Genomic DNA, 576,716 nt, shown 5'->3' on the forward strand with positions numbered 1-576,716 from the left:
AGGCTCCTTTCTCCATGGGGTTTCCCAGGCAAGAGTACTGGAGTGGGTTGCCATTTCCCTCTCTAGGGGATCTTCTCAACCCAGGGATTGAACTTGTGTCTCTTGTGTCTCCTACACTGCAGGCAGATTCTTTACCTGTTGAGCCATTGGAGAAGCCTTTTACTTTAATATACAGCAAAAATAATATAGATATATGTATGCTTCCGTAGATATAGATATGTTTCTATGCCATATATATATACACAGATCTTATGGTAAATACATGACATAGAAATATATGATGTATGTATTTATATATACCTTAGAAACATATCTATAACAATTATATGCCATAGAAATATATGATGTGTGTATATATATAGCATAGAAACATATCTATGCATGTTCCATGATCATACATATATCTATATGTTAAATATAATGTATTAACTGAACATTAGTAGAGAATTGTAGATTGATTTAAGTAGTTCCATTTCCTCACCTTCAACTCTATGAAGTTTACAGTTTATAACTAACAAAGATACTAAAGAAAATTTAAAAACAGATGCAACACAGAAATAATATTTATTAATTTGGTACATCACATATCAAGTAGGATTAATAGGCTATTAGCCTTTGTATGGCAATGGCAAGCCACTCCAGTACTCTTGCCTAGAAAATCCCATGGATGGAGGAGCCTGGTGGGCTACAGTCCATGGGGTCTCCAGGAGTTGGTTGCGACTGAGCGACTTCACTTTCACTTTTCACTTTCACGCAATGGAGAAGGAAATGGCCACCCACTCCAGTGTTCTTGCCTGGAGAATCCCAGGGACGACAGAGCCTGGTGGGCTGCTGTCTATGGGGTCACACAGAGTCGGACACGACTGAAGCGACTTAGCAGCAGCAGCAGCAGCAGCAGCAGCAGCAGCCGCCTTTGTATTTATTATAATGCTCTGACACTTAATCTATCACATTTTAGTTTCATCAGAAAGGTGAAAACAGCACATCTCCTTCAATTTATCTTGTGATACATTATAAGATGTCAAGTTGCTATTTTGTTCATTAACTTATGAAAGAGTTAAAATTTCTATAAATAGAAACTGTAATGAATGTTCAAAATCATTTTCATGCTGAAATGAATTTGCACTCCAATAAGTGCTCCACCTCCAGATATTAGTAAAGCTTTCAGGTTCTATAAGGGAAGACATTTGATTAAAACTTTTTAAAAACATATTTTGTTCCCAGGTTAGGGGTGTACCTGTTAACTAACAGCTATGTGTCATGCCCAGTATGAAATAAAATTGAGTTAAATTTAAAGGAAGCTGATTTATTTGGTTTTTATTTCATTTACCTCAAATATATAAAAAAAAATTCACTGTATTCAGAATTGACAGAGAATTGCTTAATGCAAACAACCTACCGATTCAGTGATTCTAGTAAAGCTTATAAGTAATCTTACCATTAAAATACAAAAATTAAAGTCAGATAAAATCAGTAAGCAATGAATTTTGCTTCATTCTTAAACTAGCACAGTGAAAAATCTGCTTTTATGTCTGCTTTCCAAAATATATAATTTCTTATAAAATTATAAAACATCCAGGGCAACCATTATATCATCCTCCTTAAAATCCTTCAGGGCTCTGGATTGTAGGCATTCTTCTTTCTCCAATTTCACAATCTCATTTCACATGCTCTCACACCATTTTATAAGCACATTCAAAATGTCAATGCCCTCAAGAAAAAATATTATGAGGAACACAACTGTATTTGAATAAAGCTGGGTTTGCTAACTTGTTTCAGTGAGGGTGTATGCTCTCCATTGAAATCAATAGGTGTCTCAGTAACAGAAAGACAGTAACAGTAACTCAGTAACAGTGTTTGGTTATGTAGTAATTTTTTTTTATTTTTTTTTATTGAAGGACAATTGCTTTACAGAATTTTGTTGTTTTCTGTCAAACCTCAACATGAATCAGCCATAGGTATACACATATCCCCTCTCTTTTGTAGTAATTTTTTTATGCTGAGAATTTCCTGAGGATTTATGGAAGTGTGGCATTGTACTATATTAGATACCATCAGAAAGTGGGAATAATATTCTAATTTAATATTTTAATATTTCTTATCTAGAAGATAGAAAGAGCAGTATGAGGAAAAAGTCATCAGTAAAGAAGCAGCAGTGATTTGCATCAGCTAGATAGGAGAACATTTGGTTATTTTAGTACTTTGGGCAACATTACTGTTTTCTCTAAATTTGTGCATGAATACGGATTGGTCTTGTTTTGAACTGATCCACTCAGTTTCCAGAGGAGTCTTGTCTGATGTTGATGTTAAATTGTTTAAGGACAAGACCACCATGGGCATAGCTGTGGGCACCATACAAGTTCTTAGGAACAGCAAAGCCTTGATGAAAGTGTAAGACCAGCTACTGACTCTTAGAGACTACTTTCCTATTCCTTTAATGTACTTCTCAGCTCTGGAAAATGAAACTTCATTAATTTTATGGGAACCCTCAACAATTCCTATTCCTTCTTATCATCTAAAAGTGACTCTTCAAGATTCATGTCAAATGTTTAAAATAAATCATTGAGAAAGATATCTGGACTTGGATATTTCTTTGAGGGAAGTCTTTTAATTATGGTTTTCTTTTTTAAATTAATGTTGAGAATTCAGATTTTCTATTATTTTTTCTTTCAGTTTTTAAAACGTATGCATTTTTAGAAATCTGTCATTTTTTTCTAAATTTTCAATATGAACATAAAAAGATGGGTATTTTGCATTGTCAGTTGCAGTGTTTTGTATATGTCAAATGGTTTGTTAATTGTTACATGGAACTGCTGCACATTGCTGATTTTTTTCATGTTTTTTTCTCTCTCAGTGTTCTGTTTTCCTTTTACTAGCTTTAGTTTTATTGATTTTTGTTTAAATATTTTGAGATTGTGTTAATGTGTGTGCATAATTTAAATAGATTATTTTTCAGATTATTGATTCTTTTACCATCAAGTATTATCTCTTTCTCCTTCATGCCATCACATGGTCTCTTTCTTGAAATGTTTGTGCCTTAAAGTCTATTTCACCAGCTTATCTGCCGATAGTGACTTACTGAAAAGCATTTCTCTGTCCTTTTATTTTCAGCCACCTTTATGTGTAACCTGTGCATTTTTTAAGCATCATGTATTTTTTAAACCAATCTGAAAATATTAGTCTTATAATAGGAGTTATTAGTACATTTACACTTAAAGCAATGACAGATATGTTAAAGATTTATATCTAACAAGTTAGTGTTGATTTTTATTTGTATTACTATTCCATGTTCAAATTTGTTATTCTTCTTGATATATTTATGATTAAATAAGTATTTGTTATTGTTTGGTCGCTAAGTCAGTCTGACTCTTTGCGACCCCAGGGACTGCAGCATGCCAGGCCTCCCTGTCCCTAACTATCTCTCTGAATTTCCCCAGGTTCACATACATTGAGTCAGTGATACTATTCAACCATCTCATTCTCTGCTGTGCTCTTCTCCTTTTATCTTCCATCTTTCCCAACATCAGAGTCTTTTCCAGTGAGTTGGCTTTTCAAACCAAGTGGCCAAAGTATTGGAGCTTCAGCTTCAGCATCAGTCCTTCCAATGAATATTCAGGGATGATTTCCTTTAGGGTTGACTAGTTTGACCTTGCTATCGAAGGGACTCTCAATAGTATTCTCCAGCACCACAATTCGAAGGCATCAATTCTTCCATGCTTAGCCTTTTTTCTGGTGCAGCTCTCACATCCATACATGACCACTGGAAAGACCATAGCTTTGACTATCCAGATGTTCATCAGCAAAGTGATGTCTTTGCTTTTTAATATGTTGTCTAGGTTTATACTAGCTTTAATTCCAAAAAGTAAGTGTCTTCTAATTTCATGGCTGCAGTCACCTTCTCCAGTGATTTTGGAGCCCAAGAAGGAAAAATTGTCACTGCTTCTACTTTTCCCCTTTATATTTGCCATGAAGTGACAGGATTGGTTACCATGGTATTAGGGTTCTGAATGTTGAGTTTTAAGAAATTTTTTTTACTCTCTTCGTTCATATTCATCAAGAGGCTCTTTAGTTCCTCTTCAATTTATGCCATTAGTGTGGTACCATCTTCATTTCAAGTGAAGAGAGTGAAAAAGCTGGCTTAAAACTCAACATTAAAAAAGCAGATCATGGCATCCAGTCCCATAACTTCAAGGCAAATAGATGGTGAAACAATGGAAACAGTGACAGACTATTTTGGGGGGTGGGGGCTCCAAAATCACTGCAGATGGTGATTGCAGCCATGAAATTTAAAGACACTTGCTCCCTGGAAGAAAAGCTATGACCAACCTAGACAGCATATTTTTTTTTTCACTTTTTTTTTTTTTTTTGCATTTCATTTTCTTTTTTTTTTTTTTAATTCACCACAGGTATAATGAGGTAGACAGCATATTAAAAAGCAGGGATATTACTTTGCTGACAAAGGTCTGTTTAGTCAAGGCTATGGTTTTACCAGCAGTCATGTATGGATGTGAGAGTTAGACTATAAAGAAAGCTGAGCACCAAAGAAGTGATGCTTTTTAACTGTGTTGTTCGAAGAGACTTTTGAGAGTCCTTTGGACTGCAAGGAGATCAAATGAGTCAATTCCAAAGGAAATCAACCTTGAATATTCATTCGAAGGACTGATGCTGAAGCTCCAATACTTTGGCCACCTGATGCGAAGAGCTGACTCATTGGAAAAAAAACCCTGATGTTAGGAAAGATTGAAGGCCTGAGGAGACAGGGATGACAGAGGATGAGATGGTTGGGTGGCATCACTGACTAGATGGACATGAGTTTGCTCAAGCTCCAGGAGTTGGTATTGGGCAAGGAAGCCTGGTGTGCTGCAGTTCATGGGGTAACAAAATGTTGGACACAACTGAGTGACTGAATTGAATCTGCACATCTGAGGTGGTTGATATTCTAGTTTGTAACTCATCCAGCCCCATATTTTGCATGATGTACTTTGCATTCAATTTAAACAAACAGGGTGACAAAATACAGCCTTGTACTACTTTCCCAATTTAGAACCAGTCTGTTTTTCCATATTGGGTTCTGTTACTTGACCTGCATGCAGGTTTCTCAGGAGACATTTAAGGTGGTCTGGTATTCCCATCTCTTTAAGAATTTTCCAGTTTGTTGTGATCCACACAGTCAAAGGCTTTGGTGTAATCAATGAAGCAGAAATAGATGATTTTTTGGAACTTCTTTGCTTTCTCTATGAGCCAATGAACGTTGGCCATTTGATTTCTGGTTCCTCTGCCTCTTCTAAACCCAGTATGTATATCTGGAAGTTCTCAAAACTAGTTTGAAGGATTTTGAGCATAACCTTATTAGCATGGGAAATGAATGCAATTTTTTGGTAGTTTGAATATTCTTTAGAACTGCCCTTCTTTGGTATTGGGATGAAAACTGACCTTTTCCAGTCCTGTGGCCACTGCCAGGGTTTTGAAATTTGCTGACATATTGAATGCAGCACTTTAACAACATCGTTTTTTAGGAGTGGACATAGCTCAGCTGGAATTCCATCACCTCTACTAGCTTAGTTCATAGTAATGCTTCCTAAGGCTCTCTGGACTTCACACTCCAGGATGTCTGCTCTAGGTGGGTGGCCACTCTATTATGATTATTTAGGTCATTAAGACTTTTTTTGAACAGTTCTTTGGTGTATTCTTAAGCTCTTCTGCCTCATGCTTTATCATGCCCATCCTTGCATGAAATGTTCATTTGATATCTCTAATTTTCTTAACGATATCTCTAGTCTTTCCCATCCTATTATTTTTTCACTATTTCTTTGCATTGTTCATTGAAGAAAGCCTTCTTATCTCTCCTTGCTATTCACTGGAACTCTGCATTCAGTTGAGTATATCTTTCCCTTTCTCCCATCATTTTGCTTCTCTTCTTTCCTCAGTTATTTGTTAAGACTCCTCAGACAACCACTAGAACTTCTTGCATTTCTTTTTCTCTGGAATAGTTCTGGTCACTGCCTTCTGTACAATATATGAACCTCTGTCAGTACTTCTTCAAGCACTCTGTCTGCCAGATCTAATCCCATGAATCTATTTGTCACTTCCACTGTATAATCATAAGGGATTTGACTTAGGTCATACCTAAATGGCCCAGTGGTTTCCCCCACTCTCCTCAGTTGAAGCCTGAATTTTTCAATAAGGAGATGATGATCTGAGCTACAGGCAGCTCCTGGTCTTGTTCTTGCTGACTGTATAGAGCTTCTTCTTCTTGGCTGAAGAAAATATAATCCATCAGATTTATGTATTGACCATTTGGTGATATCCATGTGTAGGATCATCTCTAGTGTTGTTGGAAAAAATATATTTGTTATTGATCAGTGCATTCTCTTGGCAAAGCTCTGTTAATCTTTGCACTGCTTCATTTTGTACTCCAAGGCCAAATTTACCTGTTACTGCAGGTATCTCTTGATTTCCTACTTTTGCATTCCAGTCCCCATATGATTAATAGGATATCTTTTTTTTTTTTTGGTGTTAGTGCTAGAAAGTCTTCTGGTTTTCATAGAAGTGGTTAACTTCAGTTTCTAATGCATCAGTGTTTGAGGCATATCCTTGGATTACTGTAATGTTGAATGGTTTGCCTTGGAAACAAACAGAGATCATATTGTCATTTTTGAGATTGCAGCCAAGTACTGTGTTTCAGACTCTTTTGTTGACTATGAGGGCTACTCCATTGCTTCTATGAGATTTTTGCCTACACTAGAATTAAATTGACCATTCCTGTCCATTTTAGTTCACTGATTCCTAAGATTTTGATGTTTATCTGCTTTATCGACTATGCCAAAGCCTTTGACTGTGTGGATCACAGTAAGCTGTGGAAAATTCTGAAAGAGATAGGAATACCAGACCACCTGACCTGCCTCTTGAGAAACCTGTATGCAGGTCAGGAAGCAACAGTTAGAACTGGACATGGAACAGCAGACTGGTTCCAAATAGGAAAAGCAGTATGTCAAGGCTGTCTATTGTCACCCTGCTTATTTAACTTATATGCAGAGTACATCATGAGAAACGCTGGGCTGGAGGAAGCACGAGCTGAAATCAAGATTGCCAGGAGAAAGATCAATAACCTCAGATATGCAAATGACATCACTCTCATGGGAGAAAGTGAAGAACTAAAGAGCCTCTTAATGAAAGTGAAAGAGGAAAGTGAAAAAGTTGGCTTAAAGCTCAACATTCAGAAAATGAAGATCATGGCATCTGGTCCCATCACTTTATAGCAAATAGATGGGGAAACAGTGGAAGCAGTGGGTGACTTTATATATGGGGGCTCCAAAATCACTGCAGATGGTGATTGCAGCCATTAAATTAAAAGACACTTGCTCCTTGGAAGGATAGTTATGACCAACCTAGACAGCACATTAAAAAGCAGAGACATTACTTTGCCAACAAAGGTCTGTCTAGTCAAGGCTATAGTTTTTCCAGTGATCATGTATGGATGTGAGAGTTGGACTGTGAAGAAAGCTGAGTGCCCAAGAATTGATGCTTTTGAACTGTGGTGGTGGAGAAGACTCTTGAGAGTCCCTTGGACTGCAAGGAGATCCAATCGGTCCATCCTAAAGGAGATCAGTCCTGGGTGCTCATTGGAAGGACTGCTATTGAAGCTGAAACTCCAATACTTTGGCCACCTGATGCAGAGAGCTGACTCACTTGAAAAGACCCTGATGCTAGGAAACTTTGAAGGCAGGAGGAGAAGGGGACGACAGAGGATGAGATGGTTGGATGGCATCACCAAAACAATAGACATGGATTTGGGTGGACTCTGTGAGTTGTTGATGGACAGGGAGGCCTGGTGTGCTGTGCTTCATGGGATCACAGAGTCAGTCACTGCTGAGAGACTGAACTGAACTGAACTCTTGCCATCTCCTGCTTGACCAGGTCCAATTTACTTTGTTCTGCTGCTGGGTCGCTTCAGTCGTGTCCGACTCTGTGACACCAGAGACGGCAGCCCACCAGGCTCCCCTGTCCCTGGGATTCTCCAGGCAAAATCACTGGAGTGGGTTGCCATTTCCTTCTTCAATGCATGAAAGTGAAAAGTGAAAGTGAAGTTGCTCAGTCATGTCTGACTCCTAGTGACCCCATGGACTGTAGCCTACCAGGCTCCTCTGTCCATGGGATTTTACAGGTAAGAGTACTGGAGTGGGGTGCCATTGCCTTCTCCTTACTTTGTTCAGGCAGCTATTATTCCAGGTTCCTATTAATAATATTATTTATAGCATTGGATTTTACTTTCACCACCATACACATCTACACCTGAGTGTCATTTCAGATTTGGCCCAGTTTCTTCCTTCTTTCTGGAGATATTAGTTATTGCTTTGTTCTCTTCCCCAATAGAATCTTTCACAATCTATCTATATTTTAACAAATTTATCAAATAATGTTTGATTTGTCAAAATATGATGGCATGGTAGACTGTAGTTGATAGAATACAAAAATGACCCTTATAAATTCCTTTTCTTCTCTTGCCCCTATGACACTCCACACATCTAGATGTGAGTTTAGTCTGTCCTTGTGACTTAATTTGACTATACATAACAGAAATGATAGTGCAGCTTCTGATTTAGCTCCCTCAAGTACTGTGAGATTATTATTTCTTGCTCTTGGATCCAGAACACCAACATCAAATATTGATGAGGATGTGAAGCAACAGTAACTCTCATTCATTGCTGGTGAGAATGAAAAATGGTACAGTCACTTTGGAAAACAGTTTGGTAGTTTCTTACAAAACTAAATATACACTTGCTGTATGATTTATCAATCCTCCCTGGTATTTTCCAGGGGTAGGGGATAGACAAGATGACTAGGTAGAGTGCAGAAGATTTTTAGGGCAGTAGAAATACTCTATATAATACTATAATTCCCATTCTTGTCATTTACACTTGTTTCCAGTCATAGAAAGTACATTGCCAAGAGTAAAACATCAAGTAAACTAAGCATGTGTGGGACAAGGGGTATAGAGGAAATACGTGTATTTTCCTCTCAAGTTTGCTTTGAACCTAAAACTGTTCTAAAAAATAATGTATTAAATTGCAATTATCTAAAGTAGGACAAATGACTGAAAATTGGATTTTTTTTTTTTTTTGGTGTACTAGCTAAAACAGTCCAAATGTAGAAATATCCACCCCATTAGGGGAATCTAATCCTCTGAATATCTTCAGTCACATACTAGAGGGACATCACATTGGAGTACTGAAAACGAACCCTATATTCAGTGACAGAATAAAACCAGGAAAATTCCTATAGGCACAAATAGAACTTGCCAATAATGAATTATCTTTATATATAACTAATAAGTAATTCTCTGAGCTACAGTTTTTAGTTCTGTCAGGAAGAGATTGGTGAGTAAATAAGAAACCATACCAAAACACAGAATCATTTCTACAAGTGCATCACTGATATTTTTAACTGTGACATTTTCATTAATCTATGAATTAAATTAAGCAAAGGAAAGGTGTAATGAATTTTATACAACATGATTAAGTACCTGAATTCATGATTAAATTCATTAAACTAGATTAATAATTTAATAACTGCTAATATAGCTTCAAAAGAAAAAACTTTAAATAGGACTTGCAATTTTAACAGCATACAATTCCAAAGCAAGAATGCATCTTAGCACATTAATGTTTTCTTTCTAACAGTTCTAAACAGTTAGTAATGTATGTTTTCCCCATAATATACTGTAATTATATTGGCTAAATTTTATATTTAATTGGTTATTTCCTCTATTTCCATCAAATATTTAGTTGAAATATAATATAAAATGAACAATAGTAATTGCTATTATCATATAATATTAATTAATTATAATTAATAATTGATTATATAATATAAAATTAATTATAATAGAGCATTAATTATTAATTATAATAAAATATATATATAATTATATAAAAATATATAAAAATTAATTATATAATATAATATTAATTATAATATAATATTAATTGGAAAAATGTGCTCATAGTGTTTCATCAACTATTTACATTTAGCTTAATCTGTAGGGAGAGTTTCACATTCTGATTCAGATCAGATCAGTCACTCAGACGTGTCCGACTCTTTGCCACCCCATGAACTGCAGCACGCCAGGCCTCCCTGTTCATCATCAACTTTCGTCCATCGAGTCAGCGATGCCATCCAGCCATCTCATTCTCTGTCATCCCCTTCTCCTCCTGCCCCCAGTCCCTCCCAGCATCAGAGACTTCTCCAATGAGTCAACTCTTCGCATGAGGTGGCCAAAGTACTGGAGCTTCAGCTTCAGCATCATTCCTTCCAAAGAAATCCCAGGGCTGATCTCCTTCAGAATGGACTGATTGGCTCTCCTTGCAGTCCAAAGGACTCTCAAGAGTCTTCTCCAACACCACGGTTCAAAAGCATCAATTCTTCGGTGCTCAGCCTTCTTCAAAGTTCAACTCTCACATCCATACATGACCACAGGAAAAACCATAGCCTTGACTAGACGAACCTTTGTTGGCAAAGTAATGTCTCTGCTTTTGAATATGCTAAGTAGGTTGGTCATAACTATCCTTCCAAGGAGTAAGCGTCTTTTAATTTCATGGCTGTAGTCACCATCTGTACTGATTTTGGAGCCCAGAAAAATAAAGTCTGACACTGTTTCCACTGAAACAGTGGAAATTCCCCATCTATTTCCCATGAAGTGGTGGGACCAGATGCCATGATCTTCGTTTTCTGAATGCTGAGCTTTAAGCCAACTTTTTCACTCTCCACTTTCACTTTCATCAAGAGGCTTTTGAGTTCCTCTTCACTTTCTGCCATAAGGGTGGTGTCATCTGCATATCTGAGGTTATTGATATTTCTCCCAGTAATCTTGATTCCAGTTTGTGTTTCTTCCAGTCCAGCGTTTCTCATGATGTACTCTGCATATAAGTTAAATAAGCAGGGTGACGATATACAGCCTTGATGTACTCCTTTTCCTATTTGGAACCAGTCTGTTGTTCCATGTCCAGTTCTAACTGTTGCTTCCTGACCTGCATACAAATTTCTCAAGAGGCAGGTCAGGTGGTCTGGTATTCCCATCTCTTTCAGAATTTTCCACAGTTTATTGTGATCCACACAGTCAAAGGCTTTGGCATAGTCAATAAAGCAGAATCTATGTTTTTCTGGAACTCTCTTGCTTTTTCCATGATCCAGAAGATGTTGGCAATTTGATCTCTGGTTACTCTGCCTTTTCTAAAACCAGCTTGAACATCAGGAAGTTCACGGTTCACATAATGCTGAAGCCTGGCTTAGAGAATTTTGAGCTTCACTTTACTAGCGTGTGAGATGAGTGCAATTGTGTGGTAGTTTGAGCATTCTTTGGCATTGCCTTTCTTTGGGATTGGAATAAAAACTGAACTTTTCCAGTCCTGTGGCCACTGCTGAGTTTTCCAAATTTGCTAGCATAATGAGTGCAGCACTTTCACAGCATCGTCTTTCAGGATTTGGAATAGCTCAACTGGAATTCCATCACTTTCACTAGCTTTGTTTGTAGTGATGCTTTCTAAGGCCCACTTGACTTCACATTCCAGGATGTCTGTCTCTAGGTCAGTGATCACACCATCGTGATTATCTGGGTCATGAAGATCTTTTTTGTACAGTTCTTCTGTGTATTCTTGCCATCTCTTCTTAATAACTTCTGCTTCTGTTAGGTCCATACCATTTCTGTCCTTTATCGAGCCCATCTTTGCATGAAATGTTCCTTTGGTATCTCTGATTTTCTTGAAGAGATCCCTAGCCTTTCCCATTCTGTTGTTTTCCTCTATTTCTTTGCATTGATCACTGAAGAAGGCTTTCTTATCTCTTCTTGCTATTCTTTGGAACTCTGAATTCAGATGTTTATATCTTTCCTTTTCTTCTTTGCTTTTCACTTCTCTTCTTTCCACAGCTATTTGTAAGGCCTCCCCAGACAGCCATTTTGCTTTTTTGCATTTCTTTTCCATGGGGATGGTCTTGATCCCTGTCTCCTGTACAATGTCACGAACCTCATTCCATAGTTCATCAGGCACTCTATCTATCAGATCTAGGCCCTTAAATCTATTTCTCACTTCCACTGTATAATCATAAGGGATTTGATCTAGGTCATACCTGAATGGTCTAGTAGTTTTCCCTACTTTCTTCAATTTAAGTCTGAATTTGGCAATAAGGAGTTCATGGTCTGAGCCACAGTCAGCTCCTGGTCTTGTTTTTGCTGACTGTGTAGAGCTTCTCCATCTTTGGCTGCAAAGAATATAATCAATCTGATTTTGGTGTTGACCATCTGGTGATGTCCATGTATAGAGTCTTCTCTTGTGTTGTTGGAAGAGGGTGTTTGTTATGACCAGTGCATTTTCTTGGCAAAACTCTATTAGTCTTTGCCCTGCTTCATTCCGTATTCCAAGGCCAAATTTGCCTGTTACTCCAAGTGTTTCTTGACTTCCTACTTTTGCATTCCAGTCCCCTATAATGAAAAAGACATCTTTTTTGGGTGTTAGTTCTAAAAGGTCTTGTAGGTCTTCATAGAACCATTCAGCTTCAGCTTCTTCAGCATTACTGGTTGGGGCATAGACTTGGATTACTGCAATATTGAATGGGTTGCCTTGGAAACAGACAGAGATCATTCTGTCATTTTTGAGATTGCATCCAAGTACTGCATTTCAGACTCTTTTGTTGACCATGATGGCCACTCCATTTCTTCTGAGGGATTCCTGCCCTCAGTAGTAGATATAATGGTCATCCGAGTTAAATTCACCCATTCCAGTCCATTTCAGTTCGCTGATTCCTAGAATGTCGACATTCACTCTTGCCATCTCTTGTTTGACCACTTCCAATTTGCCTTGATTCATGGACCTGACATTCCAGGTTCCTATGCAATATTGCTCTTTACAGCATCAGACCTTGCTTCTATATATATGTTAAAATTTTTTAGCATCAAAACTATTTTGTATTGGGATATAGCCAATTAACAGTGCTGTGGTAGTTTCAGGTGAACAGCAGAGGAACTCAGCCATCATTCTTCCCGAAGCACACCCTCCCATCCAGGCTGCCACATAACACTGAGAAGAGTTCCATATGCTCTACAATAGGTCTTTGCTGGTTATACATTTTAAATATATCAGTGTGTACATGACTTGCCCAAAATCCCTATCTCTTGCCCCTGCAACCATAAGTTCATTTTCTAAGTCTGTGAGTCTCTTTCTAAGTAAGTTCATTTCTATCATTTCTTTTTAGATATCACATATAAGGGAGCAACATGGATGGACCTACAGAGTGTCATACTGAATGAAATAAGTCAGACAGAGAAGGAGAAATATCATATCCACCCTTATGTGCAGAATCTATAAAGGTTTCTATTTTTACACATGCTTTATATTTAACAAGTATAAAATCTTAATTCACAATTTTGACTCACTGGAAAAGATAGAAGAACTAGAAATCTTTGACACGATCAGAGAATGCTTAATCTTAAAATGAAATCTGATAATGATATTACAGAAATATGTTCTTACTTCAAATAATCAATATTTGGTATAACCACTATGATCTAAGTTTAAATGTGTGCTAAGTTGGGCAACAGTTACAAATGGATTTCTAATTAATTTTGAGGGGGGCATCTAGAAAATATTTATTTATTCCTTGTTATGGAAATATAATGATTTATATATTTATACTATTTTTAATATTATTATTATATTATATATTATAAATTATAAAATTTATCATTTTAAAAAATTATAATTATATATATAATTTATATATATTATATAAAATTTATAATTTTTTAAAATTATAATTTTATATAATATATAATTTATATATATTATATAAAATTATAATTTTTTAAAATTATAATTTTATATATTATTTTTATATATATATAATTTTAAAAAATAAAATTTATAAAAATATATATAAATATATATATATAATTATAAAATATAAATTATAAATTATAAAAAAACATGTTTAATAACATATTTTTGGGTGTATATATTTTTGGATTTTTAAACTCATATCCAGTTAACAAACAGTCTTGTGAAAATCGTGTGTTGTATTTTGGATCACATTCTAGTCTTTTTGTTTGTTTGTTTTTAATTCAAGCATCTTATTCTAACATCATTGTGCCTTGCCCCATGCATGACAAGTTCAAGTTTTTGAGACAATGAATATATTCCTGAAATGAAACTCTTGAACCAAATTATTTGGAATCGTATCACATGTATAATTTTTCAGTCGCATATTCTGATGTTAAAAAAAGTAATTTTGTTTTTCTCTCTGCCTTAATCTAGTTTTCTATCTGGAACTCATACTCTCCTTGGTTGGGTATTTAAATGAGTCATTTTCAGAAAAAAAATCTGATTTCTGTGATTGCTCAGCTGTATCAGGTTTATAACTGAGTCATATATATTCAAGTGCAAAGCTCACTTAGGTTTTTTTTATTTTCTTCTCTCTTCCTGTCAATGCATACAGAAATACACTCACACAGACATATGCACACACACGTTTTTTGTTTTTTGTGTGTTTTTTTGCAAATAATTTGGAACTCCTACTCATGTTTTAGACACTTAATGCTCAGATGTTAAAAAGACAGTCACAGACCTTAATTTCATAAGACATTATTTGGTAAAAGAAAAAAAAGAACAAATATGTAACTAGATGTATAGGTAAGATAAATTTAATAGTACTCTGAAAGTTCTATAAAAATGAAGATCTTAAAAATAGAATGGGATGCATTTTTGGAGATGGATACAATGGGACTGTACTCTGACAAGATATAATGAATATTATCAACTGTATTTTTCTAACAGTTTAATGGTTAGCTCTTGAGACTGGAAAAAGTGAAAGAGAAATAGTAGATTGGTCTCAGGAGAATCAGTCTGTTTATAAGGCTTAACTGTCATTTTAGGATCTGATTTTGTTTTGTATTATAAAGACATACTGTCATAGAATTAACAGAACTACAGATCCTATTTGACTTAGGGATTATTGAGAGAAAAAAACAAAAAGTAGAAAATTTTCTAAATTTTAATATTAAGGAGTACTTTTGCCTAGAAAATCCCATGGACAGAGGAGCCTGGTAGGCTGCAGTCCATGGGGTCGCTAGAGTCGGACACGACTGAGGAACTTCACTTTCATTTTTCACTTTTATGCATTGGAGAAGTAAATGGCAACCCACTCCAGTGTTCTTGCCTGGAGAATCCCAGGGACGGGAAGCCTGGTGGGCTGCCGTCTATGGGTCGCACAGAGTCGGACACGACTGAAGCAACTTAGCAGCAGCAGCAGCAGAGAGAGAAAGATTATGGAGGTGTTGAATAGATTGCGTGAATTAGGTAAGCTTTTGCAGTTGCTTGGCTGCTAATAAGAGAAAACTGATATTTGGCAAAACTAATACAATTATGTAAATTTAAAAATAAAATAAAATTTAAAAAAAAGAGAAAAAAAAAAAAAGAGAAAACTGAAAAAAGTAATTTAATTAGGACAGGAGTATATTTTCCCCTCAAATAAAATGAAGTCAGGAGGTAGGCAACATAGGTAGCCTGGCATTTTCATGATATCAGCAGGGATCCAATTTCCTTTGGATTTCCTGCTTCACCATTCTTTGTGTGACCTTCCATACACAAGGGGCCTCCTCCTAGATGAAATACATTCATAGTGTCTGTACCGCAGGCAGGAAGAAGAGAAATGCAGAGGGGGTACAAAAATATATAAATAAGTAAACCTTAATTTTAAAAGAGATCTCTTGGAAACCATATCTGGCAATATCTGCTACATAGTATTGACCAAAACTTGAGCTCAAGGGTAACCACATATTATCAGAAAATAGAGAATCAAGATTTTCCAGTAAGGTACACTGCTACCACTAATGAAACTGGTTCTGCTACTCTAAACATTTCCCAAGAACATCATTCTTTAGTTTCATCTGCCTGTTTGGCACTTCATTCCAGTGCAAGAGATGCAGGAGACATGGGTTCAATCCCTGGGTCAGTAAGATCCTCCAGTGTAGAAAATGGCAACCCACTCCAGTATTTTCTTGCCTGAAAAATTCCATGGACAGAGAAATCTGGCAAGCTGGAGTCCATGGGGTCGCAAAGAGTTGAACACGATTGAATGATTGAGCATGCATGCACCTCCAATTTCTACCTTCTATCAGTTGGACTTCAAAAGATATCCAAATTACAAACACTTTTTTTGACCTCCAAAACTAATATTCTTGTCAAAAATGAACCTGGATTTTACACTAGGAGTCTAACTGCTCTTCAGGCTTTCATTCTTAATTTTCTCTATTTATTATAAGTGGAACAGACTGAACTGAGTTATTCTCTAAGAATAAGTCAGATTATGTCATTCTATCTTTGCTTTTGTTTTATCTCTAACTACCTTCCTCTCAATTACCCTGCTTACAAATTTCTGTCCTCCTTAGAATTTCTTCAATAGTACCTTTGGCCAAAGGTCTATATATTGCCTAATCCCTCTACTTAAAATTGTATTTTTTCACCCTACAATTTGCTCCCCATATCCCTTAAGAATTGACTCAAAATTTAATCGTCTAGTGAGTCCTTTCTCTGACAACACTTTTAAAATTATAAGATAACTTGGCATCCCTCTGAATGGAATTCCAATTTATTTTCCTTTATTCATTTCACTTCATATCACTGTTTTATATACCAAAGTTGAGTTATTTATCCAGTTTGTGTATGTGCATCATATTGGAAAATAAAGCTTTATGACAAAAGAAGTTTTATGTTCTAGAACTTTAGTCTCTAGAAGAATAGATAGCTCATAATAGGTGTTAATTAGGTAGAGAGTAGATGGATGAATAACTGCAAAGTGAATGAATATATAAGAAAGGAATACTAGATCTTGCATAACAGCTACCATTCAAAGCCAAAGTTGGAAAATGTATTTGCCAGGCAGACATAAAGACACTAAGGGTGAAAATATAGGGCTAAAGCATAAGGGAAAAGTTGGGGTTGGAATATTTTAGTGTATACCTGGTGTTCAAAGAAATTGATAATTAGTAAATGCATACAAAACAAGAAAATTTACTTTAAAGATTCAAAATGTGTACAGGAGTCCTGAGCATCTTAATTAAAATATATCTATGTAGAATGAGAAGCTTGAATCTGATTATAAGTAAATTCCCTTTCAAGTCTACAAGTCTATATCTCCAACAAAGACAAATTATCTTCTATCACCTGATACTGAGTCAGTTCTAATCTCTTAAAGACATGCTTTAAATAATTATTATTAACAGTAGAAGAATATTTCCTTGAGTCTTTTCCAAATCTATAATTTTATAGATATAAAACCAAAGAATTTCAATAGTGGATGTGTTATCTTTCAAATACATTAATCTAAGAATGAATATAAAACCAAAGTAATCATTTTTAAATTCAAGCTTCTGAAAGAGCGGTCTCATTTTATAAGAAAGTCTTTAGTATTAGAGGTTTCACAGCCTACATGATTATAGGATCATTTTTTTAAATGATAATTATTAAAATTACCTTAAATTAGTAGAAAATATAGCATTTGCTCTGACCAATATGCAATTTTCATTTAAAAAAAATCAAATACAGAACCATCATTGGTATTTCTGATCTGTGTTAGAATTTCCTTACTGATTTTAGTAAAACATTTCTTTTCCATTCACCTCAAGAATGTAGCCTGATGAACCTTATATATTGCTCTGTGTTTGATTTTGATAAGGCTGCCCAGTCATTTGGATAACACAATCAATGTTGCAGGTGTAGACTTGGCTGATTAAAAGGGTAAATCTTCCTCATTTGTGGTGCTTGTTCATCCAATCCTCAGGGCAATTTACACTGATGGCTTTGCTTAATCAAGTTCTTTACTATTTCATTCATGCTAGTATTAAAGTTACTTCTCATTAGACATTCCTGGTGATGATATAGTAATTTTCATAGTACTCTGAATAACAGTTTCCCAAATATAACTAAAGAAATTCAGAATCAGGATCTTTGTTGGATTCCTCTATTTCAGATTCTTAACTAATGAAAATTCATCCAGATCTATAATCCTAAAGCTGGGAGTGCTGAGTACTTTTTTAAGTAACACCAATCATTTTGAAAACTTAGACTTTTCAGATATATTATAAGCAAGTGGCTCAGTGGTAAAGAATCTGCCTGCCAGTGTAGGAGACATGGGTTTGATCCTTGGGTCTGGAAGATCCCCTGGAGAAGGAAATGGCAAGCAACTCCAGCATTCTTTCTTGGGAAATCCCATGGACTGAGGAGTCTGGTGGGCTACAGTCCACGGGGCCCACAAAGAACCGGTCATGACTTTGTGACTAAACAACAACATATTTTTTAGATCACAAATAACACAGATAAGTGTAATTTAAAATGCATAATGTTGAGAAGGATGGAAAACTTGTAAGTGATTTATTCCAATATAAAACTGAATATGGACATCATTCCCACAATATTTCAGACTTTTTTTTTTCCTGTCATGAGAATCAGATGGTACCAATAGATTTTAAGCTATGAAAAGTCGTTGCAAAGTGGAGCACATTTATCAGGCTAAGAATATAAGTATGTTCATAATACTAATGGGAATAAAAATATAAGTGCCTTGAGGATTCAAGCTATTCTCCACTTACTCAAGTCTCCCAGGAAGTCATTTAATTACTTTAAAATGAATCATGCCTTTTTTCTATACATTTGCATTTAGTGCTGACACTTGATGTGTCATATTTTTCTATGCAAATTTAGCTTTGATTCTTACGTATGTTCATGTTATTATTTTGAGGGTAAATACAGAATATTTAATTTCCAAATTGAGAGTCCCTTGGACTGCAAGGAGATCCAACCAGTCCATCCTAAAGGAAATCAGTCCTAGTGTTCATTGGAAGGACTGATGTTGAAGCTGAAACTCCAGTACTTTGGCTACCTAATGCGAAGAGCTGACTCATTTGAAAAGACCCTGATGCTGCAAAAAAGATTGAGGGCAGGAAGAGAAGGGGATGACAGAGGATGAGATGGCTGGATGGCATCACCAGCTCAGTGGACATGAGTTTGGGTAGCCTCCGGGAGTTGGTGATGGACAGGGAGGCCTGCCGTGCTGCGGTTCATGGGGTTGCAAAGAGTCAGACATGACTGAATGACTGAACTTAACTGAACCAAAATTCCACCATTATCACTAGCTTTTTCATTTGTTTCGCTCTTGATATATATGTTTCAATAAATTTCATGTACATTTTTATTAATATTATACCCTTGTTGTTAAATTTATAATTTTATTACTACTTGGAATATAATTTATTTCTATTTCAAGTTGGTTATCGTTATTATAGTACAAAACAAAATATTAATCTGTGTGTATTTGCCTGGCATTCAACCACTTTACCAAATCCCTTTATTTATTTTAATAAATTTTTTAAAAGTTTCTTGAGATTTCTGTATAATTTTTTTTTTTATCTTATTAGCACATAGAGATGTTTGTATTTGCTCATGTGTAATTTTAGTATCTAAATTCTTGGGAATTCAACATTGAACTCCCATTTTTATATTAAAAACATGATAAGTGAACATATCAACACATATTTCCTATATTCTTAAAGATGATTTCATAATTCACTGTTATAATCATGTTTGATGTTGCTTCTGCATATAGTCTTTTATAATCTGATAACCACTTCTAATTTAATTTAGAATTTTTATAGAATAGCTGTGGAAATTATTCAATTTACATTATAAGTATTTATTACAAAAATCATAGTTTTTGTTTAATGTGTTAATATAATGAATTTCACTTCTATATTTTCTAATACTGAAATGTTTTCTCATGAAAAATGCCTGTTTGGTCACAGTGTCACGTTTTAACACATAAAACTATATTTGATGCATATTTAACTGTGCCGAAAAATCTTCTATGATAGTTTTTAAATAAATCATTATTAAATTAATTGATATTCAGGGAATTGAGAAAAAACTGAAATTCATTTAATTTAAAATAAAGATTGCCTTTTATTTCCTAAAGTCCTTTCAATTAACAATAGTGATATTTGTATAAATAGTCCAACCCAACTTTATGATTCTACATGTGAAACCATATATTTCCTGTGATTTCTTGTATAGATTTAGACATATAAATCTAAACACATACACCTAAACTTATTTTCTAGTTAAGTTTTAGCTGAGCATTTATATATTGAAATATATTATTAATTACACATATTCTTTATTTACAGTTCAGATGGTATGCTGATTGTTGACTATATGTAAAAACTGAAAGTCACTCGGTTGTGTCCAGCTCTTTGTTACCCCCATGGACTGTAGTCCATGAAATTCTCCAGGCCAGAATACTGGAGTAGGTAACCTTTTCCTTCTCCAGGATATCTTTCCAACCCAGGGATCGAACCCAGGTCTCCCACATTGCGGGCAGATTCTTTACCAGCTGAGCCACCAGGCTGTGAATAGGAATAGGTAATCAATTTTTGAATTTTACTCCACAATAGTAAAAGAAGAATTTCAGAATATGTGTTATAAAAAGTGTTTGAAAGAAGTTTCGGGGAAGAAGGAGATTGAGTACATACACACAAACTCGAAATATGATTATTGCTTATGGTCATGAAATTAATGTAATTCTGATATATAAAATCAATTGGCGAAGTTTTCATTATTATATGTTCTTAAATGGAAAATGTGAAAGTGAAAGTGTTAGTCTCTCAGTCATGCCCGACTCTTTGTGGCCCCATGGATTGTAGCCCGCAAGACTCCACTGTCTATGGAAATCTTCTAGGCAAGAATACTGGAGTGGGTTGCCACACCCTTCTCCAGGGGATCTTCCCAACCCAGGAATTGAACGTGGGTCTCTTGCACTGAGGGCAGATTCTTTACCATTTGAGCCACCAGAGAAGCCCATACTCTAAAATAGTTTAAATAATTTAGGGAAACATTGACTGTTGGTCCTAGTGTCTTTGTTTCAATAATTAATATTTAATTGCCTTTCCAATCTCTTTGTGTCTTTTAGATGTTAAAATTTGTGTTTCTTTTGGAGTAAATTTTGGTGATCCATATTTTGCCTTTAAGTTATTTATTTTATTTACCTTTTAAAAAATCTTTCTTGATATTATATGCAGTATTTTCTTATAATATTTTTAGGGAATCTTCTTTTTATTTTTTAAATTATGAAATTATTTTTAAAATTATAATATATTCACAGGATACTTGGAAAATACAGATACTTTTTAACATAAGTAATATCAATGGTTATATTTAATCTCTCTTTAGAAATCTTATTTATAATTTTTCTTTCACTTATCTTCTCAAACATCTTCTGAATTATTTTCTGATTGCAACATTAGTTCAAAAGTAATACACAGAAGGAAACTTCAAAAATAGAAATATCTACAATGTTACACTAATAATTTTATTACTATTCTAGTGAAAGGCTGTTTAACTTTACTTCCACTTCTTTGCTCAGTGGTTAATCCTTTTCCTTTAATCTTCTTTCCCTGGAACTTTTTATTTTAACATTCTTATTTCTCAAGGGAATGTTCTTGAGATCACAAAAACTTATAAACTCTAAAGAACTGACAGCATTGTCTTTTGTTTTGCTGCTCTAAGCTTCTCTTTTGTTCCTGTTCCTCAAGGTGCAGAATAGATTTTTATGTGTATACATGTATGTATTTATGTGTGTTTCTTTACTTGGACATTAATTCTCATGTTTCACAGTGAGATGCCATAGAAGTAAATAACCATCAGTTAAAATGTGATAACATGCTTACTTTGGTGTCCACATATTTCATTCAATGTAATTTCAGAAACTGTTATCAATCTTTATATACAGATATCAGATGGAAAAGATATTGTAATAATTTTATATTTAGGTGTAAATTTGTCTTGGAAAACAGGGTCACAGTTAAAACTGCCAAATGATTTTAATGTTAATATATGTTTTCACTTTTGTCAACGTAACTTGTACCTTATATTGGCTTATTGCAATCAGTGAGGTTCATTGAAATGGTATATTGTTGTTGTTGTTCAGTTGTGTTCAGTTGCTAAGTCATGTCCAACTCTGTGACCTCATGGACTGCAGCATGCCAAGCTCCTCTGTCCTCCACTATCTCACGGAGTTTGCTCAAACTCATATCTATCAAGACAGTGGTGCTATCAAACCATCTCATCCTCTGACACTCCCTTCTCCTTTTGCCTTCAAGCTTTCTCAGCACCAGTCTTTTCCAATGAGTCAGCTCTTCATATCAGGTAGCCAAAGTATTGGAGCTTCAGCTTTAGCAACAGTTCTTCCAATGAATATTGAGAGTTGATTTCCTTTATTATTGACTGGAGTCTTCTCCAGCACCACAGTTCAAAAACATTAATTCTTCTGGGCTCAGCCTTCTTCATGGTCCAACTCTCACATCCATAATCATAGCTTTGACTACACAGACCTTTGTCAGCAAAGTGATGTATCTGCTTTTTAAGACACTGTCTAGGTTTGTCAAAGCTTTCTTCCAAGGAGCAAGCATCTTTTAATTTAATGGCTGCAGTCACTGTCTGAAGTGATTTTGGAGCCCAAGAAAATAAAATCTGTCTTTGCTTCTACTTTTTCCCCTTCTATTTGCCATTAAGTGGTGGGACCAGATGCTATGATCTTCATTTTTGGAATGTTGAAGCAGAAGTTGACTTTTTTTTTCTGGAATTTCATTGCTTTCTCTATGTCCCAGCAAATGTTGGCAATTTGATCTCTGGTTCCTTTGCCTCTTCTAACCCCAGTTTGTACATGTAAAGGCCTTGGTTCATGTACAGCTGAAGCCTAGCTTGATGAATTTTGAGTATAATCTTACTAGTACATAAAATGAACACAACTGTATGCTCAATAATTGGTATGGACTCATTAAAATGGTATAAAAGTGAATGTGAATCATCATCAGTTTTGTAAAAAAAAAAGTGGTTGAGTACATTGGAAACTAATACAATTCTCCATGATGGGTATTTTGGATATTTCAAATGTGTGCAAGGTAATTACATTGATGCAAAAATAAACATGTCTTCACCTGAAACATCCACCTGAAATAATTTTTTATAAACAAATTAAGCCCTTAGAGGAAAATTTTTAGCTAACATTTGCAGTGAAGTAGTATTCAATATTTGAGAGTTAGCTTTTTTTGGCAATAACCCTATAATATTATGGGTTACACTACTATACTTAAAATAATGAAAAATAATTGTATGTAAATGAAAGAAGGTTAAAATCGTTACTAAGATATTCTAAAGTCCATGTATTTTAAGCAGATAATACAGATATTGGTACATTTTTAACTTTGTTAATTAAAGATTACATGTTAATATTTCAAGAATATACACAATAGGATCAAAAGCATACTATTTGTCTTTTAGATCAGTGATAGGAAAATGAAGTTCAAAAACAAAACATATAATGGAAAGAAGACAGTAAGTGAGTTGAAAATAAAGCAGGGGTATAAAAAATGTTGGCAGACATGTATTCATGCATATGTATAATAAAAGTATGCAAATGAAATAAATTACCTAGTGACAAGTAGATTTTATCATAGTAGAAATGATATGATATCATATCATAGTAGAAATGACTCTAATCCTGCCATATGATATATAAAAGATATACTATTAATAATATAAAAAAGAAAAATAAATATTACCACAATACAGCTACAAAAAAGAATGAAGTGGAAAAGATCACTTAATTTACAGCAGTCATATGCGTTGTTGAAAGATGGGGGATCTTTCTTTATAAAGAACTGTTTGAAAAATATCATCAGTTTTGTAGGTTGTATAACTCCTCTGTTACAACTTCTCGACTGCTACTGTAGGATGAAAACAGGAATGGACAATAATTAAAGGAATGAGAGGCTGTGATCCAATAAAACTTTACGCAAGGGAGAAAACTATCACTCAAATTAGAAGACCTGAATGACCCTCACTACTGGAACAACTAAACTGCCGAATTGAAATGAATGTTGAGCAATGGCAATAGTATGGAATTATAAAATATCAGCTCCCCAGGAATCCTGGGGACAAATGAGTGTTAACCCAGGCTTTGTCTCCGAGAATTTCTGAAAAAATAAAAAAATACTATTGTCCTAACAACACCCTCCCTGGATCATTGGTCCATTTTTTTTTTTTTAACTATTTCATTTCCTATCTTCTAGACTATTTTCTTAGTCATCCTTATATACTAACTATCCTCATATTTTCTTCTTAAAATATTTCAAGAAAGTTTTCTTCTTTTCATTATGATTAATCACCTCTTATTAAAGACAGAAATAACCTTAATATTGCAAAATATAAAGGTCATTTCTCTGTTTTGTCTGAATCCCCAGACCCGCACTCTTTGGCCTCAGTGTTCATGTCATTCTGATTAAAACACACTTTTCTCTGGCCATTGGGAATCGCAGGCTTCAGCTTGATTGGATTATCATTGCCATTGTCATGACACCCCTTTCCTCTGGAACCTCCAAATGTGGTTGTCTGAGATCTCTTTACATTCTCTATCTATAAATTGTCTTTAAGACATCCCATCTAGTTTCATGAATTTAAAATGCTATGTGAAATCTGATAAAGGCAAATTATTGCCCAAATGGTTTCCACATCCTTGACTTTATTTCCTACATCTAGACCATGCATATACAACTTCACAATCACATAAAATTTACATGCCAATATCACAAAAATTTATTCCTGTGCTCTGCCCCTACACACACATCCATACCCCCACACAGTCTCTCTTGCTATTTCCTCAGTCTTTCTTTTTTTTTTTTTTTTTAATTATTTAATTAGTATACATGTGTTACAATAATCTCTATCCCTCAGCCAGCCAGGCACTCAAGCAAAAATATGATTTCCCTGTTTCCTTACACACATACCCTAATCAGCTAGGTCTATTAAGTTATCATATGTTTGGTGTACATATTAAGCTATAATAAATATTTGCAATATTATCTATAATAATGCTGAGAACAAAACAATACAGACTGAAAAAGCTCAACTTAAATAGATACATCTAAACAATGTTTCAAATTATAGCAGAGTATAAGCATTATTCACTTAACTATGTATTTGCTATCCTATATCCTCCTGACCTTAAAAAAAATAAAAAAGGACTCAATTATTTTTAAGAAAGAGAATTTTTGTAGGAATCTAAACAGCACATTGATTAAGAAGGTATATTATGACACAGAATAAGTCTAATTACATGGATTATCTCATAAAAAATTTTATTGAGTATTTGCATGCCTACAATGAGCTATATATAGAAGGAATATTTAGCAATCACTTAAAAATAGACACACACATTAATAGACAGAAAACCCAGGCCAGCTACATGCATTTTTCTTAATTTATATTCCTAACTATATTCATAAATGACAAAAATCTTTTAAAAATGATAAAAACAAGTGCATTCCTGCATTTTCTGGTTTCATGAATTGATAAAAACCCATGCTAAATGCATTACGTGCTAAATGCTAAATACAATATCTAATGTTGAAAATATTTCCAAAATTTAAGGCAACATTCTATGAGATTAAAAAAAAATTGATGATAACAAAATAGAAATCTTGATCCTAGTAGTTTAATCCTAGTAGTTTGAATATAAACAACTTGCAGAAAATTTGTATCTGCTTAGTATTAGATTTTATAGATAACTACTTTTATATATAAAAACATGGGCAATAATAACTATTCATCACCTTTATTTTGCTGTTGTTTAGTTGTTAAGTCATGTCAGACTCTTTGCGACTCCATGGAATTTAGCTTGCCAGGCTCCTCTGTCGATGGGATTTTTGAGTCAAGAATACTGGAATGGGTTGCCATTTCCTTCTCCAGGGTATCTTTCCAACCCAGGGATCAAAGCCATCCATGTTTCCTGCACTGGCAGGTGGATTCTTTACTACTGAGAAACCAGGAAAGCCACATGCCTATTTTACTTAAGTTATCATGATGTCTTAATTGAGGAGGTATGATAATATCATATACAACCAGAACTAAGTGACCACCAAATGCAAGTTTTAAACGTACTAGTTTTATTTAAGAATGGCTCAACATTAAAATGGGCTGCCCCAGTGGCTCAGGGGTAAGGAATCTGCCTGTAGTGCAGGAGACACAGAGATGCGTGTTTGATCCCTGGGTTGGGAAAATCTTCTGGAAGAGGAAATTACAACTTTCTCGAGTAATCTTGCCTGGAAAATTCCATGGACAGAGTAGACTGGCAGGCTAGAGTGCATGGGGTCACAAAAGAGTTGGGCATGACTTAGGGACTAAACAACAACAACAAAATTAAAATAATGAATTATAATGTCCAGTTGTAATTTAAAGCAAATACTCTGTAAATGTATATAAAAATGGTTATTTTTAAGTAAAAATAACTTTATAGGGTCAGAAAAATAGTGTATGTACTAGCAGATCTTTTAAATATTTGTGAACATATTCAGGAAAATAAACACTAATTTTCTAGTATCTTGAAACCCTAGGCTATGGTAAGTTGAGTTGAGTTCAGTTCAGTTGCTCAGTTTGTCCGACTCTTTGTGACCCCATGGACTGCAGCATGCCAGGCCTCTCTGTCCATCACCAACTCCCAGAGTTTACCCAAACTCATGTACATTGAGTCGTGATGCAATCAACCATCTCACCCTCTGTTGTCCCCTTCTCCTCTCACCTTCAATCTTCCCCAGCATCAGGGTCTTTCCACATGAATCAGTTCTTCACATCAGGTGACAAAAGTATTGGAGTTTCGGCCTCAACATTAGTCCTTCCAATGAATATTCAGGACTGATCTCTTTAGGATGGACTGGTTTAATATCCTTGCAGTCCAACGGATTCTCAAGTCATTTCCAATACCACAGTTCAAAAGCATCAATTATTCAGTGCTCAGCTTTCTTTATAGTCCAACTTTCATATCCATATAGAACTACTGGAAAAACCATACCCTTGACTAGATGGACCTTTGTTGACAAAGTAATGGCTCTGCTTTTTAATATGGTGTCTAGGTTGGTCATAACTTTTCTTTCAAGGAGTAAGTGTCTTTTAATTCCATGGCTGCAATCACCATCTGCAGTGATTTTGGAGCCCCCAGATATAAAGTCAGCCACTGCTTCCACTGTTTCCCCATCTATTTGCCATGAAGTGATGGGACCAGTTGCCATGATCTTAGTTTTCTGAATGTTGAACTTTAAGCCACCTTTTTCACTCTTCTCTTTCACTTTAATCAAGAGGCTTTTTAGTTCCTCTTCACTTTCTGCCATAAGAGTGGTGTCATCTGCATATCTGAGGTTATTGATATTTCTCCCGGCAATCTTGATTCCAGCTTGTGCTTCTTCCAGCCCAGCATTTCTCATGATGTACTCTGCATATAAGTTAAATAAGCAGGGTGACGATATACAGCCTGGACATACTCCTTTTCCTATTTGGAACCAGTCTGTTGTTCCATGTCCAGTTCGAACTGTTGCTTCCTGATCTGCATATAGGTTTCTCAAGAGGCAGGTCAGGTGGTCTGGTATTTCCGTCTTTTTCAGAATTTTCCACAGTTTATTGTGATCCACACAGTCAAAGGCTTTGGCATAGTCAATAAAGCAGAAATAGATATTTTTCTGTAACTCTCTTGCTTTTTCCATGATCCAGCGGATGTTGGCAATTTGATCTCTGGTTCCTGTACCTTTTCTTAATCTAGCTTGGTATGGTAAAAGTCATAGCAAACTCACAATTGTTCCAATTATTTTTAAAGGATTGTTAATCATTTAAAGCCTAATGAAAGTTATATCAAATTGAAACTAAAAGTACCTTGAAATCAATGTGGATTTTAATTTGCTTCATCTGAAATGGTGATAAATGTATTTTTTGACATTTCAATGTTTCATATTGTCAATAAATTAATTGGTATAATCAGCTATTCCTATAAGAAGACCATAAGTGATGTTTGAGTATTACCTCTACCTTTGTTTTTATTCAAAGTTTATGGATTAAAGTTCCTACCCATAAGTGCCAAATTATATTTTAATTTCTAGATTGAGATTACAATTAAAATTATATATCAATTTTAGATTAATTTTTTAAAAATTTTCTCTCCTGTTTAACAAGATAATTATTTTTAGAAAAAAATATCTCTTGAAATATTTTTAATTTAAAACATAACTGAGCTAAATGGAACAAATTATTATTACTTTTTATGATATTTATCTGTCCCATATAAAACCATTTTATCTTGACATCATGAGGGGCAAATAGTAAAGTTTTGTTTCTAACAAAATAAAGTTTTTGATTACTTCTTTTAATTAGAAAAGTATGTTGGCCTAAATTAATATATATTGTCTATTTGAAGTACAAATGTCTATTTCTCTCTATTGTGGAAAATTTAGTGGAAAGCTTTCTTCGTTCAGTTCAGTCACTCAGTCGTGTTCGACTCTTTGTGACCCCATAAATCGCAGCACGCCGGGCCTCCCTGTCTATCACCAACTGCCGGAGTTCACTCAGACTCATGTCCATTAAGACAGTGATGCCATCCAGCCATCTCATCCTCTGTCGTCCCCTTCTCCTCCTGCTCCCAATCTCTCCCAGCATCAGAGACTTTCCAATGAGTCAACTCTTCGCATGAGGTGGCCAAAGTACTGGAGTTTCAGCTTTAGCATCCTTTCTTCCAAAGAATCCCAGGCCTGATCTCCTTCAGAATGGACTGGTTGGATCTCCTTGCAGACCAAGGACTCTCAAGAGTCTTCTCCAACACCACAGTTCAAAATCATCAATTCTTCCACGCTCAGCTTTCTTCACAGTCTAACTCTCACATCCATACGTGACCACTGGAAAAACCATAGCCTTGACTAGATGGACCTCAAATAATGTCTCTGCTTTTGAATATGCTATCTAGATTGGTCATAACTTTCCTTCCAAGGAGTAAGCATCTTTTGATTCCATGGCTGCAGTCACCATTTGCAGTGATTTAGGAGCCCCCCAAAAAATAAAGTCTGACAATGTTTCCACTGTTTCCCCATCTATTTCCCATGAAGTAATGGGACCGGATGCCATGATCTTCATTTTCTGAATGTTGAGCTTTAAGTCAACTTTTTCACTCTCCTCTTTCACTTCATCAAGAGGCTTTTTAGTTCCTCTTCACTTTCTGCCACAAGGGTGGTATCATCTGCATAACTGAGGTTATTGATATTTCTCCCGGCAATCTGGAATCCAGCTTGTGCTTCTTCCAGCCCAGCATTTCTCATGATGTACTCTGCATATAAGTTAAATAAGCAGGGTGATGATATACAGCCTTGACGTACTCTTTTTCCTATTTGGAACCAGTCTGTTGTTCCATGTCCAGTTCGAACTGTTGCTTCCTGACCTGCATATAGGTTTCTCAAGAGGCAGGTCAGGTGGTCTGGTTTCCTAAAACATGGTAAATTCCAAGAAGTAGTAATCAGTTGATGATTCTGTCCTATGATTTCTCAAAGCTATTCAAAATCTCACTAAATATTATTGATAATAAAGAATGTCAATTTAGAAATGCCAGATTTAACTGATACCAAAATTGTGGCCCAGAAAACTATCAAAGCTCTATCAGCAAACTGGGAAATAAGATACCAACAAAACAAATATAAACAATACACAACCAAACCAGAACAAACTGCTCACTATACAAAACAGCTTATCTTGCTAATTCTGTTAAAACTTTACCTAATATTTGAAAGAATCCACCAATTTTAGAAAAAGTAAAACAAAAAAATTTTCATAGTAAAAGTTTAAATGAAACTATCTCCCAAAGACCGTATATGCAGATGCCACAGCTTTGATGAAAAACAAAATGAAGTAGCATTTTTATAAATAAGAAGAATAACTATCAGAAAAGCATACTTCTTAATATACACTATGGAAAGACAACATAAACCTTTTTAAATGAATTTTCCCCAACACTTCTAAATCACTTTATTCCCAAGGATTTCTCACACATAGGTTGAATGTTTACTATGTTCAAGAAAGAGGACCAAGATCAAAATAAATAACAATTTAATATGGGATAGAAATGAGCAGAGAAAATAAATGATATATGTTGATAAAAATTTGAACTTAAAGAAAAGTTGCAGCAGTAATGTAAGAAACTCATGAATACTCTTTAAGCACATTCACTTATTGTTTATATTTGGCTACAATTGTTTGTCCTCAAAATATAGCATAAGTACATACATGGCATAAATAGCTCCTATGATGAATGGTTGAATCCCATGCAGACCCTTAGAATTTGGAGGGAAAGTCTGGCCATCTTCTGGGAATAACTACTCTCCTTTTCAAAAATAATTTTTGGCCTCTGGCCTTTAGCACAGAATAAATGATTCACTACAGGCCCTAAGTTACCAAGTGACCTAAGCTGTCCATCATAAATTGGATATATTCTGATAAAAGCACAACAAAGTTGGACATGCACAGCAGCACTTCATCATCAGATGCAAGTGGTATGTGTAAGACTAGGATACAGAAATGTCTGAAGAGACAAAGCAGTTTCATGAGGAAGTGGGCAAATGCCCTTGGTAAAAATTCCTGCCACATTGCCTTCTCTCTCCAAGCCTGCATCAAAGGGAGTTCCGTACAGTCAGATGACTGAGGAAAAGACAACTTGGGATGGTTTACAGACAGTTCTATGTGATATGTAGGCACCACCAGGAAGTGAAGAGCTGCAACACTCAGGCTGTTTCCTGTGATATCCCTGAAGGACAATGATGAATGGATATCCTCCTAGCACAGAACTTCAAGTAGTGCAACTGGTTTTTCATTTTGCTAGCAATGAGAAACAGCCAGATGTGCAACTGTATACCATTTCTTGTGTTCTGGTCAAGTGATTTGGCTGGATGGTCAGGGACTTGAAAGAAAATAATTGGAAAGCTGATTATGCAGAGATTGGAGAAAGAGGAATGTGGAAATATTTCTCAAAATGGGCCAGAATTTGTGAAGATATTTGCTATGTCTTATCAGAGTACAACCTCAGCAGAGGAGGATTTTAATAATCAAGCAAATGGGGTGACTCGTTCTATGGCTGTCAGTCAACCTCTTTCCCCAGCCACTCCTGTCATTCCAATGGGCTCATGAACAAAACAGTCATGGTGGGAGGTGGTGCATGGTCTCAGCAATATGGACTTCCATTCATCAAGGCTGAACTGACTATAGCCACTGCTGAATGCCCATCCAGGCAGCAGCAGAAAACAATATTGAGTACCTGTTATGACACCATTCCCCAGGGGAATGAGCTGGCTACCAGATTTGCAGGTTGAGTATCTTGGATTGCTTCCATCATGAGAGAGATAATCTTACTGGAATAGACATGAACTCTGGGTACAGATTTACCTTCCCTACATACAACGCTTCTGCAAATTCTGCCATTCATTCACACATAGAATGCACTGTATTATCCACTGCTTTCCACAAATAATTGCTTCAGATCAAAGAACACATGTCACAGCAAAAGAAATATGGCAATTGGCCCATGTTAGTGTGATTCACTGTTCTTACCAAGTTGCTTATCATTGTGAAGCACGAAGGTTGATGGCATGTTGGGATGCCTTTGAAATCTCAAGGTTAACATTTCTAGACACCTGTGAAAATGTAGAAAACATAAAGGCTTATATACAGGGGTTACTGGTCCATTTTATATAATTCCTGCCTGAATTTCCAGCCTATTGGCTTTCTCTACAGATTTTAGCCTAATAGTCTCCACAGTAACATCATATAAGCCGTGTGTGTGTGTGTGTGTGTGTGTGTGTGTGTGTGTGAGCAGCTGTTCTTATACACCTCTGAGGTCCTTGAGTTCTAATACTTCCCTGACTTTAAGCAAATATAACAATTTCCCTTGCTCCCTTGTTAAATACACTTAACCATTTTTGTAATTTGAAAACATGCTAGGCCTGTTTTTGCCTTGAGATTTTGCACTTGCTGTTTCTTCTGGTAGTACTTCTCTTCCACATACATTTGCAAAGCCCTACATCCTTACTTTCTCAGGTGTTACGAAAAAGTTTGTCTTCTCATGAAGACTCCTTTAAACTCACTCTTCTACTCTGTCTTCCTTCCTTGCTTTATCTTTTTTTTTTTTTTTTTTTTTTTAACACTATGTCTATTTAACTCTATGTCTATTTAACTGTCACATGCTGTGCTGTGCTTAGTCACTTCAGTTGCATCCAACTCTGCAAACCCATGGACTGTAGCCCACCAGGCTCCTCTGTCCATGGGAATTATCCAGGCAAGAATAATGGATTGGGTTACCATGGTCCTCCAGGGGGTCTTTCCAACCCAGGGATTGAACTCAGGTCTCCCTCATTGGAGGTGAGTTCTTTGCCATCTGAACCACCAGGGAAGCCCAAGAATCCTGGGATGGGTAGCCTAACTCTTCTCCAGGGGATTTTCCCAACCCAGGAATTGAACTGGGGTCTTCTGGATTGCAGGCAGATTCTTTACAAGCTGAGCTACCAGGGAAGCCCTTGACTATCATAACAATTCCTAATTTTATTACAATATAGTCAGGGATCTTTTTGTCTCTTTTGCTATTTTGTGTCTCCCAAGAGCCTTGAAAGGTACTTAACACATAAGAGTTGATCAAGAATCTTAATTAAATTATACATTTTTACAGCTCCCTTTTATGTGTATATGAAGAACAAAAATGGTTGGATACATCCTGAGTGGGTGATTTACAAACAAGTGTAACAAAAGAAAAGGAAATTAAGGGAGGTAAAGTTAGTTGTAGTGAAATTATTAAGCTGACAAATCATGGAATCTGTAATAAATAAGAAGTAAAATGTACATAAGGAGATGCTGACAGAATGTACATATAGAATCAGATCTCTATGAAATTTTTAATTTTATATATGAGGAAATCCCAAATTGCATTTATACTATCTTTCTACAATTTAAGCACATAGTGAGAGACATGGTAAAATACTGACTTTTCTATTTTGACTCCTAAAATGTGCAACATGGAGGAAGAGAGGGAGGGAAGGAGAGAGCAAGCAAGAGAGTGAAAACAAATGAAAAAGAAAGCCATGTGGAATTGTATTTCTAAAATTTAAGAAAAAAAAATGTGTTGCCATTAAGCGGGATTAAAATATCAATAGATGTTTTTGTATTAACTTTAAATTGGCATTAGCTCTTGAATGATAATGTCCATATGTTTTTATTGATTTTAGTTTACAAGATTAAGACTATGGCATTATCCCATGTTATTACATAAAAACAAACTGTAGCATTTTCTTTCCTTTTGCCTACTTAGGGAGATATAGTATGATGTGTGTATACTTCACCTTCACTGAGTCTGTGTATTCCACATGCAATGAGATTTTCTTAAGAAAGAAAGTAAAATGCAGGGTTTTAGACACAGAAGAGTAAATTTTTATTTTATGTGCCCTCATTAAAAAAAAAATACATTCCTGTCATATCTTATCTGCTCTGAAACAGAGTCTTGTGTGTGTGTGTGTGTGTGTGTGTGTGTGTTGCAGGAGTTAGGGGTCATTTATCATATCTTGGGTTTCTGTCTTACTTCATTAGGAGGCAATATTTTTCTAAGCAATAAACAAAGGACATTTTGTACGTCTTCTGCTTTGTTTTTAAACCTGTTCATATACTCTATAAAGTAGTGTGAGAAAATCATGTTTTGACACAAAAATTCTTTTAAAATGGACAAATTTGGCTAAAAAAATGCTGATTTAATACTGGCTCTTTGATATAATACTGGCTCTTTCATTTTCTCTTATACTGTATATTAACATGAAATATTGTTTGCTAAAGTGTCAGTTCAGTGTCCTAAACTTCCTTAATAAATCCTATGACCACCAGAGCCTAAGCAACTTGTGCTAGTAACTCAATCTCCAAAACACAAATGGTTTCATTGTGTATGAAAAGAGTTAAGACATCTTCTCAACTGAGTTACTTACTCCCATAGAGTGACTTATGGTGTCTATTAACTTCAACAAGATTACAAATGAACAAAAAGAATTGACCTGCCTTGTTTGAAAAATATCCTAATCTGTTCCATTCAAGTGGGAGGCATGAAATAGATTTGTACCTAATTCATAGATTTCAAATTATCCTCATTTGATCAATAGTTCTTGAGCACCTACTGTGTGAACTACATGAGACAGTCACATTGGAGAATACCACTATGTAAAACATACTGTCAAGATTACACAGTTGGGATTTCTCAATAATGTCTGAGAGTTAGTACATGAGAAAGGTGTAAGAAAACATTAATTTCAAAAGAAAATGGAAGGAAAATATAGCCCCTCCTAAAGACACTGAACTAAGTATCTTGGTGAACAAACATATATGTAATACATTTAAATGTTCTGAAAACATCATGCTATGTTGATAACTCTGCAATATTTATAATTATTCAATATTAAGTTTAACCATACTTAAAGTGTTGAACTATATGCATTGTCCTAACACATGAAAAGATATAGATAATTTATTGAATTTAATGAAATTTTGTTTTCTCTCAAATTATAAGAATAGAAAATAAACATTAGGTGAATTCACAACTGTCATTCCTAGAGTCTCAAAACTCAAGATCAAGATGCCAGCAGGGATGGTTCTAGTGTGACCTTTCTATCTTGCAAATGACAGCCTTCTCAATTTGTCTTTACGTGGCCTTTCCTCTGTTTCAGAATAGGGAAAGAAAGAGATCTCCATTGTCTCTTCTTCTTGTAAGGACACCAGTCCTATCAGATTAGGCTCCTATCCCCATGACTTCATTTAACTTTAACTTTAGTTTTAACCTCCTTAAAAGCCCTATATCCAAACACAGTCACATTGGGAGTTAAGACTTTGACATATATATCTGAAGGAGATACAATTCAGTCTATGACAATAGTGAAAGAAAAAATCTTAAAGGCATATGACCTTTGTATGATACGCTTTTAAGGAAAAATAGACATGGTAGGGATGACGACGATGATGATGATGATGACAGAAGTTTTTACTGATTATGCCCATAAGATGAAGGCATTAAAAAGTATAATTTGTTTGCTGTACAGTCAGGGAAGCTATTTACAATGTTGATAGGGTGAGCTGTGAAAGGGAAAATAAGTAAGTAACCAGTCATTATGAGGAATACCAGTAATTTAAGTCAAAGCATGGCTGTTTCTTTGTGTTGGTACTAGCATTATTTGCTAATGTATTTTATATATATTTCCTAACTTGAAAATATTTTATGTGCTTTTCATGTGTAGAAACAGAAATGACCCCTGTATATACATACTGGTGTCTATGAAAATTATATTTTGATAAAAACAAATTCAGATTGGAAATGAAATACTTTAAGATTTTTTTCCGGTTTAACATCTATTATTATACATCAGAATTTATGTTCATATTTTACCATTTAAGGAATAAATGTTAATATTTACTAGCTAATCATATTTGAGTTATACTAATATCCTTTGTTAAGTGCAAGTAAAACAGTATGACTGGCAGTAAAGGAAGGGGGATAGAAAGAGTTGTCTAAATTTCTTTAGATGAGAGGAAAAGAAGAGTTTGCAAAGGTGACTGTAATAAGATTCCCATCCTGGTTGAAAAATAATCAAAGATATGTTTTTCGTGTTTTCTAATTTTGGTAAATTTCTCTTCATTATTCTCCTTCTATTTATTTTTAAAATGCAAATAATATTGCGTAAGCTAGAAGTAATATCTCCTTTCTGGTTAACTCCCTCAATTTATTGTGCTTGCTTGATTTTCATGAGAACTACAGCCTCTTTCCAAATCAGGTTATACATTACCATTGTTGCTTTCTGTGAAAATGCAGGTAGAATTTATCCTTCTGTTGTAAGTCATGTTACAAGTAATTCAACTTGAACACTTACAGCTCTTTAGCTGAAACTTATGTTAATACTTTAGTTGCTCTGTGTCCAATTTCTGCTTCTGCAACTCAATCACTGTTACTTGTTACTTAAGCCTTTGATGCCAGGAATGTGGTCATTCCAAAAAAATAAGTTCAGTTAAAATTATTGTGAACTTAGCATGGACACCAGATAAAAAAGCAACTAGTTTTTGCTTTGTTTTTTTAGTATACTTTTCCAGAGGACTGGCTTCCCTAGGGGTAACTGGCATAATCAAAGTGAGCTAATCCATATAGATAAAGTAACAGCATTTGATTAAATTAAATGTCTGTTATTGTACTTCAGCAATAGAAAGGGACACTACAATGCCTTACATGGTGGTTTAGTCACTATGTCGTGTCCAACTCTTGTGACCCCATGGACTGTAGCCCACAAGGCTGCTATGTCCATGGGATTTTCCAGGCAAGAATACTGGATATGGGTTGCCATTTCCTTCTCCAGGGGATCTTCCCGACCCAGGAACTGAACCGGGGTCTCCTACCCTGCAGGCAGATTCTTTACGAACTGAGCTATCAGGGAGTTCCCTAGATTAAGGGAGGCAAGGTGAGTTTCTGAGATATGCATACTGCATTAGTACCAACAAGCCACTCATCATTTCTTTGCTCAAGTAAAACTCAAATGTCACTTAAGAAATTTGTGTCAAGAATTTTGTGACCAAAAGATACCATACACTTAAAGAAATTATTGTTTGGCTGATATTAATAGTTCCAAATGCAAAGATGCCAGCATCTTTGAAGAATAGGTACCAGTTTGTGAAGTTCTGTCTGAATGTTCATCTCATCATTAAAACTGAGTTTTCACCAGGATTAAAATAAATTGTGAGTCACTCAGTCATGTCCAACTCTTTGCGACCCCATGAACTGAAGACTACCATGTTCCTCTATCCTTGGGATTCTCCAGGCAAGAATACTGGAGTGGGTAGCCAATCTCTTCTCCAGGGGATCTTCTTGACCCAGGGATAAAACCTGGGCCTCCTCCATTGCAGGCAGATTCTTTACCAGCTGAGCTACCAGGGAAGCAGTACTGCTCCAAATAAATTATCTCTGTATCTCTGAAAAAAATGTTTCTTTTTTTTAATTTTTAGCACACTTTAATATATGAGACACAACCTTAAATAATTTCAGATTCTCTATTCATTCTAGGTATTTAATATCTGCATGCTATCTTCCTTGTTTCCCTGAAGTCAAGCTAAGTACATCAGGCCACATTGAAATGTACAAAAGTGGTTAATTTGAAAAAACTTTTTATTCTAGGAATTTGAGGATCAATAATATCACTAATATTCATTACAATTAGTTTAGACATTTATTTCAGAAAACAATGTTAATAAAAGTCAGTTGTTGAAACTGGGAACTATGAGAATATTTGAATATACAGAAAAAATTTATAAGCCAAAACCCCCAAAATACTAACATTTTTAAAAGACTTTCATTCCAAGTCTTTTAACAAGTTTTATTTTTATTAGGACATTTAAGAACAGCACTGAGTTTTTTTTTTTTTAATATCATTTGATCAGTAGTAATGATCTTTAGTCAGTAACATGCTATTTCATAGCCACTTTAAATCAATATTCAGCATATAATTAAAAGAACATTAGATTGTCATTTATGTAAGAACCAAGTAAAAGATTATTGCTTTCATCAATATTATATAACATTTGTTTCTAGGTTTGTGATTTAAGAAGATTATTAAATTCTTCCTCTTCAATTTGGAAATTACTTATTTAGAAATAAATCCATAGAAAGTAATCAGAGATGTGCACAAGATTGGTTTATCAGTATATAATAATAGCTCGATCTAGATGGATTGTCAAAAGAATTTGCTTGTTCAAACTACATAACAATCAAGAAATGATAGTTATACCATTCTAAGAGACTCAAGTCTCGGTTTATACATCAATATATTCATGTTGAGCCATATAAAATAATGTGACTTTCAAGATTATCAGGTATAATAAAAATAAAGTTTTATTTTAATATGGACTCAAACATAGCTTGATAAAGACAATAGCTTACTATTTTAACATTTTTTTAGGGATGTACATTAGAATGAGTTAGTTATTACTACATGGAGAATGCGATTAGAGCATGTATGTTTCTCATAGTCACAGTGCATTTCTGCTTCAAATAGGTCAGCCTTTTGTCACTCCGTGCTCAGTCTCTGGCATATTGACAGGAATGGCAAGTCACTCTACAAAAGATAGTGTAGGGTATAAAGTCTATTATACTAATGCACATATGCTTTAGTAACATTTTGGAGAAAAACTGTACTAGTCAGGTATGTGCTATTAATGTTTCTTAGTTTCAAGGAATTTTTTTTTCATATTTAATACAAACTGGAATGTGTGGTTACCTTTTTAAAGCTATGTTATTTTATAATCCTATTGTGTTCAGGAAATTAGTTTTATAGAGATAAATTTAGCTTCTCATATACATCTTTTGTTTTACTTTATGGGTTTTGTAGTAATAGTTAATATTTTCTTTATGGTCTTTATTCAGTGTGTTTATTCTAGAGTTTATTTGGTTTGATTTTGCACAAAATAAAAATATGAATTTTTCCTAGCTAATAGTTAAGATTTTCAATTTACATTCACTGGGTTTCATTTTTCTCAAATAATTTCCATTATACATTAATTGTAGATATGCTTCTTTTAATTGATGAGTACTCAGTACAGGTACTCAATAACTCATCCTTATCCCTCTTCTATATTATACTTTGCCTATTTTCATCTCCGTGTTTTATCTGTTTATTCTGGGAGGGCTTTATTTTCTGAGAATTTTCCTCAGCCTCCATAGTGTACTTTATCCAGACAGTGTATTTTCTTCCCATATAGCATTTTTACTATCTTATTTATCCTGTTTTTAAAATTTCATCTCTGCTTTGTTCAGACATGAACACCTAACTCTTGTACTATTCAAATTATAATTTTCTAGAGCTTCAGTTGCACAATTAGCATGCAGTACTTATACAAATTACAATTTTCTAACATTACATCAAAGTCTGAATGATTTTACCCACTGTTTGCTGATAATATGTTTTGAAATTTTATCATTTCTGACTCATCCTGTGTTTTCTAGAAAATGCCCCTTCTTGCCAGAGGACTATCTCCAAAGTCTCCATTCTGCTGCTCACCATAGACAGCAGAGTCCCAGCTGCAGTCCACTGCTCTCTCCATAGAACCTACAGTGACAGCTGTTTGGGGCTGAAGTCTTCATTTTCTAACTAGTTACAAACTTTTTCTATGTATTCTCCAACATTTTGGATATATTCTCAAAAATATGCTAAAAATATTTGCATTTATGTAGACAAAATATTTTGCCTGTTTAAAAACATTTTTATCTTCATATTTGTAGCTTGATTTAATAAATGTATAGGTTGAAATAGGTTTTCTCCATATTTGAAAAAATAGAATGGAAAGAAAAAGAATCCTCCCAGACACAAAATTACATATTTTTAAAAGTGTCACATGTACCAAGAAACAAAAGCTTTTATTAATACAGTGAAACATGTTTTAAATAATATGAAAGAGAAAGAGAATCACAAAGGTAAATGACAATAATCAACTAAAATAACTGTGAGCACTGAAGTATTCTTATAACCAGATAGCAGTTGAATTGTGTACCGAATGCTGAGGTTAGAGGCAGAATTTGTATTCCAGTCATAGAAATTTATACGTATATTCCATCTTTATAATTTTAAAAGAAGATTGACATTAACTTCCGTATATAGTTCACATCCTACACAGCTGAGTCTGTATGAAGCCCTGTGTAAATTTAAGAACTAAGAATATTCACAAACCCTCTCCTAAACTCTTGGCATTATTTATTTTCTCTCTTTAAGTCACTTTTCCAATTTATCATCCTTCATACCTCCTCTAGTCAAGTCCTCTGACCCTTCACTTGGATAATCATAGGCTTTATAGTGAAAAAAAAATTATTTTAAGCCTGAATGCTTTCATTGACCCTACGATAGTTATCAGTCTTTCCCAAGCTGGTCTCATTTCCTCTAACATATTTTAAAGCACAAGAACATAAGCATTTGATTAAGAAAACAAAACCAGTAGTAACCAACAAACTTGCATAAATTCTAAACACAGCTATGGAATCAAGTAAAGGCACAGCCACTAAAATATATTGTATGAATTTAGCCCAAGTTTCAAAAACTCTTTCGGTAATTTCTTTTAGCATCATTGATGTTTTGTTACGTGACATTTGTCTTCTTTTATTCTTAGAGTAAATAATTCACTGAGCTTCCCTGATGGCTCAGATGATAAAGAATCTGCCTGAATGTGGGAGACCTGGGTGTAATCCCTGGGTTGGGAAGATCCCCTGGAGGAGCACATGGCAACCCACTCCTGTATTCTTGCCTGGAGAATCTCCATAGCCCTGTGTAGGCTACAGTCCATGGGGTCACAAAAGAGTCAGACACAACTAGCACAGCACAGATGATCTGTTGACTAAAGAGTTAACAAAGCCATTTCTGTCAAGTGATCAGTCACTTTAAAGACCTGCTTTTGCATAACTATTTGGGAAATATTTTAATTGCAATTATTTAATTACTTTAATAATCTTTTCTTCTGTGCAAAGTACAGACAAGAATGCTCTGCTAACTACACTTTTTATTGAACATTCATCAATTTTGCAAATAAGAATTTGAAGGTTTTCCCTCCCTGAAATGTTTGATGACATAGAAACTCAAACAAAAGCATACCTTTTAAAATAATTTTTAATATTTTATGAACAGAAAATATACCACTTACCTGGAATATTTCTCTGAAATCTTGTAATTCAGTTACATCTTATACACCATCCCTTCTTTTACTTTTTACTTCCTGATTATTTCTTTTCTCTGCACTTTATTCACAAACTAATCAAATGAAGCTTTTCATCATAAACTTGGGAAACTCAATTTAGAACTTTTTATATAATATCATTCAAGTTTCTAAGCCTTCAGCTTGTAACTTATAATTATCTGCCTATTCAGAGAGCATTAACTAACATCAGATTCAAAGTCATATACACCATGCATGATTGTCACTCTATCACATTAGACTGTTGTATATATAAGCTTAATTTTTGTTGACAGGACTAAATTGGAATTTAACTTGTAGCTGTAGCAGCAGTACATTTAAATGTAAATTTACTTCTTCAAGATAAATTTTCAGAACTTAGCCTGAGAATGTGAATCTAATCAAGGTATTAGCACACACAAATTCCTGTGCAAAAAAATCATGGCACTAATTTAGCAAACATACGATGCTATCAAGTTGCAAACTTCCCTAATCCTATGTCTATTGGGTTAAAAACTATCTGAAGTAAATTTTGAATTGAAAACAAACAAACAAACAAACAAAAGACAGAAACAAATGGATATACAATGCAAATATTCTGAAGGAAAAAATATTTGATTAATTATTTATATATATCATACCAAATTATATGAGGCCAAAACCAAAATTCTGTAGCAATTTAAAGAAAAATGCCTGCATTAATAAATAACATTTTCCAAAAATAGTATTAATTTGGTGGTTGGAAACACAGAGACAATAAAAACTTAGATACAAGTAATGACTATATATTTAATACATCCTCTAATAATTTGTCTTTCAAATTTCAGCTTACAAATTATTCAAAATTACAAACTGTAAGAAAAAATATGACACTAGTCAATATGTTTTCATACCAACCCCAGAAGATTACATTATACAAATTTAGAAATATAATATTGAATGTATTATGTATCATTCTGTCTTTTGAATATATGTAATAAATTACTTGGAAAGAATATACATATATAATTTATTAATTCAAGTTTTACACAGAACTTACACACTGTATCTCAATTTAATTTGAATATGGATTCTTAAGCTTAGTTTAGAAGATAAAGCTAGCAATTTATTCAATTAAATACAAATAAACTAAAGAAACTACAAATCTCATTATTTGAAGTCAAAATAATCCCTCCAAAATGTTGATTAAGCATTTCTTTAATTTTTGAACAGGTGATTTTTATGACAAAGATAATTCAAATTTTTTCATTAAAATATGTTTGACAGGTAGACTACATTTTACAGTTTTTTTACAATTCTATTATAAAATGGTAAAATTATCTCTAAGAGTGTTCATTAATTTTCTATAGATTTTTATGATTAAAATTTAAATTTTGCACAAATTGTGACAGAAAAAGTTACAGAAAATGATAAAAAAAAAAAAACTTACCTCTTATCAAGCTTCAGAAAAGGATAAAGATTGTTAAGTACTCAATTTGTTCCACAGATTTCACATAAGAATTTGTAAATGATCACGGTCAATCTATAAACAAAACAATTAATTCTGAATCACCTTAGAAGGAAAATATGTTCAATAGACATTTATTTTTTGTTGGCTGATATGTGTTTTCTGCTCTGCTCTGCTAAGTTGCTTTAGTCATATCCGACTCTGTGATTCCAGAGATGGCAGCCCACCAGGCTCCCGCATCCCTGGGATTCTCCAGGCAAGAACACTGGAGTGGGTTGCCATTTCTTTCTCCAATGCATGAAAGTGAAAAGTGAAAAGTGAAAGTGAAGACTCTCAGTTGTGCCCGACTCTTAGTGACCCCATGGACTGCAGCCTATCACGCACCTGCATCCATGGGATTTTCCAGGCAAGGGTACTGGAGTGGTTTGCCATTGCCTTCTCCAGATATGTGTTTTAGTTTCCACGAAATCAACTAGTTTCTGTGTTAAGTCAAATATTGCTTGAGGCAATATATCATTCAGTGTTATAGTTCAGTTCAGTTCAGTCGCTCAGTCGTGTCTGACTCTTTGTGACCCCATGAATTGCAGCACACCAGGCCTCCCTGTCCATCACCAACTCCCAGAGTTCACTCAGATTCACGGCCATCGAGTCAGTGATGCCATCCAGCCATCTCATCCTCTGTCATCCCCTTCTCCTCCTGCCCCCAATCCCTCCCAGCATCAGAGTCTTTTCCAATGAGTCAACTCTTTGCATGAGGTGGCCAAAGTATTGGAGTTTCAGCTTTAGCATCATTCCTTCCAAAGAAATCCCAGGGCTGATCTCCTTCAGAATGGACTGGTTGGATCTCCTTGCAGTCCATGGGACTTTCAAGAGTCTTCTCCAACACCACAGTTCAAAAGCATCAATTCTTTGGCACTCAGCTTTCTTCACAGTCCAACTCTCACATCCATACATGACCACTGTAAAAACCATAGCCTTGACTAGACAGACCTTTGTTGGCAAAGTAATATCTCTGATTTTTAATATGTTATCTAGGTTGGTCATAATTTTTCTTCAAGAAGTAAGCATCTTAAATTTCATGGCTTCAGTCACCATCTGCAGTGATTTTGGAGCCCCCAAAAATAAAGTCTGACACTGTTCCCACTGTTTCCCCATCTATTTCCCATGAAGTGATGGGACCGGATGCCATGATTTTCGTTTTCTGAATGTTGAGCTTTAAACCAACTTTTTTACTCTCCTCTATCACTTTCATCAAGAGGCTTTTTAGTTCCTCTTCACTTTCTGCCATAAGGGTGGTGTCATCTGCATACCTGAGGTTATTGATATTTCTCCCGGCAATCTGGAATCCAGCTTGTGCTTCTTCTGCCCAGCATTTCTCATGATGTACTCTGCATATAAGTTAAATAAGCAGGGTGACAATATAGAGCCTTGACATACTCCTTTTCCTATTTGGAACCAGTCTGTTCCATGTCCAGTTCTAACTGTTGCTTCCTGACCTTCATATAAGTTTCTCAAGAGGCAGGTCAGGTGGTCTGGTATTTCCATCTCTTTCAGAATTTTCCACAGTTTATTATGAGCCACACAGTCAAAGGTTTTGGCATAGTCAATAAAGCAGAAATAGATGTTTTTCTGGAACTCTCTTGCTTTTTGAATGATCCAGCGGATGTTGCCAATTTGATCTCTGGTTCCTCTGCCTTTTCTAAAACCAGCTTGAACATCTGGAAGTTCACAGTTCACGTATTGCTGAAGCCTGGCTTGGAAAATTTTGAGCATTACTTTACTAGCATGTGAGATGACTGCAATTGTGCGGTAGTATGAGCATTCTTTGGTATTGCCTTTCTTTGGGATTGGAATGAAAGCTGACCTTTTCCAGTCCTGTGGCCACTGCTGAGTCTTCCAAATTTTGTTGACATATTGAGTACAACACTTTCACAGCATCATCTTTCAGGATTTGAAATAGCTCCACTGGAATTCCATCACCTCCACTAGCTTTGTTCATAGTGATGCTTTCTAAGGCCCACTTGACTTCACATTCCAGGATATCTGGCTCTAGGTGACTGATCACACCATCGTGATTAGATGTGATGGAATTTCACTTGAGCTATATCAAATCCTGAAAGATGATGCTGTGACAGTGCTACACTCAATATGCAAGCAAATTTGGAAAACTCAGCAGTGGCCACAAGACTGGAAAAGGTCAGATTTCATTATAATCACAAAAAAAGGCAATGCCAAAGATTTCTCAAACTACCACACAATTGCACTCATCTCACATGCTAGTAAAGTGATGCTCAAAATTTTCCAAGCCAGGATTCAGCAATACTTGAACTGTGAACCTCCTGATGTTCAAGCTGGTTTTAGAAAAGGCAGGGGAACCAGAGATCAAATTGCCAACATCCACTGGATCATCGAAAAAGCAAGAGAGTTCCAGAAAAAATCTATTTCTGTTTTATTGACTAAGCAAAAGCCTTTGAATGTGTAGTTCACAGTAAACTGTGGAAAATTCTTCGTAGGTGGGAATAACAGACCACCTGACCTACCTGTTGAGAAACTCATATGCCAGTCAGGAAGCAACAGTTAGAACTGGACATGGAACAACAGACTGGTTCCAAATAGGAAAAGGAGTATGTCAAGGCTGTATATTGTCACCCTGCTTATTTAACTTATATGCAGAATACATTCTGAGAAATGCTGGGCTAGATGAAGTGCAAGCTGAAATCAAGATTGCTGGGAGAAATATCAATAACCTCAGATATGCAGATGACACTACCCTTATGGAAGAAATTGACAAGAACTAAAGAGCCTCTTGATGAAAGTGATAGAGGAGAGTGAAAAAGTTGGCTGAAAGCTCAACGTTCAGAAAATGGAGATCATGGCATCCGGTCCCATCACTTCATGGGAAATAGATGGGGAAACAGTGGGAAAAGTGTTAGACTTATTTTTTAGGGCTCCAAAATCACTGCAGATGGTGATTGCAGCCATGAAATTAAAAGGCACTTACTCCTTGGAAGGAAAGTTATGACCAACCTAGACAGCATATTAAAAAGCAGAGACATCACTTTGCCAACAAAGGTCAGTCTAGTTAAGGCTCTAGTTTTTCCAGTAACCATGTATGGATGTCAGAGTTGGACTACAAGGAAAGCTGAGTGCCAAAGAATTGGTGCCTTTGAACTGTGGTATTGGAGAAGACTCTTGAGAGTCCCTTGGAAAGCAAGGAGAGCCACCGGGTCCATCCTAAATGAAATCAGATCTGAGTATTCATTGGAAGGACTGATGTTGAAGCTGAATCTCCAATATTTTGGCCAACTGATATGAAGAGCTGACTAATTTGAAAAGACCCTGATGTTGGTAAAGATTGAGGGCAGGAGGAGAAGTGGATGACAGAGGATAGACGGTTTGATGGCATCACCAACTCAATGGACATGAGTTTGAGTAGACTGCAGTAGTTGATTATGGACAGGGAGGCTTGGCATGCTGCAGTCCATGGGGTCACAGAGTGTTAGACATGACTGAGTGACTGAACTGAACTGAACTGAACTGGCACTACTCTCCTTAACCTCCCCAATACATTCTCAATATATCATCATCTTCTGGCGCACTCTTCCAAAATAACTACTGTCTTTTTAACTTAATGTTGATGCATCTATGTCTTCTGACTTTCATGAGATTAGTAATCTCACTCACTATGGAATTCAATAGCAAATATTGGTAATATAGGTAAATGCATGCATTTGTGCTAAATCACTCAAGTCGTGTCCAATTCTGTGTGACCCTGTACAGGACTGTAACCCGCCAAGCTCCTCTATCTGTTGGATTCTCCAGGCAAGAGTGCTGGAGTGGGCTGCTGTATCCTTTCACAGAGAGTCTTCCAACTCAGGGATTGAACTCAAGTCTCTCAAGTCCCAGCACTGTCAGGCAGGCTCTTCACCAGTAGTGCCACATGGGAAGCCCAATACAGACAAGTACTGGCAGACATATTGCTGCAAGTTACACGTTGACTGAGAACTTTGTTGAGCAATGGAAATTCAGTTCTTTGTTTTGGAATAAATATACATTTCTCTTGATAAACTCACTAGTAACAAATTGCAGATTGCAAAATGAAAGAGTGAGCAAACAAGGAAATAAATGAGAAAATAAAGACACACCTAAACTAGGTAACTGTCACACCAAACAGACAGAAAAGAAAGTAATGCTTTTGTTAAAGTTTTCATGGACTGGAAGGAGTTTGTGGTCCCTATTTGAGTGTACTTTGTGTCACCAGTGAGATCTATGCATGAAGGGGCTGAGGGAGATGTCTGTTATGATGTATCTGAAAAGTTAGAGAAATGGGTTATTCCAGTTGTTCTTCCCATGTTAATCATGAGATAAACTGAGAACTGCCTGCTCATTACATCTACATTTCATACACTATCAAGAAGACAATAATAGAACCTGGAAATAAAAATGGAGGTTTATGTAACTGATAACTGCCCTGATAGCTCAGTTGGTAAAGAATCCACCTGCCATACAGGAGACCCCAATTCGATTCCTGGGTTAGGAAGATCCATTGGAGAAGGGAACAGCTACCCACACCAGTATTCTGGACTGGAGAATTCCATGGAATATATAGCCCATTGGGTCTCAAAGAGCCAGACATGACTGAGTGACTTTTACTTCGTGTAACCTACATCTATTTTAAAGCAACACTTAGTAATAATACTAACAATAATAATTCATTAAAAATGAAAAATCTTTAAATTTTGGCACTTGAGACAACAAGGCAAGACTGGCACTCTCCTTAACAACTAGAGAAATATGGACATCTTTTTAATAAATAATGCTGTATTTCTACCTACTGCAAATGGATTCTTTGCAATAAAATCTAATAATTTTAAGAGTTTATTTCTTTGTGTATGTCATTCTAAATTGATTTTCACTGAAAAGCACTTTGCCCTTCAAGTGTTTCTAAAGTTTGTTTTACATTTTAAAAAAATTATAGTATAACATATGTAAGTATTTGTTCTCTTTCATTTAATATTTTCTTCTTTGGGAGACAACCGTATGGATGTTGGATCAACTTTTCAGGTACATACACTTGTTTTTCAATATTTCTTTTTACTTTGCTCTTTATTAGTCTTACATTTCAATTTTTTTAATATTTCTTTTATTATGCTTTCATTAGTACCTATCTTTCCATATATCATCCTTTCAAATGTTTCCTTTACTTTTATAATATTTTAATTATTCCTTCCACATCTTTTCTGCACTCTGCTAATATATGTCATCCATATTCCTTTTTCTTTTATCTTATATCTCTTAAGTTTTAAATAGAAAAAATAGACACCAGTTACTTTCATTGGCTCAATAGAACATTTGGCAAGATGTGAGGATAGTTCTTTAGTATTTGCATTTTTGGCTGTGTTCATTTTTTTCTTTATATTTCTGTATTTATATATAGTGATTTTCTTTAATTTCTTCTAAGAAAATGATCATTTTGTTTTCTGGAAGAGTGATATAGAGTAAGTTTATTCTATAGGGAAGACACAGAATAGTGTTCAAAGTTATGTAAATATTCTCCAAAACTCTTTTTTTCCAACTGAACTTGTCTAACTGTACTATCTCACTACCACATGGAAAAAGAATCCATGAGTTTTTCACAGCAAAACATTTCTTTCCTGCCCAATAGCCACTAAGAAACATTAATTCATGCAAATGTGCCTTGATACATGTGCAATTCCATCTAGATTGAGGGAAGAACCAATATTGGTCTCAACTTTCCTGTCTTGCTCTTACAAATAAGTAATTTAGATTTTGCATCTATAGGTATAATATTTAGCCTTAATTTGTACGTCTTTGGCTATTTTATGATCTGAATTTGTGGAATTTTCTTTCTCTTCACACTTTTGGCACCTTTAGCTTTCACTGCTCTCAGAAACTTTTTTGTGTTTCTATTTTATGTTCATTGTTTTTGTTTTCTTCTAGTTTCCTGAAATAAAATTTGTGCTTTTATTTCTCATTATCACAATGTTTTATATTCATAAGTAGAATGGAAAATTCTGACATTACTCCACAAACTTCTAATTTGTATACATTTTTCTTGTTTCTTTGTGCATACGTTTGCTTACCAAAATTATTATTGTTACATAGTTTTTCAAAATATATGTCAAATATGATATTAACTTGTGATCAGTTAGTAAATTTATGATTAAACTACTCTTTACATACAAAATTCAAAGGGTAATTATCAAATATAGATCAAGTGTGGAAAACATTTAAGCTCAAAATGAAGAAAAATTACTATATCATTATGTGCAGCAAGCTTAAAAATGAATTTTCAAAAATCGTTTTTTACATCTTTTATCTTGACAGGCAGTCATATTATAGGATGATTTACTGTTTTACTAATTTTAATACATAGCACAAATACTGGATTTGCACCTGAATAGAGAGCTGAACTAAAAAATTATCAATGAAATATTTATAGATTTTCCACTCCACACTTAGGTTAAAATTTTTCTACACATGAAAAAGAATGACAGGCAAAATGTTATTTAATCAGAGCCTATGTTATACCCAATAAATATTCTATTATAAAATCAAAAAGTATGGTAATCTATTCTTAAAAATAATAAGACTAACACATGAAACATATCTCATTGGAAATTAACAAAGAAATAAACATTCACATTTACATTTGACCATCCCTATCTTCCTTCCCATCATGCCCCAGTGGAACACAATTATTTCTTAAAATGCCCCTTAGCCCTACATAGCAAAGATTGCTGGGAGAAATATCAATAACCTCAGATATGCAGATGACACCACCCTTATGGCAGAGTGAAGAAGACCTAAAGAGCCTCTTAATGAAAGTCAAAGAGGAAAGTGAAAATGTTGGCTTAAAACTCAACATTCAGAAAACTAAGATCATGGTATCCAGTCCCATCATTTTATGGCAAATAGATGGCAAAATATTGGAAACAGTGACAGACTTTGTTTTCTTGGGCTCCAAAATCACTGCAGATGGTGCAGCCATGAAATTAAAAGACACTTGCTCCTTGGAAGAGAAGCTTATGACCAACCTACACAGCATATAAAAAAGCAGAAACACTTTAACAACAAAGGTCCGCCTAGTCAAAGCTATGGTTTTTCCAGTAGCCATGTAGGGATGTGAGAGTTGGACTATAAAGAAAGCTGAGCACTGAAGAACTGATGCTTTTGGACTGTGGTGTTGGAGAAGACTCTTGACAGTTCCTTGGACTTCAAGGAGATCCAACCAGTCCATCCAAAAGGAGATCAATCCTGACTATTCATTGGAAGGACTGATGCCGAGGCTGAAACTCCAATACTTTGGCCACCAGATGCAAAGAACTGATTCATTTGAAAAGATCCTGATGATGGGAAAAATTGAAGGCCAGAGGAGAAGGGGACGACAGAAGATGAGATGGCTGGATGGCATCACTGACTCGATAGACGTGAGTTTGAGTGAACTCCGGGAGTTGGTGATGGACGGGGAGGCCTGGCGTGCTGCGATTCATGGGGTCGAAAAGAATCGGACACGACTGAGCAACTTAACTGAACTGAACTAAACTAAACTAAAATGTAAGACACTTAATCTAATTCTCAGTTAAACTTATATAGTTAAAGTGAAAATTCTAACACAAAATTCTGCATATTGAAATCTTTAATAGGTGAGTTTTCTAATGCTGAATTGATATTAAAATTGTAGAAATAGTAATGATGAGTTTTGTTATAAAATCTTACCCAACAATTGTACATGCAGTATTGTCTGTTAATTGATACATAATTGATATTTAAATTAATTCTTTAAAATACAATCAGTTCTCGAAAAGTTTAGAATCATCCTTTCCTGAAGTTATCCACTGGCAAAGCTCCTTATAGCTTTGATTTTTGTTTGGCTATTAACTCATGAATAGTTAGCTATGCTACACACAAAAAGTAAACAATGCAGTTTGAGAAGTCTCACAATTGATAATTGAGACATGTCTCATATTGATTCAGGAAGTACTCTGGCTTATAATTTAATATTTTCAGTTTGATGTAACAAAATAAGCATTCAATAAACTATTCACCTACACAGAGAACCATACTACTTCAATTACACTCAAGTTGATTGAGGCCAATTTAATGGTAATTAGTAATTTACAAGGTCAAGAAGCTCACACTTCTATAACTCCATGCTGATTAAATGGTCACGGCTCACACGTGGGTAAGAATACCAAGTGAAGTAAACACATGAAAACATGTTTAAAAAGAGTTAGTATTTTATGTATCTAAGTAAATAATCCCCAAACTGAAATCAACTATTTTTCATAACATTCAAGGATTTGGTTTTGCTATTAATGTATTTTATAATTATTTCTAAACATAAATACAAAATACATGTGATTTATTTCCATATGTTTTGTTCACTTTCAGTCCTTACATAGCTCTGCTCTTAGGTTTGAAACCAAGTTTCTCTTTTAAGAGCAGTGATGTCATGGGACTTTTTCTTATATAGATGTTTTCCTAATTATAAAAATCTCATCTTGTTTTTAACTTCATCACTAAATTACCGAAAGGCCAAAATGTATTTACACACAAACACATTTCAAAGTATTACTCATAACTTAGATATCTTAAAAATGAATGAATGTCATAAAATAAAACAAATATCTAGGAAAATTAAGTTGTCCGAGGTCACACAAGAAGCAACAAAACTAGAAACAGAATTCAACTTTCTTTTTGTAATAAATATTAAATATTTAGTATATTATTATAAAACCAAATACATTTTGTCTCTGTTACTTTCTCATGTATAGTGTACATATATACCATACACACATATATAGGTCAACTCTCATATTAGAAGTCATTCAATATGTCATTAAAATTATATATATATATATATCATCCAGCATATATTTTAATAACAAAATGGGCACTCATTTCAATTTTATTGACAAAAAATTTTGCATTACATTAGTAAAATATTGATGGTGAGGTAAAAATATGTTTCATTTGGACAAATGGAACAAAATGCTTGAACATAAAACTTTCCTTTGGATGGTATACACATTTTAAGTACTTTCTAAGTTATTTCTGAAGGATTAAGTAGTTTGAATTTCTCCAGAGCTTTGAATAACATTTGAGGCTGATTTGGCTAATTATGCATTTACATATCTAAAGACATTTACATGTCTTTACATGTCTCATAAAAATTTCTTAATATAAAGACTGACTCTGATATGAATGATTTTTATAAATGCAAAACATTTAGATATTTTCTTAGGCCAATGCTACATTTATAAGCCATTTATAAATTCATAATACCTTAAGATCAAAATGAGCATAGCCCTGTTAATGCTTAGAAAAAACATTTTAAGTTGTTTAATTCATTGCAATCAAAAGACTGAAATTTAATTGAAATTCCTTGAACATGAGATATTTATTTGAATTCTGATCTGCTGTCCTTTTCTTCACAAACTTGAAGAAATCCTGGGAGGGAGATTCAGATGTGAATAGAAAATAAAATTGTAAAAAGGCAAATATTTAAGGATTATATAGGAAATACTAAAATATTTCAAGCTGTTGCCACAAGCATTTTATTTGAATATTCTTTTCCAGGAGAAAGAAAGGTATTCTAATCACACAAGTAAGAAATAAATAGAAAGCTTGAAAAAAATGGGTATTTTCTACCTTAGCATATGGAGAAGGCAATGGCACCCCACTCCAGTACTCTTGCCTGGAGAATCCCATGGACGGAGGAGCCTGGTGGCCTGCAGTCCATGGGGTCGCTAAGAATCAGACACGACTGAGCGACTTCACTTTCACTTTTCACTTTCATGCACTGGAGAAGGAAACGGCAACCCACTACAGTGTTCTTGCCTGGAGAATCCCAGGGATGGGGAGCCTGGTGGGCTGCCATCCATGGGGTCGCACAGAGTCGGACACAACTGAAGCGACTTAGCAGCAGCAGCAGCAGCATATTCTTATCAAAGAAAAACCGAACAAATACAAACTTCACAAGAGTAAATATTCCACACCTGCTTTTCTGATTTCTTTATTCCCTAGAAAACAAATGTCTATAATAGTACTTTAATTCTTAGAAATAAAGACACTATTCCAAAAGAACAAACTGTTCTTTAATATTTTCCTGTGATTCAACATGAACAGAGAAACGAGAAGTTAGAAAATATCTCAAAATAGTAAGACAGAACAGAAGCATTCTTCTAAATTGACTTTTACTCATTTTTCCTTTGCATTTTTTATAATTAAGCATTGAGAGACAGCTTTAAAAATTTTTGTTTTAACAGCACTAGCAGATAAAAGTGTGCATTGAACTGTTTTCTTCTATTTTCTCCCTAAGCCCAAAGACTTTAGCAGCTCAAATTTTCAATGGCTGTTACTTCAATTTAATTTGAATAATTTTTCATACCAGCATGTATAATAAAGTACATAGAAACTAATTTAAATGAGTATTTGATGAAATAAAGAGCTTTAAAAGATCAATAATCACTACACATCATCTTTAGAAATTGTCTCTAGGTAAAGAATCATTCTTAAAGAGGAGAATATATTACCCAATGGCTGGCTGTTAGTTTGAATATACTATAAGTTACAACATGTAGCATATTATGAATGATGAACTGAAAGCAGTAAAATCTAATTACATTCATTAGCTTAATTTGTGTGTGTTATAAGAATTCTCAATCACATGATACAATGTGACAATTGAAACAGGAATGCTCTGACTTTGAAGCATTATATCATAAAAGTGTATCACTAACAAGGGGAATGGCACTGATAAGAGAATGAAAGGACAAACTATAGATTGGGAGTAAATATTTGCAAATCATGACCTATTGAAAGACCTGTGTGGAGAACATAGAAGAACTTTTTAACTCTATTAAGAAGAAATGAAATAAATAAACTTGGAAAATATTTGAATACATATTTCACAAAAAAAATTAATTCTTATTACATACATAGCACAACATGGATGTATTACAAAGAACCATGGTGCATAAAAATGGCAAACAAATTCTTACTTATTAAATTATTTTATTAATAGTCAACTCTTTAAAATGAAAATTAATTTGTATTGCCAGAAATTTAACCAGTGGTTGTTCAGAGAAGAAGCTATTACAAAGAGGCATGAAGAATCTTTTGGAGGAAGAAGAGTCATGTACATTATCTTGATTGTGACGGTGGTTTCACAGGTATAAACCTATGTCTAGATTTTTGGAACAAATCATTTAATTATTTGCAATTTTATTTTATGTAATTATATATTAATTAACATGAAATAATGTTTTGAAAATAAAATTTAACAAGATTTTCCCTTGTGGGCAGTTTTAGAATTTATGTTTTGGAAATGCTGTCTATTTTTAGATTTGATATGTATCAATATAAAGCAGATGACTATTATATAGATTATTTTCCAAACAATGTTGAAATTATTTTTTTCTTTTTTTTAAATTTAATTTAATTTAATTTTTTTTTAACTTTACAAATTGTATTGTATTTCACAGTATTCTCAAAACCTCAGAAAACACTATAGAACAATGGTACCAAGTAACACTAGTTGGTCTTCTAGTGCCATATAATGCTTAAAATGGACACCAAGAGATAATCAACTCTACACCAGAACCCATGCAACAGTACAGTGGAAAGGGAACAATTGACTGGACTGAGATTACATTTAGAGTTCCCTTTGCATCTAGTTTGCATCTAGTTAGTGTCATGGTACAAATTATTGCAATTGCTGTCCAAGCAGAAGTGATGTGTATCTTACCCATGAAAAAGTGGTTAATAAATATCCTTTCTCCATATTTTCTTTATCAGTTGACTGAAACAGAAGCCCTTTGTGATTCTAGAATATGACAATATCTTGATGTCTGAATTTTAAGTCTTATCTTGAGTGAGAAATAAATTCTCTAAAGATCTGGAGTTAGTTACAGCCATCACTATTACCATAAACAATACAAACATTTAGTCAATGAAATTATGTAGCGCTCATTGTTCATCTCTCCTTGATTTCCTTATTTTCTTGAGAATTTTATAAAGGCTTTATTACCAAATACTTCTGGCAAGATATTTTTCACTCTACATATTTTGTGTACCTTATTTTCCTCAGCCTGCAACATCAGAGTTTAAAAGTTAAAAAAAAAAAAAAAAAGAATATGATGTGCATCCTCCGATAGGCTTTGCTAGCTTAAACCCAAATCAAATAATTCCTTTTTATATAGCCATCATGAAAAGATAAATTGAACTCAAATCCAGGTTGATATGTTATTATTTTTGACATTGATTTTATAACTTTCATCTAATGCCCTTCAAAACTGTCTAGACTAAGATGTATCTTTAAACAGTTATATATTGTGCAAGGCATCCATTACAGTAATATTTCAATTAGCAATATGTTAATCCATGTTTCATAGAGTCCTGAATATTTTCCAGAAAAAAAGGGGTTTTTACTTTGCATCATGGAATAACTCAGTCCATCAACGATGAAAATTTGATAATTGTTGATTCAATATTTGCCTCATTATTAGGAGACAATGCTCATAATAAAATTGTAGGAATTACATATTGGTAAATATAAATAACTGTACCATTCATAAATTTGAAATTTTATCCTCTAAGTTTTCACCATACCATACAATTTGAACTCTACAGTTGAATTTCTATTGATTTTCAAATGAAACACATTTTAATTTTACTTTTTGTAAATGTAATATTGTAAATGTATATTCTGAAGCCCAAATTAAAATCCACACATACAGAAATGTTATTCCCTTTAAAAATTCAAACTTGCTTTAAAGATGTCTAAATTCAATTGCTAAAGGAGACATACAGGAGCTAAATCAACATCTTAAAAATCTGATGTTATTGCAAGAAAAAGCCACATGGTAATAAAAACCAAAGTCTTCCTCACAGCAAAGGATTCTGGGGCCACAGTTAGCTCCGATAACATTCCATCGGTAAGGGCTGTGCCTGGATAAGATTCACTTTTCAGATTAGGAACCACCACTGAAAGTGCATGCATGGAACGCCTGAGTCAAGAAGCCCAATATGGATGTTAATTCTCTCAAGGATCCCCATTTACATTGTTCTCAGATCTTGCCTTTTATTTCAATCCAATGAAAATTCCAAAAGACACACCCCATATAACCTACAATTGAAAGCAGAGAACTTTAACAGATCTCTCTTAATGGTACAAATATTGTGTGCACATATTGTTACAGGAAAACCAAATCAATAATGGACTTAAATATTTGACTTTCTTGAGGAGTAAATTCTATTCTTTTCTTTAATTTAAATTTATTTATTTTAATTGGAGACTAATTATTTTATTATTTAAATTGTTAAACCAGACCCTTCACCATCTGCATCCATGGATTATTAAATCTGCAATTCATTTGTAAAAAAAAAAAAAATTGTTCTTCATATGAAACACACCTAAGACTGTCGAGCTCATGGACTCCTACTCACTTTTATTTTTTTTAATATAAATTTATTTATTTTAATTGGAGGTTAATCACTTTACAATATTGTATTGGTTTTGCAATACATCAACATGAATCTGCCATAGGTGTACATGTGTTCCCCATCCTGAACCCCCTTCCCATCTTCCTCCCCATACCATCCCTCTAGGTCATCCCAGTACACCAGCCCCAAGCATCCTGTATCATGCATGGAACATGGACTGGTGATTTGTTTCATATATGATATTATACATGTTTCAGAGCCATTCTCCCAAATCATCCCACCCTCTCCCTATACCCAAAGCAATCTATAGATTCAATGCAATCCCTATCAATCTACCAACGGTATTTTTCACAGAGCTAGAACAAATAATTTCACAATTTGTATGGAAATACAAAAAATCTTGAATAGCCAAAGCAATCTTGAGAAATAAGAAAGGAACTGGAGGAATCAACCTGCCTGACTTCAGGTTCTACTACAAAGCCACAGTCATCAAGACAGTATGATACTGTCACAAAGACAGAAATATAGACCAATGGAACAAAATAGAAAGTCCAGAGATAAATCCATGCACCAATGGACACCTTATCTTTGACAAAGAAGGCAAGAATATACAGTGGAGAACAGACAATCTCTTTAACAAGTGGTGCTGGGAAAACTGGACAACCACTTGTAAAAGAATGAAACTAGAACACTTTCTAACACTATACACAAAAATAAACTCAAAATGGATTAAAGATCTAAACGTAAGACCAGAAACTATAAAACTCCTAGAGGAGAACATAGGCAAAACACTCTCGGACATAAATCACAGCAGAATATTGGAAATAAAAGCAAAAATAAACAAATGGGACCTAATTACAATTAAAAGTTTCTGCACAATAAAGGAAACAATAACAAGGTGAAAAGACAGCCTTCAGAATGGGAGAAAATAATAGCATATGAAGCAACTGACAAAGGACTAATCTCAAAAATTTACAAGCAACTCCTGCAGTTCAATTCCAGAAAAATAAACGACTCAATCCTACTCACTTTTATATTAGTTCAGTTCAGTCGCTCAGTCGCATCCGACTCTGCAACCCCATGGACAGCAGCATGCCAGGCTTCCCTGGCATGTTCCAACACCAACTCCCAGAGCTTGCTCAAACTCATGCCCTTCGAGTCAGTGATGCCATCCAACCATCTCATCATCTGTCATGCCCTTCTCCTCCTGCCTTCAATCTTTTCCAGCATCAGGGTCTTTTCCAATGAGTCAGTTATTCACATCAGGTGGCCAAAGTATGGAGCTTCAGCTTCAGTATCAGTCCTTCCAATGAATATTCAGGACTGATTTCCTTTATGATTGACTGGCTTGATCTCCTTGCAGTCCAAGGGACTCTCAAGAGTCATTTAAATGGGCATGTCTAATGTCATCATCTTTAATTCCTCACTAAGTGTCCTACATTTCTAGAAAGATTGGAATGCAATCATTGTAAACTGCAACACAGTGAGATCACAAATCTTATTAAGGTACTACTAGTTATAAGAAGTTCATGATTCACCTGACCTTTATTAGGACTTAAAAATATTCATTTTAAACACATACTCCAAGATTCTTGCAGATTTAGAACAAAAAATCTTAAAATCTGTATGGAATCATAAAGGACCCCAAACAGCCAAATCCATCTTAAGTAAGAACAATGGAGCTGAAGGAGTCGGGTGCCCTGACTTCAGAATATACTATTAAGCTACATTAATCAAAACATTATGCAACTGGCACAAAGATAGAATTATAGATCAATGGAGCAGAATAGAAAGCCCATAAATAAACCACACACCAATGGTCAATTAATCTATGACAAAAAAGACAAGAATAGACAATGGAGAAAAGACAGTCTCTCCAATAAGTGGTGCTAAGAAAACTGAACAGCTATATGTAAAAGAATGAAATCAGAACACTCCCTAACACCATAAACAAAAATAAAAAAACAGATTAAAGACCTAAATTTAATGTGGATACTATAAAGCTGTTTGAGGAGAACATAGAACACTGACATAAATATCAGCAAAAGTCTTTTTGGATACAACTCCCAGAGTAATGAAAATGAAAGTAAAAATAAATAAATGAGACCTGATTAAATTTAAAAGCTTCTACACCAAAAAAAAAAAGAAAGAAAAAGAAAGAAATAAAAAATAAATAAAACAGACAGCCCAGAGAATGGGAGAAATTATTTGCAAACCATGCAACTGACAAGGGGTTAATCTCCAAAATATACAAACAGCTCATGCAGCTCAATATCAAAAAACAGAGAATCCAATGAAAAAAATGGGCAGATCTAAATAGACATTTCTTCAAAGAAGGCATGTGGCTGGTCAAAAAGCACATGAAAAAATGTTCACCACTGTCACTAAATAAATACAAATCAAAATACAATGGGATATCAGCTCTCACTGATGAGAATCAGTTCAGTTCAGTTCAGTCTCTCAATACTGTTTGACTCTTTGCAACCCCATAAACTAAGGCACACCAGGCCTCCCTGTCCATCACCAACTCCTAGAGTCTACCCAAACCCATGTCTATTAAGTCGGTGATGCCATCCAGCCATCTCATCCTCTGTTGTCCCCTTCTCCTCCTGCCCTCAATCTTTCCCAGCATCAGGGTCTTCACAAATGAGTCAATTCTTCACATAAGGGGCCAAAATATTGGAGTTTCAGCTTCAAAATCAGTCCTTCCAATGAATACCCAGGACTGATCTTTTAGGATGGACTGGCTGGATCTCCTTGCAGTCCAAGGGACTCTCAAGAGTCTTCTCCAACACCACAGTTCAAAAGCATCAATTCTTCAGTGCTCAGCTTTCTTTATAGTCCAACTTTCACATCCATACATGACTACTGGAAAAACTAGACTAGACGGACCTTTGTTGATAAAGCAATGTCTCTGCTTTTTAATATCCTGTGTAGTTTGGTCATAACTGATGAGAATGGCCATTATCAAAAAGTAGACCAACAATATATGCTGGTGAGAGTGTAGAGAAAAGGGTACCTCCTATACTACTGGTGGGAATATAAACTGGTATAGCTACTATGGAGAATAGTGTGGAAGTTTCTAAAAAACTAAAAAAATAAAGGTACTATATGATCCATCAATCGAATTCCTGGACATATATCTGGAGAAAAACATACTTCAAAAAATACATGCACTCCTATATGCATAACAGCATTTTTTACAATAGCCAAGACATTGACTGAATCTAAATTCCCATCGACACACAAACTGATAAAGATATGGTACATATACACAGTAGAATATTACCCTGCCATAAAAAAAGAATGAAACAATTCAATTTGCTGCAACAAGGATGTAACTAAAGATGATCATACTAAGTTAGAGAAAGGCAACTATCATATAACAACATATATATGGGAATTTTAAAAATGATATAAATGAACTTGTTCACAAAGCAGAAATAGATTCACAGTCTTAGAAAACAAACTTAAGGTTACTAAAAGGGAAAAGTTGAGATTAACATTTACACTATACTATATATAAAATAGGAAATCAATAGGACCTACTTACTATATAGAACAGGGAACTGTATTCAACATTCTATAAGAACATATATGGGAAGCAAATATGTAATATGGATAACTGAATCACTTTGTGATATATTTGAAACTAAAACAACATTTTAAATCAACTATACTTTAATATAAAATTTTTTAAAGCATATTTCCGTCACTTTGTTTTGATTTTTGAGCTTTTTGCTGAATACTTTCGAAACATTATTCTAAGAAGGTTTGCTTAAGAAATAGTATTTGGGTGCTAAAACCTTAAAGGGAAACTTCCAAAAAATGTTCATATATTCCAGGAAATTAACTAAATGACGAATATAAGAGACTTTAATTAGTAATTCCAGAAAGACTCTTTGCACTCTTTTTGTTATTAATATATATTTTATAATACACTATTAATTTACTTATGAAGGCTGGAGTAGCAGCTGCACAGAAAACTAACCAAACTGATCACATAGACCACAGCCTAGTCTAACACAATGAAACAATGAGCCATGCCATGCAGGGCCACCCAACACAGACAGGTAATGGTGGAAAGTTCTGAAAAAACGTGGTCCACTGGAGAAGGGAATGGCAAACCACTTCAGTATTCTTGCCTCAAGAAACCCATGAACAGTATGAAAAGGCAAAAAGATAGAACACTGAAAGAGGAACTCCTCAGGTCAGTAGGTCCCCAATATGCTACTGGAAATCAATGGAGAAATAACTCCAGAATGAATGAAGGGATGGAGACAAAGCAAAAACAACACCCAGTTGTAGATGTGACTGGTGATGGAAATAAAGTCTGATGCTGTAAAGAACAATATTGCATAGGAACCTGGAATGTTAGGTCCATGACTCAAGGCAAATTGGAAGTGGTCAAACAGGAGATGGCAAGAGTGCACGTCCACATTTTAGGAATCAATGAACTAAAATTAACTGGATTGGGTGAATTTAACTAAGATGACCATTATATCTACTACTGTGGGCAAGAATCCCTTAGAAGAACAAGAGTAGCCATCATAGTTAACAAAAGAGTCTAAAATGCAGTACTTGGATGCAATCTCAAAAATGACAGAATGATCTCTGTTTGTTTCCAAGGCAACCCATTCAATATCCAGTAATTCAAGTCTATGCCCCGACCAGTAATGCTGAAGAAGTTGAAGTTGAACAGTTCTATGAAGACCTACAAGACCTTTTAGAACTAACACGCAGAAAAGATGTCCTTTTCACTATACAGGACTGGAATGCAAAAGTAGGAAGTCAAAAGATACCTGGAATAATGGGTAAATTTAGCTTTAGTGTACATAATGAAGCAGTGCAGGAGCAAACAGATGTTTGCAAAGAGAATGCACCGATGATAGAAAACACCCTTTTACAACAAGACAAGAGAAGACTCTACACATGGGCATCACCAGATGGTAATTACCAAAATCAGACTAATTATATTCTTTTCAGCCAAAGATGGAGAAGGTCTATACAGTCAGCAAAAAAAAAAAAAAAAGAACAGGAGCTGTGTCTCAGATCATGAACTCCTTAATGCCAAATTCAGACTTAAATTGAAGAAAATAAGGAAAACCACTAGACCATTCAGGTATGACCTAAATCAAACCCCTTACGATATATGGAGTGAAAGTGAGAAATAGATTCTAAGGGATAGATCTGATAGACAGAGTGCCTGAAGAACTATGAATGGAGGCTCATGATATTGTACACGAGGCAGTGGTCAAGACCATTCCTAAGAAAAATAAAAGCAAAAAAGCAAAATGGTTGTCTGAGGAGGCCATAAAAATAGCTATGAAAAGAAGAAAAGTGAAAGGCAAAGGAGAAAAGGAAAGATATATTCATTTGAATGCAGAGATCCAAAGAATAGCAAGGACAGATAAGAAAGCCTTCCTCAGTGGTCGATGCAAAGACATAGAGAAAAACAATAGAATGGGAAAGACTACAGATCTCTTAAAGAAAATTAGAGATAGCAAGGGAACATTTCATGCAAAGATGGGAACAATAAAGGACAGAAATTGTATGGATCTAGCAGAAGAAGAGCATATAAAAAGAAGTGGCAAGGATACACAGAACTATACAAAAAAGGTCTTCATGACCCAGATAATCATGATGGTGTGATTACTGACCTAGAGCCAGACATCCTGGAATGAGAAGTCAAGTGGGCCTTAGGAAGCATCAGTTCAGTTCAGTTCAGTCGCTCAGTCATGTCCGACTCTTTGCGACTCCATGAAGTGCAGGACGCCAGGCCTCCCTGTCCATCACCAACTCCTGGAGTTCACCCAAACTCATATCCATTGAGTCAGCGATGCCATCCAGCCATCTCACCCTCTGTCGTCCCGTTCTCCTCCTGCACCCAATCCCTCCCAGCATCAGAGTCTTTTCCAATGATCAACTCTTCACATGAGGTGGCCAAAGTACTGGAGTTTCAGCTTTAGGATCATTCTTTCCAAAGAACACCCAGGACTGATCTCCTTCAGAATGGACTGGTTGGATCTCCTTGCAATCCACAGGACTCTCAAGAGTCTTCTCCAACACCACAGCTAAAAAGCATCAATTATTTGGCGCTCAGGTTTCTTTATAGTCCAGCTCTCACATCCATACATGACCACTGGAAAAACCATAGTCTTGACTAGACGGACATTTGTTAGCAAAATAATGTCTCTGCTTTTGAATGTGCTATCTAGGTTGCTCATAACTTTCCTTCCAAGGAGTAAGCATCTTTTAATTTCATGGCTGCAATCACCATCTGCAGTGATTTTGAAGCCCTCCCAAAAAATAAAGTCTGACACTGTTTCCACTGTTTCCCCATCTATTTCCCATAACTATGAACAAAACTAGTGGAGGTGATGGAATTCCAGTTTAGCTATTTCAAATCCTAAAAGATGATGCCGTGAAAGTGTGGAACTCAATATGCCAGCAAATTTGAAAAACTCAGCAGTGGGCACAGGACTGGAAAACGTCAGTTTTCATTCCAATCCCAAAGGAAGCCAATGCCAAAGAATGTCCAAACTACCGCACAATTACACTCATCTCACATGCTAGCAAAGTAATGCTCAAAATTCTCCAAGCCGGACTTCAACAGTATGTGAACTGTTAACTTTCAGATATTCAAGCTGTATTTAGAAAAAGTAGAGGACCCATAAATAAAATTGCCAAAATCCATTAGATCATCGAAAAAGCAAGAGACTTCCAGAAAAACATCTACCCCTATTTGTTGACTATGCCAAAGCCTCTGACTTTGTGTGGATCACAACAAACTGTGGAAAATGCTTCAAGAGATAGGAATACCAGAGGACCTGACCCACCTCTTGAGAAATCTGTATGCAGGTCAGGAACAACAGTTAGAACTGGACATGGAACAACAGACTATTTCCAAATAGGAAAAGGAGTACGTCAAGGCTGTATATTTTCACCCTGCTTATTTAACTTATATGCACAGTACATCATGAGGAATGCTGGATTGGATGAAGCACAAGCTGGAATCAAAACTGCTGGGAGAAATATCAATAAACTCAGACATGCAGATGACACCACCCTTATGGCAGAAAGTGAAGAAGAACTAAACAGCCTCTTGATGAAAGTCAAAGAGGAGAGTGAAAAAGCTGCTTTAAAACTCAACATTCAGAAAACTAAGATCATGGCATCTGGTCCCATCACTTCATGGGAAATAGATGGGAAACAGTGGAAACAGTGACAGACTTTATTCATTTGGCTTCCAAAATCACTGCAGGTAGTGACTTCAGCCATGAAATTAAAAGATGCCTGTTCCTTGGAAGAAAAGTTATGACCAAACTAGACATCATATCAAAAAGCAGAGACATTACTTTGCCAAAAAAGGTCCATCTATTCAAAGCTATGGTTTTCCCAATAGTCATGTATGGATGTTAGAGTTGGACAATAAAGCAAGCTGAGTGCTGAAGAATTGATGCTTTTGAACTCTGGTGTTGGAGAAGACTCTTGTGAGTCCCTTGGACTGCAAGGAGTTCCAACCAGTCCATCCTAAAGGAAATCAGTCCTGAATATCCATTGGAAGCACTGATGTTGAAGCTGAAACTCTAATACTTTGGCCACCTGATGCAAATAACTGACTCTTTGGAAAAGACCCTGATGCTGGGAATGATTGAAGGCAGGATGAGAAGGGGAAGACAGAGGATGAGATGGTTGGAAGGTATCACTGACTCAATGGACATGAGTTTGAGTAAACTCTGGGAGTTGGTGATGGACAGGGAGCCCTCGTGTGCTGCAGTCCATGGGGTCATAAAGAGTTGGACATGACTGAGCTCTGAACTGAACTGAACTGATTTATGAAAATAATACTGAATAAAGAATTAGCTATGTTCAATATTCACTGGCACTCATACCAAATTCCCTGATGCTAAGAAGTTCTAAATTTGGCTAGACTTCTCACCTAGTTCAATATGAATGTATCTTGTATTTCTTCAGGATGTGATGATCCTGTCCTGTATGAGCCACTCTTTTGTATTCTTTCAATGCTGCATACGTTTTTTACTGTTTTCTGTTTCACTCCCAATTTTGTTTGCAGTTTAGTCAAAATGATTAAACATAGTTCATGTGAATGAACAAATTTAAAATAAAATAACTGTGAAGTGATTATCCGATTTGTATAAGAATATACCAGACTTTTTTTTTAGTTGAAAGATACAATTTCTGACTTTTCACTCTTCATCTGTGTATTGTTTGATTATGCTTTCATTGTTCAAAGCTCATATTTAATTAAAATAAGTCTGATACAGGCAGATTTACACTGTTTGAGAACTCATGAAAAATTTCACTTTGACATTCAGTTACTTTAATGGAAATAGTAGCATATGCAGTTTTGAGAGAGAGACACACACAGACAGGCATAGATATACACAGAGAAGAGACATCAAACTGATCAATCTCCTTGTCTTGATATTTTAAGGTACATATTACTCTCTCCAATTTCCAGAAATAACACTCTTACTGAAGACTAAATTTTATCCTCTGTCTGCTGGATTCAAGTCAAATGCTAACAAAGTCTAGCAATTTAAATAAAAGCATGCTGCTGCTGCTAATCATTTCAGTCATGTCTGACTCTGTGCAACCCCATAGATGGAAGCCCATGAGGCCCCCCGTCGCTGGGATTCTCCAGGCAAGAACAGTGGAGTGGGTTGCCATTTCCTTCTCCAATTCATGAAAGTGAAAAGTAAAAGTGAAGACGCTCAGTCGTGTCTGACTCTTCTCAACCCCATGGACTGCAGCCTGCCAGGCTCCTCCATCCATGGGATTTTCCAGGCAAGAGTACTTGAGTGGGTTGCCATTGCCTTCTAGAGTTACACTATTACAATCATTGATCATATATCAAACTATACATTTGATCAACTGCTTCAAGTCTAGTCATCATTTCCTTTGAAGGCTCAGTCATATACTTGGTAATGCAAGAAATAATAATCTTGTGAAACAAGCAAAATACAAATGGTGTAGTTAATAACATTAGTGGAATTAAAAGTAAATATTTTAGAAACGATCCTCCCACACTAGTTTTTTTTTTTTAAGATCGTCAAGACTATGTAATGGGTCACTTAGAGCAGAAATCTGATTTTTTATGTGGTTCGAATGTGTTACATTAAAGGATTTATTGGGTACAAAAATACAGCCTTCAGTTTCAATTATAGCGTAGATATCTCTCTGAGATGCTGTAAGGTGTCAAGGGTCTTGCAGTTGTGTAGCACTGCTTTTCTCATCATAGAAATCTCATGATTAATAGGCTAATAGCCCGGTTACTATTATTTAAAGCTTATGAAAGTTGTCAAGGCTTAGATAAGGTCAATTACATCCTCCAACACCAATGAAGGCACACACACACACACACACACACAAATGCTAAATGGTCGTACCAGTAGAATACGGATCTTTGACCCATTGGGATCATACCAATGGTAGATTGGTTGGGGTTACCTGTAATTTGTTAACATGTATGACCCTAAATTCATGGGAATCCCAGGCTACACCTTCGTATCATCCCTGTAGATATCAAGGCCATAAATTAGTTCCACAAATCCACTGATTTCCTTACCAATAACTCTCTAAGGGTAATAAAAGGCATAGCTCATAAAGCACCCAGTCTTGTCTCATAATTACCAGGTTGATCATTTTTGGTATGATTTAACCATTCCCAACATAGAGGAGCCTTTAAAATTAAATGACCATAGCCTGGTTTTAACCATGGAGATCCTCCCCATAATTGTAGGAGTTTTCCTTTTAATAGATGAGAAGTTAATTTTTTATTAAGTCTTAGCTCATCACTGTGATTGAGTTTAAATGACCCTAAGAGAAAACTTAAATCTATGGCCAGCCACAGAGCAGATATTTTTAATTGGCCAGGTGAGAGGATCCCATCTAGAATTATTATGAATAGATAGAACAGGACTGAACACTCATCTAAAACAAATTTCCTAGGGGGTATCCAATCAGAGCCCTAAAGAACAGAAATCCACCAAGGTAACCCAGAAGTAATAGGCACAGGTAATTGGCCACAACCCAACAATTGGGTTGAGTTTTATATTTTAGTTAAAAAACTGACAGACAAGCAAATTATTACTGTATCAGTAATAGTTTAAGTTGTTGCCTGGAAAATCCCATGGAAGGAGGAGCCTGGTAGGCTACAGTCCATGGGGTTGCAAGGAGTCGGACATGACTGACCAACTTCACTTTCACGTTTAACTTCTTGAAACATAATTATTTTGTACAAATGGAGTATAACAGGTCTTTGGTGAACTACTTTAATAAATTAAATCAAAGCAAGATGTTAAGGATCACTGCAGATGGTGATTGAAGCCATGAAATTAAAAGACGCTTACTCCTTGGAAGGAAAGTTATGACCAACCTAGATAGCATATTAAAAAGCAGAGATATTACTTTGCCAACAAAGGTCCGTCTAGTCAACGTTATGGTTTTTCCAGTGGCCATGTATGGATGTGAGAGTTGGACTATGAAGAAAGCTAAGTGCCAAAGAATTGACGCTTTTGAACTGTCATGTTGGAGAAGACTCTTGAGAGTCCCTTGGCCTGCAAGGAGGTTCAACCAATCCATCCTAAAGGAGATCAGTCCTGAATATTCATTGGAAAGACTGATTCTGAAGCTGAAACTCCAGTACTTTGGCCACCTCATGCGAAGAGTTGACGCATTGGAAAAGACCCTGATGCTGGGAGGGATCGGGGGCAGGAGGAGAAGGGGACGACAGAGGATTAGATGGCTGGATGGCATCACCGACTCGATGGACATGAGTTTGAGTGAACTCTGGGAGTTGTTGATGGACAGGGAGGCCTGGCGTGCTGTGATTCATGGGGTGACAAAGAGTCGGACACAACTGAGTGAACTGAACTGAAGATGTTAAGGGTGTCAGAAAAATGCTAACTTCTTGAATTAAGTATTTAGAAACTATGTACTAATCTAATACTATCATAAATTAAAGAAATGTAAGCAATACTATTTTTTTTCTGACCAAATACATCTGATACTGAGGTTTTTATGTAAATTATCCAAAAATAATGTACAAAATCTTATCCAGTGTGTATAGCCTTACTTTTTTTGTAACAGAATACATGACAGAGTTAGTTAGGACATCTTTCTATAACTTGAAAAAAAATACTTTTTAAATGCAAAAATCATTCATAATAGAAAAATAGAAGAGAACAGTAATGTAAACCTTTCTGAAAAGACCTTACTCATAACATATTTCTTCAAATAAGGAGTGAAATTGAGGCACTGACAGAGGCATAGACTGAATTTCCCTTAGAAGATGTAGAACACTTTACAGACTAGAAGCTATATAATCCATGTGTGCATGCTAAATCATTTCAATCGTGTCTGACCCCTTGTGACCATGGGGACCATAGCCCACCAGGCTACTCTGTCCAGGGAATTTTCCAGGCAAGAATCCTGGAGTGGGTTGTCATGCCCTCCTCCATGGGACCTTTCCAACTCAGGGAGCCAACCCACGTCTCATGTCTCCTGCATCAGTAGGTGGGTTCTTTACCAGTAGCACCACCTGGAAAGCCTCCTATATAATGCATACATAAATGTAAAAATGATGAAGATTCTACATCAGAAAGAATATATGATTAAATTATGGTTAAAATCATTCTTAAAATGTTTTTCAACTTCACATAGTTCTAAATGCTATATGTAAATAAGTTATCAGGTGAGTCCTGAACTATTGAAATAAAGATAAATCAATGATCTGGAATTGAAATCTAAATTTTTTAGATTCAGATTTTAGATAAAATATCCCCCAAATATTCAATTTTTAGCAACTTCTTTCATCTTTTAGAGTAGTTTGAAATATACAAGCCATCTTTATGATGTCTATAGCATGCACATTTTAAATTAAGAGCACAGAATGTTGAAAATAAAAAATATGGAAAAACATATTCTTTGAATACACAGACTAAGGAACACAAGACAAAGATATGGAAAAAAATTCTTATAAAAATTAGAAAAATAAAAGGCATCATGAAATAGTAAAAGGATAAATTCACTGAAATGATATAATATTCTAATATATATTAGTATATATGATATAATTATCATAATGCCTATGGAAAATTTTCTGCACAGAGTAGCCTGGTGGGCTATGGTGCATGGAGTCCCAAGGGTCAGACACAACTAAAATGATTTAGCATGCACACACGGATTATATAGCCTCTACTCTGTAAAGTGTTCTACATCTTCTAAGGGAAACTCAGTCTACGTCTCCACAGTCTATCACTAATGCCTTTCATTAGTATACATGATATAATATAATGCTAAAAGTTTATAGACATATAGATAAGTTCAATTTTTATAACAAAAAGTTGATAAATCAACAAATCCACACTCATACTTCAAATTTTCAGCACGTCTAGAGATGTAACACAACTCTGAAAATGTCTTAAGAATTAAAATTACATGTATTTGTTGTCTAACAACATGGCAATAAATTAGATAACAATAATACTGCAAAGATAACTAGAAAATCCCCAAGTGCTTGAAAAGTATTCAGCACTTTTATAAATAAAAAGCAGGTCAAAAAATAAATTATAATGTATTACATAACTTACTATAATCTGAACAGTAATGAGAATATAGTTACTGAAAATTGTAGATTGTATCTAAAGCATCTTGAAAGTAAATTAGATATACATTATATCTAAATCTATACATCAGAAAATAAGAATGTTGAAAATCAATTATGAAAGCTTCCATCAAAGGTAAAGAATGCTAAAGGGAAAAAGAAAAGTATATTAAAACCAATGAAAAAAGGAGAAAACAATAAAGATAAGAGTAGAAATAAATATAAGCACAAACAAAATAAAAGAAAATTGATTTTTGAAAGAGAGCTATAAAATTGATGAAATAGTAATAAGACTGATTCATAAGGAGATGTCTGATAACAAAATATTAATATCAACAGTGAAAGAAGTGTCATTACTCTGTACTTTCCAAACATTATATAGGAAATAAGAGCATACTATTAATTAATTTATATAACAATGTAAAATACAAATGAGGAAGCCAAATTCAATAGGCACTGTGATTATCCATACAATTCATTAAAATTTTCATGATTCATTGTATTGAGACTAATTCAGCCTCAGCAATAACAAATAGAAAAAAAAATGTAATCTTTTTTCCAATGTATTAAAAATATGTCAATAATGACTTATCTTCATTTTCTTGTATATTGACTTCTTTGATTTTTTTTTTTAACCCAAAGGGAACTTTTGGAAACAAGTATTTTACCTTTGACTTATGGTTGCCCTATTTCAAAGCAGATAAACATTTGTTTATTTTATTATGTAAATGTTTACACATAGTAAACATTTTATTATGTATAACAAATAAAGGGTGTTCCTTTACATTTATGATAACTGATTTATGCCATTTTATTGGCATTTGTCATTATAGCACAATAAAAAACACCAGAAATATTAATGATTCAATTCCTATAAGATATTGCAAATGTTAATCTCTTTGTTCTACAAATATATTTGAAACTTTGAACATTTCTGAAAGAGCATCTCATAAAACATGCTACTTTTTATGATCTTATAAAAAGCATTTTATCCCAAAATAGGCAAAATGCACACATTTTTCCAGAGGTATATTATTTTAAAATGATTGAATTTGTTGCTGAAAAAGCCATTTAAGTATCAGAGAACCAATGTCTTCTGCTAGTATTTACAAGCAAATTGAATTACCTCAAAATCATTCTATAGGCTTAAAACATGAAGCTTTTAAATATAATCTGCAAGAAAAAAAAACTTCATCATTATCTACTTGAAATAAAGCTGCAGTTTATATTTTGGAAAACATTGTCTAAGATATAGACTAGACATCAATGTATATTTAATATAAAACATATGAGTAGGTCATACTAATGTAAATGCATTAGAAAAATGAGAAAATATGTGAATATGTTGAGGTAAAAATTCTTTTTATTTGTTATACTTTTTGGGTTGTGAAAAAACCTGTCACTTTTTATCAACCCTAAAAAATTCAGTTACAAGAATACTACTTTTTAAGAGTTCACCCAATTAATTATGCCTGGAGGGAATACTAGAGCAGTTCTGTAACAGGGACAGCTCGTCCACAGAGAATGCAGACTTTTGCCTTAGGTATCAGACCCTCACTCCTGAAGGAAATAATTGTGGAAAACCCAAGAGAAAGAAAGAGTGGCATTATTATAGAGGTCAATGGCAGACTGGGATAGCTCCCATTATTGTTGAGACTTATTCTGACTTAAATATTCTAGAATTTTTGAAAAGGCATCAACTTGTTTCCTGAAAAATGAATAAAAATCTCACCCTACTTCCTACATACGTTTATCAACCCTTGCTAATACTTTACTATTTATGTTACAGAAGAAAAAAAAAAATGTTTATAACTGGAAGAGGCCTAAAAGGTCACATCATTAATTTGCTTTTACAAAATATATTGCCTTGAGTTATAAGAGTCTGTAATACAGTACTTGGGTGCAATATCAAAAAAATAAAAATAAAACCAAGAATGATCTTGGTTTGCTTCCAAGGTAAACCACTCAATATGACAATAATCCAAGTCTAGGCCCAAGCACTAATGCAGAAGTGTTGAACTTGAATGGTTTATGAATATCTGAAAGACTTTCTAGAACTAACACCAAAAAAATATATCCTATTCATCATAGGGGACTGGAATGCTGAAGAAGGAAGTCAAGAGATACCTGGAGTAACAAACAAGCTTGATATTAAAGTATAAAATGAAGTAGGGTAAAGGTTAACAGATTTTTGCCAAGAGACTGCACTGGTCATAACAAACACACTCTTCCAACAACACGAGACATGATTCTACACATGGACATCACAGATTGTCAACACCAAAATCAGATTGATTATGTTCTTTGCAGCTGAAGATGGGGGAGCTCTACACAGTTAGCAGAAACAAGACCTGGAGCTGACTGTGGCTCAGATCATGAACTCTTATTGCAAAATTCAGGCTTCAATTGAAGAAAGTAGGGAAAATCACTAGACTATTAAGGTATGACCTAAATCAAATCCCTTATACAGTGGAGATAACTAATAGATTCAAGGGAGAAGATCTGGTATACAGAGTGCCTGAAGAACTATGGATGGAAGTTTGTAACATTGTACAGGAGGTGGTGGCCAAAATCTTCCCAAAGAAAAAGGAATGCAACAAGGCAAAGTGGTTGTTTGAGGAGGCCTTACAAACATCTCAGAAAAGAAGAGAAAAAGACAAAGGCGAAAGGGAAAGCTATCTCCAATTAAATGCAGAGGTCCAGAGAAGAATAAAGAGAGAGAAGAAAATCTTCTTAAATGAGCAATGCAAAGAAATACAGGAAAACAATTGAATGGGGAAGAGTAGAGATCTCTTCAAGAAAATTGGAGATACTAACGGAAAATGTCATGCAAGAATGTGCATAATAAAGGACAGAGATTAAGAGGAGGTGGCAAGAATACACAGAAGAACTATACTAAGAAGGTCTTGATGATCTGGATAACCATGATGGTTTGGTCACTCACCTAGAGCCAAACCTCCTGGGATGTGAAGTCAAGTGGGTCTTAGAAAGCATTACTAGGAACAAAGCTAGTAGAGGTGATGGAATTCCAGCTGAGGTGTTTCAAATCCTAAAAGATGAGCTGTTAAATTGCACTACTCAATAGGCCAACAAATTTGGAAAACTCAACAGAGGCCACAAGACTGGAAAAGGTCAGTTTTCATTCTAATTCCAAAGAATGTTTAAACCACCATACAATTGCACTCATTTCCTATGCTAGCAAGGTAATGCTCAAAATCCTTTAAGCTGGGCTTCAGCGATACATGAACCAAGAACTTTCAAATGTACATGCTCCATTTAGAAAAGGCAGAGGAGCCAGAGATCAAATTGCCAACATCAATTGGACCAAAGGAAAAGTAATGGAATTCCAGAAAACATCTACATCTGCTTCATTGATGACAGGAAAGTCTTTGACTATGTTATGTGAAAGTGAAAGTGTTAGTTGCTCAGTCATGTCCAACTCTGCGACCCCCATGGACTATAGCCTAGGAGGCTCCTCTGTGCATGGGATTCTCCAGACAAGAATACTGGAGTGGATTTCCATTCCCTTCTCCAGGGGATCTTCCCGACCCAGAGATCAAACCTGGGTCTCCTGCATTGCCGGTGGATTGTTTACCATCTGAGCCACCAGGGACATCACAACAAACTGGAAAATTCTTAAAGAGATCAGAATACCAGACAACCTTACCTGTCTCCTGAGAAGCCTTGATGTTAGACAACAAGCTACAGTTAGAACTGGACATGGAACAATGGTTTGGTTCAAAATTGGGAAAGGAGTAGGTCAAGGGTTTATATTGTCATCCTGCTTATTTAACTTACATGTAGAGTACACCATGTGAAATGCTGGGCTAGATGATTCACAAACTGGAATCATGATGACTCACAAGCTTGAATCATGACTCACAAAGGGAAATATCAATAACTTCAGGTATGGAGATGATACCACACTAATGGCAGAAATTGAAGAGGAACTAAAGAGTTTCTTGATGAGGGTGAAAGAGGAGAGTGAAAGACCTGGTTTAAAACTCAGCATTCATGAAACTAAGATCATGGCATCAAGTCTCATCACTTCATGGCAAATAGATGGGGGAAAAGTGAAAACAGTGGCAGATTTTATTTTCTTGGGCTCCAAAATCACTGTGGACAGTGACTTCCACCACAGAATTAAAAGATGCTTGCTCCTTGGGGGGAAAAAAAAGCTATGAAAAATCTAGACAGCACATTAAAAAGCAGAGACATCAATTTGCCAACAAAAGTCTGTATAGGCAAAGCTATGGTTTCTCCAGTACTCATGTACATTGTGAGCACTAGACCATAAAGAAGGCTAAGCATGGAAGAATTGATGCTTTTGAATTGTGGAGAAGCCTTGTGAGAGTCCCTTGGACTACAAGGAGATCAAACTAGTCAATCCTAAAAGAAATCAACCCTGAATATTCACTAGTAAGAGTGATACTGAAGCTGAAGTGCCTACATTTTGACTTCGTGATGCGATTAGCCTACTCATTGGAGAAGACCCTGATGCTGGGAAAGATTGAGGGCAGGAGGAGAACATGATAATAGAGAATAAGACGGTTGGCTGGCATCACTGACTCAGTGGACATGAGAACAAATTCTGGAAGATAGTAAAGGAAAGGAAAGCCTTGGGTGTTGCAATTCATTGGGTCACAAATAGTAGAATACTACCTAGCAACTGAACAACAACGATGTAAATGATATTTGTCATCAATTTTTGAAAGAATTTAACTCTACATAAAATTAATCAGTACACTGTATACAATGAAATTCTACAGATAAATAAATTAGCTGTCAGTTACAGATAATGATATTCTTTAGGAAGTCAAGATCTTCCACAGGAATAATATAATTTTAATAAGAAATTTATCAACATACATTTTTAGTATTTCTTGCTAAGGAGTAAGTATGAGAGAAAATTGGTGAGTAAATAAGTGATGTAATATAGAATTTAGTACAAGATCGTCTAAAATAGTAAGTAAAAAAATCATCCAATATTAAGTCAATAAGAAATTAAATAATTGTGTTAAGATTATATGACTACAGAGAAAAACCCGTTCCTGGTGGGGAAATCAGCTGTTGCAGAAAAGAGACTTTTGAGGGAATGGAGAGATGTGGAGCAACCAGCCTGTGGAAGGCAAGACAAAGTAAGAACTGCAGGCAAGGTCCATGACTTCAGACTGAACTATGTGTCTCCTGTTAGGGTGGGGAGCTGGATGCTAGACAGTCAGGTTTGGAAAGAGAACTCAGGGAGGTAATAACTGTTGGTTGTGCCCCAGTATGTTGCAATCTCCTGCTGGCTGCTGTCACAGTGGGCACTTTGCACATGTCCTAGTTGTGGATGCCTTATTTCTCCCATCCCTGAGCAAGTAGGTGCCTCAATCAGCCTGGGTTCCTCAATCAGTCACTGCTTTTGTCCTTCTTGCCTGGATGGGGAACAGATGCCTGAGAGTGGCCCACAGGGGCGATACATCTAAGGAAAGGGAACTGAAATCTCTCTGTGCAGCTTTAAAACCCGTGGATTAATTCTTTGTGATCCTCTTGGTAAACCCCATGTCTGAGGAAATCACAAAGAAAAGAGCAAAAACAAATTAAATAGAAATGTAGAAAGCAATAACAAAGATCAGTGAAACTAAAAACTGTTTCTTTGAGAAGATAAATGTTATTGATAAACCTTTATCCAGATTCATTAAGAAAAAAAGGGAGATGACTCAAATCAATAAAACTAGAAATGACAAAGGAGAAGTCACAACTGACACCACCAAAATACAAAGAATCGTGAGAGACTACAAGGCAACTATATGCCAAAAAAAAAAAAAAAAAAAAGACAACCTGGAAGAATGGGCAAGTTCTTAGAGAGGTATACCTTCCAAGATTGAACCAGGAAGAAATAGAAAATATAAACAGACCTATCATAAGTAATTAAATTGAAACTGTGATCAAAATCTTGCAGCAAAAAAAGTCCAGAACCAGATAGTTTCACAGGTGAATTCTATAAAGCATTTAGAGAAAGGCCAACATTTATCCTACTCAAACTCTTCCCAAAAATTGCAGAGGGAGAAACACTCTCAAGCTCATTCTATGATGCCACCATCACCATGATATGAAAACCAGAAAAAGATATCACAAAGAAAGAAAATTATAGGCTAATATCACAGATGAACATAGATGAAAATTCCTCAACAAAATACTAGCAACTCGAATCCAACAGCACTTTAAAAAGATTGTCTATCATGATCAACTGAGATTTATCCCAGACATACAAAGAAAAGAAAAGCAAGTGAAGTCGTTCAGTCATGTCTGACTCGTTGTGACTCCATGGACTTTCGTCCACCAGTCTCCTCCATCCATGGAATTTTCCAGGCAAAAGTACTGGAGTGTATTGTCATTTCTTTCTCCAGGGCATCTTCCTGACTCAGGGATCAAACCTGGGTCTCCTGCATTGCAGGCAGACAGTTTACTGTTAGAGCCACCAAAAAAGCACCCTAGAGATGCAAAGATTCTTTGATATATGCAACTCAATCATGTGATACACTACATTAAGAAACTGAAGAATAAAAACCATATGAATATCTCAGTAGATGTAGAAAAAGCTTTTGACAAAACTCAGTGAACGTTTATGGTAAAAACTTAAGAAAATGGGCATAGGTGGAACTTATCCCAGCATAATAAAGGTCGTATATGACAAATCCACAGCAAATATCAATCTTAATGTTGGAAAAGTGAAAGCCTTTCCTCTCAAATCAGGAATAAGACCAAGATGTTCACTTTTGTCACTTTTATTCAACACAGTTTGGAAGTAACAGCCATGGCAATCAGGGAAGGAAAAGAAATAAAGGGAATACAAATTGGAAAAGAAGAAGCAAAACAGTCACCATTTGTAGATTACATGATATTGTACATAGAAAATTCTAAGATGTCACTAAAACTACCAGAGCTAATTTATGAATTTGGCAAAGTTGCAGGATACAAAATTAATACACAAAAATCTCTTGCATCCCTATACACTAATAATGAAATAGCAGAAAGCAAAATTAAAAGAACAGTCCCATTTAATAGAGCAGTGAAAAGAATAATATGCTTAGAGACAAACCGACCTAAGGAGGTGAAAGACCTATATTTAGAAAATTATAAGACATTGATGAAAGAAATCAAAGAAGACACAGATGGAGAGATATGCCATGTTTTCGAATTGGAAGAAACAACATTGTGAAAATGACTACACTACCCAAAGCTACAGATTTAATGCAATCCCTATCAAATTTTCAAGAGCATTTTTCACAGACTTAGAACAAAACAATAGAGAACCCACAAATAACTAAAGCAATCTTAAGGAAAAAAAAAAAAAAAACGGAACTGAAGGGATCAGGCTCCCTGAGTTCGGACTATATCACAAAGCTAAGGTATCCATCATAGTATAGTATTAAAATATAACAGAAATATAAATCAGTGAAACAGGACAGAAAGCCCAGAGTTAAACTTACACACCTATGGTCACCTAAACTATGACGAAGAAGGCAAAAATATACAGTAGAGAAAAGACTGTCTCTTCAATAAATGGTGTTGGGAAAACCAGACAGCTAAATATAAAAGAATGAAATTGGAATATCATCTAACATCATACACAAAATTAAGCTTAAAATGGATTAATGATCTAAATGTAATACTAAATACTATAAAACTCATAAAAAAACATAGGCAGACCACACTTTAACATAAACCCTAGCAAGATCCTTTTTGATCCATGTCCTAGAGTAATAAAAATAAAAACAAATTTGAACAAATGAAATATAAATAAACTTAAAAGTTTCTGCACAGCAAAGGAAACCATAAACAAAATGAAAAGACAACCCTCAGAATGGGGGCAAATATTTACAAATGAAGCAATTGACAAGAGATTAAACTCCAAAATATATAAACAGCACATGAAGTTCAATATCAAAACAGTAAGTAATCCAAATTAAAATAGTCAGAAGACCTAAATAGACATGTCTCCAAAGAAGACATACAGGGAACAAAGAGGCACATGAAAAAATGCACACCATAATTAGTTATCAGATAAATGTGAAACTACAATAAGGTATCACCTCACATTGCCATACTAGCATGTGAAATGAGTGCAGTTGAATGGTAATTTGAACATTCTTTGGCATTGCCCTTTCTTTGGGATTGTAATGAAAACTGACTTCTTCCAGTCCTGTAGCCACTGATTAGTTTTCCAAATCTGCTGATAATAATGAGTGCAGCACTTGAACAGCATCAGCTTTTAAGTCTAAATACTTCAGCTGGAATTCCATTACCTTCATTAGCTTCAGTTCAGTTCAGTTCAGTCGCTCAGTCATGTCCGACTCTTTGTGACCCCAAGAATTGCAGTAGGCCAGGCCTCCCTGTCCATCAAAAACTCCGGAGTTCACCCAAACTCATGTCCATCGACTCGGTGATGCCATCAAGCCATCTCCTCCTCTGTCGTCCCCTTCTCCTTCTGCCCCAAATCCCTCCCAGCAACAGTCTTTTCCAATGAGTCAACTTTTTGCATGAGGTGGCCAAAGTATTGGAGTTTCAGCTTCAGCATCAGTCCTTCCAATGAATATTCAGGACTGATCTCCTTTAGGATGGACTGGTTGGATCTCCTTGCAGTCCAAGGGACTCTCAAGAGTCTTCTCCAACACCACAGTTCAAAAGTATCAATTCTTTGGGGCTCAGCTTTCTTCACAGTCCAACTCTTACATCCATACATGACCACTGAAAAAACCAAAGCCTTGACTAGACGGACCTTTATGGCAAAGCAATGTCTCTGCTTTTGGATATGCTATATAGGTTATTCACAACTTTCCTTCCAAGGAGTAAGCATCTTTTAATTTCATGGCTACAATCACCATCTACAGTGATTTAGGAGCCCAAAAAAATAGAGTCTGACACTGTTTCCACTGTTTGCCCATCTATTTCCCATGAAGTGATGGGACCAGGTGCCATGATCTTAGTTTTCTGAATGTTGAGCTTTAACACAACTTTTTCACTCTCCTCTTTCACTTTCATCAAGAGACTTTTTAGTTTCTCTTCACTTTCTGCCATAAGGGTGGTGTCATCTGCGTATCTGAGGTTATTGATATTTCTCCTGGCAATCTTGATTCCAGCTTGTGCTTCTTCCAGCCCAGCGTTTCTCATGATGTACCCTGCATATAAGTTAAATAAGCAGGGTGACAATAGACACCCTTGATGTATTCCTTTTCCTATTTGGAACCAGTCTATTGTTCCATTTCCAGTTCTAACTGTTGCTTCCTGGTCTGCATATAGGTTTCTCAAGAGGCAGGTCAGGTGGTCTGGTATGCCCATCTCTATCAGAATTTTCCACAGTTTATTGTGAATTACACAGTCAAAAGCTTTGGCATAGTCAATAAAGAAGAAATAGATGTTTTTCTGGAAGTCTCTTGCTTTTCGATGATCTAGCTATGTTGTCAATTTGATCTCTGGTTCCTCTGCCTTTTCTAAAACCAGATTGAACATCTGGAAGTTCACGATTCACGTATTGCTGAAGCCTGGCTTGGAGAATTTTGAGCATTACTTTACTAGCATGTGAGATGAGTGCAATTGTGTGGTAGTTTGAGCATTCTTTGGCATTGCCTTTCTTTGAGATTGGAATGAAAACTGCCCTTTTCCAGTCCTGTGGTCACTGCTGAGTTTTCCAAATTTGCTGGCATATTGAGTGCAGCACTTTCACAGCATCATCTTTCAGGATTTGAAAGAGCTCAACTGGAATTCCATCACCTCCACTAGCTTTGTTCGTAGTTATGCTTTCTAAAGCCAACTTTACTTCACATTCCAGGATGTCTGGCTCTAGGTGAGTGATCACACCATCGTGATTATATTGGTCATGAAGATCTTTTTTTGTACAGTTTTCTGTGTATTCTTGCCACCTCTTCTTAATATCTTCTGCTTCTGTTAGGTCCATACCGTTTCTGTCCTTTATCGAGCCCACCTTTGCATGAAGTGTTTCTTTGGTATCTCTAATTTTCTTGAAGCAATCTCTAGACTTTCCCATTCTGTTTTTTTTCTCTATTTCTTTGCATTGGCCACTGAGGAAGGCTTTCTTATTTCTCCTTGGTATTCTTTGAAGCTTTACATTCATATGCTTGTATGTTTCCTTTTCTCCTTTGCTTTTTGCTTCTCTTCTTTTCACAGCTATTTGTAAGGCCTCCCAGGACAGCCATTTTGCTTTTTTACATTTCTTTTCATGGCGAGGGTCTTAATACCTGTCTTCTGTACAATGTCATGAACCTCATTCCATAGTTCATCAGGCACTCTATCTATCAGATCTAGTCCCTTAAATCTATTTCTCACTTCCACTGTATAATCATAAGATATTTGATGTAGGTCATACCTGAATGGTCTAGTGGTTTTCCCTACTTTCTTCAATTTAAGTCTGAATTTGCCAATAAGGAGTTCAGGATCTGAGCCACGGTCAGCTCCCGGTCTTGTTTTTTGCTGACTGTATAGAGCTTCCCCATCTTTGGTTGCAAAGAATATAATCAATCTGATTTCGGTGTTGACCATCTGATGATGTCCATGTATAGAGTCTTCTCTTGTATTGTTGGAAGAGGGTGTTTGCTATGACCAGTGCGTTCTCTTGGCAAAACTCTGTTAGCCTTTGCCCTGCTTCATTCCGTATTCCAAGGCCAAATTTTCCTGTTACTCCAGGTGTTTCTTGACTTCCTACTTTTGCATCCCATTCCCCTATAATGCAAAGGGCATCTTTTTTGGGTGTTAGTTCTAAAAGGTCTTGTAGGTCTTCATAGAACCGTTCAACTTCAGCTTCTTCAGTGTTACTGGTAGGGGCATAGACTTGGATTATCATGATATTGAACGGTTTGCCTTGGAAACGAACAGAGATCATTCTGTCGTTTTTGAGATTGCATCCAAGTACTGCATTTTGGACTCTTGTTGACCATGATGAATACTCCATTTCTTCTGAGGGATTCCTGCCTGCAGTAGTAGATATAATGGTCATCTGTCTTAAATTCACCTATTCCAGTCCATTTTAGTTCTCTGATTCCTAGAATGTTGATGTTCACTCTTGCCATCTCCTGTTTGACCACTTCCAATTTGCCTTGATTCATGGACCTTACATTCCAGGTTCCTATGCAATATTGCTCTTTACAGCATCAGACCTTGTTTCTATCACCAGTCACATCCACAGCTGGGCATTGTTTTTGCTTTGGCTCCATCCCTTCATTCTTTATGGAGTTATCTTTCCACTCCAGTAGCATATTGGGCACCTACCGACCTGGGGAGTTCCTCTTTCAGTATCCTATCATTTTGCCTTTTCATACTGTTCATGGGATTCTCAAGGGAAGAATACTGAAATGATTTGTCATTCCCTTCTCCAGTGGACCACATTCTGTCAGACCTCTCCACCATGACCTGCCCGTCTTCGGTGGCCCCACAAGGCATGGCTTAGTTTCATTGAGTTAGACAAGACTGTGGTCCTTATGTTTATATTGACTAGTTTTCTGATTATGGTTTGTGTGTCTGCCCTCTGATGCCTCTCACAACACCTACCATCTGTACTTGGGTTTCTCTTACCTTGGACAAGTGGTATCTCCTGTACTTGGGTTTCTCTTACCTTGGACAAGTGGTATCTCCTCACAGCTGCCCCTTCTGACCTTGAACGTGGAGTAGCTCCTCTTGGCTGTCCTGCACCCATGCAACCACCACCCCTTGGATGTGGGGTTGCTCCTCTCGGCCACCATCCCTGACCTCAAGCGTGGGCTTAGTTCATAGTATTTCTTCCTAAGGCCCTCTTGACTTCATACTTCAGAACGTCTGGCTCCAGGTGAGTGACCCCACTATTTTAATTATTAGGTCATTAAGATCTTTTTTGTATAGTTCTTCTGTGCATTCTTGTCACCTCCTTAATCTCTTCTGCTTCTGTTAAGTACTTACCATTTCTGTCAAAAAGTCACATGCACCTCAAAACTTTATTTTGTTATGTGCAAATGTTATCATTTAATTTTTTTTCTTTGTGTGTATAGGTGTACCTTTAATATTTTTTTCACAATTGTCATTGTTTTGTTTCCAAAAATTAAGTAAAATGTACAATAATGCTAGTTATGAGCTACTGTTACACTCTATCCCTTGCAAAGTTCAAGTTTCAAGAAGATAATTTTTATGAATTCACAGTTAGATGATGCAATTAAATAGGTATTTTGTTAATTTATTCATTAAATTCCACCATCAATTTGATTAATAATTCATTGTCTGAAGTGTCTTTGTGGAATGGCAGAAATTACCACTTAATTATTAATTGACATTTTTGATTTAGATATGATATAAAGTAGGAAGTTCCATGTTCTTAAAATATTTTTTTAGAAAGTATCATCATTTTTCACTAAGTAGTATTTTATTAACATATCTTAATACTGTTCTACACATTGCAAGAAAAGGAAACGTTACCTGTGTAGTTATTTGTTACATAAGTCATACTGATTTTAAGTAGATTTAAGACATCAACTCTCCAAATAATACAGTGCATTGTTCTGCATGATTATTCATAAAACTTGCTTTTTGTATATTTATCATGACTCTATAAACACAGAACCTATGAAATACATTTTAAAACAAGTTGAAAGCCAAAAAAGCAGTAAATTAAGATCAGAGACTGAAATAAAATATTAAAAAATTCTGTTCTACATGCTTCCTCCAGAGATAGTCAAAACCTGAATGGACTTTAGTGTTTTGTTTTGTTTTGTTCTCCATAGTCCTTTAAACAGTGTTATTCTAATATATGGTTACATCTTGCTAAAATATTTGTTTATTTTAATTATCTAAAAATAATCTAAATCATCCCTTGACCATTTTCACACAATATATCTGTCCTGGACCAAAACTGTTTTAAATTAATTTTCTTTTCTTTTCTTTTCTTTTTAAACTTTACATAATTGTATTAGTTTTGCCAAATATCATAATGAATCCACCCTGCATACATAAAATTCCAAATTCTAGAATGTCTCTATTGTCATGTTATATAGCAGAAAGAAAAAAATATTTGCTTATACTTTACAAAGTATTCTGAGTAATATTTTGCTTCCCTAAATTTTGTCTGTTGGTTCAAAATAAATTAATATAAGTCAAATGCTAAGCATTTGATTTTGACATTCAAATAAAAAAGCAAATATATTTTATTCAATTACTCTATAAATCAATAAAAAAATACACAACATTGAGAACAAATTAGCAATAGGAAAAATATAACATGCAAAATTACTGAAACCTTCATAGTTATTTAAATGAAAATAGGTGAAAATAGGCCATGCTTTGGCCACCTGATGGGAAGAACTGACTCATTGGAAAAGACCCTGATGATGGAAAAGATTGAATGCAGGAGGAAAAGGGGATGGCAGATAATGAGATGGTTTGATGGCACCATGGACTCGATGAACATGAACAAACTCTTGGTGTTGGTGATGGACAAGGAAGCCTGGCATGATGCAGTATATGGGGTTGCAAAGAGTCAGACACAGCTGAACTACTGAACTGAACTGAACTGAACTGAATCCACAGGCACAATGCTAATTTTTGTTATATATGTGTTTGTATATATACATACATGTATGTGTGTGTATATAATCACACACATAAAAGGTCTATATATATAATACATATGTAGCCACAATGAATGCAGTTTTTAAAATTTTTTATAGTTTAAACTATAAAGCAAAATACTAGTAATTAAACATTTTAGTTCTTATTATCTATCTTTTTCAATAGCTGTTTTGGTGTGTTTTTTTTTAAGGAATTTTCTTCAAATCTCAAATGCTTAAATGTTTATGTATCTATTTCTAGCAATGCAGTAATCAGGCTCTTAAGTGCCATCTTCTTTAAAATTAATAAAGCAAAATAAGTGGAAAAACTTCAATGTGCTGAAGTGTGAAGCAATAAAAAAATGCCTCTTCTTATTCACAGTATCATTTATCTTTGTTAAACTCCATGCCAAAATTGAGGTAGATGCAAAAACTTGAGCCTTTTTTTGGTTAAGCAAAATAATACTGATTTCATAAAGGTTACTGATTTTTGCAAAAATCTTTAACTATAGCATCTGTCTTTTGGATGGAAAGACCTACAGATCTCATAAAATCTCCATCTTAAATTGTAATTTGTTTCACATTTAATGCCCATTTTCTGGCAACTTATAAACTATTAAGATTCTCTTGTTAAAAAAAAAAAGATTCTCTTGTTAAAATCTGAATTAACTATAAAATAAAACATACAAGATTATGCTTCTTTCTGAACTCATTTAAATTCCCATGTCATGAGGTGATAGTTCATTTTAACTTATATGTCAGTCTCTCAGAATTTCAGAATACCAATAAATAAATTCATACCTTAAAAAATCTAGTTGTATATACAAATTAAAATTTAAACATTGTATGTTTGTTACCACATGTCTCTTTTTGTTTGGAGGAGCATTTATCTGTTTTATATCCTTACCAAAATGGTAGAAAATTGTACATAAGAGAATTCCACTTGTTATAAACATGCCAGTTAATATTGTTTCAAAATCCTTACAGAATATACTTAGCAAAATAAGCAAGAGACAATTTGCTACTTAGATGGAAGTCAGTCTTAAAATTGAGGAAAACATTATTTTACAAGTAATCTGAAAAATATGAATAATTTAAAAATCATCCAATATCATTGTGAAAGAATATCAATTATTTAAAACATATACTATTCCTATTTTACAAAGAAGTAGATTCAGTTTACTGCCCCTAAGTAACTTTGTTTAAATTTATCTGGCTTGCACAACAGAAGAACTGCCTTTTTAAAGATTTCATTATGGGAGGGTTGAATAGATGGAGCACAGAGAAGGTTTAGGGTGGTGAAATTATTCAGTATAGTATAAATATGATACTATATTGATAAATACATGTCACTCATCAATTCACGAATATATGAACAGATATTCAAACCCACTGAATGTATAACACCAAGAGTGAACTTTAATTTAAACTATGAATTTTATTTAGGTGATTATTGGTGTTTCAGTTCTTGAGATATTGGTGGTATCTCATTCTTCTCAAATGAAGACACTAACGGAAAGAGCTTGTCATACTATAAGTCCGGCAATGCTTCCTACTGATCCCTGGATAATTACTAACATGATACTGTGGCATCATCATGATTAAATAAATTCCCTGAGCTATCTTCAGTAATTCTGAAAAGAGTTACATAAAATCTTTAATTAGCATACCTTCCTTATAGAACTATTTGTGAGTAGAACTAGTGGGTTCCGAGATGAACAGTCTTATTAGATCAAGAATTCTTGTGAATGAAATATCACTAAATGTCCTTCAGTCTATTGTCTGTGGTATAAAGTGCTCATTAGCACCAGAGCACAGAATCTCTCTTTGACAGGAAATAAGTGACTTTCTATAAAAACAGAAAGATCATAGCAGGCCTGAAACTCCCAATGCAGACATAATGTCTGCATCTTAAGGTCTTTTACTAAGTGCAAAGAGGCATATTTGAATCTTTGGCCAACTTCTAATGGTGTGTCAATATGATCACTGTTGAAGCTTCCCATAAAGGATAATCTGTTAAAAAAAAAAAAAGGTCCTCAATACATATTTGCTAGTTCAGTTCAGTTGCTCAGTCATGTCCGACTCTTTGTGACCCCACGGACTGCAGCATGCCAGGCTTCCCGATCCATCAGTAATTCACGGAGCTTGCTCAAACTCATGCCCATCAAGTTGGTGATGCCATCCAACCATCCCATCCTCTGTTATCCCCTTCTCCTCCTGCCCCCAATACCTCCCAGCATCAGGGTCTTTTCAAATGAGTCAGTTCTTCACATCAGGTGGCCAAAGTATTGGAGATTCAGCTTCAGCATCAGTTCTTCTAATGAATATTCAGGACTGATTTCCTTTAAGAATGGATTGGTTTGATATCCTTGCAGTCCAAGGGACTCTCAAGAATCTTCTCTAACACCACAGTTCAAAAACATCGATTTTTTGGTGCTCAGCTTTCTTTATAGTACGTTTGCTAATAAAGAGAAAAATGCATATTAATTCATTAACCCAATGCCTTATAAAATAATTTTAGAAGCATCACTGGAATGATAATTTTTATAATATCATTATAAATATCATTATAATATAATGATAATTTTTATAATGCTTTATAAAATAACTTTGAGAGCATCATCACTGGAAGTGACTTATTTATGATTTAGTTAATTTTTCTTTAGGGAAAATTAAAATTACTCTAAGTATATCAAAGCTATTTTTTGCTATTTCCAAATTATTTTATTTTAAAATTGTATGTGGATTGACATTATGGTCATATTGCTGCTATAAAAGCAATACTTGATTGCTATTCCAGAGATGAATATGTATTGAGAAAATGAAAATAATTTATTCAACATTTAAATAATCTATTTTTAAGACACCTTAATAACATCTAATTTTAAAAATATTAAAAATAGCTGAATTTATATTTTACATTTCATGATACATGTTTGCATTTCTAAAGAAACTGTGTTCTACTGTTCAGTATTTCTAGTTTTCCCTGAATTAAAAGTAAATTTTGTTTAATGAAACATAAAAAGTAAAGCTTTTTACCTACTAAAAAGAAACTTTATTCTATTGAGAATAAGGTTTAAATTTTAGCTGCTATAATAATGAGACTGGCTAAAAAATATAATTTCAAAGTGATATTACCAAAATATTAAGGGATCATCCCCTTTGGCAGTTGTAAACTCTTAGTACTATTACTTTGGAGGTTTTAATCTCACACACAGAAAGAAAAGAGGACAATATAATCAAGTTTAAGCCACTGAAGAATTCTTGAAAAGACAAAGCACTAAAAGACTCTGGAACTCTAAATATCATCCCTTCATCACTGGTTTTGCTCCTGGAACATCTAATCCTACTATGGGCATATAAACTCCCATTGGGTAGATCTACTATGGACAATAACTATAAATTCTAGGCAAAATTCTGATCAAAATGACTATAAATTCTGGTCAAAACACACACGTGCATTCGAGCGCATGCACACACACATGCATTAAAAAAAAAAAAAACTACTTGTAGGCAGAGGAAAACATGGAATATCATGGAGTTAACAGAGAAGTAAGCATTTTTAAAAGGATGTTCTTAGGTTAGATTGGGTTTTAATGTTTTTAATCTGAGGGAACGCATTGATTAAATAGGGTAGCTATAACACTGATGTGAAATCCATAGTCTATATCTTAAGGAAACAGTGGACAAAATTTTGGGAAACCAGAGCTAGTGAAAATAGAGAAGACAACAGATAATGTGAAAGAAGTCAGAGAAATGTCCACTTCTTATGTATAAACTCTACCCAAACATCTTGGTGACTCCTTAAACAAGTAAGCATGGGACAGAATCCAAGTATCTCAGTTCAGTAGAAAGAAGGGAGACTTGGGACACTATCCAAAAGACAGAGTTTACACTTTGAATCCAATAAAAGTAATAATTTTATAAAATAATTACAAAAATTAAAATGTTCAGGATCTAAAATCTCCACAATGTATCATTTACAATGCCCAGGATACAATCACATATTACTCTTTAAATGAAGAAATATGAAAAAGTGACACAATCTAAAGGTAAAATTCAATCAACCAAGATAGATTCCCAGATAATTCCTGTAATTAGTTGACAAAAATTTTAAAACACTTTTTATAATTAGAGTAAAACATAATAAAAAATGTCTAAAAGAATTTTTAAAAGATAGTAAATATCAACAAAGAAATAGAAACTGAAAAAAAAAAAAAAAACAGAAATTCTGAAACTAAAAATAAATAACCTGAAAAAAAAATTTATCTGTGATTAGGTAGAATAGAAATGGTCCCTGCAGATTGTAACAGCTGACATATCACAGAAGTGCACATGTGTTATATTATATTTAATCCTCCATGGTATTCAAGCATGTGCTAAAGTGTGATGTGACACGTCAGTAACATCATTTGTCATTGGGCTTTATTCAGCAAGTCCTTTAAAAAGAAGATATTTGTTTTGAATAATGGAGAACCTGGAATATTCTGTTCTGGGAGATTCCAAAGATGATTATACATATGTGTGGTCAGTCAGTCGTGTCCGACTCTTTGAGGTCCCATGGACTGTAGCCCGCCCGGCCCCTCTGTCCATGGGATTTCCCAGGCAAGAATACTGGAGGGGGTTGCCATTTCCTCCTCCAGGAGATCTCCCCAACCCAGGGATCAAACCAGCATCTCCTTCATTGGCAGGCAGATTCTTTACCACTAGTGCCACCTGGGATATCCAGCTTTATTCAGTATTCCATATTGATTCTAAGTGAAAAACTCTATTCAGAGCTACGTATTTACCCCTGAAATTGTACTGCTGCTGCTAAGTCGCTTCAGTCGTGTCCGACTCTGTGTGACCCCATAGACGGCAGCCCACCAGGCTCCCCCCATCCCTGGGATTCTCCAGGCAAGAACACTGGAGTAGGTTGTCATTTCCTTCTCCAAGGAAATTGTACTACCTTGGTTAAATGCTGTATTCTTTTAATAGTCAAATTCTTTGAGAAATTGATATGGATTTTCAAGAGATGGAGCAAGGACTCTCAAATGTCCAGCACTTAGATCAACAGACAGTTCTCTGAAAATGCCTTGATGAAGGCATTCATTTGAAAATAGAGATCAGACTATCTCTCCAAAAAACTCCTGTACAGCAAAATAAACAAAACAATGAACAAATCTACAGAATGGGAGGAATACATTTGCCAACCATATATTGCATAAAGCATTAACATACAAAATATATAAAGAAATGATACCACTTAATAAGAAAAAAATCAAACAAAAACTGTGCAAATGAACTAAATAGACATATTTTTACAGAACACATCCAAATGGCCAACAGGTACATTAAAAGCTCTTTAACATCACTAACCAGCAGGGAAATACCACCTTGAGTGTATCATATGGCTATCATCAAGAAGACAAGTGATAAGTGTTGGTGAGGATGTGAAGATAAGGGAACCCCTGAACAGCTATCAGTGGGAATCTAAATTGGTCCATCCACTATAGAAATAGTATGACTGTTCCTCAACTTGATCCTCAAATGTTGTGTAAAAAAATCTCTAAGCTCATAGCAATTTCTGGTATTCACATCTCTTTATAACCTCTTCTCTTTGAATGCATGTAGGATCTGTGATTTGCTTCTACCAAGAAAATACAGCAAAGATGATGGAAGGGCACATCCATAATTACATTAAACTATGTAAGATTCTATATTAGTAGAAGATTCACTGTGTAGACTTTCTCCCTTAGCTTTGTAGATGCAATTTGCTTTGTCATGAGAGTGCCGAGGGAAAAGGTCACATGGCAAGGAACTATAAGGGGTCTGAAACTGCCAAAGGTGGCTTCTAGTTGCAGAGGGCATTCTGCAGTTAATATCCAGGAAAAGGCAGTGGCCTCAGCCCTGCAGCCACAGTGAAATTCTCCAATTATCCAAGTGAGTTTAGAAGTAGATCCTTTCCTAGTCAAGCCTCCAGATGAAAGGCTGACTTCTTGATTCCAGTCTTATGAGACATTAAACAGAAGATTGAGCTAAATCATCTCCAGACTCTTCTCCTACAGAAACAGTGGGATAATAAATGTGTATTGAGGCACCATTTGTGGTAATTTGTAAGACAGCAATAGAAAACTTAAGTGCTATGCCTCATACATTTGTACTTTCAATATCTCCCCTAGTATCTTTCAGTTTTCACATGTTTCCTTGTTTTTCTACATGTCTCTATAGGCACATGCCTGCTCAGTCAGGTCTGACTCTTTGTGACCCCATGGACTCTAGCCCACTAGGCTCCTCTATCCATGGATTTTTTAGGCAAGAATACTGGAGTGGTTGTCATTCCTTCTCCATGAGATCTTCCTGACCCAGGGGTCAAATCCATGTCTATGTCTCTTGCATATCCTGCATTGGCAGATGGATTCTTTACTGCTAGCACCACCTGGGAAGCCCACATACCTCTATAACAAATTTAATTTTTATTGGAATTTTTCAGGCTGTTTCAATGAACTAGTTTGTTTATATTACATATATTTCATAAAGATACTAATGAACAATTTTATGCTTTTACTTCCCAGATAATTTTACCGATGTGGTGATACAGCATGACTTCCTATGTCAAAGTCACTTCCACTCAGTTGTAGATATATAGATAACTTTCTTCCCTGCTGATTAGTCTTTGAGAGTAATCTAATTTTCTGCTTTGGTGGATGAGTGAACTAAACAAATTCTCTCTTTTACAGACAAGCCTAAAAAAGAAGCATTTTTGATGGAAAATAATCAAAGTTTTAACTGTTACACAAGAAGGTTGGAAAGTACATTTTCAGCTTTATTCATTCTATTCATGTCACCTTTCGTAACAATTATGAAAAATGACAATGGAAGAAAAAACTTTTGAATATATATCTTTTTGTATTTTCTGTTAAGGACTACCTGAAATAATTGAGACCCCAAAAGTATTTAACAACTTTTAAAAATCAAACAGCTATTATGGACAAAGATTTTTCTTTAATAGGGTCTAGAGAATATAGTATAAAAACAGTATGTACAAATTCATTATTTCAACAAATATACATGGGTATACAGACTATCTAGAAAATATGAACTGATTATACTTATCACCCTAAGGGAGTATATAGAATAAGAAGAAAACCATGACACAACAATGACAAAATATACAGCAAAAATATAAGCCTCAAATCAGATAGAAATAAAATTTTATAAAATTTCATAGATTAAAATATATCCAATTATAGATTAAAGTATTGTTATACAACAAAATTACTAATAAAAATGCTGTCAGAGAAACAAAAATTGCAGTCTAATGAATTGTGAAAAAAATTATTGAAAGTTTAAAAATCACTGTACCCCTCTCCCCAAATGATATAAAAGATATACATGATAATGATTCTGTATATACCATAACATCCTAATTGTGAGTGTGGATGTGAGTATGTTTAAATTTTAGGCAAAAAATCAACATAATCAATCAATATAAGTTACTAGCGATTTTTTAAAAATTATGAAATTATTTGGATGATTCCATAAATAATTTAAACTATTATTACTAAATTATCAAATATAACCTAAAAATTGCCATGGTATCATGGAGCAGCAGCTGTACTTAAGGAGACTCATTCACATCTGAAGATCTTAGGTGTTGCCATAGCAAGAGGGGACTGGGCAATTTTGTTGGCGGGGATGAGTGTAATTTTAAAGTGAAATGGGAGGACATTTGTGGATTATATTTTCCCAATATATAGCGATATATATGCCATCATACATCATCTTCCTACAAAATGATACTGACATTTTTCCAAAAAAGGAAAAAAAAAGAGAGAGAGAAGGAGATACTAGTGTACCCTTCCCTTGAAATTTGGTGGACTTCTGTAATGTCCTTGATAAATAAAATGTGAAAGATATAGCACAGTGATTTACAAGTCATAAAGTTCGATGTAGCTTAAAACTTAATATCTCATTTGAGACCCATGTCTTGGGTGCCCTGAGATGACATATAAGAGTTATGCATACTTGAAAGACACCATGTTGGAGATAACATTTTTAGAAATCATATGGAGAAAGAAAGAGTCACCTGAGGAGTCATATTGTTTCAGACCCCAGCTGAATCTTTATAGCATCAGTGTCAGACAAGTAAAGTAACCTTGAAATATTCCAAACCCACCCTCTCAAGGTTTGTTTGTTTGTTTGTTTGTTTGTTTGTTTCTCCTTCACTCCTAATGATTTTATTTTTTTTTCTTTTTTTAAATTTTATTTTATTTTTAAACTTTACAATATTGTATTAGTTTTGCCAAAATTCAAAATGAATCCGCCACAGGTATACCCGTGCTCCCCATCCTGAACCCTCCTCCCTCCTCCCTCCCCATACCCTCCCTCTGGGTCGTCCCAGTGCACCAGCCCCAAGCATCCAGTATCGTGCATCGAAACTGGACTGGCGACTCATTTCATACATGATATTATACATGTTTCAATGCCATTCTCCCAAATCTCCCCACCCTCTCCCTTTCCATAAGAGTCCATAAGACTGATCTATACATCAAGGTTTATTTTTTTCTAGACCTCCTACTGAGACATTTCAATTCAGTTCAGCTCAGTTGCTCAGTTGTGCCGACTCTTTGTGACATCATGAACCCCAGCATACCAGGCCTCCCTGTCCATCACCAACTCCGAGAGTCCACCCAAACAAATGTCCATTGAGTTGGTGATGCCATCCAACCATCTCACCCTCTGTCGTCCCCTTCTCCTCCCTCCCTCAATCTTTCCCAGCATCAGGGCTTTTCAAATGAGTCAGCTCTCAGTATCAGGTGGCCAAAGTACTGGAGTTTCAGCTTCAACATCAGTCCTTCCAATGAGCATCCAGGACTTATCTCCTTTAGGATGGACTGGTTGGATCTCCTTGCAGTCCAAGGGACTCTCAAGAGTCTTCTCCAACACCACATTCAAAAGCATCAATTCGTCGGGCTCAGCTTTCTTTATAGTCCAACTCTCAGATCCATACATGACTACTGGATAAATCATAGCCTTGACTAAATGGACCTTTGTTGACAAAGTAATGACTCTGTTTTGTAATATGCTGTCTAGGTTGGTCATAACTTTCCTTCCAAAGAGTAAGTGTCTTTTAATTTCATGGCTGCAATCACCATCTGCAGTGATTTTGGAGCCCAGAAAAATAAAGTCTAACACAGTTTCCACTGTTCCCCATCTATTTGCCATGAAGTGATTGGACCAGATGCCATGATCTTCATTTTCTGAATGTTGAGCTTTAAACCAACTATTTCACTCTCCTCTTTCACTTTCATCAAGAGGCTCTTTAACTCTTCTTCACTTTCTGCCATAAGGGTGGTGTCATCTGCATATCTGATGTTATTGATATTTCTCCCGGCAATCTTGATTCCAGCTAATGCTTCCTCCAGCCAGCATTTCTCATGATGTACTCTGCATATAAGTTAAATAAGCAGGGTGACAATATACAGCCTTGATGTACTCCTTTTCCTATTTGTAACCAGTCTGTTGTCCATGTCCAGTTCTAACTGTTACTTCCTGACCTGCATACAGGTTTCTCAAGAGGCAGGTCAGGTCCTCTGGTATTCCCATCTCTTTCAGAATTTTCCAGTTTATTGTGATCCACACAGTCAAAGGCTTTGGCATAGCCAATATTTTCAGCTGATGCCAAATAATTTCACATGTACTTCTACTGATGATCACTAATTATGCACACGTAAACATTTTCAGATACTCATATCAAAGTTTAAATTTTAGTAAATATGTGTTCTTGCATATACAGACACCTGACGATATTTGAAATGAGTATTTGTCAATGTGGTAGTATTTCATTTTACTGTCCATGATATGCCAGATATTTCTATCTTTGAGATAACTATAATTGTTATAACTATTATTAAAATATTCTAAGGACTTGGCATGATATTTTATTTAAAACACTCCTATCCTTCTAGAGCTAAAGCATGAGTGTTCACAATATGTGCTTAGAGCTCTAGAGAGTAGAATGATTGAACTACCTATTTCAGATGTCTATAATAGTTTGGCTTATCTGAAACATACTAATCAATCATAGCAATCTTCTCCACTGAGCCCTGAAGAGGCTTCACAACACTTCTCAACACACCATGCTGGCAATTGCTATCAATATATCTTAGCCAGCACTGGAAATGAAACATATTTTTCCATCTTTAGAACTACAAACCTACAATAATAGCTACTCTCCTGATATAGCTGTACAGATATAAGACACGCTCAGAATAGGCATTAAGATGCAAATCTTCTAGCTTGTCTACTTTTAACAGGACAAGGAACTGTTAGAGTTATGAGAGTATATTTCTATTATTTTGTTATAAGTTCTCCTCTTTAGAGGCATGTACATATAACTTGTATGTATGACTTGTTTTTGCCAGTGAAGTGTAAGCAAAAGTGTTTTATGTCTCTGAGCAAGTTGGTCTCGCCCTCCCTTGTCAATTTTGAGTTATTTAAGTCACAACAACCTTAATCAGCTTGAGTCTAGAGTGACTACCTTGAGAAGAACTCCCTCTGCCAAAATTTTGATACTTTGGGTGGAGTAGAAGAGGAATAAAACATATTATTTTATGCCAGTGAGATAGAAAATCATTTGTTAAAGAAAATGATGCAATACCAAGTCTTTCATAACTAATTCAGAAACTGGTATCTAGATGTGAGTTACTGCCATTGAAAATAGTAACAGTGATTATAACTAAGAGACGTCTTTGACATAGGGGCTAGGCATCTGGTGGCTCATGAGCTACTATCAGAGACTGGAAATCTGGTGATCCATAATGCTCAGTGGAAAATGAGTAAAGTGTCTCTCATAGTAGAGTGTATTATTAATGAGTTAATATGTCTAGGGAAAGAAAGATTTTTTTTTAGCATATTTTCTGGTTTATGTCAGCTATGCTTGGCCATGTATTTGAAAAGTGATTACCGAAATAGTGTAGGACTCCCAAAAGTTGGAGTTGATATCTATGAATTCACTCTCTCGTAGAAGAAATAAAAAATACAGCCAAACCATAATTATCAAACATTTCAGGACTTTTGCAATTAATCAAAAGCACAGAAAACATGAAATGCATTTATTCAAGAAAAACTATAAACCTTGGTAAGAGCAGTGGGGTCTGGCATTTTACTTGGAGTAAATCTCCATCTCCCATCCCTAGAGCCTTGATGTGTTGCTCATGAGGGCTGACTCTTTTGAAGCCTGTTAAAAAAAAAATCATCAGGAAAAAGGTAATATATTGATGTCCTTTGAAAAGCCCCATTCCAACTTTGTTACTATTTGATCTTACAACTCCCTGGAAAAAGCCCTACCTCTAGGGGCTTTTGAAAACAATAGCAATCAGCACAAAACTTATGTGCAAACAAAAATCTACATATAGATGTTTATCCATAATTGGTAAAAACTTCAAGAAACCAAGGTATCTTTCAATGAGTGGGTAAGTAAATAAAAATTAATGATTCATTTATACAATGTGTATTATTTAGAGAAGAGAGGAAATGCCTTTCCAAGCTACAAAAGACAGTTTAGTCTTATAACACATATTTCTAAATGAAAGAAGATAGTATACAAAGGTTAGATTTTATATGGATTATATTATGTCAATCTGGAAAAGGTGAAACTATACCTTTGGATTTAAAAGATCAGGATTAAAATATCAGGAGTTGCCAGAGGTTTGAAGTGAGGAGGAAGATGGAACAAGTGAAGCACAGGGGATATTTTTAAGATAGTGAAACTATTTGTTCAATACTGTCTCAGTGGATACATGACATTATGCATTTGTCAAGATGGTGACTGCAGCCATGAAATTAAAAGATGCTTGCTCCTTGAAAGAAAAGTTTGACCAACATAGTCTGCATATTAAAAATCAGCCACATTACTTTGCCAACAAAGTTCCGTTTAGTCAAAGCTATGGTTTCCCCAGTAGTCATGTATGGATGTGAGTGTTGGATTATAAAGAAAGCTGAGTGCCAAAGAATTGGTACTTTTGAACTGTGGTGTTGGAGAAAACTCTTGAATCCCTTGGACTGCAAAGAGATCCATCCAGTCCATCCTAAAGGAAATCAGTCCTGAATATTCATCAGAAGGACTGATGCTGAAGCTGAAGCTCCAATACTTTGGCCACCTGATGTGAAGAACTGACTCATTTGAAAAGACCCTGACACTGGGAAAGATTGAAGGCAGGAGGAGAAGGGGATGACAGAGGATGAGTTGGTTGGATGACATTTTCGACTCTATGGACATGAGTTTGAGTAGGCATTGGTGATGGACAGGGAAGCCTGGCATGCTGCAGTCCATGGGGTAGCAAAGAGTTGGACATGACTGAGCGGCTGAACTGAACTGAACTGAATAAAACTACAGCACACAGAATGAACATTAATATATATAATTATAAAATAATTTTGCAGGTCAGGAGATCTCAGACTGGAATGCAGATTATGGCAGAATGGTCTAACTGTATTAGAAACATAGGGGAATATCTCATAGAAAGGAGCGAGAAAAAGACACTGAGCTAATAATTTCTTAAATGTGTAGAAGCATCTCAGACTGAAGGTAAAGAAAGACTATAGAAACTTTATACTCTTTAAATATGTAATAATGTGTTTATAATCAAGTAAAAGCTAATGATTCTGAAACCACTATATATTTAACTGGCATTGAACAATTAAGTAAATTGATGGCACATGGTTACAGTTAGGTTTCTAACTATAATAAGTAGCAGATAAATGAAATAAGGTTAAAATGATCCATATGGTAATAGAATGGAGTTGGGTAGGTCTATATTAATTTTATGTTTAACTAAATATAGATGTGGCTAATTACATATAGAAGTGTTCATAGATATATCTTGATAACATGCACCCTTGATATTATGTGAGGGTAATGCCACTTTATCTTCACTGTCTTCCCCCCAAACCTCAACCTCAATGTAATCATGAGAAATTTATCAAACAAATTTTAAGGGAGGGGATTCTACTAAAGAGTAATAATCCACACAGTTCAAAATTGACAAGATCATCATAAAAAATGAAAAACTGTGCAACTGTCTCATTCATGGAAAAACCTACAAAAATATTATTATTAAATATAAAAGTTAAATATAAAGTGGAATTCTGAATTTCGCCTGGACAGGAAAAAAAGACATATGTTAAAACCAAATGAATTTGAATATAACATGGATGTTATTAATAGTTCATACTGATGTAGTATGCCAGCTATTTCATTGTAACCAATATGCCATATTAATGTTAGAAGTACAATGTAATTTTGGTTGTATTTGAAACTGAGTGTGAAGTATATGGGAAAATCTGTACTTTTTATAAATGTATAATATTTTTTTTTGATTTAGATAGATGTCACACACAAAATTCATCATTTCAAGATGTACACTTCAAGAGTTCTTAGTATTCAGTGCTATATAACAGCTATCACTATATAATTTCAGAATATTTCTATGAACATAAATTCTGTACATATTTAGCATTTAGTCCCTATTTCTTTCTCTTTCCCCAGTCATCTCATGGCAAATACTAATTGACTGTCTTCATAAATTTGGCTACTTTTAATATTTCATATGAATAGAACCATATACTGCTACTGCTAAGTCGCTTCAGTCGTGTCCAACTCTGTGCGACCCCGTAGACGCAGCCCACCAGGCTCCCCCGTCCCTGGGATTCTCCAGACAAGAACACTGGAGTGGGTTGCCATTTCCTTCTCCAATCCATGAAAGTGAAAAGTGAAAGGGAAGGCGTTCAGTGGTGTCCAACTCTTCGTGACCCCCTGGACTGCAGCCCACCAGGCTCCTACGTCCATGGTATTTTCAAGGCAAGAGTACTGGAGTGGGGTGCCATTGCCTTCTCAAGAACCATATAATACATGGTCTTTTAAGTTTTTTTTTCTTTCACTTAGCATAAGGTTTTCAAGATTTCATGCTGTAGTAACACTTTCATCATTTTTTATGCCTGAATAATACTCCATTTTGAGGATATTCCACACTTCATTTATCCATTTGATCAGTTTGCAGGCATTTTGATTGCTTTCATTTTTAGCTATTGAAAATAATGCTGTTAATAACATCATGCACAAGTTTTTTTGTGAAAATATGCTTTCATTTATCTTAGATACATACGTAGGTGTGGAATTACTGACTCAATAATCCTATGTTTAAGTTTTTGAAGAACTGCCAAACTATTTTGAAAAGTGGCTACACAAATTTATACTCCTATGAGCAATGTACAACAATTACATTTTTTCTACTTCCTCACCAATACTTTGGAGGAGGCAATGGCACCCCACTCCAGTACTCTTGCCTGGAGAATCCTAGGGACAGCAGAGCCTGGTGGGCTGCAGTCCATGGGGTCGCTAAGAATCAGACACAACTGAGCTACTTCACTTTCACTTTTCACTTTCATGCATTGGAGGAGGCAATGGCAACCCACTCCAGCACTCTTGCCTGGAAAATCCCATGGACGGAGGAGCCTGATAGGCTGCAGTCCATGGGGTTGTGAAAAGTCGGACACCACTGAACAACTTCACTTTCACTTTCACCAATACTTGCTATCATCTGACTTTTTAATTCCAGCTGTCATAATAAGTTTAAAGTGGTATCTCATTTTGGTTTTGATGGTATTTTCCTTTGGAGTATTTCTATGTGCTTGTTGACCATTGTATACCTTTGAAGAAATTTCAAATTTTTTATCCTATTTAAAAAGTAGTTGTCTCTTTTTCACTGACTTGAAACTTCTTTATATTCCAGTTACATTAGAACTTTTACTTTCTGTTTGCCATTGTTGTTGCTTTTGTTTTTGTTGATTTACAATGTCATGTTAGTTTCAAGCATATAGCAAAGTTAATCAATTATAAATATATATGTACATATACTCTTTTTAAGATTCTTTTTCATATTGGCCTTTACAGAGTATAGAGTAGATTTACTTGTGCTATACAGTAGGTCCTTATTAGTTATCTATTTTATATATAGTCCTATGTATACATCAATATCAATCTCCTAATTTATACCTCCCCACTTTATAGCCCCTTGTGATTATATAATAATCTTATATAATAATCACAAGTTAGTTTTCTATATCTGTAATTCTATTTCTATTTTGTATTTAAGTTCATTTGTACCATTTTTTAGATTACACATATAAGCAATATCATATATCTGTCTTTCTGTATTTGACTTACTTCACTCAGTATGACAATCACTACCTGCATCCATGTTGATGCAAATGGCATTATTTCATTTGCTTTTATGGCTGAGTAATATTCCATTGCATATATGTACCAAATCTTCTTGACCATTCCTATATCAATGGACATTTAGATTGCTTGCCTGTCTTGGCTATTGTAAATACTGCTGCAATGAACAGTGGAGTGCATGTATCTTTTCAAAGTATGGTTTTCTCTGGATATATGCCTAGGAGTGGGATTGCTGGATCATATAGTAGCTCTATTTTTAGTTTTCTAAGGAACCTTCATACTATTCTTTATAGTGACTGTACTAAGTTATATTCCCACCAACAGTATAGGAGGGTTCCTTTTTTCTACACCCTCTCCAACATTTATTTTTTATAGATTTTTTGATGATGGCCATTCTGATCATTGTGAGGTGCTACCTCATTGTGATTTTAACCTGTGTTTCTTTGTTGGTTAGCAATGTTGAACATTTTTTCATATACCTATTGGCCATCTATATTCTTTGGAAAATGTCTATTCAGGCGGGCTTTCTGGGTGGCTCAGACGGTAAAGATTCTGCCTACAATATGGAACACCTGGGTTAGATTGCTGGGTTGGGAAGATCCCCTGGAGAAGGGCATGGCAACCCACTCCAGTATTCTTGCCTGGAGAATCCCATGGACAGAGGAGCCTGGCAGGCTATGGTTTATGGACTTGCAAAGAGTCAGATACAACTGAGCGACTAAGCACAGTACAGCACAGAGTGAATAAAACATTCACTTTTCACTGTTCAGTTATTCTGCCCATTTTTTAGTAAGGTTGCTATTATTTTGATATTGAGTTTTATGTGAAGTTTATATATTCTGGATCTTAGTCTTATTGGTCGAATCATTTACAAGTATTTTCTCACAACCAGTAGGTTGTGTTTTCATCTTATGAGTAGTTCCCTTGTTGTGCAAAAAGGTGTTTTTTTTTTAATTAATTAATTTTAGTTGAATGCTAATTACTTTACAATATGGCGGTGGCTTTTGCCATGAAAGTGAAGTCGCTCAATCGTGTCCGACTCTTTGCGACCCCACGGACTGTAGCCTACCAGGCTCCTCCCTCCATGGGATTCTCCAGGCAAGCGTACTGGAGTGGGTTGCCATTTCCTTCTCCAGGGGATCTTCCCGACCCAGGGATCGAACTCTGGTCTCCTGCATTACAGGCAGACGCTTTAACCTCTGAGCCAGTTTGCCATACATTGACATTATTCAGCCATGGGTGTACATGTGTCCCCCACCCTGAAGCCCCCTTTCATCTCCCTCTCCTCAGGCTTGTCTTAGTGCACTGGCTTTGAGTGCCCTCTTTCATGCATTGGACTTGGACTGGTGATCTCTTTCACATATGGTAATAAATATGTTTTAATGCTCTTTTATCAAATCATCCCTCCCTTGCCTTCTCCCACAGAGTCCAAAAGTCTGTATTTTATATCTGTGTCTCTTGTGCTGTCTCACATATAGGGTCATCATTACCATCTTTCTAAAATCCATATATATGTGTTAGTATACTGTATTGGTGTTTTTCTTTCTGACTTACTTCACTCTGTATTATAGGCTCTAGTTTCATCCACCTCATTAGAGCTGATTCAAATGTATTCTTTTTAATGGCTGAGTAATATTGCATTGTGTATATGTACCACAGCTTTCTTATCCATTTGTCTGCTGATGGACATCTAGGTTGCTTCCATGTCCTGGCTATTATAAACAGTGCTGCGATGAACTTTGGGGTACACATGTCTCTTTCAATTCTGCTTTCCTCAGTGTGTATGTCCAGCATGGGATTGCTGGGTCATATGGCCATTCTATTTCCAGTTTTTAAAGAAATCTCCATACTGTTCTCCATAGTGGCTGTACTCATTTGCATTCCCACCAACAGTGTAAGAGGGTTCCCTTTTCTCCACATCCTCTCCAATGTTTATTGTTTGTAGACTTTTTGATAGCAGCCATTTTGATGGGTGTGAGATGGTACGTCATTGTAGTTTTGATTTGCATTTCTCTGATAATGAGTGATGTTGAGCATCTTTCCATGTGTTTGTTAGCCACCTACATGTCTTCTTTGTAGAAATGTCTGTTTAGTTCTTTGGCCCATTTTTTGATGGGGTCATTTATTTTTCTGGTATTGAACTGCATGAGCTGCTTGTATGTTTTTGAGATTAATTCTTTGTCAGTTGTTTCATTTGCTATTATTTTCTCCCCTTCTGAAGGCTGTCTTTTCACCTTGCTTATAGTTTCCTTCGTTGAGCAAAAGCTTTTAAGTTTAATTAGGTCTCATTTGTTTATTTTTGCTTTTATTTCCATTACTCTAGGAGGTGGATCATAGAGGATCCTGCCGTGATTTATGTCGGAGAGTGTTTTGCCTATGTTTTCTTCTAGGAGGTTTATAGTTTCTGGTCTTACATTTAGATCTTTAATCCATTTTGAGTTTATTTTTGTATATGGTGTTAGAAAGTGTTCTTGTTTCATTCTTTTACAGGTGGTTGACCAGTTTCCTAGCAGTTTTCCCAATATTTTCCACTTGTTAAAGAGATTGTCTTTTCTCCATTGTATATTCTTGCCTCCTTTGTCAAAGCAAAGATGTCCATATGTGTGTGGTTTTATTTCTGGGCTTTCTATTTTGTTCCATTGATTTATATTTCTGTCTTTGTGCCAGTACCATACTGTCTTGATGACTGTAGCTTTGTAGTATAGTCTGAAGTCAGGCAGGTTGATTCCTCCAATTCCATTCTTTTTTCTCAAGAGTGTTTTGGCTATTCAAGGTTTTTTGTATCTCCATACATATTGTAAAATTATTTGATCTAGATCTCTGAAAAATACTGTTGTAGCTTGGTAGGGATTGCATTGAATCTATAGACTGCTTTGTGTATTATACTCATTTTCACTATATTGATTCTTCTGATCCATGAACAATGATATATTTCTCCATCTTTTTGTGTCATCTTTGATTTCTTTCATCAATGTTTTATAGCTTTTTATATATAAGTCTTTTGTTTCTTTAGGTAGATTTATTCTTAAGTATTTTATTCCTTTCATTGCAATGGTGAATGGAATTGTTTCCTTAATTTCTCTTTCTGTTTTCTCATTGATAATGTATAGGAATGCAAGGGATTTCTGTGTGTTAATTTTATATCCTGCAAATTTACTACATTCATTGATTAGTTCTAGTAATATTCTGGTGGAGTCTTTATGGTTTTCTATGTAGAGGATCATGTCATCTGAAAACAGCAAGCATTTTACTTCTTCCTTTCTAATCTGGATTCCTTTTATTTCTTTTTCTTCTCTGATTTCTGTGGCTAAAACTTCCAAAACTATGTTGAATAATAGTGGTGAGAGTGGGCACCCTTGTCTTCTTCCTGACTTTAGGGGAAATCCTTTCAATTTTTCACCATTGAGGATAATGTTTGCTGTGGGTTTATCATATAGGGCTTTTGTAAAGATGTTGAAGTATGTTCCTTCTACACCTGCTTTCTGGAGGGCTTTTATCATAAATAGGTGCTGAATTTTGTCATTGACTTCCTCTGCATCTATTGAGATAATCATATGGCTTTATCTTTCTTTTTTTTTTTTTAGTGTAGAGTATCACAATGATTGATTTGTGAATGTTAAAGAATCCTTGCATCCCTGGAATAAAGCCCACTTGGTCATGACATATGATCTTTTTAATATGTTGTTGGATTCTGTTTGCTAGAATTTTGTTGAGGATTTTTGCATCTATGTTCATCAGTGATATTGGTCTGTAGTTTTCTTTTTTTGTGGCATCTTTGTCTGGTTTTGGTATTAGAGTGGTGGTGGCCTCATAGAATGAGTTTGGAAATTTACCTTCCTCTGCAAATTTCTGGAAGAGTTTGCATAGGGTATGTGTTACTTCTTCTCTAAATTATGGTAGAATTCACCTGTGAAGCCATCTGGTCCTGGGCTTTTGTTTGTTGGAAGACTTTTGATCACAGTTTCAATTTCCGTGCTTGTGATGGGTCTGTTAAGATTTTCTGTTTCTTCCTGGTTCAGTTTTGGAAGGTTATACTTTTCTAAGACTTCATCCATTTATTCCAAGTTGTCCATTTTATTGGTGTATAGTTTCTGATAGTAGTCTCTTATGATCCTTTGTATTTCTGTGTTGTCTGTTGTGATTTCTTCATTTTCATTTCTAATTTTTTGGCTTGATTCTTCTCCCATTTTTTATTAACGAATCTGGCTAATGGTTTACCTATTTTTTTTGTCTTCTCAAAGAACCAGCTTTAAGTTTTCTTGACTTTTGCTATAGTCTCCTTTGTTTGTTTTTTTTTTTTTTCCATTTATTTTTGCCCTAATTTTATTATTTCTTTCTTTCTACTAACCCCAGTGTTCTTCATTTATTCTTTTTCTAGTTGCTTTAGGTGTAAAGTTAGGTTAGTTATTTGATTTTTCTCTTGTTTCTTGAAATAAGCTTGCATTGCTATGATCTTTCCCCTTATTACTGCTTTTACTGAATCCCATAGGTTTTGGGTTGTTGTGTTTTCATTTTCATTCATTTCTATGCATATTTTGATTTCTTTTTTGATTTTTTCTGTGATTTGTTGGTTATTCAGAAGTGTGTTGTTTAGCCTCCATATGTTTATATTTTTAATAGTTTTTTTTTTTTTTTTCTTTCTTTCCTGTAGTTGACATCTAATCTTACTGCATTGGGATCGGAAAAGATACTTTAAAAATAATTTCAATTATTTTGACTTTACCAAGGCTAGATTTATGGCCTAGAATGTCATCTATACTGGAGAATGTTCCATGTGCACTTGAGAAAAAGATGAAATTCATTGTTTTGGAGTGAAATTCCCTATAGATATCAATTAGTTCTAACTGGTCCATTGTATCATTTAAAGTTTGTGTTTCCTTGCTAATTTTCTGTTTGGTTGATCTATCCATAGATGTGAGTGGTGTATTAACATCTCCCACTATTATTGTGTTACTGTTAATTTCTCCTTTCATACTTCTCAGCATTTGCCTTACATATTGTGGTGCCCTTATGTTGGGTGTATATATATCTATAATTGTACTATCTTCTTCTTTGATTGATCCTTTGATCATTATGTAGTATCCTTCTTTGTCTCTCCTCACAGCCTTTATTTCAAAGTCTATTTTATCTGATATGAGTATTGCTACTACTGCTTTCTTTTGTTCTCTATTTGCATGAAATATATTTTTCCAGCCCTTCATTTTCAGTCTGTATGTGTTCCTTGTTTTGAGATGGGTCTCTTGTAGATAGCATATATAGGGGTATTGTTTTTGTATCCATTCAGCAATTCTTTGTCTTTTGGCTGGAGCATTCAACCCACTTACATTTAAGGTAATTATTGATCAGTATGATCCCATTGCCATTTACTTTGTTGTTTTGGGTTCGAGTTTATAAGCCTTTTCTGTGTTTCCTGTCTAGAGAAGATCCTTTAGTATTTGTTGAAGAGCTGGTTTGATGATGCTGAATTCTCACAGCTTTTGCTTGTCTGAAAAGCTTTTGATTTCTCCTTCATATTTGAATGAGATCCTTGCTGGGTACAGTAATCTGGGTTGTGGGTTTTTCTCTTTCATCACTTTAAGTATGCCCTGCCATTCCCTTCTGGTCTGAAAATTTTCTGTTGAAAGATCAGCTGTTATCCTTATGGAGATCCCCTTGTGTGTTATTTATTGCTATTCCCTTGCTGCTTTTAATACTTGCTCTTTGTGTTTGATCTTCTTTAATTTGATTAATATGTGTCTTGGGGTGTTTCACCTTGGGTTTATTCTGTTTCTGACTCTCTGGGTTTCTTGGACCTGGGTGGCTATTTCCTCCCCAATTTTAGGGAAGCTTTCAACTATTATCTCCTCAAGTATTTTCTTATGCCCTTTCTTTTTGTCTTCTTCTGGGACTCCTATGATTCAAATCATAGGAGTTTAACATTGTCCCAGAGATCCAAATGACAGAGACAAATGAAGGTTGTCTTCATTTCTTTTAATTCTTTTTTCTTCTCTGCTTAATTTATTTCCACCATTCTATCTTCCACCTCACTTATCCTGTCTTCTGCCTCAGTTATTCTACTGTTGGTTCCCTCCAGAGTTCTTTCGATCTCAGTTATTACATTATTCATTATTGATGAACTCTTTTATTTCTTCTAGGTCCTTTTGAAAAATTTCTTGCATATTCTCAATTCTTGTCTTTAGTCTATTTCTTTGTAACTCCATTTTGTTTTCAAAGATTTTGGATCATCTTTACTATCATTATTCTGAATTCGTTTTCAGGTAGACTCCCTATCTCCTCCTCTTTTGTTTGGTTTGGGGGGCACTTATCATTTTCCTTTACCTGTTGATTATTTCTCTGCCTTTTCATTTTGTTTAGATTGTTGTGTTTGGGGTGGACTTTCTGTAGGCTGGAAGTTTGTGGTTCCTCTTTATTGTGGAGTTTGCTCCCTGTAGGTGGTGTTGGACTAGTGGCTTGTCAAGTTTTCCTGGTTAGGAAAGCTTGCATCTGCGTTCTGGTGGGTGTAGCTAGATCTCTTCTCTCTGGAGTGCAGTGATGTGTCCAGTTGTGAGTTTTGGGGTGTCTATGAGTTTGGCATGGCTTTGGACAGCCTATATTTTAATGTTCAGGGCTGTGTTCCTGCATTGCTGGAGAATTAGCATGAAATGTCTTGCTCTGGAAGTTGTTGGCTCTTGGGTAGAGCTTGGTTTCAGGGTAGGTATGGAGGATGAGCTGTTGTCAATTAGTTTTCCCTGGAATCAGGAGTTTTCTGGTGTTCTCAAGTTTTGGATTTAAGCATCCTGCCTCTGGTCTCAGTCTTATTCTTACAGTAGCCTCAAGACTTCTCCATCCATACAATACAGATGATAAAACATCTAGTTTAATGGTGAAAAGATTCTCCACAGTGAGGGACACCCAGAGAAGTTCACAGAGTTACACAGAGAAGAGAAGAGAGAAGAGGGAGACAGAGGTGACCAGGAGAAGAAGAGAGGGTGTCAAAGGGGGTGAGAGAGCAATAAATCCAGTAATCAATTCCCTATGTTCTCTCCACAGTCTGGAACACCCAGAGAGGTTCTCAGAGTTACACAGAGAAGAGAAGAGGGAGGAGGGAGACAGAGGTGACCTGGGGGAGAAAATGGAGAGTCAAAAGGGGAGAGGGCAGCAGGCCAGTAATCACACCCCTAAGTGAAAATGGATACTGAAAATTAGATTCTTAAAGGTAAAAAAATTGATAACAAATTCCAGAAAGCAAAGATTAAAAATCTGGAGTAGAGGTTAGACTCTCAGAAATACAATATTAAAAATACAAAGCAAAATCAATCACAAAAACTATTATATATATATATATGAAATTTGCTTTAAAAATAGGTCCTTTTTTTGCAAGGTAATAGTAGATTATAAAATGAAAATTAAAGTAGTAATAAAGAACTAAAAAATTAAAAAAATAAAAAATGATAATAGCAAAAATATATCTAGGAATTTCTCTGGAGCCATTGTGGGCAGTGTGGGGTCAGTTCAGTTTCAAATAGTTCCTTGTTTCAGCTTGTACTTCTTCTCAAGTTCTATAGGCCCCTTCCAATGCTTGCTCAACATTAACTACAGGGTTTTAATCTGTTGCACTTGTCACTTTCAGAGTGATTCCCTCTTCTTTGTTTATTTTGGCTTCCTCTGTCTGCAAGTCTCTTCAGTGTCTAATTTCTGCTCTGACACAAGGGGTGAAAGCTGGTCATTTATTTAGGCTCACTTGTTCAGTTGTGCTGTGGGGAGTGAGGAACCCTGCAAGCAAATATCACTGGGGGTGCTTGCAGTGTATGGACCACATTGGGTTTGCCTCAACTCACTGCAGGATGTGCTTTTTGGGTCTACACTGCTCAGGCTCCAGGTTGCTCTGCAGGGGTACTGTCCAAATTGGGCCCTACATTTCGTGCACTTCCCAGTTCTGAACTGCTTAGGTTCAAGTTCTCAGGTACTCCTCAAGGGCACAGACTCGGTTGGGCATGTGTTTTGTGCCCTTCCCAGGTCTGAGCAACTCAGGCGACCAGGTGCTTGGTGAGCACACTGTCCCAGGTGGACCATGCGTCTTAACCACCTCCCTGATCCTGGCCGTTTGGTTTCCCAGGTGCACTGTGAGAGCACTGACTCAGGTGTTCCATGTGTCTCCTCTGGTGAGCTGAGCTCAGGCTGTGACCCTCCTGGAAGATGTCAACTGTTCAGGATGCCGAGAAGACTTGGATAGCAACTGGGAGCTTGCTCATGGTTTGCTAGAAGATGCTGGTCTCTGGGACAAAGATTGCCTCTCGCCTTCTGGCTCTGAATGTCGCAAGCCTGCCTTGCTGCCTCCAGTGGTGGGAGAGGGGCCTGTATGCAGCCAACTAGCTTTCCTTTGGTTCACTGAATTCTTTGTTCTGTGAGCAGGCCAGGCTGTACGTTAGGTTAGACCCTTTCTCAGAAAAGTTCTCTCTCTCTCTCTCTTTTCCCCCTCTCTCTGGCTATCCCACAGTTTGGGTTGCTATCTCATGTTAGGCCCCTCAGATTGTCCTCAGGGGATTCAGGTCTGGTCCTTACTTTAGGCATGCAACCCGTGTCTCCCTGTCCAGACCCTGCTCACTGGAGGCGGACGTGAGCGTCTGGTCTACTTCTCCTCTGGCAGTTTCAGTTAGGAGGGTATTCTGTATTTTTGTTTTTGTTTTTCTCCCAGTTACATTGCCTCTGAGATTCCAAAACTCCCCACAGACCCAATGGTGAGAGGATTTCCTGTTATTTGGAAACTTCTGCTCCTTCACAACCAGCTTCCTGGAATGAATCTCTGTCCCTAACACTTTTTTATCTCATTTTGTCTTATATTTTGTCCTACCTCCTTTCAAAGAGAATGGACTGCCTTTCTGGGTGCCTGGTGTTCTCCGCCAGCATTCAGAAATTGTTTGGTGGAAGTTGCTCAGCATTCCAATGATCATTTGATGAATTTGTGGGAGAAAAGTGGTTTCCCCATCCTATTGCTTTACCATCTTGGGACCACCCCATGCAAAAGCTTTTAAATGTGTGCCTGTTACCTTTGGTAGAAGACCTGAATCTGACATGAACACTGCCATAGCATGCTGGCAGCTATCATCTTGATAGGAGGTGGTTAAAATTGCATAAATTTGATGATATAAATATCTTAAAACTTTACATATAAGTGTATATATTGTAAACATGATTCAATATAGATTGAATATATACTTCAAATGTCAGTTAAATGGTTAAATATCTTTGCAGAAACAACATAGGTAGGATACATAAAAAGCAATCCAAATATCAGTTCAGTTCAGTTCAGTTCAGTCGCTCAGTCGTGTCCAACTCTTTACAACCCCATGAATAGCAGCATGCCAGGCCTCCTGTCCATTACCAACTCCCAGAGTTTACCGAAACTCATGCCCATCGAGTCAGAAATGCCATCTAGCCATCTTGTCCTCTGTTGCCCCCTTCTCCTCCTGCCCCCAATCCCTCCCAGCATCAGAGTCTTTCCCAGTGAGTCAACTCTTCACATGAGGTGGCCAAAGTACTGGACTTTCATCTTTAGTATCAGTTCTTACAATGAACACCCAGGACTGATCTCCTTTAGAATGGACTGGTTGGATCTCCTGGAAGTCCAAGAAGTCTCAAGAGTCTTCTCCAACACCACAGTGCAAAAGCATCAATTCTTGGGTGCTCAGCCTTCTTCACAGTCCAACTCTCACATCCATACATGACCACTGGAAAAACCATAGCCTTGACTACATGGACCTTTGTTGATAAAGCAATGTCTCTGCTTTTGAATATGCTATCTAGGTTGGTCATAGCTTTCTTTCCAAGGAGCAAGCGTCTTTTAATTTCATGGCTGCAATCACCATCTGCAGTGATTTTGGAGCCCCCAAAAATAAAGTCTGACACTGTTTCCACTGTTTCCCCATCTATTTGCGATGAAGTTATGGGGCCAGATGCCATGATCTTCGTTTTCTGAATGTTGAGCTTTAACACAACTTTTTCACTCTCCTCTTTCATTTTCATCAAGAGACTTTTTAGTTCCTCTTCACTTTCTGCCATAAGGGTGGTGTCATCTGCGTATCTGAGGTTATTGATATTTCTCCTAGCAATCTTGATTCCAGCTTGTGCTTCTTCCAGTCCAGCGCTTCTCATGAGGTACTCTGCATATAAGTTAAATAAGCAGGGTGACAATAGACAGCCTTGATGTACTCCTTTTCCTATTTGGAACCAGTCTATTGTTTCATGTCCAGTTCGAACTGTTGCTTCCTGACCTGCATATAGGTTTCTCAAGAGGCAGGTCAGGTGCTCTGGTATTCCCATCTCTTTCAGAATTTTCCATAGTTTATTGTGATCCACACAGTCATAGGCTTTGGCATAGTCAGTAAAGAAGAAATAGGTGTTCTTCTGGAACTCTTTTGCTTTTTCCATGATCCAGTGGATGTTGGCAATGTGATCTCTGGCTCCTCTGCCTTTTCTAAATCCAGCTTGAACATCTGGAAGTTCACAGTCCACGTACTGCTGAAGCCTGGCTTGGAGAATTTTGAGCATTGCTTTACTAGTGTGTGAGATGAGTGCAATTGTGCAGTAGTTTGAGCATTCTGTAGCATAGCTTTTCTTTGGGATTGGAATGAAAACTGCCCTTTTCCAGTCCTGTGGCCACTCCTGAGTTTTCCAAATTTGTGGACAGACAGCGCAGAAGCATGGCTGAGAGGAGCTACCCCTCACCGAAGTTCAGGTGTGGTGGCCGAGAGGAGCTACCCCATGTCCAAGGAGTGGTGGCTGCGAGGGCACAGGATGGCCGAGAGGAGCTACTCCACATTCAAGGTCAGGAGGGGTGGCCTTCCCTCATCCAAGGTAAGGAGCAATGGCTGCGCTTTGCTGGAGCAGCAGTAAGGAGATACCCCACGTTCAAGGGAAGAGAAACCCAAGTAAGATGGTAGGTTTTGCGAGACGGCATCAGAAAGCAGATGCACTGAAACCATAATCACAGAAAACTAGCCAATCTGATCACATGGACCATATCCCTGTCTAACTCAATGAAACTAAGTCTTGCCATGTGGGGCCATCCAAGATGGACGGATTATGGTGGAGAGGTCTGACAGAATGTGGTCCACTGGAGAAGGGAATGGAAAACCACTTCAGTATTCTTCTCTTGAGAACCCTATGAACAGTATGAAAAGGCAAAATGATAGAATACTGAAAGAGGAATCGGAACATAGAAACTAGAATAAGTGGCACAGTGCAGTGTTATATGGAGCATGAAATATGGATCAATACTGCCTAGGTACAAATTTCCCTAGTAAAGTTAGGCAATTACTCTCTATGCTTGCATATCATTATTAAATGAAGATAAATAATAATTATATGTAAAAATAATTGCTTTCCATGTTGAGTGAATTAAATTATGTGTGTGTACACATGTATAAACTATTTACAAGGGTTATCATACATAGTGATTGGTGATTGCTAATTAAAGGTATTATTAATAATTTACTTTAGCCACATAAATTAATTACATATCAATAAGAATTAAAGGCATTTACATTACTATATTAAATGTCATATTCTCATCCACAGTTGCAAAATTCCAAAATGCAGACTATTATATATATGATTTTGAATGTTGCCTTTAGCATGAATCACAGTCATTCCATCTCAATTTATTGCTATTTTCCATGATCATTGCTTATGTCTGAGTTTCATCACTTTTGATGACTAAAATATATTTTGCTATTCTATAGATTCAATGTATTTTACTCTATCAAGCAAAAGTAAGATACAAAACAATGACAAATAGAAATAATATGTTGATAACTCCATACAAGGTGCTTAAAACAATCATCCCGCAGTTTTTATGATGATTTCCTGAAAGCATTATATCACACTGTTCTATTTTTCTTTTATATTTAATAAATATGCTATAGCTTATGGAATTAAACTCTCAGTGTTTATAACAATATAAAATAATTTCCCACTACATAGCAGTTATTTATTTTCCTTTGCCTTAAATATTTCCACTATTTCAAAACCATATTGACATAAAAATTACAGCATTAAATATTTTTTGTAACTGTAACTAGTAGCCCAGAGAATTAAGGATGAAGACAACATTCAGTAAAGTAAGTGGTTTTATTAATACTCTTTACCAGAATTGTTATTGACATAGTGAAATAGAATTTGCTTAGATCATTTTAAATTGGTACTTTTCAAACTCTGAAATTTGACTTTGTGTCATCACAGAGTGTTTAACTGTAATTTTTAAATGAAATGGTAGTTACTATGGGCTTTAATATGATATAAATATTATCTCTCATCCACGCTTGACCCTAACACCCAGATACACATGGCCATTCTATGGCCTAAACATATGTGATCTTTTTGGTTCAACCTCACTGAATTATTTTTATATCCTATACCTATATTCATGCATTTTCTCAAGATTTTCACTCTGAAATAAATTCTACACCAGTATTACCTGATGATGCCTTCATGTACACATATTCAAGATTTTAATTCTCATTTAAAATATGATGGTGTTGAGCTCCTATGCAATATTCAATTTTATTAAGGAATAAGCAGATATATATTTTTCTACAGGTAACTTCTGTGAGAGTGACAGAGGATATAGTAGAATAAGCATTTCAAAATTAGATAGAAAAAATATATTTAAGTGCTTTTTAAACTCTTTAAAATATGTGATAATGGGAAAATTCATTATTTTTCTGAAAATACACACTTCATAAATAAAAGTTAAATTATAAAAGAACAAACTATTAAGAATTAAAATGAAGAGGTACCTGAAATCATTAAATATGCATTTATAATTTTATAATATGTTAATTAAAATAATGCAACATATTTCTTGTACTATCTTAAATATTCAAAGAATTTTAATATATTTTTGAAACCATTTGGAACATAAAAGGCTTAGTAATAGAAATATCTACCCTAATTGGAAAAACAAATTAATTATAATAATTAATGATTTTAGCCAATATAATTTTAAATGAATTCAAATAAATTATTAGCAGACATTTAATTTCAGTGATTAAAATTTCTACACTTCTTTAGCTTTCTAAACAAAAATATTTATTTATTTACTTACTTTTTAAAAAAGCAAATTAACATTTCACATTGCTAAATAATTTAAATTTTCTATATATTATTTATGAGAACTTCCTCTATACTCTGTAAACTAATCTATTATGACTCTACTAGAATACTATAGTTTATGAACACATACTTTTCTATGCATTTAAGAAATACTACAGTATTTTTTAAAAATATTTGGGAGAATGGCATTGAAACATGTAAAATATCATGTATGAAATGAGATGCCAGTCCAGATTCAATGCACGATACTGGATGCTTGGGGCTAGTGCACTGGGACGACCCAGAGGGATGGTATGGGGAGGGAGGAGGGAGGAGGGTTCAGGATGGGGAACACATGTATACCTGTGGTGGATTCATTTTGATATTTGGCAAAACTAATACAATATTGTAAAGTTTAAAAATAAAATAAAATTAAAGAAAAAAAAAAAAAACAAATGGGACCTAATTAAACTTAAAAGCTTTTGTACAACAAAGGAAACTATAAGCAAGGTGAAAAGACAGCCTTCAGAATGGGAGAAAATAATAGCAAATGAAGCAACTGACAAACAACTAATCTCAAAAATATACAAGCAACTCCTACAGCTCAACTCCAGAAAAATAAGTGACCCAATCAAAAAATGGGCCAAAGAACTAAATAGACATTTCTCCAAAGAAAACATACAGATGGCTAACAAACACATGAAAAGATGCTCAACATCACTCATTATCAGAGAAATGCAAATCAAAAGTCTACAAGCAATAAATGCTGGAGAGGGTGTGGAGAAAAGGGAACCCTCTTACACTGTTGGTGGGAATGCAAACTAGTACAGCCACTATGGAGAACAGTGTGGAGATTCCTTAAAAAACTGGAAATAGAACTGCCTTATGATCCAGCAATCCCACTGCTGCACATACACACTGAGGAAACCAGAAAGGAAAGAGACATGTGTACCCCACTGTTCGTCGCAGCACTGTTTATAATAGCCAGGACATGGAAGCAACTTAGATGTCCATCAGCAGATGAATGGATAAGAAAGCAGTGGTACATATACACAATAGAGTATTACTCAGCCATTAAAAAGAATACATTTGAATCAGTTCTAATGAGGTGGATGAAACTGGAGCCTATTATACAGAGTGAAGTAAGCCAGAAAGAAAAACACCAGTACAGTATACTAATGCATATATATGGAATTTAGAAAGATGGCAACAATAACCCTATATACGAGACAGCAAAAGAGACACTGATGTATAGAACAGTCTTTTGGACTCTGTGGGAGAGGGAGAAGGTGGGATGATTTGGGAGAATGGCATTGAAATACATATAATATCATATATGAAACGAGTCGCCAGTCCAGGTTCGATGCACGATACTGGATGCTTGGGGCTGGTGCACTGGGATGACCAAGAGGGATGGTATGGGGAGGGAGGAGGGAGGAGGTATCAGGATGGGGACACATGTATACCTTTGGTGGATTCATTTCGGTATTTGTCAAAACCAATACAATATTGTAAAGTTTAAAAATAAAATTAAATTAAAAAAAATAAAAGTAATCTAATAGTAAAGGATAAAAAAAAAAAAAGTGTTAACTCAAATAAACCTCAAGTTTCACTTTGTGGAGTGTTGGTCATTTTTTAAACTACCAACATATACATATATATTTTAAAGACTCCTTTTAACAATATAACAATTTGGAATACAATTCTTAAAAAATGTCAAAAGTATTTGTTTTCATACTTGTTGACATAAACACTGGCAGGTGAAATACACTGTCCTCTATATTCTAGGGAATACCTGTTTGTAATAACTGCCAAATATTCCTGCTAAGTTGCAATCTGGTGAGGCTTCATCAGACAGTTCTGTTTAGTTCATCGCTCAGTCATGTCCGACTCTTTGAGATCCCATGAACTGCAGAACACCAGGCCTCCCTGTTCATCAACTCCCACGTTCACCCAAACCCATATCCATTGAGTCAGTGATCCCATCCAACCATCTCATCCTTTGTTGTCCCCTTCTCCTCCTGACCTCAATCATTCCCAGGATCAGAGTCTTTTCAAAATGTCAGCTCTCCGCATCAGGTGGCCAAAGAATTGGAGCTTCAGCTTCAACATCAGTCCTTCCAATGAACACCTAGGACTAATAACTTTTAGGATGGACTGGTTGGATATCCTTGCAGTCCAAGGGACTCTGAAGAATCTTCTCCAACACCACCAACAATATTTCAGTGCTCAGCTTTCTTTATAGTTCAACTCTCACATCCATACATGACTACTGGATAAACCATAGCCTTTACTAGAAGGACCTTCGTTGACAAAGTAATGTCTTTGCTTTTTAATATGCTGTCTAGGTTGGTCATAATTTTCCTTACAAGAAGTAAGTGCATTTTAATTTCATGGCTACAATCACCAAGGCAATGGCAACCCACTCCAGTACTCTTGCCTGGAAAATCCCATGGACGGAGGAGCCTGATGGGCTGCAGTCCATGGAGTCGCGAAGAGTCGGACACGACTGAGCGACTTTACTTTCACTTTTCACTTTCATCCATGGAGAAGGAAATGGCAACCCACTCCAGCGTTCTTGCCTGGAGAATCCCAGGGATGGGGCAGCCTGGTGGGCTGCTGTCTATGGGGTCGCACAGAGTCGCACATGACTGAAGCGACTTAGCAGCAGTAGCAGCAGCAAAATAAAATCAGCCACTGTTTGCACTGTTTCCCCATTTAAATACCATGAAATGATGGGACAAGATGCTATCATCTTCATTTTCTGAATGTTGAGCTTTAAGCCAACTTTTTCACTCTCCCCTTTCACTTTCATCAAGAGGCTCTTTAGTTCTTCACTTTTGCCACAAGGGTGGTGTTATCTGTGTATCTTAGGTTATTGATATTTCTCCCAGAAATCTTGATTCCAGCTCATGCTTCCTCCAGCCGAGTGTTTCTCATGATGTACTTTGCATATAAGTTAAATAAGCAGGGTGACAATAGACAGCCTTGATGTACTCCTTTTCCTATGTGGAACCAGTCTATTGTTCCATGTCCAGTTCTAACCATTGCTTCCTGACCTGCATACAGGTTTCTCAAGAGGCAGGTCAGATGGTCTGGTATTCCCATCACTTTCAGAATTTGCCACAGTTTATTGTGATCCACACAGTCAAAGGCTTTGGCATAGTCAATAAAGCAGAAATAGATGTTTTTTTGGAACTCTCTTGCTTTTTTGATGACCCAGCAAATGCTGGCCATTTGATCTCTGGTTCCTCTGGCTTTTCTAAAACCATCTTGAACATCTGGAAGTTCATGGTTCACTTATTGCTGAAGACTGGCTTGGAGAATTTTGAGCATTATTTTACCAGCGTGTGAGATGAGTGCAACTGTGTGGTAGTTAAGCATTCTTTGGCATGGCCTTTCTTTGGGATTGGAATTAAAACTGACCTTTTCCAGTCCTGTGGCCACTGCTGAGTTTTCCAAATTTGCTGGCATATTGAGTGCAACACTTTCACAGCATCATCTTTTAGGATTTGAAATAGCTCAACTAGAATTCCATCTCCTCCACTAGCTTTGTTCATAGTGATGCTTTCTAAGGCCCACTTGATTTCCATTCCAGGATGTCTGCCTTTAGGTGAGTGATCGCACCATTGTGATTATCTGGGTTGTGAGATCTTTTTTGTACAGTTCTTCTGTGTATTCTTGCCACCTCTTCTTAATATCTTCTTCTTCAGTTAGGTCCATACCATTTCTGTGCTTTATCAAGCCCATCTTTGCATAAAATGTTCCCTTGGTATCTCTAATTTTCTTGAAGAGACCTCTAGTCTTTCCCATTCTGTTGTTTTCCTCTATTTCTTTGCACTGATCATGAGGAAGGCTTTCTTATCTCTCCTTGCTATTCTTTGGAACTCAGTATTCAGATGCTTATATCTTTCCTTTTTTCCTTCGCTTTTAGCTTCTCTTCTTTTCATAGCTATTTGTAAGGACTCCTCAGACAGTCATTTTGCCTATTTTCATTTCTTTATCTTTGGGATGGTCTTGATCCCTCTCTCCTGTAGAATGTCATGAACCTCCATCCATAGTTCATCAGGCACTCTGTGTATCATATCTAGCCCCTTATATATATTTCTCACTTCCACAGTGTAATCATACAGGATATGATTTATGTCACACCTGAATGTTCTAGAGGTTTTCCCCTCTTTCTTAATTTTAAGTCTGAATTTGGCAGTAAGGAATCCCTTAGAAGAAACGGAGTATTCATCACAGTCAACAAAAGAGTCCGAAATGCAGTACTTGGATGCAATCTCAAAAACGACAGAATGATCTGTTTGTTTCCAAGGCAACCCAATCATATCATGTTAATCCTAGTCTATGCCCCGACCAGTAACACTGAAGAAGCTGAAGCTGAACGGTTGTATGAAGACCAACAAGATCTTTTAGAACTAACACCCCAAACAGATGTCCTTTTCATTAAAGGGGATTGGAATGCAAAAGTAGGAAGTCAAGAAACAGCTGAAGTAACAGGCAAATTTGGCCTTGGAGTACAGAATGAAATAGGGCATAGGCTAATAGAGTTTTGCCAAGAGATGGCCCTGGTCATAGCAAACATGCTCTTCCAACAAAACAAGAGGACTCTACACATGGATATCACCAGATGGCCAACACCAAAATCAGATTGACTATATTCTTTGAAGCCAAAGATTGAGAAGTTGTATACACTCAGCAAAAACAAGACCAGGAGCTGACTGAGGCTCAGATCATGTACTCCTCATTGCCAAATTCAGACTTAAATTGAAGGTAGTGGAAAAAACCACTAGACCATTTAGGTATGACCTAAATCAAACCCCTTATGATTATACAGTGGAAGTGAGAAATAGACATAAGGGACTAGAACTGATACACAGAGTGCCTGATGAACCACGGACAGAGATTCGTGACACTGCATAGGAGACAGGGATCAAGACCATCCCCAAGAAAAAGAAATGCAAAAAAATAAAATGGTTTTCTGAGGAGGGCTTACAAATAGCTGTGAAAAGAAGAGAAGCAAAAAGGAAAGGAGAAAAGGAAAGATATACTCATTTGAATGCAGAGTTCCAAAGAATAGCAAGGAGAGATAAGAAAGCCTTCTTCAGTGATCAGTGCAAATAAATAGAGGAAAACAATAGAATGGAAGAGACTAGAGGTCTTCAAAAAAATTAGAGCTACCAAGGGAACATTTCATGCAAAGATGGGCTAAGTAAAGCACAGAAATGGTATGGACCTAACTGAAGAAGAAGATATTAAGAAGAAGTGGCAAGAATACACAGAACTGTACGAAAAAGATCTTCATGACCCAGATAATCTTAATGGTGTGATCACTCAACTAGAGCCAGACATCCTGGAATGTCAAATCAAGTGGGCCTCAGGAAGTATAACTATGAAGAAAACTAGTGGTGGTGGAATTCTATTTGAGCTATTTCATATCCTAAAAGATGATGCTGTGAAAGTGGTACGCTCAATATGTCAGCAAGTTTGGCAACCTCAGCAGTGGCCACAGGACTGGAAAAGGTCAGTTTTCATTCCAATCCCAAAGAAAGGCCATGCCAAAGAATGCTTAACTACCGCACAATTGCACTCATCTCACACGCTAGTAAAGTAATGCTCAAAATTCTCCAAGCCAGGCTTCAGCAATACGTGAACCATGAACTTCCAGATGTTCAAGCTGGTTTTAGAAAAGCCAGAGGAACCAGAGATCAAATGGCCAACATTTGCTGGGTCATCAAAAAAGCAAGAGAGTTCCAGAAAAAAACATCTATTTCTGCTTTATTGACTATGCCAAAGCCTTTGACTGTGTGGATCACAATAAACTGTGGCAAATTCTGAAAGTGATGGGAATACCAGACCATCTGACCTGCCTCTTGAGAAACCTGTATGTAGGTCAGGAAGCAACAGTTAGAACTGGACATAGAACAATAGACTGGTTTCACATAGGAAAAGGAGTACATCAAGGCTGTCTATTGTCACCCTGCTTATTTAACTTATATGCAGAGTACATCATGAGGAACGCTGGGCTGGAGGAAGCATGAGCTGGAATCAAGATTGCTGGAAGAAATGTCAATAACCTCAATTATGCAGATGACACCACCCTTATGGCAAAAGTGAAGAAGAACTAAAGAGCCTCTTGATGAAAGTGAAAGAGGAGAGTGAAAATGTTGGCTTAAAGCACTTTACTTTTTTGGGGTCCAAAATCACTGAAGATGGTGTGTAGCAATGAAATTAAAAGGCACTTATCCTTGGAAGGAAACTTATGACCAACCTGCTGCTGCTGCTGCTAAGTCACTTCAGTCGTGTCCGACTCTTAGTGACCCCATAGACAGCAGCCCAGCAGGCTCCGCCGTCCCTGGGATTCTCCAGGCAATAACACTGGAGTTGGTTGCCATTTCCTTCTCCATTTCATGAAAGCAAAAAGTGAAAGTGAATTCGCTCAGTCGTGTCCGAGTCTTTGCGACCCCATGGACTGCAGCCAACCAGGCTCCTCCACCCATGATTTTTTCCAGGCAAGAGTACTGGAGTGGGGTTCCATTGCCTTCTCCAACCTAGATAGCATATTAAAAATCAGAGACATTACTTTGTCAACGAAGGTCCATCTAGTCAAGGCTATGGTTTTTCCAGTAGTCATGTGTGGATGTCAGATTGGTCTATAAAGAAAGCTGAGCACCGAAGAATTGATGCTTTTGAACTGTGGTGTTGGAGAAGACTTTTGAGAGCCCTTGGACTGAAAGGATATCCAACCAGTCCATCCTAAAGGAGATAAGTCCTTGGTGTTCATTAGAAGGACTGATGTTAAACCTGAAACTCCAATATTTTGGCCACCTGATACAAAGAGCTGACTCATTTGAAAAGACCCTGATGTTGGGAAAGATTGAAGGCAGGAGGAGAAGAGGACAACAGAGGATTAAATGGTTAGATGGCATCATGGACTCAATGGACATAGTTTGGGTAAATTCTGGGATTTGGTGATGGACAGGGAGCCCTAGAGTGCTGTAGTTCGTGCGGTCACAAAGAGTCAGACACGACCGAGCAACTGAACTGAACTGACTGACTTGGCAATAAGGAGTTCATGATATGAGCCAGAGTCAGCTCCTGGTCTTGTTTTCCTGACTATATAGAGCTTCTCCATCTTTGGCTGCAAAGAATGTAGTCAATCTGATTTTGGTGTTGGCCATCTGGTGATGTCCATGTGTAGAGTCTTCTCTTGTTTTTTTTGGAAGAAGTTGTTTGTTATGACCTTGGCATTCTCTTGGCAAAACTCTATTAGCATTTGCCCTGCTTCACTCTGTACTCCAAGGCCAAATTTGCCTGGTACTCCAGGTGCTTCTTTACTTCCTACTTTTGCATTCCAGTCCCCTATAACCAAAAGGACATCTGTTTGGGTGTTAGTTTAAAAGGTCTTTTAGATCTTCACAGAATCTTTCAATTTCAGCTTCTTCTGTGTTACTGGTCAGGACATAGACTTGGATTACCGTGATATTGAATGGCTTGTCTTGGAAACAAACAGAGATCATTCTGTCGTTTTTGAGACTGCATCAAAGTATTGCATTCCCAACTCTTTTGTTGATTATAATGGCTACCCCATGTCTTCTAAGCGATTCCTGCCTACAGTAGTAGATATGATGGTCATCTGAGTTAAATTCACCCATTTCAGTCCATTTTAGTGGAGGTTAATTGCTTGCATTTGTTATTTTTGTATAAAAGAAGCCATAATTTAGTGTTCTGTTAGTGTGTAAGAAATAAGAAGATTCAAACCAATCTATATAATTATGATTCTTTCTCACCTATACGGACACGGACACACACAATATCTCATTATCATAAAGTTACTAATAATATATTTTCTTGAGCAGTCTCATATCTTAAAATGTGTCCTGAGTCCTTAGAACTACTTGTTTGTTATAAGTAGTCACAACTAAGTCTTTTCCAAGTTAATATTTCTCTAATGATCCCAAGGGAATTATATAAGAGGTAAAATGGCACTTTCAAAAGTATGCTAAAAGTAAAAATGCTAAAAGTAAAACTAGTGTATCAAATGAGACTACTGATCCATCTAAGCTAGTGTTCTATATCTTATAGTCACTAAATATATTTTAATTGCTTTATGAGCTGTAAGCTAAATGATCTTCCATGTGTATTTGCTGTGGTAATCCCTATGTCTCACAAGGCAGGACTAATGGGTATTAATGACATGCATATGTCCAGAATGGATGCCAAATGCATTTTTTCAATAAGGAATTTTAGGTTAAGAATCTTTCTCTGCCTAATAACATTTAATTTTGTACAATAAGAACCGATTTCCAGCCAGCAATGTTGTGTGTGTGTGCTTGGTTGCTCAGTTGTGTCTGACTATTTGCAGCTGCATGGAATGTAGCCCATCAAGCTTCTCTGCCTCATGGACTTTTCCAGGCAAGAATATTAGAGTCAATTTCCATTTACTATTCCAGGGGATCTTCCCAACCCAAGGATCAAATATGCAGCTCTTTCATCTCCTATATGGGCAGGCATATTTTTTTTACCACTATCCCCACCTGGGAAGACGTATTTGTATAGTTAAGAAACCATTTCTAGCCAGTAATTTTTTAAATTTAAATTTATTTATTTTAATTGGAGGCTAATTACTTTACAATATTGTATTGGTTTTTCCATACATCAACATGAATCTGCCACGTGTGTACAAAATGTTACGCTCAAGTGGTTTTCTTTACATCCTTCTTTCATATTACCACTATTCATTAAATATTTATAAGTTTCACTGGTAGAATTTTACTACCATACTTTTATTTGTTAAAAATCTATTATATTCAGTTCAGTTTAGTCGCTCAGTCGTGTTTGCCTCTTTGCGACCCCATGAATTGCAGCACGCCAGGCCTCCCTGCCCATCACCAACTCCCGGAGTTTACTCAAACTCATGTCCATCCAGTCGATGATGCCATCCAGACATCTCATCCTCTGCCGTCCCCTTCTCCTCCTGCCCCCAATCCCTCCCAGCATCAGAGTCTTTTCCAACGAGTCAACTCTTCCCATGAGGTGGCCAAAGTCCTGGAGTTTCAGCTTTAGCATCATTCCTTCCAAAAACACCCGGGACTGATCTCCTTTAGAACGGACTTGTTGGATCTCCTTGCAGTCCAAGGGACTCTCAAGAGTCTTCTCCAACACCACAGTTCAAAAGCATCAATTCTTCAGCACTCAGCTGTCTTCACAGTCCAACTTTCACATCCATACATGACTACTGGAAAAACCATAACCTTGACTAGATGGACCTTTGTTGGCAAAGTAATGTCTCTGCTTTTGAATATGCTATCTAGGTTGGTCATAACTTTCCTTCCAAGGAGTAAGTGTCTTTTAATTTCATGGCTGCAGTCACCATCTATAGTGATTTTGGACCCCAAACAAAGTCTGACACTGTTTCCCCATCTATTTGCCATGAAGTGGTGGGACCAGATGCCATGTTCTTCGTTTTCTGAATGTAGAGCTTTAAGCCAACTTTTTCACTCTCCTCTTTCACTTTCATCAAGAGGCTTTTTAGTTCCTCTTCACTTTCTGCCATAAGGGTGGTGTCATCTGCATATCTGAGGTTATTGATACTTCTCCCGGCAATCTTGATTCCTGCTTGTGCTTCTTCCAGCCCAGTACTGTCATGATATACTCTACATATAAGTTAAATAAACAGGGTGACAATATACAGCCTTGACATACTCCTTTAGTTTGTATTTATGTATTGAATGTTTCTTTTTGAAGACTTTCATGCTATTTTTCCTGGTAGTTTCATTCCAACAAAATGTGCATTTTCTCTGCACATTGAAAATGAGCAATGTTTGAATGAGCATGATTGAATAGAAAATGAGCTAGAAAATAATATTTTTAAGAGTTACTTTAAATAAAAAAGGTGAAAACTGCAAAAATGAATAAATAGTTAGATGATTGATAGACAATTAGATGATAAACAGATAAATGATGGATGAGATGGATAATAGGTAGATAAAAGTGAAGCTGCTAAGTCATGTGTGATTCTTTGCAATCCCATGGACTGTAGTCTACCAGACTCCTCCATCCATGGCAAGAGTACTGGAGTGGGTTACCATTTCCTGCTACAGGGGATATTCCCGATCCAGGGATCAAACCCCGGTCTCCCACATTGCATGCAGACGCTTTACCCTCTGAGCCACCAGGGAAGTCCTGGTGGAAGATAAATGATAGATAAAAAAAGGGAGGGAGGAAAAGAGAAAGGAGGGAAGGAAGAAAATGAAATTCACCACAAAATTAAATTTAATGTACTAAGATAATTGGTAATGAAATATTGGAATGATTTTTGTTGTTCTTGTTTCTACTTTACTACACTACCAAGTAAGATACCATCAGCATTTTTATAAGTTGTAACAAAATGAATGTAATAAAAATCCTATTTTTAGATGTTAGTGCAAAAATTACAAAAACAGGTCATATATATATGACTTACACAGATAAGTTTAATTTAAAATGGTGCACTGAGAAGACCCAGAGGGATGGTATGGGGAGGGAGAAGGGAGGGGGGTTCAGGATGGGGAACACGTGTGTGTATGGCAAAACAAATACAATATTGTAAAGTAATGAACCTCCAATTAAAATAAACAAATTTATATTTTAAAAAATAAAAATAAATAAAATAAACTTTTTAAATTTAAAATAAATAACTTTAATTTAAAATAAACTTTAAAAAAACTTTTAAAAGTGACTAATGTTCTACATTGAAAGGTTAAAAATAAACTAGAAACACTTTATGTTGGCATATATAAAAAATTAATTATTAACTTAGATGGCATATGACAACTTATGTTCATATGAAGCTCTTAACCAAAGGACTTTTTAGGTTTTTTTTTTTTTTTTTTTTTAAGAAATCGGATGAATCTGGTGTCTGACATCCAAATGTTGAAACTGATCTGTTAAGAAGCATTATGTGACCATGACAATGAAATAAACCCATCTGAACCTCAGTTTTCTAATTTAACAAATGAAGTTATTGAAGCAGATGACTCTCGGGGTTTTATCAACATCTAAAGTCCCAATAAGTAGTCATTCTCAATATTCTGTGCTTTTTATCTAGTGGTTGCAGCCTTGTATGATCATGAAAATACCTCAAATATGTAGCAAAGATCTACACAGTACTATGAAAACTAATGGGTTTCAGAGACAGCTACAATATTTCTGCCTGTAGGAACTGTATACTTTGACTAAAACAAAGGTTCAATCTAATGAAATAATGTTAGTATTCGTGCTGTGATAAAACCTGATGATGTTACACTTGCTGAGAGAATGATGGATGTGACACATTATTATAATATTCATTTTGATGTTAAATTTTCAGCTTAAGTCTTTAAATCAGGTCAGAAACAATTTATGCACACCCATGTTTTTCTATTCTGTCAGTCATTATCCCTCCATTTTAGTGTGTGGTATCCAGCATTTGCCTAAGTTTCTAAAAGAAACTAATTAATCATGAAATCGGTTTTTGCCACGTTTTCAGGTGTAAATTCATTTATGCCATATCAACTTGAAAGCAAATGACTATACATGACTGGAAAATGAACTGCGCTTTATCTCACTGAGTATTATGCAATAAGAATCATTCTCTGAAACAGCAAAGATTCCTTCAAACATATGTTCATGATTGAAATTGGGTTCTGTTTAGCATGGAAACTGTAATGATATATTAGTGCTCCTTTGTTCTTAAAATAACCCAATTCTAATATTTAGGATTAAGGAATATTTAATTTCAGAAGACTATGCTTTTATTAAAGTATAGTGATTCTAGTGGTAAAGAACCGACTTGCCAAGGCAGGAGATGTAAGAGATGCTGGTTTGATCCCTGGGTCAGGAAGATCCCCTGGAGGAGGGTTGGCAACCCATTCCACTATTGTTGCCTGGAGAATCCCATGGACAGAGGAGCCTGGGGGCGGCCTACAGTCCATAGCGTCACAAAGAGTCGGACACGATAAGCGACTTAGCACACACGCATGCACATCGTTCTGATATAATTTTGATTTTAGTTTCTCAACTTTTGCTTTTTTTTTTTCTTTTTTAGGGAAGAATATCTGTCTTGTATTCTAAATATAAATGTATAAATAAAATTGTGCAAATTATTTCCCACTAGAAGGTATAGCTGTATTCACCTTGCATCTGTGTTTCTGAAGCCAGAAAAGAAGGGGTAGTCGTCTTTATTCCTTTCCATTAGCTATGGGAAGAGGCATGGATCTCAAGATGAAGGAATCACATCAGTTCATTAGCCCAGGGATTACAGAGAAATTGTTAACTTTGTAGACTCAGTCTTACCCTCTTCCTCTGCTCACTTCTCAAAAAATGAGAATTTTCTTTAGGTATTACTGGCTTAAAATCACAATTTTTGTCTTTTACTCTTCTAAATTAATCACTTAGACCCATCATAGTAAATTTAGTAAATATGAATTTTTTGACAAAAAGAAAGAGAAAGGTCAAAATCAACAACATGCTTAACAGCCAAAATTGGTTATTGTTACCCTTTTTAAAAAATGCCTTATCACTACTTTCCATGACTTACTTTGGAAAGTTATTTGTACATTTAGAAGGCTACTATTATTCTGTTGGGGATGTTTTATACACTATTATAATTTACTACAAATATATCCCAACTCCTTAAAACACTTCATGAGATAGTTTTTATGGCTATTTTTATGGCTGGTTTTTATAAATATTCCATAAGTTATAGTTAAGTATATATTTATATATTTCTGTCACATTTTTAGATATTTAGAAAGTTTGACTTAGTCACTATTAAAATTATAATATTTCTAAATAATATTTTAGATTACTTTGTATATAGTATGATTGCATCCAAGAACACATATATTTGATTATTTTGATATGTACTTGCATTTACACTTAGAACATATTTTAGTCTCACTTTTGACATCTGATTTTATGCTTTCAATTTGTAAGGGAATATCTATGTTATGGATTTGTACTATTTAACCTCTTCTAAGAACTTCAGTTTCCTGTGTTTCCCAAATCAAATAGCTATCCAAAGGCCAGCCATATTCTCAAGAATTAACATAAATTGGATGAATGAGCTCTTATGTAGATCATACTGTCCAATGTTCTACTTACAGTGAGCTCTGAAAGAAAATAACTAATTAAATTATTTCACTGAACAGACTGTGGAGCAGTTAAAAAAGCTAAACAAAGAAGTTACTCCACTCCAAGGGAAACAAATACACAAGTTAGCCACATATAAATTCACACTAAATAGCTGTTATACTAATTTAGAGTAAGGCTGTTCAGAAAAAAAAAAAAAAAAAGTGGAAGATGAAAAAAAAAAAAAGAAAAACACAGTTTGTGGCATGTTAGGCTGAAAGATTCTTTCAAAGATAGCTCTGAGCAGCTGTTAACCATAGTAATTGCTTTGTGAAACAGTATAGTACCAGTTTCTTTTAGATGTGCAACCCATAACACTTTACTCTTCTCCTGGAATATTGTAAGATGAAAAGGAGATTTTTGAAGACCTGATAAAAATACAAAAATAACATCAAACAGCAAAGTGGGAAAAAGAAGTTTAAAGAGAGTTTTCAAATAAAATAAAAGTTCAAATAATCTTAACATTATAACGAGATCAGAAGATGTTTCAAGTTGGATTATATCATACAATCTTAAGCAAATAAACCAAAGTAAGATTTTATCATTAAACTGGTACTGTTTTAATTAAACAAATCATATGAATAAAGAGAAGCATGAAATGTTTCTATTTTTTTGAGAGTGCAAATTTTTATCTAAGCAGGTGCAGTGAAATTCATTCCTATAGAAAGGGTGATGGAATGATGTTCCCTGACTCTGAGTAAGAACAATAATTCACTTTTATCAGAGAATACTAAGATTAATGGTAGCAGCAGAAGAGATGTGATAACGAGTAAGGCAACTTTTCTTTTTGATTTTTATCAAAAAGTATCTTTGTCTTTTTTTCTTCCATACCTTTCTGAAGTCTTAATTTGTTGTATTACTTAATTTGTTGTATTGCTATATATGTAATAATCATGTACACATAACTTAAAAGACAGTTTTAATTATAGTGACAATACATCTAATCTTTCAAAAATATTTTCATGTGTAATATTCTATCATATATCACTGTTTAAATCTTCTACTATAGTTCATATTTGTTTGTTTATTATTTCAAAAGCTGTAACGAACATCACATTTTTTTATCATGTCTAGGATCATGGTCTCCAGCTTGACCTCCAGATGTGAAGTTATTCCACTAAGAGGTGTAAATTTTTAAAAAGTACATATTGGTAGATTACTTTTCAGAAAGGAAAGTGAAGATGCACTAAACCTGACATCAATCTAACATATAGTTATATCATAAAGGTCTCCCTTAGGAAGTTTTTCTACTTATCTAGATTAGTGTTAATACTCCAGATCATCTATTGACTATGATGAGCTTTATCCAATTATTATCTCCTCCCTAGACTGTCCCATCTTAAAAATATTGATTTATTAGTGAATTGGTTTATTAGTGACACTAGAAATAAAAAAGGAAAATGGCACTTATGATACACATTTACCAATCTGTAATCTTCACAAGAGACCTACAAGTTGTTAAAGCCATATCTATTGTGCAGAACATATAAGTCATTGTCAATGAGATTAAATAAACTATGCAAAATAGCAACATTATCAGATGTTAAAGCGGGGATTTGTACCCAGCTACTTCTGAAGATTTAGTTGATTTTCTATTACACTGACTATCTTTTCCTCAAGGACCAGCTTCATGAAAAGTCTTACAAATGTCCCTCTCCATTTCTTCAATCTCTCTTTTGTCTTAGATGAGTAAAAATAATTTTCACATATTGTTATTTGTAGACCTAAGTGTGATTCTGAATCTTGTGCTTAGAATTCAAAACTTAACTTCATAACTTAATAGCTCTGTGAAACTTAGACTCTTCTGAACTTAGCTGTGCTAAGTTTATCTAAAATTTGTTGTGATAATAATACATCTAATTCACTAGGGTTGTCTTGAGAATTAAACTGTTAATATATACTGTGTGTTAGGACTAACACCTAACACACTGTATATTGAAGAAAGGTTTAAGGCAGAGGGAGAAGAGAGTGACAGTGGGCTAGATGGTTAGATGGCATCACCAACTCAATGGACATAAGTTTAAGCAAGCTCTGTGAGATGGTGAAGGACAGGGAGGCCTGGCGTGTTGCAGCCTATAGGGTCGCAAAGAGTTGGACATGACTAAGAGGCTGAACAACAACAAGAACTAATAGCAATTTTATAAGTGCTACTGTGGTGTTGGAGAAGACTCTTGAGAGTCCCTTGGACTGCAAAGAGATCCAACCAGTTCATTCTGAAGGAGATCAGCCCTGGGATTTCTTTGGAAGGAATGATTTCAGCTAAAGCTGAAACTCCAGTACTTTGGCCACTTCATGCGAAGAGTTGACTCACTGGAAAAGACTCTGATGCTGGGAGGGATTGGGGGCAAGAGGAGAAGGGGATGACAGAGGATGAGATGGCTGGATGGCATCACCAACTCGATGGACGTGAGTTTGAGTGAACTCCCGGAGTTGGTGATGGACAGGGAGGCCTGGCATGCTGCGATTCATGGGGTCACAAAGAGTCGGACACGACTCAGCGACTGATCTGATCTGATCATAATAACCACGAATTTTTAATGGCTTTGGTTGCAATATTTTAAACCTACTCTTCAACTTCAAACACTTTTAGTGTCTTTAATATCTACAGAGTAAACAAAATCAAATTATTATCCTACACTTTCTATGGGGAATCCAATACTAAGTTGAAAAAGTCAGTAATAATTTAATCTTTAAGAAAAGTGGAAAACACTATGCCTAGGTATGCCTCTTGTTTAGTTTCTCCCATTTCTAGGACTGAGATTTGGTCAAATGAATAGCCAGTTTGAGGAAAACTAAGCTCTAGTCTTTAAAAACATCAGGAATGCCAGGAAAAGTTCAAAGTGTAGAACACCTGAGATTTTGCTATTTTTGAGGATATCGCAAATAAAGATTTGAAGTTATATAAAAAAGATCAAGTAAGTTCACTTACTTAGTCATGTCTCACTCTTTGCGACCCCATGGACTGCAGCACACCATGCCTCCCTGTCCATCACAAACTCCCAGAGTTTACTCAAACTCATGTCCATTGATGCCATCCAACCATCCCATCCTCTGTCATCCCCTTCTCCTCCTGCCTTCAGTCTTTCCCATCATCAGGATCTTTTCCAATGAGTAAGTTCTTCACATCAGGTGGCCAAAGTATTGGAGTTTCAGCCTCAGCATCAGTCCTTCCATTGAACGGTCAGGACTGATCTCCTTTAGGATGGACTGGTTGGAACTCCTTGCTGTCCAAGGGACTCTCAAGAGTCTTCTCAAACACCATAGTTCAAAAGCACCAATTCTTTGGTGCTCAGCTTTCTTTAGAGTCCAACTCTCATGTACATACATGACTACTGGAAAAACCATAGCTTTGACTAGACAGACCTTTGTTGGCAAAGTAATGCCTCTGCTTTTTAATATGGTGTCTAGATTGATGATAACTTTTCTTCCAAGGAGTAAGCATCTTTTAATTTCATGGCTGCAGTCACCATCTGCAGTGATTTTGAAGCCCCCCAAAATAAAGTCTGTCACTCTTTCCACTGTTTCCCCATTTATTTTCTGGGAAGTGATAGAATCACATGCCACAATTTTAGATTTCTGAATGTTGAGTTTTAAGCCAACTTTTTCACTCTCCTCTTTCAATTTCAAGAGACTTTTTAGTTCTATTTCACTTTCTGCCATAAGGGTGGTGTCATCTGCATATCTGAGGTTATTGGTATTTCTCCTGACAATCTTGATTCCAACTTGTGCTTCATCCAGCCAGCATTTCTCATGATGTACTCTGCATATAAGTTAAATAAGCAAGGTCACTATATGCAGCCTTGATGTACTCCTTTTCCTATTTGGAACCAGTCTGTTGTTCCATGTCCAGTTCTAACTGTTGCTTCTTGACCTGCATACAGATTTCTCAGGAGGCAGATCTGGTGGTCTGGTATTCTCATCTCTTGAAGAATTTTCCACAGTTTGTGATCCACACCGTCAAAGGCTTTGCATAGTCAATAAAGCAGAAGAAGATGTTTTTCTGGAACTCTTTTTCTTTCTTGATGATCCACCATATGTTGACAATTTGATCTCTGTTTCCTCTGCCTTTTCTAAGTCCAACTTGAACATCTGGAAGTTCACGGTTCACATACTTTTGAAGCCTAGCTTGGAGTATAAAAGATTCATTAGTCAAAGACATTGAGCAGCTTCAAGGTAAGAGTTATCTATTAAAATAGAAGCAATGATAAAATACGTAAAGTCTAAAAGACAGTTCTAGAAATGACTAATACAGAATCAACATTGCAAACATCTGCCCAGTCATATCAAAGAACTTTAAGATGGAAAATGTAGTTGTTGGAACCGAACTATATGTCATTTAGCCAAGGAGAAGGTAATTGCAACCCACTCCAGTACTCTTGCCTGGAAAATCCCATGGGCAGAGGAGCCTGGTAGGCTGCAGTCCATGGGGCCGATAAGAGTCGGACACAACTGAGCGACTTCCCTTTCACTTTTCACTTTCATGCACTGGAGAAGGAAATGGCAACCCACTCCAGTGTTCTTGCCTGGAGAATCCCAGGGACAGGGGAGCCTGGTGGGCTGCCATCTATGGGGTCGCACAGAGTCGGACATGACTGAAGTGACTTAGCGGCAGCAGCGGCAGCAGCAGATGTTATGTGAGAAAGAAAACTATTATAACTAAAATCAAATATATTACTTGCATGATTGAGCATAAGGAACCACAAATTAAGGAGGACCAAAAATGAAGTTGAAACTGGAAGACAAGTACCTTAGTATCTCAGAGGCTGAAGTCGCAATGCAGAACTTAGAGTCCTAAATTTTAACCAGACGGAGAAGGAAAAGGAAAAACCATTGTGTGATTAAAAACCATGGGGTGCTCACCTAATGCTAGAACACTCAAGTGCAACCCTCTTATCAAAGGGAAAATTGCTTAATAAAACAAATTTTAAAACCCTACTTTTCAGCAACTGCTTACAAAGAAGGAATTCTCTCTTGAACCACATAGAAGGTGGATGAAACTGTACATCCTGAACATTTGATACAAAAATACCCTCTATAAGCTTTACATATACACTAACATGTGTAAATAGATAGCCAATGGAAATTTGCTGTATGATACAGGGAACTCAAACAGGGGTTCTGTAATAACCTAGAGGGGTGGGAATTGGCAGGAGGCGGGAGGGAGGCTCAAGAAGGAAGAGACATAGGTACACCTGTGAATAATTCATGTTGATGTATGACAGAAATGAAACCAATATTGTAAAGCAATCATCAATTAAAAATAAATACTAAAAATATGTGAAAAAATAACAAAACTAAAATATTTCCACAATGGAAATAATAGCAAGAAACTTTTGGAAGAATAGACACAATGTAGACACTCAGAATTCCTGCCCAGTAATATCCACAAAATATAAGTTTGTATTAAATACAATGGCCAATTTGCATATGGAAGGCTGTTCAAATAATAAAATAGAGGTGGAGTAAAACAAAAGATAAGGAAGAAAATTTTCTTAATTGAAAGTGCATTTTAGATTTTAAAGGATAGTCATTATTCATGCCTATATATTTTTAATTGGAGGATAACTGCTTTACAGTGTTGTGTGGTTTTTGCCATACAACAATAGGAATCAGTCATAAGTATATGTATATTCACTTCCACTTTAGCTCTCCTTCCCACTTTCCCCATCTCATCCCCCTAGGACATCACAGAGCACCAGGTTGAGCTCTCTGTGTTTTATAGCAACTTTCCATTACCTATCAATTTTACACATGGTTATATATATATATATTTCAATGCTACTCTCTCAATTCATCCCACATTCTCCTTCCCCCACTGTGTCCACAAGTCCATTCTCTTTCTCTGCGTCTCTATTCCCACTCTGCAAATAGGTTCATCAGTACCATTTTTTTTTCTAGATTCCATATATATGTGTTAATATTCAATATTTGTTTTTTACTGTTTCTGATTTACTTCAGTCTGTATAAAAGGCTCTAGATTCATCTACATCAATTCAACGACTCAAATTCAATCCTTTTTATGGTTGAGTCAGCTACAGTCTATGGGGTTGCAAAGAGTCGGACATGACTAAACAACTAACACACAACACACAACACACACACACACACAACATTTCTTATAATTGTAATATTGGATATATGCACCACAATTTTTTTACCCATTCATCTGTTGATGGTCTTCTAGGTTGCTTCTGTGTCCTAGCTATTGTAAATGGTGCTGCAATGAATCCAGCTTGGAATCCAGTCACTCTTTGCAGATGACTTGATACTATAAAGAGAAAACCCTAAGAATATTACCAAAAAATGACTACAGTCAATCAATATGAATTTAGCAAAATCACAGATTAATACAAGATTAATACACAGAAATCCCTTGCATTCCTATACACTACCAATGAAAAATCAGAAAGAAATTTAGGAAATAATCCCACTTACTGCAGCAACAAAAATATTAAAATACTTAGGAATAAACCTACCTAAAGAGACAAAAGATCTATATGCAGAAAACATAAGACATTGATGAAAGAAATCAAAGATGACACAAACAGATGGAGAGATATATCACATACTTAGGAGTGGAAGAATCAGTATTGTAAGGATGTCTATGCTGCCTAAAACAATCTACAGATTCAGTGCAACTTCTATCAAATTACCAGTGGCAATTTTCACACAACTAGAACAAAATATTTACATTTTGTATGGAAACAAAAAAGACCCCAAATAGCAACATAAATCTTGAGAAAGAAAAGTGGAGCTGTAGGAATGCCTATGTATTTTTAATGAGAGATTCCATACCAGAAATACAATTCCAGTAAAATCACTTCACAAAATGTAATATACCTTGTGAATTCCTTATTGTTGTTGTTGTTGTTCAGTCTCTAAGTCATGTCTGACTCTTTGCAACCCCATGGACTGCAGCACACTGGCCTTCCCTGGCCATCATTGTCTCCTGGAGTTTGCTCAAACTTATGTCCACTGAGTCAGTGACACCATCCAATCATTTCATCCTCCCTTGCTGCCTTCTCCCCCTGCTTTCAATCTTTCCCAACATCAAGGTCTTTTCCATTGAGTCAGCTCTTCACATCAGGTGGCCAAACTGAATTCCTTGCTATTCTGCTATTATGACCACCTACAATGTGAAGGATTAGCTCAGTAGAGGTCATTTTTATTGAAACTAACATCTTTTCTCATAATAAATGTTGTGTAACAATTCTTGCCTAACTCAAAGATAATATATTATATATATGTATGTGTATATATATATATATATATCAGTTTAAATATATATTTATAAAATATATATGTACATGCATATGTATCTAATGCTTTATATAATAAAAATTAATTTTAGTAAAATCACATGTAGCTCAATATGTGACTTGCTGGATCACATCAGTAAAATCATACAGGATATTGAACAAGATGACAGGGTAGAAAGACCTTGAGTTCACTTCCTCTCAGGAGTACACCAAAATCACTATTGTTTGAAGAACATCTATTCATGAAAAAGACCAGAACCTCTAAGAAAATGAACTCCTGCTACTAAAGGCATAAAGAAGGAATCCCAACAAGATGAGTGGGAGAGATGGACTCAAGATAAACTTAAATCTCATATTAACTAGCTGCAATCTCACAACTGAAGAATAAATATATTGAAGATGTTCTGCCACAAGAGTGAGAGTTCTGAGCTCCACATCAGGCTCCCCAGCCCAGGGATCCAACCCACTGGGAATATGAGCTCCTAGCGCATTTGGCTTTGAAGACCAGCGAGGCTTAATCTTGGGAGTCCCTCAGGACTGAGGGAAACAGAGACTTCATTTTTATAGCATGCACAGAAATTTCACAACCCAGAACAAACAGAGTAGTTTGATTGGAGCATGAGCCAAACTTCCCTGCTGGTCTTAGTGAGTCTCCTGGAGAGGCGGGCAGTGATCGCAGCTCACTCTGAGGAAACAGATACTGAAGGCAGCTATTCTTGGAAGCTCCTTCTACCATCTGGGTACTGGAGAAGATGGGTGCCATTGTGGAATCCTCCCTCTGGCACATTAGAGCCAAACCTGGCCCCACTCAATAGCTTGTTGTTTGACAGTGCAGAGCGGGGACACTTCACATCAGACAACTAACTGAGTAGGAACACATTCATCAGTAGACAGGCTGCCTAAAGTCTTCCTGAGCCCTGGACACTTCTCTGGACACAGCCCTGCCCTCCGGAGGGGAAGGACACAGCTCCAACACTTATGGGCAGGCCCTGGTCCTGCCCTCCAGGCAGTCTGCTCTAGCCTCTGGATCAACCCCACCCACCAAGGGCACACATCAGAAGCAAGAAAACCACAGTACTCTAATCCTAACCCTAACCCCACCCCTTCCGGTCTAAGCCCCGCCCCTTCCAGCCTCTCCCTAAAAAGAGAGAGTGTCCCCTAACCCTAACCCTAGCTTCCGGTCTAAGCCCCGGCCCTTCCAGTCTAGGCTCTGCCCCTTCCTGTCCAGTGCCCCGTCCCTTTCTGTCTAACCCACCTTGTCCACAGCTGGCCAGACCCTGCCCTGGCTCCAGCTAGCAAGTAGATGGAAAGTTCAGGACAGCCTGGACCCCATACGCAACTTTGGAAGGAACCACCACTTCCCCATCAGCAATTTGACTTTAACTCTGAGATTCTTGGGCCCTGCAGCCAGACTTCAAGACCTGGCTCTGCCTGCTAGCAGTCTGGCACTAACCTCAAGATATGGCTTTGCCTACAAGTTGGCAAGCAGTAGCCACAGAGTTTTCTGTACCTTAATTTCATCTACTAGTAAGAAAGCATTAGCCCCAGTGGCCCCAGGCCCCACCAGCTGACAGCCAACCAAGCCTAACTCTGGACTGGTAAGCCTAACAGATTACCCACATAGTCTGCCAACTAGCATTCTCAAAATATCTGCAAAAAATTGTAGAGGAGGGAATACTTCTTAAATCATTCCATGAGGCCAGGATCACATTAATACCAAAACCAAAGATAACCCCATAGAAGAGAATTATAGGCCAATATCACTGAGGAACATAGATGCAAATATCCTCCACAAAATATTAGCAAACTGAATAAAACAATACATCAAAGGGATCATGCACCATGACCCAGTGGGATTTTTTTCCAAGGATGCAAAGCTTTTTAAATATCTGCAAATCAATCAAGGTGACACATTAACAAATTGAAGAATAAAAATCATACTCATCTCAATAGATGCAGAATATTTTTTGACAAAATTTTCCATCCTTTTATGGTAAAACTCCAGAAAGTGGGCATATCTCAACATAATAAAGGCCACATATAACAAAAACACAGCCAACATCATACACAGTGGGGAAAAACTGAAAGCATTTCCTCTAAGATAAGGTACAAGACAAGGATGCCCACTTTCACCATTTTTATCCAACATAGTATTGTATGCCCTAGCCAAAGCAATCATATAAGAAAAAGAAAACCACAAGGAGATATCACCTCACACTGTTCAGAATGGCTATCATTCATAAGAACACAAATAATAAATGTTGGTAAGGATGCAGAGAAAAAGGAACACTTGCACACTGTTGAAGAAAATGTAAAATGATGCAGCCATTGTGGAAAATATTATGAAGGTTTCTCACTAAAGTAAAAATTGAGCTATCATATAACCCAGTAATTCCACTCCTGGTTATGTGAGTGAGTGAAAGTCGCTCAGTTGTGTCCAACTCTTTGCAACCCCAAGGACTATACAGTCCATGGAATTCTCCAGGCCAGAATACTGGGGTGGGTAGCCTTTCCCTTCTCCAGGGGATCTTTCCAACTCCTGAGTATGTATGTATCAAGGAAAAAAAAATGATTAGAAAAGACACATACACTCTGAGGTTAATAGCAGCATTATTTACAATTGCCAAGATATGGATGTAGCCTAAATGTTCATCAACAGATGAATAGATAAAGATGTGATACATATATACAATGCAAAACTACTCAGTTATTAAAAAAAACAACTTTTCCATTTGCAACAACACGTATGGACTTGGAGGCTATTACAGTAAGTGAAATAAATCAGAAATAGAAAGACAAGTATTGTTTGATATCACTTACACAGATGATTATTTCAGTGTGTCATCAAATAAATACCTGATAATTTCACTTTCTTTTTACTTTGAATTTTATAGAAAACGAGATTTTGAGAGTGTTTGTTGTACTATAGCCTCCTTGCTATTGTTCACTAAAACATAGTTAAAGCAAAAATCTCCTTGCCTCTCCTTGCCAGTAACATCCATGTAACAAATAATTATTTAATTTTTTAAAAATATCAGCTATAGAGGAATATGTTCATTTTTCAAGCAGCAACTTTATAGTTTAGAATCCACTAAAGCTAAAACACAGAATTCATTAATTCAGCCAACTAGACAGTTTCCTAGAAGTTGAAAATACAAATGCAAAAAAATCATAGTTGGCTCATGCAAGATCGGATTTTATAGTGTAGTAGAAAATAGAGAAATACAAATTAAGATCCTCTAAATAAAATGCTTTATTCTTTGTCATGACGAAAGCTACCACTAAAATCATATTGGTATATAAAAGTTATGAACAGATAACACAGCACTGGATAATTTTTATAAAAGTTAGAATAAGACACATTTTTATTTTAGAGTAAAATAATTAAGTTTTTTGTGTTAACACACATGTGTTTATAAACCAGGCTTCCCTGGTGGCTCAGATGGTAAAGAATCTGCCCGCAATGCAGGAGATACAGCTTCAATCCCTGGGTTGGGAAGATAAGGAATGAATGGAAGAAATGTGATAGTTTAAATAATATATGTATATGTAAATCAATGTTTTTAGAAATATCATAAATATTTAATTTGGTATTTTTGATACATCAAATGACTAATCCTTGTCAATTCAATTTACTCTTTCATGCAAAGCTATCAATTATGTCCAAAATTTGTTGGATAGTGTACCTTTTGAAGAAATCAATATGTGAAATCAAATGGAAACTTTATAATTGGGGATATGCAAATACTTTTGTAAAGGGAGACAGGAGTGGATATTGAAAGTGGAAAGAAGTAAAAGACAGGGTTCTATATCGATCTTATCATGATGAATTATTTGTGTCATTCTGGAAGTTGGAAATTTATCCTGAAGATGCTAACAAGAAATTGAGAAACTTTATTAAGAGGTTGACATGATAAAATTATTATTTTAGAAACATAATTATCAGCCATACAGAAAATAGAGAGGATGAAGGAGAATGAACATCGAGAAACACCCTTTTTCCATGTAGATGATTTTAGGAGATGGAGACAAAACATTCAAAACCAGTAAGAGGAAAAGAGGGAGAAATATGTAATAGCACTAGTACAGGAGAATCTAAATTCTGTCCCTATTATTTTCAGAAATTATAGCTACTGTTTATCAGATTGTAAATACGGCTATTCATTGGTTTTAATTGCCAAGTATATAATTAGATTCCATATATAATATCTAAGATGCTATAACTTATACTAAATCATGATATTGCAATGTTATTTATGAAAAATAAATAAACTATTAGCTTAATTATTAGATAAGGCTAAGTTATCATTGATTATAGGATGGATTCATTTCATAGTTAAAATGAGAAAACAAGTGCATCTTAAAATTGAAAATGTTTATTATTTCATAATCTGAGTTCAGATCTTTTAAAAAATATTTTGATTTTATAAAACATTTGAAAGAACACATATATCAATATTTGGAATTAATAAAAGATGTTACTAGTTTGGGGACAGATCCATGGAATTTCAGATACCAAAATGTTCAGGGTGAGCCTTCCATAGATAAGAGACCTGGAGTAGAATCCCTCTGCTTGCTCCACATCATGGAGAAGCAGGGGTGGTTCTGCCAATACTACCACCTCTAATGTTAAAGGAAATTAAATCCTTAAGTTCTTCCATTTCTCATTTAAAACTTCTTTGTCCCCTTATCTTTCCACTAATTTTGCCCAATCATTTTCTCCTTTGAGGTCACATACTTGTGTTTATGGACACTGGTGTGTTACACAGAGACATTCATACAGCTGTCTCTCAGAAGTGAAAGTGAAATTTCCTCAGTCGTGTCTGACTCTTTGTGACCCCATGAACTACACAGTGCAAAGAATTATCTAGGCCAGAATAGTGGAGTGGATAGCCTTTCCTTTATCCAGGAGATCTTCCCAACCCAGGGATCGAAACCAGATCTCCCACAAAATGCCTGTTGAAAAAATAATGAATTATGATTCCTAGAGTTTTCCACTAACTAATGAAGCACATTTAAATTAGTAAACATTCAAATTTAGAAGTCTCAAACTTTTCAGGATATCTATGTAAATTTGTGTCTTAGCCATTTCAAATTTTTTGTGGAATACAGTAAAAGTAAAAAGAGATGAAAATAACATCTAAAATATAAACTTCAAATTTTAATAGCTACTCTCACCTTCCTCATCCTCTTTCAAATATCATAAGATAGCAATAAGCGAATACTAGGATTTTCAATAGGATGCAGATACTTGAGGGAAATGATGAGATAATTAGCAAGTGACTTTTGGGGAAACTATTTATAGTTGCCATAAAATTCTCAAACTTTTTATTATAGTGATTTGGCAAAGTAAGGTATTTAGTAGCATAAAAAATAAAAGATTCTGTGAATAAATATCTTATTTCCAGTAATATAATTATTTCCATTATATCTCTTTTAGCTTTAATGCAATAGACATTTACAAAATTATATCTTTAAAATGAGCTATTCAAGGTCTTCAAATCATTCTGATGTTCATAACGATGCCTTTAAAGTTTCTTTCTCTGGTTAGACTATACACTTTCTCCCGGACCACAATTTCCTGCCATTTATCCCAGTATTTATAGTTATCTGTTGAGATTCATGTGTAACTATACGAATTTTGAGAGTGGAAAACATCATTGATTTCATTCTTGAATTTGTGTGAAGACCTAACAGTTTTTATATTAATTTATTTTCATAGTATCTCATTTCAGACTGGATCCCACAATATATTTTACTTTTACTTTGAGCAGCAAAATAGACCATTGATGAAAAAGGATTCATCCAATTACTATGAGCAAAGTAGCTTTAACTTCCTTTAGATATCCGCTAGCAAGATATAAAATGACACTTCCCGGACACATCAGTAGCACAACAGGGCTCTTATTGATTTTCATATCATGTTCTTCAGTGTGAGATGGCTCTCTTGAGGACTTCACTTCCCAGCAGGAAAAAATTGCCTTTTCTACGTTTGAATTCTCAGGTCTATTAATGCATCCCTAGCTGGAGACAGTGTCGTTTTAGTTCTATTTCTTTGTAGCTGATGTGTCTACACCTTGCTATTGTAGTGCCCTAATGGATCCTAGGGTTGTAGGTCAAAGTATGAAAACAAAAAATGAAATTGCTTAGCCTGCGAATCAATAAAAAAGACTCTTAACACTTTTTCTAAGTATAAAATGTTCAACCAATGAAGTGTGATAAGTGCATTCAACTTTGTATCTATACTAAACTATAAATTGAATATTTCTAACTCTCAGTATTTATATACTCAAAATTAAGATAAATGGCTACTATTATTACTGTACAATATCTAGATCAAGAAACCCAACCAAAGTTCATTTGTTGTGTTGACTAAAAGGCTGTATTATAATTTTTCCAAAAGTTACCTCTGAATGACATTGGATGCCCTGCTATAGTCATCTGCCCTAAATGATTTAATTTAAAATTCTGTGGAATAAAAGCACCAATGGGAACGATCCTCATCTTTTAAATTAGCCTCCCTAAAGTCATTTATTTGACATCAAAAAATGACTTTTAACAATCATTATATAATAAAAAGTAAATAGCTGTTTCAGACTAGTTGAGATAAAATATACAGAATAAAAATAGCAGTACAGTAATCCCAATTAAGAATAAACTATTTTTTTCTATCTCTTCAAATTTATTTCTGATATTTAAACCTTTTACAGGTTTTCATAGATTTATTATCTAGTAATTTATTTTATTATACAACAACCAACTTATATTTAATGATTTACTGTATAACCACTCTATCCCTAGAAATGACCTGCAAATTGTCACCACAAACTATGTCAAAACTTTCCAGAAAATCTATTTTTTAGCCAATTCAAGTTCCATGGTAATCTTTTTTCCTGGAACAGTTTTTAAAAATACAAATTCAACAAATTTTGTATCTGTTTTTTTTCCATTTAACTCTTTTCATTTCTAGCCTATTTTTAAACTAAACTTAATTATTGCCTTAGTCAAAATGATATATACATTTCCTCAGTAGTGTGGAATAAATTTAATTTTCATGATTTTATAAACAATTTGTCTATGGCCCTTTACAGTAATAATCATATGATTCATATTGCCTTTTAATTACCTATATCTTCATTGACTCTCATAACAAACTTCCTTCAAGTTTGTGTAACTTGGTAATAAATATTTTGAAGTTTTTTGTTTGTTTGTTTATTGTGTCAGTGGGTGAAACAACAATTTACTATCACAGAGGCCACTCAAAACACTTGAAATATTATAGATGATTTTATAAACTGACATTCCCAAGCAATGGCTATTTTGAAAAGGATAATCTTTTATCAATTGCTAATTATTATTTGATTTTCACAGCTATCTTTAATTGTGGCATTGTAAAACTTGGAGAGATGTATGTGTATATATATATATATATACACACACACACATATATACACACATATATAGGTATTAGATAAAATATTTAAAATATGTTAGCATTCTTAATCTGGCGGGCTTCAGTCCAAGGGGTCACACAGAGTCAGACACGACTGTAGCAACTTAGCACTCATGCACATGCATTCTTAAAAATAGAATCTAAAGGTTCTAGTAAAATTATATAAATGCTTTTACTATTAATGTTTCAGCCAAAATATGAGGGAAGAAAATTTGTCCCTCTAAATATTTAACAATAAAATAATAGCAAGGATAAAATTTTGAGCAAGGACTCTCAAGATCTTTAAAAAGTAACTACAGAAAAGAATGTAATGGCAGTAAAACTGTTGTATCGAACTATTGATAGTGCCAAATGCCCCAAATCAGTGAATCCAAACCTTGACCAGTTGGGCAAAATCCACAGAGCAATGAATGCTGTTCATTTCTGTGCTCTGTCATGCAAAACATAAATTCAGAATGCTCTACAGTATGTTTCTCTTTGAAAAGTGACACTAACCCACAAAGAATAAACAATGCTGATGACATACATAAAAGAAAGTAAAGAATTCAGAGACTGTGATGGCATTTAATAATTTTGTTTCACACAAAAAGTGAAATGTAAAATTTGGGGAAAGTTCAAATAGAATATCTAATTTAAATACAGCTATATTCCTCTCTTTATGGAAAATCATGACATTGTGAGAATATTATTTTTTGTGGCAATTTATCAGGAAACTTTTAATTGATAATGTTAATCACAAATTTGGAATTTTTGAAAGTTTTCAAGATCCTATTTAATAGAAAGCAATAATAATTATAAAATAATATCTCTATTTTGCTTTTATCAGTCATGGGTAATCATTTTCACCAATTTTATTGAAGCATAATTGACAAATATAAATTGTACATATTTAAGGTGTACATCCTTGCTACTTTTTTTTTATTGTCAAATATTTAGAGGGACAAATTTTCTTCCCTCATATTTTGGCTGAAACATTAATAGTAATAGCATTTATATACTTTTACTAGAACCTTTAGATTCTATTTTTAAGAATGCATGTGTGTGTGCTAGGTTGATTCAGTGATGTCTGACTCTGTGTGACCCCATGGACTGAAGCCCACCAGGTTAAAATGCATAATATATTTTAAATATTTTTTAAAATATTGATGTTCAGATGTTCATATACATTGTGTAACAATGAATCCACAATCAAGCTAATTAACAGATCCATCACCTCCTACAGTTTTTGCTTTCTTTTCATTTCCCTTTCTCTCTCTCTCTCTTTTTTTTTTTTTTTTGTGATAAGAACCCTTGAACTCTATTTTCTTGTAAAATTCAAGTTCAGATGTTCCTCAATATCCTCAAAGAACTAGTTTCAAGATCCCTTTGGATTGCACAGAGTTGGACACGACTGAAGCAACTTAGCAATAGCAGCAGCATGGATACCAAAATTCTGGGATGCTTAAGTCTCTTACACAAAATGGTGTAGTATAGTTGACTCTTCATATTATACTGTTCTGCATCTGCAGAAGAAGGCTTTCTTATCTCTTCTTGCTATTCTTTGGAACTCTGCATTCAGATGTTTATATCTTTCCTTTTCTCCTTTGCTTTTCGCTTCTCTTCTTTTCACAGCTATTTGTAAGGCCTCCCCAGACAGCCATTTTGCTTTTTTGCATTTCTTTTCTATGGGAATGGTCTTGATCCCTGTCTCCTGTACAATGTCATGAACCTCATTCCATAGTTCATCAGGCACTCTATCTATCAGATCTAGTCCCTTAAATCTATTTCTCACTTCCTCTGTATAATCATAACGGATTTGATATAGGTCACACCTGAATGGTCTAGTGGTTTTCCCTACTTTCTTCAATTTAAGTCTGAATTTGGCATAAGGAGTTCAAGGTCTGAGCCAAAGTCAGCTCCTGGTCTTGTTTTTGCTGACTGTATAGAGCTTCTCCATCTTTGGCTGCAAATAATATAATCAATCTGATTTTGGTGTTGACCATCTGGTGATGTCCATGTATAGCGTCTTCTCTTGTGTTGTTGGAAGAGGGTGTTTGTTTTGACCAGTGCATTTTCTTGGCAAAACTCTATTAGTCTTTGCCCTGCTTCATTCCGTATTCCAAGGCCAAATTTGCCTGTTACCCCAGGTGTTTCTTGACTTCCTACTTTTGCATTCCAGTCCCCTATAATGAAAAGGACATCTTTTTGGTTTTTTTTTAGTTCTAAAAGGTCTTGTAGGTCTTCATAGAACCATTCAACTTCAGCTTCTTCAGCGTTTCTGGTTGGGGCATAGACTTGGATTACTGTGATATTGAATGGTTTGCTTTGTAAACGAACAGAGATCGTTCTGTCATTTTTGAGATTGCATCCAAGTACTGCATTTCGGACTCTTTTGTTGACCACGATTCTACTCCATTTCTTCTGAGGGATTCCTGCCCACAGTAGTAGATATAATGGCCATCTGAGTTAAATTCACCCATTCCAGTCCATTTCAGTTCGCTGATTCCTAGAATGTCGACATTCACTCTTGCCATCTCTTGTTTGACCACTTCCAATTTGCCTTGATTCATGGACCTGACATTCCAGGTTCCTATGCAATATTGCTCTTTACAGCATCAGACCTTGCTTCTATCACCAGTCACATCCACAGCTGGGTATTGTTTTTGCTTTGGCTCCATCCCTTCATTCTTCCTGGAGTTATTTCTCCACTGATCTCCAGTAGCATATTGGGCACCTACTGGCCTGGGGAGTTTCTCTTTCAGTATCCTATCATTTTGCCTTTTCATACTGTGCCTCTTGAGAAATGTGTATGCAGGTCAGGAAGCAACAGTTAGAACTGGACATGGAACAACAGACTGGTTCCAAATAGGAAAAGGAGTATGTCAAGGCTATATATTGTCACCCTGTTTATTTAACTTATGTGCAGAGTACATCATGAGAAACACTGGACTGGAAGAAACACAAGCTGGAATCAAGATTGCTGGGAGAAATACCAATAACCTCAGATATGCAGATGACACCACCCTTATGGCAGAAAGTGAAGAGGAACTCAAAAGCCTCTTGATGAAAGTGAAAGTGGAGAGTGAAAAAGTTGGCTTAAAGCTCAACATTCAGAAAACGAAGATCATGGCATCCGGTCCCACTACTTCATGGGAAATAGATGGGGAAACAGTGGAAACAGTGTCAGACTTTATTTTTCTGGACTCCAATATCACTACAGATGGTGACTGCAGCCATGAAATTAAAAGACGTTTACTCCTTGGAAGGAAAGTTATGACCAACCTAGATATAGCATATTCAAAAGCAGAGACATTATTTTGCCAACAAAGGTTCGTCTAGTCAAGGCTATGGTTTCTCCTGTGGTCATGTACGGATGTGAGAGTTGGACTGTGAAGAAGGCTGAGTGCTGAAGAATTGATGCTTTTGAACTGTGGTGTTGGAGAAGACTCTTGAGAGTCCCTTGGACTGCAAGGAGATCCAACCAGTCCATTCTGAAGGAGATCAGCCCTGGGATTTCTTTGGAAGGACTGATGCTAAAGCTGAAACTCCAGGACTTTGGCCACCTCATGTGAAGAGTTGACTCATTGGAAAAGACTCTGATGCTGGGAGGGATTGGGGGCAGGAAGAGAAGGGGAAGACAGAGGATGAGATGGCTGGATGGCATCACTGACTTGATGGACGTGAGTCTGAGTGAACTCCGGGAGTTGGTTATGGACAGGGAGGCCTGGCGTGCTGCGATTCATGGGGTCGCAAAGAGTTGGACAGGACTGAGCAACTGATCTGATCTGATCTGCATCTGCAGATTCAATCAACTGATGCTGAATTTGAGGATATCAAAGGCCAACTATACACAATACAATACTGTTAAATATGATCACGTTGTTGTTCATTAGATCCCCAGAATTTATTAACTTTGTAAAACTAAAACTATGTACGTCTTGACTAACATCTTCTCATTCCCCCCACCCACTCCTAGTCCCTGACAATCATACTTTCCGCATCTGTGAGGCTGATTATTTTAGATTTCACATACAAATGAGATCATGTGTATTTATCTTTCCCTGTTTAGCTTATTTCACTTGGCATAATGTTCTCTAACTTAATCTATGTTGAAAGTGGCAGGATTTCTATCTTTGTAAGGTTGAGTAATAGTCCACATTTTCTTTGTTCATTTATCAGATAGTGAATATTAAAGTTATTCCCATATTTGGGCTACTGTGAATAAAGCTGTAGTGAATATGGGAATGCAGATATCTCTGATATGTACTCATTTAATTTCCTTTAGCTATATACCCAGAAGTGGGAGTGCTGGATCATATGGTAGCTTTAGATTTTGGGGGGAACCTCCATACTGTTTTTCATAATGACTGTACCTATTTACCTTCCCACCAATAGTGTTCAAATATTCTAATATCTCCAAACCTTTGCCAGCACTTCTTTTGTCTCTTTGATAATAGTCATTCTATTAATAGCAGTTGTGAGGTGATATTGCATTGTGGTTTTTATTTGCTTTATTAGTAAAAGAAAATGAAGATTAAGTTGTGCATATCACAAAAGGATAAACAGTTTTAGAAGTAAATTATATTTAAATTTGTTTTCTTTTAATAATGGCTTGATAGCTCTTTATGGTTTATATTAAAATACACTGAGAGACAAGTCTCTTAGAGGAAAGACCTAAACCCACAACTGAATACCACAGTTAGAAAAGAAAAGAAATCATTCTAAATTTATCCATGTTTTTCTTACTAAAACTAAACTAAAAGATTTCAAGTCTTCTTGAGTTTCAAGTTAAATAGGTAAGTCAGAGTGTTTTAGAATGGTAAAGAATCTGCACAAATGCAGGAGACCTGTGTTCGATCCCTGGGTCCAGAAGATCCCCTGGAGAAGTAAATGGCAACTCACTTCAGTTTTCTTCCCTGGAGAATTTTGTGGACAGAGGAGCCTGGCAGACTACAGTTCATAGTGTCATAAAGAGTCAGACACAACTGAGCAACTAACACACACAGAGAGAAAAATAAACTACTCATGTCTTCATAACTGGAGATAGCTTTGCAACTTGGAGCAAAGTGCCTACAGGATTTCAGCTCTTCTCCCACAGAAGGTATCATCATTCTTGATTATTCCTTGTCAAAGATATGGTTCCCAGATCCTTGAATTTTCATCCCTGGATCATAAGCTTTCATAAAAAAGATTTATGTACATTTCAAACAAAGAAAAAGCTCACAATTAGAAGTTCTCTAAAGCAAATACTCATGGAATAGAGAGTATGAGGATTCTCTTCCCTTATTTTCATCATGGGATTTTTTTTCCTTTGATTTATATTTACCCTTAAAGAATGATCTATATAGGATTAATTCACAAGCATAAATCAACATAAGATCCCATGACAACAAGCAATTTGCAAGCTGTTAGTTCTGTTATTTTATCTACACTTTTGCTTCTTATACTGTTTATACATCTTATACTTCTGGCTACTTTTAATAATAAATAAAACTGTTAGAATAAGACTGTTCTATACATCAGTATCTCTTTTGCTGTCTCGTACACAGGGTTATTGTTACCATCTTTCTAAATTCCATATATATGCGTTAGTATACTGTATTGGTGTTTTTCCTTCTGGCTTACTTCTGTTATTAAAAATAAGACAAAAGAGAGCATGTAGAGATATTGGATCACTTATACACTGTTGGTAGGAATGTAAATTGGTGCAGCCACTATGGAAAATAGTATGTAGCTCCCTCATAATGTTAAAATTAAACTATCAAACAATCCAGCAATTCAATTCTTGGGTATTTATCCAGAAGATGAAATCAGAATCTCAAAGAGTTATATGCATGCCTATGTTCAGTGAAGCATTATTCATATTAGCTAAGACATGGAAATAACTTAAACGTTCATCTTTGGATGAAGAAAATGCACTATATCCGTGTGCTATGCTGTGCTTAGTGACGCAGTTGCATCCAACTCTTTACGATCCCATGGACTATAGCCTGTCAGGCACCTCTGTCCATGGATTCTCCAGGCAAGAAGACTGGAGTGGCTTGCCATGTCCTCCTCCAGGGGATCTTCCCAACCCAAGGATCAAACAGGGATATCCTGCATTGCAGGTGGATTCTTTACCAGCTGAGCTACCAGAGAAGCCCAGTATATTTGTACATACAATCAGATGTTATTCAGCCTTTAAAAAGAGCGACGTCCTGACACTTGCAACAACATGGATGAAACTGCACAACATCATGCAGAGTGAAATAAGCCAGTCTCAGAAGGACAAGAATTGTGTGATTTCATTTATATATGGAATATAAAACAGTGAAATTCAGATGCAGAGAGTAGAATGATGCTGCCAGGGCCAAGGGGAAGGGGAAATAGGGAGCTATTCAATGGATATAAAGTTTTGATTATGCAAGACGATGTTCTAGACATACACTATACAACATAGTGTCTATAATTGACAACACAATATTGTGCACTTAAAAATTTGTTAAGCAGATATATATCATGCTTAGCATTCTCACCTCACATAAAAATAATGGATACAATGAAACTTTTGGAGGTGATGGATGTGTTTATTACCTTGATTGCAGTGAGGCTTTCACTGGTGTATGCATATATTCAAACTAATTAAACCGCATACATTAAACACGCAATTTTTGGTATATTAATCATACCTCCACTAAGCTATTTTTTAAAGGGGAAAATTACATAAACCTGCATTTTTCACAGTCTTGTTAAAGAACACTACACAAAGATTATGTGCTCTCTATAAAATTTTTATTTCTCAAGACCTTTAAAAAGTGAAAGTTGTGCTTTTATAAAAGACTATCAAAACAACATGTTTCAAGATCATTAACACTTACATGCCACTATTAAAATATGCTGGCTTTCTACATGGCCCAGTGGTAAAGAATCCACTTACTGATGCAGGAGACACAGGAGACCCAGGTTTGATGCCTGTGTTAGGAAGATCCTTTGGAGGAGGAAATGACAACTCACTTCAGTGTTCTTGCCTGGAGAATCCAATAGACAAAGAAGCCTGGTGAGATACAGTTAATGGGATCACAAAAAGTTGGATATGACTGAGCACACGGGCATGCAAATTACAATATGCCACATTTTGTCTGCAATCATATATCTATGTTTACTGTTATGTTTCCTTGTTATTCTGTATTAAATAAATTTGAATCTTAATTTCAGGTTTTTATTTCTAATTTGTCACTAAAATCTGCACCTCGTTTGTTATACTTGTTGGAAATAATGATCACTTGTGAATACATATTGTTTGAGCATATGCATGCATAAACTATTAAAGTATATGCTCTAGTTAAGATCACCTAGTAAGGAAGCTTGTTTCTATTATTGCTAACATTTGAAAAGTTCACTAAAATATAACTTTATACTGAATTCAATAACACTGATACTATCATTCAAATAAAAAGATTAACACCTTCCAGCATCATCTATAAATAAGAAAATAATATATACAATAAAGAAAATATATTAGCCAATCATTGCATGACTAAGTCTTTTTAATAATCTTATAAAAGTGGTACAAGAGGCTTCCCTGGTGGCTCAGTGGTAAAGAATCTGCCTGCCCATGCAGGAGACACTGGTTCAATCCCTGAATCCAGGAAGATCCCAGATGCTGTGGAGCAACTAAGCCTGTGCATGACAGCTATTGAGCCTGTGCTCTAGAGTCTGATGAGAGCCACAATTACTTAAGCCCATGTGCTTCAGAGCCCATGCTCAGCAACAAGAGAAGCTGCCACAACAGGTAGCTCACACACCACATCCGGAGAGTAGGCACCACTTGCCACAATTAGAGAAAAGCCTGTCCAGTAACGATGACCTAGCACAGGCAATGGCAAGCCACTCTAGTACTCTTGCCTGGAAAATCCCATGGATGGAGGAGCCTGGTGGGCTGCATTCCATGGGGTCGCTATGAGTCGGTCGCGACTGAGCAACTTCACTTTCACGCAATGGAGAAGGAAATGGCAACCCACTCCAGAGTTCTTGCCTGGAGAATCCCAGGGACGGGGGAGCCTGGTGGGCTGCCGTCTATGGGGTCGCACAGAGTCGGACACGACTGAAGCGACTTAGCAGCAGCAGTAGCAGCACAGCCAAAAGTAAATTAATAAATAAAATTATTTAAAAGGCAAACTACTTTTTCAAAAAAAGTGGTAGAAATATTATAAAAATAGCTATCTATATAAATTTAGTGAAGTGAAGTCGCTCAGTCATGTCCAACTCTTTGCAACCCCGTGGACTGTAGCCCACCAGGCTCCTCCGTCCATGGGATTCTCCAGGCAAGAATACTGGAGTGGGTTGCCATTTCCTTCTCCAGGGGAATCTTCCCGACCCAGAAATTGAACCCAGGTCTCCCACATTGCAGGCAGACGCTTTAAACTCTGAGCTACCAGGGAAGCCTATCTACATAAATTTAATTTGTCAACAAAGAAATTTTCATTAATAAATTCCATATGCTTTCCCTAATTTTGTTAATTCAAAATATTTACATATATGTGAATTTAACTAGAAAAATACAAAGGTATTTATTATATGAATTTAAGCTCATTTTAATTATGTATGATATAGTATCAAACTATTTCAGAAAAGATCAAACATATATCTTATTTATCAAATGTCTACTTTTAATGCCTATATTTTACCATTATTCATCAAACTCTATTAATGCATGTGGGGTGGGCATAATTATTACTACACTATAGGCTCAATAAAACAAACTACTCTATAGACTCAATAAAACAAAGGTTCTTTTCCTTGCCATTATTAATCCAGGCACATAGGAGCAGTGGCATTCAAATATTAAATTTTTTCTAGGCAAGACTGCACCAGAGAAAAGGTTGCAAATATTGGAAAGTTGAATGCAGTATGTGTGTTTTTTTTCCAGAATTGATGATTAACTATGTTCAGAGACCATGATATAATATAATTTTAGCTAGAGGCCCAGAAATGTATCCCAGAGTTCAGATTTGACCTTATCAAAAGTCTCTCAGTGACTACTTCAAAATTATGGGAAGTATATCCAAGTTAAAGTTGATATAAACTGCTCAGAGATAAAATATCAAGTGAACCTTTACATTATTATTCATGTACACACACACGCAAATAATACAATTATACAACTATATATATATATATGTTAAAATATAACTATATCTTATATCACTATAAGAGAGTAAAGTGAACAACCTGATAATGATAATAAAGACCAATTGTGATAAACATAAAACGTTCTAGTTAGTAAAAAATCAGCTGCAGAGCATGAAAGACATCTAAATTGAAAGCAGTTTCTACCAAGATCACCTTGGGTTCACAGGTCAGAATATCACAGTGGCTACAAAAGAGTATACCTGATTGGAGCAAAATTGATTGAAACAGAAACTAAAGAAGAGAGTAGCTAATGAAGCCTTTGTGTTCTCTGGTTGTGAGCAACAATGGGAGACTTAGCTTAATTTCTAGGAAGTAAATTTCAGGCAGGGTTTTAAGAAATAGTGACCCATGCAGAGAAGTTGAGCTAAAATATATAAAGTGAAGAAATCTCATAAAATGAGGATTGCTTAAGGAAGCTTGCCTTAGACTCAAGAAAAAGAAAAATATAGGATCATAAAACTTTTTCAAATGCATGAAAGTTCAACACAGGCTTCAAAAAAGTGTATGTTACTGCAACAAATGAATACAAATAAAAGGCAGGTTGACTATGACTGAATACATTGAATATGCTGCTGCTGCTGCTAAGTCGCTTCCATCATGTCTGACTCTGTGTGACCCCATAGACGGCAGCCCACCAGGATCCACTCTCCCTGGGATTCTCCAGGCAAGAACACTGGAGTGGGTTGCCATTTCCTTCTCCAATGTGTGAAAGTGAAGTCACTGAGTCGTGTCCAACTCTCGGCGACCTCATGGACTGCAGCCCACCAGGCTCCTCCATACATGGGATTTTCCAGGCAAGAGTACTGGAGTGGGGTGCCGTATATAACTCTATTATTAGTTCAGTGTCTATAAGACAATAAGCTAGCATCTCCCCTCCACATGTCTTGAGACTTCTAGAAAAAAGTAGCAGGTCTCTTGCAAGTAAAAAATATTTTCTCATGTGCTTGATATTGACCTGTAGATAGATGGTAGATCTTTATGACTAACACAACATTGCATATTGTTAATACACAATAGTCACTGAGTATTACTAATTCTTAGAAGAAATATAAATTTTAATGTATTCTAAATGGGATTACAACTTTGTTCTAGATAATGAATTTGATGTGTATTTATTTACTGGGGAGGGGGTGTTCTTGAAATAATTAGAAGCAAGTTGATTTGATATACTTCTCAGACTTCTCATTTTGCTTTCAACAATATGAAAGGGTTTGGAAAAACCTACCAAAAAAAAAAAAAAAAAAAGACATTTTTCATATTGGATTGGTATACATTCCACATTTTCCAATTTTATTATAGCAAAATATTTAAGGTTGAACTATTAATTATACCTCAATATAGCTGTTTTTAAAAAGAAAAAAAATAGTGTAGGCACAAACTATATGCTATTATTTTTTACAAATGAATGAAATGTGACTGTAATATCTTGTAAATCTCTACATGGGAGAGTATAAATCTATGAAATATGTGTATGGCTGTGTGTATGTTTAATGTACACTCTTAGATCATAAAATTATCCTCTGCAAATGGTTGACAATAAAAAACAAACTGCCTCAAGAATGTTAAAACTAGCTATTCTGCTTTTCTATTGTACAATGTCAGGGCTATTTGTAAATAGCTTCTCAATGGAAGAGGCTTGTCTCTTTTAAATTCCCTCAGCATTGACAAAGAAGTGGATCTAGGGATGAGAAGGATATCTTCATTTTGTATCTTCCTTGATGGTTCTAGAAAATGATGTGGTTGTACTGGTTAGAACATTTTATAAAATGGGGGTTGGATAAAGACATCACTTTAACTTCCAACTGCAACTTTCTAAAATTGTACTGGGACACACACAATTTATAAGGATTTCTTTTTGTTTTGCTTTATAACCACTTGGTTTATAAACAACATGCTACTGGAGAAGAGTGGAAAAATAACTCCAGAAAGAATGAAGAGACAGAGCCAAAGGAAAAACAACATGCAACTGTGAATTTGACTTGTGATGAAAGTAAAGTCCAAACTGTAAAAATCAATAGTGCATAGGAATCTGAATGTTAGGTCCATGAATCAAGGCAAATTGGAAGCAGTCAAACAAGAGATGGCAAGAGTGAATATTGACATTTTAAGAATAAGTGAACTAAAATGGACTGGAATGACTGATTTAACTCAGATGACCATTATATATACTACTGTGGGCAAGAATCCCTTAGAAGAACTGGAAGAGGCATCATAGTCAACAAGAGTCTGAGATTCAGTAGTTACAGTCTCAAAAATGACAGAATGATCTCTGTTCATTTCTAAGGCAAGCCATTCAATATCACAGTAACCCAAGTCTATGCACCAACCAGTAATGCAGAAGTTGAAGTTGAATGGTTCTATGAAGACCTATAAGACCTTTTAGAACTAACACCCAAAAAAGATGTCCTCATCATTATAGGGTACTGGAATGCAAAAATAGGATGTCAAGAGATACCTAGAGTACCAGGCAAATTTATCCTTGATGTACAAAATGAAGCAGCTCAAAGGCTAATAGAATTTTGCCAAGAAAAAGCACTGATGATAGCAAACACCCTCTACCAACAACACAAGGGAAGACTCTACATATGGAAATCACCAGATTGTCAATACCAAAATCAGATTGATTATATTCTTTGCAGCCAAAGATGGAGAAGCTCTATATAGTCATCACAAACAAGACAGGAGCTGACAGTGGCTCAGGTTATGAACTCCTTATTGCCAAATCCAGACTAAAAAGAAAGTAGGGAAAACCACTAGACTACTCAGGTACGACCTAAATCAAATCCCTTACAATTATACAGTGGATGTGCCAGATGATACAAGGGATTAGATCCAATAGAGTGCCTGAAGAACTATGGAGAGAGGTCCATGACATTGCAGAGGAGGCAGTGATCAAGACCATCTCCAAGAAAAAGGAATGCAAAAAGGAAAAACGGTTGTCTGATGAGGCCTTACAAATAATTGAGAAATGAAGAGAAGCTAAAGGCAAAGAAGAAAAGGAAAAATATACCCGTTTGAATGCAGAGTTCCAAAGAATAGCAAGGAGAGTTAAGAAAGCCTTTCTCAGTGATCAATGCAGAGAAATAGAAGAAACCAATACAACAGGAAAGACTAGAGATTTCTTCAATAAAATTAGAGATACCATGTGAATATATCATGCAAAGAGGAGCACAATAAAGGACAGAAATGGTATGGACCTAACAGAAGAAGAAGATATTAAAGGAGGTGGAAAGAATACACAGAAATACTATGCAAAAAATATATGAATGACCCAGATAACCATGATGGTATGATCACTCACCTAGAGCCAGATCATGGAATGCAAAGTCAAGTGGGCCTTAGGAAGCACCACTATGAACAAAGCTAGTGGAAGTGATGGAATTCCAGTTGAGCTATTTCAAATCCTGAAAGATGATGCTATGAAAGTGCTACACTCCGCATACCAGCAAATCTGGAAAACTCTGCAATGGCCACAGGACTGGAAAAGATCAGTTTTCATTCCAATCCCAAACAAAGGCAATGCCAAAGAATGCTCAAACCACCACACAATTGCACCCATCTCACAGGCTAGTAAGTAATGCTCAAAATTCTCCAAACCAGGCTTCAACAGTATGTGAACCATGAATTTCCAGATAAAAGGCAGAGGAACCAGAGATCAAATTGCCAACATCCACTGGATCATTGAAAAGGTAAGAGAGTTCCAGAAAAACATCTATTTCTGCTTTATTGACTATGCCAAAGCCTTTGACTATGTGGATCACAACAAACTGTGGAAAATTCTTCAAGAGGTGGGAATACCAGAACACCTGACCTGCCTCCTGAGATCTGTATACAGGTCAAGAGGCAACATTTAGAACTGGACATGGAACAACAGACTGGTTCCAAATGGGAAAGGAGTATGTCAAGACTGTATATTGTCACCCTGCTTATTTAACTTATATGCAGAGTACATCATGAGAAACACTGGGCTGGAAGAAGCACAACCTGGAAAGAAGATTGCTGGGAGAAATATCAATAATCTCAGATATTCAGTGACATAAGATTATGACAGAATGTGAAGAACTAAAGACCCTCTTGATGGAAGTGAAAAGGTTGGCTTAAAACTCAACATTCAGAAAACTAAGATTATGGCATCCAATCCCATCACTTCATGGCAAATAGAAGGGGAAACAGTGGAAACAGTGACAGACTATTTTCTTGGGCTCCAATATCAGTACAGATGGTGACTGCAGCCATTAAATTAAAAGATGCTTGCTCCTTGGAAGAAAAACTATGACCAAACTAGACAGCATATTAAAAAGCAGAGGTATTCCTTTGCCAAAAAAGGTCCGTCTAGTCAAAGCTATAGTTTTTCCAGTAGTCATGTGTGGATGTGAAAGTTGGACTATAAAGAACCTGAGCACTGAAGAGTCAATGCTTTTGAACTGTGGTGTTGGAGAAGACTCTTGAGAGTCCCTTGGACTGCAAGGAGATCCATCCACTCAATCCTAAGGGAAATCAGTCCTGAATATTCACTGGAAGGACTGACATTGAAGCTGAAGCTCCAATACTTTAACCACATGATGCGAAGAACTGACTCATTGGAAAAGGTCCTGATGCTGGGAAAGATTGAAAGCAGGAGAATAAGGGGATGACAGAGGATGAAATGGTTGGACGTCATCACTGACACTATGGACATGAGTTTGCATAAGCTTTATTAATTGGTGATGGACAGGGAGGCCTGGCATGCTGCAGTCCATGGGATCACAAAGAGTCAGACATGACTTAGCTACTAAACTGAACTGATAACCCTTTTTCCTTACATAAGAAGCATTCACCAAAAAAAGATATGGGATTGTTTAAGAAAATCCACAAAACAATAATAATGTTCATATATTTCCCTCTGGAAGGAGTAAAGCAGTTATCATAAAAGTATGATTAGTTTACATGTGCTTTTGATTAGTGTGAATAGGAGATTTGTCATAATAACAGGACTTTAAAGAACTTTGTTTCGATTTTGACTCAAATGTAAAATACTTGGCTCTGTATCTTCTATTAATCTAAGTATGCAATGAAGGAAATAATCCAATAAATAACAAGCCTCTGATTTTGATGTAACAGGCTTAAGGTAGAAAGTCCAATTAAGAATTGTCCTCCACCTAATTAGAAATACACCTGGATGGAGACAGAGCCCTTTCAAGCAGGTTAATAACAGAAGGGTCATGGGACGCTGTATTCTTTTTTGTTAGAGGATGTGGTAAGATTCATGTCAAGTGTAATCATTTTTCCTGTAAAATTAAGGCAAGTAATAAAAAAAGAAGTATATAGTGTTACTAAGTCATAATGCGTCCCCTTGTTTGAAAGCAGTTTGGGATTTCTGTGGTATTGTTATGGGTTGCCTTTTTTCTCTTTTGCTTGTGCCATCATACAGTGTTTGGACCTGTCCCAGATGTATCTGTTCTGTGCCATCTGTGTATCTTATTGCCACGTACCATGTGTCTTTGTGAAAGTCATTAGTATAAATATTGAATAAGACTATACTCACTACATGTGCTTATATGCTTAGAGGCTTTTAGCACATAGATACTAAATACAAACATCTGAACTTTGGTTATAGTAACTTACCAAATTATAAACCCATGAAATTATATTATCTCATAGTGTATGGTTCTTCATTTCACACACACACATATACCACCACCACTACCAGCAGTACCCAAAGGTGTAAAAAAGTAAAACTAACCCTTGTACTCAAAGTTCCATATTTCCAAGAGTGTTAATTCTGTTACAAGATTGAGGAAACAATTTGAAACTCAACATGAAGACTTGTCATTTTCATTACATAAAATCTCTCACCTTGAGGCTACTAAGTGAGGAAAGAATTCCCTGCTGTATGAAGTATAGAGGAAGATCAAGTAAAAAATAATAATTGCATAAGAAGCCTTTATTATTTTCATAAAACATTACTCTACCCGAATAGTCCAGTTATAGGAAATTAAAAGATTAATTATAAAAGATGACACTGATTAATTAATCCCAGACAATGTCATGAAGTATCTTGCAAGTTAAATATTTCCAACTTCACCATCAGAATTGTTAGAAAAGATGTATTTTAAGTAAAGCAGTAAAATTTATATTAGAGAGGTACTATTCTCTCCCCCATAAAGATAATATAATTATAGGAGAATAAGAAGCAACTATGATGCTCAGTAATTCCTATTACTAGAATATAAAACTATGATCCTTAGTAATTCAAGAATAAACTGATTATGATCAGTACCAGGTGGAATTTGTGGAAAAGGCAAAGGTAAAAACATTAGAGTTTTATTTATAGTATAGACTACATAGTATTTTAGTAATTGATTGGATAAGAGTAGAGAAGCAAGGAATGAAAGTCGCTCAGTCGTGTCTGACTCTTTGCAACCCCATGGACTGTACAGTCCATGGAATTCTCTAGGCCAGAATACTGGAGTGGGTAGCCTATCCCTTCTCCAGAGATCTTCCCAAACCAAGGATTGAACTCAGGTCTCCAACATTGCAGGGAGATTCTTTACCAGATGAACCACAAGGTAAACCCAAAATACTGGAGTGGGTAGCATATCCCTTTTCCAGCAGATTACCTGACACAGGAATTGAACCAGGGTCTCCTGCATGACAGGAGGATTCTTTACCAACTGAGCTATCAGAGAAGCCTGAGAAGTAAGGAAATGAGGTTCAAAAGGTTGAAGATTTTTAGATCTTCTTAAGAGATTAGAGAAATGATACTATCATTTGCTAAGCCAGGTAACACTGAGAGGATAGCAATATTATAGGATGAGGTGAGGAGCTTAAAATTGCATATAACAATTTGAAGGGCCTATAAGGCAACTGCATGAATAAATATTTTGAGTATTTAAGGACATTGTTCTAGAATTCCAGTGAGATCAGTGATGGAGTGAGAGTTAGTATAAGTGGTACTTTTAATGAGTTGTCCAAGGAAATTTTGTGGAAAAAGAAGACAGCATTAAAATAACAAAAACTTAGTTCAGTTGTTAGTCATGTCTGACTCTTTGCCACCCCATGGACTGCAGCATGCCAGGCTTCCCTGTCCATAACCAGCTCCCAGGGCTTACTCAAACTCACATCCATCGACTCAGTGATGCCATCCAACCATCTCATCCTCTGTGGTCCCCTTCTCCTCCTGTCTTCTATCTTTCCCAGCATCAGGGTCATTTCAAATGAGTCAGTTCTTTGCATAAGTTTCAGTTCAGTCACTCAGGGTCTCCCACTCTTTGGGAGCCCATGGAATGCAGCATGCCAGGCTTCCCTGTCCATCACCAATTCCTGGAGCTTACTCAAACTCATGTCCATTGAGTCAGTGATCCCATCTAATGATCCCATCCTCTATCGTCACCTTCTCCTCCTGCTGTCAATCTTTCCGAGCATTAGGGTCTTTTCCAATGAGTCAGTTCTACCCATAAGGTGGCGAAAGTATTGCGGTATCAGCTTCAGCATTCCAATGAATATTCAGGACTGATTTCTTTTAGGATGGACTGGTTTGAGCTCCTTGCAGTCTAAGGGACTCTCAAAAGTCTTCTTCAACACCACAGTTCAAAAGCATCAATTTTTTGGTGTTCAGCTTTCTTTATAGTCCAACTCTCACATCCATACATGACTACAGGAAAAACTATAGCCTTGACTAGCTCTATGTTTTGATATACTATGTAGGTTGGTCATTGCTTATCTTCAAAGGAGCAAGTGCCTTTTAATTTCATGGCTGCAATCACCATCTGCAGTGATTTTGGAGCCCAAGAAAATAAAATCAGCCACTGTTTCCGCTGTTTCCCCATCTATCCGCCATGAAGTGATGGGACCAGATGCCATGATCCTAGTTTTTTGCATGTTGAGCTTTAAGTCAACATTTTCACTCTCCTCTTTCACTTTCATCAAGAGGCTCTTTCGTTCTTCTTTGTTTTCTGCCATAAGAGTGATGCCATCTGCATATCTGAGATTAATGATATTTCTCCCGGCGATCTTGATTCCAGCCCAGCGTTTCTCATGATGTACTCTGTATACAAGTTAAATAAGCAGGGTGGCAATATACAGCCTTGACACACTCCTTTTCCTATTTGGAACCAGTCTGTTGTTCCATGTCCAGTTCTAACTGTTGCTTCCTGACCTGCATACAGATTTCTCAGGAAGCAGTTCAGGTGGTCTGGTATTCCCATCTCTTTCAGAATTTTCCAGTTTATTATGATCAGCACAGTCAAAGGCTTTGGCATAGTCAATAAAGCAGAAATAGATGTTTTTCTGGAACTCTCTTGCTTTTTCAATGATCCATCGGATGTTGGCAATTTGATCTCTGGTTCCTCTGCCTTTTCTAAATCCATCTTGAACATCTGGAAGTTCATGGTTCACATATTGCTGAAGCCTGGCTTGAAGAGTTTTGAACTTTACTAGCATGTGAGATGAGTTCAATTTTGCAGTAGTTTGAGCATTCTTTGGCATTGCCTTTGTTTAGACTATAATCTATAAAAACATTGAATTACTATGTTGTAAACCTGCAATTAATGCATTTTATAATATTGTAATATATTGTAAATAATATTGTATAATATTGTAAAATAAACTGAGACAACAACAAGAGCACAACAGAAACTGTTATCTGCTGAAGTATATGATTTCTGAACACAGAGTGTGAGGTCTATTCATGGTGGTGATCTCTTGTTTAAAAGCTTAAACATTGGGAGGATGTGAGACCCTAAAATTCAGGGATTATAAGGGATGTATCAGTTGAAGCTGGAGACAATAAAACCCTAAACTTTGCTTCTAGAATGACTCCTTCCTTTCCTGTTTGAAAAGGTTTGTTTCCCCTTCCCTGTATTAATAGAATCTGTAGTGGTTGCCTTGCAAGGAACTGTTGATACTAGTAAGACTATTACCTATCGTATCTCAGTGCTTCTCGATCTATAATAAAACTCAAGTTGCCAACTGTCATCATAGAGTGAATTACAAAATATGGCTTGTGAGATGGTGCAGTGCATGCCAAAAGAATCACAAAATTTTCACCAAATTATGTTTTAAAAATATAGGGAATATATGTAAGATTTCATCTTAAGAGTCAGTGTTCAGAGCAGAAGAAACAGAAAGGTGTAGTCATCCTATGAAATATGAAATAACAGAATTTTCCTGTTATGTTTTTAGAGAGATGACTCCAATAGCTCGGACAAATGGAATGCTGAAACAAATTTATCACATAAGATCTGCTTTCAGCCTAATCATTTTCCTAGAAAGTATCCATGAATCCATCCATTCCACAAGGAAAATCCACAAAAGAGAGGAGTGACAGCATCCAAGATGAGTTCTACTGTGACTCTTCTCCAGTGATCAGCTAAACTTCTAATGTCAAACTCAGCTTCCTGAATTTAGTGGCCATGATGCAGTTTTGAGCTCTGTCTAAAGCATCTTTAGTCTTTATGCCTAGCTGCCTGGGAAGCTCTGTGATAAATTTCAGTAGATGGCATTTTAAATAAGTTTATACACAGTGCATAGTTGCTTTTATTGGAAGCCTAACTCTGCTACAAATTCTTGCCATAGACATAGGGAATATTTTAATTTTAATTTACACCTTCACACTTCACACCATTTTCAGTCACATCTTATATTCAAAAAGTTTCTTATAGGTACCTAAAAATTTGTTTTAATATAGAAATCCATTCTTATCTTGTTAATTACATATACCTTAAATTTGATAACTTGATTTTTATTTTTTTCTGTAATTGACTTCCAGTGTTTTCATTTTTCTAGTTCCTATTACCATTCTAATAATTGGATATATATTATTAATGAAGACTATCAATTAACAGTTACCCTTATATATTTGTGGGGTTTTTAATGTATCAAAGTTGCAGATAATTTTTATTTTACACATGCCTTTCTTTATCTTATTATATTTATTATATCCCTGTTATTTAAGGCACTAAACTATGTGATACTTTATTTTTCTCTCTCTGTATCATTAACTTATCAGTCCTTCTTATTAATATATCAAAGCCTCATTCTAGACTGGAATCCAAATAAGGACAATTATATTGCAATTAAAATATATATCCACTATATATTGGAATATATATATATATATATCCACTATATATATTGCAATATATAAAAATATATTCCAATGTTAAAGAGAAATTCCATTTGAATTGCATAAACAGTAAAAGAATTGATTGATAGCTTTATTTTAAAACTCTGGGGATAGAGGGAAATCACTATGATTAATTCCAAAGGGAATAAAATCTGAGAAGTTATTAAGAAGTAACATATACTTCTAAGTTTAACAATAAACTAGTTCAACTTGGACTGATTCTTTGATATTTATGCAAATGAATTTCTTATTAAAACTTACAACTGTTTTAAGTTACCGTGATTCATTTCTAAATAAGTCTTCATATTTTGTTCTTTGATTAAATTCATCATTCAAAGCAGTCATCAGGACATGGCAAAAATTATCTTTTGAAACAATAAGAATGATTGTTTTGTTTTAATCTTTGAACATGATTTTTTTTCCAAATGTAGAGGCAAAGTTCTTTAAATAGGTAGAGAAAAATGTAGTAGGGCATTGTGTTTTATTGTAACAAAGAACTGGTATTGCAATCTGTGACAAACTCTGGTGTATTCTTTTCTAAGGCTTTTTAAGCTCTACACTCACACCAATTCTCCTGACTCAGGGGCTTGGTGTCAGTCCTGGATTGTGTTTTGATGTTTTTGCAAATCAACAATTGAGTTCAATTTTAAGCAGTCAAAACAGACATTTGTCATTGTGTTTGCATCTGATTTCCTGTGGCACCCTGCCCACTTTATCATGCAAGGTGGGGAATTGCTGGCTAAGCAAGAGGGACCAACGCAAGCTGTTGAGACCCAGCAAGAAGCATGTCACATGTAATTACCATAATTTATAAGGATCACTCCAGTCTCACTGGTGGTGTTGCTGCACACCAATTGGACTATGCTAGAGTGTTTAAGTAAATATTTGCACGCAAGCTGAAGCTGTTGAGAATTTCTGCTTCAGCTAGAGCCCCTTTCTTATGAAATATTCAGTACATGAAATGTCTCCAGTGGTGCAGAGTGGTGGGTTTTCTCTCTGATTTGATTAGCAGTGATGATTCTTTCATGAACTGTGAATGTCTTTCTAGATTAGCATCATCCAGGTTCTTTGGTCTTGTCACGAAAGAAGAGGACTAGAGGGACTATTGCTTATGAACATGTTAAAAGCATGCCTTTAACAATCTATGAAGTGTTTCAAAATGAGATTTTTAAAGATCACTCAAATAAGTTCAAATATATTCCTTTCTAATCAATAACTTGCTGTTCAAATCTGAAATCTAATGGTGTATTAAAAGCTATATATGACAAACCCACAGCAAACATTATCCTCAATGGTGATAAATTGAAAGCATTTCCTCTAAAGTCAGGAACAAGACAAGGGTGCCCACTTTCACCATTACTGTTCAACATAGTTTTGGAAGTTTTGGCCACAGCAATCAGAGCAGAAAAAGAAATAAAAGGAATCCAAATTGGAAAAGAAGTAAAACTCTCACTATTTGCAGATGACATGATCCTCTACATAGAAAACCCTAAAGATTCCACCAGAAAATTAACTAGAAATAATAAATGACTATAGTAAAGTTGCAGGATATAAAATCAACACACAGAAATCCCTTGCATTCCTATACACTAATAATGAGAAAACAGAAAGAGAAATTAAGGAAACAGTTCCATTCACCATTGCAACGGAAAGAATAAAATAGGAATATATCTACCTAAAGAAACTAAAGACCTATATATAGAAAACTATAAAACACTGGTGAAAGAAATCAAAGAGGACACTAATAGATGGAGAAATATACCATGTTCATAGATTGGAAGAATCAATATAGTGAAAATGAGTATACTACCCAAAGCAATTTATAGATTCAACGCAATCCCTATCAAGCTACCAACAGTATTCTTCACAGAGCTAGAACAAATAATTTCACAATTTGTATGGAAATACAAAAAACCTCGAATAGCCAAAGCGATCTTGAGAAAGAAGAATGGAACTGGAGGAATCAACCTACCTGACTTCAGGCTCTACTACAAAGCCACAGTCATCAAGACAGTATGGTACTGGCACAAAGACAGAAATATTGATCAATGGAATAAAATAGAAAGCCCAGAGATAAATCCACGCACATATGGACACCTTATCTTTGACAAAGGAGGCAAGAATATACAATGGATTAAGACAATCTCTTTAACAAGTGGTGCTGGGAAATCTGGTCAACCACTTGTAAAAGAATGAAACTGGACCACTTTCTAACACCTTACACAAAAATAAACTCAAAATGGATTAAAAATCTAAATGTAAGACCAGAAACTATAAAACTCCTAGAGGAGAACATAGGCAAAACACTCTCCGACATACATCACAGCAGGATCCTCTATGACCCACCTCCCAGAATATTGGAAATAAAAGCAAAAATAAACAAATGGGACCTAATTAACCTTAAAAGCTTCTGCACATCAAAGGAAACTATTAGCAAGGTGAAAAGACAGCCTTCAGAATGGGAGAAAATAATAGCAAATGAAGCAACCGACAAACAACTAATCTCAAAAATATACAAGCAACTCCTACAGCTCAACTCCAGAAAAAAAAACGACCCAATCAAAAAATGGGCCAAAGAACTAAATAGACATTTCTCCAAAGAAGACATACAGATGGCTAACAAACACATGAAAAGATGCTCAACATCACTCATTACCAGAGAAATGCAAATCAAAACCACTATGAGGTATCATTTCACACCAGTCAGAATGGCTGCGATCCAAAAGGCTACAAATAATAAATGCTGGAGAGGGTGTGGAGAAAAGGGAACCCTCTTACACTGTTGGTGGGAATGCAAACTAGTACAGCCACTATGGAGAACAGTGTGGAGATTCCTTAAAAAAACTGGAAATAGAACTGCCTTATGATCCAGCAACCCCACTGCTGGGCATACACACTGAGGAAACCAGAAGGGAAAGAGACACGTGTACCCCAATGTTCATCGCAGCACTGTTTATAATAGCCAAGACATGGAAGCAACCTAGATGTCCATCAGCAGATGAATGGATAAGAAAGTAGTGGTACATATACACAATGGAGTATTACTCAGCCATTAAAAAGAATACATTTGAATCAGTTCTAATGAGGTGGATGAAACTGGAGCCTATTATACAGAGTGAAGTAAGCCAGAAGGAAAAAACATAAATACAGTATACTAACGCATATATATGGAATTTAGAAAGATGGTAACAATAACCCGGTGTACAAGACAGCAAAAGAGACACTGATGTATAGAACAGTCTTATGGACTCTGTGGGAGAGGGAGAGGGTGGGAAGATTTGGGAGAATGGCAATGAAACATGTAAAATATCGTGTGGGAAACGAGTTGCCAGTCCAGGTTCAATGCACGATGCTGGATGCTTGGGGCTGGTGCACTGGGATGGCCCAGGGGGATGATATGGGGAGGGAGGAGGGAGGAGGGTTTGGGATGGGGAACACATGTATACCTGTGGCGGATTCATTTTGATATTTGGCAAAACTAATACAATTATGTAAAGTTTAAAAATAAAATAAAATTAGAAAATAAATAAATAAATAAAAATAAAATAAAATAAAAAATAGAAGTACATAGCAACTCAAGATTTAGAAATGATACAAATTAGACATTGGTATCGGAGAAGGCGATGGCACCCCACTCCAGTACTCTTGCCTGGAAAATCCCGTGGATGGAGGAGCCTGGTAGGCTTCAGTCCACGGGGTTGCTAGGAGTCAGACATGACTGAGCGACTTCACTTTCACTTTCACTTTTCACTTTCATGCATTGGAGAGGGAAATGGCAACCCACGCCAGCGTTCTTGCCTGGAGAATCCCAGGGACAGAGGAGCCTGGTGGGCTGCCATCTATGGGGTCGCACAGAGTCGGACATGCCTGAAGCGACTTAGCAGCAGCAGCAGCAGCAGACATTGGTATAATTTCATTTAATGGATGGGTAGTCATTAAATATTACATAATTCTAAAAAAGATATATTTTTATTTCATCAAGTTTTGTGCATTTTAGTGATTTGTTCTTGCAATTTAAGGATCATCCAAAATATCCAAAAATTTTTTTAATTTAAAAAGGCTTAGCAAATTCATTAATTAATTGAGATCATGAGTATTTGAAATAAAATATTCTGAATCAATATAAAACAAATGATTTTTCATCACCCATAAGAAACCTCTAAGCTCTATTTTTTGTGTGTGAATGAGTATATATATATAAATATAAATCATAAATATACATATATATATATAAACTATATGATATATAAATGCCTATTATATACATATATATATATATATTTATTTTTAATGCAGGAAAGCAAGTATATAAAGCATTAACATGCAAAATCATTTTTTGTTCAATTTATTTGTGCCCCATAAAGCTGAAACTCCAGTACTTTGGCCACCTCATGGGAAGAGTTGAGTCATTGGAAAAGACTCTGATGCTGGGAGGGATTGGGGGCAAGAGGAGAAGGGGACGACAGAGGATGAGATGGCTGGATGGCATCACTGACTTGATGGACGTAAGTCTCAGTGAACTCCAGGAATTGTACAGGGAGGCCTAGCGTGCTGCGATTCATGGGGTTGCAAAGAGTCGGACACGACTGAGCAACTCATCTGATCTGATCTGATCTGAATAAGGGGCTTTCCAGGTGATACAGTGGTAAGTGATAAAGTGGAATTTGCCTGCCAATGCAGGAGATGAGGGTTCGATCTCTGTGTGGGGAAGATCACCCAGCAAAGGAAATGGCAACCCACTCTAGTATTCTTACATGAAAAATCCCATAGACAGAGGAGCCTAGCAGGCTACAGTCCATGGGGTCACAAAGAGTAAGACGCAACTGGACAACTGAGCAGCAGCATCACCCACATATAAATAAGATCTCATTTCTTTAGTTAATAGGAGAATATTCTCACTAAACTTAAGAGATGTGATAAGTCCCCAAATTTTTTGAAAATTTAATTCAACCTATATTTTATACATTTTTTATTTTTAAAGTAAAAGATTGCCAAAGAGAGGAGTATCTGTGAATTATTTTAATTCCATTATTTAAATTATTTATTTATATCATTCTAAATTATTTCTTTAACACATTCTCTCTTTTATGAATATTTCCCCTTAGCATAGTAAACAGGGGGGTTGTATACATTATGTATGTAAGACTGGGTACTAAGTTACTAAATGCACTTAAATATTTTTATATTTGTAAAATATGTAATTATTGCAATTATGTTCCAATTTCAAAGGGTTCTAAAAATGACTTCTTTGCCATATCTTGTAAATATTTAGAAATCTAAACTAATGTAGATCATTTAATTAAAATGCACCATCCTTCTAAAGTCTCTGCTCTATCATTTTATGAATTATTCTCAAATCTTAACTATATAAACCTCGTGCCATACTTATTCATATTAATTTAGCTTGTGCTTTATGAACGCATTTTTATAGTAATAAATTTAAATATCTTAATGTTAGGTTATCTCTGTAGAGACCCAGAGATCCTCTACATGAAGACAATTCTAAAGACCTGCTTTAACTGATAGTAAGTGGTAATAATTAACTGCTTGGAGATAATTCTGGAAATACTGTTAATATAGTTTTTAAAACATAATTTAGTTATTTAAATAATAATTAAGAAACATGTGGTTTAGTAACTTTGAAACACACATAATCAAATTTGTAGTACCTTCATTAATTGAAGTGGCTTCCCATGTGGCACAGTGGTAAAAATCCACCTGCAAGAGATTCAGGTTTGATCCCTGGGTCAAGAAGATCCCCTGAAGGAGGGAATGGCAACCCACTCCTGTATTCTTGCCTGGAAAATTCCATGGACAAAGAGCTTGGTGGGCTATAGTCCAGTGATCACAAAGAGTTGGATACAACTGAGCTACTGAGCACAGCACAATAATTGACATATCTTTGTCTCTTTGAAAAAAATTCATTATACCTGGATTATGTTTTTTTTTTTTCAAATAAAAAAGCACATTTTATAAGGTTGCCAAGACTTACTTAGGACCATTAATACTGCCTTGGAAAAACTATGAAGAATACTCATGGGGCATGAGTGAAGATCATACACAGATTATTCAAATTTTATAAATTTAAAATAAATATTTGAATTTGATTAAGCCACAAAGTGTATATGCAAGTATTAGTTTTCTATTCCTGTCATAGAAAATTTATTATCTCAGAATACTATAAGGTAGAAGTCCATGGGTACATGGCTTATTTCTCTGCACTGCATCTCACTGGCTGAAATCAAGGAACCAGTTGCTAGGATTCTTTCCAGAAGTCTCCAGGAGAGAATCCTTCCAGGTCCATTCAAGGTTTTGACAGAGTTCAGTTCCATGCAGTTATAAAACTAGGGTTACCTTTCTGGCCAGGGATCACAGTCACCTTCTACAGGCCTCCCATTATTACCTGGCCTATGATCCTTTTCATCTTCAAAACCAGCAACAGTGGGTCAAGCTCTTTTCACACTTTGTCTGAAACCTCCCTTTGTCTCATTTCCCATACCCCTAGTCAGAGAAAGTTCTCAGATTTAAGATTTAGGAGATTAGATTGTGTCAACCTGGATAATCCAAAATAAAGTCACTATTTTAAGATCCATAATATTAATTACAATTGCAAAGCCCCTTCTGTCATATAACATAAAATATTCATAGGTTCCAAGAATGAGAATACAGTACCTTTTGGGGAGGCCATTCTTTCTGCCAGAGATAAAGAACATAAAGATTTGTTTTCCATGTGTGTTTGTAGTGATTTGTTGATAAATATTGAAAAACTGGTTCTCCTATTAGGAGAAAAAGAACTCTTTGATTTCCTTTATTTGTCTGTTTCTGTGATGTAAATAATCATAACATGGCAGATTTAAAGCTTTTCATATGAATTTCAACAACTCACAAAATTCTGAAAATTTAACCCTGCTCTTATGAGTTGTTATGACTTATCTCCAAAACAGCACTTTGTATATATAGAATTTATCAAATAAAATTCCAAAGTGTAATATAACAAAATGGAGATTAGAGTAATAATAGTAGTAAAATGATGACATGATACATGTTCTTTACCCAAACCTGTCAAAATAAAACTTAAATAAAAAGAGAACACATTTCCTATATTAATCTTTTTAATGCTAGTAAAAATATGCATTCTAGCTAAAAAGTTGAAAATCATAACATAGACTATTTATTTCTAGCAAAACTTGAGATTAAAGAGACTATCTTTATTTTGTATAATGTCTCTATTATATATTATGAATAATTGCTGAATGCCATTAGAAGGACATACATGAAATGAGGGATACACATGCATATAGCACATATTTTCTAAAAAAAAAAAGTGCTCATTTGCCATTAAAATACACAATAAATAAATAACATTCCAGATCTATTTGTTTTTTTTTTTTTAATTTTATTTCTTAAATATCAAAATGAATCCACCACAGGTATATATGTGTTCCCCATCCTGAACCCTCCTCCCTCCTCCCTCCCCATACCATCCCTCTGGGTCGTCCCAGTGCACCAGCCCCAAGCATCCAGCATCGTGCATTGAACCTGGACTGGCATCTCGTTTCATACATGACATTTCACATGTTTCAATGCCATTCTCCCAAATCTTCCCACCCTCTCCCTCTCCCACAGAGTCCATAAGCCTGTTCTATACATCAGTGTCTCTTTTGCTGTCTCGTATACAGGGTTATAGTTACCATCTTTCTAAATTCCATATATATGCATTAGTATACTGTATTGGTGTTTTTCCTTCTGGCTTAAGAGTGATCTATTTGTTTTTAAAATGTAACATTCCAGGTTAACTTGATAATCAGTTACTTAAACTGACAAATGAGTGAGTTCTCAAATGAATTTAGGTAATATGGAATAAGAAGTACAAAGTTTTCCTTATCTGCTATCAAATAAGTTTGCCTATAAAGAAGAACCCGATTCATGTTAAGGCAAACAAATTGACAAAGTTGTTCTAAACACTCTGGAACCAGTTTTCCTATCATATCTGTGCTACAAAAACTATTTCAACATTTTCATTGCAACATAGCAAGCTCTTTATATAGAGCTGGTCCTGGATGTGTCACATTTTGTGTTGTCTGTTTTACTTCTAGTTACTAATAAAATTAATAGGTTACAAAATATATTCATTCAAAATTTTAAAATTTCTAATGAGCTATTTACAATGTACTGAAAAAAGCACTTAGTGATTCAAACGAATTTTATTGATAAGGGAACAAAAAAGAAACTTAGTTGTTTCACAGATGTCTTTTATTTTAAAATAGCATCTGTAGATGATTTGGTAGTTAAATGGTTACTTGCTCTAAATAGACTACAAGGTATTTTCAAGCTTATTGGGTACCAATTATTTTTATTTTTATAGTCATTTTTGTGTGTTTGTATGCTGATTTCTCTCTGTGCTGTGCTTACTCACTCAATTATGTCCAACTCTTTGCAACTGCATGGATTGTAGCCCACCAGGCTCCTCTGTCCATGGGATTCTCCAGGCAAGAATACTGGAGTGGGTTGCCTTGCCCTTCCTCAGGGGATTTTCCCAACCCGCAGATCAAACCCAGTTCTCCAGCATTGTGGGCAGATTCTTTACCATCTGAGTCATCAAGGGTGCCATTTTGATTTTCCCTCTAGTGAGTGCATACAGCTATTAGCAGCTATGTGAAATAAATTCAATAGGCCACATTTGATTGCAATCATGAACTTATTATTCCCTCAAAGTATTTTTGGATGAGTGATCTAAATGACAGTTTCAAAGAATGTATTTCTTTGCCATATTGACTTAATAGCTGATAAATGGTTATTTTGTCATTCTACAGTCAACAACAACAAGAATATAAGAATATGATGAAAGCCAAAATTGACATTCTACATGTGACAAATTCTACCTGTACATATCATGAGAAATTAAGCTTTGGGGATCATTTTTCTTTAAGTATTATAATTAGTATGTCTAAGTACAATCAGTCAAATTCTCCTAGGATTTGATTTCCTATGATTTCCTACTGGAGAGAGGGACTCTGGTGATTTGGGATGACACATTAGCTTGGTGGAGTTAATGCAGCATCCTAGTGTGCTTAACTCACTCCCAGGGTGTAATTTTGGCCCTAGAAAAATTGTTTCACTATATTCTAACATTATATTCAATCCACAGTTGACAAAATGATAACATAGTTATTATAATAGTATTCCACTGCTCACAAATTTAAACAGATTCATGGAATATATAGACAAATATTCAAATTGAAATTTAAGTGATGAAAACTATGTGTAAAATGAAAAATACAGATTGGTTTAAAAAGAGACTAGATATTATATAAGAAGATATTAGAGAACTTGAACACATAGAAACAAAAGAATCCAAAATGAAATACAGAGAGAGAAACATAGAATTTAAAAAATGTAGAAAGATCACTGAGCTTTGGGACAAATCAAGCAGCTTTTTAGGCATACAATTGTTATCCCTGAAAGAAAACAAAAGGATATCAGAAGAATATTTGAATGATAATGGATGAATAGTTTCCAAATTAGATGGAAAATATAGTAACACAGATCCAAAAGCTCAGTAATCCTAAACAAGATAAATGTAAATAAAGAAATAAATAAACTAATGCACACATATTCAAATAGTACAAAACCAGCTATTAAGAGAAAATCTTTAATGGAGTCAAAATAGAAAGCAGTTAGATACAAGGAATCAAAATAATTATGACACACATTTTTGTCCAGAAATACAGAAGGAAGAGGATCTTTAATGTACTGCTACAAACCTGAAATAAAATGTCAATCTAGAATTCCATTACCATAGAAAATATCTTTCAAAAATGTACATTAAATAAAAATGATTTAGACAAGTGAAAAGGAAAATAATATATTGGAAGAAGCCTGCACTATAAGAGATGTTCAAGTAAGCTCTTCAGACATAGAAAAAGTACACCAGGTGGAAATACAGGTTTCTACAAAAGAATGAAGGACACAAAAATGGTAAGTAATATGTACCATATATTAATATAATAATATAATATATGATATACATATTATATAGTTGATTTTATTATTTAATATTTTCAATTATAATTGACTGCTAAAACAAATAGATAATAATGTATTTTGGAGTTCACAGTATATGTATAAAAAAGATATATGGCAAAATATCCTAAAGGCTGGAAAGGAAATGCAATTATACTTTTTTCCTTAATGTACATTCATTGTGATAAATGTAAATTTGATTAAAGTTAAATTTTGATAAGTGAAAGCAATAAAATATAATTATTAAATTATTAAATTAATTCAAAATTCTATTAAGATTTAAAAATGAAAGCAAATGGTGGGACCAAAAAGCAAGATCATACACTTAAAACTAACTATATACATAATCACACAAATAACAAGTGAGGATGATATATATGTTCACTATTGTGATTGTGTTGGCTTTTCATAATTGTATCAATATGTCAAATACATCAAATTGTATGCTAAAAATAAGTGTGATTTATTGTATGTAATTTAGAGCTCAGTAACAAAGTGAACTAAATCCTTTTTCAAACATACAAATACTGGAAGAAGTCAATAAAGCAGTCTTTAAACAAGAAATGTTAAATAAAATTCTTCAACCAAAGGGAAAAAGATACCAGATGTAAATGTGAATATATACAAAGGATTTAAAAGTACCAGGAATAGTAACTATTTTAGTAAATATAAAGTACATTTTTAGTATTAAATTTACCTTTAAAATTGATTCCTAAAGAAAAAACTGATAAAAAATAAATTTGGGAAAATAAACTTTATCAAAAATATTGTCGATTACAGCACTTCCAAAAAATTTGACTTAATTGGGTTCTGCTGAAAAGCCTCAAATCAATTACTTTAGTCACAACTTTAGAAAATAATAAAAAAAGAAAACTAAAATGAACTATTTTCCCCCCACAATCCCTGATCTTTATTCGTTCACTTTCCAATATTTGCTGAGCAACATGGTAAGCAGAATTCACCGGTGTTATTCCCTGTATAGCACATGCCTCTTTGAGTGTGGGTGGAATACATGGCTGTTCTGGACAGTAGAATATGGAAAAGAGAAGAAATTTTCAGATCTAATGCAAATCTCAAGTCCATTGAGTCTGAGTTAGTGAAAGGTGAAATAATCCTGATGGGCTTGACTTTAATCAAGTGAAAATCATAAGAGAGACAGGGTTCAGCTGGACTTAAAGGACCCAACCATGAGAAAATGAATTCTGCCAACAACCTTAATGTAACTGGAAGTCAATAATTCCCTAGTTGAAACGCTGGATGAAAACATTGATTTCAGCATTGTCAGACTCTGAGCTAAAAATTCAGTTAAGGCTAGAGTTCTGATCTTCAAAAACTGAGATAATAAATGAATGTTGTCTAAGCCAATAAGTGTTTTGATAATTTGTTGCACAGAAATAAGAAGTTATTATAAAGAAATTGCTCTGCTCTTTGCACTGTATATAAAGATTATAAAAACAAAAATCATAAGAAAAAAAATGAGATCATCTAAGGAGCATGTGGGGCTTTTCAGGTGGCACTAGTGGTAAAGATCCTACTTGCCAATGCAGAAGACATAAGAGACATGAGTTTGATCCCTGGATCAGGAAGATCCCTTGAAGGTGGGCATGGCAACCCATTCCAGTATTTGCACCTGGAGAATCCCATGGACAGAGCCCTGGAGGGTTACAGTCTGTGGGGTCACAAAGAGTTGGAATGGTTGAAGTGACTTAGTATACATGCATGCAAGGAGTGTATAAAGACTGCTCCGGAGAGAAAAGAAAGAGGACAAAACAATTAGATCCTGTGTTAATCTAACCTTAAGTAGAAGATATGGGAATAGATAAGTAAAACTAAAAGCATTAAACAGTGGGTTAAAAGTAGGAGTTAGGGAAGTACTGATAATTATAACACATTGTTTCAAAATCTATATGAAGGTATGTTTTGTTTAAAACAAACAAACAAACAAAAATTACTGTTTCAAATTCTACTGAGAGGTCAAAAAGGATGACTAGTTTTGTAAGGATACAATTAGTGACTAACAAGAAAACTTTTGAAATGAATAAACAGGTACTAAATCCTGATTAGATTGGATTCAAAAGAAGATAGAAGAAGGAGCAGTAGATAAGAACTATAAAAAACACTAGTAAGTGCTTCTATATATATTGCATGCATTCATGCTATTAAATACTATTAGAAAGAATTATTGAAAATATTATTTTTCTGTCTTATGATGAATTCATTTCAAAGCTGTAACATGAGAAATCTGTTACCTCATACTTTTCTATACTCTTGATGTATTCTTCAAAAATAAAGGCAAACTAAAGAAAATTTCAGTTAAATATAACTTAAATAATTTATTACCAGTAGATCTACATTGTAAAAACCTACTACATCATGTTCTTAGCCTGAATAAAAATGACAAGAAGATGGAAATCCAAGTCTTCAGGAAGAAATGAACAATAAAAAATGAATTTGAAAATTTGAAAAATTTGAGAGTAAATATGATTGCTCATTTTTCTTCTCTTTTTTAAAGAAAATATAACTCTTTTAAAACAAACATTGAAACACTATTTGAAGATTTATAAGCCATATACATGTAATGTATGACAATAACAACTCAAAGGATAGAAGTAAATGAATGGAACTACACTTCTGTAAAGTTTTCACATTTTATATGAAGTAGAATGATATTAACACTAACTACATTATAATAATTTAAGTGAAAATAGTGCAAAAATTTTAATACTGAAATAAAAAAAACTTATAAAAATATAATTAAAGGAATACAATTACAACAAAATATTTGGAAAAAGTTGTGATTAAAAATAAACACATGAAACTAAGGAAAAAGACAAAAAGCTGATATCAGAAAAGAGGAAAAACAGTAGAGGAATAAACAAATCCAAACTTATCAATAATTATATTGATTGTAAATTGACTTTATTAAATGCAGAGATTATAAAAAAGAATTTTAAAACAAAGCCTTGCTACAGAATGTCTACAAAAGATAAATTTATGATATAAGAACACAGAAATTTTGGAAGTTAAATCAGGTTAGCTCAGTTCAGTTGCTCAGTCATGTCTGACTCTTTGTGACACCCATGAAGCGCAGCACATCAGGCCTCCCTATCCATCACCAACTCCCGGAGTTACTCAAACTCTTGTCCATCGAGTCAGTGGTGCCATCCAGCCATTTCATCCTCTGTCGTCCCCTTCTCCTCCTGCCCCCAATCCCTCCCAGCATCAGGGTCTTTCCAATGAGTCAACCCTTCACATGAGGTGGCCAAAGTATTGGAGTTTCAGCTTTAGCATCAGTCCTTCCAAAGAACACTCAGGACTGATCTCCTTTAGGATGGACTGGTTGGATCTCCTTGCTGTCCAAGGGACTCTGAAGAGTCTTCTCCAACACCACAGTTCAAAAGCATCAATTCTTTGGCACTCAGCCTTCTTCACAGTCCAACTCTCACATTCATACATGACCACTGGCAAAATCATAGCCTTGACCAGACGGACCTTTGTTGGCAAAGTAATGTCTCTGCTTTTCAATATGCTATCTAGGTTGGTCATAACTTTCCTTCCAAGGAGTAAGCATCTTTTAATTTCATGGCTGCAATCACCATCTGCAGTGATTTTGGAGCCCAAAAAATAAAGTCTGACACTGTTTCCACTGTTTCCCCATCTATTTGCCATGAAGTGATGGGACCAGATACCATGATCTTAGTTTTCTGAATGTTGAGCTTTAGGTCAGCTTTTTCACTCTCCTCTTTCACTTTCATCAAGAGGCTTTTGAGTTCCTCTTCACTTTCTGCCATAAGGGTGGTGTCATCTGCATATCTGAGGTTATTGATATTTCTCCCAGAAATCTTGATTCTAGCTTGTGCTTCTTCCAGCCCAGCATTTCTCATGATGTACTCTGCATATAAGTTAAATAAGCAGGGTGACAATATACAGCCTTGATGTACTCCTTTTCCTATTTGGAACCAGTCTGTTGTTCCATGTACAGTTCTAACTTGCTTCCTGACCTGCATACAGGTTTGTCAAGAGGCAGGTCAGGTGGTCTGGTATTCCCATCTCTTTCAGAATTTCCCACAGTTTATTGTGATCCACACAGTCAAAGGCTTTGGCATAGTCAATAAAGTAGAAATAGATGTTTTTCTGGAACTCTCTTGCTTTTTCCATGATCCAGCAGATGTTGGCAATTTGATCTCTGGTTTCTCTACCTTTTATAAATCCATCTTAAACATCTGGAACTTCAAGGTTCATGTATTGCTGAAGCCTGCCTGGCCTGGAGAATTTTGAGCATTACTTTACTAGCATGTGAGATGAGTGCAATTGTGTGGTAGTTTGAGTATTCTTTGGCATTGCCTTTCTTTGGGATTGGAATGAAAACTGACCTTTTCCAGTCCTGTGGCCACTGCTGAGTTTTCCAAATTTGCTGGCATATGGAGTGCAGCACTTTCACAGCATCATCTTTCAGGATGTGAAATAGCTCAACTGGAATTCCATCACCTCTACCAGCTTTGTTCGTAGTGATGCTTCCTAAGGCCCACTTGACTTCACATGCCAGGATGTCTGGCTCTAGGTGAGTGATCATATCATCATGACTCTCTGGGTCGTGAAGATCTTTTTTGTACAGTTCTTTGTGTATTCTTGCCACCTCGTCTTAATATCTTCTGCTTCTGTTAGGTCCATATCTTTTCTGTCTTTTATTGTGCCCGTCTTTGCATGAAATGTTCCCTTGATGTCTCTAATTATCTTGAAGAGATCTCTAGTCTTTCCCATTCTATTGTTTTCCTCTATTTCTTAGCATTGATTGCTGAGGAAGGCTTTCTTATTTCTCCTTAGTATTCTTTGGATTCTGCATTCAGATGCTTATATCTTTCCTTTTCTCCTTTGCTTTTTGCTTCTCTTCTTTTCACAGCTATTTGTAAGACCTCCCCAGAGAGCCATTTTGCTTTTTTGTATTTCTTTTCCATGGGGATGGTCTTGATACCTGTTTCCTTTACAATGTCACAAATCTTTGTCCATGGTTCATCAGGCACTCTGTCTATCAGATCTAGTCCCTTAAATCTATTTCTCACTTCCACTGTATAATCAGGGCTTCCCTGGTGGCTCAGACGGTAAAGCGTCTGCCTCCAATGTGGGAGACCTGGGTTCGATTCCTGGGTCAGGAAGATCCCCTGGAGAAGGAAATGGCAATCCACTCCAGCACTCTTGCCTGGAAAATCCCATGGATGGAGGAACCTGATAGGTTACAGTCCATGGGGTCGCAAAGAGTCAGACATGACTGAGCGACTTCACTATGACTGTATAATCATAAGAATTCGATTTAGGTCATACTTGAATGGTCTAGTGGTTTTCCCTACTTTCTTCAATTTAGGTCTAAATTTGCCAATAAAGTGTTCATGATCTGAGCCACAGTCAGCTCCTGGTATTGTTTTTGCTAACTGTATAGAGCTTCTCCATCTTTGGCTGCAAATAATATAATCAATCTGATTTTGATGTTGACCATCTGGTGATGTCCATGCGTAGAGTCTTCTCTTGTGTTGTTGGAAGAGGGTGTTTGCTATGACCAGTGCGTTCTCTTGGCAAAACTCTATTAGCATTTGCCCTGCTTCATTCCGTATTCCAAGGCCAAATTTGCCTGTTACTCCAGGTGTTTCTTGACTTCCTACTTTTGCATTGAGTCCCCTATAATGACTAGGACCTCTTTTTTGGGTATTAGTCCTAAAAATCAGGTTGCTGCTAAGTCACTTCAGTCGTGTCCGACTCTGTGTGACCCCAAAGACGGCAGCCCACCAGGTCCCACCATCCCTGGGATTCTCTAGGCAAGAACACTGGAGTGGGTTGCCATTTCCTCCTCCAGTGCACGAAAGTGAAAAGTGAAAGTGAAGTCACTGAGTCGTGTCTGACTCTTAGCGACCGCCTGCACTGCAGCCTACCAGGCTCCTCTGTCCATGGGATTTTCCAGGCAAGAGTACTGGAGTGGGGTTAAAATCAGGTTAGGCAAGCTCAAGACAAGCAGCGTTACTGGAGGTAACAGAAAACATTTAATTATAAGGGTGTTCCACAAAAAGATTTTATACAAATAAATGCTTTCTGCTAATAACTGAGCTTTCAAATATGGAGTATAATTATATATTTATTTGGAAAAACATGAATTTCAACTCTAATCTCACTTTATATAAAAATTAACCAAGACAATTCAATGATAAACTTTAAAATTTGATAAGAAAACACGGAAGAAAATCAGGGCTTATATAATATATAAATGAACATGAACATAAACATATATCCACCACCCTATGGCAAAAAGTGAAGAGAAACTAAAGAGCATCTTAATGAAGGTGAGAGAAGAGTGAAAAATCATGCTTAAATCTCAACATTCAAAAAGTATGATCATAGCATCTGGTCCCATCACTGCATGGCAAATAGATGTGGAAACAATGGGAACAGTGACAGACTTTAGTTTCCTGGGTTTGAAAATCACTGTGATGATAACAGCAGTCATGAAATTAAAAGATGCTTGCTCCTGGAAGAAAAGCTATGACAAACGTAGACAGCATATTAAAAAGCAGAGACACTACTTTGCCAATAAAGATCTGCATAGTCAAGCTATGATTTTTCCAGTAGTCATGTACAAATGTGACAGTTGGACCATAAAGAAGGCTGAGCATACAAGAAGTGATGCTTTTAAACTGTAGTGTTGGAAAAGACTCTTGAGAGTCCCTTGGACTACAAAGAGATCAAGACAGTGACTCCTACAGGAAACCAATCCTGAATATTAATTGGAAGGACTGATGCTGAAGCTGAAGCTTCAATACTTTGGCCACCTGATGTGAAAAGCTGACTCAGTGGAAAAGATCCTGATGCTGGAAAAGATTGAAGGCAGGAGGAAAAGGGGACGACAGAGTACAAGATGGTTGGATGGGGTAAACGACTCAATGGAAATGAGTTTGAGCAAACTCTAGGAGATGGTGAAGGACACGGAAGCCTGGTGTGCTGCAGTATATGGTATCACAGAGTCGGATATGACTGAGAGACTGAACAAAAAATAAACATAACTGCTAAACACTAGTTTATGAAAGTATAACTATTATACCCATAATATTGTGAATATATAATTATAAGATATTTATAATAAAATACATCACACTCATATTGCATGATACAAATATAAATAATGTAAGAATATCTTACCTTCAATGATAAGATGACAAGTAAATGAAATGGGCAGTACATTTATGAAAGAAATGCAGATGGTCAAAATATACATAAAAATTCTCAAATCTAAGGCACCACAGAAGTAAACATTTTAATTCTACATGAAGTACTAACATACTTATTAGAATAATCAAACTTTTAAAAGACTTAAAATGCCAAATGTTAAGCAACTGAAACTCTTAACACATTGCTGATAATATTCAAAGTGGCACAACCATTTTGGAGAGGAATCTGATAAGTTTTATAGAGTTAATTACCCACTTACATTATTATATTGGTATCTAATTAATCTCTTGAGGCTTCTCTAGTGGCCTAGGTTTGTGAATCTGCCTGCCAATGCAGGAGGCACAAGAGATGCAGGTTCTGTACCTGGATTTGGAAGATCCCCTAGAGAAGGAATTGGCAACCCATTCCAATATTCTTGCTTGGGAAATATCATGGACAAAGGAGCCTGGTGGGCTACAGTTCATGGGGCCACAAAAGAGCCGAACACAACTTAGTAACTAAACAACAAAGTACAGCAATACATTTAATTTATGTAGAAATATTTGAAGGCAAAATAGACTGGCATTAGTGGAGAACTAGATAAGTAGGCAAATACACAGTCGGAGATTTCATGCATCTTCATCAATAGTTGATAGAATATTAGCCCAAAATATCATGTAAAAAATTATATGTGATCTTCATCTCATTGACCACATTGATCTAAGTGATATTTACACTGCAACCAACAACTGTGAAATCCTTTTCAACTGTGCAGGGGACAATATGATGATAAAATTTATTCTGATTCATAAAACACATGTTAATAAATTTCAAAAGACTGGAATATTAAAGAAGATGCTCTTGGCTGAAAAAATAAACTTCCAAACAATAATTATGAAATAATTAGAAAAAGTCAAAGTATGTGAAAAAAATCATGTGAAAATTTTACAGCACACTTAGTTTTAAAAAAAAAAATAGCTCAAATAAATATTCACAAGATATATTAGGAAATATTGGACTGAGTGATTATGAAAGCATATCCAATCAAAATTTGTGTAAGGAAGTTAAAACAGTGCTTGGAAATAAATTTACATTTTTATAAGATACATTTTAAGAGAAATAAGTGATATAAATTCCTTTTTTCGAAATAATTATAAGGAACAGAATAAAGCAAAAATTAGTTTAGAAAAGAAATAACATAGACCATGAAAATATCAGTAAAATAGAAAATAATATACAAAGCATCATGCTAGTGAAATGTCAGGCATGGAAGGACAAACACTGCATGAACTCACTTATATGTGAATTCTAAAAAAGTCGAACTCATAAAATCAGATTGTAGCATGGTGGTTGCCAGGGTCTAGGGTATGGGAGAAACTGAAAGATGTTGTACATAGGGTACAAAGGTTCAGTTATACGGTATAAATAAATCCTGGAGATCTACGTATAGCCTGCTAACTGTCACAGTGGTGAATACTTGAAATTTTCTAAGGGAATAGATGGCAATTTAAATCTTCTCAACACACAGAAACACACAAGAGAGTAACTCTTGTATGCAATGTATGTCAAAAATATCTCAATAAAATGATTTAAAAAAAAACTTAAAATAAGTTTAAAATGTTTATTAAAACTAATAAAATAAAATAAGACTTATAAGGATGACATTTTTCAAGCACACAATAGCAATGTAAGAAAAGAAAGGAAAAGACTGACTCCACAGATGTTAAACATTAATAAGGGAATATAATGAATAACTAGTTGCCAATATACTTTAAAATGTAGTAGAAACTGACAAATTCTTTGAAAAGCTTAAGTTACCAAAATGACATAATATGAAATAGAAAAGCCAAATAACTCTTAACTAGGATTCAGACTATATTTTAAGAAAAGGTTCACACACATACATACATACAACTAAATAAAACAAGTCAGATAATTTTACACGAGAATTGCATCAACATATAATAAAGAAATAATATCAATGTTACATAAATCTTTGAGAACAAGCATTTAGTATCATTAACTATCTTTAATATTCCAGTGAAAGCCTGCTATCAGAAAGGCTAAAATTAGAAAGACTAATCAAATTCCATGTTACCAAGAACATGGAACATCATGTCATTTCTTATATTGTTGGTGATACCATAAAATGTTATGACTTTGGGAAAATATTTGAAAATGTCTAATAGATAAGCACGAAAGTGAAAGTTGCTGTCATGTCCAACTCTTTGTGACCCTGTGAACTGTAGCCTGCAGGTTCATCTGTCCCTGGAATTCTCCAGGCAAGAAAACTGGAGTGGATTTTTGTGCCCTTCCCCAGGGGCTCTTCCCAACCCAGGAATCAATCCCAGGTTTCCTGCATTGCACATGGATTCTTTACCATTTGAGCCACCAGGGAAGCCCCATAGATAAATATAGACCTACTCTACGGTCAAAGAATTGCTTGCTAAATATTTATACCAGTAACTTAAAACATGTGCCCATAAAAAGCCTTGTATCATAATTACAGCAGCTTTATTTGTAACAGCCCAAAACAGGAAACAACTACTGAGGGATGGGCTGGGGAGGGATTTGGGAGGGGGGTTCAAGATGGAGACACATGTACACCCATGGCTGATTCATGTCAATGTATGCAAAAACCACTACAATATTGTAAAGTAATTTGCCTCCAGTTAAAATAAATAAATTAATTTTAAAAATAAAATAAAATGCACATAAAGAGAAGAATGAGGAAACAAACTGGCATACGCTAATTAAATAAAGTACTATTTAGCGATGCAAAGAAATGATTCAGTGATATGTTCATGGTAATGTATGAATACATCTTTAAGCAAAGAAACCAGATTAGAAGTATACCTACTACATTATTCCAACTATATGAAATTCCATAATCAGAAAAACTAATCTATCAGGAAAAATCAGGAAAAAAGTTGCCTCTGTGTGGGAAGTGTCTATTGATAAAAAGTGAGGAAATTTTCTAGGGTGATGGAAAATTCTTTATCTTTACTATACACCAAACTCATCCTCATCAAACGTTACCAAGGTATACACTTAAAATGAGTGCTATTCACTACATGCAAATAGTAAAAATAATAATAATAATAATTGTATTGAAAGTAAAAACTCTGGAGGTCCCTAGAGTTTTAAGGAAAATCAGAGGTAAAGTTTGTACTCAATAAACTGATATAGCTCCCTTTTCCTTCTCTATTATAAATAGGAATCTCTTAGTTATTATAGAGAAATGAAAGATATGCTGAGATTAATATTTCTGTGATTTTGAAAACATACTAAACTCCATATTTCAAAGCTGAGCTTCATTTTCACTTGCTAATTTTTTGTGGCAGTTAAAAGGAACTCATATCTAAAGACATAAATATAAGAAGGTCACAATTTTATACAGTGTAGCAAAGCATTAATTCAACAAACATTTTTGAATAATCAAAAATTCCCCCCTTCATGGAGCATGTAAAAGAAGATGTCTTTCCAAATCACTGTGTGTGTGCTAAGAGGCTTCAGTCATATCTGACTCTTTGTGACCCTATGAACTATAGCCCACCAGGTTCCTCTGTCCATTGGGATTCTCCAGGCAAGAATACTGGAATGGGTGGCCATGCTCTCCTTCAGCAGATCTTCCCCACACAGGATGGAACCCGAGTTTCTTACATCTCCTGCATTGGCAGGTGGGTTCTTTACCACTAGCACCTCCTGGGAAGTCCTAATCATTAAACTATTACAATTAGCACATACGTATATGCCAAATATTGAACAACTTGATTACTAGCTGTGGATGTGTGCATGAGCTCAAAAGTACACACACACATAATGGGAAGTACTTAAACATAGTATTTTAATTGGTTTACCACTGGAACTTGATTAACAGTTGAATTCTAGGAAGTCATTAGTATATTAGGTGATTATCAGTGTTTAAACTGGTTAATATATGAAAATACCCATATATTCTTTTCAAAATTCATTGTGAACCTGTTGCACTATGGAGTTATAAACATTTAATCTAGGAAACTCTGAAACAGTGCTATATAGTAAACTTGAGTGTTTATTTTATTTATTTTTTTTAATTTTATTTTTAAACTTTACAAATTGTATTAGTTTTGCCAAATATCAAAATGAATCCGCCACAGGTATACATGTGTTCCCCATCCTGAACCCTCCTCCCTCCTCCCTCCCCATACCATCCCTCTGGGTCATCCCAGTGCACTAGCCCCAAGCATCCAGTATTGTGCATCGAACAGACACCTTATCTTTGACAAAGGAGGCAAGAATATACAATGGATTAAAGACAATCTCTTTAACAAGTGGTGCTGGGAAATCTGGTCAACCACTTGTAAAAGAATGAAACTAGAACACTTTCTAACACCATACACAAAAATAAACTCAAAATGGATTAAAGATCTAAAAGTAAGACCAGAAACTATAAAACTCCTAGAGGAGAACATAGGCAAAACACTCTCTGACATACATCACAGCAGGATCCTCTATGACCCACCTCCCAGAATATTGGAAATAAAAGCAAAAATAAACAAATGGGACCTAATTAAACTTGAGTGTTTATTAAAGTAGTAACGTGAATTTTCCAATTTTTCCAAGCTCTAATATTGACCTAGATTTAAAATGTTTAAATCCCAGAAATATCCAGAGACTGCTATCTTAAACATACCCTGATAATTATTAGAAGGAAATAATACAGAAATGTTTGCAGAAGTAGAGGCAAGCTTCTATTTTAAAACCCCTGCATATTTATCAGGAAGAAAGTAATAAATATATTCAGGGTCATAGGACCATTGTATAAAACAGTGGGACAATGATGATGAAATAATTCACAGAAACCAGTAATAATGAGCCACAAAATTAAACCCAATGTAATTAACCTGAGGATCCAATCAGTGGCTCATTCACTGAAGAATAATGTAGAATTTTGTATAGTTTCAGGTTACACTTGAGACCCATTAATATCATGAGTAGTGTATAGAGTGTACATACATGTAAGAGAAAATTCCAACAAAAAAATCAGGGATTGTGGTAAAAATCACAGATAAAAGAAAATTAGTGTATTAGGTTGATATCATATTGGGAAATGGCATGCAAAACTAAAGATTGTTATCACAACTCTTTATTTTCCATTCACATATGATATTATGTCTCTGTCTCCTGCAGAGGTATGGGTCAGTGGTGGCCTGCTGCAGGGTCAGGGGCACTCAATGCAGCAGTGCATTCATGCAACCTTTTGAAGGAGGTCACCATTATCTTCATTAACTCAACCATAGTTTGGCCTCAGGTCAAACAACAAGTAGGGAACACAGTGCCCCAGCCTCACCCCATCAACAGTAAATTGGATTAAGGATTTACTGAGCACAGCCCCACCCATCAGAACAAGACCAAGTTTCCACCTCAGTCAGTATTTCTCATCAGGAAGTTTCCATAAGCCTCTTATCCCTCTCCATCAGAGAACCAACAGAACAAAAACCATAGTCAGAGAAAACTAATCAAACTGATCACATGGACCACAGCCTTGTCTAAATCAATGAAACTATGAGCCATGCCCTATAGGGCTACACAAGACAAACTAGTCATGGTGGAGAGGTCTGACAAGATGTGGTCCATTGGAGAAGTGAATGGCAAACTGCTTCAAAGATCTTGACTTGAGAACCCCATAAACAGCATGAAAAGGCAAAAAGATAGAACAATGAAAGATGAACTCACCAGGTCGGTAGGTACCCAATATGCTACTAGAGATCAGTGGAGAAGTAACTACAGAAAGAATGAAAAGATGGAGCCAAAGCAAAAAAACACACAGTTGTGTATGTGACTGGTGTTGGAAGCAAAGTCTGATGCTGGAAAGAACAATATTGCATATGAACCTGGAATGTAAGGTCCATGAATCAAGGCAAATTGGAAGTGGTCAAACAGGAGATGGCAAGAGTGAACATCGACATTTTAGGAATCAGCATACTAATCAAAACCACTATGAGGTACCATTTCACACCAGTCAGAATGGCTGCGATCCAAAAGGCTACAAATAATAAATGCTGGAGAGGGTGTAGAGAAAAGGGAACCCTCTTACACTGTTGGTGGGAATGCAAACTAGTACAGCCACTATGGAGAACAGTGTGGAGATTCCTTAAAAAACTGGAAATAGAACTGCCTTATGATCCAGCAACCCCACTGCTGGGCATACACACTGAGGAAACCAGAAGGGAAAGAGACACGTGTACCCCAATGTTCATCGCAGCACTGTTTATAATAGCCAAGACATGGAAGCAACCTAGATGTCCATCAGCAGATGAATGGATAAGAAAGTAGTGGTACATATACACAATGGAGTATTACTCAGCCATTAAAAAGAATACATTTGAATCAGTTCTAATGAGGTGGATGAAACTGGAGCCTATTATACAGAGTGAAGTAAGCCAGAAGGAAAAACATAAATACAGTATACTAACGCATATATATGGAATTTAGAAAGATGGTAACAATAACCCGGTGTACGAGACAGCAAAAGAGACACTGATGTATAGAACAGTCTTATGGACTCTGTGGGAGAGGGAGAGGGTGGGAAAATTTGAGAGAATGGCAATGAAACATGTAAAATATCATGTAAGAAACGAGTTGCCAGTCCAGGTTCGATGCACGATGCTGGATGCTTGGGGCTGGTGCACTGGGACGGCCCAGAGGGATGGTATGGGGAGGGAGGAGGGTTCAGTATGGGGAACACATGTATACCTGTGGTGGATTCATTTTTATATTTGGCAAAACTAATACAATTATGTAAAGTTTAAAAATAAAATAAAATTAGAAAAAATAAATAAATAAATAAAAACCCCAAGTGCCACAACTAAAACCCAGTGCAGCCAAGTAAAGAAATAAATAAAATTAAAAACAAAAAAAAAATAAAATAAAATGGACTGGAATGACTGAATTTAACTCAGACGACCATTATATCTACTACTGTGGGCAAGAATCCCTTAGAAGATATGGAGTAGCCATCATAATAAACAAGATCCAAAATGCTGTACTTGGATGCAGTCTCAAAAACAACAGAATGATCTCTGTTCATTTCCAAGGCAAGCCATTCAATATCACAGTAATCCAAGTCTATGCTCCAACCAGTAATGCCGAAGAAGCTGAAGTTGAATGGTTCTATGAAAACCTACAACACCTTCTAGAACTAATGAATAAAAAAGATGTCCTTTTCATTATAGGTGCTGGAATGCAAAAGTAGGAAGTCAAGAGATACCTGTAGTAACAGGCAAATTTGACCTTGGTGTACAAAAGTAAGCAGGTCAAAGGATAACAATTTTGCCAAGAGAACACACTGGTCATAACAAACACCCACTTCCAACAACACAAGAGAAGACTCTACACATGGACATCACCAGATGGTTGACATCGAAATCAGATTGATTATATTCTCTACAGCCAAAGATGGAGAAGCTCTATGCAGTCAGTAAAAACAAGATTGGGAGCTGACTGTGACTCAGAACATGAACTCCTTATTGCAAAATTCAGACTAAAATTGAAGAAAGTAGGGAAAACCACTAGACTACTCAGGTATGACCTAAATCAAATCCCTTACAATTATACAGTGGAAGTGCCAAATAGATTCAAGGGATTAGATCTGATAGACAGAGTGCCTGAAGAATGATGGATGCAGGTTTATGACATTGTACAGGAGGCAGTGATCAAGACCATTTCCAAGGAAAAGAAATGGGAAAGGGCAAAATGATTGTCTGAGGAGGCCTTACAAATAACTGAGAAAAGAATAGAAGCTAAAGGCAAAGAAGAAAAGGAAACATACACCCATTTAAATGCAGAGTTCCAAAGAATAGCAGGGAGAGATAGGAAAGCCTTCCTCAGTGATCAATAAAATGAAATAGAGGAAAGCAATAGAATGGGAAAAACTAGAGATCTTTTCAAGAACATTAGAGATACCAAGGGAACATTTCATGCAAAGATGGGCACAATTAAGGACAGAAATGTTATGGAACTAAAAGAAAATGAAAATATTAAGAAGAGGTGGCAAGAAGAGGGATGGTATGGGGAGGGAGGAGAGTTCAGGATGGGGAACACATGTATACCTGTGGTGGATTCATTTTGATATTTGGCAAAACTAATACAATTATGTAAAGTTTAAGAATAAAATAAAATTTAAAAAAAAAGAATACACAGAAGAACTATGCAAAATAGATCTTCATGACCTAGATAACCACGATGGTGTGATCATTCACCTAGAGTCAGACATCCTGGAATGGGAAGTCAAGTGGGCTTTAGGAAGCATCATTATGAACAAAGTTAGTGGAGGTGATGAAAGTCCAGTTGAGCTATTTCAAATCCTAAAATACAATGCTGTGAAAGTACTGCATTCAATATGCGAGCAAATTTGGAAAGCTCAGAAGTGGCCACAAGACTGGAAAAGGTCAGTTTTCATTCCAGTCCCAAAGAAAGGCAATGTCAAAGAAAGTTTAAACTACCACACAAAAATTGCATTTATCTCACATGCTAGCAAAATAATACTCAAAATTCTCCAAGTCAGGCTTCAGCAGTATGAGAACCGTGAACGTCCAGATGTTCAAGCTGGATTTAGAAAAGGCAGAGGAACCAGAGATCAAATTGCCAACATCCATTGTATCATTCAAAAATCAAGAGAGTTCCAAAACATCTACTTTTGCTTTATTGACTAGGCCAAAGCCTTTGACTGTGTGGATCACCACAAACTTTGGAAAATTCTTAAAGAGATGGGAATACCGGACCACCTGACCTGCCTCCTGAGAAATCTGTATGCATGTCAGGAAGCCACAGTTAGAACTGGACATGAAACAACAGACTGGTTCCAAATTAGGAAAGGACTATATCAAGGTTGTATATTGTCACCCTGCTTATTTAACTTATATGCAGAATACATCATGTGAAATGCTGGGCTGGATGAAGCACAAGCTGGAATAGAGATTGCCGGGAGAAATATCAATAACCTCAGATATGCAGATAATACCACCCTTATGGCAGAAAGCAAAGAAGAACTAAAGAGCTTCTTGATGAAAGTGAAAGAGGAAAGTGAAAAATTTGGCTTAAAACTTAACATTCAGAAAACTAAGATCATGGCATCTGGCCCCATCACTGCTTGTCAAATAGATAGGGAAACAGTAGACACTGTGACAGACTTTATTTTGGGGGGCTCCAAAAACCACTGAAGATGGTGACTGGCAGCCATGAAATTAAAAAACGTTTGCTCCTTAAAAGAGAAGCTATGACAACCTAGACAGCATATTAAGAAGCAGAGACATTACTTTGCCAACAAAGGTCTGTCTAGTTAAAGCTATGGTTTTCCCAGTGGTCAAGTATGGATGTGAGAGCTGGACTATAAAGAAAGCTGAGCACCAAAAAATTGATGCTTTTGAACTGTGGTGTTGGAGAAGACTCATGCAAGTCCCTTGGACTGCAGGGAGTTCAAACAAGTCCATGCTAAAGGAAATCAGTCCTGAATATTCATTGGAAGGACTGATGTTGAAGCTGAAACTTCAACACTTTGGCCACCTGATGTGAAGAACTTACTCATTAGAAAAAACCCTGATGCTGTGAAAGATTGAGAGCAGGAGAAGGGAACGACAAAGGATGAGATGACTGGATGATGTCACCGACTCAATACACATGAGTTTGAGTAAGCCCTGGGAGTTGGAGATGGACAGGGAAGCCTGGCATGCTCAGTTGGACACAACTGAGTGACTGAACTGAACTTATGATATTATTATCATAATATTTCTTGAACAGTTGCCTTTTTAAAATACCTTATTACATCTCACAAGAAAGGTGAAGAATAACAATTTTGGAGAACATTTTGTACATATCTTTAGGAAGTGTTTGATTAAGTCCCTTGAAATAACAACTTAGTATAGGAAACTAAATAATAATAACAAATTTATCAACTTAATAATATCATTATTGATATACGGAGAAATATCAATAACCTCAGATATGCATATGACACCAACCTTATGGCAGAAAGCAAAGAAGAACTAAAGAGCTTCTTGGTGAAAGTGAAAGAGGAAAGTGAAAAATTTGGCTTAAGACTCAACATTCAATAAGTTAAGATCTTGGAATCCGGTCGCATCACTTCATCGAAATTGGAGAAAAAATGAAAACAGTGACAGACTTTATTTTCTTGGGTTCCATAATCACTCTGGATGGTAACTGCAGCCATTAAATTAAAAGGCACTTGCTCCTTGGATGGGAAGCTTTGACAAATATAGACAGCATATTAAAAAGCAGAGACATCACTTTGCCTACAAAAGCCCATATAGACAAAGCTATGGTTTTTTTCAGTAGTCATGTACTGATGTGAGAGTTGGACCATAAAGAAGGCTGAGAGTCAAAGAATTGATGCTTTAGAACTATGGTGCTGGAGAAGACTCTTGAGAGTCCCTTGGACTGCAAGCAGGTCAAAGCAGTCAATCATAAAAGAAATCAACCTTGAATATACATTGGAAGGACTGATATTGAAGCTGAAGCTCCAATTCTTTGGCCACCTGATGAAAAGAGCCTGCTCTTTGGAAAAGATCCTGATTCTGGGAAAGACTGAGGCAGGAAGAGAAGGGGGTTGCCAGAGGATAAAGTGGTTGGATGGCATTATCAACTCAGTGGATATGAGTCTGAGCAAATTCAGAAGGGATAATAGTGAAGAACATGGATGCCTAGAATGCTGCAATATGAGGTGGCAAAGAGTCAGACACGACTGAGTTACTGAACAACAACAATTATGTGGAAATACATAGTTGTGTGCTGCTGCTGCTAAGTTGCTTCAGTCATGTCCGACTCTGTGCAACCCCATAGACAGCAGCCCACCAGGCTCCCCCATCCCTGGGATTCTCCAGGCAAGAACACTGGAGTGAGTTGCCATTGCCTTCTCCGATATAGTTGTGTAGTTATGTGATAAAATTATGTAATGAAATCTCTTACTTAGAAATACATAACCACATCATTATGTTATAGATTGTAAACAAGCACATCAACAGAAAAAAATATGACATGCTCTTTCATATTTTTCACTGATTAACTCATCCCTATCTAGGTAAAATTTTGGATACCAGTTTATAATAATCCATATTATAATTTAGATTTAAAATATATAATATATAAAAACAAAGGTATCATATTAGTAGATAACCCATATTAGTGCATAATATAAAATTTTATGAACTGAGAAATTTCATGGTACATTCAAATGACAACTGTAAACATAATGAAAGCCACACTGTAACCATGATTACGTTCTAAATGAACTGCATATGGACAGCTGGTGAGACATTCAATTAGACACAGTCTAGCATATAAATTCCATTTGCTCATTAACTGTACCCTTTAATGCTCAACTACCATGTTTAAGATCAACAGAGAAAATATGTATATGATAGGAAACTATTGTACCTATTAACAAGTAAATACTGAGTCTTTTGAATTGTATTGTTCAATTCAATTTTTAATTTTTAAAATTATTAAATTTTTAAAAATGCATCATTTATGTGATATGTTTTGTCCTACTGAGTTATTTTTGCCTTTGTGAAGCTCTCTTGTTTATTTTACTTATTGTAAAGAACTTCAAGTAAACCTGGTCATGTTTTGCCTTATTAATTTAAAAGTGTCAATTCTTAGGTGCTTAGCTAATCATAGCTAGTTGGCAGTACTCCACCATCCATCTTTTAAAATTCATATGTTGCTGAGTTTAGCATTGTTTTAAATTATGTATGATATATTAAAGAATTTTGGAATGATTACCTTGTCCTTATAGTGGTAGTTATTCTATCAATAAATCACTCTTAAACTTATATGCCAGTTATTTTTCTTATTATCAAGTGTATCACTAGCTTGATTCACTAAGAATATTTCCTCCTTGAGGCTTTCTTTGTATCTACTCATGTCTTGTGTGAAAGCCTATTTATTTTTGCTTTTATAACACTGTAGCCAACTTTTGACAGAGGAGGTTATTACTAAGCATTCTGTCAATTTATAAAGTAATTTTTTTAGTATAAAAATCATATGATTTTAAAAAGTACTTTTCTTTTGTGACCCAGCATCTCCACAGACATTGGGATATAATGAGATACTTCCCACAGCAAGTAGGCCTGTGAGTTAAATGAGTTAATTTCATTCTTCTGTTTATTTTTAAAAATATTTTAATTTTTGGAGCAGTTTTAGATTTACAACCAAATTAAGAAGAAAAAATACAGATTTCCCATAGCCTTCTTGCCCTTACATGTGGATAGAGGCCCAATAACATAATTAACCAAAATGGTGATTTTTTTTTTTTTTTTTTTTAGCAAGGATGAACCTACATTGACACATCCAGTATTCTGGATTTGAGACATTATAAGAGGTATATATAATAGGCTCCAGTTTCATCCACCTCATTAGAACTGATGCAAATGTATTCTTTTAATGGCTGAGTAATAGTCCATTGTGTATATGTACCACAGCCTTCTTATCCATTCGTCTCCTGATGGACATCTAGGTCGTTTCCATGTCCTGGCTATTATAAATAGTGCTGTGATGAACACTGTGGTACACGTGTCTCTTTCAATTCTGGTTTCCTCGGTGTGTATATCCAGCAGTGGGAACTGGAGCCTATTATACAGAGTGAAATAAGCCAGAAAGAAAAACACCAATAAGTATACTAATGCATAAATATGGAATTTAGAAAGAGGGTAACGATAACCCTGTATGGCAGAAAGCAAAAGAGAAATAGATGTATCAGTACAGTTCAGTCATTCAGTCGTGTCCGACACTTTGTGACCCTATGAACTGCAGCACACCAGGCCTCCCTGTCCATCACCAACTCCCGGAGTTAACCCAAACTCATGTCCATCAAGTCGGTGATGCCATCCAGCCAACTTATCCTCTGTCGTCCCCTTCTCCTCCTGCCCCCAATCTCTCCCAGCATCAGAGTCTTTTCCAATGAGTCAACTCTTCACATGAGGTGGCCAAAGTACTGGAGTTTCAGCTTTAGCATCATTCCTTCCAAAGAACACCCAGGACTGATCTCCTTTAGGATGGACTGGTTGGATCTCCTTGCAGTCCAAGGGACTCTCAAGAGTCTTCTCCAACACCACAGTTCAAAAACATCAATTCTTAGGTGCTTAGCTTTCTTCACGGTGCAACTTTCACATCCATACTTGACCACTGGAAAAACCATAGCCTTGACTAGATGGACCTTTCTTTGGCAAAGTAATATCTCTGCTTTTAATTATGCTATCTAGGTTGGTCATAATCTTCCTTCCAAGGAGTAAGTGTCTTTTAATTTCATGGCTACAATCACCATCTGCAGTGATTCTGGAGCCCAAAAAAACAAAGACTGACACTGTTTCCACTGTTTCCCCATCTATTTGCCATGAAGTGATGGGACCAGAAGCCATGATCTTCATTTTCTGAATGTTGAGCTTTAAGCAAACTTTTGCACTCTCCTCTTTCACTTTCATCAAGACACTTTTTAGTTCCTCTTCACTTTCTGCCATAAGGGTGGTGTCATCTGCATATCTGAGGTTATTGATATTTCTCATGGCAATCTTGATTCCAGCTTGTGCTTCTTCCAGCCCAGCATTTCTCATGATGTACTCTGCATATAAGTTAAATAAGCAGGGTGACAATATACATCCTTGATGTACTCCTTTTCCCATTTGGAACCAATCTGTTGTTCCATGTCCAGCTCTAACTGTTGCTTCCTGGTCTGCATATAGGTTTCTCAAGAGGCAGGTCGGGTGGTCTGGTATTCCCATCTCTTTCAGAATTTTCCACAATTTATTGTGATCCACACAGTCAAAGGCTTTGGCATAGTCATAAAACAGAAACAGATGTTTTTCTGGAACTCTCTTGCTTTTTTGATGATCCAGAGGATGTTGGCAATTTGATCTCTGGTTCCTCTGCCTTTTCTAAAACCAGCTTGAACATCAGGAAGTTCACAGTTCACATATTGCTGAAGCCTGGGTTGGAGAATTTTGAGCACTACTTTACTAGCATGTGAGATGAGTGCAATTGTGAAGTGAGATGTATAGAATAGTCTTTTGGACCCTGTGGGAGACGGCAAGGGCGGGATGATATAGGAGAATGGCATTGAAACATATAAATTATCATATTTGAAACGAATCACCAGTCCAGGTTCGATGCATGATACAGGGTGCTCGGGGCTGGTGCACTGGGATGATCCAGAGGGATGGGATGGGGAGGGAGGAGGGCTCAGGATGGGGAACACATGTACACCCATGGTGGATTCAAGTCAATGTATGGCAAAGCCAATACTATATTGTAAAGTAAATTAATAAATAATAAATAGAAAAAAAATTGGAAGGCATAAAAAAAAGAGGTGTGTAGTGATATCTCATTATACTTTAATTTTCATTTTTCTGATGACATAAGATGTGGAGCATTATATCATAATTTTTTTTGCACTTTTATACCTTTGATGAGCTCTCTGTCTAGATCTTTGTCCCATTTTTATTATTGGGTTGTCTGCTAAATTATTGTTGAGTCAATATTTCTTTGTCTAGTTTAAATAACTATCTTTGATCAGACATGTCTTTTGCAAATATTTTCTCCCAGTCTATGGCTTATCCTCTCATTCACTTAATATTATTTATAAAATATTAGAAAATACAATCTTCCCTTAAGGCTGTGGACACTCTTTGATGTCATTATGATTTATACAAGGAGAAACTAATAGAATTAACAAAAAACTAAAAAACCATGAACAAAATGTGCTCATGTCAAATTCAAAAATTAGAAGAAACAAAAAAATTGTATGTGACAAGAAGTATAACCCATCTAATACTGAAAGGTTAAATACATATTTCACATTAATAACCAGAATTTAGAAAATGAACTCAGTAGAATTAAGCATAAACAAAATCTGAATCTGAAAAATTTAATTTCTCTCTCTATATGTAATTCTATATAGAAAGAAATTTAAACTTAAAACTTAATGGCAAAGACAAAAAGAGGACTTAATGCTAAGGGAAAAGAAATACTAAGATACTATATTCCAGTTTGGGAAGAATTAATGTACAGGTGACCCTTGAACAACTCAGGGATTGTATTCCATGCTTTGAATACTTGGTTCCTTCACATCTTTGGACTCAATCAATGACAATAGACCATGGAGTGTAAAATTTTCTAATGAAAAATATCCGTATTTAAGTGGACCCACACAGTGAAAACCAGCTTTGTTCAAGGGTCAACTATAACATATTTATGTCAGTTCTGCTAAAATTAATTTGTACATTTAATTCAGCACTACTAGTTTCCAATTGCTTTTGTACTTTATTTTTAAATTCGTATTATAAAATAACTTTAAATTTAAAAGAAATGGCAAAAATAGTACAGAGAGTTTATTTGTACACGTTATCTATCTTCTCTCAAAAGTACCACATTAAAAAATGGCATTGCCAAGACCAGGAATTTGGCACTTTTAAAACTATTATCCAAACCAAGAACTTTATACAGAATTTGCCTGTATAAGGTAGAATTTTACTTGCAAACTTTTCCTGTGTGGTTATATGAAATTTCATCACATGTATAGATTTATCTAACCAACAAATATAGTCAGATTATAAAATTGTTTAATAGCCACAAACAAACTCCCTTTTGCTACACTTTAATTGTCACACCCTTCCCTAAAGTTAAGCTCTGTCAAATATTCACTTGTTCTCTATGATTAAAATTGTGCACATAGAGAAAGTTATAGAAAATACATCAAATTGGTTTTTGTCCTCAAAATAATGCCTTGAAATTCACAAAATTGTGTGAACCAATATTTTATTCCTTTTTATTGCTGAATTCTATTCTATGATATGTATACAGCACAGTTTTTCTAGTTACCTGCTGAAGAAAAAATATATATATTTTTTGACTATTCAAAATAAAGTGGCTATGAACATTTGTGCAGGTTTGTGTTACATGTAGGTTTTTGTTTCTTTAGGAAAAACACCTAGAGCATAACTGTTGTGTAGTATGGTAGTGTAGCTTTGGCTTTGTAAGAAACTGTCAAACTTTTTTCTAGAGTGACTGTGTTGTTTTACATTTCCACCATTACTACATGAGAGAGACAGTCCCTCTACATTCCCATTATATTTGATATTCACTGATTTCCTTTTGATATAGGTCCATAAACTGCATGTTACTGCTTCTAACCAAATGCCATAGTATATTATGATAAGCTTTATTATATTTTACTTGAAAGTGTTAGTTGCTAAGTCAGGTCCTACTCTGCGACTCCATGGACTGTAGCCCACCAGGCTCCTCTGTCCATGGAATTCTTAGGCAAGAATATTAGAATGAGTAGCCATTTCCTTCTGCAGTGGATATTCCCCACCCAGAGATAGAACCCGGGTCTCCTGCATTGCAGGCAGATCCTTCACAGTCTGTTCTCTTAACATTGCACTGTCTAATTACTAAAATTTTACACATACTGTATAAAACATGTGTGTTTGTAAATTCTAGTAGTGAGATCACAAGATAATTATAATGTTAGTAAGTAGTGCCAGATTTCTTCAAAAAAATTTATACATGTGTACTTCACTGGAATTAATTTCTATTTTCCATACTCTAAGAAAAAGTTGGTAAAGAATTCACCTGCTGATGCAGGAGAAGTGGAAAACATGGTTTGATCCCTGGATAAGGAAGATCCTTGGAGGAAGAAATGGCAACCCATTCCAGTATTCTTGCCTGGGATTCCTATGAACAGAGGAGCCTGGCATGCTGCAGTCCACGGAGTCACACAGTGTCAGACATTACTGAGCGACTGAGCACAAGAAAACCTTTCAATATCTAAGTTTATCTTACTGATTTCTATAAATAGGACTTTTTTTTTAATTGAATATCCCTAACGTATAGTGCTGCAACTCAATATGCCAGCAAACTTGGAAAACTCAGTAGTGGCCACAGGACTGGAAAAGGTCAGTTTTCATTCAAATCCCAAAGAAAGGCAATGCCTAAGAATGCTCAAACTACCGCACAATTGCACTCATCTCACACGCTCAAACGTAATACTCAAAAGTCTCTAAGCAAAGGCTTCAGCAGTATGTGAACCATGAACTTCCAGATGTTCAAGCTGGTTTTAGAAAAAGCAGAGGAACCAGAGATCAAATTGCCAACATCATCTGGATCATCGAAAAAGCAAGAGAGTTGCAGAGAAACATCTATTTCTGCTTTATTGACTATGCCAAAGCCATTGACTGTGTGGATCACAATAAACTGTGGAAAATTCTTCAAGAGATGGGAATACCAGACCACCTGACCTGCCTCTTGAGAAACCTGTATGCAGGTCAGAAAGCAACAGTTAGAACTGGACATGGAACAACAGACTGGTTCCAAATAGGAAAAGGAGTACATCAAGGATGTATATTGTTACCCTGCTTATTTAACTTATATGCAGAGTACATCATGAGAAACACTGGGCTGGAAGAAGCTCAAGCTGGAATCAAGAATGCTGGAAGAAATATCAATAACCTGAGATATGCAAGAGACACTGCCCTTATGGCAGAAAGTGAAGAAGAACTAAAGAGCCTCTTGATGAAAGTGAAAGAAGAGAGTGCAAAAGTTTGCTTAAGGCTCAACATTCAGAAAACTAAGATCATGGCATCTGGTCCCATCATTTCATGGCAAATAGATGGGGAAACAGTGGAAACAGTATCACACTTTATTTTGGGGGGCTCAAAAATCACTGAAGATGAAGATTGCAGCCATGAAATTAAAAGATGCTTACTCCTTGGAAGGAACGTTATGACCAACCTAGATAGCATATTGAAAAGCAGAGACATTACTTTACCAACAAAGGTCCGTCTAATCAAGGCTATGGTTTTTCCAGTGGTCATGTGAGAGTTGGACTGTGAAGAAAGCTGAGTGCTGAGGAATTGATGCTTTTGAACTGTGATGTTGGAAAAGACTCTTGAGAGTCCCTTGGACTGCAAAGAGATCCAACCAGTCCATCCTAAAAGAGATCAGATCTCGGTGTTCGTTGGAAGGACTGATGCTGAAACTGAAACTCCAGTACTTTGTCCACCTGATGCGAAGAGTTGGCTCATTGGAAAAGACCCTGATGCTAGGAGGGATTGGGAGCAGGAGGAGAAGGGGATGACAGAGGATGAGATGGCTGGAAGGCATCACTGATTCAATGGACATGAGTTTGAGTGAACTCCGGGAGTTGGTGATGGACAGGGAGGCCTGGCGTGCTGCAATTCATGGGGTTGCAAAGAGTCGGACACAACTGAGCGACTGAACTGACCTGACTGAACGGATAGTGAGTTTTAGAATCCCTTTGTAATTTCTTGCATTTCAGATGTTCACTTTAGTGAATTGTGTTTTGACTCATGTCTATATCTTTCCTGGATTTTCTAACATTTTCTTATTTTAAATAATTTCTTTGAATCCTCTATTATCTCCTTGTTTCTTCTAGACAGTTCAAGAATTTGATTCTAACAGAAATGTGCTCAGTCACTTCAGTCGTTTTCAACTCTTTGTGACCCATGGACTGTAGTCTGCCAGGCTCTTCTGTCCACAGGACTCTCTAGGCAAGAAGACTGTAGTGAGTTGCCATTTCCTACTACAGGGGATCTTCCTGATCCAGGGATCGAACTTGCGTTTCCTACATAGCCAGGCAGAGTCTTTACCACTGAGCAAACTAGGAAGCCTTCAAGTATGACACTTTGCTACAGTTTCCTTTGAAAACAAATTCTTTGTGTTTAAACAAATATATTATTTTTATACACTGAAAAAAAAAAGAACATTTTGGATATTAGTAAGCCTTTCTACAATTTAACTACAAAACATTATTTCTGCATAATTGGGACTTATATAAAAGCACCATAGTTGGTGAATAAGAATTAATTTTTAAAACTTTAAGTCTTTTTGATACTATAAGCTCTGCCTTTAGAAGAATTAAAAAATACTGACCTGCCAATTTAAAACATATGTCACACAAGCTTCATCACAATTTTTAAATTCTAACACATTTTTGTAGAAATATTGAATTTACATTTTCTTCCCCTTATTTTCATGTTTGATTTTAAAGTCTGAAACAGCACTCTTGAAAATTTATATCACATGTCTCATATTGTGAAAAGTTGAATTATATCAAAAAGAAAATTTATTTCCTTTCTTTCAGAAAACAGTCTTTTCTCATAAAGATCCTGACCCAAATGACACACAGCATGGGATGCTGTGATACAAGAGCAAAGTTGCCTGTAATTCAAAATACAGTACTGAAACTTACTTCTCTCAAAAAGGTTTCACAACCACTGATGAGACTTAACTTAGATAGAAAGGAAAATGAAACAAGCCTTTCATTTTGTCTTTTAAAAAATACTGTGAAAAAAAAAGTCTTCCTTAAGCAGTAGCATGCCAAAGTAATGGTACATTTGAGGGAGGAATACAGAAGTAGAAAGGCAGCTACTATAAATAGTATTCAGTATTTTTTCAACATTCCACCAGACTCACTTTATTTTTTATCTGAATGTTATGTCTTCGTGTGTGCAATCACAATTATATCAACTTTTAACTCTCTGAAGTTTGACTTTATTTGAATAGATCAAATTATTATAAGGTATTAAGGATGAGAAAGTGAGAAACAGGCCCTAATAGGTAGGAAAGGAAAATAAGACTAAGATTGAAAATCAACCACTCTCCTGTAAAAAAAAAAAAAAGATGTGAAAAACAACAGAACAGCAGTGACCTATGTTAAATAATAAAGTAGAAGAAAGTTGGACAATATATAGTGCTCTTATAGAGAAGTATGTTGATAAGAATGTTGAGTGGCTATTGAAGGAGTCTGAAGATGATCAATAGAAGTACAGGATTTCTTGAGTTGTATTCTACCCCAAATTGTGTATTTGTTTAAATATAAAATATATATATATATATATATATATATATATATATATATATATACTGATATTTTGGGATTTTCCTCAAACTCTCATATAAAACTAATAATTCTAGACCATATTTATTTTGTAGCTCAGAATGTTAAGCTCACCTTAACATGAGGTTCTATAGAATGGGGGTTGAAAATACCACTACTCAACAAAATGACAAAGGAAAATAAAGCGAAAATAGAAATGAATGGTGACAACAAGACTTAGAAGGTTAAATTAATCAGTACTGAATTTGCACCAAATACACACAACATTATTTGTCTAAAGTCATTGCAGGAACAAAAACACAGAATGGTGAAGTTTTATGCTAAAGTAATTTAATATCTATTTGATTAGACAAAATAAATATGTAAAACTTAAATTTCAATGTAAGTTAGAAATGTTATACAAAATGTTATTTTAGAATAAGGGTAACGGTGAATTGTAAATGGCCCAATAAAAATTGTGTAAGAAGGATTCTAAGAGAATTTTTGATTATTCAGAATACATCAGACTTTTGATACATCAGCTTGGACAGGGAAAAATAAAACCTGTTTTATAGATTTGTAATATAATTATCAATTAAATTATTTTCCTTAAAACACCAGAGAGAGTACCTTGCATGTAGGCAGCACTGGAAATACATGAATGTATAAACATATTACATATACTATTTAGAGTAGGCATTAGAAAATGGACCAACTTAATTTTTATGTGAGCAGAGCAATGACTTTTATATCTGAGACTGAACATTAAAGTAATCTATCATTCTGATACCCTGAAAGTTAAAGCAAAATTCAACAGCACAACAATACAAAAGACTCTTCACATTTCCATCAGTTTTAGTTCTAATTTTTTTTTTTTGCTATAACAATTTTATTTTATTTTTAAACTTTACATAATTGTATTAGTTTTGCCAAATATCAAAATGAATCCGCCACAGGTATACATGTGTTCCCCATCCTGAACCCTCCTCCCTCCTCCCTCCCCATACCATCCCTCTGGGTTGTCCCAGTGCACTAGCCCCAAGCATCCAGTATCGTGCATCGAACCTGGACTGGCAACTCGTTTCTTACATGATATTTTACATGTTTCAATGCCATTCTCCCAAATCTTCCCACCCTCTCCCTCTCCCACAGAGTCCATAAGACTGTTCTATACATTAGTATCTCTTTTGCTGTCTCGTACACCGGGTTATTGTTACCATCCTTCTAAATTCCATATATATGCGTTAGTATACGGTATTGGTGTTTTTCCTTCTGGCTTACTTCACTCTGTATAATAGGCTCCAGTTTCATCTACCTCATTAGAACTGATTCAAATGTATTCTTTTTAATGGCTGAGTAATACTCCATTGTGTATATGTACCACTGCTTTCTTATCCATTCATCTGCTGATGGACATCTAGGTTGCTTCCATGTCCTGGCTATTATAAACAGTGCTGCGATGAACATTGGGGTACACGTGTCTCTTTCCCTTCTGGTTTCCTCAGTGTGTATGCCCAGCAGTGGGATAGTGTTAATATTTATTGTAAGGAAGACTGAATGGTACATTGTTTTCAAAATTTATTTTTTTTTCTTTTGCAAAAGGTGGAAAATGTAATGAATGGAAAACTTTTGTCTTCTAGAATAGTTTGGAAAAACATATGAATAATTCATTCTACTCAACATCTAATTGACTTGAAAAACTAACACAATTAGCTGACTATCTACTTGATTATAGCAATTAATTTAAAAAGGCATTTTTTCAAAATAATCTTTTTGTTCTATCACTGTATCCATTATGTACAAATATTTATAAGGTTGAAAACATAAAATTTATTTATACAATTTTGAATTCAGTTAGTTCAGCTTAGTTCAGTCGCTCAGTTGTGTCTGACTCTTTACAACCCCATGAGCTATAGCACGCCAGGCCTCCCTGTCCAACAAAAACGCTTAGAGCCTACCAAAACTCATGTCCATTGAGTAGACGATGCCATCCAACTATCTCATCGTCTTTCATCCCTTTGTCCTCCTACCTTCAATCTTTCCCAGGAACAGGGTCTTTTCAAATGAGTCAGCTCTTCACATCAGGTGGCCAAAGTACTGGAGTTTCAGCTTCAACATCAGACCTTCCAATGAACACCCAGAACTCACCTCCATTAGGATGGACTGGTTGGATCTCCTTGCAGTTCAAGGGACTCTCATGACTCTATCCAACAATACAGTTCAAAAGCATCAATTCTGTGCTCAGCCCTCCTTATAGTCCAACTCTCACATCCATACATGACCACTGGAAAAACCATAGTCTTGACTAGACAGACCTTTGTTGGCAAAGTAATGTCTCTGCTTGTTCATATGCTGTCTAGGTTGGTCATAACTTTCCTTTCAAGGAGTAAATATATATTAATTTCATAGCTGCAATCACCATCTGCAGTGATTTTGCAGGCCAGAAAAATAAAGTCAGCCACTGTTTCCACTGTTTCCCTATCTATTTGCCATGAACTGATGGGATGGATGTCATGATCTTAGTTTTCTGAATATTGAGATTTAAGCAAACTTTTTCAGTCTCCTCTATTACTTTCATCAAGAGGCTTTTTAGTTCTTCTTCACTTTCTGCCATAAGAGTGGTGTCATCTGCATATCTGAGGTTATTGATATTTCTCCCGGCAATCTTGATTCCAGCTTGTGCTTCCTCCAGCCCAGAATTTCTCATGATGTACTCTGTATATAAGTTAAATAAGCAGGGTGACACTATACAGCCTTGAAATACTTCTTTTCCTATTTGGAACCAGTCTGTTGTTCCATGTCCAGTTCTAACTGTTGCTTACTGACCTGCATACAGGTTTCCCAAGAGGCAGGTCAGGTGGTCTGGTATTCCCATCTCTTTCAGAATTCTCCACAGTTTATTGTGATCCACACAGTCAAAGGCTTTGGCATAGTCAATAAAGCAGAATTAGATGTTTTTTTGGAACTCTCTTGCTTTTTTGATGATCCAACAGATGTTGGCAATTTGATCTCTGGTTCCTCTGCCTTTTCTAAAACCAGCTTGAACATCTGGATGTTCATGGTTCATGTATTGCTGAAGCCTGGCTTGGAGAATTTTGAGCATTACTTTACTAGCGTGTGAGATGAGTGCAATTATGCAGTAGTTTGAGCATTCTTTGGCATTGCCTTTCTTTGGGATTTGAATGAAAACTGACCTTTTCCAGTCCTGTGGCCATTGCTAGTTTTCCAAATTTGCTGACATATTGAGTGCAGTACTTTCACAGCATCATCTTTTAGGATTTGAAATAGCTCTACTGGAATTTCATCACCTCTACCAGCCTTATTCGTAGTGATGCTTCCTAAGGCCCACTTGACTTCACATTCCAGGATGTTTGGCTCTAGGTGAATGATCACACCATATTAATTAACTGGATTGTGAAGATCTTTTTTGTACAGTTCTTCTGTGTATTCTTGCCATCTCTTAGTATCTTCTGCTTTGTCAGGCCCATACCATTTTAAATTAAATTATACTAATTTAACATGTCTACGTATCAGTCATGGGCTTCCCTAGCAGTTCAGGTGGTAAAAAGAATCCCCTTGCAATTTGGGAGACCTGGGTTTGATCCCTAGGTTGGGAAGATTCCCTGGAGGAGGGCATGGCAACCCACTCCAGTATTCTACCCTTGAGAATCCCCATGGACAAAGGAGCCTTGTGGGCTACAGTCCATGGAATCAGAGAGTTGGACACAACTGAGTGACTAAGTACAGCACACATGTCATTCACCTTTCATTTTAATTCTAAAGACTGAAAAAAATAACATTATTTTGTGACACCATACATATGACTTAAAAAATTAAGTTCAGAATAATAGTACAGTGAGCAATTCATTTTAAATAATGCATGAGAAATAGTCCTAGAGTTAACTGATTATATATTGGCAACTTATGATAAAAAGGAAATCCTCCTTTTGCTTATTCTTAACAACTTCAGTTGAACAATGGAATGATATTCTTTTGATAATCTAAAATTTTGACATTAGATACCACAAGCTATTGCCATGTCTACTATTCAAAATAATTGGCTAAATATGGATAAGAAATGTCAGAATCCATTTTATCAAATAATATTTAGATCACAGTTATAAAATATTCTAGAAAAATAGCCATATCAACAGTGAAATTTAAAAAGATATTACAATGCATATTTATTAATTAGTTGAAAAAGAAATGAAGAAGAAAAAAAAATAAGTGTTTTGCAGAGATATAAAGAAAAAAAAATGTGTATCATATCTCTGACTGAGAGATTCCTGAAACATAGTATCTATTAAAAGTAAGGACAAATCCTGTATTAAATCACCTGCTTAGTCTTTTTCCAAACCTAATTCTAATTGATCAAGAAGAGAAAGAAATAAATATAAAACATTCTTTGAACACTTCTAATTATTCCAGAGCAAATTTTCCCTATACACAGTTTGGGAAACTTAGTGGCTTAAAATAAACAAAAATTGTTCTTTTACAGTTCTGGAGTTCTGAAGTTCAGAAGTCTAAAATGATCTTGACTGGATAAATTCAAAGTTGTTAAAGAGTTACAATGTCTCTGGAAGCTCTAGGGGAAGAAATGAATTCCTTGATTTTTCCATCCTTCAAAGATTACCCAGATTGCTTGGCTTGTGGGCCCACCTCCCATCTTTAAATCAAGACGTATAGAATCTTCAAATCCCTCTCCTCTCTGATTTCTGTCTGTATTGTTTCCTTAGCTGACTCTGGTACTCCTCCCTCCCTCTTAATCAGTATTCTTGATTATATTCAGTGCAGTTCAGTTCAGTTGCTCAGTTGTGTCTGACTCTTTGCGACCCCATGAATCACAGCACACCAGGCCTCCCTGTCCATCACCAACTCCCAGAGTTCACCCAAACTCATGTTCATCGAGTCGGTCATGTTGGGTCACCCAAATAATTTAGTATGACCTCCTGTATTAAGTCTTAATCACATTTCCATAGTCTCTTTTTTCATATAAGGTAACAAATTCACAGATTTGGGGGAATAAGACATGAACATATTCTGGAAGTCAGTAATCGGCCTACCAGAGTACACCTATTGACTCCAAAGAAGTTATATCCATCCCACAGGCAAAATACAAGTATCCTGTCTCAATGTTTCCAAAAGCCTCTATCCATTACAATATCAACTAAAAGTCCCAAAGCTCATCTAAATCTCAATAGCTCAAAAGGTCCAAATTTCATCTTATAGATTACCTAAATCAAATACAGGTGACCAAATATAAAGACCGAAAAGCAGAGACATTACTTTGCCAACAAAGGTCTGTCTAGTCAAGGCTATAGTCAGTTGTCATAAATGGATGTGAGAGTTGGATTGTGAAGAAAGCTGAGTGCCGAAGAATTGATGCTTTTGAACTGTGGTGTTGGAGAAGACTCTTGAGAGTCCCTTGGACTGCAAGGTGATCCAACCAGTCCATTCTAAAGGAGATCAGCTCTGGGTGTTCTTTGGAAGGAATGATGCTAAAGCTGAAACTCTAGGACTTTGGCCACATCATGCGAAGAGTTGACTCATTGGAAAAGACTCTGATGCTGGGAGGGATTGGGGGCAGGAGGAGAAGGGGACAACAGAGGATGAGATGGCTGGATGGCATCACCGACTCCATGGACGTTGAGTCTGAGTGAACACAGGGAGATGGTGATGAACAGGGAGGCCTGGTGTGCTGTGATCCATGGGGTCACTAAGAGTTGGATATGACTGAGCGACTGAACTGAACTGGATTGAACAAGAACATCTAGAGCTAACACCCCAAAACATGCCCTTTTCATTATAGGGGACTAGAATGCAAAAGTAGGCAGTCAAGAAACACCTGGAGTAACAGGAAAATTTGGCCTTGGAGTACAAAATGAAGCAGTACAAGGGCTAATAGAGTTCTGCCAAGAGAACGCATTGGTCATAGCAAATACCCTCTTCTAACAACACAGAGAAGACTCTACACATGGACATCACCAGATGGTTGACACCAAAATCAGATTGATTATATTCTTTGCAGCCAAAGATGGAGAAGCTCTATACAGTCAGCAAAAACAAGACAGGGAGCTCAGATCATGAACACCTTACTGCAAATTCAGACTGAAATTGAAGAAAGTGGAAAAAACCACTAGACCATTCAGGTATGACTTAAATCAAATCCCTTATGATTATACAGTGGAAGTGAGAAATAGATTTAAGGGACTAGATCTGACAGACAGAGTGCCTGATGAGCTATGGATGGAGATTCATGACATTGTACAGGACACAGGGATCAAGACCATACCCAAGAAAAAGAAATGCAAAAAAGCAAAATGACTGTCTGACGAGGCCTTACAAATAGCTGTGAAAAGAAGGGAAGCGAAAAGCACAGGAGAAAAGGAAAGATATAAGCATGTGAATGCAGAGTTCCAAAGAATAGCCAGGAGAGATAAGATAGCCTTCCTCAGGGATCAATGAAAAGAAAGAGGAAAACAATAGAATGGGAAAGACTAGACTTCTCTTCAAGAAAATTAGAGATACCTAACAGAAGCAAAAGGTATTAAGAAGAGGTGGCAAGAATACACAGAAGAACTGTACAAAAAAGATCTTCATGACCCAAATAATCACCATGGTGTGATCACTCACCTAGAGCCAGACATCCTGGAATGTGAAGTCAAGTGGGCCTTAGGAAGCATCACTACAAAAAAAAACTAATGGAATTCTATTTGAGCTATTTAAAATTCTGAAAGATGATGCTGTGAAAGTGCTGCACTCAATATGACAGCAAATTTGGAAAACTCAGCAGTGGCCACAGGACTGGAAAAGGTCTGTTTTCATTCCAATCCCAAAGAAAGGCAATGCCAAAGAATGCTCAAACTGCTGCACAATTGCACTCATCTCACATGCTAGTAAAGTAATGCTCAAAATTCTTCAAGCCAGGCTTCACCAGTATGTGAACCATGAACTTCCAGATGTTCAAGCTGGTTTTAGAAAAGGCAAATGCTTGGGGCTGGTGCACTGGGACGACCCAGCGGGAGGGTATGGGGAGGGAGGAGGGAGGAGGGTTCAGGATGGGGAGCATGGGTATACCTGTGGTGGATTCATTTCGATGTTTGGCAAAACTAATACAATATTGTAAAGTTTAAAAATAAAATAAAAACACATTTGTAACCAAACCTCCTAAAAAAAAAAAAAAGAAAAAGAAAAGGCAAAGGAACCAGAGTTCAAATTGCCAACAATCTGCTTGATCATCAAAAAAGCAAAAGAGTTCCAGAAAAAATCTATTTCTGCTTTATTGACTATTGCAAAGCCTTTGACTGTGTGGATCACAATAAACTGTGGTGAATTCTGAAAGAGATGGGAATACCAGACCACCTGACCTGCCCCTTGAGAAATCTGTATGCAGGTCAGGAAGCAACAGTTAGAACTGGACATGGAACAATGGACTGGTTCCAAATAGGAAAAGGAGTACGTCAAGGCTGAATATTGTCACCCTGCTTATTTAACGTATATGCAGAGTACATCATGAGAAACGCTGGACTGGAAGAAGCTCAAGCTGGAATCAAGGTTGCCGGGAGAAATATCAATAACCTGAGACATGCAGATGACACCACCCTTATGGCAGAAAGTGAAGAGGAACTAAAGAGCATCTTGATGAAAGAGGAGAGTGAAAAAGTTGGCTTAAAGCTCAACATTCAGAAAACTAAGATCATGGCATCCAGTTCCATCACTTCATGGCAAATAGATGGGGAAACAGTGGAAACAGAGACAGGCTTTAATTTTCTGGGCTCCAAAATCACTGCAGATGGTGATTGCAATGATGAAATTTAAAGTCGCTTACTGCTTGGAAGAAAGTTATGACCAACCTAGACAGCATATTCAAAAGCAGAGACATTACTTTGCCAACAAAGGTCCATCTAGTCAAGGCTATAATTTTTCCAGCGGTCATGTATGGATGTGAAAGTTGGAATATAAAGGAAGCTAAGCACTGAAGAATTGATGTTTTTGAACTGTGGTGTTGGAGAAGACTCTTGAGACTCCCTTGGACTGCAAGGAGATACAACCAGTCCATTCTAAAGGTGATCAGTCCTTGGAGTTTATTGGAAGGACTGATCTTGAAGCTGAAGCTCCAATTCTTTGGCCACCTGATGTGAAGAATTGACTCATTTGAAAAGACCCTGATGCTCAGAAAGATTGAGGGCGGGAAGAGAAAGGTACAGCAGAGGATGAGATGGTTGGATGGCATCACCGACTCGATGGACATGGGTTTGGGCAGACTCCAGGAGTTGGTGTTGGACATGGAGGCCTGGCGTGCTGCAGTTCATGGGGTCGCAAAGAGTTGGACACGATTGAGTGACTGAACTGAACTGAACTGAATTGACCAAATAACAATTTCAAGGTAAACATTTTTTCAACCTTATTGAAGCTAATTGACAAAAATTTTATAAATGTATAATAGGTTACTATAGTCAAGGTAATTAACCTATAATTATTATTTTTGTGTGCAGTGAGAACATTTAAAATCATCTCTCTTAGCAGCTTTCAAGGATATAAAGACATATTAACTATGGTCAGAATGCTATACGTTAGCTCTCCAAAACTATTCTGTCTACATAACTGAAACTGTATTTTTGACCATGTTCTCTGTTGCCTCTACTAACTAGCCGCAAGCAATCACCATTCAATTCTCTGCTTCTATGAGTTCAACTTCTTTAGATTCCACATATAAGTGAAATCACGCAGTCTTGTGACTGGCTTATTTAACTCATCATAACATCCTTTAGATGTATCTGTGTTATTACAAACAATAAGATTTCATTATTGTTAAGTTGCTATACATGTGTGTGTGTGTGTATGTGTGTATGGCATTTTCTTTATTCATTCACCCATTTATTTTACAAGTAGGCTGATTCCATTTCCTCACTATTGTGAGTCATGCTTCAGTGAAATCAGAAATTATTCCAGTTCCTTTGGCTACCCAGAACTGGGATTGAGAGATTATATGGTAGTTCTAGTTCTACTTTATTAAGAAACCTCCATACTATTTTCCATAACAGCTGCACCAATTTACATTATATTTCCACTACCAATGTATAGAGATCCTTTTTCTCTACATCCCTACCAACATTTACAAATTTTGTCTTTTTGATAATAGTCAATTATAACAGATGTGAGGTAACATCTCATTGTGGTTTTGATTTACATTTCCCTAATGATTATGGTGTTGATCATTTTTTCATATACCATTGGATATTTGGGTGTACTTTTTGTTGTTGTTGTTGAGAAATGGCTATCCAGGAACTTTGCCTTGTATCAGGTTGTTTCCTTGCTATTGAGCTATTTGGGTGTGGATATTATATAACAACTTATCAGATGTGTGATTTTCATATATTTTCTCCCAATCCATAGGTCGCCTTCACATTTTGTTGATTTTTTTCACCTTTACTGTCCAGAAGTTTTTTAGTTTGATGCAATCATATTTGTTTACCTTTGCTTCTGTGGCCTATGCTTCTAGTACTATATCCAAAAAAAAAATTTGCTGAAGCCATTGTTAAAAAGTTTTTTTTTTTTTTTATGTTGTTTCTTACTACAGTTTTAGATCTTGTGTTTAAGTCTTCAATCAATTTTGAGTTGATTTTTATAAATGGTGTCAGAGGAAAGTCCAATTTCATTCTTCTGCATGTGAATATTTACTTTCCCCAACATCATTTACTGAAGAGACTGTCTTTGTTTCAAATCCATTGATTATAAATGCATGGATATATATCTGGGCTCTATTCCTTTCCATTGGTCTATATGTTTTTATGTTGGTAGCATGCTGTTTTGATAGCTATAGCTATACAGTGTGTTTTAAAATCAGGTAGAGTGATACTTCCAACTTTGTTCTTTTTGCTCAAGATTGCTTTTGCTGTTTGAGGACTTTTGTGGTTCCACGTGAATTTTGGAAATGTTTTTCTATTTCTGCAAAAACTACCACTGGTATTTTAATAAAGATTGCACTGAATCTGTAGGTCACTTTAGGCAATATGAAGATCTTAACAATGTTAATTCTTACATTCCATAAGTATGGTGAACCTTTCTAAATATTTGTCTTTCTCAATTTCTGTTATCATTCTTTTATCATTTTCAGTGTACATATTTTTCATCTCTTTGTTTAAAATTATTTCCAAATCTTTTATGCTATTACAAATGTAATTGTTCACTTAATTTTTTTCAAATAGTTTATTTTTAGTGTATAGAAATTCTACTTATATTTGTATGTTGATTTTATTTACTGCAACCTTACTAAATTAATTTATCAGTTCCAACAGCTTTTGGTGGAGTCTTTGGGACTTTCTATACATAACATCATGTCATCTGCAAACAAAAACAATTTTATTTCTTTTCTGATTACTCTAACTAGGATTTGCAATACTATGTTAATTAGAAATATGGCCTCTTGTTGTGAAGAGCCAACTCATTGGAAAAGACCCTGATGCTGGGAAAGACTGAAGGCAGGAGGAATAGGGGACAACAAAGGATGAGATGGTTGGATGGCATCACAGATTCAATGGACATGAGTTTAAGCAAACTCCAGGAGATAATGAAGGACAGGGAAGCTAGTGTGCTGCAGTCCACAGTGTCACAAAAAGTTGGACACAGCTGAGCAACTGAACAACAACATAAAGAACAAGCAAGAATGTGTGTCCACTCTTGAAACAGTCTTATTTTCTCTTCACATGTGAGGACAAACACAATCCTTTTTACATCTTGATAAAAATCTTTACAGATACCATTGTGTGAGCAAGTTTTAATAAAAGCAAGATTCTCTTATTACTATATTATTATTGTTATTGCATTCATATACTCTAAGCTTACCACTCTTTGAGTTTACAGACCTGTAAAGGTGAAGCACAGACTATGGCCCCCAAATAACTTAATGAAATAACATGATGAGTTCCTGTCCTGGTGACATCCATCTATCTTGCTTATGTATCTATATTTCCTTTTTATAGTCTTTTGGCATCAGCAGGTACCACTTTCTAGAATGTCATTTGCATGCATGCTAAGTCATGTCTGACTCTTTGGAAATCCATGGACTGTAATCTCCCAAGCTCCTCTGTCCATGGAATTTCCCAGTCAAGAATACTGGAGTGGGTTGCTATTTCCTACTCCAGGGGATCATCCCAATCCAGGGATTGAGCCCACATCTTGCATCTCCTGCATTGGGAGGCAGATTCTTTATCATTGTGCCACCTGGAAAGCCCTAGTATGTTATTTTTAGTGAAAAATATGATGAACATTAAGGATTTCTTTGCATTTAAAATTTTTCTTTATACTAAAAGAACATTTCCAGTTTACTCTGTAATATTTTAAGTCACTTATTTAAATCAGAGTAGTTAGGCAAAGGCACCCCACTCCAGTATTCTTGCCTGGAAAATCCCATGGATGGAGGAGCCTGGTAGGCTGCAGTCCATGGGGTAGCTTTGAGATGGACATGACTGAGCGACTTCACTTTCACTTTCATGCATTAGAGAAGGAAATGGCAACCCACTTCAGCGTTCTTGCCTGCAGAATCCCAGGGGCAGGGGAGCCTGGTGGGCTGACATCTATGGGGTCACAAAGAGTCGGACATGATTGAAGTGACTTAGCAGTAGCAGCAGCAGCAGTCATAATCTTAGACATGTTTCAGAGATGGTGATCTCCTTAATGGATGCTGCAGAAATTTATTTGACTTTCTAGGTTTGTTCACCATTCAGCTGTTCATATATACTATAATCTTTTTATTACAGCTGTATATAATCCCAAATGAAGGTACCATTGTTATTGGCAACAATTTGATGTTGTTGTTACTATTGTTGTGAAGAACTGTCACCTATTATAGAAACATCTTAAGGAAAACTATTACTAAAAATAGTGAAAATAATGGATGATCAATACACACAAAAATTTTTGAGTTAGAAATCCACTTTATGTTTAAGAATCTAGAAAAATCACTGGAGAATTATTAATAAAGAAAACTGAAGAAAAGTTAAAAACTGTTACACAAGTTTATATATGAATATTAAATATGAATTTAAAATAAATTTAAAAACCTAGGATTCTATTTCTTTCCAATTTAAAATGTATATTTACCAGAAATACATTTACAAAATTAATAGCTTTTTGATTTAATAAAATCACATTCAAGTACTAGTTTAAGTAATCTAGATTACCAGGTTTTAACAAACTGTGGAAACCATAGGCACATATTTTGGAATTACAGTTTAAATGAATGCATCTTCAGTAACAAAACCAAGAATTAGTTTGCCTATGTTCCTACTCAGGGAGAAGTTACTAAGTGGGGAGAAGGAATAATTAAAGATAATATTCAAATTAATTTAGCTTTATAAAATATAGATTTTTTTCTTAAAGACAAAAACAAAGTGACAGAAATGTGTAGTTATCAGTATCAGTATAAAAGATAATTTTTAATATTTTTATTTATATCTTCTTAATACCTGGAGAAGCTCACCAATTCTTTAAATATTCAAGATTAATATCCTAACAATATGTCATCTCAGGTCTTACAAACTTTACCCATGACAAGTAAAACACTACCTAAGCTAGAACCACAGAACACACATTGAAAGTATCCAAAAATCAAAATAGCTGTAAAAAAGCCTGCCTGACATTTGCTTCATTGTAGGAACAATTACTTCTTATCAGCTCCTAGAACTGTGTTTCTAGTTTCCTCTTTTAAAGGCAATCTATATCTTGGCTCATTATATTGCTTCCAGTGTGAGCAATTTGAGGGTTTGGGAATGTGTCTCAATTGTATTCATACAGCATAAGAGAAAAATCCTACAACACTAAACAAATGAGTAAGTATCGAGGAATGTTAGCATTCTTTTCCTCCCAAGAACTTCACACCAACTTCTATCATTTCACAGCTACTTCTTCCTACTTTGTCTATATCCTATACTATTAGTTCTATTCTTCTGAAATAAGCAATAAAAGCAGAAGCATTTTCTTCAAAATCCATTGTCAAAATGCCACAATATTATTGAGAAAGTAACTACCCATTCACAGGTATAAAGAAGGATATCCACAGTGCAATAAGCCTTTAGTTTTGAAGGAAACTATGGAAGTTTAAGCCCTGATTTTTCTAACTTGATATATGACAATAGACATTTAATTTAAAAATTATGATTCTAATGATTGACTGAAGGAAGTAACACCTGATCAACTTAATTCATAAAGACATTGTTGTAATTCAAACTAGTGAATGATTTAAAAACTTTTTTCAACTATGTAAAATTTTAACTACTTGTCAAACATTATTTGTGTTATGTCTATTCAATCTTAAATGATGAATAATTATATTTTGAAAAATAAGAAACAAGTAATTTTCAACATTTTAATTATTTAGATCCATCCATGTAGTCATTCAAGTCATAAGGTAATTAGGTGTTTACTGTCTACCTTCTATGTGCCAGGGATTTTTAACACAGTGAGAAAAGAGCCTCACTCCCTCTTTGTCTCTCTCTCTCTCTCTCTTTCTGCCTCTCTTTGTACATTCAATTGAGAGAATTGAATTTAACATATAACTGAAAAAGAACATCAGATAACAAAAAGTGTTATGAGGAAAATTAAAGAAGCATTATATTAGACAATGTTTTCTAATTTTGTTACTTTAATGGAAAATCTGTCTTAGAAGGTGACACTTAAATTGAAGTTTTAAGAAAGGAGAAAGTATTCCAAAACCAAAATCACCATGAAGAGCTTTTAAAGCAGAGGAAATAGGTCAAAGTAGAAAAACGCTTGAATTGAAATACTTGAAAAATGTCTAAGGTTTCTTTGTCTGGACCAGAAGGGTAGGAGATATTTAAATAAAAACAAAACAGAGACTAGAATTGAAGCTCCCTCAAGCACACAAAGCCATTTAAGCCAGATAAGCAAAACTTTAGTTTACTCTTTTCATAAACATAATCAAACTTAACTAGAGTTATTTTTTTATAAATGACTATGATAATCATAAAGGATATTAAAGTATCTTTCTTAAAATAGTATAAAGCAATCATTTTTAACCATTTTCATACCATCTGAAAACCCCACTGTAATAATCAGTAATTGTAAAGGTTAAAGAATATCCCTATATTCAACTTTAAGTTACCCTGTTACATCGTGCTTCTGAATTTCATACCAGTTTTGTTTTTGAAGTATCCCAGTTCGTTGTTTCTCACTCAATAAAATGTTCATTTCAAGTAAAGAATTTTCTTTTGAAAGATACGAAGGTGTTCAGGAAGTACCTGGTTAGGTGAAGTAAACTTTTGTGCCTTTGCTTTTATTGGCTGACACATGTTCCCTCAAATTCATATGTTGAAGTCTTAATCCCAATACCTCAGAATGTGACTGACTCTGATCTAGTATGACTGGGAACTTTAAAAGGAGGAAGAATTAGGACACAGACACACAGAGGGAGAACATCATGTGAACATGAAGAAGACCAACTGCAAACCAAGGAGAGAAGCCTGGCAAGGAAAAAAAAAAAAAAAAAATCCTGTGGACGCCTTGATCTCAGATTTCTAGCTTCCAGAACTGCGAAAAAAACGTCTGTTGTTTAGGGTACCCTACTGTATAGCATGCTGAGTTGTTTCGGTTGTTTCTGACTCTTTGCGACTCTATGGACTATAGCCTGTCGGGCTCCTCGGTCCATGGGATTCTCCAAGAAAGAATACTGGACTGGGTTGCCATGCCATCCTCCAGGGGATCTTCACGACCCAGGGATCAAACCCACAACTCTTATGTCTCCTGCACTGGCAAAGGGGTTCTTTACCACTAGCACCACCTGGGAAGCCCAGCAAATTAGTACACTGGTTTAGGAGATTTTATTTTATTCCAAGTGTGAGAGTCAATCACTGAGAGCTTTCAAGGGAACTACATAATCTATTTAATTTGTATTCTTCTAAGAATATTCTGAATACTGTGTACAGTTAATTTCTGTAAGGTCCTAGTTCAGTTCAGTTCAGTCGCTCAGTCGTGTCCGACTCTTTCCGACCCCATGAACTGCAGCACGCCCAGGCCTCCCTGTCCATCACCATCCCCCGGAGTTCACTCAGACTCACGTCCATCGAGTTGGTGATGCCATCCAGCCATCTCCTAGAGGGGATAGTCAAGAAGCCATACAGAGAGCCTTCTGCAGATGAGCAGAGAATATACATATTAGTGTGTTTGTGTATGACATGGTGGTGGTGGTGGTTTAATTGCTAAGTTATGTCTGACTCTTTGCGACCTCCATGGATTGTAGCCTGCCAGGCTCCTCTGTCTGTGGGATTTCCCAGGAAAGAATACTGGAGTGGATTGTCATTTCCTTTTTCAGAGGATGTTCACGACCAGGGATGAAGCTTGGGTCTCCTGCATTGCAGGTGGATTCTTTACTGATTGAGACACCAGGGAAGCCCTTCTATATGCATAATTTATTTAATATCCATACATTAATTTTAGCCACATGTGTAACCACACTGCTTTATGGTATGTATTTATTTTGGCAGATCTGGTATAACTCAGAGTTAAAATTTTGTTTTAAAATTATTTATCAGAGATAATTATGGATGCTTAGGTAACTGGTCATATATCACTGCCCTATTAATGACAAATCAATTTTTGCTAATTTTGTCTTGTTACCATTTTTTGGTAAACAGTTTGTTTTATATCAGAAACAGAGAAAAGAGCATATTTTCACATATATATATATACACACATATAGTTTAAATAAAAATCAAGTTATTAATCTATGAAAGAAGACAGTTTAGGAAAGTTTGATATATTGAAAAATGCATAGTACTGGGAATGAAGAAACACATAACTTAATTCTTTTACAGTATGATGTAAACAATGTAATAAATATTAATTACTATGAATCTATTGCTTAATAGAACCTATTAGAAATATTGAATTGATGAAAAAGACAGTGATTTAATGGAAACCAAGCAAAAACCAAGCAACTATTATAGATATTAAAATACTGATATAAACAAATTGCTTAGTTAACCAAAACCCCAGACATAAATAACTCTCCTTTTAAAATGATATATTCTATTTTAAAGTACATTATTTACATCTGACTTAATTTACAAAATTATATCTTATTGGAATGTAAAGTCAGTGAACAGCATTCTTTATAGATATAAAACATATGTTACTGGTAGCCGTTGCCTGATGAAGATTCAGTATTCAGTTCAAAAATGTTGAAGCTATAATCATTAAACATATGTCAAAGACACAGAAACATAACAGCTCTAGTATGAGAGAAGTAAGATGGGAGAGAGGAATATAAAAGATCTTTATAGAGGCACAAAGAGAAATGCAAATCTAATTATAGTCATGTTTTATTATAAGAGATTCAGGATTATCTTCACATCATTTAATTAGAACAAATGAGTAATAGCCAGAGTCACTTTAAAAGGGCCATTTAAGATAATATTTTACAGGAAAGTTGGTGATTCATTCAAATGGAAGCTACTGCTTCCACCCAGAAGCTGATTACAGTACTAGAAATAACACAGAGGAACCACATTTTAAGTTTTCCATCTCTGTGTACAAATGTATGTAAAGGAAATGTCCAATGGGTTCTCTATAAGCCAACTCTGATATGAAGATTGACGTTTTTATTAGGTATTAGCATTTATTAGGTATTAACATCTGTGAAAAGAAAAGGAGAGAATAATGGGGACGAGGAACAAGTCAAACTGTGGCACAGGGTGGACAAAGCCTCAGTCTGTGGAAGGGACACTTAAGAGAGTGACATCCATCAGAATTTTACCTGATGGACAAAATTGGCCAGGCCTTTATACAGCTGTCTTGCTTTGTCATTCTGTCTGCAATCTGATGAATAAAGATAAGAGGCTTATGGAATCTTCCTGATGGGAGGGACCTGCTGTGGAGGAATCTGGGTCTCATTCTGATGGATGGGGCCATGCTCAGTAAATCTTTAATCAAATTTTCTGTTGATGGGAGGGGCTGTGATCCTTCCCTGTAGTTTGGGCTAAGGCCAAACTATGGTATGGGTATTGGCAACCTCTTTCAAAAAGACTTATGCCAGCACACCTCGGGGCTCCCAGCACTATTGTATTCATGCCAAGCCACTGTCTACCCACACCTCCTCAGGAGACTCCTAAACACACACAGGCAAGTCTGGCTCAATCTCCTGTGGGGCACTGCTCCTTTCTCCCAGATCCTGGTGTGCACAAGGTCCTGTTTGTGCCCCCAAGAGTCTGTTCCTGTAATCAAATCTCACTGGCCTCCAAAATGAAATTCCCTGGGGGTTCTCAGACCATTTGCTGGGTCCCCAAGCTGGGAAATCCATTGTGGATCACAGAACTATCACCAGAGAGTCAATACCAAAATCAGATTTATTATATTCTTTGAGGCCAAAGATGGAGAAGCTCAATAAGTGAAGTCACTCAGCTGTGTCTGACTCTTTGCGACCCTGTGGACTATAGCCTACCAGACTCCTCCATCCATAAGATTTTCCAGGCAAGAATACTGAAGTGAGTTGCCATTTCCTTTTCCAGGAGATCTTCGCAACTGAAGGATTGAACCCAGGTCTACCACATTGTAGGCAGACGCTTTACTGTCTGAGCCACCAGGGAAGTCCAGAGAAGCTCACTACAGTCAGCAAAAACAAGACTGGGAGCTGACTGTGGCTCAGATCATGAATGCCTTATTGCAAAAATCAGACTTAAATTGAAGAAACTAGGGAGAACCACTAGACCATTCAGGTATAACCTAAATCAAATCCCTTCTGACTATATAGTGGAAGTGACAAATAGATTCAAGGGATTAGATCAGATAGACAGAGTACCTGAAGAAATATGAATGGAGAGTCATGACTTTGTACATGAGGTGGTGATCCAAATCATCCCCAAGAAAAAGAAATTCAAAAAGTCAAAATGTTTGTTTGACAAGGCCTCACAAATAGCTGAGAAAAGAAGAGAAGTGAAAGGCAAATGAGAGAAGAAAAGGTATACCCATCTGAATGCAGAGTTCCAAAGAATAGGACAGAGAGATAAAAAAGCCTTCCTCAGTGATCAATGTAAAGAAATAGAGGAAAACAATAAATGGGAAAGACTAGAGATCTCTTCAAGAAAATTAGAGATACCAAGAGAATATTTCTTGCAAAGATGGGCAAAATAAAGGACAGAAATTGTATGGACCTAACAGAAGCAGAAGATATTAAGAAGAGGTGTCAAGAATACACAGAAGAACTATACAAAAGTGATCTGAATGATCCAGATAACCACAATGGTATAATCACTCACCAAGAGTCAGACATTCTGGAATGGGAAGTCAAGTGGGCCTTAGGAAGCATCGCTACGAATAAAGCTAGTGGAGGTGATGGAATTCCAGTTGAGCTATTTCAAATACAAAACAATGATGCTGTGAAAGTGCTACACTTAATATACCAGCAAATTTATAAAACTCAGCAGTGGCCACAGGGCTGGAAATGCTCAGTTTTCCTTCCAATCCCTAAGAAAGGCAATACCAAATTGTCCAAGTTAGGCTTCAACAGTATGTGAACTGAGAAATTCCAGATGTTCAAGCTGGATTTAGAAAAAGCAGAGGAATCAGAGATCAAATTGCCAACATCCATTGGATCATAGAAAAAGCAAGATAATTCCAGAAAAGCATCTGCTTCTGCTTTATTGACTATACCAAAGCCTATTATTGTATGGATCACAAAAAACTGTGGAATATTCTTAGAGATGAGAATACAGACCACCTGAACTGCCTCCTGAGAAATCTGTTTGCAGATCAAGAAACAACAGTTAGAACTGGACATGGAACAACAGACTGGTTCTAAATTTGCAAAGGAGTATGTCAAGGCTGTATACTGCCACCCCACTAATTTAACTTATATGCAGAGTACATCATTCAAAATGTGAGGGTGGATGAAGCACAAGCTGGAATCAATATTGCAAGCAGAAATATTAATAATCTCAGATGTAAAGATGATACCGCCCTTCTGGCAGAAAGCAAAGAAGACCTAAAAGAGCTTCATGATGAAAGTGAAAGAGGAGAGTGAAAAAGTTGGCTTAAAATTCAACATTCGGAAAATTAAGATCATGGCACCCAGTCCCATCACTTCATGGCAGATAGATGGGGAAAGTATGGGAACAGTGACAGACTTTATTTTTGGGGGCTCCAAAATCACTGCATATGGTGATTGCAGCTATGAAATTAAAAGATGTTTGCTTCTTGGAAGAAAATCTATGACCAACCTAGATAGCATATTAAAAAACAGATCCATTATTTTGCTGACAAAGGTCCATCTAGTCAAAGCTTTGGTTTTTCCAGTAGTCATGTATGGATGTGAGAGTTGGACTATAAAGAAAGCTGAGCACTGAAGAATTGATGCTTTTGAACTATGGTGTTGGAGAAGACTCTTGAGAGTCCCTTGGGCTGCAAGGAGAGCTAACCAGTCCATCCTAAAAGAAATCAGTACTGGATATTTTTGGAAGGACTGATGCTGAAGCTGAAGCTCCAATACTTTGGCCACCTGATGCGAAGAACTGACTCATTAGAAAAGACCCTGATGCTGGGAAAGATTGAAGGCAGAAGGAGAAGGGGATGACAGAGGATGAAATGGTTGGATGGCATCAACTCGATGGACTTTAGTTTAAACTTGCTCTGGGAGCTGGTGATGGACAGGGAAACCTGGCATCCTGCTGTCCATGGGATCACAAAGAGTCAGACACGACTGAACGACTTTAACTTATTGAGTTGCTTAGTCATAGGATTCAGACATCCCTGAGAAAGTGTGACTTCAGGTAAGGCACATCTCTGCAGCCAAGCCAGACTCTGACATAGTTGACAGCTGGAGGCAGTCTGCTGACCACATTCCTCAGTGGGAGGCAGCAAGCTGAGTCTGGAAATTCTATCTGGTTGGCAAGGTGATCCTGTCTACTTCTTTTCACCAATTGTGCTACTTGGAGCCACTCTCCGTATATATGTTTGTGGAGAAGCTCCCTCAAAATTTCATTGAACAGTTCTTTCTGAAAGGAGACTAACAGAGGGATGTGGCTGTAATAGACCTCAGACTTTGCAAAGGCAGTTACTGTTATTACTTCAGTTGTCACTCATTGTCACCATCCTCCACCATTCATTCTAGATTCTCCTTTGCCCTCAGTTCGTACTTCTTTTTTGCCTTGATGTCTTACCCACTGGTATGAACCAGAGTTTTTCGTCCATGAGATGAGTCCTAGTTACTATGCCCTTCGTAATTTTGAGTTACTGTACTTTTCTAGTTATAGTCACAGTTGGGCAAGAAGCATCAAAAATCCCTTAAATTGATTATCTGTATCTTCCCTGCATTTGTTGGGTAACATATACCACCTTATTAACAGTACCAATTACACTTGCAAAAAACATTGACTTTCCTTCTTGTTGCTATTTCTTGGTTAAAAATAACCCCAAAGTGTCTGGGCAACAGGTATATGTAATAGTCCTGTAGAACTCTTTCCTCTGTTACTTTGGGTCTAGTACCTATAATCCTGCAGTGCCCAGATGCAGAAATATTTCAAAAGTTCCTGGTATATCATTAGAAGTGTTAATAATAGCTGAGAATGCTCTTGTTTCCATGCCTTGCTTCCCATTCCCATGTATTTGTCCTCTGGTGAAACAGTGCAAAATAAACATGTTTTTTCAATACATGTTAATGATCCTGGATGATGCATGCTATTCTTACAAAATATTTCCTTAGAGCTGTTATGCCCAGTGTATCTTCTGCAGGCCAGTGGGCTTCTGGGTGGTGCAATAAATGACAGAAATATTAGATCTTGTACAGCATTTTTAGTTTAAATGTGCTTAGTAGTCTGATACAATATTCTAAGGGATTCTTTGTCCATAGATCAAATGTTCCACAAGCTCACTTAAGTAGGTACTAGTCAATGCCCTGCTAACAAGAAAGGCAAACCCATACTCAGAATATATGTCTATGCACAAGAGAACAAACTCCTGATCTGAATGGACGGAATACAATATAATAAATTTGCCACCAAGTATTATAGGTTTCCTCTGCTGCTGCAGCTGCTGCTAAGTAGCTTCAGTCGTGTCCAACTCTGTGCGACCCCATAGATGGCAGCCCACCAGGCTCCCCCGTCCCTGGGATTCTCCAGGCAAGAACACTGGAGTGGGTTGCCATTTCCTTCTCCAATGCATCAAAGTGAAAAGTGAAAGTGAAGTCGCTCAGTCGTGTCTGACCCTCAGCGACCCCATGGACTGCAGCCCACCAGGCTCCTCCATCCATGGAAGTTTCCAGGCAAGAGTACTGGAGTGGGGTGCCATTGCCTTCTCTGATAGGTTTCCTCTAGTATGATGAAATTTGGGGTTTTATTGTTGGTGCCTGTTGTTGGCAATTTAGATCATTTTTGGCAGTGGAAGTTCATTCTGTTAGGCTTCTGCCTCTGCAACCACAGCTTCTTCAGTCATATCTTTTCATGTGAACATGGCCTTGTCCATTGAAAGACAAGGTGTCAGCTATTTGGATGACACCAACTAACCAGGTAATTTTATTTACTTAATAGTTCAGTGCTTCTTCAATGGTGAAAACTCTCTAGTGGACAATAATATATGATAAAAATGTCATGCTTACTTCAATATGTCCATCCACATGCATTTACCTAATAATGAAAAAGAAAGTGAAAGTTGCTCAATCATGTCTGACTCTTTGCCACCCATGAACTATATAGTCCATGGGATTCCCCAGGCCAGAATACTGGAGTGAGCAGCTTTTCCCTTCTTCAGGGGCTCTTCCCAACCCAGGGATCAAACCCAGGTCTCCTGAATTGCAAGTGGATTCTTTACCAGCTGAGCCACAAGGGAAGCCCTTACCTCATAATACTTTCCTCCTATTTTTCCATCTGTTTTCCTCCAATTTCTTGACCATTTGTCCAGGAGATTTGTCTCTATTCTCAAAACTATATGTTCTAATTTGATTCATTGTTTTCTGCTGAAGTGGAAAAGTAGATGCACTTTCCAAAGAATTTCCTTAGATATTATCTTTCAAGTTCACCCCTGAGTAGACTATAATAAAACTGCTGTCCACTTTTTATGTGCACACATACAATGACATGACCCCTCTATAAATTAAGTTCAGACATTTATATCCTTATTTAGGAGGTCATATAGAATTTCCCATCAGCCATGGGTGTGAGTTGAGAGTTGGGTACTGATATAACCTTTAATGCCTTGAGAATTGTGGAGTTTTATAAGTGAAAAAGTTACAACAATTTCATGTTTACTTTGGAGAGAATTTCCAGAACACTCCTGATTAACTATATTTCCTAAGTAGTTTTAGAATATGTCAGGTTCCTGAATCTTCACAGAGTTTGTGTTCCACACTCTAGAGTATAGATGCCTTACCAAATCTTCCAGCATGCTAGTCATGTCATGCTCATAAAACTCAACCAAAATATTATTATCAATGTGATAAATCACTGTGATGTTCTGCAGTGTGTCCAAGATATCCAGATATCCTCTGACTGTATTGTGATGGAAAGCAGAATAATTGACATGATTATAAAACTAAATCAGTATAGCTGTTCATGACATGAGTGCATACAGTTTCTGACCTTCTTTTTTGATTGAAATAGAAAATAACATATTCACTAAATCAATGGCCAAATGCCATGCCCCCAGGCTATATTAATCTGCTTTAGCAAAAATACTATATTTGATTGCTTGACTGATTTTGCAATAGTGTACAGTTATCTTTCCATGATCCATTTGGTTTTTATAGGAATTTAACTACTGAAGTACAGGAAGACACATAGGACACTGATTACCTCCTCTACATCCGTTAGGTCTATAAGGTGATACTAGTCTCCTCACAATTCTGAATGCAGTATTATTTTGTACTTACTACCTTGGCTGGAGACAGCCAGTTTAACAGACTTTTAGTTTACTTCCCACTTAATAGCTTCTATCCTACAGATCAAGAACATAAGGGTTGTGCAAACTACCAACTATGACGATTCCTATTACATTTATTGTTGTTGTTTTAGTTGCTAAGTGAAAGTGAAAGTAGCTCAGTCATGTCCAGCTCTTTGCGACCCCATGGACTATATAGTCCATAGAATTCTCCAAGCCAGAATACTGGAATGGGTAGCCTCTCCCTTCTCCAGGGGATCTTACCACCCCAGGGATTAAACCTAGGTCTCCAGTATTGCAGGCAGATTCTTTACCAGCTGAGCCACCAGGGAAGCCCAGTCTCTAAGTCATGTCCAGCTCTTTTGCAACCCCATGGACTGTAGCCTGCAGGATTCCTCTGTGACTAACTTTTCCCAGGCAAGAACACTGGAGTAGGTTGCCATTTCCTTCTCCAGTGGATCTTGCTGAAACCAGGATAGAACCCATGTTTCCTGCATTGGCAAGAAGATTCCTTACCACTGAGTACCAGGAAAGTCCTAAGAAAAATGTCATTAGATGAGTTCAGATACTGTATGTTCATCCAGTGTAAGCCAGACCCTAGCTAGGATTTAATTTATTGTTTGATTTTTATGTATTACTGCATTAAGATAATGGTCATGATGACACTTCAGGACTCAGGATATCAGTGACAATTAGGTACTCCTACCCAACATTCATAACAGTGTTTAGGTATTCTCCATTTCCCAGTTCAGTTACTCATATAAACTGTCCTATGGTCCTTTTAAGAAGTACTGATGGATTCATTTCATATATAGTAACTTGGAATTGCAGAGTCACTTCTTCCTTAAAATGCACCTCTTCAGTTCAAGAATTTTGGGTCTGATCACTTGATCAGTTTTAAAAACTGGGCATGAAATCATGATCTTTATTTGCACGGTTGACCTCAGGATTCTAGTTATTTGTTCTCAAATTTTTTTCTCACGGTACAGCCATCCGTTTATTTATACCTAGGTTGGAAATGGTTACTATAATAGCAGTTTAATCTTCTCCATAATATTCATGAGTCAGATTCTCTTGGTCACCACGTAAACCTTGGTAGTTATTATAATTACAATCTTCTGGTTTTTGGCAAATAAGTTCTATAATATGCTCTTTACTGTGAGGTGTTATAATAGCCATTACTATCAGACAAGTTTTGAAACTGACTCTTTTACTGTCAGATTTGGACTTACAGAAGAAAACCATTCCTGAATTCATTGGAGATGCTGGTGCCCTTTTCACCAGCACATTCATTATAAACATCTTAACTGGTATGCTTGTGGTCTGTTATTTTCCTTAGAACACACTCTCTGGTGGGTTTTCCAGTATCTCTTCTGGTGGATATACTTGGAAGTATATCCACATAGTATATACATTCTAGGACACTGAAATTACTGAGCATTATAGTCCTTTTACCAGTGTTTTCCCTGAAACTTCCAACACTTCAACTTCACTTAGCATGGAATGTTATTTTTTCCTGCTTAGGATACTGACCTAATAATAACCTTGGTACATATATTTGATCTGAGGCCAGTGATAAACAAAGACCCTAAAACCTTCTCATGAGTCAAGTATTACCCCATATTTAAATCCCATTTCAGAAAATAAATAGTCATATCAATAATAACATACAACTCATATATATACATGTATATAAATTCTATGAAAATATATCTTAAAATGTGCAGAATGCATTATATATACTCTGTGATTGATATATATATATATATATATATGTGTGTGTGTGTGTGTGTGTGTGTGTGTGTATGTGTTATATGGATGTACAAGAGCACATATATCTGTAGGTAAATAAAGAGATAAAGAATAATTTCTCTGTAAAAAATAGTTGAGTTGATGCAAACCTCCTTATACTAATTTCTAAGAGTAAAACAATAAAACATGTGTCCAGTAGTGAGAATTTGATATATATTATTATTTTCCTTTCTTGAAATAAACTCTTTTATTAAGCACAAGTTCTTTTGTTATAAAAGAAGTACTGAATATTTATTTACCTGTGAGCATGTGGATCAAGAGAGCAATGAATAGAAACTATTGCTATCTATTTAGTCACCAGCATTTTAAGTCAAACTCTTTTGTGCTAAAATGATAAAGTATTTGGCACATAAGAAATCTGTCATATAAATATAATTTTGTTACAAGTTGGAGCAGGGAAATTATTATACTGTTGTAAGACTACTATCAAGTAAACCTAGGACAAAATATAAAACTACAAAGCAGTAGAATGCAAACATCTAAGAATATTCTTACCATACTGTTCAAGATGATACAGAAAACAAATCCTAATGCTAAAAAGTAAATCACGATTTGAAGATTTGAATTGTGAGAGTGAAAGGTTGTTGTTGAATCACACGAAGACACCGGGATTCTTGGCCCCCGGAGGAAAAGAATTCAATCCGGGGCCAGAGACGAGGCTTGATCACTCAGAGCTTTTACGTAATAAAGTTTATTAAAGTAGAGGAACCAGAGATCAAATTGCCAGCATCCTCTGAATCATGGAAAAAGCAAGAGAATTCCAGAAAAACATCTATTTCTGCTTTATTGACTATGCCAAAGCCTTTGACTGTGTGGATCACAATAAACTGTGGAAAATTCTGAAAGAGATGGGAATACCAGACCACCTGACCTGCCTCTTGAGAAATTTGTATGCAGGTCAGGAAGCAACAGTTAGAACTGGACATGGAACAACAGACTGGTTCCAAATAGGAAAAGGAGTACATTAAGGCTGTATATTGTCACCCTGCTTATTTAACTTATATGCAGAGTACATCATGAGAAACGCTGGACTGGAAGAAACACAAGCTGGAATCAAGATTGCCAGGAGAAATACCAATAACCTCAGATATGCAGATGACACCACCCTGATGGCAGAAAGTGAAGAGGAACTAAAAAGCCTCTTGATGAAAGTGAAAGTGGAGAGTGAAAAAGTTGGCTTAAAACTCAACATTCAGAAATGAAGATCATGGCACCTGGTCCCATCACTTCATGGGAAATAGATGGGGAAACAGTGGAAATAGTATCAGAAATCACTGCAGATGGTGACTGCAGCCATGAAATTAAAAGACCCTTACTCCTTGGAAGGAAAGTTATGACCAACCTAGATAGCATATTCAAAAGCAGGGACATTACTTTGCCAACAAAGGTTCGTCTAGTCAAGGCTATGGTTTTTCCTGTAGTCATGTATGGATGTGACAGTTGGACTGTGGAGAAGGCTGAGCGCCAAAGAATTGATGCTTTTGAACTGTGGTGTTGGAGAAGATTCTTGAGAGTCCCTTGGACTGGAGATCCAACCAGTCCATTCTGAAGGAGATGAGCCCTGGGATTTCTTTGGAAGGAATGATGCTAAAGCTGAAAGTCCAGTACTTTGGCCACCTCATGCAAAGAGTTGACTCATTGGAAAAGACTCTGATGCTGGGAGGGATTAGGGGCAGGAGGAGAAGGGGACAACAGAGGATGAGATGGCTAGATGGCATCACTGACTCAATGGACGTGAGTCTGAGTGAACTCTGGGAGTTGGTGTTGGACAGGGAGGCCTGGCATGCTGCGATTCATGGGGTCGCAAAGAGTCGGACACGACTGAGTGACTGAACTGAACTGAACTGAACTGAACTGAAAGGAGATAGAGAAAGCTTCTGATATAGGTGTCAGAAGGGGCAGAAAGAGTACTCCCTTGCCAGTGTTAGCAATGAAGTTATATACTCTACAAAGAATGTCTGGAGGTTGTAAAGATCTCACATGACCTACTCCCATAATTTACATTTTAAGATAACAGAATTAGCCAGAAGGTTTAATCCAGAGACCGTCCTCAGGCAGGACACATTATTGTTATATAATCCTAAGGAATGTAGAGAAGGAAAAAGTTTGTCCCTTCTTCCTCCTTGAGAATTCCAGACCCTTCTCTCCTTGGGGACCCCTAGACTCCTAATCAACCTGCCTAGGAAATGACTCTCTCAGGAGCTGGGAAATTTTCTAAATTCTTAAAAGGACAAAGATATTTCATTAATAAGGAAACAAACTCCTGTAATAATTGCATATCCTCTAACAGTATACAAAATTTAATTCAAACTACAAAGATGAATTCTTCTGATTTCTATTGTTGTAGTATAATCTGCCCCCAAATTATTCACATAAAATAAGTGCTTGATTAATTTCAAAAATACTATTAACCAAAAATTTGGACATAATACAGTTGAATGATTTATCTCCCTTGCATAATATTTGTGGCCTCAGATGGGATCACAAGATAACTGAGTTTGACTCAAACAGCTGGGAGTCCTCAAAAGGCTAATGGTTGGAAAAAAAATAGGCGTTCAGTCCTGTCTCTTTGTGAACCCATGGACTATAGCCCGGCAGGCTCCTCTGACCATAGAATTCTCCATGCAAGAATACTGGAGCAGGTTGCCATTTCCTTCTCCAGGGGATCTTCCCTATCCAGGAATCAAATTCAGGTCTCCTGCATTTCAGGTGGACTCTCTATTGTCTGAGTCATCAAGGAAGTGCCTGAAAAAGCTAAGTACAAAGGATTTATTTCCAGATAGATTCTTATTTTGCATATCCGTCTCTGGGCTGAAAAGAGTGTGTGATCACCCAGTTGGCTTGGTGTTTTCAGCATGATAACTAGGTTCCATGAGAACGCTTTCTAAGAAAGTGAGCATTCCAGAGGAACTAGGGAGAAGATACATGGTCTTTTCTGATTTTGCCTTGGATGGAAATTATCTATCATCAATTCTTCCATACTCTACTACTACCTAAAACTACAATCTTGTCCAGACCCAAGGGCAGAGGATATAGACCTGATCTCTCAAGGGAAGGGAGTCAAAACGTGCTTTTTTTTTTTTTCCTTTTAAGTGCCACATGCAGAAGTAAAATAAAAAGGACTGGTTTTTGTGGTTTCAAGAATTAATCTACGTGAATAAAAAGGTAGTATTGGGTATTACTAAGTATTACAAGTAAAACGTATTTTCATTTGAGTAGAATTGCTGGGTGATAGATGAAAAAAGCCAAATCTTTCAATATTCTCCAATACAACTTTAGGTATCACAACTTGAAACAGTATTTTTAAACATAAGCAGTGTGGCTTTGTTATCTAAGGTAAAATAAACACAGCTTTCAACATTTTGATATTCCAAGTATTCTGTAAGTTCCTACCAAATAATACCATGACATTAAAAAAGGATTACAAAATTTCTAATAGTAGTCTCTCAATTCTGATTGTAAAAAGATCATCTTTATATAATGTTGAAAACATGTACCTTTTATTTTATAATGTCTGGTTTTAAGTACTTCTGCTAATACTGGCCACTCTATAATAAAGATAAGGTAAAATCCAGTACCATCTCCAGAATCATATGATTAGTTATGCCATGTATTTGTACCCCATCTTACAAAGAAGCAAGCCACTTCCCTGGTGGCTCAGACGGTAAAGCATCTGCCTACAATGTGGGAGACCCGGGTTCAATCCCTGCATTGGAAAGATCTCCTGGAGAAGGAAATGGCAACCCACTCCAGTATTCCTGCCTGGAGAATCCCATGGATGGAGGAGCCTGATAGGCTACAGTACATGGTGTCATAAAGAGTCAGACACGACTCAGTGACTTCAATTACTTACTTACAAAGAAGAGGACAGTAGAAGGAATGGTCATGAGATAGAGCTAAATATTGTAACTAATGTGAAAAATTTCTTTAAAAGATCTCTATAGAATTAACTAGCAAGTTTCAATGTCACACTCCCTCCCCATAAATACCCTAGATACATGTTGCACAGTAGGATACCAGCTCTTGAGATGTAAGAATATATTTTTCATAAAATAAATTTTTACTTTTCTTGTATTTCAGAATCATGATGCTTAAAATATTTACTCTCCTATAAATGGGCCACTCTAGAATTTTCAGAGATGATTTTACCAATGGCTTAAACTTTTGATGTAGATTCATTAATCAACTAAAAAGGAGGAAAGGAAGGAGCTCTTAAAAGATGCTTTCAGAGGATTTTTCATTCCATAGGAAAAACAGGATTCATGTGAAAGCAATTTTTTAATAAAAGTGTCTTAATGTATCTATTAATTATGCAAAAATTCATTCAGAACATAATTTGAAATCAATAGGCTTAGGCAATAAGACAGTAAACAGCTGTGAATAATTTAAAAAAATATGGTTGTTTTGCTTGTTGTATGGTGGACATAGTAAACCTCTGAGTTGCATTAAACATTTTAAGAATTGATATTGATCTAACAAAAAAGGCTTTGAACCTCTAACAATTCCAATAGTCTATACATTATTTTTGGTTACAATGCCAAGAACACTGTGTCAAATCTTTTATGAAACCAGCATTCCTGTTACTTCAGTTCAGTTCAGTTCAGTCACTCAGTCGTGTCTGACTCTTTGTGACCCCGTGAATTGCAGCACGCCAGGCCTCCCTGTCCATCACCAACTCTCGGAGTTCACCCAAACTCTTGTCCATCAAGTCGATGATGCCATCCAGCCATCTCATCCTCTGTCGTCCCCTTCTCCACCTGCCCCCAATCCCTCCCAGCATCAGGGTCTTTTCCAATGAGTCAACTCTTCGCATGAGGTGGCCAAAGTACTGGAGCTTCAGTTTTTTTTTTTTTTTTTTTTAATTTTATTTTATTTTTAAACTTTACATAATTGTATTAGTTTTGCCAAATATCAAAATGAATCCACCACAGGTATACATGTGTTCCCCATACTGAACCCTCCTCCCTCCCCATACCATCCCTCTGGGTCGTCCCAGTGCACTAGCCCCAAGCATCCAGTATCGTGCATCGAACCTGGACTGTCATCTCATTTCTTACATGATATTTTACATGTTTCAATGCCATTCTCCCAAATCTTCCCACCCTCTCCCTCTCCCACAGAGTCCATAAGACTGTTCCATACATCAGTGTCTCTTATGCTGTCTTGTACACAGGGTTATTGTTACCATCTTTCTAAATTCCATATATATGCATTAGTATACTGTATTGGTGTTTTTCCTTCTGGCTTACTTCACTCTGTATAATAGGCTCCAGTTTCATCCATCTCATTAGAACTGATTCAAATGTATTCTTTTTAATGGCTGAGTAATACTCCATTGTGTATATGTACCACTGCTTTCTTATCCATTCATCTGCTGATGGACATCTAGGTTGCTTCCATGTCCTGGCTATTATAAACAATGCTGCGATGAACATTGGGGTACATGTGTCTCTTTCCCTTCTGGTTTCCTCAGTGTGTATGCTCAGCAGTGGGATTGCTGGATCATAAGGCTTCAGCTTTAGTATCAGTCCTTCCAAAGAAATCCCAGGGCTGATCTCCTTCAGAATGGACTGGTTGGATCTCCTTGCAGTCCAAGGGACTAAAAAGAATCTTTTCCAATACCACAGTTCAAAAGCATCAATTTTTCGGCCCTCAGCTTTCTTCACAGTGCAACTTTCACATCCATACATGACCACTGGAAAAACCACAGCCTTGACTAGATAGACCTTTGTTGGCAAAGTAATGTCTCTGCTTTTGAATATGCTATCTAGTTTTGTCCTGTTACATAACTGAGTACAATTTAGTACAGTACAAAGTTTTTCATTTTGTTTTATCTCTGGTCCTTACCATAAAAACAGATCCAGTTGGTATTTAATCAATACATATTTCAATGCTTTTCTTTAAAAAAAAAAAAAGAGGAGAAGAAGAAGAAAGAATTTTTTTAGTATTTATTTAATCTCATATGTAAAAACTGGTGCAAAAGTAATTGTGGTTTCAGGCCATGAATTTTAAAATCATTATAACTAGGCTCCAACACATCTTTATTAATCTAAATAGGAACCATTAAAATCAACACATTTCTTATCAATAAGAAATAAGTTTGTTTGTTCTTGTAGCATTAAAATCTGTGCTTTGGGATTCAACAAACTCTAGGAAAGCATTTTCTGCCTCCTGATGGTTGAGGAAGCATTTTTCCCTGCAAAACCTTGTCCAGATGCTTCAAAAAGTGGCAGTTGGTTGGTGGGAGGTCAGGTGAATATGGCAGATAAGGCAAAACTTTGTAGCCCAACTTGTTCAACTTTTGAAGAATTGGTGTGCAACATGTAGTCAGGCATTGTCATGGAGAAGAACTGTGCCCTATCTGTTAACCATTGCTGTCTGCAGGCATTGCAATTTTCAGTGCATCTCATCGATTTGCTGAGCATACTTCTCTGATATAATGGTTTCACCAGAATTCAGAAAGTTGTAGTGGGCCAGATGGGCAGCTGACCACCAAACAATGACCATGACCTTTATTTTGGTGCAAGTTTGGGTTTGGGAAGTGCTTTGGAGCTTCTTGGTTGAACCACTGAACTGGTCATCATCGGTTGTATAAAATCCACTTGTCAAAGCACTTCCCAATCTGATCAAGAAATGTTTTTTTGTTTTGCACAGAATAAGAGAAGATGACACCTCAAAATAATTTTTTTTTTTGCAGTCAGCTCATGAGGCACCCACTTATTGAGTCTTTTCACCTTTCCAATTCACTTCAAATGTCAAAAGACCATAAAATGGTTGTCTTCAAGTTCTTTGGCAACTTCTCATGTAGTTTTAAAAGAATCAACTTCAATGACTGGTCTCAATTTTTCATTGTCACCTTCCTCTGGCCAGCCACTACACTGATCTTCAAGGCTCTCATCTCCTTTGCTAAACTTCTTGAACCATCACTGAACACATACACACATTTATTAGCAGTTTCTGGGCCAAATGTATTGTTGATGTTGGGAGTTGTCTCTGCTGCTTTAAGACCCATTTTAAACCTGAATAAGAAAATCGCTCAAATTTACTTTTTGTCTAACATTATTTTCATAGTCTAAAATACATATAAAAATAAACAGAAAGTAATAAAAAATACACTGGGAAATATGCATTAAAATGACATACAACATAACTACATTTATAAAGAATATATTGCAATATCAAATGAAAAGTTCTACAATGCAAGAACAATTCCATTTGCATCATTCTAATAGTTCTGCCAAAAGAGTAAATTTAGGTGGAGAAGGGAATGGCAACCCACTCCAGTATTCTTGCCTGGAGAATCCCATGGAAAGAGGAAGCTGACAGGCTATAGGCCACAAGGTAACAAAGTGTTGGACATGACTGAAGTGACTTGGCACAGACACACACATAGCATCTAAATCCAATTTGATCCTTTGTGATAATGTACGTCTATAGATTAGTGAAAATAAATATTTTAAGCTTATGCATAATGTGATTTAATAGGATATTAAATATCCATACATATATAATACATTGTTTAAAAACCTATCATATTGATGTCCATCTGCTATGAATGTGCATAAATGATTTATTATGTAACCATGTTAAAAACTGGCCCAAAGTCATCAAAAATAAAAAACTATATATTGCATAAACTATATGCTACATACTGCAGCTATATATTACTTATGAATAAACAGGAAGCATAGTGCAAAATTCCAAGTATTATATCCCCATCTTTTAAAATTAGAGTAAATTATTATTCATAATTTAAAAAATGGTTCAGTTATTATAATCTAAGTATGTGCTTATACTTACTTAAAGATAAAACTATATCTGTGAAGATAAAAGATAAAAACTTGCTCTAATATTTGCCTTTGCTCTTTTCACAACATGTTAGAAGTTATTTAGCAACTTTAAAGTTGATATTCATATATAAAATAGCAAAATAATATAAAAAGTTGCTTTTGTGAGTCGTAAAAGGCAGATAATCAATGATTCAAAGGATATAAAGGAATATTATTTTGAAATGTGTTTTTGCTATTAACAAGTTTTTTAAATTTTAAATTATTCATTTTCAGGCTGTATTATGTGCTAAGTTGCTTCAGTCATGTCAGACTCTGTGTGACCCTACAGAGTAGCCCACCACACTTCTCTGTCCATGTGATTCTCCAGGCAGGAACACTGAAGTGGGTTGCCATGCCCTTCTCCAGGGGATCTTCCCAACCCAGGAGGCAAGCACACGTCTCTTTTGTCTCTTGCATTGGGAGACAGGCACCACTGGGAAGGCCAAACATCTAGTCAGCCTCCCTGTCCAGAAATCAGACGCTGGTCTCCAGCATGACAGGCGGGGATACTCACCACTATACTAATGAGGACGTAGCACTAGGCATAAAAAATACTGCTGCTGCTACTGCTAAGTCCCCTCAGTCGTGTCCAACTCTATGTGACCCATAGACGGCAGCCCACCAGGCTCCCCGGTCCCTGGGATTCTCCAGGCAAGAACACTAGAGTGGGTTGCCATTTCCTTCTCCAATGCATGAAAGCGAAAAGTGAAAGTGAAGTCGCTCAGTCGTGTCCGACTCTTAGCGACCCCATGGACTGCAGCCCACCAGGCTCCTCCATCCATGGGATTTTCCAGGCAAGAGTACTGGAGTAGGGTGCTAGGTATTATATATTTGAAGAAAGTATTCTATTGCTAATGTGATACAGTTGTAAAAATAGTGATGAAAGAGAGAGAGATGCTGAGAAGGAAAGATATAATAAGGATAAACAAGACAACAAAAAAGTTTTAAAATATGTAAATGAACATCTAAAAATACACCCAAGATTATTTAAGTTATCTCATTTTTTTCAAATCTTTTTTTTTTTAATTTTCTTTAAATTTTGATTTAACTTTAGCCTTTGTATCCTTTAGTATATTCCTTCTCCTGGATATTATAAGCTATGACTTGCGTGCGTACGTGCTGTCGCTTTAGTTGTGTCCAACTCTGCAACCCCGTGTACCACAGCCTGCTGGGCTCCTTGGTCCATGGGGATTCAGGCAAGAATACTGATGTGAGTTGCCATGCCATCTCCTAAGAGATCGTCCCAACCCAGGGATTGGACCTGAATCTCTTATATCTTCTGCATTGACAGATAGGTCCTTTATGACTAGTGCCACCTGGGAAACATATAAGCTATTGTGTTTTATTTTATACTTGTTGTTAAGTCACTAAGTTGTGTCCAACTCTTTGTGACCCCATGGATTGAGGCATGCCAGGCCTTTCTGTTCTTAAGTATCTCCCAGAGTTTGTTCAAGCTCATGTCCATTCTGCTGATGATGCCATCCAATGATCTTATCCTCGGTTGCCTTCATCTATTCTTCAAATAATCTATTGATACTTAATATTTATGCTATGGTGGTGATGGTTTAGATTCACATTTTTACAACTTTATTTTGCCTTTGTTTCAGAAAGTTTTTCATGTGGGTTTCATTTCTTTGCATGTTTTTATTATGTATTATTCTAGCTGTTTTTAAATTTTTTTCCAACAGTTGGATCCTAGAAAGGTACTCATTCTATTTTTATTTGTTGTGGTTTTGCTTTTGTCTTTCTTTTGCTTGTTCACTGAGTTCACGTCCATGTCTGTAGTGGCCATTCATTAAATGTTAAGAAATGGACAGAACCTTTTGGTAAGTGTCCAGTCTTTACTTCAGAGCACTGGAAAGAAATTTTTTTTTTTCGCTCACCAGTTTCCCACTAGCATTCACAATCTTAGGAGCAGAAAGAATTAATCATATATTTTAGATTCACTCAGTTTGGGATAGCACTATGTTCCAGCTCCCTCTGTCTATACCCTGACTAGAACCTGAGGCCTTTTGAGTCTAACATGGTTGAATGTTACTTGACTTTTGGCCTTATGGAAATTCTGCACAGGAGATACAGCTTATGGTTAGATGGGAGTTGAGAATGTAGAGCCATACAGATGGATACTGTCCACCATCTGTTACAATAGTTTAATATTAAATATCACTTATTATTTATACTGGTTTTTATGGTATATACAGAGTTAATTATATTCTTCACATTTGATAGAACATATATTAACAAAGTTTTCTTAAAAATAGGAGAAGCAGAATATGAAAATGAATTGAAAGCATGTAACATTAGCCTCAAAATCTTAAATCCCAATGGGGCAGATATAAGGAAAAATAACTATACAAGATAAATATGCCAAATATGAAGTGAAAATGAATTTTTGTAAGAGACACAAACTCTGAAGACAGGAGTTGTATTCATTGGAAAGATGGTCTTCATTCTGAGTCTGCGTGTAAGGAGAAGAACATCAATGTGTGTAGAGCATGAACCAGGTGGAATGAAAGGCACATTCATTCCAAGGAAGCACCTGTTCAATAGTATGGAAAGTCATGGGGGAAAACACATAATAAATGTGAGCAATAAACAGTTCCATGAGGATGAATTTTAGAATATCTACAGAGGAATGTCAGTTGACAAGATTTTAAATGTGTGAGAGTGAAATCTGAAAAAGAACAAACATTTATTGGATATCACATGTCAAACAGTGTACTAGAATATTTATATGCACAACTCAATTTATTCCTCACTCCAGCTGAAGGAGATTGGTGGTATTATTTCCTTTTTGTTAAAGAGGAAACTAAGGTGTAAGGGCTTCTCTGGTGGCTCAGAGAAGCCTGCAATTCGAGAGACCTGAGTCCAATCCCTGGGTCAGGAAGATCCCCTGGAGAAGGAAATGGCAACCCACTCCAGTATTCTTGCCTGGAGAATCCCATGGACGGAGGAGCCTGGTGGGCTACAGTCTACGGGGTCACAAAGACTTAGACACGACTGAGCAACTTCACTTTCACTTTCACTTTCACTTAAGGTATAAAAGACCTAATTAACTTAGCCAATATCAAATTCTTGGTATAACTTCAAGTAACTACAAAATCTACCAGGTAATTTTAAGGAGTTAAGTATGCCAAAAAAAAAATCAAATTAATTTTATTTCAGAATGCATGTTAAGATACCATGATCTAATTAAAAATTGGATCACTCTTTATGGTACTAGGGACTTCCTTGAAGCTATGGGCTAAATCATTAAATTCACATCAAATGCCTTCAATTGTTATTTTGTAATTCAGTACATAAATCACAAACATTAAATTTCCCCAGGACAGTGTACATAATAGTATCATTTAATATGCATAAAATATTTTTCTAGTGAACAAAATTTAATAACATAGGACTGTAAACACCTAGTAATTAATTAATTATACCCCTTATTTATGTAGCTCTAAAGTACATGAATGGCTCAGAGAATTATAAGTATTCTACTTCATAAGTTTCTATTAAGGAGCTTATTATATACAGAAAGTTCAAATAATGAAAACCTCCAGTACTGTAAACTTGTTGAAACAACTTAGTATTACACTATATGAATAATTTGTTTACATCATCCTGATTTATAATAAAGGTCTCAAGATAGCAGCATTTATAGCTGCATGGAAAATTACAGTATTTTTCTGGCATGCTGTGTAGTGTTATACTAATTAAAAATTTATTTTAATTTTATTCCAGTGGGATCAGTGCATTCTAATATGAGATGTCACACTATAATCAATTTAGCTAATTTCAAGCTTTTATATTTGTACCTTAAAAGACACAGTAGTTTTACAAAGGAATCTCAGAAAAGTAAGAGGAAACATACTTTCACGGGTTCTCAGGTTTTTCTCCAAACTTTTATAGTTTTAAAAAATATAATTTTAAAACTAAGAAGATCAGTTCAGTTCAGTTCAGTTGCTCAGTCATGTCCGACTCTTTGTGAGCTCATTGACTGCAGCATGAAAGACTTCCCTGTCTATCACCAACTCAAGGACCATGCTCAAACTAATGTCCATCGAGTCAGTAATGGCATCCAACCATCTCATCCTCTGCCATCCCCTTCTCCCCCTGCCTTCATTCCTTCCCAGCATCAGAGTCTTTTCTAATGAGTTAATTTTTCACATCAGGTGGTCAAAGATCAAAGTTTCAGCTTCAGCATCAGTTCTTCCAATGAATATTAAGGACTGATGGCCTTTAGGATGGACTGGTTGGATCTTCTTGTAGTCCAAGGGACTCTCAAGAGTCTTCTCCAACACCAAAGTTCAAAAGCATCAATTCTTCAGCACTCAACTTTCTTTACAGTCCAACTCTCCCATCCATACATGACTACTGGAAAAACAATAGCCTTGATGAGACAGACCTTTGTGGGCAAAGTAATGTCTCTGCTTTCTAATATGCTGTCTAGGTATGTCAAATAGCTGTGAAAAGAAGAGAAGTGAAAAGCAAAGGAGAAAAGGAAAGAAACAAGCATCTGAATGCAGAGCTCCGAAGAATAGCAGGGAGATAAGAAAGCCTTCCACAATGATCAGTGCAAAGAAATAGAGGAAAACAACATAATGGGAAAGACTAGAGGTCTCTTCAAGAAAATTAGAGATACCAAGGGAATATTTCATGCAAAGATGGACTCGATAAAGAACAGAAATGGTATGGACCTAACAGAAGCAGAAGATATTAAGAAGAGGTGGCAAGAATACACAGAAGAACTTTACAAAAAAAGATCTTCACGACCCAGATAATCATGATGGTATGATCACTCACCTAGAGCCAGACATCCTGGAATGTGAAGTCAAGTGGGCCTTAGGAAGCATCACTATGAACAAAGCTAGTGGAGGTGATGGAATTCCAGTTGCGTTATTTCAAATCCTGAAAGATGATGCTGTTAAAGTGCTGAACTCAATATGCCAGCAAATTTGGAAAACTCAGCAGTGGCCACAGGACTGGAAAAGGTCAGTTTTCATTCCAATCCCAAAGAAAGGCAATGCCAAAGAATGCTCAAACTACTGCACAATTGCACTCATCTCACACGCTAGTAAAGTAATCCTCAAAATTCTGCAAGCCAGGCTTCAGCAATACGTGAACCATGAACTTCCAGATGTTCAACCTGGTTTTAGAAAAGCCAGAGGAACCAGAGATCAAATTGACAACATCTGCTGGATCATCTATTTCTGCTTTATTGACTATGCCAAAGCCTTTGACTCTGTGGATCACAATAAACTGTGGAAAATTCTTCAAGAGATGGGAATACCAGACCACCTGACCTGCCTCTTGAGAAACCTATATGCAGGTCAGGAAGCAACAGTTAGAACTGGACATGGAACAACAAACTGGTTCCAAATCTGGAAATGAGTACATCAAGACTGTATATTGTCACAGTGCTTATGTAACTTATATGCAGAGTACATCATGAGAAACCCTGGGCTGGGAGAAGCACAAGCTGGAATCAAGATAGCCAGGAGAAATACCAATAACTTCAGATATGCAGATGACACCACCCTTATGGCAGAAAGTGAAGAGGAACTAAAAAACCTCTTGATGGAAGTGAAAGAGGAGAGTGAAAACGTTGTCTTAAAGCTCAACATTCAGAAAACGAAGATCATGGCATCTGGTCCCATCACTTCATGGCAAATAGATGGGGAAACAGTGGAAATAGTGTCAGACTTTATTTTTTGGGGCTCCTAAATCACTGCAGATGGTGATTGAAGCCATGAAATTAAAAGATGCTTACTCCTTGGAAGGAAAGTTATGACCAACCTAGATAGCATATTCAAAAGCAGAGACATTACTTTGCCAAGAAAGGTCCATCTAGACAAGGCTATGGTTTTTCCAGTAGTCATGTATGGATATGAGAGTTGGACTGTGAAGAAAGCTGAGTGCCAAAGAATTGATGCTTTTGAACTGTGGTGTTGGAGAAGACTCTTGAGAGTGTCTTGGACTGCAAGGATATCCAAACAGTCCATCCTAAAGGAGAATAGTCCTGGGATATCTTTGGAAGGACTGATGCTGAAGCTGAAACTCCAATACTTTAGCCACCTGATGTGAAGTGCTGATTCATTGGAAAAGACCTTGATGCTGGGAGGGATTAGGGGCCGGAGGAGGAGACGACAGAGGATGAGATGAGTGGATGGCATCACCAACTCGATGAACATGGGTTTGCATAAATTCTGGGAGTTGGTAATGGACAGGGAGGTCTGGCATGCCGCGATTCATGGGTTGCAAAGAGTCAGACATGACTGAGCGACTGAACTGAACTGATATATATATATATATATATATATATATATATATATATATATATAATCATTGATCATTCTGTAAAAGAGAAGAAAAGAACTGTCAGCAGCCCATGCTGCTCACAAGGTTTCTGTGAATACAACCTTATTTGGAAATAGGGTTCTTGCAGATGTAATTAAGTTAGAATGAGGTCATATTCGATTAGCATGAGCCCTAGTTCGGTACAGCTGCTCATATAAGAAGTGGAGGAGAGACACAGAGACACACAAGGAGAAGATCATGTGACAACAGAATTTGGAATGATGAAACTCTGTAAGAAAAGGAATTTCAAGAATTGTTGGTAAACACCAGAAGCCAAGAGAAAGACGCTGGGAAATGCTCTTGACAACCCAGAGTTTAAAAGTTTGAAATTGTGATAGCCCATTGGATCATTTTTGAGGTGCTTTTACTTTTGATCCAGCATACTCAAAGATCTTAATTTCTATATTCCCTTTCCTGTTGTTATTTGAACCCTAATGTTCTAGACAGAGTTTAGACTCTCTTGAGAAAAAGAATTTCCAAGATTTTTACTCCCTCTTTGTAATTGCTTAGGCCTGAGAAATTGTTTCTTTAGGGCAAATTTAGCCCTAATATCCAAGGTCCCTATCACTGTACAATCAACCTTAACAGATGGCTGAAATGAAACCATTTTAATGTTTCTGAAGGCTGGGTCCCTGAGAACCTGGCTATAAACAATGCTTATTCTGTGTGATTATGAGTACTATGAGAATTCTGCCTGAACATTTAATTGGATAACTTTTTTTAATGCCAGATTTTCTTCTGCAGTGGTGTGGTATGCCTCAAGTATTTAATTTTCATCTATTTCCCTATTCCTTTCAAGAAGATGTGAGTTTCTAATAGTTTATTCCACTCAAATTGGTTTATTTTCTTCTTTAGGTAGGTTGACATACAATTTGTCTAAACCAGAGAAGTTTTTGAGAGTGACAGGGGCAGCAGGTGTAAACCGTGGCTATGCTTGGCTAAAAGACACTTAATCACACAACATAGCAGCTTTGCTGGAATTGAAATTCTTTCTTCTTCTTAGTATCTCTCTACTTTGTAGCTCAGTTATATTGCTTTCTAAAATATTTTTCCAAATTTTATATTTAAAATCTCATATATATGAGACATATATATATATATATACACACACACATACATGCATATATACAAAATTTAACATATACTAAAATCACTTACTGTTATGAAAAACCTTGTACATCTTCACTCCCTCATGTTGCAGAATCTCAACAAGAATATATTTTCCCAATGGACCTATTTGTAACCCAAGTCTGGTTTTATTGCTGTTTGTCTGTTCTCAGATTCATTTCCCTTGCTTTGAACTCTAGAGTGGTGGGATGGCTTTACATGCTACATTTATCAGAAGTCCTTGTACCCTGGATTCTGACTGAGTTCAGTCAGTGGAAACCATTGGGGAGAATTTGGCTGGAAAGAGGAAGAGAGGTAGAGGACTTTCCTCTCTGAAGTCCCAAATAATGCTTGTGTAGCCCTTTTTGGTGGTCCAAGCTTCTATACTTCCCTGAAGACCCTCAACTCTAGCTACAGCCAAATGACTCTTCCTTCAGAGTGCCAGCTACTGCCTGATGCCTCTGCACAGCAAGACTTGGTTCTGGAACTATCTCATGGTATTGTGCTCTAGCAGCATGGTCTCCCTCTGGCCCATCTAGCCCTAAAGTTTATTAAAGCTTCCTGCTGTATTTATTTAACCTTTTTGTTTTTCATCTCTGCCAACAACCTTGAAACTAGTTTCTTATTTAAATTTTTTCTGTTCATGGTACTGTTTTTCTGACTATACCCAAATATACTCAGAAACAATCTATTAATAAACAAAGTGTCTCACATTTAATAGTTCTCATTGTCATGTGTAGATTTCTAAAGTGGCTCTCAAGGTTCATGCTCATAGATATACATTCCCTGAATAATCCCCTCTCTTTGACTAAGGATGAAACTTGTGGATAAAATGGAATATCACATGATGTTTTGTTTATATTAAATGGCACTTTGCCAATGTGATTAACTTCCTGTATCAGTTGACTTTGAGTTAACCAAAACATTACTGTGAATGGGCTTGCTGTAGTTAGGTGAACCTTTAAAAGAGAATTTAGGATTTTATTATTTTTTTACAATAAATACATTTAATCATTAGGCATTCATATTTTTTAGTATATTTCAGTTGCTTAGTAAAGGTAGGATAAAAGATCACACTTTTGATATTTCTAAATGAAATTTATTCTGATACAGACAATCTTGATTTTGGTATTCCAATATCAGTGATATTATGTGGGCACTCACCCCAGGGATTTCAGAAGAAACTGATTGAAGACAGGACTGTGGTATATTTATAGTTTCCACTATATTAGCTTGACTGCTTCTGTAAGGTGGGCAATACTCTTGTCTTAGAATCCAACTCCTACACACCATGCTTGGTCACCTGACCTTCATTGCAACTTTCAAATTAGGGCTTAATATTCAGTTATCAGAAAGCTACACAGTCACAGCAGCTGTAAGTGCTACATGAGAGTATGTACACCTGGATTTTTCTTTCTCATGAAGTCTTCCACCCCTCTCTTCCCATCTTGGAAATCAATATCCAGCCAATAGTCAGGACGTTCTCACTTTTCCTTACCACACAAAAGCCCACACTATCTGGCCTTTTATCTCAACTGGTCTCTGAAAATACAGATAAAAAATAACTAAGTGTACATATTGAGCTCTCATAATTCAAAAACTGCATTTCAAGTATGTATTTCTTTTTCAATTTATGTTTGTCTAGACTCTCTAGCATCCAGTCCTGTCACGTCATAGCAAATACATGGGAAAACAGTGAAAACAGAGGCAGATTTTATTTTTGTGGGGCTCCAATATCACTGCAGATGTTGTTGACTGCAGCCGTGAAATTAAAAGATGCTTACTCCTTGGAAGAAAAGTTATGACCAACCTAGTTCAGTTCAGTTCAGTCTTTCAGTCGTGTCCAACTTTTTGAGACCCTGTGAATCGCAGCACACCAGACTTCCCTGTCCATCACCAACTCCCAGAGTTTACCCAAACTCATGTCCTTGGAGTCGGTGATGCCATCCAGCCATCTCATCCTCTATCATCCCTTTCTCCTCCTGCCCCCAATCCCTCCCAGCGTCAGGGTCTTTCCAATGAGTCAACTCTTCGCATCAGGTGGCCAAAGTACTGGAGTTTCAGCTTCAGCATCAGTCCTCCAATGAACACCCAGGACTGATCTCCTTTAGGATGGACTGGTTGAATCTCCTTGAAGACAAAGGGATTCTCAAGAGTCTCTCCAACACCACAGTTCAAAAGCATCAATTCTTCAGTGCTCAGCTTTCTTCACAGTCCAACTCTCACATCCATACATTACCACTGGAAAAACCATAGTCATGACTAGATGGACCTTTGTTGGCAAAGTAATGTCTCTGCTTTTCAATATGCTATCTAGGTTGGTCATAACTTTCCTTCCAGGGAGTAAGCGTCTTTTAATTTCATGGCTGAAATCACCATCTGCATTGATTTTGGAGCCCCCAAAAATAAAGCCTGACACTGTTTCCACTGTTTCCCCATCTATTTCCCATGAAGTGATGGGACCGGATGCCATGATCTTAGTTTTCTGAATGTTGAGCTTTAAGACAATTTTTTCACTCTCCTCTTTCACTTTCATCAAGAGGCTTTTTAGTTCCTCTTCACTTTCTGCCATAGGGATGGTGTCATCTGCATATCTGAAGTTATTGGTATTTCTCCCAGCAATCTTGATTCCAGCTTGTGCTTCTTCCAGCCCAGCATTTCTCATAAGGTACACTGCATATAAGTTAAATAAGCAGGGTGACAATATACAGCCTTGACATACTCCTTTTCCTATTTGGAACCAGTCTGTTGTTCCATGTCTAGTTCTGTTGTTTCCTGACCTACATATAGGTTTCTCAAGAGGCAGGTCAGGTGGTCTGGTATTCCCATCTCTTGAAGAATTTTCCACAGTTTATTGTGATCCACAGAGTCAAAGGCTTTGGCATAGTCACTAAAGCAGAAATATATATTTTTCTGCAACTCTCTTGCTTTTTCCATGATCCAGCAGATGTTGTCAATTTGATCTCTGGTTCCTCTGGCTTTTCTAAAACCAGCTTGAACATCTGGAAGTTCATGGTTCACGTATTGCTGAAGCCTGGCCTGCAGAATTTTGAGGATTACTTTACTAGCGTGTGAGATGAGTGCAATTGTGTGGTAGTTTGAACATTCTTTGGTATTGACTTTCTTTGGGATTGGAATGAAAACTGACCTTTTCCAGTCCTGTGGCCACTGCTGAGTTTTCCAAATTTGCTGGCATATTGAGTTCAGCACTTTAACAGCATCATCTTTCAGGATTTGAAATAGTTCAACTGGAATTATTGTGTGTATATATATATATATATATATATATACACACACACACAAATATGTACATATGTATGTGTATATATATGTGTGTGTGTGTGTATGTGTGTGGGGGGGGTATGGTGGTATAGTCACTATTTTATGTCCAACCCTTGTGACATCATGGACTGTAGCCACCAGGGTACTCGGTCCCTGGGTCTCCTGCATTGCAGGTGGAATTTTTACCGACTGAGCCACCACAGAAGCCTATGTATATGTACATATAGTGTTAGTCACGTAGCCCTGTCCAATTCTTTTTGATCCCATGAACCGTAGCCTGCCAAGCTCCTCTGTTCATAATGAGTTCTCCACATGAGAATATTGAAGTGGGTTATTATTTCCTCTTTCAGGAGATCTTCTGTACCCAAGGATTGAACCCTGTCCTCTCCCATTGCAGGAAGTTTACCATCTGAGCTACCAAGGAAGCCTATATATGTGTGTATATATATATATGTGTGTGTGTGTGTGTGTGTGTGTGTGTATGTATATATATGTGTGTGTGTGTGTGTGTGTGTATATATGTATGAGTGAGTGAGTGAAGTTGCTCAATCGTGTCCAACTCTTTGCAACCCCATGGACTGTAGCCTACCAGACTCCTCTGTTCATGGGATTCTCCAGTCAATAGTCCTGGAGTGGACTGTCATTTCCTATACATATATATGTATATGTGTATACACACACATATATATGTATATGTATGTAAATTCAGTTGAATATATTGCTGCCTCTCTATATTTGGGTAGAGCCACAATAGTAAATTTTAGCAGGGATGACAAAATCTAAATTTTTTGTTCATAAAGATGTTTTGACCATACATATGTTTTAGTCAACAGAGCACTCCAACAATCAAGTTTCTGACAGTAAGTTTCTGACTACAGAAAAAATGTTGGAAATTAGGGAGAAAAACAAAACTATTAATAACTTCTTTTCCATCTCCATCTCCTCTCTCTCTTCCCAGCATCTATTCACTTACTAAAAAAGTTGTATGAAGTTGATTCTTGAACAATGCAGGAATTAAGGGTGCTAACATGCCTGCCTGCAGTTAAAAATCCATGTATAACTTTACAGGTGGCCTTCTATATCTGCAGTTCTGCACTAGCAGGTTGAATTAATCTCAGATCATGTAATAGTGTAGTATGTATTTATTGAGAAAAATCCATTTGTAAGTGGACCTATGCAATTATATTTAAGGGGGGACCCAATTACACCCACAATAAACCATCATGTTTTGTTTCTCTGTATTGCAATTTCAAATCAGAAGTCTTCTAGAGACCAAAGAGAATCTGGGGGGTATACGATATTTCAGAGTCTTCCAACTACAAACAAATTTCATGGGTTTTGTCACTAGAATAACTAATAATTTTTCAAGATTTGATTTATAGAAATGTAAAATGTTGAGTTATTCCCAGTTGGGGATTGGATAGAAATGACCTGCAGTGAATCTAAATTTTTTACTGTGAGAAAGATACTATTTTACCATATCATAAAACAAAGACAGTTGACTAGTCTTAAATCAGACAATTCTTTCCTAAACAATCTTTCCCTATGTTCTTGATGGCATACACAGATTGTGCTCAGTCACTTCAGTTGTGCCTGACTCTTTGAAACATTATGGACTATAGCCCACCAGGCTCCTCTGTCCATGGTTTTCTCCATGTAAGGATACTGGAGTGAGTTGCCATGACATTCTTAAGGGGATCTTCCTGACCTTGGAATGAAGTCATGTCTGCCTGCATCTCCTGCAGTGCAGGCAGATTCTTTACCTATTGAGCCACCTGGGCAGCCCATACACAGACTGGTCAAATTAAAACACTAATATATATTGAAAAAAAAATTCCCATTATTGAAATAAATCAACTTGAAAGGATTACATGCTGCTTCCTATGCCTCCTGACTAAATTTTTGTATTAAGAAATATTCTATTATTAATAGAGCAAAGCATTAGCAAGCTTTGGTGAGTGGGAGATGAGATATATGTGTGATATTAAAGTTGATGCAGTTCAACAGCAACTTGTTTCCTGATAGCCTTTAATAAAGGATATCTGTTTTATTAGATTTTTCTCTAACAACCACAACATTGTGTAATAGAGTAACACATTTAACAGTAAGTATTTGCATCACAGATCAGGTAGAGAATATTCTAAAGTTTCATGCAGCCAGGTGTACTTTGAAAATCTGTCTTTTTTCTATCTACTTTTAGCTTCTATGATATAGTTCATTTAAGGCATTAGACAAAATTGTAACTTAGTAAAAAATACATGACCCTGTTTAGAAAACTCATAGACACAAATTTACATATGAAAACAATGATGATCTCAGTCTGTCTCGATATTTTATGCCTATCGTATCAAATTGATAACTTTTTGACAATGGTTAAATTATGCTGTGTCTATAAAAATCATACATGAATGCAAATACTTATATACAATTTTATATTTAGATTACATTCCATACTGATTTTTTGAAACTCAAGGAGATGGTACAGCAATGTTCTAAATGTTGGACGAGTTCTAATATTACAACTGTTTCTTCTTTCTTATATTTTGTCTTGGTTTTAAAGGGGGCAAAATTTCACAATTAAAATCATAGCACTATCACTGCAATGTAGTAATTAAACAGAACAGAGAATAAACTGTTGGTGTGACATTTGTGTATGATTGCTGGCATTTGTGCAAGAGCATTTTTAAGTAGTGAAGGATTCAGTTTTGTTTTTCTCTTTTTGATAACTCTCAAAGATATTCACAACTAAAACCCTATTAGAAGTTCAGGGTCTAGTTGTATATTATTTTAATTGCATTCAATGGTAAGATTTCCCTTTTCTCCGTATAATATATAACATATTAATAAATCCAGTTTTTCAGGATAAGCACTCAAAATGAGTTTTTTTTAAACAAGAGGTAGAAGGATTAAGATATACATAGGCACTAAAGAAAATCATTAAAGAAAATTAAAGAGCAGAAAAGAGGAATACAGGAGCCAGGATGAGCTAATGAGGAAGTGGCAACGTGAAGGGCTCAGTCTCTAATTCAACACTGGAAATCTCTGTAGGAGCAGGAGAGCCAGTCATTGCTCAAGTTTGATACAAGCGAGGACATTGTTATGTGAAATTTCCAGGGTTTAAAAATATTTCTAAAAGAAGAGATAATGTAAAGCCACTCTCCTCCCTGTGTACTTTTGGAATATTTCTTCATTTCTATACTTATAATTTTGTGAGGGTTTGTAGGTAGAAAATTTATTAATATTGTGGCACAGAAAGCCCTTGAAATATCATCTCCCAAATCTAATTCATAATAAAGAATCATAGATCCCTCACTATAAAAATAATTATTTCCAGCTAGATTTATTTTAGTAAACAGTACTTGGAATGGCAAAATGCCCAGGGCTAAAACTGCAATTTTATAACTCTGATACTAATTAATACTGTAATACCAAATTAAATAAAGCTGAAATCATTTCTTAGAGACCAACATTTTATGGTTAGGAATTTATTGCACCTAATATCACTTTGTAATGACTTAGAACTTGAAATTAGCCAGAGTATTTTTCATACTGATAAATGTATTTGCAGTCTAATGAAATGGAGTTTGGACCCTTGCTGAGAATGAATGACCATTATTCCTCATGCTATTGTGTTCTTTGAAGTCAAGGCCTGCTCTAATACTAATTCTTTATTTTGCTCAGTATGGAAGTTAATTTGGATTATTAATTTTCTTTACATACTCAGTGTATAACTTTATATAGCTCAAGTGTTCTCACACTGATATTGGTTGAAGTATTATTTCTATCACAAGAGTTTCTTTAACTATCCATATCTTTATTTGAGATTATTTATTTTCCCTATTTAACTTTCAGCTCATTCTGTCTACACTTTTGTAGGGTCAAATGTGTTTTGGATCTTAGTTATTGATTGGGGAGACTGGGGTACTGAGCAAGTTGAAGTGTATTGTTCACAAAGAAGCAATACTGAAAAAACCCACAATGGGCATTATATATATATATTTATATGTGTGTGTGTGTGTGTTTGTATGTGTTAGTTGCTCAATTGTGTCTGACTCTTTGTAACTCCATGGATTGTACCCCACCAGGCTCCCCTGTCCATGGAATTCTCCAAGCAAGAATACTGGAGTGGGTTGCCATTTCCTTCTCCATTTCATATATATATGAAATATATATATATATATATAGAAAGAGAGAGAAAGAGAAAAAGAGATGCTACATAAAATTTCGAAACAATACTGAATTATTAAATGTATTGTTATCGGTTTGGAGTATAAAACATGAAAATTTTAGCAGTTTTTATTTCAGAGAAAATATTTGCAACTTTTTGGATTGGCTTGCTCAACATTTATTCACATTTCCTTTTGAAGTACTTTCTTAGATCTCACATATAGAAAAACTAAAGTTTGTATTTCCACAATTCTTTGAAGAATCTATGGTTCCAAATACGTTTGAGGTTCAGCCAATCATATGTAGTGGTGGAAGATTAGAAATCAAAACCTGGGTTAATAGTGAGAGAAACATTCAAATGAACATGTTATATACAAATGCTGGTAAAATGCAAATCACATGAATGAATATATATATGTGTGTGTGTGTATATGTATATATATACATATACACATATACACATATAACTCCAATCAAGCAAATATTTTCAGTAAAACTAGTGGAAAGATTAGATAAAATTATTAGATTGGTGCAAATGTAACTGTAGTTTCAGAGTCCATGAAAGAATTTGTATGCCAGGTATATGCATCCAAGAAGAGGAAATGTCTAAGAGTCAGGATGCAGAAAGCAAGGTAAAACAGCATCTAATAGAAACTTTAACTAGTAATCCTGGTATATTAGAAGGAAAGAAAATAAAAAACAAGTATCACAAATTCTTTTGAATTTATCCTTCACATCTGGAGAGGCAAATTTTTGTGTCCAAACACAAAGATTCCAGGTGAATCTCTTTGTCACTGAATCCACCATAAAAGGAGTAAGAGCTGACTTCAAAATGCTACTCCATAGATTTACTGATCTTTTCAAAGTCTATTATACTAAACTTACATCACTTTAAATTTGTAGTATATTTTAAATCTAAAATAGAATAATCTCAGTTACTAATGAGATGTGAACATTTTTTTATTACTTATTAAAGAAAAAATACCTTTAAGAGGCATTACTTATCTCTGTTGTGACATTTTGTGTGTAGGATGTCATCAGCAGGGAGTGAGAGCTTATCCCCCAACTTTTATCTCTGTTACATACATTTTTAGTGCTACATGCTTGCTTTTGTGCTAAGTCTCTTCAGTCTTGTCTATCTCTTTGCAACCCTATGGATTGTAGCCCACCAGGCTCCTCTCTCCATGGGATTCTCTAGGCAAGAATCTTGAGTGGGTTGCCATGTCCTCCTCCAGGGATCTTCCTGACCCACAGATAGATGCACCATCTCTTAGGTCTCCTGCATTGGCAGGCAGGTTCTTTACCACTAGCACAACTTGGAAATCCATTAGTGCTACATATTTAAATGCAAGTATTGCATTGAATTCATGCATTTTTAGTGTAAAAGTTATGATACATGGCAGCTTCTAATTTTATTTGAACATTTTAAAATTTACTATTTGAGTAGTTAAGAAGGTAACTATTTATCTTTCAATAATACCCCATACATTAACTCAAGTAATATATAATGTGCATAACAACTTTGAGAGATGTCTATTGTCATTATTTCCACTTAGCCTAGATTTTGGCAAGCGATTAAATTAAAAATAGGGTGGGAACAAAGCTCTGTTTCTGTTCTTGGAATATGTTCAAAAATTTATCAATAATAACTAAAATATATGTACCCTTCTATTTTAAAAATATGAACAAATTTAGAAAGGGAAAGACTTAACTCAATTTCTAATTTGAAAACATGAAAATGTGGCCAACTTTCCATTCTTTTGGAAGAAAATAGTATAGAACTTCATATTTTTAAAGATGCTGACCATTTCTTTTGAGTATCTTTGATTTTGACTACTTTCAGGTAATCCTTCTTGCTCTTCAGTCTTTCTAGTTTTCAGCCCTCTTTTCATCTGTGCAAAATCTAAGGATAACTTGTTGACTGATTGCAAAGATTTTTTTTATATACATTGTTCTGTACCTTAGCAAATAGATATATCTTTATGTATAATTCATGTGTGAAATATGCACCCTTTATGAAAAAGCTATAGACATGTAGACAAGGCAAAAAATTATGATTAAGAGCATGGACTGTGGACTCTAGAAGAGGAAAAACAAACCAACCAACAAAAAGAATAGCTTGAGGCTCAAAATGGCCATGCTTTAAAGTTTACATATAAACCAAGGTTCTTTCAGTTCAGTTCAGTCGCTCAGTTGTGTCCGGCTCTTCGTGACCCCGTGAACTGCAGCACACCAGGCCGCCCTGTCCATCACCAACTCCCGGAGTTCACTCAAACTCACGTCCATGGAGTCGGTGATGCCATCCAGCCATCTCATCCTCTGTCGTCCCCTTCTTCTCCTGCCCCCAATCCCTCCCAGCATCAGAGTCTTTTCCAATGAGTCAACTCTTCACATGAGGTGGCCAAAGTACTGGAGTTTCAGCTTTAGCGTCATTCCTTCCAAAGAACACCCAGGACTGATCTCCTTTAGAATGGACTGGTTGGATCTCCTTGCAGTCCAAGGGACTCTCAAGAGTCTTCTCCAACACCACGGTTCAAAAGCATCAATTCTTAGGTGCTTTTAATAAGGTTCTTATTATCCACTTAATAAAATGACTGAAGGCTCAAAAGTCCAGTCTATTAAGATGTAGTTCTAAGATAAATGTCCCCTAGTGGAAGTTCCGGAGAAGGCAATAGCACCCCACTCCAGTACTCTTGCCTGGAAAAATCCCATGGACGGAGGAGCCTGGTAGGCTGCCGTCCATGGGGTCGCTAAGAGTCGGACACGACTGAGCGACTTCACTTTCCCTTTTCACTTTCATGCATTGGAGAAGGCAATGGCGACCCACTCCAGAATTCTTGCCTGGAGAATCCCAGGAACGGGGGAGCCTGGTGGGCTGCCGTCTACTGGGTCGCAGAGTCGCCCACGACTGAAGCGACTTAGCAGCAGCAGCGGCAGCAGTGGAAGTTCACTCATCCTATTTGCAATGTTATCCCTAGCCATTAAGTCAGAGCCTTTAGAGACTGCTTCTACTCTTTCAGACCAGCAAGTACTATTTAGTGCACTGAAGCAGTAACTTAATACTATCCTGGTGACCTGTAACAGCTGATACAGTTTTCAAAGGTAGTTAACTTCCAAATAGGTGGTACTTTATCTGCTATTTAATAAGTACTGCTTCAGTAAACTAGATAATACCTTGAGAGCAAAAAAGATCTAATGTAACTTCCAAAATTTGGGGGGTAGACAAGAATAAAGCAATATTATTTTCCTACCAAGGTGTAACATACTTCTACTGTGATCACAGCAGCAAGAATATAAAATGCTTTGAAACAGAGTTTAAACTCATATGAGCTAACAGAATAATAATATCAATGCCTTATCTTTAGAAATAAATAAATATATGTTTATAATTTAATTTAAAATGGAATCAGAAACCTACATTCTATTTTAAAGATGAAGTTGCAGGCTTCAAGTTTCAGTTCGAGGGTGATTTATAATGTCTAAATTCATCCTTTTTCTTACTGTTGCGTTACCTAACATGTGTTTTCCAGTTTTTAGTACTAATGTTTATTAATAAAGACAGCTTTACAACAAGAGTCCTTGAAAAAGTATTTTTTGTAGTTTTGTGTACTCAAATTAAGATCTCATGCATCACAGTTAATTATGATTTACATTAATGCTTGAAATAATTTCACAATTTTAATAACTTTCTAAGTACCAACCAATATATTTAATATTATTCATTCTCCCATCCCTTGAAGTACTTCTTCATAGCCCTTCTTAATCATATCCGAAAAAAGTGAAAAGTGAGTGTCAGTCACTCAGTCCTCTCTGGCTCTTTGTGACCCCATGAACTGTAGCCCACAGGCTCCTCTGTCCATGGAATTTTCCAGGCAAGAATATGGGAGTGTTTAGCTGTTCCCTTTCCCAGGGGATCTTCCAGACCCAGGGATAGAATCCAGGTCTCCTGCATTGCAGGCACATTCTTTATCATCTGAACCACCAGGGAAGCTCAATTATATTCATTCAAATGTAATTCTAAATATTCAAATTTCTAGACATAAGAATCATGAGTTTCAGTCTTTGGGGGAACTGAGACTTTGCATGCACATATGACTGCCTTAGAAGCTGTCCCTGAAGTACTTGGGGCACCAAAGCAAGACAATATTATTTACAGTGATTCTTCCAATATCATCCTCCACAAATTTTTGAAAGGGGTCTTCACTTTTCAAAATTTACTCATTACCATAGAGTAGCATTGCCAGTGGTTCAATGATAATTACAAAAGTAATGTACTAGAGAAAGATTCTGAAATATATTTTCTTACACCAATGCTTTTACAATAGAAGTGGACAAGAGGTGGGGTATATTGGGGGCATTCAATTAAAGGCTATGGACTCTCTCTCTGCCAAAAAAAATATGGAGAGAGATACACTTATAAACTCTAGTTCATAAACTACTTCAATGATTTGTCAAATCCAAACCAAATATGGATTTTCTAGGGGCTTCCCAGCCTTATTTCAACCAACCTGTCTTACTCTCACACTCTCTTTAGTCTAACAAATTTCATTTGATTGAAAGATTGCTCAAATGTTTTAAATGGTCCAAAAGAGAAAATCAGTTTCCACTTGTCTTTAATTATATTAACAACAGTTTATAACCACAAATCTTCAATCTTGTAGCAGTGTCCTGAAGAAAGTAGGAATCCAACTATTATTCTCTGAGTGAATAGCAAATTATTAAATGGAATTAACTATTTGATGGTTATCAAATTTCTTGGAGAATAAAAAAATCCTTTGTATTTACCTTGTTTCTTTTGTATGGCTATATAAAAGCAGATAAATTATTATAAAGTGAAAACTTCATGATGTGAGTGATGGAGTTGAGAGTAACCAATAACTGACATGTTTATAAAAGAAACTAGGAAAATTTGGTTCAATTTGCTATATATTAGTAACAATATTATAAATAAACCTCAAGTTCCTTGCTAAAAATTGTTCCTCCAAACTACCTATATCAAAAGTTTAATAGCAGAAACAATCTATCTCTTCCAGCTTTAAAGTAGTATGAAATAGATGCCAGATTCTCAGCATTAAATGATGCTAATATATATTTTAGGGCGTCTTTTGATGCCCTTCAAAAGTACTATCAACAGTCTTAAAGCTAAGCCACATTTTTTGCTATCTCAGCATCTGATAGCACAAAATATCTGTTGAGATTGAAGGATGGAGTTCAGTTTGAGTGCTGTGTATGTATGAGTGTGCAATTCAACTCTGCATCTAAAATGCCTCCTCAAATGTGTAGACAGTATGTACTTCAGAGTTTAAAGTTCCAAGGGTGTTTTTTGTTGTGTTAGAAGTTGTAGCGTATCTTCTGCGTGTGAAGTTTTAAAATAAGCAGGCTGGCTTATCAACCTTAGTACAGAAGTTGAACACCTTCCTGTTATTCACTCAGGTAATGAACCTACACAATAGGTAGTCCTCCCCTGAGTAGAGCTAGGTTTGCATCTTGGCCTTTCTCTTCCTTTAATTTTAAAATACATTAAATCAGCTGCAATGTGGCAATATGAACTTCTCAAATATCCATAAATGAAATCTCCAGATCAGCCTCTCATAGGCAAATAAGCAGCCATAACATTTTTGCAAATTCTCCCTCTGAAACCACAGAGAAGAAACTCTATATACTCACCAATGATCCTTATCAAATAGCGACTTTGTGGAATGCTCTTTGCTTCACAGTCTCTCTGGAGGTTACTAACTCTAATGGGAAGGCAATGTACCATTGGCTATTATTCTTGCCAACAGTGAACATTGAAAAAATGATGTATCCATTAATTTTGTGTTCTCAGTGCAGGGTGTGAGATCCCAGTGGAACTATCTTTACTTTCCTCTGAAAATTAATTGTAGCTTTTGCTATTTATTTATAGCAGAGGGTTAGATCCCTGCTCCTAGACCTTTTATGAATCTTAAACCATCAATGTGAATGATAGTTCATTGTATTTTTTCTCCCAGAGTTAGCCTTACAATGTTCTTTTAATGTTCTTTTGGTATTATTTTTATGAAGAATAAAGGCTTTATCAGCTTTTACTGAAATGGTAAGGCAAATTCCATACTCTTTTGGAAATCACCATGTCAGAAAAAACAAAGAATATTATGTTAAGAGGTAGGAGAAGAATATTATGTTTAAAGGAGAAGAGTTTTTACTAAACAGTGTTTTGTTTAATAGTGGATAATAAATATATTAAGCTTTTTTCCCTCTCAAATGGCAAATTAATTAATGAGACATCTTACACAATTGCAAGTGACAGAGACATGACTCAATTGGAATAAACACAAGGCGGTTTATTTTTCTTGTTTAATAAGTAGTCTGAGGTAGGCAGTTGGTGGTAGTGGTTTACATGCTCAAAAATGTCAGATTTGGAATCTTAAAAATCTTTATGGCATTTTTCTCATAGTGTCAAAATTAATGCTACAGTCCATTGTATTCTGGATAGACAGGAAGAGCAAAGAACAAAAAACTAAATTGACTCTCTTTAAGGAACTTTCCCTTATTTCCCATCCAAAACTTTTCCTTGCACCTTTCATGAGTTATTTTAATTTGAAATGGACTTGTCACTATTTATCTGAGTGGAATGCTACATCACAAAATGTAGTTCCTTTAAAAAGGAAGGAAGAAAAACAGAATGCATATTGGATAAACAGTTACAAGTCTATTCCAAAGGGACTATATTTTTTTACTAGATTAGAAGACACAAAATTAAACTTATATTTTGACTACTTATACTAATAAGGAGCATAGCTAAAATTTGTTAAATGTTATCTACTTGAAAAAGGCAATATTTGAGACATAAAAATTATCTTAGTTATTACTCTTTTTAACAAACTGGGAACTAGTAAGTTGCAAATAGAGCCTGGTTTCTCAGATCACAATCCTGTAGGGTAAATTTTGTCTTATTTAACAAAATAATAATTACCTTTCATAACAACAAAATAATATTTCAAAACTAAAGATTCCTGTAATTTTATCATTAAAATACCTATGTGCTGAGGAAAAAAATTGCACTTTATTGCTTTTATTTTCCCTAACTATGGAAACAAATTAAAGCAGATATGAACCCAGTTATGCTAGTATCTTTGAGCCAATGACACAATTGTTACCCCAGTGCAAGTCTCTGTAGGATCACCTTTTTGTATGAGGGACTGCTTCTCTGTGCTTGAGAAAATAATCTTTCTGTTTCATCCATAGCCCTTAGGATGTTCCTAAAATGGTCACACTATAATTTTTACATACAGAGAACCTTTCCTATTGGTTCAGACATACATTGCCCATTGGCTGCTCAAATGGGATTCATTATAATTGAATTATATTTCAAATCTTTATATAATACATCACTTTCATCTTTTAACATTTTAATGAAAGATTGTTTGCTTATTCTGTATTTCTCAAATGATTTTTAAAAGTGGGATTCAGATTATAGTAAAATTTGCATATTATAAATATATGATTTGAAATACAGAACTGGAGAAAATATTAAATTAAAACAAACTAAAAATTTAAGTTTTATTGCCATGGTTAAAATGGAATCAAATAGTCTGAAGTAAAAAAAAAAAAGCATAATTTATTGGGTAAATAAAAAACATTTTTAATGTCCTTGAAGCTAATATTTAAAAATTTTTTGTATCTATTTCTATAAAAGAGAAAAACATTATGGCCAAGTCTTCAAAAATGATTTGACTGAAACTATGCATATAAAGTCAAACAATTTTCATTGTTCTCTAAAACATCCTATATGTCATGAACATAAATTGTGTACTTTTATTTGAATAGTGCATCATATTTGTGACTGGAGATTAAAACTTAACTACTATCAAAAACTTACAAAATATCAGTGAGAGTTAATATACAGATTTATAATGCTAATGGACATGGAACAACAGACTGGTTCCAAATAGGAATAGGAGTACATCAAGGCTGTACATTGTCACCCTGCTTATTTAACTTATATGCAGAGTACATCATGAGAAATGCTGGGCTGGAAGAAGCACAAGCTGAAATCAAGATTGCCAGGAGAAATATCAATAACCTCAGATATGCAGATGATACCACCTTTATGGCAGAAAGTGAAGAGGAACTAAAAAGCCACTTGATGAAAGTGAAAGAGGAGAGTGAAAAAGTTGGCTTAAAGCTCAACATTCAGAAAACGAAGATTATGGCATCTGGTCCCATCACTTCATGGGAAACAGATGGGGAAACAATGGAAACAGTGTCAGACTTTATTTTTCTGGGCTCCAAAATCACTGCAGATGGTAACTGCAGCCATGAAACTAAAAGACGCTTACTCCTTGGAAGGAAAGTTATGACCAACCTAGATAGCATATTCAAAAGCAGAGACATTACTTTGCCAACAAAGGTCCATCTAGTCAAGGCTATGATTTTTCCACTAGTCATTGCCAGAGTCCAACTCCAGCATCCAGGGAATCATCCTGAAGGGATGAGCGGTGTCAGTGGGGGATGATGTAGCCTCTGACTCGAGGTACGGACTACATGTTTATTTCAAGCTTCAGGTTTTCTTTTATACTTTGACAAAAGCATTAGGTCAGAGGTTTAACATTTTCAGTTTCCCCCACCCAGATTTACTGTCTCCAGAAATCACTGTTGTCCTACAGAGTTCCTGCTTCAGTGATTCTCTCAGAATCGGCTTTACTATCTATTATCTACTTCTTATGTGTCCCATACTTAACTTGTGATTACATTGTAACTCATGCTACATTCCTCAGTTCATTTCTTATCTTTCTAAATCCTTTTGCCCCTAGCATCTTAAGATCACTATCTCCTAAAAAGGCTTCTAGCTATTCTTAATTATTCCTAAACCCTAAACTCAGTAAACTTCTTTTGTCATAAATATTTCCCTCACAAACAGGTCTCAGAAAACAATCCTTCCCATGACCTCAAGCTACAGCCTACATGCTCATCCTGGGACAGTCTTTGTAAAGATCCTTGAACACATGTCAATGATTAATTTATAGATTATTTTCTGGGCACAACTGTAGAAGGCTTTGTGCTTTCTCATGCTTCTCTCAAGCACCTTAACATTCATTCCAGCCAACTCAACTAAAGAAAGGAAAGAACAGGTCAGAATCACAAGACCGAACTCCTTCATCCCAGGGCCATGCCTGCAAGATGAGGAGAAGGGGTTGGGGCCGTGCCTCCATTTTGTCAGTAATGCCTAATGAGGCTCCCGACAAGTCATGTATAGATGTGAGAGTTGGACTGTGAAGAAAGCTAAGCACCAAAGAATTGATGCTTTTGAACTGTTGTGTATTAGAAGACTCTTGAGAGTCCCTTGGACTGCAAGGAGATACAACCAGTTCATTCTAAAGGAGATCAGTCCTGGATGTTCTTTGGAAGGAATGATGCTGAGGCTGAAACTCCAGTACTTTGGCCACCTCATGCGAAGAGTTGACTCAGTGGAAAAGACTCTGATGCTGGGAGGGATTGGGGGCAGGAGGAAAAAGGGACGACAGAGGATGAGATGGCTGCATGGCATCACCGACTCGATGGACATGAGTTTGAGTGAACTCCGGGAGTTGGTGATGGACAGGGAGGCCTGGCGTGCTGCAATTCATGGGGCCACAAAGAGTCTGACCCACCTGAGTGACTGAACTGAACTGAACTGAATGCTAACTTATATTTATTACTTTAATTTCAAAGTTGTATTATTTTTATATGTAGTCCTCTTTTCAGAATTGGGGATTAAAAATAAAATGTTAGTTTAATGATATATTGGTATTAATCCTGAAGCCTCTATAAGTGTTAATTCATCTTTGGAAGACAAGGACTATGTCACAAACTAATCAAAAAAGGCAATTTTTAAAATGACATCATATTCTACTATAGATTTTTTTCTATAATATGTGATATAAATCCTATGGAGGGAATAGAATAGTATATTCTATTATGATGGAAAAGGCAGAATTTTGACCTACTTGAATACTTTCATTTCACTTCAGTTTTGTATGAACAGGCTGATCCATGGTATTACAATACCATCCAGCATAATTTTGAATAAAAAGTGTTTGTAGCTGAAAAATGTGCATTATTTATTATTTTGTGCATTTATAGTCAAAGTTATGTTTATGTGTACTGTGATTTCTAAAAATTTATGTACTTTTGTCCTAAAAGAGTGATTTACAAGTGGACATATACACACTTCAGGGAAGGGTTTTTCTTTGTTTCAGTGCATTGAAAATACAGTAAAATATTATAATATTTTCCAAAACACTTTGAAAATAGATTGTAAGCAGCAAACTTTATTAAACAGAAAAAGATGCATGCCTATGCATTAGGCTAACCTATTATCCTTCATTTTAGAACTTTATAAACTATTTCATACTGTAACAGTACATAATGAATCATGCAAGTTGCACTCTTTCTGACAGGTATTCTTAAAGTTAAAAGTCTTATAAAATTGCCTAAAATTTCTCTTATTATCTTTTATATATTGCTTCCTGAACAAGTATTTTTTTCTGTTTGTATTTACTAAAGTTAGCTATAACTCTGTGAACTGAGAAAACTGGTAGGCAAAGCACTTCAAAGTCTAAGCCAGTTATTTGTTATCTGACCTTTAAAATCAATTCATCTTCCATGTTTTTTGGATTCTCCCATCAAATATGAGTATTGATATGCTCCCATTTATAGGTAATGTTGAGTAAAACCAGAAATTTATAATAGAATAATTTATTCATTTATCCATTCAACAGTTTATTAACCACTAATATTGAACCCCATATATCTAGTCATTGTAATATGCATGTATAAAAAAATTTGTCCAATGTCAAGTTAAACCTCATGAGCCCACCAATGTATAAAACAACAAAGAAATGACAAGCAAGTGAAACACATCTTCAGAGAATAGAAGCCTAATAGCTACAAACATAAACTCATGTAATTTTAAAATAGCATTCCCCTCAGTATTCCCTTTCATTGAGGCTATTTATAATATTTATATGATTTTTAAGTCTAACTCATTATCCGGAGTCCAAGGATTATACATCAGATTGTAAACAAGCATTAGCAAGGACCTATGAGAACAAGTCTATGGCATCTAAGTTAAAAATGATACATATTATGTGACTGAGTCAGTGAAGATTCAGAAAGTAACAGCTGATACCTTGACAATGAGGCAGCAGCCACAAGGTTGAAAAAACTAGCATTTCTGATGGCAATTTAGTGTAGATGTGACACCTAATAATAGCTCCAAAAAGTAAACACACATTTAGCGCTGGACTGAGATATGTGTGCAAGACTTGAGAGATCAACTGTGTGGCTCTGGATTCAAGTTCTATTCCTTCAATATGTGTGCAAGACTTGAGAGATCAACTGTGTGGCTCTGGATTCAAGTTCTATTCCTTCAATATGTGTGCAAGACTTGAGAGATCAACTGTGTGGCTCTGGATTCAAGTTCTATTCCTTCAATATGTGTATGATATTTATTTAACAGTGGCAAAAAGGAAAATATGTTTTACTAAATTCAAATTACATGTTTTTGTCTTATATTTTAAATAAATATTTATTGTAGCATTTGTTATGTGACATTTGACCTATGTGGAAAACTTTTAATTTGTAAAAAACTTCAGGAAACAAAATAAATCATTTCTATTAACTAGCACCATTATAAGTATTCATTGGTTTTAAACTGAATTTTGATTTAAGATGACTACTTGTTAGCAGTTATTCTTTCATTTCTTCCAATCTATAAATATATTTATTCTGTTAAAAAAAATCAACAGAGATATTTGTCACCTGTGATTTTTTTTCTTTTTGATACACTGTGTAAATTTGTAGAAATTTGATCAATGTGCAGTCCATCATTAATACAGCAGTTTGTATGAGAAAATCTCAGTTAAACTGGCACCAAAACACCAGTAGGTTTGCAATAATATTTTAAATCCATGCCCTGGGCATCTGCCATTCTGATCAATTCCTTAAGCTCGTTCAACATAGAATGACTTTAGTTAGGCAATGTCTCCTAATGCCAACGTACATGAGGTCCACAGTTAGACATCAAGGAATAAGCCCAGATAGAGCCATAATTGGTAACTTGGTGACTAACACTGGTAAAGTATAAGAAATATGTAACCAAAGACCTTTAGAAGTTCAGTTTCTTAAATAATGAATAATAGTAGTATCCACTTTAAAAATAATTGCAAGAAATATATCAGATGTGACTATAAAGTAAACTTATACTCAAAAGAAGTCAAATTATGCTGAGTATTTTCAAATTTGAATAAATTTGAACAGTTATAATATTTTAATAAATATCTTGGAATATATAATATGATATTTAAAGATATTTTTCCTATCATTTGAAAATTCAATAATTTTTTTGAATATTTATTTGGTTATGGTAGAATATTAAATGAGTAATTAGTTGCCTCTGTCCTTTAAAATGTTGGAAATTAAAAATATATATATGGATGCATTAAAATACATAGCACATGAAAGTAAATCTTTTCAACTCTAGTTATGGAGTTTAAATATCTAAAAATGCATTTTATGGTCAGCTCTGATGATTGGATAAGTCTTTGAGAAGGAAATGAATCTTGAGTCAACTTCTAAGAGTCTTAAACTTTAGTGTATAAAAGAATCAACAGGGAAGTCTGGCAAGAATCAGTACTTCCTATGAGTAGGCCTGGGATATAGGGCAAAAACTGAATTTTCTAAAGGCATTGCAGAAGATTCTGAAGCAATTGAACATGAGTTCATTCTTTGGGAACACTGTTCTAAAAAATATGTAAAATTTACAAAGAACAATGTAGTACAGGATGCACAGGAAGCAGGCATAAAGGAATGTTAAACATTTTAAATGTGATAGTAACTCAAGGGTAGAGAAGAGTGTTAATAGATGTTTCACAGCTTACATTGGTCAGATTTGGAGAGACCTGAATGCCTAGCCAAGGAACATGAACTTAATATCTATAGCTGATAGGGAGCTACTTTATTTTGTAAAGGAATTATTTTTCAATATGTAACTTAAAATTAAATTGTCAGTACTTCTTTCATGGGTATGCAAGAATAAGAGTGAAGTTAGAAAGCCAGGGGCAATAACACATGAAGGAATGGACTCCTGATCTTCCTCATTGGTAAAGGGTAAAAAGAAACAAAACATGTCACTGTGGTTGTAGCGATGACCAAAATCAATAAGATTTTAGGTATAGATATTTTCAAAAGAAAGAAAAACATGGATATAGATATCTTGAGATTTAAAGTTAACAAAATTAATTATATTGCTTATTAGAGGGAAAAATGTGTACAGTTACATGAATAAGATGGTTGTTTTAGACATGTTTTTATAATTTCTAAGTAGAGTAATGTAGTAAGAATTATGAAATGTACTTTTGTAGTTTGGAAATTGATTAGGACTAAAAACAAATTCAAAGTAATTTCTATAAAATAATAACCAAAACATCAAGATGAAATGCTAATTTTAAATGCCTAAGTAGACTTCCACTTTATATCTATCTTTTCATCTTCAGATTAATCTTGTTTTCCCTGTAAAAAGTACTCCATCTGTTAGAAAGGGAGAAGAAGCTAGTGAAGACAAACCTTTTTCTTTCTCCACCTACGTTGGAGCATGGTGTTCCCTAAGAAGGAATCTTGTCTCCACACCAACCTGGAAACCCACAGACAACCTAGTAGAGCCCTGGAATATACTAGCCATATTCACTGAGTGCCAGATGTCATAAATGTGTGCTGGGTATGAATGCCTAGCTTTCACTCATCCAACTTCTGAAACTAGTGCCATTTTTACTTTGGAAAAACATCTCTCTCTGACTTTTAATCCATGAAACTTCAATTCATCTGGTATTTCTACTCAAGTTGTGTGCACATAACTCAGGCCAGAGCAATTAATAAAATTATTCTTCAATCTCAGTGATTAATTCATGCAAAATAATGCTCTCCTAAGACTCTAGAGGAGAATTCATTTCATGCTTCTTTCAGCTGCTGAAAACTGCCAGAATTTCTATGGATTGTGGCTGCCTCACTCTAATCCCTGCCTCTGTGATACCATTGCCTCCTTTTCCTCTTACATTTCCCTCTGTCTCCCTCCTATAAGGACAATTACAAATTCCTTTAGGACCCATCCAGATTATAAAGGTTGTCTTCATAATTCATAATCTATAATCATATCATCAGTTCAGTTGCTCAGTCATGTGTGACTCTTTGCGACCCATGAATTGCAGCACGCCAGGCCTCCCTGTCCATCACCAACTCCCAGAGTTCACTCACTCTCACATCCATCGAGTCAGTGATGCCATCCAGCCATCTCATCCTCTGTCATCCACTTCTCCTCCTGCCCCCAATCTCTCCCAGCATCAGAGTCTTTTCCAATGAGTCAACTCTTTGCATGAGGTGGCCAAAGTACTGGAGTTTCAGCTTTAGCATCATTCCTTCCAAAGAACACCCAGGGCTGATCTCTTTCAGAATGGACTGGTTGGATCTCCTTGCAGTCCAAGGGACTCTCAAGAGTCTTCTCCAACACCACAGTTCAAAAGCATCAATTCTTCAGCACTCAGCTTTCTTCACAGTTCAACTCTCACATCCATACATGACCACAGGAAAAACCATACCCTTGACTAGATGAACCTTTGTTGGCAAAGTAATGTCTCTGCTTTTCAATATGCTATCTAGGTTGGTCATAACTTTTCTTCCAAGGAGTAAGTGTCTTTTAATTTCATGGCTGAAGTCACCATCTGCAGTGATTTTGGAGCCCCAAAAAATAAAGTCTGACACTGATTCCACTGTTTCCCCATCTGTTTCCCATGAAGTGATGGGACCAGATGCCATGATCTTCGTTTTCTGAATGTTGAGTTTTAAGTCAACTTTTTCACTCTCCTCTTTCACCTTCATCAAGAGGCTTTTTAGTTCCTCTTTACTTTCTGCCATAAGGGTGGTGTCATCTGCATATCTGAGGACATTGATATTTCTCCCTGCAATCTTGATTCCAGCTTGTGCTTCTTCCAGCCCAGCGTTTCTCATGATGTACTCTGCATATAAGTTAAATAAGCAGGGTGACAATATACAGCCTTGACGTACTCCTTTTCCTATTTGGAACTGGTCTGTTGTTCCATGTCCAGTTCTAACTATTGCTTCCTGACCTGCATACAGATTTCTCAAGAGGCAGGTCAGGTGGTCTGGTATTCCCATCTCTTTCAAAATTTTCCACAGTTTATTGTGATCCACATAGTCAAAGGCCTTGGCATAGTCAATAAAGCAGAAATCAATGTTTTTTTGAAACTCTCTTGCTTTTTCCATGATCCAGCGGATGTTGACAATTTGGTCTCTGGTTCCTCTGCCTTTTGTAAAACCAGCTTGAACATCTGGAAGTTCACGGTTCACATATTGCTGAAGCCTGGCTTGGATAATTTTGAGCATTACTTTACTAGCGTGTGAGATGAGTGCAATTATGCAGTAGTTTGAACATTCTTTGGCATTGCCTTTCTTTGGGATTGGAATGAAAACTGACCTTTTCCAGTCCTGTGACCACTAATGAGTTTTCCAAATTTGCTGGCATATTGAGTGCAGCAGTTTCACAGCATCATCTTTCAGGATTTGAAATAGCTCAACTGGAATTCCATTACCTCCACTAGCTTTGTTTGTAGTGATGCTTTCTAAGGCCCACTTGACTTCACATTCCAGGATATCTGGCTCTAGGTGAGTTATCACACCATCGTAATTATCTGGGTCATGAAGATCTTTTTTGTACAGTTCTTCTGTGTATTCTTGCCATCTCTTCTTAATATCTTCTGCTTCTGTTAGGTCCATACCATTTCTGTCCTTAATTGAGCCCATCTTTGCATGAAATGTTCCCTTGGTATCTCTAATTTTCTTGAAGAGATCTCTAGTCTTTCCCATTCTGTTGTTTTCTTCTATTTCTTTGCATTGATCCCTGAGGAAGGCTTTCTTATTTCTCCTTGCTATTCTTTGGAACTTTGCATTCAGATGCTCATATCTTTCCTTTTCTCCTTTGCTTTTCACTTCTCTTCTTTTCACAGCTATTTGTAAGGCCTCCCCAGACAGCCTTTTTGCTTTTTTGCATTTATTTTTCATGAGGATGGTCTTGATCCCTGACTCACAAACCTCAGTCCATAGTTCATCAGGCACTCTATCTATCAGATCTAGTCCCTTAAATCTATTTCTCACTTCCACTGTATAATCATAAGGGGTTTGATTTAGGTCATACCTGAATGGTCTAGTGGTTTTCCCTACTTTCTTCAATTTAAGTCTGAATTTGGCAATAAGGAGTTCATGATCTGAGCCACAGTCAGCTCCTGGTCTTGTTTTTGTTGACTGTATAAAGCTTCTCCATCTTTGGCTGCAAAGAATATAATCAATCTGATTTCAGTGTTGACCAGCTGGTGATGTCCATATGTAGAGTCTTATGTTGTTGGAAGAAGGTGTTTTCTATGACCAGTGCATTTTCTTGACAAAACTCTATTAGTCTTTGCCCTGCTTCATTCCATATTCCAAGGCCAAATTTACCTGTTACTCCAGGTGTTTCTTGACTTCCTACTTTTGCATTCCAGTCCCCTATAAGGTAACATTCACAAATTCCAGAGATTAGAGAACACATTTGCAGAGAGCATTATTCAGACTACCACATGACCATTTTCCAGGATTTTACATAAAAATATTTGGTTCATTTGTGTGTGTGAGCTTGTAATGAGTGAAAAATAAAATAAAGCTTTTATTGCTTATATCCAAATTGCCACTGCTAGAAGAGAGAAAAGGAATACAATCTATTTATTAAATGAGGGAAAGGAGAAACCCAAGTCTGAAACCTGGAAGCCGTTTTAGCACCTATACTCAGCCCTGTCTAATGTATCCTCTACTCTCTGGACCTTGCAGGATAAGATTCCCCAAATTCCTTAATCGTTATCATTGCCATTGCAGTTGTTTAAGTCAATTTCAATTGGAACTTAAACACAGATATCTCACTATACTTTCTCTGTCTCCAAACAAATGTTCTTAGGTTTTATTTCTGAGGATCAAGATATTTAATTTATATTCAAAATCACTGCAGATGGTGATTGTAGCCATGAAATTAAAAGATGCTTACTCCTTGGAAGGAAAGTTATGACCAATCTATATAGCATATTAAAAAGCAGAGACATTACTTTGCCAACAAAGGTCTGTCTAGTCAAGGCTGTGGTTTTTCCAGTAGTCATGTATGGATGTGAGAGTTGGACTGTAAATAAAGCTGAGTGCTGAAGAATTGATGCTTTTGAACTGTGGTGTTGGAGAAGACTCTTGAGAGTCCCTTGGACTGCAAGGAGATCCAACCAGTCCATTCTAAAGGAGATCAGTCCTGGGTGTTCTTTGCAAGGAATGATGCTAAAGCTGAAACTCCAGTACTTTGGCCACCTCATGCAAAGAGTTGACTCATTGGAAAAGACTCTGATGCTGGGAGGGATTGGGGGCAGGAGGAGAAGGGGACAACAGAGGATGAGATAGCTGGATGGCATCACCGACTCAATGGACATGAGTTTGAGTGAACTCTGAGAGTTGGTGATGGACAGGGAGGCCTGGCATGCTGCAATTCATGGGGTTGCAAACTGAATATAGTACAAAAAACTTTTATCTAAACTTATTCTTCCAAACTATAAATAATTTAAAAGGGTGTTTTTTATTCCCTCTTTTTCTCTCTTTAGTAGTCTATGGGCATAACTGGAAGCAAAAATATGGATTAATGTATTTTTATTATCTGCTGATTCTTATGCTTAGAAATGTGCAAACTGATTATTTGTTCTTTACTAACTATAACATGCACAAGCCAATATCCCAGTTCCAAACAATGCACACTGCTTAGATTCACAGAAGGGTCATACTTTTGAAAAATAATCATGTATAAGACTTAATCCTTCCTCTATGTTTATCCACATGGCTCTACTGCTTATTTTTTTTTAAATATTTCTACATTTGAAGAGTGTATATTTGTATGACTGCTATGACTTATCATTAAGTTGTTATAGGTAGGTCTCTTGGAAACTATGATAACCAGAAAAATGCCCCCCAAAAATGTCCATATCATAATCCCCAGCATCTGTTAATATGTTGCTTTATATAACAAAAGGGACTTTGCAGATAGGATGTTTTTTGAAATAGAGAGTTATTCTGTATTATTCATGTGAACCAATATAATCACAAAAATTCCCATAAGAAGAAGGCAGTGGGATCAGAGTCAGAAAAAGATTGGAAGATGAAGAACATAGCCATGAGCCAAGAAATGCAGGCAGTCTCTAGAAGCTGGAAAGCAAGGAAAAAATCCTTCCATACAACCTCCGGGGGAAATGCAATACAGGTTTCCCGCTCTGTCTGATAGTATAGCATTCCCAGTATTAAGCATATATAGCTTAATACTGAGATGCTGAGTCTTGTTCTCTGAGAAGGACTTTGATAGGGATACTCTCACTGCTATGGATGAACACTCTTCATAAAACAAAATATGAAGACTATTTCCACTTTTTGCCTTTTTCCATAAAAGCCAAAATCCTTTTTTGGATTTTTCTTTCAGTTGGCAAAAAGAGATAGGTCTTTTGTATAAGTGAAGTGGCATAATGCAAACTTGCAAAAAGCAGGGGATACTGGAACTACATTTTCATACTTTTTATACTTCCATAAAGAAGGCTGAGAACCAAAGAATTGATGCTTTTGAACTGTGGTGTTGGAGAAGACTCTTAAGAATCCCTTGGACTGCAAGGAGATCAGACCAGTATCCAAAAGAAAATTAATTCTGAATATTCATTGGAAGAACTGATGCTGAAGCTGAAGCTCCAATACTTTGGTCACCTGATGCAAAGAACTGACTCATTAGGAAAAAAACCCTGATGCTGGGAATGATTGAGGGCAGGAGAAGGGGACAGAGGAGGATGAGGTGGTTGGATGGCATCACTGACTCAGTGGACAAGAGTATGAGCAAGCTCTTGGAGATGGTGAAGGACAGGGAAATCTGGCGTGCTGCAGTCCATGGGGTTGCAGAGTTGGACATGACTGAGCAGCAACTTGAACTGCCAAAACCTTGGCAATAGCTCAGTAAAACCCATTCTGACCTCTGGAAGCATAAAATATTTTACTATTTTAAGGCACTGAATTCTTAATGATTTGTTACTACACCAAAGGGAAACTAACACAGTGTCCCTGCTGCCTTGTTGCTACTGGTGCAAATACTGAGACTAATGTCTCATGTGCAAACTGTCTTGGAGGATGCCCTTTGGAGACAGAAGCTGCCTGGCCCTGTGGTCCTAAGATTTATGCTGTATACCACTGCACTGGTAGCATGACTCTATAGGTAATAACTGACTTTGGAAGTATGAATTATTTGGAAGTATGAGGTCTGTCTCAAGTGTGAGCAGACAGAGCAGCACAAATTACATTCCAGAGTTAGATGTCACCTGAAAACATATTCTAGCAGAGTTCCTTTGCCTTACTCACCCTGTACCTGTGTTCTTGAAAGCATGCTCACAATAAATCTCTAGCATCCAAGCTCTGCTTCTGAAGAACCACCTAAAACAAACACAAATTATCTTTTTTTCTTTAAATATCAATAGTCAATGTCTTTTCACAGTTTCTTTTATTCTTATAGCACTTAGAAAGCTAGGTAAGATAAGACATTATTGTGCTTTTGACAGTTTCACTAAATTCAAACAAGAATAAGTCTAATAAGACATTTTATTGTTCTTAATTTCTAATGTAGTCAATTATACTATCATTTATAATTTTTCTATGTCATTAGTTGTTTAATTACTGCTTAGAATAACTACTACCTATTATACACCTTTGAAGTGTGAAAGTTTTTACATCAACATTAAGAAAAATTCATGGATCATATCTGTCAAATCCAGATAATTACTGTGACAATATTTTTTTTTAAACAATGACTCCTGTTTAAACCGGCAAAACCAATACAATATTGTAAAGTAATTAGTCTCTAATTAAAATAAATAAATTTAAATTTTAAAAAATTAAAAAAAAAACTACTTAGTAAATGTTTACCCTCTATTGACCTAAAAATTGTTTTATAGAAAAGAATGTTAACACTATCAAGAAACATTATAATGACTTTATATTTGAAGTAATTATCCTAGCATTGATGGAAAAGCATAGATTGATTTCTTCAAAGCCCAGTGACCTACTTTTAGAAATCATATGATCTCTGTTCTTGCAAAATTATTTATAGATACTTTATCATATCACTTAACATTTTTAAAAAGCAAAACTATATACTTTATTGAAGGACAATGCATTTAGTAGAAAAATAATTTTTGAACTAAATATTGAATATAAAATTTAAAGCATTCTCAACGTGTTGTCCAAAAAATAATATTCATGTTGCTAGTTGTAGCAGCTAGAAAAAGAAGTGTAGAATATATTTAATTGTTTGATCATTGGAATGAATAATTTAGTGAATATGATTAAGTATTTGGAATAAATAAGAAGATATTACATGCAAAACAAAGAAGTCCAGACTTTAAATATATTGCATTAGTGAATAAAGCAGAGGTGACCACTTTTATAATACTTTAAATCTGGTTTGTTTATCTCACCACATCTAAATTCTGAGATATTAAGCAAAATGCATTCCATTAAAATTGTGAACTGTTAGACAAAAATAAAATAAATTATTGTAAAGAGAGTTATTTTGCATTCTTTCACACAGAAGCAAGTCTTAGAGTTTATGTATGATTATAAAAGGAATAGTAAACATAGATAATATATTCAAAAACTAGATAAGTGGAATGCAATAGAAGGAAATATTCCATTAGCTCAAAAATTTAAAATCCAATAAAATAATGTGACTATGTTAAGCTACTTTTATTTTAAACTCTCAACAAATAAGAATAAAGAGGAATTATAGGAATTATAGAGAAATAAATTTGTTAGTCATGTTCTTTATATTTGTAGGTCAATTAATAGTGAATGCTGATAGTTCAGGGGTTTGGATTTTTGTTTTCATTCTGTCTTCTTTCTTTTTCTATTTCTTATTTTTGTCTGTTCCTTTGTATTTCCCTGTTTTGAATTCCCAAAGGAAGAAGTCAAGTGTCTCAAAGATAAAATGGAGAAGGCAATGGCAACCCAGTCCAGTGCAGCCTGGTGGGCTGCAGTCCATGGGGCCACTAAGAGTCGGGCACAACTGAGCGACTTCACTTCACTCACTTCACTCACTTCATATTTTATCACTAGAGAAGGAAATGGCAACCCACTCCAGTAGTCTTGCCTGGAGAATCCCATGGACAGAGGAGCCTGGTGGGCCATGGTCCCACCATGGTCGGACACGACTGAAGTGACTGAGAATGCATGCATGCATACAAAGATAAAACACTTCCAAAATTACATACCATCTTTCATGAAAAAAGATTTCCATTAAAACCGTCACTTTAAGTATATTCAAAAATATAGCAAACCGATGCTCAGAAATGTTGAAATTCCCTGACCAGTGGCTACAATTCAACAGATACTGCCTAATAAATACAGAATTGATAAAATCTGGTAATAACACTGATAATAACCAACTTGAAATATTCTACCTATATATTTAGAATGTTAATTAGATTTAAAAAAGCACACTTGTAAGATTCTTTTTTTTTTCCATGCAAACTATTTTTATTAATTGAAGGAACTCATAGCAAAGATATAATGAATATAAAAATAACAAATATCTAGAAATCAGATATAATGAGGAAATTATATTTGCATACATATTAATATACATTAATTATATATACACTAATTTTATTCTTCAGATATGCCTATTTTGATATTTAACCAATGCACTGAAGTTTTAGGGTCAACAATTCTGTTTTACATATCTGGAAATTATATATGGCAATTAAAAAAAATCCACCTTTATTTTCTTAATAGTGTGGTATTCTTTATAGTTTCAATTCTCTTATTTTTTTGAATTCTAATCATAATTATTTTCTAACCTCTTTTAAATTTTTCTGTAATCTCAAGTTTGTCGTGTGCTAATTATGACTATTGCATCTGTTGATTCCACTTAATAACTTGTAAGATTCTTACAATAAAATTATGGCTTCTTGCTCAATCATTTTTAATAATGGTTTTCTTGTTCCTCATTTATTTCCCTATAACTTAGGCATTTTTAATGATTTTCCTTCTGGGGACTCAATTATGCTGGCAGCTTTATAAATTTATTTGTATTTTTAAGGCAGACACACTGTTTGTTTATATGTGGAAATGACTGTCTGTATATACTATTAGGAGGAGGATATCTTAGTGCTTTCCTATTTATTGTCTACTTTGGGAAGTGCTTTAATACAGCACTTCTTAAGGATAACTGTTAACATATCTTTTAATTTCTGCTTACATGAATAGACCATTTGTTTAAATTTTCAGTGACAGATAATAGTTATTTTTTGCATATTATGTATAATTTATCAGAATATAACAATAAAAAATGAAAGGGCTAATGCTGATTCAATGTCCCCTAACTACTGTTCAACTGATCTGCTGCTGCTGCTGCTGCTGCTAAATTGCTTCAGTCATGTCCAGCTCTGTGCAACCTGATAGACAGTAGCCCACCAGGCTCCTCTGTCCCTGGGACTCTCCAGGCAAGAATACAGGAGTGGGTTGCCATTTCCTTCTCCAATGCATGCATGCATGATAAGTTGCTTGAGTCATGTCCAACTCTGTGCAACCCCATGGACAGCAGCCCACCAGGCTCCTCTGTCCATGGGATTCTCCAGGCAAGAATACTGGAGTGGGTTGCCAATTCCTTCTCCATCAACTGATCTAGAGGCTTTTAAATACAAAATTTCCTGTGGAAGATGGACACAGCAGTACAGATAATGCAGATCCTTAAAAACAATTCAGTGTCTCTATCTGTGGAGAGTAGAGAGAGGGTGTTGCTAAAATGAAGTTGGCATTTTCAAAGTCAGTTTTGAAGAGTAAAGGCATAGGAAAATTTTCAACATTGTGGTATTATAATACTTTTGAAAAATATATTTTAAAAACTCTCAATGTGGTCATCAATTCATGATACATGTCAGTCAAATCATGTGATATATTACATATATATATATATTACATAAACTTACACATTGTGCTGTATGTCAATTTTATCTGTATAAAACTGGAAAAAAACAAAATGTTCTATATTTAAAAACAGAACAAAAAATACCTCTCAATATTCATCATCAGGCAAGTACCCAGTTACATTTAAAAAGATCCTTTATTCATCACATCTTTACCACATTCTAGACCGTGTTTAAGACATTTACAGCTGTGATAAGAATCATATACTTTTCTCTAACATAGTCTTCATTGAATCATGGGAAAAGAATAATTTGTACAAGAAATAAATAACGTGCATAGTATATTAATCAATTATAATTGCTAGGAATACAAAACAGACCATGCAAGGATGACATGGGATCGAGGTGGAGTTGAGGTTTTAGATGGAATGGCCACAGAGAATCTCTGTGACTTTTGAATAAAGAGAAGACATATGAAAGTGAGTTGGCTAGCCATGGTGATGCTCTGAGATCCTTCATCTAAGAGAGACAAGGAAATGCAAGCCTTTGAGGCAGAATCCCAACTGGTGTGTCTCAGATTAATGGGGAACCTCAGTGGCTGGAATAAAGTCAATGCATGGGAGAAGACTGGCAATGGTCAGAGATATAATGGGAAGCAGATCATGCTGGGCTGGGTTCTGTATAGGATTTTTGCTTTGTTTTGAGTGACTTGAAAAGTCATTTAAGTGAACATGAGTGTTAGATATCCACTTAGTTTTACCAAACCAGGTCAATTTCAAATTATTCCATACTGCTAGATAAGTCATTTTGCCTCATTTGTTCCATCTTCTTAAATCATGTTGATATCTTCTACTCAATGATGCCTCCTTTAGTGTTCTCTCTCAGTTTATATCTTTATTCCTTTTCTTTTGATTTATGGGTTGGAGGATTTGTGTATGAGATGGAAATAAAGACAAGTTTAATTGGAATTCTATACATTTTAACAATGGGCAAATCCAATATACATGTCTGTTGAGTGGATTTAGAAAGCAAATTCTGACCTTTGTGACAAGTTCCATTCTTCTATTAGAGCTTTTTTTCCCCCCTCTCACAAATTTAGTTTTAGGAATAAATTTGAATTCAATTAAAAATATAAACTATATCTTTAATATGCACAGCCTGTTTCTCCAAGCTGGAAAATTTGAAAGTTTTTATTGTCATAGACAAAAACATATGTATGTATATAAACACCTACCTATAATACTTGGCATAATATAATCTTTAGATAATACTATGTAGTATAATAATATTACTATGATTACCAAAGTATTACTTTAGTTGAAAAATACAATTACTTAAAGTCTGTATATTTGCATTTTTAAACTTAAGTTATTAGTTTCAAAAAACTGCATGCCAGTATGACATAGTCTTATTTCTTCTTGGAATAACTACAGTAGCAAAAATACTTGTCAACAAGTTAATAAAATAGACATAGTAGAAAATGATATAAAACTATGCAGTGACTATGCAGATTTTACTACATATTTATAATTCCTTCCTGATCTCGATTTATCTCAGCTACATCCACGGTTTCATCCTTCCATTTTTGACTGAAGTAGAAGACGTCAGGGGTTATTCTTGCTTTCTTCTCAGGCCACAGCACCTTAGCTTTCCAAGAAACACATCTCCTGTCTTTTGTATTGGTGATTGCTGTCTCACATGCTCACATTTTGAACCGGTGTAATTTCCTCTTCTGTGAATTAAATATCTATTTAGGAGTATCATTTGTCTTGTCAGCTCTTGATTACAATTCACTGTTTAAAACAGGGAAAGTTAAGCTATGCTTGTTGTTCTTGTTACGGCAGTTTCGGTTTAATTTTCTTCTTCAACAGCTTTGCTTGTTCACAAAAAAAGAACACTATATTTTTCCACTGACAACTTATTTTTACCTATAAATATTTTCCATTCACTTTTTTCTCATCCTCTGACTGCCAAGACTCAAATTACTCTTACATTATCTTTCAGTGTAACTATCTCAAAAATAATGATAGTTTCCTGACTGAAATAAACAACTGATTACCCTCACAAAATATTTTGAAAATATTCAATTATTCAAGTGAAGCATACTAATTAAAATTATCTAAATACTCATTTTAAAATCTTTTGATGTTTTTAAAAATTTGCATTAAAAATACTAAATTTCACAGTTGATAAAAATATACATTAAGAGGTCTCTTTTTTAACTTAGAATGGCAAAATGCTGTCAGTATTGAAGAAAACAATGTCTATCATTCACCAATCAAACTCTAACTTTCCTTAATGGTATTCCTGATAATTTCCCAACTCATGCAAGTATGTGTGTTGTTGAAGTATGCCATGTTTGTTCTAGATCTTAGATTATAGCAGTAAATAAACAATTATGATTGCTCTCATGAAATTTTTCTTTGGTGTCAAATATTATTAATTTTAAAAATATTTATTAAAGAATAATATTTGGTACTTTAATTGGAAACAACATAAATAGCAGATTTTGTTATCATTTGTTTGGTTATGTCAAACAATATTTGTGTGTAGATTATAAATCACTAAGATATAATTTACTAGCAATTTAAATTAATTTAAATTAATTAAATTTAGCAATTTAAATTAAATTCAAGTGAATGAAATTTTAAGAGTATATTAGATTTACATTTCACATTTAAAAAGAATCTGAAATAAGCATATTAATTATATAAATACATTAATCATCTAACAAAAAGTTGCTACTTTTCCATTGCTAATGATGTTTTTGATGAAGTAAAATTGAAGAAAAACTCTTTTATCATGAAAAACTTTCATTGATTTCCTTTCTCAGTCTTTTTAGTGTAGATATTCCCCAAACTTCCACAGAGCAATCATTGATATCAAAGGGATTCCTTTTGATGCCAAAAGTCAGCTATCAAACATATGGCTTTGCCATGTTAAATATGTAGTTAACTTTTCTTCCCTAAAACATCAAGGAAAAATGTAACAGTAGTTACTATATATTTTAAGCGTTTATAAAACTCAGAACATTGTAAGGAAATACAACTAACAAATTATGCATCTTTTTTAGTAGGTCTTTTTGTGTTCCAGTTATTTGGATTATGAAGAAAAACACTTCACTATAAGAGGTTCCAATGTGTTCAGATGGAAATATATTGTAATGAAAAAGATAAGTCCATATGCTATGAATTGGCAACAGCTGTTTCACTTTCATCCTATGGGATGAGGGAGGAACAGAAACTGGAGCACCTTGATGAATATTAAGATGCTAAGAAATAAGGTACTGGCAAGATAAGTCTGCAGATTTTAAGTTCTTTATGGTAATATCATTAAACCCAATGGCAGAATGATGTGATAGTATACCCACAGTACAATTATCTGAAAATAGAAAAACTTCAATTGGTGTAATAATAGTATATATGTGTGTATACTAATACAGTTTGAATTTCTTTGAGTTATTTGACTGAATTAGCCAGGTGTCTCAATACATTGCAGACACAATCTTAGCAAGAGCATATGTTTAAATCCTAACATCAACCAATACATTTTTTAAAGCTAAAATAAACTTTATGTAGGGTCTTTATCACATAATGTAATAGGTAAAATCATTTGCCTTTGAAACAAAGTGTTTCAGGAAGTATAGAAAATTACATATTATGCTTTTTTTAGGGAGTAGCTTTGTTCTGTATTCTCAATACAATTTCCATCTGCCTAACAGTACCTATAAAGCTGCATTAGTGGTTAAAGATACAAGATTTCAATTCAGATGCCAGAAATCAAAATCAGATTTTACCATAGCCTTATTTAAGACTCTATGGGTTCCCGTGATAGAGTCTCTATGGGTTAGAACTCTGTGGGTTCCCTCCCAAAATATCCTCTGCTTTAGATCTTTTCTGAAGTACCTGGACAGTACACTCTGAAGTACCTAGATAGTAGTACTTGATGCAAATTTTTTTATTTGTTTCACAGATATTAAAACCTCAACTAAATGGAAGACGTTAACTACTTGATGACCAGGAGCACATAGCCTCCAGGCCTACTGGTGCCTAAGAATTGATAATGTCAACCACCCTGTTACCTCACCACCAACCAGTTAGAAAGTCATGCACAAGCTGATCTCATAGTCTGGGACTCCCTTCCCTCACCTTGCCCTTAACAATGCTTTCCTGAAACGCATCTGGTAGTCTGGGCTTTTGAACACTAGCTCTCCAAGACTCGCTGTATGGTGCCTTAGAGTAAAGGCTGCATGCCCCTTCACCACACAGGTATCAGTAGATTGGCTTTATTGAGCACAAGGCGGCAGGCCTCAGTTCAGCTAGGTAAGACTTGTAGGAATTTGGGAATGTAACTTAAACATTCTATGTCAAAGCTTAATCATCAACTCTAGAAATGATTGGAAATTTATCATGTCAAGTGTCCAAATATTTAACTCAAATTTTGATACTATCTACCCAGAAACAGAATCAGATTCCACAGGGAAAGGGTTCAGCTCCACAAGAGGACTCAGCACCCTTCAGATGCCAATCAAAAGCCCAGGTAATTTGTGCTGTTCATCAGCTACAAATTAGAATTTCTACAGACATCCTCCTTGAAGTAGATTAAATAACAGCTCATAGAACATATTACTTACTAGATTGCTGGTTTATTATAAAATGATATAACTCAGGAAAAGCAAGATAAGTGATGCATAGGGCAAAGTATGTGGAAGGGGTGTGGTGAAAGGGTGTGGTAGAACCTCCAGGCCTTCTCCAGGCACCCCAGACTCTCAAACCTCCATGTGTTCAAACCACTGTCTTCTTGGGGCTTTGCAGATTCTTTATTCATAGTGATTGATTAACTAATTGACAGCTGATAATTGATGCAAATGCCAAACTCTCTCCTCACCCTGAAGACCAGAGGGTAGAAGTGAAAGTTCCAACTTTCTAATTACACAGTTGGTTCTCCTTTTAACCAGCTCTCCTTAGGTGGGGTCCAAAAGCCACGTAAAAGAGCAAGAAATACCTTTTATCTCTCAACTTCTAGGAAATTCAAAAATTTGGGGAATCAGAGACCATGGAAAAAATCAGATATATACAAGAAATATATTTTGGTTATTTGAAGAACTAAATGCACATTTTATTATAAATCACAATACTGAAGCTACAAATTTTTGTGCTTCCAATAAGAAGTTGAGTTAATCTACAAAAAAAAAAAAAAAAAGAGTAGGCACTCTGGGATTATTAGACTAAAATGTATGCTGAAACAGATGAAAGAGATGGATGTGTTGGGAGCCTATTGTACCAGAAACCTAGAATAAATTTAACACAAGTTTTATTCAAACATCTATACAAGATAAGGTAAGAAGGAGATATATTATGTTACAAAATGCTCATTATCTAATAAAAGGGCATTCTAATTTTTCAGTGGAAAATATTTCTTGTATTCAGTTCAGCTCAGTCGCTCAGTCGTGTCTGACTCTTTGCAACCCCATGAGTCACAGCACGCCAGGCCTCCCTGTCCATCACCAACTCCTGGAGTTCACTCAAACTCACGTCCATCGAGTCAGTGATGCCATCCAGCCATCTCATTCTCTGTCGTCCCCTTCTCCTCCTGCCCCCAGTCCCTCCCAGCATCAGAGTCTTTTCCAATGAGTCAATTCTTCGCATGAGGTGGCCAAAGTACTGGAGTTTCAGCTTTAGCATCATTCCTTCCAAAGAACACCCAGGACTGATCTCCTTTAGAATGGACTGTTTGGATCTCCTTGCAGTCCATGGGACTCTCAAGAGTCTTCTCCAACCCCACAGTTCAAAAGCATCAATTCTTTGGTGCTCAGCTTTCTTCACAGTCCAACTCTCACATCCATACATGACTACTGGGAAAACCATAGCCTTTTATTAGAATCTCAGAGAAATTCATTATATTAATCATTCCATAAGAGACTTTGGACAAGATATTAAATAGTTTTAACACAATTCAATACTGTGTTGATAAAATAAAAATTCTTTTCAAAAATAAATTTCTCTTGCTAATATAACAGTTACCCTACTAAGTCCATACTGAGAGCCAAACAGTTTAAGTCATAGCTGAAAAACTGGTGACTAGATTACTGGAATATTAACTCTCAGGATTTTATTTTATGTGCCTGCAGCATTGCCTTCACCAGTCAATCCTAAAGGAAATCATTCCTGAATATTTATTCTGAATATTCATTGGAAGATATGAATTGTGAAGAACTGACTCATTGGAAAAGACTCTGACGCTGGGAAAGAATGAAGGCGGGAGGAGAAGGGGATGACAGAGGATGAGATGGTTGGATGGTATCACTGACTTGGTAGACATGAGCTTGAGTAAGCTACAGGAGTTGGTGATGACAGGGAAGCCTGCCATGCTGCAGTCTATGGGGTTGCAAAGACTGGGAGAGGACTGAGCAACCTAACTGAACTGAACTGATTGCTTTGACAGATCAAAGAAAGAGACCTAAGTGAGTTTACTTTGGAAAATTAGGGAAAATAGGCATTTTCTTGGTACCCAGTATTATTTATATATTGTTTAGGTTTTCCATATTCTTACCTGTATTATATAAGCTTGGGCAATTTTCTACTGAGTACAGTTTGTCATGCATTTTTAGTGTACTTCTAACTTAAGTCCTTGCATTTCCTTTAAATATTGCTTTATTAAAGAAATTTCTATGTAATTTGATGTATAGATATATATAATTGTATGTTCATTATGAATTATGACTTTAGCTTTAAAAATTCCATTCTTTTTCAAGTACAATACTTTCTGATAAGTATTTTGCTTAATTCCAGGATTGCTACTGTTTTATTATTTAGTCCATTTGCCTGATATATCTTGTATATGTCTTTGTTATTAATCTTTTTCAATTGTCTCCACTTTAAATCTTTCAAATAACCTGTGTTTGTGTTTCTGAGTGAATTCTTATCACTTAAAGGGATCATAGTTTTATTATTTTTTGAGATAAGGTTTTTATAAACATATTTAATGTTCTTCTATTTATATTGTGGAATAAGAGAGGTTTGAGAATTCTTCATTTCAGTTCAGTAGCTCAGTCATGTCTGACTGTTTGTGACCCCATGGACTGCAGCATGCCAGGCCTCCCTGTCCATCACCAACTCCCAGAGTTTACTCAAACTCATGTTCACCAAGTCAGTGATACCATACAGCCATCTCATCCTCTGTCCTCCCCTTCTCCTCCTTCCTTCAATCATCCCAGCATCAGGGTCTTTTCAAATGAGTGAGTTCTTCACATCAGGTGGCCAAAGTATTGGAGTTTCAGCTTCAACATCAATCATTAATGAATATTCAGGACTGATTTCCTTTAGGAAGGACTGGTTGGATCTCCTTGCAGTCCAAGGGACTCTCAAGAGTCTTCTCCAACAGCACAGTTCAAAAGCATCAATTCTTCGGCATTCAGCTTTTTTTACAGTCCAAATCTCACATCCATACATGACTACTGGAAAAACCATAGCCTTGACTAGATGGACCTTTGTTGGCAAAGTAATGCCTCTGCTTTTTAATATGCTGTCTAGGTTTGCCATAACTTTTCTTTCAAGGAGTAAGTGTCTTTTAATTTCATGGCTGCAGTCACCATTTGCAATGATTTTGGAGCCGAAAAAAATAAAGTCTCTCACTGTTTCCCCATCTATTTGCCATGAAGTGATGGGACCAGATGCCATGATCTTAGTTTTCTGAATGTTGAACTTTAAGCCAACTTTTCCACTCTCCTCTTTCACTTTCATCAAGAGGCTCTTTAGTTCTTCTTTCTTTCTGCCATGAGGGTGGTGTCATATGCATATCTGAGGTTATTGACATTTCTCCTTGCAATCTTGATTTCAGCTTGTGCTTCATCCAGCCCAGCATTTCTCATGATGTCCTCTGCATATAAGTTAAATAAGCAGGGTGACAATATACAGCCTTGACGTACTCCTTTTCCTATTTGGAACCAGCCTGTTGTTCCATGTCCAGTTCTAACTGTTGCTTCCTAATCTGCATACAGATTTCTGAAGAAGCAGGTAAGTTGGTCTGGTATTCACATCTCTTGAAGAATTTTCCACAATTTGTGGTTGTCCACACAGTCAAATGCTTTGGCATAGTCAATAAAGCAGAAGTAGATATTTTTCTGGAACTCTCTTGCTCTTTTGATGATCTAACAACTCTCTTGCTCTTTTGATGATCTAACAGATGTTGGCAATTTGATCTCTGGTTCCTCTGCCTTTTCTAGTACCAGCTTGAACATCTGGAATTTCACAGTTCATGTACTGTTGAAGCCTGGCTTGGAGAATTTTGATCATTACTTTACTTGCGTGTGAGATGAGTGCAATTGTGCAGTAGTTTGAGCATGCTTTGGCATTGCCTTTCTTTGGGATTGGAATGAAAACTAACCTTTTCCAGTCCTGTGGCCACTGCCATGTTTTCCACATTTGCTGGCACATTGAGAAGAAGAAAAAGAAGAATTCTTAGTTAATAGTGTTTTCTGTTATTGCAGCAAATTTCTGTTTATTCAGTGACTTGTTCATTTTGGTAGTTGGGGGAGAAGCTCTGTGTTTTCCAGCTTTTTTTGTTTGTTTAGTATTACCATAAGTTTTTTCTATTTTGCTTACTTTATCATCAAAGGAAATTGCCTTGCTTTCAGAATTTGGTTCCCAGAAAGGGTATCTTTTCAAGACTTGCGACTTCAAATCCTAGATATCGTTGTTGTTGTTCAGTTACCCACTCATGTCCGACTCTTTGTGACCCCATGGACTGCAGTTTGCAGGCCCTCTGTCTCTCAGCATCTCTTGAAGTTTGCCCAAGTTCATGTCCATTGTATCGGTAATGCTGTCCAGCCATATCATCCTCTTATGCCATCTTCTCTTTCTGCCCTCAATCTTTCCTAGCACCAGGGACTTTTTCCAGTGAGTCAGCTGTTCACATCAGATGACGAAAATACTGGAGTTTCATCTTCAGCATCAGTCCTCCCAATAAGTATTCAGGGTTGGTTTCCCTTAAGATTGACTGGTTTCATCTGTTTGCTGTCCAAGGGACAGGAGTCTTCTCCAGAACCACAGTTCAAAAGCATCAGTTCTTCATCACTCAGCCTTCTTTACAGTCCAGCTCTCACAATTGTATGTGACCACTGGGAAGAGCATAGCCTTGACTATATGGACCTGTATTGGCAGAGTAATGTCTCTGCTTTTTGACATACTGTCTAGGTTTGTCATAGGTTTCCTTCAAGAAGCAAAGGTCTTCTGATTTCATGGCTGCAGTGACGATCCTCAGTGATTTTAGAGCCCAAGAAGAGGAAATCTGTCACTACTTCCACCTTTTCCCTTTTTATTTGCCATGATGTAATGGGACTGGATACCTTGATTTTAGTTTTTTTAAATATTTACTTTTAAGCTGGCTCTTTTTAGGACTTTACATACATAATCACTGTAATGTACCCTTTAATTATACTACAATTTTATATACCTCGATACAGCTGAAATTAAATTAATCTATCAACCAATCAATAAATCATTGGTACTTTTAATCCAGTGGTACTTTTAAACTAGACAAACTGTTTGTTATTTCATATATTTGAAGAACTTTACCTTGCTGAAGGTAGTTTTTAAATTATCAAAGGTAGATTTTACCTATTAAAATTAAATTCATTGATTCTGTTTTACTTTTTAAATGTGGCCATTTAATTTACTGTGTTAATTAAAATGTGTCTGGGATTATATTTTCATTGGAAAACACTTATGTAGACATTTGATATTATTTTTTTCATTAGAAATGATTACATGACTTCTCTTTTTTTAAGAGTGACATTAATAGCCAGTCATAATCATTGTCAATACTCATTTCTTCATTAGGTCTTACAAAGGGAGAAATTCTAATTCTAAAATTTCTTATTTCTTACCTGAAACTATTATATAAAGCATTGTTCTTAAATTTGGCATCTGTGGCACTTTTCATGTCTACTTTTATATTTCAGATAAACAGTTTTCAGCAAATTATACATTTCTAGAATATTGAGAGTTTTGGAGAGGTTGATGAAGCCTCTTAGAAAAAAAAAAATCAAACTAAAATTTTGGGAAAACCTCCATGGAAAAGACTATACTTACAATCACTCAGTGGAACTATGGATGTATCAGAGATAGGTGGACAAAAAAGGAAAGAACAATTCAGAGAACAGAAATGTGTACACTCAAAAGAACATGAGTAATCCTATCACTATGGAAATATTGTGTAATATTGCTGGAATACAGTATTTGTGTAAGAAAATATTATAGTATAAAGTCAGAAAGTGCTTTGATTTAATAACTTTGAATGATACTATTTCATGTTTTGGTGTTCATCATTGCTCTGATTCACAGAGGAATTCCTCAAGGATTACCATGGTCTACAATCAGTGTAACTCTACATGCAACTATATGCACAAGTTATCCAAAAACCCTATCCTTGTTCAGCAGTTCTTAAAACTTTCTGAGAATCAAGAGCAACTGGTTTTTGCAAAATGATGATTTGGTATAGGAAAGTACAAGGAGAACTCTGAAACAAGTCTTAAGTTCCTTCCATTCATCTCCTATCTCCTTCTGATGTCCTTGACCTTATTCTCCTAGTTGTTCCTGATAGCCATTTTGCTTTTTCTTACCTACTTTCCTGAGGAATATTTTATTTCAACTGCCAAAGGGGAAAACGATCCTACTACAAAACTTATTAATGTAGTACTAAAATTGATAATTTATTTGAATTCTTACTTTAAAAAAAAGAAAAGAAAATATCTCTCACCATAAAAATGGGAGAGAATAAGAAAAGGAACAGATAACTACATAATGAATCAAGATATAATTCTGGTGCAGAGTGATAAAGAGATTGTCTTTGTTCTCTAGGTAAGTAATGGCTCTTTTCTGTAGTTTGCATGATGCCCTTATTCCTGAAAGAGGCCCCCAAAGGTTCCTAAAGCTTGTGAATACATTGCTTTACATGACAAAAAGGTAAAAATGAAAGGACTTTTAAGATGTGATTAAAATGAAGTGGAGTCGCTCAGTCATGTCCAACTCTTTGCGACCCCATGGGCTGTAGCCTACCAGGCTCCTCTGTCCATGGGATTTTCCAGGCAAGAGTACTGGAGTGGGTTGCCATTTCCCTTCCCCAGGGGTTCTTCCCAACTCAGGGATCGAACCCAGGTCTCGCGCATTGCAGGAGCACACTTTACCGTCTCAGTCACAAGTTGACACAGATGTGATTAAGCTAAGGTTATTGAGATGAGAAAATTATGTAAGATTATTAGGTGTGGGCTCAATGTGATCACAAGAGTCATTGTAAGAGGAGAAAGTAGGGTCAAAATTAGAGAAAAGCTGACAAGAACAGAAGCAGAGAGAAAGAGAGTTTAGAAGATGCTCTAAGAGCTTCCCTAATAGCTCAGTTGGTAAAGAATCCGGCTGCAATGCAGGAGACCCGGTTCAATTCCTAGGTCAGGAAGATCTGCTGGCGAAGGGATAGGTTACTGACTGCAGTATTCTTGGGCTTCCCTTGTGGTTCAGCTAGTACAGAATCCACCTGCAATGAGGGAGACCTGGGTTTGATCCCTGGGTTGAGAAGATTCCCCCAGAGAAGGGAAAGGTTACCCACTCCAGTATTCTGACCTGGAGAATTCCATGGACTGTATAAGAGTTGGATAAACTGAACAACTTCACTTCACTGCTGGTTGCCTTGAAGATGGAGAATGGGGCCATAAGCCAAGAAGTGCAGGCAGCATGCAGAAGATATTAAAGGCAAGGGAATATATTCTCCCCTAAAGCCTCTAGTAGAAATCCAATCCTGCTGGTCCATTTTAAACATCTGACCTGCAGAAACCAGAAAGAACTGGGCAAGGAGGACATTTATAATTAAGCAATTATTGTGATTGCTGTTGTTTCTTTGCAAGTTTAGTCACTCAGTTGTGTCTGACCCTTTGTGATCCAAGGGACTATAGCCCACCATGCTCTTCTGTCCATAGGATTTCCAAGGCAAGAATATTGGAATGGGTTTCCATTTCCTACTCTAGGGATTCTTCCCAACCTAGGAATTGGCCCTGTGTCTCTTGCATTGTATCAACGTGGGACTGTGAAATCCTAGATCAAAGTGATTGCAGTGTAAAAGCAAGAAAAGTTTCAATATAAGGAGACATTTTTGAAGGAATACAAATTATTTACTAGGGCTAAAGGAAAAATTTTAATGCATATCTTCAGTTTGGGGTTTGAGCATGGATGAGTAATATATTACTAAAAAATAGATGTTGTAAGCAACAATTACAATTTGGCATTAAAAAGTGATGAATTAAGCTTTCTGCACAGGTTCACAAATAAGTCATAACACATTTAATGTGACTTGTCCTATTACAACCAAAAATAGTGGTCAACACTGTTCCAGCTAGTCATAAAATACTGAAATAGATGATGGTGTTTAAGTATTATGAAAATTTGCTAATGTTTTTTCTGTATTTTCCAAGTCATTCTATGCTCTCTATAAATGCGAAAGCAAAAATCCTCTTATTCTAGTTGTCTATAAGTAATCCAAAACACTCATATAACTAAGATTATAAGTATTTACTTTATACTCACCTAGTCCAAAGAGGGATAAGAAATTATTGAAATTTCCTAGTATTCATATGAGTTCATGATGCCATCCTAGGTACTATTCAAATGTGTATAAATTTTATAAAAATAAATCCAGAATTAATTTCAAGAAATTTATTTTAAAAATAAAATATAAATAATTCTTAATATAGCTAATGTCTATTGCAGTAATGCAGTGTACTTACAAGCATATGATATATAATTTATATTTTACAATATTATTTTCAAATGATAATGTGAGTATGCTCAAACTTATCCATGTATCTAAATGTAAATTATTTATATTGAATCTCAAAATCAAATTTGTATTTTAATGGTAGTCAAAACACTAATATTTATTTCATTCTCAGGGATACATCATGATTCCTTTTTCAATCATTCTTCACATAATAAACATGTAAACTATTTTCTATCATAAACCTTGTCAATATATATAATAGAGGTTCATTTTCAAACTATTTTAAAAGAAAAAGTTAAAATAATAGGATGACAGGTCTAACATAGGCAAAGGTCTTTGAAAAGTTCTGTATGAAATAAAAAGGCTCACTACTTTTGAAGGGATTTATAATATAAGCTTTATCAAAATATTTATTAACTTCTGTACTGTTTCCTATTATGAAACTGCTTAGGAATTTTCAAGGCAGCCAGTTCTGTCCTTCCATTAAAATTATAAGGACATGGAGAAAATAAGGCCCCAATATAGTACTGAAAACATCAACTAAAATGTTATCTAAATTTAATATGAGAATTCAGAATAATTTAAGTACTTATTTCTTACACCCAGGCTTCCCCTCATAATAAATAACACATTTTAATTTTTCCCTTTTGTCCTATGTGTCCTTCCTCAACACTCTCCTCAAATAATGGTCTACAATACAGAGAAGAAACAAATCATTAGGTCTTCAAATACACTTTAGAAACAGACTTTAAAAGCTGAGTTTTTAAAGTACATTAGTTCATAGCTTATTCCTCAATCTGAGTTTCTTACATGAAAATTTAATGAATAAAAAAAAACCTGGATAAAAAGTGTCACTAAAATTTCAAAAATTAGGGAAGTAAGATAGAAACACAACTGCCTCCACCTGGAAAAATTATAAAGTATACAGTGACCAAATAAACTTTATATAAAAATATAAGAATCAAGTAATGTAATGCACCAAATTATTAATGTCAATTCCCCAAAAGACATCTTAAATGAACAAGGTTACTTTCAAGGCAGAGCCATACTTGAAAAAATAGTCAGTATAAATAATTATTTGATGGTTAAAAAGGCAAGTTGGTTACATACACCATACTTTCACTGAAAGCTTACCTATTACACATGACTTCAGCTGAATCTGAGCCAGAGAATCAAAACACATAAGCCCTTGATTCACTAGAGGTTGAACCCCCTCCTTTTCCTCCCTTACACAATGGCCCAAGCATCACTATTCTGAGAGTTTCCAAAAGCCTGGTGCAAACAGACAGCATCATGCTTTTCCTATCTTTATGTTTTTATACAATTCTCAGGTCTGTGACATTCTTAAAGGCTCTTTAACAATACTGATATTAAAACGTTTTCAGTATCTTTGTGTGCTCTTTATTAGTAAACTTTAAGTGCAATAAGTACATTGTATTCTTAACAGTTATCTCTTTGGCTTGGGGACATTTTTTTCCATAAGCATTGAATCTATAAACCTAATCAAAACACACACACACACACACAGATGAAGAAAAGTCTTTTCTAGTACTAGGGATGCTGGAGCAACTTTAAGGAGATATTTCACATCCAAGGGCAAAGGAGAAGCCCTAGCCTGATAGTAGGAGGGATAAAACCACGTTTAGAATCAAACTCCATAACCGCCAGAGACACTCAGGGGGCTCAGACATACCTTGTGCACACCAGGACCCAGAGACTCCACAGAGACTGAGACAAAACTGTATTTGGGTGTCTCCTGAGGACCTCCACGGGTCAGCAGTGGACTGCTGTTGGGGGAGGACTCTGGGTGCTGTGGACCTGGGTATGGCATAAGCCCCATGGGAGGAGTTCGCCATTAACCCCACCATAGAGCCACCAGAAATTACACAAGACTGGGGAAACAGACTCTTGGTGGGCACAAACAGAACCTTGTGTGCACCAGGACCCAGGAGAAAAGAGCAGTGACCCCAAAAGACACTGACCCAGACTTGCCCGTGAATGTCCAGGAGTCTCTGGCAGAGGCATGGGTCAGCGGTGGCCTGCTGCAGGGTTGGGGGCACTGAGTGTAGCAGTGCATGCATGGGACTTTTAGAAGGAGGTCGCCATTATATTCATTACCTGCACCATAGTTTGGCCTCAGGTCAAATAATAGGGAGGAAACAGCCCCACCCTTCTACAGAAAATTGGAGTAAAGATTTACTGATCACAGTCCCACCCATCAAAACAAGCTCCAGCTTTCCCCTGAGTCAGTCTCTCCCCTCAGGAAGCTTCCATAAGCCTCTTATCCTTCTCCATCAGAGGGCCAGACAGACTGAAAACAACAATCACAGAAAACTAACCAATCTGATTACATGGACCACAGCCTTGTCTAACTCAAGGAAACAATGAGCCATGCCTTGTAGGGCCACCCAAGACAGATGGGTCATGGTGGAGAGTTCTGACAAAACGTGGTCCACTGGAGAAGGGAATAGCAAGCCACTTCGCTTCAGTATTCTTGCCTTGAGAACCCCATGAACAGTATGAAAAGGCAAAAAGATAGAACATTGAAAGATGAATTCCCTGGGTCAGTAGGGCCCAATATGCTACTGGAGATCAGTGAAGAACTAACTGCAGTAAGAATGAAGAGGCAGAGCCAAAGCAAAAACAACAATGAGCTGTGGATGTGACTGGTGATGGAAGTAAAGTCAGATGCTGTAAAGAACAATATTGGATAGGAACCTGAAAATTTAGGTCCATGAAACAAGGCAAATTGGAAGTGGTCAAACAGGAGATGGCAAGAGTGAATGTCGACATTTGAGGAATCAGCAAACTAAAATGGACTGGAATGGGTGAATTTAACTCAGTTGACCATTATATCTACTACTGTGGGCAAGAATCCCTTAGAAGAAATGGAATAGCCATCTTAGTCAACAAAAGAGTCCATAATGCAGTACTTGGATGCAATCTCAAAAAAGACAGAATGATCTCTGTTTGTTTCCAAGCCAAACCATTCAATATCATGGAATCCAAGTCTATGTCCCAACCAGTAATGCTGAAGAAGCTGAAGTTGAATGTTTCTATGAAGACCTACTAGGCCTTCTAGAACTAACACTCAAAAAAGATGTATTTTCATTATAGGGTACTGGAATGCAAAAGTAGGAAGTCAAGAAATACCTGGAGTAATGGGCAAATTTGGCCTTGGAGTATAGAATGAAGCAGGGCAAAGGCAAACAGAGTTTTGCAAGAGAACACACTGGTCATAGCAAACACCCTCTTCCAATAACACAAGGGAGGACTCCACACATAGACATCACCAGATGGTCAATACTGAAATCAGATTGATTGTATTCTTTGCAGCCAAAAATGGAGAAGCTCTATACAGTCATCAAAAAACAAGACCTGGAGCTGGCTGTGGGTCAGATCACTTCAGCTCAGTCGACCAGTCATGTCTGACTCTTTGCAACCCCCTGGACTGCAGCACACCAGGTCTCCCATTCTATCAGCAACTACCGGAGTTTACTCAAACTCATGTCCATCAAGTTGGTGATGCCATACAACCATCTCATCCTCTTCTCCTCTTGCCTTCAATCTTTCCCAGCATCAGGGTCTTTTCTAATGAATCACTTCTTTGCTTCAAGTGGCCAAATTACTGGAGTTGCAACTTCAGCATCAGTCCTTCCAATGAATATTCAGGACTGATTTCCTTTAGGATGGACTGGTTGGATCTCCTTGCAGTCCAAGGGACTCTCAAGAGTCTTCTCCACACCATAGTTCAAAAGCATCAATGCTTTGGTGCTCAGCTTTATTTATAGTCCAACTCTCACATCCACACATGACTACTGGAAAAAAAAAAAAAGCCTTGACTAGACGGACCTTTGTTGGCAAAGTAGTGTCTCTGCTTTTGAATATGCTGTCTGGGTTGGTCATAACTTTTCTTTCAAGGAGCAAGTGTCTTTTAATTTCATGGCTGCGGTCACCATCTGCAATGATACTGTAGCCCAAAAAAATAAAGTCTGACACTGTTTCCACTGTTTCCCCATCTATTTCCCATGAAGTGATGGGACCAGATGCCATGATCTTAGTTTTCTGAATGTTGAGCTTTAAGACAACTTTTTCACTTTCCTCTTTCACTTTCATCAAGAGGCTTTTTAATTCTTCTTTGCTTTCTGCCATAAGGATGGTGTCATCTGCATATCTGTGGTTATTGATATTTCTCCCAGAAATCTTGATTCCAGCTTGTGCTTCATCCAGCCCAGTGTTTCTCATGATGTATTTTGCATATAAATTAAATAAGCAGGGTACAATATACAGCCTTGGCATACTCCCTTTCCTATTTGGAGCCAGTCTGTTGTTCCATATACCATTGTAACTGTTGTTTCCTTACCTGCATATAGATTTCTCAAGAGTCAGGTTAGGTGGTCAGGTATTTTTATCTCTTCAGATCATGAACTCTTTATTGACAAATTCAGGCTTAGACTGAAGAAAGTAGGAACAACCATTAGACCATTCACTTATGACCTAAAGTAAATCCCTTACAACTATACAGTGGAAGTGACAAATAGTTTCAAAGGATTAGATCTGATAGACAGAGTGCCTGAAGAACTATGGACAGAGGTTGATGATACTGTGCAGGAGGCAGTGATCAAGACAATCCTCAAGAGAAAAAATGCAAAAAGGCAAAATGGTTGTCTGAGGAGGCCTTAGAAATATGTGAGAAAAGAAGAGAAGTGAAAGGCAAAGGAGAAAAGGAAAGATCTATCCATCTGAATGCAGACTTCCAAAGAATAGCAAGGAGAGATAAGAAAGCCTTCCTCAGCAATCAATGCAAGGAAATAGGGAAAAGCATTAGAATGGGAAAAACTAGAGATCACTTCAAAAAAATTAGAGATACCAAAGGAACAATATTTCATGCAAATATGGGCACCATAAAGGACAGAAATGGAACGGACTTAACAGAAGCAGAAGATATTAAGAAGAAGAGGCAAGATACACAGAAGAACTACGTAAAAAAGATCTTCATGACCCAGATAATCACGATGATATGATCACTCACCTAGAGCCAGACATCCTGGAATGTGAAGTCAAGTGGGCTTTAGAAAGCATCACTATGAACAAAGCTAGTGGAGGTGATGGAATTCCAGTTGAGCTATTCCAAATCCTGGAAGATGATACTGTGAAAGTGCTGCACTCAATATGCCAGCAAATTTGGAAAACTGAGCAGTGGCCACAGGACTAGAAAAGTTTACTTTTCGTTCTAATCCCAAAGAAAAGCAATCCAAAGAATGCTCAAATTATCACACAATTGCACTCATCTCAGACGCTACCAAAGTAATGCTCAAAATTCTCCAAGCCAGGCTTCAACAGTACACGAACTGTGAACTTCCAGAATTTCAAGCTGGATTTAGAAAAGGCAGAGGAGACAGAGATCAAATGGCCAACATCTGTTGTATCATCATAAAAGCGAGAGAATTACAGAACAACATGTACTTCTGCTTCATCGACCATGCCAAAGCCTTTGACTGTGTGGATTACAATAAACTGTGGGAAATTCTTCAAATGATGGAATACCAGACCTTCTTACCTGCCTCCTGAGAAATCTGTTTGCAGGTCAAGAAGCAACCGTTACAATTGAACATGGAACAACAGACTGGTTCCAAATCAGGATAGAAGTACATCAAGTACATTGTCACCCTGCTTATTTAACTTCTATGCACAGTACACCATGAGAGATGCTGGACTTGATGAAGCACAAGCTGGAATCAGGATTGCTGGGAGAAATATCAATAACCTCAGATATGCAGGTGACATCACACAATGGCAAAAAGTGAAGAAGAACTAAAGAGCCTATTGATGAAAACGGAGAAGAGTGAAAAAGTTGGTTTGGAACTCAACATTCAGAAAACTATGTACATGGCATCTGGTCCCATCACTTCATGGCAAATACATAGGAAAGAGAGGAAACAGTGACAGACTTTATTTGAGGGGGGGCCTCCAAAATCACTGCAGATGGTGACTGCAACAATGAAATTAAAAGACACTTGATCCTTGGAAGAAAAGCTTTGACCAACCCAGATAGTTTATTAAAAGCAGAGACATTACTTTGCCAACAAAGGTCTGTCTAGTCAAGGCTATGGTTTTTCCAGTAGTCATGTATGGATGTGAGAGTTGGACTATAAAAAAGCTGAGCGTGGAAGGATTGATGCTTTTGAACTGTGGTGTGAAAAAGACTCTTGAGAGTCCCTTAGACTGCAAGGAGATCCAACCAGTCAATCCTAAAGGAAATCAGTCCTGAATATTCATTGGAAAGACTGATGCTGAAGCAGAAATTCTAATACTTTGGCCACCTGATGCAAAGAACTGACTCATTGGAAATGATCCTGATGTTGGAAAAGATTGAAGGCAGGAGGAGAAGGGGACTACAGAGGATGAGATGGTTAGATGACATCACTGACTCAATGGACATGAGTTTGAGTAAACTCCAGAACTTGGTGATGGACTGGGAGGCCTGGTGTGCTGCAGTCCATGGGATTGCAAAGAGCTGGACATGAGTAAGTGACTGAACTGAACTGAATTTAATAATATCATCATTTTAAACCAACAAAAGTATTTATCTGTGTATAATGGATAAAATTAATATTTAACTATATGATAAGGAAACAAGATTTATTTATATACATATATATTCTTATCCAGGGCTTCCCAGGTGTCACTAGTGGTAAAGAACTTGCCTGCCCATACAGGAGACATAAGAAGATTGGATTCCTGGGTCAGTAAAATCCCGTGGAGGAGGGTATGGCAATCCACACCAGTATTCTTGCCTGGAGAATCCCATGGACAGAGGAACCCAGTGGGCTACAATCCATAGGGTGGCACAGAGCTGGGCACAACTGACATGATTTAGCATGCATGCATCTTCTTGTCCCTTATGAAAACATATAGAATATATGCTTTCTTTATAGACTCCTCAGATTAAAGACAGGAAAACAGGCACAGAATATCATTACATGATCTTTATTGTCATTTGTGGTAAATGATCAATGGAGAGTGTTTCCTTCTTTAAAAAACTGGTAGTGAACATATACCTTTTTTCTAAGTAAGGAAAAATAGTTTAGTATTCTATTTATACTCAGCAACTTCTCTAATAACATTGAAAGTAGCTACTGTTTATTTAAAGGATAATAAATAAAAGCACCATATGTTTTAACCACAACATAATATAAAATGAGTCCAAAAATGATTTCAGTATTACTATTATATCTGATACCCAGGAAAATAACGTATTACTATGTTAAATGTATACAACCACCTCCATCTTGGGCTTTCACAATGGATGCAGATACAGATCTGTCACTCCTTTTGACACAGCACTGACAGCAGCCCTATCCCACAGAATGATGAAAACCTAATGCGATCAGAATTTCTAATCTCCCTGCAATCACATATTCTTTCACTGAAGCTCTGCCAGGAAGCGTTTCCTCTGAGAACAATGCTCAAACGTTTCATTACAGAACTCAAAACCACTTAAAGTCATAGCACTTTGGATACCCACATTTACACTAAGCTTGAAAGACTGAAGTGGAATTCATGTGTGGGGTCTGAGCCTCAAAAAGTAATTATAAACTTTTTTTTTTTTTTTTTTCTGTTTTGAAAATTAAATGCTCTGTGGGTGAGACCATTGGTTTTGTAATCAAGTTTGATTTAGCTTTCTCATTTCTTTTGGGACCCTGTGCTTTTGCGGGATGCCATGAATATGTGAATAAAAGGCAAGAATGCAGGGCTCACCTGCTTTAAAAGATCATGCCTGAGTGTTTGTGACACTGTGTCTGCAACTGCATATCCACGTGTGTGTGTGTGTGTGTAAATATATCTCTCATTCTGCAGTAATTTGCTCACTATATTAATAGATGATCACATGTTAGATCTGTGGTCTTTTTAGATCACTTGAGTGCATTCAAAGACAATGTTGAAAGTTGCTTAGTCATGTTGAACTCTTTATGACCCCATGTACCATACAGTCCATGGAATTCTCCAGGCCAGAATACTGGAGTGGGTAGCCTTTCCCTTCTCCAGCGGATCTTCTCAACACAGGGATTGAACCCAGGTATCCTAAATTGTGGGCAGATTCCTTACCAGCTGAGCCACAAGGGAAGGCCAAGACAATGTTGGACCACAATTAAATTCTTCTAAAACAAACTAAACTGAACTTGTGCTAAATATGTTTTCCCTTAAATCCTAATTGAAAGTGACTTTTTAGAAGTTCCCATTTTAAAAGAGCTTCTTTTATAATTATTCAACTTTGCAAATAGAGAACTAACAAACTCTCTCCATTTCCTCAAGGAATCACCCAGTAAGTTTTTTGCCTTAGATCCCAGAGAAGGATTTTAAAGCAAGGGTCACACATTTTTTTCTGTGAAAAACCAGCTAGGAAATATTTTTATGACTTGTGGTCAGAGGTCTCTGTTTCACTTACTAAACTTTGCCAGGGCAGCATGAAAGCAGGATGGTTATGTTCCATTAAAACTTTATTTACAAATGAAGAGGTGAGCTAGACTTGGCCTGAGGGCTCTGGATCACCAATTCCCATCTAAAAATAAGAAGGAACCTATGCAAATTGTGGCAAGGTTTAATGTGGCAAATCTAAATATTCTCCATTAATAATATACTATGTAAGCATGCATAATAAACATGCTTTTATTAATAACTGTTTATATTAACATTGAAGCCTATTAATCTGAAAAGGACACAGTCACAAAACATTTTAGCATTCATTGCAAATCTGTATATCAGTATTTCTACTTAATTTTTCAGCAAATAAAAACAAAGAACAGAAGAAATTATAAAGTGGATATAAAATTCCAGTTTTCACACTTTTTTTATGAGGTTCTCACACTTTTTAGATTTAATAGTTTTTCTACTTAGATCTTAAAAATTTTCTCAAAGTACTAAAATAGCATTTGTCAGTAGATTAGAATTTTTTTTACATACACACAAATTTCTCTTTAAAAATGGAAGATGTGATCTACAGCTAAATGTTAAAAGGAGATCTAATTCAATACAATAAAAATTTACCTCAGAATATAAATTTTTAAAGCTGGCTGAGTTTTTTGGTCACTGTACACAAAGAGTAGGAAAATTAAACAGGTGAATAGCCATAGCTATCAACATACAAAATGGGATACTGTCTATATGTACTCATTCTCCACTTTGCCTTCCTATTGAGTGGCTTATAAAACTTCTTACGATTTTGTCTGTATCTGAACTTTATTAAATCACTTCCTGCCATTAATATCAAGAAGGGTTTCTGTCTCCAGTACTGATCTCTGACTTCTGATTACCTTTGTTGATCTTTTTCAAGCTATTACAACACATGTTCAAAACTATAACCTGGATCAATTAAAAGGTGACTTCATGTTAACATCCACTGTAACAACAGTCAAACTTAATGGGGAAAGTGTGAAATTGATTTGGTTGAATACTGAATGGAAGCTTTAGCAAAGCCTTACAAGGAGAAATAAAGGAAGAACAATTTTAAGCGCTTTGAAGAACAGCCTTTGAAGGAGATAAGGCTTCAAGCTTTTCTCAAACATTTCCCAGTAAGTCATTTTGGGAAGACAAAGCAGGAAAGATTATGATTAATTTTATTAATGATAATTAATTAATAATTACAATTAATTATAATCTAATCTTATTAATTATTAATAGGTGATCCTACTGAAACTATGCTTATTGTATCAGGATTTGAAGATAACCACAATTAAACTGGGGGAGAAAGTACTAAACTGGTATTGGAGTTAGTAAATAAAATGACAGATACCTGATTTAAGAATTCTATTTAACAGAGATCTTTGTCTGTGTTTATTTTCATGTGGAAATAACTGGATGCTAGAAGATCTCAAAATTAAAATATTTCCAGGGGAACTTTGATCTGACCCTATAATGTCTATGACTTAATCCCTATGGCAAATCACCAAGAATTCCAAGACTGCAGCAAAAGAAGTAGACTCCAAGTCTGTGCAGAAAATCTTTTAAGAGATTCACTTGGAAACATAGCTTTCTGATTATTTTGAAATAATTACTTTTTACAAAATCTTGTTAGTACAAAATTTGGTTCAAGAAAATTCATTTCAACAAACAGGACAGATTACATTTTAAGCAGTTTATTAGATACTAGAATGGAGGAGCCTGGTAGGCTGCAGTCCATGGGGTCGCTGAGTTGTACACGACTGAGTGACTTCACTTTCACTTTTCACTTTTCACTTTTATTCATTGGAAAAAGAAATGGCAACCCACTCCAGTGTTCTTGCCTGGAGAACCCCAGGGACAGGGGAGCCTGGTGGGCTGCCCTCTCTGGGGTCACACAGAGTTGGACATGACTGAAGTAACTTAGCAGCAGCAGCAGCAGCATATATAAAGGAGTGTATGTGTGTGTATGTGAATGTGTGTGTATGCATGTATATATTTTACTAAAAACCTACAGGTTAATATACTGAAGAAAAATTTTAAAGTATCATTCTGGATTCTTCTTTCATCAAAACAAGGCCCCTCTTATAACAAAAAAGGCCTACTTATAACAGTTGTACAAAACCTTGAAGAATAAAGAGATGTTTTCACAACTTTTATCCTCTATATTTTTATACTTGTTAATCTTCTTTGATTTCACATTTTCTTTCAACTATATTATTGAAGACGTCACCTCTCTGGTCAATATATTTCAATCTTCCAATGTCTTTTATATCATTTTATAAATTTTAAAATCACTTTACTAAGTTATAATTTGTATATATAATATATATACAATTTATGTTTCTATATACATGTATATATATATTATATATAACATTGTAATGTATATATATATATATATATATATATATATATATACACATTGTATACATACAATGACATGAACCCATTTGGAATATGGAGTGGGTGAATTCTGATAATGTATACGCACTTGAAAGTCTCACAACAAGCATGATATAGATTATTTTAATCATCCCCTGAAGTCTCTTACTGAACTTTTGCTATCAATCCCCTCTCCCAATTGCCAAGTCAGAGTTATCAATTTACTTTCTATCACCATGATTTGGTTTGTCTATTCTATAATAACCATAAAAAGAATTGATAAAACACATATTCTTTGATGTCCAGGTATTTTCACTCAGCATAAAATTTAAGAGATTTATTCTAGTTACTGTGTACCTAGAAAGCATGCTTATTGTAGGGGAGTATTGTATTGCATGGGTATAACACAACTTGTTTTTCACTCACATCTTGACAGCAAACAGGATTGTTTGCTACTTGTTTGCAAATTGTTTGCAATTTTAGGCTACTGTTAATAAAGTTGCTGTGACTACCTGAGTTCAAATATTTTGTAGGCTTCAGAACAAAATACAGCACTTCAGTACCACACTGAGGGGCCATTTCAAAAAGTGAAATCACAAAAACATGCCACAAAATTGATTTTGCAAAGGACACTTACTTACAGCATGAGAGCAAAAACAAAAATGCAAAACATGACATTGTTGAACCTCAGCTGGGAAAATGCCAACCTTCCTGTTGGGATTCAATCCACAATCAGAAGAGATATCAGAGAGCTTGCCTCCTCTCACCTTCTCCCCACCACATTTACAGGGAAAGGCCATGTGAGGAGACACAGCAAAAAGCAGTGGCTATCTACTCCCAGGGAGAGTGCTCTCCCCAGACACTGACCTTGCTGGCACCAAGTTCCTACTGTTTAAATGGCCCAGTTTAAAGTATTTTGTTGTGGCGGCCTGAACTGACCAATAAAAACAGGATGAGTTCTCAACTGTTTTGATAATTTGCACATGTTCACTAATGCCCGTGAAAGAGCTGCATGTATTGATTTTGATGTTACAAATTAATTTTAGAGAGTAGGTAAATTTGCAAATAGAGTCCACAAATAGTGAGGATCCTTTGTGTGTGTCTGTGTCTCTCTTGGATAGAAACCTAGAATGGGATTGAATTGCTAGGTCATATGGTAAATATACATTTAATTTTTAATAAGCTGCCAGAGTGTTTTTCAATATATATTTCAATCAGTAGAGTATGAAATTTCTACCTGCTCTGAATGTTCCCATACATTTGATATTGTCAGTCTTTTTCAGTTTTGTGATTAAAGTGTATGTGTGTGTTATGTCATTATAATGTTTTATTTTACAAGTTTATTGGTATTTATTTTGCATATTCAAAACCTGCCTGTGTGCACAGTATATTATACTTTTGAGAAATCAACTTTATTGAGACACATTGTATAATTAAACGCATCCATTTCCAGTGTAAAGTTGAATGAATTTTGATAAATATACAATCCCATGAAACCACTGTCAAGATAGCAGACACATCCATCACCACTGGAAATTTTCTTATTATCCTTTGTTCACTTAGTTCCCATCCAGAAGGTCAAGGTCTCCCATTCTTCTTTTGGAAATGATATGGTATCTTTGGAAAGTTTTTATTTTATTTTATCTTTTTTGTTTAAATCTATGTGCCATTCATTCCAAGGTAAGTTTTGTGTTGTTGTGGGATTAGGGTTATGATTTGTTTTCTTCCATATGAATATCTGTTGTTCATGCAACTACTACTGAAAAGATTATATTTTTTTTTCCTTAGAACTTTATCCACATTCAGTTGTGTGGGTTTATTTCTTGATTCTAATTATTTTTCCTTGACCTATTTATCTATCATTATGCCACTGCCATGAGTTCTTGAATATTCAAGTGTAAAGAAAGACAAAACTCAAGTAATGAAATGACACATTCATGTTGGAAATGGTGTAAAATTCTATGATTTCATTAAATAACATAAATTCAACTAACAATTTTGGAATGCTTACTTTGTTTCAGCTACTTTGTTCTACACTGAGAATGAAAAAAGAAAACCTTATTTCTCAAGATCTCATAATCTAAATATAACCTGAATAAGAAATGTTAAAATAGAAATGTATTCAAAATAGGACAAAAACAAGAAAAGCAGGACTTGAATTTATCTGTGCAAAGCAGAAATGCTTACAAGACTAATTATACCCATAGTGAGATTCTCCATTCTCTTATCACACAGTAATTTAAAGGCACAATAAAGTTATCATACTTGTTCATTTTGCATAATAATAAAAACTTTTGGTGCAATGGGACCAAATAGCAAACATATTTGTTTCAATATGTTCATTAAGATGGTTACAGATATAATTTAATTCAAAGTGGATCAATTAAGAAAAGTAAATGCGTTTAAAAAAAACTAGGTGATAAAAATTAATAAAAATTATTGGTTATTTCTGTTGCAATGGTGAAGGAAGGTAGTTGTCAAAGCAGGGTGTAACTTGGTGACTAGATGAACTAGGTTGTCATAAACTTAGATTATATATATGAGAAGAAGTTGGTGCAAAGAGTTGATAATTTAGAACATCATCAGTTGAGCTTCCTAAGGTATTTATAGGAAGGCCATTAGGTCATTATAATTAAGTGCTTGGGAAAGACAGGCAGCCTTTTAAATGCCAGTGATGCATACCTAATCACATATTCCAGAAATTATCTCATTAAATAAATGAACTGGATCATGAATGCATTATGTCTATATTAAAAAACACCATCTTTGAAAGACTTACATGAACATTTAGATAGATAGTACTTCACAATTCTATCAATAATGTATTTTTATGTAATTTGAATGCATATGTGCAGTTAACTTATTCATGAATATTCTCTGAGATGAAGACTTCGTCACAATTGATCCAACTATAAAAGTCATAGAAAGATGGAAAATATTTTCATAGTGGTTCACAATATCATCTACCTCAAGGTCAATTTTTTTCATCAGTTATGGTTATTATTAGAGGGATTTGATTACATAATTGATTGAATGCATGCATGAATACAGAATAATTTTAAAATATTTTGATTCTTTAAAGGTACCCTTATATCCTATATTTATGAGTAAATGGAATAATTTTTAGTAAAACAAGTGTATAATTCAGGATCTTTGAATTTCATAAAGAAACATTATTTTTCTACATATCTGAAACCGCTGCAACCAAAGAATATAAACACTACTTCAATGACAAACACTGAATATCTTTGTCTTTGATACTGTCTAATAGTATCCCACAAGAATGATTTATCTGTCATGTTCCTATTCTAGATACACAGGGAGGATGTAAAAAATGGTAACTGTAATTCAACAATTATCTCTCCATTTTTTTCAACTTTGTAATTGAATCAATCCATGTCGTTTGCTTCCTGCATATCTATTTCAGACTCTCTCCAGACTTTACATTTTAATCCACTATTGTGTTAGCTTTAATAAAAATAAATAAAAGAAAATATTTATGGAAAAATGGTGATGTACCAAGTACTCTGGTCAACGTTTTGATTAATTCATGACTCTCCAAAATGGGCTGTTTCATCTCTAGAGATACGGAAATAGTTATTAAATTAAAAACAACAACAACAACAACAACTGTGTGTTGTGAATCATAAAGGACTCAAGTCCAGGTATACAATTTTCAAAGGTAATAGTCCCTAAAACCACTATTTCTCTAAACATCTACATGTAGGCTCATTCCCCCACCTTCTTTCCTCTTTCACAATAGTCTTTTCCCATATTTGGAAAACAGGTAGAATTTGTCACTGACTATTAATTTTGTGGCTTCCCAGGTGGCACAGTGGTAAAGAACTGCCTGCCAATGAAGGAGTCACAAGAGATACAGATTTGATCATTGGGTTGAGAAGATCCTCTGGAGAAGGAAATGACAACTCACTCCAGCATTCTTGCCAGAGAAATCCCACAGACAAAGGCTCCTGGTGGGCTACAGTCCACGGGGCTGCAAAACATTAGACACAACTGCGCATGCATATGCATGTAAATTCTATAGTGGTTCACAAACAGAATATTTCAAAATATTAGTATTTATATTAAGAAATGAAAATATGAATAGCAAAGAACTAATTTTTTCAAATCAGATAATGTGCAGTTATTATCATCAAAAAAATTTGATAGAAGACCTAAAAATTGTCAGCTAATAGGCTGTTGAAAAAATAACTGAGCATTAGAAAGATCATTTCTCCTACCACACACAGAAAAAGTACTTAACAAAACCATGACTTTTCTTTAACCTATTAGGGAGTTAAGGTCATAGGAAGTAATTTATCCTGAAATTTGAATAAACACATATTCTTTTTTAAGATATTGAGGCAAAGCTTCCAGGTACCATAAGTGCTAGTAGAAATAATGCAACTAAAATTGCTAACAAATTGCTATAAGCTAAATGCAGGCTAGTATGGGAGAGTAGAAGCCCTAGGAAGCACAAATCCAAAAAGAAATTCACTCCTATTCACAGGCTGTTTTGTACAAACTTCTCCACTTCCTCACAAGAAACATTAGTGGTAGGAGAGGGTCCCTTGTGCAGACCTGTGAGAGAACATCAGCCATAGGAAGAAAATAACAGGCTTTACCCCGTATCCTTCACCTTTTCCTCCCCTGCTGCTGCTGCTAAGTCGCTTCAGTCGTGTCCGACTCTGTGACCCCATAGACGGCAGCCCACCAGGCTCCCCCATCCCTGGGATTCTCCAGGCAAGTACACTGGAATGGGTTGCTATTTCCTTCTCCAATGCATGAAAGTGAAAAGTGAAAGTGAAGTCGCTCAGTCCTGTCCGACTCTTAGCGACCCCATGGACTGCAGCCTACCAGGCTCCTCCATCCATGGGATTTTCCAGGCAAGAGTACTGGAGTGGGGTGCCTTTGCCTTCTCCATTTCCTCCCCTATAGAGCCTTAAACCACTAGACAACAGATTGTCAGCCTAAAGGCAGAGCGGGAAGATCCGTCGTAGTCAGAGTGTGGGGGCGGGGGGGACAAAATTGGAAAGGAGCAGAAAACCTTCTTTGAACAAGACACTGGGACGCATCCAAGTTATCCAACCATTGTATACATGCAGGATAAACCGGAAAGTCTCACTGTCAAGATTCAGAGACACAACTCTGAATACAACTTTAGGCTGAATTAAACAATAGAAAACACTCTACTCCTCTCACCCTACACCAAAATGCCTAGCAAGGGTCAGGAAATAGTCAACAGCAGTCCACCACTAGTGGGAATACAAGAGAATGAAGAGAGAATCTTTCCGAAGAGCAGGCACATGGGGAAAGCCTAAAGCAAGGGGTAAAATGAGACCGTTAAGTAAAACTCTCAAGGAATGAGCCCCAATCACAGCACAAGGTAAACCCAGAAGATTTGAAGCTGGTGTTATATTGTGAATAATGTACAACCAAATCTATACCCAGAAAATATCCTCTTGTGCTCTTCTCCATCTAGACTATAACTTGACAGATGAGTGTAGATACCAGGAAACCAAATGATCCATTATTAGGAACTGGAAACTACTGAAGCTGTGTGATTCTTAAAGAAAAATGGATCAAATCTAATCAATCTAAATTTTATTTAAGAATTATTTTATTTATTTAAGAATCTAAAAGTGCAAATCAAATCCAAAACAAGCATAAATAAAGAAATATTAAAGAACAATCTATTAATAAACTTAAAACAAAAACTAAAAAATAGAGTTAGTTATAGTCAGTAACACTGGTAAAATTCTATGAATAGAAATGCACACTCACACAAATTACAAATATTAGGAAGGAAGAGGAGAAATTGCATCATACATTACTAATATTAGAAGGATAATAAAATAATATATTCCTCCACCTGTGATTGAGTTATACCCCAATAAACACACTGAAAATTGAAAATATCATAAGTTGAAAAAGCATTAAATAAGCTTAACTTACTGAATATCATAGCTTATCATGTCATTGCTGTTTAGATGCTAAGTTATGTCTGACTATCTTGTGACCCAATGGACAGGAGCAACCAGGCTCCTCTGTCCCTGGAATTTCCCAGGCAAGAATACTGGAGTGGGTTGCTACTTCCTTCTCCAGGGGTTCTTCACAACCCAGGGATTGAACCCACGTCTCCTGCATTTGCAGGAAGATTTTTTACCACTGAGCCACCAGGGAAGCCCTAGCTTAGCCTAGCCTATCCTAAAAGTACTTGTAACACTTATATTAGCCTAAAGTTTGGCAAATATAATTTAAAGCCTATTTTAGTATGAAGTGTTGAATAACTCATGTAATTTATTGAACAACACATTGAAAGTGAAAAACAGGATGATTGTATAGGTAAAGAATAGTTCTAAGAGTGCCAGGGTCCAGCCCCAGCAGGATCCAGGAGTACCCTCAGAATAATGGCATCAGCGATAAGGAAAGTAAAAGGGGAGAGAAAGAGGCTTGATCTTCCTTGGTTTACACAGAAAGCCAATAAAGCTCCTATGTTCCTAGAAGTCATCCTGAAAGAAGAACAGAGAGAGAAAGAAAGAAAAGGAAAGAGAGAATGACACACGGAGACCAAGCCTTGGTGAGCGAGGCCCATAACTTTATTTTCAAAAGGAACTTTTATACCTTGACTTGTACATAGAGGGAAATGAAAGATGCAAAGTCATGCAGAGTCAGCCCAAACATTACATCTGTTTTGTCTTTATCGAAACCAGGATTTTTTCTGCATATCTTTCCCATAAACAATGTTGTGTACATTATCCTCTGGCCTTGGAGGCCTGTGGACATTTTATGACCCTTTTTTGATAAAGGCTGCTCAACCAGAAAACTTATTTTCCCTTGAAGTGTTTTTTCTTTATATTTCTAATCTATGTCAGCCTCAGAAAGTGCTAAACAGAGTTACATTCTCACAGAGCAAAGGTGCAGTGAGTTACAATAAAGAAAGAACCAATTAGCTCAAAGGTCTGATGTGGTTAATTTCAAGGCTACTACTTGTTTTTCTTACATTCCAACTACGTTAACCAATGCACTCCCAGGGGCACAATGGATAAGGGATATGGGCACTTGGCAGCAAGCATTGGCCCAACAGTGAAGCCCTTTACCAGTACTATTTTAATAATTTTTCACCCCTTAATGGGCTCTATGTTCATTAGGATTTTTAGAATGTTTTGGCTTCCCGTGCCTTCAAGTTTGGGGAGTTGTGAACAATCATATGCGTTAATTGCAAAAGTATGGATAAACCTGTCAAGCAAGCTAAAATGTCAACAGAGGGGTTTGAATTGAAATACTCCTTTTATGCCCAGGAGACTTATTAATTAGAGCCCTAAGTTGACTTTTTACAGAGAAAGGTTGTTGGGGATAGCCCCCTGTTAATGTCAGAAGAGTTGGTGAAAGGCATAATATAATAAACAGTAGACAGACAGAGTTTGGTTTCGGGGTAGATGCTCGAGCAGGTCCAGGGAATCGCTCGAGTCCTGATCCGCCTTTGCCTGTCAGGTCGTCTCTGCATGACCTTTGTCATGGGTGGGATCTCCCGTGGTAGCTCCCGGCATAAGAGGATTGGTTGTTTTCTCTTGTGATCGAGTGGCTGACTGGGAGCTGCCAGTGCCCTGCATCACAAGTGGGTATCATACTGCATATCACTAGACTGGGAAAAGATAAAAATTCAAAATTTGAAGCATGGCTGCTACTGAATGAATATGACTCTTGCACCATCATAAAATCAAAAAGTTGTTAGATCAACCAGTGCAAGTCAGAGATAGTTTGTATTATAAACAAATTTATGCCCATAAACTTGAAAATTTAGATGAGATTCTATAATTCCTTGAAAGATTCAAACTAGCAATCATTATCCAAGGAGAAATAATACTGTGAATAATTCCATATATATATATATATATATATATATATATGCCATTTCATCTATAGCTTTAAAATATTCAGAGTAAGAAAACTCTAGGCTCTGATGACTTTCCTGATGAGTTCCACCAAACACTTAAAGGAGAAATAACAATTCTATATAAACGCTTCCAGAAAATGAAAAGGGAGGATTTTTTTCATATTATTTCAGAAGATTATCATTACCTTAATTTAAAAAAATAAGGAAAAAAAACTTACAGATTGATGTACTTAATGAACACACTTTCAAAATTATTCATTAAAATACAGCAATATATAAAACATAAAATCTAGCAATATGTAAAATATAATACATACACCAACACCATAAATCAATTTTTGGTTTATCCCAGGAACATAAGGCTCATTCAATACCTGGATATCAATGTAGTTCACCGTATTAACAGACAAAAGATGAAAACCAGTATTCTATTAGATTCAGTAAAGTTCTCTAATAAAATTCAACATTTACTCATGATATAAAGTATAGGCAGCCTAGGAGTACAAGAGAGCAACCTTAACCTGATAAATCAAAAATAATAACATACACACAAAGACTACAGCTAATAAAACAATTAATAATAAAAGACTAGACAGTTTTTCCCAAAGCTTGAAACAAGGTGAAGATATCTTCTCTCACCACTAAATAAATACCTATTTTTAATATCATACTGGAGGCCCAAGCTGGTACAATCAAGCAAGAAACATAAATGTCAGATGTACTTACTGGAAAGAAGAAAGATTAAAATTCCCTATTCACAGATAAGTTATATAGAACATTCCACAGGATCCACCCAAAAGATTTATTTGAATAATAAGAAAGTTTAATAATTTCATAGCATGCAAGGTCAATATGCAAAAATTTATTATATTTTAAACACTGACAATGACTAACTAAAAATTAAAGATTTTATTTTACCATTTCCTATAATACCAGTACCATGAAACACTTAGTTATAGATCTATTAAGATATGTGCAAAGATCCGTATGCTGAAAATTACAGAACACTGGTGAAAGAAATCAAAGGAGATCTAAATAAATAGAGATGTGCACTATCTTCATGGATTGGAAGTCTCCATAGTGAGAAAATATCAATATGAGCAATATGAACTATTGCAATTCCAGTAAAAATCTAGGCTGGATTTCTTTTTTATAGAAATCAATAATCCTTTCAAAAATAGCTAGAATACCCAAAATATATTGGAAAAGGACAAAGTTGTAGTGCTTAAACTGTAAGATACCAAGATACCAAGATGTAATCTAAAGCTATAGTAGCTTTCATTTTTAATTTTTCCTTTCTTGGGAAGAAGTTGGAAATAAACATCATGATAAACTGTTAAAGACTGCTTTAACCTCAGATGGAGATATTCCTTACTGAACGATGCTTAACACATATATGGGTCTCTTTGTATGTTTGAAAGATTTCTAAGAAACCTATATGGCATTATATCTACATTTTGCACTTAATAGTTTTTAATTAAATAATAACAATAGTCAAATATGCAGTCTTTTCTATCTTAAAACATAAATCTAAAAGTCATTTTTCAACATTCCCCTTTACTAAATGAATTTTAAGTTATGCATATTACTAAGTCAATATTAAACTGAAGTTTAACTGTAGACCATTTCAAATTATCTTGAGAGTAAGTGGAAAACAAATGAACAAACAGAAAAGATCCTGCAACCTTTAAACAATAATTAAAAATTGAAGTCTTGAAAGTGGGTAGAAGAAAACACTTTCCTGTTAAGTATTATTTTGTTAAATATGATGTACAAATCATAATATGCTATTATCACAGGATGAAAAGAAATCTATTTGTTTATGTCAAATTTGAATTTCAAGAACAGACTACTTACTGAACATCGAATGTCAGAAGCTGATAGAAAACAAATATGGAAAGGTCTCTCTAAATGTCACACCTTATTCTTTTCAAACCAGAATTAGATTAATTTAGCTCATTAATTAACTGATGGTATTTTACACAGCAACAGTTTGTATAGAATATCAAATTCACTTCATAGTGTGCAAAGAAGTAGAAATATAATTTGTCTTTTAAAAGTAAATCATTAGTATTACAGTATTACATATTAATTTCCTTTTAAATGCCTACTTGAATAACAGAAAGCTCCCAAAGGCAAAAACTTTCTTTAAAGTTATATATACTAAAACATAATTTGACAGAAAATGACCATTAGTAAATGCAAAATTAATTCTTAGGGGAATCTTATTTTTCCTGTTTTCATTCCAATTTTGAAGAGACTCTAGAATTGATATTTTTAATGCATGCAAAGCATTCTAGACTAATATGTTTTCATTTCTTAACTGCTTAAATAAAAGCAAAATCTGTGAACATTAGTAAAAAGGAGGATAGCCTGATGTACTATTTGTGCAGTTTTATAAAAAATAACATATCATAGTTGTTTTAATTAGAAAGCTGAAAGATTTGACATAAACCTTAAGCAAGCATCCCTGGGACTTTACATAATTTCACCTCTTTAATTCATCTTTATAAAATATAATCTACACTTTTTAAACATTTTTTCTTACTGAGTTTATAACTTTTAAGAAGAAATATACTGTGTCAATACAGTTTTTAGGAAGAAGCCATTTTTATCCCTCTATTAGTCAAAAAACTTCATTATTTCAAAAGCAGGTGATTCTTTTAAGCAAAGCTTCCATAAAATGTAGAGAATTTCCAGGATAAAATAATAACAATAGAATCAAAAGGTAAGAAAGTGATTTAAAGGTCATCCTGAACATCTTTCAAAGGAGTTAATGACTTTTCAGGCTTTTTTCCCTCAAGTGAAATCAATCTCTAATTGATCCACACATTTGTGTGCAGTTGATGGAAATGATCATTCCTATCTTTGTGTTGTAAATGGCAATCTTGTCTTTTCTGTTTTCTTTATTCTAAAAAACCTATGTGTGAATCAACTATATATTTTGGATGATAACTTTCATTATATTTCTTTTTAAAATATTTATATTTGCAGTGAATAATTATTATATTCTATGATTACAAATTTTCTTAGAGAAAGTTCTAGCTAAATTTGATATTTTTATTATTTTTCTGTGACCTATGTATAAGCTGGGCTTCCCTTTATATAGCACAGTAGTCTTCCCAGTGGTAAAGAATCTGCCTGTCAATGCAGGAGACTCAAGTTCAGTCTCTGGGTCGGGAAGATCCCCTGGAGGAGAAAATAGCAATCCACTTCAGTATTCTTGCCTGGGAAATCCCATGGACAGAGGAGCCTGCCGGGCTACAGTCCACAGGGTCACAAAGAGTTAGACACAGCTTAGCAGCTAAACAGCAACAACATATACAAACACAATGCCTAGCACATGCAACCAGCACTTAGCTTATCTGAAAAGGGAGAAAGTCCCAAATGGCACCATCTACTGGACAAGTATTTTCCAAACCTCCCATCCTCTCTAAGAGGTCACTGATGATTTTGATGTTCATCATGGCATAGACACAAGGACTAAAATAATGTCATAACTTATGCGAAAGCCACCTGAGGTTGGACAAGAAAAGACTTACAGCAGGTAATGCCTCATTTTATGATCACAATTCTGACTTCCATGAGCATTTAACCTTATTAAATGTACAGATTTAACATGTAACACTTAGCTCAAAGGAAAAAAAGTAATCAAAAATATGTATAAAATATGAAGTGTCACTGGGAAAAACATAAGGTGTCTACTCCAGCTTCATCATTTAAAGTAAATAAAATTATATAGTTAAAAATCTGATGGGCCACTCTGTGGGTTCTAACCTTGTATCCTAGGGCTAAGGTCTGCAATTATCTTCAGAAACAGTTTTCTTTAACCTTATTGTGACTTTCAATATCCATCAGAGTTGGTCTTGATCTTGGGTTCATCACCTGGAGAGACAGAGAAAAATTATTCCTTAAACAATTGATCCAAAGATTCCAGAATGTGGTGGGGTGGGGGTGGGGGGTTTGTGATATCTCTAAAATCTTAGGAAAGTGTAGAAAAATAATTAGTATTCCATATTTTATAGAAAAGATTTAATTAGACCCCATGGTCCATACTGTATATGGTAAGGGGAATTTCAAATTTATTCCCTTTGGCCTCTTTCCACCAGGTTGATTGGCAGTTACATTTCTATATTCTTTGATTACTTAGCAGAATAGATTCACACACACACAACACACACATACACACACATGTGCAGATTTTCATGGGTGCATCAAAACTATAGCTTGAAAATATATTTAAAAAATAAAGATTATAATAAATGGATTTTAACTGACCAAGCTCAGGTGAAGTTAACATTTCACACTGTTCAGTTCAATTCAGTTCAGTTCAGTCACTCAGTCATGTCTGTCTCTTTGTGACCCCATGAATCACAGCTCGTCAGGCCTCCCTGTCCAACACCAATTCGTGGAGGTCACTTAAACTCATGTGCATCAAATTGGTGATGCTATCCAGCCATTTCATCCTCTGTCGTCCCCTTCTCCTCCTGCCCCTAATCCCTCCCAGCATTAGGGTCTTTTCCAATGAGTCAACACTTCACATGAGGTGGCCAAAGTATTGGAGTTTCAGTTTTAGCATCAGTCCTTCGAATGAACACCCAGGACTAATCTCCTTTAGAACGGACTGATTGAATCTCCTTGCAGTCCAAGGGACTCTCAAGAGTCTTCTCCAATATCACAGTTCAAAACCATCAATTCTTCAGTGCTCAGCCTTCTTCACAGTCCAACTCTCACATCCATACATGACCACTGGAAAAATCATAGCCTTGACTAAATGGACCTTTGTTGGCAAAGTAATGTCTCTGCTTTTTAATATGCTATCTAGGTTGGTCATACCTTTCCTTCCAAGGAGCAAGCGTCTTCTAGTTTCATGGCTGCAATCACCATCTGCAGTGATTTTAGAGCCCAGAAAAATAAAGTCTGACACTGTTTCCACTGTTTCCCCATCTATTTCCCATGAAGTGATGGGACCAGATGCCATGATCTTCGTTTTCTGACTGTTGAGCTTTAAGCCATCTTTTTCACTCTCCTCTTTCACTTTCATCAAGAGGCTTTTTAGTTCCTTTTCACTTTCTGCCATAAGGGTGGTGTCATCTGCATATCTGAGGTTATTGACATTTCTCCTGGCAATCTTGATTCCAGCTTGTGCTTCTTCCAGCCCAGTGTTTCTCATGATGTACTCTGCATATAAGTTAAATAAGCAGGTGACAATATACAGCCTTGACGTACTCCTTTTCCTATTTGGAACCAGTCTGTTGTTCCATGTCCAGTTCTAACTGTTGCTTCCTGACCTGCATATAGGTTTCTCAAGAGGCAGGTCAGATGGTCTGTTATTCCCATCTCTTGAAAAATTTTCCACAGTTTATTGTGATCCACACAGTCAAAAGTATTGGCATAGTCAATAAAGCAGAAATAGATGTTTTTCTGGAACTCTCTTGCTTTTTCGATGATCCAGAGGATGTTGGCAATTTGATCTTTGGTTCCTCTGCCTTTTCTAAAACCAGCTTGAACATCTGGAAGTTCATGATTCACATATTGCTGAAGCCTGGCTTGGAGAATTTTGAGCATTACTTTGCTAGCGTGTGAGATGAGTGCAAGTGTGCGATAGTTTGAGCATTCTTTGGCATTGCCTTTCTTTGGGATTGGAATGAAAACTGACCTTTTTCAGTCCTGTGGCCACTGCTGAGTTTTCCAAATTTGCTGGCATATTGAGTGCAGCACTTTCACAGCATCATCTTTCAGAATTTGAAATAGCTCAACTGGAATTCCATCACCTCTGCTAGCTTTGTTCGTAGTGATGCTTTCTAAAGCCCATTTGACTTCACATTCCAGGATGTCTGGCTCTAGGTCAGTGACCACAGCATCATTATTATCTGGGTCATGAAGATCTTTTTTGTATAGTTCTTCTGTGTATTCTTGCCACCTCTTCTTAATATCTTCAACTTCTGTTAGGTCCATACCATTTCTGTCCTTTATTGAGCCTATCTTCGCATGAAATGTTCCCTTGGTATTTCTAATTTTCTTGAAGAGCTCTCTAGTCTTTCCCATTCTGTTGTTTTCCTCTGTTTCTTTGCATTAGTGTCTAGCAATTAGGTATCTATGGATTAGTTTTATGTCTTCCACCAATTAACACAAGACTTAAGATTTCTCTCTATCAAGTTTTGCATCATAAAGTATCATTATTAAAAATACCACTTGTGTCTGTTTAATATTAAGATTATAGGCAGATGCTTTAAATGTAAATTTTCTATTAGGAATACTAACTGATTACAGTAACTAAGTGTGTGCATGCTCAGTCACTTCATTCATGTCTGACTCTCCCACTCTATGGACTGTAGCTTGCCAGGTTCCTCTGTCTATGGGATTCTCTAGGCAAGGATACTGGAATGGGTTGCCATGCCCTCCTCCAGGGGATCTTCCTGACCCAAGGATCAAACCCATGTCTCTTAAATCTGAAGTGGGATCTGGATTCTTTACCACTAGCACCACCTGGGAAGCCCAACTAAGTAGATAAATTTTAATTTTGTCTCAATTTGTTTGATAGTTATCTCATTTACCAAGAGAATATTTGTTAATTCTAACACAGTGATTAAGGATAAAAACTTTGTAGCATAGGTTTCAATCATTTTTTACCTACTTAGTATTCTAGTTTAGTGCTTCTATGAAGCAATGGGTGGGTGGGTAGAGAAAGGCTCATATCATATTCCATCTTTGTAGATTATCAGTGGAGAATTTGCTCACAGAAATGTAATCATGAGAAACGATATAAAATTGAGGGTTGACTAGAGATTTAACCTTACAAAATGTGGGAGCAGATTACATAAGTCACAAGCAGTCACTGCGTGTCAGGTGTTGGTCCTGAGGTCAGCAGAACAAATGGCCCTGAACAGAAGGTAAAGGTAAAGTAGGGATGAGATAGGGAAAATGGAACTTGCAGGGAGGATCTGGAATCTATGTCTGTCTCCTACTGACTCCTAACCTCCATCAGCACATTGCAGGTGACATGCAGATGAAACTAACACCACAGAGATAAGCAGGAACCAGGAAAATGAAGGGAGCGATTCACAGAACAACAGGAAGCTGAAAAACCTGGCTACTTCCACCCAAGTTGCAAGCCTTGCCTTAAGACTCAGAAAAGCTAGAGGAGTAAGTCCAGAGGGAACTGGAAGAGCTCTAGGATGGGCTGCTGCCCCACAACAATCAAGTAAACCTTCAGATCAGTGACAATGTGCATAAACTGTAGGAGATGTCTTCTGTGACTCATTCTATCCTGGAACTATGTAGCAAAGTTTATGCCTAGAAAACACAGTTTTAGTTTAACTAAGTGCTGAATATTAATTGGAAGGACTGATGCTGAAACTCCAGTATTTTGGTCACCTGATGCAAAGAACCTGTCTCACTGGAAAAGATCCTGATGCTGGGAAAGACTGAAGGCGAGAGCAGAATTGGATGACAGAGGATGATGAGATGGTTGGATGGCATCACCAGTGTGATGGAAATGAGTTTGAATAGGGTCCAGGAGTTGGTGATGGACAGGGAAGCCTGGTGTGCTGCAGTCCATGGGGTCACAAAGATCCAGACCTGAATGAATGACTTAAGTGAACTGAACTGAAGTTGAAATATTTCAAATCTACCACAGCCCACAGTGCTTCAACATGCCACCTATATATTTATTTTTAAAACCAAACTGAACTTCCAAATATAGACAACAATGAAATCTCAATTCCAGATAATATTGATATAACTATCTATTGTGTGAGTGAGTCTTTATGACCTTTGTGACCCCATGGACTGTAGGCTGCTTGGCTCCTCTGTCCATGGAATTCTCCAGACATGACTACTGTAGTGGGTTGCCATTTCCTTCTCCAGGGGATCTTCACAACCCAGGGATCAAACAAAGGTCTCCTGCATTGCAGGCAGATTCTTCACCATCTAAGCCACCAGGGAGGCCTACTATTAAGAAACATTTCTAAGTATAAAGAAATACTTAGAAAGGTGAACTTAAAAAGTATCAGCAGGCATATGCTTGTATCTTATAATCTATAGACAATACATTAAAAAATGTAATAAATCCATGCACATTTTCCAGAGTAATACCCAAGACAGAAGTAGAAATAAAGTTATAAATGGCAATCATCAATCAGATGAAATAATTTAGATGAAATTTATCTCTCTGGAAGAGATGGGGACTGGGCAAGTGGTCAGGAAGAAAATACAGTGTGCTTTTAACTTTGTATGAAAAAATAATGTTCAGTTCCATGTTGCTGAATATAGTTTTGTTTTTGCCGAATAAATCCTCTACTTCAAATTACTGTCTGAGTGCTTTATTAAAACTCCACTTCTGGCATTTGTTTTGGAGTCTGTTACTTTTTTTGCCACCTCCTGATCACTGTTTTCTAAAGCTTCCACTTCTTTCCCACTGTCCCCTGACAGCTTGGTTGCCCTCACTCTGTCCCCTGAAGCCTGGATTGCCTTCCTGCTGTCCTCAGAAGTTGCAGTATCCTTCCCATGGTCCTTCTAGCTCTGGTTGCTCCATGGGCACAGAAAGCTTCCTGTGCCATGAATCATGCCACTTTTCCAGTACTTCTGTTACTGATGCAGTAGGGATATCAAAGCAAACACCCTACTTTCCTTTGAGAAAGACCATTCCCTTCACTTTGGAATCAATGTCCTTACCCAGTTGCTCTTTAAGTTCTTTGCAAGCACAACTAATGTTTGGCATTTCAGTTGAGCACCACAAGATCATGGTCACAAAGCCTGCATCTGAGCTGATGAAGGAGCACTGGTCTATTGACATGAAACCGGAAATGTGGTCCAGGGCTCTGCCAGGGCTTCCATGTCTCCCTTCTCCTCAATCAGAGTGGGAGGCACAGAGACCAAGAGCCTGATGGCATGTTTGCTAGACACTTTTATTATCTATGCTGCAGAAAGAACTCTCTTGAGAGTCTCTTGGACTGTAAGAAGATCACATCTGTCAATCCTAAAGGAAATCAATCCTGAATATTTATTGGAAGGACTGATGCTGAAGCTGAAGCTCCAATAGTTTGGCCACTTGATGAGAAGAGCTGATTCATTAGAAAAGACCCTGATGTTGGGAAAAATTGAAGACAGGAGGGGAAGTGGATGGCAGAGGACAAGATGGCTGAATGTCATCACTGACTCAATGGACATGAGTTTGAAGAAGCTCTGGTAGATGATGAAGAACAAGGAAGCCTGGCATGCTGCAGTCCATGAAGACTCAAAGATTTGGACATGATTGAGCAACTGAACAACAACACCAACAAGTCACTGAACTCAATGTATAAATGTTATGTGTATTCTGACTGCTCCACAGACTATCAGTTCCCTTTATTTCTGCCTGTCCTTGGACCTCCCTATTTCCTGAGACACATTGAAACTAGGCCAATTAATAACCCTACAATGGTCTCAAGTGTTAAAGTAAGAGTTACAAGTCTTTTATTTTAAGTCAAAAGCTAAAAATGAGTAAGCTTAGTGAGAAAGGTTTGTCAATAGCTGAGACAGGCTAAAAGCTAGTATACTTGTGCCAGTTAGACAAGTTATGATTGCAGATAGAGAGTTCTTCAGTGAAATTAAAAATGCTACTCAAGTGAACACACAGATGATAAGAAACAGTCTTGGTGCTGACGTGAAGTTTTAGTGGTCTGGATTAAAAAGAAAGCCAGCCACAACACTCCGTTAAGCCAAAACTTAATTCAAAGCAAGATCCTAGCTCTCCTTTTCTTGATGAAGGCTAAGATTGGTACGGAAGCTCCAAAAAAGAACTTTGAAGCCAGCAGAATTTGGTTCATGAAGTTAAGAAAAGAAGCTATCTCTGTAACATGCAATTACATGGTGAAGCAGCAAATGTTAATGTATAAGCTCCTGACAAGTTATCCAGAAGACCCAGCTGAGATAATTAATGAACATGGCTACACTAAACAATAGATTATCAATGTAGATGAAACAGCCTTATGTTGGAATCAGAGACCATCTAGCACATTAATATCTAATAGAGAAGCTAATTCCTGGCTTCAAAGTTTTACAGAACAGGCTGACTCTCCTGCTAGGGACTAATGCATTAATAGCTGATGACTTAAAGTTGAAACTCATGCTCATTTACCATTGTGGAAATCCTATGACTCTTAAAAATTATGCTTATATATACTCCATCTATGCTCTATAAATGGAAAAATAAAGACTGAATGATAGTACTTTTGTTTACAACACACTTTACTGAGATTTTAAGCCTGCTGCTGAGAATTACTGTGCAGAAAAAAAAAAAAAATTATATTACTGCTCATTAACAATGCAACTGATTTCTCAAGAGCTCTGATGGAGGTGTACAATGAGATTAATGTTTCCATGCCTGCTAACACAACATCCATCTTGTAGCCCATGGATCAAGGAGCAATTTTGATTTATTATTATTTAATAAGTACATTTCATAAAGTGCCATACATAGTGATTCCTTTATCTGGGCAGTCTAAAAAAAAATCCTTTCTGGAAAGAATTTACTATTCTAAATGTCATTAATAATATTAATGATTCAAAGGAAAATGTCAAAATGTCAATAACCATAGAAATTTGACATATGTTGACTTCAACCCTCAATGACAACTTGGAGAGGTTCAAGACTTCTGCAGAGAAGTAACCACAGATGTGTTAGAAATAGCAAGAGTACCAAAATTAGAAGTGGAGTTGGAATATGTGATGGAATTGCTGCAATCTCATGATAAAATTTTAATGGATAAGAAGTTGGTTCTTATGATTTGAGCAAATAAAATGGTTTCTTGAGATGGAATCTACTCCTAGTAAGGACGCCATGAAGATTGTTGAAATGACAACAATGGATTTAGAATACTACATAAACTTAGTTTATACAGAAAAAGCAGTGTTTGAGAGGACTCCAACTCTGAAAGTTGTACTATGGGTAAGGTACTATCAAAAGCACTTCATGGAACAAACAGATGACTTCATGAAAAAGTGAAAGTGAAAGTCACTCAATCAAGTTGGACTCTTTGTGACCCCATGAGCCCACCAGTCTCCTCTGTCCATGGAATTCTCCAGGCAAGACTACTGTAGTGGGTTGCCATTTCCTACTCCAGGACATTGTCCCAACCCAGGGATCAGATCCAGGTCTCCTGTATTGCAGGCACATTCTGTACCATCTGAGACCCGAGAGAAAGGAAGAGTCAATTGATGTGACAACTTTATTGTTAGCTATTTTAAGAAATTGCCACAGCCTGGGATCAAGACCATCCCCATGGAAAAGAAGTGCAAAAAAGCAAAATGGCTGTCTGGAGAGGCCTTACAAATAGCTGTGAAAGAAGAGAAGCGAAAAGCAAAGGGGCAAAGGAAAGATATAAGCATCTGAATGCAGAGTTCCAAAGAATAGCAAGAAGAGATAAGAAGGCCTTCTTCAGCAATCAATGCAAAGAAATAGAGGAAAACAACAGAATGGGAAAGACTAGATATCTCTTCCAGAAAATTAGAGGTATCAAGGGAACATTTCATGAAAGGACAGAAATGATATGGACCTAACAGATGCAGAAGATATTAAGAAGAGGTGGCACGAATACACAGAAGAACTGTACAAAAAAGATCTTCATGACCCAGATAATCACGATGGTGTGATCACTTACTTAGAGCCAGACATCCTGGAATGTGAAGTCAAGTGGGCCTTAGAAAGCATCACTATGAACAAAGCTAGTGGAGGTGATGGAATTCCAGTTGAGCTCTTTCAAATCCTGAAAGATGATGCTGTGAAAGTGCTGCAGTCAGTATGTCAGCAAATTTGGAAAACTCAGCAGTGGCCACAGGACTGGAAAAGGTCAGTTTTCACTTCAATCCCAAAGAAAGGCAATGCCAAAGAATGCTCAAACTACTGCACAATTGCACTCATCTCACATGCTAGTAAAGTAATGTTCAAAATTCTCCAAGCCAGGCTTCAGCAATACGTGACCCATGAACTTCCTGATGTTCAAGCTGGTTTTAGAAAAGGCAGAGGAACCAGAGATCAAATTGCCAAATCTGCTGAATCATGGAAAAAGCAAGAGAGTTGCAGAAAAATATATATTTCTGCTTTATTGACTATGCCAAAGCCTTTGATTGTGTGGATCACAATAAACTGTGGAAAATTCTGAAAGAGATGGGAATACCAGACCACCTGACCTACCTCTTGAGAAACCTGAATGCAGATCAGAAAGCAACAGTTAGAACTGGACATGGAACAACAGACTGGTTCCAAATAGGAAAAGGAGTATGTAAAGGCTGTATATTGTCACCTGCTTATTTAACTTATATGCAGAGTACATCATGAGAAATGCTGGACTGGAAGAAACACAAGCTGGAATCAAGAATGCCAGGAGAAATATCAATAACCTCAGATATGCAGATGACACCACCCTTATGGCAGAAAGTGAAGAGGAACTAAAAACCCTCTAGATGAAAGTGAAAGTGGAGAGTGAAAAAGTTGGCTTCAAGCTGAACATTCAGAAAACGAAGATCATGGTATCTGGTCCAATCACTTCATGAGAAATAGATGGGGAAACAGTGGAAACAGTGTCAGACTTTTTTATTTTGGGGCTCCAAAATCACTGCAGATGGTGACTGAAGCCATGCAATTGTAAGATGCTTACTCCTTGGAAGGAAAGTTATGACCAACCTAGATAGCATATTCAAAAGCAGAGACATTACTTTGCCAACAAAGGTTTGTCTAGTCAAGGCTATGGTTTTTCCTGTGGTCATGTATGGATGTGAGAGTTGGACTGTGAAGAAAACTGAGCCCCAAAGAATTGATGCTTTTGAACTGTGGTGTTGGAGAAGACTCTTGAGAGTCCCTTGGACTGCAAGGAGATCCAACCACTCCATTCTGAAGGAGATCAGCCCTGGGATTTCTTTGGAAGGAATAATGCTAAAGCTGAAACTCCAGTACTTTGGGCACCTCATGTGAAGAGCTTACTCATTGGAAAAGACTCTGATGCTGGGAGGGATTGGGGGCAGGAGGAGAAAGGGAGGACCGAGGATGAGATGGCTGGATGGCATCACTGACTCAATGGATGTGAGTCTCAGTGAACTCTGGGAATTGGTGATGGACAGGGAGGCCTGGCATGCTGTAATTCATGGGGTCACAAAGATTCGGACACGACTGAGCTACTGAACTGAACTCATCCTTCAATCTTCAACCCTGATTGTCAGCACATCAACATCAAGGAAAGACTCTTTACCAGCAAAAAGATTAGGACTCCCTAAAGGTTCAGAAGATGCTCAGCATTTTTAGGAATAAAGTATATATATTTAATTAATGTATGTACTTTTTTAGACATAATTCTATTGCTTATTTACTAGATCACAGTATAAATAAACATAGCTTTTCTATGCATTGGGAATGAAAAATTTTGTTTAACTTAGTTTATTGCTGTGTTCTAGAGCCAAATCCACAATATCACCCAACATGGCTGTGCACATCATGGTAATGTTTATTAATTCAGTATCTCAAGGGGTTGTTACACAGCTGGTAATCTGAGCTTTTAAAGGTCACTTCATGCCTTATTCTACAACTGGCTCAGCAAAATTGTAAGACGAGCTTGGAGGAACTTGTTCAGTTCAGTTCAGTCACTCAGTCATGTCCAGCTCTTTGCGACCCTATGGACTGCAGCACACCAGGCTTTGCTACCTGTCACCAAACTCCCAGAGCTTGCTCAAACTCATGTTCATCGAGTCGGTGATGCCATCCAACCATCTCATCCTCTGTTATCCCCTTCTCCTCCTGCCTTCAATCTTTCCCAGAATCAAGGTGTTTTCCAATATGTCAGTTCTTCACATCTGGTGGCCAAAGTGTTAGAGCTTCAGTTTCAGCATCAGTCCTTCCAATGAACACCCAGGACTGATTTCCTTTAGGATTGATTGGTTTGATACTCTTGTAGTACAAGGGACTCTCAAGAGTCTTCTCCAACACCACAGTTCAAAAGAATCAATTCTTTGGCACTCAGCTTTCTTTATGGTCCAACTCTCACATCCATACATGACTACTGGAAAAACCATAGCTTTTACTATACAGACATTTGTAAGCAAAGTAATGTCTCTGCTTTTTAATATGCTGTCTAGGTTTTTCATAGTTTTTCTTTCAGGTGCAAGCGTCTTCTAATTTCATGGCTGCAGTCACCATTTGCATTTATTTTGGAGCCCAAGAAAATAAAGTCTGCCACTGTTTCCATTGTTTTCTCATCTATTTGCCATGAAGTGATGGGACTGGATGCCATAATCTTTGTCTTTTGAATGTTGAGTTTTAAGCCAGCTTTTTCACTGTCCCATTTCACTTTCATCAAGTGGCTCTTTAGTTCCTCTTTGCTTTCTGCCATAAGGGTGTTTGAATCTGCATATCTGAGGCTATTGATATATCTCCTGGAAATCTTGATATCAGCTTGTGCTTCATCCAACCCAGTATTTTGCATAATGTACTCTGCATATAGGTTAAATAAGCAGAGTGACAATATACAGCCTTGATGTATTCCTTTCCCAATTTTGAACTAGTCTATTGTTCCATGTCTGGTTCTAACTGTTGTTTTTTGACCTGCATACAGATTTCTCAGGAGGCAGGTAAGGTTGTATGGAGCATCTTGCAGTATGAGAAAAAAAAAAGTGTTCAAATATTAAAAGATGAGACATTTCAAAGGACTCAGAAACTAACATGAAAGAGCTCTCAGTGGCGAGAACTGTAGCAATTTGAATAAAAAAGTAAGGAAGAAAATGCAATACTGGATTATAACAAACAGTATAACATCAATACACATGAGATCATACTATTATAAATAAATGATTGAATGAAGAAATAAATGGGAAGAGATAACTCCTTTCAAAAAATTCCAAATAATAAATGTAGATAGTCTCTCTTCTAGGAGGTAAACCTCAATGTTCCCACCCCCTTTAAGATGGGTTGGACATAAGCTGGAATACAGAAAGGAAAAATAGTAACTGCACAGTGGATAAACCTAGCAAACCCTATCTAAAACCAAATGATTATGTTTAACATCATCAGTGATGTCATATGGATACAATGCACTCTTGATATGATGTAGTAACAAGGGTACTCCATTCATTACAAAAGTTAAAAACCAAATCTAACCATGACAAAACATCCAACAAACTGATATTGAAAGAAATTTTACAAAATAACTGATCAGTTCTTATGAATTCCATGAAAACAAAAATTCCATAAAACTTAAAGTAAACTGAGAAACTGTCACAGACCAGAGGAGACTAAGATGACTTTATAACTAATTGCTGTGTAGTATCCTGTATTGGATACTGGAAAAGAAAAGGAATATTCATGGAAAAACTGATGAAATCCAAATACAGCCTCAAGTTTAGTTAATAGTAATGCACTAGTACATCATGAGAAACGCTGGGCTGGAAGAAGCACAAGTTGGAATCAAGATTTCTGGGAGAAATATCAATAACCTCAGATATGCAGATGACACCACCCTTATGGCAGAAAGTGAAAAGGAACTAAAAAGCCTCTTGATGAAAGTGAAAGAGGAGAGTGAAAAAGTTGGCTTAAAGCTCAACATTCAGAAAACAAAGATCATGGCTTCTGGTCCCATCACTTCATGGGAAATAGATGGGGAAACAGTGGAAACAGTGTCAGACTTTATTTTTCTGGGCTCTAAAATCACTGCAGATGGTGATTGCAGCCATGAAATTAAAAGACGCTACTCCTTGAAAGGAAAGTTATGACCAACCTAGATAGCATATTAAAAAGCAAAGACATTACTTTGCCAACAAAGGTCTGTTTAGTCAAGGCCTTGGTTTTTCCAGTGGTCATGTATGGATGTGAGAGTTGGACTGTGAAGAAAGCTGAGCACAGAAGAATTGATGCTTTTGAACTATGGTGTTGGAGAAGACTCTTGAGAGTCTCTTGGACTGCAAGGAGATCCAACCAGTCCATCTTAAAGTAGATCAGTCCTGGATGTTCATCGGAAGGACTGATGCTAAAGTTGAAACTCCAATACTTTGGCCACCTCGTGCTAAGAGTTGACTCATTGGAAAAGAGTCTGATGCTGGGAGGAATTGGGGACAGGAGGAGAAGGGGACGACCGAGGATGAGATGGCTGGATGGTTTCACTGACTCAATGGACGTGAGTCTGAGTGAGCTCCGGGAGCTGGTGATGGACAGGGAGGCCTGGCGAGCTGCAATTCATGGGGTTGCAAAGAATTGGACACAACTGAGAGACTGAACTGAACTGAACCAAAGTTGGTGTAACCACTATGTAGAACAATATGGAGGTTTCTTAAAAAACTAAAAAAAAAAAAAGTTGCCACAATCCCACTCCTGGACCCAAATCTAAAGAAAACTATAATTTTTAAGATACATGCACTTCAATATTTATAGCAGTTATTTTTACAATGACCAAGACACAGAAGAAATTTAAGTATCCATTAACCGATGAATGAAAAAAAAAAGGATATATATGTAAAAAAATGGAATGTTCTTTGGTCATTAAAATAATATCATTTGCACAAGGATGGATGAACTTACAGACTATCATACTAAGTAGAGTAAGTCAGATAGAAAAATAAAAAAATATATGATATCACTTATTTGTGGAATCTAATAATATATATATATATACAAATGAATTTATATACAAAACAGGAATAGACTCACAGTCATAGATAACAAACTTACAGTTACCAAAGGAGAAGGGAGGGGAGAGGAGTAATTTAGCAGTTTGGGATTAAAACATACTCTCTTCTGTATATAAAAGAGATAAGCAACAAAGACCTACTGTATAGCACACTTGCACACACATATATATATACATATATATCTGTCTGAATAACTTTTCTGAACACCTGAAACTACCACAACAATAAAATCAGCTGCATTTCAATAAACAAAATAAAATAAATCAAATTTAATATGTCTATAATATAATAAGTATAATACATACATATGCAATAAATACATGTTTTCACTCAAGATTGAGTTTATCCCTAATATATCACATAGTGATATCACAAATAGTTTTCTTTTGCTTTCCAAATAGATGTGGTTAGTAACAGAATGCAACTTCTTTTCTTACAGTTACCTTGTATCTTGTGACATTGTTAAATGCACACGTTATTTTGTTAGTTATTTTGTAGATTCCATAGGATTTCCACTTCCTCCTTTCTAAGCTGTATGAATTGTATTTTAAAATCTGTGGGTTTTTAAATTTTTTCGCTCTGACTAGAATATTCAATAAAATCTTGAATTGTGAGAGTAGAAGCTATTGCTTTATTCTTCATTTTAGAAGAAAGATTTATTTATGATGCTGCAGAATTTTTTTGAATGATGTTTACTAAAGGTAAGTCCATTTCTATGAAAGACATTTATGGGTTTAATCATAAATAAAGATTGAACTATTCAGTTTCTAGGACACAAAACCCTGAGTGGTCATGAGTTATTACAAATTTTATGTCTTACTAAAGGCAATTTAATAAAATATTAAGAAATTGGACATTCTTATTCATTAATGTTATCGTCCCATACTTTTTTGACATCTATTTCACTGACAGATTTTGAATTTAGGGTAATTTTGTCTTCAAAAAATAGCTTGTAATTGCTTCATTTTTCCTTAATTTTCTGCAATAGTTCATATACGGTGCAGTATTTCTTTATCAAGTGTCTGAGAACTGACCAGTGAAGCCAACAAGGTCTGAAATTTTTATGTGAGAAATATTTTAAACAATTCAACTTTTTAACAGATGGGAGAGAAATGGTATGAACCTAACAGAAGCAGAAGATATTAAGAAGTGGCAAAGCTACACAGAAGAAATACACAAAAAAGATCTGAATGACCCAGATAAACATGATGGTGTGATCACTCACCTAGAGCCAGACATCCTGGAATGCAAAGTCAAGTGGGCCTTAGAAAGCATCACTATAAACAAAGCTTGTAGAGGTAATGAAATTTCAAGTTCGCTATATCAAATCATAAAAGATGATGCTGTTAAAGTGCTGCACTCAATATGCCAACAAATTTGGAAACTTCGCCAGTGGCCACAGGACTGGAAATGCTCAGTTTTCATTCCAATCCCAAAGAAAGCCAATAATAAAGAATGTTCAAACTACAACACAATTGCACTTATTTCATAAGCTGGCAAAGTAATGCTCAAAATTTTCCAAACTCGGCATCCAAATTCCAGATGTTCAAGCTGGATTTAGAAAAGGCAGTGGAACCAGAGATCAAATTGTCAACATCCGTTGGATCACCGAAAAAGCAAGAGAGTTCCAGAAAAATATCTACTTCTGCTTTAATGACTCCACCCAAGACTTTGATTGTGTGGAACACAGCAAACTGTGGAAAATTCTTCAAGAGATGGGAATATCAGACCACCTGACCTGCCTCCTGAGAAATTTGTATTCAGGTCAGGAAACAACAGTTAGAACCAGAAATGGAAAAACAGACTGGTTCCAATTTGGGAAAAGACTATGTCAAGTTTGTATACTGTCACCATGCTTACTTAACTTTTATGCAGAGTACATCATGCAAAATGCCAGGCTGGATGAAGCACAAGCTGGAATCAAGATTTCTGAGAGAAATATCAATTACCTCAGATATGCAGATGACACCACCCTTATGGCAGAAAGTGAAGAAGACATAAAGAGCCTTCTGTTGAAGTGAAAGAGGAGAGTGAAAAAGTTTGCTTAAAGCTCAACATTCAGAAAACTAAGATCATGGCATCCGGTCCCATCACTTCATGGCAAATAGATGGGGAAACAGTGGAAACGGTGACAGACTTTATTTTTGGGGGCTCCAAAATCACCGCAGATGGTGACTGCAGCCATGGAATTAAAAGATGTTTGCTCCTTGGAAGGAAAGTTATAACCAAGCTAGATTCATGTTGATGTATGGCAAAAACAATGCAATATTGTAAAGTAATTAGCTTCCACTTAAAATAAATACATTTATATTAAAAAAATAAAATAAAATAAAAAATTTAAAAAAAAAGCAGAGACATTTCTTTGCCAACAAAGGTCCTTGTAGTCAAGGCTATGGTTTTTCCAGTAGTCATGTATGGATGTGAGAGTTCTAGTATAAAGAAAGCTGAGTGCCAAAGAACCGATGTTTTTTTTGTTGTTGTTTTTTGTTTTTTTTTAATTTTATTTTATTTTTAAACTTCACATAATTGTATTAGTTTTGCCAAATATCAAAATGAATCCACCACAGGTATACATGTGTTCCCCATCCTGAACCCTCCCCCCTCCTCCCTCCCCATACCATCCCTCTGGGTCATCCCAGTGCCCTAGCTCCAAGCATCCAGTATCGTGCATCGAACCTGGACTGGCATCTCGTTTCATACATGATATTTTACATGATGCTTTTTAACTGCAGTGTTGGAGAAGGCTCTTGAGAGTCCCTTGGACTGCAAGGAGATCCATCCTAAAGGAAATCAGCACTGAATATTCATTGGAGGGACTGATACTGCAGCTGAAACTCCAATACTTTGGTCACCTGATGCGAAGAGCTGACTCACTGCAAAAGACCCTGATGCTGGGAAAGATTGAAGATGGGTGGAGAAGAGACCACAGAAGGTGAGATGGTTGGATGGCATCATTGACTCAATGCATGAACAAACACTGGGAGTTGGTGATGGAAGGGAGGCCTGGTGTGCTACAGTCCATGGGGTCCCAAAGAATCGGACATGACTGAGCGACTGAACTGAACTAAACTGACAGCATTTTCTTATCATTTTAATAAATATCAACTCATGAGTGATGTCTTCTTTATTTACTGAGATCGGAAAATTGTTTCTTCTCTTTATTCTTATACTTCAACTGCCTAGGGTTTGGTGTACTTTCCCTTTTTCTTTTCTGTTGATTCTTTCCCAGTGTTGCTCTTTCTTCTCACATAGAAGCCAAACATACTTCCCCTCCAAAGTTTTCCACAGTGCTCTATCATGTCTCATAAATACACAAATAAATTAATCATAAAATCTCATTCAGCAGCCATGCTAAATTTGTCATTGAAACTAAAATCATCATACTCCTGTGCACTGTCATAAGAATATATATGTGAGTTTAAAGTAAATGAGTTAAAAATGTTAGTCTTTCTATTTTAAACTTTTTATTTTGATATAATCATAGATTTATACACATTATTAATAAATAATACAAAGAAACAGAGAGAGCCATTATGTTTTAGTCAATTTCCTTCAGTTATAACATTTTCCAAGATAATACTGCAACATTAAAAAACAGAAACTGATATTGATGCCATCACTTATTTTATTGATTTATCCAGTTTTAATCATATTTGTGTGTGAGTGACTTCAGTTCAGTTCAGTCGTTCAGTTATGTCTGACTTTTTGTAACCCCATGAACCACAGCACGCCAGGTGTCCCTGTCCATCACCAACTCCCGGAGTTTACCCAAACTTATGTCCATTGAGTCAGTGATGCCATCTAACTATCTCATCCTCTGTCATTCCCTTCTCCTCCTGCCTTCATTCTTTCCCAACATCAGGGTCTTTTCCAGTGAGTCAGCTCTTTGCATCAGGTGGCCAAAGTATTGGGATTCCAACTTCAAATTCAGTCCTTCCAATGAAAACCTGGGACTGATCTCCTTTAGAATGGACTGGTTGGATCTCCTTGCAGTCCAAGGGACTCTCAAGAGTCTTCTCCAACACCAGAGTTCAAAAGCATCAATTCTTCACTCAGCTTTCTTTATAGTCCAACTCTCACATCCAAACATGACTACTGGAAAAACAATAGCCTTGAATAGACGGACCTTTGTTGGCAAAGTAATGTCTCTGCTTTTTAATATGCTGTCTAGGTTAGTCATAACTCTCCTTCTAAGGAGCAAGCATCTTTTAATTTTATGGCTTCAATCACAATCTCCTGTGATTTTGGAGCCCCCAAAAGTAAAGTCAGCCACTGTTTCCACTCTTTTCCCATCTATTTGCCATGAAGTGATGGGATCAGATGCCATGATCTTAGTTTTCTGAATGTTGAGCTTTTAAGCCAACGTTTTCACTCTCCTCTTTCACTTTCATCAAGAGGCTTTTTAGTTCTTTTCTTTCTGCCATGAGGGCGGTGTCATCTGAATATCTGAGGATATTGACATTTCTCCCGACGGTCTTGATTCCAGCTTGTGCTTCTTCCAACCCGGCGTTTCTTGTGATGTACTCTGCATATAAGTTAAATAAGCAGGGTGACTATATACAGCCTTGACATACCCCTTGTCCTATTTGGAACCAGTCTGTTGTTACATGTCCAGTTCTAACTGTTGCTTCTTGAACTGCATACAGGTTTCCCAGGAGGCAGGTGAGGTGTTTGGTATTCCCATCTCTTTTAGAATTTTATACTGTTCATTGTGATCCACACAGTCAAAAGCATTGGCATAGTCAATAAAGCAATAAAGATGTTTTTAATAAAGATGTCAGTAAAGATGTTTTTTTGGAACTCTCTTACTTTTTCAATCATCCAGTGAATGTTGGCAATTTGATCTCTGATTCCTTTGCCTTTTCTAAAACTAGCTGGAACATCTCGAAGTTCACAGTTCATGTATTGCTGAAGCCTGGCTTGGAGTATTTTGAGCATTACTTTACTATCATGTGAGATGAGTGCAATTGTGTGGTAGTTTTAGCATTCTTTGGAATTACCTTTCTTTGGGATTGGAGTGAAAACTGAACTTTTCCAGTCTTATGGCCACTTTTGAGTTTTCCAAATTTGCTGGCATAGTCAGTGCAGCACTTTCACAGCATCATCTTTTAGGATTTGAAATAGCTCAACTGGAATCCCATCACCTCCACTAGCTTTGTTCTTAGTGATGCTTCCTAAGGCCCACTTTTCTTCATATTCCAGGATGTCTGGCTCTAGGTGAGTGATCACACCATCATGATTATCTGGGTCATGTGAATGTGTAGTTCTATGCAGTTTTATCACATTTAGATTGGGTTATGCTCTATTAAAGCCAAGATTCAGAAGTTACTTCACCATGAGGATTCTTCATTGTGCTCTTTGACTATATATATATACATACATATATATATATATAATTCCTTTCTAAAAATTGTATTCCATATTTATCAAAAAATTATTAATATTACAATTTCCAATATTAATAATTTTTGATAAATATGGAATACAATTTTTAGAAAGGAATATAGCATGTGGTTGAGCAATAATTAAGGGTACTTTATAAGTTACTTATAAAGGAAATATGAAGGTATTTATATTTTTAAGGCACTTAAATATGAAATGTAAATACCTTAAATATGAAGTGAATATTCACACTTTTAAAGTTTACAATTATTCTTACATCAATGAAAAATTTTAGTTAAAGCTGATATAAATTCTACAGAGCTTTTATGTTCTCCTTTGCATATTAAATATGTCAAAACTTGTTCTATAATTAATTTGACAAAAGCAAATAAGTGATATAAATCAAAGAAATATCACATTTCCATTATCACTACTAGATATCAAGATTATTATAAACCTTTAGTAATTAAAATAATAAATATATTGTGAAGAACTTATAAAAATCAAAAGAACAGAAGAGAGATTTCAGAGTGATAGCTGAGTGTATATATGTCAATGATATATGATGATGGCTTGTAGATATGTGGATGACTTTCTTTAACTGGTAATTTACATAGGAAATATTAAATTGTACTTCTACCATTAGTCATGCACTAAAATTATTACCAAACATATTTTTTAAAATGTGAAACAAAATTTTAAATATTTTGGACAATACACTTTATAGCTGTGTAGGAACACTTTTTAAAATAATTTATTAAAGAGAAAATTCTTACAGAAATGATTAATAGATTTGATTTCAAGAACTTAAAGTACTTCTTCTTCAAGACAGTACCAAGGAGAATCAAAGAGATTTTGATTGTCATAATATATTCACCATGCATAAATCCTGGTGCATGAAACTATTGGAATTGGTATTATTTATTGAGCTTTTGACTACATAAATGTTTATTATGCAATTGTTTCTCAGTTTTGTATCACACATATTTCACAAATATATCTTACATATTAAAGCATTATATTGGCTCTTGGCTTATCAATTTTCATTCCAATTTTTCTAAATGTTTTATCATAACTATTAACAATTTTTACATCTATTAAGAAGTTTGTCAGATTTTCTAATTGACTTAAAACTGTGAAATATTATTCAACACATTTTGTAATTTTATAACTTCTTCAGATATCTGAAATATTTTATTTACTTAATGGTGAGAAATTATTTTTCAATGCACAATTGAATATAGTTTTCTATTTAATTATATTTTATATAATAAGCACTATTGAACAAAACTTTTTCTACATATGATATTTTCTAGCCTCATAGAAATTCTACATATATGAAATATATTCAGGAACTTTTCCATTTTTATATTAATTTGAAAACAATATAGTATGAAAAATCTATGAACCCTGAAAACTGAAATAATACACTACTCTCTCATTATTCTTTTCTCTTCTTAAACTCAATTTGGAAATAAATATTTTCTTTCCAGGCATATATTTCATCCTAATACAATTTATGAGTGACATATATGAAAAAGCTTTTTCTGATGCTTGAAAGAAGACATATTCTTTATGTTTACACTAAAAATTCAGCAAGTTCGGTCACTCAGTCATGTCCAACTCTTTCAAGCCCATGGACTGCAGCATGCCAGGCTTCGATGTCCATCACCAACTCCCAGAGCCTACTCGAACTCATGTCCATCCTGTCGGTGATGCCATCCTAACATCTCATCCTCTGTCGTCCCCTTTTTTTACCACCTTCAATCTTTCCCAGCATCAGGGTTTTTCCAGTGAGTCAGTTCTTCGCATCAGGTGGCCAAAGTATTGGAGTTTCAGCTTCAACATCAATCCTTCCAATGAATATTCCGGACTGATTTCCTTTAGGATGGACTAGTTGGATCTCCTTGCAGTCCAAGGGACTCACAAGAGTCTTCTCCAACACCACAGTTCAAAAACATCAATTCTTCAGTTCTCTGCTTACTTTATTGTCCAACTGTCACATCCATACATGACTACAGGAAAAACCATAGCGTTGACTACACAGAACTTTGTTGGCAAAGTAACGTCTCTGATTTTACTATGTTGTCCAGGTTGGTCATAACTTTCCTTCCAAGGAGTAAGTGTCTTTTAATTTCATGGCTGCAGTCACCATCTGCACTGATTTTGGAGCCCCCCAAAATAAAGTCTGACACTGTTTCCACTATTTCCCCATCTATTTCCCATGAACTGATGGGACCAGATGCAATGATCTTAGTTTTCTGAATGTTGAGCTTCAAGCCAACTTTTCCACTCTCCTCTTTCACTTTCATCAAGAGGCTCTTTAGTTCTTCTTCACTTTCTGCCATGAGGGTGGTGTCTTCTGCATATCTGAGGTTATTGATATTTCTCCTGGCAATCTTTATTCCAGCTTGTGCTTCACCCAGCCTAGTGTTTCTCATGATGCACTCTGCATATAAGTTAAATAAGCCAGGTGACAATATACAGCCTTGACATACTCCTTTCCTTTTTTGGAACCAGTCTGTTGTTCCATGTCCAGTTCTAACTGTTCCTTCCTGACCTGCATACAGATTTCTCAGGATGCTGGTCAGGTTTTCTGGTATTCCCATCTCTCTAAGAATTTGCCACAGTTTGTTGTGATCCACACAGTCAAAAGCTTTGGCATAGTCAATAAAGCAAAGTAAATGTAAAAATTCAATAAGTAAATACTACTTAAAGTATATGGCTTCCCTAGTAGCTCAGCTGGTAAAGAATCCACCTGCAATACAGGAGACACTGGTTAGATTCTTAGTTTGGGATGATCTGCTGGAGAAGGGATAAGTTACCCAGTCCAGTACTTAAAGTATTAAACAAGACTAATTTATCTATAAATATCTCAAAACATCTATATGAAATGGTATATTTTCTCTATAATCTGTCAAAGTTGATTAATATCATATTAAATTTTTCAGGACTCTCTTTTCTTAGTTTACAGTTTATTTGTATAGTTTATTATGATACAAGACACCTAAATAAAATACATAATTTTATGTAATTGACTTATTTCTCAATATAAATTGACCACCTATTTCTCTCTGGTGATTATAACCACATATTCCTGTATTGCTATAACATTATTTCTTTATGTTTGTGCATTTGCCTAATAAAACTTTGTCAACATAATTAAATTTGACCTTTATTTTTATGATGTGTTCCCTTTATAAGTGCACACCGATAAATTTTTAACCCAAGCTGACAGTTGTTGATTTAATAGGGTTATCATTACATTAATTAGAGATATTCTCCTGGCTTATATGTTTCAAATTCTGACGTATTACTTCATACACTCTGTTTTGTTTTGTCACTTTTGTTATATGTAATACAATTAGGAAAGTATTTCATTTCACATATTGACCCCAGTAGTTTTCTCATGGCTTCATGGAAGGCTATTTTGAGGAGGGTTCTTAAACAAAGAATGAATTAGTACCTGAGTTATTCACACCAGGCAAGAGATACAAACTCTTTTAACTTGACGATGAGGGTAGGGAAATCTAAAGTGGATGCTGGAGAAAAAAGACTGTCAATATTAGTTAAGCCTGTATCTTCCAGAAAATATGGTATTATAGTTTGGTTTGATTATCTTAAATATTTCCTCAGAATTCTAGCAGAGCACTCCATTAAGCATTGGAATTGCTCTGCCATTCTTTTTTTAGAGGTAACATTTTTATTGAAATATAACTAATGCACAATACTGTGTTAGTTTCAGCTGTGCTACACAATGATTTTACATTTGCATACACTATGAAAGGATCACTACAGTAAGTGTAGTAACCATCTGTCCCCAAGGTTATTGCAATGTTGTTGACCACAAACCTTATGCTATATACTACTTCCTCATGACTTATTTATTATATGACTGGAAGATTTTACCTCTCAAATCATTTCACCTATTTAACCCATCCCTCAACACCCTCCCTTCTGACACTCACCAGTTTATACCCTATATGAGTTTTTTTCTGTTTTGTATTTTAGGTTCCACATAGCCTAGAAATGATTTGACACACAAGTGATCAATTAATCTACAATTAAATAGGCAAGCATATACAATGGGGGAAGAAAACCTCTTTAATAAATAGTTTTGGGAAAACTGGACCACTACATGTAAAATAGTGAGACTAAACTAACTTTTCACACAATATATAAAAAAATACAAAACTAATAAATACGTAAATGTAAGGCTTAGAACCATAGAATTCTGAAGAAAATATAAGCTATATATTCTGACACTATTAGCAATATTTATTGGATATGCATACTTAGGCAAAGGAAATAAAACAAAGCTAAACAAATGGGACAACATCTAACTAAAAACTTGCACATGTAAGGAAGCTATCAGCAAAACAGAAAGACAGCCTACTGAATGGAAGATGATATTTGCAAATAAATATGCAAAGGAAATGAATAGACATTTTTCCAAAGAAGACATTCAAATTGACCTCATGAATATATGCTCAATGACACAATCATTAGGAAAATTCAAGTTAAAACCACAATAAGATAGACCTTGTTCCAGTCAGAATACGCATGCATGCTAAGTTGCTTCAGTTGTGTCTGACTATTTTTGACCCTATGGGCCTAGACAGCATATTAAAAAGCAGAGACATTACTTTGCCGACAAAGGTCCATCTAGTCAAAGCTATGTTTTTTCCAGTAGTCTTGTATGGATGTGAGAGTTCTACTATAAAGAAAGCTGAGCACTGAAAAATTGATGCTTTTGAACTGTGGTGTTGGACAAGACACTGGAGAGTCCCTTGAACTACAAGGAGATCCAACCAGTCCAACCTGAAGGAAATCAGTCCTGAATATTCATTTGAAGAACTGATGCTAAAGCTGAAACACAAATACTTTGGCCACCTGATGCGAAGAACTGATTCATTAGAGAAGACCTTGATGCTGGAAAAGATTGAAGGTGGGAGGAAAAGGGGATGACAGAGGATAAGATGGTTGGATGGCATCACCCACTTGATGGACATGAGTTTGAGCAAACTCTGGGAGTTGATGATTGAAAGGAAGTCTGACGTGCTGCAGTCCATGGGGTTGCAAAGAGTTGGACACGACTGAGCATCTGAACTGAACTGAACTGGATCTTAGTCCACTGGGCCCATCTATCTATGGGATTCTCCAGGCAAGAATACTGGAGTGTGTTGCCATGGAAATCCCTCCTCCAGGGGATCTTCCTGAACCAGGAATCAAACTCATGTCTCTTAAGTCTCCTGCCTTGGCAGGAGGATTCTGTACCACTAGTGCCACCTAGGAAGCCCCCAGTCAGAATAGCTACCACCAAAAACACAACAAATAACAAGTGTTGGGGAGGATGTGGAGAAACGGTAACCCTCATGCACTGTTGATGGGGTTGTAAATTGGTTCAGCAAGTATGGAAAATGGTATGGAGATTCCTTAAAAAAATTAAATATAGAACTGCCATTTTTGTTGTTCAGTCACTAAGTAATGTCTGACTCTTTGAGACCTCATGGACTGGAGCATGGTAGGCTTCCCTGTCCTCTGTCTCCCAGAGTTTGTTCAAACTCATGTCCATATGAACCAGCAATTTCACTTCTGAGTATTCACCCAAAGAAAACAATAACACTAATTTAAAAATATATGCACTCTAATATTTATATCAGCATTATTTACAGGTGCCAAGGTATGGAAGCACCTCCCTTCTTGAGAAAAAAAATGATGGCAGCCTGTTCTCAGAGAAGGTTCACATATAGCCAAAAGGCACTCATGGATCTGAGCACTGCATGGGTTGTTTATGACCTTCCCAAAATTTGGTCAGCTCCACTCTGTTGCTGGCCTTGGCTACTTGCTGTGTTTCTTGGATGGTGGTCATTTTCAGTTTAAATCCTTCTCACTATTGCCATTGCCCTTTATCTAAAGCCACTGCCTCCTTCATAAGAGAAAGACCAATATAATTCTCAGCTAAAATTAGTGGGATATTATACAAAATGCAGCAACCAGTTCTGACCCAATGCAGCTGATAGAGACTACAGAGTTACAGCAGTACTGGAAAACACATTTTCCTAAATCAGAGGGACTCTGGCTGCCCAGAAGGGCTGAAAACACAAACCTGATATGGTGAAGTTAAAGTGCTGGGTGGGTACACATTTAACATTGAGAGACAGAATAAGAAAGAGCCAGCAGATTATTAGCTCATTCTTCTGGCCCAGATGGATGTGCTGACCTCTCACCATGGATGACAAATGTGACCAAGAAAACAGCAAACTTTCTTATGAGGCCAGGATAAATTTAGCTTGGCAGCTCTTTTCATTTGCTTTCTCTCCTAGCCTATGGTACATCATTTTTGAATCACTCTTGCTTCATTGGATTGTAACCAACAAACATGAAGCATGTAAGCTTTGCCTTGAGATAGTTTTTAGGGAACCTATAGGAAAAGACAATTTTCATTATATTATCAGTTCAATTCAGTCACTCAGTCGTGTCTGACTCTTTGCCACCCCAAGAAACGAAGCACACCAGGCCTCCCTGTCCATTACCAACTCCTGGAGTTTACCCAAATTCATGTCCATTGAGTCAGTGATGCCATCTAACCATCTCATCCTCTGTTTTTTCCTTTTCCCTTCTCCTATTGCCTTCATTCTTTCCCAGCACCAGGGTCTTTTCAAATAAGTCAGCACTTCACATCAGGTGGCCAAAGTATTGGAGTTTCAGCTTCAAAATCAGTCCTTCCAATGAATACCCAGGACTGATCTTCTTTAGGATGGACTGGTTGGATCTCCTTGTAGTACAAGGGAATCTCAAGAGTCTTCTCCAACACCACAGTTCAAAAGCAGCAATTCTTCAGCACTCAGCTTTCTTTATAGTCCAACTCTCACATCCATACATGACCACTGGAAAAAATCATAGCCTTGACTAGACAGACCTTTGTTGGCAAAATAATGTCTCTTCTTTTCAATATGCTGTCTAGGTTGGTCATAACTTTCCTTCCAAGGAGTCTTTTAATTCCATGGCTTCAATCACCATCTGTGGTGATTTTGGAGCCCAAAAAAATAAAGTCAGCCACGGTTTCCCATCTTTCCCCATCTATTTTCTATTTGTCATGAAGTGATGGGACCAGATTAGTTTTCTGAATGTTGAGCTTTAAGCCAACATTTCCACTCTCCTCTTTCACTTTCATCAAGAGGCTCTTGAGTTCTTCTTTTCTTTCTGCCATGAGGGTGGTGTCATCTGCATATCTGAGGTTATTGATATTTCTCCTGGCAACCTTTATTCCAGCTTGTGCCTCATCCAGCCCAGTGTTTCTTATGATGTACTCTGCATATAAGTTAAATAAGCAGGGTGACAATATACAGCCTTGACGTACTCCTTTTCCTATTTGGAACCAGTCTGTTGTTCCATGTCCAGTTCTAACTGTTGCTTTCTGATCTGCATTCAGGTTTCTCAAGAGGTAGGTCAGGTGGTCTGGTATTCCCATCTCTTTCAGAATTTTCCACAGTTTATTGTGATCCACAGAGTCAAAGGCTTTGGCATAGTCAATAAAGCAGAAATAGATGTTTTTCTGGAACTCTCTGGCTTTTTCCATGATCCAGCAGATGTTTGGCAATTTGATCTCTGGTTCCCCTGCCTTTTCTAAGACCAGCTTGAATATCAAGAAGTTCACAGTTCAAGTATTGCTGAAGCCTGCCTTGGAGAATTTTGAGCATTACTTTACTAGCAAGTGAGATGAGTGCAGTTGTGTGGTAGTTTGAGCATTCTTTGGCATTGTCTTTCTTTGGGATTGGAATGAAAACTGACCTTTTCCAGTCCTGTGGCCACTGCTGAGTTTTCCAAATTCGCTGGCATATTAAGTGCAGCACTTTCACAACAACATCTTTCAGGATTTGAAAGAGTTCAACTGGAATTCCATCACCTCCATTAGCTTTGTTCGTAGTGATACTACCTAAGGCCCACTTGACTTCACATTCCAGGATATCTGGCTCTAGGTGAGTGATCACTCCATCGTGATTATCTGGGTCATGAAGATCTTTTTTGTATAGTTTTTCTGTGTATTCTTGCCACCTCTTCTTGATATCTTCTGCTTCTGTTAGGTACATATCATTTCTGTCCTTTATTTAGCCCATCTTTGCATGAAATGTTCCCTTGGTATCTCTAATTTTCTTGAATAGATATCTAGTCCTTCTTATTCTATTGTTTTCCTCCATTTCTTTGCATTGATCACTGAAGAAGGCTTTCTTATCTGTGCTTGCTATTCTTTGGAACTTTGCATTAAAATGGGTATATCTTTCCTTTTCTCCTTTGCTTTTCAGTACTCTCCTTTTCAAAGCTGTTTGTAAGGCGTCCTCAGACAGCCATTTTGCTTTTTTGCATTTCTTTTTCTTGGGGATGTTCGTGATTCCTGTCTCCTGTACAATGTCACCAACCTCCATCCCTGGTTCATCAGCATTCTATCAGATGTAGTCCCTTAAATCTATTTTGCACTTCCACTGTATAGTCGTAAGGGATTTGATTTAGGTCATACCTGAATGTTCTAATGATTTTCCCCACTTTCTTCTATTTAAGTCTGCATTTGGCAGTAAGGAGTTCGTGATCTGAGCCACAAAGTCAGCTCATGGTCTTGTTTTTGCTGACTGTATAGAGCTTCTCCATCTTTGAATGCAAAGAATATAATCAATCTGATTTCGGTATTGACCATCTGGTGATTTCCATGTGTAGAGTTTTCCCTTGTGTTGTTGGGAGAGGGTGTTTGCTATGATCAGTGCATTCTCTTGGCACTGAGAACTCTATTAGCCTTTGCCCTGCTTCATTCTGTATTCCAAGGCCAAATTTGCCTGTTACTCCAGGTATTTCTTGACTTCCTACTTTTGCATTCCAGTCCCCTATAATGAAAAGGACATCTATTTGGGGTGTTAGTTCTAAAAGGTCTTGTAGGTCTTCATAGAACCGTTCAACTTCAGCTTCTTCAGTGTTACTGGTCAGGGCATAGACTTGGATTACTGTAAATGGTTTGTCTTGGGAAACAGAGATCATTCTGTCGTTTCTGAGACTGCATCCAAGTACTGCATTTCAGACTCTTTTGTTGACTAAGATGGCTACTCCATTTCTTCTAAGGGATTCTTGCCTGCAGTAGTATATATAATGGTCATCTGAGTTAAATTCACCCATTCCAGTCCATTGTAATTTGCTGATTCCTAGAATGTCAACATTCCCTCTTGCCATCTCGTTTGACCACTTCCAATTTGCCTTGATTCATGGACCTAACATTCCGGGTTCCTATGCAATACTGCTTTTTAGAGCATCAGACCTTACTTTATCATAGTCACATCCGCAAATGGGTATTGTTTTTGCTTTGGCTCCATCCCTTCATTCTTTCTGGAGTTACTTCTCCACTGATGTCCAGTAGCATATTGGGCACCTACCGACCTGGGGAGTTCATCTTTCAGTACCTTATCTTTTTGCCCTTTCATACTGTTCATGGGGTTCTCAAGGCAAGAATACTGAAATGGTTTGCCATTCCCTTCTCCAGTGGACCACATTATGTCAGACCTCTCCACCATGGCCCATCCGTCTTGGGTGGTCCCACATGGCATGGCTTAGTTTCATTGAGTTACACAAGTTGTAGTCCATGTGATCAGATTGGCTAGTTGTCTGTGATTGTGGTTTCAGTCTGTCTGCCCTCTGATGCCCTCTCTCAGCGCCTACTGTCTTATTTGGGTTTCTCTTACCTTGGACGTGGGGTATATCTTCACTGCTGCTCCAGAAAAGTGCAGCTGCTGCTCCTTACCTTGGACGTGGGGTAGCTCCTCTCAGCCGCCGCCCCTGGCCTTGGACGTGGGGTAGTTCCTCTCAGCCCTTATACATTATAAGCCACATAGTTGACAAAACTTAGTATTTCCTCCTGTTAATGATAAAAATATAGGTAATATTGTGTTCTTCTGAATGCTGCTTTTTAGGTTTTGCTTCAAATCTCATATTTTTAAATCAAAGGTATTAGTTTTTATCCATTATTAAATTTCTTGTTTAAATGGCTTTCTTATTGAAAAGTATTTGTCATCACTATTCATTTTCTAATTTAAGATATGACATATATATATTTTTTTAATTCTGAATTTCCTATACTGGTACATTCTTCAGGTGAAAATTTTTTCTAAAATTTTGAACAGAAACTAAACCAAATGTATTTCCATGGCACATTATTCTGAGCCAATTAATATCTTAGAATATACTGAAAGTGGCTATATACCTATTTTTAAGTTCAAATATTTTCATCTTAATTTCTACAGATATCTGTTTTCTGATGTGCTTCAGTTGCATTTTCCTTAGTGCAATTTAATTAAATTGTACACGTTTTTACATATTTTCTAATTTTTCTCAAAGGATCTATTCTATCATCAATGAGTTTCACCACTATTGCAGTTTCTCTTTTATTTCTAAGTTTTTAAATTTTGAAATTGTTGCCCCACTATGGTGATTCATAAAAAGTACAATATTATATCACTGAGACTATTAGAAGCTAAATAAAATAATATATTTGAAGGACTTAGCACAACCAGAGCACACAATAAGCACTCAATACTTTTTATATATTATTATTTATTTTATTTTTACTGTTATCATTTGTACTAGGCTATAAAATGTTTCCACAAAATAACAAGCACTAATCTCCAGAATCTGCAAGAATCTTTTGCCATACATATATGGTAAATGACATTATTAAAAACATTTGAGAGGGAATAATCTTGGATTACCTGGGTGGGTCCAAGATGCAATTGCATCTGTCCTCATAAGAGGGAAGCAGAGGGAATTTCACACAGATAGATGAGAGCAAGATGCAGGCAGTAGAGAAATAGCAAAGGTGACAATTAGGCAGAGATTAGAGAGATGCAATCACAAATTAAGGAACGATGGCAACTACATAATGCTGCAAGAGGCAAGAGACAAATTTTCCTCTGGAGCTTCCAGAAGTATCAAAGTCTTACAAAATTTTTATTTTGGCTAACTGATACTGTTTTCAGACTTCTGGCCTCGAAAAGATGAGTGAGTAAGTTTCTGTTGTTTTATGCCATGAATTTTGTAGGAATTTGTTATTTCAGTCATAGGATATTAATACACTATTACAACTATTATTATTTCAGGTTACATAAAATACTCTGTTTAAAATGTCTCTTGAACACAGAAATGTTAAAATATAAAAATGAATACCCTATTTATAATTCAGCATGATAATCATTTTTAAGACAGGAGGTTCTCTTTTCTTGTTTTAACTAAAAGGAATTAAATTGCAGTGATATTATTTAGTTTTGTTTTATGTGTGGGGAATAAAAGAAGACTAAGCATATTGATTTTTCAAGCCATATTAAGCAGTAGTGATAGAAATTGAAATATCCCAAATCCATTAAGGTAATCTTTCCTGAATAACTTAGATACATCTTAAAATTGACACAGCAGCAAGAAAACCATTATAAAGTGATACAAGTCAGCACATGTATAAAACAAATGTACTATTTTAAGCAAAAATTGTGAAATGAGAAAATAGAAAAAAAAAGTTGCTATATTTTTGTGACTAGAGTTTTGATATCTCTTTTATTCTCACTTAACTACATTGTATTTTATGTTTATTTTAGCATCAAGATAAAAACCATAAAACAATTTCCAGGAAATATGCAGCATCTACATACTGTTTTGCTGAATGTTTGATTTCTCCTGAATGGTGGCTCAGCTAAATATTCATTTCTAGGGAAATGGTGTCTTCCTCTGAAATTAAACAATTGCAGAAAGATAGGTATTCAGCCTGAATTTTATTATTTTATATAAGCTACACTTGCTTTTTAAAAAAAAAAATCCTCTTTTTGGGTTGATTATTGCATGTATAGACTAATGGTTGAAAATGTTAAAAAAAATACTCTGTGTATCACATGAATATAGAAACACTGTAGGTCATATTCTACGATGGATTGTATTGGACAACTAAGGCAAAATTTTAGGTAAAATCTGATACATTTTGTCCTATAGCCATTTGGCCACAACTTAACACAATGACTAAGTGTATGGATTCTGGAACTAGCTTCTTTCCAGTTTTATTACACTTCTGCCACTTATTAATTGCAATTTGATTTTCTGAATACTTATTGGGATGCGCAGGCGCAGGAGGGCCAAGAGGAGCTACTCCACGTGCAAGGTCAGGAGGGGCGGCAGTGAGGAGATACTGCTCATGCAAGGTAAGGAGCAGTGGCTTTGCTGGAGGAGCCGTGAAGAGATACCCCACGTCCAAGGTAAGAGAAACCCAAGTAAGACAGTAGGTGTTGCAAGAGGGCATCAAAGGGTAGACACACTGAAACCATAATCACAGAAAGCTAGTCAAGCTAATCACACTAGGACCACAGCCTTGTCTAACTCAATGAAACTAAGCCATGTCCTGTGGGGCCACCCAAGACAGGCGGGCATGGTGGAGAGGTCTGACAGAATGTGGTCCACTGGAGAAGGGAATGGCAAACCACTTTAGTATTCTTGCCTTGAGAATCCCATGAACAGTATGAAAAGGTAAAAAGATAGGACACTGAAGGAGGAATTCCCCAGTTTGGTAGGTGCACAATATGCTACTGAACATCAGTGGAGAAATAACTCCAGAAAGAATGAAGGGATGGAGCCAAAGCTAAAACAATACCCAGCTGTGGATGTAACTGGTGATAGAGGCAAGGTCCAATGCTATAAAGAACAACATTGCATAGGAACCTGGAATGTTAGGTCCATCAGATCAGATCAGATCAGTCGCTCAGTCGTGTCCGACTCTTTGCGACGCCATGAATCGCAGCACGCCAGGCCTCCCTGTCCATCACCAACTCCCGGAGTTCACTGAGACTCATGTCCATCGAGTCAGTGATGCCATCCAGCCATCTCATCCTCTGTTGTCCCCTTCTCCCCTTGCCCCCAATTCCTCCCAGCATCAGAGTCTTTTCCAATGAGTCAACTCTTCGCATGAGGTGGCCAAAGTACTGGAGTTTCAGCTTTAGCATCATTCCTTCCAAAGAACACCCAGGGCTGATCTCCTTTAGAATGGACTGGTTGGATCTCCTTGCAGTCCAAGGGACTTTCAAGAGTCTTCTCCAACACCACAGTTCAAAAGCATCAATTCTTCAGGGCTCAGCCTTCTTCACAGTCCAACTCTCACATCCATACATGATCACAGGAAAAACCATAGCCTTGACTAGATGAACCTTTGTTGGCAAAGTAATGTCTCTGCTTTTGAATATGCTATCTAGATTGGTCATAACTGTCCTTCCAAGGAGTAAGTGTCTTTTAATTTCATGGCTGCAGTCACCATCTGCAGTGATTTTGGAGCCCAGAAAAATAAAGTCTGACACTGTTTCCACTGTTTCCCCATCTATTTCCCATGAAGTGATGGGACCGGATGCCATGATCTTCGTTTTCTGAATGTTGAGATTTAAGCCACCTTTTTCACTCTCCACTTTCACCTTCATCAAGAGGCTTTTGAGTTCCTCTTCACTTTCTGCCATAAGGGTGGTGTCATCTGCATATCTGAGGTTATTGATATTTCTCCTGGCAATCTTGATTCCAGCTTGTGGTTCTTCCAGTCCAGCATTTCTCATGATGTACCCTGTATATAAGTTAAATAAACAGGATGACAATACACAGCCTTGACGTGCTCCTTTTCCTATTGGGAACCAGTCTGTTGTTCCCTGTCCAGTTCTAACTGTTGCTTCCTGACCTGCATACGTATTTCTGCATACAGAAATCTGCATACAGAGGCAAATCAGGTGGTCTGATATTCCCATCTCTTTCAGAATTTTCCACAATTTATTGTGATCCACACAGTCAAAAGCTTTGGCATAGTCAATAAAGCAGAAATAGATGTTTTTCTGGAAGTCTCTTGCTTTTTCCATGATCCAGCGGATGTTGGCAATTTGATCTTTGGTTCTTCTGCCTTTTCTAAAACCAGCTTGAACATCTGGAAGTTCACGGTTCACATATTGCTGAAGCCTGGCTTGGAGAATTTTAAGCATTACTTTACTAGTGTGTGAGATGAGTGCAATTGTGTGGTAGTTTGAGCATTCTTTGGCATTTCCTTTCTTTGGGATTGGAATGAAAACTGACCCTTTCCAGTCCTGTGGCCACTGCTGAGTTTTCCAAATTTGCTGACATATTGAGTGCAGCACTTTCACAGCATCATCTTTCAGAATTTGGAATAGCTCAACTGGAATTCTATCACCTCCACTAGCTTTGTTCATAGTGATGCTTTCTAAGGTCCACTTGACTTCACATTCCAGGATGTCTGTCTGTAGGTCAGTGATCACACCATCGTGGTTATCTGGGTCGTGAAGATCTTTTTTGTACAGTTCTTCTGTGTATTCTTGTCGTCTCTTCTTAATATCTTCTGCTTCTGTTAGGTCCATACCATTTCTGTCCTTTATCGAGCCCATCTTTGCATGAAATATTCCTTTGGTATCTCTGATTTTCTTGAAGAGATCTCTAGTCTTTCCCATTCTCTTGTTTTCCTCTATTTCTTTGCAGTGATCGCTGGAGAAGCCTTTCTTATCTCTTCTTGCTATTCTTTGGAACTCTGCATTCAGATGCTTATATCTTTCCTTTTCTCCTTTGCTTTTCACTTCTCTTCTTTTCACAGCTATTTGTAAGGCCTCCCCAGACAGCCATTTTCCTTTTTTGCATTTCTTTTCCATGGGTATGGTCTTGATCACTGTCTCCTGTACAATGTCACATGAATCAAGGCAAATTGGAAGTGGTCAAACAGGAGATGGCAAGAGTGAACATCGACATTCTAGGAATCAGTGAACTAAAATGGACTGGAGAAATGTCTATTTAGATCTTTGGCCCATTTTTTGATGGGTCATTATTTTTCTGGAATTGAACTGCAGGAGTTGCTTGTATATTTTTGAGATTAGTTGTTTGTCAGTTGCTTCATTTGCTATTATTTTCTCCCATTCTGAAGGCTGTCTTTTCACCTTGCTTATAGTTTCCTTTGTTGTGCAGAAGCTTTTAATTTTAATTAGGTCCCATTTGTTTATTTTTGCTTTTATTTCTAATATTCTGGGAGATGGTTCATAGAGGATCCTGCTGTGACTTATGTCAGAGAGTGTTTTGCCTATGTTCTTCTCTAGCACTTTTATAGTTTCTGGTCTTATGTTTAGATCTTTAATCCACTTTGAGTTTATTTTTGTATATGGTGTTAGAAAGTGTTCTAGTTTCATTCTTTTACAAGTGGTTGACCAGTTTTCCCAGCACCACTTGTTAAAGAGATTGTCTTTTCTCCATTATATATTCTTGCCTCCTTTATCAAAGATAAGGTGTCCATAGGTGCGTGGATTGATCTCTGGGCTTTCTATTTCGTTCCATTGATCTATATTTCTGTCTTTGTGCCAGTACCATACTGTCTTGATGACTGTGGCTTTGTAGTAGAGCCTAAAGTCAGGCAGATTGATTCCTCTAGTTCAATTCTTCTTTCTCAAGACCGCTTTGGCTATGCGAGGTTTTTTGTATTTCCATACAAATTGTGAAATTATTTGTTCTAGCTCTGTGAAAAATACTGTTGCTAGCTTGATAGGGATTGCATTGAATCTATAGATTGCTTTGGGTAGTATACTCATTTTCACTATATTGATTCTTCTGATCCATGAACATGGTGTATTTTTCCATCTATTAATGTGCTCTTTGATTTCTCCAAAGAAGACGTACAGATGGATAACAAACACATGAAAAGATGTTCAACATCACTCATTATCAGAGAAATGCAAATCAAAACCACAATGAGGTACCATTTCACGCCAGTCAGAATGGCTGCAATCCAACAGGCTACAACCAATAAATGCTGGAGAGGGTGTGGAGAAAAGGGAACCCTCTTCCACTGTTGGTGGGAATGCAAATGAGTACAGCCACTATGGAGAACAGTGTGGAGATTTCTTAAAAAATTGGAAATAGAGCTGCCTTATGACACAGCAATCCCACTGCTGGGCATACACACTGAGGAAACCAGAACTGAAAGATACACGTGTACCCCACTGTTCATCACAGCACTGTTTGTAATAGCCAGTACATGGAAGCAACCTAGATGTCCATCAGCAGATGAATGGATAGGAAAGCTGTGGTACATATACACAATGGAGTATTACTCAGCCATTAAAAAGAATACATTTGAATCAGTTCTAATGAGGTGGATGAAACTGAAGCCTATTATACAGAGTGAAGTAAGCCAGAAAGAAAAACACCAATAGAGTATACCAACACATATATATGGAATTTAGAAAGATGGTAACAATAACCTTGTATGCGAGACAGCAGAAGAGACACAGATGTATAGTACAGTCTTTTGGACTCTGTCAGAGAGGGAGAAGGTGGGAAGATTTGGGAGAATGGCATTGAAACATGTATAATATCATATAAGAAATGAATAGCCAGTCCAGGTTCAGTGCAGGATACAAGATGCCTGGGGCTGGTGCACTGATGGCCCAGAGGGATGATATGAGGAGGTAGGTGGGAGGGGGGTTCAGGATGGGGAGCATGTGTAAACCTGTGGTGGACTCATGTTGATGTATGGCAAAACAAATACAGTATTGTAAAGTAAGTAGCCTCCAATTAAAATAAATAAATTTAAATTTTAAAAAATGGACTGGAATGGGTTAATTTAACTCAGATGACCATTATATCTAGTACTGCTGGCAGGAATCCCTTGGAAGAAATAGAGTAGCCATCATGGTCAACAAGAGTCCGAAATGCAGTACTTGGATGCAATCTCAAAAATGACAGAATGATCTCTGTTCGTTTCCAAGGCAAAACATTCAGTATCACAGTAATCCAAGTCTATGTCCCAACCAGTAACACAGAAGAAGCTGAAGTTGAACCATTCTGTGAAAACCTACAAGACCTTTTAGAACTAACACCCAAAAAAGATGTCCTTTTCATTATAGGGGACTGGAATGCAAAAGTAGGAAGTAAATGTATACAACATTGTAAAGTTAAAAAAAAATTTTTAAAATGAAATAAAATCACAGAGGGAAAAAAAAAAAAGGAACACCTGGAGTAACAGGCAAATTTGGCCTTGGAAGATGGAATGAAGCAGGGCAAAGGCTAATAGAGTTTTGCCAAGAGAACACACTGGTCATAGCAAACACTCTCTTCCAACAACACAAGAGAAGACTCTACACATGGACATCACCAGATGGACAACACTGAAATCAGATTGATTATATTCTTTGCAGCCAAAGATGGAGAAGCTCTATACAGCCAGCAAAAAAAAAAAAAAAAGACAGGGAGCTGACTTTGTGGCTCCAATCATGAACCCTTACTGCCAAATGCAGACTTAAATTGAAGAAAGTGGGGAAAACCATTAGAACATTCAGGTATGACCTAAATCAAATCCCTTATGACTATACAGTGGAAGTGAAAAATACATTTAACTGACTAGATCTGATACAGTGCCTAATGAACTATGGACTGAAGTTCATGACATTGTACAAGACACAAGGATCACAAACATCTTCAAGAAAAAGAAATGCAAAAAAGAAAAATGGCTGTCTGAGGAGGCCTTACAAATAGTTATGAAAAGGGGAGTAGTGAAAACCAAAGGAGAAAAGGAAAGATATACCCATTTGAATGCAAAGTTCCAAAGAACAGCAAGCCGAGATAAGAAAGCCTTCCTCAGAGATCAATGCAAAGAAATAGAGGAAAACAAGAGAATGGGAAAGACTAGAAATCTCTTCAAGAAAATTAGAGATACAAAGGCAACATTTCATGCAAACATAGGCTCGATAAAGCGCAGAAATGGTATGGACCTAACAGAAGCAGAAGATATTAAGACGAGATGGCAAGAATACACAGAACTTACAAAAAAATTCTTCATGACCAAGATAATCTCGATGGTGTGATCATTCACCTAGAGCCACACATCCTGGAATGTGAAGTCAAGTGGACCTTACAAAGCATCACTGCAAACAAAGCTAGTATAGGTGATGGAATTCCAGTTGAGCTATTTCAAATCCTGAAAGATAATGCTGTGAAAGTGGTGCACTCAATATGCCAGCAAATTTGGAAAACTCAGTAGTGGCCACAGGACTGGAAAGGGTCAGTTTTCATTCCAATCCCAAAGAAAGGCAATGCCAAAGAATGCTCAAACTACCGCACAATTGTACTCAACTCACACACTAGTAAAGTAATGCTCAAAATTCTCCAAGCCAGCCTTCAGCAATAAATGAACCGTGAACTTCCCAATATTCAAGCTGGTTTTAGAAAAGGCAGAGGAATCAGAGTTCAAATTGCCAACATCCGCTGGATCATGGAAAAAGCAAGAGAGTTGCAGAAAAACATCTATTTCTGCTTTATTGACTATGCCAAAGCCTTTGACTGTGTAGATTACAAGAAACTGTGGAAAATTCTTAGAGAGATGGGAATACCAGATCACCTGACCTGCCTCTTGAGAAACCTATATGCAGGTCAGGAAGCAGTTAGAACTTAACATGGAACAACAGACTGGTTCTAAATAGGAAAAGGAGTATGTCAAGGCCGTATGTTGTCACCCTGCTTATTTAACTTATATAGAGAGTACATCATGAGAAACGCTGGGCTCGAAGAAGCACAAGCTGGAATCAAGATTGCCAGGAGAAATATCAATAACCTCAGATATGCAGATGACACCACCCTTATAGCAGAAAGTGAAGAGGAACTAAAAAGCTTCTTGATGAAAGTGAAAGAGGAGAGTGAAAAAGTTCACTTAAAGCTCAACATTCAGAAAACTAAGAGCATGGCATCTGGTCCCATCACTTCATTGGAAATACATGACGAAACAGTGGAAACAGTGTCAGACTTTATTTTTGGGGGGCTCCAAAATCACTGCAGATGGTGGCTGCAGCCATGAAATTAAAAGACACTTAATCCTTGGAAGGAAAGTTATGACCAACCTAGATAGCATTGCAAAATCAGAGACATTACTTTGCCAACAAAGGTCCGTCTAGTCAAGGCTATGGTTTTTTCCCAGTATTCATGTATGGATGTGAGAGTTGGACTGTGAAGAAAGCTGAGCACCAAAGAATTGACCCTTTTGAATTGTGGTTTTGAGAAGACTCTTGAGAGTCCCTTGGACTGCAAGGAGATCCAACCAGTTCATTCTAAAGGAGATCAGCCCTGGGTGTTCTTTGGAAGGAATGATGCTGAAGCTGAAACTCCAGTGCTTTGGCCACCTCATGTGAAGAGCTGACTCATTGGAAAAGACTCTGATGCTGGGAGGGATTGGGGGCAGGAAGAGAAGGGGACAACAGAGGATGAGATGACTGGATGGCATCAATGACTCGATGGACTTGAGTCTGAGTGAACTCCGGGAGTTGGTGATGGACAGGGAGGCCTGGCGTGCTGCGATTCATGGGGTTGCAAAAAGTCAGACCCGACTGAGCAACTGTTCTGAACTGAACTGAACTGAGATGAGATCCAACCAGTCCATCCTAAAGGAGATCAGTCCTGGGTGTTCATTGGAAGGACTGATGTTGAAGCTGAAACTCCAGTACTTTGCCCACCTGATGTGAAGTGCTGACTCATTGGAAAAGACACTGATGCTGGCAAAGATTGAGGATGGGAGGAGAAGTGAACAAGAGAGGATGAGATAGTTGAATGGCATCACCAAATCGGTGGACATGGGTTTGGGTTGACTCCAAGAGTTGATGATGGACAGGGAGGCCTGGCGTGCTGCGGTTCATGGGGTCGCAAAGAGTCAGACACGACTGAGTGACTGAACTGAAGAGTCAGTATTGTCAAGACAGTACAGAGCTAACCTGTGATGCAGCTGCTTCCAAACATTTGAGGGACAGGAGGATTTGAAAGAGTGACACTTCTGGGTTACAGTATATATCTGTTTTTTAGCTTGTTTGATTTGTTATTACTTTTTTAAAATTTTATTTTATTTTTAAACTTTACAATATTGTATTAGTTTTGCCAAACATAGAAATGAATCCGCCACAGGTATACTCATGCTCCCCATCCTGAACCCTCCTCCCTCCTCCCTCCCCATACCCTCCCTCTGGGTCGTCCCAGTGCACCAGCCACAAGCATCCAGTATCGTGCATCGAACCTGGACTGGCGACTCGTTTCATACATGATATTTTACATGTTTCAGTGCCATTCTCCCAAATCTCCCTACCCTCTCCCTCTCCCACAGAGTCCATAAGACTGATCTATACATCAGTGTCTCTTTTATTACTTTTTAAGGACTATTATGCCAATCATCATGATGATTTTGGTCTGTTACTTTATTATTTTATTTTTCTATTTGGGTTATGCCAGCTTAATAAATTGAATGGGAAAATAGTCCCTCCTTCACTACCTGCAGAGAAACAAATTGACACAATTTCTTTCTTGAATGTTTGATAGAATTTATCAGTGAAATCCTCTAGATCTATTTTTTTCTTTTGGAAAAGTTTTAAAAATAATTTATTCAACCATAGATACATTTGGATTTAATTTTATTACAAAATATTTTATAAATTATTTTCTCAACAAATTTAAAAACTTTTAAATTCTCAAAATGTGTTGACATGAAATCACTCTGATTATCATTTTAATGTCTGTAGGATATTTGCTGACAATCCTTATATTTCTTCTTTTGCTGATTTGGGTTCCGTTTTTTGCAGACGTATGAAGAAAAATTGTCAATATTTCTTATATTTTTGAACAACCAGGTTTTGGCTTTTTTAATTTTCTGCTTTTAATCTTTTACCTACTTCATTGGTTTTCATTATTTTCATCCTTCTGTCTCCTTTTGTATTACTATTCTCTCTCTTGTTTTGTGTCTTAAAATGGAAACTCAGGTTATTGATTTTAGAACATTCTTTTCTCTAGTATTATTTTAACTGTAACTTTTCCTCTGAGTCCTGTTTTAGCTGCATCCTAACAAATTTTCATGTTATAATCCCACTAATATACTAGCGCCTTCTTTTATGATTTAACAATGAAATTATTCACATATATACATATATATATACACACATACATATATATACATACATACATACTCTATGGAACTTGTCACCTTTTTTTCTTGTCCTGCTTTTGACAAGGAACTTATCTTTCCTTTCCCCATTGGCCCTGTCTTGCTCAATTTGGATTCTCCCACCTGCACTGGTCTCCATAGTGTGGAGCTTTGTGTTGGCAGGACATTGAGTTGTGTTGCTTCAGTGTATTAATAGGGTTCAAACTGCTTCAGCACTCTAAGTTTTGAATTGCGCATCAGGTTAATCTCGAGTAACTCTCTGATTTTCATTGCTCTTTAAGACTGGCCTGACATATCTTCCAATAACTAAAAATTTCAGCAGAAGCCAAGTTTGGATCTTGTGCTTCTTCCCATTATAGAGACAATGTAATTCTTATAGCTACCAGTGTGTTGCCCTTGCTTCAGTTCAGTTCAGTCACTCAGTCATGTCCGACTCTTTGCGACCCCATGAATTGCAGCACACCAGGCCTCCCTGTCCATCACCAACTCCCGGAGTTCATTCAGACTCACGTCCATCAAGTCAGTGATGTCATCCAGCCATCTCATCCTTTGTCGTCCCCTTCTCTTCCTGCCCCCAATCCCTCCCAACATCAGAGTCTTTTCCAATGAGTCAACTCTTCGCATGAGGTGGCCAAAGTACTGGAGTTTCAGCTTCAGCATCATTCCTTCCAAAGAAATCCCAGGACTGATCTCCTTTAGAATGGACTGGCTGGATCTCCTTGCAGTCCAAGGGACTCTCAGGAGTCTTCTCCAACACCACAGTTCAAAAGCATCAATTCTTTGGCACTCAGCTTTCTTCACAGTCCAACTCTCACGTCCATACATGCCCTTGCTTACATGTGTTTATGAGTCTTCAAAGATATTTAGAGATATTCTGCCACCAAATTTAACAACAGATCTTGCCCAAAGGTCTTTAGTTTTACTATCTTAGTGATTTTTATCTGTTTTTAATGAAGAATTTGATAAGATAAAAAGGAATAATAACTATGATCATGCCATCACCATCTTCTCTAGAACCTCTCCTCTTGTAACTCTTTTTATTCACACAATATGTAACTGACCTTTATTATAAATTGTCTTATAATCTATGGATATTAAAATATAGAGAGAGTTCAGTCAGCAAAGGGAATTATGATTATCCTAATGAGTAGTCATTTGGTAACTAATTTTTAATATTCCTTAAGGATATGAAGTACACATTTAATAAATTTATTTTACTTCAGCTATTCTATAAAGTTAAATCCAGATGTTAGATATGTAAAATGTCAACACTTTGAGATTTATTTATTTAAGTAGCTTCATGGGATTTTTTAGGGAATTTTCTAGGTGAACTGTAACAGTGATTTGGTAACAAATATACAGACAGAATAATTTTTGAAACTAATACCTACTCATTTCATTCAGCAGAAAATCAGTTGGGTCAATGATGATGCAAAACAAATACACTGTGAAAACAAAATGGTTTCTTTGTATTGAGTTTTAACTGCCTTTAGGTTTTTACATGTTTCGCTAAATTGAAATTTCATACACTGAGAATACCTCTGATATTCTCTGATATTGCTCAGTTGCTTCCTATTCCTATGCTTTTCTGATAATGTCCTTTCTAGAATAGAAAATAAATGAGAAATTAATTGCTTAAACTCTGAAAAATGCTTTTGTTTGAACTCAATGAAGCACAAAGATAAATAGTGTATTACTAAAGGGAATTTAGCTCTGTTTATGACTGCTTGTAGTGTGAAAATGATTGCTTGTGATCTCTAAAGACTTGCTTTATTTTCAAAACATTGTATGTTCCTCACTCTGACTATGAGAGAAAAATAGAAATGTAAAATAGAATATGGATTAAGGGACTTTCCTTTACTTAAACAATTTTTAAATGGTTCTGTGTCATTTTTGTGGTGTTTTGAATTCTATGAAAACCTTAACTGATATGGCTTCTCAAATAATGATGTACTGTAATATATTTACACTCTAATTTTTTTGCCATTCTTTATCATCCATGTTACTTATTCTCTCTAATAATCATTTACTATAATACAAATGCTTTCTTTTATTTTTCCATGCACCTTTTGAAGATTTTGAACTAGAAATATAGAATCTCTTTGAAACAAGTTTGTAGGTTTGTTACAGTCATCTAGCACCTAAACATAGCTCTCAACATAGTTCATAACATAAATCATATTTTCATATGGATTTTACCATTTAAAAAACACAAAATATGCTTTACAAATAACATAAACTATATAAACAATAAAGTATATTTTGAAGTACTTATTTCACTGAAAAACTAGATTGAACATAACTAAAGTGCATAAGCTAATTTTCTATGAATTCTAAATTAGTAATATGTAGATTTAACACACCATGGAAAGAAGTCAATAAATTACATCTTTTAACCATTTATATATTATATACTAACCACTATATATGTTATAAATCAAGTACTAGATTTAATGTAATTTCTACAAAGCTATATTGCACTATTTTGTCATTATTCTTATTTACCTCAAACTTAATAGTTCAATAAGTCATACCTCCTTAAAGGAAAGATTTTTTCTCATTCCTTTGTTACCTAATATATAGTATTAAATTTTTGAAAAGTTGATAGAAAATATCAACTAATATTGTATATACATACATATACATTTTTTGTTATTTAGTCACCAAGCCATTCTCACTCTTTTTGTGACCACATGCCCTGCAGCCCACCAGGCTCCTCTGTCCATGGGATTTCCCAGGCAAGAATACTAGAGTAGGTTGCCATTCTCTTCTTATGGGGATATCCCCAATACGAGGATCAAACCCTCATCTTCTTGCATTGGTGGGTGGTTATCACTGAGCCACCAGGAAAGACCATACATATGCATATAATAACTATCAGGTTTATATTTGTATATTCATAGGTCAACCCATTTGAAATAAGTTTCAGAGTTAAGATATATATATATATATATATATATATATATATATATATATATAGTGAATTGCCTCTGTTTCTTTGCATTGTTCACATAAAAAGGCTTTCTTATCTTTCCTTGCTTTTCTTTGGAACTCTGCTTTCAGATTGGGATACCTTTCTTTGTCTCCTTTGCTTTCACTTCTCTTCTTTTCTCAGTTATTATAAAGACTTCCTCAGGAAACAACTTTGCCTTTTTGCATTTCTTTTTCTTGGAGATGTATTTGACACCACCTCCTATACCATGTTACGAACCTCCATCAGTAGTTCTTCAGGCATCCTGTCTATCAGATCTAATCCCTTGAATCTGGAATACCAGACCACCTGACTTGCCTCCTGAGAAACCTGTGTGAAGGAGAAGAAGCAACAATGACAATCAGACATGGAACTACAAACTGGTGCAAACTTGGAAAAGGAGTACTTCAAGGCTGTATACTGTCACCTTGCTTTTTAAATATATATGCAGATTACATCATGTGAGATTGCTAAGAAAAATATCAATAATCTCAGATATGCAGATTCCAATACCCTAATGGCAGAAAATGAAGAGGAGCTAAAGAACGTCTTCATGAAGATGAAAGAGGGAAGTGAAAAATCTGGCTTAAAACTAAACATTCAAAAAATGAATATCATGGTATCCAGTCCTATTCAGTCAGTTCAGTTCAGTCGCTCTGTTGTGCCCTGCTCTTTGCAACCCTATGGACTGCAGCACACCAGGCCTCCCTGCTCTTCACCAACTCCCACAGAGCTTGCTTAAACTCATGTCCATCAAGATGGTGATGCCATTCAACCATCTCATCCTCTGTCGTTCCTTTCTCCTCCTGCCTTCAATCTTCCCCAGCATCAGGATCTTCTCCAGTGAGTCAGTTTTTCACATCAGGTGGCCAAAGTATTGGAGTTTCAGCTTCAACGTCAATCCTTCCAATGAATATTCAGGACTGATTTCCTTTAGGATGGGTTGGTTGGATCTCCTTGCAGTCCAAGGGACTCTCAGGAGTCTTCTCCAACACCATAGTTCAAAAGCATCAATTCTTCAGTGCTCAGCTTTCTTTATAGTCCAACTCTCACATCCTTACATGACTACAGGAAAAACCATAGCTTTGACTAGACAGACCTTTGTTGCAAAGTAATGTCTCTGCTTTTTAACATGCTGTCTAGGTTTGTCATAGCTTTTCTTCCAAGAATCAAGTGTCTTTTAATTTCATGGCTGCAGCCACCATCTGCAGTGATTTTGGATCCCAAGAAAATAAAGGTTGTCACTGTTTCCATTTTCTTCCCCATCTATTTGCCATGAAGTGATTGGAACGGATGCCATGATCTGTTTTTTTTTGTTTTTTTTTTTTATCTTTGTTTTTTGAATGTTGAGTTTTAAGCCAGCTTTTTCACTCTCATCCTTCACTTTCATCAAGAGGCTCTTTAGTTTCTCCTCACCCTTTTCCATAAGAATGGTGTCATCTGTGTATCTGAGGTTATTGATATTTCTCCTGGCAATCTTGATTCCAGCTTGTGCTTCATCCAGCCCAGTGTTTCTCATGATATACTCTGCATATAAGTTAAATAAGATGGTCTGTTATTCCCATGTCTTGAAGAATTTTCCACAAGAGATGGGAATACCAGACCACTTTACCTGCCTCCTGAGAAATCTATATGCAGGTCAAGAAGCAACAGTTAGAACTGGACATGGAACAACAGACTGGCTCCAAACTGGGAAAATAGTATATCAGGCTGTATATTGTTCTCTGAGTATAAATTAAATAAGCAGGTTAACACCAGTCCCATTACTTCATGGCAAATAGATGGGGAAAAAATGGAAACAGTGACAGACTTTATTGTCTAAGGCTCCAAAATCAATGCAGACAGTGACTGTAGACATGAAATTAAAAGACACTTGCTTCTTGGAAGAAAGGCTATAACAAACCTAGACAGTGTGTTCAAAACAGAGGCATCGTTTTTCCAACAAAGGTCAGTAGAGTCAAAGCTATGGTTTTTCCAGTAGTCATGTATGGATGTAAGAGTTGGAGCATAAAGAAGGCTGAGTGATGAAGAATTGATGCTTTCAGACAGTGGTGCTGAAGAAAACTTTTGAGAATCCCTTTAGCATCAAGGAGATCAAACCAGTGAATTCTAAAGAAAATCAATTCTGAATATTCATTGGAGACTGATGCTTAAGCTGAAGCTTCGATATTTGAGCGCCTGATGCAAAGAGCTGACTCATTGCAAAAGACATTGATGCTGGGAAAGATTGAGGGCAAAAGGAGAAAGGGTTGACAGAGGATGAGATGGTTGGATGGCATCATCAATCAATGGACTTGAATTTGAGCAAACTCTGGGAGATAGTGAAGGACAGGGAAGCCTGGTGTGTTGCAGTCCATGGGATCGCAAAATGTCGGACATGCCTGAGCAACTGAAGAACAACAACCTAGTGAACTTCCTTCTATCCCTATTTGAATAACTAGCATCTCCAATATACCATGTTTTATGTTGGACGGAGCATAGAAAAACAACTGCATATCAGTGCTAGGGTGAACATCTTTCATGTATCCAAAGTAAACAGATACAATGTGTGTGTGTATGTGTGTTAGTTGGTCAGTCATGTCTGACTCTTTGTAACCCCATGGACTGTAGCCCACAAAGCTCCTCTGTCCATGGAATTCTCTAGTCAAGAATACTGGAGTGGGTAGCCATTCCCTTCTTCAGGGGATCTTCCTGACCCAGGGATTAAATCTGGATCTCCTGCATTGCAAGCAGTTTCTTTACCACCTGAGCCACCATGGAAGATCCCTAAAAGACACTTTGCATACAGGTATACACTGATATAAACAATGAGTGACTTCTTACAAAGTAATACTGATGTGGAGATTCATATTGTCCGTAATGAGGTAATTTTCGTATGATTCAAGGAAATAGTGGAGGTCATAAAAATGTGTCTATTTCTGTAACTGATAATTTATATATACGATCTAGGTTATTGCTCAGCATGCCTCTTTTAACTTTTCTTTCTTAACAATGAGTCAAATTATTTTGTCTTGCTTCTTGATTTTTGATCAAGATATTCTAGATATCTTGCTTTACAAAATTAAAAACTGCAGTATGTATTATTATTTGTTCCCAGGAAAAGTTATGCCAAGTCAATACAATCTATCTGAGCTGAGTTTGAATTTATTATTTATTGCCTTAGTTTGGCTCAGCTCACAACTAGCTTCACATGTTTTGAAGGCAACATGAGGATGTATCGCTCATTAGAACACTGGATCAGAGCACAGTGGAGATTCTGTGTTCACTAGATGATACGCTTCCAAGACACCAACTTTCCTAACGATGGAAGAGCCCTCTGCCTTGAAATGTGGATACTAGATGTGGGAGTTACTTTAGTCCTCTTTGTTCTATCATCCCAGCAGTAGCTTTCTGTCTCTCAGAATAGAGACATTTCCCCATCTATAAACTTGCATTTTATAATGAGGACCTAATGTTTTCTACCAGGTTGTCTGTGCCTCTCTTTGTGACTGCAGCTTCAGGCAAGACATTGCCTTTCACCTACAGAGGATGTGCTCAGACTCTGAGGAGACCTCTCTATTTCCTTGCCCTGATTCCAATCTTTTGCCTACTATCACTATGCACTTGTTAAAAGTCTATGGGAAAGTGTTGGCCAGTAGCTACATATGCAGTCAGACAGACTGTAGGCTATGATTCCTATAGTCATTAATCGTTTATGCCAGACCAGTTACAGCTAGTTAAGTGTGATTAATATATGGTTAATTTCTCATTAATCTTGTCTGTATTGTATTTCTCTGCCCCACTACTCCATCAGGGATGAAGGCCAAGCTGGATCACGTCTCTCCTAGAAATGACAACTTACATTCTGAAATTTAGTTCACTTAAGTTTCTTTGCATGCTTAACCATTTAATAGGCTTTAAAATTATGCTGGTTTAACTGGTCCAGTCTGCTTTTGTGTGTAGGGTGAGAGCAATACTCTCTTGCTAGTTTCCACATCCTAATTAGAAGCTATAGTTTAGTGGATTTCTCTTTCAGTTGGTAATTATAAAAGTATATACAGTTCAAATTTTAAATCTACCTTCACTGGTATGACATATTTATAAAGAATAAGCTTATACTTTTTTTTCAGCTCCTTGTACACTATACTATACCTAATACTCATTACTTCTTCATTAAGTATCTAAATTCTATTGTTCAATTAAAAATTAAAATTTATCCATATAACTTTGCTTCTTTGGTTTCCTGTATCACATACATTTGCTAGAGTCATCTATATCATATATAGGAAGTTTATACTTAATAGACTTGATTTTGTTTATAAATTATTGTCCACTTTTTGGTGGAAATCAGCTTATCAAAATTGATGTATAGTATTAGAGAAAATACATAATAATACATATATGTGGGCATTGAAATGGGACAAATATACTGCATCCACTTATGAAAGTCATCAATGTGAGCACTTTTCCAATTGTAAGAACTCATTATATTGGCATTCAGAAAGAGTCATTTAAATGTCAACTTCTCTTAAACTCAGAATCTGAATAGCTCCTGAGATATCTAACAGAAGTGTGTAAAAGAGAAAAACAAAGTTAAACAGATACACGGAAGAAAGTCACATTCAGGAAGCCAACAAACATTACTGGAAAAAAATCTAGGTCACCAAGTAAGTATAATTTTTTAGGGATATTGAGTAGTATTTAATCAGTGGTTTTCATGAATGACAATAAGGAATACATGCATTATTTAAAGAGTCCATTCATTTTCCCTAATAGACTTGTACAAACATATTAAATAAATGATTAAGATGTAAATTACAGAAAAACTATTTAAATATATAATCTTGAATAAAGTTGTCAAACTAATAGAAATTCAAAGGAAAAGCAATAAAAAGAAAATAAAACTAGGTATAGAATCAACTATAATTCTATTTATTAAATTGGATCAGAGAACAACAGTTATTTAAGAATAAACAGATGTGGAAGTGAAAATTCAACAAACCTAATGGGATCAAAAATTCTTAAGGTTTAATCATTTCTACAATGACAATTGTTTTAAGACATGTTTTATTGTTACTGCCACAATTTTCATATTAAATAGTGACTTATTTATTCCTTTTTTGAAACACCAGGATTAAATACTCTTCCACTGAATAATAAAGCTGACTGACCAATCATTTCAACATAAATGTGAGAAATGGAGATTCCTTAAACATGAAGTCAAGTGGGTGGAAGAGTGTCGAATCAAAATGGTATATTTTGATTTTAAAAAATCAAGAAGTCAAAAGCCTTGTATATGTTTGGTAGAAGTTCAGGAAATATGTGCAATGGAAGATTTGAGTTTCACTTAGGCAATAACATAAACTCATTTATAAATGTTGCTGTGTGTATGTGTGTGTGTGTGTGTGTGTGTGTTTAGATCTAAGCACTGCACTGTAAATATAGAGATAGGAGTCTTGGGGGTTTAAATAAAGATATACCAGCCTTTCTGGTGGCTCAGTTGGAAAAGAACCTGCCTGCAATGCAGAAGACCCAGGTTCAATACCTGGATTGGGAAGATCACCTGGAAAAGAAAACGGCAACCCACTTCAGTATTGTTGCCTGGGAAATCCCATGGACAAAGGAGCGTAGAGGACTACAGACAATGGAGTTGCAAGACCCCTGGGGTCACGAGAGTCAGACATGGCTTAGCGACTAAAATCACCACCACTACCACCAGTGCAGAGAAAGTGTGACTGAAAAATAAGAAAGGAGTGTCAAAATAAAAAAGGGAACTAAGTATTTTATAATTAAAAATTTGTTGAAACATTTGACTTCAGTGTTCCAATGTATAGATCTACTGAGAATTACACACCTGCAAGATTCTAGGCATTTTTTTTTCTGTAAAATTCTTGCTCTATATTTGAGAACCTCTGGTGATACCAACCTGTCATTCCTTTTTACTTTCTATTAAGATATAAAACAGTATTCATAGATTATAAAAAATTGATTAGTTTTTACATTAGAAATTCAGAACAAGCAGAAGGATAGTCCTGTCATGGGGAAGAATCTGAATCTTGAAGAGGACAAGTGTTTCAAATTACATACACAAAAGCTTCCACCTCCTGCCACATTCAGATGTGTCTGTTTACTATCCCTACAGCTACTCATTGTATTAGTTATGTATTAGTTAGGGTTCTTCAGAAAAACAGAAACAACAGAATATTTGTGTATGCATAAATCATATATGCATGGTTGCTAAGTCACTTCAATTATGTCCAACTCCATGGGACTGCATGGACTATAGCCTATTGGGTTCCTCTCTCCATGCGATTCTCCAGGCAAGAATACTGGAGTGAGTTGCCATGCCCTTCTCCAGGGGATATTCCTGACCCAGGCATCAAACCTGTGCTTTTGAACTATGGTGTTGGAGAAGGATCAGGAGAGTCCCTTGAACTGCAAGGAGATCAAACCATCAATCCTAAAGGAAATGAGTCCTGAATATTCTTTGAAAGGACTGATGCTGAAGCTCCAATACGTTTGCCACCTGATACAAAGAACTGACTCATTGGAAAAGACCCTGATGCTGGAAAAATTGAAGGCGGGAGGAGAAGGGGATGACATAGGATGAGATGGTTGGATGACATCACCGACTGATGGACATGAGTTTGAGCAGGCACCAGGAGTTGGTGATGGACAGGGAGGCCTGGCACACTGCAGTCCATTGGGTCGCAGAGTCGGAAATAACTGAGTGACTGAACTGAACTCCCTTAAAATATTTTATTTTAGTTTCTATTAAAACAAAATATATTCCCCTTCTTCCTTCCTGATTACTTCTTAATATTATATGCTAGTCTTATTTTCTCTATGCAATTTCTAAAGGTTGAAGTGCCTGGGATTTCAGTTGTGGGACTTCTCATATATCACTTCCATCAAGAATCTCATTTCTTTCCATAATTTTAAATTCCACATATAGGGTAATTCAAACATTAATATAGACATAATTATCTTTGCTTCTGCTCCATACCCACAAAGACAACTGCATATTTGATGTCACCATTTGGTCATTTCATGAATATCTCAAACTTAAAATGTCCACACATTAAAAATATTCTCCAGTCTCCCACCCTTCAAATAGATGCTCTGTTTGTTAGCCAGTGAGACATTTTCTTGACCCCATTACTTTCTTTCATTCTTCACATTTAAACCAGCACTAATTCCTCTGAGTTGCTAAATATATTAGTTTCCCATTGCTGTAGTAACAAATTACCACAAATTTAAGAATTTAAAACAAAACAAATGTATTCCGTTATATTTTTGAATGCTAGAAGTCTAAAATCAGGCACTTTGCAGGGCTATATTCTAACTGAAGAATTCATGATGTTAGGTTAAGTTGCTTTAGTCATGCCCAACTCTTTGCAATACTATGTACTATAGCTTGCCAGGCTCCTCTGTCCATGGGATTCTCCAGGCAAGAATACTGATGTGGGTTGCCATTTCCTCCTCCAGGGGATCTTCCCAACCCAGGAGTCAAACCAAAGGCTCTTAGGTCTCCTGCATTAGCAGGTGTGTTCTTTACCACTAGTACCATCTGGGAAGCCTTTTGAAACCCAGAGAGCTATCTACAAAAGCAGGCTCCAGCTCAGGACACTTTTAGCTACAAAAGCAGACACACACCCAGGAATGCCAGCTCTGCACACAGCTCTAAGGCCACACCCGTGTGGCTACTTGATCACAGCTCCATGAGAGACCAGCTTGACTGGCTCTCATGGGAGAACTGGAGAACATTGTAGGAGGAGGATCTCCTGGGGAGAAGACATCCTACCTGATGAAGCAGGCCCAAGTTCAAAGCAGACTGAGGGCACCTGTGGGAAGACCACTGTATCCAGCTTCTTTTAGAAGAATTTTATGTTAGTTTCCATTTTAAAAAATGGAATTTTTGGAAGAATTCATAAGAGAACTCATTTACTTGCCTTTCCTAACTTCTAGAAGCTGCTCAGATTCCTTGGTATGTGGCACCTTCCTATGTGTTTAAAGCTGGCAATGTAAAATTCCTTATCTCTCTCTTGCTCTCTCTCTCTCATTCCCTCCTTCTATTCTTCTCCTCCTTTTACCTTCATCTCTGTTTTCATCATCATATCTCCTTCTCTGACACTGTATCTCCTGTCTCCCTTATTTTCTTATCAGGTCCCTTGTGAATGAGCAGGCTTCCCCAGTGGCTTAGTGGTAAAGAATCTACCTGCAAGATAGGAGTCACAGGAGGTGCAGGTTCGATCCTAGGGTAGGGGAGACCCCCTGGAGAAGGGCATGGCAAACCACTCCAGTATTCTTGCTTGGAGAATCCCATGGACAGACGAGCCTGGCATGCTACACATTCATAAGAGCACAAGGAATCAGACACAACTGAAGAGACTTAGCATGCACCCATGCACCTTCACGATTACATTGATGTTATGGTAGTTTAGTTGCTAAGTCGTGTCCTACTATTGTGACCACCTGGATTGTAACCTGTCAGGTTCCTCTGTCAATGGAATTCTCCAGGCAGGGCCACCCAACAATCCTAGATAATTTCTCCAATCAAGAAGCTTAATTTAATTGCATCCTCAAAGTGTCTTTCACTATGAAAACTACCATCCTCACAGGTTCCAGGAATTAGGATGTGAATAACTTGGGGTGTCATTATTCAGCATACCATAATGTCCTTCCACAACATTATTTCAATCTATACTCTTTTCTGCTTACTTATACACTGTAAACCCAAGATACCATTAGTTTCTCCTGGAAAGATTTCCCAACTGGTTTCTAATTACCATGACATACTCTTTCAGTGCATTTCCTACTTAGTGATCACAATTGGTCTCATTAAATAAAAATATGTTTGCATATTCATCTTTAAAGAAAATTAACAGCTTTCCATTGCATTTAGTATGAATTTCACAGTCTTTAATGTGGCCTTGCATAATTGGGTTCCCATATAGAATCTCATACTTTGTCTAATTCTCCTGCTTACTTCATCACTGCACAATAGATAACTGACTTCCCATTTAAATGAACTCCACATAAATATTTGCAATTTCTTTTACTCTGTATTGTTTTTCCCTGACTCTTTATAACACAATATGATAGTCCAAGGTCTGTATTATAAAATAAGATAAACCTACAAAGTCTTTGGGCTTCCCAGGTGGATCAGTGGTAACTATTCACTTGTAATACAGGAGTCACAGGAGACATGGATTTGGTTCCTGGGTCAGGAGGATCCCCTGGAGGAGAAAATGGCAACCCATTCCAGGATTCTTGCCTGGAAAATCCTGATGGAGCCTGGAAGGCTACAGTCCAGTTCAGTTCAGTCGCTCAGTCCTGTCCAACTCTTTGAGACCTCATGGACTGCAGCACACCAGGCCTCCCTGTCTATCACCAGCTTCCAGAGTTTACCCAAACTCATGTCCATTGAGTCAGTGATGCCATCCAACCATTTCATTCTCTATTGTCCTCTTCTCTTCCTGCTCTCAATCTTTCCCAGAATCAGGGTCTTTTCCAATGAGTCAGTTCTTTGCATCAGGTGGCCAAAGTATTGGAGTTTCAGCTTCAATATCAGTCCTTCCAATGAACACTCAGGACTGATCTCCTTTAGGATGGACTGCTTGGATCTCCTTGCTGTCCAAGGGACTCTCAAAAGTCTTCTCCAACACCACAATTCAAAAACATCAATTCTTCAGCACTCAGCTTTCTTTATAGCCCAACTCTAACATCCATACATGACCACTGGAAAAACCATAGCCTTGACTAGACAGACCTTTGTTGGCAAAGTAATGTCTCTGCTTTTTAATATGCTGCCTAGGTTGGTCATAACTTTCCTTCCAAGGCTACAGTCCATGGGGTCACAAAGAGTTGGACATGCCTGAATGACTGAGAACACACTAGATCTTTTTTACCCAGGAGGTTTATAATTCTTGGACTGTATAGTACTTTGAAAAGAGCTCCAAATATTTCCAATGTTCCTTCCTTCTTTAACTTCATGAATGTCAATGCAGACTTAAATCTTCTGTAGTGGTACTTTGTCTTTTATCTGAATTTGCTTTCTGAATAATTTTCCACCTTCACTTTCTGTGTTTTATGATGCTAGTAAATAATTCTCTTGATTCCTTTGCAAACTAACTTCTAGTTCTATTCAGTCATGGGAGATCTTGGTGAATGACTTGAGGACAAGAGGAATAAAGAAGTTCAGGTATTCTCACCCACTGGGTAGTATGTTTGGCATACTTTGTCCAGTTTCTGATACTGAGCACTTCGATCATAAGTTCGGCCACTCTCAGCCAAGCCTCTAAATTCAGTTATGTAGCCTCAGCTACTGATCTCTTTCAAAACTAAATGCTACCTTTGCACTTCTAGTCATAGGGATGAAGATAACTTCTTTACTAATTGCATAAGTCAGGATTCTCCAAAGAAACAAAACCAACAAAATGTACATATACATATCATGTGATAAGTATATATAAGGAGATAAATAAATATATATATGAGATGCATATATACATACACTTTGTGTGTGTGTGTGTGTGTGTGTACATGCTCAGTCATGCCTGACACTTTGCAACCCCATGGACTGTAGCCCTCCCGGCTTCTCTGTTCATGGGATTCTCCCGACAAGAATACTGGAGTGGGTTGCCATTTCCTTCTCTAAAGAATCTTTCCCACCCAGGGATCAAACCTGCTTCCTACATCTTCTGCATTGGCAAGTGGATTCTTTACCACTGAGCCACCTAGGAAGCCCATGTGTGGGTATAAAAACATGTATACTTATGTATGTATATTTGTGTGTCAACTGAAGAAAGATGCACAACCTAAAAGTTGTGAGCTAAATTCTATACAGGGATCTTACTGAGTTCTATAGCCTGGAAGACAGCCTCTCAGATAACTCTGAGGAACTGCTCTGAAGAGCTAAAGAAGAAGCCAGGATATATATGAGTGTTTATTTTTTCTCTCTAGAAAAGAATATGTTAGTTGAACATCAGAAGATTATTGCTAATCACAAAAAACAGTCATCTCAAGTTAATGATTTTAGTGCTTTTCTATGTGTGGGAGGATGTAAGAATCTGTGTTCCTTGAAAGTATTCTTTTGATTCACATCTTAACTACCCAGAGCCCTTATCCAAGGCACAGTACGATTCCTGTTTTCCTTCAGCCTGAATTCCCCTCAGGGTGGTTGATTGCTTTAGCTAATGACTTAATCTCTGTAGAGCTGGAATGGTGGGCAATATTCCTTGTTTACATATATGATTGTATATGCAAGGGTATAGATATACAAAGAGATCATATATATATCAGTTCAGTTCAGTCGCTCAGTCATGGCCGACTCTTTGTGACCCCACGAATCGCAGCATGCCAGGCTTCCCTGTCCTTCACCAACTCCCAGAGTTTACTCAAACTCATGTCCATTGAGTCAAGGATGCCATCCAGCCATCTCATCCTCTGTCATCCCCTTCTCCTCCTGCCCCCAGTCCCTATATATATTTAGAGAGAGAGAGACAGATATATTGAAATAGGTACAATCTCTTTACAAAGTCTGTTTCAAGATTTTCAGGGTGAGTTAGCAAGCTAGATGGCCAATAGAACCAATGGTGTAGTTTTAGTCCAAGTCAAGAGGCCTGAGAACCTAAAGGTTTGATGGAGCAGTTCCAGTCTAAAGCTTGGCAGGTTTGAAACCCAAGAAGAGAAACTGATGTTTCAGTTTGCGTCCAAAGGCAGGAAAATTTTTCTATTTAAAATCTGCCAGGCAAAAGAATTCACTCTTATTTAGGGGAGAGTCAAACTTTCTGTTCTACTCAGGTCTTCAACTGATGTGTGAGGCACAGCCACCTTAGACATATCTAACCATTTAAATGTTAATCTCATCCCCAAACCTCCTAACAGAAACACCTAAAATAGTGTTTGACCAAATCTGGGTACTCTCTAGCCTAGTCAAGTTGACACATAAAATTAACTATCACATCACAGTGATGTTGTTAATTTCTCGGTGGCCTCACTACATAGTTTGTATTTTCAGGTCTTCCTTCACAAGGAAAAACAGAGAAACAATAACCTTATTTAATTCTCCTTTTTGACATGCATGGAGTATATTCCCTGTTTCTGAATGGATCTTGGCTGATATAACAGATTTCCTTTTTTAATGGATAATTTCTCCTCAAGTTCTAATTACCCGCAAATCTATATTTACCACAATTTATTCACAGTTTATCAGGAGTTTCCTTGATAGCTCAGTTGGTAAAGAATCCATCTTCAATGCAAGAGACCCTGATTCAATTCTTGGGTCAGGAAGATCCTCTGAAGAATAGATAGGCTACCCACTCCAGTATTCTTAGTCTTCCCTTGTGGCTAAGGTGATAAAGAATCACCTGCATTGCAGGAGACTGGGGTTTGATCCCTGGGTTGGGAAAATCTCCTGGAGAAGGGAAAGGCTACCCACTCCAGTATTCTGGCCTGGAAAATTCCATGGAGTCTATAGTCCAAGGGGTTGCAAAGAGACGGACATGACTGAATGATTTTCACTTTCACTTTAAGAGAGACCCATGGGGACTTCTTGGTGGCCCAGTGCTTAAGAATTTGCCTGTTAGTGCAGGGGATATGAGTTTGTTTCCTGATCAGGAACTATGATCCCATGTGCCACAAGGGAGCTAAGCCCAGAAGCCACAACTACTGAAGCTTACATGCTTTAGAGATCTTGCTCTGCAACAAGAGAAGCTAACAGAAGATGAAATCCCATGCCCCTCAACGAGAGAGTAGTTCCTGCTCACCAAAACTAGAGAAAGTCCACACACACCGATGAAGATCCAGTGCAGCCAAAAATAAAAGAAATATTTTTTTTTAAAGACTCAAGTAAGTGTATAAACATTACTTTAACCCATTTTCCCAGTTGTTTTCTTTGGTAAGTCAGGGTACACATTGATGCACTCATTGCCCATTATCCCTTGCTTCTGAAGGAGCATTTTATGTTCCTCAGATAAAAACCAAGGAAAAATTTTGTACAGTTTCTCCCCTTTATTCAAAATAGCCTTTTCCCTCATTTATAAATTGTCTTATCTAGATAATTGTTTCAAAAATTAATGAGTGAAAACTGAGAAAAATGAATGCATTTATATAATGAATTTCAAGTTTATATATTATACAAATACTTTTAAAATTTTGTGTGGTTCTATGGTATTACTGCTTTATTTAAATAAATATCTGTAAATAAAACTGAAACACAGTAAAGCCAGCATCTAAATTATCTGTTTTAAAAAGATTCAGATATAGTTAAAGTAGAAAATTTATTTTTAGCAATATGATTTCTCAAAAGAAAATTACAAGCAACAAATAACTGCCGCATGTTAACTGTATGAGTTAGAAAACACAATAAAGAAATGTGATAGAGTTTGGCTTGTCTAGAAAGCTTCTAATTGTCATTGATCAAAACCTTAGCTTTACAAGAATTTAACTTGCATCAGAAAGAAGTCACTCAGGCTTGAAGTTCAGAAAGGAAATTTTGTAAATAAAACAGTCAAGTAGCATGAAATGCAAAAAATAGATTTAATTAGATGTGTTATATAAACAGTGAATGTCCAGAATTCTTCTGATAATTATTAGACATCCACTCAAAACTCAGATAAGAAGGCTGTTTGTAATTAAGATTCTATAGTATACCTGGAGATTCATAATTATCACACAAACTAAGCTCACTTGGAATTGCAGTATCATCCTCTAGGCTTAACCTTCTCCAGATTAAGTTGCTTATATGGTATATCTAAGTCCAAATAGACAGCATAGTTGTAATTCTATAAAAACCTCTCCATACATAAAGGAGTTAAACACTCCTCAAATAGAAAAGTCTTATAATAGAAATTTAGAGTTAAATATGACTCAAACCTATTAATGATTGAACAGAAATACTTTTCTCCTAGTTCAATTACAAGATTATTGAGAACAGCTTTTAATGTTTTTAAGTAACTTAGATCATTTTAGAAATTATCTGCAAAATTGTAATTAAATATTTTATGAGAGACTAATGTGATTGGAACAAGTATTTTTCTGACAACTGAATAAAATATTTATTAGTAAATCTGATTATTAATTAAATAAATTAATATTAATCTGATTTTTTAATTTCTTTAATTAAGGCTTCACTTTCTTGTTGATTTGAGGACCATTTTCCCAAACATATCCCCTGAGGTTTATTTGAATTCTTGTCATCATAACTACCTTTCCTAGATTCATGTTTAATCTTCTTAAAATCGTGTCTTGGTGGTAAGTATCCATTGCTTTACAATTCCTGTAGACTAAGTACTAATTTTCAGTGATGTCTACTCTGGGAAATAATTATTTCCATTTATATTCTCTGCCTTCTACTCAAGTTTTTCTTATGCTGTATCTTCTTACCCAGTAAACTTACTCTAAAGAATAAGTGGTATCAGTGAGACACACAATAACCTGGCTTCTTTCCATCCTTTCTTCTTCTGAAGAGCACCTGACACAGGCTGACTACTCATGCTCAGATTTTGTATCTTAACTCAGTTATGAATACAATAAAATTTGAAAATTAGTAAAAGAAAGTCTTATTGTACTACAGAGGAAATTTGCATCTAGAAGATGGGAAAATAACTGCGTATATGAAATAATTTAAAAGCATTTTAAAATACTAGAAAAATGATTATCAGTGTGGAGCTTGTATGCCCTAAAGAAGTTCAAAAGAGTTCAAAAATGGAGTCAACAACTGTTTCCTTCTCCTCTAACCCTCTCAACCCAAAAATCAAGATTCAGATGGACTAAAGGCAAGAGTTCAGTTCTAAATAAGGAAGAAATTACGTGTGTGTGTGTGTGTGTGTGTGTGTTTGGAGGGGGCAGGTATTTCAGATGTATAGAGTTTAAAGGTAACTGGAAAACAGTTACATTCCCAAATATCCTTTTTCCAGCACCCAGATTAGAAAGTGGCATTTAACCAAGAATTCTTCTATTTTTGCATGTAGTCAAAAATTTATTATCTAACCAATTCACTTACTATAAAATATCACAAATAGAAGTCAAATTATGGGCTGATGGAAATCAATTTAAAAATTCACTTTTGCTACATTTTGTCAATTTGCTTTTCAAATATACTGAAAAACAGAAATAATCTTGGGCTTGGGGAAAATTTTTTAGATATACCAAAAAAGGCAGAATCTATGAGAGAAATAAGTAACCTGGATTTCATTAAAATTAAAAGTCGCAAAGACTCAGAAAGAGTCGGACACGACTGAACAACAAAACTATACTGAATGACCAAACTGAGCTGAACTGAAAGTTTTTAATTATAAAAGATACTATCAGAGAAAAGACAAGCCAAGGATTAGGGGGAAAATTGCAAAAGGAAGATCTGATAAAAGAGTATTATTCAAAATTTTAAAAGAATTATTAAAATCAACACATTGTTCAGTCACTCAGTCATGTTCAACTCTATGTGGCCCCATTAACTACAGCATGCCAAGCTTCCCTGTCCTTCACCATCACCCAGAGCTTCCTCAAACTCATGTCTATTGAGTTGGTGATGTCATCCAACCATCTCATCCTTAATTGTCCCCTTTTCCTTCTGTCTTCAATCTTTCCCACCATCAGGGTCTTTTCAAAGGAGTCAGTTCTTCACATCAGCCAGCCAAAGTATAGAAGCTTCAGTATCAGTTTTTCCAATGAATATTCAGGAATGATTTCCTTAAGGACTGACTGGTTTTATCTCCTTGCAGTCCAAGGAACTCTCAAGAGTCTTCTCCAACACCACAGTTCAAAAGCATCAATTCTTTGGCGCTCAGCTTTCTTTATAGTCCAACTCTCACTAGATGGACCTTTGTTGACCAAGTAAAGTCTCTGCTCTTTAATATGCTGTCTAGGTTGGTCATAGCTTTTCTTCCAAGGAGTAAGTGCCTTTTAATTTCATGGCTGCAGTCACCATCTGCAGTGATTTTGGAGCCCAAGAAAGTAAAGTCTCTTCTCACTGTTTCCATTGTTTCCCCATCTATTTGCCATGAAATGATGGTACTAAATGCCATGATCTTCATTTTTTGAATGTTGAGTTTTAAGCCAGCTTTTTCACTCTCCTGTTTCACCATCATCAAGAGGCTCTTTAGTTCCTCTTCACTTTCTGCCATAAGAGTGGTGTCATCTGCATATCTGAGGTTACTGATATTTCTCCCTGCAATCTTGATTCCAGCTTGTGCTTCATTCCAGACTAGCATTTTGCAAGATGTACCCTACATATAAGTTAAAGAAGTAAGATGACAATATACAGTCTTGATATACTCTTTTCCCAATTTGGAATCAGTCTGTTCCATGTCTAACTGTTCCAGTTCTAACTGTTGCTTCTTGACCTGAATAGAGGTTTCTCAGGAGGCAGGTAAGGCGATCTGGTATTCCCATCATTTTAAGAATTTTCCACAGTTTGTTGTGATCAACACAGTCAAAGGTTTTAGTGTAGTCAAAAAAAAAAAAAAAAAAAGCAGAGTAGATGTTTTTCTGGAATTTTCTTGCTTTTTTTGGTGATCCAACAGATGTTGGCAATTTGATCTCTGGTTCCTCTGGCTTTTCTAAGTCCAGCTTGAACATTTGGAAGTCCCCAGTTCATTTACTGTTGAAGGCTAGTTTGGAGAATTTTGAGCATTATTTTGCTAATATGTGAAGTGAGTGCAATCATGTAGCAGTTGGAACATTCTTTGGCATTGCCTTTATTTGGGATTGAAATGAAAACTAACTATTTTCAGTCCTGCAGCCATTGCTGAGTTTTCCGAATTTGCTGGCCTATTGAGTGTATCACTTTCACAGCATTATCTTTAGGATTTTAAATAGCTCAACTGGAATTCCATCACCTCCACTAGCTTTGTTCATAGTGATGTTTCCTAAGGTCCACTTGATTTCACATTTCAGGATGTCTGACTCTAGGTGAGTAATCACACCATCGTGATTATATGGGTCCTGAAGATATTTTTTGTATGGTTCTGTGTATTCTTATCTACTTCTGCTTAATATCTTCTGCTTTTGTTAGATCCATACTGTTTCTGTCCTTTATTGTGCTTATCTTTGCATGAAATGTTCCCTTGGTATCTCTAATTTTCTTGAAGAGATCTCTGGTCTTTCCCATTCTAATGTTTTTCTCTGTTCATTTGCATTGTGCACTTAGGAAGGCTTTCTTATCTCTTCTTGCTATTCTTTGGAACTCTGCATTCAGATGGGCATATGTTTCCATTTCTCTCTTGCCTTTCACTTCTCTTCTTTTCTCAGCTACTTTTAAGGCCTCCTCAGACCATCATTTAGCCTTTTTGCTTTTCTTTTCTCAAGGATGGTTTTGATCACTACCTCCTCTACAAAGTTAGGAACTTCTCTCCATAGTTCTTCAGGCACTCTATCAGATTTTATCTCTTGAATATATTTGTCAGCCATTGCTGAAAATTACTGGAAAATTAAACAAATGAAATTAAAAAACTCAAAAGATAGGTTTGACAGCAGAATAGAGAGGACAGAATAAATAATAAGTAAACTGGAGAAGGCAATGGCACCCCACTCCAGTACTCTTGCCTGGAAAATTCCATGAATGGAGGAGCCTGGTGGGCTACAGTCCATGGGGTTGCTAAGAGTCGGGCACGACTGAGCGACTTCACTTTCATTTTTCACTTTCATGCATTGGAGGAGGAAATGGCAACCCACTCCAGTGTTCTTGCCTGGAGAATCCCAGGGACAGGGGAGCCTCTTGGGCTGCTGTCTATGGGGTCGCACAGAGTCAGACACGACTGAAGCGACTTAGCAGCAGCAGCAGCAAACTGGAAATTATATGAAGAAAATTACACAGTCTGATCAACAGGGATAAAAATACAGGGGACAACGAATAGAGGCACAAGGATCTATGGAGCTATAACAAAACTTTTAATATTATGTCAATGGAATGCCAAAAAGCAAGCAGAAAGAGAACTGGGCTAAAAAAGTTCTGAATAAATCATGGTTGAAAACTAAATTTGACAAGAAATATACACTTACAGATTCAAGAAGTGAGCAAACCTCAAGCAGGATAAACCCAAAGAACTCTATCATAACCCAAGACAAATCATACTCAGACTTCTAAAACCAAAATAAAGTATCTTCAAAGCAGCAAAGTGGAAATAACACCTTTTCTACAGAGGAATAGCAGTTCAAGTAACACTAGATTCCTCTTCAGAACCATGACAAAAGTATTATCAGACATGGAGAAATAAGTGGCAAACATCCCTCATGTGCTAAAAGAGAGGAAAAAATCAATAGATGTTTCAGAAAGAGAGAACAAGGAAAAGGAAGAAGGCAGTTATTTAAATATATGATCAAGATAAGATCACAGTGTGAAAGAAAATATAGGAAATTTTAAAGTTCTGAGTGCATTGGGACAGTGAATGAAGAAATATCAACATTAGTCATAGCAAAAGAGAAATGGAGAAAAAAATTAATAAAAAAATGCATTCTTCCAAAAGAATAAATGTCATATGTCAATGATCAGATTTCAGTAGGACATAAAATTTTTAATATATATTTCATAAATTTGTAACACTTGCTTAAGAATCTTTAACAAACAAGTACTTGTATTTTATTAAATATTTCTAAAATAAACTAAGGGGAAAAAATTCAAATTATTGTTTTGTTCTTGTTCAGTCACTAGTCTTGTCTGACTCTTTGTGAAATCATGTACTGTAGCATGCCAGGCTTCCCTGTCCTTCATCATCTCCCTGAGTTTGCTAAAACTCAGTGATGCTGTCTAACTCTTTCATCATGGGTTGTCCTCCTCTCCTTTTGCCTTCGATCTTTCCTAGCATCAAGGTATATTTCAGTGAGTCAGCTCTTTGCATCAGGTGGCCAAAATATTGGAGCTTCAGCTTGAGCATCTGTCCTTCCAATAAATATTCAAGGTTGATTTCCTTTAGGACTGACTGGTTTGATCTCCTTGCAGTCCAAATGACTTTCAAGAGTCTTCTATGGCATCAATATTCAAAAGAATCAATTCTTCAGTGTTCAGCCTTTTTTATGGTCCAACTCTCACATCCATATATGACTACTGATAAAACCATAGCATTGATTATATGGACTTTTGTCAGCAAAGTGATGTCTCTGTTTTTTAATTTGTTGTCTAGGTGTGTCACAGCTTACCTTCCAAGGAGTAAGTGTCTTTTAATTAATTTCATGGCTTCAGTCACTGTCCACAGTGATTTTGGATCCCCAAAAAATCAAATCCATGTTTTCCCTATTTGCCATGAAGTGATGGGACCAGCTGCCATGATCTTAGTTTTTTGAATGTTGAGTTTTAAGCCAGCTATTTCACTTTCCTCTTTCACTCTCATCAAGAGGCTCTTTAGTTCCTCTTCTTTTTCTGCCATTAGAGTGGTATCATCTGCATATCTGGAGTTATTGATATTTTTTCCAGCAATCTTGCTTCCAGCTTGTGGTTTATACAGCCCAACAGTTTGTGATATACTCTGCATATACATTAAATAAGCAGGGTGACAATATACAGCATTGACACACTCTTTTCCTAATTTTTAACCAGTCCATTGTTCCATGTCTGGTTCTGACCTGCTTCTTGACCTGCATGCAGGTTTCTCAAGAGATAGATAAGATTGTCTGGAATTCCCATCTCTTTAAGAATGGATTGGAATGCAAAGGTAGGATGTCAAGAGATACCTGAAGGAACAGATAAGTTCCTTGGAGTACAAAATGAAGCATGGCAAAGGCTAACAGAATTTTTCAAGAAAACACACTGGTCAAAGCATACACCCTCTTGCAACAACACAAGAGATGACTCCACATGAATATCACCAAATGTTCAATACCAAAATCAGATTGATTATATTCTTTGCAGCTGAAGATGGAGAAACTATACAGTCAGCAAAAACAAGACCTAAAGCTGACTGTGGCTCTGATCCTCAGTTCCTTATTGCAAATTTCAGACTTACATTGAAGACAGTAGGTAAAACCATTAGGTCATTCAGGTATGATATAAATCAAATTCCTTATGATTATACATTGGAGGTGATGAATAGATTCAAAGGGCTAGATATGATAGAGTGCGTGAAGAACTATGGATGGAGGTTTGTAAAACAGTATAGGAAGCTGTGACCAAAACCATCCACAAGAAAAAGAAATGCAAGAAGGCAAAATGGTGGTCTGAGGAGGCCTTAGAAATAGCTGAGAAAAGAAGAGAAGGAAAAGGCAAAGGAGAAAGGGAAAGTTATACCCAAATGAATGCAGAGATCCAGAGAATAGCAAGGAAAGTTAAGAATGCTTTCTTAAGTGAACAATGCAAATAGTTGAAAACAATAGAATGAGAAAGACTAAAGATCTCTTCAAGGAAATTGGAGATACCAAGGGAAAACTTCATGCAAGCTCAGTTCACTCATTCAGTTGTGTCGGACTCTTTGTAGCCCCATGGACTGCAGCACGCCAGGCTCCCATGTCCATCACCAGCTCCAGGAGCTTGCTCAAACTCATGTCCATCAAGTTGATGATACCATCCAACCATCTCATCCTCTGTTGTCCAGCTCTAATCCTGCCTTCAATCTTTCCCGATATCAGGGTCTTTATCAATGAGTCAGTTCTTCGCATCAGGTAGCCAAAGTATTGAAGCTTCAATTTCAGCATCAACTCTTCCAATGAATATTCAAGACTGATTTCCTTTAGGATTGACTGGTTTGATCTCCTTGCAGTCCAAGGGACACTCAAGAGTCTTTTCCAACACCACAATACAAAAAGCATCAATTCTTCAGTGCTCAGCTTTGTATGGTCCAACTCTCACATCCATATATGACTACTGGAAAAACCAAAGCTTTGACCAGACGGACTTTGTTGGCAAAGTAATGTCTCTGCATTTTAATAGGCTGTCTAAGTTGGTTGTACCTTTTCTTCCAAGGAGAAAGTGTCTTTTAATTTCATGGCTGAAGTCAGCATCTGCAGTGATTTTGGAGCCCAAGAAAGTAAGTCTGTCACTGTTTCCATTGTTTCACCATCTATTTGCCGTGAAGTGATGGGACTAGATGCCTGATCTTAGTTTTTGAATGTTGAGTTTTAAGCCAGCTTTTGCACTCTACAGTTTTCCTTTCATCAAGAGGCTCTTTAGTTCCTCTTCATTTTCAGCCATTAGAGTGGTGGCATCAGCATATCTGATATTACTGATATTTCTCCCACAGTCTTGATTCCACCTTGTGCTGCATCCAGCCCAGCATTTCACTTGATGTGCTCTGCATATAAGTTAAACAAGCAGAGGTGCAATATATAGCCTTGATATATGTTTTTCCCAATTTAGAACCAGTCCGTTCTTCCATGCCCAGTTCTAGCTAGCTGTTGCTTCTTGACCTGCATACAGTTTTCTCAGGAGGCAGGTAAGGTGGTCTGGTATACCCATCTCTTTAAGAATTTTCCACAGTGTGTTGTGATCCACACAGTCAAAGGTTTTGGCATAGTCAATAAAGCAGAAGTAGATGTTTACTGGAACTCTCTTACTTTTTCTATGCTCCAATGGATGTTGGCAATTTGACTTCTGGTTCCTCTGCCTTTTCTAAATCAGGTTGAACATATGGAAGTTCTCGGTTAACTTACTATTGAAGCCTAATTTGGTTAATTTTGAGCATTATTTTGCTGGTATGTGAAATTAGTGCAATGTGTGGTACTTTGAGCATTCTTTGGCATTGTCTTTCTTTGGGATTGGAATGAAAACTGACCTTTCCCACTCCTGCGGCCACTACTGAGTTTTCCAAATTTGCTGGCATATTGAGTGCATCACTTTAACAGCACCATCTTTTAAATCAAACCCCTTATGATATACAATGTAAGTGACAAATAGATTCAAGGGATTAAATCTGATAGAATGCCTGAAGAACTATGGACAGAGGTTTGTGACATTGTACAGGAGGTGGTGATTAAGACCATCCCCATCCCCAGGAAGAAGAAATGCAAAAACGCAAAATGGTTGTCTGAGGAGGCCTTACAAATAGCTGAGAGAAGGAGAGAAGCAAAAGGCAAAGGAGAAAAGACAAGATATACCCATCTGAATGCAGACTTCCAAAGAATAGCAAAGAGAGATAAGAAAGTCTTCCTAGGTGATCAATGCAAAGAAATAGAGGAAAATAGTAGAATAGAAAAGACTAGATATCTCTTCAAGAAGATTAGAGATACCAAGGGAACATATCATGCAAAGATGGGCTCAACAAAGGACAGAAATGGTAGGGACCTAACAGAAACAGAAGATGTTAAAAAGAGGTGGCAAAAGTATACAGAAGAACCATATAAAAAAGATCTTAATGACTCAGATAACCATGATGGTGTGATCACTCACCTAGAGCCAGACATCCTGGATAATGAAGTCAAGAGGGCCTTAGGAAACATCACTATGAACAAAACTAGTAGACTTAATGGAATTCTAGTTGAGCTATTTCAAATCCTGAAAGATATCATGCAAACATGGGCACACACACACACACAAAAAGGTTATAAATGGAAATGGCAAGGATCTAACAGATGCAGAAGTTATTAAGAAGAGGCGGCAATATACAGAACTATACAAAAAGTCTGAATGACCCAGATAAGCATGATGGAAACATCCTGGAGAGTGAAGTCAAGTGGTCTTAGGAGGTATTAATACAAACAAAGCTGGTGGAGGTGAAGAAATTCCAGCTGATCTATTTCAGATCTTAAGAGATGATCCTGTTAAACTGCTGCACTCAATATGCCAGCAAATTTGGAAAATTCACTAATGGCCACAGGACTGGAAAAGGTCAATTTTCATTCCAATCTCAAAGAAAAGCAATTTCAAAGAATGTTCAAACTACTGTACGATTGCACTCATGTCACATGTTAGCAAGATTATGCTCAAAATCCTTCAAACTAGGCCTCAGCAATACATTAACTGGGAACTTCCATATGTATGAGCTGGATTTAGCACGGGCAGAGGAACCAGAGATCAATTTGCCAACAGACATTGGATCATAGAAAAAGCAAGAGAATCCCATAAAAATGTCTACTTCTGCTTCATTGACTATGCTAAATAAACCCTTTGACTGTGTGGATCACAACAAACCATGAATAAGTCTTAAAGGAATGGGAATACCAGACCATTCAGAAATTAGCCTTCTTAAAATCTCAGTGTTTAAAAGCTACCGGCTCATCTGGTAAAGAAACTACCTGCAATGTGGGAGACCTTGGTTTGATCCCTGAGTTGGGAAGATCCCCTAGAGAAAGGAAAGGCTACCCATTCCAGTATTCTGGCATGGAGAATTACAGGGACTGTGTAGTCCATGGAGTCACAAAGAGTTGGACACGACTGAGCAACCTTCAATTTCACTTTTGCTTTAAAAGCTACTAGCCTGGAGTATCATAGAGGGAAAATACTTCATAATTTTATTTTAAACATGAAAACTAGTATTGCAAATAAGCAATATGTTATCTTACACATTGCCAACAATTAGATTTTTGCTTGTCAGAAAACGTGAATTTTAATATTGAAAAGTAAGTAGGTATGGTGAAAAACTACTATTGCATTTACCCTTGGCAAATAAAAGGTAAAAAATTTAATGCTACTAATATTAGATTGAGAATCAGTTGTTATGTAGTTATTAAAAAAATGAAAATCTATCAGTTGGGTATAAATGTGACATCCTAAGGAAATGAGAAACATACAGTGGGTGAACTTAGTTTATTTTGATTTTGTAATTTATCTTGCATATCAAAATAAATAAAGAAAACTTAATATTAGACTGAAGAAGTCCCAAAAGAAATGCTTAATTTATGAGGAGCTAAACATAGTTGATAATTACCAAACCAAGTGTATTCCAAAAAAACAGAATAGATGTACAAGTGTAAATGACATCATGGTAACTTAACATTTTTCTATTTTACAATTACTGCTCCAATGATAATATTATCAGCTATAGTTCATCTATTTTTCAAAAAAAATGCATATATTCAATGAGAGAATATTACTGAACATAACTGCTATTTAACATTTAGAAAATTTTCTTTCTATGATATTATCTGTCTACTCTTTCTGCTTATATTCTGTTGAAGAACAGTGATGTTGCTTTAAACAAAGACATACATATACACATATACATATCAATAGATTAAGCTATCTATCAAAAATGCAGTTGCTATGGTGTTTTTTCCCTTTCCTTTTTTCTTTCAGCAGAGCAATAAGTGCTAAAAGAAATCTATATTTAAGTAGAGAATCTTTAAAGTGGAGTGATCTGAGAATATTGAATCTGGTTATAATATGAAAAAAGAAAGATGTAGCATGTTTGTTGTGCCAAAATTGCAACATTCAACAGTATATACCCCACACTTTCTGGTTTTCAAAGTGTTTTTTATGTCTTCTTCCATGTCATGGTCAAGAGATTTGGCTGGTTTAGCTCAAAGCAGCAAGGATTCAAGTTTGAAGCTACATTGTGCACATTCTAGAAATCAAACCTGCCTGGGCAAGAAGATATGAGAAGCCTCCTATAAAGAAATCCACCCTAAGGGAAAAGTAAGTAGAGTCTCACAAATTAGATTCACAGTCATTACGTCAAAGTTGAAGAGAAGTGTGATTCTAAACAAATGTTTCATATCCCAAAGTTTGTTCTTGACATAAGTTCTCATGGGCAGATATTTCAATCACAAGGGGAAAAAAAATCCATATGAATAGAAACAAAATGAAATGAAAAGCAAAGATGTAGCACATTGAATTTCCATGCATCAGCTCTTGGTATTGAGATGTTGACTACCTGTGGAAAACATCTTCCAAACTCAGGCACTAGCATCATCATCAAGAGAAACAACTTCTTTCCTACTTTAAATGGGTATTCATGGCCCTCCAATCATTGTTAAGATCAACATTAACAGTATTTATTTTATACTGTTTATACTTTATGCCCAATAGCCCTAAACTGGAGACATAAACATGACAGGTAAAGTACTGCAGGTAAGAACACTAGATCATGAAGCACAGATGAGTCATAGCCATAAGTTTTTAGAAACAATTTGTATTATTATCTCCTAAATGATATGTCCTGGGAACAAACATTTTACAGTCATAACGGGACAAGGTGGTGAAAAGGTTGAGAGACCTTGACCCTACTATCATGACTTAACAATCCTACACTGCAGAGGCCTTATCAGGATTTGTTACCTGGTTCATTTTAAGAAAGCAACAGTTAGCAACTTGATGTAGGAAAAAAAAAATGTTCATATTTTCTTCTTGAGCAGCCAACAAAAGTATGTCCATTTTATTGAAAATGCAATCAAGTATCAGAAAATAAAATTTAAAAAATCAGAAGAGAACTGCAATACATAGGAATCATAAAATGGTCAAGCTAACCAGCTCAAATACAATTATATTTAAATGAGTCTATAATAATAATATTGTCATAGTTGATGTTATTTCCCAGTCAAGAAGTGTTTGGTTTTTTTGTTTTGTTTCTTTGTGGTGGAAGAATTGATGCTTTTGAACTGTGGTGTTGGAGAAGACTCTTGAGAGTCCCTTGGACTGCAAGGAGATCCAACCAGTCCATTCTAAAGATCAGCCCTGGGTGTTCTTTGGAAGGAATGATGCTAAAGCTGAAACTCCAGTACTTTGGCCACCTCATGCGAAGAGTTGACTCATTGGAAAAGACTCTGATGCTGGGAGGGATTGGGGGCAGGAGGAGAAGGGGATGACAGAGGATGAGATGGTTGAATGGCATCACTGACATGAGTATGAGTTCTGACCCTAAAGTGAAAGTGAAGTCGCTCAGTCATGTCTGACTCTTTGCGACCCTGTGGACTGTAACCTACCAGGCTTCTCTGTCCATGGGATTCTCCAGGCAAGAATACTGGAGTGGGTTACCATTTCCTTCTCCAGGGGTTCTTCCTGACCCAGGGATCTAACCTGGGTCTCCTGCATTGGAGGCAGATGCTATAACCTCTGAGCCACCAGGGAAGCCCTAAGGGTCACACTTTAAAATATGATTTTATGTTCTTCTCTCACTACTTTGACGAATGTTACAGCATTTTGTCTCAGGTGACTCTTTTCATAAATAAACCTTGTCCAGCTTAATCCACTTTTTGAGCTATCCTTCAATAATTTTCAGGCCATTTGTGGTTTAACTTTTTCTTTTTCCTGTCATTGATACAGGAACATATACATACATACTACTGAGCTTAGCCAATTAAGCAATATATTTTCATGAATCATTAATTTCAAAAATAGTATATGTTAAAACATAATCTTGTTTTTATATAGTTCATTCGACCAAAAAGTAATTTGTTTTAATATTTAAGTTTTGGGATTTTCCCATATGCAGCTTAAAAATGTCTATGCTTATTCTTTTATATCTTTTAGGAGTATAGATGAACCAATTTCAAAATTAATAAAAACTCTATTCTTTACCATTTCAATCTGTCAGTAATAAAATATACTGCATTTTATCATGTCCAAATTCAAGGCAAGACTCATGGTATGGAAAATGTCAACATTTTCACACAGAGCAAACATCACTGAAAAGATCTAACTATCCTTGGAATGAACTTTTCGACTAGGAGTCTTTGAAAGCAATGATCACTTTTTTTTAAATTTACTGTTACTAATTTCATCAATAAGTTTATAATCAACTTTTTTTTCAATGTTTTTTTGTCAGATATAAGTGTAAAATAAAAAAGAGAACTGACTGATGGAGGATTTAAAGTGGCATGTGAGACAGATATGAGGAATATCAAGTTCAAACACCTTGAGGAGATAATGAGTTTGGATATTGGTAGAAAATAAAACATATCTCCCTAAAGACTAGTAAATAAGGGACAAGTTGGTATACATTAGAGAAGTAGGTCAGTTGAATATTTTTGGTCATGATAAATAGCACTTTTTGGATTTTAACTAAATGATAATTCATTGAGTAAAATTATGACATGAATTGACTTACACTTTACAAGTATTCAGGGGAGATTTAACTGTAAAGTGGACCACTTATATGTGGGATTTTTTCAATAACTACATATTACAGTACTACAGGATCCTTGATTGGTTTAATACACAGATATGGAACATCATTTAGAGATGAATTTGCCACTGAATAGAGGGGCTGTTCCCCTAACCCCCACTGTTGCTCAAGGGTTAACTGTAATTATTTTCCCTGTAATTCAAAATATTTAATTTTAGAAACAATTATTTTGGGAAATGTCCCACAGACTTCACGAGACTTCCCAAGAAATGTTAAGACTGCCCGAATGAATTAGGACGTTGGAGAAACAGCAAACATGGAAAAAACAAAAACAAACAAATGAAACTAAAAGACTTCTCCAGTACATGAAAGATGAAATGACAGTTTGACCTATGATTGTGGTACTAAAAATGGATGTCAATGGATATTTTTAAAACATATTTCAGAAGTAATGCAAAAGGACTTGTTAGTGTTTGAATGTAGAGATGAGGGAAAAAAATCAAGGATGACTCATAGACTTCAGTTATGAGCATTGTGTAGTGACATTTATAAGCTATTTTCTCCTTGCATTCTGAGTCCTACTTAAAATTAACTCTTAATGGTTAAGAAAAAACACTGTTTTATTTGATATTTTTTAAAATAAAAGTAAAACAGAGGAAATGATGTTTTGAAAATCAGATATAATGATTTTTTTTTTTTTTTTTAGTTTTCTGTATTCTAAAATGAAAAGACCTAGAATAGTATAATTTGATAAAATGATACTCAGATTTGGATTATCATCATATGGCTGGTTCATCATGATGGAATTTTCACATCTGAATTAGCATTTGAGTTAGCTAGAAAATAAACATGTTGAGATACAAATAATATAAATTTAAGTTTTTAGTTATATATTCAACTATTTTGTACTTGACATAGTGCAATCATGGTTCTTTCCATTCAGTTCAGTTCAGTTCAGTTCAGTTGCTCAGTCGTGTCTGAGTCTTTGCGACCCCACGAATCGCAGCAGGCCAGGCCTCCCTGTCCATCACCAACTCCGGAGTTCACTGAGACTCACGTCCATCGAGTCGCTGATGCCATTCAGCCATCTCATCCTCTGTCGTCCCCTTCTCCTCCTGCCCCCAATCCCTCCCAGCATCAGAGTCTTTTCCAATGTGTCAACTCTTCGCATGAGGTGGCCAAAGTATTGGAGTTTCAGCCTCAGCATCATTCCTTCCAAAGAACACCCAGGACTGATCTCCTTTAGAATGGACTGGTAGGATCTCCTTGCAGTCCAAGGGACTCTCAAGAGTCTTCTCCAACACCACAGTTCAAAAGCATCAATTCTTTGGCACTCAGCTTTCTTCACAGTCCAATTCTTGCCTCCATACATGACTACTACTGGTATTTGTACTACTCTAGGAGATTTGCATTTACTTTTAAATTTTTTTCTTGTTTTCAAATAGGAAGAAATCACAGGTGCCAAGAGGTATTTAATTTTAATTGGGTTCATCATAGGAATAAATGATGGCTGATAGCTGGAAAAAGAATAAAAATGAAATTATAAAGTTAAATGTTAAGGCTTTAAAGTGAAGGAGACAGAAGAAAATCAGATACAACAAAGGAAATACATGAAGCTATTTAATGATCATGAGAATGGATAGTTGGAAGCAATCAGGTTTCACAAGCAAAAATGATGTAGACTATCATGATGCTGATGTGACAAAATGACAGATGTGACAGATACAAATCTATAATGGAGATATTTACAGAGGTGTATTATAGCTTCAGGCAAAATTTTGAAATAGGCCAAGTTTGTTTTCAATGCTCTCACTTGCCTTCCAGCATCCCTAGATCCAACTTGAAGCACTCAGTGTCCTCATCTTGACCTCTTGATGTTCATGCTTTCCCTACTCTGGTGTCCATGCGACTCAGCAATTTTTGGTCAATACTTCATAACTATTACAGTAAATTTACCTAGCCTGTATTACATTCATTCAGGCCCTGACTCCTTCATGACCAACTAATTCAGGAAAGTACACTTGCTGCTAGTGGCAGGATGTGTTAGCAATATAAATGTCATATTTGTGTCTCAATTCATGTATTCAGAGACAAAATAACTGCTTTAGAGTGATGATTAGAGCAGGAAATGGGAATAGAATATCAATCTAGCAGGTGAGATTTTCTGTAGCAGGTTGGTCTTTGGGGAATATAAAAACTGTATCAGGAAGATGTTTGATGAGTGTGCACATATATAACATCAACCAATAAAATAATCATGCTCCATTGTGTACATGTCCAGTTAAGAAAGATGGTAACAATAACCTGGTGTACGAGACAGCAAAAGAGATACTGATGTATAGAACAGTCTTATGGACTCTGTGGGAGAGGGAGAGGGTGGGAAGATTTGGGAGAATGGCATTGAAACATGTAAAATATCATGTAAGAAACGAGTTGCCAGTCCAGGTTCGATGCACGATACTGGATGCTTGGGGCTAGTGCACTGGGACGACCCAGAAGGATGGTATGGGGAAGGAGGAGGGAGGAGGGTTCAGGATGGGGAACACATGTATACCTATGGCGGATTCATTTTGATATTTGGCAAAACTAATACAATTATGTAAAGTTTAAAAATAAAATAAAATTTAAAAAAATTAAAAAATACTAAAAAAAATAATAATAAAATAAAGATACCATTGTCAAAAAAAAAAAGAATGATCTGAGGAAAAAGTCTAATTTATAAGTTCTTTTTAGATAGTCTATCAGTGGTGACATGAATTATATAAGAAACATAGCAGGAGAAAGGACTAGCAGAAATTTTCCTAGAAAAATAGAGTATGTACAGAAATTTTAAGAAAAGCTTCATTTCTACTAATTCAAAGGTATAATTTTGGTAAAAAGCATATATTATGTTGAAACTGTTTATTTAATATCATTCATTTTCCAAGCAGGCACATAACTCCAGGCTTATTTTTACTAAACTATTATGACATAATAAACCAGCACTAAAACATTCATATAGTCAAATGAATAAGATAAAATTGAGTGTCAATGCTTTACAGAATAGCACATTATGTTTTGCTAAGAAATACTGTAAATACCATTACTGTGCAAATCAAAATATTATTTAATCATATACTCAAAAATTTTATTGTGTATATATATTGCATTGTATATATAACTCAATATAGTATTGAAGATAAATATTATTTAAATTACTAAATAAAATTTTCATTACCTGTAGCAAATAAATATAAATAAATATTTGATTAACTATTATGACAAAATAACATCCTCATTATATGAATTGGTAACATATTTATCAGTGGAATTCTCATTATTTAATCTGAATAATTTAATTTTGAAATTGAATACCCTAAACAATTAGTTTGAATTCTTTATTATCTCATAGGTCTTAAAAAATATAAAGTTATAGCATATACTTAGTCCCAAAGTTTTGTCCAGAAAAGTATTTACATAAGTCTCTGTGGTCTATTCAGAATAATTAGCAGAAAAACAAGAGAAAGAAGACGATTGTGTAGTGGCAGAAAATGTATCTATCATAATTTGAAAAATAGATAAAATACTTCATATATTGTCATATCTAGATAAGGATATTTCCAATCAGTGTGTTCAATGTGTCATCTAGTCTCTTAATGCATACAGAAAAATGCAAGAAAATGATTTAAAACAAAATCACTGATCATATGAGAGCAACAACCTTCTGCGTTTGAAAATCCCCAGCCTTTCCAGGTGACAAAACATGTTAAAAGAAAGCAATGTCTTCTGGGCAATACCAAATCCAAAGCATATACAGGAAAACACAGTTGTTGCTGCTGCTGCTAAGTCACTTCAGTCGTGTCCAGCTCTGTGCGACCCCAGAGACAGCAGCCCACCAGGCTCCCCTGTCCCTGGGATTCTCTAGGCAAGAACACTGCTGCTACTGCTGTTGTGTCGCTTCAGTCGTGTTCAACTCTGTGCGACCCCATAGACGGCAGCCAACCAGGCTTCCCATCCCTGGGATTCTCCAGGCAAGAACACTGGAGTGGGTTGCCATTTCCTTCTCCAATGCATGAAAGTGAAAAGTGAAAGTGAAGTCGCTTAGTCGTGTCCGACTCTAGCGACCCCATGAACTGCAGCCGACCAGGCTCCTCCGTCCACGGGATTTTCTTTTGCCTAGAAGAACACTGGAGTGGGTTGCCATTTCCTTCTCCAAAACACAGTTGTATTAGTTTCCTATTTCTGCGGCAACAAATTACCACAAACATAGAGGCTATAAACAATACAAATTTAGTTTCTTACAAGTCGGTGGTCAGAAGTCCAAACTGGTTCTTAGCTGACATAAAGACATCATCAGAGCAGCATTTCTTCTGGGTGCTCTAGGGAAAATCTGTTCCTTACATTTTTCAGCACTGAAAACTATCCACAGTCTTTGGCTCATGGCCACATCACTCTGACCTCTGGTTATGTCATCACAACTCTTTTCTCTAACTCTGACTCTTCTGAATATCTTATGAGGACCCTTATAATTACACTGGACCCACCTAGAATACCCAGAATAATCTCCCTATATCAAGGCCACCTTTTACTTAGTCAAATCTTCAAAGTCCCTTTTGCCATGGAAGGTAACATATTCACAGGTTTCAGAGATTAGGACAAGGACATCTTTGCAGGTTACTAATTATGTGGTTTATCATTAGATTTCAGTTTATAAAACAGTCTAATAATAAAACCAGTGATGTGATCGCATAATTCTTTGTTAAAACCTCAGACATATCAAGTGCAGCACTTCAGAGAATTGATACAGCAAAGGAAGAATACAGCAAATGAAGAATACAGCATATAAGAATACAAAGCAGTATTTCTCAGCAGCTTAAGGAGAGGCACATATGGGAAAATATTTATCTCAAAGCAACTTGCAAGTGTGGATTTTCTTTAGTGAATTTGACCCAATGTTATTCATAGGAAATCCAAAAAAGTCTTAAGAGGACTGCAATATACTGACAGTTTTAATTAAAACAGGCAATGACTAAACAAGATGAACAAAGATCCACTAATAGTGCACAGAAGTTTTCTTTTCTCCACATCCTGCCAACACCTGATATAGCTTTTCTTCTTGATAATAACCATTCTATTGTGTGTGAGTGATAATTCACTGTGGTTTTGAATGGTATTTCCCTGATGATTTGTAATGCTGAGCATATTTTCATGTACCTGTTGGCCATTTGAGTTCCTTCTTTGGAAAAATGTCCATTTATTTCCCCTGCTGATTTTTAATCAAATCATTTTTTCATTATTGACTAAGTTCTTTAAATATTTTGGATATTCACTTCTTATTCAGTATATGGTTTGCAAATATTTTCTCCCATTCTATAGGCTTCTTTTATATTTTGTTGATTGTGAGTTTTTTGCTTATTGGTTTATTCATTTTGTTTAGTTGCTATGCAGAAGCCTTTTAGTTTATTTTAGGCCCACTTTGATTTTTGCTTTTGTTTCCTTTTTTTTTAATGTAATATCCAAAAAAAATCATCACCAAGACTAGTGTCAAGGAGCTTTTTCTGTATGTTTTCCTCCAGGAGTTTTACAAAGTGTATGGAAGTTTAACAAAAAATTAAAAATAGAACCACCATATGACCTGGAAATCCCATTTCTGTATATATATCCAATGGAAATGAAAACAGGATATTGAAAAGATATCTGCACTTCTGTGTTTATTGCAACAGTATTTATCATAATCAAGGTATGGGAAAAACCTAAATGTCTGTCAACAGACGAATGAATAATACAAGTATACCTATTCCATAGGTACACAATGGACTATTACTCAGTTATGAGAAAGAAGAAAACCCTACCATTTGCAGTCAGATGGATGAAACCTGAAAGTATTACCTTAAGTTATGTGATGTGATAGAGATGTTACCTAATGCTATGGTAGTAATCAGAATGCTATATATAATAGCATCAAATCAGCATGTTTTGTGACAAGTTTATACAATAGTATATGCCTATTATATCTCAATTTTAAAAGGAGAAGAAAAGACAAAGGCTGCTGAACATCCAAAGCATGTTGGAGAAAGTCATTACTAGCACACCAGAGTAATATTTCATGAAAAGGAGAAATTACTCAGAGGACAGTAACAAGAGCCATAGTACCTAATTTTCAGCCTTAGCACCCTAACCTAGGAACTGGTGATATGTGTTGTTTTGGATTTCAGAAATATTATGGAATAGTCACTGCCTTGTGTTTCCCTGTTTCCCCCCTGTAATAATTAGAAGTTCTATGCTAGTAATTCTATTTCCATCCCATTCTTGTATACTGAATGTAACTGGGAGATATGAGGTAGAGTGTGGAAAATAACTTGTGATTTTAGATAACATGTTTTCAGATCAAAAAGTCTTACATTCTAGGCACCAGACCTAAGTAGTCTCACCCACACTTGAATCTTATTTAAAGACAAAACCCTGTATCTGAGCTGATGTTAGAAATGGAATAGAACTTGGAGAGACTTTGGAGAGAAGAGAGAGACTTTTCATGAAGGGATGGGCATGAAGACATTAAGAAAAAGATGAACTGATCTAATAATCCTCCAATAATTCTCATATCCCTTACAGTAAGTCCCCTACATACAAACCTTCAAGTTGCAAACTTTCAAAGATGTGAGCACACATTCCATCAGTGTCAGGTATGAGGGAAATTACAGCTTGTTCTGTCTTCTGCTGCTGAGGATCCTTTAGCTCTACCATCTCCCACTTCCTCTACCTCCTTCAGTCAGTAATTCTTCTTGTCAGTTCATTCATTGCCCGTCTGTATATATGCTAGTTGTTGTACTGTACTACTGTACTTTTCAAGGTACTGCACTGTAAGTTTTAAAATGTTTATTTTTGTGGGTTTTTTAATGTATTAATTATGTGAAAAGTATTATAAACCTATTACAGTATAGTACTCTATAGCCAACTGTGTTAGTTGGATTCCCAGGCTAACATTGTTGGACTTATAAATGCACTCTCTGAACAGAACTCATTCATAGGTAGGGGACTTACTCTATTTACATACGTGTGTAATCCCCTCTCACAATGAACAATACTGCTTGTGGCCAATTAGATATTTTAGACATCATACTATGTGACTTCTGAGGTTAAGGCAAAAAATACATGAGAATTTCTTCCTTCATTGTATCACTTGCTTTTGGAGAAGCCATTCAACATGTCACATGGGTGTTGAAGCATCCCTGTACAGAGGCCCATTTTCAGAGGAAATAAGACCTCTCACCAACAATCAACACCAACTCGCCAGCCAGATATATGAGCAAACTTTGTAGTGGATCTTCCAGACCCAGTCCATTCTTCAGAAGACTACAGTCCTGATGAATGTCTCTTAGAAACAGACCCAACCCATTTCAAGAACTGCCCAACCAAGATATTTCAGATCCTCAAAAGTTATGGGGATCTGAACATAACCATAAACATTTATTATGTTACATTTTTAAGTCACTTTGGGATAATTTGTCATTTAGCTATAAATAACCAGTACATGCAATTTTGTCTCAGAATGAAAAAGGGTAATTTTATTTTCCATTTCCATATTTCCATTATGGTTTTCACCAAGGAGTCCTTGTACATGCACACAGTAAGCAATTCCATTCTATTCCCCACATAAAAGAAATATAACTCATATCAGAAAACTATTACATATGACAGAACAATTTTTTCTACTTCAGCAGCCCCACTACAAAAAACCTTTATTTCAAATATTTACAGAGATATGATAGCCAGTTCACCCCTTTGATTTAGGCAAAGCCTCAATTTAAGAAAACATTTGTTTCTGATGTGTATCCAAATTTAGTTCTATTTTCTTCTATCCAAATAAAATATGGCAGTTCTAGTAACTACACCCTCCAACATGTGACACAAAGAATTTTAATAGTATGCACCTCTGCTGCTGTTGTTGGTGCAAAGTCGCTTCAGTCATGTCCGACTCTGTACGACCCCATAGACGGCAGCCCACCAGGCTCCCCCGTCCCGTTCTTCTCCGGAAAGTGAAAGTGAAGTCGCTCAGTCGTGTCCGACTCTTAGTGACCCCATGGACTGCAGCCTTCCAGGCTCCTCGGTCCATGGGATTTTCCAGGCAAGGTTACTGGAGTAGGTTGCCATTGCCTTCTCCAAGTATGCACCTCCAGACAAGGTATAACTAGCATCAATCATTCTCTAGTTAAATATACACAGGTTCATCACATATCTATCACAGAAAGACAGAAAGCAACCTAGCAGCAAACCTGAGCTCTATTGGTCAAAAACGGAGCAATTACCCAGAGTCCACATACAATAGCTAGAGTATATCATTCCCAGATGTTGACCCTTCATCAAGGATCTGGCATTTTCAAAATGCTGCTTTCAGAGCTTTCCTAGTTTATCCTTTTCATTATTGCCATAGATCTAAAATAAGCTGTACTCTCCCATGTGAGAAATCTGAGCTTGCAACTAGAGATTATCGTACTAAGTAAGGCAAGTCAGAAAGAGAAAGACAAATACCATATGATATTACTTATATGTGGAATCTAAAATATGACACAAATGAACCTATCCGTTAAACAGAAACAGAATCGTGGACATAGGGAACAGACTGGTGGTTGCCAAGGGGGAGGGGACTCAGGGAGGGACAGACTGGAAGGTTGGGGTTAGCAGATGTAAGCTTTTATATATACATATAATGGATAAATGTAAAAAGAAGTATATATGTATGTGTGTATATATGTGTGTTTGTCACTCAGTTATGTCTGACTCTGCAACCCCATGGACTGTAGCTTGCCAGGCCCCAGGCTCCTTTGTCCGTAGATTTCTCCAGGCAAGAATACTGGAATGGGTTGCCATTCCCTTCTCCAGAGGATCTTCCTGACCCAGGGATCAAACCGAGGTCTCACACATTGCAGGCAGATTCCTTACTGTCTGAGCCACCAGAGAAGTCATATATATATATATATATATATATATATGAATCACTTTGCTATACAGCAGTAATTAACACAACTTTGTAAATTGACTGACTGCAATTAAAAAAAAAAAAGAAATCTGAGCTTATCATGCTTTTAAAACACAGTAAGACATTTCATGATGATACTAGTAAGAAAACTGCAACTTTTTAATACTTCCAAAGTTATTCATTGAGAATAACTAGGAGAAGTTGATGCAATAAAAGTACTGCCAGAATAATTTAGGATTCATGAGATTTCATTGCACATCAAATTTCAGGAACTTCTATATTTTTGCTTCAAGTTATAACATTTTTAAAACTTTATAACATGTTTATATTGTTTGCTTTGTAGGCAAATGCCAGGAATTAAAATGAATACAATGAATTTTAATTTACCAAAACAGAAGTTTAAAGGTGGTGGTGGATTTTATATGAAAATGAATATTTATTGTCTCTATATTGCACAAAGGTCTATAAAATATGCTAATTAAGGAGGTTTTCAAGACAACAAACTGAATACTGTCAAGTTTCCTATCTTTTTGGAGGCTCAATTATCTCACGTAAAACATGAATAAAAATAGATTTCTACTGTAGTTACTATGATATTAAGGAAATGAATGTTTGAAACCTAATATCCAAAACAGATTTTTAAATAGGAAAAGTAAAGCCAACTAGTTATTTAGGTCCATGGAAGCCTTATAAACATTAGTAAACATTCAGTTCAGTTCAGTCGCTCAGTCATGTCTGATTCTTTGCGACCCCATGAATCGCAGCACGCCAGGCCTCCCTGTCCATCACCAACTCCCGGAGTTCACTCAGACTCACATCCATCTAGTCAGTGATGCCATCCAGCCATCTCATCCTCTGTCGTCCCCTTCTCCTCCTGCCCCCAATCCCTCCCAGCATCAGAGTCTTTGCTGATGACTCTGTAAAGTCATTATGCAGACTCTTCGCATGAGGTGGCCAAAGTACTGGAGTTTCAGCTTTAGCATCATTCCCTCCAAAGAAATCCCACGGCTGATCTTTAGAATGGACTGGTTGTATCTCCTTGCAGTCCAAGGGACTCTCAAGAGTCTTCTCCAACACCACAGTTCAAAAGCATCAATTCTTCAGCACTCAGCACTTCAGCACACAGTCCAACTCTCACATCCATACATGACCACCTGAAAAACCATAGCCTTGACTAGACAGACCTTTGTTGGCAAAGTAATGTCTCTTTTCAATATGCAATTTAGGTTGGTGATAACTTTTCTTCCAAGGAGTAAGTGTCTTTTAATTTCATGGCTGGAATCACCATCTGCAGTGATTTTGGAGCCCAAGAAAATAAAGTCTGACACTTTCCACTGTTTCCCCATTTATTTCCCATGAAGTGATGGGACCAGATGCCATGATGTTCGTTTTCTGAATGTTGAGCTTTAAGTCAACTTTTTCACTCTCACTTTCACTTTCATCAAGAGGCTTTTTAGTTCCTCTTCACTTTCTGCCATAAGAATGGTGTCATCTGCATATCTGAGGTTATTGATATTTCTCCTGGCAATCTTGATTCCAGCTTGTGTTTCTTCCAGCCCAGCGTTTCTCATGATGTACTCTGCATGTAAGTTAAATAAGCAGGGTGACAATATACAGCCTTGACTACTCCTTTTCCTATTTGGAACCAGTCTGTTGTTCCATGTCCAGTTCTAACTGTTGCTTCCTGACCTGCATACAGGTTTCTCAAGAGGCAGGTCAGGTGGTCTGGTATTCCCATCTCTTGAAGAATTTTCCACAGTTTATTACATAGTACAAAAATGTGTCCTAAGTTTGAGACACAAAAATTTCTCAGAAAGTAAGAGTGTTTCTATTTTAAAAATAATAACGTATAAACCATATGTTAAATTATCCACATTCAAGAATTTCAAAATAGCCACTTCAAAGGAAAACTGAATACAAGTTTTCCTGCTAGAAAATTCTCTCTTTGTACTATCTTATTTTGGCAGCCAATATGCAAACAAAATTTTGTTTGGGAAGAATAGAGTCCAAGTGAACGAGGATAATAAAATAATCAGAAATTTGAATATCGTCAGAATTACAAATTCTGAGGCTTCCATCTGGAAAATCAAAATGTATTTGCCATAGCAACCAAAAAGTCAAGTTGTTGGACCACGCAACAATATTTTCAGCACATATATTATGTTGATAATTCGGTCTTTCTTCCTCTGTGACTGATGAGGAAAGAAGTTGAGATCATTTTCTATACCCAATATTGTATCTGAAATCAGAATTACTGGGTGACAAATTAACATAGTATCATTTTAAATTTTCTAATGGCAATCCACTCCAGTACTCTTGCCTGGAAAATCCCATGGATGGAGGAGCCTGGTAGGCTGCAGTCCGTGGGGTCACTAAGAGTCAGACACAACTGAGCAGCTTCACTTTCACTTTTCACTTTCATGCATTGGAGAAGGAAATGGCAACCCACTCAAGTTTTCTTGCCTGGAGAATCCTGGAGACGGGGGAGCCTGGTGGGCTGCCGTCTATGGGGTTGCACAGAGTCAGACACGACTGAAGCGACTTAGCAGCAGTAGCAGCAAACATTTATCAACATTTTCTTGCCATTTAGCTTTTCAAAGATAACGTCTGAATATAATCTGACATGATTTTTCTGTTTTGTTTTTTAAGTTACTTGGTAGTTTTGAATGAGTATATGTTGATTAGTTTTCCTTTATCATTATAATTCAAAATATAATGAATGGTTGTCTTTTTACTAATTTTTCATGAATTAATAAGGACTTTGAGAACAGCTAGCCAGGAAGTTTGTCAAATCAGGAATTTGCCTTCTAAATTTTATTGTTGCCTTCATACAAGTGGGTTAATACTCATTTTTTCCCCCTTTCTCCTCAATGCCTACCATCTATTCTTGGAAAGGTTGGATTACTGGCCTTATACTTGACATTCTAGGAGACTTTCTCAAAATGTCTTGACAATAATTATTGCAGTTTTCCTTAGTACATTCTTTCTAGTTTCCTAAGTGAATGAATTATGAATTTATTATTACATTTTCAAGTACATTTTAATTTATCTGTTTTCATTAAAGTGCTTATACCTCAATATGATGTTATGAATCCTTGGTCTGCTATCATTCTTCTAGATGTTGCTTTATGATCTCACCCTTTCATTTCATTAAGTTGATTTTTTCTTGTACTTTTAAGTACAAGAAAGAATATTAATCTCTCTAAATATTTTTCCTTTATTTGATTAATTGTGGGAAGCTTTCTTACTATTCTGTAATAATTACTTTTCTTTTTTCAAAATATATTTCACATCTTTTATTTTTAATATCCTTTTACTGATTACTTATCTTATAAAATATATGTCCAAATAGACCTAATATTTGCCAAGGAAGAAAATATGGGACTATTCCTTTGCTATTGCCACTATTCATCTGGAAGCTTGAAGCATCCTGCTCTCCAGTCTACAGCCTGAGAGGGATAAATACATCTCTTAACACAAAGCCTGACATCTTTAGTACCTTTTATAAAGGACAACTCTCCCTAGACTTGGGTGCTATGCTTCAGTAAGGCCTGCCATTTAGATATCTTAATTTGAAAATATATTGCTCTTGGCTCCTCCTGATTTTGTTTTTGCCTATAAATCTTAGGTGTTGGAACTATAACTCCTAAAATAAAACCATGGCCCACAGCCTCTACTCAGCATCCTGATAGACTGAATATGATTAAAGAAGTCTCAGAAAGTTTATGGAAAGGTATGAACTGATAAGGATGAAAAGTATAATTTATTTCTCATTTCCCAAGTTTTATAGTTGGTAAAATAAGGCATCTGTAAACCTACAAGCAGTAATCTGTTGGAAAGGCTGAAGCCTTCTTATCTACTACCAGGCAAACCATCCTTACCTGATAAACACAGTGTAACATCCACAAGTCACCAATGATCTTCCTTGATATGTCTCCAACTGTTTTTCACCTATTGATAAATTTTCAAAGATTTTAGAAATTGGTTGGTTGTTGAGTCTTAATTTTCATTCATTTAATTGTATAATTTTCATCTGTGTTCTGTTTTCCCTGCCAAACAGGTGTTTTATAGGTATATTGAGAAATTACATACTAGGAACTCATAGGACTCCCCAGGTAGCTCAGTGGATAAAGAGATGCCTGGGACTGTAGAAGAGGCAGGAGACATGGGATCATTCCTTGGTTTGGGAAGATTCCCCTGGAGGAGAGTATGACAACCCCCTCCAGTATTCTTGCCTGAAGAATCCCAAGGACAGTGGAGCCTGATCAGCTACATTTCATAGCTGTCACAAAAAATCAGACATGATTGAAGTGACTGAGCACACACATAGACAGGAACTCATGAGAATACATTGCAATCTACTGATTAAGTTTCATTTCCTGAAATTTTGATAACACCAAATCAAAGCATTTTCTTTGTTTTATATTAGCTGACAAAGTGTCACTCATATTAGCTCTCCAAAACATAGGCAGCACCATAATATATATTATCATATATTTCTAAATAGGTAATTTAGTAAGCAATTTTCAAGGTAAGCTCAAAAGTTGAAAGGTCTATTTAAAGAGAGCTTTCACTAGAGATAATCATTCACCTATTAAAAAAATGTATCAGTAATAAGACAAATACCAAGTTTTTTCTTTAAGCCTCACTTAAAATTGAAGTATCCATGGAAATCCATGTGTAAATCACATCTTCTAGTATCTTACAATATTATGCAACGATCAGTTTCTATTCAACATTTCTTCAGTATTTTCACATCTGATGACTATTCGTGCACTTTAAAAAGACATCAATGAGTCTGACTCACAATTTTATTCATTAATGTGTCTCCACAGACTAGAAAGACTTCCCTGGTGGCTCAGATGGTAAAGAGTTTGCCTGCAATTCAGGAGACCTGCGTTCAATTCCTGAATCAGCAAGATCCCCTGAAGAAGGGAATGGCAACCCACTCCAGTATTCTTGCCTGGAGATCTCCATGGACAGAGGAGCCTAGAGGGCTACAGACCATGGGGTTGTAGTCAGACACAAACAAGAGACTTTCACCCACTCACTCACTCACTCACTCACAGACTAGAAATGAGCTAAATAGGTACTTGTTGAGATAATGCTTCCAAGACTACAAGGGCAACATTACAAAATCAGTCTCATTAGGTCAGTGGTAGATAAGTGCGCTTTGCTAACTGATAGATGACTCAATTTCTTTTGGGAAGACCCAAAGTGAAAACTATTTCATAATAATTTCAAGGCATGATTTGCCTTTTTTCACTATGCTAACATTTGTAGTGATGGTCCAAAAGCAATGGTGGGTAAAGTTCTGACAGTGACACCAAACTATTCTCATAAAATAAAAATGCCAGTTTCACTTTCAAAATGTCCTTAATGAAACAGGAATGTCACTAACTTTATTCAACTTAGACACTTATTTACACGTCTATTTTTTAATGTCCTTTGTGATGAAATGAGAAGAAAGCACAAAATACATAAACTATTTTCCTGTAACACCATTGTTCTTAAAATGACTAACAGATAAGTGGATTATTCAGATTTGTTATTTTGGAGACTGTATATTAAAATATATAAATAATAATAAGATGCCAATCAGTTCAGTTCAGTTCAGTTCAGTCGCTCAGTCATGTCTGACTCTTTGCAACCCCATGAATCGCAGCACGCCAGGCCTCCCTGTTCATCACCAACTCCCGAAGTTCACTCAAATTCACATGCATCGAGTCAGTGATGCCATCAAGCCATTTCATCCTCTGTTGTCCCCTTCTCCTCCTTCCCCCAATCCTTCCCAGCATCAGAGTCTTTTCCAATGAGTGAACTCTTCACATGAGGTGGCCAAAGTATTGGAGTTTCAGCTTTAGCATCATTTCTTCCAAAGAACATCCAGGACTTATCTCCTTTAGAATGGACTGGTTGGATACCCTTGCAGTCCAAGGGACTCTCAAGAGTCTTGTCCAACACCACAGTTCAAAAGCATCAATTCTTCAGCACTCAGCTTTCTTCACAGTCCAACTCTCACATCCATACATGACTACTGGAAAAACCATAGCCTTGACTAGACAGACCTTTGTTGGCAAAGTAATGTCTGCTTTTCAATAGGCTATCTAGGTTGGTCATAACTTTTCTTCCAAGGAGTAAGCATCTTTTAATTTCATGACTGCAATCACCATCTGCAGTGATTTTAGAGCCCAAGAAAATAAAGTCAGCCACTGTTTCCACTGTTTCCCCATCTATTTCCCATGACATGATGGGACCAGATGCCATGATCTTCGTTTTCTGAATGTTGAGCTTTAAGCCAACTTTTCACTCTCCACTTTCACTTTCTTCAAGAGGCTTTTTAGTTCCTCTTCACTTTCTGCCATCAGGGTGGTGTCATCTGCATATCTGAGGTTATTGATATTTCTCCTGGCAGTTGTGATTCCAGCTTATGCTTCTTCCAGCCCAGCGTTTCTCATGATGTACTCTGCGTATAAGTTAAATAAGCAGGGTGACAATATACAGTCTTGACGTACTCCTTTTCCTATTTGGAACCAGTCTGTTGTTCCATGTCCAGTTCTAACTGTTGCTTCCTGACCTGCATATAGGTTTCTCAAGAGGCAGGTCAAGTGTCAATAATTAATGAAAATGAAAGAAAAGCTAGAACAATATACAAATATAAAACATGTATATGCTAAAGATAAAATTTCATGCAAATAATTTTTAATATATGGTTAATAAAATGGTTATTTGTAAATACTTTTATAAATTTGAAATAACTTAAGGTCCAGAATAGGTGTCTGCTTATCAGAATTATGGACTATTAAGGCTATTATACAGCCCTGTGAAATGAAAATATAATTACAACCTTCTTGATAGAAAAAGATTAATAAAAATATTTAGTAACAAATATAGACTATACAGCAGAGTGTGTTGTGATGCCAATAGTATATCAATACAAAATCATGGGGAAAAACCTGGAAGAGTTTATACAAAATAATGTGTGTGTACAAAACAATAAGAGTACTTAACCTTGTGTGATTAGATTTAGGGTGATTTTTTTTCCATTTTATGTTCCTTATCTATATTTCCTGATTAATTTTTGAATATAATGAATGACTGAGTCTTGAATAGGGAGTATGTAGGGTAAACAGAAGAATAAACCTTCAATTAGTTTAAATTTTTCTCCTAAACCTTGTGAATTTTAACAATTGAAGAAATAATATGGCAGCAAAAAATTTGGTGATTTTGAGGTATAAATCCTAATGTGCTCTTTGATAATCTTCTTGGACTCTGCTTTAGTGGTGGTGGGGCTTAATTTTAATCCATCACATGATTAGCTAATGCTTTAACTGATGAAAGCAGTTTTACTGTTTTCCTTTACTAGGAAAGTGGTTATCAAATGCATTAATGAATGGAAGAATGGCACTCATAAAGATAGGTCAGCTAATCAACCGGTAAGAGTTTTCTGAATGCTTATTAGGTGTTCAATTCTTTACTAACAAAATCATTCTTTTTCTTAAACCCAAGAGGAGGCATGCCCTACGATTGCAAAAAATACTTGCGTTAAGTGCTTGGCAGCATAAAATATGAAAAGAGGTCAAACAGCTACTTTTTCATAATGAGCATTCTGTGTTTTAAAGGTAATGTGGTTTGCAAAGATTATTTTCCCCAAGTTTCACAATGGTATGTATTAAAGAGTATAATTTCTGTCAACTGCTAAAATAATCTCTATGACTTTATGTGTTTCTTAGTAAAATGCATTATTCTACAGAAGAATTATGTTATTTAAGGGATATTTACTCAGATATGTTGCCTCTGTCTCCTTAGATAATTCCAGCTATGTCATTAAAAAAAAAAAAAAAAAAAAAAGATACGGTGCCCACTCATACATATGAATAGCAGTAAAGGAAAAAAAAACAAGTATTTACAAAAGATATACTTATTTAAACAAAAATTGCATTTTCAGTGTTACTACTCACATTTGGACAGCATTTTTTTACAGATACATACCAGAAAATTCAATTAGTCTACTTCTCCTTATGACTTTATACAGCTTGATAAGAATGAAGAATAATGATGCTGCTGAGAGATACTATGCCTAAAGTGATCACACCTCTCAAAGCATTAATGAGAAATATGATCAAAAAATAAATAAATAAAAAATAAATATGATCAGCATATGGACAGTTTGAAACTGAGGTGGGAGCATGAGAGCATTTTGGGGGCTGAGTTTCTGCAGGAGCGGACAGCTGCTGCCTCTACCCCCAGTGCAGACAGCGGTTCAGTCGCCTCCTTGGTGGGGCCGCTACCTGGGGAGAGTGGGGGGGATTGCTGACACCATTTAAAAAAAAAAAAAAAGAAACTGAGGTGGCACCATCACTCTATTTATGCCAACCATCCAAATTCAGCTAAACCAACATGATATTCCAACCTTCTTTATGGATACTTTACAATAGCACTGAAATCACATTTTATAAAAATAAGTGGCAAAAAGGTTTGTGCTCAGATCCCTTCTTTGTCCTCAGATCCCTCCTTTGTATGTTATTCCCTAAAAAAATACAGTTGGTATGGAGTGGTTAAAGGTACAATATCTGTTTTCACCTTAACATAGAAACCATTCACCTGTAACTGATCTAGCTTGGGCAATCATGTGCAGGCTTGGATCAGAAAAGTTAAGAAAGATAAATATATTTTTGTGGCAAGTAGTACTTTCCTTGTAAGAGGCAAGGAAAAGACAGAATGACAAATAAAATGTTCAGCAATTATGTGAACTATAACCCTTCACAGTCAGAAACTCTGATGACAAGCTTTCATATCCCAAGGGCTTGTCTCAGTCAAGAAGAAGGTAGTGAATAGACAGATCAAAATTAGAGCTCAGCTAATTAGGTGCAACCATTTGACTAATTAGGGAGCATATCTTGAGGGCGATCAATATAGAGATGGGAATAAAAGAAAGGTGATTTCTTTTCCTATTTAATAGTAAATTTATCATTTGAGAAAAACAATTTCTAAAGATAAACAAAACTATAAAATTGCAGTGTAGATGGGAGAACAATGTTTAAAAAAATTAGTCATTTTAAATAGCAATGCTGATTGACCATTGGAACACCTTCAAATAGTAAGGGGTACATGAAACAAGTAGACAGGATATGGAACATGACGATTTTTAAAAATCAGTTCCTAATATAGGAAAGTTATGACAGGCAGAATAATGTATTAAAAAGTGCAAAATCTACAAGTTAAGAAACCAGTATGCCATTATTCTAGGCTTGTGTTGCTATTCATTCTGGGAATTTAGCCAAGAATTTCATTTTGTTGAGTGTCAGAAACTTCCTCTACAGTGTCAGGTGGTAGGAGTAGATAACTTGTCCCTTCTCTAGGTGATCATCCTGACCCAGAAATTGAACCAGGGATTCTTGCATGGCAGGCAGATTTTTTACTATGTGAGCCACTAGGGACCCTGGTAACTTAATGACCTCTGCCTTACTTAATTTATGCATGAATATTTTTATCAATAAAATAAGAATATTTTTCTCTGATTAAATTAGTAGTAAACAAAATAATTTTTGAATTATTTGAATAAAAGTACTTTAAAAGTTCAGTAATTGTAAAATACAATTCAACATTTAATTTATATAACATGGACTTTAAGGTTTATAGCACAGAAATACAGTATGAGGAGATAAGAAACAGCCTTGCAAACAAGTACATTTTGCACAAGGCCACTGCAATTTAAACTTTTAAATTAAGTTTGGATCCTCCCACTTATAAGCAATATTCATTAAAGATATTTACTTTATGTTAGAACTTATAATAATCATAAAAATAGAATAATATGAATAAAATGGATTACAAACTACATTAACTTGGTACATCACATGACTCTACTGCTGCTGCTGCTAAGTCACCTCAGTCATATCCAACTCTGTGCAACCCCATAGACGGCAGCCCACCAGGCTCCTCCGTCCCTGAGATTCTCCAGGCAAGAACACTGGAGTGGGTTGCCATTTCCTTCTCCAATGCATGAAATTGAAAAGTGAAAGTGAAGTCGCTCAGTCGTGTCTGACTCTTAGCGACCCCATGGACTACAGCCTACCAGGCTCCTCCATCCATGGGATTTTCCAGGCAAGAGTACTGGAGTGGGGTGCCATTGCCTTCTCCGTCACATGACTCTATATCATATTAAAGTACATTTAAACAATTGTTAGGAGATAAAAAGCTAAACAATGGCTTTCTTCTAAGTTTCATAGTTTTGCCAAAGACTTTTTTGAAAGACTGATTTAGAGTAGCTAAATACCCAATTTATTAAGAGTATCTAATATTTAATTGATAATAATCCCCTAAAATATTCTTCTAAGCAAAACTTACTTATCATATGCTTTCTATAAAATGTGAAAATTATCATAAGTGTAGAGGTTATTATAAATTCCAACTAAAACACTCTTACTTGTACATTTAAAGCTAAATTAATTGATTCAAATACAAGTTTCTGAGAAATACTTTCACTGTTACAAGAAGAATCTTAAATTTCTCCACAGCAGATAAAAAATAGATGCTGCAGAAAGCTCATTCACACTGAAGGGGTATCTTAATGTCATATATCAGGCAGTTTTGCATCATTGTTAAGAGTTCACTCTCTAGAGTCAGATTGTTGGCTGCAACTTTAGCTCTAATATTTAATGCTATCTGATCTTGGATTAATTAAAAAACCTCTTGGTCTTAATTTCTTCAGATGATGTATGTGCATGCATGCTCAGTTATGTCCAACTCCTTGCTACTCCATGGACTATATCCAACCAGTTTCCTCTGTCCATGGAATTTTTCAGGCAAGAATACTGGAGTGGGTTGTCATTTCCTATGTCAGGGGCTCTTCTTGACCCAGGGATTGAACCTGTATCTCGTGTCTCCAGCACTGAGTCAGATTCTTTACCACTGAACCACATGGAAAGCCTCTTCTTATGATAGTACTATTATGTAATTCTGTAATAGTTTGCGTCCCTGATAGCTCAGTTGGTAAACAACCCACCTGCAAAGCAGGAGACCCCAGATCAATTCCTCAGTTGGGAAGATCCACTGGAGAAGGGAAAGGCTACCCACTCCAGTATTCTGGCTTGGAGAATTTCATGGACTGTATAGTCCACCAGGTCACAAGGAATCCAACACAACTGAGCAACTTTCATTTTCACTGTAACAAAGTACATAGTGCAAATTGGGTGGTTTAGAGTAACAAATTTCTTGTATCATAGTTCTAGAGGCTAGAAGTCTGAAATCAAGGTATAGCAGGGCTATGTTCCTTCTAAACTCTAGCAAACCATCTGCTTTGAGCCTCTCTGGTAGTTTCTTGTAATTCCTTGACTTGTGGCCGCATAATGCCAGTCTGCACCAGATGGTCTCCCTGTGTTCATGTAGGCATATCTTCTCAGGGCATTTTTTGCTTGCCTTGTGTTTTTTGTTTTTTTTTTTTTAATAAGGACACCAGTCATCATTAGATCAAGGGCCCATCCTACTCCAGAATGATCTCATTTAAACTTGACTTAATCCATCTGCAACACCTACTTGAAAATAAGGTCACATTCTGTAATACGAAAGATTAGCTCTTTAATCAATGAATCTGGTCACTGTGTGCACAATTCAACCCATAACAAACCCAAGGAGGTGTTTGTGATTTGTAAAGGATAAGGTGCTGATGTGTACAGGATAACAGCAGCACGTGAAAGTGTTTTTTCAGAACACAGCCTTGAAAAAATATGAGCAAACCAGTAATTCCCGTAGAGTATCATAGACCAAGTTTATGGAATCCAAGAATAAAACATGAGAAAAACATGCTTTTTTTAAAATCTCTATGAAAATTACCTTAATCTAAAACACAGTTATTATTATTTTTTGACCTACACTACACCTCTTGTTTTCTCCCTACTTTTACCCACATAGTGTTTCCTATATAAAAAGCATTGAGAATATTATTTTTAAACAGAAATCAAATCTTGACTACTGAAACTCACACAATGATTTCTTGCCACACTAAGAAATAATTCAGGCTTTCTGTCATGTTCTACAGGTGCTTTGTGAAACGTCCTTACATTTCCAACCTTATCTCATATTTTTACTAAAAGCATCCAGACTTCATCTCTGTTACTCAAAAATACTCTTGTTATTTCATGGACATCTCTGCTGGAACCTTGCTTGAAATGTTTTTTTACTGTAGTATTTGCATAACTCAACTCTCAGATTTTAGCTCAAATGTCCAATCTAATAGGCATTGTTCTTAGAGTCATAATAATAGCAAGAGATGGCATTTATTGACTATATTAGTACTCAAGCAGCTCTGCATGCTCTATTTTAATTAAACCTCACAGCATGATACTCTAGGTTAGATCTTATTGTCACAACTGAGGCATCATTAGGTTATTAATTTAACCAAGTTCCATGATATACCCTGTACTCAAACCCAACTTTTCTGAAGCAAAGCGTATGTAGTATTAATGACTGCTAGATACTAATTCTCAATTACAAAAAAAAGTTAGTTTGGTATCATTTCATTGAAAAAGATGCCAGAGATTCTGAAAAACTAGTACAAAAATTGCAAATTATATAAGTTTAGGGCCTTTAAATGTAGGAGTAGATAATTTTATGTACTTCAGTAATTTTAAGATTTTATATTTAAAAGAATGCAATAACATTCATCATATCCTTAAGCATTAAAAATAATTTCCATTAGGAAATTCTTTCCATAAAGGCATAAGAATGCTGCAATCAATTTTAGAAAAAAATGCCTATGCTAAAGTAAATGTTAAATTTGGTGCTTAAAGGAAAATGTTTCAGACACTTGATAGTTACTCTATTACTCGATTTTTTTTTTTAAATGAGTGAATGAAAAATTTGCCAGTGTGCCATCCAACTTGCTTTTTCAGTGTGTTTCCTCTAAAGTGAATCATTCACAACAAAGTTCAGATGTGAGAAATGTCAGGGAGAAAAAATTCAGATTCAACATTTATAACTGAAAGTAGAGCAAGTTTATTTTCTTTTTTGAAAAAGGCATAAAATGTGGTTAACATTTGACTCTAAGTATTGCTTATAAATGAATACATATCAAGATAGTAATTTGATACACAGTATATCATAAAGATGAACAACTAATTATGGTTAATATACAAATAGAATTTTAAAGCACTAATTAATACAAGTCTGTGGGAAACATAATGAAGAGCACATTATTTGTTAATGACTACAGAACTTATCACAAGACTTCATTTTCTCAACACATTTCTGCGTGAGTTCCAAAAGTTAGAACAAATCCTACTATATGCAGTTTTAACCATACCAAGAATCTTTGAAATTTGTAACCAAAATCATATTGATAAAACTGGTTAACCTTCTATAAACTATAAATGTAACTCCAAAATTTCATAGGCATCTAAGGTAAAGATGGAAGGATGGCTATTTGTTTTTCTTCTAATAAAATTATGCTAATTAGTTTTATTTCGGAAGTCATTTTCTTATCCTTAAAGCATATCAATTACTAAATCATACTTTGCTTTGCAACATCTGTAAAGCAATTTCAAAATATGGCTCTTTCTAAGGAATAGAATTATTAGAAGGGATGTTTAGTCCTAATGAAATTTCCTGGAAATATCTTACTAGATATAATCATAGCCTAGCTTTTCAGAAATACATATTTATTTTACTGTTGTTATTGCTATTTGGCCAATGTTGGAAAAGCTACAGAGCTCCTATCTTGCCAAATAGGTGTTAGAAATATGAAGATAGATCTAAACCAATTCAGATTTCTATTTTAACTGGCACAGCTGAAATAGTAATATCCTGGGTTTTCAATTGAAGTAATAAGGTTTTATGAATATATTTATGACCAGAGAATCTACTGTCAATTTTGTTTTCTCTTGGTCTTTCCTAACAACTTTATTGTAATAGGATTGCAATGACCTTTATTTAGATTAAAGTCATCAGGGAGTTGAAGCTGGGTGAGAATTTTACAGTCTTTTAAAATGGGAATCCTTACTTTATATTGAAAAGCCCCATGGGCAAATCATGGAAAACAAATGTAATTTTGAAAACTATTTCATTGATGGAATTTTAATGACAATGTTTGATGTCTATTTGAAGAGAGTTAGTGTCTCACAGAGTCGGACACGACACGACTGGAGCGACTTAGCAGCAGCAGCAGTCAGCATATCTACTCAGCTTGTGAAAGTCAGAAGGGAAGGGCAGAACAACAGTTTCCAGTTCCAGAGAAGGTCATAAGGGACTAAAAAGAATGAAACTGAAAATGGCAGTATCAACACTTGAAATAAATTAACTTCTTTGCTGCTGCTGCTGCTGCTAAGTCGCTTCAGTCATGTCTGACTTGTACGACCCCATAGACGGCAACCCACCAGGCTCCCCCATCCCTGAAATTCTACAGGCAAGAATACTGGAGTGGGTTGCCACTTCCTTCTTAGTGGCATACAATACCATCATTATTGATCTAGGTAGACAGATGTGGGTTAGACAGCAAAGCCGAATTCTGAAACACCTATTTTTTCTGGATAATTTCTTCTCCAGTGCTGGAATCCTTACAAGGCTTGGTACAGGATATCTTGGTGAACAGTCACACCTATGCTCTGAAAAATGAAATTTATTCATCTTTATATTTCCTTGCTTGGTTGGGACTAGGGAAATATAACTGAATAAAACTAATCCATAGCTCAAAGTTTTTATAGATAAATGACATAGAGAATACCTTCCAAACTGGATACTGACAATTGGGGTAAAAAAGGAATACTCAGGGACTGTGGTGGTGGCTCATGCTCAGTACTGTCCAACTCTTTGCGAGCCTGTGGACTGTAGCCCTCCAGGCTCTTCTGTCCAGGGGATTTACAAGGCAAGAATACTGGAGTGGGTTGCCATTCGCTTCTCCAGGGGATCTTCCTGACCCAGGGATCAAACTCAGGTCTCCTGCATTGCAGGCAGATTCTTTACCACTGAGCCATCTGGGAAGCACTATGGAACTGTTTAAATCATAAATTTGCATGGAATAACCCTGAATCAACCAGATTTAAACATCTCAATTAGGCAGCAGAATACTGTTATCTCTCACAGACATTTCAGAGAAGCTTATCAAATGAGTACAAACCTATTCAGAACTAGAATACAGCTCCCTTCAACATTTATCCCTATCTATCCCTGAAGTTTAAGGAAAGAAATTAGCTTTGTAATTATATTTAGTACATTTTATAGTTAAATTAATAAATTTGTCTTCTAACATACCAATTGATGGGAAGATGAGCTCAATTAGAATATAGTGGTTATCAGGACAGTAATTTATTATGGATAATCTGCAGTGTGGATATTATAGTGGCAGATACAAATTTTATTTAATATTGTTGAATGATGTTTGCCAGCTTAGGCAAAAGATCATTTTTAGTGAGTAAAAGAACATTCATAATTTTCTGTTAATGTCTTTGTCTTCAGTGTTTAGTTTAGATTTAAAAAATTTTAAAAATGGTCTAGTTTGTTGTCAATGCAGTTTTCTTTTTCTGAGTAGAACATGTAAACATCAATGTTAACATTAGAAATATTGATTAAAAAATAACTTCAGTTTGGACATACTGATAGACCACCAACTACTATATTGGTGATCTGATATATGATGTAAGAGGCACATACTCTTTCTCTAGATGGAAAAATGTTACAAATTGGGCCAGAAAAATAACAAAGATCCTCATCAGAATTACATTCTCAAGACTAAGAAAGCAGGCAATCTGATTTCAATTAATTATTTAATGTCTTTATCCTCATTAGTGCCTCTCATGTCAAGTGTACTTTTGAAATAATCTTTGATGAAAGAATAATTCCTGATGATAATACCTGAGGAATTCAGCCCTGTTGAATAAGCTACTTGCTTTTACCTATCCATATTGAGCAAGTACTCTGTGCAAAGTGATGCTATCTATTTGGTGAAAGAAGCCATATAAAACTGTAAGACCCACGTCCAAAGACTAAAAATTTACTGCAGTTGCTAAGGAGAGGCAAAACACCAGTAAGGACAGGAGGTTTAGAAAATACGCTCTAGGGCAGCACTTAAGATAGAATGTGAGAACCTCCTTGCTGGAGGTCAAAGTCAAGAACGCACCTTCTAGTTCCAGAAACCTACCAAGACTGAAGTGCAGTACATGGACAAAAGTGTTTGGTTCCCTCACAGATTTATTCAGTAAATCTTAGAAAATAAAAATAGTGGATAAGAGGATTGTTGTGTGCTTATGCCATAAATTTAGGACTAATCATTGCAAGTTAGATATAGAGGGACAAAACACTTTTTGGTACACATGTCAGCAATATTTGGGTTTTGTCATTTATTTCCAGTTTTAAAAATATAAAAGTAAGTTTACATTGTACAATAAAAAATGCTATTAAAAAGTAATCATAATTTAAATCAGTTCTTAAATGGTCAGGGACCTGGAAGTAAATAGTTCATTCAAGCACAGTATAATTAAAAATTAAGACAGTTAAAAAGTAATCCAGGACAATGACACAACTCTCTGCTTTCAATTTCTACTTTAGGCTAGGCATTCTAGTAATTTGTCTCTATGCAAATGTGTATTTATTACACATGTATGGCTGTAAATGTATACATGTGCATACATGAATATGAATATAATAGACACACGACAAGTGCAATAGTCTTGTAGCATATATATGTATACTGACACATACACACACACACATGTGTACTCATGGTAGACATATTGCCATACTGTCTAATTTTAAGATAGGAGCACCCAGAATACCTAATAAGTGAGGTCAACATTTTTTTCAGATGCTTACAACTAATAAAATATTTATTTTCTCACATCTCCTAACCTCATTGTACCCCTGTCATTTAGCAAATTTGCTTATTTTTGTGATTTGCAGTTGTCTATGTGTTTTTCTATCTCCTCTATAAAATTACAAATTCCTCAGGAACCGCTTGATCCTATTCACCTCTGCATCCCTTATGCCTTGCTCAATTCTTTGGGAAGAGCGGACTCTGGCAAATTTCCCTTGTAGCCAAAGTTGGTCAACTATATATATATATATATATATATATATATATATATATATATATGTGTGTGTGTGTGTGTGTGTATAAGTTGTTTCCCTGTTTTACCTTTCTAGGGGTGTCCCTGGCAAAGTGCTACAAACTAGTTGGCTTAAAACACATAATTTTTTCACTCCACGGAAGCTAGAAGACTGAAATCAAGGTGTCGGCAGGGCTGTGCTCCCTCTGAAGGCTTTAAGGAAGAATTCTTCCTTGCCTCTTCCAGCTTCTAGTGACTGCAGCCATTCCTTTGTTTGTGGTAGCATAACTCCAGTCTGCCTATATCTTCACATTGCCTTCTTTATGTGTGTGTTCTTTCCTCTTATAAGGACATCAGTCTTTGGATTTAAGCCATTCTAAATCCAGGAGGCTCTTATCTCCAGGTCCTTAACTAATTATACCTATGAAGTCTTTAATTTCAAATAGGGTCACATTCTGAGGTTTTGCATAAACATAAATTTAGGGAGAACACTATTCAATCCAATACACCTGTAAATCAGACATTTCTATAATACAGTCAATAAGTACATCATTTCTTCTTCCAGAAAATACTTACAGAATTTCTGACTCAGATGAAGGAAAATATCAACAGATCAAACAAATTCTCTGCCTTCAAGGTGCTGCTCACTTTTTATTGGGATTTAGAGAGCTGCAAATATAAATAGATAATAGCAGAATTGATACATACATATGCAAATATACAAAATAAATAAATATAGAGACATAAAGTTAGATGATCAATGCAATGAAGAAAAATAGAGCAAGATAATGAAAATTAACAATACATCATTAAGGTTCTACTTTTATTTGCATTAACAAAATCTATATAAGCCTCTAAGTCATATTTTGAATAGAAGTCTATTTAGCCTAGGGCTTTCCTGGTGGCTTAGATGGTAAAGAATCTGCTTACAGTGCAGGAGATCTGGGTTTAATCTCCAAGATCCCTTGGAGAAACAAATGGCTACCCAATGCAGTATTCATGCCTGGAGAGTTCCATGGTCTTAAGAGCCTGGCCGGTTATAGTCCATGGGGTCTCAAAGAGTCGGATGTGACTGAGTGACTAACACTTTAATTATTGTCTTTATAGCTTAAATAGCTTTTTTAAATAAATTATTTTCATTCTCAAAGCTTTTAGTGCAATGAGTTATGGTAGATATGTTGTAGAATTATAAATTTACATGCTATGGTTAGTGTCTTCCATAAAAAGAAGTAGATAACAAAAATCTTAAAGAAATCTAATTCAAACAGAAAAGAGTAACTAAGTGCAATAGAGATAAATTTACCTTTTAATAACTATGATGCTGAGATTTGATCCTGTCACTTAAAACTGGGGAAAAAAATGGATCATTTAGTAGATAGTCATGAAGATTAAATGAGATAATGTATGTGAGGGTGGTTGGTAAGCTAGCACATTATCTGGAACAATGTTCAGTTCAGTTCAGTCGCTCAGTCGTGTCCGACTGTTGGCGACCCCATGAATTACAGCATGCCAGGCCTCCCTGTCCATCACCAACCCCCAGAGTTCACTCAGACTCACATCCATCGAGTCAGTGATGCCATCCAGCCATCTCATCCTCTGTCGTCCCCTTCTTCTCCTGCCCCCAATCCCTCCCAGCATCAGAGTCTTTTCCAATGAGTCAACTCTTTGCATGAGGTGGCCAAAGTACTGGAGTTTCAGCTTTAGCACCATTCCTTCCAAAGAAATCCCAGGGCTGATCTCCTTTAGAATGGACTGGTTGGATCTCCTTGCAGTCCAAGGGGCTCTCAAGAGTCTTCTCCAACACCACAGTTCAAAAGCATCAATTCTTCGGCGCTCAGCCTTCTTCACAGTCCAACTCTCACATCCATACATCCATACATGACCACAGGAAAAACCATAGCCTTGACTAGACGAACCTTTGTTGGCAGAGTAATGTCTCTGCTTTTGAATATGCTATCTAGGTTGGTCATAACTTTCCTTCCAAGGAGTAAGCATCTTTTAATTTCATGGCTGCAGTCACCATCTGCAGTGATTTTGGAGCCCCCAAAAATAAAGTCTGCCACTGTTTCCACTGTTTCCCCATCTATTTCCCATGAAGTGTTAGTTGAATATAAATGACCCTTTAATTTCTATTTCTCATAATATTCATCATAAAATTGTAATATAGTCTTTGCCTTCATCAAATAACTATTGACTCATTTATTGTAATTGAAATGAATTTATGGCCTCAACTGAGTTCATAATAAGAGAGTTTATTAAGGAAACTCAAAGAAGTTAGAAAAATAAACTTTACTGTTAAAGGGAACTTTTCAGCCCCCTTTTAACTATTGAGTTCAAATCTTTTAACTATCTAATTGTACTCCTTTTAACTTAACTTTAAGTTAACTTTAACTTAAGTTAAATGGGATTCCCCAGTGGCTCAGCAGTAAAGATTAGCCTTAAACGCAGGAGACATGGGTTTGATTCCTGACTGTGTAAGATCCCCTAGAGAAAGAAATGGCAACCCACTCCAGTATTCTTGTCTGGAAAATTCTATGAACAGAGGAGCCTGGAGGGCTACAGTTCATGGGATCACAAGAGTCGGACATAACTTAACTGCCAACCAACGAACCAACATAAGTTAAACATATTATAAGGTAAATTATTTTAATGCAATAGACATAGTTTTACCATGTCTATCAATCCAGGAAATTAATCCACCTTACAAATGTCATGGGTTTCTTCCTCTGATCGAAGAAAGAAAGACAGTGTTGCTTAGTTGTATTCTAGTCTTTGTGACCCCATGGACTGTAGCCCACCAGGCTCCTCTGTCCATGGAATTCTCCAGGCAAGAATAACGGAGTGGGTTGCCATTTCCTTCTCCAGGAGGTCTTCCCAACCCAGGGATCGAACCTGGGTCTCTGGCATTGCAGACAAATTCTTTACCATCTGAGCCACCCAGGGAAGCCCTCTGATGGTTCCATTCAAATTGATACTGAATAGAATCCTCAGTAGCAGCCCCATGCTATAATGAGTAGTTTGTTTATGAATAATATAGGCAATCAGAATGGGCAGTTGAGTTAATATGAGGATCAGGGGCAATGTCAATTTATCTGTAAAATTGTGTCAGTTTTAGACTGAAGACTGCTTTTGATTAGAGTACAGTTTTCACCCATTTCATCTGCTTTTGCTCTAATCAAACTAATGCCAATCCTTTTATTTTTAATTCAAGTCTATGTATTCCTCCACTTACTACTGAGAGATTTAGGTGAAGTATCTGCTCCTCTTGACAGAACAAATCTGTAAGGGTACTTTCTTTAGTTTGTCATGCAGTATTTAATAATTCTCTCCTTGAATTTAGAGTTTCTTGAAATGGGCTGAAACCTAAAAATATTTCTGGCAGAAGCAGTTATACCAGACATCTTAATTATTATGTTTCCAAGGAAATGGCAGGCTATGTAAGAGAAGCTGACATATCTCCCTGCAGCTATGTGCTTTTTATATTGGAACTTTAGGCTATTATAAATTACCTGGACCTGAGACTGGCATGAGCACAAAGCCTCAAATATAAACCAGCTGTCACATAATGCAGCGGGTGTTAACCCCTTCAAATTTCCCTTTTTTTACCTTGCTGTATGTACACTGCCAAATATAAGACTTGTAGGAGCACACAGATTTCTAAATGGGCAGTAAATGTATCTGTCGCATTTTCTTTATTTTCCTGTACACTTGCTGTTTAGTCTCCACTTTTGGAATCATTCCTAAAGACTAAATTGAACAGAAAGACAGAGTAAACTGAAGGTGAAGAGGTGGTGTCTGAGGAGTGCAGGAGGTTGGTAGTGATTCTGTGGGGTTCATGCTCTTGACAACTATTGTTTGATTCGAGTCCCTGCTTACTCTGCTGAATGCCATGTTTCCACACCAGGAAAGGAACTTGATCTTTGCACCTGCTGCCTTCTTGTTAGAAGGGAAGGGAGCAGCACTTGGGTGATCTTTTGAATTAAGAAGCTGACACAATAGCTCTGTGCAGTAAATTGGACAGAGCAAATGTGTTAAACTGTTTCCTGGTGGAAAGGTATTTTGAACTGTACTGCCATACTCTTTTCATTTTTATTCCTGAATTTGGGCCACTGCTAAGCATTATTCCAATGCCAAAATTTCAGCCAAGTATGTTTCACAGCTAACAGTTGAAAAGCTAGTGATTAGTAATATTGTACTTCTCCAAATACAGAGAAGCATCCAATGGGGCCTACTAAAATGTGTCAGTGTTATTAAACCTCCTGGATTATGTGACTGATATATTTCATTCATAAATTAAAAATAACATTATGGATTTTTACAAACATATTTATAAAATGCTTCATTATCTATTGAGAGAAAACATTCCAACATTATAAATTTTAAAAGGCTTTGGAGAAATCAGAAAATGGGCTAGAGTCTGATTTTGGATTTAACACTTCCTTTCCGTGTTACTGTGGATATGTTTGAATGTCTATTTTTAAACAAAAACAATAAAGAAAAGACTGTAAATCAAATAAACCAAAAATTCAGATATGGTATGCCTGCCAAATTCATAGTGCAGTTGCAAAAACCAAATGAGAGAAAAAATGTGACAGTGGTTGAAAAACTGCACAGTGTTATAAAAATATACATTTTTATCACCATTTCATGGGCTTTCTTTTATTGTTAGAAATTGCTCATCCTCTTCTGGGAACACAAATCAGCAAACAGCCTCCAAATGAAACAATGAATAGTGTGATTTTTTTTAATGAGTGCTGGCTTGATAAATCTGGTGGTGAAGAGGACCTTCATTCACAATAGAGCATCTTGTCAATCTTTCACTACAAATAAAATCCAGTGAAGAATCCATCAGGATACTGATAGAAGCTGTTAGTAGGGATTTCTGCCTATAGACAACTCAGTATGATTGATGAGTTTATAAAAGTCCACCCTGTACACTGCTTATTTATTAGTTATTCTGTAAGGTTTTCCAAAGAATTGATATGTAATCTCATTTACATATTGTGTTTTATACATGGCTTATCTTAGCATAAACCTAAGACATAAGGGAATGACATTTCAAATAAGATGTATAACAAAAATGATACAAATATGATATTATACTAAAATATTCTCCTCTTGCATCCACATTAAATTTTTTTAATTATGTACAGTATTTGGTCTTTTAACCAACATAGATGATTTCAAGTGTTGATATAACCAGTGATTTAGCTACTTACTAGAGTTACTTAATCTTACTGCTATTAATTATTTTACTGCTATTAAAATACAGGTAATAAATAGATTATAAAAATAGGGAAAATTACTATGTAGTAACATCTTGAAGTAGCTTTATCTCAATTCTCAAACCAGTTACCAGATAGGTTGAAAATTATGAAATTATATATATCAATTTCAAATCTTAACAGTTTACTCTTGCCATAATTCATATTTTATAGCAGTTACTAGCCCACTTTTCTAAGCCAGTGTATCCATTTCCTGACTGTTGTGAGAGGTGACTTCTACTGGTTCAGTAATTCCCTCTTCTTTGTAAAACTGCCCTTGGCAAAATAGAAGTTGAGAATCTTGTCTCTCCATAATGGGATACTGATGTTTATTAATATCCTGTAGGGGCTTCCCTGATGGCTCAGTGGGTAAAGAATTCTCTTTCAGTGTTGGAGACACAGAAGATGCAGTTTTGATTCCTAGATTGGGAAGATCCCCTGCAGGAGGAAAATGGCAATACACTCCAGTATTCTTGCCTGAAAATCCCACGGACAGAAGAGCCTGGTGGGGGAGGGGGAGTTGGCTACAGTCCAAAGTGTCGCAAAGAGTCCGACACCACTGAGAAACTAAGCATGCAACATCTTTTGAATACAGTTATTAAAAATATTACTCACATGGAACTGGAGGAGTGGAAAGAATTAGACTGGCTTATCTCTGACATTAGAGAGGTATGGAATAAATAAGAATTATAAGGACTGTTTAATAAGGTGCCTATTATTGAGAACTACTAATGTTTTTAGGAGAGAAAATTACCAGTTTAAGCAATTAAATACTAATTAAAAGAAAAGCATGGGAGCCAGAGTTGCATCTCTGGAAGCATGTGATCTGTTTATTACTCTCTAATGGAGAATGATCATTATGTTTTCCTTATGTTCCACTGAGTCTGCCCCTTCTATAAAGCATCCAATGCCTGTGGAACTTAATTATAAGTGATATTTTTTTAAGATAAGTTTCTATCTTGTTCAGACAATGACAATAGCTCTCCAAGCAAAGGTTCAGACAATACTATGAACTTGAAGAATTAGTTATGCTTTGAGGCTAATTAATATACTCAATTTCATCCCTCTGCATGCAATGCCCAGAGCCAAGTACCTGGAGAGATACAGATCAAATGGTGTAAGAAGTGTGATATGGTAACCTATTGGTAGATGACACAGGCAGGCTAATAATAATGTTTATTTTGAAATAGACAGTCTTTAATTGTTTTTCAATATTATACTGAATATATGCAATACTATCTAACAAGAATTGAAAGAATATAATATCTAAAAATAAAAAAATTACATTGAGAAATAAATTCAATAACTGACTCATGGTTGATTCATAGGAAATATCATGAAAAAATTACTAAAACATTTCACACTGTAATACCAGATTATTCCCTTTATTGTGTGGATAAATGTGTATGCATTTATTGCAGCTGAAGCATTTTCAATTTCCTCTTTTGCTAGCTAAACAAAGAATTAATTATAAAAGCTGTAGTTCAATCCATTCCCTTGATGTTTCAGAAAACTTTATATATGGTTACCTTAGGCAAATAACTGTCTGTTCTACCCAATCAGCAAGCTCTGGATTAAATGGCACAGAAAAGATGTAAAAGGAAATGGAAAATCCTAGAGGCAATATTTCTTTACTCCACAATTGTTCATGTGCCCAGCCCAATTATATTTTAAAAATGTTACCCATTGCTGAATTTTTAATAGGAAACTATAAATTATTTTAAAAATATGTGCTAACCAGAGCTTTATTAATTATATAGTAAACAAAATGACTTTGACTTACATATGCAAAAAAAGAAAAAAAAAAACTTACTTAAGCAATTGTGGGGCTTCCCTGCTGGCTCAAACAGTAAAGAATCTGCCTGCAATGTGGGAGACCCAGGTTCAATCCCTGGGTTGGGAAGATCCCCTGGAGGAGGGAATGGCTACTCACTCCAGTATTCTTTTTTTTTTTTTTTTTAATTCAAAATTTATTTATCTTTTTAATTGGAGGGTAATTGCTTTACAGAATTGTGTTGGAGAGGGTAGGATGTATGGCAAGAGTAACATGGAAACTTACATTCAGTCAGTTCAGTTCAGTCGCTCAGTTGTGTCCGACTCTTTGCCACCCCATGAATCGCAGCATGCCAGGCCTCCCTGTCCATTACAAACTCTCGGAGTTCACTCAGACTCACGTCCATCGAGTCAGTGATGCTATCCAGCCATCTCATCCTCTGTTGTCCCCTTCTCCTGCCGCCAATCCCTCCCAGCATCAGAGTCTTTTCCAATGAGTCAACTCTTCGCATAAGGTGGCCAAAGTACTGGAGTTTCAGCTTTAGCACCATTCCTTCCAAAGAAATCCCAGGGCTGGTCTTCTTCAGAATGGACTGATTGGATCTCCTTGCAGTCCAAGGGACTCTCAAGTGTCTTCTCCAACACCACAGTTCAAAAGCATCAATTCTTCGGCTCTCAGCCTTCTTCACAGTCCAACTCTCACATCCATACATGACTACAGGAAAAACCATAGCCTTGACTAGATGAACCTTTGTTGGCAAAGTAATGTCTCTGATTTTGAATATGCTATCTAGGTTGGTCATAACTTTCCTTCCAAGGAGTAAGTGTCTTTTAATCTCATGGCTGCAGTCACCATCTGCAGTGATTTTGGAGCCCCCCCAAAAAAAGTCTGACACTGTTTCCACTGTTTCCCCACCCATTTCGCATGAAGTAATGGGACCGGATGCCATGATCTTCATTTTCTGAATGTTGAGCTTTAAGCCAACATTTTCACTTTCCACTTTCACTTTCATCAAGAGACTTTTTAGTTCCTCTTCACTTTCTGCCATAAGGGTGGTGTCATCTGCATATCTGAGGTTATTGATATTTCTCCCGGCAATCTTGATTCCAGCTTGTGCTTCTTCCAGCCCAGCACTTCTCATGATGTACTCTGCATATAAGTTAAATAAGTAGGGTGACAATATACAGCCGTGAGGTACTTCTTTTCCTATTTGGAACCAGTCTGTTGTTCCATGTCCAGTTCTAACTGTTGCTTCCTGATCTGCATACAAATTTCTCAAGAGGCAGGTCAGGTGGTCTTGTATTCCCATCTCTTTCAGAATTTTCCACAATTCATTGTGATCCACACAGCCAAAGGCTTTGGCATAGTCAATAAAGCAGAAATAGATGTTTTTCTGGAACTCTCTTGCTTTTTCGATGATCCAGCAGATGTTGGCATTTCATCTCTTTTTCCTCTGCCTTTTCTAAAACCAGCTTGAACATCAGAAAGTCCACGGTTTACATATTGCTGAAGCCTGGCTTGGAGAATTTTGAGCATTACTTTACTAGCATGTGAGATGCGTGCAACTGTGCAGTAGTTTGAGCATTCTTTGCATTGCCTTTCTTTGGAACTGGAATGAAAAGTGACCTTTTCCAGTCCTGTGGCCACTGCTGAGTTTTCCAAATTTGCTGGCATATTGAGTGTAGCACTTTCACAGCATCATCTTTCAAGATTTGGAATAGTTCAACTGGAATTCCATCACCTCCACTAGCTTTGTTCATAGTCATGTTTTCTAAGGCCCACTTGACTTCACATTCCAGGCTCTAGGTCAGTGATCACACCATCATGATTGTCTGAGTCATGAAGATATTTTTTGTACAGTTCTTCTGTGTATTCTTGCCACCTCTTCATAATATCTTCTGCTTCTGTTAGGTCCATACCATTTCTGTCCTTTATCGAGCCCATCTTTGCAGGAAATGTTCCCTTGGTATCTCTAATTTTCTTGAAGAGATCTCTAGTCTTTCCCATTCTGTTGTTTTCCTCTATTTCTTTGCATTGATCACTGAGGAAGGCTTTCATATCTCTTCTTGCTATTCTTTGGAACTCTGCATTCAGATGTTTATATCTTTCCTTTTCTCCTTTGCTTTTCGCTTCTCTTCTTGTCACAGCTATTTGTAAGGCTTCCCCAGACAGCCATTTTGCTTTTTTGCATTTCTTTTCCATGGGGATGGTCTTGATCCCTGTCTCCTGTACAATGTCACAAACCTCATTCCATAGTTCATCAGGCACTCTATCTATCAGATCTAGGCCCTTAAATCTATTTCTCACTTCCACTGTATAATCATAAGGGATTTGATTTAGGTCATACCTGTATGGTCTAGTGGTTTTCCCTACTTTCTTCAATTTAAGTATGAATTTGGTAATCAGGAGTTCATGATCTGAGCCACAGTCAGCTCCTGGTCTAGTTTTTGTTGACTGTATAGAGCTTCTCCATCTTTGGCTGCAAAGAATATAATCAATCTGATTTCGGTGTTGACCATCTGGTGATGTCCATGTGTAGTCTTCTCTTGTGTTGTTGGAAGAGGGTGTTTGCTATGACCAGTGCATTTTCTTGGCAAAACTCTATTAGTCTTTACCCTGCTTCAATCTGTATTCCAAGGTCAAATTTTCCTGTTACTCCAGGTGTTTCTTGACTTCCTACTTTTGCATTCCAGTCCCCTATAATGAAAAGGACATCTTTTTTGGGTGTTAGTTCTAAAAGGTCTTGTAGGTTCATAGAACCGTTCAACTTCAGCTTCTCCAGAGTTACTGGTTGGGCATAGACTTGGATTACTGTGATATTGAATGGTTTGCCTTGGAAACGAACAGAGATCATATGTAATAGAGATAGGCAGTGGGAATTTTCTGTACCACCCCAGTATTCTTGCCTGGAGAATTCCATGAACAAAGGAGCCTGGTGAGCTTCAGTCAATGGGGTTGCAAAGAGTTGGACATAACTGAGCAACTGATGCTTTCACATTTTAAGCAGTTGTAAGGTGATATTCCCTTTCTATTTTATTAAAGTCCTTCATCTTTTCCTTACTACAGCTTAGTTTTCATCAATTAGTGACTGAATATAATTTCCTTAAAACAATACTGAATTATAATATTTTTTTTTACTAAATCTATGCAAGAATAATTTCCAGATGTATAAACTGAGCTTCAAAGAAGCAGAGGAACCAGAGATCAAATCACCAACATTCTTTGGATCATGGCGAAAGCTAGGAAGTTCCAGAAAAACATCTACTTCTGTTTCATTGACTTTGCTAAAGCCTTTGACTGTGTGGATCACAACAAACTCTGGAAAATTCTTAAAGAGATGGAAGTACCAGACCACCTCACCTGTCTCCTGAGAAACCCATATACAGGTCAAGAAGCAACAGTTAGAGCTGTATGTGGAGCAACTGACTGGTTCCAAATTGGGAAAGCAGTATGTCAAGGCTGTATATTGTCACCCTTATTTAATTTATTATGCCTAATTAACTTATATGAGGAGTACATCATATGAAATGCCAGACTGGATGAATTATAAGTTGGAATCAAGATTGCCAGGAGAAATAGCAACAACCTCATATATGCAGATGACACCTTTAGATACCATTAGAAAGTGAAGAGGAACTAAACAGCCTCTTGATGAGGATGAAAGAGAAGGGTGAAAAAGCTGATTTGAAACTCAGCATTAAGAAAACTAAAATCATGCCATTTGATCCCATCACTTCATGGCAAAAGGAAGGAGAAAAAGTGGAAGCAATGTCAGATTTTACTTTATTGGGCTCCAAAATCACTGTGGACAGTGACTGTAGCCATGAAGTTAAAAGAGGTATGCTCCTTGAAAGGAAAGCTATGAAAAACCTATACAGTGTATTAATAAGCAAAGACATCACTTTGTCAACAAGCATCTGTATAGTCAAAGCTATAGTTTTTCCAGTAGTCAAGTACAGAGGTAAGAGTTGGACCTAAAAAAAAAAAAAAAGGCGAAGCACCAAAGAATTGATGCTTTCAAATTGTGGGGCTAGAGAAGACTCCTAAGTGTCCCTTGGACTACAAAGAAATCAAACCGGCCAATCCTAAAGGAAATCAATCCTGAATATTCATTGGAAGGAATTTTGGATGAAGCTCCAAAACTTTGGCCATTTGATGCGAAGAGCTGACTCACTGGAAAAGACCCTGATGCTGGGAAAGATTGAAAGCAAAAGAAAAGGGGGCAGCAGATGATGATATGGTTACATAGCATCACCAACACAATAGATATCAATCTGAGCAAACTCAAGGAGATAGTGGAGGACAGAGGAACCTGGCATGCAATAGTCCATGGGGTTGTAAAGAGTTAAATACAACTTAGTGACTGAGCAACAACAACAACATACAAGAAAATATAGGGGACTATTTTAAGTAAAAATTTGAAATTGAAATATAGCACACATAGAAATACACAAATAAAAGCTTTATGTATACATGTTGTTGTGCTTAGTCACTCAGTCATATTTGACTCTTTGTGATCCCATGGACTGTAGCCCACAAGGCTCCTCTGTCCATAGAGATTCTCCAGGCAAGAATACTGAGTGGGTTTCCACGTCCTTCTCCAGGGGATCTTCCCAACCCAGGGCTCGAACCAAGGTCTCCCACATTGCAGGCAGATTCTTTACCATCTGAGCCACGAGGGAAGCCCTCATATACGTGAGTTAGGACAAAATTGAAACATCCAGTTAACCACCAAACATAATAGGAAATAGATCTCTACCTATTATTTCATGAGCTTTTCAGTTATCCCCATACAGTTCCTCCCTCCTTCCTCTTCAAAGTTTAACATATTTTCTGATATCTATCATTATACATATGTTTTATCTGCTTTACAGCAAGACAAAGAATTTTACAGTCAACATTCACATATTGATCATTTAGATTCTACTATTCATATTTTTTAATCTCACATATATCTGTATATTCATATTGGTATCCATCCATTGACATATTTAAATTTTACAGACTTTAAAATAAATTTCAAACATCTATATACTTCCTGCTACATATTTCAGCATGCATCTTTTTAATTAGAATTCTATATTTGTTGACATATTTGTTAATATATGCATATTTCCATATACAATGAAATACACAAATCTCAAATATATGTTTGCTAAGCTTTAATGAGTGTTTTATTTAATCCCCAACTTGATTCTTAATATTACCATGAACTTTGACAGCTTATTCATATCCTTTCCCATTTAATTTCAAGCCTTATTCACCCAGAGGCCATCACCATTTTGATTTTCCATCACAAATTAGTAAATATGTTCTAACAAGAAAATGGATATTTTTTAATTTTTTAATTTAAATTTATTTATTTTAATTAGAGGCTAATTACTTATAATGACTTCTTGTCATAAGGATTCTTTTACCTAAAATAGTGGATTTTTTAGGTTTATCCATTCTACTGCATATATTAGTAGTTTATTCCTTTTTATTGTGTGCTATGTCCATTGTATAAATATACAATTTTTTTTTTCATTCTATTATTGCTAGAAATATGGTTTGTTTCCAGTCACTGGCAATTGTAAAAAGAGCTGATATGAGCAATTTTGTATGAGTCATCTTATGGACATACATTTTTATTTATATTTAGTAAATCTAGAATAGGAATTGCCATGCAGGAGACGCAGGTTCGATCCCTGGGTAGGAAGATCACCTGGAGAAGGAAATGGCAATCCACTCCAGTATTCTTGCGTGGAGAATCCCATGATCAGAGGAGGCTACCAGACTGCAGGCCATGGGGTCATAAAGAATCAGACAGAACTAAATGACTAATACAGAGAGAAAATCAGAATTTCTGGGTGATAAGAGTAAATGTTTATTTCATTTTAGAAGAAACTTTTTTATCTAAGTAGTTGCAGCATTTTGCATTACCACCAAAAAATGGACATGATTTTTTACTGCTCCACATCTTGCCTACGTTTGACAAAGTCAAATTTCAAATTTTAGCTATTTGTGAAGGGGCAACTCTTCTGGTAATATTTTGTTATGGTCTAGTTTGAATATCCCTGCTGCTAAGTCACTTCAGCCGTGTCCGACTCTGAGCGACCCCATAGACGGTAGCCACAAGGCTACCCCGTCCCTGAGATTCTCCAGGCAAGAACACTGGAGTGGGTTGCCATTTCCTTCTCCAATGCATGAAAGTGAAAAGTGAAAGTGAAGTCACTCAGTCGTGTCCGACTCTTAGCGACTCCATGGACTGCAGGCTACCAGGCTCCTCCATCCATGGAATTTTCCAGGCAACGTACTGGAGTGGGGTGCCATTGCCTTCTCCCTAGTAAGTTTATATTAAACGATTTTTTTCACCTGTTTTGGACCATTAATCATATGGTTTTTTTTTTAATTAAAATGTATTTCTTTATTTGAAAAATATATGTAGATTTTCATTGAACTTTCCAACCACAGATATTCAAATCAGATTGAACTTAAAAAGGAAAAAAAAAAAATTCCTAGCATTTTCATACAGCTTTTATCATAAAATTTTCCAACATATTTTCACCCAATCCATTGGATATTCAAATGGACTCATCAATACATTTTTCAAAGCCTAGTACTCAGTTGCCTCAACTGTTCTTGCTTCATTTAAAAAAATTATTTTTCTTTTCTTTTAAATTTAATTTTATTTTTTAACTTTACAATATTGTATTGGTTTTGCCATATATCAAAATGAATCTGCCACAGGTATACATGTGTTCCCCATCCTGAACTCTTCTCCCTCCTCCCTCCCCATACCATCCCTCTGGGTCGTCCCAGTGCACCAGCCCCAAGCATCCAGTATCGTGCATCGAACCTGGACTGGCAACTCGTTTCATATATGATATTATATATGTTTCAATGCCATTCTCCCAAATCATCCCACCCTCTCCCTCTCCCACAGAGTCCAAAAGACTGTTCTATACATCAGTGTCTCTTTTGCTGTCTCATATACAGGGTTATTGTTACCATCTTTCTAAATTCCATATATATGCGTTAGTATACTGCATTGGTGTTCTTCTTTCTGGCTTACTTCACTCCGTATAATAGGCTCCAGTTTCATCCACCTCATTAGAACTGATTCAAATGTATTCTTTTTAATGGCTGAGTAATACTCCATTGTGTATATGTACCACTACTTTCTTATCCATTCATCTGCTGATGGACATCTAGGTTGCTTCCATGTCAGGGCTATTAGAAACAGTGCTGCGATGAACATTGGGGTACACGTGTCTTTTTCAATTCTGGTTTCCTCAGTGTGTATGCTCAGCAGTGGGATTACTGGGTCATAAGGCAGTTCTATTTCCAATTTTTTAAGGAATCTCCACACTGTTCTCCATAGTAGCTGTACTAGTTTGCATTCCCACCAACAGTGTAAGAGGGTTCCCTTTTCTCCACACCCTGTCCAGCATTTATTATTTGTAGACTTTTAGATCGCAGCCATTCTGACTGGCGTGAATTGGTACCTCATAGTGGTTTTGATTTGCATTTTTCTGATAATGAGTGATGTTGAGCATCTTTTCATGTGTTTGTTAGCCATCTGTATGTCTTCTTTGGAGAAATGTCTATTTAGTTCTTTGGCCCATTTTTTGATTGGGTCATTTATTTTTCTGGAATTGAGCTATAGGAGTTTCTTGTATATTTTTGAGATTAGTTGTTTGTCAGTTGCTTCATTTGTTATTATTTTCTCCCATTCTGAAGGCTGTCTTTTCACCTTGCTTATAATTTCCTTTGTTGTGCAGAAGCTTTAAGTTTAATTAGGTCCCATTTGTTTATTTTTGCTTTTATTTCCAGTATTCTGGGAGGTGGGTCATAGAGGATCCTGCTGTGATGTATGTTGGAGAGTGTTTTACCTATATTCTCCTCTAGGAGTTTTATAGTTTCTGGTCTTACGTTTAGATGTTTAATCCATTTGGAGTTTATTTTTGTGTATGGTTTAGAAAGTGTTCTAGGTTCATTCTTTTACAAGTGGTTGACCAGATTTCCCAGCACCACTTGTTAAAGAGATTGTCTTTAATCCATTGTATATTTTTCCCTCCTTTGTCAAAGATACGGTGTCCATATGTGCGTGCATTTATCTCTGGGCTTTCTATTTTGTTCCATTGATCTATATTTCTGTCTTTGTGCCAGTACCATACTGTCTTGATGACTGTGGCTTTGTAGTACAGCCTGAAGTCAGGTAGTTTGATTCCTCCAATTCCATTCTTCTTTCTCAAGATAGCTTTGGCTATTTGAGGTGTTTTGTATTTCCATACAAATTGTGAAATTATTTGTCCTAGCTCTGTGAAGAATACCATTGGTAGCTTGATAGGGATTGCATTGAATCTATAAATTGCTTTGGGTAGTACATTCCTTTTCACTATATTGATTCTTCCAATCCATGAACATGGTATATTTCTCCATCTCTTAGTGTCCTCTTTGATTTCTTTCACCAGTGTTTTATAGTTTTCTATATATAGATCTTTAGTTTCTTTAGGTAGATATATTCCTAAGTATTTTATTCTTTCCGTTGCAATGGTGAATGGAATTGTTTCCTTAATTTCTCTTTCTGTTTTCTCATTATTAGTGTATAGGAATGCAAGGGATTTCTGTGTGTTGATTTTATATCCGGCAACTTTACTATAATCATTGATTACTTCTAGTAATTTTCTGGTGGAGTCTTTAGGGTTTTCTATGTAGAGGATCATGTCATCTGCAAACAGTGAGAGTTTTACTTCTTCTTTTCCAATTTGGATTCTCTTTATTTCTTTTTCTGCTCTGATTGCTGTGGCCAAAACTTCCAAAACTATGTTGAATAGTAATGGTGAAAGTGGGCACCCTTGTCTTCTTCCTGACTTTAAAGGAAATGCTTTCAATTTTTCCTTCTCCAGGATAGATCACATCCTGGGCCATAAATTTAGCCTTGGTAAATTCAAAAAAATTGAAATCATTCCAAGCATCTCTTCTGACCACAATGCAGTAAGATTAGATCTCAATTACAGGAAAAAAACTATTAAAAAGTCCAACATATGGAGGCTGAACAACACGCTGCTGAATAACCAACAAATCACAGATGAAATCAAAAGAGAAATCAAAATTTGCATAGAAATGAATGAAAATGAAAACACAACAACCCAAAACCTGTGGGACACTGTAAAAGCAGTCCTAAGGGGAAAGTTCTTAGCAATACAGGCATACCTCAAGAAACAAGAAAAAAGTCAAATAAATAACCTAACTATACACCTAAAGCAACTAGAAAAGGAAGAAATGAAGAACCCCAGGGTTAGTAGAAGGAAAGAAATCTTAACAATTAGAGCAGAAATAAATGCAAAAGAAACAAAAGAGAGCATAGCAAAAATCAACAAAGCCAAAAGCTGGTTCTTTGAAAGGATAAATAAAATTGACAAACCATTAGCCAGACTCATCAAGAAACAAAGCGAGAAAAAGCAAATCAATAAAATTAGAAATGAAAATGGAGAGATCACAACAGACAATACAGAAATACAAAGGATCATAAGAGACTACTATCAGCAAGTATATGCCAATAAAATGGACAACGTGGAAGAAATGCACAAATTCTTAGAAAAGTACAACTTTCCAAAACTGAACCAGGAAGAAATAGAAAATCTTAACAGACCCATAACAAGCACGGAAAATGAAACTGTAATCAGAAATCTTCCAGCAAACAAAAGCCCGGGTCCAGACAGGTTCACAGCTGAATTTTACCAAAAATTTAGAGAAGAGCTAACACCTATCCTACTCAAACTCTTCCAGAAAATTGCAGAGGAAGGTAAACTTCCAAACTCATTCTATGAGGCCACCATCACCCTAATACCAAAACCTGACAAAGATCCCACAAAAAAAGAAAACTACAGGCCGATATCACTGATGAACATAGATGCAAAAATCCTTAACAAAATTCTAGCAATCAGAATCCAACAACACATTAAAAAGATCATACACCATGACCAAGTGGGCTTTATCCCAGGGATGCAAGGATTCTTCAATATCCGCAAATCAATCAATGTAATATACCACATTAACAAATTGAAAAATATAAACCATATGATTATCTCAATAGATGCAGAGAAAGCCTTTGACAAAATTCAACATCCACTTATGATAAAAACTCTCCAGAAAGCAGGAATAGAAGGAACATACCTCAACATAATAAAAGCCATATATGACAAACCCACAGCAAACATTATCCTCAGTGGTGAAAAATTGAAAGCATTTCCTCTAATAGTATGTTTTATTTTGAAGTATTTGCTCAAAAAATTGCCCACATTTATTGAGTTGTTTGTTTTTTATTGACTTACAAGAATTCACAATATACTCTAGATGAGCAAATGTTTTGAAGTTGATGATCTCCAATTTATCAATTTTTGTTTAATGGTTATTTCTGTGATATAAAATATTTTTCATTCTTTTAACTTAAAAGAATTTTTTTTCTTTTATGTTTTGTTTTTTAAGCTCATTTTTTAGCTTTTATACATAGATATGGTTCATCTTCAAATTTGATTTAGGTTGTGAGGAAGATGTCAAGATTAATTGTTTTTCAAAAGAATATTCAGTTGTTCTGGTTCTTTTTTTTTTATTAAATCTCTTTTTCTGCCATTGGATAATTACACATTTTTGTCAAAAATAATATAATTTATATAAGTCTAGGTTCGATTCTGGGTTCTTTACCTGTTGACCCTTAATATCACTGGCACACTGTCTTGATTAAGGTAGCTTTGCATTATTTCCCAAATACAGATATTATAAAAACCGCTAGGAACTTTAACATGAAATTATTTTAGAGCTCACACCTGTGAAACATTTGCAGTCCCAGGAGCTAAAGTAAAAACACTTCACTGACAAATCAGAACATTAGGTAGAGATTCCTAAAAAAATCAAACATGGTAAAAGCCATGACATAAAGGCTACTCTAAGCCTGTTCTACAAAATCTGGGTTACAATTCCCTAAGGAATGAATCAGATATGCAAGAAAATTATATGCTTCCCAAAATGAACTTCAATAGTCTTTAAATTGGGATTTTTAAAAATCTACAATCCAGGAAATCTAACATTTACCATGCCATGATGTAACTTTTAAAATTTATTAGATGTGTATAGAAATGATAAAACATGACTCATAACAAAGGAGAAAAAAAAGTAAAAGAATCTCAACAATGACAGAGATAATATAATTAGTAGCCAAGGACTTTAAAGAAGTTCAGTTCAGTTCAGTCACTCAGTGGTGTCTGACTCTTTGCGATCCCATGAATTGCAGCACACCAGGCCTCCCTGTCCATCACCAACTCCCCGAGTTCACTCAGACTCACGTCCATCGAGTCAGTGATGCCATCCAGCCATCTCATCCTCTGTCGTCCCCTTCTCCTCCTGCCCCCAATCCCTCCCAACATCAGAGTCTTTTCCAATGAGTCAACTCTTTGCATGATGTGGCCAAAGTACTGGAGTTTCAGCTTTAGCATCATTCCTTCCAAAGAAATCCCAGGGCTGATCTCCTTCAGAATGGACTGGTTGGATCTCCTTGCAGTCCAAGGGACTCTCAAGAGTCTTCTCCAACATCACAGTTCAAAGGCATCAATTCTTTGGCGCTCAGCTTTCTTCACAGTCCAACTCTCACATCCATACATGACCACTGGAAAAACCACAGCCTTGACTAGACGGACCTTTGTTGGCAAAGTGATGTCTCTACTTTTCAATATACTATCTAGGTTGGTCATAACTTTCCTTCCAAGGAGTAAGTGTCTTTTAATTTCATGGCTGCAGTCATGATCTGCAGTGATTTTGGAGCCCCCCCAAAAAATAAAGTCTGCCACTGTTTCCACTGTTTCCCCATCTATTTCCCATAAAGTGGTGGGACCAGATGCCATGATCTTTGTTTTCTGAATGTTGAGTTTTAAGCCAACTTTTTCACTCTCCTCTTTCACCTTCATCAAAAGGCTTTTTAGTTCCTCTTCACTTTCTGCTTAAAGAAGTTGGTATACCTCAAAATTTTAGGGAAAAAAGAACTTAATGTGGGAAAAATTAGTAGCCCACCAGGCTCCTCTGTCCATGGGATTCGATAGGCAAGAATACTGGAGTGGGTTGCCATTTCCTTCTCAAAAAAAATATAGCATATCAAATACAAAAATAGCAAGGTGATTTAAGAGCAGGTTACATATCACACCAATAAAAGATTAGTAACCATGAAGACATTGTAATAGAAACCACATGACCACATGAAAGCACAGAAAGAAAAAAAAAAAAGGAAAAAAAAAAAAAAAAGCCGTCTATTTGCCTGTGGAAAAATATTAAGCCTCCGGACACATGTAATAGGAGTAAGAAAAGGAAAAAATAAATGTAGACAAAATTTTTTTTGAAAAATTCTCACAAATTTTCCATACTTGAAGAAAATTTTAGACCTGTATATCCAAGAATGTAAAAGAAAAAACAACAACAACAACAACAAAAGCAAGAAGGACAAACAAAAAGAAAATTGCACTAAAACATATCAAAATGCAGTTGCTGAGCACCAGTGATAAAGAATGGAGAAGGCAATGACACCCCACTCCAGCACTCTTGCCTGGAAACTCCCATGGATGCAGGACCCTGTTAAGCTGCAATCCATGGGGTCGCAAAGAGTCGGACATGACTGAGCAACTTGTTACTTTCACTTTTAACTTTCATGCATTGGAGAAGGAAATGGCAACCCATTCCAGTGTCCTTGCCTAGAGAATCCCAGGGACATGGGAGCCTGGTGGGCTGCTGTCTGTGGGGTCACACAGAGTCGGACAGGACTGAAGCGACTTAGCAGCAGTAGCAGCAGCAGTGATCAAGAAAAATCTGAAAAAAAGCCAGAGTAAAGATAAATATATATATATATATATATAAGAATTAGATAAACCCCAGAATCCATATCAGATGTTAGATATGAAAATGGGACAGCAGCATTAAAATACCAAAGGGAAAACAGTGAGGTGAAACTAAAGTCCTGTCTCCATCAAGGGAGACAAGAGGCCAAGATGGCAGAGTAGAAAGACCCTGAGCTCACCTTCTCCCACAGGCACACCAAAATAACAATTTACAGAGCAATTATTGATGAGAAAGACCAGAAAACTAACAGAAAAGATCTTCTACTTGAAAGATATAAAGAAAGAACCATAACAAGATGGGGAGGAGGGCTGGAGACAAATTACAGTCAAGACCCATACCCCAAGTTGGGTGACCCACAAACTGGAGCATAGTTACAATTATAGAACATCTTTCCAAGAAGCAAGGAATCTGACCCCTACATCAAGCTCCCCAGCCTGGGGATACTACACTAGGAAGACTGAGCCTCTAGAACATTTGGTTTTTAAGGTCAGAAGGGTTTACTTCCAGGAGAGCCAAAGGGATTTGGGAAATAGAGACATGACTCTTAAATGGTGGCGGAAAATCACATACCCTCTGAGACCCAGGGCAGAAGCAGTAATTTGAAAGGAGTCTGGGTCAGACACACTTGCTGATCTTGGAGAGCCTTCCAGAGAGGCAGAAGGCCACTGGAACTCACCCTGGAGATACAGACACGGGCCCTAGCCACTTTGGGGAGGTTGTTCTCCCACAAGGAAATGGCTGGCAAGCACCGTTTTGGAATCTTCCTTCAAGCTTATTAGCACAGGAACCTGGCCTTGCCCTTCAGCTTCCTGGGACCAGTACCTGGACACCTCTCCTCACTAACAAGCCAGCTGCCTTAAGCCCACAGCACCCTAGAACCTTTCACTGTCCATGAGAGAGCCAGATCCTAGTCTTGCACACTACTGCCCCAGCATTATTTTCAAGACTCCCAGAGCCCTGCTGCTAGACCCCAGGATCCATCTCTTCCCACCAGCCAGCCAGCATTAGTCCTGGGACCCAACCTTACATATCAGTGAGCAGTCATCAGCTTCAGAACCCCCTGTGCCCTGGCCCTGCCAACTGGCAGGTCAACACATCAACTCCAGGTCACCCAGGGCCCTGGAATCAGAGAATTGGGACCCGGATCTATTTACCAGTGAGCCAGCACTAGCACCAGGACTACCTGGGCTTCAGCCCTGATCACCAGTGTGCCGATACCAGCTCCAGAATGTTTCTACCCCTCAGCCAGAGATCCCAGGCCCTGGCTCCAATCATCAGTGGGATAGCACTAGCCCTAGGACCACCTGAACTCTGGGCCTGCTCACCAGCCTGTCAATACCAGTACTAGAACATCTCAGGTCAAACAGCTAGCTGGATGGTGACACAACCTTAATCACTAGCAGGCCAGTTGTCTTAAGAGGCCTGAATCCTACAGTTGCCCTAGGATCTGTCATGTCAACCAGAGTACCCAGGACATATCCTTCATACTAGTGCACTGAAACTAGTTCCTTAACTTACATAACCCTATATCCAGAGACCCCAGGACTGGCTCTGTCTTTCCAGTCTGCCTTTACTAGCTCTAAGACCTGGCTCCACTTGCTAGCAGGGGTACACTAAATCTAGGACCACTGAAGTCCCACAGCTTGCCATGTCAGGACCCAGACCACCCTCCAGCAGGCCTACACCAGCCTCAGGACCCACTGAGCCCTGGCCCTGCCCACTAGCAGGCCAATGCCAGCTCTGAGACACCTAGAGCCCCCCCAGCCAGCTACCCCAGGATCTGGTCTCCCCACCACGATGTAGATATCAGCTTCAGGACAGCAGAGACCCCATAGCCAGACATGTCAAGGACCAGCCTTATCCACCAGCAGACTGACACTAGATCTGGGACATCTGTCCTTGCAACCAGGAGACACAAAAATCTTTAACCAAATTCAACATTTATTTATGATAAAAACTTAAAAAGGGGATACAAATTAATTCAGCATAATTAAGACAATTTATGACAAACCTACATCAACATAATATACAACAGTAGCAAGCTGACAACTTTTCATTTAAATTCAGGAATAAAACAAAAATGTCTACACTCACCACTTCTACCTTACACAGTATTGAAAGGTCCTAGACATAACAATCAGATCAGAAAAATAAATAAAAGGCATCCAAATAGGAAAGGAAGAAGCAAAACTGCCACTGTTTGCATATGACATAATAATAAACATAGAAAAACCCTAAAGACACCACCAAAAACTACTGAATTCAATGAATTCAGTAAAGTTGCAGGATGCAAAATTCATATATAGAAATGTTTGTATTTCTATACACTAACAGTAAATTGTCAGAAACAAAATTAAGGAAACAATCTCATTTACAATTGTATCAAAAAGAATAACCTAGGAATAAGTCTAGCTAAGGAGGAAAAAAATCTCTAGGTATATGACACTGATGAAAGAAATTGAAAATGACACAAACAGATGGAAATATATACTGTGTTCATGGATTAGGATAATCAGCATTGTAAAAATTACCATGCTACCCGAAGCAATCTACAGATTCAATATAACCCCTATCAAAATACCAATAGAATTTTTCACAGAACTAGAATAATTCTAAAATTTGTATGGAAACACACAAGACTCCAAATAGCCAAAACTGTCTCGAGAAAGAAGAACAAGGTTGGAGGTATCATGTGCCCTGATTTTCAAAATACATTAAAAAGCTACAATTTGCAGAACAGTATGGTTCTGGCACAAAAACAGACACATAGATGAATGGAACATACTACAGAGCCCAGAAATGAACCCACACTTTCATGGGAAACTAAATCTACAACAAAGGAGACAAGAGTACACAATAAGGAAAAGAGAGTGTCTTCTACAAATGATGTAGGAAAAAGTGCATAACTAGATTCTAAATAATCAAACTGAACTGCTCTCTCTCACCATGCACAAAAGTAAATTCAAAATGAAGTAAAAACTTAAGACCTGAAAGCATAAAACTTCTAATTAAAACCTTGGCAATATTCTCTTTGTCTTGAATCTTAGTAATTTTTTTTTTTTTTTTTTTGATATGTCTCCTCAGGCAAGTGAAGCAAAAGCAAAAATAAACAAATGGGACTAAATCAAAGTAAACATATTTTGCACAGCAAAGGAAAGTATCAACAAGCAAAAAGGCCACCTACTGATTGGGATAAGATATTTACATCTTCTGATACAGCTGATAAGATGTTAATATTAAAAATATACAAAGAATGCATATAACTCAGCATCAAAAAAAAAAAAAATTAAATGGACAGAGAACTTGAGTAGACATTTTTCCAAAGAAGGCATATAGATTGCCAATAGGCACATTAAAAGACCCCAGCATCACTAATCATAAGGGAAGTACAAATCAAAACCACAGTGAGATGTCACCTCTTACCTGTTAGAATAATCCAACATCAAAAAATCTACAAACAATAGTACTGCAGAGGTTGTGGAGAAAAGGGAACCCTCCTATACTGTTGGTGGGAATGTGAACTAATATAACCACTGTGGAGAACACTATGGAAGTTCCTTAAAAAACAAAATAGAAATAGAACTACCATATGATACAAAAATCCCACTCCTGGGCATGCTGCTGCTGCTGCTGCTGCTAAGTCGCTTCAGTCGTGTCCGACTCTGTGCAACCCCATAGATGGCAGCCCACCTGGCTCTTCCATCCCTGGGATTCTCCAGGCAAGAACACTAGAGTGGGTTGCCATTTCCTTCTCCAATGCATGAAAGTGAAAAGTGAAAGTGAAGTCGCTCAGTTGTGTCTGACTCCTAGCGACCCCATGGACTGCAGCCCACCAGGCTCCTCCGTCCATGGGATTTGCCAGGCAAGAGTACTGGAGTGGGTTGGTATTGCCTTCTCCGACTCCTGGGCATATACCAAGAGAAAACAATAATTCTATTTGCAGAAGCAGATTCTCCATAAAATATTTTACATAGAATGGAGAGAGAGGTTTCCCACAGCTGTTATGAATGATAACAATCTTTAAAAATATAAACATAATAAAATAGTTGTGATGCTGTAAATCATCTCATAATTTTGGTTATATTTTTCAGAAGGAAACTTACCTAAGAATTGTTATATAATTTTGCTGACCTAAAACAAATACACTGCCAGATACTTCTGGAGAAAAGATGAGTTTATTCAAGACCAGTATGCATGTGTGCTAACTGGCTTCAGTCATGTCTGACTGTTTGAAACCCTATGGATTGTAGTCCACCAGGCTCCTCAGTCCATGGGATTCTCTAGGCAAGAGTGGGTGGCCATGCCCTGCTCCAGGGGATCTTCCTGAACCAGGGATCGAACCTGGATCTCTTAAGTCTCCTGCATTAGCAGGCGGGTTCTTTACCACTGATGCCACTTGGGCAGCCCACACAGTGTGCCTAGTTTCTTAGTCATGTCCGACTCTTTGAGACCCCATGAACTATAGCCCACCAGGCTCCACAGTCCATGGGGATTCCCCAGGTGAGAAAACTGGAATGGGTTGCCACGCCTTCCTCCAGGCGATCTTCTCAACCCAGGGATGGAACCCAGGTCTCCTGCATTGCAGGCAGATTTTTTTTACCATCTGAGCCACCAGGGAAGCCTTCAAGACCAGAAGAGAATTTACAATTCAGGGTCTGCAACAATGACAAGCCACGTGCAAATTCCCACATAGCAGTGGGAGAATGCTTTCATAGAGAAGAAAAAGAAGTTGGGAGGACTATAATAAACAGAGTCCATGGCTTCTTATTGGCTGAATCCTTTTCCTGAAAGGAGTCTTTCTTCCTGTTCTTTGCAAGGTATGAGAGCTACCCCTTCTGGCTTCTCAATTGTATTTAGTGAAAGTTACAGGGTTGTTGCTGTTGTTTACAATTTTCATCTTTATTTGAAGGTTTTGTAGTAACTGATTTTTACCTTATTCATCCAATTACATTTCTTAATTAGACAACAGAAATCTTCTCTGAGTTGAGTAACTCTCCATAAAACTTTCCTATCTACCAAGTTCATTTCAGCTATGTGCATGATTTTTTTTTTTGCATCTAAATGTCCTCTAATTTCTTCTCTTAAATGTCTTTCTTATTTCTTCAATAAAAATGATATCATTTCTTAAGATTTATTTCAATCACCACTTTCTTGTTGCAGCAGCTTCCATCTGCAGACAAACTAATTTTTCTTTCTCTGAATTTATACTTTACTATACTCTGAAATTTGCTTGGTCTCATCTTTTAATTTTTCTTAGATAATTCCTTTATGGATAGTTACTTAAAAAACTAAGTCAAAACTTTCCCTAGGATTTCCAAATCATTTTATTGTATATACTTTGTAATGGACAGAGCAGATGATGGAAATGTGAAAAAAGAGGCGGGAACTATGTTTATGAGTTTCTGAACCATTGATCATATTATTCTCCTGAATTGCTCACTTTCTTTTTTTGTTGACAGATCATAGTCTGCAGGCCTCATTGACTCCAGTCACTGCTTTTGCACAGCCATCTGACTTTAGCCAATGAAACATGAACAAATGCAATGTTTGCTACATCCAAGCAGACATGTAAAAGGCTTTGCAAGGTTCCACTTGCTATTTTGTTTCTGTGCCCTGTGCTATGAGAAGGACATGTCCCTGAAAGCTCTGTCCTTTGAGGTAGCAAACTGTGAATATATATTTTGCAGGACTAATGTGAGACTGCATCTGAAAACAAAGAAATAGCAGACACAGGTGACACAAAGAAGTAACTATCTGATGTTTTAAGTCATACATAATTTTAGGTTGTTTACTTTGCATCATGTTCTAGCAATATCTGGTAGACTCAAATCCATGAAAGTGTTTCAAGAAAACAATATTTAAACCAAATTTTCTTCATCTATGTATGGAGTAAACCATCCTTCACTGTAACATAGACACTAAAAAATTTTCATGAGAAGCATCAAATGAGATTTTTTGTAAATATAGTTAATCTCTTACTTTAGTTTTTGAAATAATAATTTAGTTTTAAATTATGTAAATACCTATAGTATAACACGTGGTTGTCACTAAGTCATGTCCAAATCTTGTGACCCCATGGACTGTAGCCAGGCAGGCTCCTCTGTCCATGGGATTTTCCAGGCAAGAATACTGGAGTGGATTGCCATTCCTTCTCCAGGGGATCTTCCCAACCCGGAGATTGAACCCAGGTCTCCTACACTGTAGGCAGATTCTTTACCAACTGATCTATCTGGGAATTCCTATAATATAACATGCAATGAAATAAATGTTTAATGTATTTAAAAATAAAATATAAATTTTATAACACTACACATGTATTATTTGAAAGTATTCAGAACCCAATAATATTTTGTAAATTTGACTTAAATTTTTGTTTTAGAGACTAAGGAAACTTGAGATGATGAATTCAAAGCCATTTCTCAAGTATATATTACATTGGCCCTGTTCTTCTATAGCAAAAACCTTGAAATAGCCATATCAAATAGTTAATGAGAGGCAATATTGGCCACTGTTAATGACACATCTGTGATCACTTTCCCCCTCATAGTCTTCTTGGAATTTCCTGTAGAAGAATGTCCTAAGTGATATAAATAACTATTAGAAGAATTAAAGATTTAATCATGGTTTTTCAATATAGTTAGCTTGTTCACATATATTTTAATAGCACTTGGCTAATAGAACACTGCAATAAAGAGAATCATAGGCTTCAGGTTCAAGATGGCAGAGTAGAAGGACATGGGCTCGTCTCTTCCTATGAGATCAACAAAATTGCAACTAGCTGTTGAACAACCATCAACAGGAGGATGCTGAAACCCACCAAAAAAGATAGCCCATGTCCAAACACAAAGACGAAGATGCAGAGAGACTGTAGGAGGGGCACAATCATGATAAAATCCCATACCTGCCAGGTGGGTGATTCACAGACAGGAGAATAATACCAAAGAAGTTCTTGCACTACTGTTAAAGTTCTGAACCTCACATCAGGCTTCCCAGTTCTAGGATATGGCAAAGGGACTGGGACTTCCTGGGAATCTGGCCTTGAGGGCCAGCAGGATTTGATTACAGGCCTTCCAGAGGACTGAGGAAAGCAGAGACTCCAGTCTATGAGAGCAAAAACAAAATTTTGCATCTACCAAGACCCAGAGGAGAGGAGAAGTTGACCCCATAGGAGACTGAACCCAAACTACCTGCTAGTGTTGGAGGGCCTCTTGTGGAGGTGTGGGTTGGCAGAGGCTCACCACAGGGATGGGGGCACTGGAAGGTTCCCCTTTGAGTAAACCCTCCTGGAGTTTGCCACTAACTCTACCATAGAGCCCTGGAGAACCCAGGGCTGGGTAGCCTCAGGCCAAATAACTACCATGAAGGGAGAGCAACCCCACCCATCAGCAGATTAATTGGATTAAAGCTTAACTGAGCAAGACCCTGACCACAGAGTAAGACGCAGAGAAAGGCCTTCCCATCAAGAAGCTTACACATTAAACATGACTTGCAGTTTTTCAGCTAAGATTACATCAATGTCTTTGGTGCTATCTATTCACAAAATGACCTATTACATATTTTTATAAATAACTAGTTGATCTCTGTGATGTTTTCTTATCTTAAACTGCTTAAAAATCTAAGGCTAAGATGAAAGCATTATTAAAGGAATTTTTCCTAGCAAAACAAGGATATCACAAATTTTTAATGAAAGAGATGTGCCACATTTTTTTTTTTTGGTAAATCATTAGGCTGGAATTGTAACACTTCATAAATAGCTATACCAATTTATGAATTTATGTAACATTTAAAAATTGCCCAGTAAATAGCTACTGTAAGTATCCTTGTTTGTTCTTAGCAAGGAATACACAATCTGCTGAGTATATAATAAGTAAAGATGTTGCACTATATTGTAGAAAGAATGAGATATAAAATTTCCCCTATTGATAGATACAATTTAATTGTCCTTTTAAATCAACTTTTAAAATGACTATCTTGGAATTTCTTAATGTTTTAGCGATCTTAATCATTCATTAATACCACTATATAATCCTTTAGTTCATTTTACCTGCATCATTTAATTCACTTGACATGACAGTCAAATGAAACAAAATTTAATGTTCCTATATATTTCATGTATATGAAGTATGACATAAGATTCTTTGCTTGCCTAAACTTTAGTCAGGCTCTTGAATCTTCCCCTAGGCAGAACTCTTCACTTTCATGTAAAATCCAGTTTCAGCATGAACCCTGCTAAGTCAGTTTAATCAGAACCCTCACCCTTCATATCTGATTTTGATGTCTGATCATATTACTCATCTACCAGACAATGTCTAATTACCTCAGTTTGTCCCAGACAAGAATCCTGTATTTCAATTTAGCCAGACTCCCCTTTAGCTCTGGGGTTTCTTCTTAATAGTTTTGTTATCTGCTGACCTCTACCTGCAACCCATTCCTTGGCTATAAGTACCCACTAGCTTATGCTGTATTTGGAGCTGAGCCCAATCTCCCTCCCCCACTTTAAAATCCCATTGCAATGTCCCCTATACTATTACAGTGGTACTGAATAAACTCTGCCTTACCACGTTTAACAGATATCATTGAATATTTTTTTCTTTAACAAGTCTATGACATATATATGTAATAGTTGACTTAATATATATGTAATAGATTTAGCATCTATTATAAATCTTCAACAAGTCTATGGCATATATATATATATATATATATATATATATATATATATATATATATAAAATAGTTGACTTAATATATATGTAATAGATTTAACATCTATTATAAATTATCCCAGCATCAGAGTCTTTTCTAGTGAGTCAGTTCTTTGCATCAGGTGGCCAAAGTATTGCAGTTTCAGCTTCAGCATCAGTCCTTCCAATGAATATTCAGGGCTGGTTTCCTTTAGGATGGACTGGTTGGATTTCCTTGCAGTCCAAGGGATTCTCAAGAGTCTTCTCCAACATCACAGTTCAAAAGCATCAATTCTTCAGCTCACATCCATATATGACTACTGGAAAAATCATAGCCTTGACTAGACAGACCTTTGTTGACAAAATAATGTCTCTGCTTTTTAAACTGAACTGGTAAGTTATTCCGTGGGAGTTGGATGGACAGGGAAGCCTGACCTGTTGCAGTCCATGGGGTCACAAAAAGTTGGACACAACTGAGCGACTTAACTGAACTGAAGAATTAAAGTATCATCTTGCCCATTCTGAAATCGAATGCATGCTTCTGAATGCTAAACCACTTCAATCATGTCTGACTCTTTGTAACCCTATGGACTGCAGCCTACCAGGCTCTACTGCCCATGGGATTCTCCAGGCATGAATTCTGGAGTGGGCTGTCATGCCCTCCTCCAGGATATTCCTAGCCCAGGGATTGAACCTGTGTTTCTTATGTACCCTGCACTGGCACTTTACCACTAGTGCCACCTTGGAAGCCCCTGAAATGGAACAAATCTAAATATATCATCAATTCAATGGCAATTTTCAATTAAGCACCCTTCATAATGAACACTCTACTAAGCATATATTACTGAGGATCCATCAAATGAGGAAAATTAAAAAAAAAAAATCTCTTTGAAGCAGTATTCCAATAGTACAGTTTTTTTTTTTTTTTTTTTACTACTAGTATTTCTTTATAAAAGTGTAAAGTCCCATACAACACCTAGCTGTCATTATTTTGGTTTTAGAATACCATGAATACAGGTGATTAGAAGGTACACTAAAGGTTCAAAAACATTAATTAATTCTAAAATTCAGAGACATCAATTCAGAAAATTAAAGACTCTAGATATCTACATTTCTAGATATCACATCCTGGTGATTCTAATACAGATTATCAATGGAATATTCTATGTCCATGAGACTAATTTAGCATGAAAAGATTTCTGTAAACTCTGAGAAATCCTTGGCATTTTCCTGATTTCTTTTTTTCCTACCTCCTTTGCCCTTATATCTTAATAAGGTCACAGAATTCTAAGAATTTGGAACTGAAAACCTGGTACAAGTGTTTAAAATTTAGAGTTTTTTTAGCAGAAAGAAGTAGTGCAGGATTTTCATGACCATACACTTTGATACAAAACTTTACTCACATTCCGGACAGAGAGCTAGGACACAGAAATGCTGTTCCTCTTTTCAGTTCATACTTGCTAAGGACGCTAATGTAGATATTCATTGTAAAAATTAACATCTATGGTGAATTTTTTGCCATAAAACTTCCATGGAATATTAGCAATGATAGCCTTCCTATTTCAGTCTCTTAAAGTTAAAAATATTAGATTTAGGGATTATTAATTATTCAGAGGAATAGCTTTTTCTTTTTATTATAAATTTATTTTAACTGGAGGCTAATTACTTTACAATATTGTATTGGTTTTGCCATACATCAACATGAATCTGCCATGGGTATACACGTGTTCCCCATCCTGAACTATTTTAACATACAATTTATACAGGAAACTATTTTTAATTTGGAAATAATTTTTAGCTTCCTCAAATCAGATAGATTTTCTTCATTTTTTATTATAATGATTCTAAATGCTTTATTGGAAATGCTACTAATTACTCTACCAGGTATCTTTAATTTCATGATAAACCATTCTAAGAGATACTGTCTTTAAACTTCAAATGCTTATTTATCAGTTAATCTTCTGTGGATTAGTAATTTGGTTTGGAGTCAGTAAATCATTGTCCTGGGGGTCTGTGCCAGGATCAGAACTTCTCAACTTGGCTCACTCTTGCATCTGCAGTCAGTTTCTAGTTTAGTGGGAAACTGGTGGACTGTGCCTGAAGCAAATCTGTTCTCTGCAGGGCCCTCTTCCAGCAGACTTCCAGCAGACTTCCTCTTCCAGTCTGCCCTTCCAGCAGACTAATTTGGGCTTGCTTATTCATACTTGTTCACAGGATTCTCAATGACAGAAAGAGAACAGATCTCAAAAACACCGTTCTTTTCATCATTTGCCATGTTCCACTGCCCAAAATAAGTAGCATGGTCAAATTTAAGGAATAAGAAAATAGACTCACTTCTTGATGAGAGGTTCAACTTTATAAGAGCACAAATGCAGGGTGGAAAATTACTGCAACCAGATTAACTCAGTTATTTATATTGCTATTTACATGTTTAAGTATATAATTGAAAGTCTTGAATTCAGTAATGTGGATAAACCATAATTTTTCAGATGCTAACTGGATTGACTTTTTCCTTTTCGGATAGTCTTTTTATTGGAATATTTAGTTCATTAACATTTAATCTAATTATATCTATATTTACATCTACCATCCATTTACTCTCTGGCCAGCCAGTTTTATGTTACCTTACTCTCTCTTTTTTTAACCTAATTTTAGTTTGATTGGATATTTTTATTATTAAATTTTTTACTCTCTTCATTTAGAAATTTTATCAAATGATGCATTCCCAAAAACAAGGTTTTAAATTTTGATAATATTTTAGTGAAAGAACTTATTTTGGACTAGTTTAAGGGAACCAGGAAGGAACAGTGGAGTGCATGTATTTTAGGAACCATATCTGTGGATAAAGGGCAAGAGAGGAAATGGGGTTAATGCAGCCTCAAGCCATTGAATGGGGCTCTTCAACTCACGGCATTGGTGGAATATAATAACTGCCAGGAAGATTGGATTCAGGGAATACACCCAACCTTTATTCTTCTGACTTCATGCCAGTGCTTTCTAATAACCAAAGCTACTAAGAGATGAATACTCAAGAATGCTGATGCAATGTCAGCCTCCTGGGATAGAGAAGAAGACAAAGATAGATAACTGATTTATCTAGAATATGGCAAACAGAATACACAGCACAGAACTCATAATTCATTTATATTGCTTTATTGATTAAACATAAATCTTGTTTTATTTGGTCTAATGTTAACCACAACTGTATTACTTCCCAAACAAAGCCAAAACTTCAGACACATTAACTCTTTTAGCTCTAATTTCTATATACTCTTTTCATGCATTTTAATTCTGTATATTTATACTTCATAACCTTTCATTATTATTACTGTTTTGATTGTTGTTTAGTCACTAAGTCATATCTGACTCTTTTGTGACCCCATGGACTGTAGACGGTCAGGCTCCTCTGTCCATGGGATTTCCCAGGCAAAAATACTGGAGAAAGTTTCCATTTGCTTCTCCTAACTCAGGGGTCTTCCTGACCTAGGGATCTTCCTGACCCAGGGATCAATTACCACTGAGCCAATATATTTACCCTCATTTTTCCTGCATTTCCAGCTTCTATAGCTTTACTGTTTAAAGAGCAATATTTGGCTTTTTTTTTTTTAGTTCATATTTATTATGGTAAAAATTATCTCAATTTTCACATATTTGTAAATGATTTTTTCCTCTTCATTCTGAAGGCTTTTATTCTAGATTTAAAACCCCCAGAGTAACAGTTATTTTATTCAACACTTTATGATTTGTCTTCTAACTTTTTAAATTCTTGTTGAGAAAATAAACAAGTTCTTTTGTTTTTGCTTTAAGTTGCTTTGTTTTTGCTTTAAGTTGCTTTGTTTTTCTCAGTTTGTTAACATTGTAAAGTAATTAGCCTCCAATTAAAATAAATACATTTAAATTAAAAAATATTTTCTTTTTGTCTTGCTTTTCTGTGACTTTTACTTTTCTGTTATTAATAAACAATATTCTTTTATCCCATTTTATAATCATAGGCTTTCTTTAATATATGGTTTATTGTCTTCAACAGTTGTGAATATTTTCAATAATTTTCTCTTCAAAATTTTTTTCTGGTACATTCTCTTTCTTCTCTTTCTGAAATTCCATAAACATATCCAGCCATACTCACAGGTTCTGATCACACTCAAGGGCAAAGGAATCATACAATGTACCCGAGGATAGGAATCCTAAAGGACATCTCACAATTCTTTTTTTTCATCTCACAATTCTGACAGAGAACAATATCCCTGATACATCTGGGAACACCATTTCCTTTCCTTGAGGGTTTAGACAAGCAAATGTAGTATTATATTAAATACTAATGATGTAAGATTTGTTTTCAGGAAAAATGCAGTCTTTCTGGAAGAAAAAATTTTATATTCTTATGGTAAATTTTCATTTTTTAAGAGAACTACTGTTATTAAAGTAGAGCCAAAGTGGAATAAACTGATATATTTTCATGAGAAATTGAATTCATATTAAGAAATAAAAGAAGCTATTTTGAATAATGAGGAATGCTGCTTTATCCATATCAATAAATAAACTGAAATTTCAGAATTGATAAAATGTTAAGCTTATAAAATTATTGTCCATTCACTATATGGATAGCACAAATCACTGATTTCTCTGTTTTCCTTTCTGATTACATTTGAGTATATATATATTCTTTTCTATTTAGTGTTGCAAAAGTATATTGGGGAGAAAGGAAGAGTTGGGGAGGAATTAATATACAGTGACAATAGCAGCTTGCCTAGCAACATTCTGTAAAGGAAAAGTACAAAGCCAAAAAAATAAAATGAAGCAAATATTGATTGATTGTCTAATATGTATCATAGTGTTTTTTGCTGCTTACCTATGTAACCCACATCACTGTAGCCAAAAAATGGTTATCCAATAATACTAAGTGCTCATGCAACATCATTAAATATTGTTCTCCATCACCATCCATCACAGCATTCAAGATTTATCTCTAATAGAATCAAAATGCTTTTTTTCTAACAAATGCAGTTAAACTATAATTTCATCCTACAACCTTTACTCTTTAAAACTAAAAGGCAGTGATTATACTACCTGACCTAGCACATATAAGCCAGCTCAATCCATTCATTAATTCCTGTTCCACAACACATAAATGATATCTCTGAAACTCTGGTGCCATTTACAGCTGTCTTCCCATTCCCAAATGCTCCTTAGTTTTTGCTTTTGGTCTGACCCACTTCTAATTCAATTATACCTATACTTATACCTTTACCCAATTTTACCTATATTCAACCAACCCTGGCTTATTGTTTTATTTCCCTGATTTTTGGCCCACTTTTTTCCGTAGGATTTGCATACTAAATAAGGTTTTCCAGACTAGATTTATGACATTTCTCCAGGCTTTGGTTTCAGAGATTTTCTCTTTTTATCCCTGGTGGCCACAGACAGGCATTCTCACCCAAACTCTATCCTTTGGAAATTCAAAAATTTCCAAAGTCTAAGATAGCATAGTCTAACTTAGTCATCAACCACTACCACATCTCTCCCCCTATTCATTCTATGATGGGAAATATAGACTCCAGGCAAACATAAGTCAAAGGGAACAAGAAAGCAGAGTAAAAATGAATCAAGCTATATAGCTCAGTTGGTAAAGAATCCACTTGCAATGCAGGAGCCCATGGTTCAATTCCTAGATTGGGAAGATCCACTGGAGAAGGGATAGTCTACCCCCTCCAGTATTCTTGGGCTTCCCTTGTGGCTCAGCTGGTATAGAGTAAGCCTGCAATGTGGGAGACCCGGCTTTGACCTCTGGGTTGGGAAAATCCCCTGGGGAAAGGAAAGGCTATCTACTCCAGCATCTGGCCTAGAGAATTCTATGGACTGTATAGTCCATGGGGTAGCAAAGATTCAGACACGACTGAGCAACTTTCACTTCCATTCATAAATTATAAAAAAATGTCAAAATCATTATATTTACACCATAGGGGCTTGGTGAGAACTAAATGAAAAAAAAAAAAAATTTCAAGCAATTAATTATCACAGTGCCTGACACATAGGGTTGCAAAGAGTTGAACAAGAATGAGGTGACAGCCCACACGAACACGCACACACTGGAATATTATAAGTACTCCATAAGTATTCATTTTAACTTTCTGTGGAATAAAGCATTATTTTAGAAAAGAATTCTCACTCATTTTCTTTGTTTTAGCTGATGGTCCCTTAACTAAGTATTTTTTAGAAACTACAATTTGACATAAAGCAATAAGTATACTTGGGGATTAATCCAGGCAAATCTGTTTTAATAACTTTTAATTCACTTTTGTTATTAAGATAATCTTAAATGAAGCACAGCCACAGTGATTATCCAACACAAATGACAAGTCATCAATATGAAAATACCTAGTACATATATGTTATATGTATGTAAATTCATATATACATTTACATAATAATATATACATATACATATATACATATATATATATTTATTTATTTAAAAAGAGAGACATTACTTTACCAACAAAGGTCCATATGGTCAAAGCTATGGTTTTTCCAGTAGTCATGTATGGATGTAAGAGTTGGCCTATAAAGAAAGCTGAGCGTTGAAGAATTGATGCTTTTGAACTGTGGTGTTGGTGTTGGAGTGTCAGGAAGCTCCAGGAGGCTTCCTGTGTGCTGTTTTGGATCTGTCATGAATCCTCTGTCCCTTATTAATTCCTGAATATTCAGGAATTAAGTGGAATTGCAAACTACTCCAGGGGGCTGAAGTATGCATGCATTTCCATACAGTGATAAGCAACTATTTATGACCCTCTTCCTTTTTACGAACCATATGGAAAAAGTGGTTATTTACAACCCTCTCTCTTTCATATGAATGACTTCATGTTTCCTTGATAACTTGTAAGTCCCTGGTGGCTCAGAGGTTAAAGCGTCTGCCTCCCATGCGGGAGACCCGGGTTCGATCCCTGGGTCGGGAAGATCCTCTGGAGAAGGAAGTGGTAACCCACTCCAGTATTCTTGCCTGGAGAATCCCATGGATGGAGAAGCCTGGTAGGCTACAGTCCATGGGGTCGCAAAGAGTAGGACACGACTGAGTGACTTTTACTTTACTTTACTTTACTTACTGCTGAAAATAGCTACCTTGTAAGGCAGTATAAATACCCACACAATGTTGAGTGAAACACCTTTGCTCCACCAGAGCTTTGGTCCCTGTGTCTTCTCTCTCTCTCCCTCTCTTTCTTTCTCTCTCTCTCTCTCTCTCTCTCTCTCTCTCTCTCAGGCTAATTCTCTGGAGCACAGAGGCCCTCTGGGTTCACTTTCCTGCCCGGGCTTCTCAGACCCTCTGGTGAAGGCACACTGTGCCTTCACCCCCTAAAGAGGGCACCTGAGGCCTTTGCGAACAGAGCAAGCTCCTAAAGGAAATCAGTCCTGAATATTCATTGGAAGGACTGATGCTGAAGCTCAAATACTTTAGCCACCTGATGTGAAGAACTGACTCATTGGAAAAGACCGTGATGCTGGAAAAGATTGAAGACAGGAGGAGAAAGGGATGACAAAGGATGAGATGGTTGAATGGCATCACTCATGCGATGGACATGAGCTTGAGTAGGCTCTAGGAGTTGGTAATGGAAAGGGAAGCCTAGCGTGCTGCAGTCCCTGGGGTGGCAAAGAGTAGGACGTAACTGAGTGGCTGAACTGACTGACTGACATATATATAATATTAACTTTCTGTTATGGTCTATTTATGTGGTTTTGACTATCTTATAAAATGCTTCACACATTATATGATGCTGATATTCTTATTGCTTTTTAAGTTGTAAAGAATTCCCTTGGACATTGTCAGATTTTAAAATGATTGAGCCTTTAATAGACATTTCAGTTGGGGTTTTAATAATAAGCTTAAATGTAAAATATCATGTGTATGAAGACTTACAAGGTACAAAATAGATATGCTATTCAGATTTTATAATAACCTCTCCTGAGGATAAGGAAGTTCAGAAAATGTTAATATTCATATTTCTGTCTTTAAGATCTACTTTTACTTCAAAGTACATAAGGCAGTTTTTCTTTCCACTTTACTACAGTACATGGGACACAGCAACAGAATAAAGTACAAGGGGCCCAGGATCTGGTGGATTATATACATATGAGTTGACTCTTTGTAATTGTGGAGACAGTAAATATAAGTCTACATTTTTATTTTTCTGCCTCACAAATTAAACATGTCATTTCAAACATTTCCCATTTCAGATAGTGAAATTTGATCCATCATTACCAAACTCACTTACTATATGAACACAAAAAGCAGTCCTATAAATATCAATTCATGCATGAAGACTGTTATTACTTAATAGAAAGTAATCTATGTAACAAATTCACTTTGGAATGCAGAACTAAAAAATATTAAGATATTTCTTGATTAGTATAGAGTGACAAGAAGAGAAGGATCATTTTTGGCTCTTCTGTCATCAGTTCTTTGATGACAAATCGATGACTGATGGAAACTTATTGACAATGCTTTGACATTTTGCTACTTTGTTGTATTTCTGTGGTGAGAGAAACACTTTTTCTACAAACTAATTCCCCAAAACTTAAAAAATATATAATTTATAGTATATTTTGGTGGAAATATTTAAATCTGAGGGCAAAAATGCCTTGGTTCTTGTCCTGTGTCACTCACTATGTTTCTGATTTCAGCCAAATCTCTTTATGAGCTTCATTTTTTTTATTTGTAAAATTATGTAATTATTCTATTTTACTAATTAACCTTACAAGTTTTGCTTCAGAATCAATGAAATAATGTATAAATTTACCTTTTATACAGCAAAACTCTCTAATAAAATTAGCTATTACTATCAGATCAGATCAGTCGCTCAGTCGTGTCTGACTCTTTGCAACCCCATGAATTGCAGCACGCCAGGCCTCCCTGTCCATCACCAACTCTCGGAGTTCACTCAGACTCACATCCATCTAGTTAGTGATGCCATCCAGCCATCTCATCCTCTGTTGTCCCCTCCTCCTCTTGCCCCCAATCCCTCCCAGCATCAGAGTCTTTTCCAATGAGTCAACTCTTCGCATGAGGTGGCCAAAGTACTGGAGTTTCAGCTTTAGCATCATTCCTTCCAAAGAAATCCCAGGGCTGATCTCCTTCAGAATGGACTGGTTGGATCTCCTTGCAGTCCAAGGGACTCTTAAAAGTCTTCTCCAACACCACAGTTCAAAAGCATCAATTCTTCAGCGCTCAGCGTTCTTCACAGTCCAACTCTCACATCCATAAATGACCACAGGAAAAACCATAGCTATTACTATACTTCAATATTATAAAAAAATATACCATTCTACTTTTCAAAACATGCTAATGAACCTTTAATTCAATAAAGTAATAAAAAGTGCTATCATTAACAGTTTTTGTCTTCTGAGGGAATCTAATATATATTCAGGAACTATTATTTGTTAGGACTTTTTAGTTTATCTATAAATCAATGTTTAGAACGTTTATTTGGCAAACTATTTTATTATATACAAATTGTTAGTCACTCAATCATGTCTAGCTCTTTGTGACCCCACAGACTGTAGCCCTGCCAGGCTCCTCTGTCCATGGAATTCTCCAGGCAATAATACTGGAGTAGCCATTCCTTTCTCCAGGAGATCATTCCAATCCAGGGATTGAAACCGAGTCTCCTGCATTACAGGCAGATTCTTTACTGTCTGAGCCACCAGGCATACTGCTCAGTCATGTCCGACTCTTTGCGATCCCATAGACTGTAGCCTACCAGGCTCCTCTGTCCATGGGATTTTCCAGGCAATAGTACTGGAGTGGATTGCCATTTCCTTCTCCGGGGATCTTCCCAACCCAGGGCTTGAACCCGGGTCTCCCGCATTGTAGACAGATGCTTTACCATCTGAGCCACCAGGGAAGTCCGTCTGAGCCACCAGGGAAGTCATTAAAAAAAAAAAAGTATATATATATATATATATATATATATATATATACACACACACATATACATACATACATGTATAGAGAGAGACAAAAGAAACTGAGACTTGGATGAATAAATAGTTTGAGGAACATAAGTAATTAGACACAGATCTCAAATTTGAATTCCTGCTTCTGTTTTGAACTGAAAACTCTTGAGACACCCACTTCTGTATTAGTAACTTATTAATCAGAAAGGAATAAACTTGTCATATACAGCTGACTAAAGATAAATGTTAAGACTTTGAAATTCAGCCATGAATGAAGGCTTCATTCACATTTTATGAAAGTCCATTTGCATGCATTCTATATATATATATATTCATCTCCCTGTAAAATATGCCATCTTCAACACACTATTCTCATCATTTTATAGGAATGGTACTGTTTCCCAAATCATAATGCATCACTTAACTTGGAGAAAGGCTACCTCAGGTCAAGTAGCCCCAAATGCCTTGACTAATTAGTATTAGTAATTAGTATGTTCCACTAAGTGACACCAACAGGTTAAATTTGAAAGTGAAAGTGAAAGTCACGCGGTGTGTCCGACTCTTTGTGACACCATAGACTAAACAGTCCATGGAATTCTCTAGGCCAAGACTGGAGTCGGTAGCCTTTCCTTTCTCCAGGGGATCTTCCCAACCCTGTGATCAAACCAAGGTCTCCCACATTGCAGGCAGATTCTTTACCAGCTGAGCCACAAGGGAAGCCCAAGAATACTGGAATGGGCATCCTATGCCTTCTCCAGGGGACCTTCCCAACCCAGGAATTGAATTGGGGTCTCCTGCATTGCAGACAGATTCTTTACCAACTGAGCTATCAGGGAAGCCCAGGTTAAATTTATTGGGTTAAAAGAAAAAAAAAAAAAAAGAGGAAAAAGAAGATGGTAAACGGTTAAAGCAGGAGTTCCTACTTGTTCAGTCACTGAGCCATGTCCAGCTCTTCCGGACCAAATGGACCACAACACACCAAGCCTCCCTCTCCTTCATCATCTCCCAGAGTTTCCTCAAACTCATGTCCATTGAGTCAGTGATGCCATCCAACTATCTCATCCTGTGTTACCCCCTTCTCCTGTGCTCAATCTTTCCTAGCATCAGGGTCTCTTCCAAAGAGTCAGCTCTTCACATAAGGTGACCAATTATTGGAGCTTTAGCTTCAGCATCAGTCCTTCCAATGAATATTCAGGGTTGGTTTCTTTAGGATTGAATGATTTGATCTCCTTGCTGTCCAAGGAATTCTTGAGTCTTTTCCAGCACCACAATTAAAAAGCATCAATTCTTCAGCACTCGGCCTTCATTATGGTCCAACTCTCATTTCCATACACAATTACTGGAAAAACCATAGCTCTGACTATACAGACTTTTGTTGGCAAAATGATGACTCACTTTTTAATATGCTATCTAGGTTTGTCATTACTTTTCTTACAAGGAGCAAACATTTTTAATTTCGTGGCAGCAGTCATCATCTGCAGATATTTGGAGCCCAAGAAAATAAAACTGTCACTGTTTCCACTTTTTTCCTATCTATTTGCCATGAAGAGATGGGACCAGATCCTGCAATCATCATTTTTTTGAGTATGGAGTTTTAAGCCAGCCTTTTCACTCTCCTATTTCACCCTCATCAAAAGGCTTTTTAGTTCCTCCTTGCTTTCTGCCATTAAAGTGGTATCATCTGCATATCTGAGGTTGTTGATATCTCTTCCAGCAATCTTGATTCCAGCTTTTGATTCATCTGGCCCAGCATGTCACATGATGTACGCTGCATATAAGTTCAATCTTAACATAATTTTTTCCAAATTTGGAACCAGTCTGTTGTTCCTTATCTAGTTATAACTGTTGCTTCATGACCTGCATATGGCTTCTCAGGAGACTGGTAAGGTCATCTGGCATTCCCATCTCTTTAAGAATTTTCCACAGTTTGTTGTGATTCACACAATCAAAGGTTTGAGTATAGTCAATGAAGCAAAACTAGATTTTTTTTTTTTAATTTTCTTGCTTTTTCTATGACCCAACAGATGCTGGCAGTTTGATCTCTGGTTCCTTTGCCTTTTCTAAATACAGCTTGTGTATCTGGAAATCAGTTCACATACTGCTGAAGCCTAGCTAGAAGGATTTTAAGTATCTTGCTAGCATGTGAAATGAGTGCAATTGTATAGTAGTTTGAATTTTTCGCATTGTCTTTCTTTGGAATTAGAATGAAAACTGATCTTTTCCACTCGTGCTGCCACTGCTGTTTTCCAAAGTTTTTGGCATATTGAATGCAGCACTTTAATAGCTTCTTCTTTTAGGATTTGAAATAGCTCAGTTGTAATTCCATCAGCTCCACTAGCTTTATTTGTAGTAATGCTTCTTAAGGCCCACATGACTTCACTCTCCAGGATGTCTGGCTGTAGGTGAGTGACCATACCATCATGGTATACAGATCATTAAGACCTTTTTTGTGTAGTTCTTCTGTATTCTTGCCACCTCTTCTTAATCTCTTCTGCTTCACGTAGGTCCTTGCTCTTTCTGTCCTTTATTGTACCATTTCTCTCCTTTGTAAGAAATGATATGGATGCCTACTAGTCTCAAAGCAAATTGTTTTCAATCCAACTTTTAAAAGATGTATATGTAATAATATAGGACATTTTGATTTTTCTAATGAGTCCAATCAAATATAAGAATGCTGGGGGCAGTTATTTTGCTTTTATTCTTTGTCAAGTCAAAATGTGTATACAAATTACACGCTAAAACTCGAACCCTTATCCAAACTTTTATCTATGCCTCCCACAACTCATAAGTTCATTCTATCCTTCAATAAAACCTCACTTCTCCATCCATTTTTCAGTTTCCACTTATGTGATTGATCAGGGTAGTCTGTGGCCAGGTTTGTGGATGAGTTAAGAGATGGCTAAATGTAGGACATACTTTGAGGAAATAATGAAATAGGATCAAATGGAATACAAGCCTTAAGAGGGAATCATAGCAAAACTTAGCTAGGAGATGCAGTGATGCTAATGATTTTACAAGAACTACACATGAAATAAAGGTGTTGTGGAGCAAACTCTGTGTGAAAAAACTAAACAAAACAAAATGTTCTTTAAAGGAGTCAAAATGACCTGGCACTTATATTTAAGCAAGCATGGCAAGAATGATTCAAAATCTTTATATAATGTGATAATGCCTTTTCTCATTTTTAGCTAACAGTTTCAGGCTCACTTAAGACTTAATGAGTTTCCTACTGTCCCAAGCATTTTCACATTTAATTACTGAATTCATAATATGGGCCTTAGTAACTTGATATTAATAACCTTAATTTGCAGATGAGGTACCATCAATTGTTTAATGTAATGCATTTTAAGAAGTGACTGAACCAAGACTACTTACTCAGAATTCAATGTCCCTTTAAGTAACCTCAGCTGTGAGGACATTTTCTGTTATTACTGAAGTGTTCTTACTGATTTTGGTAAAATTTGGATTTGCTAGACATATTAGTAACATAGAATCTGGATGATATCTGCAATTCTTTTACTCTATCTCACCAGCAGAATTACTCAATGACAGCAGTTTTCCAGTGCCTCACATACGTGTTACTGGGACAAATCATAAAAATCACATACAAGCATTCACACAAATTCATTTCTATTAACTTTGTACTCAAATTCCAAGATCAGTCTGCTGCTGCTGCTGCTAAGTCGCTTCAGTTGTGTCCAATTCTGTGTGACTCCATAGAGGGCTAGCTATGCTTTAATCACCTGGGTGTGGATTATCCAATTTTCAGATTTTCTGTTACACAGTTACATCTTTGGCTAGCTTCAGGAGTGTTCCCTTCTCTTGGTGGGTTGGGTGTTCAGTGTTAAAAATCTCATTGTGTTGTTAATAGCATTATTTATCCACTGACCTTTATTTTATTGAAGGCAACCCAGAGCAAGTTCATAGCAAACATGGGAGGTGAATTGAAAGTAAATCATGTTGGAGACATGATTTACGGACAGAAACTAAAATCACATTAACTCATAGAAACGTGGGGCAGCAGCGGGTGTTGGGAGTTATGTATTCTTAAACCAAAATCCTCTCCATGACTTCCCTGACAAGGGACTATTATAGGTTTTCTCTTTGAAGGGTATCTTTTTTATTCCACAGCAGGATGAGGCTATTTCAAAAAGTAACAATCTATTAACTGTGCTAGAGAGCTTGACTTCTGAAAGATGCAATCCGAGTCTCTAAATTCTATGCTAGTCTTGGCAGAAATGTGGCAAATATGGCTTTGTAGGTTTCTGTCAGAAGCCTTTATTGAGGAGATCAAAACAGTGTTCAACCATGACTCTGAATCCTCGCAAAATGAATATATGCTTTTGAATTGACCTTTAGTCAGTCAAGTATTCTAGTCTCTTCTACCTTAAAAAACAGAAAAGAAAAAATGCATGATCTTCCCACAGTGCACATCAGCATAGAGTAATGTATCTCACATACTATACTATGCATTGTAAGGAAAGTATGCATTCAAAACAGACTTTTAAATACAGGAACTGAATCAGCTCATTTTCATAATGTTTCTATTCCATTTAACTTTAAAAAATTAATATATGTGTTGTATACCTTCATATGTGAACTGGAAATTTATATGACAATCGTGAAATTATATAAGATATTACATTTTTCATTTTCTTATTTTATTATATAATAAAAATTATATTTTTCAACATAAAATAGTTAAATTCAGCCACTTTGCCTACTGAGATATAGATATGACTGTGTCATATACATAAACTGGTGGGCCTGAGATGGGCCTCTAGGCTGGACAGCTGGTGTTTTTCAAGTGGAATAAAATTGAAGCTTTGTTTTCCCTAGATACTCCAAGGACAAAGCTAATGGTAGGAGCTGAGCTCTGCTGGAGTAGAGATAAGAGGGCCACTCCCAAGGTCAAGGAAACCTCTCTGACTATGTATGCATAGGAAGGCTCACTGGAGATCCAAATGGTCGGGGGCAACACCCTGTAACAAATGTGGACGTATCCCCAACAGGCTGCTGCACTAGAGTTCTTCTCAAAAAAAGTTGTGCACACATGTTGCGGAGGGTCCTGGAGCAGGTCAAGTGTGCAAAAATAAACAAGGTAATTGGCCAAAGGTAAACAAAGACCACACCAGAGAAGCCCCTTATACAAGACCCAGAGGGAGTGTCCTATGTAAGTGATTGAAATCACCTCTTTATTTCTCTCCTCAATCAGGATGCTGGGTGTGTATTTCTGCCTTACTTCTCACTTAAATAAACTGTTTCTCTGTGTACTCTCCATATGCTGTGCAAAGTCTTTAATAATCAACTTTGTACCTGTTTTTGTAGTCCTTGGAATTCATTTTTCAAACGGGGCAAGAGCCAGGGGGAACTTTGCTTCTAACCTCAAGCCACTGGTGAACTAGTGGTTAGGTATAATTTCTGCACAGGGAAATAAAATCTTGCTTCAAGACTGCTGTCCTTCTGAGAATAGACCAGCCAATTCAAAGTCTTCTGATAGGCACATGGAAGGGCACTGTGGAATCACAACATCCCTAGCATGAAAAAGGAAGTTTGTTTCTGAAGAGAGCAGAGCTCTGCCTCTCACATTTTCATCAAATTCAACTTCTTGGGATTTACTGTGATTTCCAGAACAAAAGAGAGGCCTATAAATAAAGACTTTAAAGATTATATCTTCAGATAAAAATACTGTAAAATTCCCAGGTATAAAATAATACTATTTTTTTTTTCAATAATGTAGAATACAAACAAGGAACATGCTGTTTCTTCACACACTGCCATATTTAGGAGACACCCTGAGGACTTAATTCATCAGCAGTATCTACAAAGATATTGTGTCCCACGGGAACTGGAAGTCTCAGTTTTAGAGACTTCCAAGGATCACTCCTAAAGAATGTTCAGAAATATTGGAGGGCATTTTGTAGTGTGCCACACTGCTAAGGTCTTAATGCAACAGGTGTGGGTTAGATCCAGAGAAATATGAGTTACTTATGCCACCAAAAGTCAATTTTTACTAAAGACTGGTGTGGCCTGTGTTACATATAAACATTTCAAAGAGCAAAGTTTTTATAACTTTCTCTTTCCCATAGATGGATACTTTTTTTAAGAGAACTTTTTTTTTCAAATGGAAATTCTTATGAATTTTGAAAAGTTATTTGAATTGATCTTATACATATCAATTTAATAAATGGTAGTTATTTATACACCATGTGAACTTTAAGAAGTAGATTCTTTATGAAGATCAACACTGCATGAATAGGGAAGTTGGAGATGAAGAAAGCAAGACAAGAGTCACAAGATGTCACCCCTTCCCATCATGTGGCCAAAGTATTGGAGTTTCAGATTCAACATCAGTCCTTCCAATGAACACTCAGGACTGATATCCTTTAGTGTCGGGAGCCATGTTAGGCATTACTGACAAAATGGAGGCACGGCCCCAAACCCCTCTCTTCATCCTGTAGGCACGGTACTGGGATGAAGGAGCTAGGTCTTGTGATTCTGACTTGTTCTTTCCTTTCTTTGGTTGAGTTGGATGGAAAGAATGTTAAGGTGCTTATTGTTCTTGAGTGAAGCATGAGAAAGCAAAAAGCCTTCTGCAGTTGTACCCATAACTGAACCATTGACATTTGTTCAAGGATCTTTACAAAGAATGGTCCAAAATGTTTATAGCAAAGGAAGTTTGCTGAGCTTAGGGTTTGGGAATAATTAAGAACAGCTAGAAGCCTTTTTCGGAGACAGTGAGCTTAGGATACTAGGGGCAAGCAGGATTTAGAAAGATAAGAAATAAACTGAGGGGTGTGGTATGCAGCCCAGACATAAGCATGAGTTAAAATGTAACTCTGGTTGAAGGGCAACAGTGATTTATGGAGACAATAAATCTGGGTGAGGGGGAGCTGAAAATGTTAAACCTCTGACCTAATGCTTTTGTCAAAGTATAAAAGAAGACCTGATGCTTGAAATAAACATGCAGTCCCGTACCTTGAGTTAGAGGCTGCATCAATCTCCACCAACACTGCTCATATCTTCAGGCTGATTCCCTGGCTGTTGGAGCTGGACTCCAGCACTTTAGAATGGACTGGTTGGATCTCCTTGCAGTCCAAGGGACTCTCAAGAGTCTTCTCCAACACCACAGTTCAAAAGCATCAATTCTTCAGTGCTCAGCTTTCTTTATAGTCCAACTCTCACATCCAAACATTACAACTGGAAAAACCATAGCCTTGACTAGATGGACCTTTCTTGACAAAGTAATTCTGCTTTTTAATATGCTATCTAGGTTGGTCATAACTTTGCTCCCAAGGAGTAAGCGTCTTTTACTTTCATGGCTGCAATCACCATCTGCAGTGATTTTGGAGCCCCCCAAAATGAAGTCTGTCACTGTTTTCACTGTTTCCCCTTCTATTTGCCATGAAGTGATGGGACCTGATGACATGATCTTAGTTTTCTGAATGTTGAGTTTTAAGACAACTTTTTCACTCTGCTCTTTCTTTCACTTTCATCAAGAGGCTCTTTAGTTCTTCATTTTTCTGTCATAAGGGTGGTGTCAACTACATATCTGAGGTTATTGATATTTCTCCTGGCAATCTTGATTCCAGCTGGTGCTTCATCCAGTTCAGTATTTCTCATGATGTACTCTGCATATAAGTTAAATAGGCAGGGTGACAATACACAGCCTTGACATACTCCTTTCCGTGTTTGGAACCAGCCTGCTGTTCCCTGTCCAGTTCTAACAGTTGCTTCCTGACCTGCATATAGATTTTTCAAGAGGTAGTTCAGGTGGTCTGCTATTCCCATCTCTTTAAGAATTTCCCAGAGTTTGTTGTGATCCACAGAGTCAAAGGCTTTGGCATAGTCAATAAAGCAGAAATAGATGTTTTACTGTAACTGTCTTGTTTTTTCAGTGATCCAACAGATGTTGGCAATTTGATCACTGGTTCTTCTGGCTTTTCTAAAATCAGCTTGATGGTATGGGCAGGGACATGGAAGGAGGGTTCAGGATGGGGAACACATGCACACCTGTGGCAGACTCATATCAATGTATGGCAAAACCAATACAATATTATAAAGTAATTAGCCTCCAATTAAAAAAATAAATTTATATTTAAAAAAAATCTTTCTCAGTAAAGAAAAATAAAACATAAAACTTGCTTGAACATCTGGAAGTTCATCATTCACATACTGTTGAAGCTTGGCTTGGAGAATTTTGAGCATTACTTTACTAGCATGTGAGATGAGTGCAGTTGTGTGGTACTTTAAGCATTCTTTGGCATTGCCTTTCTTTGGGAATGGAATGAAAACTGATCTTTTCTAGTCCTGTGGCCACTGCTGAGTTTTCCAAATTTGCTGGATTACTGAGAGCAGCATTTCACAGCATCATCTTTTAGGATTTGAAATAGCTCGACTGGAATTCCATCACCTCCACTAGCTTTGTTCATAATGATGCTTCCTAAGGCCCACTTGACTTCATATTCCAGGATGTCTGGCTCTAGGTGAGTAGTAGGATTAAGATGTTTCATGATTTACAATTGACATTCTTTCCCATTACAATTCTGGTACCTATCAGCACATAATATAAAAATAAACCCTGTGTGAAATCATCAGAATTTCTAAGTTAGAAAACACTTTTAAACAAACTGCACCTGCAGATAAACTTTCCGAAACCATTCCATCATTTATGAATTGTACCAGCTTTGGGAAATAATTTCTACCTCTTGATTATATACTTCTAAAATCCATGAATGAATATGCTCATTGTCCACCAATATCCATTTGTTCCCTTCACAAAGAGAATTAGTTCCAGATATATGATTTTTCAAAAGAAAGACTACATTTCTTACTTTTACCTTTCCTTGCATTTATTTATATGGCTAAATTCTGACAAATGAAAGCTGCCATTTATCTGTTTCTGGAGATTTGTAGGTTCACCCTGTATTTCTGCTTATTTCTCATCCCTTTCTTCCTACCCTTCCTTTGCAACCACAGTTCCCCATTATCACCAACTGTTCATAATGAAACAGTCACTTGGAAGAAACCTGAGTTTGCGAAGAATCATGGAACAGAGTTATCATATAAATCCTTTAGTTATTTTTGAGAGAAATAAGCATTTCTTTATTTAAGCTATTGTTACTTCTAGTTTTCTGTAAATGTTAGCCACACACAATCTTAACTTGATGAATAACGCAATACATCAAATAATTATTTTAGGAATTAAATAATTGCTATAAGCTTAGCATGCTGTCTTCTAATGTGCTAAATGTTTAGTTAAATGTTACCTATTATTTCTCTTTTAATAGTTATTTTAAGTGATTTATATGTGTTCAAGCAAAATAAGTCAGTTTAAGAAACATTTGACAACCTTCTCTTCCTAAGCATCGAAAACCAAGAGAGAAAGTCAAGCTTCTGTTTTTTAAAAAAAAAATTTTTCATTGAGAGTAAATGCTGAAATAATTAGAATAGAATGAAAACATATATAGCTTTCCACAATTCAGTTACATACTAGGTGTTCTACAGATTAAAAAGGGTTTTAAGCAATTATTTTTTATATATGATTAATATATAAAATTAAAAATCTAAAACAAAGTTTGTAGAACAAACCCTTTCAATAACCTCTTTTATAACAAAATATTTCCTTTTTTAAAAATAAAATACACCTTAGATTGATTATGGAACTTGACACTTGGAAAATATTTTCTTCTGACTTTCAGTTTTATATCAATAATAAACTGTTAAACTGACTGACTACTTTTAAGTTCAAACTCAAGCATTAAAGACTCTTTTTCAAGGAAAAATTTTATAACAGTAAATTTAAAGAAATTTTTTACTTCAAAGAGATTGATTTCAAAAGATGAAATTATTGTTCATATATTGATATATGTCATATATCTGTAACAATGTATTAACCCTCAAAGTTCATGATTACAAATTATAAGTTAACTTTGCTAATTTTTACCATTTATATAGCCTACAAAAGTCAGAAAATGTAATATCCTATCCTGGTAAAACTTTTTTTGCAACCACAGGGACTATGTAGCCTGTCAAAATAGTACTCAGCCATGCAAAAGAATAAAAGAAATAAAATAAGGGCATTTGCAGCAACATAGATGGATCTAGAGATTATCATACTAAGTGAAGTCAGTCAGAAAGAGAAAAAAAATACTATATAATAGTATTTATATGTAGAATCAAAAATATTATGCAAATGAACCTATCTAAGAAATAGAAACAGACTCACAGACATAGGGCACAGATTTTGGTTGACAAGAAGTAGAGGGAATGGGGGAGAAATGAATTGGAGTTTGGGATTACCAGCTGCAAACTATTATATATAAAATGGATAAGCAACAAGATCCTACCATATAGCACAAAAATTTATATTCAATATCCTGTGATAAATCATAATGGAAGAGAATACTAATGTACATATAACAGAATCACTAGGCTATACAGAAGAAATTAACACATCTTAAGTAAACTATACCTCAATAAAAAATTTTAAAAGTCAAAAAATGTAGTTTGATCATTGACTTATTTCTATTTAGAATATATTCTGTTTATAGTGAGTGCTCAATTTTTGTGTGTGTGTGTGTGTGGGACAACCAGTTTCTTTATAAATAAAACTCAACTTGTGGCACAGTGGTAAGGAATCCACCTGCCATTCAGGAGACTCAGGTTTGACCCCTGGAAGATCCCCTGGAAAAAGAAATGATAACCCACTCCAGTATTCTTGCCTGGGAATCTCATGGACAGAGGAGCCTGGCAGGCTAGAGTCCACTGGGTCTCAAAGAGTCAGACATGACTGAACACAGCACAACAAGCCAAATTTACTCTTAATTAATATTGTAAATTTGTGACATTCAAGTCAATGAATGTATTTCCTCCATCTGGTATAATACACTTGTCAAAGAATTTTTGTAGGTAATGGACCAAGGCAAATAAAGTTATCAAAATATAGGACATTATCCCCTCTATTAACCCTTTATCTAATTATTGAAGTTAGTGTCACTATTTTAGACTACTTTTTTAGTTTTTATATCTAAAGTCAAATGTCAAAGTTTATTTTCCCCAAAAAATATTTACTAAAGTTTATAAGGTGGTACAAATTTCATCATAATGAAAATATAAGATGATAAAAAAACCCCAAAATATGTTTATTTTGACCAAAATATGTTAAAAGTATTTGACCTCTTTTTTTATGATGATACAGTCAAATATTAAGGAACTACAAATTTCTAGGAGATATATATAAATAATAAATATATGAAATAATCTTGAGTCAGTTTAATTTGGCAGTTTTATGAATAAACTGGACTAAACATTTGTTAATTTCCTATTCAACAAAATACATTAAAATAAAGTTTTCTTAATCTTTCAAGATTGTCTCGTTATATTTAAATGATAATATATTTTTTAAAAAATCTTAGAAACAGCATTTGATCATTTCCTTTCAGGATTCCTAGAGATTAAGATATACATATACTAAAAAAAGGACACAAAATGAAACTTGATTGTATGTGATTATTTTACTAACAGGTAAAATTTTATTTCTTGTCACTATGTCACAGATTTGAAGTTTCTGAATTTTGTTAACAAATCAATTCATCTTCTCAAGGAAAAAAAAAGTTACATTTAATTAACTCTTCCTTTTTAAATGTCATAAATCTGAACTGAACTATTTTCAGAAGTATTGAAAATGTTTGTTCTACTATATTCAGTAATAAAAGTATAACAAAATATTTAATCTTTATAGACCTTTCTTTTGTTTTATGTAATTCAATTTATCCCAGCCCTAACCTATTTAAACAAACAAAGGTCTACGATTATAATTGCAGAGCATGATTTTCAAAAGGTTATCAACTGAAAAAAGTTACAAACATTTCAATATGGTAGGCATAAAGATTATACAAGAGCACATCACACTACCTTTTTGGCTTAAAATATTATTTTAATATTTGATAGAAATATTTGTTTCCAGAATGACACAAAGTAGTGGGGGGAGGGGGAAGAGCAAAATGTTACTTTCTTTTTAGGAAAGTTCCAACACCCATCAATTTGTACCAAGGATATATGGGTCATTTTTAAGATCTCTATTCTAGAGCTTTGTCATGCAAGCTTTTCCAAAGATCTCAGAAAAAAAGAAATTGTTTTCCATGCTTGCCTTTGTTTAGAACTTTGATTTGATTGAAATTAGATTGCTGCCAGTCCTAGGATACCAAAAAAATATATCAATTCACTTAAATCCAGAGTGTTTTTTCACTGGAATTTTTGCTGTAGTCTGGAGTCTTTTAATAGCAAAAATGGAAAACACCAGAGAAGGTAACATTAAAATAAGTATTGCAAGCAGAACTCAGAAAATTATAGGAAAAAAGTTGAATTAATTAAAACAAAAATAAACAAAAACTTGATTACCATTAATAAGAAATATGTTATTTAAAAAATAGCCCTTTTATACTTGAATTGCTAAAATTAATTCCCTGAAACATTATACTGGCATTTAATTTTCATCATCTTACATTTATATTTAAAAGACTTGAAAATAATTAAAACTAAAAGTATCCTGTCTCTCTTTTTTTATTGCAATTATATCATAAATATAGCACCCCATGTGTGTGGTACGTGGTAAGTCATTTCAGTGGTGTCCAACTCTTTGCAACCCTATGGACTGTAGCCTGCCAGGCTCCTCTGTCCATGGAATTCTCCAGGCAAGAATACTAGAGTGGGTTGCTATGTCCTCCTCCAGGGGATCTTCCCTGCTCAGGGATTAAACTGCATCTCTCATGTCTCCTATATTGGCAGGTGGGTTCTTTACCACTAGCACCACCTGGGAAGCACCCCATGAAGTTTATTTTAAAAAGGCAAGGTAAAAGTTTCAATTATAAAATACATTACTACTACAATTATTTGACAGTAAAATATTGCCTTTCTGATCATGTTCAACTGTCAGTTGCAGCAACCTAAGCAAACCTATAACCTTCCAGTTTGTCAAGCAACCTTAGTAGATATGGCCCTCAAGCACATACAAAGTAACCATGAGAATTTAACTACAGTTTTCCAATCCACTTGCATGTTATTGTGACCACCAATTCCTGGATCAGAAAATGTCTCCTACTTCTTTCAAAACCATGCATGTTTCTGCTAACTCTTAGAATAATCTTGAACATGATACAAATGACAGACAAAGATTGTATGGACTGGCTCTGTATAAAATATATTTTATTTCCAATCTCAGAAACCCAAAATAACCTTTTAAACTTAGAAATAAAATGTATGTATCTCTCATACTATATAGACACTCTAAGATCTACATGTACATTTACCTGCCTCCTGTGAAACCTGTATGTAATTCAAGAAGCAATAGTTAAAACGGGACATGGAACAATAGGCTGGTTCTAAATTGGGAAAGGAGTATGTCAAGGCTGTATATTGCCTTCCTGTTTATTTAACTTCTATGCAGAGTATATCATGCAAAATGCCAGGCTGGATGAAGCACAAGCTGGAATCAAGATTGCCAGAAGAAATATCAATAACCTCAGATATGAAGATGACACCACCCATATGACAGAAAGAAAGAGGACCTAAAGAGTCTCTTGATGAAGGTGAAAGAAGAGAGTGGAAAAGTTGGCTGAAACTCAACATTCAAAAAACAAAGATCATGGCATCCGGTCTCATCATTTCATGGCAAATAGATGGGCAAACAATTGAAACAGTGACAGGCTTTATTTTCTTGGGCTCCAAAATCAGTGCAGATGGTGACTGCAGCCATGAAATTAAAAGATGCTTGGTCCTCGAAAGAAAAGATATGACCAACCTAGACAGCATATTAAAAACCAGAGGAATTATTTGGCTGACAATGGTCCATCTAATCAAAGCTATGGTTTTTCCAATAGTCATATATGGATGTGACAGTTGGACCATAAAGAAGGCTGAGAGCTGAAGAATTGGTGCTTTTCAATTGTGGTACTGGAGAAGACTCTTGAGAGTCCCTTGGACTGCAAGGAAATCCAACCAGTCAATCCTAAAGGAATCAACCCTGAATATTTATTGGAAGGACTGATGCTGAACCTAAAACTCCAATACTTTGGCCACCTGATGTGAAGAGCACTTTCATTGGAAAAGACCCTGATGCTGGGAAAGAATGAAGGCTGGAGGAGAAGGGGATGACAGAGAAAGAGATGGTTGAATGGATCACCATCTCAATGGACGTGAGTTTGAGCAAGCTCCAGAAGATGGTGAAGGACAAGGAAGCTTGGCGTGCTGCAGTCCAGGGGGTTGCAAAGATTTAGACATGACTGAGCGACTGAACAACAACAAGGTTATACACTATCAGGTATTTAGTCCTTCTGACTTGTTTCTCTATGACACAAGACCTCTTTGGCCACCTAGTTCAAAAGAGCTCTTCCAGTTCTAGCTATTACATCAGCATTCTACACAAAAGAAAAGAAATAAAGGAAACAAGGGATAACCCATCACTTTAAAAACATATTACAATATTGGTATATTCAACTTCATATTCCACTGACTTGAACAGTGCCATAACTACACATAAGGAAAACTAAGAAGTGCAATCTTTACTTCATGGCCAAGTACAAAGATAAAAATTGAGAATTCTAACTACAGGTATTCTTTTGCTATCCTTTCCAATTATTTCTCAGTTGAACAAAGCTCATCTTCTGCAAGATGCCTCTGAAAGGACAGTATAGTAAGTTTTGTGTTCTTGATTGAAAATAAAAACTGAAGTTCTTCAGACTTGTTAAATGAGGACACCCTGGATGGTTATAAGTTATTGACCTACACTTTGTTTCCTGATTTCCTTAAAAAGGCATCTCCATTTTTGACCAGTCTTGTATATTGCTGTCAAAATTCTGATACCAACCTGATTTTCTCTTTTGTCAACTAATACAAGTTTTCACCTTGACATCCATAGAATTAAATCTTTGCCTTTAAGTTTCCAGAATTTTATTTATATAACTTGAAGTAGATCATTTCAGGTCAAATTTCCATCAAATATCCCAAAGTAAGAGATACCATTTCAAACATAAAGAGTAGATCTTCTATTATTATAGAAAGTCTTCTTTATGCTATTTTAAGAATTAGTTTTTCCCCCATTCTATTAATATTTCACTGGTTCCAAAATGCTATGTTGAATCCTCTTGTGTTATTACTATTTCTCCTTAATCCATTTTACCTCTCAACTTATTGTTTCTATTTACACTTTGTTGACAATATTTATTCATTTCTTCAACTCTCCTAGTTAGATTTTCACTTAATTCCATTTACATGATTACAATGAGATTTAGAATTCTAATTTACATGATTTTATAATTCAGCTGTTACTTTTAGTCAATTCATTTTATATTTTTATCCAATTCTCTGATGAATTTTTATGTGTTTTCATTTTCTTTTTATAATTGCATATGCTTGTTTAAGGATATTTGATTCAAGTTTCAAAATTGTGATGTAATTTTCTTCTGTTCTGAATTGCTTCATTAGAAATTTTTTTTTTTTTTGGCTGAAATGTTTTGATTCTTATTGTTTAATTTTTACCAAAAGTGTCTCACTTGTGGAAAGTGGTTGGAAATAATCAATACCACCTCTGGCTTGGGTTTTAAAATTCTTTTGTTTTCTTCTCTTTTCTGTCTTTCTTCTTATGTTTATCGACCTGACTCAGAGCATTCATCTGAGACACTAAAACCCTAGGGGATGGTAAAGTCTCCAGCTTAGAAACTTGGAGAATGTATGGGAAAAAAATCCCTTCCACTTACAACTGACCTTGAACTAAGATATAAACGACCAGTAAACCTGACTCCAAACCTAACTCCATCTCTCTCTCTTTTACTCTCTTCTCCCTTCTCTATTTTTCTTAATTTAATATACATAAATCCAATGTTTGCAATATCCTAGTAGATAGCTTACAAGCACAATTATTAACTAATCCTAAGGCATATTTTTCCAATGAGTCAACCCTTCGCATCAGGTGGCCAAAGAACTGGAGTTTCAGCTTTAGCATCATTCCTTCCAAAGAAATCCTAGGGCTGATCTCCTTCAGAATGGACTGGTTGGATCTCCTTGCAGTCCAAGGGACTCTCAGGAGTCTTCTCCAACACCATAGTTCAAAAGCATCAATTCTTCAGTGCTCAGCTTTCTTTACAGTCCAACTCTCACATCCATACATGACCAATGGAAAAACCATAGCCTTGACTAGACAGACCTTTGTTGACAAAATAATGTCTCTGCTTTTCAGTTGTAAATCCATGTCAAGGTCAATGTTTGATTCACTTTTTTTTTTTAATATATTTTTAAAATTTTTTTTATAATTTTATTTTATTTAACTTTACAATATTGTATTGGTTTTGCCATATATCAAAATGAATCTGCCACAGGTATACATGTGTTCCCCATCCTGATCCCCCCTCCCTCCTCCCTCCTCATACCATCCCTCTGGGTCGTCCCAGTGCACCAGCCCCAAGCATCCAGTATCGTGCATCGAACCTGGACTGGAGACTCATTTCATACATGATATTATACATATTTAAATGCCATTCTCCCAAATCATCCCACCCTCTCCCTCTCCCACAGAGTCCAAAAGACTGTTCTGTACATCATTGTCTCTTTTGCTGTCTCGTATACAGGGTTATTGTTACTATCTTCACTTCTAATTCCCTTTCCCTGGCAAAGTTCCAGTTGCTCTGATGCTGGGAGAGATTGGGGACAGGAAGAGAAGGAGATGACAGAGGATGAGATGGCTGGATGGCATCACTGACTCGATGGACGTGAGTCTGAGTGAATTCCGGGAGTTGGTGATGGACAGGGAGGCCTGGCTTGCTGCGATTCATGGGGTCACAAAGAGTCGGACATGACTGAGCAACTGAACTGAACTGAACTGAAGATATATTTGGGGTTCCCAAGTGGTGCAATGGTAAAGAATCTGCCTGCAAATGCAGGAGATGCAGAAGAAGCAGGTTTTATCCTTTGGTTGGGAAGATCCCCTGCAGTAGGAAATGGCAACCCTCTCCAGAATGCCTGGAAAATTCCATGGCCAAAGGAGCCTGGCAGGCTAACAGTCCATGGGGTTGCAAAGAATCAAATATGACTAAGCGTGCATGCACAAGGTACAAAACCGCTACAGGGCATATTTAGGTTAGATATATTGAGAAATACTGGGACCAGCCAGAAAGATTGTCTATATTGTTTGCTTTTTAACACAATAATGTATTGCTTCTCCATCTGACCCTTTTCTTACATGCTCCTTTGTCATTCACATTATTTTATTACATTGTATATTAGTATATCTGCAGTGACAGGAATTTAATTTTACATTGTAAATATTCAACCAAAATTAGAGAGTTTCAATATTAGTTTGAAAATATGAGATGCTTCATTCCATTTTTAACAACTCATTTCCATCTTTAATTCAAGTGTAAATTTACCAACGTCTTCCATTTAACTATTCATTGTTTAGTGTAATCTTAATATGGTGCATAATGTGCACTTGAACAATGTAGTTAACTAATGAGGAATAATTTTACAAGTAAAATTATAACCTTAGTTGAAACATTATATTGAAAAGAAGCTCATAGACAATAAGTAACTGAAATAAGTAACTGAATATGAATTTAAAATATTATTTCTTGGTATAAAATCTTTAACTTTGGAGTTGTGTTTTTGAGGGAAGATTATTGCATTTTGATATTCTGATAATTTTAATGTGTCTTTTATTAAATTTTATTTTGTAGAATTTTGAAAATGATGAGATTTTAAACATCTTCATATTTTGTACTCCACTGTATTTTGTTTTACAAATCTACTTTTAGCAAATTTATATGACCCTGGAAGACGTCTAGTTATTTTGAAATTGGAACTGTTGCCTTGATCTTTCTTCACAAAACTTTGCTCAGCCTAACACAGCATATTATGTGTTCATAATCCCTATTTATCCATTAGGAATAATGTTATTTGTTTTCAAAAAGAGATGTAGCTTTTGTGGAAATTTCTATACAGTTAATTGCTTTAAATGTGGCTATCTCTGCTTTAGGGCATTTAAATGTGACTATCCCTGCATTAGGGTATAGATATCCTACACAGATCACTGTCTAATTATTTGATCTTCCTGAGTTATTTTCTTTATATGCTTTAATTTTATCAAACTGACCCAGAACAATTGCTGGACTATATGTGAGAATAATTTAATATAATACTAGCAGTGATAAAAAGACATTTAATATCATAAATCGCTTCCAATTTACTTGGATTCCTTGCAACAACAAATGTTTAACTTGATATATTTTGGCCAAATATCTAGTTATACCAAAAAGAAGTGAGAAGAAATTGATGTATGCCTCTGCTGATGCCCATGATTTTCTCCTTTTGCTTTCCTTATTTCCTTATCACCCATGCATAGGATCTAGGGAGAGATCTGAGGAATCATTAGGCAGGAAGAGCCAGGATCACTTAAACACTACTGGCTGAAGACAACCCAAGAGAAATGCAAGCAATTCTGCATGAATGGAATAAGAATTTAATATTATTACTTATTAATATATTAGCCTACCCTGACTCATATCAAAGTTGAGTAAATTGATATCAGACTAAAAATAAAAATATATAACTCAAAGTGGCAAAATAACCAACAAAATTTCCCAAGAACGAAAGAAAACTGTAGTTCAATATTCCTCATGAACATAGTTATGAAAACCTAATGAAACATTCCATATAAAATCCATCATATAATAAAGCTAAAGCACATCAACAAGTTAAAAGTTTTCAGCATACTAGAAAGAGAAGGAAATTTCTAAACCTCAAAAAAGATACATATAAAAGCCTATCATTAATAATGTACTTCCATGAGCACTTTCTCTTTAAGGTCAGAATCAAAGAACGATTGTGACCTTTTATGAAGTTTATTCAACATTGTTTGCAAACCCCAGCCATTGTAATTAAGGGGGGGAAAAAGAGATAAAGAAAGAAAAGGCAAATAGAGTTGGAAATAAAAGTGGCAACACTACCTTTTATCCACAGGTAACTTCAATGCTTGTGTCCATAGAAAATACTAAGGGCTGGAGACTTCCAGAATGATGGCAGGAGAAGTTTGCCAGACCATCTCTAAGAGAAGCATCCATTCAACTGGTGAAAATTATAAATAACAAATATTAAAAGAAATACACACATGAAGAAATATTTATTCAAGAAAATCGAATAAACCCCAGTTAGGAGAATGAGAGATAGAATGAGAGTATTACATATGCTATACGACACTCCTATATACTGCTCCCCTTCCTCCACACACACACACCTTTGCAGCCTAGAGTGATGAAAGCTTTACTCCAGGTGAAATCAAGAAAATAATTTTTCTAAGCTCCCTATGAGGGACTATGAAGAGGATGGCCACCCACATTTCTCACACCCCTCCCATGTGTGTGTTATAGAATCTCTGGTGCAGGCATATGTTGCCAAAGATCTAGGGTTCCTTCTTCCACTCATCCTCCACTCATAGAATAGAAGCTCTACCCCAAGAACAACAGAATGAGCAAGGGACCCAATCATCACCCCACTTTGGCTCCCTGTAAGACACAGATTCCTTTTCAAAAGGGGTAAACTGAAACACAGGGCTAAGCCCTACAACTCCCATGTAGATTATGGTTATCAACTGGAGAAATTATAATACAAAAATTCTGCCAATGGAAAAAAAAAATTGTGAACAAAGAGCTCCACAGCTCTCAGGGTTGGAAACTAATTCACAACTGATGAAATTCATGTTCTCAGGGCATTGCTGAAAACAATGTAAATCACAGAAATAAGAAATTAAGTGAACGTTTGTAGTTCCAAAGCCTTAACAGCAATAAGAGAAGCAATAGAACAGCAACAAATTTAACAGAGATAACCAGGAAACGACTGCTAAGAAACTTCTTGAAGTCAAAGAAAACCTGAAACTGGTAGCACTCTGTCTCTGAAAAGGGGGTCTAACTTTACTTAGATCAGCCTGTGAAGTGTGATATTGTTATTCAACATATATATATATATATATATATATATATATATATATATATATATTTAACACTATATATGTTATTTAAGATTATATATTTATATATAAAAAACATTATATGTAATTTAACATTATATATATGGGATTCCCAGGTGGTGCTGTGGTAAAGAATCAGCTTGACAATTAAGGAGATGCAAGAGATGTAGGTTAAATCCCTGGGTCAGGAAGATTCCTTGGAGTAGGAAATAGCAACCTCCTCCAAAATTCTTGCTTGGGAAATCCTATGGACAGAGGAGTCTGGCGGACTACAGTCCATGGAGTCACAGAGTTAGACACAAGCGACTGAGCACACACATTTATGTGTGTGTATGTATCTGGTTTTTGTTACCATTTCTGGCTCTGAGTTCCTAAAATCCTAGTAATTTCCTAAGAGATGAGAGCAATAAAGTGTCTCTTGTTATGTTAATAGGTGAATTTTGGAAAGCTCCTATGGATGAGTGCTAGTTGCCAGTGGAGCCAACCTTGTAATTGAGGAGCTGAAATTTTAGTCTCATCTTCCTGATTTCTGGGAGGAGGGTAGAAGGGCGCGAGATTGAGTTCAATATCTAATGGCCATTGATTTACTCAATCATGCATTTGACTTCTAAGGTGGTTCAGTTTTACACAATCCACCTAACGACACAGTAGAGAAGGGTTTAATCCCTGGAGTAGGAAATGACAACTCCTCCAGTATTCGTGCCAAAAAAATATTCCATGGACAGAGGAACCAGGTAGGGTGCAGTTCACTGGGTCACAGAGTTGGAAATGACTGAAGAGCCAGTGAAACTGTGGAAACAGTGTCAGACTTTATTTTTTTGGGCTCCAAAATCACTGCAGATGGTGACTGAAGCCATGAAATTAAAAGACACTTACTCCTTAGAAGGAAAGTTGTGACCAACCTAGATAGACTATTGAAAAGCAGAGACGTTACTTTGCCAACAAAGGTCCATCTAGTCAAGGCTGTGGTTTTTCCAGTGGTCATGTATGGATGTGAGAGTTGGACTGTGAAGAAGGCTGAGCACTGAAGAATTGATGCTTTTGAACTGTGGTGCTTGAGAAGACTCTTGAGAGTCCCTTGGACTGCAAGGAGATCCAACCAGTCCATTCTGAAGGAGATCAGCCCTGGGATTTCTTTGGAAGGAATGATGCTGAAGCTGAAACTCCAGTACTTTGGCCACCTCATGCGAAGAGTTGACTGAACCACCTTAGAAGTCAAATGCATGATTGAGTAAATCAATGGCCATTAGATATTGAACTCAATCTCGCGCCCTTCTACCCTCCTCCCAGAAATCAGGAAGATGAGACTAAAATTTCAGCTCCTCAATTACAGGGTTGGCTCCACTGGCAACTAGCACTCATCCATAGGAGCTTTCCAAAATTCACCTATTAACATAACAAGAGACACTTGGAAAAGACTCTGATGCTGGGAGGGGTTGGGGGCAGGAGGAGAAGGGGATGACAGAGGATGAGATGGCTGGATGGCATCACCAACTCGATGGATGTCAGTTTGAGTGAACTCTGGGAGTTGGTGATAGACGGTGAGGCCTGGCATGCTGCGATTCATGGGGTTGCAAAAAATTGGACACAACTGAGTGACTGAACTGAACTGAACTGAAGAGCCAGTGAGAGCATTTGCAATGAAGGCTCCAGTAAAACTAAAAATAACAGGATTTCACAAGCTTCTTGGTAGCTGAAAGTGAAGACTGAAGGAAAATGGTGAACTCAGAAAGCATGTGGAAGCTCATGCCTTTTCCACACTCCTTGCCCTGTGCATCTCTTCCATCTGGCTCTTCTTGCATTACATCTTTTATAGTAAACCAGTGATCTAGTGAGGAAAGTGTTTCTCTGAGTTCTGTGAGCCACTGTAATAAATTAATTGAACCTGACCAGGGGTAGTTGGCGGAGAAGGCAATGGGACCCCACTCCAGTACTCTTGCCTGGAAAATCCCATGGATGGAGGAGCCTGGTAGGCTGCAGTCCATGGGGTCGCTAAAAGTCAGACACAACTGAGCGACTTCACTTTCACTTTTCACTTCCATGCATTGGAGAAGGAAATGGCAACCCACTCCAGTGTTCTTGCCAGGAGAATCCCAGGGACGGGGGAGCCTGGTGGGCTGCCATCTATGGGGTCACACAGAGTTGGACATGACTGAAGTGACTTAGCAGCATCAGCAGAGGTAGTTGGAACCTTCAACCTACAGCAGGTAAGGCAGAGTACAGGTGACAACCTGAACTTCTGAGTGGGTGTGGGTGGGGGAGGCAGGGCAGATATTCTCACAGTACTGAGCTCTTAAGCTGTGAGGTCTAACTCTGTCCCCAGGTCGATAGTGTCACAATTTAGGTGAATTTATCGTAGGACACCTAGCTGGTATCAGAACTTTGCTTAATAGATATGTGGGAACCCCACCCCTCATATGCTGGAATTGAGTGATCAAGATTCAGAATCTATTAGTAGCCAGGGTACTGACTAAAATATAGGCCAATTAGATATCTATCAGTGGAGGCTAGCAGCTAGGTGTGATATCAGTAGAGGAAGATCAGCCAGAATATTAATGAGAGATCAGGGAAAAAGAAAATCAAGATAGCCTAATCAAAATCACACAGATTTTGAAATCAAGAAAAACTGTGCACACATCTAATGCTATGCATTCTAAGGAGATACATCAGAGGCTCCACTCTGTGGTAGGAATCAATTTTATTGAAGTAGGCAAGCCAATCAATAAAAATAATAATAATAATAATAATAAGCCCCAGGTTGGGAAGGGGCGGTGTATATTGCTAAAATATATTTCTAAACAGTCCACTTTTAAAGAAAAATGCATGAAATATAGAAAGAAAAAGAAAGTATGCTTCATTCATAGAAAAACAAGGAGAGAAGAAGTGGCTTCTAAAGGGATCTAGAAATTGGACCTAGATAAAAAGATGACACCAAAAACACATGTCCTTTTCATCAAAGGGGACTATAATGCAAATGGAGGAGGTCAAGAGATACCTGGAATAACAGGAAAGTTTGGCCTTGGAGTATAAAATGAAGCAGGACAAAGACTAATAGAATTTTGCCAAGAGAATGCATTGGTCATAGCAGACACCCTCTTCCAACAACACAAGAGAAGACTCTACACAAGAGAAGACACATCTGGACAACACCAGATGGTCAACACAGAAATCAGACTGATTACATTCACTGCAGCCAAAGCTGGAGAAGCTCTATACAGTCAGGAAAAACAAGACCAGGAGATGACTATGGCTCACATCATGAACTCCTTATTGCAAAATTCAGACTTAAATTGAATAAAGTAGGGAAAACCACTAGACCATTCAGGTATGATCTAAATCAAATCCCTTACAATTATATAGTGAAAGTGATAAATAGATTCAAGGGTTTAGATCTGATAGACAGAGTGCCTGAAGAACTATGGATGGAGGCTCATGATATTTTAGAGGAGGCAGTGATCAAGACCATCCCCAAGAAAAAGAAAGGCAAAAAGGCAAAATATTTGTCTGAGGAGGCCTTACAAATAGCTGAGAAAAGAAGAGAAGTTAAAGGAGAATGGGAAAAATATACCCATATTAATGCAGAGTTCTGAAGAATAGCAAGGAGAGATAAGAACGCCTTCCTCAGTGATCAATGAAAAGAAATAGAGGAAAACAGTAGAATGCGAAAGACTAGAGAAAATTTATTCAAGAAAATTAGAGATAACAGTGAATATTCCATGCAAAGATGGACACATTAAAGTACAGAAACAGTATGGGCCTAACAGAAGCAGAAGATATTAAGAAGAGAAGACAAGAATACACAGAACTATACAAAATAGATCTTAATGACCCAGAACCATGATGATGTGATAACACACCTACAGCCAGACATCCTGCAATGTAGAATAACTTGGGCCACAGGAAGCATCACTATGAACAAGCTAGTGGAGGTAAGGAATTCCAGGTGAGCTATTTCAAGTTTAAAAGATGATGCTGTGAAAGTGCTGCACTGAATATGCCAGCAAATGTGGAAAACTGAGCAGTGACCACAGGAGAGGAAAGTGTCCATTTTCATTCCAATCCCAAAGAAAGGCAATCCAAAAGAATGTTCAAACTACCACACAATTGCGCTCATCTCAGTTCAGTTCAGCTCAGTTCAGTCGCTCAGTCGTGTCCAACACTTTGTGACCCCATTGACTGCAGCACGCCAAGCCTCCCTCTCCATCACCACTCCCAGAGCCTACTCAGACTCCTGTCCATTGAGTTGGAGATGCCATCCAGCCATCTCATCCTCTGTCATCCCCTTCTTCTCCCTCCTTCAATCTTTCCCAGCATCAGGGTCTTTTCAAATGAGTCAACTGTTCACATCAGGTGGCCAAAGTATTGGAGTTTCAGCTTCAACATCAGTCCTTTCAATGAATATTCAAGACTTATTTCCTTTAGGATGGACTGATTGGATCTCCTTGCAGTCCAAGTGACTCTCAAGAGTCTTCTCCAACACCACAGTTCAAAAGCATCAAATCTTCAGTTCTCAGCTTGCTTTATTGTCCAACTCTCACATCCATACATGACTACTGGAAAAACCATAGCGTTGACTACACAGACCTTTGTTGGCAAAGTAATGTCTCTGCTTTTTTAATATGCTGTCTAGGTTAGTCATAACTTTGCTTCCAAGGAGCAACTGTCTTTTAATTTCATGGCTGAAGTTACCATAATGCAGTGATTTTGGAGCCCAAGAAAATAAATCTGTCACTGTTTCCACAGTTTCCCCATCTGTTTGCCATAAAGTGATCGGACCAGATGACATGATCTTAGTTTTCTGAATATTGAGCTTTAAGCCAACTTTTTCCCTCTCCTCTTTCACTTTCATCAAGAGGCTCTTTAGTTCGTCTTCACTTTCTGCCATAAGGGTGATGTCGTCTGCATATCTGAGGTTATTGATATTTCTCCCCACAGTTTTGATTCCAGCTTGTGCTTCATCCAGCCCAGCCTTTCTCATGATGTAGTCTGCATATAAGATAAATAAGCAGGGTGACAAGATACAGCCTTGACATATTCCTTTCCCGATTTGCAACCAGTCTTTTGTTCCATGTCAATTTCTAACTGTTGCTTCCTGACCTGCACATAGATTTGTCAAGAGGCAGGTCAGGTGGTCTGATATTCCCATCTCTTTCAGAACTTTCCACAGTTTATTGTGATCCACACAGTCAAAGGCTTTGGCATAGTCTATACAGCAGAAATAGATGTTTTTCTAGAACGTTCTTGCTTTTCCGATGATCCAGCAGATGTTAGCAATTTGATCTGTGGTTTCTCTGACTTTTTTAAAACCAGCTTGAACATCTGGAAGTTCACAGTTCACATCTTGTTGAAGCCTGGCTTGGAGAATTTTGAGCATTACTGTACGCTTACTTTAGTGTGTGAGATGAGTGTAGTTGTGTGGTAGTTTGAACATTGCTTGGCATTGCCTTTCTTTGGGATTGTATAGGCCTAATTTTGATGAAGAAATCAGATTTATATCAATGAACTAACATAAAAGTAAGCTCCAGGTTCAGATGTGTTCCATGATGAATTCTACCAAATATTTAAATACGAAATGATACCGATTCTCCTCAACCTCTTTCAGAAAGTAGAAGTAAAAGAAAGGATAGCATTACCCTCATATTAAACTGGATAAAGCTAAATATCTCTCATGAATACAGATGTGAAAGCCTAGAACAAAATATTAGCAAATCACATACAATGATATATAGACAATTGTATATTACAAAAGTTAAATTTAACATATGCAAATTTGAGTCAACATTCAAAAGTCAATTAATGTAATTCACCACACTAACAGACTAAAGAACAAAAATCATGTGGTTATATCAATTGATGAAGGAAAACTATCTGAGAATATATAATTACCATTCATGATGAAACATAAAAGTCAAAATCTAGGGGAATTTCAACAATTCATAAAAAAACATCTACAATAAATGCAAGGTTAGCTTCATATTTAAAAGTTAGCAATTGGAAAACTGCGCATTAAGATCTGGAACAAAGTAAGGATTTCCTTCTCATCACATTTATTCACCATTATGCTAGTAGCCTGGTACTATAATACAGCAAGTAAAGGGTATAAAATATACCGATTTGGAAGAATGTAGTAAACTGTCTTGTTCTGAGATGATATAATTGTCTGCATAGAAAACCAAATAATCAATTTTTAAAATATCCCTGGAATTAATAAGTGATTTTAGAAACATTGCAACATACAAAGGTAATGTTCAAATATTAATTGTGTTTTATATGTTGTCAATGAAAACTGGGTTTTGGAATATTAAAAAACAAACAATTTATATGAGCTCCCACAAAAATGAAATTCTTAGAGAAATTGAACAAAATATGTTAAAGTCTATATGCAAAAATTATAAAACTTTGATGAAAAGATTCAAAGATCTTTTAAAAATGGAGAAAAAGTCCATCATCATGGACTGAAACACAATGTTGTTAAGACTATCATTCTTGCAAAGAATAACACAATCTTCATCAAAATCCAAGAAAAGTATTTTATAGATATTGAAATAGTAATTCTAAAGTTCATATGGAAAAGGAAAAGACTTGTTAACAGAACGTCCATTGTTCAGTCACCCAATCATGTCTGACTCTTTGCAACCCTATGGACTGCAGCATGCCAGATCTCGCTGAGCCTCACCATGTCCTGAAGTTCATGTCCAATGCATCAGTGATGCCATCTGGTCATTTCCTCATAACACTAAAAAATATAGAGTTGGAAAATTCTATACGACTTCAAGACCTATTATAGAGCTATAGTAATCAACACAGCATACCACTGGTGAAAAGAAGCACATAGATCAATGGGACAGAGAAGAGAACCCAGAAATAGACCCACACAGATAAAATTGACTGATCTTTGAAAAAGGGACAAGGCAGAAGGACAAGGACAAGAATTTAATGGAGAAAGGTGAGAAAGAATGGTCCTTTCAGTAAATAGTACTGGGACAAAGAAAGGAAGAAAAGAAAGAAGAAAGAGATAAAGAAAGGAAGGAAGGAGGGAGAAAAATGGCAGGAAGGAAAAGGAATCTAAACACATTTTACACTTTTCACATAAATTAACTCAAAATGGATCAAAGACCTAAATGTAAGGTATTTTACATTTGCATTATTCTATAACACTGGTGAAAAATAAGTGACTTTGGTTCCAGTGATGAGTTTTCAGAAGCAACATCCAAAGCAAAATCTATTGTTTTTTTTTTTTTTTTTTTAATGACAAATTGGACTTTCAGTTCAGTTCAGTGGCTCAGTCGTGTCCGACTCTTTGCTCCCCCACGAATCGCAGCACGCCAGGCCTCCTTGTCCATCACCACCTCCTGGAGTTCACTCAGACTCACGTCCATCGAGTCAGTGATGCCATCCAGCCATCTCATTCTCTGTCGTCCCCTTCTCCTCCTGCCCCCAATCCCTCCCAGCATCAGAGACTTTTCCAATGAGTCAACTTTTCACATGAGGTGGCCAAAGTACTGCAGTTTCAGCTTTAGCATCATTCCTTCCAAAGGAATCCCAGGGCTGATCTCCTTCAGAATGTACTGGTTGGATCTCCTTGCAGTCCAAGGGACTCTCAAGAGTCTTCTCCAACACCACAGTTCAAAAGCATCAATTCTTCGGCGCTCAGCTTTCTTCACAGTCCAACTCTCACATCCATACATGACTTTACAAAAAGTGAAATTTTCTTCTCTGCTAAGACATTGTTAAAATAATAAAATTAGAAGCTAATGATTGGGAGAAATACTTGTAGAACACATTTCCCACATAGGGCTTGTATCCAAATTATCAAAAGAACACTTAAAACTCAACAGCAAGAAAACAAACTATCCAGTTATTTTTAATGGGTAAAATATCTGAACAGATGCAGTTCAGTTGCCCAGTCGTGTCCGACTCTTTGCGACCCCATGAATTGCAGCACCCCAGGCCTCCCTGTCCATCACCAACTCCCAGAGATCACTCAAACTCATATCCATCGAGTCAGTGATGCCATCCAGCCATCTTATCCTCTGTCGTCCCCTTCTCCTCCTGCCCCCAATCCCTCCCAGCATCAGAGTCTTTTCCAATGAGTCAACTCTTCACGTGAGGTGGCCAAAGTATTGGAGTTTCAGCTTTAGCATCAGTCCTTCCAAAGAACACCCAGAACTGATCTCCTTTAGAATGAACTGGTTGGATCTCCTTGAAGTCCAAGGGACTCTCAAGAGTCTTCTACAACACCACAGTTCAAAAGCATCAATTCTTCGGCACTCAGCTTTCTTCACAGTCCAACTCTCACATCCATTCATGACTACTGGAAAAACCGTAGCTTTGACTAGACTTTGTTGGCAAAGTAATGTGTCTACTTTTGAATAAGCTGTCTAGGTTGCTCTAACTTTTCTTCTAAGGAGCAAGAGTCTTTTAATTTCATGGCTGCAGTCACCATCTGCAGTGATTTTGGAGCCCCTCTTCCCTCCTCCAAATAAAGTCTGACTCTGTTTCCATTGTTTCCCCATCTATTTCCCATGAAGTGGTGGGACCAGATGCCATGACCTTAGTTTTCTGAATGTTGAGCTTTAAGCCAACTTTTTCACTCTTTTCTTTTACTTTCATCAAGAGGCTCTTTAGTTCTTCTTCACTTTCTGCCATAAGGGTGGTGTCATCTGCATATCTGAGGTTATTGATATTTCTCCTGGCAATCTTGATTCCAGCTTGTGCTTCATCCAGTCCAGCATTTCTCATGATGTACTCTGCATATAAGTTTAATAAGGAGGGTGACACATTAAATGGCTAAAATACAAAAACAACAACAAATGATGATACCAAATATTTTTGAAAACTCGGATGCCAAATATTTTTAAGAACTGCAGCAAAAGGAACTCTTAGTCATTGCTGATGGAAATACAAAATTGTACAGTCAATTTGGAATTTTGGATACAGTTTCATAGTTTCCTACAAAGCTAAATGTACTCTTGCCAAACTAACAATAATCTTTCTACATCTTTAATGAGTTGAACTGAAAATTTATATTCACACAAATCTAAATGTGAATGTTGTGGCAACATCATTCATAATTGCCAAAGGACAAGATGCCCTTCAGTAAGTGAATGGGTAAATAATTACACATCCATATAATTGAATTTTATTCAGTGATAAAAAGAAATGAACTATCAAGTCATGCGAAATGTGGGTGAATCTTAAATACATATTGCTAACTGAAAAGAGCTAGCCAGAAAAGACAGCATACTATATGGTTCCAATTATGCTAATTTTTGGAAAAGGCAAAACTATAAATAGTGTTTTAAAAAAAAATCAGTGGTTGCCAGGGATTTGGGAGTGGGAGGGGAGAGCATGGGATGCAGGAGACTTGTGGATATGAGACTATTCTGAATGATAGTGCAATGGTGAATCCATGATATACATTTGTCAAAACTCATAGAACTTTACAACACAAAGAATGAGCTAAAAATAAGTGATTATGTATAAACTGCTCAGATCCAAGGAGGGAATGCAGAATATTACACAAAAATCTAAGTGCACTTGCTCATGTATGAAAAACCCTCATTACAAAGGTAAGAGCTGGGACTGGGAGATGGAGGACAGATCAGGTGGGGATGTGATGACCTAAGTAATTATGGAAACAAGTAGAGAGGGTAAGAGTTAAGGGAAAACAAACTGTAAATAAGTACTGTATTTTATTTGACAAAGTATTTCCCATGGTGAAGCAACTCTTATAATGCTTTACATGTCTGCAATGTATTGGAATGAAACAAATAATCAAATCTATTATGAATGGAGGAAGCTACATTCTCACCATTGAAATGGGAATTAAGAGGTAAGCAAAAGGAGACTAGAATGATCCACATGGTAATAGATTAGTGTTGTAGTCATCAGAATGAGCTCATATTCATCTTAATATATATCCAGATGGAGTATACAGAACTATTTCTAGGTATACTAATGGACATATGTTAGAAAATCACACACATTTCCTTGTTCGTATTCTCTTCCACTGAGTGGGCATAGAAGCTAACACCCCAGGAGCAAAAGTACACCTGGTATCAGTGTCTCTGCTTCTTTCTTTTGTTTGTTTTGCTTTGTTTGGGGTGGGGGGTGTGTGGCAGTTCTTGGCTGTGCTGTACTCCTTGTGGGATATCTTGGTTTCCAGGCCAGGACCAAGAATAGAACCTGGGCCATAGCAGTCAAAGCTGAGTTAAAACAACTGCATCACCAGGATGCTCCAAAAATCTTGGTTTCTAATACCATTTTTCAATAAAAGAAACCAGGTTCCTGGGAGAAATAATTGATTCTAGGGCCCAAGCAGGAAATATGAATGATGAGAATGCAGCATCTTGTTTAGTCATATCAAAATAAATAAATAAATGAAACCTATACTGATGAGCTCAACATTCAGAAAACTAAGATCATGGCATCTGGTCCCATCACTTCATGACAAATAGATGGGGCAACAGTGGAAACAGTGGCTGACTTTATTTTGGGGGGTCCAAAATTGCTGCAGATGGTGATTGCAGCCATGAAATTAAAAGACACTTACTCCTTGAAAGGAAAGTTATGACCAACCTAGACAGCATATTAAAAAGCAGAGACATTACTTTGCCAACAAAGGTCTGTCTAGTCAAGGCTATGGTTTTTTCCAATAGTCATGTATCGATGTGAGAGTTGGACTATAAAGAAAGCTCAGTGCTGAAGAATTGATACTTTTGAATTGTGGTGTTGGAGGAGACTCTTGAGAGTCCCTTGGGCAGCAAGGAGATCCAACCAGTCCATCCTAAAGGAAATTAGTCCTGAATATTCATTGGAAGGACTGATGTTGAAGCCAAAACTCCAATACTTTGGCCGCCTGATGGGAAGAGCTGATTCATTGGAATAGACGCGGATGCTGGGAAAGATTGAGGGCAGGAGGAGAAGGGGACGACAGAAGATGAGATGGTTGGATGGCATCACTGACTCAATGGATGTGAGTTTGGGTATTCTCCAGGAGTTGGTGATGGACAGGGAGGCCTGATGTGCTGCAGTTCATGGGGTCACAAATAGTTGGACACAACTGAGTGACTGAACTGAATTGATACTGATGGGATGTGAAAAAGACACTGGAGCAAAAAGAAACATCTCCAAATTGCCAAAGATGGAAGATTTGAACAACAAAATAAAATAATATTGAGGTACAACTTAAAGTACTGAAGTGATATACAGTATAAACTAATGTAATAAACAAATAAATGGGATGGTAAAGACAAATCTCATTTACAGAAGAATTCCAAATAATTTATAAAAACTAAATGTAATGTGGTATCCTAAATGGGATCGTGGAACAGAAAAGGGTGACTAAGGTAAAAGCAAAAACTAAAGGACACTAAATAGAGTATCAAATATAACTAATGACAGTATATCAAAACCGGTTAATTTATTTGGACAGTTACATTCGTGAATAAAGCTCAAGAAATCAGAAGGATGAGGACATTACAATTTTAATTTCATGCCTTCTTCAATATTAGGTTGCTAGTACAAAAATAATTACAGTTTCGGATCACAGATTTTTAAATCTTTATAACTACGCTCAAACACCTCTTACTAATCAAAATGGAAACATTACAATCAACACATTTGTGCCAATGAGAAATAAGTTTGTTTATTCCTGTAGCATAAAAATCCAAGCTTTGGGATTTGACAAAATTTTAGAAAGCATTTTCTGCCTTTTGCTGGTTGTGGAAGCATTTTACCTGCCAAAAGTTGTTGAGATGATTGAAGAAGTGGTAGTCAGTTGGCAAGAGGTCAGGTGATTATGATGGATAAGGCAAAACTTCATAGCCCAATTGGTTCAACTTTTGAAGCACTGGTTATGTGATGTGCAGTCAGGCGTTGTCATGGAGAAGAATTGGGCCCATACTGTTGACCAATGCTGACTGCAAGCATTGCAGTTTTTTGTGCAACTCATCAATTTGTTTAGCATACTTCTCAGATGTAATGGCTTCAACCAGGATTCAGAAAGCAGTAATGGAATCAGATGGGCAGCAGACCACCAAACAGTGGCCATGACCTCTTTTTGGTGAAAGTTTAGCTTTAGGAAGTGCTTTGGAGTCTCTTCTCAGCCCCATCACTGAGCTAGTCATCGCTGATTGTCATATACAATCCACTTTTCATTGCACATCACAATCTGATCTAGAATTGGTTTGTTGTTTTTCCACAGAATAAGAGAAGACAACACTTCAAAATGACGATTTTTTTTAAATTTGTGGTCAGCTCATGAGGCTCCTCACCTTTAAGGCTCTCCTCTCCTTTACAAAACTTCTTGAATCACCATTGCACTATACGTCTGTTAGCGGTTCCTGGGCCCAATGCATTGCTGATGTTGCAAGTTGTCTCTGCTGCTTTATGACCCATTTTGAACACAAATAAAAAACTGCTTGAATTTGTATTTTGTCTAACATCATTTCTATAGCTTAAGATAAATGTAAAATAAACTGCAAGTAATAAGTCACTAGCAACAAAAATCAAGCAAGAAACATGCATTAAAATGTTGTGAATAACATAAGCACATTTACTTAAGAATGTATTCCAATATCCAGAGAAGTCAATGGCAACCCCCTCCAGTACTCTTTCCTGGAAAATCCCGTGGACAGAGGAGCCTGGTAGGCTGCAGTCCACAGGGTCGCGAAGGTCAGACAGGACTGAGTGACTTCACTCTCACTTTTCACTTTCATGCATTGGAGAAGGAAATGGCAACCCACTCCAGTGTTCTTGCCTGGAAAATCCCAGGGATGGGGGAACCTGGTGGGCTGCTGTATCTGGGGTCGCACAGAGTCAGACATGACTGAAGCGACTTAGCAGCAGCAGCATTCCAACATCAAATACCAAAACTCAACAGTGTAAAATCATAATTAACTTGCACCAACCTAATAACATTTATTTTATATAAAGACTGAAGGCAGAAGGAGAACTGGATGACAGGATGAGATGGTTGAGCAGCATCACTGTCTCAATAGACATGATTTTGAGCAAGTTCCAGGAGTTGGTGATGAACAGGGAAGCCTGGCCTGCAGCAGTCCATGAGTTTGCAAAAAGTCGGACACGACTGAGCGACTGAACTGAACCTGAAATCAACATGTTACATCTATAAAATGTTTCTACATTATGTTGAAATTCCAAAGAATAGATTTTGTGATAAAATGTTCATTTCCCCATGCATTCTCTCTCTTATGTTCCTTTAAATTAACCAAGAATAGTGCATGAGGCGCACTCATTCAGAAAAAATAAAAGACAAAATAGCAAGAATCTGGAGCAAAATTGGTTATTACGTATGAAACAGTAGAAAATAAGTTTCCCAGTTTTAACAAGATATTTCTTGTACTTGAAACCTCAAGAAAAGGGAATTATCTGAATTTAGAAGTCATAGAATATTAAAACAAATTCAAAATAAAAAAATACCCTTTAAACCTATTATCATATAAAATTATCATAGCAATGATTCTCACGTTGACTATCACTGTGCTAGATTATTGCTACTGCAAGTCAAGAAATAATTAAATCAGTTTATTATGTCCTTGTGTTTCAAGATATTGTAACATTATTATACATTTCCTTTTATAAATTACTAGAAAAATATGTTAACATCATTTTGTATATTGATTTGTAGTTTTTAAAATGTCTTTATTCCATAAGAAATTGTTCACATTTCTACTTCAATAAATAAAATAAAGCAATTTGTCTAATTTTAGATTTGATATTTCCATCAATAAGATGAATATCGTTTTAAAAATCAGCATCATTGTGGTCAAGCTTACAACAAAACAAACTGTGAATTTTATTCACTTTATATAAATATCATTGCTTCATGAATTGTTGATATTTAATCAATGCAAATTTGAAATGTTTCTCTAAAGAATGGACATCATTTTCTTAAATAAATTTATTTATTTTAATTGGAGGCTAATTACTTTACAATATTGTATTGGTTTTGGCATACATCAACATGAATCCACCACGGGTATACACGTGTTCCCCATCCTGAACCCCCCTCCCACCTCCCTCCCCATACCATCCCTCTGGGTCATCCCAGTGCACCAGCCCCAAGCATCCTGTATCCTGCATTGAACCTGGACTGGCAATTAGTTTCATATATGATATTATACATGTTTCAATGCCATTCTCCCAAATCATCGCACCCTCTCCCTCTCCCACAGAGTCCAAAAGACTCATCATTTTTAAATTAATTTTAACTTAGTCCCTTTAATATTTAAGAAAAAACACAGAATGAGAATTAGGCTGATGTGTAAAATTTATGTTGATCACATTCTTTAAAAATATATTTCAGTTTTGTGTTTCTGGAATATTTAAAATTTCTATTACCTATATATCTTTGGAAGGAACGATGCTAAAGCTGAAACTCCAGTACTTTGGCCACCTCATGCGAAGAGTTGACTCATTGGAAAAGACTCTGATGCTGGGAGGGATTGGGGTCAGGAGGAGAAGGGGATGACAGAGGATGAGATGGCTGGATGGCATCACTGACTAGATGGACGTGAGTCTAAGTGAACTCTGGGAGTTGGTGATGGACAGGGAGGCCTGGTGTGCTGCGATTCATGGGGTCGCAAAGAGTCGGACACGACTGAGCGACTGATCTGATCTGATATATCTTTAGAAACAATGACTACTTTAAAATTACATATGTGAAAGACCTTAAAAAATTTGAAAATTTATAAGAAACTCTTGACCTCCAGTCCTACTTCTACTATCTGCGGTATTTCTTTCCTTTTAAGTGACAGCAATAGAGGGCTAAACAAGTAAACATGAAAATATGAGATCATAATTTATTTGCACAAATATAAAACATATCAATGACAGGAACATGAGTTCTACTGTACCCCTTAACCTTCAAGCCCACAAAATTGGTATGAATCCAATTATCTACAACTCATATTCATTCTCATTTGATCTTATCCTTTTCCAATGAAAAAGCAATGATGTATGTCACTCATTCCAACCCTGCCCAATGTAGAATCAGCCACCACTGATTCTTATCTAATTTCTTTGAGTAATGAGCAGTTTTGCTCAATATGATATCACATTCATGAGGAGGGAACTCATCATAGAGTCTGTTTCAGTTGAACCCTCCACTTTCCTTTGCAAGATGCAAATATATTCTTCAGTTCTTATACCTGGGAGCTCTTAACTGTGTAAACACACTACTGCCTCCCCATCCACTTACTTTCACATACTTTCATATGTCCTCTTACAAATTCCAGTTTTCTTAAATCAATAGTTTAACAAATAAAATTTAATTTATTTATAATAACAATAATATGAAAGCAGCAAGAAAAAACAAACAACAAAGAATATCTAAACCCACTGGGAAATATAAAGGCTAAAATAAGTATATAAAAATCATTCAATAAGATATTTCAAAGATGAAAACATAAATTCTTAACTTAATATTGACATCTATGTGTTCATTATCAAAATCCTGCTAATGTTCTTATTTTGTTTATTTATCTTTTCTCATTATTTCCAGTTTTTAGAAACATAACAAATCAGTATAAATTTTATCTGTAAAATAAATATTTGTATGCAGCCAGAAAATTGCTTTTTTAAAGGTTTAAAGGTGTTATATAATTTTCTTATAAAAAGTACTATAAAATTTTCATAGTAGAAGTGAGTGAACAGATTTAACTGAATTAATTGGTAATTAATCTAAGTATAAATGAGCATTCATTGCATAAAAAATACTATATTAGTAATTATTTTTCAGTTCCAAATGACCATTACAAAATGACTCAAGCTAAAGATTGAGGATAGCTTAAGGCAGGTTTTAAAAGATGCTCAAATTATATTTTATGCCACCAAGAATAGATTTTCTGTCTCTCCTATTTCCTGTCTTCTCTCAAAGTTGTCCATATTCAGCCAGTTTTACATTTATGCTTTCAAGATAGATGTTGTACCTACAACATTCTATAGACTTTCTTACTTAAGTTCAGTTGGAAAGTCACAAGAATTTCTTTCCCAGAATATTTAGCAAAAACCTTTTGGTCTTTTTGATCAAAGGCAATATTGAAACTATCAGTGTGCTCATTAACAGAAGCATGAATTTTTTGCACTATAAATCCTGTTTGGCAGTAGGATCTCAATTATAAATCATACAAATTATTTAAGTATTCTCTTTTTTTATTTTTTAAAATTTATTTATTTTAATTAGAGGCTAATTACTTTACAATATTGTATTGGTTTTGCCATACATCAACATGAATCCGCCACGGGTGTACACGTGTTCCCAATCCTAAACCCCCCTCCCACCTCCCTCCCCATACCATCCCTCTGGGTCATCCCAGTGCACCAGCCCCAAGCATCCTGTATCCTGCATCGAACCTGGACTGGTGATTCGTTTCTCCATATGGTTGATGCCTACAATAATATCTATCTCTATATAGGATACATATCTTTTTTTCAAATTCACATATTCGAATTTTCAAGGTTAGTTTTATTATTTAATTATTAAAATAATTTTAAGAGGCTACATTTCTTTCATAAAGATAATCTTATAGAAGTATATGATGTAATACAGGAAGAAGCAGCATCCAAAATGAAGGAAGATATATTTGTTTTTACTAAAGAAAATGATATTTTTTTTCTACTGAAAGTAGAGCAAATAGCGTAAATATAGAGAAAAGTTGATGCCTGAAAGCAGAGAGAATATTTGCCTAATGACATAATAAGGAAGAAAGATTACATGATGAAAGTAAAGAAATGATTAGATAAAAACATTGAAGGAAATAATAAAACATATTGAGAAACTACAGTAATAGTTCTCATGAAATTAAAACACTTTTAGTTGAATCTAGGCACACATTTATTTTTTATCTAAAAATAATATGAAGTTGTTGTACTACCTTGGAGTTGGGATGCAGTGTGTTTTATTGGGGTTTACAGAACACCTGCAACAGAATGATAGAAAGGGCAACAGAACTGAGTATAGCAAAAGCAAGAAATTGATGTCATAAACGATGGAATCTGTGCTAGAAAAAAAAGAAAAAGGTTGGAATTGGAAAAAACACAAAACGGAGCTGGAAATCTTGATGAGACTGCAAAGATAGCTATTGATGTTGAGAGGGATAGAGCAGCAAAAATAGGAAACTATGTTCAAAGAATGCAATAAGATTTCACAGTTGAGAGATTTCAGGAAATAAATTCTGTGTTGTAACCATGGGAGTGAGATTGTTAAAGTGACATGTTGATAAAGAGTATTTAAATTTAACTGGAATTCATGAAGGTTTTACTGCATCTTCTCTATGCTTATCCAAGTTTAACCACTGTTTTAACAAATGATTCTGAGAATGTTGATCAGAATAATTTGATCTGGCTCTAGATCCCTCAGGTTGTTTTCCAGCAAAAGTTTTAGAAATGCAAAAGTGATTACTGATGACATTAGGATCCCTAAACAGTGTTCAAAATTTTATTAACATATGTATAACTCACCCATTTATTATTTTTAAAAAATCTATTTATGATCTCTATTTGTCAGGCATTGTTATATACACGAGGAATATAAAGAATAATATGTCATAATCTCTGCTCTAAAAAAAAGTGTGTTTATGAGTATTATTATGGAAGAAGACATGAGACACAGTGGGAGAAACATGGACGAGTAGAAGCTAGGAAGGAGATAACAGATGAGAGATTCTTTCTCTAAAGTAACTGGAGGTAAAGAAAGAAAGGAAAGAGTACAGGAAATAGTAGATGTGCTACTCTGAGAGAAGTTTTTCAAGATGGTTAGTTCAAAACTACCAATTAAGATTAAACTCATAATCCTTTTAATCAAAGATCATAGAAAATGCTTTGAGTATCTGAAATTTATCCTAATCAGGAAAATTACTGAAAATGCTCTGATCAATATCAAATTCAATGATTATTAACAAGAAACAATGTGGTGCATTAACACAACTATTTAAAATATTAAATTCATAGAGGATCCTGCTGTGATGTATGTCGGAGAGTGTTTTGCCTATGTTCTCCTCTAGGAGTTTTATAGTTTCTGGTCTTACGTTTAGATCTTTAATCCATTTTGAGTTTATTTTTGTGTATGGTGTTAGAAAGTGGTCCAGTTTCATTCTTTTACAAGTGGTTGACCAGATTTCCCAGCACCACTTGTTAAAGAGATTGTCTTTAATCCATTGTATATTCTTGCCTCCTTTGTCGAAGATAAGGTGTCCATATGTGCGTGGATTTATCTCTGGGCTTTCTATTTTATTCCATTGATCAATATTTCTGTCTTTGCACCAGTACCATACTGTCTTGACAACTGTGGCTTTGTAGTAGAGCCTGAAGTCAGGTAGGTTGATTCCTCCAGTTCCATTCTTCTTTCTCAAGATCGCTTTGGCTATTCGAGGTTTTTTGTATTTCCATACAAATTGTGAAATTATTTGTTCTAGCTCTGTGAAGAACACCGTTGGTAGCTTGATAGGGATTGCGTTGAATCTATAAATTGCTTTGGGTAGTATACTCATTTTCACTATATTGATTCTTCCAATCCATGAACATGGTATATTTCTCCATCTATTAGTGTCCTCTTTGATTTCTTTCACCAGTGTTTTATAGTTTTCTATATATAGGTCTTTAGTTTCTTTAGGTAGATATATTCCTAAGTATTTTATTCTTTCCGTTGCAATGGTGAATGGAATTGTTTCCTTAATTTCTCTTTCTGTTTTCTCATTATTAGTGTATAGGAATGCAAGGGATTTCTGTGTGTTGATTTTATATCCTGCAACTTTACTGTAGTCACTGATTATTTCTAGTAATTTTCTGGTGGACTCTTTAGGGTTTTCTATGTAGAGGATCATGTCATCTGCAAATAGTGAGAGTTTTACTTCTTCTTTTCCAATTTGGATTCCTTTTATTTCTTTTTCTGCTCTGATTGCTGTGGCCAAAACTTCCAAAACTATGTTGAATAGTAATGGTGAAAGTGGGCACCCTTGTCTTGTTCCTGACTTTAGAGGAAATGCTTTCAATTTTTCACCATTGAGGATAATGTTTGCTGTGGGTTTGTCATATATAGCTTTTATTATGTTGAGGTATGTTCCTTCTATTCCTGCTTTCTGGAGAGTTTTTATCATAAATGGATGTTGAATTTTGTCAAAGGCTTTCTCTGCATCTATTGAGATAATCATATGGTTTTTATTTTTCAATTTGTTAATGTGGTGTATTACATTGATTGATTTGCGGATATTGAAGAATCCTTGCATCCCTGGGATAAAGCCCACTTGATCATGGTGTATGATCTTTTTAATGTGTTGTTGGATTCTGATTGCTAGAATTTTGTTAAGGATTTTTGCATCTATGTTCATCAGTGATATTGGCCTGTAGTTTTCTCTATGACCCACCTCCCAGAATATTGGAAATAAAAGCAAAAATAAACAAATGGGACCTAATTAACCTTAAAAGCTTCTGCACATCAAAGGAAACTATTAGCAAGGTGAAAAGACAGCCTTCAGAATGGGAGAAAACAATAGCAAATGAAGCAACCGACAAACAACTAATCTCAAAAATATACAAGCAACTCCTACAGCTCAACTCCAGAAAAATAAACGACCCAATCAAAAAATGGGCCAAAGAACTAAATAGACATTTCTCCAAAAAAGACATACAGATGGCTAACAAACACATGAAAAGATGCTCAACATCACTCATTATCAGAGAAATGCAAATCAAAACCACTATGAGGTACCATTTCACACCAGTCAGAATGGCTGCGATCCAAAAGTCTACAAATAATAAATGCTGGAGAGGGTGTGGAGAAAAGGGAACCCTCTTACACTGTTGGTGGGAATGCAAACTAGTACAGCCACTATGGAGAACAGTGTGGAGATTCCTTAAAAAACTGGAAATAGAACTGCCTTATGATCCAGCAACCCCACTGCTGGGCATACACACTGAGAAAACCAGAAGGGAAAGAGACACGTGTACCCCAATGTTCATCGCAGCACTGTTTATAATAGCCAAGACATGGAAGCAACCTAGATGTCCATCAGCAGATGAATGGATAAGAAAGCTGTGGTACATATACACAATGGAGTATTACTCAGCCATTAAAAAGAATACATTTGAATCAGTTCTAATGAGGTGGATGAAACTGGAGCCTATTATACAGAGTGAAGTAAGCCAGAAGGAAAAACATAAATACAGTATACTAACGCATATATATGGAATTTAGAAAGATGGTAACAATAACCCGGTGTACGAGACAGCAAAAGAGACACTGGTGTATAGAACGGTCTTATGGACTCTGTGGGAGAGGGAGAGGGTGGGAAGATTTGGGAGAATGGCAATGAAACATGTAAAGTATCATGTGGGAAACGAGTTGCCAGTCCAGGTTCGATGCAGGATGCTGGATGCTTGGGGCTGGTGCACTGGGACGGCCCAGAGGGATGGTATGGGGAGGGAGGAGGGAGGAGGGTTCGGGATGGGGAACACATGTATACCTGTGGCGGATTCATTTTGATATTTGGCAAAACTAATACAATTATGTAAAGTTTAAAAATAAAATAAAATTGGAGAAAAAAAAATAAAATAAAATAAAATATTAAATTCAATGTACTCACATATTCTCACAATCAAAAAAGGAAAATTATAAGATTTAAAACTTGGAACATACATTTAACTCAAATGCTAAAATATGCTATAAAAACTACTGGTAAAATAATCCATATGATTCTTGGACACATATATCATTATTTGCAATATTCTCCATTACTATGTTATTTAAGAATGATAAATATATTTCAAGTTATCCCAACCAAGAAATTAGGAATATTTTAACATGCAATTTCTAATTTCACATGTACTTAGAAGACCTTTGAAATCTAGCCATTATGCAATTTATACAAATTTTTCATTTACTAGTGTTCGTGTCTATAAAATAGCTTCCCCTTATGACACTAAGAGGAGAAAGCAATGGCAACTCACTCCAGTACTCTTTTTTTTTAATATAATAATGTACCATTTTATTTTTTACTTTTTTTAGTTTTTATTTTATTATATATATATATATATATATATTTTTTTTTTTTTTTTTTTACTTTACAATATTGTGTTGGTTTTGCCATACATCAATATGAATCTGCCACGGGTGTACACATGTTCCAATTCCATGGGCAGAGGAGCCTGGTAGGCTGCAGTCCATGGGGTTGCTAAGAGTCGGACATGACTGAGCGACTTCACTTTATTTTTTTCACTTTCATGCATTGGAGAAGGAAATGGCAACCCACTCCAGTGTTCTTGCCTGGAGAATCCCAGGGACGGGGGAGCCTGGTAGGCTGCCGTCACACGACTGAAACGACTTAGCAGCAGCAGCAGCAGCATCACATATTGTGCAATGTTTGCTACTAAGACCCTGTTTGCTTCTAAAATCCAGGCATTTCTGGACATGTCTGATTAATTTCTAAGAAAGTTCTATTTATACAGAGGTCTTGGGGTAGGAGAAGATAGATACAACAAACTTGACCTAATGTCAAGCCATAGTCTTCTGAGTTAAAGAGAAACTTTGTGCAAGATACAATAAGTATCACAAATTTAATACAGGGCTTACCCCTCAGTGGATTTAGCTCTGTCCTGTGGCAGGCAGAGAACAGGAATGAAACGCTGAAAAAGATCATGTACTGAACTCTTTAAAACCTTTGGTACACACAGAACTATTTTGAGATCTTTCCAATAGTGTAAAAAAAAAAAAAAAAAAACAATGCTTCTGTGTATATCTTTCAAGATATGCTGTTATGCTATGTAACAGATAAACACAGAGATCTGTCTGATGTCAGCTGGAAAAATCTGTCTCCAATTTACAGCTAGAATGGTTGGATCACATGATCTCCTGGACCTTAATGTTAGGGAGGAGAAGAAACAGAGGAAGGCATACTAACTTTTAACTGTGTTGGTCCAGAAGTACCTTATATCACTTCCACTCCTAATATTATCACTGTGTCTCACCTTACTGCAGGGGAAACTGGGAAATCAAGTGTTCCTATGAGTCCCCTCAAAAAAAGGAAAAAAAAAAATAGCCTAGCCCCATACCAACCTATCACTTGAATGCAAATTAACGTCTACTTTCTGCAAGAGGTGCTGAGGGTGTGAGTGGTTTCCCAAAGAGCAGTGGGTACCAGATTAGCAGATAATTCTGGAGGGCTTTGGGAAATGTCAAAAAACAACGTCGAGTACCACTGCAGTAATAGCTAAGCTTTCAGGTGCAGACAAATTTACAGGAGGAAGGGAGACTTCCTTATCCAAGAGAACCAGCGTGCCCCACAGAATAAAAGCTTTGATGCCTGGACTGGTTCATGCTAAGAATTATAAGTAGATTTGTTAATGAAAATATGCTGGTGAGGAATAGAGAAACTAAGTTACACGTGTTTATTTCATGTTTTGCCTTCTTTCTCCTACTTTTGTTTCTTCAGTTTTTAAGTGGTCTTACTTTTTATTTTCAATCTGGCTCAATCAAAATAAAATTATTGGTATCCTGAAGTTTTTATTGCTGAATTTAAGAATCAGATTTAAGCAGTTTATCTTTAAATTTGCAGCTCAGAGTGTTATTATCCTATTCTATTAAGTTCTGTAAATATTTGTTGCTTCTTTTTATATGTAAAGCATTGCTAAGGGCATGTAAGGAAGTAAAAAGTTAAAAAAAATGTTTCTTGACTCAAGAAATAATCAGACAAATATAACTGTGAGTTAAATTCACAAATAATTATGGAACAACAAAAAAAGACCATGGTTAGCACAGTAAATGTGGCATAAAGTGATGTAGAAAATTAAAGAGAACACATCCAGTTTGGGAATAAAGAAAATCTAAAAGCCAATTTATATGCGTATATCAATCTCTCTGTGTCACTCTCTCTCTAATATATATAATATAATACATATTATTTAATATATATATATAATATTATATATATTATTATATAATATATAATTATATATATAATATATAATTATTATATATATAATATATAATATATAATTTTATATATATAATATTATAATAATATAATATATATATAATATAATATATATATAATATAATATATATATATATATATTAAATGGGTTTTGGTTTCCATTCCAGCAATTCTCATGAGTTTAAACACAAATTTCTTAGGAATTAACAAATCAAGTCCTTATCGCCCTTAATCCCCAGATTATGAATTCAAACTTCCTGTTGATCATGACTAACAAAGAATGCTGAAACTACCACACAATTCCAATCATCTCATACGCTAGTAAAGTAATGCTCAAAATTCTCCAAGCCAGGCTTCAGCAATATGTGAACCGTGAACTTCCAGATGCTCAACCTGGTTTTAGAAAAAGCAGAGGAACTAGAGATCATATTGCCAAAATCCGCTGGATCATCGGAAAAACAAGAGAGTTCCAGAAAAACATCTATTTCTGCTTTATTAACTATGCCAAAGCATTTAATTGTGTGGATCACAATAAACTGTGGAAAATTCTGAAGGAAATGGGAATGCCAGACCACCTGACCTGCCTCATGAGAAACCAGTACTAAATCAGGAATCAACAGTTAGAACTGGACATAGAACAACAGACTGGTTCCAAAAGGAAAAGGAGTATGTCAAGGCTGTATATTGTCAGCCTGCTTATTTAACTTATATGAAGACTACATCACGAGAAACGCTGGGCTGGAGAAAGCACAAGCTGGAATCAAGATTGTCAGGAGAAATATCAATAACCTCAGATATGCAGATGACACCATGGTCATGGCAGAAAGTGAAGAAGAAATAAGGGCCTCTTGAAAGTGAAAGAGGAGAGTGAAAGAGCAGAGTGAAAAAGTTGGCTTAAAGCTCAACATTCAGAAAACTAAGATCATGGCATCTGGTCCCATAACTTCACAGCAAATAGATGGGGAAACAGTGGCTCCTTTTACTTTTGGGGGCTCCAAAATCATTGCACATGGTGATTGCACACATGAAATTAAAACATGCTTACTGCTTGGAAGGAAAGTTATGACCAACCTAGACAGCATATTAAAAAGCAGAGATATTACTATGTCAATGAATGTCTGTCTAGTCAAGGCTATGGTTTTTCCTGTAGTCATGTGTGGATGTGAGAGTTGGATTATAAAGAAACCTGAGCCCTGAAGAATTCATGCTTTTGAGCTGTGGTGTCAGAGAAGACTCTTGAGAGTCCTTTGGACTCCAAGGAGATCCAACCAGTCCATCCTAAAGGAGATCAGGCCTGGGTGTTCATTAGAAGGACTGATGTTGAAGCTGAAACTCCAATAATTAGGCCACCTGATGTGAAGAGCTGACTCATTGGAAAAGACCCTGATGCTGGGAAAGATTGATGACAGGAGGAGAAGGGGATGATAGAGGATGAGATGGTTGGATGGCATCACTGACTCAATGGACATGGGTTTAGGTAGACTCCAGGAGTTGATGATGGACAGGGAGGCCTGGCGTGCTGCAGTTCATGGGGTAGCAAAGAGTTGGACACGACTGAGCGACTGAACTGAACTGAACTGAACATGATCTTTCTCCCTCCTTCTGACTACTATTGAAATCAGTATTTTTCCCACCACACTAGCTTAAAACTAATTTGTTATTATTAACCATTCATTGTGTATACTGACCAGCTGAAATTCACTTTTCCCCTGTTACTTATCAGTATTGATAAGATGACCTTATCAGTATTGGGCATCATCTCCCTGCTATATCTTACTGTAGTGTTATTCCTCTCTAGCTTTTTAGTTCCCCTCTTAATGTGTACCCCGGATGTAGCTAACAGGAATGCATTCAACCACCAATTCAGCTTTTCAATGCCCTGTACTAATTCAAATACCTCTCTGGGAAACTTTCACTACTCCTCTTAACCAAATGAAACCTTAAATTATTAAGGATCTCCTTGGTTTATAACTCACTATACTATCAGTATCTATCACACTGCTTCACTTGCTTATTTAATCATTAGCACAACGAACCTTTTTTCTGCTGAAGGTAGGAAATGTGACTGGAAATAATGTGTATGTGAGTTCAGTTCAGTTCAGCCAATCAGTTGTGTCCAACTCTTTGTGACCCCATGGACTGCAGCACGCTAGGCCTCCCTGTCCAACACCTATGCCCAGAGTTTACTCAAACTCAAGTCCATTGAGTCAATGATGCCATCCAACTATCACATACTCTATTGTCCCATTCTCCTCCTGACCTCAATCTTTCCCAGTATCAGGGCCTTTTCAAGGGAGTCAGTTCTTCACATCAGGTGACCAAAGTATTGGAGTTTCAACTTCAACATCAGTCCTTACAATGAACATTCAGGACCAGTTACCTTTAGGATGGATTGGTTGGATCTTCTTGTAGTCTAAGGGACTCAAAGAGTCTTCTCTGACACCACAATTCAAAAGCATCAATTCTTCGGGGCTCAGCTTTCTTTATAATCCAACTCTCATCCATACATGACCACTGGAAAAACCATAACCTTGATTAGATGGACCTTTGTTGGCAAAGTAATGTCTCTGCTTTTGAATATACTATCTAGATTGGTCATAACTTTCCTTCAAGGAGTAAGTGTCTTTTAATTTCATGGCTGCAATCACCATCTGCAGTGATTCTGGAGCCCCAAAAAATAAAGTCTGACACACTTTCCACTGCTTCCCCATCTATTTGCCATGAAGTGATGGGACCAGATGCCATGATCTTCGTTTTCTGAATGTTGAGCTTTAAGTCAACTTTTTCACTCTCACTTTCACTTTCCTCAAGAAGCTTTTTAGTTCCTCTTCACTTTCTGCCATGAGAGTGGTGTCATCTGCATATCTGAGGTTATTGATATTTCTCCCGGCAATCTTGATTCCAGCTTGTGTTTCTTCCAGCCCAGCGTTTCTCATGATGTACTCTGCATATAAGTTACATAAGCAGGGTAACATATACAGCCTTGACGTACTCCTTTTCCTATTTGGAACCAGTCTGTTGTTCCATGTCCAGTTCTAACTGTTGCTTCCTGACCTGCATACAGATTTCTCAAGAGGCAGGTAAGGTGGTCTGATATTCCCATCTCCTTCAGAATTTTCCACAGTTTATCATTATCTACAGAGTCAAAGGCTTTGGCATAGTCAATAAAGCAGAAATCGATGTTTTTCTGGAACTCTCTTGCTTTTTCCATGATCCAGCAGATGTTGGCAATTTGATCTCTGGTTCCTCTGCCTTTTCTAAAACCAGCTTGAACATCTGGAAGTTCACAGTTCACATATTGCTGAAACCTGGATTGGAGAATTTTGAGCATTATTTGCTAGCCTGTGAGATAAGTGCAATCGTGCGGTAGTTTGAGCATTATTTGGCATTGCCTTTCTTAGGGACTGGAATGAAAACATCTTTTTCAGTCCTATTGCCACTGCTGAGTTTTCCAAATTTGCTGGCATATTGAGTGCAGCACTTTCACAGCATCATCTTTCAGGATTTGAAAGAGCTCAACTGGAATTCCATCACCTTTTTTACCTTCGTGCATAGTGATGCTTCCTCAGGCCCACTTAACTTCACATTCCAGGATGTCTGGCTCTAGGTGGGTGATCACACTATCATGATTATCTGGGTCGTGAAGATCCTTTTTGTACAGTTCTTCTGTGTATTCTTGCCACTTCTTTGTATCTTCTGCTTCTGTTAGGTCCATACCATTTCTGTCATTTATTGAGCTCATCTTTGCATGAAATGTCCCCTTCTATCTCTAATTTTCTTGAGGAGATCTCTAGTCTTTCTCATTCTATTATTTTCCTCTATTTCTTTGCATTGTTCACTGAGAAAGGCATTCTTATCTTTCATTTGTATTCTTTGGAACTCTGCATTAAAATGGGTATATCTTTCCTGTTATCCTTTGCTTTTGGCTTCTCTTCTTTTAACAGCTATTTGTAAGGCCTCTGCAGACAGTCGTTTTGCTTTCTTGCATCTCTTTTTCTTGGGGATGGTCTTGATCCCTGTCTTCTATACAATGTTACGAACCTTCCTCCATAGTTCATCAGGCACTCTGTTTATCAAATCTAGTCCCTTAAATCTACTTCTCACTTCCAATGTATATTCATTAGGGCTTTGATTTACGGCATACCTGAATCAAGAAGGACCTGGGGTAACAGGCAAATTTGGCCTTGAAATATGGAATGAAGCCAGGCAAAGACTAACAGAGATTTGCCAAGAAAATGCACTGGTCATAACAAACACCCTCTTCCAACAACACAAGAGAAGACTCTATACATGGACATCACCAGATGGTCAACACCAAAATCAGATTGATTATATTCTTTGCAGCCAAAGATGGAGAAGCTCTATACAGTCAACAAAAACAAGACCAGAAGCTGACTGTGGCTCAGATCATGAACTTCTTATTGCCAAATTCAGACTTAAATTGAAGAAAGTAGGGAAAACCACTAGACCATTCAGGTATGACATAAATCAAATTGCTTATGATTATACAGTGGAAGTGAGAAATAGATTTAAGGGACTACATCTGATAGATAGAGTGCCTGATGAATTATGGACAGAGATTTGTGACACTGTACAGGAGACAGGGATCAAGACCATCACCATGGAAAATAAATGTGAAAAAGCAAAATGACTGTCTGGGGAAGCCTTACATATAGCTGCCGAAAAGCAAAGGAGAAAAGGAAACATATAAGCATCTGAATGCAGAGTTCCAAAGAATAGCAAGGAGAGATAAGAAAGCCTTCCTCAGTGATCAATGCAAAGAAATAGAGGAAAACAACAGAATGGGAAAGACTAGAGACCTCTTCAAGAAAATCAGAGATACCAAAGAAACATTTCATGCAAAGATGGGCTCAATAAAGGACAGAAATGGTATGGACCTAACAGAAGCAGAAGATCTTAAGAAGAGGTGGCAAGAGTACACAGAAGAACTGTACAAAAAAGATATTCACAACCAAGATAATCACAGTGGTGTGATCACTCACCTAGAGCCAGACATCCTGGAATGTGAAGTCAAGTGGACATTAGTAAGCATCACTATGAACAAAGCTAGTGGAGGAGATGGAATTCCAGTTGAGCTTTTTCAAATCTTGAAAGATGATGCTGTGAAAATGGTGCACTCAATATGCCAGCAAAGTTGGAAAACTCAGCAGTGGCCACAGGACTGGAAAAGGTCAGTTTTCATTCCAATCTCAAAGAAAGGCAATGCTAAAGAATGCTCAAACTGCTGCACAATTGCACTCATCTCACACGCTAGTAAAGTAATGCTCAAAGTTCTCCAAGCTAGGCTTCAGCAATACCTGAACCGTGAACTTCCAGATGTTCAAGCTGGTTTTAGAAAAGGCAGGGGAACCAGAGATCAAATGCCAACATCTGCTGGATCATGGAAAAAGCAAGAGATTTCCCACTCCAGTATTCTTGCCTTGAGAGTCCCATGGACGGAGGATCCTGGGGGGCTACAGTCCACAGGGTCGCAAAGAGTCGGACACGACTGAGCGACTTCACTCACTCACTTACTCTGGAAAAACATAGATTTCTGCTTTATTGACAATGCCAAAGCCTTTGACTGTGTGAATCACAATAAACTGTGCAAAATTCTGAAAGAGATGGGAATACCAGACCACCTTAACTGCCGCTTGAGAAATATATATGTGTGTTAGGAAGCAACAGAACTGGACATGGAACAACAGACTGGTTCCAAATAGGACAAGGGGTATGTCAAGGCTGTATATTGTTACCCTGCTTATTTAACTTATATGTAGAGTACATCATGAGAAACAATGGGCTGGAAGAAGCACAAGCTGGAATCAAGATTGTCAGGAGAAATATCAATAACCTCAGATATGCAGATGACACCACTCTCATGGCAGAAAGTGAAGAAGAACTAAAGAGCCTCTTGAAAGTGAAAGAGGAGACTGAAAAAGGAGAGTAAAAAAGTTGGCTTAAAGCTCAACATTCAGAAAACAAAGATCATGGCATCTGGTCCCATCACTTCATGGCAAATAGATGGGGAAGCAGTGGAAAGCGTGTCAGACTTTATTTTGGGGGGCTCCAGAATCACTGCAGATGGTGATTGCAGCCATGAAATTAAAAGACACTTACTCCTTGAAGGAAAGTTATGACCAATCTAGATAGTATATTCAAAAGCAGAGACATTACTTTGCCAACAAAGGTCCATCTAATCAAGGTTATGGTTTTTCCAGTGGTCATGTATGGATGTGAGAGTTGGACTGTGAAGAAAGCTGAGCACCAAAGAACTGATGCTTTTGTTTTTTCTGTTTTTTTAATTTAAATTTATGTATTTTCACTGGAGGTTAATTACTATACCATATTGTATTGGTTTTGCCATACATCAACATGGAGAATGGCATGGAACATGTGTAATGTCGTATAAGAAATGAATCTCCAGTCCAGGTTCGATGCAGGTTACAGGATGCTTGGGGCTGATGCACTGGAATTGATGCTTTTGAACTGTGGTATTGGAGAAGACTCTTGAGAGTCCCTTGGACTGCAAGGAGATCCAACCAGTCCATTCTAAAGGAGATCTGTCCTGAATGTTCATTGGAGGACTGATGCTAAAGCTGAAACTCCAATACTTTGGCCACCTCATGTGAAGAGTTGACTCATTGGAAAAGACTCTGATGCTGGGAGGGTTTAGGGACAGGAGGAGAAGGGGACGACAGAGGATGAGATGGCTGGATGGCATCAGCAACTCGATGGACGTAAGTTTGAGTGAACTCCAGTAGTTGGTGATGGACAGGGAGGCCTGGCGTGCTGCAATTAATGTGGTCGCAAACAGTCGGACACGACTGAGTAACTGAACTGAACTGAATTGAATGGTCTAGTTATTTTCCATACTTTCTTCAATTTAACTTTAAGTTTGGCAATAAGGAGTTCATGATCTGAGCCACAGTCAGCTCCCAGTCTTGTTTCTGCTGACTGTATGGAACTTCTCCATCTTTGGCTGCAAAGAATATAATCAATCTGATTTCACTGTTGACCATCTGGTGGTGTCCATCTGTAGAGTCTTCTCTTGTGTTGTTGGAAGAGGGTGTTTGCTGTGACCAGTTAATTCTCTTGGTAGAAGTCTATTACCTTTTGCTCTGCTTCATCGTGAACTCCAATACCAAATTTGCAGCCTGTTACTCTAGGTATTTCTTCACTTCCTACTTTTGCATTCCAGTGCCTTATAATCAAAAGGACATCTTTTTAGGGTGTTTCTTCTAGCAGGTCTTGTAGGTCTCCTGAGAACCGTTCAACTTCAGCTTATTGGTAGTGACATAGACTTGGATTTCCATGATATTGAATGGTTTGCCTTGGAAATAGAGATCATTCTGTCATTTTTGAGACTGTATCCAAGTACTGCATTTCAGACTCTTTTGTTGACTATATGGCTACTCCATTTCTTCTAAGTGATTCTTGCCCACAGTAGTAGATACGATGGTCATCTGAGTTAGTTTCCCCGATTCCAGTCCATTTTAGTTTGCTAATTCCTAAAATGCTGACTTTCACTCTTGCTATCTCCTGTTTGATCACTTCCAATTTGCTTTGATTCATGGACTTAACATTCCAGGTTCCTATGCAATATTGCTCTTTCAGCATCAGACCTTGCTTCCATCACCAATCACATCCACAACTCAGTGTTTTTTGTCTTTTTTTTTTTTTTTGGCTTTGGCTTTGGCTCCATTTCTTCATTCTTTTTGTAGTCATGTCTCCACTGATCTCCAGTAGCATATTAGGCACCTACTGACCTGGGGAGTTCATCTTTCAGAATCCTATCTTTTTGCCTTTTCATACTGTTCATGTGGTTCTCAAGGCAGGAATACTGAAGTGGTTTGCCATTCCCTTCTCCTAGTAAGTAAGCTTACTTACTCTTAGTAAGTATGCTTGTACTTGCTGCTGCTGCTGCTGCTGCTGCTAAGCCGCTTCAGTCATGCCCGACTCTGTGCGACCCCCTAGACAGCAGCCTACCAGGCTCCCCTGTCCTTGGGATTCTCCAGGCAAGAACACTGGAGTGGGTTGCCGTTTCATTTTCCAATGCATGAAAGTGAAAAGTGAAAGTGAAGTTGCTCAGTCGTGTCCGACTCTAGCAACCCTATGGACTGCAGCCCACCAGGCTTCTCCGTCCATGGGATTTTCCAGGCAAGAGTCCTGGAGTGGGGTGCCATTGCTTTCTCCTGTGCTTGTACTTACTAAGTACTTAATACACATTTGAGCTGAAATGAATTATCAAACTATACTACTTGAAATTTTGAAAGAGAAAGTGTGAAGCCAGTTGTAAGAAATACCAAAAAACATTTAGTCTCTTCAATATTGTATATAAAATAATGATAATTAGAGAATTGATTGTATCAATGCCATTTTTTCAATTTTAAAATTTTTCTTATGATAATCCATTATAATAATATAATTTACAAGAATAATGATAGGCTTGCTTTCCAGAAAAAAAAAAAAAAAGCCTACTATATCCAAAGTTTTTTCTGTCCCCTTCAAATATAGAAGCTTTAGAAATGGAAAAAGTGTTCTTATTTACTACTTTGTAACAAAGAAATTTTGTAGCATTATCAACTCTAGGACAACTTGCCAAGCAAGTCCCACCAGATACTGCAGGAAAAGGTCAAAATTATTTATACATTATTTTATTCTCCAATATTAGTAATAGGTTAAGGGAAGCAATTATTTAAGGGGAACAAATAGACTTTTTAAAGATCTCAAGTGGAAATACTGCCAAGGAAAAAAATTATGGGATCATAGAACTCCAGTAAAAGTGTCAACTTGCCTGTTTCAGTGTTTTATACATGGCTGATAGTTGTGCCAAGATATCTTTTCACAATGGAAAATAATAAATTATGCCACCATTATTTGAAATATATGTACCCCCACAGAGAATGTTTTCCTTTCTAGATCCTGGTATACTGTGGCCTCATTTAGCTCATAAAACATGGACCTGTCAAAATATCTTATGATTAGTAGAGAAGTAAGTATATTTTGAGTATTTCAGAGGGAGTATTAGGTTTATTATTCAGAGTAAAGATTATATTTCAAAGAAAATTTTCTAATACTATGAACACTAAAATTATGATTGTATATGTTATATATAGAGGAAAACAACAGAATAGGAAAGACTAGGGATCTCTTCAAGAAAATCAGAGATACCAAAGGAACATTTCATGCAAAGATGAGCTCAATAAAGGACAGAAATGGTATGGACCTAACAGAAGCATAAGATATTAAGAAGAGATGGCAAGAATACACAGAAGAACTGTACAAAAAAGATCTTCACGAACCAGATAATCACAATGGTGTGATCACTGACCTAGAGCCAGACATCCTGGAATGTGAAGTCAAGTGGGCCTTAGAAAGCATCACTACAAACAAACCTAGTGGAGGTGATGGAATTCCAGTTGAACTATTCCAAATCCTGAAAGATGATGCTGTGAAAGTGCTGCACTCAATATGCCAGCAAATTTGGAAAACTCAGCAGTGGCCACAGGACTGGAAAAGGTCATTTTACATTCCAATCCCAAAGAAAGGCAATGCCAAAGAATGGTCAAACTACTGCACAATTGCACGCATCTCACACGCTAGTAAAGTAATGCTCAAAATTCTCCAAGCCAGGCTTCAGCAATATGTGAACCGTGAACTTCCTGATGTTCAAGCTGGTTTTAGAAAAGGCAGAGGAACCAGAGATCAAATTGCCAACATCTGGTGGATCATAGAAAAAGCAAGAGAGTTCCAGAAAAACATCGATTTCTGCTTTATTGACTATGTCAAAGCCTTTGACTGTGTGGATCACAATAAACTGTGGAAAATTCTGAAAGAGATGGGAATACCAGACCACCTGATGTGCCTCTTTAGAAATTTGTATGCAGGTCAGGAAGCAACAGTTAGAACTGGACATGGAACAACAGACTGGTTCCAAATAGGAAAAGGAGTTCGTCAAGGCTGTATATTGTCACCCTGTTTATTTAACTTATATGCAGAGTACATCATGAGAAATGCTGGACTGGAAGAAACACAAGCTGGAATCAAGATTGCTGAGAGAAATATCAATAACCTCAGATATGCAGATGACACCACCCTTATGGCAGAAAGTGAAGAGGAACTCAAAAGCCGCATGATGAAAGTGAAAGAGGAGAGTGAAAATGTTGGCTTAAAGCTCAACATTCAGAAAACGAAGATCATAGCATCCAGTCCCACCACTTCATGGGAAATAGATGGGGAAACAGTGGAAACAGTGTCAGACTTTATGTTTCTGGGCTCCAAAATCACTACAGATGGTGACTGCAGCCATGAAATTAAAAGATGCTTACTCCTTGGAAGGAAGGTTATGACCAACCTTGATAGCATATTCAAAAGCAGAGACATTACTTTGCCAACAAAGGTTCGTCTAGTCAAGGCTATGGTTTTTCCTGTGGTCATGTATGGCTGTGAGAGTTGGACTGTGAAGAAGGCTGAGTGCCAAAGAATTGATGCTTTCGAACTGTGGTGTTGGAGAAGACTCTTGAGAGTCCCTTGGACTGCAAGGAGATCCAACCAGTACATTCTGAAGGAGATCAGCCCTGGGATTTCTTTGGAAGGAATGATGCTAAAGCTGAAACTTCAGTACTTTGGCCACCTCATGCGAAGAGTTGACTCATTGGAAAAGACTCTGAAGCTGGGAGGGATTGGGGGCAGGAGGAGAAGGGGACGACAGAGGATGAGATGGCTGGATGGCATCACTGACTCGAACATGAGTCTCAGTGAACTCCAGGAGTTGGTGATGGACAGGGAGGCCTGGCGTGCTGTGATTCATGGGGTTGCAAAGAGTCGGACACGACTGAGTGACTGACCTGATCTCATCTGAGCTTCATTTATTAGAGTAAAATGTTTAATTCTTTCTAAATATAATAAAAATTTTATGAGGTTATTATAGCAACATAAAAAGTTTTTAGTTTATAATAAAATAAGATCTGGTAAAATTCTATTTTCTGGTTCCATGGATCTTAATCTTTTTAAGACATGCTAATTAAATAATGCTTTAATTGATAGTTTATATAGCCATAAACATCACTATTCAGTCATTCTTACATAGTTATTGCAGGTAAAATGGATGAGACAGATAGAATTGGAAATCACTAGTATTTGAAGGTAAGATGAGATTGGGGGAAATATTTCTATCTTCCCTTAGAGAAAAAGATTATATATGAAGACAGAAGTCAGGAACATATAGAAGTCTACACTAGTAGGGACTCTATCATAAATAATGAATAAGATTCCAGAATGAAGAGCTAGATCAAGAAGAGCTCTATGGGACTCATTCATTCCTTAACATACAAATATTTATTGAGTGCCTGCATTTCAATTCTCAAGGTAGTAGGAAAAGAATAGTGAATAAAACAACAAAAACGTGTTCTTACATGGCATCTATGACACTAAAGAGAAAGTAAGCAAGCACAAATATAGAATAGTATAATATCTGAGAGCAATAATATTACAAAGAAATAGAGTTGGCTAAGAGAATAACTGATTTTCTGTTAGGATCTATGGATTGAGAATGCTGAAGAGGATTGGAAGACTAGAGGAAAAAACAATGTCTTGTTATTTCCTTCCTGTTCCAAACAATATTAGCTTAGCTATGTTTTTCTTTTTTATCCTGGTAGTAACAATTGAAATCAGCAGCAATAGTTGGTGCTGGTTTGTTGTCTTTCCAACAATCCCAGAATAGTCTCACTGATTTCCCTCAGAGACACTACTACTGATAGCTAGCATCTTCTACACTGCCCCTCCCCTAACTTTAGGACACCAGGACCAGCCAAGCAATGTCCTCTATAAGTCTGTATGATTCTTAACAGACTTGCTCACTAAATAATTGTATAGGTTTCTCTGGCTAAAATAACTGGATTTTTAAGAATTCTAGTACTTTGGCCTAACAAATGATTTAATTGAAAGTGTGACAACTGAGGAAATACTTAGATATTAAAGCCAATTATCAACTGTGCTTAATCAAGGCTTTAAAAAAGCTTAAGATCATATGCTTAATAAAGAATATTTTCAATGATGTTTAAATTGAATTTCACATTTGGTCAAGTGTTAAATAATCACTTCTAAGAAGAAAAATTCAACTCTAAAAGATTATAATTTGCATGCACATTTACATGCTCATTCTCAGGTCAGTAGTGAATGCTACTTCAGAAATATACATCCATTCTTAGTAAATCAACTGACTTTAAATGCAGTTTAAGAAAGTGTGCATAATGTGCTTCTTCAAGTACTAATCCTTTGGTAGGTGAGAAGTCACTTGACAACTGAGATTACTTTTATGGGCGTTTCATTCCCAAGTCTTACACATCTATTCTATCCATATATTACAATTTCAAAATGATCATAATTCAGAATTTGACCAGAGTACCACCCTTATGACCGAAAATGAAGAGGAACTAAAAAGCCTCTTGATGAAAGGGAAAGAGGAGAGTGAAAAAATTGGCTTAAAGCTCAACATTCAGAAAACTAAGATCATGGCATCTGGTCCCATCACTTCATGGGAAATACATGGGGAAACAGTGGAAACAGTGTCAGTGCAAAATCACTGCAGATGGTGATGGCAGCCATGAAATTAAAAAACGCTACTCCTTGGAAGCCAAGTTAAGACCAACCTAGATAGCATTTTAAAAAGCAGAGACTGCAAAAGAGACACAGACGTACAGAAGAGTCTTTTGGACTCTGTGGGAGAAGGCGAGGGTGGCATGATCTGAGAGAATAGCATTGAAACATGTATACTATCATATGTGAATCAGATCGCCAGTCCAGGTTGGATGCATGAGACAGGGTGCTCGGGGCTGGTGCACTGGGATGACCCAGAGGGATGGGATGGGGAGAGAGGTGGGCGGGGTTCAGGATGGGGAACACATATACACCTGTGGCGGATTCATGTCAAGTATGGCAAAAACCACTACAGCATTATAAAGTAATTAGCCTCCAATGAAAATAAATAAATAAATAAAAATAAACTAAATTCTTTTGCTAAAAAAAAATAAATAAAAAATGAAAAAAAATAAAAAGCAGAGACATTACATTGCCAACAAAGGTCTGTCTAGTCAAGGCTATGGTTTTTCCAGTAGTCATGTATGGATGTGAGTGTTGGACTATAAGGAAAGCTGAGCACTGAAGAATTGATACTTTTGAACTGTGGTGTTGGAGAAGACTCTTGAGAGACCCTTTGACTGCAAGAAGATCCAATCAGTCCATTCTAAAGAAGATCAGCCCTGGGTGTTCATTGCAAGGACTGATGTTGAAGCTGAAATTCCAATACTTTGGTCACCTCATGTGAAGAGTTGACTCATTGGAAAAGACCCTCATGCTGGGAGGGATTTGGGGCAGGAGGAGAAGGGGATGACAGAGGATGAGATGGCTGGATGCATCACCAACTCGATGGATATGAGTTTGAGTAGACTCCGGGAGTTGGTGATGGACAGGGAGGCCTGGTGTGCTGTGATTCATGGGGTCGTAAAAAGTTGGACACAACTGAGTGACTGAACTGAACTGAAGATTATTTAAATACATCAATATGATCTTTGTTCAGTGCAGCATATATTTATAAAGCCTCTTCATATTTAAGATATAAATTATGAACATTTTCTCTTTATTTGTAAATTAGATTCACCATAAAAACTTCTGTGTTGATTACATATTTCAGTCAGTTCAGTCTTTTCAAGGGAGTCAGTTCTTAGCATCAGGTGGCTAAACTGGAGTTGCAGCTTCAGTATCAGTCCTTCAAATGAATATTCAGGACTGACTTCCTTTAGGATGGACTGGTTGGATCTTCTTGCAGTCCGAGGGACTCTCAAGATTCTTCTCCAACACCACAGTTCAAAAGCATCAATTCTTCTGTGCTCAGCTTTCTTTATAGTTCAACTCTCACATCCATATATGACTACTGGAAAAACCATACCTTTGACTAGATGGACCTTTATTGGCAAGGTAATATCTCTGCTTTTTAATATGCTGTCTAGGTTGGTCATGACTTTTCTTCTAAGGAGCAAGCATCTTTTAATTTCATGGCTGCAGTCACCATCTGCAGTGATTTTTGGAGCCCCAAAAAGTAAAGCCTGTCAGTTTTTCCATTGTTTCCCCATCTATTTGCTATGAAGTGATGGGACCAGATGCCATGATCTTCGTTTTCTGAATATTGAGTTTTAAGCTAACTTTTTCACTTTCCTGTTTAACTTTCCTCAATAGGCTTTTGAGTTCCTCTTCACTTTCTGCCATAAGGTGGTGTCATCTGCATATCTGAGGTTATTGATATTTCTCACTGCACTCTTGATTCCAGCTTGTGCTTCATCCAGCCCAGCATTTCTCATGATGTAGTCTGCATATAAGTTAAATAAGCAGGGTGACAAGATACAGCTTTGATGTACTCCATTCCCTATTTGGAACCAGTCTGTTGTTCCATGTCCAGTTCTAACTGTTGCTTCCTAACCTGCATGCATACAGATTTCTTAAGATGCAGTTCAGGTGGTCTGGTATTCCCATCTCTTTTAGAATTTTCCACAGTTAGTTGTGATCCACACAGTCAAACGCTTTGGCTTAGTAAATAAAACAGAAGTAGATGTTTTTTCTGGAACTCTTTTGCTTTTTCGATGATCCAGCGGATGTTGGCAATTTGATCTCTGGTTCCTCTGCCTTTTCTAAAACCAGCTTGAAAATCTGGAAGTTCATGGTTCATTATTGCTGAAGCCTGGCTTGGAGAATTTTGAGCATTACTTTGCTAGCGTGTGAGATGACTGCATGTGAAATAGTGCAATTGTGCAGTAGTTGATTACATATTTATGACAACCCAAACATCAATGTAAGGTTATATTCAACTTTTAAATCAAATTTTTAAAAAGTTAACTACTCCAAAATGCAAGAAAATGAACCATTCCAAAACTTATCTTTCTTGTATCTGTACGATCATAAAAGAAGCTAATTCACATCACCAAAGGTGGGGGCGGGGGCGGAAATTAATTGAGATGACGAATATACTTTAGCCAACAAGACTTCAGTCTTCAATGAAACGTATACAAACTGAACTGTCTAAAATTTAATATGTAATGTAATGATTGCTGAGAGATAAGTACTTCATTTAAGCTATGTTAATTGACTACACAATTTTGCCAGTAACCAAGTGAATAAATGAGTCATATAGAGATTTGTATATTATATTTTAATTTTAAAGCTGCTTCTATAAACTTCAAAATATATATATATATATTTCTAAGTATTTTCTGTTTCCTTGAAAAAGTTTAATCAAATATTATAGCATAAACCACTTCAATAACATGAAGAAATATTTTTTCCTTATTTAATCTTCACCTGTAGCAGCCATCTGTTCAATTAAAATTCCACTCACATAGACACTAGATGTTTTTCCCACAAGTATAAAGTTAGCAACATGCCACTATATCCTTTTTAGTTGATATAACAAATCATGCAGCATATTAAAATTATAAAACATATTTCTTATCTAAAAATACACTTGACCTATAATATGATCAGGAACTCAACTTCACTTTACATATCAGGCAGACTTACCTAAATAATTGTGTGTGTGTGTGTGTGTGTAAGTATCTGTAATATGTGTGTGTTTAATATTTCCAAAATATTTTGAAAACTTAAATTCTGTGGTTGATTTTAATGGTGGATGAATTTTATAAACTTTGCCATGCAATTTAAGTCATCTTCCTAAAATGGATAACAGTCACTTTATTCACACATGAGCTTAGGAAAATAGGAGCAGAAGCATGAGTAAAATTATTATTTCCAAGACACAGAAGGAGCCCTTGAAACTTTGAATATACTTCTCAAGTCAATGCTTCCATCTACTCCCAGAATATCTCTGAAGTGTTTAACAAGACTGTGTATGAACCTCCATTGATAGGGAACCTTATCTTTCTAGCCAAAAAGTGAAAGTTGCTCAGTTGTGTCCAACGTTTTGCAACCACATGGACTACACAGTCCATGGAATTCTCCAGGCCAGAATATTGGAGTGGGTAGCCTTTCCCTTCCCCAGGGGATCTTCCCAACCCAGGGATTGAACCCAGGTCTCCCACATTGCAGGCAGATTCTTTACCAACTGAGCCACAAGGACAGTCCATCTTTCTAGCCAGTCAGAGCACAGTTGTACAAAACTGAAAATTTTAGACCACTGATATTGAATTATTACTTGCAAACTTTAGTCATTCACCATGTAAATACATGTTGAGTTGAGTGAACTTTATTATAAATGTGGTGAATATATTTAATACCATGGTTATTATCCAGAATCCAAACAAATATGACAAGTCTATATGCTGATAAGAAAAAAACTATAAAATACTGAGCAATTAATTCCAATAATAAGTATTATAGATGTTACCCTCAAATTTATCCCCAAAAATGTAACTCTGACGCAGAAATAGATGTTGTAATAGACTAAATTATATCTCTCTCAAAACTGGAATACTGAATCCCTAATATCCAGTACCTCAGAATTTAACTGAATTTGAAGATAGGGTATTTAGAGATGATTAGGTTAAAAGGAGACTTTTACAGGGGTCTCTTAATCCAATCTAATTGGCATCCTTATAAGACTAGGAAATTTGGACACAGAGAGACAGCAGGGGTACCTACACACAGAGAAAATACCATGTGAGAACAGAGAGAAGGTGGCTGTCTATAAACCAAGGAGAGGGAAGAAACTAAGCCTGTGGACACCTTGACCTTGTTTAAACTATCCAGGTTTGCATTTCATTATGACAGCCCTAGCTAATGCAGATATGTAAAAACAGAGAAAATAATTAAATTGATTTTAAAGATTTGCACAATGTATCAAAGTAAATCTAGTTGATCATTTGGCAATGTACTTCAAATTAAATTTCAAGTGTAGAGTTGGAAAAATCAGTTGCATAATAGAGTGTTAACTCGTAACAACACTGAGTCTTGTGTATTCTCACACTATCTAAAATTTATATATTCATCACTTGGCACATAATTTCTGAGAACATATTGTGCACAAAGCATATTTCTAGGCCTTGGGTGTATAGCAGTGACTAACGCAAGACAAGCTGGTATCCTCATAAACCTTACATTCTGGTGGGGGTGATGGTTAATAAATAAGCCAATGAATGGAAAAGGTAATTAAATGTAATATATAATAAAACATGAAGAATGAGGGCATGGTCAGGGTACTATATTTTTAAAGAGTGGTGTTATGTGCTGGATTGTGTCCCCCTCCAAATTCGTAAGTTGAAATTCTAATACCTGAGAATGTGACAATATTTTAAGATAGTTAAGTTAAAATTAGGTAATTAGGGTAAGCCCTAATCCAATATGACTGATTTACTCTCGAGGCGGGGGTGGAAGGTACATTTAGACACAGACATATTTAAAGAGAAGATGATATGAAGACACAGGGAGAAGATGGCCATCTACAATCAGAGAGAGAAGTCTCAGAAGAAACCAACATTACCAGTACCTTGATCTCAGACTTCTAGTCTCCAGAATTCTGGAAAATAAATTTCCTTTGTTAAACACACTCAGTTTGTGGTCCACTATTATGACAGCTGTAGCAAACTAATATAGATGGTCTGGGAAAGGTTTCCTGAGGAGGTAACATTTCAGCAGAAAACTATGCAGAGCGCCAAAGAATTGATGCTTTTGAACTGTGGTGTTGGAGAAGACTCTTGAGAGTCCCTTGGACTGCAGGGAGGTCCAACCAGTCCATCTTAAAGGAGATCAGTCCTGGATGTTCATTGGAAGGACTGATGTTGAAGCTGAAACTCCAATACTTTGGCCACCTCATGTGAAGAGTTGACTCATTGGTAAAGACCCTGATGCTGGGAGGGATTGGGGGCAGGAGGTGAAGGGGACAACGCAGGATGAGATGGCTGGATGGCATCACCAACTCAATGGACATGAGTCTGAGTGAACTCCGGGAGTTGGTGATGGACAGGGAGGCCTGGCGTGCTGCGATTCATGGGGTTGCAAAGAGTCGGACACGACTGAGTGACTGAACTGAACTGAACTGATGGCTGAAAAGCAAAGTACAATGTCCCTGAAAAGCACCAATAGACATCTTTTAGCTGAAGCAAATTCAGCAAGATGAAAGAATAGGAGAAAATTAGATAAGGAAGATAGGGAGAGGGAATGTACTTTTGCCTGCAAAGCACTTTACCAGGGTCAATGAGAAAGGAGAATATGTGTTTGTTACCCAAAACATTTCTCTCTTATATAGCACTAATCTGAAACACAAAATTCAAAAACTGAATTTTTAACGACCAAAATCTCATTATAACCAGTGTTGTAGAGGTTGAAGGAAAATGAACATTCACATTCATTGTTGGTAAAAATTTGATCAGTATCTATACAAATTTGAAAACAGTACCTATTGACACAACAGTCTTTAAAACATCTTTAAGAATCTTCTGTAAAAATGAAGACAAAACTACTGAAGGATATAAGTACAATAATATTTATTATCTCCTGGTTATAAGAAAAATAACTGGAAAATATTTGACTAAAAATAGAACACCTTATAATATTTACAGGAACACCAATTAGTAAACTATCAAACAGAAAAAATCCATGGTTACAAATAGCTTGGTTTTTCTTTATTGTCAGAGCATAATTTCTTACATTTTACTATGTATGATATATAATAAACCAGAATGTGGTTCTTTATAATCTTTAAAACAAATTTTGCTACATAATTTTATTTCTTCATGATAACACCACTGAGAATTAAACACTATCTTTACTGTAGAAATAAGACATAAGTGATATAAGATTGTGGTAAAATTACTGGTTGCAAAACCTTTTTCACACTGGAAACTCATAAGGATTTTTACAAATGCCAGTTTCCACATTTCATGCTAGACAATTATTAACAATTGTGAATTGCGTTAAGAGATATATATAGGCATTACTTTTTTGAAAATTTGTCTTATGTAAAAGCTATACTGTTTAGCTAGTTTTAGAACTACTAAACAACTTGATTATATGAAAGTAAAGAAAGAGGACCTTATTTAAAATGGATCTGGAAGCCCTGAAGAAAGAGCTCTCAAATTTGTACCTCCCATTGCAATCTGCATAACTAGCAGGAAGAAGGAAGATAAGAATTATTTTGACAAACCATGACATTAATCACACGGGAATTTTATTTCCTGCATTTAAGAAAAGAAGATTCCTTCTTGCCCCAGCAACAATTCTCTAACCACTACTTGCAGCCCATGAAAAACCACCACAACCTTGACCTTTTATTGTTCCCCAATAAGCTTTTGTTCAAGACAACTCTTCCCAATTTCCTCTTGAATAAAGTGAAGTGAAGTGAAAGTTGCTCAGTCATGGCTAACTTTTTATGACCCCATGGACTGTATCTTTCCAGGCTCCTCTGTCCATGGAATTCTCCAGGCCAGAACACGAGAGTGGGTAGCTATTCCCTTCTCCAGGGGATATTCCCAAACCACGGATCATACCGAGGTCTCCTACATTGCAGGTGGATTCTTTACCACCTGAGCCACCAGGGAAGCCCCTGGTATCCTCCTACAACCTGCTAAAACTAAGTGCTTCCCCTTTGATCTCCACACTTGCCCATGACCTTAGAGAAGTCAGGATCAGAATCATAATATTAGAAATTAATATAATAAATGAACTAAAGCCAGGAACCCTCAGAGGTGCTAAAGTAGCCAAAGGCTTAATCAAACTCTAGGGCCATGTTGAAAATACAGAGGCATGGAAATACCTTGAAAGAAAATAAAAAAAAAAATAACAATTCTTACAGTAGGATATATTTAATAAACATGAAATTATATCTGGAACTAAAGAGTAAAAGAAAGAAAAGTGAAAGTTGGATGTTGTTTAGTCACTAAGTCCTATCACACTGTTATGAGACCCTAGGGATTGAAACCTGCCAGGGTCCTCTGTCCATGGAATTCCCAGGCAAGACTACTGGAGTGGCTTGCCATTTCCTACTCCAGGGGATCATCCTGATCCAAGGATTGAACTCTTGTCTCCTACATTGCAGGCAGATTCACTACCACTGAGCCACCAGGAAAGCCACCACAGTTTGCCTGTTACAAATTGCGGTTTTCTGCTATTCCCAAATAAACCCATTTTGCTGGTAAAATAACTGGTTGTTTTATTTTTAAGGTACATAATTGAAAGGTCTTTATGTAGACGAGGCTAAATCAAGTAGACTTAAAGAATAAAATGCTTACCACATCAGAGCCCCACAAAACATTATTTTATCTCTGAAATCAATGGAAAACTTGAAATATGTTGGCTAGAGCTAACTTCAATTTTCTTCCAGATGTCAACACTTTAAAAAAACCTGGATATATATAAAATAAAAAGCACATACCAAATATTAAAAAGAAGAAAATAAATTTACTTTATGTCAGAAATAAAGGAAAAACTCCAATATAACTTCATAAACAGTTTCAATTCTATATATAACCAGTGGGGTGCAAAGATTTGGGCCCTGACCTCTGTGTGAAGATAGAAGACTTGGATTTGAGTCCCTGTGAATTAGGGAAATGGAATTAATAACAATGTGTAAAGATGGAATTTTGAATGAGCTATATTTTCAAGAAAAAGTATTAAGGAGTTCTGGACCCACCAGCCGAGGTAAGTGCTCAGGGGGAAGATATGACAGAAAAAAAAAAAAAAAAACAAGAAACAGAGAGAGAAGAAGAAAGGGAAAGAAAGATGAAAGAAGAAAAGAAGACCTGAGAGAAGTGAGTATCAGAATCATGATATTAGAAATTAATATAATAAAAGAACTACAGCCAGGACCCACAGAGGTGCTAAAGTAGCCAAAGGCTTAATCAAACTCTAGGGTCATGTTGAAAATACAGAGGCACTGAAATACCTTGAAAGAAAATAAATAATATAAAAATAACAATTCTTATGGTAGGATATATTTAATAAAAATGAAATTATATCTAGAACTAAAGAGTGAAGGAAAGAAAACTGAAAGTTAGTTACTCAGTCATATCCAGCTCTTTGTGACCCCCATGGACTGTAGCCCACCAGGCTTCTCTGTCCAAGGAATTCTCCAGGCAAGAATACTGGAGTGGGTTGCCATTTCCTTCTCCAGAGTAAAAATCCTAAAAAGCATAATTAGTAGAAATTTTGCAAATATGCTTTTAAATAAAATAAGAAGTAACTCTGTATTTAAACAAAAAGCTACTGATGGGAATTTTAAAACAAGGTGAAAACCAAACAGTAGACACTTTTTCAAGCAAAATGGAAGAACATAATTAAAATTTCAAGTTTTCTAAGGCACTGTTATTGCCTGAAGAGGAAGGTCAAGAAATAGATTAATTTTAGATATTTTTAGTCAAGGAAGCATGTTAAAATGTAACAATATACAATAAAATAACATGAATAGAATGTACAAAGATACAAAATCCACATAAGGAAAGAGAAAGAAAGAAAAAAATACAACTGTTATAAAGGAAAGCAGAATAAAGAGAGTAACCCCAAAAAGGGATAATATTTGAAAACACAAACTAAGCACTCAATAATATGGTGGGCAATAGTCCATATAATTTTTTTTCCTTACTAGACTACCAGTTTTTTTATGGTAATAATAAGGAAATAACCCAGGAGCAGCTTATGCACCTCTTCCAAAGGACAAAGTATGGGGAAAAGCTGTGGAACTTCCATGCTTTAGAGTCCAGGCACATCACCCTCCCAGAACCTCCACATGTTTACCAACCCAAAAGAAATCTGGTATAGGCTTCCCCAGTGGCTCAGTGGGTAAATAATCTGCCTGCAATGCAAGAGACACAGGAGACTTGGGTATGATTCCTGGGTCGGGAAGATCCCCTGGAGAAGGAAATAGGAACCCACTCCAGTATTCCTGCCTGAAAAATCCCTTGGGCAGAGGAGCCTGGAGGATGATATCCAATGATTTGCAAAGAATCAGACAAGACAGAGCAACGAAGCATGCATATAGCATTGGAAATGTTAGACAGAAGAGAATTTAAGGAAATCAAAGATAAAGAGCCAATGAAAGTTTTAAAGTGTTAATTGCTCAGCCATGTCTGACTCTTCGCTACTCTATGGACTGTGGCCCACTGGGCTCCTCTATCCATGGAATTCCATGGACAAGAATACTGGAGAGGGTAGCCATTGCCTTTTCCAGGTAATCTTCCCGACTCAGAGATCAAACCCCAGTCTCCCAAATTGTAGGCAGATTCTTTACCATCAGAGCCTCCAGGGAAGCCCAAAGAGCTAATGAGTTAATATAAAAGAGAAATGGTTCAGAATAACAAAACAAAATAGGACACACCTGTTCTTAAAAACATAATCTTAACATAAAGGAAAATTATATATTGAGAAAACACCATAGAGAAATTGAAATTTCCACATTAATTGTGCAAACTTTAAAACATAATTTTCAAAGAGATAAATTAGGAAAAAATAAGTATATAGAAGATCCATATAGTACAAAAAAAACTGTGTATCATACATGCATAAAGAACCCTGAATAACAAGAAAATAGTACTCTTTTTAAGAATCATATTGTAACACATATAAAATTTGAATTTTATTACACTACAAAACAAGTTTTAATAAGTACCAGATTATTTAAATTATACAGACTATGTGTGCCAGAGAAAACACAATACAAAAGCCATAAACTGGTGGAGACTGCTAACTAATCTGCCATTTAAATTTTCCCTTTTTTGGCTACCCAACTGAACTACATTTGTAACCACCCTAGTTCAGTTCAGTTCAGTCACTCATGTCCAACTCTTGTGACCCCATGGACTGCAGCACGCCAGCTTTCCCTGCCCATAACAAGTCCTAGAGCTTACTCAAACTCATGTCTATCAAGCCGGTGAGACCATCCAAACATCTCATTGTCTGTTGTTGCCTTCTCCTCCTGCCTTCAGTCTTTCCCAGCATCAGGGTCTTTTCCAATGACTCAGTTCTTTGCATCAGGTGGCCAAAGTATTGGAGTTTCAGCTTCAGCATCAGTCCTTCCAATGAATATTCAGGACTGATTTTCTTTAGGATGGACTGGTTGGATCTCCATGCAGTCCAAGAGACTCTCAAGAGTCTTCTCCAATACCAGAGTTCAAAAGCATCAATTCTTCAGTGCTCAGCTTTCTTTATAGTCCAACTCTCACATCCATACATGACTACAGGAAAAACCAGCTTTGACTAGATGGACCTTTGTTGGCGAAGTAATGTCACTGCTTTTTAGTACGCTGTCTAGGTTGGTTGTAGTTTTTCTTCCATGGAGCAAGTGTCTTTTAATTTCATTGCTGCAGTCACCATCTGCAGTGATTTTGGAGCCCCTAAAAATAAAGTCTGTCACTGTTTCCATTGGTTCCCTATCTACTTTCCATGAAGTGATGGGACCAGGTGCCATGATCTTAGTTTTCTGAATGTTGAGTTTTAAACCAAACTTTTCACTCTCCTCTTTCACTTTTATCAAGAGGCTCCTTAGTTCTTTGCTCTCTGCCATAAGGGTGGTGTCATCTGCATATCTGAGGTTATTGATATTTCTCCTGGCAATCTTCATTCCAGCTTGTGCTTCATCCAGCTCAGTATTGTCATGGTGTACTCTGCATATAAGTTAAATAAGCAGGGTGACAATATACAGCCTTTATGTACTCCCTCCCTGATTTGGAACCAGTCTATTGTTCATGTCCAGTTCTAACCTTCTAGAAGTGAAATATATAAAGCAAGGTATCTAAATATTCTGCAATAAAATGTGAGCATAAATAGAAAATGTCATTTCCAGGTCTAGCCATGACAATTCTACAGGCTCCTATTGCTTCTGCTGACTGAATGCAGATTTGGGTCAAACACTAAAGGGCAGGGCTTCAACAGTACATGAACTGAGAACTTCCAGAAGTTCAAGCTGATTCAGAAAATGCAGAGTAACCTGAGATCAAGTTGCCAATATCCATTGGATCATAGGAAAAACAAGAGAGTTCCAGAAGAACATCTATTACTACTTCATTGACTACATGAAATCCTTTGACTATGTAGATCACAACAAATTGTGGAAAATTCTTAAAGAGATGGGAATGCCAGATTACTTTACCTGCCTTCCAAGAAACCTGTATGCTAGTCAAGGAGCAACAGTTAGAACTGGACATGGAACAACAGGCTGGTTCCAAATAGGAAAAGCAGTATGTCAAGGCTGTATATTGTCACTGTGCTTATTTAACATATATGCAAAGTCCATCATGTGAAATGCTGGGCTGGAGGAAGCATAAGCTGGAATCAAGATTGCCAGGAGAAATATCAAAAACCTCAGATATGCGGATGACACCACCCTTACGGCAGCAAGTGAAGATGAACTAAAGAGCCTCATGATGAAGTGAAAGAAAAGAGTGAAAAAGATGGTTTAAAACTCAGCATTCAGAAAACTAAGATCATGGCATCTGATCCCATCACTTCATGGCAAATAGATGGGGAAACAATGGAAACAGTGAGATATTTTGTTTTCTTGAGCTCCAAAATCATTGTAGATGGTGACTGCAGCTATGAAATTAAAAGATGCTTGCTCCTTGGAAGAAAACCTATGACAAACCTAGACAGCATATTAAAAAGCAGAGACATCAATTTGCTGACAAAAGTCCATATAGTCAAAGCTATGTTTTTTCCATTAGTCAGGTATGCATGTGAGAGTTGGACCATGAAGAAAGTCGTGAAAGTTGTTCAGTCATGTCCAGCGCTTTGCAACCCTATGGACTGTACAGTCCTTGGAATTCTCCAGGCCAGAATACTGGAGTGGTTCACTGTTTCCTTCTCCAGGGGATCTTCCCAGCCCAGGGATCAAGCCCAGGCCTCATGCATTGTTGGTGAAATCTTTACCAGCTGAGTCACAAGGGAAGCCCAAGTACACTGGAGTTGGTAGGCCATCCCTTCTCCAGTGGACCTTCCTGACCCAGCAATCAAACAGAAGTCACCTGCATTGCAGGTGGATTCTTTACCAACTGAGCTATCAGGGAAGCCCAAAGAAAGCTGAACTCCAAAGAATGGATGTTTTCAAACAAAGTAATGTCTCTGCTTTTTAATATGCTGTCTAAATTTGTTATAGCATTTCTTCCAAGGAGCAAGTGCCTTTTAATTTCATGTCACTGTCTGCCATGATTTTGGAGCCCAAGAAAATAAAACCTGTCACTGTTTCCATTGTTTCCCCATCTATTTGCCATGAAATGTTGGGACCAGATGCCATGATCTTAGTTTTTGGAATGTTAAGTCAATTCTAAAGGAAATAAATCCTGAATATTCATTGGAAGGACTGATGTGGAAGCTGAAGCTGCAATACTTTGGTCACCTGATGCCAAGAGCCAGCTCATTCAAAAAGACACCAATGCTGGGAAATACTGAAGGCCATAAGAGAAAAGGGTGGCAGTGGATGAGACAGTTGGATGGCATCACCGACTCAATGAACATGAACAAAGTCCAAGAGATAGTGAAGAACAGGGAAACCTGGCGTGCTGCAGTCCATGGAGTCCCAAAGGGTCAGACTTGACTTAGGACTGAACAACAAAACCATTAAATGTTCAGATCTGGATGAAAAAGGAAAGCAGCAGGAGATATTTAGAGCCTGTAAAAAGTTATTAAACAGAAACTTCTGTTAAATAGAGTTGGGAGACTAAAAGTGTTTCTCATCCTTAGCAGAACCTGACAGGAAGAAGAAAGACTGCCCGTTATTCCTGGTAAGCACTCAATGAAAAGTCATGGATTCTGTTATTAAACAGACCTCCAAATTCCCTCTTCCCCTCTATAAAATAATTCTCCCCCTGCTGTGGGGGATCTTGCTTAGGATTCTCCTATGTGGCAGACTCCAAATTGTAATTCTCTGACAATCCAGAATAAAGCTACCTTTGCTAGAGAAATATCTGGCAATCTATTTCTTTCAGCTCAACAAGTATAATAGCTTTACTACTTAGATTAGGAAAATAAGACACATGTAAAATTAACAGGATAAGTATTCAATTTAAGGACACTACAGAAGAACAAAGACAGAGGAAAGAGGAAAACATTAATGACAAAATCAGAAAAGGAGAAAAAAAATGGAGAGTAAAGAAATAATAGATACCATCAATGAAATCAAAAGCTTGTTCTTTGAGAAGACTAATTAACTGATTCTTAGTCAAAATAATAAAACCTGAAGAAACCAAAAAATTATAGAAAATGGAACATTAGTAAAAATCTGTTCACAAAGGTAATATCATGAGTACATAATATATTTTAGAAGTGATATTAAAAGTTTAAGACATGAATAAACAAACATGCAAAATATTGATTTAATATTTTTTTATTAAAGCAAAATAGGCCAGTTTATTTTATCATCCAAAAAGCAATAGCTTAAATCCCAAATGCATTAACTAAAAACTCTTTGTAATCTCCCACAGTGTTTAGGAGATAGCTAAGACCTAAGAGTCTGCTGTCAAATGCTCTACCCCAAGCTGATTTAATATTTTTAATGTAATAGTAACAAAGAAGAGCATTTGTGGTAGATAATTTTATATATCAATTTGACTGGGCCACAGGGTATCCAGACTTTTAGTCAAACATTATTTGGGGTATATCTGTGAGAATGTTTCTTTTTTTGATAAAATTATCTTTTAAATCTACAAACTGAATGAAGCAGATTGCATTCCCTAATGTGAACAGCCTTTATCCAATTATTTGGAGTCCTGAATGGAATAAAAAGATGGATCTTTCATCAAGTAAGGCAGTATTTCTATTGCTTGACTGCTTTTGAGCTTGGAGATCAGTTTTATCCTGCCTTCAAATTCAAATTGAAACATCAACTCTTCCTAGATCAAGCCTGTGTCCTTAAAATTGGAAGTACACCAATGACTCTGTCTGGTCTCCAGCTTGCCAACTCACCCTGCATATCTTAGGACTTGCCAGCCTTCACAATCTAGTGAGCCAATGTCTTATAATAAATCATATATATACTATATCTGCAATTGGCTCTGTTTCTCTGGAGAACCCTGAGAAACCCAGCATTGAAAAAAATTGTGAGGCAATTTTCTTTACAGATGAAAAAAGCATAAATGAACTAACAGAACACCATTGATAGGGATACATATATGCTTATTTACAAACACATAAATATATAGCATGATCAAGTGGAATTATTCCTAGAAATGTAAAGAGCATCTTTTTATGAATTTTGTCAAAGGAATCAGTTAAAGGAAAAAAAATAATGATCTTAGTATTAGCTAAATAAAAAGTATTAGATAAAACAAGGATCATCAATGACAAATACTTTAGTAAAACAGAATTTTAATAAAAAATTAACTTAATAATAACTACCTATTAAAAAATCTGTAGTACTCTCAGTGTGATAAAAGTATTGTATCCAAAATTGTATCCAAAAGCAATAAAACAAAGTTACCAAATAACATTGATTTTACTCAACATATGCATGTCCTATGCATGTCAATAATAGTAGAAAAAAGAAGTGAAGCATACAGGAATCAGAAAGGAATCATTTTAAATATAATAATTTTATGCAATGATTGCCCATTTGGAAAATTCAATAGACTCTACAGGCAAGATATTAAGATGAGTATGCAAAATTAAAATATATAAAATCAATATAGAAATCCATACCTTGGGGCTTAGCAGAACTAGTTTTGAAATGAAACTTTTGAAAACTCAGTTCACAGAAACAGTAACCCATATGGTATATGGGAATAAATCTACCAAAATATATAATTTCATATATAAATACATTTTATAAATACAATTATTTTTAGGAAATAACATGTGCATAAAAAAGTCCTCAGTAAATGAAGTGATAAATTATATTTATATTTATATATATAGTAAGACAACATTATATAGATAAGATGTCAGCTGAAAAAAAATGCACAACTTAAGAGCTATGAGTTGAGTGTTATTCAGGGTCAAAGAACTATTACTCAAGAGATATCGTCTCAGATAGGTCTGAGGAAGTGCTCTGAAGTGGTAGGGGGAGGTGGCCAGTAAATAAATGATTTAGGCCAGGTAACACATGCAGTCAAGCATATAGATCAATAAAACGTTACTGTTATTCAGAAGGAACAGATATATTCATTAACGATTTTAGTGTCTTTTCCTATGTATGGGAATTCATAATAACTTGTTTTCATTGAAATTCTTCCTGAGATATCTAACTGTTTGAGTGCCATTTTTTTATCCAAGGCATAGAATGCTTTATCATGTTTTTTGTCCTTAATCCCTCTCAGGGTGTACAATTATTCAGTGACTGTAGTGGTTAATGACTTAATCCTTGTGACACTAGATGGAAAAATGTACCTTCAAAATGAGACTTTAATGTCTGTTACTGCCAGTATATTTGTAGAATTTGAAATTTTGACCCAAAAATTATCAGAAAAAAAGGAAATTAGGTGTTACATTAATTATCAGTGAAACTGAATAAAATCCTGTTGCCTCCCCTCTTCCAGTACAAAGGCCCTTCCATGTCCCCTTCTTCCTGATTACAGAAAAGCTGAAACATCCCAGGCCTTCCTGAGTCATGAAAGAGCATGTTCAAGCAGTTAGTTACTAGGACAATAGAGTCACAGAATCTTCCAGTGTCTGAAGAACATTCCTGAGTTGTTTTACAGATACTAAAACTGCCACCAGAGGGAAAAATCTAACTGTATAATGATCAGACTGTAGCCATGATACAAATTGCCCCATTTTGAGCAGTACCAAATCTACTGTGAGTACAATTTCAAGAACTGCCTTCGAGAGAATGAGGTTAATACTATTGCTCATAACAATCTGCATCTTTGTGCATATCAAAATAATTGTAACTTGCTCTGTTCATACATGTAAACAGGCAGCTAAAATTGCTAGCAAAGATGCTACAGACCCATGCCAACATTTTCCATTTTAATACAGTTTCCTATACAACTTAAAAGCCATGGGTTGCATGTTACATAAAGAATTTACAGGAGATGGACCTTCACCCACAGTCCCATAAAAATGGAATGATGACTGAGAGTGGGGATTTGTAAGCAACTTTTTGCAGAAAAGAGTTCTTTGCAGGAGGCCCCTTTTGCCCTATCACTTAGCAAATTTGTATTTTAACTAACCTCTAGGCCAAACCCACATTTTCCAATCTTTTGATTAAACAATACATTGTCTAACTTGTTGATTATTTTCCTCAATAAAAGAAATAGAAATAAATAATTAGTAATTAACAGATGGAATAGGTCTTTTCTCCCTGGCTTCCTCTTTAGTAATCTTATAAACTGTATAGCATCTAAAGAAAGATCACAAGGAGGAGACAAGTCATGCAATGAGATGGTGCACGGTGGAATGATGGTGGGAGATGGTGACAAATCTGATATGCTATCTCAGTGATCAGCTGAGATTACTTTCCTTTTTTCCATTTAAAATTTTTCATGGCCAAGCAAAATCTTTGGAGTTGGTTTTGGCACATGAGTCTGCCTTCTCCTGATTACTGGCTTTCTGATTAAAGCAACTTTTCAGTTGCTACCAGCACTTGCCATTAGAGTATTGACTTTTGAGTGAAGAATAGCCAAATCCAAGTTCAGTAATATCAACACCCAAGAAAGGATTTTGATGATGCCCTCATTTTCCAACATTCTCTTTATTTCTGTAACTCTCTGGTATCCTTATAATATACTGTTTATTTATATTTAAATAGTCTGAGTGGTTGTTATTGCTATAACCCAGAATATTTATATTTGTTTGAGTTCAAACTATTCATTAAGTCTATATTACCCCACCTGTAAAAAGAGGTTTCTTGAATATTTTCTAAATTTCCTTCAAGCATATAGAATATTTTTCTTTTCATAATCTCTGTTATGGAACTTGTATATTCTTTATCTTAAATAAAAAGCTGTCTCTGTTAGAAGAATTAGAGGAATTAAACTACTTGCCACACTCATTCCATTAGCCTAGATGTATTAGTCAGTCTTCTGAATACAGTTACACTGGTTTATTCATTTATTTATTTTTAATTGATTGATGATTGCTTTACAATATTGGTTTGATTTCTGTCATACATCAACATATAGTTACTTTGAATTCAAGTTATTTTGCCTTTCACAAGAGTGATGTGTATGGTGAAAATCTTTCCAAGACTATATAAGAAAACACTTGCTGGAGAATGACAGTGCTTATGTGGATCATAAAATCATCATAGCAACATAGCCCTGAGCTGGACCAGAATTGCTTTCAAATAATGCATTGTTCCTAAAATCAGTAGTCAAATTATCCATTTTAATGGAAGAAGAATTCTAAGAGAAGAAAAAAAGATGTTGAATGGATTTTGTTATGCTCTGTTGAAAAAAATTGTAACTGCCTTGGTACAGTAGAAATATAACCTGAAAGTTTTAGTTGGACTTCAAAATGAAAATCTGGTTTCTTTCTTAAATAATGGTTTTATTTATTTACAAACTAAACCTGCCCTTAGTATTAAAATAACCTATGATAAGGTTTTAAAAACTGAAAAATACAAATAAACACAAAAAGAAAACATAAATAATATATAGTCCTCTCCATGATGCAGATATTTGTTTATTGCTTTCATTATTTTGTTTCTGAGGAAATGACACAACCTTTTGAAAATTCTAGGTTAAGGGTTGTTGAACAAGAATTCTTTATTTACCTGTGTAGGATTTCTGGAATTATTCAATAGTTATAAAAGTATATTTCATACATAGTTACTTAAATGTGAATATGTAGTTTTGTTAAAATTAGGCACTTGCAAGGAAGTCTCTATTTCAAAGCTAAATATTCACTTTGAAAAATGTACTGAAAGCAGTAAAAAAAAAAAATCAAGGCATTAATAAGCTGCATATTTTCAGTGATAAACAGTAGCCAAATATATATATATATATATATATATATATATATATATATATATAATGGAGAGTAATATTTTTATTTGTTTATTAGCATATCCAATGTAAAACTTTTGTTCTTAATTTAACTTATAAAGAAGTCTATGTTGATTCCTAGGACTCTATAACATTTTATAAAATTTCTGCTTTAATGCATTATTAGCTGTTTAAACATTTTAAGCTTCTATTTCTTTTGCTTCTAGCACCAGTTAAAAGTTTTGAATGTAATTTACACTTCCTTATCAGCATTCACATACAGATGCTACTTACTGAATGCACTGTCTGGAAATTAATGCTTCAAATAAGCTTTCTTTTGTCAAAAGCACTGCTGAATCACGACGTAAACATTTAAATTGAGAAGGTCTAACAAACATCATCAAAGCGGAATGTTGACTGATGCGTCTGGTTTTATTCTGTTTCCAAAAGATTAGGAAGGAAAACATAAAGCATTGAATTATAATTTAGTGTGTCTTTTCAAAAGTTACGACTGCTGAGTATTTCAAATCAAGTTATGATGTAAAGATTTTTAAGTTATCTGGCTTATTATGATCAAGAAGGAATCCTTTCCAGTTCTACAAATTGACAAAGCAAATCTAAATCATCAAGCATCTAGCAAGTAATCATCCCAAAAATACATGGAAAAAATAAATGCCTTAAAGACTAGAACCAGGGTGTCTTTAACCTACACAAATGCTATTTCCAAGAGACTTTATTATTGACTGATTATAAATTATTTTTAAATAAGCAAATGTAAGATGTGAGACAGAATTATTGGTAACTCAGAATTTTAACTATTCCTCTCTTTTCAAAAATTTTTAACACTATTTGACCCCAAAACTTATCCAAGTGTTTCACTTTTTTTGTGAATATATAATTTCCTATTTTAACATTGAGTGACCACCCTAATGTTGTATTACAAACACAGATTTCTGTTCAAGGAGCAATTTAGTTGACATTTGGATAACAGAGATTTGAACCGTGTGGGTCCACTAATGGGCATACTTTTTTCCAATAAACACAATCTGCCCTTTCTATCCACAGTTCCATATCTGGCTTTGAATCCATGGATGTGGGAATTATTGGATACAGAGTCCAATATGGGACTTGAATTTCCATAGATCTTGCTAGTCTGTACTGGAACAAATTTCTTGTGGATACTGATAATGATAGTGTTTGAGATAGAAACTAGATGGCAGGAGACAAACATTTAATCATTTATCCATTCATTGAAAAATATTAATAGAATTCTTCTGTGTGCTATCACACTTTGATAGGCACACAGATTCTGTGGAGAGATGAAAAGGAGAAACAGGAATTTCTCTTTTGTAGTAGATGATAGGAAACACCTGGAGTAACAGGCAAATTTGGCCTTGAAGTATAGAATGAAGCAGGACAAAGGCTATTAGAGTTTTGCCAAGAGAACACACTGATCATAGAAAACACCCTCTTCCAACAACACAAGAGAAGACTCTACACATGGACATCAACAGATGGCCAACACTGAAATGAGATTGATTATAATCTTTGCAGCCAAAGATGGAGAAGCTCTATACAGTCAGCAAAAACAAAAACAGGAGCTGACAGTGTCTCAGATCATGAACTCCTTATTGCCAAATTCACACTTAAATTGAAGAAACCTCTGGACCATTCTAGTATGACCTAAATCATATCCCTTATGATTATACAGTGGAAGTGACAAATAGATTCAAGGGATGAGATTTGATAGACAGAGTACCTAAAGATCTATGGACAGAAGTCTGGGACATTGTATAGGAGTCAGTGATCAAGACCATCCCCAAAAAAGAAATGCAAAAAGGCAAAATGGTTGTCTGAGGTGGCCTTACAAATAGCTGTGAAAAGAAGAGAAACCAAAAGGTAAAGGAGAAAAGGAAAGATATACCCACTTGAATGCAGAGTTTCCAAAGAACAGCAAGGAGAGATAAGAACACTTTCCTATGTTATCAATGCAAAGAAAAAGAGGAAAACAATAGAATGGGAAAGATTATCAATCTCTTTAAGAAAATTAGAGAACCAAGGGAACATTTTATGCAAAGATGGGCACAATAAAGGATAGAAATGGTATGGATCTAAAAGAAGCAGAAGATATTAAGAAGAGATGGCAAGAATACACAGAACTGTACAAAAAATGATCTTCATGACCCAGATAATCACGATGGTGTGATCACTCACCCAGAGCCAGATATCCTGGAATGTGAAGCCAAGTGGGCCTTAGGAAGCATCACTACTAACAAAGCTAGTAGAGGTGATGGGATTCCAGTTGAGCTATTTCAAATCCTGAAAGATTATGCTGTGAAAGTGCTGCACTCGATATGTCAGCAAATTTGGAAATCTCAGCAGTGGCCACAGGACTGGGAAGGTCAGTTTTCATTCCAATCCCAAAGAAAGGCCATGTCAAAAAATGCTCAAACTACCACACAATTGCATTCATCCCACAGACTAGCAAAGTAACTCTCAAAATTCTCCAAGTAAGGCTTCAAAAGTACACGAATCTTGAACTTTCAGAAGTTGAACCTGGGTTTAGAAAAGGCAGAGGAAAAAGAGATCAAACTGCCAACATCCATTGGATCATCAAAAAAGCCAGAGATTTCCAGAAAAATATCTACTTCTTCTTTATTGACTATGCCAAAGACTCTGACTGTGTGGACCACAACAAAATGTGGAAAATTCTTAAAGAGATGGGCATACCAGACCATCTGAATTGCCTCGAGAGAAATCTGTATGCAGTTCAGAAGGCAACAATTAGAACTGGACAGGGAACAACAGACTGGTTCCAAATAAGAAAAGGAGTATGTAAGGCCGTATATTGTCACCCTGCTTATTTAACTTATATGCAGAATACGTCATGCTAAATGCTGAACTGGATGAAGCAAAAGCTGAAATCAAGATTGTCAGGGGAAATATCAATAACCTCAGTTATGCAAATGATACCATCCTTATAGCAGAAAGCAAAGAACTAAAGAGCCTCCTGATGAAAGTGAGAGAGGAGAGTGAAAATGTTGGCTTAAAACTCCAGAATCAGAAAACTAAAATCATGATATCTGGTCCCATCTCTTCATGGCAAATAGATAGGGAAACAATGGAAACAGTGACAAACTTTATTTTGGGGGGGGGGCTTCAAAATCACCACAGATGGTGACTGCAGCCATGAAATTAAAAGACGTTTACCTCTTGGAAGAAAAGTTATGACCAACATAGACAGCATACTAAAAAGCAGAGACATTTTGCCAACCTAGGTCTGTCTAGTCAAGGCTCTGGGTTTTCCTGTAGTCATGTATGGATGTAAGAGTTGGACTGTAAACAAAGCTGAGGACCAAAGATTGATGCTTTTGAAATGTGGTGTTGGAAAAGACTCTTGAGAGTCTCTTGGTCAGCAAGAAGATCCAACCAGTCCATCCTAAAGGAAATCAGTCCTGAATATTCATTGGAAGGACTGATGCTAAAGCTGAAACTACAATACTTTGTCCACCTGATTCACAGAACTGACTCATTGGAAAAGACCCTGATGCTGGGAAAGATTGAAGATGGGAGGAGAAGGGGATGACAGAGGATGAGAAGGTTGGATGGCATCACCGACTCAATGGACATGAGTTTGAGTAAACTCTGGGAGCTGGTGGTGGACAGGGAGGCTTGGCATGCTGCAGTCCATGGGGTCGCAAAGAGTTGGATATGACTGAGTTACTGAACTGAACTGAACTGAACTGCAACATGTCAGCCTTCTCTGTGTTTCACCATCTCCCAGAGCTTGCTCAAACTCATGTCCATTGAGTCCATGATGCCATCAAAACATCTCATCCTCTGTCATCCCCTTCTTCATCTGCCTTCAGTCTTTCCCAGCATCAGGGTCTTTTCTAATGAGTTGGCTCTTCACATCAGATGGGCAAAGTATTGGAGCTTCAGTATCAGTCTTTCTAATGAATATTAAAGACTAATTTCCTTTAGGATTGACTGGTTTTATCTCCTTGTAGTCCAAAAGACTCTGAAAAGTCTTCTCCAACACCACAGTTCAAAAGCATCAATTCTTTAGTGCTCAGCCTTCTTTATGGTCAACTCTCACATCCATACATGACTACAGGAAAAATCATAGCTGTGACTATATAGACCTTTTTCAGCAAAGCAACATGTCTGCTTTTTAATATGCTGTCTAGTTTTGTCATAGCTTTTCTTCCAAAGAGCATCTTTTAATTTTATTGCTGCAGTCAACATTTGCAGTGATTTTGGAACCCAAGAAAGTAAAGACTGCCACCATTTCCATTTTTCTCCATAATTTGCCATGAAGTGATGGGACCAGATGCCATGATGTTCATTTTTGAATGTTGAGTTTTAAGTCAGCTTTTTCACTCTGCTCTTTCGCTTTCCTCAAGGGGCTCTTTAGTTCTTCTTCACTTTTGCCATAAGAGTGGTCTTATCTGTATATCTGAGGTTGTTGATATGTCCCCCAGCATACTTAATTCCAGGTTGTGCTTCATCTAGCCTGGCATTTTGCATGATGTATTCTGCATATAAGTAAGCAGGGTGACAATATACAGCTTGATGTAATCCTTTCCCAATTAAAAGACAAAGCAGAAAAAAAAAAAATAAATAAAAGACAAAGCAGAATTTACCTGGCTCACTGTTATTTTCAAACACTAATTTGTGTTCTACTCTTTTCGACCCTATGATCTGTAGCACACCAGGCTTCCCTGTCCTTCACAATTTCCTGGAGTTGGCTCAAACTCATATCCATTGTGTCAGTGATACCATCCAACCATCTCATCCTCTGTCACATCCTTCTCTTGGGCCTTCAGTCTTTCCCAGCATCGGGGTCTTTTCTAATGAGTTGGCTCTTTGCAACAGGTGGCCAAAGTACTGGATCTTCAGCTTTGGCATCAATCCTTCCAATGAAGATTCAGGATTGATTTCCTTTAGGATTGACTGATTTGATCTCCTTGCTGTTCGAGGGACTCTCAAGAGTCTTCTCCAGCAGCACATTTTAAAAGCATCAGTTCTTTGGCACTCAGCCTTCTTTATAGTCCAACTCTTACATCCCTACACAACTAGTGGAGAAACAGTGAAGTGAAAGTTTATCTTTGTGACCTCATGTACTTTAGACTGCCTGACTCTTCCATTCATTGAATTCTCCAGGCAAGAAAAGTCAAATGGGTTTCCATTTCCTTCTCCAGGGGATCTTCCTGACCCAGGGATCAAACCTGGGTCTCCTGCATTGCAGGCAGACTCTTTATCATCTGAGCTGCCAGGGAATCTTAAATTATATGGAAATTGGTTGGCAATGTGATGGCTCTGCTTTTTAATACACTAGCTAAGTTTGTCATAGCTTTTCTTCAAAGGAGCAAGCATCTTTTTATTTTGTGACTGCTGTCACCATCCACAGTGATTTTGGAGCCTAAAAAAATAAAATCTATAACTGTTTCCACTTTTTCCCCTTCTATTTGCAATGGCACTTGATGTCATGATCTTTGTTTTCCAAATGTTGAGTTTCAAGCCAGCTATTTCACTCTCTTCTTTCACCCTCATGAAGAGGTTATTTAGTTTCTCTTCATTTTCTGTCGTTAGAGTGATATCATCTGCATATCTAAGGTTATTGATATTTCTCCCAGCAATTTTGATTCCAGCTTGTGAGACATCCAGCCTGGCCTTTCACATGATGCACTCTGCATATAAGTTTAATAAACAGGGTGACAATATACAACCTTGTTGTACTCCTTTCCAAATTTTGAACCAATTAGTTGTTCCAAATAAGTTTCTAATTGTTGCCGGTTTCTTGTATTCCCATCTTTTAAGAATTTTCCATAGTTGGAAATATAGCCCATTACATATCAAATATTCTTTAAAATCTTATTTTTTCAGTCTTTCTCTATTTTCAGTATTCATAATTTATAACATCTACTAAAATTGCTATTTCTCCCCTATACCTTTACTGCAGTTCACTCACTGTGACAGTGCTACCAATCCAGACCTCAGTCCTCTTTTCTCTTGGTGTCTGTATATATTTATTAAACCTGACAAATACTACTTGTCATATATAGCTTTCTAGGAAGTGTGCATTTCCTTTCACTCTACTGATTTTCTTGAGAGAATAAGATATCTCTATCTTCATAATCTTCCCATTAACCACAAGGTCTTAAAAATAAAATTATCCATCCAATAAAAAATTATTTGATGTCATTTGATGGAGCAGTTGGTGTATTACATGTTTATACACTCTATACAGCAAACATGAGCTACCATAGTCTCCTATAAATGTAGCTCTTGCTCCTTGACTGGCATAATAAAAAGTCTACTTCACAAATCTATGCCCTCCTAGTGGAGAAGAAATCAGTTCTGATGCATGATATCTACTCTGACTTTCATTTTCCTTTAAACAAGAGGAAAGGCAGAGTCCCAGGATTCTTTCCACTTTGAGTAAGACTGCCATTACTTGGCTCCATTCTTATAGAAGTGAAGAGAGGCAATAGATGTCTGCTTTTACTTGGCAACCTCTTTCCTTCATTCCCTAATAACACCGCCTATTACATTCTCATTCCCACAACTTGTTTTGTGTTCATGGAAACTTTTTGTCATTATGCAGGTTAGTACTTGGCCCCAAAAGAACTTAGTACATATAGCCCCGACACTCAATTCTGCCTCTCTCAAGTCTTCCCCTTGTCATTCATTCTTTTAAACAATCCCTCTTTGCTAGAATCATATCATACTGAACATTTTTGTGATTTTACTTTAGCTTTTAACCAAAGCTAACTGTCTTGCAAACCCCAGGGATGTCTTCAAGATAAATTACCTTAAAATAATGGTCATTCTTATACCATATGACTGTGTTCAAGTCATTTTTTTTCTCCCTTTTCCCTAAAATTTCAATTTCAAGTTACATGTTAAACTGCTTATGTCAGTCAAAATAGTGATATCTAATATCTAGAATACACAGATGACTCTGCCAATACTCACATTCTTCCAAGAATATTTAATTTTTATAAAACCCTATGAGGTAAATATTATTAATACCCTATTACAGCAAAACTCCCTGGAAGCACTACCTATTCCAAGTTTCCAATTATTCTCCTTCACTTCTAGATTAAATCAATACCAAGATTGATTTTCCTCTTTTGCACAACACAAAAATATTTATCTCCAACTAGACTCTTTACTCTTGTATTTAATAAATATTTAATAAACACTTGATGATCTAACATTCTTATATGCATCAAAAATTAACTATAATTAAAATTCTTATTCTATCCTGATGTTCATATGACTATCATATCTCAATAAATGGAAATTTTATACTTTCAATTGCTCAGAAAAAAAAATCAGATGCTATTTTTGACCCTTTTCTTTCTCTCACAAGTTATCAGTCTTTACTCAAGTCATCAGTCTATCCTTGTTTTTGGTACCATCTTCCAAACACACACAGATCATAAGCAGTTCTTATCACCTTCAGCACTACCACATTAGTCTATGTAAGAGCACCATCAAGTTATTATCCAAACTGGTAACCTTTCAGGAATAATCCACCAAGAAAATAGATATAAACTGGAATTCTTCTACAAAAGAACATTACTTTGATCAAAGACTGTTACTCTATTTTGGAGCAACCATAATATTTTATCCTATATATTTGCAATAGTCTCCTGACTGATATTTCTTCTACCCTTACATATTAAAACCAAAACATATAAAACATAAGCCAGATCACATCTCTCCTCTACTCAACACCATCTAATGGTTTCCTATCTCCATAAGAATTAAATCAAATTTTCCCAATTATATAAAGACCCATATAATCTAGCTTCCACACCCTCCCACTACCACTTTGGCTGCACTTTTATTGATGTTTTATACTTTTGTAATCATACTTTCACATAACTAATGATAGAAAACACTGGCCACTGTACTTGCTGTACTCTCTGCTTGAAATAGTTTCTTCAGATATTTCTTGGCTTCCTCCATTGTTTTCATACATTCACTGAACAAATGTTACTTCACACACTATTCACTCCACACCTGTCAGAATGGCTATCAACCAAAAACAACAACAATAAAAAATACTAAATAACAGGTATTGACAAGAGTGTGGAGGAAAGGAAACCCTTGTGTACTGTTGGTGGAAAGGTAAACTGATGCAGCCACTACAGAGAATAGCATGGAGGTTCCTCAAACAATGAAAACTAGAATGACCATACAATCCAGCAAATGGACATTTCTCAACAACCCTCTTCTGGGTATTTACCTAAGGAGATTAAATCATCAATTCAAAAAGACATATACTCCTATGTCCATTGCACAATTATTTACACCAACCAATATAGGAAATCAACCTAAATACCCATCAATAGGTAAATGAATAAAGAAGTAATATGTGTATATATACATACAATGAATAATTATTTAGCCATAAAAATAATGAAGTGTTGCCATTACAGAGATGCATCTAGAGGGTATTATGCTGAGTGAAATAAGTCAAAGAAAAATATCATATGATCTCACTTATATGTGGAATCTTAGAAAAACAAAAATGGATAAATAAAACAGAAACAGACTTACAGATACATAGAACAAACTGGTGGTTCCCAGAGAGTATTAGGGGTTTGGGTTAAATAGGTGAATAGAATTAAGAGATACAAATCCAGTCATAAATAAGTTACAGGGACATAATATACAGCATTAGAGTATCAGATCAGATCAGATCAGTCGCTCAGTTGTGTCCCACTCTTTGCGACCCCATGAATCGCAGCATGCCAGGCTTCCCTGTCCATCACCAACTCTTGGAGTTCACTGAGACTCACATTCATCGAGTCAGTGATGCCATCCAGCCATCTCATCCTCTGTTGTCCCCTTCTCCTCTTGCCCCCAATCCCTCCCAGCATGAGTCTTTTCCAATGAGTCAACTCTTCGCATGAGGTGGCCAAAGTACTGGAGTTTCAGCTTTAGCATCATTCCTTCCAAAGAAATCCCAGGGCTGATCTCCTTCAGAATGGACTAGTTGGGAAAAAAAAAAAAGAATGGACTAGTTGGATCTCCTTGTAGTCCAAGGGACTCTCAAGAGTCTTCTCCAACACCACAGTTCAAAAGCATCAATTCTTTGGCACTCAGCCTTCTTCACAGTCCAACTCTCACATCCATACATGACCACAGGAAAAACCATAGCCTTGACTAGACAAACCTTTGTTGGCAAAGTAATGTCTCTGCTTTTGAATATGCTATCTAGGTTGGTCATAACTTATTAATAATTTCATATGGTGACAAATGGTTACTGAACCTGTCATGGTGATCATTTTGTAATGTATTTGATTGCTGAATCAGTATGTTGTACACTTGAAACTAATTTAATACTGCATGCCAACCATACCTTGATAAAAATAAAATGGCCTAAAATCATTTGGAAATAATAATTAAAATAGCAACCCCAAAATCACTAAGTTTTTCTCTGATTTATGTTCTCCATAACACTTAACACCAACAGCTATATTATACTTAACTATTAATATTTATTACCTATAACTCTCATTATTATGTTAATTCTATGAGAATGGGCATTACTGTCTTTTATTTAAATAACATATTTCCAAAACTGAGTGTGGTGGTGAATATTAGAGACTTGATAAATATTTATTTAAATAATCCAGTAAGTAAATGAATCTCAATAGAAAATTGATACAAGAAAAATGGAAGAGATTTCTGTAAATACTTGAATATTTAATGATATTGTTATCCATGAAGTCAAATGTACCTCTTAAAAATGCCCAGGGTCTAGTAAGTAAGTTCAAGACAACATATAGCCAATAAAAATTAAAGTTGATGTTGTGTTTTCATTTAGACAAGCTTAATTTATTACAATACTCTACATAAATCGCTAACCAAAAGGATTACAAATCATTTATGTAGATACTTGTTCTCAAGAAGGCAGAGTATAACTTCTCGCTCCTTATGTGGGCTGTGTATAGTAATTTTCAAAGAATATGGCACGTAGGGTAGGGCAAGAAGCAAGTTCACATTGAATAAACTTGATACCCACTACCTAAGCCAGGTAATCAAGATTGCTGCTGCTGCTGCTAAGTCGCTTCAGTCGTTTCCGACTCTGTGCAACCCCATAGACGGCAGCCCACCAGGCTCCCCCATCCCTGGAATTCTCCAGGCAAGAACACTGGAGTGGGCTGCCATTTCCTTCTCCAATGCATGAAAGTGAAAAGTGAAAGTGAAGTCGCTCAGTCATGTCCGACCCTCAGTGACCCCATGGACTGCAGCCTATCAGGCTCCTCCGTCCATGGGATTTTCCAGGCAAGAGTTCTGGAGTGGGGTGCCATTGCCTTCTCCAATCAAGATTAACTCAACAATATTAGACAAAGTAATGAAATGTATTCTGAATATGGATATGATGAAAATGTCACTTGATGTCTGTGGTTTTCTTTTCAAAAACCCATCAGTCTTATCATGAGAAAAACATTAGACAAATGCCACCTGAGAGTCATTCTACAAAATACCTGATCAGTACACCTCAAACTTATCAAGGTCAACAAAATCTAAAGAAGTCTGAGAAACTGCCACAGTCAAGAAGAACCAAAGGAGACGTAAAGACTAAATGTGAGATCCTGAATGGAGTCATGGAACAGGAAATAAGATATTAGGTAAAATGAAGGAAACCTGACGAAAGGTTAACCTTCGGCCCAGTATTAAATAGTATTAAATAATAATGTGTCAATATTAGTATATTGATTATGACAAATGTACCAGACTAACAAAATATTTATTATAAGATACTAATAATACTATTTTTGCAACTATTTTGTTAATCAAAACCTATTCTAAATTAAAATTATGTTAAAATTTTATAATAAATTGTAATTTACTTTATAATATTTTCATTCTTTTAAACATTATCTACTCCATACTTGATACTGCATCCAACATTCACATAACTTTGATTTTTAGGTAGTGGTTTCAAGTACAACTTTCTGAGATGTTAGATGTCTCCTAACTCTTCCCAATGTATGCCCAGTGGATACACTGGGTAGACAGTAACCAGAGATGAATATTAAGGATCTGAAAGATGACTAATCTGACTAAAATTTTTAATTTTTAATTGTTTCAGTTTTATTAATATGAAAGTAAATTGTCACATATGACTATTACATTTTGAATGGTGCTGGTATAATCAATTATACTTTGGTCACAGAGATTTTAAGCTTAGTTTGACTTTGTTCCAGTGGGACTTCTGTTGTTGTTTTGATTCTTCTACAAGTTACAGTAACAATGAGGGCTTATTTTCCTTAAAAAATAGGAACAAGTAACAGGTGTGTATTTACCTTAAGTCATTAGCTCTTATGCAAAAAATAGCCTAACAGAAAATACCACTTACTTCCAAGTTTCTGTAATAGTGATGATTAAAAATGTGAAAATGATTCTATATTCTACAGTGTTACATACCTAACCAATATAAAGTGGAAAAGAGAAAATATCAGATAAATATCAAATTGTGCTTTCAGTTACCAAGAGTAAAATAAAATAAAAAATCAAACTTATTAATTTACATATGGAGGTCATTTAGTATCTCCAGCTCTCAGTAAGTGCATCACACCGTTCAAAAAGATAGGAATAAATAGATTGATTGCTTGCTTAAAAGATTGTCAAATTTTAAGAATGGCAAACAGGAAATTAGCAAGCTCAGATCTTTATTAAGAGGCAGAGAGAAGCAGAAACAAAAAGGACAAAATTCTAAACTATATAACCCTGGAATACATTCTAAAATAAATAAACAGTACAAGAGCAAAATACCAGGACTACAAAATAAAATTACCTCACAACTCGAACACAGGCAGCATTTCCAATAGCCATCATTTTTATTGCAATACTAAATGAGGGTGATCCCTTAAGAAGTTAGCATTTCCCTAGATAAAACAAACTTTAAAAGAGTTATTCTTTTTGCCTCCCTGCCAGTGCATACTTAAATATTTAGTAGCCCATACTGGAAAACAGATAAAATCCAACGGTGCATTCTATGGTTGTATCTACATTAAACAAAGGTTACTCTTATAGTCAAACAAAAGTCAAGTCACCACTTCTCTTTTCTATGGAATTTGAATAAACGGGCCCTGAAGAATAGTTCCTGAGCGAATTTTATTAAAGATTAGTTTTCTAGTCATTTTTTTTTAATTGCAAGATCTCTCTAGTATTTGCTCTTCTGACATCTTTTCCTGGCTGAAATTTTGAAGAAAAACCTAATATAGCCTCAGTTCAGAATATCATAACTTTCTAACCCTCTCCTGTGGTTAAAACATATTATTCACTTAAGGTCAGCATTATGAACATAATCGAAAATATGAGAGCTGGGAATGACAGCATGAACCAACTATAAAAATACATCAAAAGCAAGAATAGGCATATTCATCCCCTAGGAAAGTCAGTTTTTATTAAAGTTTATCTGCAGATATACTGGTTTATTTTTTCTTCCTTTAAGAAATCAGTGAAAGTGGTAGTCTCTCAGTCCTGTTTGACTCTTTGTGACCCCATGTACTGTAGCCCGCCAGGCTCCTCTGATCCTGGAATTCTCCAGGCAAGAATACTGGAGTGGGTTGCCATTCCTATCTCCAGGGGATCTTCCCAACCCAGGGATCAAATCTGGGTCTTCCGCATTGCAGGCAGATTCTTTACCATCTGAGCCACCAGGGAAGCCCCCAAAATAGTATTTTTTCATTATAAATTTTGTTTATTATGTCCAGGCATCCTACCAATTAGAAGAATCAATTGTTAGATATTTTTGCCTTGGAATAAACCTATCTTCAATGAATTACAGTTTATACCATTGCTGTGTAGTGCTGTGCTGTACTAAGTTGCTTTAGTAATGTCCAACTCTGTGCAATCCTATGGACTGTGGCCTGCCATGCTCCTCTGTCCTTCAGATTTCCCAGGCAGGAATATTAGAATGGGTTGCCATGCCTTCCTCCAGGGGATCTTCCCGACCCAGGAAGTCTTACCTCTCCTGCATTACCTTTGTCTCTTACCTGTCCTGCATTAGGTTCTTTACCACTAGCGCCTTTCTGGGAGGCCCAAAGTTTCTACCAAATGTTTTAATTAATTAATTAAAAATTAAAACTTTTAAGAAAGAATCACTCTTACTATAAAATTACAGTGATTCTGTTAGAACTTGGCAAGTATTTTATAATAATTAAAGCATAAGCACAATTTTGAGTTCATAAATGATGGCAAGATTAGTATTATGAGTGTAATAAATTCAGTTTTTATCATTGAGTAGAGTAGTTTGCATGTTGCTTATCTCATTTCATTTTAACACTGATACTATTAACATGTTTACTTTTATTATTAGTACATTCTATGTTAATTCAAATTAATAGAGAAGAAAACATGGGTAGTGGCTCAAGTCTCTAAAAGGAAAAGTTAAGAAACTGGAAGTAGAAGCTGTGAGTTTCTTAAAGCTTAGAACCAGAAAGTGGCAGAGCATTATTTCTACCATATTCAAAGCAGTAGTAACACATCCTGATTAAAGGGCAGAGACTATTCCCACTTCGTCACTGGAGTAATGTTAAAAAACAAAATGTCCCAATCAAAAAATGGGCCAAAGAACTAAATAGACATTTCTCCAAAGAAGACATACAGATGGCTAACAAACACATGAAAAGATGCTCAACATCACTCATTATCAGAGAAATGCAAATCAAAACCACTATGAGGTACAATTTCACACCAGTCAGAATGGCTGCGATCCAAAAGTCTACAAGCAATAAATGCTGGAGAGGGTGTGGAGAAAAGGGAACCCTCTTACACTGTTGGTGGGAATGCAAACTAGTACAGCCACTATGGAGAACAGTGTGGAGATTCCTTACAAAACTGGAAATGATCCAGCAATCCCACTGCTGGGCATACACACTGAGGAAACCAGAAGGGAAAGAGACACGTGTACCCCAATGTTCATCGCAGCACTGTTTATAATAGCCAGGACATGGAAGCAACCTAGATGTCCATCAGCAGATGAATGGATAAGAAAGCAGTGGTACATATACACAATGGAGTATTACTCAGCCATTAAAAAGAATACATTTGAATCAGTTCTAATGAGGTGGATAAAACTGGAGCCTATTATACAGAGTGAAAAGAAAAACACCAATACAGTATACTAACGCATATATATGGAATTTAGAAAGATGGTAACAATAACCCTGTATATGAGACAGCAAAAGAGACACTGATGTATAGAACAGTCTTTTGGGCTCTGTGGGAAAGGGAGAGGGTGGGATGATTTGGGAGAATGGCATTGAAACATGTATAATATCATATATGAAACAAGTCGCCAGTCCAGGTTCAATGCAGGATACTGGATGCTTGGGGCTGGTGCACTGGGACAACCCAGAGGGATGGTATGGGGAGGGAGGAGGGAGGAGGGTTCAGGATGGGGAACACATGTATACCTGTGGCAGATTCATTTTGATATATGGCAAAACCAAAACAATACTGTAAAGTTAAATAAAATAAAATTTAAAAAAAAGAAAAATAAAAAACAAAAAACAAAATGTAGCCATCTTTAATGTCCCAAGTATGAACTGTTCCTGTCTAAATAACCCCACATTCATTACATAAATAATACTTAGCATTTGCAAAAATCAAACAAAATTTGGGACATCAGTAATTAAGAAAACCAGACCTGGCCAAGGAGGTGAATATTAGGTAATGGTAGGTTGTGATGCCCAGCTTTTTCATAAATTCTCCACCTGTACTCCCACCCCTAAGTGAGAAAGTATTGAATCATCTAAGGTACCATTAATAAGTCATTTTTGGTATAGGTAAGCTAAGAAGAATCTAGGAAGATCATGTTAAACTATGAAAAACTGGAATAGATTTTGAAGCAGTGGGTTGTTAGATTATCTTAAATAGCATGTCTCTATGATAGGTACTTTCTCAATCCCCTTTGTCCATATCTTTATATGCCTCGAAGAAAGAACCTTCCAGAACTGATACACCTCCCTCTAGAAGGCATCTGTGATGGCAACAGTCTGATCCACAGATTTGGGAACTGTTTTTTTTTTTTTTTTAATATAAATCATTAGATGAGCTCTCAAAAATAACCAACAATTGAAGAAAAGTAAGTCACTATCTTTGGATATCTAGAAGAGGGACTCACTTCTTGGACTTTGCAAACATAAGTAAATATCACACCCACAGTGAGAGAAGGGGACGGATTTCTCCTCCTCTAAGCTGTCTAGTATTCCCCACACCCTAAAAACATTTGTCTGAATGGCTCTATATAAAGCGACCTGAGGGAGAAGTCCGCCTATCCATCTGATTATGCCTACTGACTGTTTTTTTGGCTTCTCTGTTTTCTGAAAATTATGTTGTTGTTTTTTACCTTCAACAAACTTTCTCAGGCAAGAGTACTGGAGTGGGGTGCCATTGCCTTCTCCAGTAAGATAAGCAAAACCCAGGAAATTTTGCTATGTTATTTTATCTACCTACACTTTGCCTTTCCCCTTATTTTCATTCCTACAAGTTGTTTCCCCACAGTTCATCTCAGCAAGCTACTATATTTCATTCACGGGATTTCTTTTCTTAATTTGTATTGGAGTACAGTTGCTTTACAATGTTGTATATTTCTACTGTACAGCAAAGTGAGTCAGCTATACATATACACATATCCCCTCTTTTTTGGATTTCCTTTCCATTTAGGTCACTTCATAGTACTGTATAAAGTTCTCTGAGCCATACAGTAGTTTCTTATTAGTTAGGTATTCTATCCATAGTATCAATAGCGTATATGTGTCAATCTGAATCTCCCAAATCATCATTCATGGGACTTCTATATGTAATCCTAGCTCTTGTGTCAAAGGATGTCTCAGCAATTTAACACAATGTTGGCTTATTTCTTATGCACAATATCTATGCCAAACTGTTACTTGGGAATCCAAGGTAACAGAAGCTCCACAAATGTATACCTCCAGAAACATGTGTATCACTTTATTGCTACAATAGAAATGGTACTTCTGGAGATAGCACATTTCCCTCCTATGATCGCCGCCAAATGTGATATATTTCACTTAAGTTCACAGTCCATAACCTAGACCTGGTTGCATGTCCCTTCATTTTGCAGTGATTGGAAGTGCAGTTTCCTTGAGCCAAGAAAAGGAAAGCTGAATACAAGTGACTACTTACTATATCAACCATGAAAGTTAGGGTAAACAATTCCTTTTTTCTTAACAGTAAGTTTCAAGCTAAAGTCAATAGCTGTATTTTCTGAATATTCAGATTTGTATGGTCTCCTTGACTATAATTTCAGGCCAGGGAAATGAAAACACAAGTGAAAGTTGAAAAAAAATTAAAGTATGGGAATAAATAACATTGATTTCCTTAATTTAGAGCATTACTCAAATGTCACCTCCTCAGAAGATATGCCTTCTATGACAAACCTTTTGAAAGCTGAAACTGTGTCCCACATTTTATTTCTTTCTTTATGCTATTTCAGTATTTTGTGAAGTGTGAGCATATTATATATGAATGCTATGCTAAATGCTAAGTCACTTCAGTCGTGTCCGACTCTGTGACCCCATAGAGGGCAGCCCACCAGGCTTCCCCATCCCTGGGATTCTCCAGGCAAAAACACTGGAGTGGGTTGCCATTTCCTTCTCCAATGCACGAAAGTGAAAAGTGAAAGTGAAGTCGTTCAGTTGTGTCTGACTCTTAGCGACCCCATGGATTGCAGCCTAACAGGCTCCTTCATCCATGGGATTTTCCAAGCAATAGCACTGGAGTGGGGTGCCATTGCCTTCTCTGTTATATATGAAAGCACTTTGTAAAAGAATATGCTTTTGTTATACCTGCTAATCATTTGCCTCTCCATCTAGAAATAAGCTCATCCATGGGCAGACATTTCTCTTTGATTCTCAGTCAGCAGGAACAACAGTTGACCATCTAATATATATTCACTGAATGAATAAATGAAAAGAATGCAAAATAATTAATGTATTACAAAATGGTTTCCATGTCAGCAATTCATTCAAATTGTGTTCTCAAAGATAAAATAGTCTTCTTTATAAAAAAGCATATAACCAGTAATTCCCTGGCAGTCTAGTGGTCAGGACTCTGTGTTACCACTGCAGGTCGCATGAGTTCAATCCCTGGTCAGGAAACTAAAATCCTATAAACCACAACCCCCACACCCCCAAAAAATTATATAATAAACCATCAAAAAATGAGTAAAACTTCCATTCAGTCTTCAGATCAGATCAGTCGCTCAGTCGTGTCCGACTCTTTGCAACCCCATGAATCGCAGCACGCCAGGCCTCCCTGTCCATCACCAACTCCCGGAGTTCACTCGGACTCGCATCCATCGAGTCAGTGATGCCATCCAGCCATCTCATCCTCTGTCGTCCCCTTCTCCTCCTTCCCCCAATACCTCCCAGCACCAGAGTCTTTTCCAATGAGTCAACTCTTCGCATGAGGTGGCCAAAGTACTGGAGTTTCAGCTTTAGCATCATTCCTTCCAAAGAAATTCCATGGCTGATCTCCTTCAGAATGGACTGGTTGGATCTCCTTGCAGTCCAAGGGACTCTCAAGAGTCTTCTCCAACACCACAGTTCAAAAGCATCAATTCTTTGGCACTCAGCCTTCTTCACAGTCCAACTCTCACATCCATACATGGCCACAGGAAAAAACATAGCCTTCACCCTACTTCATATCTCCATGAAGCAGACCAACTGCTTACCTCTTTTCCTTATGACTATTCTTATTCCTTTGTTTCTGTAACATAAATTCATTGCACTCTTCTTCTGTTATTTTTCATCTTCTTTTATTTTTTTACTCTTCTTGGAAATTTTTAAGTTTATTTTCCTCTGCTTGGCGTCAAGTTGCAAATGTTCTCCTAAACGCATCAATAATCATTCAATATTAGTGTTTCACTTCCTTGCTTTGACTATTATGGCCATTACTCTAAGCTCCCAGACTGAACTTTGCCTTGAACAGATGATTATTCTAATGACTTAATAGACTTATCAACTTAAATACTTTGCATTTAAGTTCAAAATATCCAACTTAAAGTTCTTGGCATGTACAGATAAAATGGCAATGGAACAGACATGGGAAATAGTAACATTTGCACACACATCAAATACACACACAACACATTTACACTTTATACATACACACATTCCTATAAATAAGAAGTAAGACAGCTATTAATATAAATATAGTTGAGTCTGAAAGCAAAGAAAAAAGAAAATCATTTGAGGAACATATTGAGAAACTCCTTTTCCTATGTAATCAGAAGCTGAATCTATATTACTCAAAAGTTTATCAGAATGAGAAGTATATTTCAAAGACTAGAGTCCTAATGTAATGTTTAGAGTAGTGGGAAAAACTTATTCACCAATTAAAAGCAAGAAACTGACTAATACCATCACATCTCTGAATATCTCCAAGCATTGGTTGGCATAGTACGTTGGTAAAAAGGGGAGCATCTCAGGTTGCTGGAGAACCCAATTTAAAGTGCAAATTGAGAAATGTGAGTCAATATCAGATTCAAAGAGATTAAAGAAAGAAAACATAAAATAAGTAAGCATTATTACAGAAAAGAAAATATATAAAAATGAAATATATGTTACACAATGAAAAAGACAGAGTTAAAGAGAGAATTACAAAATAGTAATTAACCATGAAAAAAATACAGAGATATGAAGAGATTAAAAAATAGATGAGAAGAAACTCCAGAAGATAGATTTATTTTTAACAGGATTTTCAAAGGAAATAATAGAGAAAAGGAAGGCAAGTTAATGTTTGAAAAAATAATAACAGAACTTTCCAGAACAGAAAATATGTAATTCTCAGGTAAAAGAAAAAGAAAAAAAAAAAAACACTGACGTTCAAAATTGATTTTAAAAAATCCAATTTAGACAAAAAGTTCGAAATTGTTGAAAAAAAGATTTTTTTAATATGAAAAAATAAATAAGAACATTTCAATTTCAATCTCATTATTGGTCAAATTCTTCATAGTATTATTAAATACTACATAAAAATAATAACTAGATTCAGTTAGTCCCTCAGGGAAGCCATTCTATACGTAATTAAGCTCTCTGCCTCTTGTGTCAGCAGAAGATTAACATCACCACTCTACCATTTACCAACTGGGTAGCCATGAGAATATCATTTAAACTCTCACAGCTTCAGTTGTATCAACTATAAAATGATGATGCTCATAACACCTGCATAATGATGCTGTTATACCTATAAAATTATATGATATATGTGGCACAGTCATATGAGCAATAAAAGTTCATAAGGAGTATGAACAACTCATTTTAAAATATATTTAATTTTAACTATGAAAAATACAATGTTTCCTTCATTAACTTTGAGCAACTCATAAATTATAAATAATGTATAATACTTACATTTTAAAAGAAGTTTTGCTTTTTTAGGATTATGGTAGCCATATAATGTATCATCCATAAGAAGTATATAATTTTTTTATATGTAGGACCTTGTGAGAGTAAGGGAGGGATTTATTAAAGATTATACAGTACTACTGGGTTTCCGAGGTGGTGCTAGTGTAAAGAACCCACCTGCCAATGCAGGAGACATAAGAGACGTGGGTTTGATCCCTGGGTTGGGAAGATCCCCTGGTGGAGGGCATGGCAACCCACTCCAGTATTCTTGCCTGAAGAATCCCATGGACAGAGGAGGCTGGTGGGCTATGGCCCATAGGGTCGAAAAGAGTCTGACATGACTGAGCGACTTTCATTACATATAATAAAGTTGATTTGCAATAATTATTTTTGCACAACTAAATTAAATAATGTAATCATATAGAACCTCTTCATGAATCACACCATCCTAAAGGAAATAAACACTGAATATTCACTGGTAGGACTGATGCTGATGCTGAAGCTCCAATACTTAGGCCACCTGATGTGAAGAATGACTCATTGGAAAAGACCCTGATTCTGTGAAACACTGAAAGCAAAAGGAGAAGGGGTGAGCAAAGGATGAGATGTTTAGACAGCATTATTGACTCAATGGATATGTATTTGAGCAAACTCCAGGAGATATTGAAGGACACTGAAGCCTGGCATGCTGTAATCCATGCAGTCACAAAGAGTCAGACACAGCTTAGCAACTGAACAACAATAGCAATTATAGAAATTGATACTCCTGAAATTACCGATGGTACTATAATCTAAATCTGCTACTAAACTGAATTCAATGAAGAGGTAATTTTATATATATATATATATATATATATATATATATATATATATATCTTTTTTTTACATTTGAAGAATATCGTGCTCTGTCACACAATTTCAGTCCTGCTAAAACTATAGGATTCTATAACTCAGTGAGAACACTTTTCACAAATGCATGTTATATTCTTGGTATTATAAGAACCATTCTATTACCTCAAACTCATTCCTTGTTTAGTGCTAATTTGGAAGTAATATCAGATGCAACAAAGGGTGAATTGAAATATTCTCAAAAAATTAATTATCATACAATTGAAAAGGAACCACTTAAAATCTCTTTCAATAGAACTAATCATTGAGAATATTCTTTTTTATATTATTCCAAATCTTCAAACTTGAAATGCTAAATAAAACTGATCTTTCAAGCTGATGGATTCTTAAGTAAATTCTGGACAGTGAATTAACTTTTGGATAGATTCTACTCAGAATATAGATACATCATTTGTATTTGAATTAAAAAATCTAAGTGAAATAAAATATCTTGCTCCTTAAACAATGCAAATGAAGATTTGTGAATCTTGGCAGTCATAAATCAATGAAGACAAGTTAACTTGATTAGCTATTCTAAAATATAAGTTTGGTCCTAGGTAATGCTTCACTATTTCAATGATCGAGTTAATTAGAGTAACATAACATGCATGTCATTGCTTTTTTCTCTCTTTGTAGTTAGCAAAACTTATATTCATCAGTTCAGTTCAGTTCAGTCTCTCAGTCGTGTCCGCAGGCCTCCCTGTCTACCACCAACTCACGTTCACTCAGACTCACGTCCACCGAGTCAGTGATGCCATCCAGCCATCTCATCCTCTGTTGTCCCCTTCTCCTCCTGCCCTCAATCCCTCCCAGCATCAGAGTCTTTTCCAATGAGTCAACTCTTCAAATGAGGTGGCCAAAATACTGGAGCTTCAGCTTTAGCATCATTCCTTCCAAAGAACACCCAGGGATGATCTCCTTTAGAATGAACTGGTTGGATCTCCTTGCAGTCCAAGGGACTCTCAAGAGTCTTCTCAAACACCAGAGTTCAAAAGCATCAATTCTTCAGCACTCAGCTTTCTTCACAGTCCAACTTTCACATCCATACATGACCATTGGAAAAACCATAGCCTTGACTAGACGGACCTTTGTTGGCAAAGTAATGTCTCTGCTTTTGAATATGCTATCTAGGTTGGTCATAACTTTCCTTCCAAGGAGTAAGCGTCTTTTAATTTCATGGCTGCAGTCACCATCTGCAGTGATCTTGGAGCCCCAAAAAAGCTATAATAATCATAAAAACAGAAAAAGGAAATTTATTCAACATATATATATATATATATATATATATATTTATAATCTTGTAAAACTAAACCGCAGTATGATATGTGCCTCTCTTCCACATTGAAACAAAGAGTTTCTAACAAATATATGATTAAGAGAATTACCTGTCTATAAAGGAATGACTCAAAATAAACTCACACTACAGTATATATTTTTAAAATATATATTGAAAAGGCAATTATGTTTTTTCTGGCTATTGGAAAGCAGTAAATAATAAAATATACTAAATAGATATTAATCTCTAATCATGTTAAACATAATAATTTACTATGTGAACTGAGAATGAAAGAAGTGGAAGGAGAAGAGCAGATAGAGTGTTGAGCCTCTTTAGTGGAGAGGCTATCAGTGTGAAAGAACCTGTACCTGAAAATAAAATGCCTTTAAGTTTATTTAATGCTTATGGAATACATTGAAGAGGGTCAAGTAGCCCTTTGTGGAGTCTTCAAACAATGTTGAGCCATAATGATAACTTGAGTTAAAAAATAATCTTTATTTTGCAAGGATTTTATTACTCCATGATAATCAGCTGACAGTCTTGGTGTTCTTCATAAGAGAATGTTCTGTCTTGTCATTCACTGTTAGAGTAACAAAATGAACATGTCAGCCATAGCTAGGGTCCCATTTGAAATCATCACATCTAATGAGAGAATTTAAAAATTGAAGAGGTAGATAGAAAAAAACAACATTTTCAGAAGGAAAATCTTGATGTATCAAGAACTGGGCACATGCTATTTGAATTAATTTTCTGTTCTTTCTGAACACAGATTATATATGCTACTTTATTTTGAAATTAAATGTGCCTAAGGCAATGGCAACCCACTCCAGTACTCTTGCCTGGAAAATCCCATGGACGGAGGGGCCTGGTAGGCTGCAGTCCATGGGGTCACTAGGAGTAGGACATGACTGAGCGACTTCACTTTGACTTTTCACTTGCATGCATTGGAGGAGGAAATGGCAATCCACTCCATTGTCTTGCCTGGAGAATCCCATGGACATAGGAGCCTGGTGGGCTGCAGTCCATGGGGTCACACAGAGTTAGACACGACTGAAGCGACTTAGCAGCAGCAGCAGCAGAAAGGCTGAGTTCAAGTCAAAGGAGTGTGAATGAAAGTGCTATTTAGGTCAGAGCATGTAAACCTCTCACACACATTCACACTCTCTTTACATTTCCAACAGCTTTTTACAGATGTGCCCTGCTGTGCTAAGTCGCTTCAGTCCATTCTGCTCCCCATGGGATCCTTAGCCCACCAGTGTCCTCTGTCCATTGGATTCTCCAGGCAAGAATACTGGAGTGGCTTGACGTGCACCTTCGAGGGGATCTTCCTGACTCAGAGATCGAACCTGAGTCTCTTATATCACCTGCATTAGCCGGCAGATTCTTTACCACTAGCACAAGAGCAGAGAAATATTGGATTCATTTGCTGAAAATGATAGAGCCAGGAGACAGCTTTGAGTCCCTGTTTCATGACTTAGAAGAAAGCTACACACAAAAGAACTTTCATTAGGGGCTTCATAAGAATGACTACATATATTTAAGCTATTGTGTATATTCATGTGTGTTTAATGGCGTAGAAATGATCACCTGCCTAACACAAAAGTTTTTTTGTGGAAGTGGGTGGTTTATTTGATTTATTTAGTCCTCCTTTTCTTTGAAAATAAGCTATTAGATTTGTCCATCAGATACTCACAGGTAAACATCAAAAAAGCAGTTTAAAAAACAAAAAAATCTGTAGTCTAGAGATATAGTTAAGAATTGAACCAAATAGAAAGGGAAGATTAATGAAAAACCATGCTTTACCTTTACTTTTATAAAGAGGGTGGCTTGTAAGTATTGACATATCTTGGAAACAGACCAATATAGAGGAGTAGTAGTATATGAGAAGGAAGGATAAAATTGATGAAACAATGAGTTGGATGATGGAAATTGAGATTTGAGATCAGTTCAGTTGAGTCACTCAGTAGTATCCAACTCTTTGAGACCCCAAGGACTGCAAGACACCAGGCTTCACTGTCTAACACCAACTCCCAGAGTATACCCAAACTCATGTCCATTGAGTCCGTGATGCCATCCAACCATCTTATCATCTGTTGTTCACTTCTCCTCCCACCTTTAATCTTTCCCACCATCAGGTCTTTTAAAACGAGTCAGCTCTTAACATCAGGTGGCCAAGGTATTGGAGTTTCAATTTCAACATCAGTCCTGCCAATGAACACTCAGGAATGATCTCCTTTAGAATGGACTGGTTGGATCTAGTTGCAGTCCAAGGGAATCTCAAGGGTCTTTTCCAACACCAGAGTTCAAAAGCATCAATTCTTCAGCGCTCAGCTTTATTTATAGTCCAACTCTCACATCCAAACATGACTACTGGAAAAACCATAGCCTTGACTAGATGGACCTTTATTGGTAAAGTAATGTCTCTGCTTTTTAATATGCTGTCTAGGTTGGTCATAAATTTCCTTCCAAGGAGTAAGCACCATTTAATTTCATGGCTGCAATAACCATCTGCAGTGATTTTGGAGCCCCCAAAATAAAATCTGTCACTGTTTCCACTGTTTCCCCATCTATTTGCCATGAAGCGATGGGACCCAGATGCCATGATCTTCGTTTTCTGAATGTTGAGCTTTAAGCCAACTTTTTCACTCTCCTCTCTCACTTTCAAAAAGAGGCCCTTTAGTTCTTCTTCACTTTCTGCCATAAGGGTGGTGTCATCTGTGTATCTGAGGTTACTGATATTTCTCCAGGCAGTCTTGATTCCAACTTGTGCTTCTTCCAGCCCAGTGTTTCTCGTGATGTACTCTGCATATAAGTTAAATAAGTGGAGTGCCAATATATACAGCCTTGACATACTCCTTTTCCTATTTCAAACCAGTCTGTTGTTCCATGTCCAGTTCTAACTGTTGCTTCCTGACCTGCATACAGATTACTCAAGAGGCAGGTCAGGAGGTTTGATATTCCCATCTCTTGAAGAATTTTCCACAGTTTATTGTGATCAACACAGTCAAAGGCTTTGGCATAGTCAATAAAGTAGAAATAGATGGTTTTCTGGAATTCTCTTGCTTTTTCAATGATCCAGTGGATGTTTGCAATTTGATCTCTGGTTCCTCTTCTTTTTCTAAATCCAGCTTGAACATCTGGAAGTTCATGGTTCATGTATTGCTAAAGCCTGGCTTGGAGAATTTTGAACATTACTTTACAAGCGTTTGAGATGAGTCCAATTGTGTGGTAATTTGAGCATTCTTTGGCATTGCCTTTCTTAGGGATTGGAATGAAAATTGACCTTTTCCAGTCCTGTGGCCACTGCTGAGTTTTCCAAATTTGCTGACATATTGAGTTCAGCACTTTCACAGCATCATCTTTTAGGAGTTGAAATAGCTCAACTGGTGTTTCATCACTTCCACTAGCTTTGTTCGCAGTGATGCTTCCTAAGGCCCACTTGACTTCACATTCCAGGATGTTGGCTCTAGGTGAGTGATCATATCATTGTGATTAATCTGGGTCTTGAAGATCTTTTTTGTACAGTTCTGTGTATTCTTGCCATTTCTTCTTAATACCTTCTGCTTCTGTTAGGTTGATACCGTTTCTGTTCTTTATTGAGCCCATCTTTGCATGAATGTTCCCTTGGTATCTCTAATTTTCTTGAAGAGATCTCTAGTCTTTCCCATTCTATTGTTCTCATCTATTTCTTTGCACTGATCACTGAGGAAGGCTTTCTTATCTCTCCTTGCTATTTTTGGAACTTGCATTCAAATGGGTATATCTTTCCTTTTCTCCTTTTTCACTTCTATTTTTTCACAGCTATTTGTTAGGCATCCTCAGACAATCATTTTGCTTTTTTGCACTTCTTTTTCTTGGGGATGGTCTTGATCCCTGTTGCCTGTACAATGTCTGGAACCTCCGTCCATAATTCATCAGGCACTCTGTCTGTCAGATCTAGTTCCTTAAATCTATTTCTCACTTCCACTGTACAATTGTAAGAGATTTGAAATAGTGGCAGAAATATCTGATGTGGAAAAAGACAAAGAAAATAGGAAATGAAGATGAGAAGAAACACACACACACACACACACACACAAATTAAAAGGGGGAAGCAGAGGATGAGATGGTTAGATGGCATTGTCAGTGATTCAATGAATATGAATTTGAGGTAACTCTGAGGGATGGTGCAGGACAGGGGAGCCTGGCATGTTGCAGTCCATGCTGTCACAGTTGGACACCTTAATATCTGAAAAACCAAAAATAAATATATACACATATACGTTAATGTAAGAAGTGAAGATATGGTTGAGAGCTAGATTCTTAGAGACACATGAGGTTTGAGGAATAAGAAAGAGAGAATGAAATGAGCAGAATAGGAAAAGCTCAACATATTTCATGGCCTAAACAAAACTGCAAACATAACTTCCTATGGACATTTTCAAGTAAAAGAAAAATGTACCTAATAACTTATTATGGCTTTGTTTTTAAAAGAAATTTTTATGCTAGAGTACATTTTTGGGCTTCCCTAGTAGTTAAGCTGGTAAAGAATCTGCCTGCAATGCAGGAGACTGGTTCAATCCCTGGACTGGGAGGATCCCCTGGAGATGGGATAGGCTACCCACTCCAGTATTCATAGGCTTCCCTGGTGGCTCAGAAAGTAAAGACTCCAACTACAGTGTGGGAAAGCTTGTTCGATCCTTGGGTTGGAAAGATCCCCTGGAGGAGGGCATGGCAACCCATTCTGGTATTCTTGCCTGGAGAATCCTCTGGACAGAAGAGCCTGGTGGGCTACAGTCCAAGGAGTCGCAAAGAGTCAGACAAGACTAAGCACAGCACAACACAGAGTACATTATTAGCCTTCTGCCAAATACCATATAAATGAATCATCAGAGGAGCAAAATAACAGTCAAAAATGGAAAATTACATTAGTATAGATTTTACATCAAATATTTTTGACTGTATTCTAGTTCTTTGAAAATCCATAATGTATATATGGATTATACTATAACTCAGTTAACCAATCTAATTCCAATTTACCATTCCATGGGAAAAAAAGTTTTCTGTGTATTAAAATGAATAACTAATCTGATTCAATGGTCTATGAAAATGTCAATTATTTTCAGAACAAGCTTGAGGAATCTAAAATTGCCTCCAGAATTTTATAATTGCAGGCAAATTCTGGGGAATGCACTTATAAAATCCTACTTTAAAATTCCTAATGTTTTTAAGATGCAGACTGATTCACCTAGAATTAAAATGAATAAGTAGCTTTAAAGAATTAGATCAAATATTTTAATGCTTGCAATATACTCTAAAGGCAAATATTTTCATCATAATACTTCTAAACTTACAACATAATATTGTTATTTCCCATCTATCATTTCTTTCTTACACTGTTTTGGAAATAGAATTTTTCTTATACATACCTCTATTATCATGCTATTATTTTGAGAATAATTATATATATACAGTGTATATACCCTTAGTAAAATATTTTTCAGTTATTCAATAAATATTTTACAGAATGTTTTACTGCATTTCTAAATCTTTCAAAACAATCTAGAAAATAAGGTCCTGATTACAGTGTACAACATGTGTATGGAACACCATACAAAATTTGTCCAATAGATTACTTTTTATTACACATTATTTTAAATTGAAAACTAATAAATTGTGATTCCTTTCCAGTTGGTTTTATCTAACTTCCAGAGAAAGTGTAAATTTTCCTTGGTTAACTCTGAGACATATAACAACTTATTATTGTAAAAGTGAAGTCATAAAGTTTCCATTAAAATACTAATTTTGTAAATATGAGTCATTATCCATGTATCACTGGATATTGGGTTATTTGTCTGGTTGTGGCTACTTATTGGAAAATGTGTTAAAGGGGAACATATTTGGAGAGTATATATGAATCAAGCAGTATTATCTCAGAAGTGGAATGCATTTCCCTAGAGAAATATGCCAGGAATATGCTTCCTCCAAAGTGTTCTCTTTGATTATGTGGAGCAAAGTTTTCCTGACCAAAATATTGGCTTTCATTAACCTAAGCAATCAGAATGGTCTGCTTTTCCCTCAGATCAATGGTACAAAGACTTTAAAAGAAATGTTATTAAAAGGTGATTCGGAAAATGCTTCAGCAGTTGTCCTAAGTAAACATTCTAAGCAAAATTACATAACATTCATTAATTGCTGTAAAATAGTTGTCCTATCTTTGTTTTAACAACAAATAAAATATTGGGATATAATCAAAGCTTTGAACAGATCAACCTTTTGAGCTATTTTAGCAGAGGGAAGGAAACTAGGAACTTGTAAGTCTGTAACACAGAACTCTGCCTCAATATGGTTACAATATTCTCCTGATTAGCATAGACAAAGCAGATGGGAATACTTTCTTATAGACTCATATCACTGTGTGCACACTTTATTAATATATCTATGTTAAAATCATGTAAATGTAACCTGGAAATCAATATATATTATCATAATATAGGCAAAATATTACATTATAAACAGTTATTAGATACTAGAATCAGCATATATAGTTTCTGTTTTTTATAATAATGAAACTTATCTTCATTGTCCATACAAGTAACCCACAATACTCATACAAAATAAGATGCAAATGAATGTTTAATTTTACATAATATGACAATTTCAGTTGTTACAGTTATAACAACAATGTTCATATATTAGCCAGTCTTCATATTCCAGTTTCATCTGATGAAAATTAAATATGGGTAATTTACAATGATGTGCATATGTATTTATTTGAATGACTAGAACTCTTAATAAAATAAGGACTTCCTCCTGTACTATAACTTAATTTCCTATAGAGTAATTCATTCTCTTATAGGAGCTAAGAAGATGGCTAGAAAATATGTGTATCTGTGTATATTAAAATATTTTATTTCACCAAAGTCCTCTATACTTATTTTTACTTAATGCTTTTGAGGCAGAATTTGTATACATTTTAAAACTTCTAACATATTTAAAATGCATTTTCTTAAATATTATGTTTGGTACAGTCAGTAACTGAATTGACTGTCCCTTCTTTTCATTTATTTAGGGTCTACTCCTTAAAGAGAAGAGAAACAAAAAGTCATTTATCTGGATAATTTAGCCCCAGGAGAATTTACCAATAATATGTCCTACGTTTTTTCTATTATGTTTGTCTCCACAATGCTCTTAGCATGCAGCACAACCCTGTGGATACAGCAATATCCAATCTTAACACAATTCTATTCAACTCAGATGCTCAGACAACCTCAAACACACCAACCAGTGGTTTATAATTAAAGTAAATCAGCTATAACTCCAAGACTTCTGAGAGGCTGTCACAGTTGACTGCACATCACCCTGTAGATTTGGTTCCAGCTATAACCAAAATCTACTTAACTATATGCAGAATAAATCATGCAAAATACCATGTTGGATGAAGTACAAACTAGAATCAAGAATGCCCCAGGAGAAATATCAATAACCTCAGATATGATACCACCTTAATGGCAGAAAGCAAAGAGGTACTAAAGAGCCTCTTGATGAAGGTGAAAGAAGGGAGTGAAAAAGCTGGTTTAAAACTCAACATTCAAAAAACTAAGATCCTTTCCCATCATTTTGTGGCAAATAGACAGGGGGAAAAATGGAAACAGTTTCAGAGTTTATTTCCCTGTGCTCCAAAATCACCGAGGACCATGACTGCAGCCATGAAATTAAAAGATACTTGCTCTTTGGAAGAAAAGCTATGATCAACCTACACAGCATATTAAAAAGCAGAGACATCACTTTGCCAACAAAGGTCCATATAGCAAAAGCTATGGTTTTTCCAGTAGTCATGTACGGAAGTGAAAATTGGACCATAAAGAAGGTTGACCACAAGCAATTGATGCATTCAAACTGTGGTGCTGGAGAAGACTCTTGAGAGTTCTCTGAGAGCAAAGAGATCAAATTTGTCAATCTTAAAGGAAATCAATCCTGAATATTTGTTGGAATGACATGCTGAAGCTGAAGCTCCAGTACTTTGACCACCTGATACAAAGAGCTGACTTATTGGAAAAGACCCTGATGTTGGGAAAGATTTAGGGCAGGTAGAGAAGGGGATGACAGAGGGTGAGATGATTGGATGGTATCACCAACTCAATGGACATGAGTTTAGCAAAGTCCTGGAGATATGGAAGGACAGGGAAGCCTGGCATGATATAGTCCATGGAGTCACAAAGAGTTGGACATGACTGAGCAACTGAACAACAACAATAACCAATATGTGCTTCATTTACTGAGCTCTAGTCCTTAGTTCAAGGTCTCAACTGCAGCCTTCCATACTCATTCTATCACATCACTCATTATTATGAATTACAGTTTTTAACTGCTTCCTTCACCCTGTTGGAAATCTGGTTATTTTGCTTTGTAGTCCAATCACTCTACCAAGATTGGGCTGCTGCTGCTGCTGCTAAGTCGCTTCAGTCGTGTCTGACTCCATGCGACCCCATAGACGGCAGCCCACCAGGCTCCCCCGTCCCAGGGATTCTCCAGCCAAGAACATTGGAGTGGGTTGCCATTTCCTTCTCCAAAGCATGAGAGTGAAAAGTGAAAGTGAAGTCATGCAGTCGTGTCCAACTCTTTGCGACCCCACGGACTGCAGCCCACCAGGCTCCTCTGTCCATGGGATTTTCCAGGCAAGAGTACTGGAGTGGGGTGCCATTGCCTTCTCCGAAGATTGGGCTAATGTACCCCAATTACTTCTCATCACTTTTTGTCTCTCAGTGGCTCAGTTTTATCTTGAAAACCCCACTTTTGCTTCTGGATCAATTCTTAACAAATGGATCCACCAGAAATCACTTTCTGTCTACATGTTCCCAATGATAATGAATTACACTGCTTCTGCTGTGCCCTGGCTCATTTCAGGTTGTCCATCCCAATTCCAGGTATGACGTTTCTCTGAGCCCTACACTGTCTGCTCTGTCTCCTCATGCCTGTCTTAGTTGTGCTGGCTTTCCTCCTCTTTGTTATCTAGTACTGCTGATGACTCACCATAACTCTGCCACCTTCTTTTGCTTTAACATCAAGAGACACTCTAATATGTAATTTATATTTGCATTTTGGTTTGCACAGATAGTACAATTCAGTCTTTTCTTAATTTTCTTAATATTTTTAATTATTTTCCTTAAGAATATATATTAGAATAAGCTATCTAACCTTGAAATGTAATATAATCCAAACTCAAACTGAGAGTTGGACTATAAAGAAAGCTGAGTGCCGAAGAATTGATGCTTTTGAACTGTGGTGTTGGAGAAGACTTGAGACTACCTTAGACTGCAAGGAGATCCAACCAGTCCTTCCTAAAGGAAATCAGTCCTGAATATTCATTGGAAGGACTGATGCTGAAGCTGAAGCTCTAATACTTTGGCCACCTGATGCGAAGAACTGACTCTTTGGAAAAGATTTTGATGTTGGGAAAGATTGAAGGCCAAAGAGAAGGGGCCAGCAGAAGATGAAATGGTTGGATGGCATCACCAATTCGATGGACATGAGTTTGAGTAAGCTCTGGGTGTTGGTGATGGATTGGGAAGCCTGGAGTGCTGCAGTTCGTGAGGTCACAAAGAGTCAGACACAACTGAGCAACTGAACTGAACTGAAAAGGTAATACTGTCTTTTACACAGCTAGATTCACAAACATACAACCTGGGCAGTCATACAGAGACCCATGATGAGAAGGATTCCATGCTTGGTTTAATGCTCTGCAGTAACCGTCTTGAAATTCTTAGTGCTTATATCTTTGAACTTGTGCTTTGAAGTGAATTTTAATAGAACAATGGAGCATGTGCATTAATGAAGACATTACCTGCAACTGTGTATGTCCACTGTTCTGTTGCCCTATTCCCATAGAGTATTTGATGTCCCTGTTCCACTGGATCCATGATGTATGGAGATTCAAGGAGACTCAAGGTGAAGATAAGCTTGTTTTTTCTATAAGTACACAGAGGCCTTGACAACCAGAAAGGCTACATTTGGACTATTAAAACCAGAATTTGCCTCAAATAGAGAAAAGCAATGGCACATTAAGGAACATGAATGACATGTTCCTTCCATATACTCTCTAACATACTTGTATTGTTTCTCCATATTAGCCAATCACCTATGCTGAACATGATCACAGGGAAGGAAAGGGAAAGATAGGGTAACCCCACATTCCTGCTACTTTCATTCCTGCCTCACTTGTGGCTTTCCTGGTGGTTCAGGTAATAAAGAACCTGTCTATAATGCTGGAGACCCAGATTCAGTTCCTGGGTCAGGCAGATCTCCTGGAAAATGGAATGGCTACCCACTACAGTATTCTTGGACACAGAGAATCACATGGACAGAGGAGACTGGCAGGCTATAGTCCCTGGAGTCACAAAGAATCAGACACAACTAAACGACTAATACTTCCTCACTTAGCAATAAGCTGAAAGTAGAGATTTTTAGTAAAATATGCATATACAAAAGAGTGAAATGAAAACAGTTCAGTTAGTTTTGTGCAAAATTTCCACTATTCTGATAAGAAAAAAATACATAAGTATGTGCAAGTTATGAAATGCAAATTGTGTAATTTCAGTAAGTCTATATATGATTTCAGTATTCTAATATGTTAGGTTTTCTAGGTGGTGCCAGTGGTAAAGAATTCATGTGCTAATGCAGGAGACACAAGAGATGCTGGTTCAATCCTTGGGTCAGGAAGATGCCCTGGAGTTGGAAATGGCAACCCACTCAAGTATCCTTGTCTAGAAAATTTCATGGACAGAGGAACCTGGTGAGCTACATACAATCCATGGGGTTGCAAAGAGTCAGACATGACTGAGCACACACTTGGTTTTGTTGTTTAAATGGAACTTAAACACGGAATTACAAGCAGTCCCACTACTGGGCATATACCCTGAGAAAACCATAATTCAAAAAGACACATGTGCACCAATGTTCATTGCAGTACTATTTAAAATAGCTATGACATAGAAGTAGCCTAAATGTCTATCAACAGATGAAAAGAAAAAGCAGATGTGGTACACATACACAACATAATATTACTCTGTCATAAAAAGGAACAAAACTGGGTTATTTATATATTGGTGTGGATGAACATAGAGTCTGTCATACAGAGTGAAGTCATAAAGAGAAAAGCAAATATCATTTATTAATGCATATATATGCAATCTAGAAAAATGGTACTGATGAATCTATATGCAAGGCATGAAATAGAGACACAGAGCCTAGCAGGCTACAGTCCATAAGGTCGCAAAGAGTCAGATATGACTGAGTGAGTGAGCACAAGGCAAGAATAGACACACAAATGTAGAGAATGGACTTGTAGACACAATGAGGGAAAGAAAGAATGGGGCAGATTGAGAGAGTAGCATTGACATATATACACTACCATGTGTGAAATAGGTAGCTAGTGGGAAGCTGTTATATAGCTCAGAGAGCTCAGTTTGGTGCTCTGTGATGGTCAAGATGCAGGGGAAAGGGAGGATTGAGATGGAAGATCAAGAAGGGGAGACATATGTATACTTATAGCTGATCCACATTGTTGTACAACAGAAACAAACACAACATTGAAATGCAATTAAAACAACAAATTAAAATAAATAAATAAATAAAAATGGAATTACAGGGGAATGCCCTGATGGTTCAGTGGTTAAGTTTCTGAGCTTTCCTTGAATGGGGCATAGATTCAATTTCTGATCTGGGAATTAAGATCCCACATGCTGTGCTGAATGGCCAAACATAAATTACTTAATTAAAAATCATTTAAAACAGAATTATATACTATAAAGTTAAAGGTAAAATCCATTCTAATAGTTGATTTTTTTCACTTAAAAATTAATAAAAGCACTAATACAGGTCAAGAAAGAGACTACAAGAAATGTAAAAGTTCCATATTTTAGTACCTTTAATGGCAAGATTTCCCTGCTTTTTTAATCAATGACTCTGTGCTTTCCTTGCACTAGATCTGATTGTATCACTAGCCCTGATCCCTAGTAACATATTTGAATGAATTACTCTGTAGCTGATCATCTTCTTGTCCTTTTATTGGTCACAATGTATTGATTACAAAAATAAGTTTACTACTGGGGATGTTCACAGTTGACAAAAATACACTTGTTGGTTTATATAATCTCTTTTATATTTATCTCTTTCTACCACCCCAGTAGAGTACTATATAAAATTTAGCCATGTTTCTCCTTGATCAATGAGGTGTCTTCCTATCCTAACATTTTCTGTAGAGTATCTGTCCCCACCACAGATTTAAGCACATTGAAGTTTCCATTCTTCTATTTTTCTTCATTTAGTATCTCATTCTTAGAGAAGAGATTGTTTACCCACTGTTAGTATCATTGTTGTTAGATACACAACATACTAATTCTCACTACCCTTCCTATACTCAGTGGGATAAAGTAAAAAATACCATATATATATTTTCCTGCGCTGTCTTTTCTCTAGCTATATGAATAGTATGACACATACCTCTAGGTTTAGAGTAAAAATTAGGTTATAGAATGGACTACTTATCTGGTAGTCTCTACTTTGTTTTTCTGATCCCAGAAAGGCCCACACAGTATAAGTCTCATCCTTGGAATACAACTTTTAAACTAAAATTAATTTTCTCCACTGTTCTCCATTTTAATTTTGGCATTTGACATGACAACTGCTAGATCTTTTGAAAGATTTTAAGATATATCTGCTGTCTGCAGATTATCTGTTTTTGCATTTATATTGGAATGACATTTGAAACATCTGTTTAAAACTAAGCTTAACATGTTGCACATTATGGATACATAAAATAAATTCAGAAGAAAGGAAAGAACTTTAATGGAAAGTAAAACTTTCTTGAAGCATTCTACATGATTTATTATCAAAGGCAAAATTATGAAATTTGTATATTTTTCAATTATATTAAATTAAAATTTAATCTAACAAATGTATAATAAATTTATACTAATACAAACTTAAATTATTTATATTTAATTTAAAATATATCTTAAAATTTTAGTGACCTCTAGAGTATCCAGTAGATAATGCAATTAAGCCCTAAGAGGCAGAGAGGTAAATTTCTATGTTTTTCAATTTAAAAAATAAAAAAGTTTACTATAGAGTAAAACAAAATAGTTTAACTGACATTTCCTCTGAATGTATGCACTATTTGTCAAGTAATTTAACAATAAAATTTTCCATTCCAGCATAAGAAGCAAAATAGTGTGGCAGAGTGTAAGGACAGATTCAAGATAAGCAGCCTGGCTAGGCTGTAATCCAGGCTCCACCACTTTCAAAGCAGTTGGAATTAAGCAAAATATTTAGTACTCTGTACCTCAGTTTCCTTAGCAGAAAACAAGGATATTAGAACTAATCTCATCAGTATGTTAGAACAATTATGTAAGTTAACATTTTTCAACTTCTTAGAACAACTATAGGCATATAACAATTGCTATGTCTGTTTGTGTATATAACATTTAAGATCAACATGCTTTATGGTATCAATAGTATTTATTTTATCTAGACATACACTCATAAATAGAGGGCTAGCAATAACTCCCCAAACTGGTGAGCCTTTAAGAAAATGCTATTGATTAGATTGTTACTGGTGTTAAGATTTTATATTTGTGAACTTACTACACTGAAAAAAAAAAAAAAAGTCATTTTCAGCTACTGTCTTAATAGAACAATGTAAATTACAACGTATGTGAATTACTAGGCTTCCCTGGCCTGGTAGTTCAGACAGTAAAGAATCTGCCTTCCATATAGGAGACCCAGGTTGGATCCCAGAATGGGGAAGATTCCCTGGCAAAGGAAATCACAACGACTCCAGTATTCTTACCTGGAGAATTCCATGGACAGAGGAGCCTGGTGAGCTACAGCCAATGAGGTTGCAAAAAGTCGGACATGACTGAATGATTAAAACTATATGTGACCTATATATGCTTTGTTATACCACAGAAAATTAAATTCAAGTTTAAATCAATTACTTAAATATAGATAATTAAAGAATCAGAGTACCAAATAGTCCTGTAGGAAAGTTAACTAACTGATGAATTATATGGCTGACACATGTTACACACAATACTAAAATATAAACTAGTCCAATTCTGACTTGCTGCTAAATTTTTGTCTAATTATGGTAATTTATAAGTAATTTGAGATTTATCATAATTAAGCATTGATCCAGTTGAAATAATAATTATACCTTCATTTCAAGAGCAGAAAGCATCACCTTAAGATATTCATTTTATGGCTTTGAATACCTTAATTTTATCCACTGTCATATTAACAAGACTGAAGTAAGTCATCTTTTGTCATTTTCACATTAAAATCTGAAATTGAGTGGGGTTGAGAACACCAGGAAGCAAGCAAGGGTAGATGCAATCAAGCTGAATCTGGTCCTTGTTGGTCATTAAAGAAATCAAGGTAAATCAGAGTCCTCTGCATCCAACACTGAAGCTACAGCTCTGTCTAGCAGCTGTTGAAGAGAAGCTCATCAATTCTAGCAAGATCAATGGAATATTCTGAAGCTGATTACCAAAGTCACATAAAATCATATACTAACTGATTGCTTTGGCTTGGTTTTGCTTTCATTTTTATGCACAAGTTGACTGTAAATCTACAGTCTAAATGAATGAATTAGAATTATTTTAGAATGAATAACATAGTATATTACTAAGGAGTATTATTTAGATAAATTGAAAATATATAGCTTTAAATTTTAAGTAGAGAGATTTGATGGGGAATTAAATGGAATGTCTTCTACTACTAAAGTCCTAGGGTGTAGATTCTTACTGTGCATTTTGACCTCCAGTCACTGTGGACAATTTGTCAAACCTGACACACAATTTTATGCTTCTGTTCTTTTATTAAAGTTGTTCAGGAAAATCTTCTGTTCAAAATCCAAATCAAGCTTAACTCAATTGTGGCCTCTATTTGAAGACATGACTGATCCATTCCCAAAATGATTTTTTTTTTACAAGTTGTAATGACTTTTAAATGCTTTTCTATAAAATTTTATTTAAGAATTTCATTCATATCACAGAGGTAAAAATCTATTGTTCAGTCTTTAAAATTATAGAAGAAAATGTTTCCTAAACATAGTTGAAATTTTTCAATAGTTTTTTTTTTAATCTAAGGTTTAATACTTGTTGAAGTTAAGATTTCATTTTTATTTTTTCTGCATAAGTTATGAATTGTCCTCATTTTCAGTTCAGTTCAGTCACTCAGTCATGTCAAACTCTTTGTGACCCCATGGACTACAGCACGCCAGACTTCCCTATCACCAATTCCTGGAGCTTGTTCAAACTCATGTCCATTGAGTCGGTGATGCCATCCAACCATCTCATCCTCTGTCATCCCCTTCTCCTCCTGCATTAATTCTTTCCCAGCATCAGGGTCTTTTCCAATGAGTCAGTTCTTCACATCAAGAGGCCAAAGTATTGGAGTTTCAGCTTCAGCATCAGTCTTTCCAATGAACACTCAGGACTGATCTCCTTTACAATGGACTGATTGGGTCTCCTTGCAGTCCTAGGGACTCTCAAGAGTCTTCTCCAACACCACAGTTCAAAAGCATCAGTTCATCTCTCAGCTTTCTTTATGGTCCAACTCTCTTATATCCATACATGACTACTGGGAACACCATAGTTTTGACTAGATGGACCCTTGTCAGCCAAGTAATGTCTCTGCTTTTTAATATGCTGTCCAAGTTGGTCATAGCTTTTCATCCAAGGAGCAAGTACCTTTTAATTTCATGGCTACAGTCACCATCTTCAGTGATTTTGGACCCCAAGAAAATAAAGTCTGTCACTCTTTCCATTGTTTCTGTATCTATTTGCCATGAAGTGATGGGACCTGCCTACATGATCTTAGTTTTTTTAATGTTGAATTAGTCCTAATTTTACTATCTAAATATTTCATTTTACCCTTCCATTTAAAAGCCATCTTGACTATATACTAACGTACATCTGCTCATGTGTTTATTTTTTAATTTTCCATAAATTTTTAATGCTTTATTTGTCCATCATTTTTGCTATTACATTATTTACAGTACAATATTTTAAAAGCAAGTTTTGAGAGCTAGAAGGATAAATTCAAGTCTTTCTTTTTTTGTGGTTTTGTTTTCTTTTCCATAATTTGAGCTATACTTGCACAATGACTCTTCTATCTAAAAATGTAAGAAGTATCCAAGATTCCATTCAATTTCCAAAAAAAGAAACCACTTCAGTTTTGATTGGGATAGTAAATATTTTATAAATAATATGTAATATGATAGATATTTTTAAAATATAGAATTTTGCACGTATTAAACTGGTTTATGTTTCTATTAATTTAGGACTAGTTTCATTCTCTTCAATAGTATCTTGTCACTTTTTAAGAAAAAAGGGCTTATGCATTTCTTATTACTAGGCAGTCTATATTTTTTTCCTCAATTGTTTTGGGATGTCATCTGTTACATTTTTAATTGGTTACTCTTTTTTGTATAGGGACATTATTGTTTTTCTTCTTTTGAAATTGCTTCTGGCCACTTTGCTGGAATATCTTAAACCACATTTTTTTTTTTTTTGGTTAGTTGATTTTATTAATTTCTGCAGAAACAAGTACATCATCTGAAAATACTATTTGGCCCTACCTCTCCAAAATTTATACTTCACATTTCTTTTTCTTAACATATCTGCTAGGACTGCCACTATCATTCTGAGTATTAGTGAAAACAAATAGTATCTTTTTCTTATTTATGACTTTAATTAGAATGATTCTACTATCTGATAAATGCAATGTATAGTGTAAATTTCTCCTATAAAATATTTCTCAAAATTGTGAAAGTTTATTTGTAAATAAGTTGTTTCCTTCTCCCCCACCCCTCTTTTTTTTCCATTCTATGGGTGTGAAATAGTATGTCAGTGTAGTTTAATTTACATTTTCTTGATGACTAATGAGGGCTTCCCTCATAGCTTAGTTAGTAAAGAATCTACCTGCAGTGCAGGAAATCCAGGTTCGATTCTGGGGTCAGGAAGATCCCCTGGAGAAGGAAATGGCAACCCTCTCCAGTATTCTTGCCTGGAGAATCCCATGGACAGGCTCTCTTGCCTGGAGAGCCTGGCAGACTATACAGTCCATGGGGTCACAAGACTAATGATATTGAACACTTTTTCATGTTCAAATATTGGCCATTATTATATCCCCTTATTTGAGATATAATTGATAGAGCATTATATTATTTTCAGGTCATTATGTAATGATACAATGCACGTTTATGTGTACTTTGATCACCAAGATAAGTCTAGTTAACATTCATCACCACATATGGTTTCATTTTTTTCCTTGTGATGACAACTTTTTTTTTTTTTTGGTGATGACAACTTTTAAGATCTACTCTCTTAACAGCTTTCAAATATACAATAGTGAGTGAAGTACAGTGAAAGTCATTCAGTTGTGTCTGACTCTTTGCGACCCTATACAGTCCATGGAATTCTCTAGGCCAGAATACTGGAGTGGGTAGCCTTTCCCTTCTCCAGGGGATCTCCCCAACCCAAGGACTGAACCCAGGTCTCCCACATTGCAGGCAGATTCTTTACCAGCTGAGCTACAAGGGAAGCCAAGAATACTGGAGTGGGTAACCTACCCCTGCTCCAGTGGATATTCCAGACTCAGGAATCGAACCAGGGTCTCCTGCACTGGAGGCAGATTCTTTACCAAATGAGCTATGGGAAGCCCTCAAATACAAAATATAGTACTACTATTAGAGTTACCAGGTTATATGTTACATCCCCAGGACTTATTTATTTTATAACTGAAAGGTAGTACCTTTTGAATACCTTCACCGATTTCACTGATTTGCCACCTCTACCTCTGGCCACCACCAATCTGTTAATCGGTATTTATGAGCTTGATGACTTTGTTTTGTTTGTTTTTGTTGTTGTTAGAGTCAACATATAAAATGATAAAATAATATGAAATAATATGTTTATCCTTCTCTGCCTGGTATTTCACTTAGCATAATGCCCTCAAGTCTTATCCATGTTGTTGCAAATAACAGGATTTTCTTCTTTCTTACAGGTGAATAATGTTTCAATATATATACTACATTTTCATTATACATTCATCCATTAATGTACACTTATGTTTCCATGTCTTGGCTGTTGTAAGTTCAGTTCAGTTAAATCTCACAGTCGTGTCTGACTCTTTGCAACCCCATGAACTGCAGCACACCACGCCTCCCTGTGCATCACCAACTCCCGGAGTTCACTCGAACTCATGTCATTGAGTCGGGATGCCATCGAGCCATCTCATCCTCTGTCGTCACCTTCTCCTCCTGCCCCCAATCCCTCCCCGCATCAGAGTCTTTTCCAGTGAGTCAACTCTTCGCATGAGGTGGCCAAAGTATTGGAGTTTCAGCTTCAGCATCAGTCCTTCCAAAGAACACACAGGATTGATCTCATTTAGGATGGACTGGTTGGATCTCCTTGCAGTCCAGGGGACTCTCAAGAGTCTTCTCCACCACCACAGTTCAAAAGCATCAATTCTTCGGCACTCAGCTTTCTTCACAGTCCACCTCTCACATCAATACATCACCACTGGGAAAACCATAGCCTTGACTAGACGGACCTTTGTTGGCAAAGTAATGTCTCTGCTTTTCAATATGCTATCTAGGTTGGTCATAGCTTTCCTTCCAAGGAGTAAGCATCTTTTAATTTCATGGCTTCAATCACCATCTGCAGTGATTTTGGAGCCCAAAAAAATAAAGTCTGACACTGTTTCCACTGTTTCCCCATCTATTTGCCATGAAGTGATGGGACCGGATGCCATGATCTTAGTTTTCTGACTGTTGAGCTTTAAGCCAACTTTTTCACTCTCCTCTTTCACTTTCATCAAGAGGCTTTTGAGTTCCTCTTCACTTTCTGCCATAAGGGTGGTGTGATCTGCATATCTGAGGTTATTGATATTTCTCCTGGCAATCTTGATTCCAGCTTATGCTTCTTCCAGCCCAGTGTTTCTCATGATGTACTCTGCATATAAGTTAAATAAGCAGGGTGTTGTAAATTACACTGCAATAAATGTGGAGATTGCATATATCTTTTTGAGCTAGTCATATTGCTTCCCTTATGGAGACCCAGAGGCAGAATTACTGGATCATATGGTAGTTCTATTTTTAATTTTTTGAGAAACCTCCACATTGTTTTTCAAAATGACTGTAGCAATGTACATTTCCACCAACAGTACACTGAGGTCCCTTTTTTACCTCATGCTTACCAGAATTCATTATCCTTTTTTCTTTTTTATAATAGTAATCCTGTCATGTGTAAATATCTCATATCTTAGTTTTAATTTGCATTTCCCTGATGATTAGTGATATTGAGCACTATTTCAAGTACCTTTTGATAATCTGAATATCTTCTTTGGAAAAAATTCTAATCAATTTCTCATTTTTTAATTGGATTATTTGTTTGTTTTGCAATTGAGTTTGAAGAGTTCTTTATAAATGTTGGATATTAACCTCTTATCTGATAATATTTGCAAATATTTTTTTTCTATTTTCATATGTTGTCTTTTCATTTTGCTTAGGCAAATGCTGCACTGATTTTGCTGCCTCTGTGAGTATGTTAAAAAGGAAACTCCAGGTCTGTACTGGGACTATATACAAAATGGTACTCCAGATAACTACTCAGGGGAAATTTTATGGGTCCTGAATTGTGGAATACATGGTATCGCTGATGCTATGTAATGACACAAGCCATCAGCAAGCAAGAGAAGAAAGAATAATTAAAAAAAGGTAAATTTCTCATAATACAATACCAAAAAAGAAAATACTCTTTTCACATCTAAAATTCCTCTTTAAAAAATATAATTTTACTACTTTATTTTTAAGGGTACTTATAGAAGCATGAAGTGTCCAAAAATATCTTACATGCACTAAAGTGATGATACACAAAGGATATTCACAATACAGTCCTCGAAGATCATGGTTTTACCCAACTGATTTCCCCTACTTCCTCCTCCTTCACCATAGCAAAACTGTCACCATAATTTACCTCTTTATCCTCATTTTTGAATAGCTGGATCTTCCACTGTCTTTGGATTTGGCCTTGTGATTTCTTTGGGCAACAGGACTTTAGCAAAAAAACATAAGCAGAAATTCTAAAGTTTTCATGCATTGGGACTTTCCCTGTCTTGAATTTGTTCAAAACTAGCCACCATGTGAAATACAGCCACACCAGAAAGCTCACTGAGGAGACTCATTCAAGAAACTTTATCTGCATCTGAACTTGATTTAGATGGATGACATTAGGAAATTCAACTTTGGGAAGAGGTTGGTATATTTTCTCCATGAAAGATTTAAATTAATGCAGCCAGAGAATGATAGGAAAAAAACTGTTTGCAGAATGGTCATCAAATTTCCATTTTTTGCATCTATGCCCTTGAGCATTTCTTCCCACATATTCTAAAGCTTATCATGAAACTTGCTTTGGCCAACAGGATCATATCAATGCAACACAGCTAGAAACCGAAAGAGTGCTTGCTCACAGGGCTCATCCTCTCTTACACTTTTGAAATGCAACTATCATGTGAAGTAACTGAAGGCAACCATGACACATGAGTGAGGTCATCCAAGACCAACAAGGCACTAGCTGACCAAGCAGATAAATTCAGCTACACGAATGAACTAGGCAAGTCCAACAGAGGAATAACCAAGCTAAGCTCAGAACAAGTTCCTTAACCAAAGAATTATGAGCTATTAAACCATTGTTTTAGGCCACTAAAATGTTTGTATACTTATCAAAAACTATCATTGTAACCAAAACTCTATATATCACCTTGGCTAGTCCATAGTATGACCCTGACAACAATTCCAATAAGAAGACAGCTCTCTGTCTTTTTTAGAAAAAAAAAAATGTACATAGTTTTTATTTTTCAGACTTTTAAATTTCTTATAAAATATTTTAACAATAAATACTTTATAGACAAGGGAAATAAAAATTTCTAATATTACTTTTTACTGACATTAATTATTAAGATTTGTATTTTATTTTCAATTGATGTTAACTGAAAATACTTCATATAGAAAATGTATGACCAATTATAATAAAGTCAATGAATAAACAGAATTTTTAAAAAATAGGATGTGGCGCTATTTCTCCAACAGCTGATAAGCAACCACTGCAAGTTTCTGCACATCTATTGGATTTTCCAAGAAAACAATTTACCATAGCAACTCCAGAATCATATGCTATCCTTTTAGACTATTACTACTGCTGCTGCTGCTGCTAAGTCACTTCAGTCATGTCCGACTCTGTGTGACCTATTTCTTCAAGTGTGAATTAATGTATAAATATATCAATTCATGATTAAACACATTGATTTGTGAAAAATTAGGGTGTAACACTTGTAACCCTGCTGCTTTTTAAAATAAATACAATATCCTGATTGAAATATACTTAATCATTTCAACTGAAGAAAAAGTATCTAGAGAGCCAGGTATGCAATGAATTTCAGAGCTCTAATATTATACAAAAACTCTACTGATCCTACTATTTCCATGTCATAGACTGAAAGAAGCTCTGGGAGGAAAGAAATATCAAATAGGAATCCTTAAAAAATACATTGGAACTCTGGACCTTAATTCCCACTTAACAACCATTACTTAATGGAAAAGAAGAGGCAACAGCAAGTATAAATGCAGAGGAAAAACAAACCTAGTACTGTAAGGAATACGTTGTTCTGTTGCACTTCACTTTATTGTACTTTGTAGATATTCCATTTTTTTATAAATTGAAGATCTGTAGCAACCTTGTGTCGAACGTCTATCAGCACATTTTTTCCAAAAGCATTTGCTCACTTTGTTTCTCTGTATCACTTTTTCATAAATCCTCCAATATTTCAAACTTTTTCATTACTTTTATATTTGGTATGGTGTTCTCTGATAAATAAATTTTTGATGTTACTACTGCAAAATATTATGACCTCCTGAAAGTTCAGATATGATTAGCATTTTCTAGCAAGAAAGAGTTTTATTTAAAAAGGTATGGACATTATTTTTTAGACATAAATTCTACTCCACATTTAACAGACACCAGTATACTACAGGAGCCAGGACTGGGGGGAGATACCCCACGTCCAAGGTCATGAGCAGGGGCTGTGAGAAGATACTTCACATCCAAGGTCAGAGAAATCACAGTAAGTTGGTAGGTGCTAAGAGAGGGCATCAGAGGGTAGACAGACAGAAATCACAATAACAGAAAACTAACCAATCTAATCATATGGAACGCAGCCATGTCTAACTCAATGAAACTATGAGCCATGCTGTGTAGGGCCACCCAAGACAGACGGGTCATGGTGGAGAGTTCTGACAAAATGTGGTCCACTGGAGAAGGGAATGGCAAACCACTTCACTATTCTTGCCACGAAAACCCCATAAACAGTATGAAAAGGCAAAAAGATAGGACACTGAAAGATGAACTCCCCAGGTCAGTTGGTGACCAACATGCTACTGGAAATCAGTGGAGAAATAACTCCAGAAAGAATGAAGAGATGGAGTCAAAGCAAAAACATACCCAGTTGTGGATGTGACTGGTGATGGAAGCAGAGTTTCATGCTGTAAAGATCAATATTGCATAGAAACCTGAAATGCTAGGCCTATGAATCAAGGCAAATGGGAAGTGGTCAAACAAGAGATGGCAAGAGTAAACGTCAGTATTTTAGGAATTGGCAAACTAAAATGGACTGGAATGGTGGAATTTAGCTCAAACGACCATCATATCCACTACTGTGGGTAAGAATCCCTTAGAAGAAATGGGGTAGCCATCATAGTCAATTGAAGAGTCCAAAAAGTAATACTTGAATGTAATCACAAAAACAACAAAATGATCTCTGTTTGTTTTCAAGGCAAACCATTCAATATCATGGTAATCCAAGTCTATGCCCTGACCAGTAATGCTGAAGAAGCTGAAGTTGAAAGGTTCTATGAAGACCTACAAAACCTTTTAGAAATAACACCTGAAAAAGACATCCTTTTGATTATAGGGGACTAGAACACAAAAGTAGGAAGTCAAGAAACACCTGGAGTAACAGGCAAATTTGGCCTTGGAGTATAGAATTAAGCAGAGCAAAGGCTAATAGAGTTTTGCAAAGAGAATGCACTGATCATAGAAAACACCCTCTTCCAACAAAACAAGAGAAGATTCTACACAAGGACATCACCAGATGGTCAACACCAAAATCAGAATGATTATATTCCTTGAGGTCAGGGGCTGCAGCCGAGAGGAGCTACCCCACGCCTGAGGTCAGAGGTGGAGGCCTAAAGGAGCAAACCCATGTCCAAGGAGCAGCGGCAGCAGGGGCGCAGGAGGGCCGAGAAGAGCTACTCCACATTCAAGGTCAGGAGGGCAACCTTGTCCAAGGTAAGGAGCAGCAGCTGCATTTTGTTGGAGCAACCGTGAAGAGATATCCAACGTCCAAGGTAAGAGATACCCAACGTCCAAGATAAGAGAAACCCAAGTGAGACGGTAGGTGTTTCGAGAGGGCGTCAGAGGGCAGACATACTGAAATAATAATTACAAAAACTAGCCAATATGATCACACAGACCACAGCCTTGTCTAACTCAATGAAATTAAGTCATGCCGTGTGGGGCCACCCAAGACGGGGATCATGGTGGAGATGGCTGACAGAATGTGGTCCACTGGAGAAGGGAATGGCAAGCCACTTCAGTATTCTTGCCTTGAGAACCCTATGAACAGTATGAAAAGGCAAAATTATAGGATACTGAAAGAGGAACTCCCCAGGTCAGTAGATGTGCAATATGCTACAGGAGATCAGTGGAGAAATAACTCCAGAAAGAATGAAGGGAAGGAACTAAAGCAAAAACAATACCTAGCTGTGGATGTGACTGATGATTGAAGCAAGGTCTGATAGCTGTAACTTTCAGGAGGTCATAATATTTTGCAGTAGTAACATCAAAAATTTATTTATCAGAGAACACCATACCAAATATAAAAGTAATGAAAAAGTTTGAAATATTGGAGGATTTATGAAAAAGTGATACAGAGAAACAAAGTGAGCAAATGCTTTTGGAAAAAATGTGCTGATAGACGTTCGACACAAGGTTGCTACAGATCTTCAATTTATAAAAAAATGGAATATCTACAAAGTACAATAAAGTGAAGTGCAACAGAACAACGTATTCCTTACAGTACTAGGTTTGTTTTTCCTCTGCATTTATACTTGCTGTTGCCTCTTCTTTTCCATTAAGTAATGGTTGTTAAGTGGGAATTAAGGTCCAGAGTTCCAATGTATTTTTTAAGGATTCCTATTTGATATTTCTTTCCTCCCAGAGCTTCTTTCAGTCTATGACATGGAAATAGTAGGATCAGTAGAGTTTTTGTATAATATTAGAGCTCTGAAATTCATTGCATACCTGGCTCTCTAGATACTTTTTCTTCAGTTGAAATGATTAAGTATATTTCAATCAGGATATTGTATTTATTTTAAAAAGCAGCAGGGTTACAAGTGTTACACCCTAATTTTTCACAAATCAATGTGTTTAATCATGAATTGATATATTTATACATTAATTCACACTTGAAGAAATAGGTCACACAGAGTCGGACATGACTGAAGTGACTTAGCAGCAGCAGCAGCAGTAGTAATAGTCTAAAAGGATAGCATATGATTCTGGAGTTGCTATGGTAAATTGTTTTCTTGGAAAATCCAATAGATGTGCAGAAACTTGCAGTGGTTGCTTATCAGCTGTTGGAGAAATAGCGCCACATCCTATTTTTTAAAAAATTCTGTTTATTCATTGACTTTATTATAATTGGTCATACATTTTCTATATGAAGTATTTTCAGTTAGAGAGTTCCAGAAAAACATCTATTTCTGCTTTATTGACTATGCCAAAGCCTTTGATTGTGTGGGCCACAACAAACTGTGGAAAATTCTTCAAGAGATGGGAATACCAGACAACCTGATATGCCTCTGAGTAATCTGTATGCAGTTCAGGAAGCAATAGTTAGAACTGGACATGGAACAACAGACTAGTTCCAAATATAAGAGGAGTACATCAAGGCTGTACATTTTCACCCTGCTTATTTAAGTTGTATGCATAGTACATTATAAGAAACGCTGGGCTGGATGAAGAATAAGCTGGAATCTAGACTACTGGGAGAAATGTCAATAACCTCAGATATACAGATGACACCATCCTTATGGCAAAAACTGAAGAAAAACTGAAGAGCCTCATGATGAAAGTGAAAGAGGAGAGTGAAAAATTTGGCCTAAAGTTCAACATTCAGAAAAGTAAGATCATGGCATCCAGTCCCATCACTTCATGGCAAATAGATGGGGAAATAGTGGCTGACTTTATTTTGGGGGGCTCCAAATTCACTGCAGATGGGGCCTGTAGCCATGAAATTGAAAGGTGCTTAATCCTTGGAAGGAAAGTTATGACCAGCCTAGGCAGCATATTAAAAAACAGAGACATTACTTTGTCAACAAAGGTCCATCTAGTCAAGGCTCTGGTTTTTCCTGTAGTCATCTCTGGATGTGAGAGTTGGAGTATGAAGAAAGATAGTACTGAAGAATTTATTCTTTTGAACTGTGGTGTTGGAGAAGACTCTTTAGAGTCCCTTGGATTGCAAGGAAATCCAACCAGTCCATCCTAAAGGAGCTCAATCCTGAGTGTTCGTTGCAAGGACTGATATTGAAGCTGAAACTCCAGTACTTTGGCCCCCTGATGTGAAGAACTGCCTCATTTGAAAAGACCCTGATTCTGGGAAAGATTGAAGGCAGGAGGAGAAGGAGATGATGGAGGATGAGATGGTTGGATGGCATTTATGACTCAATGGACATGAGTTTGAGTAATCTCCCAGAATTAGTGATGGTCAGGGAGGCCTGGCGTGCTGCAGTCCATGGGGTCGAAAAGAGTTGGACATGGCTGAGTGATTGAACTGAACTCAACTACTGGGTATAGTACAAACATAACTTGGAAATCAAAATATTCATGTGACTCACTTCAGTGCATCATTTGTTTATTGCAGTTGTCTTGAACCAAACATATATTTTTTTCCTCATTCTGACTCAATACCTAGTAATTTTCCACCCCAACCTCTTTCCCTTCACCTTTCCTCTTACTCTTCTCCTTCCTTAGGTTTTATAAAACTGCCAGAGCCTTTTATTGAGGTTCCCTCAACAGTGAGATGACCCATGCCCCCATGCCTACTCTGATCAACATGACATTTGACCTGTATATCACTCCATAGAGAGAAAGGGAACAGAGAGAGCCCATGTTTTTCCTGTCTTTGCTTCTTGACTGTAACACTGCAGTGATTAAAAGCTTAACTCATTCACCCTTTAACTAGCTACTCAGACATCTGACAGCTCTCTGGATCCCACATCCCGCATACTTCAGATTCAGCCACACTATACTTGCACCAATCTTCATATTTATTCTTTCTTACTCAGTGATTTTGAATTATTTTTGTTTAGAATATTTCCTTTCTCCCTGTTACTGAATAACAGAAAAAAAAAAAAAAAAACTGATAGTACTAGAGAACAACATAAACATAAATTCTTCCCCCAGAGGCCTTCTGATCTCATTGACATGAGGCCACTTTTATGTTCCCCCATCTTAAAAGAGCTTCACCACCACTTTATGCATATCAGGTGACACTGCAATTTCTATATGTATACATATTTCTACTTTCAGTAATAACTGAGCACTTAGAAGTCAAGGGTGGAATCACATTTTTGTCTACATCCCTAATTCCTAACTCAGAACTTAGTACAAAAAATGTACTTAATAAAAACCCTAGATTCCTAATGAAGTGTCCTAGGTTTCATCATAAAGGTGAATTAAAGGTTGTGTTTGGTAATGTGTTGAACAGACAGATGACAGGACTAGAACAGAACATGATTTTGATCACTTAAAACAATGTGTGAAGCATAGCTGAACTTGAATTTATTTTTGCTCAAAGATTGTTATGGAAAATTATAGTTTTAACATTCCCATAAATTGGTGTAATTGAAAAGCCCCAATAAGAAACCCTTCCCTTTACTCTAAAGAATTTCTATAATTCATGTGGTACTCAGTGGAAAATGAGCTGAGGGTTGAGTTTTACACATTAATGTTATGAATATTGTTGAAATAAAGCATGGGATTCATAAAGCATAGTCTTTGTCTAAAACTACTGTGCTCTTCATATTCTGTGGGTAAAATTATTAAAATTATAACTTTTATTCTCAAAAAATTACTAGAAAGTAATTTTGATAAATTTTGGTTTTATGCAAAACCTAGCATTGTGTTAAAATATAGTCAACTCTACCTTTTATTTTTAAATGAAAAAAAAAAAACATATGGACAGGGATTCGCTTCTTTTTTTTTCTTTAAATTTCTCCACAAATAAAGCATTGTCACTTTTCCTTTATGTCAAATCCAATCCATTTGGTTCTTGATCAGAAACCTCACAATTTATTTTTTTCATTTTAAGATTTTCATGTATTCTAATTTTTTTAGCTTTACTTTTTTCCTCTCTGCATATCTCTATTTTGTTCTATTTATTCTACTTTTCTTTTCCTTTATTGTGTTCAGTATCTAGATAATAAGTCAATTTTTGGAAAATCACATATGCTCATAAAAGATGATATTTTTATATAAAGATGCTTATGTTATTAGAATGCCTATTTTTAGGCAGCTTGATAATAAGTTTCCTGTTACAATCTAGAAGAGTTTTAAAGCTTTATCATATGGGAAAATTTATTCTCTTTCACATTTGCCATTTCTGGGTTTTGCATGTGATTATAGCATTAGTTCTTTCACTCAGCTAATATTTACTGATCACAAAGTGTAAAGGTGGGAGTGTTGTTTAAAAAAATAAATACTGTTCTCAAAAGTTTCAAGTTTAGGAAGTTAAAATCCATGTATGCAAATATTTACTTCAGTCATGAATGAGCACAACACTAAAAAGAAGGACCTTAGCACCTAAGTCCTCCTGACCCCTGGAGGATCACTTGAAGGTTGTCAGTCAACAAAATTAGTCACCTGCCACATGCAGACCCCAGAAGAGGTGACAATGTATCCAGGGGTAAACAAAGCAAACATGGTTCTTATAGCTAGAGAGGAAAGATGGAGCAGGGGGGATATGGGATAAAGAGGAAGGAAATCAAGACAAAGGGAAGAGGCTGAGAGTTGAGAAGGCATGAGAAAGCATGATAAACATGGAAACAGAGAGGTCTGGTTTTTGTCTCAGTCTGTTTTGTCTTTTCTTTTGGGGTTGTGAGGCTCTTGGAGTATGACATGAATACTGTAGATGCAGGGTTAAAAAATTAGAGAAACATTCAATAGACTCTTCTTAAAGGAGTTTCCATAGAATGAAGGGAATAACCTTTTTTTTTTCTTACAGGCAGTCTGTAATTTGGACTGTTGTGCAAACTCGATGAGCAGAGAGAGAAATTATCATAGGCCAAGATGAGATAATTGATGTGTTTTATGAACACATCTCACAGCCCCTGTGTTCCCCTGGACCAACCAATCTCAGCAGCAATAAGACAGTCAAAAATTACAAGAAAAATTTAAATAAGTGTTAAACAATTAGTCTGTTTTTTTTTTTTTTTGCCATAATGTGTAAAACTGCTTTTTTTTTTTTTCAAATTTATTTGAAATATATTGCCTTAGAGTGTGTCAGCTCAGCTCAGTATTTACCTACCTGACAGTTCATTCTTTATTCAGCAAATGATTTTTTAAGCTCTTATTGTATGGTGGTCTTTGCTTTCCATGCAAAGACTCCAGCTATGGATAAAGCAAGCTTCATCTATAAGGAAGCAAAATATGTAGTGTATTGGGTATTGATGTTTTCTACAGAAAAAAAAAAAAGGGCAGAAAGAGAGAGGAAAATTGCAGTCATGAAGATATAACACTTTAGGCAGAGATGGAGAGGAAAGACATTCCTGAGGACATACTTTAAAACCTGAAGGAAAAGAGAAAATGAAATATATGGAAAAAGCGAAATATGGGGAGAAGTGCATTCCAGACAGATGAAAAAACAAGGAACAATTCCCTGAATCAGGAGAGTAGTCCTGGCAAACACAAAGGAACAGTAATGAAGCCAGCCAGGGGGAGGAGAATAGCAAGAGAGGAATAATTTAGAGCAAAGGGGATACATTTTTACTTAAGTGATATGCAAACTGTAGAGTTTTGAGTGAGAATGGCATCATCTTGCCTTCATAGGATTTCTTTGGCAAGGGTGTTGCATGCACATTTAAAAAGTGACCTGGATGGAAGGAGGGAGAAATAAGAAGTTATTACATATACAAATGCAAGCAAAAATGATAATGACTTAGACTAAGGTTACAGCTATCCAGGGGTTCAGAAAGGGCTACTTTCATTACTTTACAACTTAAATAATAAAAGAAGTTTAAAAGTCCAATTAAGTTACTGTGTTGATGAAGGTCAGGGAAATAATCATGAGTCATATATCTTTCTATGACAAGGGTCTAAAAATATGTTCTCTACTTCCTCATTTAGAAATTATGTAGAAGGAGTTAGGCTACAGTTGGCAACATGAGAGAAGCTATTCTCCCCTCCTTGTTTAAGTAACTACCACATTCTACCACATTAAAAATAAAAAAAAAAAAAAGAGAGAGAGAAGAGGAGTCATGAAAAGATCAGCCTGACTTCCGAAGTTATAAGAAATGAAGGCATTCAGAACTACAGAAATATATGCTACAAGTTTAAAGTCTGTGCAGTGAAAAAGAAAAAGTAAGGACTCTGAAGTCAGACAGTCTGGACTCCATGACTGACTAGTTACATGACCTGAGAAAGTCACATAACATCTCCTTTAAAATGAGTGTAAGCATGTCTCACCACATAGGGTTGAAAGTGAAAGTGAAGTCGCTCAGTCATGTCCAGCTCTTTGCGACCCAATAGAATGTAGCCTACCAGGTTCCTCTGTACATGGGATTTTCCAGGCAAGAGTACTGGAGTGGGTTGCCATTTCCTTCTCCAGGGGATCTTCCGAACCCAGGGATCGAACTCTGGTCTCCTGCTTTGCAAGCAGATGCCTTACCACCTGAGCCACCAGGGAAGCAGTTAGTTGTGCTTATTAAACAAGTTAACGTGCAACTATTCGAACAACATCTGGGACATGGAAACAGCTAGAAATTTATCTTTCCTGAGGCTAAGGAGAAAAGCTTCATTGTTCAATTCATTATTTTCTTCTAGAAATCAGCCTACTTTAAACCTCAGGAGAACACTATCCCTGAAGCACAGGCTGATGGAACAAAAGAGGAATTTAGGATTCAGTTTAGTTCAGTTCAGTCGTTCAGTCGTGTCTGACTCTTTGCGACCCCATGAATCGCAGCACACCAGGCCTCCCTGTCCATCACTAACTCCCGGAGTTTACTCAAACTCACCTGCATTGAGTCGGTGATGCCATCCAGCCATCTCATCCTCTGTCGTCCCCTTCTCCTCGTGCCCCCAATCCCTCCCAGCATCAGAGTCTTTTCCAATGAGTGAACTCTTCACATGAGGTGGCCAAAGTATTAGAGTTTCAGCTTTAGTATCAGTCCTTCCAATGAACACCCAGGACTGATTTCCTTTAGGATGGACTGGTTGGATCTCCTTGCAGTCCAAGGGACTCAAGAGTTTTCTCCAGCACCACAGTTCAAAAGCATCAATTCTTCGGCACTCAGCTTTCTTCACAGTCCAACTCTCACATCCATACATCACCACTGGAAAAACTATAGCCTTGACTAGACGGACCCTTGTTGGCAAAGTAATGTCTCTGCTTTTAAATTTAGAATTACAGGTCAAATATTCCTTGAACTTAGAGATCGCACTGGAACAAACTACAGCACAGAGTTGTATTAAAATTTTCAGCAAAATATGGAATTGTGAGTATTAATAAAGAAAAGCATTTTAGATCAGTATTTTACACATAATAAGCACAATATTGTAACTATCTGTTAAATGATTTATATTATTAAATTCATATATTTTATTTTATATGTGCCTGTTAGACATTGATTTGATATTAAAAAATTCTTTTTAGTTTCTTTTAAATTCTCAAAAAATGATCTACTATAGTTGTAGCTTTTCCCTACTTGTTAAGGATGTGATTTTATTACATGCACAAGATTACTAATTAAATACAGTCCCAAAAAGCATGAGTGCCACGTGTGTACAGTTTTAGGACACTTGCAGACATCTCATTTAATCTTTCCAGCGTCCTTTTAGATAGGCACGATCCCATGTTTATAAACAAAGTGAGGGTTGGCAGAGTAAAGCATCTTGCCCTGGCTTCTGCTGCTGATGTACAGTGTAGACAGGACTCAGATGCCTGTTTTCCTGACACTGCTCCTAGATGTTAACTACCCTGAGTCGTGTCCCAAGCAACGCAGGGCTCTGAGCCGCTCAGCCTTGCTTCTATTTCCAAGTGGCCTCACATCCAGAATGGCGGAATTCACTCTGGTGACATTCACCTCTGTATGAGAGTGTTCTTTTCCTTTTTGCCTTTTGCTTAAGAAAAGGAAACTGCTAGAGGAATGTCTGAGCCCTTGATCCTCCATAACTGCTTACTTATAAGTAAAATGAGGGCTTTCCTGGTGGCTCAGCTAGTAAAGATTCTGCCTGTAATACTGGAAACCGGGGTTCGATTCCTGGGTTGGAGAGATCCCCTGGAGAACGGAACGGCTACCCACTCCAGTATTCTGGCCTGGAGAATTCCATGGACTGTATAGTCCAAGGGGTCGCAAAGAGTCGGACAAAACTGAGCAACTTTCACTTTCAAAAAGCATGGTCAAAGTAGGGCTGGATTTAAAATGGAATGATTTTTTTAATGTGCTTATTGATTCTGATAGAAAAGTGGAATTTTATTGTTAGAGAATTCGAAAATAAAATCTTTTATTAGGTGTCATCCATTTGATTCATGCTAATTTATCTTTAGCTCTATAATGACAATGAGTTTAGAACTAAAGTGGGAAAATATTTCTTTAAATTATGTGTAATATTATTCAAAGTACCATTTTCCACAAACAGAATGTTTATAGTTTTATCTGAATTTCTATTTAAATATTTTTCCCTTTCTCTGAGCAACATGCCAGGTTACCTTTTAGAAGAATGTTTTAATGTTAGGTTGTTAGAAGACTGTATATATACATACACAAGACAATAGATTTTCACAGCTATTGCCATTTAGAATAATTTATTTAAATTGATTTGTCCTACCCTAGTCATACTCCTCTGTCAAAACCAAATTATAGGATATTTATATTTCCACAGTTTAAATTTTGCAAATTTATATTTATAATCAGAGATTCTGGCTCTATTTATATTTTCACATATTTTCTTCTGCACTGAAAACACAGAAGCATGTCTAAGTTAACAAATTACATCATTCACACCAGAACTACATGTAAAACTCTGATTCATTAATTGCTTTTTTTTAACCTCTAATTAAATTTTATATAAAGTTGACCCTTGAACAATATGAGATTTAACTGTACAAGTCCATTTATACATTGATTTTCTTCAATACATACATGCTACAGTACCCATCATCTGAGGTTTGTTGAAACTGCAGATGTGAATAGGGAGGAAGGACCATAAAGTGATATGCTGATTTTCAACTGTACCCTAACCCTGCATTATTCAGGGGTCGATTATATAGATATACCTTTCAGTTACTAGTAGCTTGTTTAGGGGGAATATATTATTCTAAAATGCTTTTCCCCCAGGAACTTGGCATAGTTCCTCTTTCAGAAAAACTTGCTCAATTAAGGCTAGTTGTATGAATAAGAGTAAACATTTCTTGGAAAATAAATAAATAACATGTCATAATGTTATCACTCAAGTAATTGTCAGTGAGCTTAAATAAATTATGTAAATGTTATATAAATAGTAAAACCTATGCACATATTTATTTTTATAATTAATTTCTTATACAACATTTCCAGTTGTTTTTCAAATCAAAGTTAACTAGAATAGTGTTAAAAAAAAAACATCCAACTCAAAATGGAGTCACTTGTGCTAAGACCTACCATAACTTTATAACATAACTGCAGTATCTCTCTGAAGTGACATTTTCAACCAGTCAGTCTGGAAAACCCTAATCAGCACCAGGAAAGCACCTAAAGACCCCTGCCTTCCCCTAAGGAAAGGTAACCTGAAATAATCCTTTTTTTAAATTATTTATTTATTTATTTTAGTTGGAGGCTAATTACTTTACAATATTGTAGTGGTTTCACCATACATTGACATGAATCAGACATGGGCATACATGTGTTCCCCATCCTGAATGCCCCTCCCACCTCCCTCCCCATCCCATCCCTCTGGGTCATCCCAGTGCACCAGCCCTGAGCACCCTGTCTCATGCATCGAACCTGGACTGGCGATCTGTTTCATATATGATAATATACATGTTCCAGTGTTTTTCTCTCAGATCACCCCACACTTGCCTTCTCCCACAGAGTCCAAAAGACTGTTCTACACATCTGTGTCTCTTTTGCTATCTTGCATAAAGGGTTATCATTACCATCTTTCTGAACTCCATATATATGTGTTAGTATACTGCATTGGTGTTTTTCTTTCTGACTTACTTCACTCTGTATAATAGGCCCCAGTTTCATCCACCTTTTAGAACTAATTCAAATGTATTATTTTTAATGGCTGAATAATATTCCATTGTGTATATATACCACAGCTTTCTTATCCATTCATCTGCTGATGGACATCTACGTTGCTGTCATGTCCTGGCTATTATAAACAGTGCTGCGATAAACATTGGTGTACACGAGTCTCTTTCAATTCTGATTTCCTCGGTGTGCGTGACCAGCAGTGGGATTGCTGGGTCATATGGCAATTCTATTTCCAGTTTTTAAAGGAATCTTCACATTGTTCTCCATAGTGGCTGTACTAGTTTGTATTCCCACCAACAGTGTAAGAGGGTTCCCTTTTCTCCACACCCTCTCCAGAATTTATTGCTTGTAGATTTTTGGATAGCAGCCATTCTGATTGGCATGAGATGCTACCTCATTGTGGTTTTGATTTGCATTTCTCTGAGAATGAGTGATGTTGAGCATCTTTTCATATGTTTGTTACCCATCTGTATGTCTTCTTTGGAGAAATGTCTGTTTAGATCTTTGGCCCATATTTTAATTGGGTCATTTATTTTTCTGGAATTGAGCTGCAGGAGTTGCTTGTATAATTTTGAGATTAATTATTTGTCAGTTGCTTCATTTGCTAATATTTTCTCCGATTCTGAAGGCTGTCTTTTCACCTTGCTTATAGTTTCCTTTGTTGTTCAAAAGCTTTTAATTTTAATTAGGTCCCATTTGTTTTTTTTTGCTTTTATTTCCAATACATTGGGAGGTGGGTCATAGAGGATTCTGCTTTGATTTATGTCTGAGTGTTTTGCCTATGTTTTCCTCTAGGAGTTTTATAGTGTCTGGTCTTACATTTAGATTTTTAATCCATTTTGAGTTTATTTTTGTGTATGGTGTTAGAAAGTGTTCCAGTTTCATTATTTTACAAGTGGTTGACCAGTTTTACCAGCACCACTTGTTAAAGAGATTGTCTTTTCTCCATTGTATATTCTTGCCTCCTTTGTCAAAGATAAGATGTCCATAGGTGAGTGGATTTATCTCTGGGCTTTCTGTTTTGTTCCATTGATCTATATTTCTGTCTTTGTGCCAGTACCATACTGACTTGAAGACTGCAGCTTTGTAGTAGAGCCTGAAGTCAGGCAGGTTGATTCCTCCACTTCCATTCTTCTTCCTCAAGATTGCTTTGGCTATTGGAGGATTTTCGTATTTCCATACAAATTGTGAAATTATTTGATCTAGTTGTGTGAAAAATACCATTGGTCGTTTGATAGGGATTGCATTGAATCTATAGATTGCTTTGAGTAGTATACTTCTTTTCACTATATTGATTCTTTCAATCCATGAACATGGCATCTTTCTCCATCTATTTGTGTCCTCCTTGATTTCTTTCATCAGTATTTTATATTTTCTAGATATAGGTCTTTTTTCTCTTTCAGTTCAGTTCAGTTTAGTCGCTCAGTCGTATCCAACTCTTTGTGACCCCATGAATCGCAGCACGCCAGGCCTCCCTGTCCATAACCAACTCCCGGAGTTCACTCAGAATCATGTCCATTGAGTCAGTGATGCCATCCAGCCAACTCATCCTCTGCTGTCCCATTCTCCTCCTGCCCCCAATCCCTCCCAGCATCAGAGGCTTTTCCAATGAGTCAACTCTTCACATGAGGTGGCCAAAGTAAAGTTTCAGCTTTAGCATCATTCCTTCCAAAGAAATCCCAAGGCTGATCTTCTTCAGAATGGACTGGTTGGATCTCCTTGCAGTCCAAGGGACTTTCAAGAGTCTTCTCCAATACCACAGTTCAAAAGCATCAATTCTTCAGTGCTCAGCCTTCTTCACAGTCCAAATCTCACATCCATACATGACCACAGGAAAAACCATAGCCTTGACTAGATGAACCTTTGTTGGCAAAGTAATGTCTCTGCTTTTCAATATGCTATCTAGGTTGGTCATAACTTTCCTTCCAAGGAGTAAGCGTCTTTTAATTTCATGGCTGCAGTCACCATCTGTAGTGATTTTGGAGCCCAAAAAAATAAAGTCTGACACTGTTTCCTCTGTTTCCCCATCTATTTCCCATGAAGTGATGGGACCAGATGCCATGATATTCATTTTCTGAATGTTGAGCTTTAAGCCAACTTTTTCACTCTCCACTTTCACTTTCATCAAGAGGCTTTTGAGTTCCTCTTCACTTTCTTCCATAAGGGTGGTGTCATCTGCATATCTGAGGTTATTGATATTTCTCCCGGCAATCTTGATTCCAGCTTGTGCTTCTTCCAGTCCAGCGTTTCTCTGCATATAAGTTAAATAAGCAGGGTGACAACATACAGCCTTGACGTAATCCTTTTCCTATTTGAAACCAGTCTGTTGTTCCATGTCCAATTCTAACTGTTGCTTCCTGACCTGCATACAGCCTTCTCAACAGGCAGGTCAGGTGGTCTGGTATCCCCACCTCTTTCAGAATTTTCCACAGTTTATTGTGATCCGCACAGTCAAAGGATTTGGCATAGTCAATAAAGCAGAAATAGATGTTTTTCTGCAACTCTCTCACTTTTTCCATGATCCAGCGGATGTTGGCAATTTGATCTCTGATTCTTCTGCCTTTTCTAAAACCAGCTTGAACATCTGGAAGTTCATGGTTCACATATTGCTGAAGCCTGGCTTGGAGAATTTTGAGCATTACTTTACTAGCATGTGAGAAGAGTGCAATCGTGAGGTATTTTGAGCATTCTTTGGCATTGCCTTTCTTTGGCATTGGAATGAAAACTGAACTTTTCCAGTCCTGTGTCCACTGCTGAGTTTTCCAAATTTGCTGGCATATTGAGTGCAGCACTTTCACAGCATCATCTTTCAGGATTTGGAATAGCTCAACTGGAATTCCATCACCTCTACTAGCTTTTCTTGTAGTGATGCTTTCTAAGGCCCACTTGACTTCACATTCCAGGATGTCTGGCTCTAGGTCAGTGATCACACCATCATGACTATCTGGGTCGTGAAGATCTTTTTGTACAGTTCTTCTGTGTATTCTTGTCATCTCTTCTTAATATCTTCTGCTTCTGTTAGGTCCATGCCATTTCTGTCCTTTGTTGAGCCCATCTTTGTTTCTTTAGGTAGATATATTCCTAAGTATTTTATTGTTTTTGTTGCAATGGTGAATAGGATTGTTTCCTTAATTTCTCTTTCTGTTTTCTCATTATTAGTGTATAGGAATGCAAGGGATTTCTGTGTGTTAATTTTATATCCTGCTACTTTACTATATTCATTGATTAGCTCTAGTAATTCTCTGGTGCAGTCTTTAGGGTTTTCTACGTAGAGAATCATGTCATCTACAAACAGTGAGAGTTTTACTTCTTTTACAATTTGGATTCCTTTTATTTCTTTTTCTTCTCTCATTACTATGGCCAACACTTCTAAAACTATGTTGAATAGTAGTGGTAAGAGTGGGCACCCATGTCTTGTTCCTGACTTTAGGGGAAATGCTTTCAATTTTTCAGCATTGAGGATAATGATTGCTATGTGTTTGTCATATATAGCTTTTATTATGTTGAGGTGTGTTCCTTCTCTGCCTGCTTTCTGGAGGGTTTTTGTCATAAATGGATGTTGAATTCTGTCAAAGGCTTTCTCTGCATCTATTAAGATAATCATATGGTTTTTATCTCTCAATTTGTTAATGTGGTGTATTACGTTGATTGTATTGCAGATATGGAAGAATCCTTGCATCCCTGGGATAAAGCCCACTTGGTCATAATGTATGATCTTTTTAATATGTTGTTGGATTCTGTTTGCTAGAATTTTGTTAAGGATTTGCATCTATGTTCATCAGTGATATTGGCCTGTAGTTTTCTTTTTCTGTGGCATCTTTGTCTAGTTTTGGTATTAGGGTGATGGTGGCCTCATAGAATGAGTTTGGAAGTTTATCTTCCTCTGCAATTTTCTGGAAGAGTTTGAGTAGGATAGGTGTTAGCTCTTCTCTGAATTTTTGGTAGAATTCAGCTGTGAAGCTGTCTGGTCCTGAGTTTTTGTTTGCTGGAAGATTTCTGATTAGTTTCAATTTCCGTGCTTGTGATGTGTCTGTTAAGATTTTCTATTTCTTCCTGGTTTAGTTTTGGAAAGTTGTACTTTTCTAAGAATTTGTCCATTTCTTCCAAGTTGTCCATTTTATTGGCATACAGTTGCTGATAGTAGTCTCTTATGATCCTTTGTATATCTGTGTTGTCTGTTGTGATCTCTCCATTTTCATTTCTCATTTTGTTGATTTGATTCTTCTCCCTTTGTTTCTTGATGAGTCTGGCTAATGGTTTCTCAATTTTATTTATCTTCTCAAAGAATCAGCTTTTAGCTTTGATTTTTGCTATGGTCTCTTTTGTTTCTTTTACATTTATTTCTGCCCTAATTTTAAAATTTCTTTCCTTCTGCTAACCCTGGGATTCTTCATTTGTTCCTTTCTAGTTGCTTTAGATGTACAGTTAGGTTATTTATTTGACTTTTTTGTTGTTTCTTGAGGTAAGCCTGTATTGCTATGAACCTTCCCCTTAGCACTGCTTTTACAGTGTCCCATAGGTTTCGAGTTGTTGTGTTTTCATTTTCATTCGTTTCTATGAATATTTTGATTTCTTTTTTTATTTCTTCTATGATTTGTTGGTTATTCAGAAGTGTGTTGTTTAGCCTCCTATATGTTGGAATTTTTAATAGTTTTTTTTTTCTTGTAATTGAGATCTAAACTTACTGCATTGTAGTCAGAAAAGATGATTGGAATAATTTCAGTTTTTTTGGACCAAGGCTAGATTTATGGCCGAGGATGTGATCTATCCTGGAGAAGGTTCCATGTGCACTTGAGAAAAAGGTGAAATTCATTGTTTTGGGGTGAAATGTCCTATAGATGTCAATTAGGTCTAGCTGGTCCATTGTGTCATTTAAAGTTTGTGTTTCCTTGTTAATTTTCTATTTAGTTGATAAATCCATAGGTGTGAGTGGGGTATTAAGGTCTCCCACTATTGTTGTGTTACTATTAATTTCCCCTTTCATACTTGTTAGCATTTGCCTTACATATTGTGGTGCTCCTATGTTGGGTGCATATATATTTATATATCTTCTTCTTGGATTGACCCTTTCATCATTATGTAGTGTCCTTCTTTGTCTCTTTTCATGGCCTTTATTTTAAAGTCTATTTTATCTGATATGAATATTGCTACCCCTGCTTTTTTTTTTTTTTTTTGGTCTCCATTTGCATGAAATATCTTTTCCAGCCCTTCATTTTCAGTCCGTATGTGTCCCTTGTTTTGAGGTGGGTCTCTTGTAGACAGCATATATAGGGGTCTTGATTAGTCTTTGTCTTTTGGTTGGGGCATTCAACCCATTTACATTTAAGGTAATTCTTGATAAGTATGGTCCCATTGCCATTTACTTTGTTGTTTGGCGTTCGAGTTTATACACCCTTTCTGTGTTTCCTGTCTAGAGAAGATCCTTTAGCATTTGTTGAAGAGCTGGTTTGGTGATGTTGAATTCTCTCAGCTTTTCCTTGTCTGTAAAGTTTTTGAATTCTCCTTCATATCTGAATGAGATCCTTGCTGGGTGCAGTAATCTGGGTTGTAGGTTTTACTCTTTCATCACTTTAAGGATGTCCTGCCATTCCATTCTGGCCTGAAGAGTTTCTATTGAAAGATCAGCTATTATTAACTTCCTATTCTACCCTCTTTATGCCTATATAAACCTCCCACTTTTTATAACTCCTGAAGCTTCTTTCTACTTGCTAGATGGGATGTCGCCTGATTCATGAATATTTGAATAACGTCAATTAGATCTTCAAATTTACTCAGCTGCATTTTGCTTTTTAACAATAGAAAAACTAACATAAAAACTAATTTTTATACTTCATTCTTATATTGGAATTGTCTAGAACATGTTTATGTTCAGTTCAGTTCAGTTCAGTCGCTCAGTCATGCCTGACTCTTTGTGACCCCATGAATCTCAGCACGCCAGGCCTCCCTGTCCATCACCAACTCCCGGAGTTGACTGAGACTCACGTCCATCGAGTCAGTGATGCCATCCAGCCATCTCATCCTCTGTCGTCCCCTTCTCCTCCTGCCCCCAATCCCTCCCAGCTTCAGAGTCTTTTCCAATGAGTCAACTCTTCGCATGAGGTGGCCAAAGTACTGGAGTTTCAGATTTAGCATCATTCCTTCCAAAGAAATCCCAGGGCTGATCTCTTTCAGAATGGACTGGTTGGATCTCCTTATTTATGTTAGCAAACTAAAATATGCCTGAGACACTGATGTATAAAAGTAAACTTGTAGCTAGAAAATCGTCAGAAAAATCAGATCCTATTGTTCTCTTGAATAATTTTTAAGAAATTACTCTTTTTTAGTTGCTTTTATCTTCAAAAGAAATGCCTTTTTTCTGGAAACTTATCAGAAAAATATATATTTCCCAAATCTACTTAATATGATCTTAAAGTAATTTATTCTTGTGACTGTACTTCAATATTGTAATTATCAGTTAAAGATTAAAAATTGGCTGAAGTTTAGAGAAAGAAAAAATATCAAACTTTTACATAAAACACTGATTTTCACATCTATTGTCATTTAGGTTAATTTATTTAAATTGATTTCTCCTACCTTAGTCATCATTCTCTGTGAAAAAAAAATTCAGAATTTTTAAATTTCCACAAATAGTTTGAAACTTGCATATTACATTTATAATCACAGATTTAAACTCTATTTACATTTTTAAATATTTCTGCTTGCACTGAAAGCATAGAAGCATATCTAAGTTAACAAATTACATCATTCACACCAGAACTATATGGGAAACTATGACTCATTACAGTGCTTTTTAAGCCTCTAATCAAACTAGAAAATCTCATATCACTTTAGGCCTATCTACAAATAAATATCTAAATTATTGTAGTGGGGATCTACTTATGACATGAAAACATGAAGTGCTGTTGACTACTTTTCAGTGAAACTGGTAAAAAATTAAAAAATACAACCACGTAAAGTCTCTTTCAATAGTCTTAAGAGTGATCGATACATGAAGAAATATCTGTTCAAGAAAATCTATAAAAATTTGATAAGAATGGGAAGACTCTGTGTTATTTGTACCAAGGGCTCTCCCTCTTACCTTCCATCCAACACAGTGAGGTAGAAACACCATTCCTGACCACTTCAGGCCAGAAGACAGGATTGGCTCTATTCCAGTCTTTCAGACTTTCTTCTGAGGAGGAGCAGAATACCAGCATTCCTCAACCTGCCCCTATCTGTAACTGAAGCTTTACTTTGTGTGTGGCATGCTGAGCATACTGGGGCCCTAGTCACCTTTTCCTGGGTTCTATGCTTATTACTTGATGTGAGGGCAAACTGAGAGCAACCCCTAACTTCATTGCTAAACTTCTAGAGCAATGGTGTCTTTCAGAGAAGCTTACCGTTGTCCCCATCCCCAACTATATGTGAACTCTGACTCACATATATTGCCTAGGGGAAAAAACAGACCATATAATACAAAAGGTCCTAATCTCTTCAGGAAGGAACTGACTTCATTTTTAACACAGTGAAGAAGTTTCAGTCTAAAGGCACTTAGTAACAGCAGGAGGGGCCCCCATGGAGTCAGAACAAAAGTCAAACATGGGTCTAAAAACCAACCTTCAAAGAAGCCAAAATCTGACTAAACTGGTGTATAGAGCAATGTGGAAAATTCTTAAAGAGATGGGAATACCAGCCCACCTGACCTGCTCCTGAGAAATCTGTATTCAGGTCAGGAAGCAACAGTTAGAACTGGACATGGAATAACAGACGAGTTCCAAATGCTGAAAGGGGTATGTCAAGGCTGTATATTGTCACCCTGCTTATTTAACTTATATGCAGAGTACATCATGAGAAACACTGGGCTTTGAAGCACAAGCTGGAATCAAGATTGCCAGGAGAAACATCAATAAACTTAGATACACAGATGATACCACCCTTATGGCAGAAAGTGAAGAAGACCTAAATAGCCTGATGAAAGTGAAAGAGGAGAGTGAAAAAGTTGGTTTAAAACTCAACATTCAGAAAACTAAGATCATGGCCACTGGTCCCATCACTTCATGGCAAATAGATGGGGAAACAATGGAAAGAGTCACAGACTTTATTTTTTTCTTGGGGAAGGGGATATTCCAAAATCACTGCATATGGTGACTGCAGCCATGATATTAAAAGATGCTTGCTCCTTGGAAGAAAAGTTATGACCAACCTAGACAGCATATAAAAAAGCAGAGACATTACTTTGCCAACAAAGGTCCATCTAGTCAAAGCTATGGTTTTTCCAGTAGTCATGTATGGATATGAGAGTTGGACTATAAAGAAAGCTGAGCACCAAAGAATTGATGTTTTTGAACTGTGGTGTTGGAGAATACTCTTGAGAGTCCCTTGGACCACAAGGGGATCTAGCCAGTCCATCCTAAAGGAAATCAGTCCTGAATGTTCATTGGAACGACTGATACTGAGGCAGAAGCTCAATTCTTTGTTCATCTGATGCAAAGAACTGACTCCTTTGAAAAGACCCTGATGCTGGGAAAGATTGAAGGCAGGAGGAAAAGGAGACAACAGAGGATGAGATGGTTGGATGGTATCACCGACTCAATGGACATGAGTTTGAGTAAACTCCGGGAGTTGGTGATGGACAGGAAGCCTGGTGTGCTGCAGTCCATGGGGTCGCAGAGTCGGACACAAGTGAACTGAACTGAACTGAAGAACTATGTATGCCCCAGGCCACTTGAAAATAATACAGAAACAGCTGGCAATCAGTAGTTTAAAGGGCTTCCTTTGTGGCTCAGTGGTAAAGAATCTGTCTGCAGTGCAGGAGCCACAGGAAATATGGCTTAGATCCCTGAATCTGGAAGATCCCCTGGGAGAGGAAATGGCAACCCACTCTAGTATTCTTGCCTGGACAATCCTATGGACAGAGGAGCCTTGTGGGTCACAGCCCATAGGGTCACAAAGCATGGGACACAACTGAAGCTCCTTAGCATATATACAGTACAGCTTAATACCTGGATGTGGCCAGAGAGAGTTCTATCAATGCCAGCTCCATCTCAGGATAACCGTTGGCATACCCAAATGTGCAGCTTCCTGAGGAACTATCTTAGGGCTGAATAGTGTGTGTGGATATGGATGTGGAGGATTGGGTGTGTGGGGTAGTTGAATTGATGTCACTAAATTAATTCAGTTAACAACTAACAAATAAGTAAGCAAATAAAAATAATAACCCCAGAGCAGAATGGTTAGTACTCAGAGTTGCTACAATACGTTAACTAAAATGCCCAGTTACCAACAACAATGAAAAAAATATATAAGACGTGCAAAACATGACCAATCACTGAAAAAAGAGCAGCCAATTGTGAGATACATCCCATATAAGATTGGGCAGAAAAGGTTAGAGTAATCAATAAAATATGTTCACAGAACTGAAGGAAACCATGATTAATGAAATAAAGATGGCACAGTGGTAAAGAATCTGCTTGCCAATGCAGGAGACACAAGAGACACAGATTCAATCTCTGGGTCAGGAAACTTCCCTGGAGAAGGAAATGGCAAACCGCTTCAGTATTCTTGCCTATAAAATTCCATTGACAGAGGAGCCTGGCAAGCTACAGTACATGGGGTCTGCAGAGAGTCAGACACTACTGAGTCAATCAGCATGCATGCTGATAAAAATGTATCAAACAGACAATATCAATAAAAAGATAAGAATTATAAAAAGGAACCAAATGTAAATTATGATGTTGAAAAATAACAACAGAAATAAAATATTCACTAGAGAGGTGAAATAGTAAATATGAACTGTCTAAAGAAGGGACAAATGCACTTTAAGATAGATTGATAGAAATCATACAAGTCAAGGAAAAAAGGGAAGTCTCAGAAAAATGGGGCACCAATAAAAACACCAAGATACAGGTAATGGGACCATCAGAAGGAAGAGAGAGAGCTTGATGGGGGAGGGGGAGGGGAGCACCTCAAAGAAATAACAGCTACAAAACTTTCCAAATTTAGTGAGAAGTGGTAGTCTGCACATCTAGGAAGCTCAAGCTCAACAACAAACTTCACAGAGAGTAAACACAAAGAGACCTGCAAAGAGATTTCATAGCAAAAGTGCTTAAAGTCAAAGACAAATAGAAAATCTTTAAAAGTTTATAGAATATTTTTTAAATTTTATTTTATTTTTAAACTTTACATAATTGTATTAGTTTTGCCAAATATCAAAATGAATCCGCCACAGGTATACATGTGTTCCCCATCCTGAACCCTCCTCCCTCCTCCCTCCCCATACCATCCCTCTGGGTCGTCCCAGTGCACTAGCCCCAAGCATCCAGTATCGTGCATCGAACCTGGACTGGCATCTCATTTCATACATGATATTTTACATGTTTCAATGCCATTCTCCCAAATCATCCCTCCCTCTCCCTCTCCCTCTCCCACAGAGTCCATAAGACTGTTCTATATATCAGTGTCTCTTTTGCTGTCTTGTACACAGGGTTATTGTTACCATCTTTCTAAATTCCATATATATGCGTTAGTATACTGTATTGGTGTTTTTCCTTCTGGCTTACTTCACTCTGTATAATAGGCTCCAGTTTCATCCACCTCATTAGAACTGATTCAAATGTATTCTTTTTTAATGGCTGAGTAATACTCCATTGTGTAAATGTACCATAGCTTTAATATTTCTTCACAAAACTTTTTGCCTTTAAGAGATGATAAGGCTGGAGTCAAAATTCGAAATTCATGCCTAGATTTGCTACTTACTATTAAGATGAGCTTTAGCAATTACTCAGCATTTATGAGCCCCAATTTTCTCATTTACAAAATAGTTGATATTTTAAACAAACATAGAATCTTTCTCAGATTCAATGAGGTAATATATGTGAAAGCCTTTTGAAAAGAATAAATGTCCTAAACAAATATAAAACACTTTCTTTCTTTTGATTTTAAGAGAAATGGTTTGGGATTTTTTTTAATATAAATTTATTTATTTTAATTGGGATTTTAAACAGCATCTAGATTATTCCAATTCACCCTTTGGAATTGCTTCACTATATAAAATGAATTATCTAGATTACAATATAGATAACAACTGGCAGAAATGAAGGAGGCCATTTTCTGTACTGTAAAAACTATTATTCTTTTTAAAAGACACAATTTGTACATCACTACAGGCAAAGAAAAGACATTAGTGATAGCTAAACAAGCACTAAATCAATAAGCTGTAAATCACACACGAGTACATGAGTATTTTAACATTACTAATGGAATTATAAAATATTCCAGGGGCTTCTAAAAAGCCATGCTTGTATTCACGTTCACCAATTTCCTTAGAAGAGAAGCATATCTCTATTTCTTCTTTAATATAAAGCTAGCAAGAAAAATTAACAGTTTTGAATAAATTAAATTCATATTGATAATACTTTGATATTGAAAAGTGGAGTCACTCAGTCGTGTACGACTCTTTGCGACCCCATAGACTGTAGCCTACCAGGCTCCTTTGTCCATGGGATTTTCCAGGCAATAGTACTGGAGTGGATTGCCATTTCCTTCTCCAGGGTATCTTTCCAACCCAGGGCTCGAACCCAGGTCTCCCACATTGTAGACAGACGCTTTACCATCTGAGCCACCAGGGAAGTTCTACTTTGATATTAGCTTACTATTATTTGTGTAATAAAATAATGATTTTCTAAGATCTGTATTTTATATATATATATATATATATATATATATATATATATATATATATGGAAATTTGCAACAGGAGTGACATATATGAAAAGACATTGATTCATGCAAATGAATTAGGTTATGGTTTCTCAGAAATTGGTGGAATTATGATTCTGCTTCAGCAAAGAAGCCAAATGCTTACAGAGATGATTTTAAGTTTAATGACACAAAGATAGTTTTAATTCTAATAGTTCCTGAGACAATATACCAGATAATAATGCTTGTGAGTAAAAGTAGCAGGAGTTTAAACCAGGTTGGGGGCAAGAAAATTTTTCCTCACATAAAAAGAAATTTCAGTGTAGTCTGTTCCAAACATTCAAGCAGCCTCTTTATACATCAAGGGTCTATGTTTATCTCTTTCTAGTCTCCAATATTTTTATTCCATTGTTGCACGTAACATCAGACCCTACTATGATGAATGCTGAATATATTCAGAAGCAGGAATGGGGTTGTTCAATTCAGTTCACTTCAGCCACTCTGTCATGTCTGGCTCTTTGCAACCCCATGGACTGCAGCATGCCAGGCCTCCCTGTCCATCACCAACTCCCGGAGTTTACTCAAACTCATAGCCATTGTGTCGGTGATGCCATCCAGCCATCTCATCCTCTGTCATCCCCTTCTCCTCCCGCATTCAATTTTATCCAGCATCAGGCACTTTTCAAAGGAGACAGTTCTTTGCATCAGGTGGCCAAAGTATTAGAACTTCAGATTCAGCATTAGTCGTTCCAATGAATATTCAGGGCTGATTTCCATTAGAATACACTGGTTGGATCTCTTTGCTGTCCAAGGGACTCTCAAGAGTCTTCTCTAACACCACAGTCCAAAAGCATCAATTCTTTGGCGCTCAGCTTTCTTTATAGTCCAACTCTCACATCCACACATGACTACTGGAAAAACCATAGCTTTGACTAGAGGGACCTTTGTTAGTAAAGTAATGTCTTTGCTTTTTAATATGCTGTCTAGGTTGGTCATAACTTTTCTTCCAAGGAGCAAGCATCTTTTAATTTCATGGCTGCAGTCACCATATGCAGTGATTTTGGAGACCCCCTCCCCCCCAAAAAAATAAAGTCTGTGACTCTTTCCATTGTTTCCCCATGTATTTGCCATGAAGTGATGGGACCAGTGGCCATGATCTTAGTTTTCTGAATGTTGATCTTTAAGTCAACTTTTTCACTCTTCTTTTGCACTTTCATCAAGAGGCTCTTTAGTTCTTCACTTTCTTCCATAAGGGTGGTGTCATATGCATATCTGAGGTTATTGATATTTCATATTGATATGGATATTGATTCCAGCTTGTGTTTCATCCAGTCCAGCATTTCTCAAGATGTATTTTGCATATGAGTTAAACAAGCAGGGTTACAATATATAGCCTTGATGTACTCCTTTCCTGATTTGGAACCAGTTTGTTGTTCCATGTCCAGTTCGGTTGATTCTTGACCTGCATACAGATTTCTCAGACAGGTCAGGTTGTCTGGTATTACCATCTCTTTCAGAATTTTCCAGTTTGTTGTGATCCACACAGTCACAGCCTTTGGCATGGTCAATAAAGCAAAAATAGATGTTTTTCTAGAACTCTCTTGTTTTTTCGATGATCCAGCGGATGTTGGCAATTTGATCTCTGGTTCCTCTGCCTTTTCTAAATCCAGCTTGAACATCTGGAAGTTCATGGATCACATATGGTTGAAGTTGGAGAATTTTGAGCATTACTTTGCTAGCATGTGAGATAAGTGTAATTGTGCAGTACTTTGAGCATTCTTTGGCATTACCTTTCTTTGGGATCAGAACAAAAACTGACCTTTTCTTGACCTGTGGCCACTGTTGAGTTCTCCAAATTTGCTGGCATATTGGGTGCAGCACTTTCACAGCATCATCTGTGAGGATATGAAATAGCTCAACTGGAATTCCATCACCTCCACTCGCTTCGTTCATAGTGATGCTTCCTAAGACCCACTTGAGTTCACATTCCAGGATGTCTGGCTCTAGGTGACTGATCACACCATCATGAAAATCTGGGTCATGAAGATCTTTTGTGTATAGTTATTCTGTGTATACTTGTTACCTCTTCCTAATATCTTCTGCTCTGTTAAGTCCATACCATTTATTGAGCCCATCTTTGTATGAAATATTTCCTTGGTATCTCTAATTTTCTTGAAGAGATCTCTAGTCTTCACCATTCTGTTGTTTTCCTCTATTTCTTTGCATTGATGACTGAGGAAGGCTTTCTTATCTCTCCTTGCTATTCTTTGGAACTCTGCATTCAAATGGGTATATCTTTCCTTTTCTCCTTTGCCTTTAGCTTCTCTTCTTTTCTCAGCTATTTGTAAGGCCTCCTCAGACAGTCATTTAGCTTTTTTGCGTTTCTTT

Source organism: Bos indicus, chromosome 1 (assembly GCF_029378745.1).
Source record: "Bos indicus isolate NIAB-ARS_2022 breed Sahiwal x Tharparkar chromosome 1, NIAB-ARS_B.indTharparkar_mat_pri_1.0, whole genome shotgun sequence".
NCBI lineage: Eukaryota > Metazoa > Chordata > Mammalia > Artiodactyla > Bovidae > Bos > Bos indicus.